At 37.0% G+C, this 576,716-nt stretch overlaps 1 protein-coding gene across 1 annotated transcript; it reads left to right on the top strand.

Moving 5' to 3' along the window:
* The first annotated feature begins 127,965 nt into the window (after window positions 1–127,965).
* On the top strand, window positions 127,966–502,585 carry SLIT2 (slit guidance ligand 2). Its single transcript, XM_030801111.1, has 37 exons — window positions 127,966–130,074; window positions 132,761–132,832; window positions 133,954–134,025; window positions 144,865–144,936; window positions 347,804–347,875; window positions 360,311–360,382; window positions 365,821–365,892; window positions 368,462–368,625; window positions 370,425–370,436; window positions 371,387–371,525; window positions 390,454–390,525; window positions 391,024–391,095; window positions 398,547–398,618; window positions 403,022–403,165; window positions 403,276–403,439; window positions 408,219–408,369; window positions 411,249–411,323; window positions 412,836–412,979; window positions 418,740–418,883; window positions 420,746–420,912; window positions 421,786–421,918; window positions 425,339–425,407; window positions 428,166–428,237; window positions 428,734–428,805; window positions 430,487–430,558; window positions 433,493–433,656; window positions 448,008–448,132; window positions 448,264–448,361; window positions 449,611–449,750; window positions 470,899–470,992; window positions 477,413–477,550; window positions 478,130–478,370; window positions 479,956–480,086; window positions 491,745–491,899; window positions 498,954–499,242; window positions 499,483–499,694; window positions 500,806–502,585. Exons 1-37 carry the CDS (start codon window positions 129,896–129,898, stop codon window positions 501,045–501,047), a joined length of 4,578 nt encoding a protein of 1,525 aa, XP_030656971.1. The 5' UTR covers window positions 127,966–129,895; the 3' UTR covers window positions 501,048–502,585.
* The last annotated feature ends 74,131 nt before the right edge of the window (window positions 502,586–576,716 follow it).

Here is a 576,716-nt window from a genome sequence, read left to right as displayed (position 1 = left end):
ATAACTTTGAAAATTACTGAGAAGGAGCATGAGACAGAAAAGAGGTTGAGCATCTAGAAACAACTCTGAAGGTAACAGTATAAATCTAGAACAGCATGGGAGTTTCTGCCCCCCGAACATTAGGGGTGTGAGACGGAAGCTGCTATATCAGAGCACTAACATGACAGCTTCCAGCTCCCGAGCCAATTATAACTATTCATGTTCGCAAGCCATGTAAGCAAGATAGATACTTCATGATCCGCTTCCCGCTCTCTCCATGTCGACACAGTTACATTTTCAAATATGGTGAGTGTTCTAGATTAGTGGAAATTTAATGATATTCAAAAACTTGGTGAAAATTAGTCTGAGGAAAATTTAGTTTTCTAGCCTCTTCAGCCCAAGAAGCTACACTAGAAGGAAGTTGAGCACAGTAATGAATGGAGCAAATTATTATACCTGCTACAATATCCAGGTTATTTAGTTGAATACAAATTTAATCAGATTGAGGTAAGATTGTTCCTTAAAATGTTACATTTCATACCATGTATTATTTTCTCTTTTTTTGCTGTCAGATGCCATTTTTTCCTATTGAAGTAATTTCTCATTCCTCTGAGTTATCAATCACTTAATTTGGACCTCCCTATCAGCATGTATCACCTTCTACCGTGTACTCCAGATATCAATTGTCTTCCCTACTATTGCAGAAAAAAAATCCATAAATTCCTTTCAGTCAGAATTGATTGTGAATTCTCAAATTTAGTGTAGTTCTTTGCAAAAGAAGATGCTTGTTCCCAAGAATCAGCTTCGCCGAAAGGCAAGTTTAATGATCTTGATATTTATACTGCTGTAATTTTGAATAAATAAGTGAAATATTTAGACTTTCTTCCCAGTTGTTGTCAGGCATTATAGAACTAGGTTTTTTATATAACTTGGAGATATTTGGATTAGATCTACCATATATACTATATATATGTATATATAAAACTATATATACATATATATATAGGTGTCAGTCCCCTGCCAAACTTTACTATCCTATTATAGCATTGGATGCAAAGTTAGCAATAGTCGATTTTGCAGTAGAGATCACGTGCTGCACTTCCCAGAATACATGCCTCTTTCTTCCAGCGATAGCAGATCTTCACATTTCTCTCTACTCAGTTTGTATTCCATTGGCCACTATTATAACTATTCATCTGCATGCACCTACCTGCCACCACTAAACTCTCAAGTCTTCATACCTGGGAAAACTTGCTGTTGGATAAATCTAACATTTTACCCGCTGTACACCTGCATTCTCCAGGCTGAAAGTTCCTGAAACAACCAACAGCACTGTTTCATGTATTTCTGATTGTGAACCCAAGGGATCTTTTAACTGATTCCCAACAATACTGATCTATTTGCTGAAATTCATTCTCCCACTCTCTCATTAACAATTTCATATTGTTTTCTCTCTCCTACAACTCACCAGTTTATATTGCCCCTTCCTCATTATCATTTAATGACTGTGTTTCCTAGGACAATGTCAAAACAGACACCAGAATAAAACCACCAGGCTCTCAACCACACATGCACCTATTTATCTAAGCCTGAGCCTATATATTCTTCTTTGTCCTTCTTGCATATTAACCAAGACCAACTTCTTGGTGGTATCTCATTGCCTGTTAATTATTCCCCTCTCTGCAGAATCATCAAATTTTCTCTCTATTGGATTTTTATAAGCATAAGACTTATCATTTTGACCATCTTATTTAAAAAACCTTCTCAAGATACCCCTTTTCTCTTTGACAATTTCCTGCTCCTCTTTACGAAAATCTTCTTAAAACTGTGGTTTATATGCATGATCAGAATTCCTCCCTCCCATTGCTCCTTGAAATCCCTGCAAATGCAATTTTGCTCCCACATTTCTACTACAGTTGCTTATTCATCGTTACCAATGACCTACACTTTGCTAAATCCAATGGTCAATCTTACTGGACCTATCAGAAGTATTCGGCTGAGGTGGTCATTCCCACTTTCTGAATCACCTTCTTCATTTAGAATCCGAGACATCATGGTTTCTTGTTTCTCCTTCCACACCACAAGCCACTTCACAATCTGCTTTGTCTGTTCCTTCTCATGAACCCAATTTCTTACTGTTAGGGTTTCTAGGCCTCAGTTCTCATTCTCCCTCTTTTCTAACTATATCCACTGTCTACAGGATCTCATCCTGTCTCCTGGCTTAATTAGCACATGTCTGCCAGCAACTCACAAGTGCTTAACTCCAAGTCCTCTGCCATGTAGTCCAGACTAATATATTCAACAATCTCACTTGACCTCTCCACTTGAATTGTTAATATCATTTCAGAAGTATCATGTTTGAAATTAGGATCCAGCTCTTCTCTCCAAAGCCTGCCTTTTCTACAATATTGTCCATCTCAGTAAACAGCAAACCTATTTTTTCAAGTTGGTTATGAAAAAAAACCTTGGAATCATCCTTTACCCTTCTTTTGACATACACGTCTTCTATCTGTCAGCAAGTCCTGTGAGCTCTGCTTTCAAAATATATCCCGTATCATATCACTTTTCCACACCTCTACCAATAACACTCCAGGCAAAGGTGTTATTTGTCAAGATGATCTCTTGCCTGGATTATGTGCGTAGTCTCTAAATTGATCCATCTATTCCCTTATCCATCTACACTCAATGATTTGCACAATTGCAACAATAATTATTTTAAAAGATAAGTCAAAACATGCCATCCGTCGTCCCAAAACATTCCTCCGTCTCCTATTTCACTCATAGTAAAAGCTCAGAGTAAAGTACTTGTCTCTTCTCTACCACTCAAAGGGGGATGAGCACATACCAGGCTGAATTCAAAGTGAGCTATCAGCATACTAGTGTGCTTTAAATTATGTTATATAAGAAAAAGCTCATCCATGTATTCATTCATTCAATAAATAATTATTTAATTAGTTCTTACTGTGGAGAAGCATATTAGGTACTGAGGATGTATTATTAAGCAAAAGTAGCAGGAACTTCACCTTTCGAAGCTATCAAAAAATATACAAATAACTATGCAGATATATCATTACAAATTAAGAAAAGGCTAAGCAGGAAAAAATCCAAGAGTCTTTGAAGACACATAGTAGGTGAACCTGACTTAGTCTGTGGAATCCGAAAAATTTTCACTGAGAAAGCAGTATTGTAACTAAGAATTAAAGAGAGATGACTAAGAGCTAACTAGATGAATTAGGTGGTGGAGTAAAGAAAGGGAAAGGAACAAATTATGCAAATGTAGACAGACTCACTGGAGGAATGATGTGTCTCTTGAGCACATATGAAAAATTGGATTGCAGTTTCAAAGTAATTGCAGGCTTTGTAAGCCATATTAAGAACATCTTGGCAAGGTGCGGTGGCTCTCCCCTATAATCCCAGGGCTTTGGGAGGCCAAAGCAGGTGGATCACGAGGTCAGGAGTTTGAGACCATCCTGGCTAACAGGGTAAAACCCCACCTCTACTAAAAATACAAAAAAAAAAAAAATAGCTGGGTGTGGTGGCAGGAGCCTGTAATCCCAGCTACTCGGGAGGCTGAGGCAGGAGAATTGCTTAAACTTGGGAGGCAGAGGTTGTAGTGAGCCAAGACCACGCCACTACACTCAAGCCTGGGCAACAGAGTGAGACTCCGTCTCAAAAAAACGAGAAAGAAAGAAGAAGGAACATCTTAAGAGCTGCAGGAAGCCCTTGGTCAGCCCTTTTATCTGTGGTTTTGTGTCCGGAATTGGTGGGTTCTTGGTCTCACTGACTTCAAGAATGAAGCTGCAGACCCTCGCGGTGACTGTTACAGCTCTTAAGGTGGTGCGTTCGGAGTTGTTTGTTCCTTCTGATGTTCGGATGTGTTCGGAGTTTCTTCCTTCTGGTGGGTTCGTGGTCTCGCTGGCTCAGGAGTGAAGCTGCAGACCTTCGTGGTGAGTGTTATAGCTCTTAAGGTGGCGCGTTTGGAGTTGTTCGTTCCTCCCAGTGGGCTCGTGGTCTCGCTGGCTTCAGGAGTGAAACTGCAGACCTTCGCGGTGAGTGTTACAGCTCATAAAAGCAGTGTGGAACCAAAGAGTGAGCAGTAGCAAGATTTATTGCAAAGAGCGAAAGAACAAAGCTTCCACAGTGTGGAAGTGGACGCGAGCGGGTTGCCACTGCTGGCTTGGGCAGCCTGCTTTTATTCTCTTATCTGGCCCCACCCACATCCCACTGATTGGTAGAGCCAAGTGGTCTGTTTTGATAGGGCGCTGATTGGTGTGTTTACAATCCCTGAGCTAAACACAAAGGTTCTCCACGTCCCCATCAGATCAGTTACATACAGAGTATTGACACAAAGGTTCTCCAAGGCCCCACCAGAGCAGCTAGATACAGTGTCGATTGGTGCATTCACAAACCTTGAGCTAGACACAGGGTGCTGATTGGTGTGTTTACAAACCTTGATCTAGATATAGAGTGCCGATTGGTGTATTTGCAATCCCTGAGCTAGACATAACAGTTCTCCAAGGCCCCACCAGACTCAGAAGCCCAGCTGGCTTCACCCAGTGGACCCGCACCGGGGCTGCAGGTGGAGCTGCCTGCCAGTCCCACGCCATGCGCTCACACTCCTCAGCCCTTGGGTGATCGATGGGACTGGGCGCCGTGGAGCAGGGGGCGGCGCTCGTTGGGGAGGCTTGGGCTGCACAGGAGCCCACGGAGGCGGAGGAAGGCTCAGGCATGGTAGCTGCAGTCCCAAGGCCTGCCCTGCGGGAAGGCAGCTAAGGCCTGGTGAGAAATCGAGCACAGCGCCGGTGGGCTGGCACTGCTGGGGGACCCAGTACACCCTCTGCAGCCACTGGCCCGGGTGCTAAGTCCCTCATTGCCCAGGGCTGGCAGGGCCGGCCGGCTGCTCCGAGTGCGGAGCCACCAAGCCCACGCCCACCCGGAACTCCAGCTGGCCAGCAAGCGCCGCACGCAGTGCCGGTTCCCCGCGCCTCTCCCTCCACGCTCCCTGCAAGCTGAGGGAGCCGGCTCCTGCCTTGGCCAGCCCAGAAAGGGGCTCCCACAGTGCAGCAGTGGGCTGAAGGGCTCCTCAACTGCCGCCAAAGTGGGAGCCCAGGCAGAGGAGGCGCCGAGAGTGAGCGAGGGCTGTGAGGACTGCCAGCACGCTGTCACCTCTCAGTTTCACTTTCCACAGTTTCAGTTACCTGCAGTCAAACACATCTGAAAACAGGTGAGTACAATACAATAAGATATTAAGAGAGAGAGACTGCATTTGCATAACTTTTATTACAGTATATTGTTATAATTGTTCTATTTATTTACTAATTGTTGTTAAACTCATACTTGCCTAATTTATAGATTAAATTTCACCATAGTTATGTATGTATAGGAAAAATCATAGTATATTCAGGGTTTAGTACCATCTCTGATTTCTAGCATCCTCTGGGGGTCTTGTATCCTTTGTGGCTAAGGGGAGACTACTGTAGTCTGATAAAGGAATAAGTTCTAGTTCTAGGGGTGAAGCTAGAGGCAGATTTTTCACTCCTTCTAATGAACTTCTATGTATACATGACAGACTCACTACAAATGGCGCACTGTTTCAGATACACTAGGCTGCAAGTAACATAAATCCTGAAATTCTGTCACACATACCTGAAATTCTGTCATACATAGTAGGAAGTTCAAAGGTGGAGTGGGCTATAAGATTAATTAACTGGGTGGTTCAAAATTTTATTAGGAAAAAACCCTCACTTTATCATTCTGCTCTTCTACCCTTGGTGTTAGCTTCATCACGAAGCTGGCAAAAAGATGGCTGCTGGCCTCACATTCATTACATGTGGATTACATGTGAGTGTAATGGGATACCTTGAGTGCTCATCCTGTTGCTTCAGATTGTTTGGAGAAAAAGCATTCAGACTTTTTCTTTGTGGGATGATACAGAACTGACTAATTTAGGGAGTGGAGCAAGGCCAAGCCTTTAGGTACTTGGTTGACCAGGCGGGCTTAAGTCATGCAAAAGTCCTTTAAAATACACAGATAAAAATAAAATATACATTTACATTTTGAACATAATATAAGTACCAACTATTATGGACTGAATTGTATGCCCTCAAAATTTATATGTAAAAGTGCCAACCTCCAATGTGACTGTATTTGGAGATAGGGCCTTTATGGAAGTTATTAAGGTTAAATGAAGTCATACAATGGGACCCTAATTCAATAGGATTAGTGCCCTTAGAAGAAGAAAGGCCAGGGCCACCAGAGCTGTCTCTGCATGAGTACAAAGGAAATGCCATGTGAGGACAAAGTAATAAAGTGACAATTTACAAGCCAGAAAGTGAGCCTTTACCAGAAATCAAATTTGCTGACAACTTGATGGTGGACTTCTAGCTTCTAGAACTGTGTTTGAGCCATGTAATCCATGAAATTTTATTATAGCAGCCCAAAGTTGTCTAATACATCAACTTTCAAACAATTGAAGCATAAAGTCCACTAGCTAGATTTAAATCTACTGCCTACAGAGCTGAGCTACTTTGGGAGATAAACTAATGACTAAAGAAAGTGTCATTACAAAGAGGCATTTGGTTGAAGAATTCCAGAGAAAGATTGCCTTATGATTCACATGTGAAAATAATGCATTTTATTCACAAGGGAAAAAAACTGTTTTATGCTATTTTTGAAGATGACTTTGATTGTTCTTTTGTAAATGGATTGCTTTGTGGAAGGAAGGGAAAGAAAAAAATGAGATAAGACAAATTAGATTATTGGGGAAACAGGCAATAAGCAATGGCGGAAAGTTTCACTTCTGATTAAGATGTAGTAGAATGTGGAACCTGTGTTAACAACAAGAAAAGAAACTAACAAAGTAGCATACTTTCCTGTAAATCTATTGTAGAGCAGTTGATTCAAATAATCTGTAATAAGACCAAAAAGAGATGAAACATCTATAGGCAGACAAAGAGGCTGGGCATGGTGGCTCACGCCTGTAATCCCAGCACTTTGGGAGGCTGAGGCAGGCAGATCACTTGAGGTCAGGAGTTTGAGACCAGCCTGGCCAACATGGTGAAACCCTATCTCTAATAAAAATACAAAAAATCTGCTGGATGTAATGGTGGGCACCTGTAATCCCAGCTACTCAGGAGGCTGAGGCAGGAGAATCACTTGAACCCAAGACGCTGAGGTTGCAGTGAGCTGTGATGGGCAACAGGGCAAGACTCCATTAAAAAAATTCTCTATAGGTGGACAAAGAAGTGCAGATCTTCAAGAACTAGGGACAAGTGTCTGGTGTGAGTGTGGCTGTGCCCATGAGAGGCCCGCCTTAGACAGGGAGACTTTACAATGACAAAGAAAAAACAAATGAGGTTTTAATGTCAGTATGGCTAGGAAGATAGATTAAAAATATGTGAGAGACCCAAATACAAAAGCAATATTTCATCTTGGCAATTCCTTCAGCTAGAAATTTTGATGAAGAATACCAGAGAAAGCAGCAGTATTAGCAATGGATATGGGCTGGAAAACAGTATTTGCATAGTCTCACTCACTTTGTTCAGATTCAAGGGCTCTGCTGAAGGAGAATATACAAGTGAGCCAAAAACAACTGAAGCTAGAACCCAAACCACTCCTAGCTCAAATCCTGAGAAGATCGAGGGATTAGGCCCTCTGTGGCTACTGCTCTGAAAGCTGAGGGTTGGGCTAAAGGGTAAAGTGCAATCTCCACAATCCCATTGGAAATCAATGGTGAACACAATATAATAAAAACTTCAAACCAGTTCTTGGTAGAATCTAATAGAGCAACCCTTCACCTTAGGTACCTGATGAAAGAAAGGGCTTTCAAACTGTAGGAGATAGAGATAGGGAGATAAAAATTTAATATCCATTTTTCCTTTAGATATACTGTATGCCATGTTGTTATGTGAAGGGATTATGAAGAAGCAGGAAAATATGGCCTATAACTAAGAGCAAAATTAATCAATAGAAGCAAAATCACAGATACTTCAGATTATGTAATTAGTCATCAAAGATTTTAAGAAAGCTATTATAAAAATGTTAAATGTTTACTATAAGATGGAAAGAATGGTTGAGGGTGTGAAATATTTAGAAGAGATATCAAATAGATAATAGGAAATCAAATTGATATTTCTAACTGAAAAGAACAACATAGGAAATAAAAATGAATTTGTTTGTTTTAAAAACGAACACAGCAGAAGGAATAATTGGTAAACATAAAAAGAGGTTAATAGTAATTATCCAAATAAAAGTACATGAAGAATATAAGATTGGGGGAAAATGAACAAAGGATAAGAGTTCTTTTTAAAAAAATATTACATTAGCAAACATACATGTATATAATTTGAGTTCTAGAAAGTGAGAATGTAAAGAATGAGCAAGAAAACTATTTGAAGAAATAATGACCAAAAACTTGCAAAATTTGACCCAAAACCTCAACTTACAGACCCAAAGCCTCAGGAAACACAAAGGAAAATCAGAACAAAGAAGTTCATACCTAGGTATATCATAGTCAAACTTTGGAAAACAAATATAAAAAGTCTAAAAGGAGCTAGCAGATAAATAAGACACAGTGCATACGGAGGCAGGGGAGCCAGACGGCAAGGGAACAACATCTTTTGAAGTGTTGAAAGATCAACTTAGAATTCTATACCTACTGAAAATATATTTCACAATAAGGGTAGAAGAAAGAAACATTCAGATAAAAATAAGTTAATATGATTCGCTTCCAGTAAACCAACACTGCAATAAATGCTAAAGGAAGGCTTTTAGGCTGAAGTAAATTGCAAATGAAAACTAATGTCCAGAATAAGGAAAAACAATAGTGGTTAATATGTGGGGAAAAATATAAATACTTTTTAAAATAAGATTTTAGATAGACCGTTGACTTTTAAAGTTAAAAAATATATTGTGTAGTTTATAACACAGAGAAGTAAGAGACATGAAAGTAACAAGACAAAGAATGGAGAAATAAATAGAATTATATTGTCACAAGTTCTCATTTTATTTGTGAATTGCCATTATGTTAACTGACAATAAATAGTGATAAGTTAATAATGTACATTACGATTGCTAGAACTAATAAAAGTAAAATAGCTAAATACATAAATTTTATATAAATAAAACATATATATGAATATATACAAATAACATAACTAAAAAGTTAAAAGCGGAAATAAACTGAAAACTAAAAATAACTCAAACAAGGTTGTAATAGTGACACAATGCATTTGTCAAACACATAAAACTTTATAGCACAAAGAGTATATGCAAATTTAGAAAAGTATCCTTTAAGAAGCTAGACAGTCCCTGGAAGACCATAGAATGTAATAACAAAAAACAAACTATAATACAAATGTATGAAACGATCATACATTGTTACTTAGGTGCTGACCTAAGTAACTTTAGAAATGAATGCAGTCTGCATAATAACAATTTTTATAACCCATACATAAGCATCAAATTCTAGTTGATAAACTTATCATCCACTGGGATACAAATAGCAAGACGATAAAATTAAACCTAACTGTGCCAGAATTTATCTCTATGGTAAATGTATAAAATACATTCATTAAAAGGCAGAGATAACAATCTTATAAATACTATTAAAAAGAATAAAAACAAGCAATTGCATAATGTCTAAAAAGATGCACTTTACATATGAAGACTTAAACGGTCTAAAAGTAAAAGGAAAGAAACAGATATATCATGCACATCCTCATCATAATGAAATGGGAGAGTTCCCTGCTTTCCCTGTCAGGACATGTGACAGGGGTGTGGCTCACCTGTGGTTGCCCCCACAGCTTAAACCTCTACAGGAAGGGGAGTACACAGACAGGCATGTGCAGGGAGCAGGGTGAGTGCTTTTGGGCTCCAGCCCCACGGCAGTGTATAGAGGTGGGTGTCTGCGACTCCCAAAGCCCAAGTGAGTGTGTGTTACAGTGTGCTCCTTTAGCTTTGCTGTCTGCAGATGGCTTGTGTGTTAATCAGCTCAAGGTACCCTCTGCCTTATTGCAAGGGAAGGGGGCCAGTATGACAGCTCTCTGTATCCCGAGCTCTTGCCAGTGTCCTGAAAGAATCAAGGCTTGAAGGATGAGTGCAAGGTTTTATTGAGTGGTGGAGATGGCTCTCAGTGAGATGGATGGGGAGTGGGAAGTAGGGTTGGAGTGGGAAGATGGTCTTCCCCTGGAGTCGAGCTGCATCATTCCCCTGTAGCTGGTCTGCTGGTCCACTGGTCTGCTGATCTGCTTGACTCTTCCTCTCCTCACTTGTGGGTCTCCTCTGGAACTTGGAGTTTGCAGATTACATTAGGGCAGGATAGGGGGCATGCAGGCCAAAAGGAAACTTTTTGGTAGCAAAAACAGAAATGCCTGTCCTCATTTAGGGCCGCAGGTCTTCAGGGTTGAGGGTAGGGTCTTTGCTGGGGAACTGCCCTCTTCTACTCAATATTTCCCTCTCATGTCCATATCAATAAGAAAGCATATATGGTTATATTAATCTTAGACAAAATATATTAAATACAAGTAATATTACCAAAGATAAGGAAGTGTATTTCACAATAATAAAACTATTAATCACCAAAACAATGTAACATTTTTAGTGAATATCCACTTAATTACAGAGCTTCAGAGTACTTGATACAAAAATTGACCATAACTAAATAGATAAATAGACAAGTAATTGTGGATTATAAGTGATTATAATCATTTAAGGACTATCTTGACAGTCATTTCTCAGTAACTGAGGATATAAGTAGACAAAAGACAATCAGTTAGAATTCAGAAGATTTTAATTTGATATAAATTATGTTTAAAAAACACTACACCCAAATTTGGGTGACATATCCTTCACAAGTACACATGGAACATTCATTAGATTAATTAAATGCTACTTTCATAAAGCAAATCTTATTAGTTTTGAAAACCATATGATGATGAGTAGAAAAATGATTTGACAGAACTTAACGTCATTACAGATTTAATCTTTCTCAAATAAGACTAGAAGGGAATTTACTTAATCTCATAATGAGTATCTATGAAATGCCTATAGCAATTGTTGTAGTGAATGGGAAAATACTAAATATTTCATTTTAAAGATCAGGAATAGGCAAAATATACATATTCATCCCATATAATTTGCACAGTACTGGAGTCCATGCCTGATGAAATAAAGAAATTAAACAACAAAAAAATGGAAGGTAAGAAGGATGACTGTTTTCATTCACATATGATATAAACATGTATATAGAAAATGTAATGGATTTTTAAAAATGTATTAGGACATATATATGAATTCATAATGTTTGCAGTATACAAGGATGATATAAAATTTAATTGTTTTTACACATCAACAAAGAAATAAAAAATAAAATATAAAATACTGTTTACAATGTCATAAAAACAAAATTGCTATTCCAAAATTTTTAAATCACCTACAAAAGTTGATGATTTATAACTAGCAGCTATAACTTAGTTATAACTAGTAGTATCTAACTATGTAAAATGTGAAAGGACTTCCTTCAGGCTGACACAGTTTTGATCAGACGGAAATATAGATTTTTACAAAGGACCAGAGAGACCCAGATATAGTGATTATGTGGTTATATATAAATGAGATTTATTTTAAAAATTTAAAGACATTTTAAAGTTACGTGGCTTTTTAATGTAAAGTAAATATCAATGCATTGTGAGGTTTATATCATATGAAGATATAAAATGTGTGGCAAGAGTAGTGTGAAGACCAGGAGAAAAGAAATGTAAAACACTATTGTAAGATTCTTTTTCTTTTTTTAATTTAATTTAATTTATTATTATTATTATTATACTTTAAGTTTTAGGGTACATGTGCGCAATGTGCAGGTTACATATGTATCCATGTGCCATGTTGGTGTGCTGCACCCATTGACTTGTCATTTAGCATTAGGTATATCTCCTAATGCTGTCCCTCCCCCCTTCCCCCACCCCACAACAGTCCCCGGAGTGTGATGTTCCCCTTCCTGTGTCCATGTGTTCTCATTGTTCAATTCTCACCTATGAGTGAGAACATGCAGTGTTTGGTTTTTTGTCCTTGCAATAGTTTACTGAGAATGATGTTTTCCAGTTTCATCCATGTCCCTACAAAGTACATGAACTCATCATTTTTTATGGCTGCATAGTATTCCATGGTGTATATGTGCCACATTTTCTTAATCCAGTCTATCGTTGTTGGACATTTGGGTTGGTTCCAAGTCTTTGCTATTGTGAATAGTGCCGCAATAAACATACGTGTGCATGTGTCTTTATAGCAGCATGATTTATAGTCCTTTGGGTATATACCCAGTAATGGGATGGCTGGGTCAAATGGTATTTCTAGTTCTAGATCCTTGAGGAATCGCTACACTGACTTCCACAATGGTTGAACTAGTTTACAGTCCCACCAACAGTGTAAAAGTGTTCCTATTTCTCCACATCCTCTCCAGCACCTGTTGTTTCCTGACTTTTTAGTGATGGCCATTCTAACTGGTGTGAGATGGTATCTTACTGTAGTTTTGATTTGCATTTCTCTGATGGCCAGTGATGATGAGCATTTTTTCATGTGTTTTTTGGCTGCATAAATGTCTTCTTTTGAGAAGTGTCTGTTCATGTCCTTCGCCCACTTTTTGATGGGGTTGTTTGTTTTTTTCTTGTAAATTTGTTCTTATACTATATGTGAAGTTGTATAGTATCACTTGAATGAAAACTACAAAATATAGTTCACTGTTTATAAACTATAAGCTAAAAGTGTAATCTATAAACCCTAGAACAAATACTAAAATAAATCAATGAATATTTAAAGCTAATAAAGCACCAATAAAATTGAATCATACCAAATAAACAATATAAAATAAGAAAAGAAGCATAACACGCATAAGAAAAGAAAACGTATGGGAAATGAGGAATAAGTTTACAATCAAATTTAATCATCACATTAAATATAAGGGACTAAACACCCCGTTTAAAAGGCAGAGTATTTCAGGTTAAATATAAAAGCAAAACTCAATTGTGTATTTTTTATTTTTATATATAGTATATATTTATCCCCAAGAATCCCATTTTAAATATAAATATACAAATAGGTAAACAGTAAAGGATGTCTACAAATTAGATAGACAAAATGGAAAATTCCTAGAAAGACACAAACTAACAAAATTGACTAAGGAAGAAATAAATAATCTGTATAGACTTATAGCAAGCAAATTCTTTGAATTATTAATTTTTAAACCTTCAACAAAGAAAAAATCCTAGACTTGGATGATTATACTGGGGAATTCTACCCAATATTTAAAGAAGAATTAACATCAATTCATCACAAACTGTTTCCAAAAAATAGAAGGAATCATTTTTCAATGTATTATATGAGGCCAGTATTACCCTGACACCATGACCATCCAATGATATCACGAAAAAACACAAACCAATATTATTTATGAATATACACATAAAAAAACTAAATACTAGCAAATCAGTCTGGCAACATATTAAAAAATATTATGTCCCATGACCAGGTGGGATTTATCCCTGGAATGCAAGGTTGCATCAAATAATTTATATAATATACCTCATTCATAGAATAAAGAATAAAAATTATATAATCATCTCAATAAACACAGAAAAATGTTGATAATATTTGTCTTTTATGATAAAAATACTCAACAAACCATTAATAGAAGGTACTCCCACACTTAATAAAAAGTTGGTGTACAAAAACTCCAGAGCTACCAACCTAATTAATCAGAAAGAACTTAAAATTTTCACCTTAACATCAGGAATGAGAAAGATATGTCCACCACTCTCAGCACTTCTATTTAACATTATACTGATGATTCTATCCAGGACAAATAAGAGGAAAGATAGAGCTGGAGGGGAGAAGGAACAGGGAGAGAAATAGATAGGAGGAAGAAGAAGAAAGAAGAAGAAGAAGAAGGAGGAAGAAGAAGAAGGAGGAGGAAGAAGAAGAAGGAGAAGGAGGGGGAGAAGGAGAGGAAGAAGAAGAAGGAGGAGGAGAAGGAGGAGGAGGAGGAAAAGAAAAGCATCAGTATTAGAAAAAAAGGAAGAAGTATATCTCTCCTTGTACATGACAATTGCTTTTATAGAGAAAATCCTGCAGAATCCACAAAGATGTCACTAGAATTAAAAAAAAAAATCAGCACATCCAGTTTGCAGAATACAAGATTACTACACATAATTGTGTTTTTATATCTTAGTAATGAACAATAAAATTTTTTAAAAAGTTCTATTTGCAATCATGCCAATCATAATAAAATACTTAGGAATACATTTAGTAAAATAAGTTCAAGACTTGTACCTTGAGTACTAGAAAACATTAGTGTGAGAAATTAAAGAAGGCCCAAATAAATGAAAAGACAGTCCCAGAAGACTATTCTTAAAATGACAGTGTTCCCAAAATTGATCTACAGATTCAGTGCAATCCTTATAAAAATTCCTCTGATGTCCTTGCAGAAAATGCAAACAGATTGTAAAATTCATATGGAAATGCAAGGGATTCAGAGTAGCCAACATAATCTTGAAAAAGAACAAACTTGAAGGATGCGTACTTCTTGAAGGACACATACTTCTCGATGTCAAGGCTCTGGCAATCAAGAAAGTGTAGTGCTGGATAGATATATGAATAAATGGAAATGAATTGAAAGCCCAGAAATAAAATCTTATATTTATGGACAGTTGATTTTCTACAGAGAGTTAAAGTTTTAATCAAATATTTTGAATACAATAATTCAATGGGGGAAAGAGCAGTCTTTTCAACAAATGGTGCAGGAGGAGAAGGCCAGAGAAAAACAAAACCACTGCAAACCCATGCCCAGAAAGGAAAGGAGCCCGAGGAATAAATCAGTTGACTTTACTCTCCTCCCATCCTGTTATACCACTGGTAACTTATCCTCAACAACCTGCCTGAGTTCGAGGAACACAGTTGATGCATCTCATGAAGAGTTGTCTCCTTTGAACGTAGAGTATAAGAAGTCAATACAGCATAGAGCTAGAGAAACAAATTAAGAAAATTGAGAAATTAAATTAGGTTACATTAGTCCCATTCTGATAATCCAGGATAATCTTCCCACTTCAAAGTCCATAACTTTAGTCACATTTGCAAAGTCCCTTTTGCCATGTAAGGTAACATATGAACAGACATGGGCATTTATGTAGGACCATCATTTTCCCCACAAAATGATTGCATGTTAAATGATTGGAATGATTGTCTGTTAAATTATTCTTTTGATATAATGCAATTTAAATAACAATTGTGCTACACACACGCACATACACAAACCTGTACACAAATGTTGATGGCAGCATTGTTCACAACAAAATCAAAGTGGAAATCACCTAAATACCCATCAACAGTTAAATGAATAAATAAAATGGTGTATGTCTATACAATGTCATATCATTAAGCAATAGGAAGGAGTGAAGTACTGGATAAAACTTGAATAAACCTTTGAAAGATTATGCTAAGTGAAACAAGCCAGTCACAAAAACACATTCTATGTGATTCTTTTTTATGAAGTGCCCAGAATGAGCAAATATACAGAGAAAGTAGATTGTTGGTTGCCTAGGGCTTAAAGGTGGGGTCTGGGAAAAAATAGGAAGTGACTACTAATGGATAAAGAGTTTCTTTTGAGGTTAATGAAAATATTCTAAAGTAAATGAATTATATCTCAATAAAGGTGTTATAAAAGAAGTTTTCCTGACAAACTTAAACTATTGTTTAGTGTTAGTGGTCAGGAGGTCTCCCTTAGGGGAGAAAGAAAAGAGGAGTGGTCAAAAGGAGTCCAAGGGAGGCTGTTAGTATATCCACGATGTTTTATCTTTTTACCAATTGGTCTTACATGATTGTTCACTTTGTTATGGTTTACTGAGCTGTATATTTATGATTTATGTACTTTTCTGTATCTATGTCACACTTCAAAATAAAATGTATAATTTTTAAAAGTAACAGTAAATGTGTTTTTATCCATGACAAAAATAAGTAACAATTGTTTGGAAGTGTTATAATAATGACAAGGAGAAATAAAAAATTAAGGAAACAAAAATAGGCAGTAAATTGGGAGACCCAAGGCTGAGTGGTATTTAAAGGTTATTTTTAGCTTTCTTGCTTTCAGGCCCACTTTGTTTTTTAACAGCAAGCAGACTGGATTTAGGTGTGTGACAATGGATATGCTTTTTAATGCATTGAATCTGAGATGTCTTAAAGACCTCCAACCGAAGATGTCAAATAAGAGGTAATGTACATGCTGAAGCTTGCAGAGACATATGGTTTGGACTTTTTGACAACTCTGTATCCTCCTCCCACCCTCTACATGTCTGAAGAACGCTGCTCTTTATGGGATCCCTACACTGTACCTCTTGACCTCTGGGTGGGGTTGTCCTGGCTGAGTTTGTCCTGTGGGAGGTACCAGAAGATCAGAGGTAGAAGGAAAGTAGAGTTCATACTTCAGACTGATAAAAGCTTCCAGCCTTTACTAGCTGCATAGTGCTTTAGCATCTCTTTTACGTTTCTCTTATCCCTATTCACACCTCTATAAATAGTCCTTTATTAAATTCTCCCTAATTGGTCCATTGGAGTGTACCATCTGTTTCCTGTCAGGATCTTAAGTGACTCAGTAATCGACAAAATAAGTGGTCCCAGGAAATGCCCTTAAAATAGGTGTCTGGGGTTGGGTAGCTACCATATTTGAGGTGCTCACAGATAGCTTTTTTTACTTTAAGAAAGGGACACTGATAATCTCTGGCATGCTGTGACATCATGATTAGTCAAATAATCACTGGCGGTGGCATAAGATGAAGTGCAGATGCAATGAAGGCCTTGGGAGACCAAGTGGTCGTGGCACTTAGTCACTATGGCAACAATGGTTTTACAAAGACTAGCAAGAGAGAAGAGAAAAATTGAAAGTCTGCCTCAGAGCATGAATGAAAAAATCAGAAAGCCTCTATGAAAACTTTAAAGGAGTCCCTTATCTCCAGTAGCCACAGGGCAGGTATGAATGAGAAAAGTCAAGTCCAAGGACTAAATGTAATGGCACAGCTGTTAAGGCCAACTAAATAAAAAACCCAGCCAGGTATCTCATACTGAATAAGGTAAAGGCACTCACGGGAAAAGAATAGGGCCCTAAAATGTTTGAGCATATGGAAGAAAGGATAAGAATTTTAAATCTCCAAATTTTAGGTATACTCAACTCAGGTTTGAAATGTAATAAATGAACTTAAGTACCTGTGGAGCGGTGTTCACATCCAAAAGGCTGTTTAATTAAAGTCTGGACTAAACAATGGCTATATTTAATGTGACACAGTGCAGTGGCTCTGAATCTTAATTGTACATTAGAATCACCAAGGAGGCTTTAAAATGCATGTATGTCTAGTTCTCACTCACATACACTGTGCAACCTGCTCAGCTACCTGCTACCAGTCACTCTGAGAGGACCTAGAGGACACCCCTTTACCAAGGCATCATTGGAAGTCTTCATGGTAAACATTTTCTGTAAGCCATAGATAACTAATGGTGGGAGATGCTGCACTAGAAATCCACTCCATATTTCAATGGGAATATTGACATGCCAGTGTAGTAGAAGCCAGATAAAAGGGCTTAACCATCAGAAGTGAGGAGCTTAAGGAGCTTAAAATCACATTAATAAGGCAAGTGTTGAATTGGTAGTCAGTGCTCTGACCTGCATTAACCATGTCAGTAGCTTATTGATCCCTAGGTCCTCAGAATGAAATAGATGAGCAGCTACTGAGGTGTGACTTAATATATACAAGCTAAAATGTCTAGGTCTAGTGCCAAAAATATAATTCAAGTCATCATAATGGGAATCCACAGCTTCTTATGCAGTTGCAAGACCTAAGCCAATACACCAGCCCGGAGTCCCTCCTTTGAAGGGGAGGCTGGTTCCTTTTCAGAAAGGATCTACAACGTAGCCCTTAATAAGTACTATGTGTGTTCCCCAAACCTTCTCTATGTGACCTACAGCCAATTACCAGGAAGGCTGTGTACTGGTGAAAGAGAAATAACCCAGAACTTCTGAGGGGTTGTTAGTTATAGAATCTGAACTGCTGCTAATCACTAGAGATGCTAAATGCCAGCCTGGCCCACTAGTAATGGACATTTATGGAGATCACATGATAGATGAAATCCTCACTTGAATTCACCTCCAGGTGTGTCTAATGGGGCCATTGACTTATTGTATGGATTATATATGCTTTATGGTATGATAAAACAAGTGGATGCTTCTAAAACTACTCCCACTGCCAAGATATTAAGCCAAATGCAATCTTCTATCCATGGGGGAAATGCAGAACAGTATCACCATCAAACACCAGAAAGATGTGTGGTGAGAGTTACATGGCGTTTTTAACACATGCTCAATGAACTCACATTTCTGCCTGAGGGAAATCCAAGTGAATCTTGAGCAATGACTGTAGATTATTGCAAGCAAAATTGCCTAGATCATCTACGTTTTCAGATGCAGTATCTTTACTGGAGAAAATCAGTGCTATCTCTGCCACTTGACCACATTCTCAAAGGACCAGCAGCATCAGCATCAATCCAAAATTCACTAGAAATGCAAATTCTTGGGTCCTACTCCAAATAGACAAAAATCAGAAACTTTAGAGGTGGAGCCCAGAAATTGTGTTTTAACAAGCCCTCAACGTGAATAGTTTGCACTTTTTTTTAAAGAAACACTTAGGTAATGCTTTATTTTCCTACTTCAAATCAGGAAAAACACTGGCAAGGCGAGGGTAGAAGCTCATCTGCACTGTCTAGTCAATTCGTATGTTCTCTTTTATAATATAAACTGGAAAGAACTTAATCATCTTTGTGTCCCATAAAACATCACATTGATCTTGACATTGATGACCTTACATTAATTGAGTCTATAAGTAGGAGGTAGCAAGCACTAGATGCCTTATTAAGACATAACAGTGTCAAGGGTTGAGAAATAAATCCTTTGAAAGTTCAAGATCCTGAGCCTGCCCGACTGATAGGTTTATGAAGTGTTGGTGGTCTGGAGTATGACAGAATATTTTATCTAAAGTGAGAGATAAATGACTGAAACTTGCACTCCTCATTTCAAGAGGCACAAAACTTGTTGGACCTTTTTAAATTATGGGAGCAAAATATTCTACATTTAGACATAATGATATAACTCATTAACTGATTAATTCGTGGCATCCAGTTTAGATTTGGCCTGAATTAAAACAGGCTCTGCAGTAGGTCTATACTGCAGTGAAAAATGTGCTACCACTCAGGTCTTATGACTGAGCAGAAGAAGTTGTTTGAAAAGACAAAGAAGACACATGGAGCTTCTGGAAATTTCCAAAAAGCAGCATAACCGTGCAGAATTTTATAGTTTTCATGTAAGAGCAGTTTGCACTTTTCTATCAACAATGTCTCCTTATTTGAAAATCAGCTTCACACTTGCAATTAGGCCGTCTTAATATTGAGTATCTGGAAAGAGGTCTGTGAGAAATGAACTCATCATGAACTGGTCATTATATTATTCAATTAAAATTAGATGTTAGAGATTAACAAGGACTAGATTCATTCTCACATCTGAAACATCTAAGATACTGGACAAAACATATGAAACAACAGTTTTCAAAATATCAGAATGAAAGATAGTCATCCCTGAAAGAAGAGAAGCAAACAAAGCAAGTCCAATGATTGTTCCAGCTTACTGATGGGAAGGAGTTTTGAGGCTGTGGCTAAGGAAAAGGAAATCAATACAGAGCTTATTGCTCTCTGAGTTGAAAAGATGGTGTTAGGTGTTTTGAGAAATAAAAGTATCTGGAGCTTACAAGGCAGAGTACCAGAGAGGTGAGATGTAAAAGAGGATCTAGAGATCTACAGAGGGTCTCCTGGAGACTTCAGCTGAGTACTGACTGGTAGATATATAAAGCTCAAGAAGGAATCACTTGAAAGAATTACATAGAATAATCGTCAGGGTTTGGAATATTTCCTGTTGACACGAGCTGGAGTAGAAACCTCATAATTCAAGGTGCTTCTGGTAGAATTCCCAAAATGGTTCGTAATTGGCCAACACTTGTGCTAGATTAAATGCTGCTCTAGTAGCTTAAAAACAAAAAGGGAGTCATACTGTTTATAAATAACCTCACTGAATACCACAACAAGCTTAATTGTTACAGAAGTAAAACTTACAGAACAATAAAAAATATCTCACTCAACAATATAAAATTCAAAATGTCTGCCATCAGATAAAAAATTACTAGACATTTAAAGAAGCAGGAAAACATGGCCTATAATGAGGGTAAGCATACTCAGTTAAAACCACTGAAAAAATGATACAGATTGTAGAAATAGCAGTTACTTTAAAACTGTTATTCCACTATATTCCACATATTCAAGAAGCTAAAGAAATTAGTAAGGAGTTTAAGTAGAGATATGGACTGTATAAAAAGGGATGATATTGATGTTCTACAGATGAAAGTTACAGTATCTGAGATGAGAATAATTGGATGAAGTCAACAGCAGATTACAAGTTGCAGAAAAAAAGATTAATGAATTATAAGAGTAGTGATGAAGACTATCCAAAATGAAAAAGAGAGGAAAAAAGACTTAAAAAATGAGCATAACATCCTTTCACTGTGATACAACTTCAATAGAGCAATATATGATTAACTGGGCTCTCTGAAGGAGAGGAAAGGACAGAAAATTTGAAAAAATATTGGTTAAAATGTTTTATATTTGAAAAAATCTATGAACCTACAAACAAGAAATTTGAAAAAGGTAACTCATGGAATATAATAACCAATATGAGTAAGTCAATAAAAAGGGAAAAATTTTAAAGCATCCGGTGGAGTAAGATACATCATGTACACAGGATTACAGATAAAGTGAATGGCTCATCTGAAATCAGAAATTCATGCTTGAAGATGGTAGAAAAATAGGCTACAGTACTGAAATAAAATAAATTACCAACCTAGAATTCTATACCCAATGAAAATATCTTTCAAAAATAAAGAGGAACTAAAGATGTTTTCAGACAGTAAAAAAAAAAAAAAAAAAAAAAAAAAAAAGTGGGAGAATTTATAGCAACAGCCTGCACTGCAAAGCATAAACTATAAAAAAATAAATACCCAGTGAAAATATAAATCAACAAAAAGGAAGGAAGGACACTAGAAATTGTAACTCTATAAGTATATACAAATTTTATTCTAATAATTTAAATAATTTAAAAGATGATTGAGTGCAAAATAAAAAAGTAAGATATTATATGTTTGGGGATTTATAAAATAATTAAAACTAAAATTTATAGTGACAATAGAAGAAAGGTCAGGAAGGGAGAAATGGAAAAACACAATTATAAGATTCTTATATTATTCATGGAGAAGAACAATATTTCTTGGAAGTTGAAAATGAGAGATTAAAATATACGGCATAGGCCAGGCACAGTGGCTCACGCCTGTAATCCCAGCACTTGGGGAGGCCAAGGCAGGTGGATCACCTGAGGTCAGGAGTTTGAGACCAGCCTGGCCATCATGGTGAAACCCCATCTCTACTAAAAATACAAAAATTAGACAGGTGTCATGGCGCGCATCTGTATTCTCAACTACTCGGGAGGCTGAGTCAGGAAAATTGGTTGGTTCTGGGAGGTGGAGTTTGCAGTGAGCTGAGATTGTGCCACTGCACTCCAGGCTGGGTGACAGAGCAAGACTCCATCTCAAAAAAATAAAAATAAAAATAAATAAAACATATAGCATAGAATAAAATAGTATAACAAAGAATTTCGGCTAAAGAGCCAAGAAAGAAAATAGAATGAAATCATAAAATGTACTCAACTAATTCAAAGGAAGGCAGACAAAAAGGATAAATGGTACAAATAGAAATGGAAAGATGATAAATTTAAATCAAACCATACAAGCAATTACATTAAATGTAAATGGCCTAAACATCCCAATTAAAAAAAAATAGAGATTGTCAGATTCCATAAAAAAGCAATACTGAATTACATGTTTCCTATAAGAAACACACTTAGGCTCAAAACAAAGGGATGGAGGAATATTTACCAAGCAAATGGAAAGCAAAAAATAAAAATAAAAAAGCAAGGGTTGCAATCTTAGTCTCTGATAAAACAGACTTCAAACCAACAAAGATCAAAAAAGAAAAAGACGGGCATTACATAATGGTAAAGGGATCAATGCAACAAGAAGAGCTAACTATCCTAAATATATATGCAGCCAATACAGGAGCACCCAGATTCATAAAACAAGTTTTTAAAGACTTACAAAGAGACTTAGACTTAGTCTCCCACAAAATAACAGCGGGAGACTTTAACACCCCACTGCCAAAATTAGACAGATAAATGAGACAGGAAATTAACAAGGATATTCAGAAATTGAACTCAGCTCTAGACCAAGCAGACCTAATAAACATCTACAGAACTCTCCACCCCAAATCAACAGAATATACATTCTTCTCAGGGCCACATAGCACTTATTCTAAAATTGACCACATAATTGGAAGTAAAACACTCCTCAGCAAATGTAAAAGCACGAAAATCATGACGAACAGTCTCTCAGACAACAGTGCAATCAAATTAGAATTCAGGATTAAGAAACTTACTCAAAGACAGCACAACTACATGGAAACTGAATAATCTGCTCCTGAATGACTACTGGGTAAATAATGAAATTAAGGCAGAAATAAATAAGCTCTTTGAAACCAATGAGAACAAAGACACAGCATACCAGAATCTCTGGGACACAGCTAAAGCAATGTTGAGAGAAAACTTTATAGCACTAAATGCCCACATGAGGAAGCTGCAAAGATCTAAAATTGACGCATTGATATCCCAATTAAAAGAAATAGAGAAGCAAGAGCAAACAAATTCAAAAGCTAGCAGAAGACAAGAAATAAATAAGTTCAAAGCAGAACAGAAGGAGATAGAGACACGAAAAACTCTTCTAAAAGTCAATGAATCCAGGAGTTGGGTTTTTTAAAAAAGATTAACAAAATAGACCACTACCAATACTAATAAAGAAGAAAAGAAAGAAGAATCAAATAGACACAATAAAAAACTATAAAGGGCATATCACCACTGACCCCACAGAAATGCAAACTCCCATCAGAGAATACTGTAAACACCTCTATGCAAATAAACTAGAAAATCTAGAAGAAATGAATAAATTCCTGGACACATACACCATCCCAAAACTAAACCAGGAAGCAGTTGAATCCCTGAACAGACCAATAACAAGTTCTGAAACTGAGGCAGCAATTAATAGCCTGCCAACCAAAAAAAGCCAAAGACCAGATGGATTCTGAGCTGAATTCTACCAGAGGTACAAAGAGGAGATGGTACCATTGCTTCTGAAACTATTGCAAACAATAGAAAAAGAAGGACTCCTCCCTAACTCACATTATGAGGTCGGCATCATCCTGATACCAAAACCTGGCAGAGACACAACAAAAAAAGAAATTTTCAGGCCAATATCCCTGATAAACATTGATCCAAAAATTCTCAATAAAATACTAGCAAACCACCAAATCCAGCAGCTCATCAAAAACTTATCCACCATGATCAAGTTGGCTTCGTCCCTGGTATGCAAGGCTGGTTCAACATACACAAATCAATAAACATAACCCATCACATGAACAGAACCAATGATAAAAACCACATAATTATCTCAATAGATGCAGAAAAGGCCTTTGAAAAAATTCAACACTAGTTCATGTTGAAACACTCAATAAACTAGGTATTGATGGAACACATCGCAAAATAATAAGACCTATTCATGACAAACCCACAGGCAATATCATACAGAATGGGCAAAAGCTGGAAGCATTCCCTTTGAAAACCAGCACAAGACAAGGATGCTCTCTGTCGCCACTCCTATTCAACATAGTATTGGAAGTTCTGGCCAGAGCAATCAGGCAAGAGAAAGAAATAAAGTGTATTCAAACAGGAAGAAAAGAAGTCAAATGGTCTCTGTTTGCAGATGAAATGATTGTATATTTAGAATATACAGCCCAAAAGCTCCTTAAGCTGATAAGCAACTTCAGCCAAGTCTCAGGATATAAAATCAATGTACAAAAATCACAGGCATTCCTATACACTAATAATCGACAAACATAGAGCCAAATCATGAATGAACTCCCATTCACAATGGCTATAAAGAGAATAAAATACCTAGGAATACAACTTACAAAGGATTTGAAGGACGTCTTCAAGAAGAACTACAAAACACTGTTCAAGGCAATAAGAGTAGACACAAACAAATGGAAAAACATTCCATGTTCATGGATAGGAAGAATCAATATTGTGAAAATGGCCACACTGCCCAAAGTAATTTATAGATTCAATGCTATCCCAATCAAGCTACCATTGACTTTCTTCACAGAATTAGAAAAAATGACTTTAAATTTCATATGGAACCAAAATAGAGCCCATATAACCAAGACAATCCTAAGCAAAAAGAACAAAGCTGGAGGCATCACACTACCTGACTTCAAACTATACTACAAGGCTACAGTAACCACAACAGCATGATACTGATACCAAAACAGATATATAGACCAACAGAACAGAACAGAGGCTTCAGAAACAACACCACACATCTACAACCATCTGATCTTTGACAAACCTGACAAAAACTAGCAATGGGGAAAGGATTCCCTGTTTAATAAAGAGTGTTGGGAAAACTGGCTAGCCATATGGAGAAAACTATTGATGCAAAAATCCTCAATAGAATACTGGCAAACCGAATCCAGCAGCACATCAAAAAGCTTATCCACCATGATCAAGTGGGCTTCATCCCTGGGATGCAAGGCTGGTTCAACATACCCAAATCAATAAATGTAATCCAGCATATAAACAGAACCAAAGACAAAAACCACATGATTATCTCAATAGATGCAGAAAAGGCCTTTGACAAAATTCAACAACCCTTCATGCTAAAAACTCTCAATAAATTAGGTATTGATGGGACGTATCTCAAAATAATAAGAGCTATCTATGACAAACCCACAGCCAATATCATACTGAATGGGCAAAACCTGGAAGCATTCCCTTTGAAAACTGGCACAAGACAGGGATGCCTTCTCTCACCACTCCTATTCAACATAGTGTTGGAAGTTCTGGCCAGGGCAATCAGGGAGGAGAAAGAAATAAAGAGTATTCAATTAGGAAAAGAGGAAGTCAAATTGTCCCTGTTTGCAGATGACATGATTATATATCTAGAAAACCCCACTGTCTCAGCTCAAAATCTCCTTAAGCTGATAAGCAACTTCAGCAAAGTCTCAGGATACAAAATCAATGTGCAAAAATCACAAGCATTCTTATACACCAATAACAGACAGACAGCCAAATCATGAGTGAACTCCCATTCACAATTGCTTCAAAGAGAATAAAATACCTAGGAATCCAACTTACAAGGGATGTGAAGGACCTCTTCAAGGAGAACTACAAACCACTGCTCAATGAAATAAAAAACGATACAAACAAATGGAAGAACATTCCATGCTCATGGGTAGGAAGAATCAATATCGTGGAAATGGCCATACTGCCCAAGGTAATTTATAGATTCAATGCCGTCCCCATAGAGCTACCAATGACTTTCTTCACAGAATTGGATTTTGAAGGGATAAACAGGTGAACTGTGCTGAATATGCTTCCTCTGTTCCTTCAGATCTGAGATCTACACTTCTCCTCTCTAGTCTAAATCCTAGACAGCACCAATTAACTCCCTTAGGCTCCAGCTGCTAGGGTACAGTCAATGGCAGGTGCCAGCTAAAGATGAGAGAACAGAAGTAGGGTATCATTAGGACATTTATTCCTTCAATTCTCTCTCTGCCAGGCCACGGTTGACATTAGAATTGAATAAAATAAAGAACACAAAATATGAAAAGCTTTCAGAAGCAGACAGATATAATAAAAGGGTACTTTCTTTTTTCCTCTTTATAGGAGAGACATTCCTTTTTATATAAACCAATTATATTATTCAGGATCCTAAGGAAAATCAGATGGCCCACTAGAAAGGGTTTAATTATTTACAGAGATGTGAGAAGAAATAAGAAAACCAGTAAAGGATAAGGAAGCATCCAAATATTGGCAACAATGAGAAGCCCATTAGTAGCCCTAGGGCTGAAGGAGAGGACATTATACAGTCAGCACTGAGTCTGTGAGAGCCCATTCCATGGAAGGAGGAAGGCCATTAGGAGCTGTGGTGGAAGCAGGGCACAGAGGCAGATGGGTCATGGGGAGAACAGAAACTGAATATCTGAACCTCTTTCTGTCTCCCCTTTTCATTTCTTGCTGTGCCTCCATTGGCCAGATGAAACTAGAAGCCAAAGAGCTAAGGAACCAAGTAATACCAGAATTCCAGGCCAGAGAGCATTGCAGAGACCATCAAAGAAGAAAGCTCTGATAAGTACGTGGTGAGGATGGGGACAGGGTTGGCATGAGAATGAGAGCAAACAGATAAAAATCGGTATAACAAGAAATTGTTTTTCAACTGATAGGTTAATGAGCAAAATCAAAAACAAAAGACTGAATGGAAGTGCATTGAGAAAATTTGCATTTTTAAAATAATGTTTTGAGCCAAAAAAATTGTAAAAGCAAGCATAGTCGTTAAATGTTCTTGGATTCAATATACTTACAACAGTTCCAAGAAGCTGTATTGAATAGTATAGCGTTGACTCTTGCTTCATCTTGATCGTGTAGTACATGCTATCTTTTAAGGTACAGAATGATGAATACTATTACAGCTTCCTTTGCATCTCTGTTGTGACATCTTTGAAAAACTTAACTACTATAAATATTTCTCATTTCTGCTAAAAATTATCATATAAAACTTTCATGTAAGAACAACAAATCAACCAAACATCTGCCTCACCATTATTCATTGTAAGAAACTTATGATGTAGCCAATTGGAAAAAAATGCAGTTTTCCTAAAGTGCCTCTTTGAATTATTCAAAGTTTCTGTCGCAGCTAATTAATTTAGGGCATATTATGAAAATGAAGCAATGAAAATAAACCAAATACTGAGGAAAAATAGCGGTACAGATGCTAGTAGTATTTTATTTTCTTTGTTACTGTGCTTTATACATTAGTCCCAAACAAGTAGAAATTAATGAAGTAAATTGATATTATTTTAATGGGTTTATATACAGTCAAATAAATGTTAGTAAAAATGATTTGATATACACTCAGTATAATACTGTAGATGTAGAACTATGTAATTTGTTTGGAGAACAGGTATTTGTCACTAATAAAAACTGGAGTGAGGTGAATTTGTAATAAAAACTGGAGTGAAGTGAATTTGTATTCAACACCCCATCATTTCAAATGCTTCTTCTTGTCATTCATCCCTTACTTGCAAGAGACAGCCTCGTTACTGTATAAGTCTATTTATATTTCTTATATCTAACATCAGATCTTCCCTTGGTAACATCATCAGAAAAGAAATTTTGAGGAATAGCAATGTCTGAACATAAGACATTTAAAAGAAGATTTTACATTCTAAAAATCATGTCCACTAAATTACTAAATTGCCCTTCCTCAGGTTAAAGCCACATGCTCCTTCCTTGTAGTTACCTTCTCCATTTAAAGCAACATTCAGCTCAGTCTCTGATTTAATAACAATGGAGACACCGAAAACAGAATTTTAATTCCATCTCTATCATTAATATATTACATGACCTTGGGCAATCTCCAAGCCTTATCTCCTTCATCTAAAGAAATGATATTCTCAACTTCATAGTAGCTTACTGTATAGTCTTGTTCAAAGGAATAACTAGCAATGTCTGCCAGGTATATTGAAAATATTAAGTGCTAGATACATATTTAATTACAAGATGGAATCTTTATAATATTAAAGGATCTGCTGCAAAAAAAGAAAGCAAAATAAATCATGCACTGGAATGCAGGATCAGAGCAGTTGGACATTTTTCTTCTTTGGTAAGAAATTTATAAGGAAAAAAAACACCTTCTAATGCTACCTGTTGCAAAAACCAACTAGGTCAGGTTTACAATAGAATATTTTAAGACAATGAACTACATGCCCCAATGTGGTTTATGTTGAGTCACAAATTTTGCTATTTTGTGCAGAACTGCAGAACACTTATTTGTCCTACTTTAAGTAAACCTCCTGTAGACCAAGAAACCATAGACCTGCAAAATAATCAGATGTGATATGCAGGGTTTCCCCCATACTTTCTTATCATCTCTTGTACTCAGAGAGTGGGTACAAGAGGTGAATGGAGAAAATAAAAATGGATTACACTCCACAAAAGATGAGAGTAACATTTCCTGAGTAAAGAAATAAAGTAACATTTCCAAAGTAAAGAACAGCATGGGAATTTCTGGATATTAGCATTGTAGCACTCAGTAGAACATTTAGGCCTCAATGCATGTGGTAGACTGTCCCACTGGTGCGTGAAAGCGCTGCACCCCTCAGTATTAACCCTCTTGTATTGTCAGTTCTCTCCTATGTTGAATCCAAGCCAAGGAAGCATTAGCACAAGTGATACAAGATACACACTTGCGCTTAGGGCTTTTCTACTTGGAACTCTTAGAAACCAGCCACTATGCTTAAAGGAATCGAAGCTATGCTGTAACAGAGAGGCCATACGACGATATCCTATGACATAAGACAACACATATGGAAGAGAGCTGAGGGCCCCAGCTGAGTTCCCAGACCTGTGCCAACACCCCACAAAGCAAAGGAATCTGGCAGTTAACCCCCCAAGTTTCCAGAATTTATAAATACTTTAAGCCTCCGAGATTTGGGGTGATATGCTACACAGGACTAATTAACTGAAACACCAGCTATTCACTTTCAGCTCTTTTTATGAGAAATTCATAAAAAGTTACCCCAAAGCAGTGAATTCTTTTAAGTTTATGTTGCTTTCGTATCCATTTCAAACACAAGTTTAACTTTCACATATGAGAAGCAGGGCTCAGTCACCCTTGATACAGTTTTCAGTTCTATACCACACCCAAATGGCTCAAGCCATGGGCCAGAAATAAGAACTCAGAGGCATCTCTCTACCTAACAGCCTGGGCTCCCTTACCTATGAACTTAAAGTGGCTCAAGCCTCAAACCCTATTCATATATATGTGGATAGTTCCCAACTTTTCTCTCTCTCTCTCTCTCTCTCCCTCTCGCTGCCTTACTTTTCATTCCTGCCTCATGTGACCTGGGCACAGAGGACTGTTCACCTGTCTCATTGTGAGGTTCCTGCTCAGGCTGTATAAGGAAAAATCCTTGAACTTGTTTTCTATTGTGAAGTATTGAATTTGAAACATCTGAAGAACCAGGGGCTGCTCCAGGCTGAGTTTCCCCGGGATCCTGGGGCATGAGTGGAGGGCTGGAGAAGAGCTGCAAGATCAGGTTCCCAGCCCCAGAGCATAGTGAGGCTGAGACGAACCGCACATGGGTCAGGCAAGAGCTGCAAGGGCATCTGCCAGTATAAACATGTTTCCCACATGAGCGAACCCCTAGTCATGGGTCCAACAGTTAAGCATGAGGCTGTCCTCCGGGTAAGAGAAGCATCCTGTGAAAGGTATACTGTTAACACCCATATCCAGCTCCCCTTCGGGTTCCCACTGGGGAGGGTTGCTAGGCATATTGTTATTGGAACTGCATTTAGCAGGAGGCTCCGCCAATGCCCACGCACTAGGATTCTCCAAGCTTCCCTCCCTACACTTTGATCTCAGATACTCCTCAAGCATTCTTTCCTGTGGTTTTCTTAGTTTTGCTTTGCATCGTGGTTCATCTATTAAGAGTTGGCATGAGGAGTGCATATAGGGTATAACACACATATAGGGGATCATATTAGATTCAGCTGGAGGGTTTTTTCATCAACACTCCAAGAAATTGGGTTCACTGTTCTTTCTCTTATATGTTGATATGGTTTGGATCTGTGTCCCCACCCAAATCTCATGTCAAATTGTAATCCCTAATGTGGGAGGTGGGGCCTGATGGGAGGTGATTGGATCATGGAGGTGGATTTCCCACTTAGGTGCTCTTCTCCCTATAGAGTTCTCATGAGATCTGATTGTTTAGAAGTACGTGATACCACCCCACTCTCTCTTCCTCCTGCTCCAGCCATTTAAGACGTACCTGCTTCCCCTTCGCCTTCCACCATGATTGAAAGTTTCCTTAGGTGTCCTCCCCAGGAGCCGCTATGCTTCCTGTACAGCCTGCAGTACTGTGTGCTGATTAAACCTCTTTTCTTTTTTTAAATATATTACCCAGTCTCAGGTGTTTCTTTATGACAGTGTGAGAATGGACTAATACACATCCCATCTATTTACAAGGGATTATTTTCTTAGCTGAGACACTTGCCCTGAAGATAATAAGTGTTATCTCCTTGCATTAGTCTGTTTTCACGCTGCTAATAGAGACACACCAAGACTGAGTAATTTATAAAGAAAAAGAGGTTTAATAGATTCACAGTTCCACATGACTGAGGAGGCCTCACAATCACAGCAGAAGTCAAGAGAGAACTTGTGTAGGGAAACTTACATTTATAAAACCATCATATCTCCTGAGACTTACTCACTATCTTGGGAACCACATGGGAAAGACTCACCCCCATGGTTCCATTACCCCCCACCCAGCCCCTACCATGACGTGTGGAAATTGTGGGAGCTACAATTCAAGATGAGATTTGGATGGGGTCGCAGCCAAACTATATCACTCCTTAAGTACATAGTAACAGAAATAAAAACTGGAAAAAAATGTTCTAGCCCCTTTGATTGAATACTTTCTTGGTTCTTGATCTTATACTCTTTCAGGACATCACTTACGGAATCTGCACACTTGGTCATTTAATCAGTGTTGGAGGAATAGGCACCTTCCCTCAGCCTCAGCTAGCACCTGTCTATAGGAAGTAAATAGTACAACAAAACATAAACAAAAATAGGTCATTTGAATAATCTTAAAGTTCTCTCATTGAAGTATTTGCTCAAAGATCATTTATTATTTCTAGACCATTATAAACCAAGACTGGCTGCAGCTATCATTGTACCTGATTCACAGCTATGTAATATAAATAAGAACTTTTAAAAAGATTTCCAAAGTAAAGGCAAGGGGACTGGAAAGTTTTCAATTAAGATGTCTCAACCTAATTTAAGATTGAAATGCCAAACAGAAAGTTGGTCATTTGGCAAACACATAAAAGAGCAGATAATAAAAAGATGCTTTTAGTAAGCAGATGTGCAAAGTAAATATAGAGGTTATGTCATTTTATCAAATTCCACAATTACAGTGGTCATATGTTTATTGTAATAAACTGTCATCAAAGTTTTCACCAGACTCAGCTGAATTATTTTTTTTAATTCAGCTTTTTCCAAGTTATCAAATATTGAATGTGACTGTGAGGTTTTTTGGCCAGAAAGGGGGAAATAAAGAGAAAGAAGAGAAACTGGGAGTTTGAATTGATTTATTTTAAGAATAATTCGTATTGGTTCTTTAAGTAACTCATCAGTTAACCATATCAACACACTTAATATCTTCTACTTACATAGTTAAAAATGTATATTTTGCTTATGTTAATTTGAAAAGAGGATATGGAGTCCAAAAACATTCAGATTATAATGCTTTTTAAATAAAATTTGACAATATCAAAAGAAAACAAGACTCTAGGTCCATCCCATAGTACTCTACTAAAGAACACTCCTGTCCGTCTAATCTAATTTAATTATGTTGAAAGTGGATTGGCTTCGAAGATTGAGGAAAAGAAATAATATTTAAATTATCTTCATTTGAGTAAGATATTTTATTTTGTCATACAAGGTTATATGTCATATTATTCATATAATTGATGAGGAAAATCTGGTTTGGATATCATATACCTATTAGGGTGATGCATAACTGGCTGGTGAATAATAGTCACAAATTTTTTTCAGCATTGACTTGGAGATGGAAAAGTTAAATAGCAGCATTTTTCAAAAGCTGATGTTGAATGCTTAGTTGGATTTATCTCTCTTATCTAAGATCCAGGCATATTTTCAAACAAATTCAGAATTCTCCATAAATGGATAAATTAGGCTTAATGATGATAATAATATTAAGGTTTAACCGAGAGAAACTCAGACAAAGGAGAAATTCATAGATATTGTTTAGCTCTGGGTCCCCATCCAAATCTCATGTTGAATTATGATCTTCAGTGTTGGAGGAGGGGCCTAGTGGGAGGTGATTGGATCATGGGGGCAGATTTCTCCCTTGCTGTTCTCATAGTAGTGAGTTCTCATGAGATCTTCTTGTTTGAAAGTATGTTACACCTCCCAACTCTCTCTCTCTCTTTCTCTCTCTCTCTCCTGCTCTGGCATGTGAAGACATGCTTACTTCCCTTTCGCCTTCCTCCATGACTGTAAGTTTCCTGAGGCCTCCCAGCCATGCCTTCTATATATCCAGCAGAATCATTGAGTCTAAACCTCTTTTCTTCATAAATTACCCCATCTCAGGTAGTTCTTTATAGCTGTGCAAGAGTGGACTAATACATTTACCTAATAAGAAACCCACACAGATATGATATGAGGAATAATTAATAATACACCTAAAAGAATTTAAGATCATCATTTTATATGGATTTTTTTTTTTTTGAGATGGAGTCTCGCTCTGTTGCCCAGGCTGGAGTGCAGTGGCGCAATCTCGGCTCACTGCAAGCTCTGCCTCCTGGGTTCATGCCATTCTCCTGCCTCAGCCTCCCAGAGTAGCTGGAACTACAGGCACCCGCCACCACACCCGGCTAATTTTTTGTATTTTTAGTAGAGATGGGGTTTCACCATGTTAGCCAGGATGGTCTCGATCTCCTGACCTCATGATCTGCCTGCCTCAGCCTCCCAAAGTGCTGGGATTACAGGCATGAGCCACCGTGCCCGGCCTTACATGGAATTTTATATAATTTTTGCATAAAAGTTATCTTGTATTCCTTTATTATAAGTCATGTTGTGTAAATCAAGAAACTTTTCATGTGATTGAAGTATTCCAGAATATTTTAACTCCATTGAGCAATCACTTTATTATTAGCTCATATTTAATGTACTGATTTCAAGTAAACATGTTCTGGTGATTGTGTTCAGTAGACAGATGATAGAAGAAAGTTGGACTGAACGTACAGATAAAATATGAAAGAATGGATAGCACAGAAATGAAAAAGCTTGTCCAACAAATTGTGACTTGCAGAAGAAAAGATAGAGAACCAAAGATAAAAAATTCCGGTAAAAACCACAAAAAAGGAATGGACAGAGAAAAGAGCAGCGAATAAAATGTCTGGAACATAATCGTGTGACAGTTAATTTCATGTGTCAATTTGAGTAGGTAACGAGATGCCCAGATAGCTGGTTAAACATCATTTCTAAGTGTGTGTGTGTGTGTGTGTGTGTGTGTGTGTGTGTGAGAGAGAGAGTGTGTTTCTGGAAGAGATTAGCCCTTGAATTGACAGACAGAATAAAGCAGATGGCTGTTCCCATTGTGGCTGGGTATTATCCAATCCACTGAGGATCTGAGTAGAAAAAAAAAAGGCAGAAGAAGGGTGAATTACCTTTGCCAGACTGTTGAGCTGGCCCATCAATCTTCTCTTGCTGATGGTGCACCTGGTTCTCAGGCTTTCAGACACAGACTGCAGTCTATAGCATCCTCTGGATCTCAGGATTTAAAACTACTCCAGCAGCTTTCCTAAGTTTCTAGCTTGCAGACGGCAGACTACAGGACTTCTCAGCTTCTATATTCATGCAAACCAATACTTTATGCTAAATGCCCTACCGGTTCTGGTTCTGTTTCTCTGGAGAATCCTGACTAAATCATATTTTAGTACCAAAAGAGTCCAGATGAACGGAATGTTAAGCATGAGGTTTTTGAATTAGTTTTAGGGTTTCTGGAATTGGCTCCTTAATTTGATCAGACTTAAGATGCTAATGACTTAATTTAATTACCAGAGCTAGCACTATAATCCATGGTGTGATCTGGCAATATACCTATAAAAATACGTGCATTACATAATCCTAATCAGCCACTTGTAAGAAGTTGGATGACTGTATATGATGCTTTGAAATAATTTTGGGAGACTAATGAATATAATGTTGTTGACTGGTTGGTCCCAACGTCACTGGGAGATAGAAAGGACTCTAACAGTTAGGCTGGTTGCCTGAAACATGGACCGAAAAGTGGCCTGCTATAAGCAACTTGTAAATGCTAGATGTGTTGGTTTAATGTAGAGAAATACATTCAAAGACTTGCAAACGCAGGGAGACTGAAATGTTAAGAGTGAATTTGTTATGTAAGGCCTACTCACCCACACTGGGAAGATCCAGAAGACATACCTTTCACCAATACTGTGAGAAATATATCTGTGAGGAGAACCTCAGCACCCTTGAAGAGCTCTGTAATCACCTTTCTCTATAGAACAGAACTCCTAATGGGATCTACAATTACTAAATTAGAAAACCTAAATGCGATGGGAGTAGTTGGATTCCAGTGTGACAAGGGCAGCACTCAACCAACAAAGGCAAGGTGGATATGGTTACCATAATGGACAGCAGAGTCAAAGTAAGAAACAAAATAGTCTGACTTGAACAGACCTATGACATTGGCTAATTGATCATGGTGTTTCTAAAAGTGAAATGAATAGGAAGCTTACTAAATTCTTACTGATCTTTACAAGCAGAAAAGTTCTAGGTAAAGTCAACAAAAGAACATGGGGCATGTTCTATGATGAAGGATAAATTGTTGCATCTGGTCCCTGGTTCTTCCTACAAGGAAGAAAAAGGCACAACACTAGTGGGTCTCTTTGTATTTCAGAGGCAACATATTCCTCATTTGGGTGTATTACTCCAGCATATTTATTGAGTGAACCAAAAAGCTACTAGTTTTGAGTGGGACATAAAATAAGAGAAGGCTCTGCAACAGGTCCCTTCTGCCCTACAAGCTGTTCTGCCACTTGGGTCATATGATCCAGCAGATCCAATAGTGCTTGAAGTATCAGTATCAGACAGGGATGCTCTTGAGAGCCTTTGGCAGGTCCATAGGGATGAATGACAGCATAAGCCTTTGGGGTTTTGGAGCAGGACCTTGCCATCTTCTGCAGATAACCACACTCCTTTAGAGAGACAGCTTTTGGCCTGGTTACTGAGCCTTAGTAGAGACTGAACACTTGGCCATGGACCATGGGTCACCAAGTTACAATAAAACCTAAGCTGTCCATCATGAATTGGTTGTTACCTGGCCCAGCAAGTCATAGAGCTGGACATGCATAGCAACACTCCATCATTAAATAGAAGTGGTATATATATGATAAGATCCAAACAGATCCTGAAGATACAAGTTAAATGAAGAAGTGGTCCAAATTTCCCACTCGTTCAACACTGTCTTTTCTCTCACAGCTGGCTTCTATGGCCTCATAGAGAGTTTTCTATGATCAGTGGACAAAGAGAAGAGTCAGGCCTGGTTTACAGACTTTTCTGCACATTGTGCAGGCACCACCTAAAAGTGGACAGCTGCAGTAGTACAGCTCCTCTCTGGGATATCTCTAAAGAACCGTGGTGAAGACAGACCTCCTACTGGGCAGAACTTTAGGCTGGGCACGTAGTTTTGCGCTTTCCTTGGAAGGACAGAAGGTCAGATGTTTGACTATATACCAATTCATGAGCTGTAGCCAATGGTTTAGTTGGATGGCTAGAGATCTGGAAGGAACATTATTGGAAGATGGGGGCAATATTTTCCAGAAAATATGCTCTGAATCAATACCCAATATATGGTCCTATTTTTACCATAGATAGGATTCATAGAACCAGGAATAAAGGGGTCAGGGGGAATGAGAGTAGTGCCACTCACAATTACTTCCAGTGACTCACTAGCAAAATTTTTGTTTTCTGTTCCTGCAACTCTATGTGCTGCTCACTTTGAGATTTTAGTTCCAGAAGTAGAACTGCTTCCACCAAGAGATACAACTTTGATTACATTAAACTAGAAGCTAAGACTTTCACCTAGCTAGTTTAGGCTCCTCATGTCTCTAAATCATTAGGCAAAGAAGAGAGCTACTACGCTGGGTTGGGTGATTGATCCTGACTACCAAGTGAAAATTAGAATTCTACTCCACTATGGCGGTAAGGAAGAGTAGATCTGGAATAAAGAAAATCTACCAGGATGTCTCTTAATATTAGCATGCCCTGTGATTAATGTTAATGAAAAACTATAACAACCAAATATAGGGAAGAGTACTAATAACACAGTCCCTTCAGAAAAGAAAATTTAAGTCACTCCAGCAGGTAAAGAACCATGACCAGCTGAGGTACTTGTTGACAGTAAAGGGAATATAGACTGGAAGTGAAAGAGTTAGCGAAAAATAACAGCAACAACCCCATGACTAGGTACAGAAATAAGAACTGTAATTATCTTGAGTATTTCTTCCTTATTTTGTTACAAATACACACACACACAGATATATATATATATATATATATATATCAATGCATATACAGATGTGTATACATATTCCTTTTTATCTCTCATTTCTTTACGATGTGACATAAGATGTCTTGACTTTATGTCATGGTATTTAAGGATTGTTAATTTTACATCATAGTATTTAAGTTACAGGATATTAAGAAGAAGAGTAAACATCAATCAAGAACTTTACCTCCTCTTCTGGAGAAGGGGTTAATATGTTTTTGATTGTACACAGGATAGTTGTATTACGTTAGACAGAAATATAAACTTGTTATTGTTCTTATTTGGAGAATAAATATGGTTTAAGAAGACGTGTATGAATGCCAAGTTAACAAGGGGTGGACTTGTGATGGTTAATTCTGTGTGTCAACTTGACTGGGTCATAGGATGTCCAGGTACCTAATTAGACATTGTTTCTGGTTGTATCTCTGGGGATGCTTCCGAAAGAGAGTAACACTTAAATTAGTGGACTGAGTAATGCAGATGGACTCCCAAATGTTGGTGGGCATCATTCAATCTTTTGAGGGCCTGAATAGAAAAAAAAAAGTGAAGAAAATGGACTTAATCCTGCCTGATTGCTTAAGACAAGGATCTTTTCCTGCCTCTGACACTCCTAATTCTCAGGGCTTCGGCCCCTGAATCTGTCCTACTTAAAATAAGGTAAATGCTAGGGATTAGACATTAGAATATGCCATCAATATTAAAATTATAAAAAGACTAATATGAATGCTTCAAAAGTGGAATTTCAGAGAATTTATTTGCAGAACACAACTCAATAAAGCTAGAGAAGCTTTTGTTGAATAAAAACAAAACTATTGCATAATCACAAAACAGTTACAATGAGGCACATGTTTTCAGGATCTCCTGAGGGCTATGCCAGGGCCAAAGAAAAAAAAGTTATGATGATAGCAAGTCACACGAAATCTAAGGTGTGGCCAGTACCAGAATCAGAGTCGTAAGTACAATGAGTGCATTTAATATGAAGCAAGAATGAATGGAAATAAATTAATGAAACATTTACCTCAACAAGTTACAAAAAAATAACCAAGAGAAAGAAGTTGAGGAAACAGGCAAAAGGTAATAAATTTGAAGCTAGAAAATTTTAAGCTCTTAAGAATTAATAAATAAACCCACGTTCTGAACTTCTGGGAAATAACAGCAAGATATATAACCTTCTAAGTAATCCAATCAAATTAAAATGGAAACAGTTAAAATTTAGAATTAAGAAAAATATACAACCTCTCAAACAGATAAGATTTTTAAAAATTATTATACAATATGTATAATTCTCTGCTACACATAATTCCAATGAAATGAATAATTTTTCTAGGAAAAAAAAATGAAACTCCCGAAGTCGACTTTAAAAAAAGTAGAAAATCTGTATTTACTAATAACCCTGTAAGGAATGGAAATACTCACAAAAGAGCTGTTCTCTGAAAAGACATGGCACTCAGATAGTTTTAGCAAAAAATTCCGGCAAACTCTGAGAAAAAACTGATATTTTTGTGCTGTTTAAACTCTTACAAATCAAAGAAGAAATGGAAAGTGTCATAATTCGTATTATCAAATTATGTTGCCATTCTGTATATCCTCTCCCCTCATTCAGCCCCAAGCTGTTAGGATTTATAATTCATTGCTGCAAATATTTTTGAACTGATTCTCTGTCCTCTTTTGCAAAAATTCCGTTGTAGGAACTAAATTGTTTGTGTCATGGAGATCAACTTTCGTTTAGATTAAAAAAAGGAAGAAATTCACTCAAACTAGTGAGAAAGGAGAGATTTATAATTCCCTAAAACATCAGGGATGTGCACTCTATGCTCTGGCATGGTCTAAGGGTTGCAAATCCTATGAGGAAAATGGCATCTTTGGGATCTAGGACTAAACCATAGATGGCTTTGGAGCAACTGGGGAGTAGAGATGACTGATGACAGGGAGTTTTGGCCAGTGTTTTAATATTGTGTAAGACCCTAGAAACTTTATCCTACCTTAGTAACAGGAAAGAGACTCAAGATCAACGGTTTACATTTCCTGCCAACCTGGGTCACATGTTCTTGAAGCTAGAATTAAATTAATTTAAAGATAACAAAAACTGTGATATTTCTTTCACAATTGAGTTTATGCATCAAGATTCATGCTCACTACATATAGATTTTTTTAAGTTAAATTCATTTCTGTAAATTAGTTCCAGGAGAAAAATTAAAAATAAAGCAGAGCTAATTACACAAACACAAAAATGATTAAAAATAGATTAATTATTTTTATAATTGATCATGTCAATGGTCAAACTAAAAAATTATTATGCTGAAAAGAAACTTGAAAAATTCAGCATTCTTGAATTTTTTTAAAAATTTCGATTTAAAAAATCCAGTGAAATTAAAAATAAAAGGCATTTTCCCCTTTTTCACTAAGTACTTTCATATACTATCTTGTTTTATTCTCATAACAGTCCTATCTATATTTTATAAAGATGAAAACTTATCCTAGCATACTAAATTAACTGGCCAAGATCATATACTTTTTAATTGATGAAGTTAAAGTGTAGGCAGTCTGTTTTCTCACAGATTTACTGTTCCATGAAATTACATGGTCAAAAAGATAATAAATGATAAAGTGAAAAATAAATCAAACACATCTTACTTTGGGTTTAGTACTTCCGTCAATTGAAGTTGGCAATTTCTTTTTCTCCTGGTAAATTATGCACCCTGAGACTACAACCTTGCCTTTCTACTCATCTTAATTTTTCCTGATATCAGTGTTGTCTTTACAACCTATGACAAACTCCATGGATGTGTTTTTTATGAATAAATGAGCATTTTCAGTAGAATCTGTGGGTAGTGGTGATATTGAAAATGTTTAACAACTTATATGGCAAAGGGACCAGCAGCTAATCAGAACAGGCACCACTCAGAAACAACTATCATGGTCATATCAGTGTGTTCTGATAACTAGCAGCACTGGCAAAAAGTGGCCAGCTTTTATCCACATTAAAATGTCATTGGAATCCCAAAAGTCATTTTGTGCAGTCTAGCCCTGCTGCATTTGACATCGTTATTTGGGCTAGTGGTGGGCACCAGACATAGCCCAATCCTTCCTCAGAGCCTGCCTCCCTAAACACTGATATACTATACAAATGAGTCCAACAGTGTCTATTTCCTAAAAATGTAGTTTGTCACCAGAGAAATACATATACCAAGTAAAGGAATTCATGTATCTTCAGGTAGTTGAACATTTAAGTGAATCCAGAAATATCAGGTTCATATTTTCCAACATGTATTCTGGAGATGCATAAAAATACTGTCTAAAACAAAAGAAAAGCTTGAAGCTAGCTTGAGACCAAGCAGAAACGAGGGACAGCTTGAATTCTAATGATCCTGATTCTTAGTCACTACTTCTGTTTTTTGCATGTAGCCATCACAACTTAACCAGGGAAGCAGAACTAATACGATATATAGATATATGTTAAGAGACTTATCATAGGGAATTTACTAACCCAATTATAAGGGCTGGCTATGAAGTCTCCACGTGACTGTTTTCACATCCAGCGCTAGAACCCAGCACAAGCAGTCTGGAAGAAGAAATCACCAGTGGACTGGAACCCCATGAGTACAAGCTGGAACTCCACAAAATCAGACTACAGCTTATGCCCATTCTTGTTCCTCCTGACCTGAGAAAGGGTATCTTGTAGAAGCCAGGGCTCCTGCTCAAAATGATGACCACACATACACATCCATACCTGAAATGATAGAAATTGAAGAAAGATCCAAGGGGAAGGGGAAGAAAATCCAGGCCCAGCTGCTGTTTCACACCAAGGAAGTGAGTCAACAGATCAGCAACAATTTATGTATCCTACAAAATAGAATTGTCCTCCTTCTGCGCTCAAGCTGTGGAGAGAATCATCCTTGTAGCCCATCCTAATGAAACCTACCAAAACAGATCATTCAGGGAACAGTAATTCAGCATAGCCATATGGATACATTACAAAGTCATCACACTGTGGTACTAGCCCAGATGCATCTTTATCATTTGAACTCAACAACACAACCACAACAAACGTCTACCTTATGCAGGATTGGAATTAGAACTGTTGAAAATAAAAGACAGAAGATGAATGGAGACCCCCAAAATCAGATCACAGATGATACCACAATAATAACAATAACAAAATGGCTTGTGTCTTTTAAATAGGACACATACCCACTTGCTGAAAGGTTGCAGGGGGATCCTTTAGCCTGAATAGAAGAGTAGCAGTAGATGACCTCTCAAGATTCCTTTCAACTTCATGATCGTATTATAAACCCCAAATTCTTAAATCTTACTATTCCCCTGACTTCAATTAGCTTACTCATAATAAGAAACTTTTCAGTCTATGAAATTATAGCCTCATCGTGTTGGCTGGAGCAAGTGTTTTCCATGAAATGCTACAGGAAAAGAAAATAACTTTCAAGAATAACTGCTTCCAAAATTTGACTTGGAACAGATATGCAATACCTCTTCTGCTTATGAAAAGTATATATGATCTGACCCTAAAAATAGCTTCTTGATTTAAGTAAAATGGCTCAGGGTTAAACTTTAACAATGAATGGAAACTGACCCTGTCAAACTTCTCCCAGTTGACCTACACGGCTCCTGTACTAGGCCAGATTTTGAGCACAGGGAAGATGTCTTTATTTGACACAGTATGCCTCAATTTCTTGAAGTATTCTCATGCCACGTCCCAGGTCCCAATTCTTAGTCAACCACAGATGATATTCAATGCTACTAATGATTTAAAAAAAAGGGGGGGGGACGGGTGCGGTGGCTCACACCTGTAATCCCCAGCACTTTGGGAGGCTGAGGCAGGCGGATCGCGAGGTCAGGAGATCGAGACCATCCTGGCTAACACGGTGAAACCCCGTCTCTACCAAAAATACAAAAAAAAAAAAAATTAGCCAGGCATGGTGGTGGGTGTCTGTAGTCCCAGCTACTTGGGAGGCTGAGGCAGGAGAATGGCGTGAACCTGGGAGGCAGAGCTTGCAGTGAGCCAAGATCATGACACTGCACTCCAGCCTGGGTGACAGAGCGAGACTCCATCTCAAGAAAAAAAAAATGTTATTTTGGCACACATTCACAAAACCTTGCCCTGGCCTTAATTTAGTCTTCTCAGGAGAATGTGTAGTTTTTAAAAGCAAGAAAGGGAACACAACGCAATGAAACCGATTTTATTTGTGGTCTTATTGACATTATTTTAAATTATACATGCCCTTCAGAAAATACAAATATTTACACAAAGAAATTAATTAAAACATCAAAACTGAATAATTATGCCTCATTATCCTTCCATGTATTTCATATAATATATATGTGTATTTGTGTGTATGTGTGTGTGTGTGTGGTGTGTGTGTGTGTTTACTGTGTCACATTAGACAAGCCACTTTTTGGAGTATACAGCATGCAAGGATTTTCAGTGTCTTTTTGGTTTTGGAAAAGGAAGACATACCCTCTCCCACTTCCCTACCCCCTACATTTTGCTTCTCATTTCAAAAGATATTCAAAAAGTAGATTGGTAAAACTCTGAGATGCTTTGTGGAGCCTAAGTTCCAGAGGCTCAGAAATTCACTGTTTTTGTGGTGAGGACCTGTAGAACTTCCTAGTTTCTCAGAGCTAGAGAACTAACACCTCTCTCTGGCTCCGTCCTTTTCTATTCTGAGAAAGCTCTGCCTTCCAAATGTATTGGAAAGGAAGGCAAGCCCATGGGCTGCACTTGTGACTGACCTTGAAATGCCTGAGATTGGTGGCTTGGACCAATTTTGCCAGTGCGTTGGCACACCCTTGGGTTCTATTTTTCTGAAAAATGTAGGGCTTTCTCTGCAGTTGGTGGTAAAATCCAAAACTCAGGTATGTATTTGTGGAGGTAGATGGCATTTGGCTTGCTTTGGTTGCAGGCCATTTTAGCCTAGTAATGGCCAGCATTCCCTAAGCTCTGACTCCTCACAGGTAATTGTTTAGAGGGCTCACATGGGTCACTGCCTTATTTATTATGTCAACTCCACAAATTTGTGTCATGAATTGAGCAGCTCAACTGGATAATCCAAAACTCTGTGGTTCTTTTTGGTGGGCAATATACACAGTAAACGTTTGGATGGGTTAGTTACCTTAAATGGAAGCCAATATCAGATCAAATTCTGCCATGCATTAAAGTCATTAACTAAAGAAACTTATTTTACCAGGTACATAACAGCTTATACAATCTATTCTATACATTTGATGAAGCTCAGGTGTCTGTCCTTCTAGCTGCTCTTACCTCCAAAAGAGGGAATAGGTTATCTAGCACAGATGATGACAATATTCTAAAGGCAGAGATCTACCAACATTAGAGTCAGCATCAATTTAAAAAATTCCCCAAACCAAGTAGAAACCATATGGACACTAACTTCAAGGATAAAGACACCGCACTAGATTCCTCTATCTTGTTCATGCAAAGACAGAGATCACTGATGGAGATTTTCAAACATTTAAGTAAATCCAAATATTTTGAAAAACATCAAGTTTACTACTTAAAGCACATTTCTAACACTTATCTTACTAACCATCAAGCCATAATTTCACAAATATTAACTCATTTCTGACATTCATCATGATAATGAAGAAAGTATATTATTTTGATAAAGGTATCAGCAACAGAAACAACTCCAATAGCCACTTTCCAATATGGCTTTCTGGTGTGCATTATTTCTGAAGATAGTATTAATTATACTAAAATACTTTCAGAGGAATTATAGACATCATAACAAATAGGAACTGTCATCATCCTTACATTACAAGTAAAGGATCCAAGGACTCTCAGAAATTACATCACTCACTCAAAAGCACGTATTAATCAAGGGTGGAGACAAAAACCTAATAAGTATGACCCAGAGCCCATGCAATGCAAAGCTCCCCATTTAGACAAAGTGCATTATTCACAGGATTCAGCGTAGGTCATAGAGTCTTACGTTGGATATGGGGACTAAAATTTAGCACATAAATAGGTCATTTGCTAGCTGTGGTTCTCCTACATATGTTTTCTTCAGGGACTTCTTAAGGAGGAGTTACTACTAGTAAAAAAAAAAAAAAAATCAATGAATTTTGGATACCAGGATAAAAGTCTGCACTCATAATATTTAGATAATTATCAGGACCATTTAGCTCATACCGCATAAGATCCAATGTAGTCTTTGTTCAAATGGTTGAACAAATCATTTATAATTTCTGTTGTTTTCTCATAAAGGAAAAAATACAAATTTAAAAATATATGAATACAGTAAGCTACTATGCCTTTTATTTATTTACATTTTGGCCATAATATACCTCAAAGTGCTAAATAGCTATTTATGATGCTTCTCAGTCTTTAAATTATCAGCCTTGAAAATAATTCGAGGTTTTTGAGTTTCATTTGCATTGAGCCTGATAAAGTACTGCTAGACTCTGAATAAATAGTCTTAAACATACTTGAAACAAGAAGCCTGTAAGACCCTTTAGACATCAAATGTTACTTATAAAACACTTGGATGGGTCAAATATAAAAGAATCAGGAACATAAGGAATAAATTTCCCTTGACGTCCATTTAAATTGTAAAATTAAAAAAACAGTGATTGGCAAGACAGTTTTGGAAATTTTGTAATATTTGTAAAGGCATTCAAGATGTTTTTAAAAACTGAAAACAGGCTGGTTTCCTCCATTCACAATTTTTAAAAACGTAATAAATACACACAAGTGTGGAGTGAAAATGTGTATGTGTATGTGTGTACACACATACACACACATATATATACATTTGTGCATCTGCGTATATATATATACACATATATACATTTGTCTGTGTGTCTATATATACATCTATAGCATTTGTCTGTGTGTCTGTATATATATATGTCTATGTATATATATGTCTATATACATAGACATGTATATACGTATATACGTATATATGTCTATGTATATAGACGTATATATGTATATACATATACATGTATATACATACATAGACATATATACATATACATGTATATACGTATACATATACATAGATACGTATATACATATATATATGTGTGTATATATATATATACAGACACACAGACAAATGCTATCTCATGTATAAGTGATCTTTTTAAAATTTTAATCTTTATATATTATATATAATCATTTGGTTTTATAATTTTACAATTTCAGCTGGAAAACTTGCATCTCAATTTTTCCCCTCTGGTGAGAACTCAACATATGCTACCTAATCCCATTACTTTAAGCCATAGATCAATTACTTTTTTGCCAGAATTTTTTAATTGTAGAAAATCTTGATCACTCACCCAACTAATGCTATATTATAGCATCTGGTGGCTCATCTGCAAGTGTTCATTTTCTTAAGAAGTGAAGGCCTTGTGTCATACATATTCTCTGTGTGGTGAAGCTCCTGCATATGCTCCATGGCCTATGGCACAGGTTGTGTCTAAGGCTCTTCAAATTCCTCCTTTCAAGGCATAGCTCTAACCAATTCTTGATGCATCTTCCCTACATTGGGCCCTAAGACATACTTTAAATACACCTTGTGTATTTGTCTTTTCAACCTTACCAGTATTATTCACCATTTTTCAAGGGTTAAATTCTAAGAAATGAGTTCATTCCCAATTGCAATTTTTTGCTGAGATGGGGAGGAGCTTCCGTATATTAACCTTCCTAAACTGTATTATTTATATCATACTTACACACTTTTCTCTCACCCTAGAATGTTAGTTTCTGAAAAGAAGGGCCTATGACTTTGACTCTTTTACCTAGGCAAAACGCACATAATAAAGTCGAGTAAAAGAATAAGCAAATGAATAAATGATATCACTATATTCCATCCTTTTATAAAACAAAAAATAGTAAAACACACCACACACCAGTGATTTTGAAATTGAATGTGCAGACATGTCTTTGTCCCAGAGGTCAGACTGTTTAATCGAATGTTAACTGGGCTAGCCCTTCTTGCCACCTTCAATTAAACACGTCCCAAAGCGAGCACATCATTTTTACCCTGTTATACTGTTTGCAATCTGCTTCAATCACTTCAGCCTTGTCAGTGTGATACATATGCGTTTGTTAGTTTTCATCCACACCCTAGAGGCAGTCAGTTGTCCTGATCTGGAAAAGACTCCAAGGATGAGTTGCTGGCATTTAATTAAAAGGCTGCATTCCAGAAGTGGTTGCTTCAAGTGTTCCAACTATGTATGTTTCTTTCCAAATAAGACTACAGGTTTTGTTAATTGGCACAATGGACATTAGAAGGTAGAGTCTTTTGGTGAAGTTAGTGATATGCAAAATATGTAAGTGGGCTAGAACAAATTTTAGAAAGCAAGAGATGCCAGTAGTATGCGCCTTTAGGAAGAGTGTTCTTGGCTTAAATCCAAAAGCTCATCAGAAGATTCTTGGACACATCCCTCCCACTAGATAGATGGTTAGCTAAATCCTGCCATTAGAATATCAGTACATTTGCCTCAAGTGAAACTTTTATAAAAGTTACTATAGGAGTCCCTAAAGAACAGAGATGTGGAACTGCCTGCACTTACAAAACGGGTTGTGTGTATGATTTTTTGAACCTGATTGTGAATGAGTACCTACGTGTATGACAGCATTTGTCTAAGAATGCTTTCTTATAACCTAGGAGCAAGATTGAGTGGAGGACACCAATAGCCCTTGCCTACCTATATTTATTGGAGACTACAAATGCTTACCAAAAAATCTGGTGTAATTGTGAACCATCCAACGTTTTCCTGTTTTCATATTCATTAGTATAGCAAGGAAGTCTCCACTCCGATGGTTGAAGCCTGAAATCTAAGTACTGCTGTGACAATTCCGCCTTTCTAGCCCCATACAAAATTTAACATTAAGTCCTGTGATTCATCCCGAATGCATTTTTAATTTATATTCTTTTCCCAAATCTTTATGAAATCCCACAGTTTGGATTCCATTATTTCTTACCTGAATTAGGACAACTGTGTCCTAACTGCTTTCTCTGGTGACCATATTGCTTTCCAATCTACAAATCTCGTAGATGAAAAGATAAGTCTAAAATTGCATTTCAATAATGGTGCTTCACATCTCGGTTTAACCCTCTCAGCTGCTTCTCAGGATCTTCGGGATAATGTCCTAAGTTCCTGTGAAAATAGTTCTTAAGAGAGCCCCTGATCACTTTACTATTGTGTTGCCTTTAGTAAAAACACAGAGGCATGAAATAGGGTCACATTTCTTCAGAATTTCAAACTCTTGTGTGGTGCATGAGAGTGAAGTTAAGGTGGCAGAATGATGAGTTTGGAGAGCTTGGCGGCAACATCATTAAAATCCTTGTGTAGAACACCTGGCGACTCAGCCATATTTCATTTAGGCGATTTATGAAGACAATGTAAAATTAACTGAATATTTTGCCAAAGTAAGGTTCCAACAAGTATTATAATTCTTATTCTTAATTCAGTCATTGAATTCCTTAATGAGAAGATAGATTACAAATCATTATTTGGGTACCTATTAGTTCCCATTCAATAGTTTCCACCTTGTAAAATAATTTGCCTTTGACTAAAAATGCTTTTCATGCATTCGAAAGAGTAGTCTTAAAGAATGATCTTAAATTGTTCTTATGTCTATAAATAGTAACTCATTGTTCTTTGTCATCCTCCTCTGCTGGCTATTAAAATAGTAAGCTTAGATCTCAGAAATCCCCCTCCCACCAAAAGTCTATATAATTTTTACCATGTGATCTTTCATAACAAAGTAAAGTCTAACAGAAGCCAAATTTTGAGAAGTTTCCCAAGTTCATTTTAAAAGACAAAGAAGAGGAAGGAATAGAGGAGGAGAAAGACTACTAGAAAAGAAAGAAGGAGAAGGAGAAAATTGAGTCTATTTTTTATTTCATTATGTTTTTAGTTTAATTTGTAGTTTCTCCTTGAAATATTCATTTGTCAATTCCAAGGTCTACCTGGCATCATAAATGCACTGGAAGAGAGTAATCCTATGGTGCTCTCAGTTTTAATCCCCTGTGGGTCATGACATCAAGAGTGCTGTAAACCATACATGCAAGTCAATGTCTGTAGTTTGGCTTATGTGGTAGCAGACAAACAATACATAACAAGGATGAACAACACAGAACCATATGGGTGTCTCCTTACAAAACATATGTTACATGTCCATGAGCACTAAAGCAATTCCAGGGCATTGTAAACTTGATATTTTTGAAATGTACTAGAGCAAGTGCTTTTGGGTTTGAACAATTACTGATAACTTGTTACATAAAAAGTGTTTGTTTAAAAATATATTAAAGAGCATATGGTGGCAATGAACATAAAGTAATGGTTTCCCTGATATGAGTGTTTTTTTCATATAATCTTAGGGATTAGAAATGGACTACTTTCAGAATTTACAATAGCCAATTTGGTATAAGAAAATAATAGAAAATTAAAGTACAGGTGAGAGTTAGATTTTAGTAAGACAATTGAGTACACAGCTGATTTCTATAAACTATATAAGTAGAGAAAATAAATCAGGTGAGGTCAGGGAATGGTCTTTATATTTGTATTTGAATGATAATTAGAAGTCTGCTCATCTTTGTGCTATGGGTTTTTCCTTTCTGTGTCTCCTAAATAAGCAAACCTAAATGTATTAATTTATTCTTTGACCATGCATTGTCCAAGCAGTAGCTGTGCTTGGTCCCTTCGTAAATCTAAGTCTCTTTAGATATTTGTCAATTAATCTTTCTTTTTTTTTTCACTTAATCATTCCGCTTAATCATTTAATCCTGATGGCAACACCACTTTGTGAATGGCAGATTCTTCCCAAAGGCCACAGCTCTGCAAAGACCGAGCCAGGATGTGGAAATTGGGCTGATGACTTCAGCACTCTTCTCCCCTCTCTGCACTCTGACAAAATAAGCCACTTCACTAGATTTGACAGATAAAACTTTAAATAAGACTTCAATTCTACCCTCAAGAAGTTTACAATCTAACACAGTAGATGATATTTACATATATAATCTTATTACCAGGTGAAGAGTAGGGGATGACATGATGCAGATAAGGATAAAATCTGTGAATGTTCCTAGATGGGCCAATCTGAAAAGGCATTGTGGACAAAGTGACATTGCAATGACACCATTGCAGAATGACAGAACACACCTAGAGGCAATGTAGGCAACTGGGTCCATTTGTGAAAAGTCAGAGAGTGTATTAATGAGTATGGCGATTTTAAAAGATGAGTAAGTTATTGTCTAAAAAGATTTGTTTAAATAGAAGTGTAAGAATTTGACTCTGTGGGACAAAGCTTTCAGTCATTATGTAAAATCTGAAAGATATATGCATTGTTATAGACACATCTAATACTTCCATTTTTTATAGTGAGCAAATTTAAATAGCTTAGATATAAAATAAATAATTTTTGAAAAGCAAAATATATAATTACTTCCATATATTTTTGATACCTAAAAAAGAAATAAATATAAGAATATGTAAACAGATAATAAACTCAAACTATATCCATGCACCAGATATTTAAGATTAAAAAATCATATAAAAATTACCTAAAATTTAGTTTTTATAGCTATCTTTCTATGTATATTTTATTAAAAGTTCTTATTAGGTATTAGTGTTGAATATTCTAATGCCCTTTTTAGTATTTACAAAATCTTCATCTGATTTTTATCTGTTCAGAAAAAATGCTGAATTATTATTAATATTCCTGCCAGTATAGTCTAGTACCTATATGTTGGGCAAGTAAACAACCACAAATCCTGTAACTTAACATAGTAAACTCTTTCCTTGCTCATGTGAAAGGCTTGGTTTGGGATGCCAAGGGGGTTCTGTTCAGACAATCACTCAGGAAACCAGGTTGACAGCCACTTTGTCTTAACAGCTGCCACAATCACCGGAGAAGCAGGAAGGGAAAATTAGACTGGTTTTAAACTTTCTGCCCCTAAGTAACACATGTCACTTCCACTCATATTTCTTTGGGTCATTTGTCCATGCCTAGGTTTAAAAGGAACAGAGAAGGGTAATCCTATGTGTCACAATGAAGGAATCCAGAAATAATGTAATGACAGTTCCAACATCTTTGCCTTGAGCTTCTGCAATTATAGAGGCTAAAAATTCCAGACCCTAGAGAGCCAATGTTGTTATTTCTGGTCCAACCCTAAGTCCAAAAGCAGAAAAACCGTGGTGTCTCATCTCAAAGACAGTAAGGCAGAGAGAAGGAATTCTTTCTTATTCATCCTTTGGTTCTCTTCAGGCCATTGATGAATTTAACCACACTGGGAAAATCAATCTATTTTATTCAGCCTATGGATTCATATGTTAATCTCATCCAGAAACAACTTCATAGACACAAAAATAATGTTTAACCACGTATCTGGGCACCATGTAGCCCAGTCGAGTTGACACATAAAATTAATCATCACTTTTCATCAAAGTCTATTATTGTTGTAATATAGTGGCTCCTCCTTATTCACGGGGATACATTCCAAGACTCCAAATGGATGCCTAAAACCACAGATAGTACCAAACTCTACATACACTTCATACATACATATCCATGATAAAGTTGAATTTATAAATTAGTCACAGTAAAATACTAACAACCATTAATAAAATAGAAAAAGTATAACAATATACTGTAACAAATATTACATGAATGAGGTTTCTTTCCCTCTGTCTCTGTCTCTCTGAAATATCTTATTATACTGTACTCGCCCTTCTTGTGACAATGTGAGATGATAAAATGCCTACATGATGAGAAGATGTGAGGTTAATGACAAAGGCATTGTGATATAAATAGAAAATTTCAGAAATAAACAATGTATAAGTTTTAAATTGCAAACTTCTGAGTAGTGTGGTAAAATCTTGTACCTTCCCACTTCATCCCAAGTGGATTGCCGTTAGTCATGGCAGTCATCTTGGTTCTCAGACTGACTGTTATGGTCTTGTAGTGCTTGTATTCAAGTAACCCCAGGTGCAGGAGTAGTGATGTCATATTTTCTGACCATGGCTGGCCGTGTGTAACTGAAACCACAGAAAGTGAAACCACAGATAATGGGAAAGTACTGTATTAAATCATGTATTATTTTATCTAGGATTTTTGAATCTGTAAGTATAACGCAGATGATAAGTGGTTCCCTTCAACATCTTAGTTAAATAATAGTTTTATTATTGTTCGGATTTTCTATAATGAATCAAAAATATCCCCTTTTTGTTTTGGAACACCATTAAAAGTATAGCAAATATTCGTTCTTTGAAATCTTGAAAAAAAATCACCCATGAAATTATTGAGGAGAGGGCTTTGTTAATACATAGGCTTTTAGAAAACTTTTCTAATCTTTCCTATCTAATCTTATTATAGGTTTTTAAAAAGTCTCTTTTAGTGGATTGCAGATTTTTACAAATCAAGTTGTCAAACATCATTGCTATTTCTGCTGATTATTCTCATACGTACTGTGTGCCCTCTTGATCTGTGGTTATATTCCACTTCTCATTGCACTTCTTATTTTTACATTTAAATTTGTGTATTTTATTATTGTTTCCAAAAATGAAGTTTTGTTATTGTTTTTCTATATTATCTCTTTTTCTAACTTTATCAATCCCTTTTATTGTTTTCTCTAGCCTATTAAGTTATATACTTATATTTTTCTTTATTGTTTATTATAAAAAGCACTTAAAACCATTTACTTTTTCTGAGTACAGCTTTGACCACATTTCTTAAGTTTAGATATGTAATGTATCTTTATCATTTTGAAATAACTTAATCATATATGTATGTGTGTGTGTGTATATATATGTATATTTTTTTAATTTGTAGCTGGGCGCAGTGGCTCATGCCTGTAATCCCAGAACTTTGGGAGGCCAGGGCGGGCAGATCACCTGAAGTCAGGATGTGTCCAGACTTGGTGGGTTCTTGGTCTCACTGTCTTCAAGAATGAAGCCGCAGACCCTCGCGGTGAGTGTTACAGTTCTTAAAGGCGGTGTGTCCAGAGTTTGTTCCTTCTGATGTTCAGATGTGTTCGGAGTTTCTTCCTTCTGGTGGGTTTGTGGTCTCGCTGGCTCAGGAGTGAAGCTGCAGACCTTCGCGGTGAGTGTTACAGCTCTTAAGGCAGTGCGTCTGGAGTTGTTCGTTCCTCCCGGTGGGTTCGTGGTCTTGCTGGCTTCAACAGTGCAGCTGCAGACCTTCACAGTGAGTGTTACAGCTCATAAAGGCAGTGTGGACCCAAACAGTGAGCAACAGCAAAATTTATGCAAAGAGTGAAAGAACAAAGCTTCCACAGTGCAGAAGTGGACCCAAGCAGGTTGCCACTGCTGGCTTGGGCAGCCTGCTTTTATTCCCTTATCTGGCCCCATCCACATCCTGCTGATTGGTGCATTTTAGAGAGCTGATTGGTCTGTTTTACAGAGAGCTGATTGGTCCATTTTGACAGGGTGCTGATTGGTGCATTTACAATCCCTGAGCTAGACACAAAAGTTCTCCACGTCCCCACTAGATTAGCTAGAGGGTGGTGATTGGTGTATTTAGAAACCCTGAGCTAGATACAGAGTGCCGATTGGTGTATTCACAATCCCTTAGCTAGACATAAAGGTTCTCCAAGTCCCCACCAGATCAGCTAGCCACAGAGTGCTGATTGGTGCATTTACAAACCTTGAGCTAGACATAGGGTGCTGATTGGTGCGTTTACAAACCTTGAGCTAGATACAGAGTGCTGATTGGTGTATTTACAATCCCCTAGCTAGACATAAAGGTCCTCCAAGTCCCCACTAGACTCAGGAGCCCAGCTGGCTTCACCCAGTGGATCCCGCACTGGGGCCGCAGGTGGAGCTGCCTGCCAGTCCCGCATTGTGCGCCCACACTCCTCAGCCCTTGGGTGGTTGATGGGACCTGGCGCTGTGGAGCAGGGAGTGGCACTCGTCAGGGAGGCTCAGGTCACACAGGAGACCACGGCTGGGCGGGGGGGTGGGGAGATGGCAGGGGAGTAGGGGAGAGCAGGGGGGCATGGGGGGAGGGAGGCTCAGATGGCAGGCTGAAGGTCCCGAGCCCTGCCCTGCAGGGAGGCAGCTAAGGCCCGGCGAGAAATCGAGCGCAGCGCCGGATGGCCAGCACTGCTGGGGGACCTGGCACACCCTCCGCAGCTTCTGGCCTGGGTGCTAAGCCCCTCACTGCCTGGGCCTGCTGGCTGCTCCAAGTGCAGGGCCTGCTGAGCCCACACCCACCCGGAACTCGCGCTGGCCTGCAAGCGCCACTCGCCGCCCCGGTTCATGCCTGCGCCTCTCCCTCCACACCTCCCCTCAAGCCAAGGGAGCCAGCTCCAGCCTTGGCCAGCTCAGAGAAGGTCTCCTATGGTTCAGCGGCAGGCTGAAGGGCTCCTCAAGTGTGGCCAGAGTGGGTGCTGAGGCCGAGGGGGTGCTGAGAGTGAGCGAGGGCTGCGAGGGCTGCCAGCACTCTGTCACCTCTGAAGGAGTTCAAGGCCAGCCTGGCCAACATGGGGAAACCCTGTCTCTACTAAAAAAATGCAAAAATTGGCCAGGTGTGGTGGTGGGTGCCTGTAATCCCAGCTACTTGGGAGGCTGAGGCAGGAGAATCACTTGAACTCAGGAGACAAAGGTTGCGGTGAGCCAAAATCATGCCACTGCACTCCAGCCTGGGTAACAGAGCGAGACTCCATCTCAAAAAAGCAAAAATTGTATATATATAATTTATATATATATATTCTTTTTGATTAAAAATTTCTATTTAGGAATACCTTACTTTGTTTCCATAAGGTTTGATTTGTAAGACTGTTTGTTTATGCTTTTATATTAGCCTCCAATTTTATTGCATTTTAGGACAAAAGAACTTCAGGTATGCAATTTTTAATTTGGTGGATTTATTGTAAAGATATTCTGGACCTAAAATGTAGTCTCTCTTTGCAAATGTTCAATATACTTTAAAATAGTTTGTAGGTTCTGTGATATCTGCAGTATATTAACTCAAGTATATGAATTATGCAAAAGAAAAATGCTTTCCGGCCGGGTGCGGTGGCTCACGCTTGTAATCCCAGCACTTTGGGAGGCCAAAGAGGGTGGATCATGAGGTCAGGAGATTGAGACCACGGTGAAACCCCATCTCTACTAAAAATACAAAAAATTAGCCGGGCGTGGTGGCGGGCACCTGTAGTCCCAGCTACTCAGAGAGGCTGAGGCAGGAGAATGGCATGAACCCGGGAGGTGGAGCTTGCAGTGAGCCAAGATTGCGCCACTGCACTCCAGCCTGGGTGACAGAGCGAGACTCCATCTCAAAAAAAAAAAAAATAAAATGCTTTCCATTTATATTTTGTCTGTCTTTATTTGTCAAAGGCCAAGAGAGAAATTTTAAAGTTTTCTACTAAAGTTGAAGTGTGTCAAAGTATCTTGTTAATTCTAATAACTTAATTTATAATTACATACTGGGTTATTTGGCACATAAACATTTATAGCCAGTACACAGTCATCGTAGACTTTACATTTATTTGATAGAAATCATTTCTGTCTTACAAAATTATTTTAACCTTAAACACTCTTTCCTTTAACATAAATAAAATAGAAGTGGTAATAGCATTACCACTTCTTTCTATTTGAATTTATCCAATATATTCTTGCCCACTCTTTAATTTAAATATTGCACTTTGTTAATTTAGTACTTTCGTTTTATATATAGCAAATTGTTTAATGCTGCTTTTTTTACTCAATCCAGACTCTACATTTTATTAGGAAATATTCTAAACTCCATAGAGGGGATAGAAGAGGTGAAGGGTAAACGCATCACAATGTCAAAAATTTGTAAGTTGAAACTTCCTAAGTTGAGGACCATCTGGACAGCCTTTTTTTCTCCTCAGGAAGGTTTGCTTCTATTATGTCTTTGATTATTGTTTTTCTTCCATTTACTCTGCTTTTACTCCCTAGAATTTCTATTATGAATATACTGGCTTCTTTAGGGCTTCACCCCCAGGAACTTATTTTTCTTCTCTTTGTTTAATTTTCTTCCTGGAGAAACTATTTAGCTTGTTTCCTACATCACTAATTCACATTGACACTTGCAGTAAATTTTCTCATTTATATGAGATTCCTTTTCCAAGATTTTGTAATGATGATTTTCCTCCAGAACAAAAGTTCTTAATCTCAGATTGTTCTATATTGGTACACACAATATTTTTCAAATTTTCTTGAGAATAAAATATAGAACGACTTTTTGTTTTGCTTTTCTGTTTCAATAAGTAAGTCCATTTCACAGAAATTCATTTTACTGATTTTTCAGCTTATTTTCTTCTGAACTACTGAGTCTTGTTACATATGTGGTGATTTTCCTCTGTCTTCCTATTCTTTAAATGGGAGTTCTGTGTTTGTGTGGTGATATGACTTGAAGTTTATTTTTCAGAGATTATGTTTAAGTTTTCATCCTCTGCCAAAAAAGAAAAAGTTTATAACTTCTGTGCTTTGAATGTGCCAGACTGAGGATCCAGATGACCACAAGGAATAGAAAGAGACACTTTACTTTCACTAACAGGTCCTTCCAGCCACTAAAGCAGGAGGCTGATTTCTGACCCACTTTCACCTGTAAAGTGGCCAAGAATTAGTTTTAAGTTGCATTTTCAAACAGAAAGGTAAAAGTGACTATAAAGCTGAGTCTTTAGGAAAATCCTTTACTATTGCAAGTGATTGTTGTTCATTCATGTTTGTTGAATACCAAGAGGAGTTTGAGGAAAATTTCTGTGGCTAGTCACTTGAGTACCAAGAACTTTGACATACACTACTTACTTCCAGACTGTCTAACTGGCTAACTATCACCTCGAATTCTTACGATTCCAAGCTTGAGTTTTCATTTTTCCAATCCTCTGATGAGAAAAACTACCCACTTTCCAAATAGACCAACCTCTCCTTTACCTTTGTCTGCTTGAGATTTTCCAAGAATTTATGAGATCCTCAATAATTGTTGAAAATCTTGTGTTTTAGTGCCATGATAAATATATTCTCAATTTTAGGCTCCTTGGATAATTTCAATGATATTTGGGGAGTTAGAATAAGTAAATGCATGCACACAACCATTTTAAAACTCAAAGAAGAAAATGTAGTTTTTGAGCCAAATCGTTGGGTAAAAGCCAACTTTTCAAATTACAAATATGGTTTAAAATGTTTCAACTGCCTGATGTTGACAGTGGGGTGTTAAAATCTCCCATTATTATTGTGTGGGAGTTTAAGTCTCTTTGTAGGTCACTCGGGACTTGCTTTATGAATCTGGGTGCTCCCGTGTTGGGTGCATATATATTTAGGATAGTTAGCTCTTCTTGCTGAATTGATCCCTTTACCATTATGTAATGGCCTTCTTTGTCTCTTTTGATCTTTGTTGGTTTAAAGTCTATTTTATCAGAGACTAGGATTGCAACCCCTGCCTTTTCTTGTTTTCCATTTGCTTGGTAGATCTTCCTCCATCCCTTTATTTTGAGTCTATATGTGTCTCTGCACATGAGATGGGTTTCCTGAATACAGCACACTGATGGGTCTTGACTCCTTATCCAATTTGCCAGTCTTTGTCTTTTAATTGGAGCATTTAGCCCATTTACATTTAAAGTTAATATTGTTATGTGTGAATTTGATCCTGTCATTGTGATGTTAGTTGGTTATTTTGCTTGTTAGTTGATGCAGTTTCTTCCTAGCCTCGATGGTCTTTACAGTTAAGCATGTTTTTGCAGTGGCTGGTACTGGTTGTTCCTTTCCATGTTTAGTGCTTCCTTCAGGAGCTCTTTTAGGGCAGGCCTGGTGGTGATAAAATCACTCAGCATTTGCTTGTCTGTAAAGTATTTTATTTCTCCTTCACTTATGAAACACCTAGGAATCCAACTTACAAGGGATGTGAAGGACCTCTTCAAGGAGAATTACAAACCACTGCTCAATGAAATAAAAGAGGATACAAACAAATGGAAGAACATTCCATGCTCATGAGTTGGAAGAATCAATATCATGAAAATGGCCATACTGCCCAAGGTAATTTATAGATTCAATGCCATCCCCATCAAGCTACCAATGACTTTCTTCACAGAATTGGAAAAAACTACTTTAATGTTCATATGGAACCAAAAAAGAGCCTGCATCGCCAAGTCAATCCTAAGCCAAAAGAACAAAGCTGGAGGCATCGTGCTACCTGACTTCAAACTATACTACAAGGCTACAGTAACCAAAACAGCATGATACTGATACCACAACAGAGACATAGATCAATGGAACAGAACAGAACCCTCAGAAATGATGCTGCATATCTACAACTATCTGATCTTTGACAAACCTGACAAAAACAAGCAATGGGAAAAGGATTCCCTATTTAATAAATGGTGCTGGGAAAACTGGCTAGCCATATGTAGAAAGCTGAAACTGGATCCCTTCCTCACACCTCATATAAAAATTAATTCAAGATGGATTAAAGACTTACGTGTTAGACCTAAAACCATAAAAACCCTAGAAGAAAACCTAGGCAATACCATTCAGGACATAGGCATGGGCAAGGACTTCATGTCTGAAACAACAAAAGCCAAAATTGACAAATGGGATCTAATTAAACTAAAGAGCTTCTGCACAGCAAAAGAAACTACCATCACAGTGAACAGGCAACCTACAAAATGGGAGAAAATTTTCACAACCTACTCATCTGACAAAGGGCTAATATCCAGAATCTACAATGAACTCAAACGAATTTACAAGAAAAAAACAAACAACCCCATCAAAAAGTGGGTGAAGGACATGAACAGACACTTCTCAAAAGAAGACATTTATGTAGCCAAAAAACACATGAAAAAATGCTCATCATCACTGGCCATCAGAGAAATGCAAATCAAAACCACAATGAGATACCATCTCACACCAGTTAGAATGGCCATCATTAAAAAGTCAGGAAACAACAGGTGCTGGAGAGGATGTGGAGAAATAGGAACACTTTTACACTGTTGGTGGGACTGTAAACTAGTTCAACCATTGTGGAAGTCAGTGTGGTGATTCCTCAGGGATCTAGAACTAGAAATACCATTTGACCCAGCCATCCCATTACTGGGTATATACCCAAAGGACTATAAATCATGCTGCTATAAAGACACATGCACACGTGTGTTTATTGCAGCACTATTCACAATAGCAAAGACTTGGAACCAACCCAAATGTCGAACAACAATAGACTGGATTAAGAAAATGTGGCACATATACACCATGGAATACTATGCAGCCATAAAAAATGATGAGTTCATGTCCTTTGTAGGGACATGGATGAAACTGGAAACCATCATTCTCAGTAAACTATCGCAAGGACAAAAAATCAAACACCACATGTTCTCGCTCATAGGTGGAAATTGAACAATGAGAACACATGGACACAGGAAGGGAAACATCATACTCTGAGGACTGTTGTGGGGTGGGGGGAGTGGGGAGGGACAGCATTAGGAGATATACCTAATGCTAAATGATGAGTTAATGGGTGCAGCACACCAACATGGCACATGGATACATATGTAACAAACTTGCACATTATGCACATGTACCCTAAAACTTAAAGTATTAAAAAAAAAAAGTTTCAACTGCCTACAGTATGTGCTTATTTGTGGTAAGAAATAAACCTTTTTTAATGTTGATAAGCCTTACACATACATGAATATTATAAGACTGAAAATATGCTACTTTATCTAAAAACCAGGCTTAATACAATTTGGGGAATGCCAGGGTGGGAGCTAAATTGATAATTTAATTCAATATTTCAGGCTTTGCCTAATAGAATTTTGTGGTTGACATTTTTCCTGTGGCTTATCTTAAATAAACTCCATGCTAAAAATGTCAGTGGTATTTCTGACCTTAAGGCCTGTGGGCCAAATTTTTATTTTTAATTAGAGTTGGTAATATCTACTTGAGAGATTAGAAGTTATTATTATCTGGTCAATGTTGATTAACCATATCACAGTATGTTTTTTCTACTTTTCAGAAGAAAAAATTGTTAAGCTCATGCCCAGGTGGGGCAAGTGGGACGTAGATATGGAGAGAAATTAAGTTTGAGCAACATCATTTGCACCCTGAGCCAAGTTTTTCTTGAAGCCATTCCTACTTCAGGACTACTTAGTACATTCTCCTAATCATCCCTTTGCTCACTCCTTTACAGCTCCTGATTTGCTTTGAAAAGGCCAAATTAATTCTCTCTCAGGTCGCTGCATTTGCTATTGCCTCTGCCTGGAATGTCCTTTCCCAAGCTATCCATGTAACTCCCTCCTTCACTTTCTCCAGGTCTTTGCTCAAATATCAACTACTTAGAGACGCCCTGCCTGACACTCTTTCTAAAAAAGTGGTTCTGGTCATTCTCTACACTCTTAATTGCTGAAGCCTCCCCACTGAATTCAACAATATCTGCCATTAAATCATGTAGCTGATTTTTATTTGAAACTTCTCTGCCTCTTCCACAAGGCTCTGAGCTTCTAATGGGCATAAGGTTCTTATGCATTTTCATACTGCTCTGCAGCATCCAAAACCATGGCTATCACATAGTAGGTACTCAAAAATTATTTGTTGAATGAAGAAATAAGTAAGTCAATAACTCCCTTTTCAGTGTTTCTTTTTCCTAATTCAGGAATAAATTTTCTGTCACAAACAAGAGTTTTAACTACAGGTTGAGCATCCCTAAGCCAAAAATCTGCAATCCAACATACTCAGAAATCCAACACTTTTTTTCATGTATTTACTTATTTATTATTTCAGTAGATTTTGGGGAACAGGTGGTGTTTGGTTACATGGATAAGTTCTTTGGTGGTGATTTCTGAGATTTTTGTGCACCCATCACCCGAGCAATGTACACTGTACCCAATGTATAATTTTTTATTCCTCACCCTCATCCCACCCTTCCCCCACAAATCCCCAGAGTCCATTATAACATTCTTACAGTTTTGCGTTCTCATGGGTTAACTCCCACTTTTAAGTGAGAACATATGATGTTTGGTTTTCCATTCCTGAGTTACTTCACTTGGAATAATGGTCTCCAACTCCATCCAGATTGCTGCCAATACCATTATTTCATTCCTTTTTATAGCTGAGTAGTATTCTGTGGTATGTATGTATGTACATACATACATAAATATATATATATATATATATATACACATGCACTACACACACACATACATGCACATATACATGCATACTACATTTTCCTTATCTACTCGTTGGTTGATGGGCACTTAGGCTGGCCGGATATTTTTGCAGTTTTGAATTGTTGCTGCTGTAAACATGTGTGTCAAGTGTCTTTTTCATATAATGACTTATTTTCCTCTGGGTAGATACCCAGTACTAGTATTACCAGATCAAATGCTAGTTCTACTTTTAGTTCTTTAAGGAATCTCCGTACTGTTTTCCATAGTGGCTGCGCTAGTTTACATTCCCACCAGCAGTGTAAAAGTGTTCCCTTTTCACCACATACATGACAGTATCTATTTTTTTATCTTTTAATTATAGCCATTATTGCATGAGTAAGGTGGTGTGATCATCTCAATAGACATAGAAAAAGCATTTGACAAAATCCTGTATCCATTTATGATTAAAACCCTCAGCAAAATTGGTATAGAAGAGACATACCTTAAGGTTAAAAAAAAGCCATCTATGACAAACCCACAGCCAACTGAACAGGGAAAAGTCGAAAGCATTCCCTCTGAGAATTGGAACGAGACAAGGATGCCTACTTTCACCACGTCTATTCAACATAAAGTCCTAGTCAGAGCAGTCAAATAAGAGAAAGAAATAAAGGGCATCCAAATCTGTAAAGGGGAAGTCAAACTGTCATTGTTTGCTAATGATATGATTTTTATACCTAGAAAACCCTAAAGACTCACCCAACAAGCTCTTAGATCTGATAAATGAATTCCGTAAAGTTTCAGGATACAAAATCAATGTATAAAAATCAGTAGCACTGCTATACACTAACAGTGACCAAGCTGAGAATCAAAATCAAGAACTCAACCACATTTGTAACAGCTGCAAAAATACAATCAAATACTTAGGAATATACCTAACCAAGGAGGTGAAAAGTCTCTACAAAAAAAACTACAAAAACTTGCTGAAAGGAATCATAGATAATACAAACAAATGGAAATACAACCCATGACTGTGGATGGGTAGAATCAATATTGTAAAAATGACCATACTGCCAAAAACAATCTGTAAATTCAATGCAATTCCCATCAATATACCATCATAATTCTTCACAGAACTAGAAACAAACAATCCTAAAATTCATATAGATCCAAAAAAGAGCCTGCATAGCCAAAGCTAGACTAAGCACAAAGAACAAATAGGGAGACATCACATGACCTGACTTCAAACTATACTACAAGGCTATAGTTACCAAAACAGCATGGTACTGCTATAAAAACACAGACCAATGGAACAGAATAGAAAACCCAGAAATAAAGCCAAATACAGCCAACAGATCTTTAGCAAAGAAAAAAAAAAACATAAAGTAGGGAAAGGACACTGAATTCAAGAAATGGTGCTGGGCTCATTGGCAAGCCACATGTAGAAGAATGAAGCTGGATCCTCATCTCTCACCTTATACAAAAATCAACTCAAGATGTAGTAAAGACTTACACTTAAGACCAGAAGCCATAAAAATTTTAAAAGATAACTTTGGAAAAACTCTTCTAAACACTGGCTTAGGCAAAGAGTTGATGAACAAGAACCCAAAAGCAAATGCAACATAAACAGGGATAAATAGATGGGACTTAATTAAACTAAGAAGCTATGCACAGCAAAAGAAATGATTGGCAGAATAAACAAACTTTTGAAGCACTGACACGATTCCATAATTGGGAAATTCCACACTCGACCTCATGTGATGGATCATAGTCAAAATGCAGACGCACAACACAATTCATTCAGCTTTCACAAGGGAAAAAGTCCTTCCCACACTCCTTCAGCTGTGATATATCTTTTCTTCACAAGGCCAGGTTCCCCAATCAAAGCAGGCCAACAGAGGGTGATAAAATAAAAACTTTGTTTTAGGCACCAAATTATTTAAAATGTTGTATAAAATCACCTTCAGGCTATGTGTATAAGGTGTATGTGAAACATAAATGCATTTTACGTTTAGACTTGGGCTCCATCTCTAAGATATCTCATTGTATATATGCAAATATGCACAAATCTGAAAAAAATCCAAAACACTTCTGGTTCCAAGGATTTCAGATAAGATATACACAACCTGTATTAGAGTAGTATCATGCAGTTTTCGTGACAGAGAATTTGGAGGCTTACATGGTTAAGCAAAGAGTAAGTGTAGAAAGAGATTTAAAACTCAGGCTCTGCCTAACTCCAGAGTTCTTAAAAGCTTTCCCCTAGTTCCAGAGTCTATCAAGGAAGGTTTAACAAAACGTTTCTCTTCTAATTATGTCCATATTTTTCTTCCAATGAATAATAAATACTTTACTAGAAATCATATTATTTTGTATTCAGTGATAAAATAAATAGCTAATTGTGATGATTAATTATATATGTTAGTTTTACTGAGACAAGGAGGCTCACATTATCATTTTTTAATGTGTCTGTGAGAGTGGTTGGTGATGAGATTACCATTTGAATCAGTGGACTCTGTAGATTGCCCTACTCAATGCAGATGGCCATCATTTAATCCCATGGGAGGTTGAATAAAACAAAAGGCAGAGGAAAAAGAAACTCACTCTTTTTGCTTTCTGCCTGTCTACTTGAGCTGGACATAGGTCTTTTCCTGCCTTTGGAACGGGATCGACACCATTGGTTCTCCTGGTTCACTGACTTTGGGACACGAATGGGAATTTTACCACCAGCTATCCCGGGTTTGCAGTTGACAGATGGCAAATTGTGGGACTTCTCATCCTCCGTAATTGAGAAAATTTCTCATAATAAATCTCTTCATATGTACCTGCTATTGGTTCCATTTCTCCAGAGAACCCCAACTAATACACTAATAAACTCTTGCCAAGTAAAGATTCTGATAGAGGTATCCCTGGTAAATGGGAAGACTTACTGGACTGCTGTACTTTTTAAGTTGCTAGTAAGCCATATGCAGTGGCCGTATACTCAGTGTCAACATACATCCAGGTTTTCCTGGGGCTGTCCTGATTTATTTCTGTTGTTGTCCTGGCATATCAATGAATAGCACCCCCTTTTACTTTCAACATATGCTCATAAACATGTCCATCCCTTCCTAATGTTAGACAATGAAATGTTATGAGCAACCTATTGATATGGTTTTCTAAATGTCTTGAATTGCTATTCTGCCTCATTTATGCAACAGAAAATATACTACTTTTCTGCAGCATGCTAGCAACTCCTATAGACAGAGCATTCATAGTTGAATGGGAAAGTGTGTAAACAATGGCAGTACACATGAAAAGGACTAGGAGGGAAGAGAAAGCCAGATCTCAAACTTGTTCACTTATTTCCACATCTACAGCTGGCATTATTGTCCAATCCACCTTCATCTTTCATGAGGACCATTGCATTAATTCTTAAGTAGGTGCAAAGTATTGATCCTGGGTGTGTCGTGAGGGTGTTGTCAAAAGAAATTAACATTTGAGTCAGTGGGCTAGGAAAGGCAGACCCACCCTTTATCTGGGTAGGCACCATCTAATCAGCTGCCAGTACAGCTAGAATATAAAGCAGGCAGAAAAATGTGAAAAGGCTAGACTGACATAGCCTCCCAGCTTACATCTTTCTCTTGTGCTGGATGCTTCCTGCCCTCAAACATCAGACTCCAAGTTCTTCAGCTCTGGGATTCTGACTGGCTTCCCTGCTCCTCAGTTTGCAGGTGGCCTATTGTGGGACTTTGTGATGGTGTGAATTAATACTACTTAATAAACTCCCCTTTATATACATCCCATTAGTTCTGTCCCCTAGAGAACCCTGACTAATACACTAGGTTCCCCACTTCTCCTGCTTTTAGCTGTTAGCATGCTGCAGCCAAGATGAGCATTTTAGAAACAAACTGGATCTTATCCTCTTGTTGTGAGATTAAATGAATGTATAAGCCCAGATGCTCTAGAAAACAGACTTTGACTAAACCTTATGTGCTAAGATTGTATTGAAGAGTTAAATGCCAAGAAAGAAGAAATGATGGAAAAGAAAAGCAAAACAGGGAAGGAGGGAGAGGAAATGGGAGATGTGCTCCTGCCAACTTGCCACTCCTAGGTATTATGGTGATTGATTGCTCAATTTCATGGAACAGTCTCCCAAGGGGCCCTGTGCAGTACATTGTCTCAGGGCAATCTGTGGATGGTGGTGGGGACAGTGGGGTTGAAAAGACTTTGTCTTCTATCTTCTTCCACTGAGGATCTTTGCTTCTCAGCATTATATCTCCCCCACACTTCCAGGTTAAGCAACTAGGGGAACCTCATGGGTCCTGAAATGATTATATAGGTCTCTTCAGCCACAGTAAGAAAATAAAACATGGTGCTGGAGGGGGAGAGATATAACACCAAGGCAAGAGGCAAGGTACAATTGAGTTGTACTCCAGCAAATTTGGTTTGGTGGGGATCAGAATTAAGGTGAAAGGTGTGGCCCAGAGCAGCCTCAGACACAGGGAGGCTGAGAGAATCTAAAGTAGTTTAAAATAATGCAAAATCTGAAATGGTGTAAAAAGGGGTTTTGACACAGTAAGGTAATATTGAGTGTCTAGAAGCATGCCTGTCATATTGAAAGCACACAACAAATGTTACTGATCTGTTATTTAGTGTTAGTATTGGTGAAATATTTGAAATAGAGTGATGGTTATAAATACATTATAAATACTGTTCAGCTGACATATGGAGGTTTCTTGTATTCATAAGAGTGCTTACTAACTCATTGGTTCTGAACAAGCATCTCGTTTGTTATTGGGTCAGTAAGGACAGGGATGAATAACCAAACATGACCCCTATCTCCATGAGAAGACGGAGTTAAACATAAATCAAGTACATGATTATGAATTAAATCATGACTGAGTTAAGGAAATATAGTGTCCCCTTGGAACACATAGAAGGGGCATCTGACCTAGTTTTAGGGAGAGATGATCAAAAGATGATCAGAAATGACAATGTAGCCAAGAGACAAGGAAGAGAAAGGGCATCAAGGGTAGATGATTGCATGGACATGAGGGTTAATTTTGTGCTAACTTGGATAGGCTACGGTTACAGCCGTAAGAACTCACTCCCTGCAAGAACAGTACCAAGAGTATGGCACTAAACCATTTGTGAGAAACCACCCCCATGATCGAATCACCTCCCACCAGGCCCCAAACCCAACATCGGGGATTGCAATTCAACATGAGATTTTGGTGGGGCACAGATCCAAACCATATCAGTTATCCCTCTAATTGTTGTATGTTTAACTTCTCCCTCTCTACTTGATTATCTATAAGCATACAAAAAAAACACTTTAGTGTTTCCCATTAAGGATGGAAGAGGAGGAGGAGGGGTTATGTCTGTATGAATTATTTCTGCAGCTGTCTGCTGTTCTTTCTTCTGTCTTCTCTCCTTCAAATAGTATACTCCTCATAACTGTGACATAATCTCTCTGTAGCTGGGATAATAACTAAATTAATTCATCCTTGATCCAGTCATTAAACATTTACTTTTGTGAGACACTACTGAGTTTTCAGATACATGGTAATTAAGATAGCAAGTAATGAGGACAGCCTTACAGTCTTAAAATATAAAATGACATCCGCAGCAAGGTGTATGGTCTTTTCACTTCTGGAATTCATTATTAGGAAGTCCACTAGCCCACAGATACTAAACACAGTCTCTAAAATCAGATTTTTCTGTAATAAATACTATAGGCTACAGCTGCCTGGCTCTTTTCTCCCATTTCTTGAAGGTAAGGGAGAGATGTGCTAACTTTGGTTCTTTCATAGAATCGCTAATGTCCAAAACCTACCCACAACCACCACATCTTACAAAAGATTTTTAGCCATGGATTCCCCTACAAACAGAAAAATTTTTCTGTAATTTACTGGGTTCTTAGAACCATGTCCCTGACCAAAAATATTACTCCAACTGATCCGGAAATAAACATAATAATTCTAATATGTTTAACACTTTGATATGATTTCGCTAAAATGTAAAATCATGTTGATGTGGTTTGGCTGTGTCCCCATGCAAATCTCACCTTAAATTATAATAATCCCCACATGTCAAGTGCAGGGCCAGGTGGAGATCATTGAGTCATGGGGGCAGTTTCCCTCATACTGTTCTCATGATAGTGAATAAGTCTCTTGAGGTCTAATGGTTTTATAAATGGAAGTTCCCCTGCACAAGCTCTCTCTTGCCTGCTGCCATGAAAGACATACCTTTGCTCTTCCTCCACCTTCCGCCATGATGGTGAGGCCTTCCTAGCCATGCTGAACATCTTTCCTTTACAAATTACCTAGTCTTGGGTATGTCTTTATTAGCAGTGTGAGAACAAACTAATACAGTAAATTGGTACCAGAAGTGGGTCGCTACTCTAAAGACACCTGAAAATGGGGAAGCTACTTTGGAACGGGATAATAAGCAGAGGTTGGAACAGTTTAGAGGGCTCAGAAGAAGACAGGAAAATGTGGGAAAGTATGCAACTCCCTAAAGACTTGGAGGGTTCAGAAGTGGGAAAGTTTGGAACTTCCCAGAGACTTGTTGAATGGCTTTGACCAAAATGCTGATAGTGATATGGACAATAAAATCCAGGTTGTAGTGGTCTCAAATGGAGATGAGAAACTTCTTGGGCACTGGAGTAAAGGTCACTCTCGCTATGCAAAGAGATTGGTGTCATTTTGCACCTGCCTCAGAGATCTGTGGAACTTTGAACTTGAGAGAAATTGTTTAGGGTATTTGGCAGAAAAAATTTCTAAGCAGCAAAGCATTCAAGAGGTGACAGAGCATAAAAGTTTAGAAAATTTGCAGCCTGATGATGAGAGAGAAAAGAAAATCCCATTTTCTGAATAGAAATTCAAGCATGCTGCAGAAATCTGCATAAGTAATGAGAAGCCAAATGTTAATTACCAAGGCAATGGGGAAAATGTCTAAAGGGCATGATTGTCAAAGACACTCACGGCAGCCCTTCCCACCATAGGCCTGGAGGCCTAGGAGGAAAAAAATTGTTTCATGGGCCAGGTCCAGGGATCCCCTGCTCTGTGCAGCCTAGGGACTGGGTGCCTTGCATCCCAGCTACTCCAGCCGTGGCTAAAAGGGGCCAAGATAAAGCTCAGGCCATGGCTTCAGAGGATGCAAGCCCCAAGCCTTGGCAGCTCACACGTGGTGTTGGGCCTGTGGGTACACAGAAGTCAAGAACTGAGGTTTGGAAACCTAGATTTCAGAGGATATATGGAAATGCCTGGATATCCAGGCAGAATTTTGCTGCAGGGGCAAGGCCCTCATAGAGAACCTCTGCTAGGGCAGTGTGGAAGAGAAATGTGGGTTTAGCCCCCACACAGAGTCCCCACTGGCACACACTGTCTAGTGGAGCTGTGAAAAGTGGCCCACCATCCTCCAAACCCTAAAATGGTAGATCCACTGACAGCTTGTACCATGTACCTGGAAAAGCTGAAGACACAACACCAGCTAATGAAAGCAATGGGGAAAAGGGATGTACCTTTCAAAGTCACAGAGGCAGAGCTGCCCAAGGCTTTAGGAGCCCACCTCTTGCATCAGCATGACCTGGATATGAGACATGGAGTCAAAGGAGATCATTTTGGAGCTTTAAGATTTGACTGCCTTGCTGCATTTCAGATTTGCAGAGGGCCTGAAGCCCCTTTGTTTTGGCCAATTTCTCCAATTTGGAATGAGTATATTTACCCAATGCCTGTATCCTCATTGTATCTAGGAAGTAACTAACTTGCTTTTGATTTTTCAGGCTCACAGGTGGAAGGGACTTGCCTTGTCTCAGAAGAGACTTTGGACTGTGGACTTTTGAGTTAATGCTGAAATGAGTTAAAATTTTGGGGAACTGTTGGAAAGACATGATTGGTTTTGAAATGTGAGGACATGAGATTTGGGAGGGAGCAGGGGTGGAATGAAATGATTTGGCTGTGTTCCCACCCAAATCTCACCTTGAATTATAATAATCTTCACATGTCAAGGACAGGGCCAGGTGGAGATAATTAAATTATGGGGACAGTTTCTCCCATACTGTTCTCGTGGTAGTAAATAAGTCTCATGAGATCTGGTGGTTTTATAAATAGGAGTTTCCCTGCACAAGGTCTCTCTTGCCTGCTGCCATGTAAGACATGACTTTGCTCTTCCTTCATCTTTCACTATGAATGTGAGGCCTCTCCAGTCATGCTGAAGTATGAGTTCGTTAAACTTTTCCTTTATAAATTACCTAGTCTTGGGTATGTATTTATTAGCAGTGTGAGAACAGACTAATACATGTGCAAATGTTTTTAGTTATTCATCTATTATCATATTCATTTCCTTAGTTAACACATATTATTTGTTGTTTTAAGGATAGAGCTAGATGAGCACCATGCCTTCGAATTACAGTAGTGCCCCCTTATCCTTGGGGAATACATTTAAAGACCCTTAGTGGATACCTGAAACCACAGATAGTACCAAACCCTGCATATCATATAATTTTCCCATACATACATACCAATGATAAAGTTTAATCTATAAATTTGCCACAGTAAAAGATTACCAACAATAATAATAAAATAGAACAATGATAACAATATACTGTAATAATAGTTATGTAAATGTGGTCTCTCTCTCAAAATATCTTATTGTACTGTATTACCCTTCTTATTGTGATGATGCGAGATAGTAAAATGCCCATGTCCTGAGATGAAGTGGGATGAATGACATGGGCATTGTGATGTAGCATTTAAAACTTATAAATCGTTTGTTTCTGGAATTTTTTATTTAATATTTTCAGACCATAGTTGACCATGGGTAACCAAAACCATGGAAAGTGAAACCATGGATAAGGAGGGGCCACTGTACTATTTATGTGGGAGAAAGACAAGTATTTGTTATCATTTAGTGAGAAACACAGTATAAGGAATAGTTTATGAAAGGATAACCAGATCAGGGCAGAAATGCTCCTAAATTTGGCTCATGGAGGCTCCTTAGAGAAGTTATATGTGGGTTAAAAGCAAACCAAAAAAAGTTTTAAAGTAAAAATGCTAAAGAAAATATGACATTCATATCCTAGATCTGATTATTTTATTAGGTTGAGGGACCCAGATAAAATGGCATCCAATATGGAGTCATTCTGGTGAGGAGGTAAGTAGCAAGGTCAACAGAACAAAGACTGCTCAAATAATCCACCTAAGGAGACATCAGTCCTATAATGTGGACTGAGCTCACAACACGGACATCACATATCTTCTTTACTCCTCGACAGCCTTGTAATTTAGTTCCTCTTATTATTACCTGCATTTTTAACAGATGAGTAAATTAAGGTTCAATCTGATTGAATAACTTTCACAAGTTTCCAACATCAGAAGGCAGTGAAGCCAGGTGGGATCGTTAATTTTATGTGTCAACTTGACTGGGCCACAGGATGTCCAGCAATCTGGTTAAACATTATCTCTGGGTGTGTCTGTGAGAGTGTTTCCAGAAGAGTTTAGCCTTTGAATAGGTGGACTAAGTAAAGCAGATGGCCCTCCCCAACGTAGTTGGGCATCTTGCAATCCATTGAGAGCCTGAAGAGAGCAAAAAGGTGTAAGAAAGTTGGATTTGCTCTCTGCCTGACAGCGTGAACTGGGATATCAATCTTCTGTCCTGGGTGCTCCTGGTTGTCAGACCTTCAGACTTACACTGGAATATACACCATTGGCTCTCTGGCTCTCAGACCTTAACACCATACCACCTACTTTCTCTGGAGAACCCTGACTAATACATCAGGATTCACACTGAGACAATCTAACTTCAACCCTGTTTTCCTGACAGTCACTCCACAGTGTGTCAAACAGCAGCCAGGGTGGAGTTTTCAAAGGGTGAAAGGAATTCAGGCAATAATGCAGCAGGAAGATTCAGGGAAAGATGAAGAGAGGATGAGTAGAATCTGGCAGTCAAAGGCACTAGGCCTTGTCTTCAGGGGCTGGGGCAACACTAGAAGGGCAATGACTACCTTCCCAGAGCATACCCGGAAGTGATGTGGCTTAGGAGCAGTCTGGCAGCTGAGGATTCCTGGTAACTATGGAATTAGGATACCTACCAACTTTCCATCAGCTTCCCTATCCAGACAAAAAGTACCAAACTTCTTCACTAGATATTAGAGAAAAGTCTACAAGACGAACTCTTAAAACCTCTTGGATTTCAACAAACTTCGCCCAAGTGATAAGTTTCAGCTGTTTTTCCAAGTTAAAATCCAATTCTCACCCTTTAAATTTTTCCTTAAGGCTATAAAGTACGTTTGGAAAACAACATTAATATGGAGGAAATTGCTACTTGTAGGGTTACAGAGCTCTTGTTTGGATCATTTTATTGCCTTGTCAGTAAAACTTTAAAAATTCAGTGATATATTTACTTTAAAATATTCTAGACTTTCCAACATTGATGATTCTGTAAACTGTGTACAGAATATCCTGATTTATATATTGGTTCATTTGCCATTGAAAAACTTATTTTTAAAAGTGAACAACACCCCTTGAATTTTTAAGCTCTTATTTTAAGTGGTACAAGTATTTTTTGCTTTTTAATGGCAATTTAATGTTAGTTTTTCTGAACTTCGCAGATGCATTATGGAAATCCCCTTCATTGCAGCTATGACTAATTCATTTTTAATTGTATACTGATATTGTTTAACTTCCTCTAAATTTTGGCAGTTTTCTAACATTCAATGCAGCAATCTTTTCTTGAGAAAAAAATATTTACTCCAAAGTAAAAACAGGTTTCTCTGTGTGTGTTCTGAAATACTTGTCACTTTCGAGTTCTAGAATATTTTGACATTGAAAGTTCATTTGGCCTTTATAGAGGGTTTTGAAATAGCTATCATGTTTGAGCATTATTCCTCCAAATCTATGAGCTAGTCTTTGTTTAGAATTTTGCTTTCTGTAAATACTGATATAAGGAAGAAAACAACATCAAGCTCAGTTGGAGATACATATTTGGATTGTGAATGGATTTATGGGGGTTATTAGCATATATACAGAAATACGAAGCTGGGAGCTGAACAAACAAATAAGACTGCATGAGTGTATAGATATCAATATGTTCACTTTTAAAATGAAAAGATTCAGATTAAGAGAGGTTAAGAGGCATGTCCAAGATTACACAAGGATAAATAAAGCCTGCTTCTTTCAGGACCCAACACACATGCTGATGCCACTACTCCACATTGACTCCACACTTTGGCATTTCTGAATGAATTCCATTCGTTGAAAAGGATATGAGGAGGAAAAAGTGGAAATAGGAGAGTGATGAAATATTTCTGTGGCTTCGAGACAATAAACAAATCATTCTTTAGTCAGCCATTTTCCTGCCTCCCACCCAGCTTGGAAAATTTGGTCAGACAATAAAGTATTTTTTTATTCCAGTAATTCTGCAAATTGTTTAAAGAACCAAAGAATAAATAAAAAATAAATATAAGACATGATCCCCGATCTGAGTGAACATGCAATATAGATAGAAGGAAAATATGCATGTAAACAAAGGAAATAATGATTTTATAAAGTCATATATTAGTAAGAGCAGAAATAATGCTTTTATCAAGCCATGTATTAGTAAGAGAAATTTAGCATGTAAATAAGCATGAAAATGCTGGACCTGGTCATAGAGATGGAAATGGGAATAGACTTTTATTGTACTCAGATGTACTACTCATGAAAGATTACTTAAAAGAGAATAACTTTAACCAAATTTCAAAAAGAAAAGAAATAAGTGGGGAAAAGATGACGGGACAAGCTGGAATTCAAGGAGTGATGAGCTTAGCTTGACTTAAGTGAAGGAAAATAGAACTGGGAAAAATTATAGAGTGGAAAAGAGTAGAAACATTTGGAATTGGTAAAAACAATCATTAAATTCTGGATTTAAAAGTTTAATTTGATCATGAAAGCTACAAAGATGATCAATTAATGAAAAGACTTTTACAGTTTGTGTCCTATAGAGTACCTCCAATGCAAAAAGTCTCAAATCAGGCACGTGACCCTCCATTCTTCTATCAGTTCTTAGTTCCACATACCAGGAGACTGAGTCATCCGTAACTGCTCCCTCTTGCTCACTCACCCTCCCCCAGTAAAATTTATACCAAGTTCTGGCAATTTTACTTTCTAGATATCTGTTAAGTCCTTCCAGTCCTCTCCATTGCCATAACCACAATTCTAATACAAGACTGGCAGATTGACTTTACCCATATGCCATGAGTCAAAAAACTAAGATACCTTTTGGTCTGGGTAGATACATTCACTGGATGGGTAGAGGCCTTTCCCACAGGGTCTGAGAAGGCCACCGCGGTCATTTCTTCCCTTCTGTCAGACATAATTCCTCAGTTTGGCTTTCCCACCTCTATACAGTCCAGTAACAGACCAGCCTTCATTAGTCAGCTCACTCAAGCAGTCTCCCAGGTCCTTGGCAACCAGTGGAATCTTCATGCCCCCTACCAACCTCAATCTTTGGGAAAGGTAGAAAGAACTAATGGTATTTTAAAAACACACCTCACCAAGATCAGCCTCCAACTTAAAAAAGACTGGACAGTACTTTTACTGTTTTCTCTCCTTAGAATTGGAGCCTGTCCTTGAGAAGCTACAGGGTATAGTCCATTTGAACTTTTATATGGATGTGCCTTCCTGTTGGGCCCCAACCTCACGCCAGACACCAGCCCTCTAGGTGACTATCTTCCAGTCCTCCAGCAGGCTAGACAGGAAATTCACCAGGCTGCTAATCTTCTCTTGCCTATTCCAGATTCCCAGCCATATGAAGACACCCTAACTGGATGATCAGTTCTTGTTAAGAATCTAACCCCTCAAACTCTACAACCTCGATGGACCACACCCTACTTAGTCATCTATAGTACCCCAACTGCCATCCGCCTGCAGGACCCTCCCCACTGGGTTCACTGTTCCAGAATAAAGCTGTGTCCATCGCACAGCCAGCCTGATCTACTCTTCCTCCTGGAAGTCGCAAGTACCCTCCCCTACTTCCCTTAAACTCACTTGCATTTCTGAAGAACAGTAATAAACCTTATGAGCCTAATACATCCCTTCCTTCTATTAGGTCTATTCCTTCTTACTCTACTTTTTGCAACAGGGCTTTATGCAGTCACCCCCACTACTTGGACTCTGCCCCAAAAACTTGTCATCCCTACTATCTTCTGTCTAGTCATACGCCTATTCACTATTCTCAACTACTCGTAAATGCACTGCCCTTGTTTATACTGCCGGTTTACACTTTTCCTCCAAACCATCATAACTGATATCTCCTGGTTTTACCTCAAACCGTCACCCTTAACTCTCTTGGAGTGGATAGAAGATCTTCAGTGGCAAGGTACACTCCAATTCTTCTATCCTGATGAAATCCTTTTTTTACTTTTCTACTCACTCTTATCCTTGCCCCCATTCTCCATTCACTCTCTGCCTCTCCCTAGTTACCTCCAGCATACTATCAATCTCACCCACTCTCTCCTCACTGCCTCCAGTCCCTCTCTAGCAAAGAACTGTTGGCTATGCGTTTCCCTTTCTTCTTGCTCTTACACAGCTGCCCCCACTCTACAGGCTGACTGGGCTACCTCTCCTGTCTACCTGCACCTCCGAACCTCCTTTAATAGCCCTCATCTTTACCCCCCTGAGGAACTTCTTTATTTTCTAGACTGATTTGCTGAGAACTCCCCAGACATTTCGCACCAACAAGGTACCACACTTCTCTGCATCTACTTATGGCACTTTTCTCCTTATGTCAATTCCACCCCCACCCCCTGCCATATTTGGACCCCTAACCACAACACAGACAACTATCCCTGTTGCCGCTCCTTTATGCATCTCCAGAAAACAGTCTACTGGAATCCCTTTAGGTAACCTTCCACCATCTAAATGTTTCTTTACTCTGTATCTCTAGAACCCAGCCACATACATTACCAAACAGATGGGAGCATTCCAACTTCACATTACTGATAAGCCCTCTATCATTATTGACAAACTAAAACACATTGGCAGTCGCTATTGTTTAGGAAGACACCTACTCTGCATCTCACTCCATCCTTGGCAACCCACCCCCACCCCTGCCTGTCTGACCCTCTTTCTAGCCCCTCCTCTTGCTTGCTTTATATCCAGCACCATGAATAGCGGTGAAAGAGTACTCACAGACACTATGCACTTTCTCATACACCATGAGAACCAAACGTCTCCCTCTACGTATTTGCACCATGAATCCCCATTACAACCTCTAATGGCTGCTGCCCTTGCTGGATCTCTAGGATTTTGGGTGCAGGGCTCCTCTTCAGTATACCCTTTCAACTTTTCGCTTTAAATGTCTGGTTCTGCCTGACACAAGTTCTCTTCTTTTTATGTGGCTCTTCCTACGTGTGCCTACCAGCCAACTGGACAGGCACATGTACTGTGGTCTTCCTCACCCCAAAATCCAGTTTGCAGATGGGAATGAACAACTGCCCGTCCTCCTCATGACACCAACACGACAAAAAAGAGTCATCCCACTAATCCCTTTTCTTGTGGGTCTAGGACTTTCTGCCTCCACTATTGCACTTGGAACTGGAATAGCAGGCATCTCAACCTCTGTCACAACATTCTGCAGCCCCTCTAATGACTTCTCTGCTAGCATTACAGATATATCACAAATTTTATCTGTCCTGCAAGCACAGATTGACTCTTTAGCTGCATTGTCCTCCAGAACTGACGAGGCCTCGATTTACTCACTGCTGAAAAAGGAGGATTCTGCATATTTCTTAATGAAGAGTGCTGTTTTTACTTAAATCAATCTGGCCTGGTATATGATAACATCAAAAAACTCAAAGACAGAGCTCAAAAACTTGCTAATTGGGCAACTAATTATGCGCGACCCACCTGACCACTCTCTAACTGGGTATTCTGGCTTCTTCCAGTGGTTGGTCCTCTAATACCTATCTTCCTACTTCTCTTATTTGGGCCTTGTGTCTTCTGATTTATCTCTCCATTTCTATGAAACCACATCCAAGCTATCACTAATCACCCTGTATGACAAATGCTGCTTTTAACAATCCCACAATATCACCCCTTACCCCAAAATCTTACTTCAGTTTAATTTCCCCCACTTTAGGTTCCCACGCTGCCCCTAATCCCACTCAAAGCAGCCCTGAGAAACATCGCCCATCACCCCTCCATACCGCCCCCAAAATTTTCACCCCAAGTTTTCACTACTCTTTCTCATTTTATTTCTTCATTATTAACATAAAAAGACAGGAATGGAAGGACCTCTGAGCTGGCCGCACCATGGTCAAGCCATAGTGGCATCCCCCCTGCAGCCTGCCCAGCCCCGGGCATTGTGATAATGTTCTTTGTGATACCCCCCAACCCTTGTGAATGTACTTTGTAACATCCTCCCCACCCTTGTGAATGTACTTTGTAACATCCTCCCCACCCTTGAGAATGTACTTTGTAACATCCACCCCCTGCCCACAAAAATTGCTCCTAACTCCACCGCCTATCCCAAATTCATAAGAAGTAATGATAATCCCACCACCCTTTGCTGACTCTTTTGTCGCACTCAGCCCATCCACACTGGGGTGTAATACACAGCCACTGTTGCTCACACAAAGCCTGCTTGGTGGTCTTTTTACTTGGATGCATGTAAAAACTCCCATTTTCTTTCTTCTGAATTAAGTTATTTAAATAGCCTAATGTGTCTGTTCTTAGCCAACCGTGCCACTCTGCAATCTAATATCTCATTGCATTCAATACGATAATGTGGCCATGCTGCTAAAAACTTCCATACATTGTCCTGTAAAGCCCTTCATCAGAGGTTCTCATCTATCTCTCCAGCCTTATTTTGTTCTCTTTGCACCAGACATAATGACATTCCATCTTTACTTGTGCTCATGCTGATTCTTCTCAACACATGGCCTCTACTTTTTAGTGCTCTTTCATTTTTGATCCTGTTAATGAAAACTAATTCTTAATCAGCACATCCCATCGCATCCTCGTCTGACTTACTTGACTAGGTCAAATCTGAATGTTAAGTTCTTATAGTACCATTTACCTCTCTCTTGAAGCACTTAACGCTACTGCTATTTTACATTTATTTTTGTGATTATTTGATTAAGGTCTATCACCATCACTAGGATGCAAGTTCTGTGAAGTCTGAGAATGCCTTTTTTCCCCCTCACCTTTATATTCCAAGTGCCAATAACAGTGCCTGGTGCATATTAGGCACTCAATTATAATGTGAATCAGTGGATGATAACTAATATATCTTTTGAGTCTTACTTTATGCCAAGCACTATTCTCAACCTTTTATTGTATTATCCCCTTTAATTTCCAAAACAGCTCTATGAAGGTGGTCTAATTATTTTTCCATTCTATAGAAGAATAAAGAGGTTAAATAAATTGTTCAAGCTCTTATGGCTAATAAGTGATAAAACCAGAATACAGAACTAGTCTGACTTCTGAGCATGTTTTATTGATGCTACAGCTGCCTCTGTGCATTTGTCAAATGGATGAGTGACAGACAGCAGAATAGTCAAATGAGCAAATGTTGGCAGCAGTTCTTTTCTGGAAATAGTTATTATTCGGAAAGATGATGGAGGGAGAAAAGATATCTACGACCGCAGTAGCAATCAGGTGTTTTGAAAGTTGTTGAGATTGATAATGGAAAAGATTGAAAAAGCATATCTTTTTTTTTTTTTTAAGCTGGAGTACAGTGGTGCAATCATGGTTCACTGAAGCCTCCTGGGCTCAAAGGATCCTCCCACCCCAGCCTCTGGGGCAGCTAGGATTACAAGCGGGTACCAAAAAGCTTGACTAAGATTTTTAAAATTTTATGTAGAGAATGAGGTCTCACTATATTGCCAACAGTGTGCTTGAACTCCTGGACTCAAGTGTTCCTCTTGTCTTGGCCTCTCAAAGTGCTGGGATAAGAGGCTTCAACTACTACACCTGGCTGAAAAAGTACATCTTCAAGGCAGTGAAGAAACAAAACTCAGACCTGAAAGAGAAGTTGACAGCAGTTCTAAGAGCATGACCAATGGAACTTGGAAAAGTAGTGCTGAGAGCCTTTTATAAATGCTGTGGGGCCCCTCAATTTCAAAGGTTTGGTCCATTATATTCTCTAAATGAGTTTCACAGAACTTTCCCATATCCCCTTCCACAACTAGACACACCTATTGTAAGTTTTAAATCCCTCTGGAACATACCATTTTTATATCTTATTTTTGGGCTAGTACACAGTATAGTTGGCTCTCTTGAATAGAATTCATTTGTGTTATTTTATGACAATTTAGCTATTATTTATCAACCATTAGTATTTCAACAATTACATTTTATTTCTGATTTCTCCTCAAAACAAAAATCAGGACTACCACTTATGAGGGATATGGATTTAGAAGCCAATTGCTGTAAGGTTAAAGTCGCCCACCCCTGCTAAATTATTAACAATTTTACAATGTTTTTGACATAGCTATATATTTTTTCTCTGGAAGTTTATTTAGTCAACACATTTTCAAAACATTATTTGCCTTTTTAGAGATTTCACTAAGACAAACAGCCAGTATGTTTAATTATAATAATAATACAAATTATACAGAATATGAAAAAATAGAGCTACTCTCTAGAAACAGCCATGGCAAAGTGAAACTTTTCAGAAGTACCACTTACAAGATTCTATAAAGCCTATTCTTAAAGTTTTATTTATAAATACACAATTTGCTTTCTAAGAAACAAGGACAACCCAACTACAAAAGCACATACATAGTGACATGCCTGAAATGCTTTAACATGAACAGTGGGTACAGTGTCAGAAACCCATTCCCCTGTATCATGCAGAATGAAGCCAGAATGGGGTTGTTTCACTTTATCTTAACACAGATGTGACAATACAAACTTCTATGACTTGGATGCTTTCTCAAATGAACTTTGAAAGCATTATCATCTGGGTTGTCACTATTTTATTTCACAGAAATTTTTGAGAGGAAAAAAATTGGTCTTGAGAAATATCTACTTGTAACAGATGTGTTTGTTTTGGGTTGTTATGTTTGTGTTTGCTAGGTAGTAATGGAAAGAAAGACTCTGCACTGTTGCAGGTATACATTAGCAGTGAAGGGTGTAAACTCTACAGCCATATTGCCTTTTTAACCTATGTAACTTTGAAAAGTTACTTGATCTTTGTGTCTCTTTTTCACTAGGTAGAATAGGGTAAGAGTAATAACAACCACCTGGAGTCCTTGCACAGGTTTGACGCATTGTAAAGTACTTAGAAGAGTTCCTGACATGTAGCAAAAACATAATCAATGTTAGTTCTTGTAATTACTAAATATTACTTTCATGATTATCAATCACTTGTTCAAAGTCTTTCACAGCCTCCTTTAATCTTCAAATCAAACCAAACCTTCCTTTTTGTCTTTCAAAGAAATCCGTAATCAGTAGTCATGCTTCCCATCTAATCCCCTACCGTCTACAAATGTAAGCCACCAGCACTAATAAGGTTGTCTCCTTACTGACGTATAAATATATTCCACTACACTATACCTAGAAATATGCTACTTTCAGTGTACCTCTTTTTAAACATTCTTTCATGTATTAATTAATTAATATGCCCATATTGATGTACACAAGGATTATGCCTGTTTCTTTTTTACTATTTTAATAATGATACAGTATACATACTTAATGATAGATTATATTTAAATCCAGATTTGGTTATTTTATAATTTGCCAAAATGATTTTGAAGCTTATCTGGAAGTTTAAACTCTAGAGAATTGTGGGGAATAATTTGATTGAAATAAGGGTAAATTTGGTAGGCCGAGGCAGGTGGATCACCTGAGGTCAGGAGTTCGAGACCTGCCTGGCCAACATGGCGAAGCCCTGTCTCTACTAAAAATACAAAAATTAGCTGGGCATGGTGGCAGATGCCTGTAATCCCAGCTACTTGGGAAGCTGAGGCAGGAGAATCGCTGGAATTTGGGAGGCAGTGGTTGCAGTGAGCCAAGATCGCACCATTGCACTCCAGCCTGGATGACGAGAAAAACTCTGTCAAAAAAAAAAAGAAAGAAAGAAAGAAGGGGAAATTTATCTCCCAGATATAAAATACCCTCTAAAGTTACAATAATCCAAAACATATCTTTCTTCACAAGAAGTAAAGCTGCACCAATAAAACAGAAGAGAAATAGAGATTCTAATCAAAGTCCACACCAAGGCAAACAGCAAAGTGGGAAGCACACTGAATGCAAAAGTGACACAAAAAAGGTAAGTATTTTTAAAGTGATTCTGAAAGGCCAATAAGAAAAATCAAATAGCAAATGGAAACTTAATTATACAACAATGTAATAAATCAAATTGTCACTTTTTTTAAGCAGAGGCATTTTTGTTTATTGGTGGTAGAAGTTAAACTGGCAAAATAAAAGCTTCTCTGAAAACAAATTTAGCATTATCTATCAAAAGTTTCAAAGGATTGATAATTTTTGACACAGTAATCCAATTTATAGGGACCTAACCTAAGTAAAATTTTAAAAGGTATAAATTAAATGCACCATATCATTATTAAATAGAAAAAGAAGAAGCAGGCACAACCCTGTGTCCATCAATAGGGTGATATTAATTAATTAGAATAGAAATTTCATGTTCAGAAAATAGCGACGTGAGAAGATGCTCACCAAATAATGTTAAATACACAAAGCCACACCATTTTTGAAATAGGACACTTTCAATGCCAACTTCAAAACCTATGTTGCTTTGCCAAGAAACCAAGCAAAAGGACCAAAGGCAGAAAGGGTGCAGGACATGTTAATTATCAGCGAAATGAGAAAAACAGCATCAGATACAAATGTCAAGGAATTCTGACTAGTATATTCAGATAGAGACAGAATGAAAGACAGACTTACACTGCTCTGTCCAAGAAAATGATGCAGCAAGGCAGGAAGTATTAAAAAAAAAATTCTGGCATCACATCATAGCCACCCGTATTTCAGAGAAGCAAGATTTACAATCAAGAGTTTTCTGCATGAGTAATGAGGCCCTCTACTTGGGGTCCTATTTTTTGCAGTGGATTAAACATAATCAGATGCAGCATCTGTGGCCTTCTGGCCTTCTTGAGAAATTTGAGGGAAGAATGCCTGAAGGCTGCACTTCTTTTCTCTTGACTCATCTCTAACAAAAGGCTAGCCTGAATGTAGTATGTGACTATGGACAAGCTATCCTCTCTGTCTCAAATTGTTCATCTGTACAATGGAAATAATAATAGTGGTGACCTCAAGGTGTAGTGATGATAAAGTAGAAAATGTTAGGCAAACTCAAACACATAGGAATAGCTCACTAGGTCTTGAAAATCACTATATTTGTAATTAAAAATCTTAATGTGAATTCTGAAAGCATAGTGCTGCATTAGAGAGATGGTACCTTAGGTCTGCTGCTACAGGAAGAAGATTCTGATATGGCAATTAGCCTGCACTAGGGAGTACCCTGTGGGTAAGTGAGGTCAGTAGGACTGGACGGAAGGAGGAGTTGAAATTCAATGCAGCCGCAACAAAAATATTAACCTATGCCATCCGAAGTTTTAAAGCTTGGATGATCCTTCAGAAATCATGGACCAGTTTTGGGTAGGGGCAGTCCTTGGGATGGGAATAACTTCGGGGATAGAGTACCCTTAAACTAGGGCAATTACAAGGGCGTGCCTCAATTGTGAGCTTGCAACAACAATGCACCTGCCAGCTGGAAATAAGTGCCTTGGTCCTAAGAGGAATCTGGACTTCAGCATCCTCAATGGAAGGTGCTTGGAATCACTTCAGCCACTACAGACCAAGAGTCGAAGGGAGATACTCATGGTCATGTCAAAGGGCTAGACAAGTAAGAGAGACTTTTTCCTAGCCTGAGGTTTCATGTCCAACACAAGATAGCCTTTTAATTAAATTGTAGACTCCCTCAAAGAGTCTTACTCAAACCAAGAAGGCAAAAGTTCCAGAAGGGAGTACAGGCCCAATTTCATGCTTACCTGTAATAGAGACATGTAAAACTGAAAATCTGATGCCTAAAATGAGGTCACAGTGTCAAAATGTCAACAACTTTATAGAAAAACACACACACACATGCATGTGTGCATGCACCCACCTGCCTGTCAACTTAAGAATAATGAAGTTCACAAATTTGGAAAGGAGGACTTTATTTCTCCTAAAGGGTTGCAGACTGCAGTGTGGTCATTCTGACAGCTGGGTAGCATAGCCTTCTGTCAGAAGCCGGAAACAGACACTTCAAGGGAAGGGCAAAGGGAACGGGAATTTATGCTGAGCGGGGTGACCAAATATACATATTTAATACACTATAGGAGGAGCCATACATATTTATGAAAGGAGAAACGTGCGTAAGTTCAATTAAGCTTCATGCCCCATCTGAGTCACATGTACAAACAAATGGCAGCATCAACATGATCCCAGGGTGAACTTTTTGGCCCCCGATAACAAAAGGTGAAGCAGAGGACATGAAAATCCTCACTATGCATCCTCCATAGACAGTTAAGAATCACTCCATGGTCTGTGTTCTCTTGTCAGGAAGGAAATTTGGTTGGTTGTTTTGTCAAATCTGCAAAACAGAGGGGGCCGTGTCAGGCAACTGGTTGATATCTAGGGTGGAGCAAGTCTCTCCAAAGTGCTGGTTTCTGTTTAACCCTTAGGAAAGAAAGCCTAATGGTGGTTAGCAAGGGAGTATAAGGAGGCATGTCCCACCTCCCAACCCATCATGGCCAGGAATTCAGCTTCTAAGACTTCTCTGAGGTCCCATGGGCCACGAGGGAGTCTGTTCAGTCAGCTTAGATTTTTTTTTTTTCACATACATACAAACACACATAGAGGCAAATTTCCCCTCTGAAACTAAACCCCTGGCCTCCAGTTTCTGTTTTTAGAAGATCATTGTAACAATACCTGTGTAAACAAAACAAAGGGATGCAACAGTTAAAACAGAGAAAAGAGGGCTTCTCCTTTGCTTGTTGTCCAGAAGTTAATGTCTCCAGGATACCAGAGAAGACTCCTACATCAGTAAAATATTGAGATTTTGAAGCAGATTTATCTCTCCTTAAAATAGGAAAATTCCCCATGCCTGAGGTAGAGATACTATAAGGTACACAGGAGAAGTGAGAATATGGCCACTGGGGGATTGTGGGCCAGGGGTCAGGAGGAGGTGAGTCTGCCACCCTGCAGTCATAGAAGAAATTGATGGAGGGTTTCAAACTCAGAAGAAAGGAGACTTTTCGTATTCCCTGGGAGCAGTGGTGAACACCTGTAATCCCAGCACTTTGGGAGGCTGAGGCGGGGCCCATACAGGGTGAGGATCACTAATATCACTGTCTTATATGCATACACATTAGCCTGGGCCTACACAGGGTTGGGGTCACCAATATCGCTGTCTTCCATGCACACACATTAGCCTGGGCCTACACAGGGTCGGGATCACCAGTATCACTGCCTTTCATCTCCATGTCTTGCCCCACTGTAAGGTTTTCCAAGGCAGAAACACACATGGAGGGGCCATCTCCTATGATAACAATGCTTTTTTTTTTTTTTTCTGTAATACTTCTCAAAAGACCTGCTTGAGGCTTTCTTCCAGTTAGCTTTTCTTTTTATAAGTAGAGGGAGTACATTCTAAAATAACAATAAAAAGTGTTTTATAGTAAATGCATAAGCCAGTAACAGTTATTTATTACCATTATCAAGTATTCTGTACCATATATAATTGAACACCCTATAGTTGTATACAACTGGCAGCACAGTAGGTTAGTTTATACAAGCATCACTACAAACGTGAGTAAATGCATTACCCTACAATATTACAATATCTGCAATGTCACTAGGTGATAGGAATTTTTTAGCTCCACTATAATCTTGCAGAACCACTGCTATAGATGCAGACCGACATTGATAGAAACATCATTATGTAGCACTATCTGTAATCTTATGGATACACACACATCTATTGTTTGTTTCTCTGGAGAACCTTAACACAGCTCTCAAGGGCCAACAGGCAAGTCACATTACAATATAGGCCTGCATGGACAGGTAAGAGATGCTAGGAAGCCCTCCCTTTCTCCCTCCACCAAAAGGTTGGGATGGGGCATGATTTTATCATGCAATGTATTTAAGATTCCCCACCCCTATCTCATCCTGAGTCTAGTGGCAACAGGGTAGAAAGAGGAGACAAACCCTCCAAATTGGATAAAATTTAGTTCCTACCAAGATGACAGAATTATACATTTAATTGACTTGCAGAAAAACAGAAAATTCAGTTTCTGGAATACTAGGATTTACTTAATAGTTATGTATATTAAGCAAAATTATCAGCAAGTTGAAGAGTAATTGATAATAATAGTACTAAGAGATTTAACTTGATAGGTGAGTGGTAAGAAGGGGATAAAAAGTATTTAAATAATATAATAATAAGATTAATTCAAAATATAGAAATTGAAATAAACAACCTTCAATAAAGAGAAGTTTTTTTAAGTATCCATAAGACAAAGAAAACATATAAGCCACAAAATAGTTCCATTCATGCTTCAAATTAGGAACTGAATTATTTACACTGTCTTATCTTGAGGCAATATAAGAATCACAAAATTTCAGACAACACAACAATGTTGAAAACTGTAAAAAATAACATAATAAAAAGTAATCAAAATTACATTTACTAAAATCTTTAGAAAATAAATTTAATGAGGGTACAAAATGGGAAAGGATTGACAGTGAACACAAACTCAGGAAAATACATTAACCTAAATTCTTACACTCTGTTCCTAAAAATTAAATTCAGTTAACTAAGTATTCAACTGAAAATTGGGGGAAAAAAAGTGACTTGGAAAAGAAATAAAACAGCATGAAAAAATTAATAACATAAATTCAAAATCTCCTTCACTGAAAATAAGAGTTCACAACCATATAGAAGCATAAAAAGAAAAGTAAGAGCACAAATATAAAAACTTGAGAATGAAAACACAAGGTTAACTACAGATTTTTAGTAAAATAAAATAATAAAACATTTAAGCTAAATCTATATTTGAAATATTTTCATATATCTGAAATGTACAACATCTTGGAAAATGTTACTAAAATTGATTCAAGAAAGGGTAGAAAACCTGCATAAATCAATTACTTATGATGAGAAATTATATTCAGTTGCATGTATCAGAAGCCTGACTGCCATGACTTAACCTAATAGGGGTTTATATTTCTCACACTGTAAAGAGTCTTGAGATGGAAATGAAACTCAGGTATGTGTTTCTTTCCTCTTTAGGGAGATGGCTTTTTTCCACATGCTCATAGTAAAGCTGCTGCAACATGAGTACCTTGCCTATATACTAGGCAGAAAAGGCAGAGGGCCCAGGACTACAAATAACTGCCAAATGAGTTTAATTTTTTATTAAGGAAATAATAGTTTTCTACAAAGCTCCACCCATCCACTTCCATATCACCAATCAAAGCTATTTTACACGGCTACCCCGGCTAAAAGGGAAGTGCAATTTTTTTTTTTTTTTTTTAATTCTGAGGACATTGTTGTAACTCTGAGGACACCGTAGTCAACTCAGAATTCTCTACATAGTGAAGGGATGGCTATAAGGGAAGGAAAAGATGCTGGTTGGCTACCAAAAGATCTATTACACCATCAAGAAAATTAAGAAAGTTGTAAACAAATAAAACAAATATTTTAACTGTATATCCTAGGACAGCTAGTTTCTTCACAACTTAAAATTTCTATTTGTTTAATATGTAAACAGTTTCAGAACCTAAATAAGGAAAGGAAGTTTACCAATTCTTTTTACAAAGCTATTGAAGCAATGAAACCTAATCTGAAAAACTGTAGAACAAAAAAAGAAAATGATTTTAAAAGTTTATTTGGTAAGATAGATGAAAAATCTCTAAACAAAAATCTAGCAAAGTGCATATAAAATAATATATAAAAAGAATAATATGCCATGAATAACATGCTTTATGCCAGGATTACAATGATGATTAATATTAGGAAATGGATGTATGAATAGATAGATGCATGATAGATGATTAATTGATAGAGAGAGAGAGAGATCACCATATTAACAAGTCAAAGGAGAAAAGATTTGGTCATTTTAATAGATGATAGCAATCAATATCATTTCTTCTATGGTCTGAATTTTGGTATCCCTCCCCTAAAATTTATTAGTTGGGACCTAATACCCAGTGTGACAGTATGAACAGACAGAGCGTTTTCAAAAGTATTAAGCCATGAGAGCTCCACCTTCATGAATGAGATTAGGGCCCTTATAAAAGACGTTGAAGGGTTCAATCTTTCCTTTTCACCATGGGAGCATGCAGCAAGAGACTCTGTCTATAAAGCAGAGATGGCCCCCACCGTATACCTACTTTGCCTGCACATTTATCTTGGACTTCCCAATCTCCAGAATTGTGAGTAATAAATTTCAATTGTTTATAAACTCCCTAGTCTAAGGTATTTTGCTATAGCAGCCCAAACAAACTAATATGATTTCCTAGTAGGGGAAAAATAATTCTTAAACATAATAGGCTAGCTTAAACCTAGAGGCAATAACACACTTGATGAAATATTGTAATTGTTACCATGAGTGGGAAGAAAAAATATCAGGATGCCTTTTCTCCCCAACGTAACATTTCTACCAAAGAAGAAGCTGGTTCAATCACTGCTTTGTTCGCCTTTTTTTTTAAGTTAAGTGTTAGAATAGATAGGACATAAAGACAATAATTTGCTGATGATATAATTATTAGAAAACCAACAGCAAACATATTAGAAATAGTAAGAATGTTCAAAGTGATGATAAATTGGGAGAACAAAAATAAGAAAAACAGATTTGTTAAAGACTAATATTAGAAAATATGATGAAAAATTATCTATTTATAATAGCAGACAAAATTTAAAAACGTGTAGATAAATCTAATGAGAATATGTGATATCATTGGAAAAAAGTGTTTACAAATCTCACTGAAAACATATGAAAAATAGTTTAAATAAATAAAAAAGAAAAGCGTATTATTTCCTAGCAAAGATCAATATAATACAAATATCAATAGCTCCCCTATTCAAATAGTCATCCCAAATAAAAGTTTCAAGAATATATCTTTAATTTGAAAAACCATTTCAAGAAGTCATTTGTAAAGATAAACATGAAAATAAAAAGAAAAAATTTGACAAAAACTAGATTATTTAAGGGACCTTTTTCTTCCAGATATTTGAAACACCTTATATAGCTAAATATAAAAAATGTTTAGAACTGCTGTAAATAGTTTGGTGCCAGAGGAAAAACATACATTAGAATGGAATGTATTGTTTCCTAGAAAAAAAGAAAGAAGAGAATAGAATCTGTTTTACCCTTTATGCAAAATGCATTCTATAGAAAGCTTTGTTTAAAAAAAAGAAAAGAAAAAAGGAAACAAGAAAAGGGGAGAGGGAGACAAGCAGGCAGGGAGGGAGGCAGGGCAAAAATATAGGAAGAAAATATAGATCAATAGAAATAAAGTCCTGGAGACGGAGAAAGATCTAAACATAGTACAAATGACAAAAATCACTTCAAACATTTAGATAAATGTTGTAATATAAAATGTCAATGTATAAAATATTTAAAACCTCTATACGAAAGACATAAAGAAAGAAATGATGAACAAACTGGGCAAGGCCACCTTCAATACATTATTTATATAAAAACTTTCAAATCAATAAAAAGTCAACCACCCCAATAGAATAAAAAATGACTATGTATTTTACAATACATAATAAGTATGTCCAGATGGACGGATAGATAATTTCCAGCTTTTCTCATATTACAAATGATGTGGTTGGAAAATTTCTTGTTCAAGTCTCCCAGTGACAGATGTTAAGAAATTCTGAAGGATGTATACCCAGGAATGCAACTGCAGATTTGAAAGGTTTGAATATCCTCAACCTTACTATATCATGCTAATTGTTTTCTAAAGTGTTTGTACTAATGTACACTCCCACCTGCTGGGGCTATGAACACATTTACTTCCCTCTAAAGTAAAGTCTGGTATTTTCAGACTTTTTAAAATAGGCCCATCTGTTAGAACTAAAAAGTATCACTGAGAACTTCATTTCCTTTTCATACATCTAATGATGTCAAGAATCTTTCATATGTTTATTGATGATTCCTACGTTCTGTAAAATGCCTATTTATACCTTTGTCTTAGGAGTGAGTTTTTTATTTCAAAATATATAGGCGTTTAATATTTGTGATTCCTAAATCAATTACGTTATGGACAGAGAATGTGGTCCAAACAATACCAGTTATCTGAAAATGTTTAAGACTTGCTCTATGGCCTACGCTTTATGACATGGGTCAAATTTATAAATGTTCATATGAGTTGGGAATGAATAAGTGTGTTGAGTCAAAGTTACCTATTTTATCCTATATATGTGCTTTAGATCAAGCCTATCTATCACTTTTTTTTTGAGATTATCTACTTGATCTATCCCATGCTAAAAGCAGTATGCTCGAATATCCAATTACGTCGATATATTATCTGTTTCTTCTTGTAGATGTAGAAATCTTGCTGCAGTAAATTTTTAAGCTATGATACTCAATCTATGAATGTTTAGAATTATTGTATCTTTATGGCCCTTGATCCTTTATCATTAGCTAAGGCACACCAGTTTTATCTAATTTAACGTAAGTCTAATATATTATTTTGTATCATTTCTCTTATGGCTATTCTTACTCGTATGGTTAAAGATGTATATGCGGTAAACAGCATATTGTATAAGATATATCGAAGAAGATCAATAAAGCTAATCATTCTCTTGACAGTTTAATAAAGTTTAATAAAATTATTCCAACTTTGGCAAGAGTAATATTTTTTCTTACTTTTTCTGATCATTGATATATATGAATGTATTTTTACCGTCTTATTTTCTGCTTTGTCCTGGGTTTGCTGTGCTCCTTTTGCTCCTCTCTTGTCTTCTTTTACATTTTTTTATTTTTACCCCCATTTTTTCTCCTTTTCTAGTTTGGAATTATATACTGCATTCTGTTCTTTAAGTGGTTACTCATTTTTTTATTGCATACTTCACTTAAGACTAAAGTAAATCAATGTATTTACCCACCTTCTAAACAATTTGGGGAAATTAGAGGACATCTAAACTCCAATCAATCTCTCTCTCTCTCTCTCTCTCTCTCACACACACACACACACACACACACACACGTGCGCAAATGTGCACATGCACAGTCACAAATTTGCCATCTTGTGTTGTTCTAATGCCTTCACCATAGACATTATTGTAACATGTTTACCATTTCCTTTGCTTAACAACTTTTTAAAAATCATGGCTTCCTTTTGGAATCATTCTCCTTTCTATCTAAAATGCATCCATTTCTTTTGAAATTCAATTTTGTCTGAAATCTCTGTTCTGTCATTTTTCTTAAATTTTTTTTTTTTTTGGCTATATAGCTTTTGGTAAATAGTTGCTTTTCCTCAACATTTTAACAATATTAGTTCTTCCCACTCTTCTGTCAGAATTCTATATCTCTGGCTTTGGTGTTTAATAGTTTTGCTGTGATAAATTGGGTTATAGATTTCCTTTTATTTATCCTTCTAAGAAAGTACTGACTGTTATTTGTCAACCAAACATTTTAAAATTAAAAATCAATTAAATATTTTAAAAGTTTTTAAAAGATGAAATAAATACATAAAAGCACAGACTTCACTGCTAGACTCCCCAGCTTTTAATCTTGATTCAGCAACTTACCAACTATAGGATTCTAGGAAAGTTATTTAGTTGATTCTTCAGTTTCCCTATCTATCAAACAATATAATAATAATAATAATAATAATAATACTCACCTAATAGTAACCCTACCTGGGCCATAGTAAATGTATGTATAACATTTGATTTATGGTAAAATTAATAACTACAGTTTTCTTAGTATTCTGCTTATTTTCACCTTCTGAAAATCTCATAAGACTTCTTGTTTTGAAATCTCTTTGCTCTTTTTCATGTAGTCATTCTCTTTGCCTCCTTGTTCTTCCCTGATAAATTTCTTCATGCTTGTCTTACCTTCTGCTCTATCAAAAGACTTTTTAACAAATTCACTGGATTCTGTATGGTAAAAGAAAAACTTCAGCCGAATTAAACTAAAGGAGTTTAATTGAGCAACAAACCATTCGTGAATCAGAATCACAGCACATTCAGAGACTCCACGGATGCCTTCTGGTCAGAACAAAGTTATAGACAAAAAAAAAAAAAAAGGTAAAGTGATGATAGAAATCAGCAGTAAGGCACAGAAACAGCTGGATTGGTTACAGCTCAGCTCAGCATTTGTCTTACTTGGACACAGTTTGAACATCAGCAGTGTATAAATGGTTGAAGTACTCACTGAGATTGGCCAAGACTCAGCGATTGTTACAGGCGCATACTCTTAAGTTAGGTGTTCGAACTTGTCTACCTATTAAGTTAGGTTGCAGTTCATCCACAAGGACTCAAATATAGAAGTATGGAGTCCTTCTCAGGTCATATTTAGTTTACTTTCTCATGTATAAAATAATTCTGTCATCTTGGGTTCTCATGAATCCGATTGTGCGTTTTATTGTTTCTGCTGACCCTCATTCAGGGTGCCTTGTTTCCTCATGGGTTTTGTGTTGTATGCTGAAACTTTATATGTAATAGTTTTTTGTGTACAAGTTGGAAAGTGAATTATTTCATCAAGGAAACCAACAGCACTTTAAATTCAATAAATTTACCCCCCCCCCCAAGTTGTTGAGAGTCTTGTAGGAGAGTCTCAAAAAAGACTCCTACCACCTCCTTACCCAAAGTCAAGTTAGACAAGTTTCTTCATCTTTGCAGAGTATGTCTGCCACCCACTTTCTAAATGTTGCCCCCAAATACCTCTGTTGCTGAGGTTTTAGAACTCTTAGACTTTTAGCTTTCTACTCTCCTCTAGGATGTGATTCCCTGTCTTGTAAGGGTTCCAGGCTTTATCTCCCATCTCTTCAGTGGTCGTTTTTATTAAAGCTCCAGGTTAGCGTGTGTGCCTGCAGATATCTTTAATGTTTCAACACTCACCGCTCTGGATTAATGCACAGATTTTAGGTTTGTTTTTGTTTCCTTGTTACCTCTTATCCTTCCCAAAAGTTTTTCTTACCTTCTGACAGATCATCTATGCATCTTTAAATGCTTCCTTTTAAATTCCAGTACTGTTATGTATGTTGTAATTGGAGGAGATTTTAGAATATTTCATCCATTATCTTGTCAGGATGAGAGTTTGACACTTAATCTCAAAAAGTAATTTAAATCCTAGGAGAATTAAATTCAATGAATATATTGGTATGTTATTAGATTTCCAATTAAACTGTTAATCAAAGAAAATATTTTAATGTAAAGATGGATGTCTATACATATGAAAAGTTTTTGTCTTTTCTGTTTTATATTGTTGCTACACGTACACAAACAAAAAGGCTAGATATATTTTCTTTAGATTTTAATGATTAGAAGTATTACTATTTGAAAGGGAAAACAATGATTTCCAAGGAACCTGTAGAAAGTAACAAGAACCACCAATTACAAAAGGCAATTAGCAAATGGCTACTTTTCCGGTTTGAATGGGCAATAGTAACAGTGATTTACTTGTTTAATGATAGGTGGGATAGCTATTTGTTCAACATTTTTATAATCAAGATAAACCCTTCTTAACCGAAGAGTCAATCCTATTTCATAGATGTTACATAAGCTTTTCCTAAACTAAAATTAAACATAATTTGCCAAAGCCATTTTGGCTTAGTAAACACAATTTTAAGCAAGTATTATTTATATCTAACTTTATTTATCATGCTATTTTCCAAAAAGGATTTTCATGTGAAGGAGAAAATTGTAGACTTTTCTAAGTTAGATTCTCAGAATACCTAACTTTAAATAGAGATGAGAACATATTTTTCAAAAGTAGATGTTCAGCAGGAAACACTGAGAGAGGTTATACAAGCCTTTCAATGTTTTTTTTTTTTTTTTTTTTTTTCCAGGCTGCAAAAGAAGTCACTCTTCCTCTTACTACATAGGATTGGCTTAGTCCATAGATGAATAATGGACACTAAAATTATCAACTGCACCTGTCTGTACGGGTTCTGAAATTTGACCTTAACCAAAAAAATTGGAAATTTTATTTTCTATAAAAGTATAACAAATTGCTAGCTCTCATATTTGCAGGAAGTGAGCCAACGTGTTTTGAGGGCCACCTGCATGCAAAGCACTGTGATAACCAGTTTTTAGGAGGTGAATCTACTTGTTGACTTTTTACATAGGCATTAGCATGATCAATATGCTACAAATTACCTGCATGTTAAGGAGCATGAGGCACTGCTCCTTCCAATATACAACAAATTCAGATATATAATAACAGGCAGCCAGGCCAGAAATGGGTAGAGAATGTTCTATACCAGTTTCATATAAATTGATTGTATATACAATAAAGCATGACTGGTTTTGTACAAAATCTCTGTAAAATTATAAAGTCCTGCCCTACTTATGGCAGTGAGTTGCTGTTTATACACTCATTGATTCTATGGCTGCATCTGATGGAAGGAGAGTTCAGCCTTTATTAAATCAAAGCCCAGGAACACACCACTGAAACCAGATAAAAGAATGTTGTCACAATGATCCAAACATACACAAAGAAAAATTCAGTGTTTCAGACTCTGCACCAAGAAGCTAAACAAATCGAAGGAAACATTTGATTCTAAAGTATCCAAAGTTCTCTTGCTGACCAAATATTCAAATGCCAATTTAGTTGACAAGAAGAACAAAGCGAAAGTTAATAACGCAATTAGGTACTTAATCTGCAAAAGCTCTTACTTAGAAGATCAGAGAGTCTAATTTCCACATCAGCATAAACTTTTGATGCTGGTCCTTTCTGGAATAGAAGAATACATACTCTATCTTTAGTACTCTGTTACTTTCTACAATATTTTGTATCATTGCTGATACTGAATATTACAGAATAATATTCAGTAAACAAGAATTGATAATGAAATTTCAGAAAAATATGGAGACATTTACTTGTCAACATTGCTACCAGTTAATATTTCTGCTTTGATTCATCAACTATAAGATACTATTTTTACAATGATGAGAATTCTGAAAGTCACTGTGTAAGAATTTACACCTACAGTATTGCAGACTCACTGTTGCTCCTTTAAAAGTAGTTGTACAAATCTTGCTGCCACTATTTCATGAGTATCTTCATTTTCTGTTAGTAGTAACTCAGGTAGATGTTGATGTTCATTTCTTTCTATGCTGCTATATATCAATCTTTCTTTTTGATATGTGGTTCTTATAATGTGAATTATCTTTCTGTTTCTCTACTCATTCTGTCCTTTGTAGCCACATCATGCTTAGCTTGACCTCCAAGTCATCCTTTAAGCTTGTTGCAAAGAGCTTGAGTTATTTTGTTGAATTCTACTTCATGATTAATTTATCTACTTCATGATTAATTAATTATTATTAATTGCTGGGATATAGAATGAACAGAATATACCAGAAGTCCAGCTTTTTTTCTAGCAGGAAGATATACACGATAAGCAAATTAGTAAAATATTTAGTATGTCAAATAATAAATGCTATAGAGGAAAATAAAGCCAATGAGAAGAGTTTGCAAGGGAAGGAGAGATGAGTTATGCAATGTTAGATAAGGTGGATACAAAAAGCATAAGAAATAGGGTGATGTTTGAGCAAACAATGGAAAGAAGTGAAGGAAGAGGACATGCTGCTCTCTGTGGGAAAAAAGTTCTATACTCAGGGAGCAAGTGCAAAATCTCGGAGTATGCCTAGTGTGTTCAAGAAGCAGCAAAAAATATTTAGCATGAGTAACTCGAATGATGGATTTTCTGACTACCGAGAGAGAGAAGACTAAAGGAGAGTAGAAGTTAGAATAGGTATGAACATCATAGTTTCAAGTTTATATGTATTCATTTTGAGATATCTATTAGATATCCAAATGGAGATATGAAATTTCAAGTTGCTTATATCTATCTGTAGTTAAGACAGCCCTCTGGGCTGAATGTACATATTTGAGAGAACTTGGTGTTTCAACATTGTCCGTGTGTGTGTGTGTGTGTGTGTGTGTGTGTGTGTGTGTATTTTAAAGCCATGCCATGAGATCAGATAAGTGAATACAATAGGAAAGAGAAATGGTCCAACAGTGAAACTCCAGAAACTGTAATGTGTAAACTGGGGAATTCAAACTGAATTTTGTGTATCCTGGGAGTACAAATAAGACTTTCCAAAGAGTATGCAGGCCTGAATGGATTAGGGAAAATCAATTTCCATATCCTCGGCATTGATATAAGTAATAATGACTAAAATTGATCTGCCTGATACCTGAGACCCTTCAGCTGAGCATCTCAAGCATTCTTATTTCCCACTTTTATTTGCAAAACACTCTACCTTTATGCAATTTACAGACAAATGATATACTTTTCACACATTATGAAGCGTTCTAGGCTGCACTGCCTCAGGTGTTATTGCCTTTGGATGCCAAACAATGGGAAATTGTAAAGTATTGGTGTCTAATTGGATTCTAATGACTGAGAAAAAAAATTCTGGCATATCAAGTGGTTTCCAATTCTTGGATTGCCACAAAATTGTGATGGGGAGCTGTAACAATATCATTAAAAGTAATTGATGACGATGGATCATTTAACTTAGGGGCATAGAGTTTGAAAGGTGATCAAAAGACCAAATAATATTTTTATAAGGAAACCTGTACTATTCCCACCTATGTAAATTAGGTTCCTCAGGGAGCCCATATATAACAATGAAAATAAAAATGTAAAATAAAGTAGTTCTACCATATTAAAAACAAGAAAGTCATATGATATGCCTAGAGCTGGATGTTAGGTTGATGTGGTTCGAGGGTTGTGCTGCGGTTCTCACTGATTGTTTTTCTATTTTTCAGTGTAATTGAAAAGATCATCCCAGGTGAGAGTGAGGAATGGGGAGAAATTTTGGGAGTGTGACAAGAGAAGAAGGTGTGAAATACTACTCATCAAAGAGAGTAACAGACCTAGAGTAAGAGTGTATGGTAGGGTCACTCAAGGTTAGTGATCAGGAATTATTTAAAATGATGCACCAGTAAACGTGCTTGTTTTTTCCCTCTGGCCATGGTCAGTCATGCACAGTATTTTTCTCTAGCCACAAATACAGATGTGGAGTAGGCAGAAAAAAAAAATTGGATTTCATCAAGGTTAGACTTTGCTGAGCAAGTAGAGAGCAATGAAAAAGTTCTACTTGCTGAGTGAGTGATTGAGTGATTGATTGATTAAAATGAGTGAGTGATTAAAATGATATTCCTGAACCCAGTAGGATCAACCTATTGCTGAACTCCCCAATTATTTTTCCTTTTTTTTCTGACTCCCCTCATCTTTTCTTATTTTTTAAATTTTTACTATTTATTGGTACATAGTAGGTATTATATACACCTGCTCAGGTACATGAAATATGTTGACACAGGCATGCAATGTGTAACAATCATATCAGGGTAGATACGATATTCATTGCCTCAAGCATTTATCATTTCTTTGGGTTATTAACATTCCATTTAGATTATTTCAGTGACTTTGAAATGTACAATAAATTATTGTTGACCATAGTCACCCTGTTGTGCTATCAAATACTAGATCTTATTTATTCTAACTATATTTTTGTATGCATTAACCATCCCGACTTTCTCCCCCCACCATTACCCATTCGCACCCCTAGCAAACATCATTCTATTCTCTATCTTCATGAGTTCAGTTGTTTTAATTTTTAGCTCCCAAAAGTGGGTGAGAATATGTGAAGTTTGTTTATCTGTGCCTGGCTTATTTCACTTACCATAATGCCCTCAAGTTCCATCCATATTGTTGCAAATTACAGGATTCTATTCTTTTTTAATGACTGATTAGTATACCATTGTGTGTATGTGCCACATTTTCCTTATTCATTCATATGTTAATGTATACTTAGGTTAATTCCAAATCTTGGCTTATTGTGAATAGTGCAGCAACAAACATGGGAGTGCAGATATCTTTTTGAAATACTGATTTATTTTCATTTGGGTATGTACCCAGCAGTGGGGTTGCTAGATCATATGATAGTTATATTTTTACTTTTTTGAAGAACCTCCATACTCTTCTCCATAGTGGTTGTGCTAATGTACATTTCCACCAACAGTCTAAGAGGGTCTCCTTTTCTCCACATCCTTACCAGCATTTATTATTGCCTGTCTTTTGGATAAAAGTCATTTTAACTGGGATGAGATGATATCTCACTATAGCCTTGATTTGCATTTCTCCGATGATTAGTCATGTTGAGCCCCTTTTCATATGGCTGTTTGCCATTTGTATGTCTTCTTTTGAGAAATGTCTGTTCAGATCTTTTGCCCATTTTTTAATTGGATTATTAGAATTTTTCCTGTTGGGTTGTTTGAGCTTCTTATATATTCTGCCTATTAATCTTTTGTTAGATGCATAGTTTGCAAATATTTTCTCTTATTCTGTGGGTTGTCTCTTCACTTTGTTGTTCCCTTTGCTGTGCAGATGCTTTTAAACTTGATGTGATCCCATTTGTCCATTTTGGCATTTGTTGTCTATGCTTTTGGTGGGGGTGGGGGTATTACTTGAGAAATATTTGCCCAGATCAATGTTCAGGAGAGATTTCCCAGTGTTTTATTTTAGTAGTTAATTAGTTTTTTGTCTTAGATTTAAGTCTTTAATCCACTTTGATTTGATTTTTGTTCATAGCAAGAGTTGGGGATCTAGCTGTTTTTTGGGGGGGGGGTATCTAGTTTTATTCTACTGCATATGGATATACGGTTTTCCCAGCACAATTTATTGATGAGACTATCCTTTCCCCAGTGTATGTTCTAGGCTCCTTTGTTGAAAATGAATTCACTGTAGACATATGGATTTATTTATGGGTTCTCCACTCTGTTCCATTGGCCTATGTGTCTGTTCTCATGCCAGCGCCATACCATTTGGGTTACCATAGCTCTGGAGTATAACTTGAGGTCAGATAATTTGATTTCTTCAGTTTTGTTCTTTTGGCTAGGGATAGATTTGGCTATTCTGGGTCTTTTGTAGTTCCATATAAATTTTTGGATTTTTTTTTCTCATTCTATGAAGAATGTCATTGGTATTTGACAGGAATTGCATTGAATCTGTAGATTGCTCTAGGGAGTGTATTAGTCAGGGTTCTCTTAGAGGGACAGAATTAATAGGAACAGAACTAACTAACAGGGACAGAACTAACTAAACTCCATATATATATGGAGTTTATTTTATGTGTGTGTGTATATATATATATATACTTAATAAACTCAATAAACTTAATACAAAATACTTAATAAACTCATATATATATATATGAGTTTATTAAGTATTAATTTACATGATCACAAGGTCCCACAATAGGCTGTCTGCAAGCTGAGGGGTAAGGAGAGCCAGTCTAAGTCCCAAAACTGAAGAACTTGGAGTCTGTGTTTAGGGGCAGGAAGCATGGGTGAAAGATGTAGGCTGGGAGGCTAGGACAGTCTTGCCTCTTCACGTTTTTCTGCCTGCTTTATATCACTGGTGGCTGATTAGATGGTGCCCACCCGATTAAGGGTGGGTCTGCCTTTCCTAGCCCACTGACTCAAATGTTAATCTCCTTTGCAACACCCTCACAGACACACCCGGATCAATATTGCATCCTTCAATCCAATCAAGTTGATACTCAGTATTAACAATCACAGGGAGTATGAACATTTCAAAAATATTGATTCTTCCAATCCATGAACATAGGATATTTTCCTTTGCATGTGTGTCTGTCCTCTTCAATTTCTTGCAGCAATGTTTTTTTTTTTTTTATTTTAGAGACATTTTACTTCTTTAGTTAAATTTATTCTCAGGTATTTTATTGTATTTGTAGCTATTGTAAATGCAAATACTTTCTTGATTTCTTTTTCAGATTGCTCACTGTTAACATACAGAAATGCTACTGATTTTTGTATGCTGTTATTGTATCCTGCAACTTTACTGAATTTATTTATCAGTTCTAGTAGTTTTTTGGTGGAGTCTTGGGTTTTTTTCAAATATAAAAATGAGATAATCTGCAAACAAGGATGATTTGACTTATTTCCAACTTGATGCCCTTTATCTCTTTCTTTTGTCTTATTAGCCTAGCTAGGACTTCCAATACTATGTTAAATAGCAGTGGCAAAAGTGGGCATCCTCACCTTGTTCCAGATCTCACAGGAAAGGCTTTCAGTTTCTCCCCATTCAGTATGATACTAGCTGTGTTTCTGTCATATGTTACTTTTATTGTCTTGAGGTATGTTCCTTCTAAACCCGGTTTTTTGAGGGTTTTTTCATGAAGGGATGTTGAATTTTATCAAACATTTTTTCAGCACCAATTGAAATGATCATATTGTTCTATCCTTCATTTTGTTTATATGATGTATCACATTGATTGATTTGCATATGTTGAGCCACCCTTGAATCCCTGTGATAAATCCCATTTGATAATAATGAACTATCTTTTTAATGTGTTGTTGAATTTGGTGAGCTAATATTTTGTTGAGGATTTTTGCAACCATGTTCACTGGAGATGTAGGCTTGTAGTTTTCTTTTTCTGATGTGTCTTTGGTTTTGCTATTAGGGTAATAGTGGCCTCATAGAATGAGTTTGGAAGTGATACTTTCTCCTCTATATTTTTGGAATAGTTTGAGTAGGATTAGTATTTTTTATTTAAATGATTGGTAAAATTCAGCTGTGAGGCCACCAGGTCCCAGGTGTTTCCTTGCTGGGAGACTTTTTATTACAAATTTAAGGTTGTTGCTTATTGGTTTATTCAGGTATTCCTTCTTGGTTCAATCTTGGTAGTTTGTTTGGCTCTTCTGGGATTTCCAATTTATTGGCATTTAGTTGCTTATAGTAGTCTCTAATATCTTTTGAATTTCTGTGGTATCAATGACATTCCATTGAAATGTCTCCTTTCTCATCACTGCTTTTATTTATTTGGATCTTCTCTCCTTTTTTCAGTTAGTCTGGTTAAGGGTTTGCCAATTATATCTTTCCAGAAAATAAAGTATTCCTTTTGTTGATCTTTTGTACTGTTTTTTAATATTGCAGTTTCACTTATTTCTGCTCTGATCCTTATTATTTCTTTTCTTCTGCTAATTTTGGATTTGGTTTGTTCTTCTTTTCTAGTTCTTTAAGATGCATCATTACTAATAGCATCATTAGGCTATTTACTTAAAATTTTACTACACTTTGATTTAGATGCTTATTTCTATAAACATTTTTTAAATTACTGCTTTTTGCTTCACCCTGTAGGATTTTGTAAGTTGTGTTTCCATTTTCTTTTATTCAAGGAATTTTAAATTTCCTTTTTAATTTTGTCATTGACCCACTGTTCATTCAGGAGCAGATTGTTTAATTTCCATGTGTTTATATAGTTTCCAAAGTTCCTCTTGTTATTGATTCCTACTTTTATTCCATTGTGGTCAGAGAAGATACTTAATATTATTTCAACTCTTTTGAATGCTTAGACTTGTTTATGGCCTAACATATGGTCTAACCTTAATAATGATCCATGTGCTGAGGAGAAAAATGTGTAATCTGTAGCCATTGGGTGAAATGTTCTGTAAATATCTATTAGGTCCGTTTGGTCTATAGTGTAGATAAAGTCTGATGTTTCTTTGTTGATTTTCTAAATGGCTGATCTGGTCAATGGTGAATGTAGGGTGCTGAAATCTCCAGCTATTACTGTATTGGAGTCTCTCTCTTTGGATCTAATAATATTTTCTTTATGTGTCTGAGTTCTTCAGTGATGGATGCATATATATTTAAAATTGCTGTATCCTCCTGTTGAATTGACTTTTTTATCATTATATAATGAACTTTTGGTCTCTTTTTATAGTTTTGTCTTAAATTCTATTTTATCTGATATCAGTCTAGTTATTCCTGCTCTTTTTGGTTTCCATTTGAATGAAATATCTTTTTCCATACCTTTATTGTCAGTCTATGTGTGTCTTTATAGTTGAAATGTGTTTCTTCTAGGCAGCAGAGAATTGATTCTTGTTTTTCAATCCATTCAGTTACTCTATGTTTTTTGATTTCAGCATTTAATTCATTTATAACCAATGTCATTATTGATAAATAAGGACTTAATCTTGTCATTCTGTTAGTGTTTTCGGGTCTTACGTTCTTCCCTTTCTTCCTGTCTTCCTTTTTGAGAAAGTGATTTTCTCTGACGGTATGTATTAATTTCTTGCTCTTTATGTTTTGCGTATCTGTTGTAGATTTTTGAATTTGAGGTTACTGTAAGGCTTGCAAATAACATTTTATAACCCATTATTTTAAACTGATGACAACTTAACTCTAATTGCAAAACAAACTAGCTAACAAATAAGTGAGGAGAAAAACTAATGAAAACTCTAAACTTCAACTTCATCCTCCCTGCTTTTTACCTTTTAGCTTATTGTATTTATGTCTTATACTCTCTAGGCCTTAAAAAGCTGTTGTAGTTATTATTTTTGGGAATTCATTTTTTAGTCTTCCTACTCAGGATATGAGTAATTTACCCCCTGCAATTACAGTGTGATAATATTCTGTATTAGTATGTGTACTTACTATTAACAGTAAGTTTTGTACCTTCAGATAATTTCTTATTGCTCAATGTTCCGTCCTTTCAGATTGGAGACTCCCTTTAACGTTTTTTGAGCACAGGTCTGGTATTGATAAAATCCCTCAGATTTGCTTGTCTGGAAAAGACTTTATTTTTCCTTCAAGTTTGAAAGATATTCTCATTGGATATAATATTCTAGGATAGAAGAATTTTTCCTTCAGCCCTTTAAATATATTATTGCCACTCCCTCCTAGCCTATAAGGTTTCCACTGAGAAGTCTGCTGCCAGACATATTGGGCCTCTTTCATGTTATTTGTTTCTTTTCTCTTGATGCTTTTAGGATCTTTTGTTTATCTTTGACCTTTGGGAAACTGATTATTATATGTCTTGAGGTAGTCTTATTTAGGTTAAATCTGCCTAGTGTTCTATAACTTTCTTGTGCTTAAATATTGATTTATTTCTCTAGGTTTGGAAAGTTATGTTAATATCACTTTGAAAAAACTTTCTACCCCAATTTCTTTCTCTACCTCCTCTTTAATGCCAATAACTCTTAGATTTGCCCTTTAGAGGCTATTCTGTAAATCTTGTAAGTGTGCTGCATACTTTTTAATTCTTTTTTTCTATTATCTTTTCTGACTGTGTGTTTTCAAATAGCCTGTCTTCAATTTCACTAATTCTTTCTTCTGCTTGGTCAGTTCTGCTGTTGAGAGACTCTGATGCATTCATCAGTTTGTCGTTGAATTTTTCACTTCCAGAAATTATGCGTGATTATTTACAAAATATTTTAGTCTCTTTGTTAAAGGTATCTGATAGGATTCTGAATTTCTTCTCTGTGTTATCTTGAATTACACTGAGTTTCCTCAAAACAGCTATTTTAAATTTTCTGTCCAAAAGGTCATATGTCTCTGTCACCCTGAGAATGGCCACTGGTGCCTTATTTAGTTTGTTTGGTGAGGTCATATTTTCCTGGATGGTCTTGTTGTTTGTAGATGTTCATCAATGTCTGGGCATTGAAGAGTTAGGTATTTATTCTAATCTTACTGTCTAGGCTGGATTGTTCCCATCCTTCCTGAGGTTTTCCAGATGCCCCACTATCTTTACTTATTTTTGTTTTTGCCCTCTGTCTATATTTCCCATTCTATATATTTTCCTATGTGCCTTTGAACAAGTCACTTAATCTCTCTGCAGTACTTCAGTTTCCTCATCTTTAAAACAGAACCCATCTTATTATATTGATGTGAATGTAAGTTACTTGACATATGGGATATATTTTAAAGAGCACGTAGCACCTAGCAAATATTCTATGAAAGTTAACTATTATTGTCATTATAATCCTTCTGTGATGCTTTTGCTTCTTTACACATTTACTAAACTTCTATCAAGTTCTGAAGTGCAGGGTTACAAAGTTGAATAGCACAGGTTCCTTGCTTCCAAAGAAACTAAAAATGTGGTCAATACTAAGAAAGTTAACTGTACAGGGTGATCTGGGATCACATTGAAGCAGACATCTGACAACATCTGAACTGATTTCTTTTGAATGAGAATGAATTAGCCAAAATGGAGGCTAAATAAACCAAATGATGGAGACAGGAAGTAAATTTCAGGAGGAGACATGGGTAGTATCTTATCTAATAATTCTTAAAAACCACAGAAGGGCCAGAAGCAATGGCCCACACCTGTAATTCCAACACTTTGTAGGGCCAAGCAGGACAGATCACTTGAGCCTAGGAGTTCCTGACCAGCCTGGACAACATGGCAAAACCTTGTCTCTACAAAAATTACAAAAATTTTCTGAGTGTAGTGGCACACGCCTATGGTTCCAGCTACTTGGCAGGCTGAGGTGAGAAAATCACTTGAACCCGGGAGGTCGAGCCTACAATGAGCTTTAATGGTGCCACTGCACTCCAGCCTGGGCAATAGAGTAAGGCCCTGTCTCAAAACAAATAAATACACAATTAAATAAATAAAAATGTTTAAAAAACAAGAATTCACAAGTATCTTCTTGGTGAACTGAGCTGATTCTGTTCTCCAAAAGGCAAATAATTTCTGAGATTGTTATGCATGAATGGCACACATTTCAGAAATGTCTTGATTTACATATGCCTAAAGGCTCTTTACTAGTAATCTATGAGTAAGTTATTCAAGGTCAGTGTATTTTATAGTCTTATATTAGAATTAGCTTATTATTTCAAAGAGTTCTTGGAAGACTATAATATGGTGTGATACTAAAATATCTGGCTGCCAGGAAATTCTTAACAAAGTTATTGAGCATCTACTGCAACTACACACAGATAGAATATTTCTTTTTTTTTTTTTGAGACGGAGTCTCGCTCTGTCGCCCAAGCTGGAGTGCAGTGGCGCGATCTCGGCTCACTTTCTAAGAAATTCAGAAAAAGCACATTGTTATCAGTGCATCATAAAGTGACCTGATTTGTGGTTTTCTTCTGCTGCCATTCCTGCAAAAATTTAATTTGGTTTGGCTTTATCAGTATCAGTTTCGTGGCAAATTGTTTAACCTATTTTACAGCAATTAATACATATTTATATATTTTGGAATTATACTTTTCCAGTAAGTAAGGCTTAAGAATTGCATGCTCCGAAATTTATATATAAATCACTCTTTTTATCACTAAAGTAGATGCACACTTCACTTCCCAGAAATTCCCTGTAATTAGCTTTTTCTTGGGGCTATGCTACCTCTCAATGAAAACTACTCAAAAAAATTACAACTTGTTATCAAAACAATTTGTAAGTTTAAAACTGGTAATTTTGAAATTTGTAGGGTATTTTTAAAATACAGAAATTATATACACAACTTGAACTATTTTCTTATCAAGCAAATAATAAGCTATTTATGTGTATTGCTAGCAACAAGTTCTCTGCAAAAATTATTCTCTTTCAGATCTTTATTTTGGTGAAAGTTGGAAAACAGTGGAGATTTTTGGATCTCTATGGTTTTGATCCTTACAGTAGCCTCCCAGTGATGTCTAAATCCAAATAGTCAAAATCTGTGAATGTGTTACCTGATGTGTTAAAATGGACTTTGCAAATGTGATAGTTAAGAATCTTGATACGAGTATGTTATCCTGGACTACCATGTATGTTCAGTGTAACCACAAAGACCTTTGTAAGGGAAAGAAGGAGGGAGGAAGCGGGATAGTTACTGAGTCCAAGAAGAAGAAAAGTCAGAGAAAGAGACATCTGAAGATACTACCCTACTGGCTTTGAAGATGGAGGACGGGACCACAAGGCAATAAATGCAAATGAACTCTAGAAGCTGGAAAAGTCAAGAAAACGAATTCTTCTACAGACTCCAGAGAGAATGCGGTCCTATCAACCACTTGATTTCAGGATTTCTGACCTCCACAACTGAAGGATGATAAATTGTGTTGTTTTAAGTCACCAAGTTTGTGATAATATGTTACAGCAATACAGGAAATGAATGAAATTCTATTTTGAATACTAGCATCATTTTTCAAAATCGAAGCTACTGATTTAGAGAACAGTCATGACAGCGTTATTTAAAAGTAGCATCTCTTTGGATTCTACTATGGAAACAAAACCATTTGAAGATCATGATGAACCTGTCTCCAAGGCTAAGCAATGATGTGCTTTGTCTGGGAACCTGTGGGAGAGAATATCAGATCTAATTTTATTCTTTTATACTTCAAATATAGTAAACACGTAAGTAGAGAAGTAAGAAATTGTGAGTTAATAAATTATTAACTCACACTGAATTATGCCTGGCTACTTGTAACCATCTTAGTATGCCTACTGCTGCCCTTAATACACCTGAACTGACAACAGCAGTACTGAGAGCTTATGTTCATATCTGTTCCTGAATATATTTTTCTAATTGCCTGAACTCTAAAGCCAAAGACAAATAATTATTAATTGAATTTCATTATTCATGCTTTTTAGTTCCTTCTAAAAGAGGATAACACAAATTCATGACATTTCCTTTACAGTTTGTAAACAGAAAATGGAAGTAGAATACTGTTAAGTAGCTTATTCTGGAAGAAGGCGATAAAATGCTACTCTCTGCCAAAAGTGCTAAGGGGTGTTCCTATGATAAGAGGACATTGGTGGAGTAAATGTCATCAGATGTAGGTATGAATTATTTCTGGGACAGTCCTACATTCTCTGGCAGTGTTTTAATCTATGCGAACCTATAGATATCTTTGATAAATCCTTAACCTTCATTCCTTAAGTAAGGAGCAGAATACTCCTTTGGTTTGAAATTTTAATACTTTAGAGGTTGAGAAATTTCTAAATATTGCAAACAGCTGAACTATCAGGCCACTAATCATGTAGTAACGGAAATAGCACTCAATTACCTGCTCCAAATGCTTCGACAACCACATTTTAAAAAATATTTTTAAAGTCTCTTCTAGCTGCTTTTCCCAAGCTGAATATTTTAAAGGCACACTAGAATAACATGTTTTACTTAAGAAGATGGATCTAAATGGACTTTTAGTGCAGGATGCTCTAAAAGTAACATTACTCTTATTCCCAGATTACTTTTTCACAGCACAGTAACAAGACTTCTTGAGAGATGTGTTCTATGAAATTATTGCTCAATAAAATAGTTCTAGATAACTGACTTACCAGATTTGGGCTGCTGTCTTGGTCACACAGCAAGTATGACTTGAACATAAGCCTGTCTCATAAACAAGAGCTGGAGCTGCATCTACCAGTCAGACTTTTAGCTTTAATCTTTCATTTATCCCACTGCCGTATTGTTTCTGCAAAAGAAATAAATGGCTATCCAAGTTATGCGCAAGTAACAAAAGCTATAACAGTCATATATTACCATAATAATAAACGTCATTAAATCATCCCCAAACTAGTGGCTTAAAACAGTAATCACTGATCCTTGCTCACACATCTCCAAGTCAACTGAGAATTGGCTGATCTATGCTGGGCTCGGCTTGGCTTGGTTCAAAGCTTAAAGTTGGGTCCAGATCTGCTTCATGTGTCTTTCAACCTCTGTGGACTAGAAGCATGGTCACGATATGTTATTTTCATGGAAACTGCAGAAGCACAGGAGGGCAAGCCCCATCATACAGCACATTTCTTTTAAAAGCACAAGCTTTTGCTTGTATTATATTTTATAACATTGCTGACATTCCATGGCTAAAGTAAGCCATACATCCAACCCCAAAATCAATGAAGTATCAATGGAATGACTGTGCCCACGGTGGGAGGAAAAGGTGGATGAGACGTATCGACTAAACAATAATCTAAACCATTACTGTAAAGACTGTAACAAAAGCCATATATATACAGCCATCCTGCAGTATAATCTGGGGATTGTTTACAGGACCTCTGCATCTACCAAAATCCATATATGCTCAAGTCCCACAGTAGCCCCGCAGAACCTGAGTATAAGAAAAGATGCCCTCTCTATACGAAGGTTTTACAGCTTGAGAGTACTATATTTTCCCTCCATATTTGGTTTTTTAAACATTGGCATATAAATGGACATGTGCATCTCACACCCACCTGTGCCATTCTCAGAAGATCTAAGGGAGAGCTAAAGAAACCAGCTTATAAAGGAAACAGAGTGGATCCAGAGGTCTATGAATTACAGGCTGACTCTGTAGGTACTGTCCCCATTGAATGAGCACCAATCCTTTTTTGTCTTTGCGTCACTCCAATCTAATTTGAAATTCCAAGAAGAGAACATCTGTTTGGCTTAGATTGGGTCATGTGCCTACTCGTTGAGTTGTCTAATCAGGGCTTCATAATATAAATACCAACTCATTTTCATTTTGTCTTTCCTATTTGTCATTCAAAATGAAGAGTCAGCTTCATTTTAAGAAAGGTGCCCCTGAAGGTTATAAGACTGACTGCCAGCTTTGTTAGGAGTTACACATGTAAGTAGATCTCAGATGTTTATATCCAGTGCAAAAGAGAAAAACTGTCATGCCATTATAGGCAGGAGTTTGAAATTAATTCTGAATCGTTGTGAGGCCATGAAATTGAAAAATAATTATTTATGTGGGTTAAAAGTGTTCCTAGAGCAAATGATGGTCATTTTTTCTAATCCTATACACTGCATTTGGCAGGGAAATACCCAAATGAATACGTGAGTATCTTTAGGAGAGAAGGGAGAGAGAAAAAATGCAAGTCGACAATAAACTAATGTCAACTATATATAGAAAATAGTACCAAAACTTTGGAATTTGCTGCAATCTTCACTGTCATTCAAAGATCTTTGTAAATAATGTACTATAAAAATACTACAAAAATACATGCATATATAATTACAGATATTGGTAGAGGAACATAGATGATAGCATTTAGTAAGCCATGAAGAGATTCACATGGCTGAGTTTCTCATAGCTGAGCAACACTATGCAATATTTAAAAATTCATATTACTTAAAAAATGTAGATATACAAATATACATACATAACATGTCAAGTATGATACTAATCCATTATCGCTGAATGCTAAGTATAATATTAATTCATTATCACTGATGGGCACTGAATACTAGAATTGCTTTTAGTTTTGCTTTAAATGATATGGTGGGAAATTTTTGATTTTAAAATACATAGTAAAATAAGTATAGCAAAATAATGTATCTTCTTGTGTGTTAAATATATCATTTTGAATATTTTAGAAAAGAAACTTTTTGAAAACATGAAGATAATAATGATTTTCAATGTTTTACTTTTTTTCTTTATGCTTTTTGATGGTAATTGAACATTTCATGCATTTTAAAGAATAAGTTACATTTTATTATTAGTCCTTTAGCATGTAAGAGTTGAAATAGTGATAGAAACAGATGACACAAAAGTGCAAATAAGAGAAGAAGAAAAAGGAAACAGAAAATCTTCAAAGGAACAGCCTGATTAAAATTTTGTAGAAGTAGAAATAATGGAAGTGAGAAGACTCTCCTTGGACATGATCCATGTAAAATGTGCAAACAACATAGTACGTGTCCTTTACTTAATGGAAATTTACTATTTACTAATCAAAACAACACAAATGAACAAGAAAGATTTTTTTCCATCAAAGCAACTATTAAATATGTCAGATGAATCTCAGCAACTTCATATACCTTACTACGTTTTTTGAATTATGATCCCAGAAAATGGCTGTCACATCCTTCTGATAGTACGCCTGGCTAATTTTGTATTTTTAGTAGAGACGGGGTTTCTCCATGTTGGTCAGGCTGGTCTTGAACTGTTGACCTCAGGTGATACACCCGCCTCAGCCTCCCAAAGTGCTGGGATTACAGGCGTGAGCCACTGCACCTGGCCACAAGAGTACTTTTAGCAAAACACAATCCGACTATGATTTTTCATTGAATATATACGGTAGAATATTTTGTATTTAATTTTAAATTAAAATTATTTAAATGGAGAAAAGTAGAAATTGTTATTTTGGTTTTAAGTCAACAGCAAAAAGTGTTATTACTACATTTACACGTTTCTCAACTAATCTTCAAGTTCAATCTTGGTTAATGAATGTATCCATGACTTGAAACACTTAAGTTTTTGGTTAAAGAAGCAAAAAATATCCCTTTCGAAGGAAAATAAATATAATTCACAAATTTCTTCCAATAAAATATAAAAATAATTCACAAATAATTGTTAATACTCAAAAAGATTGAATAAATATCATTCAATAAATAACATTGGGCCAGGCATGGTGGCTCACGCCTGTAATCCCAGCGCTTTGGGAGGCCAAGGCAGGAGGATCACGAGGTCAGGAGATGGAGACCATCCTGGCTAACATGGTGAAACCTTGTCTCTACTAAAAATACAAAAAAAAAAAAAATAGCTGGGCATGGTGGTGGGCGCCTGTGGTCCCAGCTATTCAGGAAGCTGAGGTAGTCGGATCGCTTGAACCTGGAAAACAAAGGTTGCAGTGAGCCGAGATTGCACCACTGCACTCCAGCCTGGGTGACAGAGCGAGACTTCACCTCAAAAAAATAAAATAAAATAAAAATAAAAGTAATGTTCAATTAAGATAAATAAATGCCAATATATTAATGCTAATCTAGAAAATAATATTAAATGTTAACATTAACTGACCATAACAATGCTTTTTATGACACTGAGAGATAGTATTTACAGAAAAGAATGAGATTATTTCAAAATTTGCTGCCAGCATAACTGACCATGTAAAATGGATGAAAAAATAGCTATTTAAATGATTACTATCTGACATGGACAAATAAAAAGATTACTAGTTTAAAGAGTAATATAGTTTTACAATTATGCATAAATATAAATACTATTTATTTCAACTTGTTTGTAACAAGGACAAAAGCTACATTGAACAACTAATATTTCTTATATTCATTATAAGTATTGTTCAACTCCCCAAAGAAAATAATAAAGTATATTTTATTAGTTTTATACCTGTTGTGAAAAGTACGAGTTCTGTCTTAAGAACTAAAAAATAATTTTCAATTTTCAGCATTGATTTCAGGTATTTTATGGCCATGATAATAATGTTAACATGTTTGGTAATTAAAAATGTATATAATGGGCTGGGCGCCGTGGCTCACGCCTGTAATCCCAGCACTTTGGGAGACCGAGGTGGGAGGATTAACTGAGGTCGGGAGTTCGAGACCAGCCTGACCAACTGGGAGAAACCCCATCTCTACTAAAAATACAAAAATTAGCCGGGCGTGGTGGTGCATGCCTGTAATCCCAGCTACTCGGGAGGCTGAGGCAGGAGAATTGCTCGAACCCAGAAGGCAGAGGTTGCAGTGAGCCGAGATTGCGCTACTGCACTCCAGCCTGGGCAACAAAAGCGAAACTCCGCCTCAAAAAAAAAATGTATATAAGCTAGGAACTGTGCCAAAAAGCTCGGTATACTGATAGCAAATAGAGTTTGTCACTAGAAGGCATGGAAAAGTTTACCAATAACAATGACATTCTTTAGAAAAAATTAGAAATTGCACACAATTTTGTGTGGGTTTTTTGTTTTTGTTTTGTTTTTCTGGGATCTGCCCAAAGATGGAACAAACAATTTGAAAAAGCAAATTGAAAATATTAACTTTGTAGAAACTTACAGGTGAAACACATAGCAGGAACGATATTGCAACAAAATATAGTGACATTGGAACAAGGAAACAAATATGTTTTTTAGGACAACAGAGGAGAAAAAGACTACAGATACCGATTTCTACACAGACTGTCTTCTGGCCATTTTTTTATAGTCTTATTGAGATAATTTTACATACCATAAAATTCATCCATTTAAAATGATCAGTTTAATCAGTTTAATGGTTTTTAGTATATTCACAGACTTGTGCAACCATTGCATAATCTATTTTTCTCATACTTTTTTTTTTTTTTTGAGATGGAGTTTCGCTCTTGTTGCCCAGGCTGGAGTGCAACGGTGCAATCTTGTCTTACCACAACCTCCATCCCCCCAGGTTCAAGCGATTTTCCTGCCTTAGCCTCCCGAGTAGCTGGGATTACAGGAATGCACCACCACACCTGGCTAATTTTTTGTATTTTTAGTAGAGACGGGGTTTCTCCATACTGGTCAGGCTGGTCTCCAACTCTTGACCTCAGGTGATCTGCCTGCCTAGGCCTCCCAAATTGCTGGGATTACAGGTGTGAGCCACTGCACCCGGCCTCTCATACATTTTAATAACAGATTCATTGAGATATAATTCATATACCATAAAATTCATCTTTTAAAGTGTACAATTCAGTAATTTTTAGTATACTCAGAGTTGTGCAACTATGTCCACTAATTCCAGAATAATTCTTGACTCCAAAAAAAATAATTCCCTGCCAATTAGCAGCCACCCCTCATTCCTCCCTTCTCCCCTGCCCATCAATCCCCCATCCTCAACCCAACTCCTAGAAAATCACTAATCTACATTCTGTCTCTGTGGATTTACCTATCCTGGACATTTAAATGGAAATGTGGTCTTTTAGGTCTGCCTTCTTTCACTAAACATAATGTTTTCAAGTTACATCTATGTTTAGCATATATCAGAACTTCATTTCTTTTTGTGACTAGTAATATTTTAATGTATGGATATACTACATTTATTACCTGTTCAATAGTTGCTGGACATTTGAGTATTTTCTGTTTTTTGGCTATTATTAATAATGCTATTATTAACATATATTTTCAGTTCTCTTGCATATGTACCTGGTGTGGAATCGATAGGTCATATTGTAATTCTACTTTTAGCATTTTGGGGAACTGCCAAATAATTTGCAAAGCAATGGCATCATTTTACATTTTCAGAAGCAATGTATGAGGATTCCAATTTTTCCATATCTTTCCTAACACTTGTTACTGTCTGCCTTTTTGATTATAGTCATCTTACTGTGCATAACGTGGTTTGTTACTGTAGTTTTGATTTGCATTTTACTAATAACTAATGATGTTGAGCATCTTTTCATGTACTTACTAGCCATTAGTGTATCTTCTTTGGAAAAATGTATATTCAAATCCTATCCTCCTCTTGAATTAATTTTGGGGAATAGGGTCTCACTTTGTCACTAAGGCTGGAGTACAGTGGATTAGAGCTCAACATAACCTCAAAGTCCTGGGCTCAAGTGAACTTCCCCACTCAGCCTCCTGTGCAGCTAGAACGATGGGTGCACTCCACCGCCATGCCCAGCTAATTAATTTTTTGTTGTTTTGGTAAAGATGGGTCTCACTATGTTGTCCAGGCTCGTCTCCAATTCCTGGTCTCAAGCAATCCTCTTGTCTTGGCTTCTGAAAGTGCTGAGATTACAGGTGTGAACCACCATACCTGGCCTGGCTTTTTATTGACTTGTATTTCTTGCCATTTTAAGATCCAAATATAATCTTGATGGAATCGAAATTTGATAAAATTGAACAAATACTGTTTTTTTAAATATACAACTTTTTAAAATTTGAAAGAACAGCATAAGTAAGAGTTATATTTAAATGTCACTTTTAAAAGATGGTAAAATTACAATAGAAATGACAGCAATTCATACATAAAATTAAAACATTTTGAATTTTTTTATGGTCTTGTAATTTATCGGTGGGATGATTTGATCATATTTGAACATGATATATAAAAATCCACCGCTCATTTTTGAACTTAAGCATTGAACTACAAAATTTGTTCACAATTCCGGTTACTACTGCCTCTGCAGAGCAAAATTTTTCAAGTAAAAATGTATACAAAAACACCAATCTGAACATTATAAGCTAACTGAATTTGGCATTACTCTCATTAGAACACAAACTGTGTGAAAAATCTTGACTGTAGTATCAACATGATTATTTAAGGTAAAATTTATTTTCTGGCTAAATATGAATTATATATTTTTATAACTAATCTAAACACTTCTAGCCCATAAAAAACCACTCAACTATAAGCCATAGTAACTACTGAAGTTATTTTTGATATTTTTCCAAGTTTCAATCAAATGAAAACAGTCTTTTATACATATTTATCAATTTTGTTGTATTAATGTCAAGCTCAAGGTGTAAGAATATAGCATATTTAATAGTTTGTTAACTTGATAATTTAATTTTTAATAGTTTACTTATTTATATATTAATTTATTCAATAGCTTGTTAACTGTATAATTTTAAAATGTTTATGCATGTTTATTTGTTCTCTTGTCCTAGGCAGGCCTATTGTTAAAAATTTGTGAATGCCTTATGATGGTGTATTTGTTATGATTACACAACACGAATTAGTGAAAGAATGATAAATATGAGTCTCTTCTAATCCTGGGAAGGCCCCAAATACCCATAACTATGTTGAGAAGAAGAGACAAGGATGTGAGGAAATAAAATGATACAGCTAATATAAAAGTATATCTAGAAAAGAAGTGCAGGAAGCTATCACTACATGTTTCCCACTGAATCAAATAGATTAAAAGCCCTAGAATATTATTTGACATCTAGAGGAAATATAAACCTGAAATTATAAATGTCTGAGACCTTGAGAGACTTAAAATGGTCCTTCCTTCTCTTCTGTTTATAAGCATGGGGCACAAAAAGCTACACAGCCTGTAACGATGATGCACTTTTATTTAATGCCCACTGCAGACGTCACAAACAGGGGAGAGCCAAAGACCATGGGAAAAAAACAATGGATTTGAGGTGCCTCTGCTACAGAGCAAGATCAGGGCCTAATCAAGGAACATTCCTATCCCATTCTCATCTCCCAAGGTAGAGGGTCCGCACCACCTTTACCTGGTGAGATTTCAGAACCATTGTGAATCACATTGGTGTCTGCCATGTCTATTCTATGATTCTCTTCATAGGGAAGTGTTTAATGAATGCAGGCATTCTGATCCTGTTCTACTGCTGTATATTTGGGGAGCGTGAAAAACTAATCTTTTAAGCTCATGCTTGACTAGAGCAAAACAAATCATAATCAGATTTTATGTGGAGTCTACTCCATTATCACAGCTGGAGAGCCTGGGCTTTGAGCTTAATGCCATAGCAAAACAGAACTTTTGGACTGACTTCTTAGGGAAGAGGCTGAGTATATTTGCCTATGGGAGATATGGCGAGTTGAATATTTGATTATCTGAAGGGTGGTAGAAAGTGATAGTCCCAAATGCTGTCCACCAACTATTTCCAGCTTTCAGCCTCCTGGGCACATGGTAGAACTAGCCCTCTTGTCCCATCTGAAGTGGAGTGACCCATGTGATCAGATTTGGCCAGTGGGTTATGATGAAAGGAATGCCACTTCCAGGATGGAGTTTTTCATTGCCGTGTGAGACTCCATGATAACAAACAATATTTGAGGTAGTGGCTGCTTCATCAGCCTTAGGTGGAGAGAACCTTGAGTTAGAGCTTCAGCCAACCACCAACAGACAGATAGATGAGGCAAATAACTGTTGTTGCTATAAGCCATAAAGAGATGAAAGTTATTTATTACTACATTATAATGTAGACTCTTCTGATTGCTATAATGGCACCAAACATCAGCTTCGTTAATAAAAATGAAACATTTCTCCAAATGAAATGAATATTAGAGACATTTACTTAATTGTTAGCCTGGCCAAGAAACATTTTGAATTGTGACTATTAGGTCAAATTAATTTTTGAACTTAATTTGTTGGCCCTATGATGAGATTGAGATTCAGAACCATGTGATACCTTGCCCTGTTTGAAAAGCAGATGAACTCTTAAATTTGAGATATTTTACCCCATCTACAGTATTTACAGTTACTGCAGGTGGCACAATGATTTTGGAATAATGAAAGCTAATGTAGCTAATTTCTCCCCAGGATACTTGGCAGTTTCTCTCAATCTTTTGGTTGCTTTCTCAAAACAGCTGGAACTTAATTCTAACAATACAGAGATACAACATTGTCCTACAGCTTTTAATTGCCAATTATACAGGTTTCAATTTATGAATCTATCTTTTATGTGATTATAATAGAGTTTAAAAAGAAGGTTTTTAAACACTATCAGGATTACTTCTTCATGTTCCTTACCTAAGTTATGAAGGTTAATAGGTTTTAATCTATAGCTGTAAATAATAATGAACATCTATATATAACCACTGAAGAAAGGTAAATATCTATACTGTCATATCTTTGCAAATCTAAATAATATTAGATTAAGTTTATAGAACTATCATTTATAGATAATTCTATTAAGTTCATAGAATTATAAAGCAGATAATTACATGAAAAATACATCACTATAAATTAAACATATTGACTAGGCAAAAAGCATAAATATCAAAATATCAACTAACATTCACATATCAGAAATATATATGACACATGTATAGATAAATATACATATATATGTGTGTACATGTCCACATACATCAGATGTACTTCAGATATAAGCATATACATAAAATCCTCAAATTGACATTTTCTTAAATAAAAGCAATGGTATACATTCCTGAGCACAAAATAATGTTTTAAGGATTATTTTTACAACAGACTCTTGACTTATATTTGGATTTGATTCCTGGTCTTAGTAAATCAAATTATTTCACAGTCTCTATTTTCCCATAAGAAGCAAAAGCAAGCAGTATTTATTCACTTAACTGGTTCTGGAGTAAAGGGTTCGTATTTGGTTCCTGCTGTATTTCCACAGTTAAATAATGTCTTATACTAAAAAAAAAAAACTTTCAACTAGTCCTGGAGTAAAAGGTTCTTGTTTCATTCCTGCCATACTTCTAAAGTTAAATCATGTATTATATTAAAAGAAAATAAGTTTTGAATAGAGTTTTATTGAACTCTTTTTTTATGAATGGTATATCGGTTTGTACATTTTCCCCCATGACTTATTTCTGTCTTGCTCCATGGACTCCAAAAATGGGAGAGGAAATTAGATATTTGTCTCTACATATTGATTACAAAAATTTACTGATGCTGATACTAAGGTGCTCAGGAATTTCAGGGCTGGGAAATACCCTGTTTACTTAAAGACCCCTACTTAAACCAACTGCAAAATCAGTGCCCTTAACTACCACATTGTAGCCCCTTCTAGACATTGACATTGTTTGTTTTTCCCTTTTTTATTTTGAAATAATTATTGATCCACAGGAATTTTCAAAGGTAGTACAAAGATATCCTGGGTGTGCTTCAGCATGTTTTCCTCAATGGTTACTTAGGGTCAGTCCTCACAGCCCCTCAGTCTTCTACAAGGAACACACTCTCTTGGATAGTGGTCCTCAAACTTGGCTTCACATTAAATTATATAACGTGATGCCCAGAACATACCCTGGATCAATGTGCCTTCAGTTTATGATTGTTAATTTTGTGTGTCAACTTGACTGGGCCATGAGGTGCCTAGATATTTGGTCAAACATTATTCTGGGTGCGTCTGTGATGGTGTTTTTAGATTAACTTAAAATTTGAGTTGACAGACTAAGTAAAATAGATTGTTATCCCTGAGTGCGTAGGCCTCACCCAATCAGCTGAAATTCTATTTTTGGATAGAAAAAAAAAAAGGCTGACTTCCCTGAATAAGTGGAAATTCCTTCTGCCTCGCTTTAGGCTGGGACATGTTTCCTCCTGCCTTCAAGCTCACACTGAAACATTGCCTCTTCCTGGATCTCTAGCCTGCTAGCTTCTGGACTGAAACTACACCCTGTCAGTTCTCCAGAGTCTCTGGATTGCTGACTGCAGGTCTTGGTACTTGTCAGCCCTCATAAAATCTTTCTCTGCACATATATATAGTATACAGATACTATATATAGAGTAAATATTAATTATAATCTTATGGTATAAATATTAATTATATTTTATAATTGTATAATTGTGATATGATATAATATATATTATAATCTGTACAATAATAATTTAATGATAATTATTGATGTAATATTAATAAAATGTTTTTTATTACATATATTTTTCCATTGGTTCTGTTGCTCTAGAGGACCCTGATACAGGATGGAATATCAACATCACTACTTTTTGAACTTTCACACCATTTCAGTGTGCAGCAAAGGTTGAAACTGCTATGCTAGTACATTTAAGGAAATTTACAATTGCTGCCCCAAATTGTATGTGTGTGTGAAATTGTGTGTGTGTGTGTGTGTGTGTATGTGTGTGTTTTCTTCCCTGTTCCACCGTAGGCAAACACTTATTTTTCTACTTATTGAATCCTGCAGTTTATGAGTTTCAGTTACCCATGAGTGAGTGTTGTTATCCTTTCAAAGGCTTTGACAGGGATAGCGGTAAATATAGTTCTCATCTACTTTTATGGCCCGGTTCCTTACATTTCTCCATACTATCACTGCTCATAGCTATATAGACATTTTAGACTCTAACATAAATTTGGGGGAAACAAAAGACTTGATTTTGGTGACTAATTTTAAAATGCATGCGAAATAACTTTTTCTATAGTGCAAGGAGGGATTGTCCAAGCCGTCAAACTGTCTACAGGATGCTTCCATTAGTTAGCATGAAAGGCTAAGTTTCTATAACAAAGACACATCAACACACAGCAGCTTGAGTATAACACATTATCTTCTTTCTCTCACATAAAGTTCCAGGTGGGCATTCTAGCTCATGTGGATGGTTTTGCTGCACCCAGACCTTCCAGGATCCAGGGTTCTTCTCTTACATTATTTCATTATCCATTAGAGCATTTTCATTATCTGCCTGAACAAAGCTGCATAGGTTCCACCTGGCATGAAGGGGAAAAGAGCAGGAAGCAGGCATGACCATCACCCTAAGGCATAGCCCGTAAATGGCACAGCCACTGTCAGGAACTGAGTGGCTGCACCTAACTGAGGAAGTCTGTGCTATGTAGTCTATCTGCTCACCCAATAAGAGGCATAAAAGAATTTTGGTGGGAAGTAATAGTACTTTGACACTACTATCTACTGAAAATTCCTGGTTTCTAAGCCACCTCCATTGTATCAGGAGGGAAGAGGGGTGTTTAACTTTTACTGAATTTCAGTTTTCTTCTTTTAAACTCCCTTGTTTTATTTTTGATGATTAAGATCCTGTCTTATTTCCACAAATAATTCAGAAATGTGGCGAAAATTTATAAAGTGAAATCGGATAGAAAAAATGAGTTGAGAAATAGCAAAAATTTATTAGGAAACTTTATTAGAAAACTAAAGTTAAGACTGTCATATGGTTAGCATGCAGAAATGTGAATCTTTACACAATCCCTAATAATATGTCCAAAATTTAGCTTTGTGCTTCCTAGCACTAAAAGAAAATAGAGAAACAATAGCATTTATAAGATTCACCAGAGCCATAATATAAAATTTACCTATAGATAACATTTAGTGAGAGCTTTTTGGGTGCTGTGTACCACTCTAAGCAACTTATATTAATTCATTTAAATATCACAACAATCCCATAAAATAGGTACTGTTATGGTCCTATTATTAGAGATAGGAAAATTGAGGCCGATTTAAATCACTACCATAAAACTATTATGTTGTATAACTTGGATTCAGACTTAGGCAAATCAACTGCAAAGTCAGTGCCCTTAACTACTATACTATAGCCTATTCCAGATATTAATATTGTTTTATTTTACCTTTTTTTACTTTGAAATCATTATTGACCCACAAAAATGTTCAAAGGTAGTACAAAGAGATCCTGGGTGTGCTTCACCCAGTTTTCCCCAGTGGTTGCTTAGATAATTATAACACAGTATCAAAACCCATATGGTATAATATCAAAAAATACCAACACATTCAGTACAATGTGCGTCTATAGTTTTATGCCAAACAAAACACGGAACTATTCCATTACCACAAAGATCTGCCTTGTGCTCTCCCTACATGGTCACATCTGCATCTTTCCCCCTACCCGTCCCAACACTTGATAAGCATCAGTTTGTTCTCTAGCTCTGTAGTTCTGTCATTTTGAGAAAGTTATTTAAATGGAACCATACAATGTGTAGTTTTATGAGACTAGCTTTTTTGCTCAGCATAATGTGTTTTTAGATTCATCCATGTTGCTGTGTTTATCAGTATGTTGTTCCTTTTTATTGCTGAGTAGTATGCCATAGTGTAGATGTACCACAACTTGTTTAACTTTTCACCTGTTGCAAGCCATTTTGGCTGTTTGCAGTTTGAGCTATTACAAATAAAGCTGCTATAAAAATGTGTGTACAGACTTTTGCATTGACATAAATTCTCATTTTTGGGGGACAAATATACAAGAATGTGATTACTGGAATGTATAGTCAGTGTATATTTAGTGTTCTTATTTAATGAACATGCCAAACTATTTTTTCACAGTGGCTATACCACTTTAAATTTCCATGAGCAATGTATACATCCAGTTTCTACACACCCTTGCCAGACTTTTTATTGCCACTATTTTTTTTTATTTTAGGTGTTCTACTAGGTGTGTAGTAATATCTTGTAATGGACTAGCATTGCTTTTGTGTATTCAAGCCTGTTTGGAAATTGTTCAAACTCTTACAGAAATTAGGAGACTTTAATAGCCTTTTTGACGTTGCCTATAACTACTTCTGTTACTTAATGTAGGTCCTTAACTTGTATGAATCTCAACTTTCTCTACCGAAATGTAGGAATAATAATTACTGCCTTACATCCTTATTCCAATGAAGATGAAATTATAAAATATATATGAAAGTGTCATTAAACATTGCTCTTTTGTAACATGAAACCAATGCTTTTAATTCAGATAATTTTTTTTTGAGACAGGTTTGCTCTGTGACCCAGTCTGGAGTACAGTGGTGTAGTCAGTGCTCATTGCAGCCTTGACCTCCTGGGCTCAAGCAATCCTCCTACTTCAGCCTCCAGAGGAGCTGGAACTACAGGTATGCACCACCGTGCTCAACAATTTTTTTGTTTGGTTGGTTGTTTTTTGTTTTTGTTTTGTTTTTGGTAGAGATGGGATCTCACCATGTTGCCCAGGATTTCTTTTTAAAGATCTAGGAATTTAGGGATTTTCCCTCTTCTTTTTCTTTTTAGTAGTTCCCACTGTCTTTCCTCAACTAAGCATTTGCGTTTGTTTTGCTTTGCCTGAAGTGAGAACTCCCAAACCATTAAAGACATTTTACTCTTTGTTATTATCAACATTCGAATAAAGAAAGCATCTAAAATATTTTGCTTCTTTGTTCCATATAGTGGCAATAAAATCATAGACTCTTATAGCTTGAACGACATTAGCAATTATGTAGAGCATCCTCATTATTTCATAGATCAAGAGCCAAACGTTCATCTAGTGTAAATGACCTGCTCAAGTCCCCCAGCTAATTGAGAATGTTTATAGGAATAACCTCTAGTTGTGAGGAGTCCTAGGTAAAGATACATTCTCACTGAAAGCTGTTGGTCCATCTATAAAATTCCTCCTCCCCCACATGACTGAACCACAGCTTGCTTTCTTGTTTATTTCTTTGTGCTTATGTCTCCTTTAGGTCTCATAGCATGCTTCTGGTTCCCATACTCTCACTCATAATGGCCAATATCCTTTTTCCCTTCTGGAAATCCTTCCTATGCCCTGTGAAGTTCTTCTCTCATATATCTACCCTCATACACTCCTCACATTCTTCTCTATCAGTCTTATCCCCTTCCTGCAATTACTGCCACCTTCATATCTCAATCTTCTCACTTCTCTATAAATAGCTCCCCTCTCTGGATCTTCCTTACCCCTCCCTCACAGCTCATAACCCAAAACCCATACTTATTAATCCTTAAGGACTTTTCCTTCCCCATCCCTCAGTATCTGTGTAGCAATCTTTAGCCCTCCACAGGGTTTAGGAATAACTCCTTTTAGTTTGTCTTGTTGTGATTTCAATTATGTTTTACCCTTAAAGTGTACAAATTTAGGTGCTTGGTTGTTTATCTTTTTAATTTTAAAATAATTTTAAATTCACAAGAAGTTGCAAAGAAATGTACAGGGAGGTCCCATACACTCATCACTTAGCTTTCTCTGATGTTAACATCCTGCAAACAAGCGTACAATATCCAAACCAGAATACTGATACTGGTACAATCCACAGAGTTAATTCAGATTTTACTAGTTTACATGAATTCATTTGCATGGTGTGTGTGTGTGTGTGTGTGTGTGTGTGTGTGTGTAGCTCTGTGCAATTTTATCACGTGTGTAGTTTCATGTAACCACTACCACAATCAAGATATTTATCTGTATCATCCCACAAGGCTCCCTCATGCTACCCACTCTCAGTCACACCTACTCTCCTCAATGCATGTCCCTAGCCTTTTTCAAACACTAATCTATTTCTGCTTCTATAATATTGCATATGCATTTTAAAGTGTGAAGTTTTCTTCATGGATGGACCTTTTTATCATTATATAATATTCCTTTCTATAGCTACCTTCCTTCTTTTTTCTTTTTTTTGAGACAGAATCTCACTCTGTTACCCAGGTTGGAGTGCAGTGGTGCAATCTCAGCTCACCTCCTGAGTTCAAGCGATTCTCCTACCTCAGCCTCTCAAGTAGCTAGGACTATAGGCCTGTGCCACCACATCTGGCTAGCTTCTGTATTTTTTTTATTTTAGTAGAGATAGAGTTTCACCGTGTTGACTAGGCTGGTCTTGAACTCCTGACCTCAAGTGATCCACCCACCTTGGCCTCCAACCTGCCTTTTTTTAATTAATGTTTTTATGGTTTATATTTTTCATGCTTTTACTTTCTACTTACCTATATTGTATTTTCAGTGAGCTTCTCATAGCCAGTATAGAGTTGGGTCATGGCTTTTAATCTCTGCCAATCTATTTTTTTAATTGTTGCGCTTAGATCACTTACGTTTAATGTAAACATGTATATGTTAAGGCTTAAGTTTGCCATTTAATTATTTGTTTTCTACTTTTCTCTGTGGTTTCCATTATCTGTTTAAATTTATCTGGCTTTGTGAGAGTTATTTGAACATCTTTTAGCATTCCATTTTGATTTATCTCTAGCGTCTTTCAGTGTATCTCTTTGTACAAGTTCTTTTAGTTGTCGTTCTAAGCATACATTGTATATATGTAACTTATCACAGTCTAATAATGTTGATATTCTGCCAGACTGAGTGAAATGTGGACACTTGACTTCCCTGTCCACCCCTTGACTCTCATCTGTTTAAAATTGTCTTCAATATCTCTTCTACATACATTAAGAACCACAAAGATGCTGTTATTATTTTGCTTCAACCATCAAACCTAATTTAGAAAGCACAAGACAAGGAAAATATATTGCATTTACTCATATATTTACGCTATCTATTCTTTTCCCTCCTGATGTTCCAAGATTCCTTATTTTATCATTTCCTTTTGTCTTAGAGAGCTTCCTTTAGCCATTTTCTTAGGATAGTTCTGGTAAGACGAATTATCTTAGATTTTTTTTTAAATCAGACAATGACTTGATATCCTCTTCCAACATCCAACTGGCATCAGTTGAATATCACCTGATTGTCTTTTCTCATTCAGGTTGTGAATTTTCTAGGTTCTTGGTACAACCAGTGATTTTTCTAATATATCTTGGACATTTTGGTTACTATGTTAGGAGACTTCAGCTCCTATTTAAACCTTCTATTTTTGATTGTACTCACCATTTTTAGGTTTAGCATGTAGGCTGTGGCCTACTTCTGTGGGCTTTAATTCCAATGACAGTTTAGTTTTGGAATTAAGTGACCAATGGCAGTCTAGTTTGGAATTGCTATCCTGGTTCTGCTGGGGCCCCTGCTCGATTCCTACTGGTGCTGCCTGCGGGGTCAGAAGAAATATCCTGGGTTATCTTCTCCCAGAGGGTAGGGGAGGGGCAGTGGAGAGCTATAAGAGCTGGGCCTAGGTCTTTTTATGACACTGAATGGAAGGCAGGGAGACACTGGGCTGGGACTATGGGAACTCCAAAGCGGCTATTTAAGACAGATCTCAAACAGCTGGTCTCTTACATATGGAGAAGGTGTTGGGCTCCTCACCAGGTCTCTCCTGGGCTTGCCTGCTCCTAGCACTATGTGAGATAGAAAGAAAACTCAGGGAACTCACTTTATACTCATAAGCTCCCTACTCAATATTTCTTCTTCCCAGCTATTTGAGTCCTATTTTCATTGTGTTCTGAATTACTTCCAGGGCATTCAGTCATCGAAGGATGGAGCATGGAAACATGAGATATGGCACCGTGTTCCAGAACTGAGCTTGCCAGGTTCATTTAGTAATTTACTTATTTTAATCTTGGCAATTACTTTGAGATAGATAATACACAATCTTTTATTTTCCACATATGACAGTTTAGGAAAGAAAAATTAAAATTAGTAAGATCCTTGCAATGTCACCAAGGAAGGCAGTATATATAAGTGAATCACATACACAGCTGTACAAATGTGTGCCCATATATAGGCAAAAAAAAAAAGATAGTTATGACTGTGATCCTGAACAGACTTACAGCTATATTATCTACTTTATTCACAAAATAAAGCAATTTGGGATGAATGAAAAAGCTTTTAAAAGTTACTTTAATTTATACACCTTTTTCAAATGTCATTATAAATCACATTTCATTTTTCATAATTTTTCATGGCATTGCTGGGGAATCTACTTAGAAACATTTTTCAGTTGTGTTATTTTATAATTACAATAAAGAAAACACAACTTTATGAATTGATTCTTCTTACAAAACAAGATATCCCTTGTTAACAAGACGCAAAGTAATTGTATTTACTGAAAAGTTAACTTCTTTGTGTATATTTGGAGATTCTTCTTCATATAACGGTTTTTCTTAAATTCTCAGACGTTTTAGAATTTCCATGTTTTGGTGGGAAATATTCCTTTGGTTTTATGTAACTAAGGAGAGTGTATATCAAATCTTGAAAGAGAAATGAAATAATCCTATTAACATGGAAAGAAAGGGATAAAAAGAGTTGGCTGAAGTCAGATTATATTCACTGCAGTGATTCTTGACTAAATGTATACATTTTTTGCATTCACTATCTTCAATTTAAAATAATAATCATAATGCAAATAGAAATGTTGATACTTTATTTTACACTTTGTTTAATTCATTCGCATACACCGTTTTCATTTTATTACCAAATATTTCCTTTGATTCACGAATTACTGAGCATTCCAGTGCTCTGGTCCATGGTTTCCTGGGTTTAGATTCTAGCTCTACCCTATCCTAGCTGGATGCCTTTAGCAGGTTACTTAACTTCAACCCTTCTGTCCCTCAACTTTCTCATCTCAAAAGTAATACAGTTTTCAAGGAAGATTAAATGAGAAAATAAAGGAAAACACTCAGGATAATGCCTGCACACAATAAATACTTAATAAATGTTACTTATTGTTATCTCCATTTTATACATGAGGACCATCTGGTTCAACCGATAAGCATAGCTCACATGCAAGAAATGGATATGCAGCATATCTTGTACTAATTTATTTTGTATTAAAATGAAGTGGATTTAAATTTTCTTTAAATGCTTTTGCAGGATTGCACTTCAGAGCTGAAGAAATAGGGAGAGCTGATAGATAATACTGAGGAAGACCTTTACTGCTTGTCACAGAGCAGCCACTTTGGAGCTCAGAACTCTTACCTTTACAGCATCCCTTTGAATATTAACATAACCCCTTAGCAAACTATGACCTCGTACATTGATAATCACATCTTTGGACAAAGGCAGAGATCTACAAAAATACAGGCAGCAAGCCAAATTGGACCCACTGCATGTTTTTGAATAGTTAGAAAGCTAAAAATGGCTTATAAAATATGAAACTTTGCAATCCATTTGAAACACTTACTTTGAAACCTAATTAAATAAAATGTTATCCTTCTCCTCCAAATTCCATAATTCTCATTAGTAGACATGCCTGAACCCAAAATTATAAACAATTGTTATGTTTTTAATCACATCAGTAAGACACTTGTGGAAATGTATTTTCTCTCTTTAATAGATTATACATGTACATAATGGTCTTGATGTTTTGCCTATTGGCCTATGAAGCCTAAAGTGCTTACGTACCAGCTGGTTCTTGACAGAAAAAGTTTTCCACCTCTTGTACTAAGATACTAAGGAGACTCTTTGTATGAGAAAATGGCTTTTTGGCCATCAGGGAGGTATTTACTTCGAACTATATTTTTCCAATAGTGGTTATGAACTGCCTCTGTTAATCAGAGTTGATTTTTATCTACAATATATAATATTTAGCTTTGGGATTTGAAAATATTTATTTTGAGTTTCTATTAGACTAGAGTACATTTCTTTGTAATTTTAGCCTGATACTATGACCCTATAGGAGGAAGGTCAACCTTTTGCAATCTAGCAGAAGAAGCTGCAGGAGGTGTGAGAGGTTCCTTTCCTTTCCTTCCAAGTAACCCAGAAAGATTTTTCTTTTCTTCTGTGAAAATCCAGGATGCACATTATTAGACTTCATAGAGTCAAAAGATTAGGCCATTCAAAATCATTTACAACTGTATTTCCTTCTCCTCAATGGTTAAAGGAAATCGACAATTTAAAAATTTGTTTGAAACTCATAAAACTATTAAAATTTTTACTGTGTATTTTTGTTTGGGTGTTTTGATATTAATGTATTTTTAACCTGCATTGAGTATTAACTATCTTTTGCTTTACTTTTCCCACTATCATTTTTCTATTATCAGCATATTCTCTTTTGTTCTTGCTCGAGTATCTTACACATTTAATATTCAAATGTCACTTTAAATCACTGCACTCTTTCCTCCACCAGTACATCTTTGTCTTCATTATATATAGAACAAGTCACTGCATGGTGTACTCAAATCATAGAATTTGAAAGGTAGGGTATTACAATGTTTGTGAAACAGAGTTTGGGATTGAACTGGAATTCTAGTGCCCACTTTGCTGCTTGCTAGCTGCATGAACACAGCCAACTGAATGAATTCTTGTAAACCTCAATTTTCTTCACTATAAATCAAGGATAAAAACAGTATCCAAGTCAGAGGATTGCTGTGAAAATTAAAGAAGCTAAGATATATAAGGTGACCAGCCCAGTGTTTGGAACACAGACACTGCTTAATAAATATAGTTATATTATTACTAATAACAGAAGGATGGATTTATGGTTCAACTGGTCTAATCCCAACAATGTATAAACGAAACGAAGGCGAGAGCTAAGCAGCATATCCAAAGCTACCCAAGCACTTCCACTTATCAGCAGATCAAGGTTTAGAACTTCTCCTTTTCATTTCACTGCATAATCACCAAGCAGTTATTCTGGCAGCGGGAAACCAACTTCATCTCTTCAAAGATTAGTTTATATTATGTGACACATATAGCACGAAACTAATTATATCTATCGCCACTCTTTTGTTCATGGGATACTGTAGGTCTGAGCAGGACTTGATTATTGTAAGTTGATTTGTTCTCCTTGTAAAGTATCTCCCTCAGCTCAGTCCTTCCCAGGACTCAATACAAGAAGCTATTGGATCATAGTAATAACTATAGGAAATATGTTATCTATTCTCATAATACGAATATAATATTTTAGAAAATTTCAGATATCAATAGTAATAATGAAATACCCTTTATTTAATCAGTGCCTAACTCTATGCCAGGCCCTGTGCTGTTAGATTAAAAAATAATATCTTAATTTTCACAATAATCATGAGAAATAGGAATCAATGCATCCATACAAAAGTGGTATTAAACTGGAAAAAATCTCTATAAATATAACAGATTTTTTTAATGGGTTGAGACATATTCGGGCAGGTTGCTGATGTAATAATTAGGAAGCCCTTTCCACTTCTGAAGGCCATTTCCTTGGAAAATAAAACTAAAGTCTTATTGCCTCTGCTGAGCTGTACATCAGAATATTTTGGTGCCCCCTAGAGGTAATCAGTAATGTGCAATTGTCAACCTCCAGGAATGAGCAGCTGAAGACAATTCAGCAGGTGTTATCTATTATTCTTTCTGCTTCATTCTCCGTACCAATGTGTCTCAGATACCAACACAGAGCAGCTCTTGAGTAATGGATCTCAAATTTTAGTGAACATCAAAATCTCTTGGAGGGCTTGTGAGAATACAGCCTTCTGGATTCTGTTCCCAGATTTTCTGATTTTGCAGATTTGAGTTAGGGCCTGAGAAGTTGCATCTCCAACTACAGTCCTGGTGATTATGATGCTGTTGGTCCAGGGACCACATGCTGAGAACCACTCACCTAGAGAATCATCTCAAAGTCAAAGCTATGTCCAGAAGCAGGTCAGGTTTCAGCATCCTTGAAGTGCTGGTGCTGAGGACTCTAGCTCTTTACTGCTCCCTGTAGATGCCCTCAAAGAGTGTGTGCAGAGAGACATGACCATCTCCTGTATGAGGGTGATCATTCCTGAGGATCTATAGATTCCTTGATCCCCACGAGTTCCAGTGGATCTACAGATAGTTGGGTGAAGAAGAATCAATTGAGAAATGAGATCAGAGAACTTAGGTTCTGGTTCCAGCTCTGCCATTTAATAAGCTGCGACTTGCATGAAGACCAACATCCTCTACTATAAGGAGTGAAATAGCAACCATCACTGTGGATGCCACTCTATCAAATAGCTTGGAATTTAGTAGGCTTGAAACAAATTTTGGTTAAATCTTAATTTCCATTATATTAGGGTTCCATGTCTACGTTTCCAATACAAAGATATTGTGAGAAACATCAGATAATTAAAATGAAAGAAATATCAAATAATTAAAATGAACACATATTGCAACAATGGAAAATAGTAACAGGCAGTTAAATTCAAGGAATTAAGCTGTAAGTTTCATGAATTTGATCAATGCAATTACTGTTACCTACCTTTGTTTAAAAAGACAGAGAACTATAATTTTTACTCTTCTTTATCTCTTTTTCATAAATTCTCTTTTCTTCCTCCCTTTTCCCATATAACCCAACTTCACAACCTTTTTATTTCAAAAAAATGCAAAGTTTATTAGACATTTAATAACTTACGTATTATTCCAATGCTTTTTATTTCTTTGCTGCATAGGTGATTGTCTACATTGTTTCTAAATTATTGTAGGAACTGGATTTTTTTTTTTTTGCAAGATAATAGGAGACTAGGATATTGGCAATAGTGGATTCCACTTCTGCTTAATCCAGGTCAGGATTTATGGAGACCTCATGTGGTGACAAGAGGCACCACAGAAGGCTTTCTTCAGGCTGGGTTTAACAGTCAAAGAGAAACTCAAAAATTCATATGGGAGCAAAATAATCCATAAAGAATGAAGACCTAGAAGTTAATGTTACTGAAGCCTGCAAGGCCTTCAACAAACATCCTGCAGTAATACTAATGGAATAATACAGTAATATGTTAAAGGACAGGAGACCTGGTTGTTTATGTATGTATAAAATTCCCCTTATCAACTAAAAAGTTAATAACACAAAAATAATAAGATATGCCTCTCAAGAATTAATTACAGTCTTTCTTTTTTCTGAATGAAATCCACTGAACATAGCTTCTTATTTAAATTGGCATCAAATTTTAAAAAAAAGTTTCTGTAGGCATGTTGCTATGTATGTTCGTTTCTCCTTGGTTTTACACAAAACAGAAAGTGATCAGAGATAGAATCAAACTTGAACTTATGTCTGTGAATTTCACTTATGCAACAATATCAATAATATTATTTATAAATATTTGGAATGCAGGATATGTTTTTGCAATTAAAATATGGAACAACAATTCTATGTGGTGCACGAAGTTGAACACAAATACCTCTTGTTGCTGACAAGATATTAAAGTCGTGAAATTAAATAAATTAATGTATCAGTAACCATATTTAACCACATAATTTATTGGTACGCACTAACGAAAATTCACTGAGGGTTGGGGGAGCTCCTTCCTCAGTGACAGGTACTTGTTCTTTATCTCATTTTCCTTACAAGAAAATGTGACAAGGGCTTCTTTTTTCTTCTCCTCAAGGAAGTTACATAAGAGACCTTTAAGCTAAAATCTAGAAGGACAAATGAGTTAATAAATGTCAAATGTTTTTGAAGGTTTTAAAAGAATAGAGCAATATAAATCTGTGGCATTAAAATGAGTAATCCTAAGAGTTCCAATTCAGTTATCAGACGGTACCCTGCCTTTGCGCACGTCCTCGAAAAGGCTTACGTTTTCCAAGGCAGGCAAAATGAGGTAAGTAGGGGTAGCCATTATGAAAGGACAGCTTAGAAAATGTTAACTAGGAAAAACGTTAATGAGGATATTGCAGAGATTTTAGGTTGAGCATACTCTTGAGTTAAAGAAATCGGTTATTTATGAGGAAACCTACTATGCGGCAGGCATAGATGCTGGAAATACAAAGAGTTGGACAGGTCTTGCTTTCAAGGAAGCTTCTAATAATTATACAAATAACTACTACAATATGAGGCTGGTATTAGGCGGGGACTTGCACAAATTCCAGGGAAAGCTTCTTAACGTAGAAATGGGAGGAAGAACAACAAGATGATGCATATTAAATCCAAGAGAAGGAGTAGAGTCATTTAGATGTCATTTCAAACTTACAGTGACATTGGCTCTTGCTGGGGGGGAAAGGGGGGCGAGAGAGTCAGCTGTTGCCAGACGTACATCACGCTAAAGAGACAAGATGAAAGAAGGAAATTCTCTTTCAAAACATAGCGGGGAAAAAAAAATATCCAGAACTGCCCTGAAATAAAACCTTCTGGTATAATGTGCGTTGCTAGGGACTTATTTTTTCCCCTCCTTTCTCTCATAAGAGAGTAAAAAATCAGACAGATACGTTCAAGCCCATAAGAGTTTTGAATATCCAAGACATCAACTGACCATGGTGTGGTAAAGTGTGTGTCTACAAAGGAAGGGTTAAACGGAAGGGGTGGCTTGGAGATAGAAAGGGAAGCAAGAAGGTTTGAAAATGCTGTTTTCCAACTTGCAAAAACTGAACTTTTCAGCTCCCCAAAATACACGTGTGTGTCTGTAAGCGCAGGCAGATCTATTTCGGTAGGATTTTTCTTAAATTTAAATCATAATTTCTCTGTTTCTGTCTCTCTGCCTCTTGCTGCGCTGCAAACAGTGAGCAGCCCCCCTTAAGGATCTCGTGGCAAAAGCTGCAGGAGAGGCACTGGCAGGGCTGTTTATTTATGAGCCGCGTTCAAAGCCGACCTCTCCCCATTCTCCCACAGCAAACGACTATCTCCGAGCCCAGGTCACCTCTGGGGCCAAGGAGTTGGGGGCTGGGGCTCGGGTGGCTCCTTCTTCGGGCAAAGTTTGCCCGCGCGTGGGAGCGAGGGGGCGAGCCAGGGCGCACGGGAACGCGCGCCGCCAGCCGCCGCCCCCGCCCAGCGCTGGCAGCCCTGGCCTCACCTCTCCCCTCTCCCCAGCGAGGTGCGGGCTCCCATCGCGCAGCCAGGGGGCGGGCCTGGGCCTCGAGGGGCGGGGTCAGGGGGCGGGGGCTCGGGCGGCTATATAAGGCCCGCGCCGGCTCAACTTCAGACTTGGTGTTATTTATTTGGGAAGCGCCCGGACGGCGGAGCTTGGCGGCGGTGGTGGTGGCTGCCGCAGACTGTGGTTAAAAAAAAGAAGGCGGCGGCGGCGGCGGCGGCGGCGGCGGCGGAGGAGGAGGAGGAGGCGGAGGCAGCTGCGAGGGATGGGAGCGCCGAAGCGCCCAGGCGCAGGCCGGAGCTGCCGCGCTTTCTGGGCACGGCGGGAGTGCTGAGCAGAAAGGGGAGCGCCGGGGGCCCGCAGCCGGCTCCGGAGGCGCGGGCCGGGTTTTTGTTTGGCTACGCTGAGCGCCAGTCAGCCCCAGGGAACAACTCCAGTTACAACAACAACCCACCTTCCTTCCAGACAAGCGAGACTTGGGCTGCTGCGTCCGTCCTATTGTTTAGACACTTGCCAGGGGCTCCGGAGTCGGCAGAGCCACCGAGTCCCCGCTCTGAGTCGTCGCCCTCCCTCTCCCCCACCTCGCTCCCTGGAGCGGGAGGCCAGGAAAGCAGTGGGAGAGGGGAAGGGGCTGGAAGGAGAAGGACTACCCGGGACTGCGGCCGTCGCGTCAGGTGCAGCGCCAGGAGCCGGGCGGCGTCGCCACGCCGGCAGGGGTACCGCCACTGTGGCCTTGCGGGACGAGATTCAAAGCCTGGGAAAAGTTGCTGCACTTTGAAAAGGAAGAAAACCACTAGTGGGAGACCGCCGGGGGCCGGCCGTGGCTCTGCGTCCTCCGGGACCCGGCTCTTGTTTCTTCCACCTTTGCCATCAGGTGTCTGCCGCGGAGCTGCGGCGTATCCGGGAGACGAGCGGGGCTGACACGCGCGCACACACGACTGCCATTCAGCTGCCGCCTGGCTCTGCCTGGAGTAGTGGATCCCACCCGCCCACCTGCCACGGAGCCATTCTCCAGTACGCCCCAGCAGGACGCTGACACCTCCAACCTTGGCCTTTGCCTTTCCACTCCTTCCGGTCTGCCTGGCTTTAAGTCCGCCCCCAGTCAGTCCCCACTCAGTCTTCGCAGCAGCTCTCGTCCTCCACTTGGCCTCTTGGAGTTCCTCGCCGGGGTGCTGACTAGTGGATATTTCTGCCCGGCTGCGGCGGCCCGACTGCCCTTTTGTCTTTTCTGCGTGACCTCGGGGCAGGTCCTCGTGCAGAGCGTCGCCAAGGACGCCGAGCGGGAGGCGGGATTGCTCAGACATCTTTCAGCGAAGTGCATGTGTATTTGTAAACCATCCTTGGCTGTCGGGAGACCGCGAGGACCGGTCCAGGCTGCGGCGGAGCCGAGGGCGGGGGAGAGGCCGCGTGAGTGAGCAGAGTCCAGAGCCGTGCGCCCCCAGAACTGCGCGTCCGCCCCGTGCGCCCCCGCGCGCCATGCCCAGTTGCCCCGCGCGCTCTGCTACGGGCCCGCTGGGCTCCCGCACCTTCTAGCTTTGGGAGCCCACTTTGATCGGGGCAATAATACCTATTGAGCTCCCCTCTTCTGTCTCGTACCTTCGCCACTGGCATCGGATTTGCAGAAGCGTGCGTGGGATCAGAGGACCGCCCTCCCCCCCACAACCGGCCCTTGCATCTTAGCGGCCGTTGGAAGCTCCAGCTCTTTTACCGCCAAGTTCATCCTTGGGAGACAGAAGACGCGTGATCTCCTCTCCGCTGCTCTTGGGGTCTCCTTGCAGCCCTGGCCAGGCCGATTCATCCTCAGAACCTAAAGTTGCCCAAGGAGCTCCTGCTCTGCCAGAGGAGGGTGGAGAGGGAGGTGGGAGGAGTGTGCCTGAGTGGGCTCTACTGCCTTGTTCCATATTATTTTGTGCACATTTCCCCTGGCACTCTGGGTTGCTAGCCCCGCCGGGCACTGGGCCTCAGACACTGCGCGGTTCCCTCGGAGCAGCAAGCTAAAGAAAGCCCCCAGTGCCGGCGAGGAAGGAGGCGGCGGGGAAAGATGCGCGGCGTTGGCTGGCAGATGCTGTCCCTGTCGCTGGGGTTAGTACTGGCGATCCTGAACAAGGTGGCACCGCAGGCGTGCCCGGCGCAGTGCTCCTGCTCGGGCAGCACAGTGGACTGTCACGGGCTAGCGCTGCGCAGCGTGCCCAGGAATATCCCCCGCAACACCGAGAGACTGTGAGTATGCGCTCTTCGTCTTCCCCTCTCCCCATCCGGGCCGCTCACCCCTGCCTCCACTGGAGGAACCTGGCAGCTCGGGGTCCTGTGCCTGGGGCAGCCCTTGCTAGCTCTCCCCGATGCGCATCCTGGGGTTGAGCTCTCCGGAGGGCACTGGCCAGGGAAGGGCCACTGTCCAAGGAGGGGCGGGTCCGCTGGCAGCTGCGCTAGTTCTCCCTCCCCTGCTCTCGTCCCGCCACTCGCAGCTCCTTGCGGGGTAGTTCTCTGGGGCTGGGGAGCGGGTAGATAGGGGACAAGTACTGGAGGATGCCCGGGGCAAGTGAGACGCCACTTTGTCCTCCAGTCTCCATAAACGGAGTCACCTTGCGATTGCCAGCACTCCAGGTCGGTTTCAGAGCCTAGTCCCTGCTCTTGTCGCAGGCTGGCGCGGAGGGGATAGCAGGGAGACTCAAAAGAGAGACACTTGCCCTCCCCGATTTTGTGTCACCCTCCTGGGGGCGAAGGGTAGGAAGAAAGGGTCATGGAGTGCCTGGGGGTGCTTCTCACAGGTCGCGGGGAGAAGGGTGCCCCAGGACAGCGACAGCTCGCATAGTAGCCGCGCGCAGCCCCCCGTCCCCCACTTCTCCGGGGAGGGGAAGACTGCATCAGGCCCCTAGGGACTTGTCTCAGCGGGCGACTGCGAGGGAGGACCGTGTCCCATCCGTTAAGCGAAGTTAGCACTGGTTCTCCAGCGCGAACCAGCCCAACCAGGTCTTACCACTGCGGCGACCCGGCGGCGCCCGGCTGCCCCCTCCGGCCCTTCCTGCTGAACCTCTGCGTCCCCATCCACCTTTCTGGCAGTTTCTGCGCCCCTTCACGTGGCAGCAGCTTCCCTGCCTTCCCCTCTTCGCGCTCCGTTGCCCGCAGACGTCCCCGCCTCCCTGTCTCTGCGAGTCTCTAATGAAGAAGTAAATGCAGACCCGGTGTTGACGGCCCACGCGCTCCTGATGGGGCGCTTCCAGAGTTCAGCGAAGTGGAGCATGGAGGCCGTTCTCTTTGTGAACGCCGAGGCCGCCGCCCCGCGCCAGTCCGGCCGCCCTAGGCACGTTCCGCTCTCGAGGTTGCGTGTGGGCCGGGAGGAAGCGAAGGGCGCGGGGCTAGGCCGGCAGGGGCCAGCGCGTCTGGACTCGTCCCGCGGCCTCTTTACCCCCCGGGGGGTAAGGGTTTCGGGCCGTGGACAGGAGGCGCTCCGACCCGCACGTCTCCACCCGCGCAGCCCATTGCACTTCAAGTCGCCCTTCTTATCCAACCCATTTCTCTCGCCCTCAGTTTTAAGGCCCCAGTTGAGCCCCCTTTTCCTTTGCAAATGGCTCTTCTACCCCCAGCCTCACTAGGTTACCCCTACTCCTTCGTCACCTCTCCGAGCTGGCCAAATCGGGGCTCTACTGGGGGTGTCTTGTCAGGATTCGATCCACATTTGTGTAGGGTGGTGGGTGGAGATTCATGTTATATCGAATAGCCCAACAATTTTAGGAACAACTGAATGGTACTCTGCTTAGCATGGAGAAGTGGGTTGAGTAGAAAGGAAGAGAAGCCACGCACAATTCTGTTTTAGCACTTGTCATTTCTTGCTATTCAGGACAGTTTAAAGTTTAAGCACGAACATGTCTTACTCAACAAAAAGGGAATGCACTTGGGTGGGTGGGGGTGAGGAGGGAGCGTAGCAATTGAATTTCAGGTCCTTGAAAAAATATACATCCTTATGTAAGATGAACAAAAAGTTTCCAGAAAATAGTTTACTGGGTGCTGACTTGTAAAATTCTATCATTGAAACAGTTTGAATACAGATTTCAAACATGATGTTGTAGAGTCAAAGGTGATACAGAGCTTACTTCTATGAAGAGCATTCAAACCGCAGCAAAGCCTGGTTTTACTTGAAATGATTGGAACCAGGGCAAGTTTAGATCTTGACCTGAAATGCCAGAAAAGGAGATCGTGACTCCTGAAGGAAAAGTGCTGCAGAAATCTGAACAAAAATGTCAGGGCCTGAATACTATTTCCATTCTTGCCCCTGTTAGTAGTTTTCACTTTACAATCACAGCTGGGTTCCCTGAGCTGCAAATGAAGAGTTAAGTTTTAATATAAACAGAATTGTTGGAAGGTAAATGCCTATAAATGCAAGTCTTTGAAGTGCAGTTGTTTTGATGGCACTGATTTTTTTCTGTGACTTAGGAAGTTTCGCCACCATGCTACCTAAGGATAGTGTTCTGAATTTTTATAAAATTTCTTCCTGAATAGCATGAGAAAATTGGGCATTTAACCTCCTGAAGGGAACTTTTTTTTTGCGGGTTGGGGGGGTGCCTAACAATTATAGTAAAATAGCAGAATACCTGTGAAATTAATATACAATCCTTATAGAAACAAAAATGGAAAGGACTCTCCCATACACAAAACACAACAAACGAGAACTTTTTTGTGATAGTGTAACCACTTCATTTTCTTGTCATATGCCAGCAAGAATGAACTTTGTAAATGTGTTGAGTCATTTTAAAAATATCATTTTAAAGGTTATCCTCTTCTTCCTACATACTTTGTATACTACTTTAGTAATTGAATTAACTTTTAGTTCTGATTTATTCTAAATTTTACTTGAAGCAGGTAAACATAGAAATAAAATGGAACTTTCACTTTCCGGTTTTTCTCTTAGGGATTTAAATGGAAATAACATCACAAGAATTACGAAGACAGATTTTGCTGGTCTTAGACATCTAAGAGTTCTGTAAGTGCATCTTCTGTATTTTTGAATAATTTTTTAAGGTTGCATATTTTGAATCATTACTGGTCTCAGTTTTTGTAACTATTCTGATGACAGTAACATAAACAATTTAAAAGGTCATGGTTTCCTTTTTCGTGTTTATCATTGTACTACAACATTTAATAAAAATTGGGGCTTTTATTTTAAGGTTGGAAGCATGCCATAAAACCAATAATCCAGAAATGACCTCAGATCTTTGTTATACCATACTCTAAGTGCTTTATGCATATAAAAATGTTGAATAATTGTTTTCACAAAATGAATAAGTAATAAGAAACATTTGATACTTTTAAGATTTGAAATTAAAATATTTAAGTAGATCTGTATTTTATTATTAATAACAAAAGGATTTTTTTTTTTTGCAGAAATCTAGTATCAAGCATTAAAATCAACCATTCAAACTTTTCAGCAGAGTTTATAATGATCCATTGGTCGTATTTTGAGTTTTTTATATTTTGTGTCTTTGTAGCTTCTATAAAATTGTTGCAATATGATTACTTCTTTAATTAGTGGGTTAAATTAGCTGTGAGTAAACCACCACTTGAGAGTCAGTGTAATGTTAAATTGTTCTCGCCCACAGGATTGTAAATATTGACATCCCAGTAGCCATACAGTTTTGACCATTGTGCATTCAGTGTTCTAAGTTTTAAGAAACACATTTTGGTCATTACAAATTATTCCAGTTGCTGATGTGTATCCATGTCAGAATTGAAGTATGTGTATGATAAATTACTGTATTTTGATTATTTGTTAAGTTGAAAACCAGTGTACCAAAGAAAGCTATCAAAGCTTCAGTGTCAAGGATTACTCTTCAGATACACTATTAGTTTAAAGGTCAGAGTTTTTACCGGTAAATCTTGTGAGAAACTGCATTCTTATTAAGTTTTGTGATGCAGACACTGCTATTTCCCTTCCATGAGTTCACTCAGATATATTATTATTATTAAATTTGATATTGGATCTCAAATCAGAGCAAAATTTAACTTTATAAAGGGAAAGAGTTTACAAGTTTTCAGTTGCTGAATTGAAATTTATTCAGATGGTGAGTGGTAACATTAAGAAGCATGTTATATTTTGCATTTCAGTCAGCTTATGGAGAATAAGATTAGCACCATTGAAAGAGGAGCATTCCAGGATCTTAAAGAACTGGAGAGACTGTAAGTATTTTCAATTCCAAAGTTATGACAACATAACTGTGTTTTTAAAAAATACTTAAATTTCAAGCATCATGTCTTCAATTTCATGTCTTAGGTTTTGAAAATTTGCAGAAAAAGGAGGATGAATGAGTGGTTTTCGGGCTAATTTATGACAAATAGAGTTCCTGAATAAAAAGTTCTAACTTGTAATTAAGCTCAAAAATACAGTTACTTTCCTGAGACATGTATTTCCTTGAGAATCATTGCTTTGGTACTTAAAGATGTACAAGCATTTCTTATTCTTCATTTGATTTGTTTTATTTGCTCATGTAGGAAGAAAGGAGGTACTTTTATTTGCATTAATGGTGCATTAGGGAAGAGAGAAGTTTTGCTAATTGTTATTTTCATTTTCATGGTGGTGCTTTGTGTGTCATCAGTGACATTTGATGAAATATTTTATATTTTACTGATAAAGATTTACTTTTTGATATTTAGCATGGTGAACATTGTTATTGTTAATAATTACTTTTCACAGTTTTATTTTATTCTACACTAGCTTTAAAAATATTTATTCTGGAAAAATCTAAAGATTATGAAAGTAAGAACTGTGTTATCAAATTGTGGTCATTCAAAGTTGGTTTTCTTCCCAAGAAGATTAAATGTAGACTTCAGATTTTAAGGTACATTTTTTACGTATTACTTGAGGACTTTAAAAATGTTTACAGTATATATCTGCAAAAGACAAAACCTCTGTCTGAAATATTTAAGATAAATTACAGACTTTGTAATTTGAAGTATGAATTGTATGTCTTACATGTCTTGATTATTCAGATTTGATATGTTTGCATTTTGAAGGCAAAGAAAAGCTCTAGTAAAAGCAGCAACAATTATTTTAATAAGTTTTCATGCCTGCCTTAATGGTCACTTTAAGTAAAAATAATTTTTTTCAAAAAATAATAAAATCTAATGTTCATTTTAGGCTTAACACATATTCAGGTTCACTGGGCAAAAGGGCAGAAGTTAATTCCCTGTAATTGTCCATAAGTAGAAAAATGGTTTGTCCCCTTCCAAGATATTTATAAATATATAGACTATATTTTTATCACCTCAAGTAAAACACAGAAATGTCTACTTTATTTTACTATTGATCTTTCTGTATGATAAATATTACAATACAAGGACTATGATTGTGGAATTCAAAATAAATTTAAAATCACTACTTTCAACTAATTTTAGAGGGAAATAAAAATTGGTAAACATTTGGTTGCATTCCTAACAAAGCTTGTAAGTTCATAGCCTATCTCTAAATATATAAAAAATACTCTGAAAATATTTATTCTTTGATCTCCTTCATAGACTACATGATTAGCTAATTCCTAGTAAGTAACTTGCAAAGATATTTTAATCTTTAAGAAAGCATCAATATAATTCAAATGTTTGGTAAAATGAATAGATAATTTAAATTGTTATTTAAACTTTATGTTTTCAAGAATAACGTTTAGTCATCACAGGAAAGTATCTTGAGTTTGGTTGTTAAATTCCAAACCATTGAAGGAGTTTTGATGGCTTTTTATGCAGTCTCTATTTTGGTTATATTGTTGTTTTAAATATTTTCGGGAACACAAGAACTAAACAAACTTTCTCATTCTTTTTCAAGTCACTTCAGAGTGTTGTCTGAACTTTCATCTTGAATAAGTTAACTTTTCCTAAAACTTATTAACCAGATGCTATATGCTCTGAAATTTGATTAAAGTTGTAAGTAGGTACTATTTTTTGACTTTTACTTCCTCTGGGAATGTCACTTCATCTCAGAACAATTTTCTATTCTACTAAGACTAAGTCAGATGTTTCAGAGTGGGAGGAGGATTCGTAATTCTGAATGAAAACTAATATATATGCAGGACTTCTTTAAATCACCCCAGCTGTTGGCCAAGAGCAAATATTTCATATTTGTGAGGAAAAGCTGAGAAAATTCCTTTTGTTTACAACTGCCAAGTCCATCTGATGGAAGCACATTGTTATCTGACAGCCAATTCATCTCCTTGGGACTCTGGAATTCAAAACCATTTCTTAGGAACATTGTGGATATGCTTTTCAAATATTTATTTTTTTTAAATACATTAAATGGCAAGGCAGGTTTGCTAAGGAATGCATTCAAGTTATTGTGAAACAAACTATTTTAAATTTTGTTCAGTGTATTGATTTAAAAACTAAAAACTAAAAAAAAAAAAACCCCAAAACTACCCAGAGAGTTCCATAATCAAACTGCTATGGCCTGTGGTATATCTCTTTATTTTAGTCAGTGTCATTAACACCAAAAAATTGCTTGCTTTTTCAAAAAGCTGCAAGAGACAATGTGAAAGACAAAAAGAAATCAATAAATTAACTTTTTACTATGTATTGTATAAACGTATATGGTCTTTAGCAATTTAGTTGTGAAATTTAAAATTGGAACTCTAAATTATGAGAAAGGTATAAAACTAGGTTTATGTTGTAAATCCCATTTATATACTGAATAATGATTTAATTTTTATTCCTTGTATGAAAAACAAAATAAAAACATTAATTTTATTCGTGTGTAATTTATGGTTTTAAGTTATTTTCATTTTAAAATGATAAAACAATTCTAAATTACATTTTGTGCATATTTCATAGTTATAAGTTCTTTTTATTTCATTTTATGTGGATGGACGTTTAACTTGATCTATAGAAAAATATGAAAACAGGAAATAAAGTTCTGTACCTTTTTAAAAATTCAGCTTTTTAAACTGCAAGAAACAGTCATGTTGTTGATTTGAATTTAATTGTAGCATGGAATAACAAAGTCATTATTTGCAAATCAAAGCATTATAGCTATAAAGTATAGTTTTCTCTTTCAAAGAGTGGGTGAAATACAACATTTTCAGATAAACTGTCAAGAGGGAGTTAATAGTAAAATACCTCCTCCTTTCTTTCCTCCTCCTCTCCCTCCCTTCCTTCTTTTTTCTTCCCTTTTCCTTTCTTCCTTACCTTTTTAACTAGCTCCTTCCCTCCCCTCCCATTCATTCTCTCACAACATGAGATGACACATCATTGTCAGAATGTGGTTATGCATCACTGTAAAAGGAGGAAGTTGTAATCATGTCTGCATACCACGAGCACACATTATTTTCTGTTTTGACAGTTTGTTTCTGCACTCTCAGACCTGACATGTGCAGAGTCATATTTCCTAGGATGCTCTGTATTGCCAGTGGTACCTGTTTATCTGGAATGAAAATGAAGCCTCAGAATGTGCCTCATATAGACTGTATTAGCAGGTCTTCTGTTGTTCAATCAAAAAATTTTTCAAATGAAATGTACTCTACCTAGATAACCAGTTAATTCAATGGAAATTCGGATAAAAAAGGTCACAAAGAAGCTTCAGTAAGAATCAGGACACTTAGGAAGTATATTTCTTTTATATACCTCAAGGAAGATATCTGTGTATATTTGCAATAAATTGTCCATGCAAAATTATTAATTTGAGATTTTTTTGGATGCTGCATAATGTCCTAGAGGGTTAAAAAAATAACACTGGGACCCAGCAATGCTGTGGGCTTGTGTAAAATTCGGTCGTTCACACACCGTTTTTGGGATTAGATACTACAGTCATTCAGTTATATTTTATGGCCTTTTAGGGAGACCCAGACCATGTCAGGGTTCCACTAGTGAAAATAATCTTCTTTTGAAAGTTCCTTGATAATACAAATGCAAAAGTATGAGAAAGTTTTTGAAATTTTTTAGGGTTGTTATAGGACATTTTATTATTTACTCCAAGACTGAAAAGTGAAATGCATATATGCCTAGGTTATGTTGGTAAGAATCAGTAGCATACTGTGAAAAGTCTTGGATATTAGGTTTTGTGTGAACAGTGCAACCATCTTATACCCTTAAAATAAGGAAATTGTGGAAATAATAAAGGCAGGCATGTGGAGTGTTCATCTTTTCCCACCAATACTTGGTAAATGTGTGCTTTTCAGACAAATATTGCTTTAACTTCTCCTAGTGTTAGTATAATTGGGTTTGAAATGACATTTTTCCCACTAGCTTTGTCATTTGATACTCATTTATGCTTGAAAATGAGCTCTGAAAATATTATTATGATAAAGCCATGTAAGGAATCTTGAACAGTCAAGCTGTTAACTTAGACATTTAAAGTTTCCACCAAGTTGATATAAAGAACATATTCTTTTTAAATTAGAAAAGTCTAAGTCCCTTTACAGTGAAGCCTATATTTGACTAAACACTACATTCTAATGAGATGGTATGTAAAAGACAAATTTATTTTTCTTAAGGTGATGCTGCATTAGTTCTCCCTGCATACACATAGCACTCCTAAGCATGGGACAGACAGTGTGAGTGAGGCAGAGGAAGTGTGATGTGGTAGGGTTTTTGTTGTAGGTCATTACGAATGAGTTCAAGTAGAGAATATGTTGTGGAACAGGTCTGATAGAAAGCATCATTTATCCTCTGTTCATCAAGGATCTGGATATATTCTCTGTTCATCAAGGATTAGTCTCTTCTGACTAATCCCGCAAGTTTATAGGCAACACATAACACATACCTTTTCTTAACAGAATGACAATCTAACGGTGCTAATCTCCTTGGAAAAGAATGCAAGCCCATCTCAAAAGAATTGTTTTCTGGTATCTTTCCACACAAGTTTAAAATCATGACAGTCATTTTCTTGGAAAGTCTCTTTAAAGGACACGTCAAACTCTGTAACAGAGGCTGCGTATGCACATAACATAAAATATAAATGTCCTAAAAGATATAATAGCTATTATATGCCAGCGATGTTCACCTATTTGTAAGCAATGTGGTCGATTTTAAATTAGGTTTACTGATGCTGGTCATAGAAAGCTTTAATCCCTGTGCACTGTTACAAGTTTAGCAGAACGTTGAATCCATCTGAGGGAATTTCTCATGCAACAATTTTTATGGGCCTTGAAGTTGAATGGTGGTGAGAAGGCCCGTTTGCTCTTTGTGGACCATTTTATAAATTCTGAAGCAGCGAGGGTGTTTATTTTTCCCACATCTGTTTTGGGTTCTCTTTTGTGACAGTGTTTGCTGGATGCCGTGTCCTTTATACCTCCCCTGAAATGAGTAGTTTAGTTTGCACTGTTACAATGTATTTGTGGAAGCAGCCAATGTCAAATATTTTACATTTAATTCCCTCTCTCATTTCTTTTGGATACCTTTCTGCTTGAATTATGTCTTCTAGACTGAATTTCACAACTTCGCATGGAAAGAGAGACATTTCTGCATGGACTTCATATATATAGCTGTTATCTTTTTTCAAACCAAGTGTTATCTGCTGGACTGGAAAGCATATTGATGAAAATGCTTTCAGAACGAAAGCTTGATAATAGGGCTGTGATTTGATCTCATCAATATTGCTTTACAATAATATTTACAGAAAATTATTTGGATGTCCTCTCTGCAATGTCCATACACTCTGAATACAGATGGACAGTTCTGGAGCATTGGCTCTGTGCTGCTCCTTGAGGTTCTAGAGTAAAAGCAAAGAGTGTGGATTATCTAGAAATCCCTGTTCTTTGGCATCTTATTTTATCTGCTGATGCTTGGTGTCTCATGGAATACCAGGCAAATACACATTGATTGTACTGTTGATTATGGTTTCTAACCAGATACAGGCTCCCCTTTCTCCTTTTAAAATCACAAACGTTAGAAAAGAGTGATATCAGAAAACCTTTGGTTTTAATTCCACTGAGGGATCTTGATCACCTTGCTTCATCTTTCAAAACTTCAATTTCCTCATGTTTAAAACAGGGATAATCATTATATCTCATAGTGGCAATAAGTAAGATAATGTGCATAGCTTCACAAAATGCTGGGCACACAGCACTTAAATAACTATTATTCTGCATTTCAACATACCTCTCATATTTCTCAATTGCTGAGTTTAGGAATTATTTTATCTTAGCTGCTAAAGTGTATATATGATCCATTTGAATTTTTACGACCATATTTACATTTTTAAAAAATGTTCTTCCTCATGTAGTATATGGTCAACAGAAGAGATGTGAAGAAAAGCCTAACAACCCTTCAATGGTTATTTCAGAGTGTTTCTCATAGTCTCTCTGAATATGTAGAGAAATACCGGGAAGTAAGGGGATAAAAGAGGGAGCAATGTTTTGCTAATAAGTATTGACATCCCTAGCAAGGAATACAGGGGATTAAGTTATCATTGATATCACTGCTGAAAATGTAAACTTTATTTACATAGTACAAAATAAATTTTAAAATCTGTGCTTTAAAAGTGTTAAAATAAAAACATTTTTATAAGAGAAGTCAAAATTTACCTGAGAAGGTGGCAGAAGAGGGGGCTAGATAGTTTTATGCTTGATCATTCATGTGGGAGAAATAGGAGGTTAGAAATGGTGGGCTTTAAGACAGCATTTATCAAACATTTATTACTGACCTAGCATGCTGCTAAAAACACCTTATATTTACAGTGACATGTAAATATGGAGACAAAGTTTTACTGGCTTTGGTAAAACCGTTTTCATATTACGTTTTGAATTAGATGGAAGGTTGTGAACATTAATTGAATTGAGGTGAAAGTTACAAAAAGTAAGAGACTATAACCTCTGCTAAGGGACAAGAGTCACAGACGCAGCTGGCAGATAATAATTCAAAACAACGTTTGTCAATATGTTCAGGCTGCCCTTCAAATTGAGGTTGTTAAGAATCAGTATTTCAGAGGCCAGTGGTGTTTTGTGCAATGCAGAAAGATCATTCACTCTTCTGAAAGTCAAACTCAAAAGTAGCTGGTAGCACAGAGCAAACAGTTCCTGGAATTCTTTCTCATCTTTGCCCTGGGAGAAAGTATCTCAGAGACATACATTACACACCTTTCTGAAACTGTGAATTGCCGTCTAGAGAATTATCAAGCATTTCTGGGATGTTGTGGGCAGATTCCATCGAGGGGTGATGACACATGACTTAGATATCACCATATCTCTGTCTCTCTTTTGATACCATTGAGTGTCTGTGCTCTGAACAATGATAATTGACTCACCTGGTCTGTTTAACAAAGCTAATTTATGTTGGCTCCCATAAATCATACTCTGTGATATCTTTAATTCACTACATGCTGTTTCCTGTTCTGGAACCATCAAATTTAACTTCAGCTCATTTACGTTGGAGATCTTATTCTGACACGATCATCTTCAAGCTGTTAAGCAAATTTCTGTCACAATTAGAAGCTAGGCTACTTTTTCTCTAGCTCTGTTTAGTAATTGTTATATACCTTAATAGTTTTTAAAATAAGTTTAAATTTTAAATAAATGCTTTTTATTTTAAGGATTTAATTTCTGGTGATTGTACAAGCATCTATCCTTTAAAATTTTTCTTTAACATTTTGAAAGTTTTGCTTTTTATGTTAATGTTTGTATAACCATTTAACCTTAGTATGGATGGAAGAGAGAATAGAAAAAGTGGAGCCAAATGTGTATTGATACTGCCTTAAAGACAATAAAAAGGAAACATATACTGTTTTGTTGTATCCATATTACCACATTACTTACTGTTATCTGTCCTTTTTGTGCGATACCACCTTGTCTTATCCTAAAAACAGAAATGTATCTGGTGGGTTTAGACATATAAAGATCATTCATAATAATTTTCATGAAATAATTATAAAGTACTTCAATTCAGAGAAGAATGCTTCGTATATATATTTTTTTCTGAAATTTAAAATACCTAATTTTCAACAGGTGTTTAAAACCGTGAGCTGAACATAGAGCTAGCTTTTTTAAAAAATAAAACTTTGTTTTATTTACAATTGCTTAGTTCATAGATATTTAAGAAATGGATCAAATAAATCTATGTTTTGCCTCAGGGAATATAGGTGAAAAGGAAAGCTTCAGCATTATATTATTCTGAATTATTGTTTAGGAATGTTTAGACTGTATTTTTTCCAGAGGAGTGATTCAGAGGGTGTGTTTTAGTGTCACACCACCTTTATTCAGGCCCTAGCTTTATGTCTTTGAACTCTGCACTTCCCTCTAGAACAGCAGTGAGAATTGTACTTACTCACGGGGATGTGGTGAAGAGTGAATGAGATAACTTGCATAAACCTCTCAGAATAGTGACCATCACCTAGTAAGCTTATTACTTACACAGTGAATTAGAGCACGTGTTAGCTATTACTTACACAGTGAATTAGGAACCACTGGGAATAAGAAAGGGATAATAATTAAGAAAAAAAAACACTTCTTGTATCCAATCTGAAAAATCTGCTTTCTCACAATATATGAAACTCTACTGACGTAGAACCGTTAACAAGAAAGCTGGTAGCAGCTGTTACTCACTTATATCTCTGAATTTGTTTAAACACATTGAATTCTTTCCAGCTTCTAGGTGATGCTGAGAATCACATCACCAAGGATGTTGATGGAATGGAAAGGAGGAAACTACTGTCGGGGGCATGTGAAAGCAGGTTTGACAGCCAGAGAATGGCATCAAACCCAAGGCAGGTGCCTCAGGGAGGATGCCAGAGGAATGTTGGCTTAATATGAAATGTAAATGCTAGGGCCTTGCTGAAATATATCAAAATACTAAGAGAACAATCTGTTCTCATTCAGCATTTCCTAAGAACCTACTAAGGACCAGAGATTAGGAAATGTTGACTGAGAGCAGGCTGCTCTCTTTGGCTTTTCATATGGTTCAAAACTTACTAAGTGCCAGGGAAGAAGGGAGGGAATACAAAGATTTAGTCTTTATGCTTGAAGAGCTCACAGTCTAGTGGGAAAGATACCAGTACATGAATAAATATTACACAGTGTAAGGGACTCTTGCTTATCAAATGCTGTGGGGACACAGCCAAGAGAAGCACTAACTTTTTGTAGGAGAATCAGGGGAAGGTTCACAGAGGATGTAAGAAAGCACCATTTGGAGAAAAGGAGAAGCACTTGATAAAGAGAACTGCCTCTGCAGGGCCCAGGGGCTTGCCGAGAATGCTTGCTCTGGCTAGAGAATAACAAATGAGGCTGGTAAATCTCGTGGTTTGGATTACATCATGAGAGCTCATTTCTGGTGTTTTAGAAATTGGAATTGGCTCTTTGGACAATGAAGGTCCTTCCAAGAGTGGTTGCATTCCAGAAAAAAATCTCATTACCACTGTTGCAAATATTTGTAATCTATTTTTAGAGGGAAATATAACAAAGCAACAATCTGCATTTCATTGAAATTGTATAATGCTAGACTCTGGAAGTACACTTTCTTCAGAATCATACCTAAATAAATAAAAGCTTTTGATTTGACTTTAAATTTTACCTTGCTATGTGCTTCATTCAGAAAATTAGTGTAAGTAGGAAGTAAATTCACTCTTTCACCACTAATTTTACTATTTGCCCCTACTTGTCTTGGCATACGTTTTTTATTAGTATGCATTTTATTAAAGCCTGAGAATGTTTCTGTAGATGACCAACTTCTTTGTGAGTTCACATAAAGTTATGGTGCCATCATTGCTTCATGGCATCTTTTAGAATGGAAAGAAGTTCTGAAGTTTACCTGGTCTAGCTTCTCACTTACAGGATTTTAAAAAATTATATCATTTTCCAAAAAAAAAATCCTAGCCTCTGCTTGAATACATTTTGAGATAAGGAGTTGAGAGTTTCCATTTCTTAATAGCTAATTCTTAGAAAGCTCTTCTGTATAATCGTATTTCTTAGGAGTTACAATCAAGGGGCCCATTTCTGCCCTCTGGAGACTAAATAAGTGTAATTCTGCATCTACTCGATGACCCTTTCAATATGTCAAGATTGATATGCCCTCTTTTCCTGTCCCTTTTAATATTTATCTTTAAAACTTTAGAAATATCTCTGGTTTCCTCAGTGTGATATTACTTTCTGGAACTATATCCAGAAACTATACTATATAATATGCCTCTACTCTTCTCGAGCTAGGCAGCTTGTAAGTCAATTGAGTGCAAAATGTTACATCAGCTCTTTATCGTTTTATTTAGATTTGGGAAAAGCAGAGAAATAGACAGTTATTTTAAATTAAATGTTAAATTGTACACTGAAAACAGATGGGATTGGGATATGACTACATCAGAGATAGTATTTGCCCACTCTTTCTTTAACAGGTGTGCATACCAAGCATCAGGGTTTAAATTGAGTTAGAGTTGCAATCACACTCTTTTCTAAAACATTTAAAACATTCCAATTTACTTAGACATTTTAAAACATTACTTAAACAGATTTGACACCACTATTAGTTATAACGCTGAGCCTTAAATTCGGTTAAGGGTTGGAAGCTGTGGGTTGAGGTTTGAACTCTGGGTTGATATTCTCCTGATTTTGCCTATGGGACAAATCATGCCGACAATTTCTCACACCTTTTTTTTTTTGTTCTCCCAACTAAATGAAAAGCTAAGAAAATTGAAATTTCCATCTCCCCACAATTCCTTGGCTGAACTTTTAGGCCAATTGGGACTGTGTATGGATTATTTTAGACACCATTCACTGTGGTATTTCTGCTGGATATCGAAGTCACCTACCTTAGGCGCCTAAGACTGAGTCACAAAAATCCTTTATCATTGTGTATATTCTGGTTGACTGATGTTGCACAGGATTTCAGTTTAAAGTTTAGACCCCAGTAATCATCATCTTAGTAAGCACAATGGAAAACTGCTTTGAAGAGTCATGTAACAAAAGGTGTAACCAACTTTTGATTTGCAATGCTTGAATTCTCTTGAATGTCATTTCATTCTTTTCTGAAATACAGGATGAGGCATGACACTACCAAATCACAGTCTCATTGTTGGGTATTTTCTATGTAACATAATCTTTGTTTTTGTTTTCTCGAAAGGCGTTTAAACAGAAATCACCTTCAGCTGTTTCCTGAGTTGCTGTTTCTTGGGACTGCGAAGCTATACAGGCTGTAAGTAGACACAAATAGTTATTGTTGCTTTGGGTAGTACCTTGTGTTTTATTAAATGTATTTCGGATCTGTTTCTGTGTGCTTTCCTGGAATCTATTCATCAATAGATGAATGGATTAAAAGTTTGTGTTTTTTCTTTAGGAAATTTATGATTTGTTTTCTAGTGGTTCCAGTTGTTTTATTTGGTTAGGATTTAGCGATTTATGTATGTGTTACGGTAATTGGATTATTATTATTTTTTTTTGGTAATGTGATGATGGCGAGATTTACCTACTTTTTAATGGAAACGTTTGATTAAGTTCTGAAGGGAGAAAATTGCTACTGTGCTTCCTCTTAAGAGGAAGTTGGCAGTGTGTTCTTGTAAAGTTGAGATTTTTAATGTCAGCTTTTTTGGTATTGTTTCTGGGCTCAAGTAGTAGTGTTTATTAGTCCGAAAATATTATTATAAGGTATTTAAAGAGGGCTGTAAATTTCCTCTTAAATGTTTCCTTTAAAGCCACAATTTCAGCCTCTGCAATATGAATGACTGTATGGCAAGGTTTTCATATCAAATACGTCATAGACTATTAAAGGAAGTAATTCCTTAAAGGAGCATAATGTGAGTATTAGGAGGAATCACTTTTTCCTCCCTGGAATGCTTTTGCACTGACCTAATGTGTAATAGGGAAAACACGTTTTTGAAAGCATTTCAAATGAGATTTTCAGCCATATGAATGACTTTGTGCAGATGGGAGATAAGCTACAAAGTTTTGGAAAAATAAATAGCAATGATTATTGAGGTACGTGCATGTTGTGAAAAAAACTGCTGGGATGTGTAGAGTAAATTGCTCCATTAGCCCCACCTGGATGGTGGGCGTCCCATATGGTACTGTTTGTAGGGAAAGTGAGTATATTTCCTTTTTCTAAACTTGTCTTTGTAGCCTACTAGTTCAATATGGTTATCAATTCCAGAAGTAGGAGGACTGTCCTCTCACACCCTTCACCCCCAAGAATAGCCAGGATCTTTGTTACGTCCTGCTGAAACCTTAACAACCTTAACTTACTATAGGGAGATATTCCCCAGCTGACATACCAGATCTCTCCAGAGTCTTTCCTGACTTTGTTCCTCTAAGGATAGCTAAATCACCTGACGTTTTTCTCTTCTTTTTTGTGTTCCCTGCTGCTCAATTGGCCCAATTTAAGTAAATTTTAAAAATAAAATGAAGAAACCTTGGAATTGCATTTTTAACAAAAATTATCTAAGAACTATTTTTACTTAGGAAATAGGATGCAGGTTTGCTATAAAGATTATATGTATGCGTATCAGTAGATAATGATATCTAAATATTTGTGCTTAGTTTCTAAAAAGGGCCATAGAATTGGTTTTGATAGTATTTCGCTTTCAGCTTTAGTTATTGTGACTGAGGAGATTTTTAAGGAATCGACTTGGATTAATTTCCCCAGTTTAAGGTGGTTTAATCCATTGCAGGATCCCTCAGCGGCAAATTATATTCTGCTTCACATTGTGCCCTCTTTGACAATATCTCATAGCAGACCAAGAGATTTTCTTTTATGTTTTGTTATGATTTTATAACTTTATGCAGCTGCTATATGAAAAAAGACTTGAAATCTTTAAGTGAATTAAAGAAACAGAATCCATAAACCTATGACAGTGTTTCCTAATTAACTAATTGCATGTTGGAAAATGGGGAAACAGGCAGCTAGAAAATGTGTTCAGATTTTTTTATGTGCCTTTCTGGCTCAAAGAATTTGTCCTGGGAGTAATAGCAGCTAAAACAGTGTTTGTTAGGTGGAACTAGTTACAAGAGGGATGTGGATATTTTTATGTTTCAGAAGTTATATAACTTGATGGCCTAGCACTCAGTATTAACAAAGTGTGTCCCTTTACATGAGATTTGACATCAGATTTAGGCACTGGATGTACATAGAAAACTAGAGGTGGAGTATTTATTTGCATTCTCACGTCAGGAATCTTAATTTGAGTTAAGGAACTGTTGCTTCATCTGAATTAGACTTAGGTGAATTGTTAAGAGTGCTTTTTCTCTTGAGAGGTTAAGTTATAAGCTGCATGTGACCACTTGTTTATGATGGTGATAATTAAATTAAACAACTGCCATTGGAAGTCTTTAATAAACAAAGGAACACACGCTTGTGAAGCTCACTACTGGCTAGTGTAATTATGAAAAGCAAAGGTACAAGCTCACATTTTCTTCATATGATACAGATGCCTAGTAGCTCACCTGAAACAAATATTCTAGCAGATGGGAAAATGTGCACAAACCTATATGCACAACATCTTTTATAATGCTCATTTAAAAACATATTTTTTTCACAGGAAGGACAAGTAACATAACAAAGGATATGGAATTTTTGACAAATAATGGGGAAAAATGATAGGACAAGGAAAGTATTTGATAGTTGATATATATATATCATTGTTTTATAAATATATGTAAAACAATATATAAGTATATATTCTATAGATACATAATATTTATAGAATATATATTGACATTTATATAATATATATAATTAATTATACATAATATATAATATATATTTATATGTAACATGATATATAATTAATTTATATATAATATTTATAATTTATATTTATATATAATATATATTATATATATAGATAGCAAGCCATAGTTGCCCCTACTGTCTAATGCAGTAGAGGCATACTATATGCAGAACTCATAAAAAAAACAAATTTAGGATTTACTTCCTCTGTATAGGTCGTTCCGAGATACGAATTAATGTTTCAATTTCTTTATTTTCTTATTTATTGTATACTTTATTCATACTTAACACTATGTTTTCCCAGGTATATCACTAATAAAAAGTTTACTGGCTTAATATATAGTTTATACACTGAAGTTTGATTTTTCGCATTGTTTGCTTAGATTAAAGCTAGTTGGATATGCTGGACATTGTGTTGCTTTTCTTTGAGGTTTGGAATAAATAATCACCATTTGACTAGTGGCTGAAAATAAGATGCCAGGGGAAGAAGCACACATGCTTTTCATGGATTCTAAATGCAATATAAAAGAAAAGGAGGGTATACTGTATATGAATTATGATTCGACATGCTTGGTTGCTTCTAGCGGCCAAATATGCTTTTCCTTTGCTGTCTGCTCCAATTTCTCTTTGGACGGGTTGAGAGAGCACTACATGTTCAGGTCAAGATGTTTGCTCAGAAATAGTAGTACAGTTGCAGCTGTGTTTGTTGGAGTAGGAGACTAGTTTAAATAGCATTACCATTTATCCAGTCCATTAACAGAACTCTGTAAAATAATGCCAACTCTGCATAAACTACAGGACAGTGTAATAAAATTACAAGCACTTGTTGACAGATGGAAAGTGCAAGTAAAGGGAAACTAAAATAAGGGACGATAGGTTGGAGGTTAAAAAAAAAAAAAAAAAGCCAGCATGAAGTTTTCTTAACTTATAGACTCTATCTTCCCCTTTGCTCCTCCTCCAAAATCAAGGTTGCATTTTTATTGTGAACCTAACAGTAGAGGAAATTATTTTTAAAGAAATCTGGAGCTGGTTAACTGAAGAAGAGATTGCAGGGAATTTTGAAACAGTTGATTATGATTGATTGAAATTTATGAGTACTAATACAAATCTTCCTGCTAAGTGTAACCTTAAAAGAGGCTTAGGAGTAAGTGATTCACACTTTCTGATGAGTTTGCAACTACTAATCTGGACTCACTAAAGAGGAATTTCATTGGTAGTACTGCGGTTAGACATTTGGTTATAAATATTTGTTTTGTGGTTTTCGGTTTATTTCTTTGAGTATATTATATTTACTGAGACTTCTAACATAAGCTTAAGTATCCAAAGCACTTTTTAGAAACTCATTTTTCACTTTTATCTGCCAAACCAAACCAAAACTAAACAAACAAACAAAAAGAACTGCATCTGTCCCAGGGACTCATTTTCTCTACTTCTTTTTATAAAAACTTTTTATTTCTGGTTCTCAAGTGCCATTCATTATTCCCCAGTGAGTTTTGGAGCGACTAAATTATCTGACATTAGGAATGGTATTTTTAAGGCCAAGGACTCTCTTTATGGCCTAGTGAATACTTACCTGAGACAAATAGATTTTGACTGCTTAATTTCATTGGCCAGGTCATAATTCATTATCTGTCAGATAGGATCTCAGATTCTCAAAATTGCTTTTGATAACTATAATAATTGGGACTTTCTTAAGAGGAAAGCTTAATTTTTTTATTAAGGTCATCAATTAATTTGTTCAGCATAACAAATATATATAATTAAGCTGTCTTTATTTTCCTTTCCATCACTGCCATAGAAGGAGACTTAGTTTTTATTTCTTTAATAGTTCTAAGAGTAACACATGCTCATTGTAAAAAAGATCTAGGAAAATCAGAAAAAAATAGAAAATAGGAAGTAAAAATTATCTATTATCTCACTACGCAGATATAGCCATTATTGTACTTATCAATTATTATCTTAGAATTATTTTTATGATTATACATATAAATGCTACTTAGACGTGTATTATGAAAACTTTTTTTTTAATATCCCCAGGGTCTAGTATAAGGCTTGACCTTTAGAAGCTCTCATTAAGTGTTTGATGTATTGAATTAAATCTCTTTTGGGTTCAGGGTTTGTAACTTGAATGAGCAAATAGTAACTCTAGGACGGCATTATAAATAATGGAGAACCAAATTAAACTTAAAGGATAACTTGGTCAATTAAATGTTTGATTCCCTTAGGTTTCTCATGGAAGTGTTTCAGTAGACACAACACAATCAAAATGATCCATTTTTCACCTAAGCAAAATGTACCTTAATTTGATAAAACGTTATATAAAACTAACTCCCTAGTTCTTGGATGTCAATTTAGTCTCATAGGTTTCTTGGAGTCAACCATGAAAGCAGGATACAACAAAGGAGCCCATGTACTAATTTCTCTTGAATTAATTTCTGCCAGCTCTGATTAAAGTGTGGACTACTAGAGGTGTCAGGTGCCATAGTTTCCTGCTTCATTTTACTCTTGGCCTGTTTGGCCCCTGCCACAATAAATCCGACAGTGGTTGTGCAGGAATTGCAGGTTACAGTTGCTACGGTTACTGTTGTTCAGCCAGACCGACATCATTACTCATCTAGCGCGCTGCCGTGATAGCTACCGCTGATTTCTGTTGCTGAGACTGCCAAAGAGCTTCATGTGCTAAGGGTGAAAGTTCTGTCGAAGGTGGCGTCTGTGTTCTAATTTGGTGTAAGGAAACACTGTCTGAATTATATACTGATACTTTGCTAAGGGGAACAGATTGACTCTGTATCGAGAGAGAAAACTTAGAAAAGTGTTCACTTTCAGTGATTAAAACACCAAGTCCTTCATTACCAAGGTAACTTATTAATTACTTATTGGGCCCAAGGGACTCTGTTTTTGCCGCTTAAAAAATAGAGACATACAAAGAGTATTGCATTTAAAAAAATTACCACTATATAACCAAAAATTTATTTTCAAATAGATGGACAACAGACTTGATATATGGATATCTGAACACAGCTGAAAATAGCCACTACCACTTGTCATGAAAGAAAGAAAAGTGCAAAGCCCTGAGCAGGACCTACTTTTACTTTTATTTTTTAAATCAATGTGTAATCCTGTGATTTAAACATTCGAAATCCAATGAAGATTAAGATTATATTTGAGATTTTGCCAGATCTAGTGTTGATGGTTTTTACTTCAAAGGGGTTACTAATAGACTTGTTGCTAAAGAAAGCTAACAATTGTCTGGTTTCTGCTGTTACCAACACACAGAGTGGACCTTCTGAGTGTGAAATCCACAGCATAGCTCATAGCATAAGAAAATCAAATGCAAGAATGCAAGAAGGCTTTTTTTTTTTCACTCAGCTGTACTTATTTAAAAGGCTGCTTTCACAAATGCAAATGTTTCTAAACCCACCAACAAGTACTCATGGTCTGCCAACTTGAATTTGTAGAATACTGTGATCGATGCTCAGAAGGGAAACTAACAAAATATGTGGCTCCATATAATATGTGGTATTTGTGGGCCTCAGCTGTTGCTAACATCTGACCTATACTGTGTAAATTAATGCCTAGAGAGTTCATTGAGAGTGATCAAATATGTGAATTTAAGTCTATCATGTTCATGTAAAAAATGTATCATATACACATCATCAGGTAGTATTTTAAAGTTTGTAAATAATGAAATTGCCACTACAATCTCAAGGTTACAATTTTGGGGACTGAAATTTACATAAATATTATTTCTAGGAATAAGGGTTGATAGGGTTTTAGTTATATTTAGGTAATTTTAATGTATTTGCATTATGTTTTAAGACACTGAAATCAATTTACTTTCTATCTTAAGGGAGGTTGTGTAAAATGATAGTATTTAAATGCCTACTCAGATACTTGCGGTTCTGTTAACTTTGAAAGTCAGGAGACAACGGTATTGTCGAGTTTTCTTATCTGTAAAATGAGAAGGATCATACTATTTACTTTCTGGGGATAGCACAGTAAAATTTAGATTCCGTATGCAGAAGAACATTGTAAATTTTCAAGTATGATAGAAATTATATTTATATTATTATCATCCTTTCATTGCAAGCAAGATGGAAATGATAGTCACTCAGATATCCTTGCAACTTGTCCTCAGTCAGCAAAATTCTTGATACTGTTGCACAGCCCTCTTGTATTTATCCTTACTGTAGTCACACATAAATATGTGTAGTCACATTAATTATCTTACCACAGCAAATTGACATAAAATGTGCATTTGTACCATGTTATTTCTCTTTACTTGACTGCAGAAGGTACATTAGGGCCAGGATATTCTTAATGAGATCTCTTCACGCTCTCCCACTTGATGATTCATATAGTTTTAAAATTCATCTATAAAATAAATTACAGATAGAAACAAAAAGACTGTGACTCAGGAACTATTTGTTAGTGCATATATTTAGATTGCTGTTTTAATGATGTGTTTTTCTGAATGACAAATGAAGGAAAAATACAAATGTTAGAAAATGCTGAGTAAACTCCTTAAACTATAGGTAAAGTATTCTGAAAGTTGTTAGAAGATTTACATATGTTGCTAAGGAACATTTTCACTACTAATAAAAATTTTATTTTTAAAATAATATAAGATTAATCTGTTAGCCTCTAATACATAACATATGATTTGATCTATGGGACATTGTCATCTTTATATAAATTGCATAGGTGATTTTAAGTGTATTTTTAGACCACTAATTATGTCAAAATCCAGTAAAAATTGCAAATCTTTTAGCACTTTAAGTAATGTTACATTATGAGACAAGTTTGAACCAGAAGTCATTTTGTTTTGTTCTTTTTTCCACAATTCCAGTACTTCTCAAAATAGCATAGATATATATGGTGTATATCCACTCATTACATGTTACCTGTAACTGAGTTGATTATAATCACTGAATTTTTTATGGAGGGTTAACCTTAAAATATTTTATAAATTTTGATATAAGAAATCTTTAGATGGAAGTTTTAAAAGAAACTAAATCTTAGAGAAGGAAGCAATGAAGAGTAAAACGACCGGTCCTTGACAACACCCATGGCCTAGGGTACAGCATAGAGGTGTGAAATGTTATTAAGAGAACATCTGTGTCTCTTGAAACATCCCCCAAATGACAGTTTACAGCAAAGTACGGCAACATGATTTAAGTGTTAAAAACAAAACAAAACGAAACAAACAAAAACTTAAAAGAGAAATAAGTAAATCTGGAAACAGAATTGGAAAAAATAGCTTGGCCCCATCATGATAGGTTTCTTCTACTAGTGAAAGATTAAAGCTCGAAGTATGTGAATAGCTGAGAACAGCACAGAGAAAGGTTGATTGCTTCCCCTCCGACAGTTCCAATTGATTGAAAAAAGCCTAATTTAAAGTTCTGTTTGTTCTATGTCTTAAACCATCAGAATTCTCTTTTGGGACCCGAGGAATGCTCTGGAGGAAAAAGAATCCAAGGATAAAAAGTCATTGCAAGCCAACAATTGTTCCTAATCCTCACAAAATGCTGGAGAAATTAAATTTATTCTTTATTGCTCAAAGTGTTACCTAGGTCACTGGGCGATGGGAAAATTGGACTGGAAGTCGAGTAGGCGCAAGCTTTGTTTTGTGTCTAGATGCTTAACCTTAGACACGACAAGGCATCTTAGAGTGTTGTGGGAACTTGGTTCAGAGCATTAACACCAAGACTTTTATTACCCCGGATTTATAATAGGCTGTGCTGTCAGGAGATGAAAATGTTGTGTTTACATTTCAGTGTTAAATGATCATTTAATTAACACCTAAGGGGAAAAAAAACTTGTGAAATTCTTAGCAGCTTTTATTGTTGGTTTCCTGGGAGGTTTTAATATCCAAGTTTCATTGAGAATTTTTTTGTAAGACACAAAAGACATTATAGACTTTTTAAGGAAGACAAACAGTTTAACCTTGACCCTTTAAAAAAGTATTAATTAAATTAAATTTTAAATCTGGTGTTCTTATAAGTTTCTAGACTAATATATTAAAATACATTTTGATTGGACACTACTTTTGTGTAAACAGTATATAAATATTATTGAATTTACATTATACGTTTTCTAGGGTAAAACATTTGAAATTACTAATTAGTTTATCTTAAGAAGTTTAAAATGTTTAGGACACTGACTTAAACATTTTGCATCTGTTAAACTACCACTGTAGTTACATTGTTTAGAATCTGCCTCAATGTAGGTATTCATATGCAAGCATATTCTACTGGTAAGTTACGTCATTATTCTATTATTTTTATCATTAATTTGGATATAGCTACATCATGATGAGAGAGGTATATATAATACACACACACACACACACACACACAATAGGGAAGAATAATGCCATTAATATGAAAACTCAGATTCACTTAATTAGAAATAACTAAAAGATTAGACATCATAAAATGCTTTTATTTACTCTTGCTCTTTTATGAGACAGTTAACCAAAAAGGAATGGTCTTGAGGCAAAGTGATAACATTTGGAAAATGTAACGTGTACTGTCAAGAGTAGCTGCATAGTTAGTAACACTTTAAGGAAACTTTTCTAAAACTGTCTTTAAAGTTTACATCTTTTTTATTCTCATTTTATCTGAATATGAAGCTTTATGTTCAAATATATGAAACTTAAAAAAATTTACCAGTTTACATGCTATTAAAGTAAAATTTTTCTTAATTTTTCCAGAAATGAACATGTCATTATGATGTAGTCCTTTTCTAAATACACTGTTTATATTCACACTGAAACAGAAATGCTTATCTGGTTTGCTGTTGTTGTTGTTGTTTAAATTCCAATGCCTCAGGATAAAACTCACTCTGTCTTATTCATGATAAAGAAGTGCATGGAAAATGGAATGTTGTTAAAATCTCTCAATAAAAAGCCCTGCTTTTAAGGATTATGCCTTCACTTACAAAACACTACTGCGCATTATGTAGGCACTTTGTATGATATGCTATGCTCTACTTACTTCTATCAGGTTTCAACCTTTCTAAAAACTTTCCTCATTTTTTTTTTAACACACTTTGATCTTTTTCTTCCCAAAGCAACTTTTCTACCAAGCCTCTTATCACAAAAACCCAGAAATAGGAATACTGCTGTAAACATTTTATCTTCTTTACTTAAGGACCAGCCTTCTGGTTGAGTTAGTTGCAAGACAAAACAAACAAACAAACAAAAACAAAACCAAAAAGAAACACAAAACATTGTCCAGAAGTATAAAAGAGTGAAAGACGAGAGAAAGGGAGGAGTAACAAAACCTGGTTATTTAATAGAATGGATAGCCAGGGTATTCTAAATGGTATAGTTTATCATACCAACTGATATTCCAAGCCAGTCGGGTGATGCCAGTGGTGGGGGGCGGTGGGGGGCGGTGGGGGGAGGGCGTGTGGAGGGGGAAGCGAGAGGTGGGCATACTGAGTGCTTAAGAAACGTACAGAGGGAGAATAAGTATTTAGGGAAATTATAGTAAATTCCATTTAACATAGATAAATGTGTTTCTTTTATACTAAGGAAGTTAATGCTGTGCTTTTATACAGAGAAAGTCAGGGTTAAAATTTCATACATTCCTTTTTTGAAATCTCTGCTCAGAAACTAAAAAGAAATATTTCAGTATTTACTTTAGATAAACTCTCCAGGCTTGCCTCTTAAAAAAAATAGGAATAACTTCTTAATACAATCTGCACTAACAAATATATTTGACAGTTACTCTAAGTCATTTCATGTATTGAGGTTGGGAAATAAAATATCTAGAAATACTCTGTATTGTACTTGGCAGTGATTAGTTAAAATTAACCTTCCGTTTATATCACACTCTTTCACTTGGCTTTGATGACCCACCATAATGTAGTTCTGCATTACCTCTTCAGCATTAGCATGCTATCACAGCAGATCTACGGCATCTCAAGCAAGCAGATTTTCCCGTTGCTGCCTGGAAATTCCCAGCATTATTTCTGGACTTCTTTCTTTCCTCCCTCCTCCTCATATAGGCCTCAGCTCCTCTACTAAAGCTTTCTCAATGGTTTTCGTTACCTCCATATGATCATTCATTATAATATGGTACAGACTATTGATTCTATGGTACACGTGGTACAGACGGTTGATTCAGACCGCCTGGGTTTGAGTCACTGAATGTGTCATCTTGGGAATATCACTCAATTACCTGCCAAGTGCCTCAGTTTTTCCTTGTGTAAAATGAGGATACTAGGAGTATGTTTCTTACGGAAGTGTTGTGTGGAGTAAATTATTTCGTAAATGAACTGAGCTTACTATGGTACTTGGCGTATAATAAGTGGCATGTACTTACTTTTATCGTTAAAACTGTATCACTGTTTCGTGTCCCACATAATGGGTTGTCACATATAATTATTTAATCGTAACCTGTGTATTAACTTTGCCGAGATTCCTGTCTTATATTTGTTTTTGTTTCATATGTAGCATCTAGCCTAGTACAGGTTGGCTAATAAATATCTTTTTGATGGAATAGTTGGAAATTAAGCCTGAGGAAGACACTACCAATAGATTGAATTTGGGATGATATATGTTGAGGTGTGAAAAAAGCACTGGATCAGAAATCAATAGGCTTTTACGGCCAGGCGCGGTGGCTCACGCCTGTAATCCCAACACTTTGGGAGGCCGAGACGGGTGGATCACAAGGTCAGGAGATCGAGACCATGCTGGCTAACACAGTGAAACCCCATCTCTACTAAAAATACAAAAAATTAGCTGGGCATGGTGGCGGGCGCCTGTAGTCCCAGCTACTTGGGAGGCTGAGGCAGGAGAATGGCGTGAACCTGGGAGGCGGAGGTTGCAGTGAGCCTAGACCGTGACACTGCACTCCAGCCTGGGTGACAGAGTGAGACTCTGTCTCAAAAAAAAAAAAAAAAAAAAAGAAAGAAAGAAAGAAAAAAAAAGGCTTTTACTAGTTACATTCCTAGCTCTGCTGATCACTAGCTGCAGATGCTGAGCAAAGACACTGGCTTTTTTTTTGAGGATCAGTTTCTTTGTTTATAGATAAGTATAGTAAGTCAGATAAGAGAGGGAACTTGCCCAATGTGTTCACCATCATATTACCAGAATTTAGCAGAAGGCCTCGAAGCCTCTAAAGAATGTGTGAAGATAATTGAGGGAAAGGAAGGAGATCAAAATACATGTAAGATGTGTTCTTTCTGTTATTCAAAAATTTACAGGGAACTCTTCATAGGCCCTGGAATAATTACAGTGGTGGAATTATTCATGGTAATAAACCGGAAATTAGATAATTAGGTTGTGGATAAGTGATTGAGATTGTTCTCTCTACTATTAGCTTAGATTTTGAATGGCTTTGCTATTAAATGTGAATTGTTTGAAGGCTTATATTAAAGAAATGATTTTTTTTTTTTTTTTGAGACGGAGTTTCCCTCTTGTTGCCCAGGCTGGAGTGCAATGTTGTGATCTCAGCTCACTGCAACCTCCGCCTCCCGGGTTCAAGTGATTCTCCCGCCTAAACCTCCTGAGTAGATGGGATTACAGGCGTGCGCCACCATGTCTGGCTAATTTTTTTGTTTTTATTAGAGACGGAGTTTCTCCATGTTGGTCAGGCTGGCCTTGAACTCCCGACCTCAGGTGATCCGCCTGCCTCGGCCTCCCAAAGTGCTGGGATTATAGGCGTGAGCCACTGCGCCCAGCCGGTTAAAAAAATGATTAAAGGAGATTTGATGCTTATGCGTTATTAAGTGGTGATCTTGATACTTGATAATCTGTCAATATGAAGTAGGTGGTGTACAACTGAGGTAGTTTTAATAATCACCTGTTTCTCAAACATCGCTAGTGGTAGCATGAAGAAATAAGTTAAAAATTAAACAGGGCAAATCAAGATAATATAATGGATTTGGTTAATAAAGGTTTATATGTTCATATTTGTGTTATGATCTTTTCTGTAATAGGTTTGAAGCAGGGACCATCATTTTCTGTAATTCTCCCTAGGAAATGCATTGTGCACCCTGGACAATTAATTTTCCTGACCTTTTGAGGAGAACAGAATGTGTGGAACCTGAATACCCTGAAGGCAAAGGAATCTGGAGTCTGTTTCTAAGAGGAGAGCTTCTCTCTGAGTTGGTGTGGGTTTTCTTTCCCTCTCTTGAAGGGGAATGAATTCCACACCTAATGAATAGTTTCAAGGGAAGTTGTTAATCAGGTACTCAAAGTGACCACCCTCGATTCTTCTTTTATTACACAGGAACGTGAGGGAATGAGAAAGCAACATAGTTACATTTGATAAAAGGAAATACCCTTTCTGCTCTCCCCTCCCACCACACCATCCCTTGGAATTTAGTTGATGTGGGAAATTACTGCAGCAAATAATGTGTTTGAAAAACCAAAGTTGTATGAATGAAAATATTGCTTGTAGCTACAATAATTATGTTAAAAAATCACAAGGTATATCCATCATCATATTTCAGAGCAAGAGTTTTCATCTAACGAGGCTGGAAAAGAATTTTTCCCTAGTTCTTGTCAATCTCCCAGGGAAGCATGACATGCAGGAATTACTGTTGTTACCAACATTATATTTTGTTCTTTTCTGATTCATCAGAATCATTCTGTGGCCGTAAAATGGGAAAGTCCATCAAAATCAGAGGGAAAACTTCAAGTAAATGCAACAGAGGGGTAATAATGAACTATAAATATAATTGAATTTTATTCAGATGGACAAATGTTATTCTTTAATCCTTTCCCATTTAGAAGCCATACTCTAATTTAAAAAGAGAAAAGTGGTCTCTAATTTAAAAAGAGAAAAGTGGTTTAAAACAACAATATTAGAGTCCAGATATTTCTCTATTTTCTAAATTAAGCCACCTGGGTTGAAGAACACTATTAAGTGTGGGTAAACATGTTTTGATAAAAAGTTTTGTTATTTCAAAATAATTATACCCCCAATTATCAGTATGATATCTATTACCAGATACTCACTTGGGTTGTTTTTTAAATAATATGATTCAGTTTTGGGTTTTTAAAAGTATAGTTCTTATTTTCAATTCTCAAGAATATGTAATACCTTTTATTTATTACTATACTAATTTTATATTATATTTCAAAGAAATGATACCTACAGTGTGCACTCCAGTGGTTCAAGAAAAAAGTGTTCTGTGGTCAAATGTGTTGGGAAATAATGAAAGTCATATCACGTGCGGTGGCTACAGTGTACACTTGTGTGTTAATCTTAAAGGCATACTACAATAAATAAATCTGTTTAACCTTTTAAAATTTGTTTTTCAAAGTTATTTAACTATAGAGGCCTCTCTTCTTTCTTAACTATTCCTACTTATTCTTGTTAATCCAGAGAGCAAAACCAGTCTTTAGCTTTTCCAAAGAATAGTTCCTTTTTATTACTTCTGATGGAGATTTTATTAAAGATCATTTAGAACATATGGGGTTGACATATCTTATTTTTTTGTGTGCCAATGTTGTCACATGTAAGACTTTTAATAGTGCATTGGCTTATAAAACTATTCTTTTCAATCCATGTTTGAAGGTGAACTTGGCATTCTGTTGTAGCCTTGAAAAATAGAAGAACTTAGAATATTTTCTAACAATTTCATTAACTTAGCATCACTATTTGCTTTAGGTGTTTGTATATATGTGTGTGTGTGTGTTGCCTGTGCGCATGCACACACGCGCGCACACACACACACAGCCATTCAACTACTATTTTAAGGACTTTAACATTTTATAGCTTAACTCTCTCTCTCTTCCCTGCCTCAGCCAATTGAAGCACCAGAAGTCCTTTGTGGAACACCTGCTGTGCACAGCATTCTTTAGCAACACAATGAGGTGTGCATCATCTAAGCTGGTGTGAACTTCCAGGAGTCTTTCTCGCTCTATAGAGAGGGTGTTGGAGCCAAAAGCTTTTTATGTACAATTTAGAGATGATTGGTGGACTTTGAAGTCATTGCAAAACTAATTTGTTCTGTATTTTTGCCAAGACCAATCTTTCTAGTATTAGAAGACAAAATAACTTAGATATGAGGGTTTAGACACAGGAATAAAAACAAATGGAAGAGATGATTATAAATCTCCAAAGGTAACTTTTAAAAATACACCCGAATGATGCTTCTCACCAGGACATTTAATATTAATCATTACTGAAAATTACCATCTCATCTCTGAGTTCCCCCCTAGTATGTTGCTTTGGGGTCACCAATTTTTATTTGTCATTAATATTAAGAGAAAAGATACAAAAGAAAACAGAATCATAAAATTAGAGTATGACTCAATCAAAACTATTTCAAAGCTTGATATTAAATAAACAATATAAATAATTTACTTCAAATTATACCCAATATTTGCACACACATTTAATCTTCAGCTTTTACTGTGCCTACAGATCTATTTTTAATTAGTTTAGGCTCCCTCTTCTTAAAGAAGCAGAATGCCCAAACCCTCCCATTTCCCTTCCCTGATCTATTCTTCTCCTTTGGTTTCCATACCATGTTTATATCATAGCGTGTATTTTGCTTATGTTGTCTGTCACTTCCAATTAATGTGGAAGCGTTGTGAACGTAGACAGTAGCAGTAGATGTACAAGAAATACAGGTTGAGTAAGTGAATGAGGGCCTTGCAACAACCTGCCAGAATTTGAATCCCAGCTCCCGTGTTTACTAGGTGGGCAACTTGCTGCCATTCAGAGAGTGCCACCACCCTGCCTGGGGAGTTGGGCCCCTTTCCTTGTGTTGCTGTGCAGTACCAAATGATGGACACCTTCCCATACGCAGATGCTTTCACTTACTTTTTAACATGATGAATCCACAAACCTCTAGCCTAGGGACTTAAAAATGTGCTGCTTTAGTTAACTCTAACATATTATAGAAACTGTTAATTCTTATATTGTCATTATTAGCTTGCTAACCAAATCCCTTCCATAGGTTATCTATTCTGTGAGGGTTTGGACATACATATGCCACTCCCTTCACCATAGGGCAGTATTCACATGCGCCGGGTGCTCAAATATTCATAGGTTGAAGGAAAAGGGTAGGGAGAACAAAGGAATCATGGAATCATCCTTTATGGTGAATAAGCGAAAGACAGCATTTGAAGCATTATCTTTTTAATATCTTTGCATATGTTCTTTCTTGATAGTGTTTAAGTTTAAAAAGAATAGCCATCAGTATACTTGTTCAGTCAATGTATCTAAGCACTTATGCATAGCTGACTTTTTGTGTCAATTTCTTCACTGTAATATATTAATTCTGTTTACGAAATCCTGAAGAATGGGCTGTCCTACAACACCTTTTATATTATTTGTCAGTTCTCTCCCAATATTTTTACCCATTTATGTGTGTGAGAGATTTTATTTTGCTTAATTGGCAAATAAAACAATATTACTACAAAATTACTACAAAGTTGAAATTGCTAATGTAGTAGGAAACAACCGAGGCAGATGGTTTAGTCTCATCATTTTGTGTCTTTACATAGGTTGCTAAGGGATAGCTTACATCATTTAGTTTGCCTCCACAGTTCTTTGCCATTCTAGGGCATGTACTTCTGACATGTTTATTAGGCTTTTGTGTTTGGTCACTGTATTACATCCAGCAATTTATTCCTTTCCACTTAAATTGTCTTCCCTGTACAGGGGGTGGAGAAGAATTCAGTGTCTGCACATAAAAGGCCATTATCTTATCTTAGCAACTCCAGCCATTCACTCCTCTGTGAATCATGACAGCTCAGCTGGGAAATACAGAACTATATTATAAGAGGGCAAGATCATGGGAGTGAGACAATGATGAGGCCTATGACATTGGAAGGTGGTGAGTTCATCATCTGCAACAAAGATTAGCAACCCTTTGCTGAGCCTGACCTGATAGGCCATTTAGTGGAAAGACCAAACCTTGCATCCCGGAAGTGTGTGCTCTGCCTGTGATCTTGATTTACCTGTAGCTTGTAAAGACTACTCAGGTGATCTCATTGTTATTTTTCTTGCCCCAAATCAGAACACCTCCTTCATCAGAAAACTGAGATAAGCATACCGACACTGATACTTCATATGTATTGCAGAAGGCAGGCTGTAGACCAAATAGAACATTTTGCACTTTACTCTTTTATTTATTTTTTTTTTTCTGAGACAGTTTCTTGCTCTGTTATCCAGGGAGTGCAGTGGCGTGATCTCAGCTCACTGCAACCTCTGCCTCCTGACTCAAGTGATCCTCCCGCCTAAACCTCCCAAGTAATTGGAACTACAGGCACACATCACCACGCCCAGCTAATTTTTGTATTTCTTGTAAAGATGGTGTTTCACCGTGTTGTCCAGGCAGGTCTCAAACTCCTGGTCTCAAGCAGTCCACCTGCTTCAGCCTCCCAAAGTGCTGGGATTACAAGCATGAGCCACCATGCCCAACCTGCGTTACTCCTAATACAGTCTTCATTCTACAAAGAGAACTATTTTCTGACTGGAGGAAGTGGTGATAGTGAGGATGGAGTCAGTTGTGTAGCTCTCATAAAATGAGAACATGATCCAGAGGCTCTTCCAAGTGCCTTATTTATATTAATAGTGCTTCATTCGTTTTTCAATAATATGAAGGAGAACCAAATTACGGACGAGAAAACTGAGACCCAAAGAGATGATGTAATGCCCACACGGCAGTCTGCCATTTGAATACAGTGCAGTGTTCTTTACCATGTATATTAACTGTTCTGGGGATAAGAGGGTCTTTTAATTAAATAAAAACACTATACAATGTATAATCCTCATGGTAATCTCTTTTAAATCCTCACCTCACTTTGTGCATTGTTAATTGTGCATAGGTGCTTACAGGGAGCTTGTTATCCTCTCTCGCCCACCCTCATTCCATCATTTTCCAAACATGAAGTTTAATGTCACCCTTGGCTCCTTTTCCCCTCCTTAGCTCCACTTTCAACTTCTGTCAGTTCTACCTCCACAGTTGCTTCATCCATCTTCTCCTTTCCCTCTCAGTAACTTGCTTCCTAACTGTACTTCCTGCTCCAGTATTTCTTTATCTATACAGTCCTCTGCCTAGTGGCCAGAAGTATCCTCCTGAAGTACAGCTAGGAGGCCAGGCGCGGTGGCTCACGCCGGTAATCCCAGCACTGTGGGAGGCCGAGATGGGCAAATCACCTGAAGTCAGGAGTTCAAGACCAGCCTGACCAACATGGTGAAACTCCGTCTCTACTAAAAATACAAAAAATTAGACGGGTGTGGTGGCATGTGCCTGTAGTCCCAGCTACTCGGGAGGCTGAGGTGGGAGAATCGCTTGAACCTGGGAGGCGAAGGTTGCAGTGAGCTGAGATCGTGCCATTGCACTCCAGCATGGGCAACAGAGCGAGACTTCATCTCTAAATAAATAAATATAGCTAAGATCACGTCCCTTGCCCAAAGATCATTTTGTATACAGGCACAGCAGTTTAGATTTAATAAAACATTTTTCCATGCATTACACTCAAAGGTACTCTGATAAATAATGTATCACCATCTCAGTTTTATAGATGAAATAACTGAAGCCTAAAGGGGTTAACCCACTTACTAGCCCACCTTTCTAGGGCTAGTAAATAATAGAACCATTATTTTCCTGTAAACTTACCCAGCTGCTGTTGTCTAAACCCCTACGCTGGCCTTCAAGTTCTCTAAGTGGTCTCAAGCTATTGTTCTTATTTTCTGGTGTTTTCTCACTGTACCATGGACTTGAGGAGTGACTCAAGGAAGCTAGCTACTCTTGAACCTATGGAGATGCCTCTGATATTTCTTCTGCCTTCTTCACCAGTAAACATGTATTCACTGCCCAAGATCTACATCCCGCCTTCTCTGCTCTACTGACTTACCTGATTGAACCCAAGAAACTGTGACCCCATTTATGAAATCAATGCCTCAGGCAAACAATGCTCCCCATTAGGAGGCCTCTCACAGCGGAGAGTCTAGCAGAAAATATCCCTCTTCCCTGGAGTGTTTCTTCCTGCTCCTTCACTGCCTGACAACACCTCCCATCCCCTTTTTTGTTAACAGGATGTCTTATACATCTCAAAGGAATGTTCTAACAGGGTTCATATTTATTTATCTCATTATCACCTTAGGTCTTGGTCCTTCATTGGAACTTTTTTGTTGATGGAAAATCTGTACCTGATAAACTCAAATGTGTTTTTCTCCTATGAGGCTTGTTTGGAGGGTTTAATCTGAGCCTATTCGCTCTTCAGTTGTGCCTATAAGCATCTCTCCATTGTCTCCATAGTTTTATGTAACAATGATCATATAGTGAGTATATCCCTATCTCTCTCCTTCTAGAATTCAAGCTACTGGTGGCAAATTCTAAGTATTTTTCGTCTTTATGCTTCCCACAGCACTTAATATAGAGCTAATAAGCACGTAGGAGAAGCTGGATAAATACTTGCTAAATAAATTCAATAAGATCTTTTCTTAAAAAGAATTTTCTTTAAAAAAAAAAAAACTATGTCTTGTTTAAGTTTTATAAAGACTTTTCATTCTTTTCGTCCAAGTCAAATTTCTTCTATTGAGACAGAAAACTTCCTTCTGAAATGAAACAAAATTTTAGTAACATGGTATCTGATTTTTAAACAGCCCATATAGTTGGATATAACAGAGTGTGTTTATGTGTGCAAATTGATAAATCGATAGAATTCCCAGATAAACAATCATGGCTGTTATTGTATGCCATCACGTTTATCATGGAAACATTATTGTAATTTATCTGGGAATTTTAAAAAATGGCATGTGAGTCTGCATGCTGTGGTACAGAACCAAGTTTTTGTGGGCAAACAGGGTGGGATTCCAATCTTGGCTTCAGCAGTGTGGTGTGTAGGCCTGAATTCCTCACCTGTGGATGGACGCTCCTTACCTCATTGGCTTGTTGTGAAGATTGAATGAGTCTGTGAGGTCAGTGAAGTGCTTACACTTAGTAAATTCTGAAGAAATATTCGCTATGATGTTTTTTATTAGAAACACTGACACGTTACTGAGTTCATGTGCTCTACACATGTGCATGAAAATGAGGAAATTTCCCTTTAATTTCTGAAATGCTGGGTGATGATCTATACCCAGGATAATTTTTCTAGTAAATCAGCTTATTGGGGATGCCTATGGATGAAGCCCTTCCCTTTTAAGGTACTCCCTTTAATTTAGCAATAAGACATAAAACATTGAAGTATACAAAATAAATGGCTATGGTTAACGGATTACCTGCAAATAAATGACACCCGTCCAAATCTGGCTTCAATAATAAGGGAATTCATCATTTTACAAAAACAAGAAGTTCAGAGGTAGGTCAAGCCACAGCTTTTAGTTACTTTCTCCCTCTTCATTTCTCCAGCCTCACTGTCAGTGTCCAAAGGCTTTGCTCCTGGTGTCAAAACAGCCATCAGTGTGCCTTGTGCTTCCTTGTTCATAGTCAGTGAGAGAGAGAAGGGAAGAAGTGAGGGTAAAAGAGAGCATAGGAGATATCTCCCCTCAAGATGGACTTCAAGTCTCTTTTTTCAATTGAATTGAACCAACTTAGGTGAAGTTGCCAAAGAAAGGGCGTGTGTTGATTGATTTAAACTAGTTGAGATACGTCTCTAGACTTTTGCGTGGTTGTGTAAGTGAATCAGGTCAGGACTCTAATAGGACAGAGAAAGGTGGGGCAGGGGTGCTGATGGATGTGGGGAAGTAACCAACAATGTCTGTACTCTCCAATTAAGAACTTAAATTTTAATGTTTCATCTGATTTTTGCCACAGGAATTTGGATCAGTTTTCTGTTACAGCATTTTTAATTTTTGTGAATAAAATGGAACCTCTTGGAATTTGGTTTCTTTGTGACTCATTTCCTCATAGAGGGATAATAAAACCCACATTTCCAGTTTTGAGATGACTATTAAAAAAATCTGTGTATGACCCAGTGCCAGCAAGCCCAGCTTGCTTTTTGAGTAGTTACTATTGTTGTCGGCATTGTTATTTTCTTGGTCAGGATGTCTTAATTTTATTTCGTCTTGTCTAGACTCCAGTTTTCTATTTCCAAATTTTTACATTATGAATCCACATGGGTGCCTTATCACCTCATCCAAGAAAATAACCCATGAAGGTGTGGTTTTTTTTTAACATTTTATAAATTATATGCTCATACAATCTCATAGAGTTCTCACAGAAACCCTGTGGTGTAGATACTATTTGTGCAGTTTTAGAGATCTCTTCATCTTCCTCCTTTAAACTATGAGCTTCATGAGGACAGAGACTTTGTTTTGTTCACTGTTGTATCCTTAGTATTCAAAATAGTATATCGCACAAGGTAGACTGGCAGATGCTCAATCAGTGTTTTCTGAAGAAAGGGAGAGAGGGGAGGAGGGAGGAGCCCTTTGTGACCTACAAAGGTTAGAGGACTTTCCCAGTTTGTGACATTCTAGTTAAGATATAAACTCGCATTCGTCGTGGGCCTCTGAGGCCTGTATACCCTGCCTCTCTACAGCTTCATCTTGCTTTCTTCACTCTCCTGTCTCTCTCTCTGCTCCAGCTGCACAGGCATTTGCAGTTCCTACGATATGCCTCCCTCTGCACCTCCACAGGATCTTTGCACATGCAGATTCTTTAGCCTGTGGAACTGCTTGCTGTACCTGCTCATCTCCCAGTTGCCTCCCTACACGTGGCCATTCTCCCATATCCCTGCTTTACTCTGTTTAGAACCTTCATATTCCAGCTTGAACATCACTTTTCTGGGAAGCCTTACCTAATCCCCCAGGTTAAACCACGTTCCCTTTATACATCCCCACGGCATCAGGATACTTTCCTCAACTGTTTTTAAATAACAGTCAGCCCTTCGTGTCTGTGGGTTCCCTGCCTGTGGATTCAACCAACAGCAGATCAAAAATATTTGAAAAAAATGAAAAAGAAATGAAAAATAACCATTACAAAATACAAACAAAAAACTATACAGTATAACAACAATTTGCAAAGCATTTACATTACATTAGTTACTGTAAGTAGTTTAGAGATGATTTAAAGTCTATGAGAGGATGTGTTAGGTTCTATTCCAATACTAGGCCACGTAAGGGACTTTGGCATTCTTAGAGTTTGGAATCCCTATAGCCTGGAGCACGGGGTCCTGGAACCAGCGTCCCATGGATACCAAGGGACGACTATATGTGTGTATTTGTGTGATTACTTATGAATACTCTTCCTTCACTAGAGCTTGAAAATGGGCAGGTTTTCACTCATCATTGTTTTGCCAATGTCTGGCATATGGTGGTTGCTTGGTAAATATGTGTTGAATAAATGCCAAAAAATACTGTTTTGTCAGCCTATTTTCATGGTTTTTTTTTTCTGATTACAGTCATGATTTGCAGAAGAAAGGTTAGCATTTGTATTAATATCTTATTTTTTTCCTATATCATTTTTCATAATAACCTATATATCAGAAAATCATAAAGTCTACAGGGACAGCTTCTGTGTCCCTAGCTTAAATTATTATGCCCATTTCCTTCTTTTAGGGCTAAGCTTAAAATTTATCTTCACTGGCCTTTACTCAGTCAAGGCTGGATTGAGTGTCCCTCCCAATCCAGGGGTGGCCCAGCATCCTGTTAATGTGGTCAGCACCCAACTATTTTTTTTTTCATCTGGCTCTCCATTGAGCTTAAAAGTAGAGACTGAATTTAGTCTGATATGTTTGCCCATTGCCCAGCACAATGCCTGGCATAGTAGACACCAGAGATACTTTTCCAAATGAATGAATTAATAAATGCATGTCTTGCACTTGTGTGATATTCCTCAGATATCTAAATCGTTTCTGGAAAAGCATTCAGTAAATAGTTGTAATATAATTCAGTGCGTTTAGTGTGGTATGCACATTCTTCAAGGATTGTCCAAGTTAATCTACTTTTTAGTGATCTTATCACTGGAGTGCAGATTGCACACTACATACAAGTGTTTGGCTGAGGAGGAGGAGGATGAGGCCTGAAATCCAGCATGCACTCTGACCATTATGGTATGTCTGCCCCTAAGAAACCTCATATATATATATATATATATATAGTTTTTTTTTTTTTTACAGCAATGCTATGTGTATTGCATGGTCCTAAATGTAGGAAGAAAAATGTTAAGAATTTTCTATTTAAGTTCTATTCACATTTTCTCTCAACTTTGAAATATCTCTATTTTAAAAAATGTGTCATATATTGGTACAATAATACTAATCTGTACAAATAAAGTAATTTATAAATGGTGAAGGCATATGTTCAAAAAGTTTTGCTGATGCAGTAATATGTGATCAAAACAATTACAGAGAACTTTGATTTAATCTCTAAGCCCAGTGCCATGGTAGTTTCCAAAAATAATTTGCAGCTTTCTTTTGATCTCATTTTGAGATGCCTGAAGAAGGGACTGAATGATCTTAGGGTAGAAACATCCAGAGCTCCTGTGCACCTCTGTGTGTGTGTGTGCTGGTGTGTGCATCAGTGAGTCCTGTGTGTATCAGGTGTTCCTGCGTATGTGCTGAAGAGGAGAATGGATAGGCTGGACTATGGCTGAGATTTGTCTTCAGGTTTGGTGCAAATCCATCCCAGTGCAGTCCATTTTAGGGAAAACAGATACACTAATTTCAAGATTCATTAGCCAATTCTCCTTTCAGATGAGTAGTTTATGATGAATTCTCTTTTCCCCATTCATTGGCTTTCTCTAAACTGTAGATATAAAACAACCTCTTCAGGTCTTCTCTGCCTCTGGGATAGAAATAATGAATTGTAGGTTTCTAATAAAAGGGACACGATTTGTGTCAGAATGTCTTGATTAGAATCGTTGCAGCCATTTACTCAACGTGTGACTATTTAGGAAAAATAATCATTCTGAGCTTTAGTATTTTCTTCTGTAAAATGAAAGTAGTATTAATTAATTCATAGATTTGTTACAGCTACTTGGGAGGCTGAGGTGAGAGGATTGCTTGAGGACAGGAGTTTGAGAGTAGCTTCCTGGGTGATATAGTGAGACCTGTCTCAAAAGAAGAAGAAGGAGAAGGAGAAGGAGCACTGAGAAGGAGAAGGAGAAGAAGGAGAAACACTCTGGCATAGTACTAGGTAGACAGTGTTTATGGAAATTTTTTAGTTTTGAGCTTTAGAAGTCTTTTTTATTAGCAATGATAAATCACAGCTGTTTATGTGCTGTCTGATGTGATGGTTACTTTAAAACACATATATTATTTCTCTATATCAAACTCTTTAAGATTATTTGGTTAGGGATTAGCTAATGTATTTGTCTGTTTTTTGAAGAGTGACAGCTTCCTAGCTTTTTCATTTTTCTTTATTTTTTGGTCTACTTGAAGCGGCCGTATTTATTATATGATTGAGTAATGATACAGTGATAATGTATTATATGACCGAGTAATGATACAATGATAATGACTCCATCCCATGGCCTGAGTAATTTTGCAACATGTGGGTGCCACAGGACCGTAGAGCAAAAATCCATTCTGAATGGGGTATCTGCGAAGGCAACAGAGACTTCACTCTAAGTGGATTTCTGTAGTTTCCAAAGGGATGAGAGGGGGAAAAAAAAGTCTGTGTAGAAAAAGGGAAAAAAAAAGTCTGTATAGAAAGGATGACTTAGTTGACATGGCTAAAAGATGTGCTCGTTGACTGGGAAAAAGTTCATATGTTTGCAGTATTAGGTTAAGGAAGGAAAGTCCATTCAAGCTGTTTTAAAGACTGAGATGCCAGGCTAAGAACTTCATTCAGACTTTATTTGATAGGCAGGGGTGATCTGATTAAGATCATGCCATGGGAAGATTATGACTATGAATTGAAGGAAACAGACTGGAAGCCTAGAGATCAGTTACAAAAATAATACCATGGTCCAAAGTCATAATTCAGGATGAAACTGTTAGGAAAAGAGGAAGGACATTTAAAAAGATATTTGCAATGAATAGCTGTTGTATATTGTATGGTGGGTTTGGGTGAAACTTAGACTAAAATTTTTAACAAAGCCTAAATAAACAGCAGTGAGAGCTGGCTGGTTCCCTCAGCATGTTGTTTGAGGTACTAGTGATTATCAAGTGAAGTTCTTAACGCATAGTAATGTGAACTCGAATCAAGAAAGGAAGAGCATTACTATTTTTTCAGGGTTTAGAATCAATTCTTAGCTTTCTTCCTGAAACCATTTCCCGTCTTCTACTATTTGAAGAACTAGAGGCATAGATGTATTAATGTGGCCTCTATTTTTCTTGTGAGAATAAGAAGGATAATGCACTTCCCATGCTGGAAACTACCTTAGAAACTTAGGTGAAGAGACAGATGTCAGATATATTATGTGACTTGCCCAAGATCGCCTGGCCCATGGAGGGAGAGCCTTCACTGTGGCTCAGGGATGTGGGCTTCCTGTGTGAAGGTCCTCCCAAGACTCCGTGCTGCCTGGTCTTTACCTGGTCCGTGGACACCAATCCTTTTTTTCTTTCTTTTTTTCTACCATTTCATGGTGTTTGCATTTGTCAATATTTAAAGACACCTACCTGAAATTCACAGAACTGTATATGATGCTTCTCATTTTTGTTTGTTTGTTTTTTGTCTTTAGAAAGTACCCACATATTGTCTGGGTGGGGTGGTTCATGCCTGTAATCCCAGAAGTTTGGGAGGCTGAGGCAGGTGGATCACTTGAGGCCAGGAGTTTGAGACTAGCCTGTCCAACGTGACGAAACCCTGTCTCTACTAAAATTGCAAAAATTAGCTGGGCATGGTGACATATGCCTGTAATCCCAGCTACATCATGAGGCTGACGCACAAGAATTGCTTGAACCCAGGAGACAGAGGTTGCAATGAGCGAAGATCACACCACTGCACTCCAGCCTGGATGACAGAGTGAGACTCTGTCTCAAAAAAAAAAAAAAAAAAAAAAAGAAAGCCCCCACATAATACAAACGTTGCACTGGGCACTATATAAAGCCAGATAAATATACAAAGGTCTCAACCTCCACTGTGTATCATGTTTCATACACAGAAGATTATATCCTGAAATCACTGGAGTAAATGTCGAAGTATCAGAGTATCAGTTTCTCCCCCATAAATTCTCCGGTTACACTTAGAAAGTTTGTTGTTTTGTTGTGTTTTGTGTTTAGTTTTGGCTAATAGTTTTGGCTCTAAGAGAAAGGAAAGGAAATTCACATTTTGTTTGTCTGACACTTTTATGATAAGTTATATGTGGCCTTTTAATTTATACATGTAAAATTAATTTGTAAAAGCAGCTATGATGTAATTTATGGATGAGAAAGCTGAAGATTGACTAGCCTTGTTAATGAAAGGTAGATAGCCATGGTTGGAATTAATGTCTTCTGAGGTTCATAAAACAGGCCATCTTTTAAATTGAGAAGTGACATCATAATAGCAACATGGGCAACCTGAAAGGCAGTCAAAGAAAAACAAGGAGGGTATTAAAAGGTCTGAATCGTATATCACACGAGAATCAGTTGAAGAGACTTGCACTGTTTAGAAGAAGGAGATAAAACAGAGGTGCTACTTAATCAAAAATTTTTAAATAGCTGAGGTGTTATCCTTTCAAAGAAGTATCAAAGACTAGCTCAAAAAGACAAAAGTAATTTGATATTGGAAGTGACTTTCCTTTCCAAGGCCCATGTCGAGGGTTTGGGGCCAGGTATTTGGCACGACTCCACTGTTGGGAAGATTGCAAAAGAAGCTTGCCTTAAACATTTATAATTTTAACCTTTCTGCCACTGAATTCCTTTTAATAGTGAATCTAATACAAAATAATTACTTATAAAATAGATTAACTGGAATTTCTTTGCTTAAAGCAAGGATGATAAAGAGGTCCCTACTCTTGAAAGTTTTCCAGGGCCCCTCTCTGATACACTGTGAGTACAGTGATTTTAATTTGAAAACCTTTGTTGGTAAAAAGGATTTCCAAATTCCATTCCTATGGAAAGATGCTAATTTAACTTTAATTTGAACAAAGTCGACTTATGCTAACAGCTCTTAATTTGGTCATGACTTTTGGAGGAAATCTTCACTCAGGTTTGGGCAGTGAAGTTACTGCTAAGATAGCTGCTCAAGTGAAGGGCAGATGACCATCAGCTATCTTAGTAGTAAGTCTATCCAACCCAACTCCTTTATTGCCAATTAATCCAGTCCCTGCCTCATGCCCCTGGGAAGGTACTTGGGCTTCCTGAGAAGTTACTCATCCTGATAAAGTGAAATAAAACAAAGCAAACTCATAATATTTTCAGGATTTCAAGGAAATATATTGAAAGATTTTTGCTGTGCACGATTTATTTCTTTTAAAAATTTAAAATTGATGCTCTGCCGAAAAGGTATAATTATAAGGGAATCTATAATTGCAGCCTTCATTTCTCTTGAGTACTTTGAAAAAAAAATAAGAAAGGAAAAGTGGAAGGACAGATATTATTAAATAAAGTGTTCACATGCTCAAATTAACATGTTCTTTGCCACAATGCTCTAAAGGAGACATTTGTACTTTGTATGATGGTCAGTGCCACGTATGAAATATATTCAATCTGAGAAAATGTCTGGGACTCAGAAGTATGTTCAGACAAGTTTTCTATCATGTGTTGTCTACCAGCCTTTTACATACTGTAGATATTCTAGAAAGACTAACAAGCTAGACAAATTAATTTCTCCTTTTGTTATGCTTATGAGAATAAACTGATTAAACAGTTCCTATTCTCTCTGTGTAAATAGAGACATATTAGTTAACTTACTGCTTATTTTATTTTCCCACATACTTACAGTAATTTCAAATGTTGAAAAATGAGAAGAGCAGAATATGGCATTAAGCAAAAAGAATAAAATAAAGCAATGATCTGAACTAGAAAAAAAAGTTTTAAAAATGTAATTTTTCAGTTACACAAAAGTTACCATGGCATTACCTTTCCTTTTGTGTCTGTTGGTGATTTAATTTAGTAGTTTTAGAAAATGTGTCTATTGCTGTATTTAAAAATTCTAATTACAGCAGTTGGTAAAGAAGTTTCCAAGTACAAGGGGTATTTGTAGAGAACCTGCAGGACTGACAAGTGATTGACAGGTAAACAACCCCACTGTGGCCTTATATTCCATTCTGTGATGTTGGACTATAGATACTACATAAGCCTCAGGAAGTAACCACCTTCCAATTTTTATTAAATGCTTGGCGTCATGGATGTAAACAGTATTGTGCCTTAGTTGACTAAATGTGCCACTTTCTTTTACACTGCCGCACCACCCTGACTCAGTGTGATGGAATATCTGTGAAAGGAACAAATGAGAACTTTTCTTTAATGCGTTTAACTGAATGTATCCTCCGAAAAGAAAAGCAAGTGCAGATTTCATCAAATAAATTGAAACCGTCTAAAAGTGAATGAAAGAGGATAGCATTTCTAACTTGAAATGTTCTGTTTATGACTTACTAGTGCCAGTGTGCAATTGCCCTTTCTTCTCTGCTAATGCAAAGGCTGACAGCTCAGCATGCACACACACATTATGTTATGTGCAATCGGAAGCTCTTGAGCTTGTCCTTGAACATGCTTTACAGTTAATATATCCTGATTTTCAAAGTGCCATTTTTTCCCGTTTTGAACCCAGACTTTCTTTTCCTTGCTTCTTTACAAATAGTTTCCTTAATTCATATGTATTTCTTACTGTACTTCTTAGTACTCATTTCTTTTTTTGAAAAATCTTTATAATAGCCTGCTTTAATAAAATATTTTAAAATAGTTAATAAAATTGGATGAATGCTGTCATCAACTGTGATTCTTTAAGAAATAGTTCATATGTTTACTAATAAATTCAAAATTAATGGATTTGCCTGATGTGAAACTTTGTTTTCCTGAATTTTAAAATGTGGAAGCAAGTCTTCTTTTTGTAACCATTTCATATTTTTAAGATGTTCTAATGACTGCCTTAGAGTCTAGAAGAAAAATATTCTGAGGGCTTTCCCCCCTTCCACTTGAATGCTAAGAACTTGGATGTTTTGAATGAGCTATTCGCCAGCAGATGAAAAGTCATTCCAGATAAATGAGAAACCAAGTACAGTAAAATCTGTGTTTTCTAACCAGCAAAATCTGGAAAATCATAATTTTTTGATTCTCCAGGCAAAAATGTCAATCTAATAAATAGGCTAACTGAAATAGGGTAGGGTGGCTGTGGTGGAATTTAAGTTGTTAAGAGATGCAATATGTGTTCTTATTGCTAATTTAAAAAATATATCATGGGTTTTTGTGAGCAAAAATGATATATTTGTGTAAATCATGGCATTTTCCTTCCTTTTCTAGACCATGAGGAAAAACAAATAGGAGGTAAAAAGAGGAGATCAACACATGAATTAACTCTGAGTTATCTGTAACAGATACCTTGTCTTCATAATGTATCTCATAAAAGTTTTTATACTGGTGTATTGCAAAGGTTTGCAGGTTATTTAGTACTTGGAACATGTTTTCCCATAGAAACAACGTTGTAAGTATTGGTTCAGTTCCCAGGCCAGTGCGCACAGCCTATTTAATCCATATGTATCTAAGAGACAGTACCAGTGTTTGCTTGAGTACTGGATCCTAAAGGCATATGTGCAGAAAAGAGCATAATGATGGGTATTTTCTGTTAGTTGTTTTTTTTTTTTTTTTCTTTTTTCTTTTTGAGACAGAATTTCCCTCTCGTTGCCCAGGCTGGAGTGTAATGGTGCAATCTCGGCTCACTGCAACCTTCGCCTCCCGGATTCAAGCCATTCTCCTGCCTCAGCCTCCGAAGTAGCTGGGATTACAGGCGTGTGCCACCATGCCCGGCTAATTTTTGTATTTTTAGTAGAGACGGGGTTTCTCCTTGTTGGTCAGGCTGGTCTTGAACTCCCAACCTCAGGTGATCTGCCTGCCTCGGCCTCCCAAAATGCTGTGATTACAGACATGAGCCACCGCGCCCGGCCCTATTTTCTGTTAATTTTATGGAAAGGAAATGGTCTTATAGGAATTTACAGAAGGCACTAATTTTGATATTTGTCCTTTTCTTTTGTGCCTCTTACTCAAAAGTCACCAGAGTTCTCTTGTGTACCTATGGGAACAGCAGGACCCAGAGTTTGCTATATAACCTGCTCTTTAAAGGAAAAGCAATCTCCTTCAAGGGATTCCTGTAGGTTGGGGCATTTTGGCCCCTTTATTGCTCTGGACTTGTTGATAAGGCTTATTAACCTCAGTGTTCTAAATGGTACAGTTAAAATGATTTACTAAGTCCAAGAAACACAATGAGGATATGACAGAAACATCTTGATATGTTGCTGGAGGTTTAAGAAAGTCTTGTTGCTTAGTTGTGATTTTTAATTTATTTCTTTGTTTTCCCCTTCACAATGTCTTATTTCAATAAAAACTTTATAGCTTTTCACAGTAGCTCTCATAGCGATGGTGGCAGAGCCTTTGCTAAGCTGAGGCAATATCAGAGAGGTTGATAGTAAGCTCTTTGTTTGGAAATTGGGGATTGTAATTTATTGCATTTTTTTAATAATTGAAAAATTACCATTATTCATAGTTGTAATTTGACATTTATCTGTCATTAATTTTTGCAATATGTTTTTGTATATTGCAAAAATGCAATTTGACAATGTAATTTGACATTTGTCTCAGACTGTATGACTCTTTACAATATGTTTTCCCCAATATTTTATATATATAAGCAAGCAGGGCCTGTATGATTTTCTTTGCTCTTGCCACACCAGTTGTATTCAAGCCAATCCACCCAGTGAGTGATTTATAACATAGCTATTTTTTAAAGAGATATAAAGTGCTGTATTGCTTTATCAGTAAGAATATACAGACTTTTAAAAAACATTATTTCTGATATATTTATATATCAACAAGGATCAAAACAAATTTTGTTACCGGAACTTTCTCTCAAACCACATTTTTAGTGAAGAAATAACTACTATACTTTCTTGTACGGTTTGTTCAAAGGAGGACATGTGTTTTGTCAACGAGGAAAGAAATCAATGCTATTTGTGATATTATATACCTCTTTTGAATATTTTATCTGTTTCACTAAATTGAAAATGAGTTCCTACTTTCTTTACCATATGCTGATTTTCATGATTTCTTTTTCTATAGAGAAAAATATAGCTGAGCAGATTTTTAAATGCAGTGTTGGCAGTGTTACAGGTCTTTAATTTTATTGACATTGTTCATTTTGCCTTTTTTTTTTTTTTTTAGTTTTGTGATGTGAGGTGATGTGATGGTCAAAAATGTGGACTTTTAAGGCCCAACAGGGGGAGCCAATTCCATATTCTATTGAGATTTCCTGGCACTATTGCAGTTGTCCATTTGTCAAAGCCAAAATACTTTCTTTAGCCTTGGCTGTCCATGGGGCTCCATAACAGATACTCTTTGCTAAAAATAATACCGTATTTTATATTAATTATCTTTTAGTCATTGATATTGAAATTATTAATCTATTGAGATCATGCCTAGGAAACTAAAATAGGGTCATTATTTTAAAGCGTATGATATCTTTATTCAAGGTAAAGTTAATCTTATAAATATAACCTTTTCACAATAAAGATCAATATAGAATATATGGAACATTTTACTGCTCATAAAAATTCTTTAGTACAATATTTTATGATTAGATTAATAAACATGGGACCATCTCTTTTCAGATTTTTAAGCTAATCAAATTTATAAAATAATTAAAATCACATGACTCTATTATATGACTTTTTAAAAACCACATACCTTACTTTAAAAAAAGTGAAGATCCTAAACTAAGTTCAAGGTCTACCACAATGAATCATTTAGGGTGGTATTGAATTCCCATAATTGTTTGGTTCTGTGTTTTGTTCTCAGTAAAGAAAGTGGAATGGTTTTACTTATTTGAATTATATAGGGTATATTTTATCAAAAGACATTCTAAGATTACAAAAACATTCAATATGATACATTTATCTTGACAAGGAACATGAAATTATATTGTGCAAGAACATTCATTTGTTTTCATCGTTTAGAATATATAAAATTTTATAATTTCTGTGCATTTATCACTTTGTAAGCCTTAATTCCCTAGCTAGCTACATAGCTATATGTCCTAAGATATAATATATGAGTGCATTTTAGTTGTCTCACACACGTAGACATGTGCAGACATGCACACACACACACAAATATACACATCCTCTTTGTTTTTATTTCCTGTATATTCACTAACATGGTAATGGACATATATTATGTGATAAATTATATTGTGTGTTAAATAACTACCATAGATTACCTATTTTAAATTTCAAGAGAAATCTCTGTTGCTAAAATCAAGCACTAGGCTTTTATGGAACTCTTCCTATTTTTTAAAAAACTTAACTTTGTTTCTGCTAGAGCTTCATTTGAGTATGATTATGCTACCAGGAGCCTAAAATGCAATAGCATTTAATGAATTTTCAGTTTGATTTTGAAAAAAAATTGGATATGGTATACATCATTTTCTAATTTTAAAAAGTAATCTCATTAACCTTTGTGTTACCTTAACATATAGTACAGATTTTGCCTTATGCTAAAGACTTCATGCAAATTGGATAAATGAATGAATGAATGAGCAACTCTTTAAAGGCTATGGTCTCTTGAACAGTATATGCACCTGTTTTCTCATATATTCAATGAGATGCTAATTATTTGCTTTGTTCATATGGTTAATAAGGAAATCAAATATGATATTGAAGAGTTTTAAAAATTACAAAATTTTAAATTTTAAATTTATGAACAATGATAACACTACATTTTTATAATTCAAAATGCTGGCTGTTTAGGATACATCTTTGTTCTTATCTTAAAGGGACAAGCATGTTACTGGCTATTTGAAACTTTCTGTAAGAGAATGTCTCTTTTTTGCAATCCTGTAGTGAATCATGCTTGTAAGAATGGCCAAATAGACCTATGTTTGCTAACGTTGAATTCTTGTTATACCCAATTACCCTTTTGTTCTTCATGCCATTCTGAATGTCATTTTGCACCAATGGCCAGGCATTAATGGGGCATACTAACTCTATTGTACCTGCCACTTATGTAGTATTAGTTTCAGACTCCCTACTTTTAACTGAAGAGCTATGTAGTTAAATTATCATGTCATGAATTCTAATTCACTAGAAGAGCTAAGGAAGAAAAAGCTATTGCAAGCTCTCCCAAGTAACATTTCTTTTAAATTGACGAGTCTTTAGACTAATGAGATATTAGTAGAGGAGGATGTATTTTCATTTGTAAATAAAATTGAGATTAAAAAAATGTTAAAGAGAACCATTTTAGAATAATCCTCTCTCTCCTGAGAAAAGTTGTCTTGACAACAGTACCATTTATAATTAGAAATGATGAATATTTTATTTCTCGAAGGAAAATTCTCCCTAACTATGCTAGACAGTGATCGGGCTAAATGTTCATCAGGCTCAGTCATTTTTTGGTGCAAAAATGTACTATCGGTTTTTTGGCTCAGTAATAATCAAGCCTTGCCTTGTAGTTTTTAAGGACTGGGTTTTCCTATGCATTTCTTAATAGTAATCTGTGAAATTAAAAAAAAAGAGATCTTTTTGACCTAATTTTACAGAAAGAGTATGTATCTAATAAGTGGCAAAAATAGAACTAGAGAAACGAAGATTAATTTTTTTGCTTTTCATCATTTTGCCAAAGGGGCAGAAACATATGACACATTTCGGAGTTGTGCTTTCACTCATTTTTGAATCTGTTCTTTCATATCGTGGAATTTGTATTTCTTTCAATTTATAATATTTTCTTTGCCTATTATAAGTGAAGAATTGGCTTAAACTCAAGATATCTGATATAGATTTCAGTCTTTCTCTAGTGTTCATGAAAATAAAGCCAATGACTTTCAAAACAAATGACTATTCAAATTAAAAGATGTGATGGAAACTTCATTTTGTGTCATCATCTATTCCATCAGTTATCCAGTGTCTGCTACATGCCAGGCAATGGGGGATGGACAAGTTAAATAAAACATAATTTCTATGGGAGGGATGGAAGGACACATCTAGAAAGCAGTGACCGGCCTTCAGAGTATTGAAATTGAAATGGCTGCATGATGTCAGAGTCTAGAGCATTCACTTTGAGATAAAAGGTTCATGAGGACTGTGGGAGGAGATGGCACTTGAGGTGTGTCATGAAAAAGGGGGACATATTTAAGGAGGGAGATTAAGGAGAGGGTGTAACATCCACCAGAGGAAATGACTGTGCAATCCAATGTGGTCAGGGAGCAAGAGAGGAGAGCAATCGATTGGAGGATGCAGTGGAATGTTAAATGGGGCTTGACTCTAGAAGGCCTTGGTGCAATTTTAAAGCAAACATTTATCATCCGATAAAATCTATTACCTTGAACTCAGTGGCTTAGTGAATTACACAATTGTTTGTATCTGATTGTATATGACATGGAACTTTTATGATATAAATTTATGTTCTGTCTTCACTTTTATGACTTTGTTAAAATCCATTCACTGATGACATCTTATCTCATTATCTACATTAAATCTTATCCCGTTATCTACATTATACTTAAAGTTTAAGACATATTTTATTATTAATTCAAATAATATACTTTTTGAAACCTTTATTATCTATATCTGTGATGACCTGAAAGTTCAAGTAGTGTTACATGGAAAATGTTAGTTTTATACTGTGCAAGACTTACTTTAATACAGGTTCACTGTTTGGATTCTATTTGTAAGAGAGTAGAATTTAATTCAAGATTTCCTGTGGCTGGCTGGATTTAGAGAGCCACTGTCAATGCCCTTACAAGCCAGGCACTTTGCAGATTACAAGGCGTTGAAACAAGGACTGAAACAAAGTGCAGTGGCTCTTTATATTTATATTTTACTTGTTTTATTGTTTTCATTGAAAAGGAATTTATTTATTAGCTTCCATTTATCATTAGAACACATTTCATCTTGGAGAAGCTCTGAGGTCTTAAACCTAATATGGAATTACAGTTATTTTTTTTATTTTGAAGATCATATATGAAAGACAGTACATTTCATAGAAATGAAAGACAGATGCCTCTTCCTCTCTTTCTTTCTTTTCCTCCTTTGTACCAACCTCTGTGTTAATAGAAAATGCCTTGTGGTGTGGCCATGAGCATGATGGTCTTGAGGAGCCCACACTCCACTGAATGGATAAACAAACAACAGTGACACAGCATCAGGCTTAAGTCAGAGGTAGGATCACCGTCTGTGTAGGCATATGTATGTGGTTTCTTCTTTCTGTGTGGGTGCCTCATAGAAGAGTGTACATGAATATGGCTCTTAAATAAAATTATATGCACTGGGAGCTTAGGACTGAGGAAGAATATTCCAGCTAGATGGAATGGCAAAAATAAAGACGTAGAACTACAAAGGTGAGTAGGTGGTAAGTTCAAGGGAAATGATAGGAGATGAACCTTGGAAGGCTGGTCTGTGCCACACTACATGAGGTGATAACTGAGTTTGAATCACACCTGCTAGGCTGGGAACAGCATGGAAAATATTTAAGTAATGTTGAGACATGTTGAAATCTGTAAAATACAAACATAATTACCATTTTGAGGGTGGGTTTGAGGGCCTAGAGGCTTATGTGATTTTCTCCTGCAGAGTTTTAGCTATGATAGCAGAAGAGGTGTTTTCTGCAGTATCTCTTGTGTCACAAAGAGTTCCTACCAGTGTATATTGTAAACTACTCGATACACATTTGTTCATTGGATGAATGATACTCCTTATCCCCCTACACTTAATTAAAAGCTCAACTAGATAACTTTTTTAAAAGAAAAGAAAACGAAAGAAAGGAAGGAAAAAATAAGGTAAGAGAGAACTAAGAATTGGACTATAAGGCAGTGGAAATGGGTAATAGAGAGTGTATTTGCAGAACTCGAAGATACATGGTTGTGAAGGAAGGAGAGGAATTGTAATAGACTATTACTTTGACTCCAGGGAAACACACCTCTCAATTTTCATGCCCTTGTGTAGTGCCTTTCCTTGAATCTGAGTTTGGCCATGTGACAAGCATTGGCCAATGAGACATTAGCAAGTGAGATGAAAGCAGAGGCTTGACAAATGCTTACATATTAGAGATTGTCTTCTTGCTTGGAATACTTGTGGTTAGAGTGCACCATCTTAGAACAGCTACCTTGCTATAAGGAAGCCCGAGAAGTGATACAAAGCGATGCACATGAAGGAAAATGGAGATGCAGAGCTTACATTCCCATCTGTGCTCCCAGCCAGTCCCAATGCTCAGGCCATTTCGTAACTTCGAACCGTCCCCTCACCCCCACCACACCATACAAAACGCAAAAACTGCCCACTCAAACCACAGAATTTTAAGAGAGAGTGATTGGTGGTTGTTATTTTAAGTTGCCACATTTTGGAGTAGTCTGTTACCTAGCAAAGTATAACTTCAAAATGAATGGAGAATGGTTTTAATATATGCCGGGTTAATTAGTTGGTGGATTGTGACACCTTCATTTATTTAAGATCAAAATGCAAGAGAAGTAGTTTGGTTGCTAGTACACTAGACCGTGAATTCTTCAAAGAAGGAATATATATTTTTACTGCATTTTGGCAAATAGGTGTTTGAAAATGTTTGCTGAATGTGATATTGAAAGCAAACCATGCTTATGATGCTATGCCATTTAGCTGCCGCTAAACTGATAACTCTCTATGTGGCTCTGCTTTTTATTTTTGCTTTTGGTTATCATGAACCCCTGTGACCCAACATACAGAATGGTAACAGGAGGTATAAATACACACACACCCCACACAGACATATATACACCAAAAAAGAAGGGAAAATAAATGTTTGATGAACTGGAGATGGCTAGATCACAACACATGGGAAAAATTAAAGTCTATGTCACCTGTTAAAAAACTGAAATTAATGAAATTTCTGTAACATAAGTCAGACATTCTTTCTATTAAATTTAAGCTAATTTATATAGAACACCATGTATGGGAACCCCCTAATCAAACACACAGCTTGTATACTTGGATAAGAAAATGTGGGTTACCATTAGAATGAAAGGCAAATGATGTCTTTGGAGATTAGTTATTACTTCCTTGTAAAAATGTGTAATTAAGCAATCCTGGCCGGGCATGGTGGCTCATGCCTATAATCCCAGCATTTTGGGAGGCCGAGGTGAGCAGATCACTTGAGGTCAGGAGTTCGAGACCAGCTTGGCCAACATGGTAAAACCCCATCTCCACTAAAAATACAAAAATTAGCCGGGCATGGTGGCGTTCGCCTGTAATCCCAGCTACTTGGGAGGCTGAGGCAGGAGAATTGCTTGAACCTGGGAGGCGGAGGTTGCAGTGAGCCGAGATAACGCCACTGCATTCCAGCCTGGGCGACAGAGTGAGATTGTCTCAAAATAATAATAATAATAATAATAATAATAATACTCCTAAAGAAGTTATGGTGCCCACATGGGGTAGCTTAAGTGTATGTTAGATTTTCAAAGCTGTAAGTTCCTCCTATGAAGTTATGCATAATTCTTACATCTTCATTTTTTCCAATTTGGTCAGGAAAGAAACCCTAGAATCTTGATCATTCTGGAAGAAAAGGGAGAAAACAGGTAAAGTGGTAAAATTGGTTAAATCATTGAAAGATAATGAAAGCCTTTAAAAAAAAATTCTGAAACTGAAAGCAGCAGGGGGCAGTAGAACATTTTGAGTATGGAACACGGGGAGAAAGGGGACTGGTCAGTGGAGAAGGATGCTGGCATCTGAAGAAATGTTTTTAGTTTTATTTTTAAATACACAAGACTATCTTTTGATCATTACATTTTCTGTTTTCATGATCCTGCAAGCTAGGGATAAATAGTCACCCGTGGTCAATATTAATATCAAATGAAACCTGTCCATTTAGAAGACTAGCTTATGCTCCTTTCCCAACATCAGTAAGTAGAATGTGCATCTATGCATAACATATAGCAATTTATATTTTAATTCTCTTTTCTTCTTTTGTATAATTTGGCTTGAAAATCCTAAGAGGTAGGGTAGAGGGACTCAAATTAGGAAGCTTGAGAATTACAAGCCAGGTAATCCATTGAGTATTAATTTTTCAATAGATTTATTTCCCTGCAATTTGAGGTCCTTATCCCACTGCATTTTCTTGTGCTTTTTTTGTTTTGTTTTGTTTTGTTTTATTGAGTCAAAACAAACCAGTTTTTATTCGTGGAGAAATCTTGCCTCTGTGCCTTTGCCCAGACTGTACTTTTACTTAGGATTTCCTTTCTCATATATCCATGACTCCAAGGTATAATCAGCTCTTCAAAACTTATTTCGGATTCCAGATTATTGGTGACCACTTCTGGTATTTCCCCAACCAAAGAAAGCTGAATCCTCACTTGCATTCTCCATAGCAGTATCCATGCACTTAATTATAGTACTCAATTTTCTATCTTAAAAGAAAGTCTAAATAAAATTTGTATTTTTCTTACAGGATTGTCAACTTCTTGAGTGCAGAAATTCATTTCTCTGATATACACAGCATCTACTACAGTTTTTTTCCTCCCTTCCCTTCCTTTTTTCCTCCCTTCCCTCCCTTCCTTCCTTCCTTCCTTCCTTCCTTTATTAAACTAAGGGTCTCCTTGTCACCCAGGCAGGAGTGCAGTGGTGCCATCATAGCTCACTGCTGCCTTGAATTCCTGTACTCAAGCCATCCTCCTGCCTCAGTCCCCCACGTGGCTGGCACTGCAGGGGCACACCACCACACTCGGATAAATGCTTAATTTTTTTCATAGAGATAAGATCTCACTTTGCAGTCCAAGCTTGTCTCAAACTCTTGACTTCAAGTCCCTCGTTGGCCTCCTAAAGTATTGGGATTATAGGCATGAGCCATTGGGTTCAGCCAGTTTCTTATTCTTATTAGACATTTGATTAATACTTGTTCAATCTATATATGTGGTTACTCTTTATGAATCTTATCTATGCTGCATTAAGAAATTCAAGACAATGGGGTGAAAGGACAGGAAACTAGTATTTAGTAAGTGCTTAAGTGTATACCAGGGACTCTAATTCTCTGCATCTGTTCTTTTAAAATCCTCTTAGCAACTGTTTAAAATAGGTAATATTATGTCCATGCATTTAAGGACATGAATCTCACGGGCAGTAACTTGCCCAAGCTCACACAGATAGTATGAGGCGGAACTGGGATTTGAGACCCATTGACTCTCCCCTGACCACCTCCAAAGCCCATGTCATTTTCACAACACAGCAGCTATTGTCTATTCGGTACTACACATTGCTTTAGGAACTGCTGATTCTACATTGAATAAAATACTCTACTGTCTTTGAAAGACTCACATGCCAGCAAGGAAGAGATTAATTATTATGATTTTTAGTGATAAGTGCTTTAAAAATGTCCTATGGCTACCAGGCCAGGGACCATTACCTGTGCCTGGCAAGTGATGCACTTCATGGAGAGGTGTGGCTTGGACTTGGGAAGTGATGGGGCCTTGAGGGATTAGCAGTTCACCAGGTAGAGATGCTAGAAAGGCCAAGGAAGGAGTCTACCATTCAGAAATGGGATGTCATAGCTCACTTGATGAGCTCATTGGCTGGGAGTTTGTGTACATGGTAAAGCGGGTGGAAAATGCCATCACCTCATTATGGGATCTCTGGAGTGCTCCAGAGTGCCAATAGGTAACCTGATGTATTAAATCACATGACAACAGAGGTTTATAGTATATAGATTAGATATCAGAGAAGTGATTTATACTGCAATGGTAAGGTCAGACAGGAAATATAGGAGGGGAAACAACGTGGTATAGAAAGCATGAGCTTTGAAGTCGAATACATGAAGCTTTGAATCTCAGCTGTGACACTTTTTCAGCTACATGATCTTGAAAAGTAATCCAGTTACTTTGAGTATCAGTCACTGCCTCTGTAAAATGGGGATATTAGCTACTTCAAAGACTCTTGGTGGCATTAGAGAAGGAATGGAGTACTTAACAGAAGGTAGGTATTTAGTAAACAGAGGCTTATGTATACCCTTAATTTTTGTACATATGGGTATACTTATAAAAATGTTGGTACAGCAATGCTATTTCAAAGATACTATTTTAAATATATCAATATATGAAGTAGTGTCAAGTTTCTAGTTGTACATATGTACATACAAACAAACATATATTTACCTTTATTTTAAGTTAGTGACATTCTGATGCTAAAAGAACATGGAAAGTTCACATGCTTTTCATTTTCTTATACTTACTTGTATGAAAAAGACTGTGTCATTCTTCATTGAGTCTTATTTTGGAGATTTTGATAATAAGTTTAATTTTATGCCATTCCTAAAGTATTTTAGGATTATTTCATCAGATTCATCATTATTGTCATAATTAATTCAAAATTATAAATGATATGATTCTTCTTGTTTGTAAACCAGTTTCCTTGGTTTTTAGGTATGGTCAATTTAACAATGATACTGTTCCTATTGTTGAAATAATGTTTGCCAAAAGTTATATTCTAGATATTCTTAAACTAAGAGAGTAATATTCTTATTGCAATAAAGTTTTTTTATGTATTTCACTAACAACTTTATTTATTATTGAAAGTTTTTAACTAAGAACACCAATTATAGCATTCTTTGCGCTAAAATCCTCTAGAGGCTCAGATTTTTACTTTTAGTTTTAGAAGAAAGCAGTGAAACCTCTTTCTGCTTTTAACAGACCTTTTTCTTTATCCACTCTCTTTTCTTCTTTTATAGCATCCCTTTTCACCAATTATTTTCATTTCTCTTATTTTTTTAACTTATAACTTTTTATTAGAGCTTTTCCTCTGTCTTCAAATATGCTTAAGATTCTTCTGTCTTCAAAAAATAAAAAAAAGAAGCAACAAATAAAATCCTCTTTACTTGTGTAAGATCCTATTTGCCTCCTCTCTCTAGCTAGACATCTTGATATACTTAATTTGCTGTATCTAATACCTGATCTTTAAATTAATTGATTAAAAATCCACTGTGATAACCTCAGTGCCCTTTACTATACTACTAAAGCTCCTTCTACTAACAATCTTTGGTGACCCTCTAGTCTTTTTTTTTTTTTTTGAGATGGAGTCTTGCTCTGTCGCCCAGGCTGGAGTGCAGTGGTGCTATCTCGGTTCACTGCAAGCTCCGCCTCCCAGGTTCATGCCATTCTCCTGCCTCAGCCTCCCGAGTAGCTGGGACTACAGGCGCCCACCACCACGCCCGGCTAATTTTTTGTATTTTTTTAGTAGAGACGGGGTTTTACTGTGTTAGCCAGGATGGTCTGGATCTCCTGACCTCGTGATCTGCCTGCCTCGGCCTCCCAAAGTGCTGGGATTACAGGCGTGAGCCACCATGCCCGGCCCCTCTAGTCTCTTATCAAATCTGGTGGTTCTATCTTCATCAGCTACTTTGGACAAAATTTACCACCATCTCCTTCTCATACATCACTATTTCCTCAAATTTCTTTCTTATTCTTTTTTAATTTTTCTCATTGTACACATGCTTTCTGGACATGCTTGCTAATTTTCAGGTTTTTAACTACCACCACGAGCTGCCAACACTAGAGTTTATATCTCTGTCTCTTTTTACTATCTGCACAAACCTGGATGAAACATTAGCAACTCAAATTTAGTCAGCAAAATACCATTATCTTTCTGTATGCAATCTTCTCTTTCATCCTGCTAAGAATTTGTTCCTTCCGTATTTCTTTGCAGTTCATAGCACCATCATAACCCGAGTTTCCTAGGGCACCAACCTGGGTATGACACTGAGACTTTTCTCTTATCCCCACATTCAGTAAGCCTTCATCCCTGACAACTTGCCCTCTTAAGTATCTCTTCTTCTCCTGTCCTGTTTAGCATCGTCCCAGGTTTGCCTTCTCTAGATTATTACATTGGTACTAAATGGGCTTGCTGGCTAGAGGTATGTATGCTTCCTTTCAGTGACTTTGCCCCAGTTGCTGCAGAGTACTCTATCCCAAACCCACGCCCCTGCAGATCTTTATTCTGGAAGCTCTTTCGTATTATTTAGTCTCATTCTATAACTGAATTTCAAGTAAGTTTCCACTCATAAATCTTTAAATGAAGGGAATATGGCTATTATTATCTGTGTTCTTACAGCTTATCACAGTATAGGTAATCCATAAATCCCTATGGATGAACTGAACTCAATTTTTAAATTAATTAATTAATTTATTTTCAGAGACAGGCTCTTATTCTGTTGCCCAGGCTGGAGTGTAGTGGTGCAATCATAGCTCATTACAGCTGTAAACTCCTGGGCTCAAGTGATCCTCCTGCCTCAGCCTTCCTAGTTGCTGGATTATAAGTTCATGTCACCACACTCAGCAAATTCTTTTTTTAATTTTTTGTTGAAATGGAGGTCTTGCTATTTTGCCCAAGCTGGTCTCAAACTCTTGCTCTTATGCAATCCTCCCACCTTGGCCTCCCAAAGCACTGGAATTTTAGGCGTGGGCCATGGTGCCAGGCCTGAACTCAATACTTTATACCAAAATAATTTTGATTTAAAAAACATATGCGTGGGAAAAGTTGGGAGCAATTAGAAAACAGTTTTAAACTTTGTATCTGATTTTAAAACCATGCTCTTAAAATAAGATTATCCCTCAGATATTTGTGTTCACAGGTAAATACTTTAGCAATAACTTTTGGAAAATGTGATGAAATAATGTTGAATTTTTGTGTTTGAAAGTCAGTGTTATAAATGAAAAATTACATAATTGATGTAACAAGTTTAATATAGGATTTGGTACACAGTAGATGGTAATTCTGATTTTTATTTAATATAGATTATTATGGAAATCTTTATAAAATTTTGCTACGAAAATGTTTACATATGTGACCTTACTGGAAGTGAATAGTACTACTTTGGTTTAAAAGTTTTGTTCTTAAGAATAAGAACATTTTAGAGTTGTAGAAAATAGTCCAGTCAATGATAATAGCTGTGTGTAACTATTCTAATTGAGAATGGATTATTCTTTATAGAAGATTTGGTAAATTATACAGAATATTGAGCCTTTATTGTTTGTAAAATTAATTTAATTTTGTTTGAAATATACTCTATTAAGCCACTATAAATGTGTATCCAATAAGCTATCTGAATTAGTATTCAGATGAAAATATATTGAATTTCTCAGGGCTTTCAATATCAGTTCTATTTCTGTGAGCATTTTAGCTTTCTAATACAAGAAATGCAATTTGAATTGTTTACTGCTGCAAGCCACTGGTTATTTTCAGACATAATGGAATAATGGTGTTTAGCCACAATGTGGTATTTTCTAAAAGCACTTGAAATATTTCATGAGTAAGATTAGCTAAAGAATTTAGTCTTTTTTTTTATGACCATAATAGTTTATGTCTGCAACCTGAGAAGTTTTTATTTTCAGAACAGTTTCTCAGAGTTTTATTTTAAAGAAAATGAAACTTTTTCTTATAAGATCAGATATCAGGTTTCCACTAACTTTGTTAAATATTTCGTTTTAAGTTACAGTATGGAAAATTTGAGTTAGTCAACCAACTCAACCAACTTAGGCATTTTATTGTGAACCAAGAGGAGTTTGAGATAATTATAATCAAAAACTATCATAAATACATGGTGTAATTGTAAATTTATTCTTTAGTGAAATACTGAGAACAGATTATTTTATATTATAATTTTTAATTTATGTTCACAAAACATTTTCATGAATGATTCATATTGACAAAGTGTTACATAAGTTATATTTTGTAGTTATAAGTAAAATTAAAATATATATTAAAGAAAACATATGGCTGGGTGCAGTGGCTCATGCCTGTAATCCCAGCACTTTGGGAGGCTGAGGCAGGCAGATCGCGAGGTCAGGAGATCGAGCCCATCCTGGCCAACATGGTGAAACCCCGTATCTACTAAAAATACAAAAAAATTAGCTGGGTTTGTTGGCGCGCATCTGTAGTCCCAGCTACTCGGGAGGCTGAGGCAGGGAAATAGCTTGAACCTGGGAGGTGGAGGTTGCAGTGAGCTGAGATTGTGCCATTGCACTTCAGCCTGGCGATAGAGTGAGACTTTTTCTCAAAAAAAAAAAAAAAAAAAAAAGAAAAGAAAAGAAAACATATTTTAGAGTAGGGCTTTTAATTGATATTTTAGTCCTTCTTTAAATGGCAAATATAAAATAGATTTTCTTGCTCTTATTTTATCCTAAACTGATTTTCATGGGGTTTTGTCTATAAGAAATTGAAATAAATTTTATGCTGTATGATTATATCAGAATTTGACACAATAAAGATATATTTCAGTTCTATGATTGGGTTAACTGTTTCTAGCCTTGAGGGAGAATTTTGCTTGTAAACCGTATGAATTTGATAAATCACGTTCTACTGTAGTCTCTTGTCACAATTGTTGGCTTTCGGTAAAAAGTGGTTGTAGTAGTCTGTTTCTGCATTGCTATAAAGAAATACCTGAGACTGGATAATTTATAAAAGAAAAGAGATTTAACTGGCTCAGAGTTCTGCAAGCTACATGTAGCACAAGTATGGCACTAACATCTGGTTGGCTTTTGGTGAGGCCTCAGGAAGCTTAGTCATAGCAGAAGGCAAAGCTGGAGCAGGCACATCACATGGTAAGCGCAGGAGTAAGAGAATGGGAGGCAGATGCCATACGTTTTTAAACAACCAGCTCTCATGAGAAGTCAGAGCCAGAATCCACTCATCACCAAGGGGATGGTGCTAAGCCATTCATGAGGGATCCACCCCTGTCATCCAGTCACCTCCCACTAGGCCCCACCTCCCACACTGGAGGTCACATTTCAATGTGAGATTTGGAGGCAACCAACATCCAGACCACATGAGTGGCTTTCTGATGACTTTCTGCCTTCTTTTTTTCTTTTTTCGTATATCCACTTTACTGTTTGTATGTATTAAAGCAGTGGTCCCCAACCTTTTTGGCACCAGGGACTGGTTTTTGGAAGACAGTTTTTCTGTGGAATGGGTGGGGGATTGTTTCAGGATGAAACTGTTCTGCACTAGATTCTCATAAGGAGTGTGCAACCTAGATCCCTCGCGAGCACAGTTGGCAAAAGGGTTTGTCCTCCTATGAGAATCTTACGCAGCTGCTGATCTGAACACGAGGTGGCGCTCAGGCGGCAATGCTCACTTGCCCGCTGCTCACCTCCTTCTGGGCAACCCGCTCCTCACAGGCCATGGATCAGCACTGGTCCAGGCCCAGGGTTTGGGGACCCCTGTGTTAAAGTCCATGTTCTTATAGCCATTTTTAAGGTTACAAAGATAAATATTTTTTATCTCTTATGACTACAAATAGAATGGTATTCTTGTATATCACAGATTGTTTCTCAATCCAGGAGCAATTAAAGTTGTCCATTAGGTAATAAGTGTCTTTCTACCAACCCCATATTAGGAATACATGGTAATAAAACAGGATGACACAGAGTAAAGTACCTGTTTCTGGTATCAGAAACAACTGACATATTCCATCTATTTTTTGGCTGTGTTATCTTGGGCAACTTTCTGAGTTTTAATTTTCTTATCTATGAAATATAAACAATGAATGAAATGAGATAATGTTAAGATCTGATAAGGATTAGAAACACCAAATGATAGCAAAGTACAAACAACCTTCTTTCCCGCTTGGGAAACAGATACTTTATAGTTTTAGAGGTTTATGTATATATACACATACACACACTTACTCAACGGTTTGATATATTGAATAAATATATCTGTAGGTATTTACTGAGTTCCTGATTGCCAGGCTCTATTCTAGGTTTCTGAGATACATGACTTAACAAAACAAAACCTCTGTCCTTGTCGAGCTTAGTATTTTAGAAAGCGAATATTGCAAGTTTTCCTTTCATGTCATTAATATTTATTTTAAAGCATTCTAGCAGTATTGGCTGTCTATATTCTTGGCTCACAATATATTCATATTCCCATGAACTAATGGGAAGAAGAAAAAAATAGGACAGGATAAAAGTTAGTTGTTTTTCATATGAAAAGAGGTCTTATGACTTTATTTAAAAAGACAAACAATATAAGGGAAATTGAAAAAATTATGTTAACAGGTGATTCACAAAGAACTGCAGATGGTCAATAAATTCATGGAAAGCTGCCCAAACTTACTAGTAATTAGGGAAGTAATAAAAGCAAGTAAAACCATGGATACCCTTTTTTCCTGCATAAAATTAGCAGAAGGGAAAAATGTTAATAATGCCTAGTGTTGTTAAAGGTGTGGGGAAAATAAGCACATTTCTACATAGGGATATGAATTGTAACTTTTTTGGAAAGCAATCTGTATTACCTAGTAAAATTAAAAATTATAAAAATGTGATCATACCCAAGGTTCCGCATTTTTAGTAATCTATCTTAGAGAGATAAAAGTACCAATATATAAAAGTGTGTCTTCAATACTGTGTATATTATTATTTGCAATGACAAAAAGCTGGGAATAAAACCTTAGAGTTTCTCAATAAAGAGACATTTCAAGACAAAAGTACCAATATATGAAGTTTTGCCCAGAAGGCATGATGTTTTCATCCATGCTTGTGAGAACAAGGACTGCAAAAAATCATGAATATTCATCAACAACAGAGTAGTTCAGCAAATTGTGATGAACTCAAAGTACACAGCATTCGGTAGATACTTCAAAGATAAACTAGGGTTGTTACCATTGACCTAGATGATAGATATCTGTGATATCTTAAGTGAGAAAAGCAAGTAGGCTTGTGATGTGCTTATTATAATCCGTTTGGTTTTAAATTTGAAGATACTTTATGAACATAGAGAAAGAAAGGGAAGAATGTGTATCAAATTGTAAATATTTCTCACTTCAGTGTGGAGGTTGTTGAAGGGAGAAGGGAAGAAACACTTAACTTTCTTGTGTCTGATTTATTTGTTTTTTCATTGATAAAATTATCATAAAGGAAAAAATGTAAGAAAGTTAAAATTTCAAACTGTTAAAAATGTTCTGTTTAGGGTAGTGTTGGTATATGTCTTACAGTAGAGACAGTACAGAGTTCTACTGGAACTCTTTACATTAGATAGTAGATGTTTAGTAAATATTTCAGTCACTCATTAATTGAAATATATTGAGAACTCTATAGCCATGGGCTTTTAACACATACACACACATAATCTATGATACGTTTATTGTGTATTCTATGTATTTATTACATATTAATTTGTATTTATGATATTTCGAGGGCCATTACATCCAAGGTAGCTTTATCTATACATGATTTGCCTACTTACTTTGCAGTTTTATTTTCTTGGTAGTGATAGTGAGCCAGGCAGGGATAGTAATACTCCACAATAAAGTCACCTCCCTCTGGCCTCCTCCCAGATTCCAAAAATGTGAGCTAGGCAAAACATAAAGAACTTTGTGCATTCATTCCCTCCGTTATTCTAAGGTTTATTGCTTGCTAAGTCTTGTGGGAGGAAAAAAGATTTATTCAAAGAGATTTATTCAAAGGTCTTTTACCTACAAGGAGTTTACATTTCTGCAGGTTATAAACGTGTCATCAATTCTTTGGCACTTAATTTTTATTCTTCAGCCTAGATTAAGGTTTTATTACATACTTATCAACTACTACACAAAAATCAAAACCCCTCCATTCTTAACTTTTAAATACATCGTCAGTAAAGGAGACAAGACAAGAAATTATTTCACAGAAGATATTTACAAAAATTGTAGCCAAGACATAGGAGAAAATTTAGATATGCTACACTATAAAAATGGTTACCATGGGTATTTTGCTTGTTGGATCCCAGTATATTTAGTCTTTATTTTAGTTTAACAGGTCTCACATAAAGTCATCTACTAAAAACACTTCCATATAAAAAACTTTCTTTAAGTCCAGAATTCTAAGTAGAAAAAGAAAGCATTCTGATTGATTCACAGGAATCTCTGTGAAAGTATTGCCTTTTATTATATTTATATATAAATATGTTTTATATATTTGTAGTGTATCTATATGCTCATATGTGAGAAATATGATACCAGAAAAGCTACTATGAATTATTTTACCTATACATTAGTTGTTGGTATATTATGCGTTTTTAATTTGTGAGTATGTTGGGGTAGCATTATTATATTCCTGGCAAGGCTTGAGCTTTTTTTTTTTTTAATCTCCAGAGATTCTTCCTATTTTCTAATTCAGTTCATTGTTCTTGGTTTACTGTGAGCAAGGAAAGCAAATAATCAAGCTGACTGAATTATGTTTAAAATAAGTATGAATAAACCCAGAAGGAGGACCTGCAGTATTCTATGTGTAAAACACATGGGATTAGTGGGAAAAAAATGTGTGAAATATTTTGACTGTTTGAAAGATTTTTAAAAAAATGTATTGTTTGGTTTACTTACTAGTTCACAGCCATGTTTTGAAGAGTTAAAGTTGTCAGATCATTTGCTTCTGGATGCATGACATACATAGGAGAGTAATATCTCCTTGAGTTTATTAACATGCTACAATTCATGAGACTTTTTCCCCACATGCCTGTTTGTCATGCAATATTAATGATGACATGGTATATTTACATTTAATTTATATAGACAAAAATGCTTCATTGTTGAACTCATGTTTGTTAAAACGAAAGGAAAGAATAAAAAGAGACTTCAATTTCATATATTTTAAGGTACCAAAGCATTCAATCTTTAAGTAATAAGAATTACAGTAAGATCCTACAGCATAGCAAATTCCACAGGCAGTTTATTAAAATACGTTCAATTATCTGAAACTTTCGTAGTCCTTAGAAGGCACTGTGAGAATTAGAGGTGCATTAGCTGCAGTTTCAGTCAGACCTGAGTTTGAATCATTGCTCTTTTATTAGGTTCTCTAAAGTGAGTTATCTAAGGCTGAACCTCAGATTCTATGTCTGTAAAATGGGATTTAAGTACTGTACTTCTAAGTTTGTTATGAGGAATAAATAATCCTTGTCAAGTACCTCTAGTCTAGGCCTAGGGCTTGTTCCTGTCAGTAACTGGTGGTTTCGTGCTTAGTTATCATATGCCAAAATTGTGTGTAATGAGTTACTACTACAAAGGCCAAAGCTTGACCCTGGCTGTAAGAATGCATTTTTCAAAATCATTAAAAAAAATTCTCATTAGAGGATAAAAGAACAAATACTGAGAGAATCCTAAAGAATCTGCATCTTCTTGTTGTGACTGATTCTCAACCAAAGGAAAAGGAATTTTAAACAAAGGATTTCCGTTGGATTTCTAGCCTTATAGAAGAAACATTTTCCAAAATGCTGATATGTTTTAATTTAATGATGTGCTATTTGGGGTCCATTTTTTGTACATTCATCATGATTCTAAAACTGAGTTTGGATGAAAAGCATGTAGTGCTTGCCTTGTTCTTACATCAGAAGAATTTTTTCTTTTGTCCATTTTATGCTTGTTTCCAAAGGCTTAAAATGAAAGCTTTGTTTCTGCAATAATGGCTTAGTGTAGGCTTACATTGTTGATCCCCTCAGTAGATGCAATGTAATCCACTTTGGTAATGTGAATTTTTAAACAATCATCGGCCTCTGCCATTAACCCTTCTCTACTAATGATAATACTCTACAAAAACTACAAAGCAACTCGGGCCTAGCTTAACATTAGACTTGGAGCGCACTTAGCTGAATTTGCATTTCTTATTTTAGCAGCAGTGAATTGCTGAGCATATGTTGAACTTCATCAATACCAAAAGTAGAATAGGTGATTGTGAAACTAATGTTCAAGTGCAAGCATTCAAACACAAACATGGGAAACTAGAAGAAAATAATGATGAAACGAATTAAAAGTGCTTTCCAGTCCAAAATTCCCCTTGAAGGGGCTTCGGCTGCTGTTGCTTTTTGCAATATTTTTTAACTTGACCTGTTGCTTTGCCTAGTTCATTGTAGTGCAAATGTCTCAAATAAAGCTGTACATGAGTCATTTTTTTTTCCTTCTCAGTTCAGACTACTTGGATAATAGCTCACTTTGAACACAAGCATGGGAACCTATTGAATGTTTCCTGCATAAAGCCTACAGAGCTTTGCTCAGTAGCTTGACATGTTTCTTTAGGAGAGAGAAATGGTAAATTAGCTAAGAGTAATTTTATTCCATGACTTATTTCCAAACTAACTTTGAGAACACGTTTCCACTTAGTGTTTGGATTCCACTCTGGGGACTTAGAACTGAGGCTACTTACGTATGGTGAAGTAATATATATGGTGGACGACTAAGTTAAGATGTTCCTCAGAGACTTATAGACATTTAAAGCTTTACCTAAAGTAGAGAGGACTTTACTGCAACTCCTATTGAAGCTGCAGTACTGTATGCCTTCAGGGCTGTGGATTTAATAAACAAAAGATCTGTCACCAAGCTTGGTTCACAGTAGGGGGTAGATGTAATTATATACTTTAAAGGGGAAAAGACTGTTGTTATTATTTTACATTTATTGAGTGCCAACATTTTGCAATGTGCTGTACCTAACATAGAATTAGATACAGTCCTTGCCCAGTGGACTATCTATTTAAATTAGACACAATCTAAATATTTCTCTTAAGTAGTTCCTGTGTTTTCAAATTTGTTACCCAGTGCATTGTATGAGTATACAAAAGTATTATTGTACTTGCAAATGTTATTTAAAAGTATAAAGACTTTTAAAGACAGGTGGTGAAATAAGATGTGATTATTAGACTATAAAATCACCCATGTTTTTCAGGTCTCTTCCTTTAACAATTACTATAAAACTAAATTTGAAATGAAAAGCAGGAAAAGTATTAAATTTAGAAAATGATGGATGCATCATATTGATTTTTACTTTGGAAAAAAATGGCAGTGTAACAATAATAGCACTTGTTTCTTGCTTAACTAAGTTTGGAATTATATTTATTTGTGTGGCTTTTAAGTAATTCCAGTGTGGAATTCCACAAGGGTCAAGATCACATTTTCTAGAAGAGTACATTGCACCTAATAGGCATTCAGTGAAAACTGTTAAAGGAATGAATGAAATGAGTTTGCAAATATATTTCCATCTTAGTTATCGTTTTCTCAGGACTCTTCTGATTTTAGAGTCAGAGGAGGCAGTGCTGGACTGGCTTTGGGCCAGCACTAAAAAACAAAAAAAACAAAAAACAAAACATCCCCAAACCAAAACACCTTCCTGGGAGTATCTTTGAATAGCCCTGGTTTGGAATGCATTCTTTCTAATAAAGATGTTTCTTGTCTCTCAGCAAGAAAAAGCATGACTACCCAGCAGATCTCCGAGGCCCGTGAGAGTCTTTAGAGCTGTCCTGATCCTCATCAGTGATCAAAGGATCTTTTCACACTGGATTCCTGGTTTCCCGGGATGTAGTCACTGTACAGTGTAGTCAGTTTACTGGTCTGCTGTGTAGTCACACACAATTCTTACCATCTCTATTATAAGTCAGGCTGATATTAGGGGAAAATCTACAGATAAACATGAAGAAGAATCTATAAGTTGGTGTATTTATGTATGTGTCCTGGATATTGTGACTATTTTATACCAACTGCTATATTCCCAGCCCCAGCATTCTCATTCAATTTCTTCTTGGTCTTAACAGCACACATCAGTTCCCAGTTGCATGACTATTGCTATTCATTCAGCAGACAGAAACGAGGATCCTTGGTATCATGGTGGAATCACTCAGCTTTCAGTTTGACTCTCTGGACTCCCATTTACACTGTGTTATCTAAGTCACTCAACTTTTTCTGAGCCCCAGCCTCCTTAGATGTAAAATGGAGAAAACAATTGTACTGAACTTGTCTTCTATTTGCTTATCACATACTCACTCTTCTCCCTGCCTCTTGTCTAAGATTGTGTTCCAGAAATGCATTTGTCATGTTCTCGTCACTGAATCTGATCGTCTCTTCAGCCACTTCCCTTTCCTTATTCCCACTACTCCCTTTTCTCATCCCTGTTTTGTCACTTAATGGAAGGATTTTCCTGGACAGTTTTAAGCTCCTTTCACTCTCCCCTCCTCCTTCACTAATATCACAAAGGGGTTAAGTGTTAACTGTTACATTTTTGTACGTGATGTACAGATCTGCATAGCCCACTCCAACCTCTATTCTCAAGTTTATGCCTTTCATCTCCAACTCTGTGCTAGAAAGGTTCATCCGTCTGTTTTGAGACAACTCCATCAAACACATAAAAGCTAAATTTAGTCCAGGTGCAGTGGCTAATGCCTGTAATCCCAGCACTTTGGGAGGTTGAGGAAGGCAGATCACTCGAGGCCAGGAACTCAAGACCAGCCTGGCTGACATGGTGAAATCCTGTCTCTACTAAAAATTAGCCACATGTGGTGGTGCACACCTGTAATCCAGCTACTTGAAAGGGAGGCGGAGGTTGTAGTGAGACTAGATTGTGCCACTGCACTCTAGCCTGGGCGACAGAGCAAGACTCTGTCTCTCAAAAAAAAAAAAAAAAAAAGCTACAGCTAAATTTACCAGCTCTCCTTCAAACCAATGTCTTCTCTTGCTTTTCCTGTTTCTGTTAATGATCCCAAATTTCTCCAAAGAAGCTCAGGCTACACATCACTCAGTCATTGGATAGTCAATTGCCAAAATTCTGCAGATTTTTCCACCACATTCTCTTTCATATTTGCCACTTCTCTTGTTTCCTCTGTGGCTGGCCCTCACTAATGCTTGGCTCCCCTACTAGCAGGAAACTCTTCAGGGGCTACACCGTTTCTAAGTCTTAAGTAAAATAGGAGTATATGAGTAAATAAGGAGCCATAAAATTCAAGCTGGTGTGTAGGACCCCAGTGACTAGCTTCTGATCCAGTGGCCAAGAGACCTAAACACATAAAGATCACTTCCTGACTCTAGAGCTCAATCAGGCTGCAGAAATGAGATGCCTTTCTGAGAGAATCCAGGAGAAGTACTGTGTAATACTGGTTCCCTGCACTGGAACCATGTGAGAAAATTCATAAAGTGGGAAATGCATGGGAGCAAAGGCCTCTTTATGTTCCTAGTTAGTGCCACTTTATGTTAGACCTTACCACCTCATACCCACATTTTTCTATTAGTTACTTTCATTTTGCATTCTCTCTCCCTACAAATTATCTACCAGAATCATTTTTATTCAAATCTGATTCCTAAACTCCTGTTTAAACTTTATCAGTGGCTTGATCCTTCTGAAGGGACAGTGGTTCTCAAGTGTGGCTTTGGGACCGGTAGTGTGAACATCATCTGGGAATTGTTAGAAATCCAGACTCTCTGGCCCAGACCAGATCTGCTAAATAAGAATCTGGAGGGGTGGGGTCCTGCAGGTCCTGCTTTAACAAGACCTCCAGTTGATTCTGAGGAACTAACAACTCGTCGAAAGCCAGTGCTTTAGCTAAGATAGTTATAAACATAGCTGGGCTTTTAGCATCCTACTCAGTGCAGGCCAGCCAGATTCCAGACTTGTATTTCCTGCTTTCCTCTATCACCAGAACCTCCGTTTCATATGGGAACCTCCAAATCTGAGACAGGTTTCAATCAATTTAAGAAGTGTATTTTGCCAAAGTTAACGACGTGCACCCATGACACAGCTTCAGGAGATCCTGATGACATGTGCCCAAGGTGGTCAGAGCACAGCTTGGCTTTAGACATTTTAGGGAGATGTGAGACGTCAATCAACACATGTAAGATGAACATTGGTTCGGTCCAGAAACGCGGGACAACTTGAAGCAGAAGAGGGACAACTTGAAGTGGGGAGGGGTCGTCAAGGTCATAGATAGGTAAGAGACAAATAGTTGTCTTGAGGCCCCCAAATTTATTTTCCTTTCACTCATAATTTAGCCCTTTGTGAAGGCAGGCTCCTCTGTGCTTATCAGGTTTTTCATAATTTTGAGTTTTTTTTTCTTTTGCTTCTTTAATCCAGCCATTTTTTCACAGTCTGTGTTTATGCCTCACTTCCATGAATCTCTTCTGAAGTGAAATCCTATAGTATTTATACAATAGCAATACTATTTAAGAGTGGTCATGCATTATTTCCTTTGATCATTATACTTTATGTCTTATGCCCCAAAATAAGCTCTAGGAAAAGAAAGTCAATGTCTCTGCCCCGTTTTAATTCCCCACAGTGTCTAGCACGGGGCTTCTTTATAGGTTTCAATGATGAATTTCAGGACTACACAGACTAATGGTATTGAACACTCTGGGCTCTTTATTACTCCTTGTCAATACAGCTTCACCTTCTAACCACCAGCTCTTAGGGACACTGTTTGTAAAAGGAGTCTTCTACATCAGTGGATGAGTTGAGTACCATTTTAAAAATGCTTCAGAGTTTGCAAAGGACTTTCATAGAAATATGTCATTAGATCCTCATCACAACCCTGTCATATAAGTGCTTCTATTATCTCCATTTTGCAGGCCAGGGAACTAAAACAGGTCATGTTTTAAAGTACTGCTCTCTGTGTGAGAGTGGAAAGACTACAGTGGTTAGAGCAGGAACCTCCTATCTAGGCAAAGATAGTAAAAATTTCAGTTCCTTTTGTAAACAATTTCAGCTAAAAAATGTATTGTAACCTTGGATATGCAGCGTATTTATTCGTATCAAGATTCTGATATCTTGCTTTCCAGGCAAAAGTAAACCAACCTTTTCAGTTAACTGTAGTTGAAGAGAAAAGAGTGGATTCTATCTTTGGATGAGGATATTAACATTTAAAGGATTGGAAACAATGATCAGAATAAATGCTTATATGTGCACACATGTATGTTTAACATTAATGGCAGAGCTTTAAATTGAATTGAAATCAATTTATTGAATGAAGCAGATTCAAAAGACTTTATAAGAAATGTTATCATTAAGGCAAATACACGTGGGTATCAGTCTAAATCTGATCTTTTTTTTTTTTTCCCTGAGATTTTCCTCAAAGGGAGTGGAGGAAGAAAAGAGTAGAATATAACATATATAATACCGGCCTTCAGCCACAATCCTCCTTACCCTTAACTGTCTAAGGAAAATAAATATATATTATGTTCCAGTTCAGTTATCTGTAGCCCGTAGTTAGAGATAGAAAACATATCAGATTGGGCAGAGTCTAAGATCGGCATAGGAAAAAACAGAAACTTGTATAAGCTAAATCGAGTTATGTCACTTGAACTACCATAAGATAGTTTGTTTCTGATTTTTCCTCTTTAAATATTCCCATGTGCCCTGCACAGTATATTGCGTATAGAATGTGTTCAATTTGTACTTACTAAATTATTTGATGTATACCTAAAACAATATTTTTAATTTAGAAGTTCGTAACATGATCCTGAAGGCACTTTGCACAATTTTTGATTAATGACAACAAAAAATTTTCAAGACAGAGTACTTAAAAATGGGGAAGAACTAATAAAATTGTGAACACTTGTGGGGTAAAATCGAAAAGCAAGTCAAGAGCATAGGGGTGGCGAAACAGAGCTTGCTGAAGTGTAAGGCTGGCCAGTCATCACAGCACAAGCAAACCAGACTGTGACACTTGAGATCCCTGCGATAGAGTCTTTGGAGCCTGGGCATGACACAACCAGCTTGCTATTTCGACAACCCCAGGGCATTGATGCGATGTGTTGGTGAGGTGCTGATGTTGTATTGGTGAGGTGCTGATGTTGTATTGGTGAGGTGCTGATGTTGTGTTGGTGAGGTGCTGATGTTGTGTTGGTGAGGTGCTGATGTTGTGTTGGTGAGGTGCTGATGTTGTTTGGTGAGGTGTTGATGTTGTGTTGGTGAGGTGCTGATGTTGTGTTGGTGAGGTGCTGATGTTGTGTTGGTGAGGTGCTGATGTTGTGTTGGTGAGGTGCTGATGTTGTGTTGGTGAGGTGTTGATGTTGTGTTGGTGAGGTGTTGATGTTGTGTTGGTGAGGTGTTGATGTTGTGTTGGTGAGGTGTTGTGTTGTGTTGGTGAGGTGTTGTGTTGTGTTGGTGAGGTGTTGATGTTGTGTTGGTGAGGTGTTGATGTTGTGTTGGTGAGGTGCTGATGTTGTGTTGGTGAGGTGCTGATGTTGTGTTGGTGAGGTGCTGATGTTGTGTTGGTGAGGTGCTGATGTTGTGTTGGTGAGGTGCTGATGTTGTGTTGTGTTGGTGAGGTGTTGCTGTTGTGTTGGTGAGGTGCTTTGTTGTGTTGGTGAGGTGTTGATGTTGTGTTGGTGAGGTGTTGATGTTGTGTTGGTGAGGTGCTGATGTTGTGTTGGTGAGGTGTTGATGTTGTGTTGGTGAGGTGCTGATGTTGTGTTGGTGAGGTGCTGATGTTGTGTTGGTGAGGTGCTGATGTTGTGTTGGTGAGGTGTTGCTGTTGTGTTGGTGAGGTGCTGATGTTGTGTTGGTGAGGTGTTGCTGTTGTGTTGGTGAGGTGCTTTGTTGTGTTGGTGAGGTGTTGCTGTTGTGTTGGTGAGGTGCTGATGTTGTGTTGGTGAGGTGTTGATGTTGTGTTGGTGAGGTGTTGCTGTTGTGTTGGTGAGGTGCTTTGTTGTGTTGGTGAGGTGTTGATGTTGTGTTGGTGAGGTGCTGATGTTGTGTTGGTGAGGTGCTTTGTTGTGTTGGTGAGGTGTTGATGTTGTATTGGTGAGGTGCTGATGTTGTGTTGGTGAGGTGCTTTGTTGTGTTGGTGAGGTGTTGATGTTGTGTTGGTGAGGTGCTTTGTTGTGTTGGTGAGGTGTTGATGTTGTGTTGGTGAGGTGCTGATGTTGTGTTGGTGAGGTGCTGATGTTGTGTTGGTGAGGTGTTGATGTTGTGTTGGTGAGGTGTTACTGTTGTGTTGGTGAGGTGTTGCTGTTGTGTTGGTGAGGTGTTGCTGTTGTGTTGGTGAGGTGTTGATGTTGTATTGGTGAGGTGCTGATGTTGTGTTGGTGAGGTGCTGATGTTGTGTTGGTGAGGTGTTGATGTTGTGTTGGTGAGGTGTTGATGTTGTATTGGTGAGGTGCTGATGTTGTGTTGGTGAGGTGTTGATGTTGTGTTGGTGAGGTGTTGATGTTGTATTGGTGAGGTGCTGATGTTGTGTTGGTGAGGTGCTTTGTTGTATTGGTGAGGTGCTTTGTTGTGTTGGTGAGGTGTTGCTGTTGTGTTGGTGAGGTGCTGATGTTGTGTTGGTGAGGTGTTGATGTTGTGTTGGTGAGGTGCTGATGTTGTATTGGTGAGGTGCTGATGTTATATTGGTGAGGTGCTGATGTTGTATTGGTGAGGTGCTGATGTTGTATTGGTGAGTGCTGCTCGCCCCGACCAGGCCATTTCCCTGCTCTCTTTGCCACTGGTGTTAAAGCAGAGGAAGTGATTATAGAGATATCCTTTTAAAATTCTTCCTTAAAGTAACAGAATGATGTAACCAAAGGGCAAAAACCTGCAAGTCCCGAGTCATTCCTGAAAATGGAATCAGGAATTGAAAAGACATGGGAAAGAGATCTGTTGTACAGCATAATGACTATAGTTGATGACAATAAATTATTTTCTTGAAAAATGCAAAGACGGTGGATATTGCATTCTCACCACAGAATAACTATGTGATGTAGTTCGTGCTTTTGTTAACTAGCTAGATTTAACCATTCCATAATATATATACTTCAAAACATCATGTTGTAAATGATAAGTATATGCAGTCTTTTACAAAGGACACAAAGGAACTGTTGAAGGTAGTGGATGTGTTCATTACTTTGATTGTGGTGATGGTAAACACAGATGTATGCATATATCCAAACTCCCCAAATGTGCATCAGATTGGTGCAAAAGTGCCACTTTTAATGGCAAAAACTGCAATTATTTTTGCACCACCTAATACGTTAATCATATTTTGCTTTTTGGTTTAGTTTTCAACTATGTCTTAATAAAGCTGGAAAAGAAAAGCCATAGGAAATCAGGCAGGCTTTTTCTCACCCTCAGCTCCTCTTCCTCCTTCTCTCCCTTTCCTTTTTGCTTTCCCTTTTCTTCCTCTTCCTGCTAACCTCTTTTTCCCTGCTACTTTCTACTTTCTCACCCCTCTCACCCTTTCCTTCCTCTGCTTTTTTCTACCCTCATCTTATCTTTCACCAAATGCAAAATCAAGCAATAGTGGAAGATGGCTTTCAAACTGCTATCAAGTTGATCTCACTTCTACTCAAGGGAACAGCCTAAACCCAGTAAGAATACTCAGAACAATGCTCTTGGAGAAAAATATCTCTGGGACAGCTTTAGTTTGATGACCAACTCTGAGCCACTCAACTGTGGCCAATGACAAGATTAGTAGTAAATGCAAACCCACCACAATATGTTGTAGAAGGTCAGGGGCGGGGTGGGGGTGGGGGGTGGTTAAGATGGAATAAATCTTAAAAAAAAAAAAAAAAAGAATGGAAAGTAGAAAAAGCCTGGGCTTAATAAATGCCCTGGAAAATACCTGCAACATTAACAAATGCCCTAGAAAATACCTACAGCATTCGTTCTTACATTCTTTTTTTTCTTTTTTTTTTTTATTATTATACTTGAAGTTTTAGGGTACATGTGCACAATGTGCAGGTTTGTTACATATGTATCCATGTGCCATGTTGGTGTGCTGTACCCATTAATTCGTCATTTAGCATTAGGTATATCTCCTAATACTGTCCCTCCCCTCTCCCCCCACCCCACAACCGTCCCCGGAGTGTGATGTTCCCCTTCCTGTGTCCATGAGTTCTCATTGTTCAATTCCCACCTATGAATGAGAACATGCGGTGTTTGGTTTTTTGTCCTTGCAATACTTTACTGAGAATGATGGTTTCCAGTTTCATCCATGTCCCTACAAAGGACATGAACTCATCATTTTTTATGGCTGCATAGTATTCCATGGTGTGTATGTGCCACATTTTCTTAATCCAGTCTATCGTTGTTGGACATTTGGGTTGGTTCCAAGTCTTTGCTATTGTGAATAGTGCCGCAACAAACATATGTGTGCATGTGTCTTTATAGCGGCATGATTTATAATCCTTTGGGTATATACCCAGTAATGGGATGGCTGAGTCAAATGGTATTTTCTAGTTCTAGATCCCTGAGGAATCGCCACACTGTCTTCCACAATGGTTGAACTAGTTTACAGTCCCACTAACAGTGTAAAAGTGTTCCTATTTCTCCACATCCTCTCAAGCACCTGTTGTTTCCTGATCAGATTACCAAAAGAGAGCATACCTAATGCATGTAATTATTTTAAAGCACTGCTTTTATATAAGTATGATCAAATATTTTGCCCTAACTTCGCCAAAGTTTGTTTTCAGAAACAGCCCTATCTAGAACATTTGAATTTTGTTTTTGCTAGAAAGGACACCATGCCTTCATCATACTGTTTGGTATCTTTCATGTAAATATCAAAACAATAAATACCTCTCTGAGTTCAAAGCTAGAAAAAAAAAGCTCTTGATGAGCTAGTGTTTCTTTTTTTATAGTTGACCATAATTTTATACATGCAATGTGACCAATAAATATTTGCTTCGTGGTGGAATACAGTGATGAAAGAAATATACTTTATTTAGCCCTTCCTCTGGCAGCCAAAAATTTAGTGCTTAGTTTTGTGTTAAATGGCAGTGGCTTTCCTTAGTTAAGTGTTTCTAGTGTATTCTCATTCACCCTGATTTACTATTTTAATGCTCTTTTATGATTTTACTCTGTCTGTGCCCTTAAAAAGTCTGTTTTGGAAGATGCTGGAGTATAAATAGCATAGAAAGTGAACTGCATATTCTGACATTTACAGTTCTAAGGATAATTCTATTTTAAGGATGATTCTGCCTGTAAGTAAAGTTATTAGGTATCTATATACTATATATTTTAGACTAATTTTGATTGTCATATACCTTTTCTCAGACTCTAGTGTGTCTTGTTTTTGTTTGTTATTGTTGTTTTTCTTCCCATAAAAACATGTCTCTTTTTACCCAAGAATGTGTAATGACTCAGTTTGACTTAGTTTATTATTAAATTGATGTTTCAAAGGGCATTTGATTCTTCTGAACCCTTCCATAGGCCCTAAATTTTCTTAATTGTACCAAATCCCATATGGATTTCTATACCCCAGAAAATATGGCTACCCATCTTGCTCATTTCCAACTTTGTGCTTTTATTTTTTTCTGGTTCTTGTTGCATGTGCTTGCATTTTTTCCTTGGTTTTTCAACTACTCCACTTCTGCCTTGTCTTTCAAAGGCTGGCTTAAGACTAACCTCTTTTAGTAAGACTTACTTAATGAACTCTAAGTGACTCTTATTCTGAGTCTTCTTGGAATTATCTACTCAGTTTTTGTTCTATTAATTTGCCCTTATTTGTTTGACATGTTGAAAGCATTCTGAAACCTTTTTTTTTTTTAAGTACATGAATGAGTTCTGGCTCCAGTTAGAAAATTTGATAATTGTTTCTTAGAATGTGTCTTCTTTTCCTTTTTTTTCCCCAAACCACAGAGTTTAATGTGCTCATTAAATAATATTGGCTCCCTAATTCTTAGAAAGCATAGAATATTGATTATGTTTGTTGTAGCAAACATTTTATTAGGAAATAACAAGATGATTATTTTTGTAAAATTTAAATTTCATCTTAAAACGGTGAAACTCATTTTTGTTGTAGTTATACATTAAAGCACCCCAAACAGCAGGTTTCTAAGCTAGTTTCTTTGTTTTCCCTCCTATTATTCATATTCTTTCCAGACTGAGGCATATGGCTTTAATTATCAAGTATATGCTGAGGATATGCAGAGCTACAGCTTTTTTCCTGACTTTTCTAATGAAGCCAGTTCCTAACAGCAACATTTGCCAGAATATTTTGTTGTATTATGACATTAAACGTGGGCCAGCAGAGGTCTGGCTAATTGAGAATGATACCTTTCCCCCTGCAACTGCTTATTTACTTTCCATGAAGCTAATTTAGTTCAGTTATAAAATGAAACCTCATAATCCAGTGTAAATGAGTTTGTTCACATAATATCAATTGCTAGGATGGGGGAAATCCTAAAAATAAATAATCAAAAATTCCAAAAAGGTTATTTTAGAAAAATTAATAAATGCAGCTTTGTTGCTTTTATTTACTACCTGCAAGACTGGAAATGACATAGAGTAATTGTTTGTCTTCCTTCTTTTAATAATTGGCAAGCATTATTTGTAATTAGTGGGTAAATTGCTTATAGGCAAAGACTTGCTAAAGAGCTTTAAAATCATAATTTTATTTCATTTCACTGGAAAATAGAATTATTTTTATGTGAAGTGATAAAATTTTTTAAACGTTTATAACTCAAATTAAGTAATAAATATTACAGATATATTTTATACTTATGATGTGTGAAAACTTTAAAACTATTCGAAGCCATACGCACTTGCCACCAACTGCCCATTCCATTAATTATCATCATCCATCTCCTTTGAATTACAGCATTCTGATTTCTGTCAAAGCAGAACCTGTGTTGCCTCTTTCATACATGTTGAAAATCTAAATGTTATTTGCAAATTTGGACCTTTGAATTTTGCTCTAATGGCTGCATACTAACTTTATGAACAATGCCAATGACTATATGGATGGAACATGATGCCTTTGGCTTTTAGAACATATTCTACATCAATAAGTTATGCAATGGGAGAGTCAACAGGACTCCTGAGAATGCAGTGGTCATCAAAGTGTGTTCTAGGGAATGTAGGAGTTTCTTAGAACTACCCTACAAGATTTCTGGGGAGAAGAAGAAGATTATTGGTCAAGTTAGAATGTCCATTTCAGTTCTTTGAATGTTTTTAAAGAAAATAACAGATTCAAATTGTAAGTAAATTTTGAATACCACTGAGTTCAATAACTTCTTTTGTAGATAAGAAATTATTCAAACAAGTAATTTGATGAATGACACATAGGAATATTTTGCTAATGCTTGAATTTGAACAAGTACTATAAATTCTTAGATGATTTCTCTTTCATTGCAAGTTCAATAAAATTCGCTCCATAAAGATGAGGAATCTATTGTGATATTTTGATGTTAAACAAATAATTAGTTTTTGAATTTAAAAGGTGGAAAAGTACCAAACTCTTAAAATTTGCTATAAGGTTCAAAAATGTTAGTTAATGTACTCCATATTGTGTTTGTAGATTTTCTAATTTGTAGTCTTCATCTAGCTCTAATTGCCAGTTTTGCTGCAATAAAAAGAATAGAATAAGAGGTTTACAATTTGAAAATTGAGTTTGGGTATATGGAACTTCAAGAAAAATATTTTTTAAATGTTATTAGATTTTACTTGTGTCCTAAGCATTCTACTATATATTGTGGATTTAAAAACGGAGTCAAATAAGGACTCCACAATTAAAGAATTCACAATTCAACAGAAGTGACAATCTAAATCTAAACTGCAGTATGACGATGATGCTATTGTAATGGATAAGTGACTTTGAGCTGGGCCTTGAACTGAAAATGAGAATGTTCCAAAATAAATGTGTGTATGTACATGTGTGCACATGTCTGTGTGTCTGCATGTGGGAGCGTGGAAAGTGGGGAGAGAAGAGAAAGGCAGAAGAATGACAGAGAGAGATTGATTAATTCATGATGACGTTAATCAAGTTATGGAAGCTGGAGAATAGGACAGAATATGGGGACATTTGAGTCACAGATATCTTCAGCTAATGAATGTCCACTAGATAGAAGATAGCTTAGCATTCAGGCAAGTAGTTAAGGCTGGAGATAGTTACCTATTTATTCATTCATTCACTAAATATTATAGTGAATATAACTAAAAATTTTATAACTAAAAATTAACTGTGCCTCAGGCGTTGTAATAGGAACAATATTAGGGAAGGAAATTCATAGATGAAATGACATGGACTATTTCTCCAGGAAATTTACAGTCTATCAAGGAGACAAATATAAATAAACATTATAACTTAATTATTATAAGATGATTATATTAGAATAATTAGATGAAATAAGATATATAATTAAAATATATGATTTATAATCATGTTAGAATAATTTTAATTTTTATAATTCTAAATACCTCATTCTTATTAAATAAAGAGAATTGTTTTACCGCAGGTGTTTGCTGAGAGTGTTTATTGCATAAGAGAAGATCAATGTATGTATACTGTCTAGAAGTCTTCACAAAGAAGGTAGCATTTGTGTAAGGATTGACAGATGATGTTGGAAGTCACTGCTAGCATACTAGTAAAATCATAGGACTAGAGTCTATTTAAATATACCAGTTAAGCATATACCTGGATTGGAAAGTGGATTTTGCTCACATCTCTCAAAGTTAGCCTTTGAATCTTTGATAGCAAATGCCCCTCTGGATAACAGTCTAAGCTGATTTGATCATACGTGTCCATGATGTTTGATGTTTTCATGGCACTGAAAATAATCAGACAGGTTCTAATAATTTGCTGAGGAATAATATGCTAGTGTCATAACCAGCCTCACCAGTTGATGATAGTTTTTCATTGTATCTCAACCATCCTGAGAAGTACTGTGGGCTAGTTTTCTGAGGACTTTTTCTGCTCTCATGAGGGTTTTCTTGACCTGCGTGCTCTTTTCCTGGCTTTGCCAAATTCTTTGGCTATCCTAATTTTATCATTTTTTATTTTCTTCTTTGCCTCTTTTATTTCCTTTTTCTTTAGGTTTTCATTCCATTTTCTTATTGTTTTCCCATGTAAACCTTACACCATAGCACTGTATTACATACTTTCTCATTTTACACTTCCCTTACCACAAATTTAGCAGTATTGATTGTGTAAATCTAGCTGAATGATCAATTTATTCTGTGTTCTTTTGTCTTTATCAACTGGTATATAGATTTTTATTTTCAACTAGTTTAGAATAAATCAATATTCCAGGAGGCAACATGGCTCAAATTAGAAGGTCCCACCAAACTCCTTTCCTGCGTATAACTTATTGTTGGTTTAAGGTCTCCAAATGCCACTGAAATCTTAAATGTAATTGTGCAAAGTATGAAATAAAAGTAGTGTATTAGGTGATAATGCTGTGGTTGGTGTTAGATGAGCACTATTGTGAATTACTCCTCACTATAGCACAACATCAGTTTTGGATTTTGAGAAATTAGTTATTTTTCATTTGAGTGGTATCTTAGAAGTTTAGAGAGTTACAACTTATGATTCACAGCATGTTTGCAAGGAAAAACGAATTAATAGTTTGAAAGCATTTGGAAAGCATGAAGTGTCAAATACATAATAATTACATACCTTCAGAAGATAGATATTTATGTTTGTTAGCATATACACACAAATTCTAATTTCTCACACTTGGTTTTGGGGCTTCTTTGATTTGGGAAGGGTATTTTTTTTCCTATTTCCAGAAAATTGACAACATGGGGGGAACATGGATGGTATTAATGATGACAAAGTAAATCATTTAGAAGTTAAGGTGTCAAGTCATGGTCTTACAGAGTCAGAAAAATCTTGCAGATCATATACTTCATTACTTGTTAAGGAGACATCCTAATATATAGATAAATTCATTAAGTGGCTTAGCCAAAACTGGTTCCCATGCTTATGTTAAAATTGGGTCTTTAATTGCAGCTCTCTTTAAAGTAAGCCTGTAAGAAAGTCAGAAAATAAACCAACAGACAAATTTTCTGTAGGCAATTAAATTTCCGTATCTAAGAAAACTCAGCTTTTTACTGAGGATGGACACATGACTGTTGTAAAGTGATTCTGCAAATTTGCCAAAAGCATTAGACGCAATGTCCTGTTGTTATGCAGTCTCCTTTATGATACTAGACATGCCTTTTGAATATTCAGTAAATTTCATTAAGATTTCTATGAATTCACATAGGAAAAAACAGAGAAATAAATTTTGATGGCATAGGAAAATATTGATGCTATCTGGAGGTAAAAGAAAGTTACATCAGAAAAACACATTTCCAATACATTTTCCAGTTATTGCTATGAAGTGATATTCATTTACAAAAGAAGTGTTATTGATCTTCAGGAGTAAACTAGTGCAACAGTCCGTAAGAATGTTGAATTCTTCCTGAGAAAGAGAAATTTTGTGTCTATATTGTTATTATAATTTTCAAAATCTATTTTGCTAAATATATTTGTTTTCAAATAGTAATTACAGCTAATTATAGCTAACATTTCTTTAATACTGTGATGTCAGTCACTGTACTAAGGGATTTTCATGAGTTTGCTCACTAATATTTTCTTACATCAATCTTTGCCACTAGATTTTTTAAATAAGAGCTTTCTTGAAGTATAATTCAAATGCCATAAAATTCAGCCTTTTAGAGTATGTAACTCGGTGGTTTTAGTATATTCATAGAGTTGTGTAACCATCACCCCTATCTCATTTTTGAACATTTGCATTATCTAACAAAAGAATCCCAGTACCCATTACCAGTCACTTTTTACTCTTCTGACTCCTCCTGGCAACTATTTTCTGTCTCCATGTATTTGTCAATTGTGGATACTTTATGTCATTGAAATTGCACAATATGTGGCCTTTTGTGAATGGCTTCTTTCACTTAGCATATATTTTCAATGTTCTTTCATGGTTTATCATATATTGGTAAGTTATTCCTTTTTACTGCAGAATAATACTTCACTGCATAGATACACCTTACTTTGTTAATCCATTCACCAGTTAATGATCATTTGGGTTGTTTCCTCTTTTTAGCTGTCGTGAATTATGCTGCTATGAGCAGTCATGTTGAACTTTTGTGTAGAAGCAATTGTTTCCAATTATCTTGTGTATGTATCTAGAAGTGTTACTTATTTCCTTTCCAATCTGGATGTCATATATATGTGTGTTTGTACACACACATACACACACACACACACACACACACACACACACTTTTGCTAATTGCCCTGGCAAGAACAGAACTTTCAGTAAAATGTGCAAGTGAAGTGGAGAAAGCAGATACCCGTGTTTTATTCCTGTTCTTTGGGGAGTACTATTTTTCATAGACACCAGGATCATGAGCCAGTTGATTTCCAAACCTGCCCTGGAGCTGGAAAGAGGGGAGTAGTAATAGACAAGTTAAAACAAAACAAAGGGCCAGGTGCGGTGGCTCACGCCTGTAATCCTAGCACTTGAGGTCAGGAGTTCGAGACCAGCCTGGCTAATGTGGTGAAACCCCATCTCTACTAAAAATAGAAAAATTAGCTGGGTGTTGTGGCAGGCGCCTATAATTCCACCTATTTGGGAGGCTGAGGCAGGAGAATCGCTTGAAATCTGAGTTGCAGTGAGCCAGTGTTGCGCCACTGCACTCCAGCCTGGGCAACAAAGTGAGACTCCCTCTCAAAAAACAAAAACAAAAAAAAACTTGCCGTTTTTATTGATATTTAGCTATTTTATTTGCATAAATTATCCTCAGATTGTTGCATGACTGTAATTTTCAGAGATCTGAAAAAGTTGATTTTGATAATATTTGTCATTGCTTTTCTTGAGTAAAGGACTTCAAAATGGTTCTTACCTTACCATTCTGGACGTGGCATAAGTTTTTATGAGACATATTTTAGGGGCAGAAAAGGAAAAACTTAGTGTAAAGAGAGGTCTTATGTAAGTATTATTTTCTATTTTTAAAAGATAGGACATAATATTTTCTGCAGAAATATTTAACATATATTATCTCCTAATTTTCTTGAAAATTTTTGTATATTTAGGACTATCAGTTTGGAGTTACCACATGATGTAAGTTTTTTTGTGCTTTAGAAATTGTCTTTTTATTTGCAAGAAAAAGTAGCATATTTGGAGGAGAATACCCTTATACATACTGAAATGAAAGCCATTAAGCTTTATAGCATGCTTTTAAATTCTTCTGGAGGAAAAAAATTCAATGGACTAATAATTGACTGAGACACCTTTTATGTTTTATTATGTGAGCTGAGAACTTGGATCTGTGCTAACTTTCTCCTTGTCAACACACTCTATTTTTAAACAATCAGTTTCTTTGGGTGAAATAAACCTCAAGAAAGAATTCAATTTCTTACTGCTAATCCAGAATATGCCCTTGAATCATTCTTTAAGCACTTTTTTTTAAATCACTGTATGATTATGCGTATGTTTCACCTCCTTGTTTCTCCCTCTCCCTCCATTGAAAACAGATTGACTTTGTAGTACTCTGCAATTTGTTTTGCCAGTCACATTCTAGCAGCTGAGAATCATCCTTGCTTACTTTGTTCTGAATAACTCTGAACCAGGAATTTAGCTTGTTTTTAAAATCTGTTAACTGACAGATGTTTCTCTATAGGCCCCTGTTGTCACACAGAACAAAGAGAAAGATGCTTTAGCCAGTTCAATTTGCCAAGAAACTGATTTTTCACTATTTGGTTCAAGCTTTGAGCCATAGACGTTCCTTTATTAATTTGTTTTGAAAAATAACACAGATCAAGGATACGATGTTGTATTGCTTTTATTTCATGTGTAAAGGTAGCAATTATTTAGTAGAAAACATTACGAAAAATGGTTTCAGAAGAGAACTTTATTATGGACTAGTTAGAAATGTTTGTCAATTGCATTTGCTTTGGATTGTTGCCTAATAGATAACAAGAAATAGGTACCTACTGCAAAGATTGGTGCCAATTGATGCAATTAGTTGTAGCTTTGAAGTAATTGTTCAGCAATTTTTTCTAAGCTCATCATGTTCTCCTTGATTAGTGAATGAGAGAATTCAGTAATTTATTTATTGTATTTTCTCCATGTCTCTACTTTAGATCATTTTTCAAATCATCATCCCATCTCTAGGGAGAAAATATAGTTATCCCTCACTAGAGAAATTAAATACTGAGGGAAAAGATTATGTTGCACTGGGTTGAACTTTGGAGGCCACAGTCGTGGTAATATTTAAGACTTTTGCACCCCCAAGAACTGTTTGCTTCCTTTGGGATGACATTGTCCCTGTTGAGTATGCATGCCTTGTATTGTCGCTTTTGAAACTATGTTTTAAAAGTTCATGATTTCAAAATAGACAAATGGGATTGCATCAAACTAAGAAGATGACACAGCAAAGGAAACAGTTAACTAGAACTGAAATCCTTCTTACCCTAGTATCTCAAAACCTACTTTAAAAGGTTGCCAATAAAGTATAATATAAAACTAACTTTTAAAATTGTTTAGGAGAGATATTTGCCCTTAACTGAGTGATTCCTTTTCTAATTGGTATGAACTCAGTTAAGACAAAGTACATAATCCTGCACTCAGAGCTAAATCATTTCTGTTTTGTTCACAAAATATCACCTTCCTTGAATTCATTGTAACTCCCTGAGATAAAAAAGTCTGTGTTGAATTTATCTTTATACTTCCATGCATTCTTCTTCATACTCTTTGTACCTCACTTTTTCATAGTATGGAGTCCAGGAATTAGACTGTCTGGGTTTGAATCCTCGTTACACTAATTACTACTAATATGGCAAATCAATTAAAATTCTAGAAGCCTCAGTTTCTTCATGTGTAAAATTAGGGTGATAAAACCTCATAGAATAGAAAGGCAATGCATGTGAAGTCTTGGCATAGAATCCAGCACACTAAAGTAAGGCTTTTCATATATATAGTAATTAATAAATATGTTTCAGGGATCTAATAAATAAACTCAGAATCCTCTCATGCAGTGTCATCACCAGTTAAATAAATTAAATACTAGAACTTTCATCTTAGATATATGCAATGGTGTTCTTTCTGTGTAGTCCCAAAGGGCTAAAGAGAGAGCACGATGTTACTGAAGCCCAGTGAGAGTTGGTGTTGAGGAATGGGGGTGCCACTGCCAGAAAGAATCCACCACCAAGAAACTGTCAGAGATCTCCCACCAGTGCCTCACACTGGATGGACCAAACTGGAAAACAGAGGACTGGTGAGTGTATTAGTCTGTTTTCATGCTGCTGATAAAAACATACCCAAGACTGGGTAATTTAGAAAGGAAAGAGGTTTAATTGACACAGTTCGACATGGCTGGAGAGGCCTAACAATCATGGCGTAAGGCAAGAGAAGCAAAGTCACATCTTACATGGATGGTGGCAGGCAAAGAGAGAGAGAGAGAACTTGTTCAGGAGAGCTCCTCTTTATAAAACCGTCAGATCTTGTGAGACTTATTCACCATCACGAGAACAGTACAGGAAAGACCCACAACCGTGATAAAGTTACCTCCCACTGGGTCCCTCCCAAGACACGTGGGAATTTGGGAGCTACAATTCAAGATGAGATTTGAATGGGGACACAGCCAAACCATATCAGGGAGCTTGAGTGATTCATCTGCAGAGTCAGAATTATGGTATCTGCAGAGTCAGACACGGAATGGAGACTGGAGCTGCAGGGTGGAGACAAACAGAATCACCAGTGTGCATAGTCAGTGTCAATATTCTCTAGTTTTAACCACAGAAGTTAAATCAATATAAAGTAGAAATGAAATGGCATGGCTTATTATTCAATGAATGTTTGAAATGTTACAATGCCATATAATTGATTACCTTTTTGATGATGTGTGTAAAAGAGGACCACAGTTGTTATTGAGCTTATATTATGTAACAGGGCGGGATAAAAAAAATATGAGTTGACATATTGGAGCTGTGTACCCTTCCAAAAAATTGTTTTCAAGTTGGAACACAAGATGGAAATATTGCTCCTTAAAACACAATTCACGAGTCAAGGAACCAGCACTGGGTCATCAGATCTCAGGTTGGAATAATATTTGTTGTTTGTGGCTGAGTGTACTAGAGAGGGGTGATAAAACTGCTCAAGTACTCCTAGTCTCATAGCAAAGTAGATTTAAGTATTTAGATGGGGCTATAACCATCAGATGGAAAAATCAGAGAAATATTACTGTCTGAGGACTCATAGGCCATAGTCATGGTAATACCATTAATAATAATATACAATTAATAATTAACAATAACTACCATTTATGGGGGACTACATACATGCCTGACATGATGGTATACCTTTAGGTAATTTTATAACATGTGTGCTGCTAATGACAACTGATAGATGTAGAGAGGTAGAAAACTGAGTTCAGCCAACCAACATGTTATTCTTGTTGTATCTAGGCTAGGGATTTTCATGACAAAAACCTACCAAGTTATATTCCAGGTGTGTAGGGTGATGCAGTGTAACTTCCCATTCCACAGTGACATTCTAGGACATCAAAGTGGGCACATAGCCCAAGCACCTTCATCAAAGTAACACAGTCTTTGTGTTGCGTTTCTAGCCACCTCTTCTCCCAGAAGCCTCCCAAAATTTCCATTTTAATGAGCTGAAATTAATTTTCCTTTAATATGTGAAGACACGCAATAACAAAGACTTGGAACCAACCCAAATGTCCATCAATGATAGACCGGATTAAGAGAATGTGGCACATATACACCATGGAATACTTTGCAGCCATAAAAAATGCTGAGTTCATGTCCTTTGTAGGGACATGGATGAAGCTGGAAACCATCATTGTGAGCAAACTATCGCAAGGACAGAAAACCAAACACCGCATGTTAGGTGGGAATTGAACAATGAGAACACTTGGACACAGGATGGGGGACATCACACACCGGGGCCTCTCGTGGGGTTGGGGGAGGGGGCAGGGATAGCATTAAGAGAAATACCTAATGTAGATGATGAGTTAATGGGTGCAGCACACCAGCATGGCACATGTATACATATGTAGCAAACCTGCACATTGTGCACATCTACCCTAGAACTTAAAGTATAATAAAGAAAAAAAAGAAAAACTGAAATATGTAGACACAGAATATACAGTGAAGGCATAGACACAACTGAGCACCAGTTTGTACATGTTCCAAGTGTGAGAGGGGTGCCTGCAGCCCATGAACCTTTCAGTCACTTACCTTCCTCCCCAGTCATTACCATGGTCATTTGAACCGCATTTGCAACATTTTAATTTAAAAAATGTTGAGACCATGTGGGAATTCCACATGATTTTCTAAACATTTTTAGTGCCTGATAAAATTTTTGTTTGGATTTGGCTCCTGAGAATGCAGCTAAGAATTTTGTACTTTTCTTCAGGGGTCTAACTACTTCTTATTCCTCTTAGAAGAATTTTCAAAGTATTTTATTAGAATTCTTTTAGTCAACTACTGCGATAGGAAGTAGTTACATATTTTTATCACTTTTTAGCAAAGGCTAGGTTAAGTAGTGTATTAGTCTGTTTTCACTCTGCTGCTGATAAAGACATACCCGAGACTAGGTAATTTATACAGGAAAAAGGGTTTAATGGACTTACAGTTTCCTGTGGCTGGGGAGGCCTCACAATCATGGTGGAAGGCAAGGAGGAGCAAGTGACATCTTACATGGATGGCAGCAGGCAAAGAGAAAGCTTGTGTGAGGAAACTCCACCTTATAAAGCCATCAGATGTCATGAGATGTATTCACTATCACGAAAACAGCACAGGAAACACCTGCCCCCATGATTCAGTTACCTCCCACTGGGTGCCTCCCAGTGGGATACCTAGCACAGGCAGTCCTTACCACATAAAGACCTGCCCCTGTGATTCAATTACCTCCCACTGGGTCCCTCCCACAACATGTGGGAATTTAAGATGAGATTCGGTGAGGACACAGCCAAACCATATGAAATAGCAAAGAGCTTAAGTAATTGACACTGGATGAACTAGGTAGATAGTTATAGAGTCAGGACTGAAACTTAGATAACTTGACATTTAATTCAGTTGTCTCTCTAGACTAGCTTAGTACTAAAAGGCAATACTGACACTCCACATCAACCAAGCCAGAATTAGGCCACTAAATAGTTTTAGGCTCATATATACATACTGAATAAGAAGCATAGAGGTTGATCTCAACATGTAGCAGATGGCTTCTATATTCTTAAGGGATAAAACTTTGAGATCTTTCTTTTGCTTCTTGTGTGTTAAGAAGAACCAAAACACTTTAGAGGTCCCAGTCAATTTGTGTTTTAAAAGAAAAAAAAATGATGCCACTAAATACGCCAGATTTTTCAGTGGAACAAACCCTAAGTTCACAGCAATTGCTTGAAAGCTGCTTTAAAAATTAGTTGTAAATCCAAGGAAAAGGAAGGAAACCTGAAAAATGTCACTCATTTGAAAAGGGATGTTCATTTTTGATAAATTATTAGGTAATTTTTCAAGGATATCACTCACAAGTAAAGATTTTTTGGTATATTTAAATGATTCATTTTCAGTCTCTCATACATTTTTAAATTGTTCTCATTCAAGTTGTCACATCCTGACAGGGTTTCTTTTAAGGATTTCTCTTCCCTTGTGTTAGAATTACAGAGGATGAAAGTATTTTAAAATCTCTGTGGCTGAACAGGGACATGTGCTAGGCAGCCTACAATTGTCAGTTTTATTCCGTAGGTACGTTAGTGGTCAGAATGACTTCTTTTTTGATGGCACAATTATTTTCATAATATTAGATTGAATTAAGCTGGTGACACAATCTGTCCCTAAAAGATTCAGAACATGATGCTTTGATGTTAGCTTTGAAGCAGGGTATTCCCAGCATCACATTTAGTCAGAAATATGGAGGGTATATGTTAACATGATTTACATATCCTACTCTGGTGGAGTCTGACAGTAAATAACAGAAATGGGCAAGAAGCCATGGAGCAAGGCAAATTCACCTTTGTTTCTTGACACAAACAGTGAAGCTTATTTTGGGAATAATGACTACATATGTTCAGGAAAATTGGGCTCATGAGCCTACTGTCAGAACATTTTTCAGAAAAGAGAAAAATGAATGTACTGCTGGGAAACAGCAGGGAGGGGTTCTTGTATTATATACAATCTCTTCTTATGAGAACAAATACCAACAATCTATTATTGTTACCTTAATTAATAAATCATTACTGTGGGCTGGGCAGAGTGGTTCATGCCAGGAATCCCACCACTTTGGGAGGCCCAGGCAGGAGGATCGCTTGAGTCTAGGAGGAGTTTGAGATCAGCCTGGGCAACATAGAGAGATCCCATCTCAACAAAAATAAATAAAAATTAGGTAGGCATGGTGGCATGTGCATGTAGTCCTAGCTACTTGGAAAGCTGAGGCAGGAGGATTGCTTGAGCCGAGGAATTTGAGATTATGGTGAGGTATGATCTCACTGCTATATTCCAGCCTGCATGATAAAGTGAGACCCTCTCAAAAAAAAGAAATTGTAATGATTAAATATTTAGAAAAAAACCCACATACACTATACATTCTGTATGGGTTACAAATATTTCTAGTATTGAAAAGATAATAACCAACTCTTTAACATGATAATATAACTGAACCTGATTTAATTTGTTTTTTTTTTTTTTTTTTTTTTTTTTTTTGGATAAGGGAGTGGAGGATTACAATTTCTCACTGGTCTACTTGCCACATATATTTGTTAAAAGCCATTGTATGACTGAAACAATCTTAGTGCCAGGGGTGTACACAGTAATTGAACACACTCCCTGCTTTCCAGATACTCAGAATTTAATATCAAGAAAGGCACAGCAACAAGAATTTCAGGAGCAAAAGGGTATGGTACTAATAATGCTTGGGCTGTTTGGAGGAATCTTCAGAGGAAATGGTTAAAGAGACTCTTAGCAAATGAATTTCTATGTGATTTTCATATGGACTCTAGGGCAAAGGACATTCCCAGAAGGGACAGCAACAAGCACAAGTTTGAAGTGTATGAAATGGCATTACTATTTCTAGGTAACACAAGGGATTAGATGTGGCTGAAGCATAGATTGTTTTGAAGACATTAACAACATCTAAGTTTCTAATCTAAAGACAGGCCATGTTGTGATCATGAAATGGCCTGTAGACTCTCCTAGGGTCTTGGATTTCTATCCTGAAGACCCCAAGTCATTGAAAGAAAGGGAAAGCGTGTGATAAAAAAAAAAAAAGAAAAAATTCTAATTGAGTTTCAGAAACACCATTCTGGTTTTTACCACATTGTATATCATCGTATGTTTTTGTAATATGGTACCTGACACATTGTCAGATTAATCTAAGGATCATTCTAATTGCCTTTAAGTATAGTAATTTGTTCATAGTTCATTACTAATCCCCTCCATCTATAATCTGAATACCTTTCCCATCAATCTTGCCTTCTCCAAAACTTTCTTTTCTCCTTTATTCTCTTTCTGTGTTTAAAAATTTTAATTTATTTTTGTTTTAAATTTATGTGGGAACGTAGTAGGTGTATATTTTTATGGGGAACATGAGATGTTTTGATACAGGCATGAAATGTGAAATAAGGGCATGTTGGAGAATGGGGTATCCTTCCCCTCAGGGATTTATTCTTTGAGTTACTACCCTTTCTTTCTCTTAATCTAAGTGTTTCCCTTCTGTACTACCTTCTTTATTTAATATTCTTCTAACCCTTGGGAAGAGAAGAAGAAATGATAACCACAAAAACAAAATCAAAAATCCCTGGACATGGTAATTTACGTGTGATCGTTCTTCATTTATGTATTATAATCCTTTTAAACCAAGGGAGTATCTGTATCTTGTTCATTCATTAAATATTTATTAAAAACCTTGTAGTGCTACTTCTCTTTTGGGTGTTTAGGACATATTAATGGACAAAATGATCCACAATACCTGCCCTCATAGAGTTTAATTTATGGCCTGAAGAGATAGACAAAAACAGTAACGTAATAAATATTTTTTTGTTTTTTTTGTTTTTGAGATGGAGTCTCGCTTTGTCGACCAAGCTGGAGTGCAGTGGTGCGATCTCGGCCCACTGCAAGCTCCGCCTCCCAGGTTTATTCCATTCTCCTGCCTCAGCCTCCCCAGTAGCTGGGATTACAGGCGCCCGCCAATACCCCCAGCTAATTTTTTGTATATTTTAGTAGAGACGGGGTTTCATTGTGTTAGCCAGGCTGGTCTTGATCTCCTGACCTCATGATCCGCCCACCTCGGCCTCCCAGAGTGCTGGGATTACAGGCATGAGCCACTGTGCCCAGCCAATAAATTTTATAATATATTAGAACATGATAAGTTCTATGGGAAGAAAAAAAAAGAAAGAAGGAATGAGGAGGGTAGGGATGGTTGGTTTCAATTTCAAATAAATAGATAAGCCTTACTAAGAAAGTAAGATGAACAAATACAGAAAGATACAGATGCCTGGGGGTGGACCAAAAAGACAGCCAGTGTAGGGTCCCTGAAAACAAGTTGTCCCTAGTACCCCAAATGCTGAGGACCTGGCACTTTGTAGGAGTGTGTTGAAAGTATATTGAAATAAAGAGCAAGGGGTCACTGGCCTTCTTGTCAGAAGCATAGACTTTAGCAAAGGAGAGCTGAAGGAATTGCGTTCCCCTTCAGTACCCATGAAGAATGTGTCCTCTGTTGTATAAGAAAGAATTGGATGAGATATTATACTGAGTCAATATTTGTACCATAACACCTTATTTTTCCTTGCACAGACAGTAAAGCAACCACCAAGGGTGCTTAGGCAGCCCCACTTATTGTTTTGTTTACTGTAACTTTTAGTGTTCACCAAACACATCTTCAAGGGCATTTTAAATAGACTTGTTTTCAAATAGAGTGAAAGAAAATTTCCGCAAGGCATTTGTCATTCCCTATTTCCACACGAACCAGGAGCAGCCAGGAGTGAGTGGAGAAATCCATCTGCGAGTTAATCTAGTGGAACACCACTGAGTCTGATCATTTGACAGAAGTAATTGTATCTAGGGGAAGTATTCAGGTCTCTGCTTTGCCGTAAACATCCTGCCCTCCTAAAACTGTGTGAGGTTGAAAAAGAACATCAACAAAACAGCCAATTAACTCATTATTGACAGATACAAGTTTTTAGATAATTAATCATTATTAGCTAACAGTATTACATACTCACACTTAATACTAGAAATAATTATAGCTTCTTTAGGTATGAAGTAGATTTGTGTCTTTACTTCTAATTCTCTAATCATTCATGAATTTGCTGAATTTTGATTCTGTTTCAGTTAATGTTTGTCAAATAGGATGTTATAATTTTTGTATGAAATTACATTTTTGTCTAGATGTTTAACTTCCTGGAGTTTGTTGTTTTCTGGTAGTCAAAATCTATGATGAATTTATTAATAATGATATTAGGGTAAAAAAGTCATTGAACATATTTTGTGTTCAGTGAGTTGAATTCAGTTGCTAGATTTCTTTGTATAACTGGGCATATTAGGACATAATTTTTAGAAAGTGTGCCATTTAGTATTACTAATAATTAATCATATTTCTAGGAAATTAGTGATTTCCGTTAAGTTTATATTCCACTGTGGGATAAAATAATATTAACATCTGTTTAGCATTGTATGCCAAATATGGGTTGATGATGTAGATTTCATAGATGATTTTACTAATAGACACATTAAAATAATAAAAATAAAAGCAAATTTTCTAATAATTCCAGACAATAGGTTGATAAATACTGAAATGGGAAAATAAATTATAGTGTTGTTTATATGAGTGTTGATATTGGAATAATCAAAACCCTTCATATATGCTAACAGGGTTTTACCACATCATTTTTCCCATACAGAGTCTCACATAGCTTTACAATTGAGAAGAGGTGGAATTTGACTTAGGCTATTTCTAAATCTGACCTTTATATCATAATAAAGTATTACCTAGGATAGAACTTTTAGCATAAATCTAATTAATCTAGGATTTAGAATCTAAATTTGAATATGCTACTTTAAAATAAAAATATTGATGTATTTATTCCTTTTTTAACCTCTTAAAATAGTTATAGTTATTTGATTTGGTTCTGCCATTCATCGACTATCGCACTTTTTTTTTTTTTTTTTTTTTTTTTTTTTTTTTTTTTTTCAAAAATACATGTTCTAATGTCGGTCCAGGTGCTGGAGATAAAGGCATAAGCGACAGCACAGTTGACTAGCTGTGGATAGTGGTACATGATTAGAAGCCTAAATGTATAAGTCAGGAAACTAATAAATCAATCCTTCCTTCCTTCCTTCCTTCCTTCCTTCCTTCCTTCATTTTCTTTCTTTTTTTCTTTCATTCTTTCTTTTTTTCATTATTTTTGATGCATTATACTTGTACATATTTTGAGATACATCTGAAATTTTATTACTTGCATAGAACACATAATAATCAATTCAGGGTGTTTAGGGTATCCATCACCTAAATATTTGGGTCCATTTCCATTCCTCTCTTCTAGCTATTTTAAAAGTACAGTACACTGTTGTTAGCTACTAACACTTATACTCTTCTATCAAAGGTTGGGATTTATTCCATCTATCTTATTGTATGTTTGTACCCATTAACCAACCTCTCTCTTCATCCCCCAACCCACTCATACACCCTTCCCAGTCTCTGATATCTATCATTCCACTGTCCATTCTTCCATGGGGTCAACATTTTTAGCTCCCACATATAAATGAGAACATGTAATATTTTTCTTTATCCCTGGCTTATTTCACTTGATGTAATGATCTCCATTTTTATCCATATTGCTGCAAATGACATGATTTCATTTTTTATGGCCAAATAGTATTCCACTGTGTATGTATACCACACTTTATTTATCCTTTCGTAACGCTGTATTGCTGATAATCACTTAGGTCTTCATAAAACTTTTTTTTTTCTTGAGATTAAGTCTCACTCTGTCACCCAGGCTGGAGGGCACCAACAGCATCAAGGCTTACAGCAGTCTCAACCTCCTGGGCTTAAGAAATCTTTCCATTTCAGCCTCCTGAGTAGCTAGGGCTACAGGCATGTGCCACTATGCTAAGCTAATTTTTGTATTTTTTTTTTTTTTTTTTTGTAGAGACAAGATCTCACTATGTTGCTCAGGCTGGTCTGAAACTCCTGGGCTCAAGCTGTCCTCCCTCTCCAGCCTCCCAAAGTGTTGAGATTACAGGCATTAGTCCTTAAAACAAAAGCAAAAAAAAAAAATTGAATTGACATTCATTCAGTAATCTATTATTATTATTATTATTATTTTGAGACGGAGTCTCGCTCTGTTGTCAGGCTAGAGTGCAGTGGCATGATCTCAGCTCACTGTAACTTCTGCCTCCTGGGTTCAAGCAATTCTCCTGCCTCAGCTGCTCCAGTAGCTAGGACTACAGATGTGCACCACCACACCCGGCTAATGTTTTGTATTTTAGTAGAGATGAGGTTTCACCATGTTGGCCAGGATGGTCTCGATCTCCTGACCTCATGATCCACTCACCTTGGCCTCCCAAAGTGCTGGGATTACAGGCGTGAGCCACTGCACCCGGCCACAAAGTATCCTTTTAAATATAGTTGAAACCACAAAGGGAAATGTGGTGTTTTTGCTACCATGGCTTACAATCCAGGAGAGTAGACAGACACCTGATGAGACAGATACCCCTCTGATAAAGTTGACAATGATGTAAGTGCTGTAAAGAGAAAATGAGTTTCTCTGGGATTGGGGAAGTGAGAATTCATTTTGATTAGAGCAATTTGGGAAGAATTCTTGGATAAATTTTTTTAGGTATTATACACGATTTCATAGTCTTCTCCAAGATTTTGATATTTCTCTCTGTCTCTCTCTCTCTTTCATTCTCTCTTTCTGCCTGCATTGAAACACTGCTAGCAAAAATTTTGACGTTGCCAGGGCATATAAGGCTTTAAATGAAAGGAATAGCCATCTGTTGTGACTGACTGAGGCAGGGAGAGTGGATATGTAGTCAATATTTTCTATTTCCTTTCCTTTTACTTCCAAAGTCTTCACACATGAGTTGTATCCTTTTTCTGTCTCCCTCATTGATACCCTGGAATCTTTTGCTCTGTCCATTCTGGTGAACTGTTTTCTGAATGGTCACTGTTGAACTTCACTTAGTCAAATATAAGAACCTCTAATCATACTAATCCCCTTTAACCTCTGTGGGTTAAGAGACGCTACTGATAACCCTAGCTTCTGAAAATCATTTTCTCATGAGAGTATCTTTCTGTTATTTTTTCTGCACTTTTATTTTGTTTAAATATGAAAGATATTTTTCTCCTCTACTATAATGCATTTTTGGAAGAGAACATGGTTAATTTTAAATTCTGTAGTGCTTACCTTGCCACGTGTATATATGTAATAGAATCTCTATAAAGATACTGAGATTAATTTTGGGAGTGATTATATTGGTGATACCCACCATTAATTATTGATTGTAAAATACATAAGTTATGTGGATAGAATTAAACTAATATTTTTATGAAATAATACAAATATCTATGTTTTAAATCAAATTAAATTTGATTTTAAGTTTGCATCCTATGAGGCAGGTAAGAAATTAAATCTCAATCATTATGGCACACCTCCCAAAAATAAAATCCTATGAGAATAGAGGATATTGGGTAGTACTCAGAAAATAATGGCAGGTCTTCTCTCTTTAGTCTGTCTTGGTCAGTGCTGATGTGTTTTTATCCATATCTCCTTGAAAACCTGTACTCTTTGGCTTTGTGCCTCAATTAGAGCACAGGAACTTTTGCCAAGGTTGGGAGCTTGAATGTCCAGGTCCAGCATCCTATTGCACACTTTTCCCTGCAGAGACCCTGCCATTCACTATGGGTACTTTAAAAATCTTTGGCTCTTTCCTGGTCTGGAATACTTCTTTCTTTTTTTTTTTTTTTTTTTTTTTTTTTTTGAGATAGAATCTCACTCTGTCACCCAGGCTGGAGTGCAGTGGCGCAATCTTGGCTCACTGCAATCTCCACCTCCCGGGATCAAGCGATTCTCCTTCCTCAGCTTCCTGAGTAGCTGGGACTACAGGCACACGCCACCATGCCCAGCTAATTTTTGTATTTTTAGTAGAGACGGGGATTCACCATGTTGGCCAGAATGGTCTCAATCTCCTGACCTCGTGATCCACCCGCCTCGGCCTCCCAAAGTGCTGGGATTACAGGCGTGAGCAACCACGCGTGGCCTGAAATACTTATTTCTATGTGACTCTTCTTGACCCTGTTTCTCCTATCTTCATGGAGCCAGTTTCCTGAAAAGAAGTACCTTGAAGCAAGATTTCTGTAGACAAATTCTGCATTTGCCCTTGTAATCCAAAGTTTCTCATCCTAGGCACTATTTATTTTTGTTGTTGTTGTTGTTTTGGAGACAGAGTCTTTCTCTGCCACCCAGGCTAGAGTGCAGTGGTATGACCATGGCTACTGCAGCCTCGAACTCGCTGACTCAAGCAATTATCCCATCTCAGCCTCCCAAGTAGCTGGAACGACAAGCACGCACCACTATGCCCTGCTAAATTTTAAAATATTTTTGTAGAGATGGGAGCCTCCCTCTCTTGTCCAGTCTGGTCTCCAACTCCTGGGCTCAAGCTATCCACCTGCCTCGGGCTCCCAAAGTGTTGGGATTACAGGCATGAGCCATCACTCCAGGCCACTCTTGATATTTTGGACCAAATAATTCTTGTATGTGAGAAGCTGTCCTGTTTAGATACCAGTAGCATCCCTCAATTGTAACAATAAAAAATGTCTCCAGAAATTGTCAAATATCCTCTGAGGAGCAAAATAACACCTGGATATGAACCACTGTTAAAATCTGAAGTTATTGAGATATGAAAGACTGTTAATAAATTACGCTGTAACAGATATAGTGTTGGATGATGTATTAGGGTTCTCTAGAGGGGCAGTACTAATAGCATATATGGATATATTAAAGGGAGTTTATTAAGAAGTGACTCACACAGTCACAAGGTAAAGTCCCACGATAGGCTGTCTGCAAGTGGAGAAGCAAGGAAGCCAGTGGTGAATCAGTCCAAGTCCCAAAACCTCAAATGTCAGGAAGCTAACAATGCAGCCTTCAGTCTGTGGCCAAAGGCCTGAGAGCCCCTGGCTATCCATTGGTGTAGGTACAAGAGTCCTAAAACTGAAGAACTTGGAGTCTGATATTCGAGGGCAGGAAGCATCCAGCACGGGAGAAAGATGAAGACCGGAAGGATCAGCAAGTCTGATCCTTCCAGGTTCTTCTGCTGCTTTTATCCTAGCCACGCTGGCCCCTGATTAGATGGTACCCACCCGGATTGAGGGTGGGTCTGACTCTCCCAGTCCACTGACTCAAATGTTAATCTCCTTTGGCAACACCCTCACAGACACACCCAGTAACAATACTTTGCATCCTTCATTACGATCAAGTTGACACTCAGTATTCATCATCACAGATGATACCAATTATCCTTTGGAAAATATCAGAAAATGAGTCAGATTAGTAGCCAGATGGAAGATGGTAAAGAAAAGGAAGCGGATTGGCACTTATGTGTCAGCAAGATGTTATTGCCATTTTACAGAGCACTGAGGAATTGTTTGCCATGGATGCTTCTCCGTTAGGTAAAGGAGGCAGGGCTCAAGCCCACATCTATTCAACCTTAGAATCCCAGGACTTTTCATGGTATCATATACTGTTCCAGCTATGTAACTCACTTTGCCAAATATTTAAGTACATGATTAAGAAGACTGAATTATTTTCATGAGTCTATTGCATGGTGGTGAGGGAGAAGACTACATTATTTACCTTACTTAGTCCTGTGGCATTTTTTAGTGGGCACTGGGTTACAGGCATCAGTGTATTTCACCAAAGATAAGTCAGAATATAAAACACCATCAGTTCATTCAGATATGAGTGGCAAATATGTCAGGAATCCTTAAGAGTTATGCCTTTTATAAATTATATGCATAGAAACATCCATCAGGCTTAGCTAAAAACCCATGCTATTTACTATTTTGCTAAACTCTCATTCCTTTAAGCCAAGTTAGGCAACTGAGATAGAAGACGAGAGAGCAGTGATGAAGCAGATATGATACCCTTTCAAAACTACACATTGTATAATATGGCAGATGCAACAGAAGCAAAGGGTGAAACGAAGAGAAGTAAAGCTCATAGATACCCAGGGACTTGGCTCTAGCATCTTTTTATGCTGTATATAATGAGCTTTGACTTTATTCTCTAATACACTAGAAAGCCATGGAAGGATTTTAAACAATATCATTGTTTCATGAACAAATCTTTGTTTTAGGAAAACAAAACAAAACACTAGTACTGTTATAATTTAAACATTGAATAAAAGTCTGGATGCTGTTGGTATAATCTAATTTTAAAAAGGGTGTGTACCAACGCCATACCAGTGGTGACCACTTATATATTTATGTATTTATTTATTTTTGTATTTGACTAAAGTTTTTAATTTTAATTCATAAGTTTTCAGAGTTTAGTGAGCAACCAAATCACTTGTTAAAATGCTGAGTCTGATACATTGGGTTTAGATGAGGCCCAAGACTCATGTTTTTTGTTTGTTTGTTTTGTTTTGTTTTGAGATGGAGTCTCAGTTGCCCAGGCTGGAGTGCAGTGGCATGATCTTGGCTCATTGCAACCTCCACTTCCCAGGTTGAAGCAGTTCTCCTGCCTCAGCCTCCCGAGTAGCTGGGACTACAGGCATGTGCCACCATGCCTGGCTAATTTTTTTTAAATATATTTTTAGTAGAGATGGGGTTTCACCATGCTAGCCAGGGCTGGTCTCGAACTCCTGACCTCAGCCAATCCGCCTGCCTTGGCCTCCCAAAGTGCTGGGATTACAGACATGAGCCACTGCACCCGGCCTGACTCACATTTTTATCAAGCTTCCGGATGATGCCAATGCCTCTGGTTGGGCAAGGCTATGAGCTGCCAAGTTCTAATGACAGCCACTGTACTAGGCAAGGGGAGAATAAGGTAGTGGCATGTAGTATTGCAACTGTAGTCCCAGGTGACTGGAGTATAAGTGCTCTGTCATTAAGAGTTCGTTTGTCAACCTCTTGAGCTTTAAATATCCTGTGTTGGTTTCATTCTGATTTCACACAGCGGCTTTCTGCAGCTCCGGGAGTTCTTCCTCCCAGATTCAAGTTTTACAGAAAGAAATTACTTGGCACTTTTGCAGAAATCCCAGTGAGAAGCCTCATTGCATTTGTTCCAGTTAAGTCATATGGCTGCTTCTGAATCTAAACAAATCACTGTGGTGAGAAGACTGTGATGTTCTAATTAGCCTGACTCCCCTTTGCCTTTTCCTAGAATCAGTAGTAGAGTCAAATCCATCTGAGGTGCTTGGACTGGTAATATGGAAATTTTGCCATTCCCAAAGAGAAAGTGAAGATTTTGAACTAAAAAGGTGATTGGATATCTATTACATACAGGAATTCGATGTGGACAAGAGGTTTCCATACTTTCTTGGTTTCTAAGGAAATATTCATGGTACCCTCAGTCCAAAAGAAATGCCTGAGAGTTGATTTATTTGGCAATTAGTTCCAAACAATGTAAGATTTACGTCTGTACTATTAAGTAGCTGTTTGATAAAATAATACATAAGGACTTGAAGAAAATTAATATTTTTGTTTCCATCTTATATAAATACAATCAATTCCTAATGAGGATGTGCACACCTATTGGGCTGTACAGAACATCTTGCCCTTAGATTGAGATTGCATACTGTCACCCTCATTTCCTGTTCTGCATGGATTTTCATGCAGTAGTTCCCTTTTTTATTCTAATGGTAACCACTAAACCCCAGATTTATAAAGATATAATGCTATTGAAAGAAATGTACTGTGGGCTCCATGTTTCCTGAAACTGCAAAGTACTTGAAGCTAGTTTTTGATGTGGACTTCAATAAATGTTCAGTATCATTGTGTTTCCCTGAAAATGTTAAAGTATCATGAAAGCCCCATGAATTCCCCAAATTGCTTCTGTGCACAGATTGAGAACCACGATCTTGGGAATTTAATGTTTGGATTTCTTATTAGATATCTTTGTAGAGATGTAGAATAAAATGTTGACTCTGTGGGTTCAGTTGTGATAAGAGATCTGGGCTGGTGAGGCATTTCAGCGCAAACGTCTGATTCCTTTGGCGTCATGGCCTGTAGTGCTCTAGGCATGTACTACACATCTTCCTGTCTCTTCAAGAGAAGAATAACATATGTCTACTACACTACCACAAAACTTTACAATGCACTGTTTTATTTTTTGATCTGAATCTGTGTAAGTAATATTCTACTTGGAGTAACTCATCCTAGTATTTGCATTCTACATGTGCATTTGCATTTACAATAAACTGCAATAAGAGTCATTTTTGTCCTAAGCTCTAGATAGTTCCGATATTGGCATAAATGACTAAGAGGTAGGCATCATGTACTTTTTGTTCAGATTGCAAACCCTCTGAAATTTAAACCTTGTTCATTAAAACTTAACCATTTGTAGCATAGCTCAATTAATAAGCACTGAGCAGAGCATACTTTTGATTCTGAAGTGATTTTTTTTCTTAAAGAAGTTGATATAGTATTTTCTCAGTGATTACGCTTTTCTCCTTGCTTTTTTTTTTTAATGCTGAGTACAAATATCCTCCAACTCAATTTTAAAAATAACTTATATGTAGTCTGAAACCAGTAGATTTCCCAAAGCATGAGCAAATTCTATTTTACTGGAGTCAATAATGTTTCAATCTCTCAAGTCCATGTGTGAGATATAGTGAATCATCATCATATTATCATTATATCACTATGGCTCATCTCATAAGATCCCACATCATCTGATGGGCCTATCATTTCTGCTTATTTTGCAGAATAATATGTTAGTCTCTTCCAAAAATCCAGAAAACAAATGGATTGAAAATATTAAATACATCATTATTATGTAAATATTTAGTTTTTGAAACAAAAATGTGGAAGCTAGTAACAATTGTTCAGTTACTAGGGAAACACTAGTTAGATTTTTCTGTTTAAATATTCAAATTGCTGGGTTTGGTAGTTCATGCCTGTAATCCTAGCGCTTTGGAAGGCCAAAACAGGAGGATCACTTGAGGCCATGAGTTTGAGACCAGCTTGGGCAAGAAGTAAGACCCCATCTCTACAAAAAAATTAAATATTTAAATAATTTCAACTTTTACTTATAAAAACAATATAATATTAAAATGCATATTCTTTCTATTAAATTCTCTTTTTAATAACTTTTAATACTGCAAACAAAATATTTGAAAAGTATTAGTACAGCATTGGCCATTGTTCACAGTAGATCTAGAACACACAACTTCATTGTACATGTTTTTTAGGTTTGATATAGTCTGTTTCTCTTTTTTTTTCTTTTTTTTTGAGACGGAGTTTCGCCCTTGTCACCCAGGTTGAAGTGCAATGGCGCAATCTCGGCTCACGGCAACCTCCGCCTCCTGGGTTCAAGCAATTCTCCTGCTTCAGCCTCCTGAGTAGCTGGGATTTCAGGTGCCCACCAACACAACTGGCTAATTTTTGTATTTTTAGTAGAAACGGAGTTTTGCCCTGTTGGCCAGGCTGGTCTCAAACTCCTGACCTCAGGTGATCCACCTGCCTCGGCCTGCCAAAGTGCTGGGATTACAGGCATGAGCCACCACACCCTGCCTATAGTCTGTTTCACAAATGGCATAAACATTGCTTGGCTATGGATGTGTAGGTATGACATTATAATATATTAGGACATAGAAAGTAACTCTTTTTCTGTTGCAATTCCCCTGTCTTCATAAATTGGCTCTTTCTGGGCAGGGGGCAAGAAGAACCCACTGGACAGTTACACTCATATGAGAATTCCCACCCTGATTCCTCTCTACCACAGACAGCTCCCCAGGTTACTCAATTATCGTTACTGCCAGGTGACAATCTCCACTCACAAAGATGAGGACACTGACCATCCCGGTCACAAGATCAGTGAATGGGGAAGCAGGGGCACATGGAGGTGGGAAGAGTGGATGGGCAGTCCTGGGCAGCTCTGAAGTGGGACAGTATGAAAGGAAGACCCTGGGCTTTGTCCCTATGAGTACCTATCGTGTCACATAAACAGTAGTGTGTTAATGGGGTGCTGAAAAAGTCTCCTGCTTAAACAACTCAGTTTGTTTATGATTATGAATGTCAGCAGAGTTCTATAAATGACAATGCAGTTTGTGTTTTGATGATTGTCTCTCTGATGGGGGCTGTTGATAGATTTTCTTAGTTCTTGTCTCGGCATTTATTCTTGATTGGCATATGACAGTCATATTCCTGGGTTCTGTTGGTGTTTTTAAATCATGCACATACTTGAATTTCTCTTATAGAGCGAGAATGACATTATATCTGCTGCTTGTTAAATAGATTCTCAGTTTATGCTGGCAAAGTGTCAGTGCTGTATGTCTCTATGTATGCAATTTTTCTTTTGTACAGTCATTTTTCTCTTAGCATTCTAAAGATTGATTGAACTCTTGTGTTATAGCAGTACTTAATGTGTCACTTACTGAACTTAAAATCATCACTGTAACTCAATGCATAACGCTATTAATCATCTGTTGAACCTGTCACTCCTGCTGATTGTGCAGAATAAAAGCCTCTTCTCACCTTTTATTTTTTTCTTATTATAACAGGTATAGTTCATGCATTTTTCTTCATGTTTTAACTGATATTTTGTCATCACTTCTCTGATGTTTATCAAGAGTTAATTTTTTTTCCAACCCAGATTAATACAGATTAGAGAGTAGAGGAGTTTGTTAATACGTAACAAATACTAATCACTAAGGCTAGATTTATTACATATAAATATGTCAAATTAGATAAACACGACTTAAAATTTTGGCTGTTGGAAAAATATTAACTTGTACCTTCAAATTTATTAGTGCTCAAGGCATATTAAACTTTATAGCAGACTTTGGATGTTTTATCTTTTAAGAAATATTTGAGGCCGGGTGTAATGGCTCACGCCTGTAATCCCAGCACTTTGGGAGGCCGAGGCAGGCAGATCACGAGGTCAGGAGATTGAGATCACCCTGGCCAACATGGTGAAACCCCGTCTCTACTGAAAATACAAAAATTAGCTGGGCATGGTGGCAGGCACCTGTAGTCCTAGCTACTCGGGAGGCTGAGGCAGGAGAATCGCTTGAACCCGGGAGGCAGAGGTTGCCATGAGCCAAGAGCGCATCACTGCAGTCCAGTCTGAAAACTGAGCGAGACTCCATCTCAAAAAAAAAAAAAAAAAAAATTGACTTGGTGAACAAATTTGCCGTAAAAACAGAAAAAATAATAAAGATTACACGCCTTTATAAAATCTGTTGTATAATAATCTGGAGATGCCATTTGAATGCAGCAGTGTAACAGGGAGAAGCATCAGATGAATTCTCAGAGTATATCAATCTTGCCTTTGTTCTAGATTAGAGCCTGGTTTTTAGCTAGAGGTGCTATAGTAGGAAAATCAGTTTTGTATTGATTCAGATTGTGTGTGCATTGATAGCAGATGTGGAATTACATATTTCTGCCAGATAATTATCACTTAGCAAAGGGTAAAACATTAGAACATCATGAAAGTTAAAGTTTTAACTTCACAGGAAAAAAGGAGCTTTATTTTAAAGCATGATTAAAATTATGGAATTTATGCATGACTCAGTTATTTTATTCTGAGCTTAAAGAAGATACTTTCAAAAGACATCCCTAAAAAAGCAAATATAATGGCCATAGTATGGAACTTAATTGTGATATAATAAAGCTTTTTACTGTATCCAGACATGTTACACAAATATTCTTTATGAATTGCATAAACAGAAAGGCAGGAGCTAGTGCAAATAATGAAGAATGCAGCTGCAGATAGTGTCCCTTAAAAGAGGAAATGCAGCTGGTTTCCTATTTCCCAGTCTTTTTTGTGCCAGACAAGGAAGTGACTTTCTTTAGAAAAGAGGATTATAATAGTCGTATCCTTAAATGAGGAAACTAGAACCAGATTTCTTTTTAGAACTTGCAGTGGGGATTAGAAGAAATGTTGCAATAAACTTTAGCTCATTCTAATCTCAGTTTCCTAAGTTTTTGGTAACACTGCTCATTTAACATTGGAAAGAGATGGGATCTGCATAATAAAGTATACTTCCCATAACTTAAAAGTAATCATGCTCATTGCGTAGGATAAAATGATCCGTTATTCCAAAACCAGAGGAAACTGCAAAAAAAGAGTCCTGTGTTAGCAGTGACTTAAGTATCCTCTCAAAGTTTGCTAAAAATTTTTAAGGAATTTTTGCAATTTCCCTCAAATTAACTACCAGGCAGGCATCAATTTGTCATTTTTGTATATTGCATTAAAGCATTTAATGCTAAATTAAGATGGAAAGGTAGTTTTTTTTTCTTTTTTTTTTTAACTTTTCCTTTCTGGAAAAAAAATCAAATATTTATTGACTGCTCTCTATTGTTGTCTTTCTCTTTAGAAGGTAATTTGTGGTCAGTGGAGCCCAGCAGGGAAGCTCCTTCTCCTCCAGATGGCAGTGACATTTGAGAAAACCTTGGAGGATTAAAGGCACTCTAGTGAGCACTCACTGCAAAGTCCTGACACAATTTGACAGTCCTAATCTGGGTCCTCAACTGATTGGATGACCAAGGGCACAAAATTCTCATCCAACTGTGCAATCACCAGGCACATTGTTAAGGGCACTAAAAATGTTCCAAAGTTTTGGTGACTGTTTTAAACAAAAATATATAAACCTTTTCTTCATGGCATGTTCTTGGAAAAGGTCTTGGAGGTACCTTGCATGGCTTTTAAAAACTGACTATATTTTTGCATGAATGAGCACAGCATGCTATAAATATCTTTACTCTTTATTAAGTAGGGTTTGCAAACAATCTAAATGGTTAAATGGTAGAGGAAACTATAGAAATTGATCTCAGTGAGCAAAGCCTACCAAATCTAATTATATATTGTCACCATCTGCTGCAATATGATAACAGAATTAATACAATTACTTTGAGAATTTTGAAGAAAAACTTTTGAAAAAAATGGACACGTGTGGCAAGTCTGCATGTGTGTGTGTGTGTGTGTGTGTGTGTGAGGGAGAGAGAGAGAGAGAAGCAAGGGCAAGAAAAAAATGCCATCTTAGCTGTTCTTTCTTTTTCTTTTTCTTTTTTATTTCTCATTTTTAAGTTATTGCTTAAAATGATTTGAAATAGGTTTTCCTAATGTTCGTGTTGGTTAAAGTTATCAAGTTTTGGTAAGGTGATTTTATTGGTTTGGAATTTTAATTATATCCACTGCAGCTTCTAAAATCACCATGGCAACAGGTGTGTAATTATCAACATTGCACATAGCTTCAATGTGTAATGCATTTCTTCTGGCTGAATGAATATTAAATCATACTGCTTAACACCTCCTCTACTAGTAAACAGATAAGGCTTTGGCCATGGCTTGCAAATTGATCTTGCTTCTGTAGATTTCTATTACTGCAGAGCCATTGAATGGGGTAATTTGTGCCTTTGAGGGTTTTCTGACTTTGCTAGAGCATGACAGAAAGTCCAGTTTTATTTCATTTAATGAGAAAAAAACGTGTTTAATTATTACTCACATTTCTGTTTGTAGAATTCTTTCCAAGAGAATATTCTCCTTATTGTTTTCCATTGCAAGGTGTGTATTCAGGACAGATGAGATTTTTTTAAAAAAGACATTTTCTTAAGGAAAGCTTACATTTTAAATGCTACTTTTCCTAGCAAATGCAGGTGGTCATTGTATGAAGCACATATGAAATGAAACCTTTGATTTAATACCAAACTATAGTCTACTGTCAATTCTAGGAAAACTGTATGATCCATAATTTTAAGTAAACCAAAACTTTACTTTGTTTCTAATATTCCAGGTGGTCTTTTCAGACTGATTTCTATGTAGAAGTAGGCAAGAAAGTGATGTGATTATCTGATTATCAGATTATCTTTATATGTCTCTGATTGTTATCAAGTTCAAAATTTTCCTTAAATAGCTATGGAAAGAGATAGCAGTTTACTACTACTACTATTATTATTAGGTCATCTAATGTAATTCAATTTATAAATCTGATGCATACATTTGACTGATAGGATACAGACTTTTAAGGACCTAGCATTATAAAAAATATAATTTAAACATATAGATCAAATAGAGCTGTATATATATAATATTGTTATATATATATAACTATATATATAATGTTAAATAGGGAACAAGATACATGATTATGAAGATGTATAGATCTTTTCATCATTCAGTGTTTGTTTTTAGTGGACATTTTATTTTGGGATGCCATTCAGTAACCTGAAGTCATTAAATGAAGCATAATCAATATTAGAACAAAAGCCAGCATAACAAGATTTATTTAAATTTGATTTATTTAGAATTTGGAGTCTGGTCACTAGAATTTTGAGGCTAGGTGATTCTGTGAAAGGCTGTATATAACCACCTTCTACTGTATTCCTTCCTCTCCACCCAGGCCAAATATACCAGAATATGGTATTATTTAAGTATCATCAATTTTTAATTTTAGTGTGTTTCCATTTTCAAACTACGACAGGTACAAAAGTTGAGGTGACCAGTGGTACAAGATCAGATCACCTAGTTAGATATTGGTGCATAGTAAAATGTAGCCTAACACACTCTATTCATAATGTGGATTGACAACTAAGAAAAAAGTGAATGCTTTATTCACACAAATAGGTTAATATTCCCGAAATAGTGTCCAATGCATTTAAAGCCATTTAAAAGAACATGGAGAAAACATTGATTATTTTTCTTAGCTGATTTCTCCAGTATTTCTCCCTGTATTATTTACTCTAGCTCATATTTAGACTTTTTGTTAATCTTAGAAAAAGGATAAACACACACAGTGTATTTCTGCAGACTCCCCTTTAATGGATCTCTGCCAGTGTTAGCCATTGTTTCAGTTGCTTGTGGCTGCTCAACTGTGCAAGGTTGCCTGGAAACGCTCCTTCTTCAGTGCAAAGCTCTCCGGCCACTTTCCATACCTCCCATCCCAGGGCTTAAAGATTCAGGGACTCTAGCCACTGGTGTTTCTTTTTGAAATCCCCTTAGTAAACTAATGATCTTGTAAATGTAGAAAATAGAAAAATTGCTTCTCGGTCTGTAGGGCATGCAAGTTTAAAACAAAACAAAACAAAAACATTGAAAAAATATGTATTTGTTACAAGTTAAAACAAATAAAATTTTTCTTCTCTATTGAATTTGATTTAACTTTTGTTAAGCCAGCATTTTGTAATGTGTGATATTTTTGGCAAATATTTTAAATTAACATCTACCACTGTCTTTCAGCCTGGAAATTGTGTGCTATTCCCATCAAGGTTACATCATGTTTCCATTACTCCTTTAATTGGGGGGAAGTTTCAAAGTCAGATACCTTGATTTGGAATTTTAATGCTTTTAACAAATTTTAAAGCAAGTACTACTATTAGGTAACAGAATATTATTATTACTCACTTTTTTCCTTGGTTAAATTTGTTTGTCAGTCCTAAGAGGCTTTAGGAATATAAAATGGATGTGATGTTTAATAATATCAATACGGTTGATTTTACTTGACTCTGCTGTTTTCTCTTTTCATATTATAACTTAATAACAACAACAAATTAGAGTTATGCTATTTTTCCGCAGTTAGTTCAAGTTTCTAATTCTGGAGTATAAGATGGGGATATTATATCACTGTGCATGAGTTAAATAGATGCCACTACATAATACCTATATATCATTACTAGCTTTAAAAGAAAGATTATGTAAAAAGTGGTAGTAGGTAGTAGGTAGTCTTTTTCTTTTGTTACAAATGCTTTGAAATTACTGGTTTGTGATATAGGGCATGAAAGACATACTCAGTGATGTTTGAAAGGCATACTATTATCAGATATGGCTTACTTAAAATTAGTTACTAGACTTTGGTCTCTTAACAGCCTTTATTCGCTCCAATATACTTTCAAATTCCGTGTTTCAGAAATCTTAAGTGTACAATATTAATATTGCTACAGACACAAACTTTTCTAGCCCTTTATTGGGAGATTACATAGACTACAGTGGTTATTAGATCTTGAAGTTTATTAATAACATCATATCCACTCAAATTTATTGTAATACTTTTTCCTTATTTAAGGAATTACTTCAGGTGATATGTGGATTTTAATTGTTACAGAAATGCATTTTATGGTTATTTATAATATTCACTTTAAAGGCCTATAGGACCTGTGGTTGGATGACTGTATGTATTAATGTTTTTCACATTAAGAACTTACATAATTGGTCAAGAAAATCAGACCTATCCCTTCATGTTCTCTTTCCTTCTGTACTTCATAAGCCTATGTGTCCCTTAGGATAGATTACTGGATCTGCTTGTCAATTGCTGATTGACATTTTTCAGTTAAGGTAAGTTATATGTTAGACATCATAGAGTGATCGGACTGGTTTTTTTTTTTTTTTTTTTTTTTTTTTTTTTGAGATGGAGTCTCGCTCTGTCGCCCAGGCTGGAGTGCAGTGGCGCAATCTCGGCTCACTGCAAGCTCTGCCTCCCGGGTTCACGCCATTCTCCTGCCTCAGCCTCTCTGAGTAGCTGGGACTACAGGCGCCCGCCACCACGCCCGGCTAATTTTTTGTATTTTTAGTAGAGACGGGGTTTCACCGTGGTCTCGATCTCCTGACCTCGTGATCCGCCCGCCTCGGCCTCCCAAAGTGCTGAGATTACAAGCGTGAGCCACTGCACCCGGCCCGGACTGGTTTTGTTACATAGCATATTCAGAGCAAAGCAAAAGAATAAAGCAGATACATATTTCTGCATGTTGACGCATGTATCCACTGTATTTTTAATGCAAACTAATTAATTGTGGGCCAAAAGTTATAGTAATGAATAGAAGTCTGTTGTTCTCACTCACATCAGGCACGGAGTCTTACTTTCTTGTAAATTTAAATTGGTGAGGCAGGTAGAGTATCACAATAAGCTTAAAATGGTTATTTTGAAGAAATTATCAAGAAAAATATTCCCACCTATGAGTGAGAACATCAAGTGTTTGCTTTTCTGTCCTTGTGATAGTTTGCTTAGAATGGTGGTTTCCAGCTTCATCCATGTCCCTACAAAGGACATAAACTCATCCATTTTAATGGCTGCATAGTATTCCATGGTGTATATGTGCCACATTTTCTTAATCCAGTCTATCATTGATTGACATTTGGGTTGGTTGCAAGTCTTTGCTATTGTGAATAGTGCCACAATAAACGTATGTGTGCATGTGTCTTTATAGTAACATGATTTATAATCCTTTGGGTATATACCCAGTAATGGGATCACTGAATCAAATGGTATTTCTAGTTCTAGATCCTTGAGGAATAGTCACACTGTCTTCCACAATACATGACTTCATTTATGTAAACTTTTAAAATCCATCAAATAGCATCATATATTGTTCAGTTATATATGTCTGTAGAAAAATTAAAACCTGGATGAGTATGATACATAGCTGTACCAAGAGCAGGATTACTTTTATATAAGAAAGGAGAAGGGGATGAGGAGATCCCAGTTTTGCTGTGCCTATTTTGTTTCCCGGAAGTTGGGTTGTGAAAGAAATAAAAAATAATAACATCTGTTAAAAAAAAAAATTAAGGAAAAATTCGGGTGTCTACTCTGTGAGAAAATCTGTCTCTAAGGCGCTTTACATATTTTATCTCACTTAATCCGAGGAACCACCCTATGATTTAGGTAGCATTGTTCCTATTTTGAAGTTTGACGAACTCATGCACCTTGAGGTTAATTAAACTCAGGGTTGTCTTAATCATTTCTAATTTCAGTGAATATACTTTCCCATTGGACATTTAACTTTCTAATTAATGTGAAAAAAGACAGTATTTTTGATAGCATATACAGTAGTCACTTTAGGGGCAGATAAACATAAGATGCCAGGGATTTGGATTGTTCAAGTCAATAGTGTCCCGAAGAATAATATATTCACTGTGTGAAACAACAACAACAACAACAACTAGATACAAAGTTTCTGTAAAATTCGGACAATCATTTTGGGTTCTTAACATAAATAGATAAGATTGATAGATATAATGATATTTCAGTAGAAACCAGGAAAATATCCCGACTTTGAGAATCGTTTCTTGCCAAGCCCACAGTAAGAGTTCTAAATATAAGTTAAAATATGTTCTCTGCCACCATGGAACTGGTACCCAACACATATCCCAATTATAAAACGTCTTCATAGTCCACTATGGCAATTATGAAGGCAGAGTATAATATGGGAGCCTGAAAAGCTATACTAAAGAGGCGACTTTTGAATGGGGTCTGGAGGGATGTATTCACCAAGGAGTGAAAGGAGGAAAGGAACTTAAGTTGGTGAAAAAACACAGATAGATGTGTGAACAGCTTCACGTGGCCAAAGAATGGTGTGTTTCGGTGTGTAGGGAGGGATTTCTGGTTAGGTCCATCAGCCAGTATTACAAAGGGCTTTGCATGGCGTGAGAAGGTACTCGGATGCCACTTTGTTCAATACAGAGATCTACTAAGCACTTAAAAATTAGAGACAAATAATTTTCAGATTCATATGTTGAAAAGATTGCATTTGTGCCAATGGAGAGGACATAGTAAAGGGAGCAAGATTAGAGTTAGCAGCATCACTTAGGATGCCATTACCTTTGTCTAGGGATCTTAGACTCAAGGTAAGCAAAGCTTAGGGCTTGAACCAAGCAGATAAAGACTAGAGAAGAGGTGCTCAGAAATGTTGAATCAGTACATTTTGTTTAACAATTTTTACAAGGCCATTGGCTGCCACACGAGGCATTAAGCTTTTTTGTTTTTGCTTAATGAATGAGTACAAATGTGGGGGCAGTAAGGAAAAAGACAGCTCTGAGATTTGCTGGAAGTTAGCTACCCTCATGTTTAACAGACCTATAGAGACTTGAAGCAGGAAGTAGATTTACTGTGGTGGGAAGGAGATGGCTTGATAGAATGAGGAAGTGAAATGAAATGGCTCTTCCCAAGAGTGAGAATGCATTTTAGAGAAGATGTGAAGATGATGCAGTTGTTGAGAAGAAAGAGTATTCAGTGAGCAGCACAGTGGAGAAAAGGTATGGTACCTAGGTAGGAAAATGAAAATGAAGGATTCCTCATTTTCTCTTCCAGCTCAGGTCATGTGACACGATTCTGCTCACTCCCTCTCTACACTTTAATCTTCGCTGAAAGATACATAGGGATAGGAAAACTTCCTAACATTCTCTCTTTTCCTCTGTATTAAGTCATTCCATTAACCAAAAAGTTCAACAAATATCAACTGAATGCCTATTATCTGTCCCTTTTTAATTTTCTTTCTTCCCTGTAAAAAGCTGAATAGAGGAATGCTTATGCATTAGTGGGAGTTTTAGAAGTCTCTGAAAGTGAGAGGTAAGTCGTTTGTCATTTTGGCTAGATCTTTCCCTAGGAACTTCTAAATGGTTTCATGACCTAATTTCATCCTAGACAAATGCAAGACGGCTTTAAATATGAGAAGAGCCTCAGGAATCCAGCTTACAGATATAAGCCTTTCTTTTAACAGGTTACTTAGTAAATCAGTTTTCTGTGTACTGTGATTCATTAAGAACAATAACTTTGATTTCATTTTATACTTTACAGGAAGCATAGAGTGACTCAATAGTAGAAAAATTCAATAACACTTTTTAAAATTATGTAAATTAAATAAAATGGTGTACATTAAAAATGTGAAAATTGTGTAAATTACATAAAAAATATATGTGATTAAATTAAAACCCAGGATTTGTGGGGTGGCTGAATTCGATTTCTTAATAAAATTTATGAAAAACTGTGCATGGTACATACTATTCTTTCAGAAGCAATAATAGTTGTAAGAGATTGTTTTTTAAAAAATAGGTACCATTTATTGAGACCTTACTAGGTGTCATTCAGTACTCTATCCACATTACAGGTATGAATTCATTTAATTTTTAAAGTCAACCTGTGACTTACCCTGTGAGCTCACTCTGTGAGCCATCACCCTTGTTTTGCAAACAAACAGATTGGGGGTAGAAATGAATCCATATTCTTATTTTATATCAGCCATATTTCTCAATAAATGCTAATCAGAGCTGATTAACAAATTATAATCAGCATGTTCAATATTTGGTATTTCATTTACCTTACAGGACATGCTTTGTTTTACAGAATTTTTTAAAAACCTTACTAGAATTTTTTGTTTTAACTAGTATTAAGGCTGAGTGGTTTTCAAACCATATCCTAAAGATCTCCAGAAATTTCTTAGAGAATCTCATATCTTCTTCAACCAGATTCACTTGAGGTATATTCATTTCATATATTAGGTTTTATTATTAGAGCTTTTCCCTCCTTCTCTTGCTCTGCCTCCCACCCATCCATCCACCCATCCACCCATCCATCAATGAACTTTATTTTTTTTTAGCTTTAAATAACTGAAGCATGTAGTACTAATAAAAAATAAAGCTAAAATTGGAGGACAGCATATTTAAAATATTAGATTTCAGGATCTCTGTTGAGATTGTACACATCACTTCATTAATGTTAGCAGTAGCATTAAATCCAAACTTATAAAATGATAGTGATGAAGTAGCAGTGCATTACATATAGGCAGGTGGATTACTTTCAATTAAAAGTAATAGCAAAACCACAATTACTTTTGTACAAACCTAGTATGTTGGCCTTTCCTGATTGAATGTATATTAGCTACTAATTTATACCTAATGTTATAATGTATAACATTAAAATGGCATATTGAATTTTTAAAGTAGCTAATACCATTAAAGATTCTACAACATAAAAACAATTTTGCATAAGAAATGTTAGGTATATCTAAGTATATTTTATTTTTAATTTTTTATTTATTTTTTCTCTTCCGAAGAAAAAACTCAGGTTTATTGATGTATAATTTACATAAAAAGCATTCACCTTTTTTGGGTGTACAGCCCAATGAGTTTCTGTAAATATATCCTAAATATTTTTTTAACAATCATATTCAGAAAGTTTAAATTCAAAAAGTTTAAAATTATTTTCAACCTTAATTCAAAATACACCATTCATGATGTTTCCTGCTCATTTTGCTACACTGTATTAAGAAAGAATTTTCCAAATATGGCCAAGTTCTCCTGGTGAAAAGTACTTTCCAAGGGACAGCCTAATTAGCCCATGCTTTCCCTCCCACTCCATCTTATCCTCCTCTCCTGCACTGGATGACCTTTTTCCTGAGGTAGGTGACAGTCCTTTGCCCAGGACAAAGGACACACTGATTTCTCTGGGAGATTTAAACCATGTTATCAAGGATGGTTCTGTTTGCCTAATTTGTAACTTTTGGTTGGGGCTTGGAGTCAGTTGGGGGGCAGAGGGTGGGTGAAGGCAGAGGAGAGAGCTCCGTAACAGGAACACAGAGCAGCAAGGTCTCAAGGGAACCTGACAAGGGTACCTTGGAAGAGGCAGGCTGTCAGTGCGTCAACTTTTCCTTGGTTCTATGGACTGTGGGGGAAAGCAAAAGGACAGCTTGTTTTTCATGGATTGATTTTCCAGGCAGCTTTATGAATTGTTACAATTTTGATCTGGGTTGCATACATTCAGTTAAATGGACGTTTGTATTAATATAAACATTAATTTTATGTTATTTATTTAATTAAATATTTGTGTTTAATTATATAAATTTTTATATTTTGTGCTGTTTTACTTTTTTGTATTTTTTTAAATGTGTATCTTCTTTTTAGCTCGCATAAATATGTTTATTCACTTGAAAAGTAAGGTTTTTATGTTTAAAACTATATTAAACACACAAACATGAATTTTTCCTGAAGATTATTCTGGAAGGTTTTGCTTCATCCTAATCTCAAAGGCTTTGCTTTGTTGTTTACTTTTTATAAATTAATATATTTTAGCCAAATAACTTCTGTTCTAGAACTTAAATATTGGCTACATTATTTTTCTGAATATTAAAATGTTTCCTTTAAAATTTATTTTCCAAGAGGAATGAAAATATTTTTTTTAAAAAAGGGATTTTAATGTTTAAAAACTGCTTTGGGACCGGGTCTGTAGGTTCAGTACACCTTCTGAGACTGAAACAATAAGAGCACTCGTGGCTTATAGAACCATGATAATAAAAGCAACTGAATAACAATACTAGAACTGGATTCTGCTTCTTATACCTAATTAAAAATATATATTGTTTTAAATGGGGGAATTTATAGTAAATCTCATGAACAAGTAATATAGACTAAACAATCTGACATTAAAATTAGAGAATACAAATATTTGTGATTTATGTCCTTTTCTTAATTTGAAACATGTGTGTGATATATAACATGTACAGCAAAAAATAAAAATAAGATTAAGCCAGAATGCCATTTTGAAAACAAAATACAACAAAGATATGTTCCATTAATCTACAGAGATAAACTATAGTAGTGTTTCTGCATTACCATAATTATTTCTGCAGAGCAGGAGAGTAAGCAGAAGAGAATTTACATCTATGTTTGCTTAATATTGTTTCTGTCTTTAGGTTTCACTTCTCTCCCACGGTAATGTAAAAGTAGGACCACCTGTTTTCCATTGGGCATTCAGTTTGGGTAAATTCTTACAACACAGCAATGTATTTGTAATCAGAATTTTCTGGAAATCTGAGGGAAGTTAATGACAACAATAATATTTTTAAAAACTGCAGTCAATAAAATTAATTCCAGGAAGACCCCCTTCCTCCCCACCAAAAGAGAAATCTAGGAAGAAACATACACACTTCCTATGCAGATTTAAAAGCTTTGGGAATCAAGGTTATGAATAAAAAAATCATTTCACTTCCATAAGGATCCAGAAGGGAAATATTTAAATGTAAAATTTGATCTATAAAATCTAGGCAGCATGTATTTTCCTGCAACTATTTATAAGAGAACGGGGCATTGTAGAATAAAATTTGTAAAAAGTGGAAGTATTTCTGTCTTTGAAAGGATTGCTGTAAATTGTGGGAGGTGTAGAAAAACTACTCCTGCTTAAAAAATTGCAAACGTGTTTTTAAGCAATGTTTCTAAGTTTCTATTTTAAGTCAGCTATAGGAAAAGTTATTTTCTTGTATGTATGTCAAAAAACATCAAATCAGAAAGGCCATCTACAATTGATTTTTCTACTTGAAAGGAACGAGGAAGGGAAAGTTGGTCTTTGCTCTTGTCCATCAGAGTATTATGCCTGCCAGCTTGTGTGCAAATGATTTATTCTGAAAAGCAGACTTTACACTTAGAGAAATACTGGGATGGAGCATTTGTGCCCTGTGGAGTGTTTGGAAATGGAATAATGCATCTACAAAGACAGCTTTCTGCATCCTTTCTGCCTGCACATATGAAAGGGTAAGCATTAATTTCAATAATGGTTCAAGTAATTGAAAAAAGGCCTGCATTTCAGGATAGCTGGACAGTTCACCCGTTAGCTGTCTACTGCAAAGAGAAAAAGAAAGCTGACCTGCCCATTTTAACATTTTAACAGATAAGAATGATAAAATCGAAAAATGTCAAATAAAATGTATAACTTAAAAGTCAGCCAGTAACCATACTCTAATAATGTGTTTTCTAGTTCCTACTTTTCATTAACTCCAAAATTTTCATGCTTAATACCTTAACTGCCATTTGGTGTAATTATACTTAATTTTTTTTTTCATGTAAGTCATTTTCCTGCTCTGGAGGTTATTTTTAGAAAAACTTGATCCATCTTTTCTCTCATTCACATATATTTGCAAACAGATAGTTTCTGTGAAAAGCCAGATGTTTTCAGTGATCCAATAACTAATCTAATTACAGGCTTTGAATTTTAAACCCAAATATTCTTAACTTTTAAAATAAAGCTTTGGAGGTAAATTAAAGGCACTAGAAGGTCACAAAACCAGTATTAATTGTAGTATACTGTGAAGTTCCTCTTGATTTACTTACTAATGTATAGAGGATTTTCGAAGGCTCTTTTCACTCTTATCAATTGACTCAATGGACTCATGATTGTAGCATGTCTTATCTTCACAGGTGAAACATTTCAGATGCACTGTACCAAATAAAATCATACTCCTTAGCATGATTTTTCAGATTATCCACAGTCTAGTCTCAATGTCTTTCCAGCTTCGACTCACTGCTTCATGCCCCCCAGTTGCCTAAACTCTGTGTTATTTTGAGTGCACTCATTCTCCAAGTATTTCCAAGTTTCAGCGCAGGTCCCAGCTATTCAGGGCAGACATTTGAACATAAAAGTGTTTAACTGCCGGATATCGGTTCCAGTTTTTCATCCCACATGCTGTTATTTCTAACATTCCCGTATCAGTTAAGAATGGTTCATGTAACAGAACATACAAGCCTGCTGTTGGTGTTTATATAAGAAAAAGTCCACAGGGAGGCGGCCAGTTCAGAGGTAGTGTAACTCCTCGGGGATGCTGTTAAGGACCCAGGATCTTTCTGCCTCTCAGCCGTATCATCTTTACTATGTGAACGTTTGTCCTCATGATGGTTGAAGCCTCAGCTGAAGGCTGCCGCACCTTCAACTCTCTGCCATGTTCCAGGCAAGGAAAAAAGAGATGTGGAATGGGGCGTGAGTAACGGGCTGTACCGGATTGTCCTGTCCTTCCCCCCACCCTCCCGTCACTTCTTTCTTTTTTTCAGGAAATTACAAGCTTTCTCAGAGGCTGACTACAGCAGTCTTTGTTTCACATCTCATTGGCCAACACCCAGTCATGGCTGCCCCTACCTGGAAGATGGCTAAGGGAGAAAGGAATGCGAGTGGGGACTGGGCCAGTGAAAGAACAGTGCTTGCCACGCTGCTTTTCACTTGCACGCATCCCTCCACTTGAAATGCCCTTTCTCTCATCCTTTATGTGTGTTCATCCACATCTTGTGTAGAGGCTGTCCACTTTCTCCAGTTCTGTGTGAGCTCCTTTGAGCTGCTCTTTGTATTTTCTTATGGGATATCATTTTTAACCTTCATAATAAAAGGCAAAATGACTGTCATCAGCTTTATATAGCTGTGTCTTAACACTGAGGTCAGAAATTGTGCTATATGAATTAGGAATCTTTCAATGGCAAGCGTCAAAAAATTATGTTAATTAATTCATCCCATAATTTGTTGGTTCACTTAATATGGAAGTCCAGGGAATCGCTGGCTTCAGGCGTGTCTGGAAGCAGAAGCTGAAATGATATGCTCAGTGTTAACTCCTGTGCCTCTTGTCATTCTTAATCTCATCCATCCCCTCTCCCTCTCTTATTGCTCCTCTCTACTCGTCTTTGTCCTTCTTTTTCTTCCTCTCTTTCTCCTACTCTTTATTCTATATCCCTCTATTTTGCTCATTCTGAAACCGGTTCTCAACACTTTGTACAATGTATAAATGATAGGCATTCACAGCTCTTAGCTTACCTGACTTCTCATTATGCCTGAGTCACGGAATTCCTTTCTACAAAATGCGTATATCAAATGTTTCTGGAAGGAATATGATTAGCCTTGGTTGGCCACATTTCTGTTTTTTGACCAATCCTACCGTGGAGGAGAATAGAATAGTAAGATTGGCTATGAATAGGTCCATTCTAGTTGCCCAGAAGTAGATGAGGCAGTGTATTTGATAATCTCACCCAAACCATATGTGTTGTTGGGAGAAAATTCTGGGAATGCAAACTAATAAGTACTTATCTCAGATCTCATTTTACCTGTCAGCATTCATTGCATGTGCCTATCTCTATCTAAGTAATAGGAGCTCAGTAGGGAGATGAGGAAGTGAATGGATAAATGGGAGAGGGGAAGAACTGAGTTGACCTATAAGCAAAAGAAGAAAACGGCAGTGTTTAGTGTTTTATGAGCTGTATCTAGATCATGCAATAATATTTTCGGGTTTTTTTAGTTTAGTGTTTTTTTTTTTTTTTAATTTTTGAAACAGGGTCTCACTCTATCACCCAGGCTTCAGTGCAGCGCTATGATGGCAGCTCACTGCAGCCTCAACCTCCTGGGCTCAAATGATCCTCCAACCTCAGCCTCCCGAATAGCTGGGACTACAGGCACGCATCACCACCCCTGGCTAATTTTCTGATACTTTTATAGAGACAGTGTCTTCCTCTGTTGCCCAGGGTGCTCTGTAACTCCTGGGTTCAAGTGATCCTCCTTCTTCAGCTTCCCAAAGGGTTGAGATTACAGGCATGAACCACTGTACCCAGGTGTTTTATGTTTTAAATTTATATAAATCCACAGTGGATACATCATTCAAATTACAGAAATAAGGAAATGCAGTACAAAATCATATTCAAAAAATGCATCTGCCATCGCTCCTTCAGAAAATAGTTATTGCTTGCTTACTCTGATAAGGCGTTAATTACATGGTGCTTCATTTTTTTAGTGACAATAATTGAGATGCTTCTTAGAGAACATCCTAAGCTGATAGAAAAACTAACAAACGGGGGATATACATAGTTTATAAGTAAAGTATGTTTGGGGGACCTTTTGTCTTTTTAAAGCATATAAAACTATATAGTGTGTTTTCAACTTCAGTGTATGGATGTAAGAAGCTTAAGAAAATGAATTCATATATTTAGCCTCATTTATTTTAAACCATTTGTGGAGACATTTGATATATTTTTAAGTCTCCCAGAAAATATCCTAAGCATAAGCAAATAACTTCAAATAAAATGTTTATATTTGGACACACTAGTTCTCTGCTGTCATCTTGACTGATTCAGAAGAGTTCTGAAGTGAAAGATTTTAGCATTTATTTCTCCTGGCTTTCTTCCATCTGCCGGGAATAACTCAGTTCACTGAAGGCTTCTGACAGGTCCCTGACCTTGGCCCCTATCTTTGCCATCAGTGTTTGGGGTGAGGAGAGAATGGGCTTTGAGGATGGTTGCCTCTTTTTCACTGCTGCACCTCCTCATTATCTCTCCAGGAAACAGGTTGATTCTGGCAGGCAAAGCTCCCTGAGGCGGGATCCATTCAGTCCATTCTTACAGGGGTAATAGGGCTTGGGGCTCATTTCAGTCAGCCTTCCTTGGAAGAGAGGGATCCCTTTGCTTTCCCTTTGAAGACTGATTGGTTTGCAAAGAAAGACAGAGAACACCACTGTCATTCTCACTTTCTCTCTTTTTTGTGTTCTTGAAAACTCAATAGTTGTGTACAGTAAGAAGTCTTGCTAGACAAATTGTGCCTATGCTTTATGTTCTGTAAACATGATTCTTGAAGTGAGAAACTTTCAATGGAACCCTTTAGCTAAGCTGAAATTACTTATATAATCCAACTCTGTATTAGTTTTCCTGGTTTTTGAAATAGTGTCACAAGATGGCAAAAAAAAAGGAAGAAAGAAAAAGAAAGAAAGAAAGAAAAGAAAAAGAATGGGAAGTGGAGATGCAAAAGAATTTCTAAGACTAGTCATTTAACTGACTCAGATGAAAGTTCTCAGTAGCCCTCTGGAAAGAGAAATTTCTAAACACAACCTTTTTTTGTTAAAGATCATTGAAAATAATTACATGTGTGTGTGTGGTAAACCACAATGATCTTTCTATATTGTAACACTTAAAGTAGATGAAGAGGTTAATGAGGAGGTTTCCCAGCAACAAGTTTAATTGTAGTCATGTAAAAGTTACATAAACTCAACATAAAATTGGAGCACCTATTCTGTGCAGGAATCTGAAAAAATTTAATTCTAAGTAATTCCTATAATTTAGACTCTCAGTCTAGTGGTGAGAATTTGAAAAAGTAAAGAATGCTCATGATAAAGTTTGACAGGTGCTCTGAAAGCAGTAAATATGAGGAATTAAGACAACCTCTACTTTTGACATCATTTGCTCTGAGGAAGTATTGTATATCCTGACTTTAATTTTTTCAGAACCCTGTGCACTTACAGGATGACAGAAATGATATTTCTTCTCTCCTGAAATGGGGTTGATATTTACACGTCACACTCAGACATGCAAAAAATACTATTCTGCTTTATTTATCAATAACAAGACCCTGTCCTCAATGATGGAGACAGAAAACAACTTTGCTAAGTTAAGCTATTTCAGCCACTACTTCTGGTTTTTATTGTTTTATTTCAGAGGAATTCAATTGCAGTTGACTAAATCCTCAGTCAATTTAAAGTTCATATTTCATGTGAGGAATGTTTTTCTCTAAGTGAGTCCACATTCCTTTCTCTTTCTTTCCCAAGATGGTCCAGGGAGCAGGGCTGAATTCCCATGTCCTCATGATGAGAGAGGGAGTTCCTTCTGGTTTGTGTGCTGTCTGTCCTCATTGATGTCCTCTGGGATATAGTTCCCTGGTGTCTTGCGTTCTTGCCCACCGAGGTCTGGCCATTACAGGGTTGTAATGCTCATACATGCTGTTGAGGCGGAGGTTCCCTTTCCTCTGGTTTTTGAGATTTCCATAGTAGGGGTCAGTAAACTACAGCAAACAAGGAAAACCCAGCTGCTGTGGGCTAAATCCAGCCATTTAGCTTGTTGGCTAAGGCTGTCAGTTTTCGTTCTACAACAGCAGTTGTGAGTACTTGCAACAGAGACTGTATGTCCTGCAAAGTCTAAAATATTTACTCTCAGGCCCCTTACAGAAAATGTTCGCCAGCCCCTGATCTCTTTGAGTCCTTGGATTGCCCACTCTTTGTTTGTCCTTCCTCTTCGCATGTTTCATATTTTCCAGAGCACACAGGAACCATTGGGTCTCCTGCACAGAAACTCAGGGCAGACAGAATCACTATCTAGGGACCTCCACATCCCTTTCCTATGTCACTGCTTTGGCATCATGCTGTATATAAAAAGGGGGGACCAGCCCTATCTCAGCCTGCCTATTGCTCGCCATATCTGGGGGCATTTGAACTTTCTGTGTTTTAGGTTTCCACCCTCTTGCCTGAAGGTCTTTGATATCTTCTTGGAGACTCATGTATCATTTTCAAGCTACCTTTCTCCCTTGCAAATCTGCTTTCTTCCTTCCTTGAAAGACTTAGTATCTGGAAAGAACTTTCCTTACGTGAATGATTCTTGAAGTGTTTTCTGTACCAGCAACTCTGCATCGTATGAGAATTTGTTAAAAATGAAAGTATTTGGTCTCTACCCCAGACCAACTGATTAAGATTGTCAGAGGGAGAGGCCCAGCAAGCTGCATTTTAGCAAGCTCTTCAGGTGATTTGTGATCTGACAAAGTTTGAGAACCCCCTACCTTACATCATATCTGCCACTAAAACCAAATGATCTGAGTAGCCAGGTTTCCTGCTTGATGTGTGAAAGGGAGCTTTCAAAATATAGACAACTCCTTTCCCTTTCCACAAAGACTGGCTGGAGTAGACTCAAAAATTCTGTTTTGAAAACTGAATATGTCAATCGATTATCTTTTTCCTTGCCTTTCTGGTCTACTAATTCAAATCCTACCTGAGGCGGCCAATGCCTCTGGTTAAACAGAGATTGTATAGGAAGTGCTTTTAAGGAGAAACATCCAGTGCTTTAGAATAAATGCTCTTCTATGCACTCATGATGCACATTTATCTAAATAGCACAGTACATGCCTGAAACCAGCAACACTATTTGCTGAGTCAGAAATTTCAGCCTTAGCCTGTAAGTGAGACAGAGACTCCAATACTGGAATCCCTTTAGATCTCCATGGACATTTCAAACTTAGCAGGTGTGAAAGGAAATTTACTGATTCTTTATCTTTCTCCTCAAATCATTCTCCATTTCCCAAATTCTTGACCTTGGTAAATGGCTATGGGGAAGTGAGGTAAGTATTGATTTGGAAGTGGACTGATCTGGATTCATACCAATTTCATCATCCATTAACTTTGTGATCTGGAACAGCCAACGTTTCTAGCTATACGTTTTCCTGTAAAACAGAGGAAGTCCCAAATCCCATGGGTAGTTTTTAAGCTTTGGAGAAAATGTATACCTGATATATGATATTTATTATCCTATGCTTGCCCATTCTCAACTCCACTTAGTGACCAAATCACTAGGCATCGTTGTGCGTTCTCTTTCAGAAATGTCTTGAATTGATCATCGTATCCCCTTCCTTTCAACAGATTGCCACTGTTAATTAAGGTCATCTTCATTAGGGGATGGCATGGTTCCTTTTTTCTTCCTATCTCTAGTTGGGTCACTCCTTGGGAGAGCCACTTATGATTTTGTGGGTTTGGGAGTCCACAAGAACACCACATCCAAGGGGCACCATTCAGATGTTACCCAGACCTTATAAAGGTCCCTCTGCACATTTACACTAATGCACCAGCACACATTCTCACAGTCACACATGCACATGTTCTCACACAGTCGCTCATACACTAACACACACTGCCCTTGATACACAGACTTACACAAATGCACATCCTCATACAGACTCAGATACCACTCCACCACACACACACCCACTCACATTCACACACACATTTGAATGTTGTGTATTATTACAACAAAACAGTAAATCATGTTTCTCCAATAGAAACAGTATATTAAAACATGTTCCTGTAACCATACTGAAGAAGGACTGTCTTTCTTTAAATCTTTAAAGCACATGGAGGTGTCCTGGGGGCAGCTCTGCTCTCCACTCCCATCTTTTCTTCAACAGTTGCTAGGATGATTTTATCTGAAGCCCCCACTTTTTCAGGCCTCCTGTGCCTAAGTTCCCATTGCAGCTCATGCAGACTGCATTTGTGGCCCTCTCCACACAGTGCATGGTTATTTATGCCACCAGAGATGGAAAAATCCACTGTGATCATCACTGATAACCACCATTATACCTGATCAAAAGGAGATGTGTAAGAATGTAAGAAGTTATTTTGCCTACTGCATGAATAATTAATGCTAGTGGCCTGTTTTCCGTATGTATGGAAATATAGAGAGATTCAGCCAAAAATACTGTACTCTTGTATTTTTTTTTAATTTGGTGATTATCCATTTACCTATTTTAATTACAAGGAAGAACTCCAAAGAAATAGGAATGTTTTAGGAAGAACTTGATGGAATGTGCCTAACTGCTTTTTAGGACTATTCTGTGCAATATGTTTTTAACAAAAAGAGAGATTCCCTTTATCCAGAATTATTTTCATCATCCTGTTGCTTCAAGTGGATGAGAGGGTTCTCTTGTCTTTCTTATTCTTCACCCACTTTTAGAGTCTAACATCTTACATTTACTGAGTATTCTTTATAGGTACGACACATTATGCCAGTTGTATTTGAAGCCTTGATTTCATTTAATTCTTCAGACTAGTCTTAGAGGTGGGTTGATTCTATTTCCATTTCACAGGTGAGGAAGCAATTATTTTGAGAGGAATTTATCTGATATTAAGTGGTGCAGAAAGGGCAGAACATGGCTTCAAAACTAGTTTTGTCTGCTTTGTGAGCCTGCGATCTCTAGAGGTGTGATTATTGGACTTTTCTTTTTTTTTTTTACCTCCTTAAATTTTACAAAAAACTGAAGTGAGGAAAAGAAACCCAAAGAGAAAAGGTAAAATGCTGTTGAATAAAACCTGTTTTTTGACTTTTTATTAAAAAGAAATGATTTTATATTATCTGTTGTTAATTCTCTAATTTCCAAAATTAACTTTGTCCCGTTTGTAAATTGTCTTCATAATTTATGTCTTTTACTGTGTTCTGTAGCATGGATCCTGCTAAATTCTGACTTTCCTGCTGGGAAGGACCCTATTTTCCATTTTTATGATCTTTGTTGGTTTCTTTGCTCTGTTCTTCCAATTTTGCATATGAATTCTAGAAATAACCAGATAAGAGAAAGCAAAGCATGGACAAGGAGACTTTCAAGCCCACTCACAGCTTCAAGCATCATGATAACAAAATTGAAAGCAAGTGTATTGATTTGGGTGGTATTATATTTGTCTCTAGGGCTTGAAAAGACCTTTAATTTCTCTCTTTTTACACACCATTTTTTGTTGTAAATACGTTTACAAAGGAATAAATATCATATTTAATAAACCTAATGGAGAGAAGTTGCCTTTAAAGAAACCAACAGATATGAGCATCATGTTGTGAGCGTGTTTACATTTATGAACATATTATTTTCTCATCGCCTACTCAGTTATTTAGAAATCATAGGAGTTACATGCTAAATGTCATTATATTTATATGTGAAGCAGCATTTCTAATCTCCAGTCACTTCTTTCAACTTACACATCTGACTTTGACCTCTCACTTCCCCATGGCATTTCAGAGTTGTTAGGGAATTTATAATCAAAATTAGTTTGGCAGCTTAGAACTTATTGGAAGAAAAACATCATCTTATTCTGCCGCTATTATCATACTCAAGAAAACTGCTTTTTCACTTTGTTTAAACTGTATTTTTGACTTCTAGTAGATCAATTTCTCCATATTTCAATTTACAATTATACGTAACATGAATCTCAATTTTTGAAATACCTAACTCAATAATGTATGAAATGGTTTATAAAATAATTTCTCCTATTTGCTTTGAAGGAAATTTTAAAGAGATTAAAATGCTTCCACTTTCACACACAAATTTAACTCATAAGTTTATGGTGACCAATATTATATTCTTGGTGTAAATCCTACTAAAATTTTCTCTATCCTGTAATATTAAATGTATTTATATATAAATTACACACAGTATATGTGTGTTATTATTATGCACGTGTGTGTGTGTTAGTGTTTAATAAAGTTGGTTTCTACAAAATTCCTTAGAGCTTCCCTTAGCATTAATTTACTCACTTGATAAATACGTATTGAGTCCTTTTGATGTGCTAAGCTCACTTCTAGGGACCACAAATATATAAATGACTAAGTGAGACCCAATTCCATATCCCCCAGGAGCTCAGAATCTACTGGTAGAAACATACAATTCAAGAGCAATGATAATACTATGTGGTGTTTCTCTGGTGTAGCACATGGAAGAGGCAGAGTCCATCCCAGGGAAGGCTAAACAAGAAGCAGGAGTTAGCTTGGAATCACAGGGGGAAAGAAGGTCTTCGGTGAGAGGAACAGTGAGCAGCTTACAGAAGAAAGATGTAGTAGCAGAACCTGGTGATATTTTGTCTGTTAGAAATTGCCGTCATCTGTGAGACGCAGTGTGTGTAGTGGCTAAACTAATAAAATTTAAACTGCCTAAGTTTGAATCTTGGCTCAGCCACTTTTGGAGTGCGAGTCATTAGCATCAGTTCCCTGTGCCTCATTTTCCCCATTTGTGCGAAAGTGGGTTTTAGAATAATGCCTACTTGATGAAGGCACAGGGAAAACTATATGCGATGATACATGCAGGGTGCCTGGAGGAGTGAACACCAGGTATGAAGAGAGTCCTGATATGTGTTTGCTAGTATTGCCCTGTCAAAGTACTATGAAGTGCATGGCTTAATAATAGAAATTTATTGAGTTTCTTTTTCCTAGCCTGCTTATTATTTGTGTGAAAAAAAGACTTCTTAATGAATGCATGAAGTAAAATTGTTCTTTAATCTTTTGCCTTCACTTTTACCCTTACTGCTTTATGTGTTTGGACTTTTTATCTAGATTGTCATTTCTGTTCTTTGGCATTTAAGTGGCCTGCTTTAAGCAGTCCAGACCTTTCTTTATTGCCTGAGAGTCAATAGTTTGCTGCCGACCATCTATCTGATAAGTTGAGTCTTTTGCTAATTGTGATCTCATAACCTACTCTTTCTACTTCCTTCCTGTTCCTTCTCCCAATTTTTCCAGTCTGTATTCTTTTTGCTCCTCTCTCCTTCTCTTCCCTTTCTCCTTTTTTCCTTCTTTTCCCTTCCCTTTGTCCCTATTTACTGCTTTGTCACTTATTTTCCTGTTTCTTCTGCAGCGGTAAACAGGAAATGCAGCTTCAGTTTTCTACTACATGTTGTTATAATAATACTCTGAAGAAATTAACGCATGGTTTCTTTGCTGTGACAATATAAACTTTTATATTAAAGATTTATGTTCACTCGATACATTGATCATTTTTCTGACAACTCTAAAAACCGCAAATGTCAATAAGTCACAGAGTTGAAACCTGTCAACATTGTGACAGTTGTTAGATTTGTTGTTTAGCCTTTTTTATTATTGCTTTTTCTTAAATTCCTTATAGCCTCATTGAAATTCTAGTTAGAAAGAATGGAGCAGTGAGCTATGAAGAAGCATTAGTTAATTGTGCGTGGCATGTGTGTGTGTATATAAGTGGATTTTAAATAATTAGTCACAATTAGTATGGTTTTTAAAATTTTTAGCTTAGTGATCTAGACCATTATCATCTTGGTTATTATGTTTTTAATGTTCAGATTATAAGTGGATTAATACTAGGGCACACATTCATCCACTGAGTAATTGTTGAAGGAAAAATGGTATCATCAGTCTTTTTGAGGGGTTTTGTTCGTCAAGTTCTGCCGTCTCACTGTAAATAATTGTAGAAAGTGTACAATGGAGGACTGATGAATCAGTAAAACATGCAAATTTCCTATAGCAAGGAATATGTACACCTGTCGCTTAAAATCTATGATTTTCTTTTTTCTGGTTTATAAATAGAGGCCTGAAAATAGTTTATACTTAAAAATATCTTAATATGATAATTTTGTTGATTATGAATAAAGAGTATTTTATCTAAGTCGTATCACTTGAAGAGCAAGGGTTAGTAGAACCAGGCTCTGGATTTAGTTTTGCATTAACTAACAGTTTGATTTATGGCAAACCATTTAATCAGTTTTGACCTTGGTTTTCTCATCATAAGTTGAAAGTGTTAACTTCTATGTTCCTTTAGGGCCCTTTAAATTTCATCGGTTGATATTTTAATATTTTTAATGACCTGGTCATTACAATAACATCTGCATATTTACCCATCAAAGGATCTAATTTTAGAGTTTAATTTTATACTTTGTAGATGTCTGAAGGAAAAAAAAAGAGATGGTGTCATACATAAAAACATGCTACATGCTGTCATTTAAAAAATATTTTATATCACTGTTCTTCAAATATTGAAGCATCAGGATCCCTTTATATTCTTAGAACTTGTACAGGACCACCATGAGCTTGTGATTATGTGCATTATAGATACCAAATTTAGCATTTTATAAATTTAAGCAGTACATTTAGAGATTTAGGAATTTATTCAAGAACGATAAACCCATTGCATGTTAACATAAATAACATATCTATAAAAGAAATAACAAATTTTTCAAAACAAAAAACAATGAGAAGATGAGAAGAATATCATTGTCTTCTTACAAGACACCTGGATTCTTCTCTCTGCTTTTACTGTATTCAAACTGCTGTACTATCACACAACATGGAACCTCTGGGAACTCCACTGTACAGTCATGAGAGATTGAGAATGAAAAAGGCAAATGACATTTCAGTATTGTTACAAAAATAGTTCTAACCTATAGGGGCCTGTTGAAAAGTGTCTCAGTGACCCCTAGATGACCCTGGAAATCACTTTGAGAACTACCATTCTATATTTTTTAATATGAGATAATTCCATTGTAGAAAGCATGACTTCAAAATTCGAAGTTTTGGTGTATCTTTCAGTTACTCAAAAATTCAACTTGACTTTAAATGTTGCAATGATGCCGAAATCCCCCCGTCCATGCATCAATTTATTTTTCTACTGACTATTTGCATGATGGTTAAAAATATGGGTGAAATGATTTTCTTCCCCTTTAGCCCCTTCAAGAGACCTTATCTTTACATATGCATCTTTACTTGACTATAAACTCTATAAGAAGAGGGAGTATTCCTGTGCAGCCATAAAAAAGGGTGAGTTCATGTCCTTTGCAGGGACATGGATGAAGCTGGAAACCATCATTCTCAGCAAACTGTCACAAGGACAGAAAACCAAACACTGCATGTTCTCACTCATAGATGGGAATTAAACAATGAGAACACTTGGACACAGGGCGGGGAACATCACACACCAGGGACTGTCTTGGAGGGGAGGTTGGGAGAGGGATATCTTTAGGAGAAATACCTAATGTAAATGACGAGTTAATGGGTGCAGCAAACCAACATGGCACATGTATACCTATGTAATAGATCTGCACGTTGTGCACATGTACCCTAGAACTTAAAGTATAATTTTAAAAAAGTAAAAAAAAAAAAAAAAAGAAAAAGTATTCAATACTGTATCCTATCTAATTTCTCAAGAAATATGTGTTAAATGACTGAATAAAATAGAAAAGATAGGAAGAAGCAAATGGAACATATTAACAATATTAACAAATTTGAATAAAATGCCAATGGAACATATTAACAATAGTAACAAATATGAATAAAATGCCAATTCTTGAGAAAATTGGTATTAAATGTCTAAATCATTCTCAAATAGAAAAATATTTTCAAAATTTAATTTTACAGTTTGTATATGAATATATTATATTCTCTCAGGTACAATGGAAAGAAACCCACTGAAAGTGAATACATCTATTAAGATTCAAATTAAATGAACAAAACCTCTAACAATGTACAAGTATATGGACTTACCTGAAATGATGGAAATGCTTCTAAGTATATAAAATGGGAGGTATTATCAGTATTATAAACTAATAATCGTAAACCCTACCCTCCCCTGTCATGCAGAGTTATAAGTAGGGATCCATAGAAGACAAATAAAGAGCTGCTCATACTCCATTTGGAATTGGACCGCCTGGATTTTGGTGCTGATTGCATATGGCAGTCCCATTATAAACTTACTCAGCCCCTCTGGCCTTGTATATCCTCCCACAGAGAAACTTTGTAACAATAGAAACCTAAAAAGTAACAGCTGTTTACTTACATTGAGGGAGTGAATTTCTCACTACAGAAGGGGTTCAAGTCCAAGTAGGTAGGACAGTTCGCCAACTCTCAGTTTATTTCATTTGAAGGAGGTAGTTGGTTTCTCAGACGGCTCCCCTTAGTCCTGCACATATTTAATAGGTGTGGTATCTGTAATGCTAAAAATTCATACAACATATAGCAAAAGTTGTGCCTAGAATTTATATGCATAGTTTGTAACATTATTTTAAAAATGAAGAATAAGGAAAAACTATATTGAAAACAATAATCACCATAATGGTGGTCTTAGAAAGTTGTTCTTGTGACCTAATAATGTGGTGAAGAGATTTTGATAAGTCCCTACACCCAGCGTGTTTGGATATAATGTCATTATGATACGTATTATTATACTGAGATGCAGAGATTCATTTATAATTTGCAAATTAATTAATTATGGTTGGAAAAGGCAGAATAATTTATTTTGGAAGCTGTGTCCCAGTGACTATACAATTTTCCCAGAATCTCCTAAATGATAAAAGTGACTTATAAAAATCAGTTTTACAAAAGGTGGCACTGTTTAGTAACATATATTTGCAAGTTTCACATAATAGAAAAAATAATGTATTCTTTATTTGACGAGCCAAGAAATCTATCAGCATGTAAACAGGATATGACATTCCTTGTTGCTAACTTAGCAATGTGATTACAGTTTACATATTTCTTCGGATAGTGGTGCTTTACTAGTAAATGACTATTTATCCTTTTGATACACAAATAAGGGCTTATTTTATATGTAGATGCCATAAGGATTACTCATGGAGTTTCAGAAGATTTTGAGCTTTTTTAAATTAGGAAAATGATCAGACATACAGAAATATTGGAAGAATGTATCATCTATATAGTTATCACATAAACTCAGTAGTTGCTAATATTGTGCCCTATTTGATTCATCCACACATTTATTTCATGAACCATTTGATCACCAGTATTTTCAGTAACTGGAAGGTTAATCTAAATATGTGATAACGACCACTTTGGAAAACAGTTAGCCAGTTTCTTACTAAGCTAAATGTCTCTGTGCGTTGGTATTTACTCAAACAAGTTGAAAACTCATACTACACAATCACCTGCATACATATATTTAAGGAGCTTTATGCATAATTGCCAAATCTTGGAAGCAACTAATTTACCCTTCAGTATGTAAATGAATAAATAAACTGAGGTACATCTAAGCAATGGAATAGTATTCAGTGCTAAAGAGAAATGAACTGTGAAACCATGGAAAGACATGGAGGGACCTTAAATGCATATTAGTAAGTGAAGGAAATTAATCTGAAAAGGCTACATACTGTATGATTCCAACTCGCTGACAGAGTACAGAGAGGTTTTAGGCCAGTGAAACTATTCTGTATGATACTAAATAATGGTAGATGCATTTTACTGTAAATTTATCTAAATCCATAGAATGCACAACATTAAAAGTGATTCCTAATGTAAACTGTGGGCTTTGGGTGATAGTGATATGTGTCAACATAGACTCATCACTTGTAATAAAGGTACTACTCTGCATGGGGATATTGATGGCATAAGAAGCTCTGCACATGTGGGGGCAGGAGGTATATGAGAACTCTGTGATGAACATAAACTGCTCTAAAATTAGTAAAGATTATTAAAAATAACTTGACATTTATTCTAACATGTTTGACAAGAATGCTTTACAGATGATATTATATACTTTATTTTATGTTACATTAGAGGATATATGTCACCTTATCCAACTATTAATGATAGTAAGTGTGAGCGCTTGATGGATCATCTTAATACAACACATAAATATTGATGCTGATTTCAGTTTCTTTGGTAGCAAATTTAAATATCTAATCTTCCAGTTATAATTTCCGTAAGCAGTAGAAACTAGCCACTGTGAATGTGTGTTCTTTACTGACACAGACCTGCCTTTGACTATTTTGAGTGGTTGGCATTTTAAAGACTTCCAGCTGTGATAGAATGACAGGAATGGGATTTACTCCCCTACTTTAACTAGAAAATTAATGAAAATATATGAAACAATAGTTTCAGAGATTGAACAATAATAGGCAGGACAGGAGAGAGATTTATGAGAGATGGGAAGCAAGGTGAGCTCCGCGACTCCCCAAGCTTACTGCTGGGAAGGAATTTCAAAACAGTGCGGGGAAGGGGAGCCCAAACAGAGGTGTAGTATTTTTAAATAGAAGAGAAAGACTCAAAGTTCAGGGAGGACGAGGCAGCTGGAATTTGAGCGGTAAAATAGCATAGAGGAAGAGACTACCTAGGGAGAGCTCTGGAACACTGCAGAGGGGTTCAGTCAAGCATTTGGTAGATTATTGATCTATGTTTGACTGTGATGAAACTAGGTAAGACAAGGGAATTAATCAATGTAAAGGAGTATGTAGAGCAACTTCAAGAGTTCGTGCAGGAAGAGAATGACTTTGTTCTTACCAGCAATAGGACAAAACCCTTTTATGCAAGACAGCAGGTAGAGTCCTCAGAAAAGTATTACCTCAGAAGTATGGCCAAATTAGTCCCAGATCAAATGCTCTTCTGGACTTCCCTTAACAAAGCTTATAAGCATTTCTCAAAATGAATAAACAAATCCAAATTACTTAGCTATATCCCAGAATATAGTCCTATAATATTTAAAAGGATAAACCAAAAGTCCCAAAACCAACATTGTACAAATTGCAATATCTTACATGCAATAAAAAATTACCAAACATGCAAGGAAGCAGGAAATAAGACCCATAAGCAGAGGAAGTAAAAATCAATAGGAGAAGTTTCAGATAGCACTGAATAGAAGAATAAGAGACAAAGATGATAATTAGGTATTGTAATTATACTCCACATGTAGGACATGGAGGAAAACATGAGCATGATGAGGAGAAAAATGAAAGATAAGAAAAGATGCAAGTCAGGCTCAACAGATGAAAAATACATAAAAATTAAAAATACACTGTATGTGAGCAGTAATAGATAAACACTTAAGAAGAAAAAGTTAGTGACTTGAAGACATTACACTAGAAAATAAACAAAAATGAAGCAGAGAAAAAGTACTGAAAAGAAAATGAACAAAGTATCTTCTGTGGGAAGATTTTATGGTGGCATATCATACATGTAGTTGAGGTTCCAGGAAATAAGGGGGACAAGGAGAAAAATAATAAAAGACATGTAAAAATTTTTTCCAAATGTATTGACAATTACAAACCCCCAAACTAATAAACTCAATGAACAAGAAACAGAAGAACCATGAAGAAAACCATAACCAAAGCACATTAAAATAAAATTGCTGGCTGGATGTGATGGCTCACTCCTGTAATCCCAGAACTTTGGGAGGCCTAGGCGGGTGGATCACCTGAAGTCAGGAGTTTGAGACCAGCCTGGCCAACATGGCGAAACCCCGTCTCTATTAAAAATACAAAAATTAGCTGAGAGTGGTGGCAACGCCTGTAATCTTAGCTACTCGAGAGGCTGATGCAAGAGAATCACTTGAACCCGGGACTTGGTGGTTGCAGTGAGCTGAGGTTGCGCCATTGGGTTCCAGCTTGGGTGACAAGTGAAACTATATCTCAAAAAATAAAAAAATAAAAATAAAATTGCTGAAAACCAGTGATGAAGAGAATATTTTAAAAGCAGGCTGAGAAATCAATGCACATACCATACAGAATAATAAAGATACGAATAGCAGCTTTCTTGTCAGAAACTACACAAGCCAGAAGACAATGGAGTGACTGTTAAGTAAATTTCTTGGTCAACACAGTTTTAGCTGTATTTTACAAACTGATGTATTTTCCTTTTCATGTTCAGTTTGAACAGCTTCTGATTTCCCTTTTTTCATGTCTTCTCTGATCCATGGATAATTTAGAAATATGTTACTTACTTTTCCCGATACCTTTCTCTTGTTAGAAACCCCAATTTTCCAAAAATAGATAGCATGTAGTATAACCTGTATTGATTAAAGAAACTGCATAGTTTAAAATCTTTCTACCAAACAAACTAACAAAACTAACAAATGATGAGCAAACAAACTTCAAGGCTGTATGTCTTCATTGGTGAATTCTGCTAACATTTAAAGAAAGTATAATGTCAAGTCTACACAGATTTTTTTAGAAAATAGAAGAGGAGAGAATACTTCTCAATATATTTTATGATACAAAAATCAGAAAAATTCATAACAAAAACGTAAAACTCCACACCAATATCCTTCATAAATACATAATACATATGTATTTATGTATACAACTGTATTTGTGTATACATAAATACAAAACTCCTTTTTAAAAATTTAATAAATCAGTATATCAATAAATAAACAATGTGATACATCATGACCAAATAGGATTTATCCCAAAATGCAAGGTTGGCTTTAAGATTTGAAAAATCAAGCAGTGAAATTCAACATATTAACAGATTTTTTTCAAAAGGAAAAAGGATTTGACTAAATTTAGGACCCATCCATGATCAAAGTTCTGAGCAAACTAGAAATAGAAGGGAACTTCTGCAAGCTGACAAAGGGCATTATTGAAAAACATGTAGTTAACATCCTCCAATATGGTGAAATGCTTTTCCTCCAAGTTCAGGAACAAGACAAGGATATGCACTCCTATCTAGTGTTTTTCCAGATATCCTAGCCTGCCTAGTAAGTTTTTAAATAACTAATACAGCTTGAAAAAGAAGCAGTAGAGCCTTCTAACGTGATTGTTTTTGTAGAAAATCTTGAGGAATTACCCAAAATCTACTCAAACCTATAAGTGGGTTTACCAGGCTTGCAGTATGCAAGACTAATGTATAAAAAATATATTTTTGTGTACTAGCAATGTACAATTGGTAATTAAAAATTTAAAAATCACCGTTGACAATAGGATCAGAGAATACGAAATATATACACATAAATGTAATAGAATATATATTCAGTCTGAACACTGAAAACAGTATTGCTGAGAAAGGTTAGAAAAGTTTCAAATAAATGGAAAAATATAGCATACTATGAGTTGGAAGACTCAATACTGTATCAGTTCTGTACCAAGTGATCTATAGATTCAATGCACTTCCACTCAAAATATCTGTAAGTTTTTCTGTGGAAATTGACAAACGACGTATAAAATTGACATGGAGATGAAATACAAAGTTTGAATAGCCAAAGTAATTTGAAAAAATAGGATAAAGTTGGAGGATGTACAAAACTGATTTTAAGACTTAATGTAAAGCTGCAGTACTCTACACAGCTTGACTTTGGCATAAGGTAGACATAGATTAGTGGAATAGAAAAGAGAGTCAAGAAATAGACCCCCCATGTATATGGTTAGTCAATTTTCAAGAAATTACCAAAGTAATTAAATAAGGAAATAATAATCTTTTGAAATGATGTTGAATAATTGCCATCCACATCTGAAAAATAAACCTTGATTCTAATGTCACACCATATGCAAATATGGGTAGCTAAAACCATGCAACTTCTAGTAGAAATAATGGAAGAAAATCTTAACTTTGGTTATAGCAAAGATTTCTTAAATAGAACACAGCAGAAACATTAAACATTTGTCTGCTCCAAAAGACACAGGTTAAACAAAATAAAAGCCACAGACTGGGAGGCAGTATTTTAAAAATACATATCTGATAAAGAATTTGTGTTCAGAATATGTAAAGAACTCTTTCAACTCAATGATAAAAAGATAAATGACTCAATAAACCAGTGGGCAAAATATTTGAACAGGTATTTCACCAAAGGGGATACAAACAAACACCTGAAAATATGCTTAACATATTACTCACTAGGAAAATGAAAGTTACAAATGCAATGAGATACCACTAAGCACACACTTGAATGGCTAAGCTTAAAAAGACTTCCAATCTCCAGGGTTGGCAACCATGTGAAACAACTGGAACTCTCACATATCATTAAGGGGAATGCAAAAATTGTTCATTTATATTGGAAGACATTTCAGCAGTGTCTTATAAAATGAAACATATACTTCCTATATGACCAGTGTTACTATTATTTTTTTTTTATTTTTTATTTTTAGCTGGAGCCTCACTCTGTTGCCCAGGCTGGAGTACAGTGGCACAATCTCGGCTCACTGAAACCTCCATCTCCTGGGTTCAAGCGATTCTCCTGACTCAGCCTCCAGTGTAGCTGGGATTACAGGCGCTGGCCACCATGCCTGGCTCATTTTTTAAGTATTTTTGATAGAGACGGGGTTTCACTATGTTGGCCAGGCTGGTCTCAAACTCCTGACCTCAAGTGATCCACCCACCTTGGCCTCCCAAAGTGCTGGGATTACAGGCATGATCTACCACACCCAGCCAGTGTTACTATTCTTAAGTGTTTTCCCAACAGAAAAGAATTTTTTTTTTTTTTTTTTTTTTTTGAGACGGAGTCTCGCTCTGTCGCCCGGGCTAGAGTGCAGTGGCGCAATCTCGGCTCACTGCAAGCTCCGCCTCCCGGGTTCACGCCATTCTCCTGCCTCAGCCTCTCCGAGTAGCTGGGACTACAGGCGCCCGCCACCGCACCCGGCTAATTTTTTTTTTTGTATTTTTAGTAGAGACGGGGTTTCACCGTGGTCTCGATCTCCTGACCTCGTGATCCGCCCGCCTTGGCCTCCCAAAGTGCTGGGATTACCAGCGTGAGCCACCGCACCCGGCCCAGAAAAGAAATTTTTGTTCACACCAAGGCTTATATGCAAATATTCAGAGCAGCTTTTTTTTTAACAAAAAAATAATAGTCAAAAACCAGAAAAGAACTCAATTGTTCATTAGCTTTTTTCTGTGGTAAGCAAATGTGATATGTATGTACAATGGAATACTGCTCAGCAATTAATAAAAAACAACTATCAATACAGATAACTCTCAAAAGCATTATGTTATGTGAAAGCAGCTAGATGCAAAAGATCCCAGGCTGCATTTTCATGTATATAATATTCCAGGAAAATCAAAATTATTCTGATAAAAAACAAATCCTTGGTTGTCAAGGGTTGGAGAGAGATTAAGAGCAAACAGACGCAATGGAACTTTTTGGGGTGACAGAAGCATTCTGCATCATGACAGTTTTAGTGTTATATGACTTGTAAACTTAAAATTCATTAATTTTACTGCTCATAAATTATACCTCAGGAAAACGGACTAAAAATAAGATATAAGAATCTATCTTCAGACAAATCCTAACAATTATACTGACAGTTGTGTCACTAAGAATATTTCTCACTAATTGGTTCAGAGTTGTGGGCTGCTAAATGGATTAAAGCAAACCAAGAAAAGAGCTTAATATTATTTTAGAAAGGAACCGTTGAAAGATAATCCTGGAATATAGCCACATAAGGAGATTAGCACATACTCGCCAAAAATTTAAATCTTTTGCTATTTAATGAAATCAGGCCAAGCAGCAGCACTTGTCAGTAATTATACCAGTGGTGACAATTCATATGTATATGCTTTATGGTTTTGAAAGTAAGTTAAAATATGTAAGCTGAAAGACTCAAGGGCCTGAGACACATTCTGGCCATAGGAGCAAGTAAACAAAACATTTTCATGGGTGCGAGATAGATGGCATCAAAAATTGGAATGCCGTTCAGAATGCAAAAGAACTTCCAAAATCCTTACAGTCATTCTGCTGGTCTGTCTGCTTTTCCTGCTCCTACTTTCTGAGGATCTCTTCTTGGGTATCTTACAGTCTTAACTCACTGAGACCAGATTTGCTAGACTAAGTAAGTCACTGGGATGTAGAAAATCTCACTGGGGAGAGTTCTTGGATTAGATCACCTTTGCCAGGGTTAGGGGTTGTTTGGGACCAACAGTCCTCTCTGGTCTACACTGTTGTAACTAAAATCAAATGGCAAATGAACAAACAAGGAAGCATACTAGCATTTTATAATCTACAAACTATTTGTAAATTATTTCATCTAATTCCTCTAACAGATATTATAAACTTTTCTCTGACAGTTGTGTGTTTTCAGCTCTTTGTACAGTGAGCTAGTCTTGGTAGATGCTCAGTAAATATTTGTTAAATGAATTCATTAAGAGATTAATGAATGGATTGAGGGAGATGTGAATATATCAGTGATGTCCTCAAAAGTTGTATAGCTTGGCCAAGGTCAGAGAGCTTGGCACATGTTAAAGGAAAGGCAGTGGAGGACAGTGAGCAATTAATCGTACAGGTTTTGCAGTCATATCTGCGCCTTCATTTGCTGAGCCTCAGTTTATTTCATCTGTGAAATAAAGTCGGTTGCATTTCTCTTCAGGATTTTAAGAAGCTTTAGATGAGAAAGGTTGCTGTTTGCAAACCCAAGAGCAGATGCCAGCACTTAGGAACTTCTCAATTAAAATTCAGGATCTCTGATTATAATTCCTGTGATTCTGGTCATTACACTGTGCTTCTGAAATATGAGTGTTAATTTTGTATATCAAAAGAAGAAAATGAACACAGTTTTCATCTTAGGAGAAATAAAACCATACAGTTTCTTTATTTAATGTTTCTTCTGCAAATTTTGCTTATTACTGTTTTTCTACTTGTGATTGCTTATGTAATTCTCTTCTTTGATAACTGAATGATGTATCTTCCCAAATTTAGTAAAATATAACTTATCTAGAAACTACATACATTTAATTTCAACTAGTTATAACAGCCAAAGTCCAGGATGTGAAGAAAATAAGCAAAATACACTTTCACCTCCCCCCAGCAAAAATGCCATAATGTGTATGATGTATGTATAAGTGTATAAAAGCTCATGCATTTGACTCATAGGAGAATAATTTGGGCTTTACTTAGAGCTTGTTGACTCTTTTTGCATGTAATTATATTAAGCTGAATGATCTGATTTTCCCACAAAGAGCAGATTAAAACTAGCCAATTAAAAGGAGGCAAGAGAATTGACGGCAGTGAGAATTAACAATAATTTCCCACAGGTATTACTCTTCAGTAACTTTACAATACAATGTTTATGGCTTCATCTAAGATGTAAAATATTAATTATGCTAAAAATGCTTCTTTAATAATGGGTTGTGTTTGTGTGACACAAGTGTGTCACACAAGTGACACATTGTATCTTCTTAAACTATCTTAAACATAAATAAGTCAGAAAATATTCCTTTGTTGAGCAGCATTTGTGAAGCCCTGCAAATTGAATTAGACTTGTTGAAATATGGATAATGATGATTCTGCAATAACACCAATGTGCAAGCCTCACTTTTTGATTTTTCAGAACATGCTGAAATTCTATTATTCAGTCCTCAACCACTGATTTATTGAGAGCTATTTTTATGCATCATACAGTCCAGTCTCTCCTTAGCACAGATATTGGGACAGACTGATTCCAAGGGATACTCTAGAAATGGGAAAATATAAATGTTTAACAGAATAATCTGTGATTTATAACCTACAAGGAACAAATAGCTATATGATGCATGATGACCTCTCTTGTATGCAGATGGTTTTTGTTCTAACTGGAAGAACGGAATTGTAGCATCTTCTGAATAATGAAACATGCTCCCATGAACCACAGGGTATGTGGTGGGCTTTTATTATAGTTTTAACTTCTCAGCCTCTTAGGCACATTTCCTTTGGGGGATTCCTCTCAGTATGATTTGTGGTAGAGACAGGGTGTGGCTTCAGCAGTGGTTATCAATGCTGTTCTCTTAGTATTTCCAGCTTTTGGTCTTACAGGACGGAATTACCTGACCGCCTTCTGGTAGGGCGAGCCTGTGACTGCTGTGGGTCAGTGAGATGTGAACAGCAGTGATGGGGTTTTTCCAGCTGGATTATCCGAGTGCTGGTGTGAGACCCACTAGAGCAGTACTTAACCTTTATTGTTGTTCTCAGGACTCCTTTACACTGTGAAACATTTTCGAGGATTCTAAAAGGATGTAGTTTACGGTAGTTATATCTATTGATATTTATTGTATTGGAACTTAAAACAGAAATTATAAAAATATTTATTAAATTATTTAAAAGAGTAAAATAAACCCATTCCACATCAATGTCAGTAACATATTCGTATAAAAATAATTATGTTCTCAAAAAAACAGTGAAAAGAATAGCATTGTTTACCATTTTTAGAAATCTTAATTTTTAACTAAAAAGAAGATAGCTGGATTTTCGTATCAGCTTCTGCATTCAATCTTGAAATATCTCAGTGTCATGAAGCCTCTGGAAAACTCCACTGTGTGTTAATTAGAAAGCAAATGGAGAAAGTGCCATGGGAAAATACTAGGTACAGCAGCAAAAGAGGCCAAAGAGATGTGGTAACACGAGAGGAACTTGGCCAGCCAGTGCTGGTTCCCAGATGGAGGCACACGGGCAACAAAAAGAGAGGCCTCTGAGAGCAAAGGGTGGCCTCCAGCTGACACCAGCAAGACAATGAAGACCTCAGTCCTGGAAACACGTATAACTGAATTCAGCCAACAACCTGGATGGGCCTGAAAGTGGGTTCTCCCTTATGCCTCCAGTAGGGTATGCAGCTTTACTGACACCCTAATTTCAACCCTGGATCTACAGAGTTGTAAGGTAAGAAAGAGGTGTTGTTTTAAGCCACCTCCACCCCAAAGCAAGCAGTGTATAATAATTTATCATATTAATAAACAAAAACAAAAAAACACATGTTCATCTCTATACGTGTAGAAAAAGCATTTGACAAAACCCCAAATCCTTCCTTCATAAAAATCTTCATGAAACTAGGAAGTGAAGGGAATTTCCAAAAACTGATAATATGACATCTATGAAAACCCGACATAGAACATCATATTTGCTGGTAAAAAAGACAATGCAAAGTTTTCTTAAATATGATATCAAAAGCACAGTTCAAAGAAACTAAACTGAAACATTGGACTTGATTAAAATTTAAAACTTCTACTCTTTGAATGACACTGTTAAAATTTAAGCCACAGACTACAATAAAATATTTGCATATCTTATATTTGATAAAAGACTTGTATCTGGAATATATAAAGAATTTGCAAAACTCACAAATAAGAGCAAATAAGCAAAGGAAACTCAATGACTTGAGCTAAATTTTAAAATAGGGTTAGGTTATGGACTGAAAAACCAAGCTTAAAGGGAGAAGTGAATTATCAGGAAGAGGAGCAGCATAAAAATATTAGGGAGATACGGCCAGCCATGGTGGCTCATGCCTGTAATCCCAGCACTTTGGGAGGCCAAGGCAGGTGGATCACCTGAAGTCAGGAGCTTGAGACCAGCCTGGCCAACATGGCAAAACCCCATCTCTACTACAGATACAAAAATTAACCAGGCGTGGTGGCATGTGCCTGTAGTCCCAACTACTTGGGAGGCTGAGGGAGGAGAATCGTTTGAACCCAGGAGGCAGAGGTTGCAGTGAGCGGAGATCATGCTCCTGCACTCCAGCCTGGGTGACAGAGTGAGACTCCGTCTCAGGGGGAAAAAAAAAAAAAAATATATATATATATATATATATATAACATATATAACATATATAATATATATATAATATATATAATATATAAAATATATAAATATATATAATATATATAATATATAAAATATATAAATATATATAATATACACACACATATATATGTGTATATATATGTCGAAAAACATGTCAAAATATATATATATGTATATAGGAGATATGAACAAAATCAAAGTTTAAAAATGTATAGTTAGTTCACCCTAGTTTGTGCTTAAAATATCTGTTCTTAGTCTTGTTATCCATAAAGTTAATGAGTATTTGTGGTGGGTAGACATTACTATTTATTTTTCAAGTGTATGATAATCAAATGAGGTCATTTCTTTGAGTTTATGACTGTAAATTGCCATTAGAGGTATTATCATCACTAATATGTTATTGTAATTATAGGGTATTATTATCATCAATATATTATTATAATTATTATTATTAAAGAAGAATTAATATGTCATTATAAAAATGCAACAGAAACAGGGAAATAGCATCTAAATATTATTATGAAAATAGTTTTGAACTTGCAGATATCCAGGAATTCCTAGACTCCACTTTGAGGACTGCTACGCCAGGAGTTGTTCTTTCTGACATGGTAACTAGATAGAGTGGCTATCTCTTCTGGTGTGAACACAACGTGTGGCAGAGTTCCCAGCTAATGTATAATGGGACATTTAGAGAGAGTGAGAAATTAAGTTGTTGTGTGGTGGTTATTATTTTTTTTTAACCACCGAGATTTTGAGAGTGTTTTGTGGCTACAGAATAATCTAGTTTTTCCTTTTATAGTTTCTAAAACAAAAATGGAAGGGGCCAGACACTCACTTTTTTGAAGCTTTAGCAACCAGAGGTGAGCATAAGACTTATCTGCAGCCAATTACATATTCCTATCTGGTATTTTGAATGAGGAGCAGATGTGAAGAGGAGGTACAGATGAGAGTTTATTCTAGTAGTGGTGGTAGCTGTAGAAACACCCAGGTACCAGTGGCAGCAAAGTCAGTTCTCGTTAGCAATGGAGGCTCTCTTGCCAGACATGTATTAATGTCTGATTTTTGACAAAACAAGTATCTTCTCTTAGTTCTTACCTGCTTGTGACCTTGGTTTTCCAATCATCCAATAAGTACTCTCTTTGCTTACATTATCCAGCTTTCTATTCTTTGCATCTAAGAATCTCAGCTAGCTTTGTGCAGTCTGATAAATGAGGTTTTGCTCCATAAGAAGTTAAAATTCAGAACTCTCCAGGAGTTTCCAGACTTCTTTGATCATAGTCCCTATCAAGAAAGAATGTGTACATGTAACTCCAATATATTTATCTGCTAGAGACTTGGATCACTTTTATAGGCCAGACAAGTCTTGCTGCATCAGAATGCCTTATTCTAAAATGTAACCTCACTATTCTAATTAAATGCAACGTCAGCTCTCTGATGGAAATGTAAAATATTGTATATAAGTAATATCCAAAAAAATTGCTGTGCATTGAATAATTGGCACTATTGATTTTGCTTCACCAATAAGCATCATCAAATATAAATTACAAACATGCGTGAGGCAAGTGCTATCACAGAATTTTCAAGACTGATGCTTTGCAGTGGATGATAGGAAAAATAATACAGAGATAGCATTAGGATGCAAGGCTTTGATATTTTCTGACAGAGGGGTTCTGGGGCATGGACTGAGTTCCTAAAACCACTAGTAGTTTGAGTTGAAACGGCTTTTGAAAAATACATCACAAAGTTCCTATGGCACTGTAGGTCTACTGCATTGAAGAATGACTAGTTTACATTTTTGTTTTATTCTTCATTTAGAAGTAGTACTGCTTTAATTGGCATTTTAAGATTAAAATTTATTAAAAGGAGTATGATTAAATGTAAAAAAATCAACACATTATTTTTCAAACTCATTATTTTCAACATTTTAGAAAAAGATCTTTTTTTAAAAAATATATATATATCTATATATACTAAGACAATTAGACTCTTCCCCAAATACCATAAAATAGTACCTTTGGTTTTTTGCTTTATTCTAAATTACTGAAATTCATTACTTAATTGTATGCTATGAAATTCTTTGAAAGTTCATGATTGCTTTCAAGTTAAATTTCAAGTTCATTGGAAAAAATACACAAAGTACCTGAATGCATAATCTTACATAATTTTTTCCAGAATTATAATTTTACAGTGCCCATAAATAATCCACTTAAAGATGGAAAACATACTGTGCCTCAGGGGAGTATGCAGACAAGTTGCTTTTATCATAAATATCTATTTGACTCTAAAGGCCAAAGAGCCTTTTTGTAAAAACTGTTAGAATTGTCGGGGTAAATCCTTTTACCCCTGTAATTACCCTGTAATGTAAATTACAGAACTTGTTGCAGAATAATGTATGTAGTTCTCCAGGCTTCTCTGGTGGGTGATAACCTGGTAGTTTTTAAAAGTGCATCAGTCACAATGCACATAACCCATCTCAAAAGCATCTTGATATTCCTGATGCATGAAATAACTGTTTTGAATGACTGGCAAAGTGTATTAGATGGAGATACAATAGTCAGGGAAATACACATGAACAGAAACCACCAAGAGGACTGCCAGCAATTTCATTGCACCAAGTGTTTATTCAACTGTGGAAAGATCATATTTGGCATAGAAAGTACATTCTTTACAGAAGCTGACTGCATTGTTCAACAGATAATTTGCCTTTATGGCTGATCCATTTAGACTTAAGCTGGAATTTTCATGACACAATTCATTTGCTGAAAGCATATTGTTGAAAATGTGAATACTTTGAAGTGCCAGGTTAAAAACATGTTTTAGCACGATTTCTGATTCAACCATGCAATACTGGATGGTGGAATATTTGAGTCAATGACTGGTGACTTGGTTATCTTTCTGAGTTGTAGTTTCTGTTAGTTCCTAACTTGACTCATGTTGTCAGAAGAAGTTTCTGAATGAGATTATTTAAAAAGATAGAGTTAGTAAAGATGGTTTGAAATCTATGTGATTCTTTTCTTTGTTTTGAAGACAATTTAGTCTTCTTTTGAAAAAAAAAAGTCCTCAAAATGGGTATCATTGATAGTACTAGTGTGCCATCTTCTAGAGGAAGAACCAGGTACTAGGTAAGAGAAGAATGTGGGATTCTCAACGATATCAGAGATCACTCATCAGTTCAGTGCAGAGTAGTATACCTATGCTCTTCAGGAGAAATTAATAGTATGACAGTTGTTAGCATGAGAGATTTTTATATACAGTAATATGACACTTAACGATGGAGATACATTCTGAGAAATGCATCACTAGGCGATTTTGTCATTGTGTGACATCATAGAGGGTACTTACACAAACCTAGATGGAATAGCCTACTCTACAGCTAGGCTATATGGAATAGCCTATTGCTCCTAGGCTTCAAACCCATACAGCATGGCACTAAATGGAATACTGTAGGCAATTTTAACACAATGATAAGTGTTTGTGTGTCTGAACATACCAAAATATAGAAAAGGTACAGTGAAAATATGGTGTAAAAGATTAAAAAAAAAGGTACACCTGTATAGGATGCTTACTGTGAATGAAGCTTACAGGACTGGAAGTTGCATCGTTTATTCAATGAGTGAGTGACGAGCGAATGTGAAGGCCTAGGACATTACTGTACACTGCTGTAGACTGTATAAATATTGTACACTTAGGCTACACTGAATTTAGTTACAGTTATTTTTCTGCAATAATAAATTAGCTCTAACATACTGTAACTTTTATTTTACAAACTTTTAAATCATTTAAAATTTTTGACTCAAAATGACACAGCTTAAAACACAAGCACATTGTACAGCTGTACAAAATATTTTTCTTTCTATGTTTATTTTTATAAGTGCTTTTCTATATTTAACATTTTTTTTTTACTTTTTAAAATTTTGTTAAAAACTACAACACAAACACATACATTAGTCTAGCCCTACACAGGATCATCAATATCACCGTCTTCTCACTCCATATCTTGTCCAGCTGGAAGGTCTTTAGAAGCAATAACACACAAAGAGCTGTCATGTAGGATATCAATGCCTTCTTCTAGAGTACCTCCTGAAGAACCTGCTTGAGGCCATGTTACAGTTAACTTTTTTTATTAGTAGGAGTACATGCTAAAATAATGATAAATAGTATAGTATAGTATAGTATATATATAAACCAATAACCTAGTCATTTATTATTATTAAATATCATATATACTGTAAGTACATAATTCTAGGTGCTCGATTTTTATATCACTGGTGGCACAGTAGGTTTGTTTACACCAGCATCACCACAGACACTTGAGTAACGCATTGCACTAAGACGTCACGATGGCTACCACATCAGGAGGTGACAGGAATTTTTCAGGTCCATTATAATCTTATAGGACCATCATTGTATATGCGATCCATTATTGACTGAGACATCTTTATGTGGCTCATAACTGTATGATACTTAAAGATACATATGAGAACTTTCTTGCTGATACTGTTTGGATTTCTTCTGATCTCTTCCATTTCGAGAGCCTATGAAGCAGCAAAAAGAAGCCTAATTACATTTCTGTTCTCCTCCCATTCCACCCAGAATCCTGACCCTTGGGAATGGGATCTGGAGCCAGTGGGAAGCATTCTCCAAATATAATAATGTGGTTATCTTCTGACAAGTGCTGGCATTATCACTTATTGCTAGTGAGCATTTTTTAATAAATAATTTTTTCTCTTGAATCTTAGAAATCTTTAATATCTTTAGAACCTTGACTAATCGATTTTTATCATATGTTCACCCTCTTGGTTGATTTAGGAAAAACACCAGGCTTGTTTTGAGGTTCACCTGACTCCACTGCATGTATTACGTGCATGTGTACCTAGGAATGGAAAATACATGACTAAGCCCTGTAAGTTATGAGCTTTCCAGACACTGTAATTCAGGCTGGCATGCTTTCATCTTGCCCCTTCTTTCATACTTTTCTTTCTGCAAGAGCTTCCTACATAAGAGGATGAAACCGTTGTCATTTTATAGACTTTGAAAGCTTATGCTCATTTCTGAAAATTCATGGCTTGTCAAGCTGACCTGGGTTGGTTGGTTTGCCTTGTGAGCCACGTGCATTAACACTGGCTGTATTGGTGATCACAGAGGCTGAGGGCAGCATCTTTGCTGGGATAGCCGGCAGCGCTGAATCAATCACGTCCTGTTGTGGTTGGATCTGTATGCAGATTGTCTTTGCACAGCATGACTTAATAAAAGATGGCCATGGTGGTATTATTTTATTATAATTATGATGACTTAGTTGTATTAGCATCAGCCTCAATCACACAGTAAAAGAATATATGGTGGCTGAACTAGGAAGTGTGAGAATCTCCATCATTTGACTACTTCAGATGGTGTATTCATGATCCTTGAATTAAAATCAGGCAGGGAAAAAGGGTTTTCAATGAAAAAAAATGAAAAAAGAGTTTGAAAATATATAACTACTAAGGAAAGGAAAATAAAGCTTTGAAAATTGGTATAGCATAAGCTTACAGGGTATCATTTTGTCATTTAAAAAAATGTGTCTCTCAGTCTTTACTTAGAAATATGTATGGAACTTTTAAGTTTCCCTTAAGTGTGAACTTATATAAAATCCTTGTTTAGAGTCTTTGTTAGGTTGCCATTTCAGAATAATAAGATTTTACCCCCATGCGTGTGATCCAAGGCATTACACCTCTCCAAGCAACCTACTCATCTTGTCTATTCAAATGGGATTTTTTTTTTCTAAATAGAAAACAACTCTACACTGTATCCTGCTATTCTTCCAACTGCAGGACCTCATGCAGCGAGAGATCCAAACCTTCCTGAAGTACTTTACCTTCTACCTTTTTCGTGCTACTCAGGATTGAATCAATTAGAAGCCAGCAAAGCCATTCTGTGTTACTGTGCCTCCTGACTGTCAGCACACTGCACTGTGCATTTAGATAATTCTGCCAGAAGGCATTTTTATAAAAACAGCTTTCAAAATCTATTCTTGAAAAGACATTTGTATACTCATTATGCCATTCTATCATTTATCCATAGGGAGTTCTGTAAATAAAACACTGAGGTCTAATACTATAGTAGCTGATGGCAGTAATCTTGAACAGAGTAATTTCTTTTTCTTTATTTATCTCGATAGTGCACAGCTGGTTATGAAAAAAATAATCACAGGGCTTTGTTGGTGGTGGTGGTGGCTGGCTTTTTTGGACAGTGAGCCATGATGACTCAGAGTCTCTGATAGAAATAATTGCATTTTATTTTTTGCATACACCTGTCCCAAACCTCTTTTACTCTAAGATAAACAAGATGGAAATAGATTTACCTTAAATAGATGACCATCCACATATTGCCATTTTAATTACATAATTATGATTTCTCTATATCTTCTAAACGTTAAGCATTTGTGAGTGGGTGTTTTGCTATATGACAGAATTAGAAGGTAAATCCTGGGCCGAGATGTGAAGGATGAACAGAGTTTTGTTGCCTTCTCCCAGCGTAAGGAGGAATACACACAGAGATTTAGAGGATGGAAAGGAACGTGTTTAGGGAAATTTAACTTCTTCAGATGGCTGTTTTGTCAGGTACCTGCAGGGGGCAGAGTTGCTGAAGGTTCAAATGCATAGGCAGGAACCTGATTGAGGGCATGGAACAAAGGATATGGATTTTATTCAATAGGATTAGGGACCATTGAGATATTTTCTTCAGGAGGTATATGATGTGATCTAATTTACCTATTTTGAAGAGTGTTCCAGCAACAGTATGGAGGAGAGCGATTATTTAATTATCTTTCCTGGTCAGTTTAAATAATCATAGCATCATTGGCTGAAGTGCAAAAAATAGTATACCAAAAAAGCACTGGGCAAAATGCAAATAAAATACATTACCTTTATAAATAGCTAAATGCTAGCTCTTAACAGAGATCATTATTTTTTAAAATTTAAACCACTCAACTTATCTCATATAGACCAATAACTGTTAAAAATGTGAATGTTATAAGCTAACCCCTAACTTACACCTTTATTAAAACACAAGTATTGACAATTTTAAAAGAAAACTAACAGTAACAAAGTCACACATTTTTCAAGCAATTTATTATATGACGCTGAAATTTTTGAGAGACCTTAGACAATGATTTTTATTTACCAATGTTAAATATTACAATGTAAAATTAATATAAGTAAAGTAATATTTTTAAAAGGTAGATCACAAGAATATGCTATTAGTAGTAAATATTTAAAAGTACCCCACCAAACTACATTTCATTACTATATTCTGTCATCCAGGTGCACACCTTGGAAATGTTTTGGCACAGAGTATATAATAACAAAAACAAAATTGGATAATGGCTTTGTTCTACCTTTATATCTCTGATTTTTTAACACAGTAGAATTTAATAAATGCTATGTGTCTACATATAAATGTATGTGTGTATGTATTTAACACACAGCGTGTAGGCCTTATTATGTGCAAAATACTGTCATCTGCACTTTTTTCAGTTATTCTCATATATTTAAAAGAATAAATGAAGGCACAAATGAAAATAAAGAAGATATGGTAATCATATAGCTCATTAATGTTCAGATATTTTTTCCACTCCCATAAGATTGATCACTTTGTTGTCTGAATTGCCATGCTGTCTACAGACCCCTTATCTAGTTACAAAACTGTATGAAATGCTTTATGCTTGGTTGTTTTCATATACTTGTCATATAATCCTCATAATAATTCTGTTTCTGGTGTTATTACCAGAAAGGTTGATAATTTGCAAAATAAGTACAGATAAGTGAAAAGAGCTTCATTTTGAAAACCTAATCTTTTTTCTTCTACCCCAGGAGAGAGGCAGGGCTAGAGAAAGACCAATTCAGGATGCTCTAAGTGTTCTCTTCATTGAAATACTCATAGAATTAATTGTGCTTTTTTCTCTTTTCTGGATTTTGTATATTGTATGTCTGACAAAACCACCCCTATTTATCTCTTTTTTTAACCCCTTTGTGTATACATATGTAGTTTTTGTTCTCATATATATGAGAACAAATCTCATATATATTTAAATATTTAAATATATACATCTAAAGATACACATATTAAATATACACACCTAATATATAAATACATAAATTATATATATATTTGTAAATTTATATAAATTTTATTCATGGTAAATATATAAGATTATCATTCAATCAAAATATGGAACATTACATGATTAATTTACACATATATTTCCATAATATTAGTCATCTAATTATATATTACTCTTTGTTAAAGCTTAAAAGGCCTGGAATTAAATCCTGGCTTGGTGTATGCATTAAGTGATTAATTAACTCATTTATTAGTTAAACTCATATTTTCTGAAGACTTGTTTCATGCTAGTGGGAGCCCCCAGAGTATCACAAGTTTAGTGGGTAGACACCCTGTGTATTAAGAAATATTCAAGTGCTCTTGTGCAGGGACCTACCTAACTAACTAACTTTCACAAAATCACTCAAATAATCCAAGGCTCATTGTCTTCATTTCCCTTTGATAAAGTGAGGATAACAGTATTTGTCCTCCTACCTAGGAACAGAGTTCTAATGCTAATTACATAGGATAACAGATACTACAAAGCACTTCCTAAGCCTGAAAGTGCTGTGTTGTATAAATGATTTAGTAGGTCACTGCTTCTCAAAGCTGATTATCTACTAGTTTGTTCTGCATAAGAAACTGAAGGTTGCTTCCCTGGAGTTTCCTCCAGGGAATGCTGCATTGTTTTCATGGGGTAAACCACACACGTCTTCCTTTTCTTCTACAGTTTTGCAAGGCAGTTATAAATTGTCATAATCTTCTCTGTCAAGATGAGCATTTCAGGTGTATATACCTGTTTTATACATAATATAGTTTTAAATATCTTGCAGTTGCCAATAATATCCTCTGATTATTCCTGTTTTAATTTTTTAAATTAAGAGACTATTTTTAGAGCAGTTTACATTTACAGAAAAATAGAACAGTAAGTGCAGAGAGCTCCCATGTACCCACTCTCCTCCCACACATGGTTTCCAGTTTGTTTTTTAATCACATGTGGTTGTCGGAATTGTACACATTATCCCAGATGTGATCTAGAACTAACTTTCTGTGATGCTAAGGAGAGGGAGGAGTCAAAGATGGTACCCACGGTGTGCAGTGCCATTGGGACGTCAGTCATTTACTCATTTCAGTCTCCAGGAAAAAGAACAGACTTGAGTGAGTAGAGAATGATTTCAGTTTTTATATGTTATGTTTGAGGCATCTGTGAGATACGCATGAAGTCAGGTACATGAGATACCTAGTGTGAGATTGTGGTGCTCAGGAAAGAAAGCTCTTAACAGATGAAGTGATGGTGGAGTTATTAGTGCAAAGACAGCTGAGATCCCTGAAAAGTGGGGTTGAGCAAGAGAACAAAGAGGACCCAAGAAAGGGCATAGAAAAAACTGAAGGAACAACAGAGGATGCAGATGTTTCAAGAAAAATCAGAGTTGTATTTGTTTGGTTTGGTTTTCTGCAGAGGCAAAATGAGGAAAAGGGTCTTTGCATTTGATTTGGCCTTACTGGCTTCAATGGTCTTAGCAGAGCATTGGCATCACAGACTGAAGCTGGTTCAGGTCCTGAGACATCAAGAAATAGAGACAGTTGCTACAAGTGAGTTCAGAATTTGGAGTTTGAAAAATAGAACAAGGTATCAGTGTTTGCAAATAGCACTGAAAATCAGGGAGGTAGAAATAACTTTATGGCCAGAATCTTGGAAGATGCTTTATGTACTTTCAGCTGGACTCTCTTTTGTCATCGCAGATTTCCTCGCTAGCTGCCAGACAACATGCTCTGAGTTTTACTCAGTCATGTATTGTTTTTGTCTCCCCAATACTAGTAGAAATAAACATCCCATCCATGTGTATATTTATTCTAGGTTTTAGTTCTTCTGTTTGAATGTATATTTCATTTGCTTATGTGTGGATTCTAGTGTCACTTATCAGTTATAATTTCCATTAATCCTGGAATGTTTAATTATATTTTGTTTAACATTTGTGATATATTTTAACTCTGTATTTAGCTCAGTCAATAATGTCTATCCTTTGGACAATACAAAATTCTAATGATATTATAAATTCATTCAGTTATACTTCAAATTAATTGGACATTTAACCCATGAAAAACATATATATAAGACTGTCATTGAGGCCGGGCACGGTGGCTCACGCTTGTAATCCCAGCACTTTGGGAGGCCGAGGTGGGCGGATCACGAGGTCAGGAGATCGAGACCACAGTGAAACCCCGTCTCTACTAAAAATACAAAAAATTAGCCAGGCGTGGTGGCGGGTGCCTGTAGTCCCAGCTACTCGGAGAGGCTGAGGCAGGAGAATGGCATGAACCCGGGAGGCGGAGCTTGCAGTGAGGCGAGATTGCGCCACTGCACTCCAGCCTGGGCGATAGAGCGAGACTCTGTCTCAAAAAAAAAAAAAAAAAAAAAAAAAAAAAAAAAAAGACTGTCATTGAATTCAAAATATAGAACATTCAATTAAGGGTTAGTTTTAGGATGCTACAAGTGTACGATGATACAAGCGTACTTTGTGGTATTCAAGCAATCTTGTAAAACATGCCAAGCAGCTTAAATGAGCCCACTAATATAAAAAATATTCAATATGGTAAAAAAAATTATAAAAAAAGAATTATTTGTATCAAATGTTGCACTAATGGGGTAAGTTAAACTTTATTCTTTTATGCTATGGCTGGATGATAAAATAATAGGAGTAGCATAATATAATTCTTCAAACTTATAATTTATATAAGAAAAATATTTTGTTCAAGTTACAGAAGAATTTTAATTGAGATAATATTATAATAAAAGTGCCTATACCACAGTCTGATGTCTAGAACCAATCAGGGTTTCAATCCTGGCTTTGTCATTTAGGAGCTGTGTGTCCCTGGGCGAACCATAAGCTCTCTGATCCTCAGTTTCTGCATTTATATAATAGGGCTAATAATGGTAACTACTTCATAGATATTTGTGAATTTTAATTAGGTTAATATATGTAAAGTGATCAGAATAATAGTTGAATATGCATTACTTGAATCTCTCCCCTATTTTTGTTTATTGACTCAGTCAACAAGTGTTCCTTGAGTACGTAATGCATATCCATCATTATAATATGGTCTTAATACTTACAATGGTTACAGGTGTACCCTTGAGAAAGCTCACAGTCTGGTAGGTAAGAGTTATATCAAACAATTAATTGCTACAAGGAAAAAGTTACAGTGATATTACACTATATAAGAGGGTGACTCTCCTAGAACTTTATCACAAAACCACCCTTACTGAAGAGCTATAATAAACTGAGATCAAAGAATGAAGGTTTTAGCCACCTGAGAAGGATAAGTTCCAGGGAATGTCCCAGGTAGACAGTAGAGTGTCTGAGCGTTCAGAAGATGCATCAGAAGATGATGGGTGAGGATAATGATGTTAAAGATAAATGCACTGACTGAAGAGAAATACAGGTGTGATGTGAGGCAGGAGATGGAAAAGAGAATGATCTCATAGAACCCAGAGTTCCTGTTAAGGATAGTGACTTATGTGCCCTAAATCATTTTGGTTTTGTTATTGTTCTCTGACTATCATAAAGGTGACATTATTAGATTTGTATCTTTTAATGGAGGGGGACTTTCTACTTTATTGTGTGCATTTGGCTTAATGAGCATGTGTATAAATCCTATAAGTCTTATTATGATGGTTATTCTGGCTGATATGGTCAGAGTATGATATGGGGAAGATTAATTGAATGGTAAAAGTGGGTGTGGAGAAATGAGAAGGCAATTTAGTAATACAGAAGAGAGATTTTTAGCATCCTAGTGTAGAAGGATGGCCATAGAAATGAAGAAAAGAAGATAGATTTTAGAATCCCTAGAAGATGTACTTGGTAAAATGTGGTGATAGATAGGTAGAAAAAGAGATGAGTATACTATGTTTTCAAGGTTTCTGGTTTACACAAATGAGATAGGAAATATAGGATGAGGTGTAGGCTTAGCTATAGGGGAGTTCATCAGTCGAACATGAGACTTTTTTTTCAAATTAGTTCTTGATTACTCTAGAACTTAGAGCAAACTATGTACTGTCTACATAAATCTAGGAGTCATAAACATAGAGATGGAAATTGAAGACATAGAACTCGATTGAGTTATAGAGAAGGAAAGAATATGGAATAACAAAGAAAAGTGCTTAAAAGCACCTAGTGCCCTAAGGAATGCGGGCATTTAATGATCAGTTAAAGAAGGGGGAACTAATAAAGGAAGCTAAAGAGGAATCCATGGGAATGTGGTGACTTAGATGTCTAAGGAAGAGATCAGAAGTTTGAGAAGAATTGAGAATTTCAGATAAACATGTGGATTGCCATGTGTTAGTATATCCCACTCAAGGGTGGTATCCACAAATTTTATACAGATATAACTCAACTCTGAGATTTTTCCATAGTACTTAGAAGCTAAGATGATTTGTATCTATTTAGGGTTGGAGCTACTTAGGGCATATGTAACAAAAGCTTGAAAATATAAACAAGTTTAGGTTAATGGTAAAGATACAGCTGCTTTGATGAACCACTTAATCTAAGTTGGTTGGTCTTTCTTCATTATTCTCATCCATCATCTTCTGACTAAGGATAGAATTGAAGTCAGAAAGCCTGATAGAAATGAATAAAGTCTAAGTTGTTGGTAAAAGGTGAATGATTTTCCCATCTCATCATGTCTCAATCACCACAAGGACACTGTCTTGAAAGAACATTAACTCTCCATTCAATTCTTGGGAAGAACTATAATTAATCATGTTGATCAGAGCTGGACATTTGTTGAAACAAGTTTTGCTAGCAACCTAAAATATTATACCTCCAAAGCAAGAGCCAGTTTGGCTTCTTCCTTTTTAACTACGTGGCTTCCTGCTTTGTGCTTCATTTGCTTCTCCTCCGCCTTTGGTGAATGATATTATGCATCATGTCTCTCTGTGAGAGACAAACCTTGTGAAGAGGGCTCCTCAGACACAAAACATGCTGACTCTGACCCCTTCATCCAGCAAATCTGCATGCTCAGCCACACAGCTGGGTGGGTAGGTTCACTTACCTCTGTGAGCAGTTCCAAGACCTAGATTCAGAGTGGGAAGTAAAAGATACCTTTCAACCTGAAGTCTAAACTACCTTCTACAACTTGACATAATGAAGAGATTATGAATGGTGTTCCTGCCTGTGTATGATCCCAAATGGTGAGACCTTGACTAAGTTACTTAACCTCACGATTTTTCATCTAAAAATGGGAAATGAATAACACTGTCACAGGTTGATAGTGAACATTGAACAAGTTAAGACAGAGAAAGCATTTATCCAGTGCCTAGAGCATCACACTTAATAAATCTTAGTTTTTAAAAATTATTATTTTCGGCCAGGCGCGGTGGCTCAAGCCTGTAATCCTAGCACTTTGGGAGGCCGAGGTGGGCGGATCATGAGGTCAGGAGTTCGAGACCATCCTGGCCAACATAGTGAAACCCTGTCTCTACAAAAATACAAAAAAATTAGCAGGGAGTGGTGGCAGGCGCCTGTAGTCCCAGCTACTCGGGAGGCTGAGGCAGGAGAATGGCGTGAACCTGGGAGGCGGAGCTTGTAGTGAGCCAAGATGGTGCCACTGCACTCCAGCCTCGGGGACAGAGCCAGACTCTGTCTCAAAAAAAAAAAAAAAAAAAAAAAATTATTATTTTATCAAAGAGCATTTTATGGCAGTTTAGAGAGTCCTTAGATTTATTTGTAATTTTTTAAAATTTTTATTTAAAGTATTTTGTTTTATTCTTTTCTCATTTGATTGGCGATCCTTGAATATATGTATTCCTCCTTTGCTCTAGGGGAAAGAGGAATAGTGGGAAGTGTGGACACTCTGAACCTCTAAGGGTATTTGAAGAACAAGTATCCTAAAGGTAACTGAGCAGATAAAAGGAAAAGACAGGGAGATGATCCTGGAAGTATTGGCAGAGTGAATACATACTGTGCTAGAGTCATATAGCTGGGAAGACATGGAACCCAAATTTGAACCAAAGACTCAAAAGGCTCCTAAGTCTTACTCTTCCCCCAACACTATTATTCAGTTGTTTTCAGTGCACCTAAGAAAATTAAGTGGCAGTCATTTATTAAGCCAGAATAAAAAACAAAGTTGATTTATCTACATGAAACTTGAATTACATCAACTACCTTAATTTTTTTGTTGGAGTAGAAACAAAGCTATGGAAACAAAGATTAATTCATTGCTTATTTAAAAAACTAGCTCTTGAAAATTTCATGTTCATTATATTTATTGTTGTAGTACTTTGTAAGTTATCTATATTCAGTTATTTAACTGAGTATATTACCTATTCAGCTTAAAGAAATAAAAGGAATATAGTATTATTGTTATACTGGAGAAAATTTATCTAGGTACAAGGAATAACATGGGATGTTAATTTTAACATGTGCATTACCCAACTAATATAGCTTTTGTTTCCTTTATCACATTTTTCCATACTTCCTACCCTACACAATTTGCCTCGAGTATTTAAATGTGGAAAAATAACAGGGGATAATAAGGTGACATATTTTTTCAATTAAAGCATGGTAAAAGATTTTGATTTTTTAATAAAGAATTTTACTTTTTTAGTATTAAACAACAAAATATTGAGATACCTAAGAAGGTAATATAAGTTGAAGTACTTTATAAGCTCTAAATAGTGTATAGCTGTAAGATGATACTGCTATTAAAAAAATAAGCAGTACTATTTATATAAAATTCTCAACTTTCTCAAGAGATATATCTAAATTATTTTCATTATGATAGTGCATTTAATAATCATTCATATCAAATTACATTTAGATCTAAAGTTTGTTGGTTAAACAAATACACGTTTAAAATAGTTGAGCTTGTGAAAATGAAGTTTGGCTCTATTTAATCTGTTGGGATCCAGATGCAATTTGAAAATGGAAAGAAATCATATTAATTTAAAATATTGCTATGTCACGCATATTTTTTTAAGTTGATTCAGAAAATCCAAGTGCCATCAAATGAAAAATACATCTGGATTATAACTGTATTAATCTAGATATGTAATAAGGCAATGCTGCTTTTATTTTGCCTTACAGTGAATCATTGCTCAGTATCATATATTGAAATATACTATTGGCAAACCATACACCAGTTCCCAGCAATTTTCACTGGAGACAGTGTTACAAGAGGCCATTGAATTTCACTTTTTTGAATCTCCGTTGCTGGGGCATTGGTTGCTGGATTGTTATTCTGTTAGCATGATGAACTAATTGACCTAGCAGGGCTCCCTGTAGAATAACAGCTTCTGCTTAGTTCATCAAGAGTACAATTTGTTGTTTCATTTCCTCTTCTAGTCCCATTGGGGAAATTGAATTGAGAAAAGACTACCTACTGGGAGCGTTCAGTGCTCATGACTGAATAAGTAACTTTATTTATGTATTTATGTATTTATTTATTTGGTACTGTCTTAATTAGCAAAGAAGGAATGACTCTATTAGGCAAGAGTCGACTGTGTTTTTGATACAAATGAGTAAGCTCTGTTAGCAAAGCATTTGATTCACAGAGACTTGTCATAGTCAGGGCCCCTTGCAGGTGCAGATCTTACATAAAATTTTAATTTGTTATGGTAGAGCAGTTTTCTGTTTTATAATTGTTATTCATTCAATGAAGACATTGAAGACAAGTTAATGGCTGTTAACTGGGCTTAAAAAAAAAAAGAAACAAAAGCAAACACCCACAAGTTGGAAGCTTGGAAGATAGATTCATTGGGCCGCATAGAAACATGAAGTGTCAACTTTGCCTCAATAAAGATGAATTATTTGTCTAAAGCAGCGTCCAAATGTGGACTTGAACAGTTTGTCATTAAATTTTGAAGCCTTTACAATTTTTCAGTTGCATCATTGTTTCATTAGTGTGTGCATTCTTAGTCAACAACAGAGAACATACTATCTGAATATAATGAAGAATGAAGTCTGATGATACATTTTACATTTTTAAGAAGTTATTACTAGTTTCTATTGTGTCTTAGCAAATTCTTAAGTGTATTAAGCAGATGTTCTAGGCTATGATTTAAACGTCCCCTAGATTACAATCTCACATATTTTCTAGAACACTGTTTAATTTGTTGCTTAGCCTGAAAGTAGAGGAAGAGTAGTGCAGTCATTATAAACTCTTGCTCTGAAATAAGATATCCCTGATTCAAATCTCTGCTCTATCCCTCACTTGTTTTGTGACCCTGGACAAGCAGCTGAATTCTCTGAGTTTCATAAGGTTAAGTTTTGGATAATGAGTGTTACTATAAGGGAAGCTCTTGGAAAAGTGCCTAGCACACAGAAACAGCTCAGTGGGTGTTAGCAGTTATTACATATATTTCTTAATAATCCAGTGCAAAACCTGGTGCAAGGTGTGTGCTCGAAAAAGTTCACCAATGAATGAATGCATGAATGAATGAACAAGGGGAAATCTTTCCCAGAAAACCTAGAATTATTAGAAATCCTTGTCTGTCCTACATATTTAAACAAAACAGCACATTTCTGTATAGTTACAAAATTACACCCAAATGTAGAAAAGGCTCTAAATAGCTTGGAATCTGTATTTATATAGGAGAAACTTAATATCCACAAATCATTACAGTATCTTGTAAAGAATTTGAGAGTTTACTCACAAGATCCTAAGAGTCCAGATGACTAGAAATAGCATTTAAAGGGTCTACCATTAATACAATATTGTGAAATACTGGTATTTTTTTCTGGAGTATGATTTGTAACATTTTTATGAACCTCTGTAAAAGATTTTATTTGTATATAATTCTCTGATTTTTGAAGTGAGAGAGAAAAAGACTATTCTTGTGCTAAGTTTGTACATGTTCTATGCCAGATACTCTGAATTTAAAAAATACATATAACACATGATTTCTTTGTCCAAAAAAGTTTATAATCTATCTACTTGGGTTGGCAGTTGTGATGCATAATAATTAGGATTTAGCATATACACTACACTACCTATTATATAGAGAGAGCATTAAATAATATATCACATACTCTAAACCCATACATTAGGAATTTAAGAAAATAAGGAAATTTTCTTCAACCACTGAGTATGTCCTACTTCCCTTTGGAGTGTATTTATGTGAAACTGTTGAAGTAAAATAATTGTCTTATTAGATTTCTTAGAATTCTCAGAAAGTTTTGAAATCTAGGAAAAAATGTGAAAACACAGAATTTGTATTATGGGAGTTGTTTTATATTATACTAAGAAATAGGAAGACAGAAACATTTTTTTCTTTTCATGATTGTTATTTAAGTAATAAGATGTGTGAGAGTGTAAAGCATAGTGTCTGGCACATAATAATCTTTGTGCTTGCCATTCTTCACTCCTTTATAAATCCATGATTATCAATAGGAAAACATGGAGGCTATTGTAATTAAATTTAACCCAAATAGAAGGTGGTATTAGTAGACTCAGTGGTCCATGGTGGCCATAATGAAGCTTCCATAAGAGATGTTATTTGGAAACCAACCAGTGTGGCAAATTATTTCTGTTTTTTGGCTAATTCTTAAAAAAAAAAATCCATTTGGGTTCTTTCTTTTAGAGGAATGTGATATTTTTAAATTAATTTAATTTAAAAATTTTTCTCAATATTAGGACATAAGATGACTCAGAATGCACATATTCATATGATAGAAGAGTAATTTTTATCTTTTTAAAACATGACAGCAACAATAGTATTCACAAACATTACCTTGGCTGTTCTTGGTCTTCTTACAATTAGTAAGAAGTTGGGCGCTGTGACTAGATCTGGACAATAGTATATGATGTGTGTCACTTCTGAGCTAATTCAGCCCTTGTATGATACTACAGTCTCTTTCTCTGCATTAAGGAAATTATTATCTTCTCAATAATGGTCCCAGGTCAATAGATTTACACACGTAAACAACTGAGTCTTCCTCTTTATCTCAGACGTACACAAAATATAATAACATGTAGATTGAATGTTGAAAGATGAAAGACCAAACAATAATATTTCTTGCAGATATCTTAGAATAGTTTCCAAATCCTTGGTTAGGCATTATTGTTTTTCATATAAGACACATGAAACATCAATTATAAATGAAAAGATTGAGAAACTCAACTTTATTAAAGTTTAAAAACTTATCAACGATACTATTTCCTGAATAGGAGTGGGAGAAGGGATTTGTAATATATGTAACCACTGAAGGATTTACATATAGATCCTCTATCTTTAAAACCTCTTACAAATCAATAAGAAAAAAGCAAATAACCCAATAAAAACAAAAGAGAGGAACCAAATTATTGAATAGGCACTCAAAATGAGAATATACAAATGGCTCATAAATACATTAAAAAGTGCTCAACATTATTATCCATCAGGAAAATAATTAAAACCATAGTGACATACCATCACTTATCTATTACTACGACTATTAAAACTTTCTTAAAAAATAAAATAAACGGACAGCACCAGTGTTAGAAAAGACCATACAACTACAAGGACTCTCAAACATTGCCACTGGGGGCATAAATCAGTACAATTAGTATGGAAAACTGTTTTGTAGTATATACTAAAATTAAACTTACTCATTCCCTATGGTCTAGCAATTCCACTTCTAGGTATACAGTCAACAAAAGCATCAATATTTGTATGTCAAACAATGTACTGGATGTTCATTACAGTGGTATTGTTTAAAGCCCAAATGGAAACAATGTAACTGTTCTATCAAAAATGAAATACAAAAAAAATAAATTGGTGAATATTTGAACAATGGATTATCATATAAAAATAAACAAATATTGCTACATACAGCAACACAAAGTCTTCCAGCATAATGTTGAACAAAAAAATATCCAGGCACAAAATGCCTTCCTTTATATATTTTATTTCTTCAAAGTTCAAAAATTGGCAAAACTAATCTATAATAACCATCAAAGTTGCTTTTTCCTTTAGGGAGATAAACGACTGAAAAGAGTTATAGGGGAGGGAGTTGCTAGTAATGTTTTGTTTTCTTGCTGCAAAAACACAGATGAGTTCATTTTGTTAAGCTTCATTGAGCTGTATATGTATGATTTGTGCACTTTTAGGTTTATGTATTACACTGTTCTAAAATTCAACACAGTCTCTAAGCAACTCATTTAAAACAGCTCTTTTGATAACTATACTAGAAACAGAAACACCAGTCAATATAATCTGGGAAAAATAATTATTTTTCAGTTCACGAATAACAAAACTAGACTAACAAATGTTCTAGAAATGCCTGCCTTTTGTTATTTCTCCTTAACTTACCAAATGATATCTTCCCCCTCTCTGGCCCTGCCATCTCTTCAACTATTCTCCTTCAGCATTGCTACTTGGCAGGCATTTGTGAGGAACTTGACTTTGGAGTCTGAGTAGCTTAGTCCCAAACAAGCCAGCACAACATCAGCAAACTCAATTGGCAGGAACATAAAAGTATATTCAGAAGGCCAAGGGATATAATGTGAAATCTCTGTTTGCCTACCTTTTATGTTTGAGTTAAGCTAAATGGAAGTGATTTCGGCAAAATATGAGATGTCTCAGGCTTTTGATTGAATTCTGGATGTGGAAGTAGCTGGGGAAAACTAAAAATTTTTTTGGAAAGTTCTAGCCCCTAAGTTTCCAATGAAAAATTTGCATAGTGGAGGAAAGCCAAGGACCAAAGATAATATCTACTGCACTGTGAAAGGCCTATTCTGTGATCAAAAGCAAAAATAAAACAAAACACTTTGATTGGCAGTGCTGAAGATAACCAAGTGTTTTCAAGCAGATGCTGTGATAGGGGAACCCATATAGAAAAGCAGAGAAAAAATGCGAGAACCGTGGTGATCAGCAACTATTGTTATCTCCACCTGCATCAAAATAGTGATAAATGTAAGTAAATTATTAAGTTCCATACAAAATATAGTGAGTCATATGCTTAATATTAACAGGTTTTGCTCATTTGTTTAACAGAGGCTTATTAAACAGCTTTTTCATCTCAGCGATTAGCTGGGCATGCAATATCCAGACCATCAGGCATCTAGCTCCAAGGACTCATAACCAAATGATAGGAGAAAGAAGCTGAGATTATAATACTGTGATAAAAACATTTATATAAAAATGTAGTTATTCCACCAGAAGAAAGTAAACCACAGCCCCTAAGCCCTTGCCAAAGCCCTTCTCAGACCTTGATCTTCCATTAAGTTGTCTGTTTGAACCCTAGGATTTTGCACATTTTAATTTTTTGTTCTAGGTGAAAGCTTGAGTGTTCCTTGCCTCTATTATGCGCAGATCTCAGCCCAAAGCCATCCCTGATCCCCTTTCCCCTGCAGGACGAAATTTCAGTTTGCTGACCCTCTGCTGTGCTCAAAGAACCTTCCTTTTTTGTGATTCTGTGCTTATTTTTTATTTTTATTTTTTTACCTCCTTCTAGCGCTACTGGATTATAAGTTACTTTGGGATCAAGGCCATTTCTGTCTCACTCATTGTGGAAACCCAGCTTCTATCGCTCTAATAGCCCTTGAGTAAATGATGAGTGAGCTGCAGTCTGAGAAGCCTAGGGGACAAAATGACTCAGCTGCTTGGAGGAACCAAGAAAAGCTTGGAACAGAACAGAGTTTGCATCGCTGTGGCTCATGGTGTTGCTCTATAATTATTTAAGTGACAGTTTTCTTACACAGACTCTTTGTCCTAGACAATATGTAAATGGAAAGAAAGAATACCATCTACTTCTAAATTAACAACTCCTGGGGCTTCTTTTCCCACCCCCACCTCCCATATGCACTTGTGCTCGTATGTATTTGCATATAATTTCTATAGTACCACAGATCTGCTAAAGCCCATCAGAGACTGCAGCTCACGAAAGCTGCCATGTTTTTCATTTTAATTTCCAACTTTTATTTTATGTTCAGGGGTAGCATGTGCAGGATGTGCAGGTTAGTTACATAAATGCCATGGTGGTTTGCTGCACAGATCATCCCATCATCTAGATATTAAGCCCAGTATCCATTAGCTAGTCTTCCTGATGCTCTCCTTCCTCTCACTTCTCGCCCTACAACAGGCCCCTGTGTGTGTTGTTCCCCACCACGTGTCCATGTGTTCTCCTCATTCAGCTCCCACTTATAAATGAGAACATGCAGTATTTAGTTTTCTGTTCCTGTGTTAGTTTGCTGAGGATAATGGCTTCTGGCTCCATCCATGTCCCTAAAAGGACATGATCTCATTCCTTTTTATGGCTGCATAGTATTCCATGGTGTATATGTACCACATTTTCTTTATCCAGTCTATCATTGATGGGCATTTAGGTTGATTCTATGTCTTTGTTAGTGGGAATAGGGCTTCAGTGAATATACATGTGCATGTATCTTTATAATAGAATGACTTATATTCCTTTGAGTGTATACCCCATCATGGGATTTCTGGGTCAAATGGTATTTCTGTCTCTAGGTTTTTGAGGAATTACCACACTGTGTTCCACACTAGTTGAACAAATTTACATTCCCATCAACAGTGTAAAACCATTCCTTTTTCTCCACAACCTTGCCAGCACCCGTGGTTTTTAACTTTTTAGTAATAGTTATTCTTACTGGTGTGAGATGATAGCTCATTGTGGTTCTGATTTGCATTTCTCTAATGATCAGTGATGTTGAGATTTTTTTTCATGTTTGTTGGCTGCATGTATGTCGTCTTTTGAGAAGTATCTGTTCATGTCCTTTTTTTTAATGGGGTTGTTTTATTCTTGTAAGTTTTTTTATTTGTAGATGCTGGGTATTAGACCTTTGTCAGATGAATGGATTGCAAAAAATTTCTTTCACTGAGTAGGTTGTCTGTTCACTCTCACGATAGTTTATTTTGCTGTGCAGAAGCTCTTTATTTGAATTAGATCCCATTTGTCAAGTTTTGCTTTTGTTGCAATTGCTTTTGGCATCTTTGTCATGAAATCTTTGCCTGTGCCTATGTCCTGAATGGTATTGCCTTGATTTTCTTTTAGGGTTTTTATAGTTTTGCGTTTCACATTTAAGTCTTGGTTTTTTTTCTTTTTTCTTTTTTCTTTTTTTTTAAGACAGAGTCACTCTCTGTCACCTCAGGCTGGAGTGCAGTGGCGCAATCTTGGTTCACTGCAACCTCCGCCTCCCAGGTTCAAGCGATTCTACTACCTCAGCCTCCCAAGTAGCTGGGATTACAGGTGCCTGCCACCATGCCCAGCTAATTTTTTTTTTTGTATTGTTAGTAGAGATGGCGTTTCACCATGTTGGCCAGGCTGGTCTCGAACTCCTGACCTTAGGTGATCGGCCCACCTCAGCCTCTCAAAGTGCTGGGATTACAAGTGTGAGCCACTGCGCCTGGCTCACATTTAAGTCTTTAATCCATCTTGAGTTTATTTTTGTATGTGGTGTAAGGAAGGGGTCCAGTTTCAATTTTCTGCATATGGCCAGCTCTCCCAATACCATTTATTAAATAGGGAGTTCTTTCCCTATTGCTTGTTTTTGTCAGGTTTGTTAAAGATCAGATGGTTGTAGGTATGCAGTCTTATTTCTGGGTTCTCTATTCTGTTCCCTTGGTATTGGAGTCTGTTCTTATACCAGTATTATGCTGTTTTGGTTACTATAGCCTTGTATAATTTGAAGCTGGGTAGCGTGATGCCTCCAGCTTTATTCTTTTTGCTTAGGATTGTTGTGACTATAGGGCTCTTTTTTTGGTTCCATATGAATTTTAAACTATTTTTTTCTAACTCTGTAAAGAATGTCAATGGTAGTTTAATAGGAATAGCATTAAATTTATAAATTGCTTTTAGCAGTATGGCCATTTTCATGATATTGATTCTTCCTATCCATGAACATGGAATGTATATTTGTTTGTTTGTTTCATCTCTGATTTCTTTGAGCAGTGGTTTGTAGTTCTTGTTGAAGAAGAAGTCCTTCACTTCCCTTGTTAACTGTATTCCCATGTATTTTATTCTTTTTGTGAAAAAGCCTGACCTTTTGAAGCACTGGCTTCCTCATTTTTTGTGTGCCCAGACACAGCTTATGGAGGCACCGCATTCAGCTTCTGTGTACCTTTAATTAACTGGCAATATTAGTAGATAACACTTACTATGCATCCAGCATACTGTTTCATTTAACAATGGTAACCAACTTATCATAAGATAGTTCCATTTATCTTCCCAGTATATAGATGAGGACATTGCACTAGAGAGATTAATAACTTGGCAAACTCCCACAGCTTGTAAGGACTGGAGCTGGACTTCAAAGCCAGGGAGACTGGCTTCTGGGTCCTTGCTCTCATCCAAAATTCTAAACTGACACTCTAGAATCTTGGTGCATTTCAGGCTTTGTGTCTTACTAGGAAATAAGTATGATTGTATTCATTTTATAGTCAAAGAAACTTGAGTTCAGCAAGGTACAGTGATTGTTTTAGATCACTTACATATTAGTCCGTGGTAGAGCTTCAAGATAACCCAGGTGAATCTTACTACAAAATCCATGATCTTTACACTACATTAGAATTCAAAGCTTTTGGCACATAGTAGGTGCTCATCTCTGAAAAGGCAAAGCTGGAAAAAGGCAAATGCAGGGTGGATTGAACCAATACGTTTTAAGATGTTTGGTTTTAGGGTGTCATGTTAACACAAGGAGTTTGAAAACTCTTCCGTGTGCACTTCCTTGCCAGTGCAGGAAAGTGAGGAAGGGAGGACAGCCGCATAAGAGGAGAGTGTGGGAAGGCAAAGAGCTACCCTACTGCAAATGGAGAGTTGTGAGGAACCATCATTAATGTTATTTCATACAACTGAGAGTTGTGAGAAACCATCGTTAATATTCTTTCATTTTATATTATTTTGGATATGGGTTTCGGAAGACAATATTTTCAGGGTTATTATGACTCAGACCCAGTTTGTGCCATGGCCAAACTCAGGGATGCACATACACTTATATGTATGCATTTATATTTAACTCTTGGAAGATGGTCAAAAAGATGGTCATTTTCAGCTTGGTTAATTTAAAAAAAAAAAAAGAATGCTCACGTTCTTGATTTTTCAATGTTTTTATCAAGAACAAATTTGCTGACTCTTGATTCTCACCTCTACTATACAGTAGGTTTGATGTATAGCTGAATAAAATGCAATATTTGTTATATGATTGATTTATTCTCAACTCATTAACTGTAGTTTAGTGTAAATTAATCATTTTATGAGAGAAATGGTTTTTCCAACAACAATTTACTGCATATTTTATTTTTATCCTCAACCTGTATCAGAACTGCTGATTTAATATAAAAGAAAGTCCAAATTAATTGTTTTGTATGCTGTGATAAAATCTTTCATATTTATACCATAAACTGAGTAGAAAGGCAAATACTATTTTGTCATGCAAGCGTCATTTTATTTCAGGTATCTGAGGCCTGATAAGTTGCCTTATTACTAATAATTTTTTAAATAAAATTTTTAAATAAAAACTTTATTGAGATAGAATTCATATAACATAAAAATCATGCTTTTAACTTATACAATATAGTGATTTTATATTTTCATAGAGTTATGTAATCATCACCACTATGTAATTTTAAGACTATTTTCCATAACCCCAAAAAGAAATCTTCAGCCCATTAGCAATCATTATTAAAAGACAATTATTTTTCTATGGAATTGTCTTGAGACCTTTAGGAAAATCAATCAATCATGAATGTAAGGGCTTATTTCTGTACTATCACTTTCTTCTTCTTTTTCAAGTTTGCTTTGTCAATTCTGGGTCTTTTGAATTTACATATGAACTTTAGGATTAAGACTGTCAATTTCTGCAAAAATGTTAGTTTACATTTTGATAGTGATTATATTGAAACTGCAAATCAGTTTGAGTAGTATTGGTATTGTAATAATAGTAAATCTCCTGATTCATGAAAATGGATGTTTTCCATTTATTTATTTTTTTCTAAGTGCTGCATCCAGTGTTTTGCTTTCTCTGCTATGATTTTGTTTTCATTCACCTTAAAGTATTACATAATTTTCTTTTGTTCTCTTCCCTTAAATCATTGCTTATATAAGTATGTTGTTGAATTTCACATATTTGTGAATTTCCCAAATTTTCCTTTGTTATTTATTTCTAATTTTATTTCATTGTGTTAAAATAACATACTTCAATATTATTTCGATTTTAAATTGAGACTTGTTCCAGAGATGTTCCGGGTGCATATGGAATTAATGTGTATTTTTATTGTTGTTGGGTAAAGTATTCTGTAGATGTCTATTAGGTTTAGTTGATTTATAGTGTTGTTTGAGTTTCTATTTTATTACTGATTTTCTGTCCAGGTGTTCCATTCATAGTTGAAAGTTGGCTTTGAAGTCTCCAACTATTATTTATAAATTGTTTATCTCTCATTTCAAGTGTGGCCACTTTTACTTTTTATTTTGGAGCTCTGTTTTTACGTGTCATGTTAATGATTTTCATGTCTGCCTAATGTATTGATCATTTTCTAATTATAAAATATACTTTTCTTTTTCTATTAACAGATTTTTTCCTATTACTAGTATAAATAACTCCAGCTTTCCTCTGGGTACTGTTTACACAATAGGTATTTTTCCATACTTTTATTCTCAATCTATTTGTGTTTTTGAATTTGAAATCAGTATTTTTATATGGCATCTAGGTATATCATGTTTTTGTTTTGTTTTTCCATTCTGTGAAGCTCTGCCTTTTGATTTCAGTATTTAATTCATGTACTTTACTTAGTAAAGTAGTATTTGGTTCATTTCATTACTGACAAATTAGGATTTATGTCTGTCATTTTGTAATGAATTTGCCATGTTTTGCTATTTGAATTTGTTTTCCATATGTTTTATGTGTTTTTCTCTCTTATTGCTTCCACAGTCTTTTCTAATGTAAAATATGTATTTTCTAAGGTGCAATTTTAATTCCCTTGTTATGAAATTTGTTTTTATGTTTGTTTATTTTTTTGTTTGATTTTCTAGTTTCTGCCCTGCAGATTACAATTAACATCTTCATTTATAATAATTGGATTTGTTAAATTAATTAAATACCAACTTGATTTCATTTGTATACAAAACCTGTTCCAATACAGCTTGTGCCCCTCTAGCTACTTTATGCTGTCATTGTCATACAGATTACATCCTTACCCATTGTGGGTCTAACAGGGCAACTTATAACTGTTGCTTTATGCAGTTGTTTTTTAAATTAGATGAAAAAAGTTGTGAAAATCTATTTATACTATCTTTTATATTCACCTATACAGTTACCTTAACAATGCTCTTTATTTTTTCATGTGGATTTGAATTACCCTCTAGTGTCCTTTTATTTCAGCCTGGATGACTACTTGTAATATTTCTCTTAGGGCACATCTGCTAGCAACAAATTTTTTCAGGCTTTTAATTTATTTATTTATTTATTTATTTTTGTTTTGTTAAATATGGAAATATTCAAGCTTCTCCCTCAATGTTTTGGAGGATAGTATTTTTCTGAATGTAGAATTCTTGGATGACATCTTCCCTCCCACCCTTGAAGAATTTGGAATATGTTATTGAGTTCTGACCTCCAGGATTTTGGATGAGAAGTATACTCTTAATGTTCTTGAAGATCCCTTGTGAATGATGATCCACTTTTTTCTTACTGCTTTCAAGAGCCTCTCCTTGCCGTTGTCTTTCAACAGATTGGCTATGATGGGTATAAGTGTGGACTTCATTGATTTCATCTTACTTGGAGTTTGTTGAGCTTCTTGGATGTATAGATTTATATTTTTCATCAAATTTTGGAAGTTTTCAGCCAGTATTTATTTAAATATTTTTATTCTATTTTTTCCTCTCTTCTACTTTATTGAACTCCCTTTATGCATATTTTTGCTCAGTAATGGTGTTCAGCAGATCTCAAAGATTAATGAATTTTGACTGAATGCTTTGTGCATGAACAACGAATACATTTTTAATACTAAAGAAGCTCTTTTTAATAACCCCGACTATAAGTAACATTCTCTGTACTTGTGGAATTAATTCTATTTTAAGTGATTATGGCAATATAGCATAGACCAAGGATAGATAATAAAGTTTGGATATTTTCAGAGAAAATAAATATAAAATTTTATTTATATAGGTGTGCAGTGGAAGAAGGAAATATCTCGTCTGAGATAATAAAAAGTCTTTATACTGGCCGGGCGCGGTGGCTCCTGCCTGTAATCCCAGCACTTTGGGAGGCCAAGGTGGGCGGATCATGAGGTCAGGAGATCGAGACCATCCTGGCTAACACAGTGAAACCCCGTCTCTACTAAAAATACAAAAAATTAGCCGGGCGTGGTGGTGGGCACCTGTAGTTCCGGCTACTGGGGAGGCTGAGGCAGGAAAATGGCGTGAACCCGGGAGGCGGAGCTTGCAGTGAGCCCAGGTAGCAATACTGCACTCCAGCCTGGGCGACAGAGGGAGACTCCATCTCAAAAAAAAAAAAGTCTTTATAAATATTTAGAATGCTGGGAGGTACAGGTTGGAGAAGTGAATATTTAATGTTAAAATGTTTTAGTTATTATAATTATAGCAGATATAATTTTGGTCACTCAACTAATTTCTTCAATATTACCAAATTTAATTTTTTACATAGAAATAATTACAGAAGCTTTATTAATAGGTTAAGATCCATAAGGCAATTTGTAAATAAAACTATTTATCTCAAAGTTCCAGGTTGCTTTACTACAGCTTTATTATAGCTATCACTATGTTTTGGCTGAGAGCAGGGTCAGTGCACTCTTTCCAGAGAGCATGAAAGCTTGAACCTTAGTAGTTCATATGTAGAGTGATTCTGTATTCCCATTTTATAGATGAGGAAACTGAAGCTCGAAGAGATTTAACATTTTTAACATAATTTTTGTTATGTGTATCAAAGATACATAAAATTATGTTCCAGACTGATAGATTATGAATAGTTTGTGAGCGGGGTCTTTGACTTATTAAATTCTTATCCTCAGTTCCAAGAACATAATAGATACTCAGTTAGTGATACCACAGTATTAGAATCAACCAATTTTACAATACATCCTGACCATTGTTGAGGCATTTATTTCCCAAACTCTAACTTTATGTGTATAAATCTTTGGAAAATGAATAAACATAATATTTATATATTGAAAATGTCACTCTTGAATGTATTATTGTCATTCTTTCTGTATTAGTCCACTAGGGCTACCATAGCAAAATACCACAGACTGGGAAGCTTCAAGAACAGCATTTATTTTCTCATAGTTCTGGAGGCTGGAAATCCAAGTTCAAGGCATCAGCAGATTTGGTTTGACTTCGGGTTCCTCACTTTGGCTTTCACATGGCTGTCTTCTTGTTGTGTCCTCATGTGGCCTTTTCTCTGTGCAAGCACTCTATACCATTCCTGTTGGATTAGGGCCACATACTTACTATCTTATTACTTATTATCTCATTTAATGTAGTTACCTCCTTAAAGGTCCTATCACCAAATACATTTACGCTGGAGGCGAGAACTTCAACATATGAATTTTGGGGAGACACAATCCATAAAACACTCTTTTGTACAATGATTCTGATATACTGAGAAAAATGCTCCATTTCAGATATTTTTAAATGAAAAAAAAATCGTATCAACTCCTGCCCTTTAACTTTCAAAGTTAAAATTCATGTTAGATGATTATTTGTTTTAACAGTGCTTACTCTGGTGTGCTTTTTAAAAGACTATAAATCCCATTAATGAAGTTGAACATAAGCTTGAAAACAATTAAGAAATTTAAGAATGAGCTAAATTGTTCTCACAAAAAGAGGAAAACTGCAATTCCCGCTCAACAAGTCTTTCATTCAGTTCTTCATTCAATTCACATTAGGCTCAATTGGAAAAATGTTCCTGTTCAGTTAAACAAGTTAAGCCTGATCTTGAGTGTATCCGACTTGCCTTCTATGTTCTTCCAGCCACAGGAAATTCCTCCATGCCAATCTTTTAAAACTGCTATCAAATCTTTTTTTTTTTTTTTTCACTCAAGTGTGACATGTTTAAATGTGACCACAGGAACAAATGGAAAGAGATTGAAGGCTTGACTTCAAAGGTGAGCTTTCCTCTTTACTAGTCAGTAAGGCATTGAGAAAGTTACTTGACCTCATCCTTCATTACCTTGTCTCTAGAATTGGGAGAAGAGATCAGCATGTATAGTGATCATGGAAATTAAATAAAATTATATATGAGGGCCTATTGCATTTATTGTCTGACTCATCCTAATCTCCTTCATCCTTACTTAGTGTTTCTTTGTTTGTTGATTTATTTTTGTCCATAGTCCCATGCTTTGGAGATAGGGCTCCAGCTTTCTCTGCTAATGTATTTCCTACCCCTCTCTTCCTCCAACAGTGACTAGAGAACTGTCTTCTTCTGACATGCCCAGCTGGCTCCTCCTTCAGGACTTTATATGCCTGCTTCCCGCAATCTTTTTTTTTTTTTTTTTTTTTTTGAGGCGGAGTCTTGTTCTCTTGCCAGGCTGGAGTGCAGTGGTGCGATCTCAGCTCACTGCAACTTCCACCTCTTGGGTTCAAGCAATTCCCCTGCTTGAGCCTCCCGAGTAGCTGGGACTATAGGCGCGCCACCACGCCCAGCTAATTTTTTTTTACTTTTAGTAGAGAAGGGCTTTCACCATGTTGGTCAGGATGGTGTCGATCTCTTGAGCTTGTGATCTGCCCGCCTCAGCCTCCCAAAATGCTGGGATTACAGGCTGCTTCCCACAATCTTAACCAGTCTTGCCTCATCTTCACATAGCCATCTCCTTCCTATCCCTTTGGTGTGTACAAAAATCACTTCTTCTTGTGGCCTTTATAATCACTCACATCCTAAATGGCACATGTGTTCCTACCATGCTCCACTGTAGCCCATAACTATCTTTCACCTTGTTAAGTTTTCAGCACTTTCCGCTATATGAAATGATCTTAAGGGGTTGTCGTGTCTCTCCTATAGTAGAGTGTACCACTGGAAAAGGCAGAGACATTTTCTGTCGTAATATTGGTATGTAGTGGGGTCTGACCATCAATATCAGTTGAATTGGCATGGGAATGGATGACTGTACATAGGAGGCCAAACAAATAAAAATTTTAAAACCACTTATCTGACAGGATCATGCTTTTTTTCACTTCGGCTGTCGTTAGTTTTAATTCTCTGAAGTTATACATGGTTAGATAAAGTTGTCTATGAAAGTCCTGGGTGGTGATGGGACTAGACACAAGGATTCAAAATGTATTATAGCAAATTTATATGTAGGAAAAACACGTGGTTAATTAAGACTTGCTTTCTGTCATTTTATGAATGTATCTATGTAAGGTCCTAGTTTTCTCCATTATACATAGCTGAAAGAAACACCAGTAATGAAACATTTTAGTGTTATTCTCATTCCAAAAGCCTAGTTATACTGATGGCGGCCAGTAGATCTACTGTGGGATACAATGAATATTTAATTTCCTTTGATAAAAAGGTGTCATAAGAGCCTTTGACAACCCACAGTGAAAACTTGAGGATGATTTTACTAACTCAAACCCGATAGCATATGTTGTGCAAACTAAGACATCAAAGACTTTTTAAAATGCCTGGGAATTTCTTGGGAGAAATAACTGCATATTAGGATTAAGAACAACTCTAAGTTGTCACATATTGAAATTTGTTTTTAATTACTGAAAAGTCATTTTCTTTTATTTCTGGCTCAGGTAAATAGTAGGAAAAATAACACACACATACACATATACAAATGATGTCAAATTAAAAGAGAGAAAACAAATGTGATGGGATTATTGTGTGAACTGTTTGCTTTCCAGCATATTAACTCTACCCATTAACTCTCATCCCCTGCCCCACAGAAAAAAAACTAATTATTGGAATTTTTTGATGAACAGGATATCAGAGTACTTTACTTTCTGTTTCCCTTAAATGCATACCATTTTCTCTATTTTCATAGTTTACCATTTTCCCAGTAGATGGCACCATTGTGACTCACAATGTTGCTCCACCTTGTAAGGAAGTATTATACACACTTTCAATTTCAAAACATTTGTAAATAGTGCAATATAGTAACACTTGCAGTAGTGTCTTAGAAAACAAATACTTCTACAGTATCTAGAAGACATGTCAACTGTTGAAAGCCAATAAATGTCATAAGAACCCCCAAAATTCGTTTGTATATGTGTGATTTCACATCTTATAATTTTTATACATTTAAATTATTTTAATAAAGAATGTGCTTACACACATGTACACACATATATGTATGTATGCTTATAAATGTCTAAAACTGTATAATTATTTAATAATTTAATTACTACTCTTAGTAATTCTTTCTACCTGGATTAATGTGACAAGCCACTCAGAGAAACTGAAAATTCCCATGGGCTTCTCCAGTTGTTCTTGGAAGAAAGGAGAATAGAACAGTGATTTCAGATCTGGAATACACTGGACTCCAACCTCAGATTTTCTCTTTGCTGCCTGTATTACCTAAAGCAATTGACATAACCTCTCTGATATTCAATTTTCCCACCTTTAAAATGGGGAAGATGGCATATACGTGGCTGTGTTGCTGTTAAGGGTAAGGATTAAGCAGTGTGTGTGTGTGTGTGTGTGCGCGCGCGCACACATGCGTGTGTGTGTGTTGTAAAAATAAATATACACAGTGACTTATAGAGTAGAAGTTCAAAAATGGTGGCTGCATTACGATTACAGCTTGCATTAAAGTTGAATATTAAGAACAGGAGAATGATGATGGTGTGTTTTGTAACCCTCACACGGTTTTCTATATCGTAGGATAAGTCCTAGCTTTCAGAGATTTCCTTGCGCCTATGTCTACCCTTTCTTTTGGTCCTAGGAAAGGTCACAGATTTAAAGTAAGTCAATGTGGTACATAAACATGGCTCGTGGGGGTTCTGTGCAGCTGTCTCTGTGGGTTCTTGAAATAAAATAGGGCCAAACCAGGCACTTCAAATGGTAGATTTCAACAATAAATGATAACCACTTTCTCCAATATCCAAATCATTCCCTACTCATCCTTCTTTAGGCTCATAGTTCATTACACTGTCTTCTTAAATGACCGCCCAAACACAACTCCACTTTCCCCACTTCTAATGCGTACATTTTTGGCAATCGGTTTTGGTTAAGGTCTTCTCTGTCCACATAGTACAACTGTGAGTACATGACTGACCCACACTCTAACTTGGTGCTATTGGATTGAGGCAGGTGTTTAGTTCCAAGAAGCCTTTGAGAATCATGCTGTACTTATGGAAGCACTCACTATGTTCCTTTTCCAAGTGATTGGTCTTTCATTATTAATTCATTCAACAAGTATCGATGCAACACTTTGTATGCCAGTTACTATGCCAGACACTAAGTTGTGCCCTCGTGGTCCTTCAACTTTACCTGAAAATAGTATCTTTTATTTATTGAACCAATGTTAGGTGTCATGTGTTTTACAAACATTGCCTAATTTTATCCTTGTAGAACACTAGGAACTAGGGGCCATAGATTAAAGATGTGGAAACTAAGACACAGAGAATAAGACATTTACAGAAAAAGAAGTGAAGGAAGGAGGGAAGGAAAAGGAGAGAGAAAGGGAGGGAGAGAGAAAAAAGGGAGGAAGAAACAGATTCAAATGTTGACACCTTAACCTCCAATGCCAGTGGTATTTAGAGGTGGGGTACTTGGGAGGCAATTTGATTTAGATGAGGTAATGAGCCAGGGGCTCTTATGGTGGGATCAATGTCTTTATAAGAGGAGACACCAGAGAGCTTGTTCTTTCTGTCTGCTGCGTGAGGATACAGCAAGAAGAAAGCCAGGAAGAAAGCCCTTGCCAGAAACGGATCATGCTGGCACCCTTATCTTGGACTTCTTAGCTCCAGAACTGTGAGAGAACAAATTTCTGTTCTTAAAGCCACCTAATCTGTGGTATTTTCTGATGGCATCCCTAACAAGTTAAAATACCATTTTTGATTTTCTGAAACTGGTACCTGGAGGTAGAATAGAGGGAATTAAAAGAAAAGGTAATTAGCAGTGTCAGCATTTTAGCCCAGATATTAAAATGGGGATGACCTTCAGTTTCCTAAATTTGATGAAGGATTTGGTGAAGGATGAAGGATGCCATTTTTAAAAAATATGTGTCAGACTTTCGCCTTTTCCAAGAAGTCAGACACAGCTTTCCAATCCCAGGTACATTTGAAAGTGACTTTAGTCTGATCCTTACATGCCACTTAGAATTCCCAGGCTTGCCAGTGGAACATTTTGTAGTAACATTTAAAAATATAAACTTTTCATTTCTTGCCTGCAGTGAAGAGAGCTGATTCACGATGAGTTCTCTGTCCCTCCCTTCACCATATGTCTCTTCTTCATTGTTGATTTCCTGTTGACATTAAAAGGAGCAACATAGGAAGGAGTTAGAAGGAAAGCTTTAAATTTAACGATGAACTTTTTTAAAAGCATGGATCAGATTTTCTTACAAAGCCATTTAAAATGCATTGTAAATCATTTCTTTCATATTTTGTAGAGACTTGTTTTGGAAGCATCAATATTCCCTTCTCCCCAGCCCCCAAAAGATTAAGAAAAATATAAATAGATTTATTTTTACAATGTAATGAGATGAGGGGGATCCTGTGAGCAGCTGATAAGTCTTGCAATTCACTAACATAGCCTATGAAATCCAGCTCTGATGTCAAAAGGCTCTAAGCATTTTGTAATTCTTAACGGAATGTTTTCTTCGCCTCCCTCCTTCTTCCCTTTCGCCATCTGACAGCACCTGTGCATGCGCATGCAGGATTATTTTTCAGATCTATGCTTTGGTTTTTTGTTCATTTTTGTCAGAAAATTCAGCCTGTGCTTATTAGGGATCTACAGAAATTGTTTCCACATGGTTCTAATGGATGCATGGACAAAACGCCTCCACAACATGTTGCTGTTGGCCTGGTGCTCTGTCACTAGCAAGTAGATTTCAGAGTTCATTTCTTGGCTCCTTTTTGTTCTTCCTCGATCCAAGTTCACACTGCATAATACGCTTTAATTGTCATCTCAATGAGGTGACTCAAATTTATATATTTATACATCAATATATATATATTGATGTATCTGTATCACAAAAAATTGCAAATTGCGTGCATTGTCAACATGAATTGTAGGTAGTATGCTATGAAAACAAAAATATTTTTTAACTTGTCTGACTTTTAGTAGAGAGGTCAAGATGAGATCATAATTAATCCAGGCTTGAATTAACATAGCTGGAATAGTTAACATGAGGATAGTCCCTCATCTATCTTTGGCTATTTGGGGGAAAAGAAATACGTGTTAAAGTGAAAATTAGTGGAGGAACTTTTAATTAGTCACACATTTTTACTCAGTTTACACAAGAATATTCATTTTGGCCATAGGAAATTGCCACTATTTGATCATTTTGCTTGACCAAAAAAAGCTGACAATTTCAAATGGCGCAATACAGGTCATCATCCCTGCTTCCAGGAAGCTTACATCCTAATGTTAACAGGTAAATAACGAAATAATTAAGACGGCTTTAGTGTAGTGAGAGGCAGTGGGCAGAAGGGGGCATGAGAGGCTCTTTCAGATGGTCTGATCAGGGCAGGCCTCTCTGAGAAGACATTTGCGCAGTGGCCTGGATGAGATGGAGCCGGACTGCCGTAAAGGTGACTTTACCTCTGGGAGAGCTGAGGCAGCAACAAGACAGGATTTTTGAGAAACAGAAAGGAGGCCAGCATCTATGAAGGAAAGAAGGGTGGAAAATGAGAATGGAAATTGGAGGTTGGAGTGAAGTGGATGTGCAGAATACTCAATATCATTCTGATTTTTTTTTCCATATGGCACTATTAACTTTAGCCACTCTATTTAAAATTGCTTATTGTGGTGGGGGGTGGGAGGAGGTGGTTAGAAAATGTGTGTTTAACCTATTCACTTGCCTTTATTTCTTGTTCCTTAAGTTTCTTTATGCTTTCTATGACATCACTATCCAAATCTCTACTATGCTTCTGTCATCTGGTTTACCCCCATGTTTCTTTCATGCCTTCTCCCAGAGGAGTGACTCACAGTTTGCATATACTAGACCCAAATTTTTAGAATACAACCAAGGTAAATCCACATACAGACATAGGGGAAACATTGAGATTGGGGATGATCTTACTTTGTTTAATTTCTGGAAAACCAAGTTAATTGAGATAAAGGAGGCATATTTAAAAACCAGAAAAGGAGGCTTAGAACAATGGAAAGATTTCAAAATAGATACCCTTAGTGAACATAATTCAAATACTCATTATTTACATTTTCTGCAACATCCCCGAATATTTACCAAAGTAAAGAACTTATTAAAAAGTATACTATAATTTATAATTTTAGCAAATTATAAATTATCATTTATAATTTTAGTGTGACTAAATTAGAATTTGAGAAATACAAAGTTTAACATGTTTACACAAATTTGTCATTTAGGATTTAAATTATATTTCAAGGTGGAAGAAGAGAGTGCTCCTGATTACAAATGGAGAAGTGGTAGAATTCTCACTGGCCACAAGAGGTCTGCCTTTGATTCTCACAATTTCACATGGGACCTTTCTCTTAAACCTTCAGTACTACAATTGGCATTTAAGGGTCAGACAGTAAACATTTGTATACCGAATGATGGAATCAAAGATTGAAGGTAGAACTTATAATGCAAATATAAATGTTATATGTTAAAAGTATCTTTATGAGTAAGGAAAATTCTAAGCTTACTCTGTATTTACACCACTAAGAATGGATGATTGTGAGTTCATTTAAATGTTTGAGTTTTAAGTGTCACTTTGCATTACATGTGTTTCCTTAAAGGAATGTAATTTTGGCTCATGTGATCAACTTGATATACGAATTTTATATGGTTAAAGAATCTATTGGCAATCTCTCTCTTCGTTGGTTTACTTTTAAAGATTGATTCTTCTGGAAAAGGGAATATTTTAGATTGCTTCATAAAATTAGTAAATTAAATGTGTAAATGAAACCATTTGTTCATTGTCATGTTACTCAGAGTTGGCATAGAACATACATGGAACTAATGTTTTTATTGGCACACTTTTCCATCAACTACTGCCACCTTCCAGGAATGTTAAATTGATCAAGTTAGTACAAACTAGCCATAAAACACTTTTATCTGCTTATCAATTTCAAAGCACCTTAACTTCATGAAAATGACAAAGTTTTATTGTTCTCTGACAGGTCTTCTGAATTAGATTACTTATCCATCATAATACCTATGGAATTCCAGAATAAAATTCTAGTGTAGAAAAAATGTTTAAAGTAATTTGAGAAAATACGTCAAGAAGTTCAAATGATTCAAAAAGCCCATGAATTTTTCCATAAACTTCAAAAATACCAGGGATGTTATAACATCTCATACAATAAAATTTCACATATATGGATTTTTCTCAAATACTGTAGTAACCATTTATTCACAGAACATACATATCATTTTATATTTGTTGTCTAATTTTATTAAAATGCTTAGATTTGACAATCAAAATACAGAAATCTAGTATGATTCCATAGAACTCTATTTTCTAGTTGAATTTGTTTTAATGCCAAGTGTGTCACTAAGAAACAAAGTCAATGTGCACATCTGCTTTTGGGCATTTGTATATTTTTATAAATAGTCACAGAAGCGTTTGTTAATATTCTGTGAGAGGCCGCCCCCCCCCCCCCCCACTTTCAGAGATTTACCAGGTGTGCATTACCTTTTGTTTTCATCTCTAGATATCCCTTAGTGGATATTTCTGTATTTATCAATCCACCTCAGTACCGTGGTAACTCAGATTTTAAAGTAACAATGCATGAGACTTTACTAGTGTCAGATTTGCAAGTCCAAATAAAGTATGTCTATATATTTTTGGTTAACATATTTGTTCTTTCTAAATATTTCAGTTGATTGATAAGGCATAATTTGTCTCATGAAAACCCTTGTCTTTTCCCCAAAGGATGGCGTTTGCTTATTTTCCCTGAACTTTTGGTATGTTTTAAACAGTGTTTGAAGTTTATTATGAGTGCTCATGAAGTTTTAGTTTAGCTCTAGCCATTTCTGGATTGTTTTTGACCTTCAGACCTTGTGGATACAGGCAAATCTTATTTTTTTAGTGAATGACTTTGTATTTAAACAGTAAGCTTTAATTTTTTCACAAAGTTTTATGCTTTGTCCTACTTTGTTGTATTTTTTCAGAGTTATTGTTATTGTTTTGTTTAAGGTTTTTAAAATGTCATTTTTAAAAAACTCATTGTCCGCATTCCAGCCTGGGAGATGGAGCGAGACACCATCAAAAAAAAAAAAAAAATCCATTGTCCATTTCTCCTGAGCTTTCAACAAGTCTTTTTTTCTATAAATACCTTCCAAGTTTCTAATGGCTATTATTTATATGAATGAAATGGTCTTAGAAAAAATAAGTCTATACACATGTGTGGTGTATATCTACTGTAGAGAATAAGGATCTCGTTTAAAGAAATGTCATATTGATTAGATACAATTTTAACTTGCTGGAAATTACTTTCTAAAAATATTATTTTCTAAATCTTCCTGTCCATTAATCAGTTTGTAAAGGGAAAAGCCACTCTCAGTACGTAGAAATTCCTTTTAGTGAGTTCAATTTTAACCCCCTAGGAAATGCTTTAGAGTCTTTCAAATATCCAAAAAGTTAACAGATTTTATATGAACACTTTACATGAGAAAGTGGTACTTTTGCTGAAAACTTAAAGTAGTAAATGGAGAAAACTCAAGTGTAGCATTATTTCCAGCTACGGTGAACTGCAGCTTCCATGCTTTTTCATATGTCCCTTTCTCTGCCTGCCTCTCCCTCCTACCCTAATCCTTTGTATGACCATGAGTTTTTCAAGACTCTTCTGTACTATCCCTGACAATTCAGTTTGGGATTTGCTGTCACCTTAGGAGGTTCTCTGGAAACTTGTGATTTTTTTCCTATTAGACTAATGTGTGAATGAGTGTTTTGCTCAGTGCTCCCTTATAGACTGTGAGCTTCTTGAGAACAGGGATGCTGCCTTCTTCACCATTGCATCCTCAGTGTGTAGTGTGGTACCTAACCCATGGCAGCTGACTTTGGCTTAACCAACACATGCTTGAACGAAGCAGCTCCAAACCTGGAATGTGGAGGCAGTAGGTAAGGAAAGGATATCACCAGGACTGCTGGCAGATGAGCACAGAGTTGAGTACAACCTTCACTGTGTAGGAGGCAACATAGAAGGGGAAGATTTATAAATGATGTATACAAAGACAAATTCAAAGCTAGTGAAAGAATGAGTGGAGAGACTGGGGAATCAGATTCTTTAGAAAATAGGGAGTTTTGTGTAAGAAAAGGTGGTAGGGGAAAAACAGTTTTGCAAAATCGTCATATTTCACTAGATTTGGCAGTGTGTTATCCAATCAGAGATGACCTGAAAGGATGCACTGTGTAAGATGGTATTAATGAGAAAGGATCTAGAGTTTGACAGGTATGGCCATTTGCATGCTGATGATAACTAATATTGTAAGGAACACATATTTAGAGTAGCTTTAGGTTTTGGAAATTGATTGAAGAGGGAAAGAAAAAGAAGGAGACCCTTAAACCGTAACTTAAGAAAAAAGAGCTGGGCTCTACAGAGCAGGAAATGATACTTGGCTGAAAAGCTACAGATGCATAATAAAAAGATTACCTGTTATCTGATAATGATGATAAAAAATACAATGATAAGCAGTGCATGTGGGCTAGGCTTCTATTATTTCATTTAAACCCCAAAACAACTGTCTGGGGAAGATTTCATTGTTTTTCCCAGAGAAATCAACAGTTACAGAGAGGCAGGTAAATTGCCCAGGGTCTCAGAACTGGTAAATTTAAGAGTTAGGAGTAGAGTCCAGGTAGAGGCACTCCAGGATCTGAATCTTACCTGCCCTCTATAGTCTAAGCTTTAACCAAACACTATGTAACATTTATGGTATAGCTGTGCTGAGCTTAAGAAGTATGTTTATCTCATTTGATCCTTAGAAAATCTGCAAGATAAGCAGATTTCAATCCTCAATTGAAAGGATAAGACAGGCTTAAAGAAAACAGAGATTTTCCCTGAGAATCCACAGCCTGTAAATGGTTGTGATCCGGCCTGAACCAATAGCTTTTAGTTTTAATAACATTACAGGTTCTATGAAACCATGCTATTTCCTTAGATGGTGCTCTTTCAGGAAAAGGATATTTTATTATTATTATTATTATTATTTTTTATTATTATACTTTAGGTTTTAGGGTACATGTGCACAGTGTGCAGGTTTGTTACATATGTATCCATGTGCCATGTTGTTTTGCTGCACCCATTAACTCGTCATTTAGCATTAGGTATATCTCCTAATGCTGTCCCTCCCCCTCCCCCCACCCCACAACAGTTCCCGGAGTGTGATGTTCCCCTTCCTGTGTCCATGAGTTCTCATTGTTCAATTCCCACCTATGAGTGAGAACGTGCGGTGTTTGGTTTTTTGTCCTTGCGATAGTTTACTAAGAATGATGTTTTCCAGTTTCATCCATGTCCCTACAAAGGATATGAACTCATCATTTTTTATGGCTGCAGGAAAAGGATATTAATGTCAGTATTTTTATATAAAATGTTAAGAGTATGTGTCTCTGTTAATGTACATATACATGTCCTGTAGCCTGTTAGGACCCATTTTTTTCATTTTCAAAGGTCATAGGAAAAATTACATTCTTACACAGTAAGTCTGTACATTCGGAGAATCAAAGATATTTGGTGAAAAGTTTGTCATTATGGATTCTAAAATTTGAAAGCATATGGCTGCATTTTAAAAACCTATCTATATGATGTGCTTATGAGTATGGTATTTTGTGTCCAAAGTTAATTAATAACAGCTGCAGGCCGGTGTTCTTACAGGAGCTCTCATTTTTTCCAACATTGCTGGTGTCTTGGAACAAGCGAAGTGAAGCCACCTAGGGAAAGCTATGAATTTGCATTCTTTTTTTTTTTTTTTTTGAAACTTTTCTAACAATGGCTGATAATCACTACTGGTAATAGTCTTCTAAAAACTTCCCAGTAATGATTAGATACTATGAATAGATTATTGCTTTTTCTCTCCAGGTCTTTTTTCCCCAACTACATATAGAATGTTATTTAAATTCATGTCTCTTAATCAACTGTTCTCTATACTTTTCACTATGCCTCTGTTCATTTCTAAGTCTTCTGACCTAAATTACAAACCTGAAGGACTTAGAAGAGAAGAAAACCCATTTTGAGTTCCTACTCCATGATCCATACTGTGCTAATTACTTCTCACTCATCTCATCCACACTACTACAATGCAAAGTCAGCACATTCATAGCTGTTCACAGCAAAGAGAAAACTGAGGACTAAGTCTCACAGGGAGTAGAAGAAGTAGATTTAAACCCATGTTTGACTCTTAATGTCATGTGTTTGATCTCTGTACTTACAGCTCTTGGATTCAAATTTTAGTATGTATTTTTAAAGTCCATATTGTAAATGTAACCATGATCAGAAGTAATTACTATTTTGCAGAGCACACACACATGTACACAGAATATCAACATAAATATACAGAATAAAGGAAATGCCTGCATGCCTGCCTCTCAGGGTGAGATGGAGCCCTGCCGTCATGCCACATGAGTCCTCTGGTGCCTTTTCTGTCATACCCGCTCTTGTCTACCTAGGGGAAAATACTATCTTGACTCATGGTAGTCACTTACTTGCTTTTCTTTTCCTCAAAATGTGTTTTGAAGTTTTTCATTATTGTGAACTAAGAAAACTTAGTTGTATTCGTGTGAGGGGAATTAATACTCAATAGGAAGATAAGCCGAGATATACTTATTATATACTGTTTGCTGTTCTCACACTAAAAATGTTGGGCTCTATAATTTGGACTCAAAAGACATTTCTAGGCCTTTGAGTGCCCCTAAGTGGCCATAATAGAAAATACAGTATTTTACGACTCTTGGATGATCTCTCCTTCCATCTAACAGCTAGACTTTCCACTGGGTTCCTGGCCTGACTTCTATAGTATTCTGCATCCTTTTTTCCATTAAACAAGGGCTTCCAGGACTATAATTTGACTCTGCTAATGGAAGGGCATTTGTACAGCATTAATTTTAAATGGGAAATTGCTGACACGTTAAAGTGGAGTGTATCCTGCTCCCCACTTGAACTCCACTTTAGCCCTGGTCACTGCAGTTGTCAGTATCAATTGGGGATTAGGAGGGGCTGTGGCCTGAGAGCTGCCGGCCAGCAAATCACATCACTTTTCCTCCATATTCACAGAGCTTTGTGTCTTAGGAAGTAAGTCCATTTGCTGTGGTTTTGTTATGAGCTGTCAGGTCCTCTATGGCACAGATGGACGTTTTGACTTTGACTTTCTTTTGAAGCTGCTTCCTGGGGATCAGGCTGCCTCTTAAACACATGAAGTTTGTGGACATATCCTGGGTACACAGAGGTGCTTTTCAAAATAGACGGAAAGTAATTTAATATCATTGAAAGACTTGTTCTCGGTGGGAGTTTATCGGTTCCTTTGCTTGATTCATAATCAAGGCATAAATTATTTTTTTCATGTGTTTCCATGAAGTTTCCTGTGTAATCCCAATTTTTCTAAATGTTAAAATGTGGATTGTAATTTAAGCCATTATTCTATATTTGAAAAGACAATGTCTTTTCTAATGGAAAATTTAGTTCATTCACATTTTCAGCAAATATTTATGGAGGACCCTATTCTATTTCACAGTTATTGACGTAAATTAGGCAAAAAGTTTTCTGTCTTCATGGCACTTACATTTGATGGTGGAGAACCTAGAAGTAATGATTACGTACATGAATAAATTTTTAAGAGGCAGACGAGATCATTTCAGATAACAGGAAGTAACAGGAAGTAAATAAAAGAGGGTCAGGGGATGGAGTGGGAAAAGGGGAGAGCTATTTTAGATGGGAGGATCACAGACAGCCTCTTTGAGAATTGGATATTTCAGCTGAGTCCCAAATACAGAGAAGGAACAAAGAATCAACTGCATCTGAGAGAGAGAAATCAGGAAATGGAAAATCCCTGTGCCATAAATTTATGTTGTTGTATCTGAGTAACAGAAATAGCAATGAGTGAAGAAGAGAGTAGCAAGAAATGAAGCTGGAGGGTGAAGAGGAACCAGGTCTAGTCGATCGCTTTAGGACATGCTTGGATTTCATCTGCTGGCAGAGGACATCAGTGAAGAGTATTAAAATCAATCTATCATGTTCTAAATAAATGAGGATAACAAATTATATTTTCATTTAGTGCTTTTGAATAAAAAGTAGAATTAGACTAACCAGGAAAAGTTTATGTGAGTTTTTTTACAATTGTATAGAACATAAGATGTTGGCTGTATCATACTGAAAAAACACAGACTAAGCAGTCCAGAAAGTGCATTGTAAGAATTACTATTTTTAGATTAGTACACATTTTTTTAAAAATTCTTTTTTTCTTGTTTCTTTTCACATGTTCCGTGTTGTCATATATTACAGTAATAATTTTCAGATTTAGGGCATATCTTACAAGCTAGACCATTGGAGTTGCGGGCTCATGCTCAGCTATGTGAATTTGGTCCTAGCATAATCACTTGCTATTATACCCTTGACTTTCTTGAGGGATATTCTAAGATGCTGCTGAGACATTTACTCTTGTATTTATGTAGAAATGTTTTTGAGGACATTATGCACTGTTTTCTCATGTGGCCTCTCAGGCAGATGCACTCTCTACCGCAGCGTCAGGGAAAAAAATGTGTTTTTCCTGGATAGCTGGTGTGTTTTAATGTCAAAGACAGAACATCTTTTCTCTTTGCCAAGAACACAACTAAATTTATAGTTCACCTCTTACTTGGGACAAGGCTTACTGTGAATGAATAACCCTTAACCTTCACCACAAGTTACTTACCTATTTATTTATGTATCCTGTTGTATAAAACACATTTCCTTAAACTACCTAGAATCATTTCTGCATCCAATAACACATTGTATAAATACCATACAACTTGCTCATCCTCCCGCCCACGGGGCCTCGTATTCTCATTAAAGTTTACTGCTAACAACGACATCACACTTTCTATAGGCCTTTACTTTAAAGCAGCAGGCCATGTGTTTCCCAGGAGTGATACACACTTCCTTTTTACCTCAGGCTCTACATCGAGATCCACATCTACATCTATACCATCGACACAGACACTTGACACTCACTGACTTTTTCTTGTATGCCAAGTAACTGTCCAGAAGAAACCCAACTTTCTGTGTCTCAACAGACTGTTTGGTTGCTAAAGATGGCGATAGATCAAAATAGAAGCACTTAGTGTTTGAACTGGGTTACGTTGGCAGCCTGAGATCCGATCTAAGGAATCCACACTTTCCTCATGTTTGTAATATTTTCTCAGGCCCCAGAAATAATGTTAATGAATGGGTTTTCCTCTAACTCATATTATATCTTCTTCAAGGTCATTTCTAAAACAATACCTTCTTTTACTATCAGAAAAAAATAATGCAATAAGGAGACACTTTTACTAATGGAAAAAAGTTGACTTTACATGTCAAGAACATAGACTTTTTTGGAAGGGGATGGAGTAGGCAGGCAAAGTGGACTAGGAAAATTAGATGCTAGGAAGTAACAGTGTGCCTCTCTATTAAAAGTAAATATTTACGTTTTATTTTTATTTTTATTTTTTTTAAAAACAGAGCAGCTATCCCCAGAGCAGCCTGCCTGGCAAAAGTAGGAATGGAAGGGCTGAACGCATCTTTTATGGAAGTCAGATAAATTTCATGCTCTTTAACATCGACTCTGACTGCAGGCCTTTCGCTGCAGTCTGGCTCCTTCCCCAGTGGGAACAAAAAAGGAAAAGTGATTAAAGTTCCCTCAGTAATAGACAGCAGGAGGTAGTGGTCTTGGCATCTTCTACAGAGGCAGAGAGAGAGTGCTTTAACAAGACTTGCGAGAGTTCTTTGAAGAAAAGAAGTTAAGACTGGAAGGGCTGGTCGAGGTCTACCGTAACATTTGTTCATTTCCTCTACTTCATATAGCTTATTTGACTTCTTGGAATAGTGTCACCCTCTTCATTAAAATGTCCCTGATAAAAGGAGGAAAGTAAAGTTGAACTCCTGGCTGGGGCCAGGGTTCAGCATACTCTGCTGTGAGTAGGAGTGTTTGGAACTTGATTATTGTAAGACATTCCAATTGATACAAATGATAACTAAATCTCTCTCTCTCTCTCTCTCTCTCTCTGTGTGTGTGTGTGTGTGTAAATCTCTCAATCTCTGTGTGTGTGTGTGTGTGCTTGTGTGTGTGTGAGAGAGAGAGACAGACAGACACACAAAATATGAATGAATTAAGGAAGGAAGGAATACAGGAGAGAAATTTTTCTGTATGTTAGGTGGCTGCGATTTTGGCTGGCTGGAACTGCCTTTGCTTTCAGTGAACTGGCTAGAGCTGCTCACTGCAACCCCTCCCCATCCCCTAGGACAAAACCACTGGACCTTTCTCTCTTTTTGTCTCTCTCTTTAAAAAGACAGAAAGGAAAATAAGGTTTGCAATCAGTATTCAGACATTCTTATGACTAATAGGATTAGGGGCGTTACAAAGGGATTTGAACAAGATAATTAGTTTACTGCTTAGTCCACAGTAAAGCAAGAAAAATCCTTCTGAGAAAAGACAGACAAAATAGGTCAGAAAATGTGTGGGAAATGAGGTAAGACCTCTCAACAAGGACCACGATCAACTGGAATATTATGAAAGGACTCCTGAGCCTTCATTCATAGCTGCAGACTGTTTGCCCTTTTTTTTTTTTTTATACTTGGCCACCAGAGGTGTGAAGCAAAGTGACTTACTTAATTTTAGAGTTAATAGGTGTTGTTCCTGGACCCTGAGTATCCTATTCCAAGTGCATAAATGCTGCCTTCAAAGTATTTCTCACAACGTGATGTAAGGGAAAATCTGAAGAGCTCTTATCGGGCATTTTACAAGCTGGAAAAAATTATACAATTAGGAGAACTCTTTAAAAACTGAAATTTTCTTGAATAGATTCATTACTTTAATTGCAAAAATAAATCTTGAAAACTGAAATGTGAGGGGTGTGTTCTTTGCTTAATTAAAGTACTTAAGTGTTTGTGCTTTAATTTGCACAGTTTTCACTGCGGTAGAATATGCTTAAGAAGAATCATTTGAATTTTAAAAATTCACAAAGATGATTTTTTTTACTTCATAGCCACATTGCATTCTCACACTTCCTCCTCCACTTCCTAAAAACTAGTGCTGTCAACTGTACTGTTGCTATCTGTGAGTTAAGGTATGCTTCCAAAGGAATGCTAGAAAAAAAAAATATCTTCAGACTCTGTGTATGTGGATACCACATACTTTATTTAGTTAGCTTCTGAAACTTACAGCAACCACCAGCCAGATGAAAGCCACTAGAAGCTGTTAGAATGCCTTTGGCTTGGTATGGGCACTGTGTTGACTTAAGACTGGTAGAGGAAACAGTCGGCATTTCTGCCTAATGAACTACCCAGCGACACAACAGAGGTGGCCTTTCATTATCTATCTATGGGTGAAAGGTTAACTGACAAGAGAACTTGTTAGACACAAAAGCAATTAAACCCTGTAATAATATATTGTTAACATATGACATAATGATTAACTTAAATAAAGAAGCCCAGATATATGTTTTCACATTCCCAGAGTGTGGTGTGTTTATATTCCTGTCTCCCATTTAGAATGGTAGGCTGCACAGTGTTGGACAGGATACATTGCATATTCTTTTCATGTCACAATAAAACGTCATGTTATTTTCCTTCTGTAAATATATGAAGCTATTTTTTGCCATTGTATCCTGAGACCATGGTTTAGTTTTAGGAAACAGTTTGAAACTAACCTCTTAAAAAGGGAATAGTAATTCAGGGCCATGTTCTGTGGTTGGGCAAGTTACTCCCTGAACAAAGGTGCCCAACCAGCCAGTGAGTTTTTAACTCTGGTTTTCCCTCTGTTTGCAGAATCGTCTTTGCAATTTATCTGTAATTTATCTGCCTCTCCGTAATTAACTCATACATGCTCTATATACTATGGTGGATTTTAAGTTATAGGTACTCATCTTTAATTACTGTGATGATACATACGTTTAGAGGGTTAAGTTCCCTAAATGACTAATTCTGACCCCCCCAAATCTTTCTATTAATAGATGGTTTTAGAAAGATTTTTTTTTAAGCTTCACTTAGTGAAGACTCAGAACATAAAATAGGCTTATCTAAAATTTTAATTGAATTAAAAGGTTCTAGACTCCCTTTAGGATAAAGCTTCGTGTCCCATTTGGAGAAATACTAATGTGAATAACAGTGTTTCTGACCTCCAGGGAATAGCCATCGTGGGAAGGCAGATACCGACCCTAAAGGGTATGACACAGCACAGGTTGGGATGCATGCAGGGAGTGGGAAGTAGCGAAATACGAAAATGGGGAAGGAGGCTGGGCGTAGTGGCTCACACCTGTAATCCCAGCACTTTGGGAGGCCAAGGCTGGCAGATCACGTGAGGTCGGGAGTTCAAGACCAGCCTGACCAACATGGGGAAGCCCTGTCTCTACTAAAAATACAAAATTAGCTGGGCATGGTGGCACATGCCTGTAATCCCAGCTACTCGGGAGGCTGAGGCAGGAGAATCACTTGAACCCAGGGGGCAGAGGTTGTGGTGAGCCGAGATCGCACCACTGCACTCCAGCCTGGGCGACAAGAGTGAAACTCCGTCTCAAAAAAAGAAAAAGAAGAAGAAAATGGAGAAGGAATGGCTTTTGTAGTGTTTCAGGAAAACTGCACTCCACCATTAAAACAAGAAAAGAATCTTACAACTAGAGGTAGATGAGCAGAAGCTCTGGGAAAATGCTGAGGGGTATGGGGACAGTGGAAACTATTTTCAGTAAATGGTTGGATTGGATTATAGATAGATGGAAACTGGCAAGATATAAGTGGAAACATACGTAGATGCTTTAATTGGGGGCTGAATCGTAGAGATTTGAAGAAATAAATTGGAACTAGAAAGTCTGTTTAGAAAGCTAATATGGGTAGCCCAGGGGAAATGTGATAAGGCCTGACCAAGAGGAGTGATGGTTGAAATGCAAAGAGGTGTATGAAAGCAAGGTGCATGTCAAAGTTATCTAAATTCCAAAAATTGAGAACACGTGGCATATAGAATTGTCTTCCACATATTTGCTTACCACTGTACCATGAGAATATTTCCATATTATTCATTATTTATAGAATTATTAATTTAGTTACTGATGGTACTGAACTATAATCTATATATCCTATCTTCTATTAGTGGGCATTTAACTTGTTTTATACATTTATTAAAATAAAAAGTTTTTTTGCTCATAAAAATGTTTGGCAACATTGCTCCTTATTTTCTTGGGCTAAATTCCTGAGATCATTCATTCATTATTTCACTCATTAGTTGTGAGAAAGTGCTGTATGTGCAGCCTTTTGCTAGGGAAAGGATTATAAATGCTCCCTGGAGTGTAGGTGGCTACAATTTCTAGTTGGTATGACTGCCACTGGTCCTTGCACACAGCAGATATTGATTGATCCCCTGTATTCAAGGCACTATCCTTAACTCCACTGGGAGAAAAATTAAAAACATATGGTCTTGGACTTCAAGAAGCTTGCAGTTTAGTAAGACAGTACAATTTAATAATGAAATGAGTATGGCTAAGAGAATACATGCTTAAGGCTTTCAAGATTAGTGTTAAAAAAAAACTGTAATTAAATAAGTGTAGTTCAAAGGATAGTGCTGTAAGATTTTAGAGAAGGGACTAAACATGGACTGGAGTGGTTGAGAAGGGCCACATTGAATTGGCTCTGGAAAAAACAGACATGCCTTCATTTAGTACAGGACAGGAAATTTCGTTTAGTGCAGGCGAAGGAAATTTCTTATGAAAAAATACGAATAAAATCTTAAGAAATTTTCCTAGAAAGTTTTTATTTAAAGAATAACAGGGTGTTGACTCTAACTAGATCAGAGCATTCCAAATGAAGTCATAGGTATAAGCAAATAGGTAAAAATGGATTGTGGCATGCCTAGAAGCTCAGGCTAAATGTTAACTTTATCCCGTCATGAAAAATCGACCAATGTAGATATTGTGCAGATAAATTTAACTTGCATTTGTGGGATGACTAGGAGTACGTGTGAGGATTTATAGAGGTCTGAATTATAGAGTGAATTAAAGAGTTGAATACAAGATAGTTTTGAATGAGTGAGTGAATGAGCTGATGTTTACTGAGTGCCTGCTTTGTACCAGGCTATGTGCCATACTTCTTACAAAGTATAACGCACTCAGTTGAACTTAGTCAATTTTGTTACCTTGGAATCTTCCTGAATTTGGTGAGCATCCAAAAGACAAAAGTCCAGATGTTGTAAGACTTCAGTTAAGTAGATTATCAGAAATAATTATTTTCCAGAGTAAAGGATTAAGAATCAAAATATAAGATTATCCCCCTTGCACAAAATCTGCAGTAACTTCCCCCAAAGTCACACTACCTCTTTAAACATACAATCTAAGTAAAAACTGCATACTTGTTAGGCAAACAGTGCTTCAGTACATGTACCTAGCCCGCTTCCTTCTACCGTATTTCCATGGCTAGGCCTCTAATGTACAGAAAATGTGGAGTCATCCCAGGTGAGGCCCACCAGGCCATGTGTTTTCTGGAATTTCCTAGATTTGAGGATGCTCTAAATTTTAAGACCACTGTAATATGAAATCTGCAAGCATCAAAACTTATTACCCAGAGTGGCTTGCTTACTGGAAAATATTGCACTTTTTAGGGTATTTGTCTTCGATTTTATCAACATGAAACATCAAATTAATTCAAATCACGAATTTAGATCGAGGTCTACAAACTGTAACCTAAAGTGAAATCCAGCCTTTTTCCTGGGTTTGTAAATAAAGTTAAATTGGAACACAGCCACAGTAATTTCTTCATGAGCAGTTGATGACTGCTTTCAAGGTACAACCACGAAGTGGAGAAATTGCTACAAAAGATATGGCCTGCGAAGCCTAGCATATTTACTGTCTGGCCCTTTTCAGAAAAAGTTTGCTGACCTTTGATTTAGGGGCAAAATAATTTTGTTGCACTCTTTTGGTCATGATCAATAATACTTAAATTGATAAGTAACAGCCTCCTTTGTAAAACTAGGCAAAGTCCAAAAATTAGAGGGAATGGAAATGCAAACCATTGAATCACCACAGAGTTAGTTACAAGGATTAATGAGATAACATATGTAAAACATTTAGAAAATCGCTTGGAATGCAGTAAGCACTTAATAAATGTAAGCATTTTGTCTCATTCACTCAGTGATCTCATATAATTTCTTGATTTTTAATTCTGTAATGACTCCCAAATTTATCTTTAGTCAGGACCTGCTGTCTAAAATCCAGACTCATATACCACTGCCTCCCCCGCATCTCCATTTGGATGTCTGCTAGGCAGAATCTCCATCTTAACATGTGCAAAACTGAATTTCTGGTGCCATCTCCCAAGCTGGCTTCTCCTACAAATTTCCTTCTCATGAATGTCATCTTCTCTTTGCTGAAGTCAAAAAACTAGGAGTCAGGCTGGATGCAGTGGCTCACACCTGTATTCTTAACACTTCAGGAGGCCAAGGCCTGAGGATCACTTGAGCCCAGGAGTTTGAGACCAGCCTGGGCAACATAGGGAGACCCTGTCTCTACAAAAAAATTAAAAATTATCTGCGTGTCGATGTGTGCCTCTGTGGTCCCAGCGGTCAGGAGATCAAGACTATCCTGGCTAACATGGTGAAACCCTGTCTCTACTAAAAAACAAAAAAAAAAATAGCTGGGCGTGGTGGTGGGTGCCTGTAGTCTCAGCTACTTGGGAGGCTGAGGCAGGAGAATGGCGTGAACCCAAGAGGCAGAGCTTGCAGTGAGCTGAGATCGTGCCACCACGCGATCTCCAGCCTGGGCGACAGAGAGAGACTCCGTCTCAAAAAAAAAAACGTAAAAACTAAGAATCGTCCTTCACTCCCCTCTTTACCTCATACCCCATGTCCGATTCTGAAGCTAGTCCTGACTACTCTACATTCACAATATATCCAGAATCACTTCTCAACATCTCCATTGCCTGATTCAAGTTACCTACGGCACTCACCCCATTTCTGGAATACTCCCTTTTCTGGTCTTTCTACTGCCACTTTACCTCCCTTCTTATGATTCTCCAAACAGTATCCAGGGTGATCCTGTTTAAAACATAAGTTAGACCATGTTACCACTCTGCTCATAACTTTGCAGTTGCCTCTGTATTAGTCCATTTTCATGGTGCTGATAAAGACATACCCAATACTGGGCAATTTACACAAGAAAGGTTTTTTGGACTTACAGTTCCACATGGCTGGGGAGGCCTCACAATCATGGCAGGAGGCAAGGAGGAGTAAGTCACATCTTACGTGAATGGCCGCAGGCAAAGAGAGCGTTTGTGTGGCGAAATTCCCATTTTTAAAACCATCAGATCTCGTGAGACCCATTCACAATCATGGAAACAGTACAGGAAAGACCCACTCCCATGATTCAATCATCTCCCACTGGTTCCCTCCCATAACACATGGGAATTATGGGAGCTACAATATGAGATTTGGGTGGGGACACAGAGCTAAACCGTATCAGCCTCCAAGCACCCTACTGGTTCCGACACCAGCCCTTACCTTAATCTTGGCTCCCACAGTCTCCCTGAATTCCCCCTCTGATTTCATTTCCTGCTGTTAACACTCTGATCTCTCTGTTCAACAACACTTGCCCCCTTTCTGTTATCACAACATGTCAGGAATATTTCCACCCTGGGGCCTTTGCACTGGCCATTTGTTCTGTCTAGAGTATTCTTCCCTATGCAATCTGCTACCTACTTAATGTGGTTTATGTGCCATTTTCCACATGTCATCACTGCTGACAAGCCTATATAAAATTATATTTCTTCAACCGCTTATTTTATATTCACCTTCCCTGCTTTATTTCTCTCCATAGTTTCTTATTGTCTGACATACTATATTGTTTACTTATCTGCTGTTTTCTCTCTTCTCTCATTAAAATGTTAGCTCCGTAAGGGCAAGTCTTAACAGCTATTTCCCCAGAAAATAGAGCAGGGCTTTGCACATGAAATGTACTTAATAAATATTTCTTGGATGAGTTATTATTTCCTTTGTCATTTTCAGGAAACTTTAATTGAACATTTACTATGTTTTAAACACAGTGCTGAGATATTAATTATATCTTACAAGTAAGACACATAGAGGTGAAATGCCTTGTTCTAGGCCATTGTATTACTTTGCTAGAGCTTCCATAACGAAGCACAATAAGTTTCGTAACTTAAACAAAAGAAATTTATTGTCTCACAGTTCTGGAGTCTGAAATCCAAGATTAATGTGTCCACAAGGTTGTCTCCTTCTGAGGGCTTGGAGGAGGTCTCTGTCCCCTGCCTCTGTCTTAGCTGCTGGTGGTTTGCCAGCAATCTGTGGTCTTCCTTGGCTCATAGAAAAATAATTTCAATTTCTGCCTTCATCTTCACATGATGTTCTCTCTGTGATATCTGGCTCTGTGTCCGAATTATCCCATTTTATAAGGACACCGATAATATCGGATTAAGGCCCACCCTAATGACCTTGTTTTAACTTGATTACTTCTGCAAAGACCCATTTAAATAAGGAGATACGGGGAGAGCAAGTCAAGTGATGTGAATTGGGAGGTGTGAGGGGAGCACAATTCCATTTATAATAGCCATTGACTTCATTAATGGTAGGCCTTTGATTCAAACTTGGATTCTAAAACTCACAATCTACTAATATCTGAACCCATACAAAGATTTAGTAATATATATTAAGTGCCTGTTTTGTGCTGTGAACTCTGTTAAGAACCGTAGATAAATAGAGTTCAGCTCCTGCCCTTGAGGAACTCACCACATAGCAGGAGAAAAAGACATCATAGAGTTAAGACCTATTGACTTAAAAGCACACAGAAAGCAGATCACTTGCCATTTTTAATTATATAAAGTTTTCCATCTATTAGGTTTATTTTGCCAAAGCCTTCTAATGAAATAGTTACACCATTTAATTTAAATTTCAGTGGGGTTGCCAGAAGTGCAATTAATTGTTAAAAGTTCCAACTATGAAATTTTGCTTTGGAAAGCAGTCTGCCATATCTTTATATACCATTAAATTTGATCATATGCTTGTCATCCTGGCAGAACATCTTGATATACTTGAAGAAACATGGTTAGAGGAAATAAAAAAAAATTGTCGGTACTACACTGTAGGGTTTCCAAATACAAATGTTAGCATGATTGGGTTATACCAATTCATCATTACCTTGCATTTCCCTGGAGTTGAAACTACATCTGGGCTTGGCAGGGATGCATTATCACCAGTCAGAGTGGGGACCATGTGTCAGTCTCTCAAAGAAGATATATGGTCTTGTGTACTATTAGGATTGGATATGCTTATGTTGCAGACTTTAAATCAATTTCTGAATCCTTTCTACAGATGTTGACTGCTGCAGGTCTGTAAATAGCATAGTATATTCTGAACTTCAGCTGATATATACAGCCCTAAAAAAAAAAAGCAACACTGAGATACATGGCAATAGAAAACAACACAATGAATAAAAATGGGACAGCTCAAAATTTGCTGAAATGATCTCATCTGTTTAATGACATTGTTTAAACAAAATTACCTCTGAATTTGAAGTTGCCATTTTCTCAGATCAATGTGCAATTGTAATAATTTTAAAATTCTAGAAGTTTCTTTTGTAACCTTTATTATTTGATGTGTATTGGATTTATTTGTAAGATGTCAATAGATTCCGTTTCTTAAATATCCAACTAGAATGCATTTAATTGTTCTTTTAACATGTGCGAGTGTGGTGGGCATAATTTTTAAGAGACTCACCTATTAAGGAGTCATCATACCCAAACACTGATGACCAGGTCTTTACAAAGCGTTTCGGCTTTTATTTACATTCTGGGTACAAGATTTTTCACTGCATTTAAAACTATAACCCCAACTTCACTGAAATATCTTTCTGTTACCAAGACTTTTTATTCAGAGCCACAACGGGGTTAATTGAAAATGGCCGAAGGCTCCAAAAAAAAAAATTCCTTCATAAACAGCAAACTTTTAACTAATACACAATGTGCTTTTAATACTGACTTTAAATCCTCCCTCAACCAGGAACTCATGAAAACATATGGTCAGTGTGGCAAAAGGGGGCTGCTGGGTCCTGGTTTGGTTGACAGTCTCTTTTTTCTACAACCTCGATTTTATATCATTCACTGATGCCTTTCTTTATGCTCATACGTTTCGTGCTTCTGGCGCAGGTTACTGTTTTCTTAACATCAAATCTTTATGGCACTGGCAAAAGATTTTCAATTTCCTACTTAAATTTGATTCAACTATACAGTTTCACTATAGCCAACAGTTTGTCTAGATAAGCTTGCTTGCCCCCAGTGTGGATTTGCTGCAAAATAATGACTGCATTAAGCTGAGGAACGTGTTCCCTCGTCCAATCTCTCTCTCTGTCTCTCTCGCCCCCCCCACCTCTGTCTCTCTCTCTCTCTCTCTCTCTCTCTCTCTCTCTCTGTCTCTACCCAGCCATCCCAGATCCAACCCTCACTTGCAAAAATACATACATACACACAGTATGCAAACACATACCCATAGTCAGCACCCTTTCTGTCTTTCTGAGTTAAGGCTGTGATAGCCTTTGGGGTTTGCTTGGAAAGGGTCACTTCCAAGATCCAGAAAGGCTTTGTAAACATGGGTCCTACCTGCATACAAGTCAGACCGTGATCATTCCCTTGTAGATTATCAAATGTTCCATCTACTATACAGCAGCCCAGAACTTTATACTTTAACCATTTTACTCTCACTCTATGAGGTCTATAAAGTATTTTTACTGGGAAACAAAACATTATCTATGTAATTATCATGACCTATGCAAAATTTAGCCTAATAAGAGAGCCCAACATATTTTTTAAAGTAATTTTAATAAAACAAGAATATGGTAGCTACAATAAAAAATATTTAATCAAGGTATGAATAGATTGCTGTGTGAGAACAGAAAGAAAAATATAAATGTTATAGTTGGGGGTAGGAGAGGAAAAAGGTTGGGGAAAGGCAAACTGGGTTCAAATGAGATCTTGGTGAGTTTCTGTTTCTCCACCAATGGAGAACAGAGATTGCGGTGGTGGGCAGGCAGGCAAGGGAGTGTGTACAAGGCTCCTTGCCAGATGAGGGAGGCAGAGTGCGTTTAGAAAGGGGGACCGGTTGGCCGGTCACGGTGGCTCACGCCTGTAATCCCAGCACTTTGGGAGGCCGAGGCGGGCGGATCATGAGGTCAGGAGATCGAGACCATCCTGGCTAACATGGTGAAACCCCATCTCTACTAAAAATACACACAAAAAAATTAGCCGGGCATGGTGGCGGGCGCCTGTAGTCCCAGCTGCTCAGGAAACTGAGGCGGGAGAATGGCGTGAACCTGGGAGGTGGAGCTTGCAGTGAGTGGAGATCGCGCCACTGAGCTCCAGCCTGGGCGACAGAGCCAGACGCTGTCTCAAAAAAAAAAAAAAAAAAAAAAAAAAGAAAGGGGGACCGGTTTTATGAAGGTTATGGAACAAGGAGGAAGCTATGATGTGAAACTCGGAAAGGAGCGAATTGTAGACTTTGAAAGCAGCATAGGAATGTCGTGACCACATTTGTGTATTAAAAAGTTACTCTCAGTGAGTCACATGGAGGATGAGTTGGAGAGGGTGTGGACTGGAGCAGAGTTTTCATGTTCAGTGATGAGATTTACCTTGAGAGTAAAGTGGAAAGACTGGGAGGCTTTGCTGTATTGCCAGCAAACTCTATGGAATTTTCCTTTCAATTGAAAGGCTAAAGTTTCACATCTACTTAATGTGTTTCTATGGAGTGTTTAGATGTGTTTTAGATTGAGAGTTTTTCAGATGAGGAAGATGACTAAGTAAAATAAATGAAAGGGAAAATTTTGCTATTTCATAGTGAAATAGAAAAGGGCTTTTTTTCCCTTTTTCTAGTAGTTTAAAAGTGACTAGAATAAGTCACATGAATACAAATCTTAGAACTGAATAGAATTTTGTTTCTCATAGGTCATATCATGCCTGGGAAATCTCCAAGTTCTTTATGGCAATATATCAGGGAATGCAGTGACATTTTCAGCATATACTGTTCCCATTATTTGTGTGTGCATATGCACAGCTTTGGTGATTAGAAAGTCTTTTATTAAAAGATGAAGTATGGGGTAGGGCACAAAGGATTCACTTTGTCTCATAAAAAGGCTACTGGAATTTTGACTTACGTTTTACTGTGTGCAGACACAAGCAGATTGGATTTAATTTCTTTCCACATGAGAGATAGCTACCTCCTTGGAACAGGCACAGGCTTACAATATTTCTCTGGGACAAAACCTTGAGAACTAAAAGTTCAAGGGATTGGTGCTTTAGGGGACAAGGCATGGAAATGATACATTTTCTCATAAACTTTAAATTCATTTTGGCCCAAGCAGATAACTTTTAGCTCAAGGCACTTGAGTTTATTAGTCATTCATTCATTCATCACAAGTTTACTGAACCATAGCTGAAGTATCAAGTCACCAGCTATTAGCAGAGGAGAAAATCTAAAAAAAAAAAAAGAGTGATTTGGAACTAGACCAGGAATGGCTTTATAACAATGATTACCTTGTATGGATTGAGCACTTACTAAGTATCAAGCAGTCTTGAGGTGCTGGAAATATTTATTTTAGAAATTATTCTAGAATGTTTGAGCATAACTATAGCCTTGAAAGTAAATGAGATAACTTAATAACTTCTGAAGAGCCTCAGCATGTAATAATTTCCCTGGAGAAGAGGAACAAGATGTTAGATTGAAATGGATCACTCAGCATGGCGTAAGAACCAGGAGACACAGCCAGAGATTCAAGGAGGAGAAAGGAGTCAAAATGACAGATGCTGGATTGAAAAGTCTACTGGTTTGGCAGGTACAATACCATTTGACTAGGAAGGAAAAAAGAAATACGAGTTAAACAAATGCTGGAAGGGGTCTGTATTAATGTGCACCCAAAGGATGTTATCCTCGGAGAGGAGGGTACCTGGGACAAAGATTACTGTGGATATTATAGATACCAATACAGAGGTGGAAAGAAGGAAAGGCTCCTTCCTAGAGGGTTTCCATTTTCTGAGTTGAGAAGACAGACTTAACTTTCCTAGACTCGAGGCTAAGCATAGATTGGGATGCTTGAAAAGAATGATAAAGCGACGCATTGCCACCAATTGCCATTGTGGCAAATGGAAACGGATAAAAATAGGCTCATTTAAGGAGAATTATTGGAGCCCAGCTGAAAGTGAACACCCTAATGTGTAAGAATGTTATCTTGTTTTATTTGTATTCTCCTGTTTTGCTGAAGGTTGTTTCTTAAAAAAAAAAAAAATCAACTTAATTGATATTCAGGTGTAACTCTCTTGTGGGTTTTACTGTAGTTGTGGTAGATTTCCTAATAAGTGAAATTCCTTGTCTCCAGGCTTAGGGGTCGCACAAACCTATGCTAGAATCCTGTCAAAAGCAGTAACTTGGGTAGCTTCATCAACTGTAAACAGAGAATATTTTGACCGTGTCACAGTATTCGTTTTAGAATTAGTAGTAATGCAGCAGTGGATAGCCCAGTGCAGTATCAGTGCAATAAATCCTTGCTATTGCCACTGTCATTTTTGTGACTTTCTTTTAAAAACATAGTGCTTGCTTTTAAATTCCATTTTTAAGATAAAAATTCTTTAAAGTTTTCTTGGCCTGCCAGTTTCACAATTCTCCACCTCTACCTCCTGCTGCATTGCAACACAATTTAATTGTCAGATCCACCTATTCCAGGAAGCTTTCTCGAATACTGCAGGGCTACAGATCTCTGCATGTGCTGCCCAATGCCTTTGTCTCTGTTACATACTTGGCGACTTAATTGCATTCTGTCTAGAAACCCTAACCCATACTTTCTTTGTGTTTATAATAATATCAGACCTTTTATTTGTACACATAATAAGTGCCTTCTCAATATCTCATGCATCAAATGGAGCTGCAATGGGGTGATTCAGTTGAGCCCTAGCTACACTGATCAGTCCTGTCCTGCTAACAATCATGTCAGTTTCTGCCATTCTCCTCACCCCTCTGCTGGCCATTAATTCAGAGAGCTCTGCACCCAACCCTGTTTTTAAATTATCTGCTATTAAAATGATAAATTGGTTTCTACTTCAGTAATTCAATGTGCTTGGAGACTACTCTTTCCAGTCTTGTTTTTATATTAATGTGTTACCTTAAATGGAGATGTTTCTTACCTGAGCATCATATTTTCAAGAATTCATTATTTTGTTAATTTGGATCCATTTAAAAAGAATCTTAAGTAATCTTTAAAAATCAAATGAATTTTCCACAAATACAAACTCTGTAGGGATGCTCATTGAAGAAGATGTTTAAAAGGATATATAGAGGGTCAGAAAACTGAACGACAATTAGGCCTGTCTCCTCTTTGTTAGACGTGGTCATTTCTGCTTCAGGGTATTGTTTTTATGCTGTAATCAGACTCAGTTTTTGCTGTTATTTCTGGATCCCCAGCACACTTTAGTACAGAGGTTCTGTTAGGGCTCCCTACTTTAGGAACCAGATAAAAGCATGTATCTGATCTTGTGGGTATGCGCATGTATATTTTTCTAAGAAAGGGTCCACAGATTTCAAGAGTATTCAAGGGTTCTAAGCTCTCTTTTTTCTCTTAAAATATAAGAACCATTGCAGTAGTGGAAAGGACTTTTTGATTCTATGACATTAAGCTCAAATACAAGTTTTACCAATTACTACGTCTGCAACTTAGGACAAATGAAGCGACTCTCTTAATTGTGGTTTCCTTGAGTTCCTGAGAGTGTCAAGTGGGCTAAAAGAGGCAAAGTATGCAAAGCCCTGGCCCACAGTGGATGCATAATACATGTTACTGAGGCTTCTTCCTTCTTGCCTAAAAGTCATCATTCCTACCGAAGCACTGTTCATTTCCTCTTGTTCATTCTCCATCAGAGATAGAAACCAGCTGTTCCCATCTCTGTGCACAACAACTGTCTGTGTGCTTAAAGTACTTAAGCACACCCTTGCCCCCTTAACTACGGGTTAATTCCTTTGACCTTTCTTCGAAGACAGTTGTCAGATGGGAATTTTCTCAGTGGTTTGCCCACTTAAGGCAGTTTGTCTCTGGAGGCAAGCTGTTGAAGAGGGAAGCTGAGAATTGTTAACAACAGATCTCGGCCATGAGCTTGGTTTCTTCTGTTTTTCCATATTATCTCTACTTTGTGGTAAGGGAAGAATCAGCTCAATGTGATGTTACATGGTTCCCATCCGGCCTGAACACCACTTCCACATAAAAATGGGGAGTAAGTCTGATAAATCACCACTTTTTAAATGACAGATGATGTAGAAAAAAGAGAGAAGCAGCAATAGTAGGGGAAGCTTAGAGAAAGTGTTTGGAATTGTATCCAGATTTTCTAGTGTCTGTAGCCAAGAAAAGCCAAAAATCAGTATTTGAGACTAACTTTTCAGATGTCTCTTTCCTTACTATCAAAATCAGTCAGGCAGTGTTTAAAAGCACAGGCTTGGCAATTTCAAAATTGCAAATTAAGGAGAAATAAAAGAAAATATACATCACTGAAAAATAAATGGCTATGTCAGAGAACATCCCTCTGCATATCTCTCTGTTCAAATAATTAACTAAGTTTTAGGTACAGAATATTGCAATCCCGAGTTCAAGACCAGCTATTCACATTATTAACTATTAACTCTATGTACAGACAGATAATAGGAAACTTCATCAAAATAGATAGATGTTCAGAAAATCCCATGTACCCCAACTTCTCTGTGTTGTAGCAAATGAGATAATGTAAATGATATTATATGTTTATGAATGAAATGAAATTATATTTTTGTTTGGGATCTGATTTATTGTGAATATTTTCACTGAACAAAGGCAGCAGAGAAAGTGAAAGGCACAATCTAGGAATCCGTGCTATATGTGGATTGTGAGCAGGATAGAAACGTCACAGAAGAGTGGCCCTGATCAATGCTTGCCTCGAGGGAGTACCTTGCAGAAGGGAGAGCGATTCTTCAGCAGGCCATCCTTTGGATGGAAAACATCCACCCGTTTCCTTGTTAGTCACACATTATCCATAAGATTCTGACTTCCTCAGGCAATTAATAATGAAAATCCCTAAGTCTCTTGGCAACAACTTTCAAGCCTAACAGTTTTCTTTGTCAGATGGGAAAGAAGCAGGATCTGCGAGGACCAGGGCAGACAGTGAGGAATTCCTGAGGCTGGTGAGCAAGGGACAAGGATCAGACAGATGCAACTGCCTTCCTAGAGGAGGCGGAGGATCTCACTGGGCTCTGCAGTGGTCAGTTGTGAGGGACGCCCTGAGTTATAAGAGCAGGAGTAGCTTTATTTCAAAAGAGGCCATTGTTAAAAGTCTGTTCAAGGTTACACTTATTCTAACATTGCTCTCCTTTGAATTTTAATGTCTTTTTTTGATACAAGGAGAAAAAGATGAAGTTAAAAGGTAAGAAGTTATCATAGGAGCAGCCTGTTGCCTGTATTTCATGTAAGGTAAAGGGTTGCAAACTGTTTGAAAAGGTCAGGAGACTTGCAGCCTGTCTGCAGGAGAGGGGATGGAGCGGAAGAGCTCGGCATCCATATTGTCTGCGTTTGTCAAGGCCTGGCTAGGTTGAGATTTCAGAAAAAAAGTAAAACCTAAAAGAGCCACCCTCTCTTTCTCCTAAACACATGGACACACGCAAGTGCACACATGAAAACAGTCAATGAATGCAAAAGTAATTGCTTTGTGTTAGCAATAAATTGAGAATCATTGGAGTTTTTCAGCTACTTTACTCATTGGACATTTGAGGAGAAAGAAGGGAATGAAAAGTAGTGTTAAGAGGTATTAACAGATTTTCCTCAGTAGAAAATGTGGAAACTGAATCTGAAGAAAGAGAAAAGATTGGTTAAAAAGAAATGGATACATCATAGGCTAGGATTTTACCAAGCCTGTATCTACACAGTAATACTTGGAGCTCAAAAAGTCCATGTGTCAGTCTATTTCTATCTACTTAACTGTCGTTCATTGTGTTTCCAAGAAATATATTTATTTCCTAATCCTTCGAGATATTAACTCATATTGATATGCTAATAATGCCCTAGTTAAAAGTCCTAAATATACTGATTGTTTGTTTAAAAGCCTGCACTTTTATATGACCCAATGGTAATTTAAAGCATCCCAAAGTAATATTATTATTATTTATAAATTAATTTTTTCTGGAGACAGAGCCTCGCACTGTCACTCAGGCTGGAGTGCAGTGCGGCGCGATCTCGGCTCACTGCAAACTCTGCTTCCAGATTCAAGTGATTCTTGTGCCTCAGCCTCCCAAGTGGCTGGGATTACGGACATGAGCCACTACACCCAGCTAATTTTTGTATTTTTAGTAGAGATGAGGTTTTGCCATGTTGGACAGGTTGGTCTTGAATTCCCTACCTCAGGTGATCCACCTACGTCAACCTCCCAAAGTGCTGGGATTACAGGCATGAGCCACTGCAGCCAGCCCCAAAGTATTATTATTATTATTATTATTATTATTTATTTTGTTTTGTGAGACAGGGTCTTGCTCTGTTGCCAGGCTGGAGTGCAGTGGCATGATCTTGGCTCTCACTTCAACCTCCACCTCCCGGGTTCAAGTGATTATCCTGCTTCAGCCTCCCGAGTAGCTGGGATTACAGGCGCACACCACCACACCCAGCTAATTTTTGTATTTTTAGTAGAGACAGGGTTTCACCAAGTTGGCCAGGATGGTCTCAATCTCTTGACCTCGTGATCCACCTGCCTCAGACTCCCAAAGTGCTGGGATTACAGGCGTGGGCCACAGCGCCTGGCCCCAAAGTATTATTTTTAAGAGTTACTTCTACTTCAGGAGTGACAGGAAAAAATATTCCAACCATTTCTAGAGGGACTTACATTTTTTTCTGTGGAATTGTGAATGTTCATTGCTTTTCTTAAAAATTAATTTTTTGTTATACTAATATTTCAATATTATTAAATAAATAATTATACTACTACCAATTAAAAACATTTAAATCAATTTTCAATTAAAGTGATTATTTTTACTATGAAAATAGTAAAATATATGCTCAGGGACTGGAAGAAATCCAGGTAGGATTATTTGGAAACCTAGTTTCATTTTTCTATTTATGCTTACTATTTTTTACTTATGGGGACACTTTGCCCATGGGAAATTATGGAATGTTTTAATTGAGTTAGATTATTTAAAAACTGGAGACAATGTATTGGTTTTATTCTATTCCATTGTTGTTTAATTGACAGAGAAAAAACAGGTTTTTTTGTTTTGTTTTGTTTTGATTTTTATGAGGGAGTCTCACTCTGTTGCGTAGGCTGGAGTGCAGTGGTGCAATCTCGGCCTACTGCAACCTCTGCCTCCCAGGTTCAAGCAATTCTCCTGCCTCAGCCTCCTGAGCAGCTGGGATTACAGGCACACACCACCATGCCCAGCTAATTTTTGTATTTTTAGTAGAGATATGGTTTCACCATGTTGGTCAGGCTGGTCTCAAACTCCTGACCTCGTGATCCACCCTCCTCGGCCTCTCAAAGTGCTGGGATTACACGCGTGAGCCACCACACCCGGCCAAAAAACCATTTTTTAATTTTTATTTGCTTAAAAAAATAGAATATCAACAGTGTATTAACTAGACTATTGAGGAATTAAAACTAATTGATAATTAGAAACTTTATGGGGAAAACTCAAGAGGTATGAAAGCTGGAGTACTTACATTAAAAAGTAATACTGTTGAAACTAGTCGATTTATAACAGTTGCAAGGAAAATTAAAATACAGTGTGTAATCCACTGCAATGATTTCAAGATTGACAGCTCAGTGTTTTTTTTTTTCCCCAGATTACTGAAAACATTATTTAAAACATCTAACTTGCCAAGAGTATAGTTAGTAACTAAGAACCTGCATTCTTTTTTTCAGTGTCATTAACTTTAGTTTCCTAGTTAGAGGAAAATTACCTTTGATACTGTTATGAACTTGATCAAAACATAATTGAGTAACTTTGAATCTTCATGGTATTTTGATGATGCTTCTTTTATCTCCAGACAACCATTAGAGAATCAAGCACATTTCTGTCTCTCCATAGTAAAATGAGAACAGTGTTGCGTATCCTCTCTAATGCTGTGACAAGAATGAATATTAAATCCTATTCCAACTGCCTGAGCCATGTGGATGCCCTATGGCTTGGGGCTACATTTTTTTATTGGGACATTAAAAATAGTTTTTCTTATATTGGAATTTTGTATTTTGTCACATTATAGATATTTGCAGTTCCATTCCATTTTATTCCACATGCATTTCCAATGGTATATATAACTTTAATATCAGAAAAAGCCAATCCATGATTACCATTGAAGTAGAAGGGACCCTTACGTTCTGCCAGAGAACACTCACTCCAGATGGATAGTATATCTTTCCACCCTCTTCCAATTTTAGACAGCTTTTCTGTGAGTCAAAATGCTATGAAGAATTGCATAAGGTATTCATTCATTAGGTGTATTTGGAAAAGCCATAGTGTAAATCCAACATTTGGTTTAGAGTTACATCCCTTCGTATGTAACACAGTGAAAGTTACGTTGTGGTACTTTACAGTTAAGATCTAGTTGGTCCCAGCATCTGAATCCATGTTCAGGATGAAAAAGTTAACTTGAGTAACAAAGGAAAAGGAAAAAGGAGACCCTAGTATCTGGCTCAGAATGATCTATCTTACAACAAATGACAATATGCAAATTCAGTCAAAGCAGAAGGATAAGAACTTTATAATATGCAGGTTTGTGGGTGTGTCTACAGACACATTGTTTTTAAACCTCCACTAAGGGCTTTATTTTTCTTCAATATTATAAGTCACCCAGCAGCCCTAGCCAGGGACAGAGGTCACTCTTGTCCCAGTTCCAGCTCTGATGCTCTCTGAGCATCATCTCCATTACACCTTCCTGAAGTTCATTCCACTGTCAGTAGCTGTCACTCAGTCACACTTAGTGATGTGGGACTGATGTAACATTTTCCATGGGAGATAAAGAAAAACTTTACATTTCCCTCCTCAATGTTAATGTTATGACTTCTTTGGAATTAATCCACTGACTTCTTTTTCCTTCAAATTTCAGTCAGTTCCTACTAATTCCTTAAAGGATGTCTCCTTTGTTCCAGCTAATGCAGCTAAAAGGAATACTATAAATCAGAAAAGGCTATATTGAATTCTTTTAAGATATAAAAAATTTTCTAAAACCTTGTAAAATGAAATGTATTCACACATTGTTGGTTAATTTCCTACTAATGCACACATAATGTATGTATTGGAGTTATTTCATCAGTGAATATCTCTCAAAAAGATACTGAGACAGAGAACTCTGTTCAAATGTGAGCCTTGAATCTACTGGGGCTAATTATGAGTGTAGAATGGCTAAGTAGAATTTGTGCATATATCATTTTATGCAGTACTTTTGTAGCAAATTGATTTAAGTGCCTTTTTGGAACAGTAGTTGGGCAGAATTGATTTGGTGGATAGGAGATGGACTTAAACAGCAAAACTGTGTCTAGGTTTATTCTGGCACCTAAATCGAGTTTCAGGCAAGTGGAAGGGTTGGTGGTGCTGGAATGCAGTTCTCCGCCAATTTATATTGTGAAGTGCTATGACATACATTATTAAAAGAGATTCAGTGTAAGTATGATGAGTTAAAATACCCATTGACAGCTGGCAAAACAACCAAAGCATTTGAGTTACCTTAAAAATGTTAAAAGTAAATTTTGTCTCATTGAAATCATATGATCTGACATGGTCAAAGTAGAATTGATGAGATGTTTTAATTGCAAAACTTTTTGTTCCACAAGATAAAGAAACAATTGTGCAAAGTGGAGAAATAGGGATGGTGTGTTAAATGTGCATATTCAACGGATTTGTACTTTCTTCTCATTCAAACGCCAAGCATCTTGTTAAGCCAGAGCAAATCCAGCCTGTGTCATTTTATGTTTAGCTTCCTGAGGGCAGGGACTTTGTTCTGTCTACCGGTATCTCCCTATACTTGTTAAATGCTTGGGGTAAATGTGTTCATCTTTCTAAGCTTCCATTTCCTCGTCTGTGTGTTGGAGATATCAATTACTTCTTCTTAGTGTTGTGAATATTAAATGAATAATAGGTGTAAAGCATTTAAAAATGTCTGAGAATAGAAGCACCTTCCTACTAATTATATCAGAGAAATAAAATGGACAGTTTCAAAACTCTCTGCTTTAAAAACCATCCTCTTATTCCTTCTTTTGCACAAGTTGTTCTTTGTTGTATGTTCTGCATCTGCTATCTTTTTTCCTCTTATTCCCTTCCTCTCTCTCTTAGTCCTCCTTTCTCCCCATCACCCTTTCTTTCTCTTTCGTCTTTGTTTCCCAGGATATGGCCTGGGTATGGAAAGAAACCCCTCTCTTTCTTTCTTACTCCAACACAGCTCTCAGCCATTTCTTTGATTTTCCATATTGTGTTGAATGCTCTCTGCACTTCGGCCATTTTCCTTCTGCCCATCAAGGTGGTGTGCTTGGGAGAGCAGGCAGCCTGCATTGAGAAGCACTGTCTGCTGCTGTGGGAACTGAGGCCTTTCTGCTGACAGAGCAGGTGGCAGGGATGCTGGAGTTGCAGGTGCTCACCCCCAAGACCTCCATTCATGAGGGCCCACCCAGGGTAGCCCACCAAATTTAAAACCAGAAGTTGCCTTTCAGCTTTTATATCTGTGCCCAACTCTCTTTTACATATAGTTCAGAAATTATGATATCATGAAAATGTGACTTCAATTCCCTCAAAATATCTGCTAGCTGCATAATCAAGGGTGGTTTGTGCATTTTGTGGAAAGATTAGCTTAAGATTGCCTTTCAAAAATTATAATATGACTTTTTACATTCAGAACATTATGATACATCTGGATATGGGTTTTGAACCTATTATCCTTCTTTGTAATTCAGAAACTGTATATGATGGATTTAAATTTTCTGAATTTAAGATGTATCTTAAAATAGCTTAATGCTTACCGGGATTGTTTAAAGTATTTATTGATAATGACAGCAATATAATTCACAAATACTATGTTTAACTGTGAAAAAGGGTTTTCTATTTTATCTTAAATTGTACTTTGATAGATATAATTGGTGTGTAACATTTTACCTAAATTGTAATGCATCTCCCAAAACCTTATTTGTTGGTATGTATTTCCACATTAAAATGGTAATATGTAACATTCATTGAATGTTATTAATATGTGTAAGCCCCTGTGCTTAATATCTCTCATAATTTTCCCAGCAACCTATGAAATGTGTTCTAAATGTTAGTCTTAATTTATAGATTAGGAAATTGAAGCTTAGAGAAGTTTAAAAGAGAAAGAAAAACCAGCTCAAGGTCATAACACTAATAAATGACATCTGGGATGAAACTCTTATATAATTAAAGCAAAGGCCCAGCCCTCAGGTTATCCCCAAAGTAGAGGGAGCAAGCAGAAATATGCAGTATTGCACACAGGCCTGGCAGGTCTAGCATCTATCAGGCACTTATTCTATGCTCAGCACTTCACCAAGCATTGCACAAGCTCTAGTCGAACATGAGGTAGGCAGTTTTATTATGCCCGTTTTACAGATAAAGAGGTGGAGGTACAGAGAGGTTGAATGGCTTACCCAAAATGCCAGTAAGTGGCAGAGCCAGATGTGGACTCAGGCACTCTGGTTTGAGTGACATGGATCTTAAACCCACACTGTACTCTCCTCTTTATTCACAGGAAGGCATACGATCTTAAGTCACACTGAATTAACACTGAAATGTACTAATTTCCACCCTTCATAACTGTGCTTCCCCTTTACTTCTTTAGAAATAGCTTCCCTGTAGGGAATTCTAAAGGATAGAAAGTATTGATGGTGAACACTTCTCTCAAGGCTTCAATCCTCTCCCCAGTCTTCGCTGAGTTTCATGCTGCATAACCTGTGTGATACCTGATTATTCTATGCAAGACTCTACTATGTATAACTAGTTTTTCTCTTGAACGAATACAAATATCTCTCTTTTATGTGAAACTCATTTTTTTTCTAACACATACTCAGTTATTAGAATCTTCAAACACGTGAAAATAATTCTTTTCCCTGATTTATATTATTTACCTGGATATAGGAACAAAAAGAGTTTCATTAAGCAAATATACTTTTAATCAAATTAGGAGTTTAATCTGTAATGACATTTACAAGTTGGTGTACTCATTTACCGTCCACATTTATGTTTCTTTGCTTTTCTAAAGTTAAAATCTGGCAAATGCTCATTTATCATTACTCAGTAGTTTCCAAAGTACTCCATGGAAGTACAGATTTATGATATTTCTCGGTCAGACTCTAAGAGAGGTTAAACCATGGAGGAAAATAAAATTACCAGTAATTAAATTTACAGGCAGGTTTGCCATCTAAAGCAAATTTATTGCTTCACAGTGAAACACAGTTTAGACACTTTCACATAAAGTGAATCCATTTTTACATGATATAGGTATTATACATTGCTGTTTCAATTTATATAATTAAAATTATATCATTGCACTCTAAGGTTAATGGGATACTCAACTGGAAACCATACGTCGTGGGCAATAAAATAGCAGCATTGCAGTATTGGCTCTTTTGTTAAAAGCTAATGCAGTATTTCAACTCCATTACATTCTACCTTTTAAAAATCTTTAGAACAAATAAAAAGCAAAGACATGCCAATTTAAAAAAAAATGCTCTTTTTCTCTGTCTCTCTCTCTATTCCCCACTCCACTTCTTGTCTCTCATATGTACATATACAAACACATACATGTTTAGGATATATACATTATATATTATGGAAAACGTACATTCAGCTCTGTTATTAGCATGGATACACATATGTGGTGATAGACATGACAGGAAAATACATGAATTCCCATTTTGAAAACAGTTTTTTCTCAAATTCAAAACAAATTAAAAGGTGTCCCTATAGTCTCTTCAAATTCTAGCATGATCAAAAGAATGTATCATGCATTGCAGAGCTGTTGTGGGTATACGGAGGTAGAATTAAGGGAAGAACAATATAATCTAATGTCTAGAGGTGAACCAGAACAGACAAGACTTCTAAGAGAAGTGTGGTGTCTAAAAAGGGTTGAGACATCCAAAGTAGTAGGCATTCTTTGATAGCCATGCTCTAATAAGTGGACTCTTATTACACTAAGAAATATTAGACCAAATACAAAAGTGCTACAAAGGAACCAAAGAGAATAGTAAATATGCTAGTCCCCAGCAGAGATAGTTATTGATTTTAAAATTGCCTTACAGAGGCTGCTGCATTCATCAGCCAAGAAATAGATAAACAAAAATGTGTTATATTTATACAATGGAATATTATTGAGCGATAACAATAAATGGAGTAGAGATACATGCTACAACCTGGGGGTTAGAAAAGGGAGAACTGCTAATGAGTACACAGCTTTTTGGGGGGTAATGAAAATGTCCTAAGATTATGGTGATGGTTGCACAACTCCATAAATACTCTAAAAAACTATTGAATTGTACAGTTTACACAGGTAAACGTTTTGGTACGTTAATTATATCTCAATAAAGCTGTTAAAGTCATTTGCAATAATTTTCTGTCAGCCATTTTCTTGTGAAGATTTGATGTTTTTCAGTTTTATTTATGAAGTCTTTATTTCTAGGCATTTTTTCAACTGAAGTTGAACATATTTTTTATCATGATCAAGGATCATATTTTAGTTGAAGTCTGTAAATTCTAGAAGGAAGTCATAGTTATTGGCTATATTTATAGACCACTTTTACAAAGTCAGAATTGAGTATATATACATCGACATGAAAAACCTGGGTTCAGGGGACAGAAAACAACAAGGCTTGCTGTTCTCAAACAGATGTCGTGCTCTAGTTGTTCTTGCACAAAGATTCCTATATCCTTTGTTATAATAGGTCTTGTGAAAGAAGGGTTCTCTTAATGTTTTGCTCTTATTGAGATTAACTGAAAACTTCTTAGTCCTCTAGTCAGTGTTTTAGAATCCCAACACACCCTCTTTTTTTTTTCCTTCTAATTGTTAAATGCAGCAAACACTATTTTCTTGGCCCTCATCCCCAGCAATCTCACCCATGAGCTTTGTCTCTTCTTTCCATTGCGGTCTCCTTTTTAGAAGTAATTGTCCATTTCTTCTTACCAGATCATCCCCATCACTGTCCCTAAGAGCCAGCTTAACGCCTTCCTCTTTCAAAAGCATTTCCTGATTTGCATGCCACCTCACTCTTGTTAAATCCCATTATTTTATTTACACATGCATTCCATGCATGTCATCACGGGTTAATGTCTGCTCTTTACTCACATATGCATGGCTGATCTTCCTCAGTATATTGCAGTCAGTTTGATGAGAAAAATAGGATCACATTTTTTATGTGTCTTCATAAATGAGTAATGCAATTCCTGACACAAAGTCATGGAGTCAGGTGTTCAGGAAATGATTATTTCCTGGTTAGTATCCATGCTATCTTGACTAAATATGAAACTCACACATATCCCTGGACACAGTATTGGGAGAATTAAAGGATTTTAAAGTCCATCAGTCGAGACTGAGACTGAGACTATAGTTTAGGCTGAATAAAGGCTTTCAAAGACTGTTTACCACTTAAAATTCACAGTACTTGTATTAACTTATATTAACACAACTTTGACATCACCTTTATCTTACCTGATTTCATTAAAAGTATTTGGATGATGAAAAAAAAAACATCTCTAACTTATCTTAGGGAACCAAAGAGCAAGTCATCGTTGTTTTAATTTGCCAGAGTATTAGATGACGTTTTCATGTAATATTCCCTAAGAAAGACATCAAGTACCTGGTAAATAGGTAATTTTCTTGAGAATTGTAATGTCCATAAGTATAATACCAGTTTTCTAATCATTGATGGGCATTTTAATTTCATGTTTTATTGACCACAACCAGGCATAGCATTAGGATACAATGATGAATTTTGCACTGTTCTAGGGAAATTTCAGCTCTTGTGGGATATGTCAACAAGGCAGCTAATGATTACAATCCAGTATGCTATCAGTCGAGTATAATAATCTACCAGGGTGCAAGGAAGGAAGACTACTCCAGTATTAACACGTTTCAAAGAAAATTGCTAGAAAAAAGAATGTTCAAGCCCCGCCCCAAAGGATGAGTAGGAGGATTAACCAATTAAAAGACATCATGTGAATATTCTAAGCAGAGAGAGAAGCATGTGCAAAGCCTTGGCAAGAAAAAATGTATAGATATTAAAGATATTGTATATATAAACTTAAACGCTATTGCAAGGTCTTTTTTGATGATCATCTGCCATCCCCAACACTTCAAGCAGTAACAGAGTGCATTTCCTCCTTTGTTATTTCAAGACTTTCTATATTTTCTTACTGATTTTTATTTTAATCAGTGCAGTGGCATAATGATCACTTTACCTATCTACTTTTCCCTTCTGGATCTGAACTTGAGAGCAGGGACTATGCTATTTTTAACTTTTCATTTCTAAGTGTGTTCAGCACATACTGCCTTCATAAATAATTCTTGAAGTGAGCTAAATTGAATGAATGGAAGTGCAGAAAGTAAGACGGGCCAGTGCCGTTTTGTGCTCTGATGAAGCACTTCATAGCTTCACAAGGAATAGATCAGAGCATTTGATCTTCATGGGAACCATGACACAACAGTGCTTGGTATTATTTTTCCTAGTTAGAGAAAATGAAACATGAGTCAAAGAATCTCAGTAACTTGACTAAGATCACTTGGTCACCAGTTTTAATTTTTGTGGAGTGGAACCAAGGATTTCTATTCAAACTTATCTGTTCCAGACCTGTCCTAGTACACAGTATGCAAAAAAAAAAAAAAGAAGAAGTTTTAGAGTGACCTCTCTAAAAGAACGGCTTTGATGGTCGCACAACAGTGTGAATGTACTTAACACCAGCAAACTGTACACTTCTAAATGGGTGAAATGGTAAATTTCATGTTATAAAATAGTGGACTTTCTTATCCAGCTCTCTCCTTTGTCCAGAGAGTGTATACACTCTTCTTGGCTTTAATGGGGCTTCCTAGTTTTTATTTTCTGTTGGCATTTACAACTTCCAACTAGATGCAAATAAACAAATGTCATGTTTGTAAACCAAAGAAAAGCTAGAAGGTACCATTTATCAGAGGAGTTCCAATGGGTTACTAACATGGGGTTCAAAGACCATGGGCATAACAGTTACCAGGCAGACTTGTTAAAAATATAGATTCCTGGACCTCTTCCCTAGCGATTCTGCCTAATATTTCTGGAGTGGCGCTCAGAAGTCTGTTTTTTAAAACAATGTCCCTAGATATTTTTTATGGGTGATCTTCAAATAACATTTTGAAACCACAGCTCCAGGGTGATTGAACTGTAATACCAGAGAGCCAGACCTCTATAGAAGCTGCCTCTTACCTCCTGTAAGAAGCAGGATAGCAGTGCTTCAGAATAGGAGGTTTGAGAAACAACAGAGCAAGTTCAAATCCCAGCTCCACTGCTTACTAGCTGTATGACCACAGGTAAATAATGTAACCTCTCCAAACCCTAGTTCCTCATCTCCAAAATAAAAATAAGAGCATACATCCTGACTTGGTTATAGAAACAATAAAATGTGTTCCCTGGCAGTTAGTAGTTGCTCAATAAATGTTAGCTTTGAGTATTAACTTATTGTATCAGTTGTGAAGTGCATACTTTTTCACACTTCCATCTGTGGAATTTTACAGTTATTATCAGTAAGTTATAGACACTTTTTATTAACAGCAAGAAGTGCTGGGATCAAGACATATTAGAGATTATATGAAAGAGATTATTATTACTGTGTTCAACAAAACTGTTGCTGAGAACTAGAAGTTCCTGCGGGTTTCCAGTGGGAGAAAAAAAAAAAAAAATTTTGATGTAGAAACAGCCCCAATAATCCCTAAAAAGAACTCATTCATACATCCAACAAAGAATGCCCAAAGTACTTATTCCATATCGAATTTTATTAAGATTTGCAAGACGAAAGACATATGTAGAAGAGACGCATATAAATCAAGAAGCAGCAGTCAAGGTGGTGATAAAAACATACCCTGAAAGAAACAGAATTATCTTAAAGCAATGATCACATCAGATATTAGGCTATCAATAAATGCTATTGAATACATGAATGAGAAAATAGGAGTGAGGGTGAGAAAAGACCACAGTGGACTTTCTCACTCACTTGCAAATATTAAAATCTTGAGTAAACTAAGCATAAGTTTCTTGGGGATAATAACCTGCAAATCTGAAATATATTGATGTATATCACCCGAAAGGAGATTTATGTATGCAGCGTGTAGTTCAGTTCCCACCATAATACAAAGACTTTAATCTGTGTTTCTGTCTCTGATCTATTCATTGAGCTGTAGTCTCTTATCTCCAACATTTTATAAAACATTGCCATTCTCTCCTGTGTTGCCTTGATACCATTATGTTTAAAAGTCCTCTCAGAAGTCCAGTTTTCTTTTCTGATTTCCCCTGGTTATGTCTATAATGCCAGATTTTGTTACTTATCAGGCCTCAAACCACAGACTTCTACTTAACAGGAGTGTCCCTTGCCTTACATCCTGCAAATTGCCATGTTTTGTAATTTTTTTTTTTTTTTTTTGAGATGGGAATGTTGTTCTATCACCCAGGCTGGGGTGCAGTGGCACAATTTCAGCTCACTGCAACCTCCGCCTCCCAGTTTCAAGCGATTCTCCTGCCTCAGCCTCCAGAGTAGCTGAGATTACAAGTGCTTGCCACCATGACCGGCTAATTTTTGTAGTTTTAGTCGAGATGAGTTTTCACCATGTTGGCCAGGCTGGTCTCGAACTCCTGACCTCAGGTGATCCACCCACCTCGGCCTCCCAAAGTGCTGAGATTACAGGCATGAGCCACTGCGCCTGGCCATAAATATTTTTTTCTTTTTCTTTCCCTGCCTCCCTTGCACAAACATTTGGCGATGGTGTACCACATGCCAGTAATCCTGCAGAAATAAGATGAGTTGACATCCCTGCCTTCATTTATCATATTGTCTAACAGGAGAGAAAGTTATTTAGGAAAGGAATTCAATTAAAACTATTTTTTTCAAATTTATTTATTTTAAAAATTAACATAAATTTGTAGATATTCATTGCAAACATGATGTTTTGAAGCATATATACATTGTGGAATGTTTAAATCAGCTGATTAACAAAGCAGTTCCTCACGTAGTCATCATTTCTGTACTGAGAACCTAATCCACTCTCTTAGCTTTTGTCAAGAATATGATATATTGTCATTAACTATAGTCACCCTGCTGTGCAATAGATCTCTGGAACTTATTCCTCCTATGCAGTTGTAAATAGATATTATTTGACCAATGTCTCCCCAACCCGCTTCACCTTAACTGCCCCAGCCACTGGTAGGCACCATTTTACCCTCTGCTTCCATGAGATCAACTTTTTTAGAACCTGGAGGACATCATGTTAAGTGCAATAAGCCGGGTACAGAAAGGCAAATTCCACATGATCTCACTTGTATGTGGAACCTAAAAATGTCAACTTAAATTACAGAACTATACTAAATAACAGCACAAGTCACCTTAAGAGTTCAAAAGAGGGAACAAGGGACTCCCCAATAATGAAAATAATTATGCAATAATTTTATTATCTAATAATGTAAGTACTAATTTATATTGTTAATACAAACCTTATTTGGAACTAGGTAAAACAATTCTAAGATATATTTAATATGAGTTCATCTTACAGATAAGCAAATGGAGAGAGAGGCTTAGTACTTTGCACAGCATCACATAGTTGATAGGTTATGGAGATTTTAGCGCTAGGCTCAGCTGAGGAGTTGGTCTGCGTCTTGAACAATGTTTAACTCTCCATCTCATGGTGATAGGAAGTAGGTGCTTGAGGCAAAAAGAGAATGGGCAAAAGCTGAACGATATGGAACCATATAAAAGGTGAATTAAGAGCATGAAATTCATGAGTGAAGGAATGAGGTAGAAATAGAATCACAGCAGGTATCAAGGAAGATCCTGAAGTAAGAGAATGGGAGTTTGCAGGTAACCCTAAGGAGGACAATGTGGCTGAAATAGAGAGAGTGAAAGAAAGGGTAAAAATAGATAAAGTCAAAAAGGGTGTGCTGACTAGATTTTGGGGGGAATTTGTAAACCTTTATGACACTTTGAGCTTTCCTTTGTAATGAGGCAAGATATCTGTAGTTTTCATCAGAAATATGATAAGAAGTGGCTCTAGGAAGGCAAGGGCATAAGCAGAGGTGGTTGGGAGACTATTAGGTAACTCAGACAAGATGAGATGGTAAGTGCGATCAGGTGACTAGAGGTGCAGGTAGGTCAGATTCTGGATATATTTTGAAAACAGCTGAGCGGATTTGCTAGTGATTTGGACATAGATTGTAGAAGATTGTAATATGTCAGTGAGAACTCCAGATTTTTTGGTCTGAATGTTGGTATGGATGGTGTGTCCTTAACTGAGATGAGAAGACTTCAGGAAGATGTGTTTTGATATAAACTCAAATTTGGAAATACAATTCTGGTACTAGTGTGGGAGATGCCTTGGAAGGAATCATAAGTCAAAGCAGGGAGATCAGTTTGGAGTCTCAGTCATCGATGAAGAGTGTTGATGAGGTTTCTACCAGTGACCATGGCAATGGAGAATGGAGAAAGGGACTTGACCGGGGACAGTACTGGGATGGTTTTGGGAATGAATTGGATATAGTAGAAGGGGGAGGGTCTAAAATGGTAATCTACATGGTTTCATGACTGGCCAGTAAGACACTTCTCAGACTTGGCTCTGGGAGGCCTGTATCTTTCCAACTGGTCAAATACCAGGAATTAACACCTTTCCTATTTGAAAATGCTTACATTCACCCTTCTTCATATCTTTTCTTTGGGATGAGCTTCAGAATGGGGAAGTCTTTCCAGCTCCCCTCATTTCTCTGTGATCTTAAAATCTGAATAAACCAGATTTTCAAGTTTAAGGTGCTAAATATTTTTAATTTCTTTGGAAAATTCCGTAGTGTCATGCCTGAGCATTTGCAGTATCCTCTTAACAAAACTAACCTAGTTTTCTTGTCTTCAGTCCTGACTCCCCAATATCCTGTGCATTGTTAGCATGCTCCTCTTTTCCAAACACTTTTTCCATTGTTATTTGCTTACTCAGCAAACTTGAATGGCTGTAAGGTCTCCCTGAGATGACCCCATGTTAACTTCCACTGAAGATTTTACATTTGCACCAGCTGCTAACTCCTAACTGTATTACGTAGTGTTATCTGAAAACATTGCCTACTGCACTGGAGACCCACTGACTCTCTGACACACTGTCTGATAACAGCTCTCTGCCCATTTTCCCTGCCTGCTCTGAAACTCAATTTCCAGATTAATCTTCCTAAAAACCAACCCCAATCAAGCCATTTCCTTCCTCTGAAACACATTTTTACACTCTATTACCTAGTGATGTAATTATAAACTCCTCCATCCCACTGACTCAGTAGTTCTGACTCATTTTGCTCATTCCACACAGGTCACAGAACAGTACACTCCCATCAGAAATGCTTCACATCGACTGCAATGATCTTTGGGGAATTTAGCAGGTATACTCAGGAGCACATAAAAGAGTCTCCAAGTAGAATAATTATAACATGTGTGAAACCATCACCTCTGTAGTCCCTACTATGTGCCAAGTCGTTTTTGAACATTTTAAAAGTATGAACTCATTGAATTCACCTAACAATCCTATGAAATATAAACTATTATTGTTTCATTTTATAGATGAAGAAACTAAAGCACAGTGATGGTAAGCACTGTGACCCAAGGTCACATGACTAATAAATGGTAGAGCTAGAATTTAATCTCAGATAATCTGGCCCTGAAGTCAGTGTTCTCACTTGTTCTGACAAGCTGCCTCCCTCCTTCAATTCCTGCCACTCACCACCTCCCACCTCTTTCCCCAGCATTGAAGGCTGAGAATTACCAAGCTTAATCAGTTTTAAACAAGTTTCACATAAGATCTCATTTTATTTGGAAGGTGGCCTGGGTCAACCAAGCCACCAATGACTGTTCCTTCTTTGATCTGTCTCCTTGATTATCTTTCTCAGATACCACTCATAATTTACTTACCAGAAACTATCTTCATTGACCTCAAACTGTGATATATATATGTGTGTGTGTATATATCCATATGTATCTAGATAGACAGATAGATAGATAGATAGATAGATCTCACATCTCTCCAACTAGATTTAAAAAATTTTCAAGGCCAGGTGCGGTGGCTCACGCCTGTAATCCTAGCACTTTGGGAGGCCGAGGTGGGTGGATCACGAGGTCAGGAGATCAAGACCATCCTGGTTAAGAAGATGAAACCCCGTCTGTACTAAAAATACAAAAAAAATTAGCTGGGCGTTGTGGCGGGTGCCTGTAGTCCCAGCTACTCGGGAGGCTGAGGCAGGAGAATGGCGTGAATCCGGGAGGTGGAGCTTGCAGTGAGCCAAGATGACATCGCTGCACTCCAGCCTGGGAGACAGGGCAAGACTCTGTCTCAAAAAAAAAAAAAAAAAAAAATTTCAAAACCATAATTGTAATTAGCACTCCAAATTGCTCTTTGGATTTGCCAACTTCATTAATGGTCCTCTCATCTAACTTCAAAGTGACCCTTGTGACCTCTCTGTCCCTTACCTAATCCATCTTTACATGCAATCCGCTTCTAAGTTTTGGTTCTTCATGCATCCCTAATATCACTCTTGGTCTTCTCTATTTTTTTCTGTTTATAGTGTGGACATGCCTCATGCACTGTCCTAGAGTAAGGAAGCAATGAATTGATGGTTGATGGTTGCTTTAGGTTCTCACTGTCTTTTCCCCTGCTGTCATATAAGTCTTTATCTAGTCTTCCAAATTCAATATAACTAAATTTGAACCTTTGACCCCATGTATCTGTCCTAAATTCCATTGCCAGTTTAGTTAATCTAAGGGAGAACCCATGTTCTCCTCCTGACTGTCACCTTCCTCTCCACATCTTTGTCTGCTGAAATAAGGATGCATTCCCCAGTTGGCATGAAAAAAATCTGCAACTCAATTTCCAGATTAATCTTCCAAAAAATCAACTCCAATCAAGCTATTTTCTTCCTCTGAAACACACTGTTACACTCTATTACCTGGTGATATAATTACAGACTCCTCCCTCGGCAGCTCCATCCCACTGACTCAGTAGTTCTGACTCATTTTGCTCATTCCACACAGTTCACAGAACAATACACTGCTGTCAGTAATGTCTCACTCAGCGCACCATTGATTTGTCCTTTCCACCCCTTCTCCTGTTATTCCACTTCATATGTTGTACCCTCTTAGGAAACCAGACCGCAAACTACTGGCATAAAAAGTGCAATGTGTTTCCACCTCCATGCCCTGGTTTTTGCTGTTCCTCCCCTGTCCATCTGCTTTTATATGTTGACACATTCACATGATCTTTTTTTTCTTATTCCAAGTGCTTTCTTGCTTTTTTGACTGTCAGTAATTTTTTTTTTGAATTCACTTTATTAGTCCTTCTGTTTGGCTATTCGCCTCATCTTCTTTACTCGGTTTGAAAATTCTTTAAGACAGGAAATTGGCCTTACCCAACTCAGTAGCCCTTGCAACATAGAGTCGATGTTAAATAACAGTATGTTGGATTGAGATAACTGCTAACCTTCAGTTGACTATATATAGAAAATATAGATCATTGTTCAAACATAGTTTAATGCATCATTTTGCAAATGACAAGTCAGAGGCTAGGATGAGTTAGGGAAAAGCCTTCTAAATTTCAGACTATAGGAAGGACATATTGAGATTAAGTAGCTCCTGGAATCATCTTTAGAAATCCCTAAATCGTGGCTAAATATTTACCTATGTTTTCCACATATTTATTTTAACAGTTTGTCTCATTGTTTAGCACGAACACCTAACATCTCTGAAACTCAGTTTCCTTTCCTGTAAAACCAAGAAACAGTATCTATTTTACAAGGTGGTTATGAGGAATAGAGGAAATAAGAGTTTAAGTAAGGTAATAATTTCTGCTTAGAAAGCAACTATTGCATGTAGTAGGTACTAAAAATGTGTTAGTTTCTTCCTCCTGTCGTGGATGCACATGGCCCGTTTAACTGAAGGAGTCTGGGATCCATAATTAATCCTTGGCATCAGAGCTGAGACCCCATAGCGTGGCTTGTGGAGCCATCTACTCAGGGGACAACCACACATAAACCATTAGCCTTAAGAGAATAAGGAGGCTCTGAGCAAGAAACTCTCATACTTTTGCAAAACAAAAAAATTTCTATTAGCAGGATTTAGCTATTTGATGCCCTAGGACTCTGTCAAGGTAATTTGAAGGACTAACATCAAATTTAAAAGGAATGGCATTTTGACTGTGCGTTTCACAGTTTTTTCTACCAACCACCTAAAATCATCTCCCTGACTTTCCGCCCAGCTCACTCTACTTCCGTGACTCTAAGACAAAACAGTGTCTAGGGACTGAGCAGAACCGAGGCTATAGGTGGGGAATGATGTAGCCCCAGCTGTTGGGAAGGGGAAGGCTGCAGAGCCTAGGAGCAGGCAAAGTCTGGAGCAAACACCTCTGCCATTTTTATTCATCTACACACTCTAAGGCATTTTTTTTGTCTTTGAAGTGGAAAATTATAAGCGATTAGAAAACATGGAATTGGCGAAGACATAACAGTAGAAACACTACCAAATGGTTTTCAGGAGGCATTGTAAACAGATACAAATTTTCTTGAATGCAAAACTTTCCTCCTAATTTCTTATTACTTTCTAATTTTTGTGTCTCCTATATCTCTTTGCTTTCTCTTTGTTCTGTAGCCTTCTCTGAACACTGTTTCTGTCATCAAGGCTTTTAAATATATATTGTTAGATATTCTTAACTTGATGTAATTAAGCAAAGGAAGGAAGTCAGTCTAAATCAATGGCAAACTGGAGAAATAAGCAATTTTTAAGGAAATGAAGGATTAATACTCTTAGGGATATACTGAAACTATTGAAAGCAGTAACATACTACATCACTAAGGAAGTGGATGGCTGCTTTAACTCCTACATAAGCACATTTTGTAAATTTATTGTTTGAAATAATTTGTTGTGCTACAGACCTTTACTCTTTAAATAGACTAGTATTTATTTTTTTTTTTACGAATTGCTTAGCAAAAAAACATTGAGGATATTGAGATACAAATGCAAATCTTTGTTGCTTAAAACTTGGTGCTAATAAGGTCAAGACTACACACTAAATCTCCATATCTGCCGGTTCTCTCTCTCTATTGTGCGGCCACAAATGTATGAACAAGAAACTCAGATCATAAGCAGCTGTGGGGGAGAGGATGTGGATGAATCTGTCCAATATGCCTCCTCATATTGGAAAATGGCTGTTTTCATCTGTTATGCACCTGTGGTTAGTAGCTTCGTATTTCTTTGTGAGCATCAGTTATCCTAAAATTTTAAAGATAATTTTAATACCATCATTGTTGCTTTAATAATTTATTTTGTTTGATATTTCAACTCTACTATGTGGTAATGTTACTTAAAACTAGATGAGAATTTTCTGCTCTCATTGATATTTCTTGCACGTATATTTATATTCTACTCGTTAAGGCTAATAATACTATGTGAGCTCATAGAATTGGCGTTGGAATTCTCTGAAGGAAAAATAATGATCCATTTCATGAGATGAGCGATTTTTACAAACTGCTCTTTCCAGCTCGGAGCGCTTTGTTCAGTGATTAAAATGTATTTCTCAATTAAATTAAAATGCAAATATAGACAGTCTATGTTTATGATAATAATAGAATTATTTAAAGAAGGTTTTGTATCAACCTGCTATTAATATTTGATGCATAAACTATTCGTTTTATTGTTGGGCCGGTTCTGCCATGTTCCATTTTCAAGATTACTAGAAGTGCTATGAAAACTTAATCATACTGTCCAGGTTTTATCAGTTTTTACCCACTCTACTCTGGGAAATTAAGTAGGCTGCTTTCTTATATACTTTATAAGTTATGCCGGGGTGTTGGAGAAATATAAACTACTAAAACCTCAGAATCCCCTGAAACTGAATTATGAACAATTTACTATTCTTTAAAGAAATGTTTTTGTTACACAGATACGGACTGACTCTTAAATTTACGAGTACCATATTTTATAGTTTCTCATGAAATTAAAGATCTAGAAGCATACTTCAAGAAGCCATTATTCCAGCTTTTTAATTTATATTAGAAATATAAAATATTTATATTAGAAACTGCATATAATGCTATGGATTTAATTATGATCCTTTTAGGGTTTTCTTTTTCTTTCTGGTGTCCTATAACTTCTCAAACATTTGGATTCAAATAATCTTTAAATAATATTTTCTAACGTGATCCTTTTTGTTGTTGTTGTTTTTAGTGATCTCAGTGAAAACCAAATTCAGGCAATCCCAAGGAAAGCTTTCCGTGGGGCAGTTGACATAAAAAATTTGTAAGTATATATTTTTAAATTTATAGTGTTTTAAGTTATTATCTATTTTCAAAGTCAAGTTTATATTAAATAAAGTGTCAGAAAGAAATGGTGAAAGCCCTGTGTATGTTTATGCTTGCATAGGAGACCTTGTAACAGTAAGTTGTCAATTGTTTTCACAAGTTGTTTGACGAGATGCTCATTTAGAAGATGTCTGGAAACAAGTCATCATTAAATTCATTCTTTAATCCTTGTGATTAATCTTTTGAAGCCTATGAAGTGATTTGATTCACAGATATTTGTGTTTTTTTCCCCACTTTTTCTGTCAGCTAATTTCAGTAACTATGTTTTCAGTTGCTTTTGGTGTTTATTAGAAATAAAACTGTTAGTTTTATTGTTGGGCCAGTTCTGCCATGTTCCATTTTCAAGGTTACTAGAAGTGCTATGAGAATATGGACTATTATTTTCTGGAAATAGTAGATAATATTTTCTTCTTAGAGATACCTGTAGCCTAGAGCTACAGCTTTTTCCAGAGTTTTAAGATCACCCTTTTCATTAAATACCAAAAGCATGAGAATGACAAAATTATGTCTTTCCCTTTGTGTGAATGTATTTCTTACATTTTCCCTCATATCTTCATGAAAGAATGTATTTATAGCATCCTTTAAAAAAATAAAAATGCATTTCTGTATTTTCCTTTGATAAATCTTTAGTCTGGTGTTTCGATTATAAGCATTTTTTAAAGTGCCTATATTTCTAAGGATACATATCAGATTTAAGATCTCAATGACAATCATAATATCAATATCTCTCTAAATTTTAAAATACTATATTAGCTTCCAAAAATGATGGATTTTGATAGACTATGAATCCTAGGACATAAATGGTTTTCTTAGCTTTTACATTAGTTTGGAATATAGGGGAGAAAAGCCCCTCTGGGCTGAGATTAACTGTCAGGAATTTAATATTTCTTAGCTAGTAATAAACAAGGCAGGCACGAATTAACTTATATTCAGAATTCTCCATGGTTGGATCCAATGCCTTTTTTTTCAGTAGCAAAAGTAAGACAGATGTCTTCCCTTGTCAAAGAAGACAACTGTTTATAAAGCCGCAGATTTTGGCCTCTATGTCTTCTCCTTAATGTAAATGATTTTTTTAAACTTGTACTTTCTAAATGTACAAGTAAAGACAGAAAACTACAAACTTCTAAGGTATAAATGTATAAAACCATTAAAACCATGGCTGTAAGGTTTTTATGGGTGCTCAATTTAATACGATTTTATTTGCTTTCTTTTTACCTTTGCTAGTTAGGGCTTCAAGAAGTCTTCAGGTAGACTCAATGATACACGGTGTTCAAATCTACCTGGACAGAACAGGGTTCAAGAATTCCTATGTAGCACTTACTTAAGTTGCCTTCACTTAGCTGTAAAAGTACAGCAATAGCTACAGTTGACCATCCCTTAGTAATGCTATTTGCAATCTTACAGTAGTATTATCTCTAATTCCTTAAAACAGGTGGCTTTTAATCTTCTTAGTAAAGATATTCGGGGAATCCAAGTAAACAAGTGGCTCTCCTCCCACATTTAAGGATACGCATGGAAATAGGGACCAGTCATGACAGGATTCTTCTTTATATATTTTGTATTTATCCTTAAAACGTGATTTTAAAAGTTTAGAGATAACAGAAGCTAGTCAGTGTTCATCTAATGGGATGTTGATCTAGCAAAGTTTTCAAATCTTTTCTCCCCCACAGGCATAATTTTTTCTCAGAATTTCAAGATTTTTTATTATCATTTATGCAGTTAGATGAGTTTTTTTTAATTATTAATGCAGTTAGATGAATTTGAGACTGGAGTCTCAGAACGTTTTGTTACTTTTTGGACTTGCAGATATGAGCAAATTAGTCAGCTTCATTAAGCCTTAGTTTTTACTTGTTTTTTTTTTTGTTTGTTTGTTTGTTTTTTTTGAGATGGTATCTCGCTGTGTGACCCAGGCTGGAGGCAGTGGTACAATCTCAGCTCACTGCAACCTCCGCCTCCCGAGTTCAAGGGATTCTTCTGCCTCAGCCTCCTGAGGAGCTGGGATTATAGGCACCCGCCACCATGCCTGGCCAATTTTTTGTATTTAGTAGAGATGGGATTTCATCATGTTGGTCAGGCTGGTCTCGAACTCCTGACCTCAGGTGATCCACCCTCCTCAGCCTCCCAAAGTGCTGGGATTACAGGTGTGAGCCACTGTGCCTGGCCAGTTTTTACTTTTATAAAGTAAACAATAGTTATTTGGGTTTGATATGGTTATTAGGGAAAGAAGATATATGAAAGACCTTTCAAAACAGTAGAATACTATGAAAATACAGTATTCCATTTGCAAGTATTTGACTAATCAAATGCTAACAGTTAACCCTGAAAAATGCATCATAAGGGGAGACAGGGAAGTGTAACATGAGATGATTAGCAATATTGACTAGAAATGACTATTCTATTATGGGTCATTTTGACATGAAGTTACAAAATGGAAAAAGAAAATATACTAGAAAGTACTAAATGAATATACACAAGACCTTGATTTGTGAACAAGGCATTAAGGGCTGTAGGTGCTGAGGAAACAGAAAAGTATCCCTTGAAGTTATCGGGGAATGGTTAGAGTGGAAGAGTAAAACCACAGTGCAGTGGAGTCTGTGTGTGTGTGTGTGTGGTGTGTGTGTGTGTGTGTGTGTAATGTAAGGGATGGAATGTGCCCAACCCCAGTTTGTTTTTTTTTTTGTTTTGTTTCGTTTATTGAGACAGAGTCTCGCTCTGTCACCCAGGCTGGAGTGCAGTGGCACAGTCTTGGCTCACTGCAACCTCTGCCTCCCAGGTTCAAGCGATTCTCCCACCTCAGCCTCCTGAGTAGCTGGGATTACGGGTGCCCACCACCACACCTGGCTAATTTTTGTATTTTTACTAGAGATGGGGTTTCACCATGTTGGCCAGGCTGGTGTTGAACTCCTGACCTCAAATGATCAACCCGCGTTGGCCTGGCAAAGTGCTGGGATTACGCGTCTGGCTGTCCCTGTTTTTTAAAGGCACAGCAGTATGTATCCTGAATAGCAGCAGTGGTAAGAATTATAGGGATCTGAATATGGGGGGAGCTGAGTATTGTGGCATCTACATTATTTCAACTTTGGAAGCTTATGTTTCTACAGAAGAAAAGGGGCTTCAGAAACTATGTGGATGATGAATGATGTTGATCAAAAGAACAATTTATTCCCACTATTCTCATTGCCTTCCATGTAACAATGTGAAAGACAATGAGGGAAATATTAAAATATCACAATGAATGTATAAGTTTATTTTATGAATTAGGATAACAGCTGCAATATTATAAAAATTTTACATTAAAAGGCATTTTCTAGGATTAAAAAATAGTTCAAACTACATCGTTCAGAAAAGTTCCAATCTCATGGGGTTTGTATGAAGTTTAGTTTTATCATGAAAACTTAAGAAGGCTATCTGGTAAAATATATTATAACTGAGGGTAAATTTAATTCCTATTATTGTGAAACTGGTGAACATAAGTCATCATCATGGCTCAATACATTTCCGTTAATACTAGCATTATTAATATTATTAGTATTTGGTGCAAGAAGAAGGTACATTACTTCATCCCATGTATCATGCTAGTATGTCCATTTACAAGTTGAAAAACCCTGCATGATGCCATTGTGGCTACTGTTCAGAGTTATTCAGAGAGTAAAAGAGAAAAAAAAGAAGCTGCTCAGGCCATATTTTATATAGCACTGTGTAAAAGCCCAGTCTGATACACTGTAACAGGTTTATGGGATTTACCACATTCAGGCCTTAGAGCAAATTCCATGTTCACAAGATTTTCACTAAAAGCATTTGCTTTAATCTTGTGGATTGGCTAAATATGCTCAAGGCGGTATCCCAACAATATGAAATTGATGCTGTGGAAATTTTGCAGATTAGCAGATCTCATTCCCCTTCCTCCAGGCAAGCCACACTAAAACTATTCTAAACAGATGGACAGTTATCTTGCTCTTAAACATCTCCAGGGAGGACTTCCCATAACGTTTTTCTTCTCTCTATTCATTTCTTAACTGGATTAAATTTTTTTACATTTTATTTTGCTACCTTATTTTCCCCAGCCACAATTTAAACTACTTTTTCCCCTGACATTTTCCACAGTGAGATATGCTGTGAGAATAACAAGATCATATGAAAATATCAACTAAATTATACTGTTTATAATGGTCACTGGTGGCACATTTCCATAGGATTTACATTTGTGTTTTTAAACTCCCAAACCAAATATGAACTAAAGTATTGATAGCATATCATTATCAACTGATGCTTTACCAAAATATAACCAATATTTAGGAAAAATTGCTTTAGAAATGTGTATATATATATATATATATATATATTTAAAAGCCTTACCACTGATGCAGTAAAGCCTTTGCTGTCTTCTAAACAAATATTGAACGGGGTCATGTTACATTGTGCCACTGATTTGTTTTCAAGTATCTATTAGGCATTTCCATTAATTGATAATTTAGAAAAATGTTAAAATTAAATCTCACTTTACTGCCAAGAATTGTGAGCTTATTCTTAAAGAACTTATGGTACTTAGTAAGTACCAGAATACTTCAAAAGTCTTTTGTTTTTATGATAAAACATTCTTAGTTATAGTTGTCCTAGGATTAAAGAAAAAAGGTACAAATATATAAACTTTAAAATTACCTACATCACTAGTTTTTAGTCACATCACAAAAACAAAATCTAATTTACTTTACCGTTAGTTTTTTAGTGAGTTCAATATGATTACTTAAATTAAATTCAAAAAGGACATATTTTAAATGTACTATGTGAAATAAACCACACCTGCTTTCTGCTGCTTTAATTTTGCAATACATCCACAAAGTGCATCCTCTATTCCAATCAAACTTTACTATTCTTTCTTCATAAATAAATATATATCTTTCCAATTTGCTTGCATTATCTCAATTCCATTAACCCTATGTCTGTTATGAGTCTTATAATCCTTTCCCAGGAACAAAATGCTTCTTGGTAAAAAATATGTTGGGGAAAATATTTGCATTTATTCTTTTTTGTACATGCATTACTTTTTAGACAAGGTTTTAAGTCACAAGATGATTCAGCATGGTTCTCTTTAGGTAAGCAAAAATATCACTTGGAAAATAAATATATATATTCCTATGACATTTTAGGAAAGAAGTCACCCAATTTGGAATACATTATTTATTAGCATAAAATGATTTGGCAAACAGGATAGAGAGAGTTCATCTATGTGTTGTTACAGAGCTATTTACATTAGTTAGAAATTTTGTTTTTCTGCTGGAACTGTGTCATTTTCAAGTTTTGTATCGATGGCTCCATTAGAACCCATAGAAGGGAAACTCACAGTGCTATCCCAGATACACAGAGGTGCTTACATATTTCATCATATTTTTAATTTTTTTCTCATTTTAAATATCTGTTTTCTAGTTTTCACTGTCATCTACATAATTCCTGATGATAAGAGAGCAAGGGTTGCTCACTTGATATAGAATCATTATGTAATAAACAGAGAAAAGAGGGTATGTAAATTTTACCAGACAAATGCAAGACCTCATTAGGTTTGTCATATAAGTTAAGTCATAATTGCAAAATGTCTTCTTTAATCTGTCAGTTTTTCCATTTAGTTCATTGGATTTTATTTCAAATCCATTGGTATCAGATTGAAGCTGTACATTCCATGCCCCTAGCTCCTTCCTAGAGTATTTTCAGTAAACCTGAAGCTGAAGAGACTGCAAATGGTAGGTTGGTTTCTCATTTATAGCGATTGCTATCCTTACTCTTAAATTACAGAGGTCTTCAGTGTGGTATAGAACCTTCTGAAGAAACCTGTAGGGAGGGCTTTTTACTTAGATAGAGAAGGTAAGGTCTTTTATTGCCTTTCTCAAATGAAACTTACCTTAATTTCTTATGTACCTAAATAAAAAGGGGTGTCTCAGGCATTCATATATATAAAAAATTAGTAGCTCAGCAGATGTCCCCATCAGTACTATGGGAACTGTCCATGGTCCTGTATTTTGCCTGGTTGCACTCCCTCTGAAAGCACAATGAATTGTGATAATCCCCAACAACTGTGATAGAGTTTGCTACCAATAACCTCTCCATCTTTGCATTTTGTTTTGTCTTCAGAGTGCTTTCAGCAATTTTTCTTCAATAATGCATTTTGTCATGTAAAAATGTAATCTAACAATATTTCTTCATAAATGCTTTCTAGAACAAAACAAAATAACACAAAACACAAGACAGTCTGATTCAGTAATTGGGAATCCAATTCACATACTTACAAAATATGAATTGGCATAATCATGCCATGGCTGCTATATCATCTTATGAGACAGAATGGACCTTTGATTTTTTGCATCTTTAACACTGAACAGTACACTTTGTCACCTCTGAACTCTTATAATAGCCTGCTAATTGAATTTTGACCTCCAGTTTATATTCTCATTAGATAATTTTAACAAGGTTGCCAGATTTTTTTCATAAAACATCGTTTATTATCTATTACTATAAGGTTTAAAAGTATTCAGTTTATTTAAAAAGTTGTTTTAAAGTACCTGTGTTATAGACACTATGGCAAAGCCCTGGGAATAGAGCAGAATGTTGCCAGTTCTGTAGTATCTATAATATACTAGATACAGAAACTCCAGAACTAGGCAGAATGTTGCCTAGTTCTACAGTATCTATAGGAATTACAGACTCTTTCCTGAAAGAGCACAGATGATTATTAAATGCTGTAACATCCAGTCTCTTTAGGCATTCTGACTAGTCCTAACATTCTGACTTTGATCCAGGCTCCTAGCTCCTTCTTCCCTTCAATCTGTACAGAAGCTCTTTGCTCAAGCCAGAATGGCCTCTCTATTGCAGATGTTCACTGTGAACATTGTAGTGCCTCTGCTCACAACTATTCTTTGATGGATCCATTATCTCCATAGGAAATACCCACTTTATTTTCTGTCTAATTAGATTCTATCCATTTTTTAAGGATCTGAGGTTTTTGGTTTATTTTTTTTTTCCATTCTTTCATGACTACATCAGCCTAGAATAATCTCTGTCTTTTCTGACATTCTATAGTACTTTTCATCTGCTGGTCTCTTCCATAGTAATCATTGATTTAGCTAAAACCCCCATTTGGAGAACAAAAAGTTCCTGAGTCTTTTTCCTGAGTCACTATGTATTATTGAGAGGGAGTTATGGCAATACATACATCTACATTCCAATGAAAACTTCACAGACTATTTGCTACATACCATGTATAACTTATTGAACTTCTGTGAGCCTCATAGTCTCAAAATCCGGATAATGCTAATGTCTCCTTCCCAAGTTATCATGAGGAATAATGAGATGACGTATCTACAGACCCTGCCATATGCTATGAATTCATTAAACGTTAGCAATTATTATTATCATTTTCAGTTTCTACCACTTTACAGTTCCCAGGACTTAATGTCAATTTAGTTGTCCTTCCCTCAGTTGATGTTAAAGCAGGTTCCCTCCCCATCTCTACTACTGCTATCTGTTGCTTCTTCCCCCCAAATTGACAAACATATAACTTTATACCATAGGCTATTCCTATAAAAACTGAGATTCTTTATTGCTGTGAGAAAAGCAAATTGTTGCCTGAAAGATTGTAAAAGGATTAAATTCTCACATAATGTAAATTACTTTGGGGTCCTCAGAATGGTCCACACCTTAATTGCTTTCTTTACCAGTTTTGAAGTTAATACTGATGTGCTTTTATGCAGAGGTAAAGGATATAGTTGCTGAAACTTATGTCAAGGATGTACATATATATGGATCAATTTTTATTCTTATACTTTATATCATAATTTATATCTGGGGATACTCTTTAAAAGCCATGATTGGCATAAATATTGGTATATGTAGACATTTGTATTGACTTGAAGTTTATGCATATATGGAAAGAAGGAGAAGAGAACACGCTCATATGTGTACATCTTTTTTATTCTTTTTCTCTCATGTGGTTTATATGTTTTATTTGGTTTCTTTACACTAGTTATTCCCTCATATTGATTTTAGCCATTTCGATGTGTCTTAAGTCAACTAAATTTTTGGAGTTTTCTATCTTACAATAATAATAATATGAACATGAAGTAAACTATTTCTAGCACCTTAAATGAAACAAAACAATACAAAATTGGAGCATAGTTATAATAATTTTGTTGAGACATTAAGAGATCCAGATTGACTTAGAAATTATTAAAGATTGTTATGTTCTATATTGTTAAGCACATTTTATGTGTCTTCTAATTCTTACTAAAAAAACCTATCAGTTATAAGAACTTATAACTTGGATGCTGCAGTAAAACGTGAATTTGCTATGGGTAGGAACACACTAATTGAAATTACTGCAGTTTTATGTAGTTATTAACCTAAGTGTTGCATATGTAATTCAAACTCAGTATGATACCCATATTTTAAAAGAATAAAACAGGAAATTCTTTAAGAAAACCTAAATGATGGACTAGCATCTCTGTTTCAGGATGCCAAGTAAGCAAATGTTTAACCTTTTTGTCATTTAATATACCTATTTTTAAAACTTATATTTAGCAATATTGTATATTGTCCCCCATACCTAGAATAAATCAAAATTTGAAACTAGGCTAAATTATTTTTGGTATTAAAGAGAATCATGAGCTTCAGAACTTTTTGCGCGTGAGGCATAGAGTGGTATCTCTTAATATATGGAGTCCATCGACACACTGCAATATGTGAGACTAAATTTACCAGCGCTGGTAAAAATCAAAATGAACTATCTAGAGTTATTCTAGGGCATCAGAAGATATACTCCCTACCATAAAAAAAACAATGTTAATACCAAGAGATCATATTTTTTTTTTCAAAGATATGGAGTTTTGCTCTTGTTGCCCAGGTGGGAGTGCAATGTCATGAGTTGCGATTTTGGCTCACTGCAACCTCCACCTCCTGGGTTCAAGCAATTCTCCTGCCTCCTCCCATGTAGCTGGGATTACAGGTGCCCACTGCCACGCCTGGCTAATTTTTGTATTTTTAGTAGAAATGGGGTTTCACCATGTTGGCCAGGCTTGTCTCGAACTCCTGACCTCGGGTGATCCGCCTGCCTCGGCCTCCCAAGGTGCTGCGATTACAGGCATGAGCCACCACGCCCGGCTGAGATCATGAATGTTATTCTTAACCCCATCATTTCCATGAGATTAAAGCAGTTCTTCAAAACACAAATTTACTTGGACAGCAAAGGATCACACAGAGAGGCAATTTGGAATTTGAACAGAAGCCAAAGGGAAGATTGGAGTCAGCACATAAGGGAGAAGACACAAAAGTATGTGCTAAGTTAGGTCAGCTGAAGGTCTGAAATAAACCACTTATGTTACTTCTGCCCTTAACATCCAACTCTCTTTAATGATCTGCAAATTTACACTATGTCTTAGTGAATAGTTGGAGCATAATTTTTTTTTTTTTGAAGAAGTGAAAAAGTCTCCTCTGGTGGTTTTCCTAATTCAGAATAATTTCGTAGCACAATTGGAAATCACATCTAAAGAAGGCCAGCCTGTCACTAAAGGTATGGCAGAGAACAGATCCTTTCCTGTTTACAGAAGCCAGAAGTACCCAGGGCTTGAAAGGTAGTGGAGAAGGGAGTGAGCAGGGTGAAACAAAAAGAGTGCAGCTAAGTAGTCCAGAAACCCTGAAATAAATTACATTGTTGCATAGTTTTGACACTGTTTATCTTGAACCATATACAGACAAATGGAGGTCTGTTGGGAGAGATTTTCTCATGAGCAGTGATACGAGCACAACACTTTGTGTAAACCTTTCTTTGAATATCAAAAAAATTGACACATTAATGAACGAATTATTCACTTGTTTAACTTGGATTGTCCCTTCATATGAATAACTTCATGAAATACCTTCATGTTCAGGAAATATGTGGACTCAGATATAACAGTATTCAGAGAACTTTTAAGGAAAACCTCAGTCCTATGGAAACCAAATATTCTTAATGCTTTAGCACCAATACGGGCTTAGATTTCTGTTAAGAATATGAAGAAGCATATAACCATGAGCAGTATTAAAGAACAGTGAAATTACCAAAGTTTCCAGCAGCATCTCAACTTCTGCTCCTGTAAGGAAAGTAGTTGGCCTTCCATTCCTTGTAGGACAAGGTTTGCTTGAGTGCTTTCTGGCATGCTGGAGGTTCCCCTTTGTGTACTGTGTGCATGATTTAGAAGAAGCTGTGTCAGCATTGATTTATACATTGACAGCTAAGGATAATAAGATATGGGCAAACATACAGCTCACCCTTTTACAGATTAACCTGAGGACTGCATTAGGCAAATTTGATAGCATTAAAAGATTTTGCCAATTTGTCTGGAAACAATTTCTCTTTTGTAGTGTGTCAGGGGTAACACTTCATGCCATTGTACTAATTTAAATGGCTTTGATAAATTGTTTGAGAGGTTAGAGAATAGTAGTGTAGATATATATGTAGCACTTTAAAATAAAAAAGGCTATTAACCTAATTGTTAAATGAATTTAATCTGTAAAAATCAAAAGTGCTCAAGAATGTAAGTGTTTTCTTGGAACCACAGCAGCCATATTACATCATGAGACTTTAAATGTCTTCTTAGAAAATAAAATACTTCTGCATTATGTCTTAATAAGTAGAAATTATTTAGGCTATTATAGTAGCATGGACGTTAGCTATGATTTGGGGAAAAACTTAGTTTTATAAACTAAGGCTTATACAACAATAAAATTATACCTTCTTTGGGGTACACCTTTGTTAATATTGCATGTCCTAAATTGTACCATTTGCATGACATCAAGGTAGCCTTGTGTATGTTTGTGTCCCCTAGAGATATTCTTATAAATGAGATGTATATTTCATGAGACATTGTCTATATACATAATTTCTAAAGTAAGGAACTTGAAGAGGCCCCTCTGAAAGTCACTGGATTAAATCATTGCACCTTTATTCAGTAGTCTTGTGGGAGAAACAGCTCTTTTATAGAAATGTCCAAACAGTTCTTTATGAACAGACCTCAAATATGAATTAGCCCTTTCAGTGAATGCTGAACTTGAAACAAGGACAGGATGCATTTGTATTATGATCATAATCTTACTCCTATTCATCCACATTCTCTCACCCAGTGCCTGCAGAGCTGACAACTCACCTCTTCCATGAAACATTTTGTTTCTATCTCAAGTGAAACATTAAAATACTTTTTTAACTGAAATAATAACATCTCTAACATTCAAGCTACTATATTTAAACAACTGCTTGTTCGGAAAAGAAAAAAAAAAAGAGTGTGGTACAGATACAATATAGTACTTCACTGTTAATTTCAACCAAGTAGAAGGCTCAATATGAACAAGAAAATTTTAATTCCAGAACAAGCAGCAGGAAAAGCAGACATAACCAAGTTTGGAGCATTCTTTTTTTGTACTATGAATTTTAACAAATAAGTGCTTAAGATATTGGAGAAGATTCATTTACTTCAATTATGCATTATTTAGAATTTCACTGATACAGCTTTTAGGCTTTTTACCATAGATACATGTAGTGTTTTTATGATGTGCCTGTAGTATATGTTTCTTAGTGGCTTTAACCAAAATTAGCATCTTTTTAAAAAGCAAAATTGTTATTTAATACTTAAAAACCTATTTTCTGGAGAGCGATATAATTCTGGAAGTTCCTTAACTCAAAAGTATGCTGTATTTACAATGCAGAGCATTTGCATATAATGATAAAGAATGTGAATTACTAGAATAGTGACACTTAATATAGAACAATTATTAGCTTTGTAAAGTGTATTTCTGGTTGGGAATAAGAGCAAGCTATATGGGACATCAGTTCCCTTTCTCGATTTGGAGTTCTTGAAGGAAAACTGCTTTTAAAAGAGGGAAACCTAAAAGTAGTCTTGCTCTTTCATGCCAAGGATAGTGAAATTAACATGCAGCTGGGCTTCTCTGATAAATGGATTCTGTTAGGTCACTGAGGGGGTGCATGTGACATTAAGTGATTTACAGTCCTTTACCTTAATGAAATTGTTTCAGCAAGATGACGCTGAAAGCTCTTAATGGATAGCTTTTCTTGATGTAATGAAATTGCATTCCTATGGCATTTAATATAAGGTACAGTTATTATTTACTGGAGCTTTCCAAGGGCTGCTATTTGCACAGACAGTTCAGAACAAAAAGAGATTTCAGTGGCGGCATAGAGGCTAGAATGGCTTATGACATTCGTAAGCAGATGAGTGTGTTTGTGAGGGCACTTCAGTGAGTGTGTCCAGGGTATCATAGACCCTTCAGGAAACTTCCCATCACCTACCCCAGCTACTGTCCATCCCTTCTACATAGATTCTTCTAATCTATTTAACAGGCAACTGGATTACAACCAGATCAGCTGTATTGAAGATGGGGCATTCAGGGCTCTCCGGGACCTGGAAGTGCTGTAAGTACTGCTATTTCTCTTACTCTTTTAATGGGGGCTTTGTGTCTGGACAGGACTAATGTGGAAGCTTATCTGCTAGCTTAAAACCTTGTTGTCAAAATAGTCTCTTAAGAGATACCTTAAATAACTCATGGTGAATACAGAGAAGAGTCGAAATGTGTGTGTGCAAAACCTTGCGTACCATATCTGTATGTTTAGGTAAAACTGTGTAAGGTCACTCAAATGTTCTTCTTATAAATATTTTTATAAGAGTCATAGAATTTGTCATTGCAAAATATTGAGATAAAATCAACTTTATAGGAAAAGTAACATAAAAAAACCTCTTCGTAGCTGATATCTTGGAATAATTTGTCGTTGTTAGGCCATGGAAACACAGTTTCTCATTAAAAAAATAAAATTTTTAACCAGCTGATTTAACATTATTTTTGTAAGAATTCTTTGAAATCTGCTTCCTAAGGTTAATAAGCCACCCATTAGATCCATTTTCAAGTCTTCACCACTGACTTTGTAATGTACAACACGCAGACTTGAATTATAATTGGCAACCTCCTTCTTTCCTCCCTGGGTAGACATGACTGACAAAATTGGTTAGAGGCAACTAAGTAACCTCTATTGACCAATAACTTAGTAATTTTAATGAAATTACACATTTTGATGAAAACTATAGTTACTAAAGCATTGTATGCTGCCTAAACATTTTTTGAATTTTTTCAGCCAAAATTCACATTTGTAGCTTTTTAAATACACTTACAATTCCTCCACCAATTAAAATATTTTTTCTCTGCTTTATTTCATCCTTGAGAAAATTTAGTCAGAAATCTAAAATTGAATTAAATGTGAGGGTGTTTTTAGTCAATTTGTTAAAAGTTATCGAGAAAGCATAAAATCCTTCCTTTTCCCCACAAAAAAAAGGATTCATTACTTTATAAATCTAGTTTCAGGAATGGAATATAATTCTGAAAATAAATTAATATTTCAGCTAGAATGGCTTATTTTACCAGTATTTTTATATGGTTTTGGTTTTAATTGCCAGAAAATAGAATTTCCAGCTGTGTAATGTACTGTTATTAATTATTTTAAAAGATATGTATGTATGAATGAATTGATTGGGATAAAATGTGAAATATAAAAATATAGACTACTCTCTAACAATAGGAGAGGCCACCTTTGTTTCTATTGATAATGGTCTAACTTTCTATCAGAAAAATATTCAAAGTGCTTATCATATACATTTTAGCTTTAAGACCACTATTTAAATTGTATGCCAGAACCATTTTTAATACATGAAACTCACTGATGGTATCTCAGAGTCAGAATAATTAGAATGATTTCACAGTAGTGGTCTCAAGGCAAAACCATAGTCAGTGTCACTAAAATTCATAGATGAAGAAACTACCAAATTTAATCAAACAGAGCTGATCAAGCCAAAAATGTATTATTAAACCAATGTTCCTAACTAGAAATATGAATGATATCAATCATTTTATGCAAAGTTTGCCATCTTGGATGAATTAAATCCCACAAATTACCTTGTTATTAAGTTTTCAGAAAACTTAAATTATTTTTAAATATGTATTCAGTGTATTTATTCAATATATGTATATATACACATAAATGTACCGAACACCTACTGTGTATATCTTATAAGGTAGAGCGAACACTATGCTAGGCACTGAAATCTTTTACCCACAAATACAATAACTACATTTGCTTATTTTCTATAAACTAATATCGTTGTCTTCAGAAGGAGTACGTTTATGAAAACACAATCATCTCATACATTTTGATTGTCATGATTAATCAAAATATCTAAAAAGTGACTTTAGCAAGAATGAGGAAACACACCAAAGGGTGACATTTTATGGTTCATGGAATTAAAATAGAAATCCAAAATCTTGGAAACTCTTTTGAGGACCTTAATATATACATCTTAAAGAAGTATATATTGGTCAGAGTTTGTTTGTTGAAGAAATAATAAAAATTAGCATATGATAGACAATGTAAATTTCTTCTAAAAAGTTTGAAATATTTTATATTAAAATTTTATAAAGTTGAGCAGACATTACTTTAAATGTTTTTTTTTCAATCCTCATACTTTAAACAATCCCTAGAAAAATCAGTTGATAAATAAGGCAAAATTGGAGCACTGAAAAGATGAGAATTTATGAAGCCCAAATCACTTGTGAGATACAACAAAAGTTTACCTATTATAAATCTTTGGTCAAGAGCTTAAGAGAGTTTGCATTAAGAAGGGTTCTAGAAAGATGACTGTCTGTTTTGCTTATTTTTACCATTTGTGACTCTTTAGGATGTACTGTCTTATGTGGAAATAAAAAAGGAACATTAACTTATACATTGCCTTAAATTTCAGATTCCAAGGGTTTTAGATTTTTTAAAATTTTAATTCCTTGAGCCATTTGTGAATGTATGACTATACTGAAGCTAGATGGGAGAAAATGAGGTAATCGCCCTTGGTCGTTGATGAAAAGTATCAAATTAGGATATATATGAGCGTACAAAGAGTGAATAGAGTCCAAGAAGTCAAGTGAAAATCTAAGATAGATGAAAGCAAGGAAGCAGTTTAACACTTGCGCATTCATGGAGAACTGGTTTATTGTCAGATTCTGATTTGTAAGACTTAGAAGTAACTGCATATTTTCTTAATATTTAGATACCATCTCAAAAATAACATTGGAAACTAAATCTCGATCAGTATTTTCCCTTCTTTGGACACTGGACTCAGAAATGAAATATATCCCTTGAATTGCTGCTTCTACATGTTTGTTTTTCTTTTTCACAGAATGGACATAATTTAATTTAATTTAATCATAGTGATTCATATCCACTAAATACCAAACTCTGCCAAACGATATGCATGGTGGTAAGGGAATAAGATGACTAAATCAAGATATAAATGTGAGAGGTGCTCCATGATTATACAGGCTAATATTTATACATCAAGATGTCTTTTGTATTAGAATATTTACTCATTACAATGAAAATCTTGAAGTTGAGCATAGAAATAGACTTACACATGGGATAAAATGTTCACAACTAAATAAGTACAGTATGTTTCCATTATTTCAGAATAGAAGTTGACCATAACCGTAACATACACAAGTAATCATACTTAACACTTATATTTATTATTAATTTTAAAAATAATTTTGTTGGTTCTGCATATTTTTCAATCATTGGGTATCAGTATCAGTACTTCTTTCCAGCATCAGTACTGAATAAAATACTAAGATAATGTATTCCTTTAGTTGCATTATGTGAACCAACATTTTGAGAAAAGACTTCAAATTGATAACTGAAGTCTTTGGCATTCAATAAAAGTTTTCCTTTGCATGCAGATATAAGAAACTATACTTCAAAATTAATGCATATCTGCTCTGTGTGAAGTACTTAAAACAATTTATTCCCAAAGCCATATTTCAGAATGCTATATACTATAAAGATTTTAGCCATATTAAGTCAGCATAAATTACGAGGATGGGAAAAGGGATCATTTGAAAGCAAATCCCATTGAGAAGTTTAACCTTTGCATTCCAATATCAGGATATATTTTAATGGCATTTGAAAAAGACATCTCATTTCACCTGCACACAGGAAAATGCTAAAAGCTCTTAGATAATCTGAGCCAACAAATCTAGTGCTCTGTAGGTCCCCCATAAAGTGGTTTATTTTTTGTGACTTAATTCAAATCACTTAGAATAGTTCTTATATGATTCAGTACATTGCAAAACAAGGTAGTAAAGAGGGTCCATGCATTATCTGGGTCTCTAGCTGACATGCCCTGTTTTACTGAAAAGTTTTTGTCAATCCCTTGACCTCTGAACACACCATCAATAACCACAGCCACCAACTGGCCCAGAGTGGCCTGAAAAATATATTTTGTGTAGCTCAAACATAAGTGGTCTGCAGACTGTTTGAAATATTTTAATTAGTTGCAACTATTTAAACATTAGAAAGATCTAAAAATTTTTATCTCTAGCATCCCTTGGAAAATCTGATTGTTTGACAGTCCTCCCTTACAGCAGGTCAATAGTCCACTGGAGCTGGACATTATCTGCCACAAGAGAGACTATCATTGCTAGCTTACCATATTCTTCACCATCCCCAAATGTCTGCTTTCTTCCATCTCTCTTGCCCATCATTGTATATTTTTGCATGTGGTCTGCTTCTCTCATTTCTGTTCTCTGCTCAGGCCCTACAGTGAACTTGCAACCCCTAATTCAAATCCTTGTCCAGTATCAACTTCATCCAACACGAACATCGATGCTCTTTCTCCTACCTCCTTCAGAGGAACTTGCCTTCTTTGGTCACCACCTCAACGTGTACCTTCAGTCTCTCCGAGTCTTAGAATTGCTTTCCATGTCTACACTTTACTTGTATACCCCTGGGATAACTTCTACCACTTTCTTATCACAACCAGATTTTTCTGAAGGGTGAAGAAAGCTCATATGTTAGCCTTATTAGTTTTTGTAATTTGTCCAATTCGTCTCCCCAGCTGGACTGTATGCTATTTTAGGACAGAATTTATGCCTGATTTATTTTTATAATACTCCATGTTACCATAAAATAATGGCCATTCGGGAAATATTTGATGAATGAATGAGTAGTAATAGAAGTAGAAATAATCAATAATAATAATAATAAAACTCACAAAGTTGCATTGGGGGAAAAGTAAGGATGATATTTATTTTCACAATAACTCTCTTCACCACACATATTCCTGGGTCTTCTACCTCGAGAAACCATGACTGCTGCCACACAGCAGTAAACAAAGGCCAATATGCTACTGCAACTAAAAGCCGTTAGAATGGATTAATCTTTTAACACGGTGCTACAGCAAGTTACTTCATCCCCACCTGGTGCAAGTACCAGATATAGATATAGCTATTTCCACTCAAATTTCAGCAGTGTCTGATGTCTGCGGTAAATAATAGTTATGAGGACTCTGTTCCAAGGCCAGACAGGAATGATTCTGTATTGTTGCTATGAGAATTCAGTAAGAGAGTATTAATTCAAATACATTCATTGACTCATGGACACTAATTACACATAATGCCACTCTACGGAAATGAAATTGGGCATATTTTCCAACTGTAACTATCCCGTGTTTATTTCTTAACCAATATCATAAATAGACATGCATGCACAAGGTACATAAAGTAGAATGTAAATAGTCAAACATGCTATGAATGAAGCCATAAATTTGTAGTAAATGTTGAATAAAACAAAATGTACAGTAATATGTTAAATTATGAAAATTATTTATCAACTTGTCTATAGAGTAGTGCATTCTCTATGTCATCTCTGCCAGGTAGCTGTCCTGCATAAGCATAGTACAAGACGTTTTCTCTATGTTAATATATAAAATGATCAATCAATTTTGTATCTAAAAATTCTAACTTTTCTTTTTAATTCTACAGCACTCTCAACAATAACAACATTACTAGACTTTCTGTGGCAAGTTTCAACCATATGCCTAAACTTAGGACTTTGTAAGTAGTCACAATATATGTAAAGATCATATTAATCAATTAAACCTTCCCCTTAAATAGCATGTTCAATAAGCGAAGGACAGGACCACTAGTTTACAAGGTAGACAAGGAAAGCCCAACTTTGGAAAAGACTAGATATGATATTTGTGGGAATGAGCTATTATTCTGGAAACTGGAAAGATTTCTTTTAACTGATATGCATTATGGAAACTTTGGAGTTAAAAAAAAAACAACATTTACTTTGAGCTATTGTGGAGGTCACATTTCATTAAGAAATGGAAGATTCCTTGATTGGCTGTCAGAAATGATAAATGGGAAATCTTTATGATTTTATTACTGTACTGCAAGCAGACCTAATAAAGCTAAACTGGTTCTCCAACATTCCTTATAACGTGAAATTATAGCATCACCCTCTAGTACTTCTATAATTAAGGTTGTGTCAGCATTTATATTTAAAAAAATATCTTTTTCAAGGTTACAGATGGACATTAAGATATTTTTGGTCTAATAAATTATTGACTACAGCTATTTCTTTTCTCTTGAAGAAAAAGTAATCCTTAAAGCCCAGAGTAGGCTTTAAAATCTTCAAAGCCCAGGGTGGACTTTAAGTTATAGAATTTCAGAGGTAAATCTCATTTGAACTGAATTTCAGAATCACCTTGACCTAAAAAAATATATTACATATAACATGTAGGACATGATTGGAAGCAAAACCAAAGCATCAGACTTCTTGAAAAAAGAAGTGTTTTTAAGTTGGGTAAATATATTTTGATTAGATTTTCAAAATATTCCTCATTTTCTCATAGCTTGTAACTGGAAAATATTAATTTTTGTTTCTTAATAAAAATTTTGAATTACCAGCTTTTTAATGAACTAGGCAATACCAATTTTAATGTCATTTTTTTCTTACTGAAATCCAACCCTGTATGTAATAACACATCATTATAATTTCCCTGGAATATCATTTAGTAAAATAAAGGAATTCTACAAGTATACAGACATAGCTAAATTTTGTATTCTTGGGGCTATCAGAATAAGACTAATCTGACTGAATTAACAGCCCAGTTCACTCAAAACTATAATTTCCCATTAACTTCAGGTAATTTATTTTAAAAAAGAAATTGATCAAGCTTTCAATCTTTGCAAAAACAAAGCCAACAAAATTGTAAAAACATTCATCTGAATTTTTGACAGTGTCCTTTATTTTCTTGTAGAAATTCATGAGTTTGTCTTACTAATCAGGTTTTTCAATTTTTACATTCTTTTCTCATCTCAAGTTTGTGCACACCTAATTGGAATTTTTGTAATGTGCTTGGTTGAGATGGAAATATTTAGAGTACAAGGATATGGAATGTGCCTCTGTGGCTTCCAAAGGACAGAACGTCAACTTCCAAGCAAACCGAGCCAGAGGTCACCCATCTTTCCCAAAATGTAGCTTTTTGTTCTGTGGTATGCCTTTTAGTTTTGAAGCAAAGCATTGTGTTCCTTATCTACAAACTCAAGGAGAATGCAAAGCAGCCATTTAACTTTAAATTCCTTTGCTTTGGTTGGGTCATTATTCTGTAGTATCATTGCTACTTAAAAATTCCGTTTTTATAGTCTAATTATCTTTCTGGACTGAGTTCCATGTTTTAATATCCATTACTGTTATTGGGTTAGAATTGAACACATCAGCTTAAAAGGACTAAAATGGTATTACTGTGTCATAGATGGTTCTGGGAATGGTGCTTTGATTTATAGCTTTGGATGTCCTTTTCTTTAGTTTGAGAAAACATAAAAGCCAGTTTGAAGTCATTTACCTAATTTAGTGGATACATTTGTCTGATATTTTATTAATGGAGAAGTGCTATTTGCCACTTGGAAGCAATCCATGATCTTGTGTGGATCCTGCCAACATAGAGCGACTCACTTAATTCCTTCACTGCCAGCCATTTGTGCCTTTTAATTTCAGTCGCTGCTCTTTGAGGACACGTCTCCAGGAGCCAAAGGAGCTAATCCCTTTTCTGTGATTAAACAACAAAAGAAGGAAATCAGAATAGGATGTGAAAAAAGTGTTTTATATTGAATTATTATTCTGTCTTGTTCAGCAAAAAATGCAAGTGACCTGCTGAAAAGGTTTTATAAGCGGTTTCTATACAGACTCATAATGGCAGGACTTATTGATATTTCAAACTGGGAGCCACAACTTTTACTAACTTGCCCCTCGCCCAGTCTCCCCATTCTCCCACCCCACCCCCATTGGCTCTCAGGATGTTGGAACTGTGGAGCAATTTGCAATAGACTTATTTTTTTTTCTCTTTCCTCTTTTAAATGAACATAAGTGAAATATGTTCGTTTAAAACATAGTTTTATGGACATACTTAAGCTTCTATAAATTGCTCAGTTCAGACTAAATGAAGAGAGACTTGATTCTGTGAATGTACATCAGTTTAATTTTTAGGAAAAATAATTATATTGGAATCTGCTTAGCTTTATCTACTTCTATGTTAAGAAATAAAGGTATATATTATTGTTAATGAAATAATGACTTTCTGTTTTCTTGCTTTACACTTCTTTTTTTCTCATTTAGTCGACTGCATTCAAACAACCTGTATTGTGACTGCCACCTGGCCTGGCTCTCTGACTGGCTTCGCCAAAGGCCTCGGGTTGGACTGTACACTCAGTGTATGGGCCCCTCCCACCTGAGAGGCCATAATGTAGCTGAGGTTCAAAAACGAGAATTTGTCTGCAGTGGTAAGGGAGAAAGAAGAGTGATGTTATTGTGTTTATTGTATCCTGTTATGTAACAGAATGTGTGGGCTGCATGGGTCAAAGGTTTCAGTATTGTTCACTAATGTGCAATTGTGCACTAATCACTCTACGGAGATTCTCTTTTTCAGTGAAAATATGTTCTGAGACCTTACTATATTGGTTGGCAAGTACTGGTTACTTGTATCTAAATTATGATAAAACGCTTTTCAGTTTTCACTCCAGGGGAAATATGGAAAATCGCTAAATGATGGTTCTACTTTTGATTTTTTATTTTCCCATTAAGTAACAATTTATAGCTACTTTTATGTTAACAGCTGAAAAAAAATGATTAGCTAATCCTGGATCCTTGCTATGAAATTCAAAGAGCAATCCAGCCATAGTTGCAAAGTAACAAAATACTTTTCATGCATACATGTATACTAATGGTTCAGTTTTACTTAAAACAAATATTAAATGACCAGCTTTAATAACAAAAATCTAAAAACAAAAATAAGACATAGGGTTAGGCACCGTGGCCCACACCTGTAATCCCAGTATTTTGGGAGGCAGAGGTGGGCGGATCTCCAGAGTTCAGGAGTTCCAGACCAGCCTGACCAACATGGTAAAACCCTGTCCTTACTAAAAATACAAAAATTAGCTGGGCGTGGTGGTGCGTGCCTGTAATTCTAGCTACTTGGGAGGCCGAGGCAGGAGAATCACTTGAATCTGGGAGGCGGAGATTGCAATGAACTGAGATCACACCAGTGCACTCCAGCATGGGCGACAAAAGTGAAACTCCATTTCAAAAAATAAAAATAAAAAATAGGCTGGGATGTGGTGGCTCACGCCTGTAATCCCAGCACTTTGGGAGGCTGAGGCGGGCGGATCATGAGGTCAGGAGATCAAGACCATCCTGGCTAACATGGTGAAACCCCATCTCTATTAAAAATACAAAAAATTAGCCAGGTGTGGTGGCAGGCACCTGTAGTCCCAGCTACTCAGGAGGCTGACCCAGGAGAATGGCATGAACCCAGGAGGTGGAGCTTGCAGAGCCAAGATTGTGCCACTGCACTCCAGTCTGGGTGACCGAGCGAGACTCTGTCTCAAAAAATAAATCAATAAATAAAAAAAATAAATAAATGAATAAATAAGACATAGGCTGTGTCTGATATCAATCAATAGCTAATGTTTACTGAGTTTTTTAATATGCTTAAGCACCAACCTATTTCACATATATTTACCTCACTTCGCCTCCCTTATAACAACTGTATGAGAAATGTAATATTATCTCTATATTTGGAGATTCAAATGCTGTGAAAAAGAATAACCTTGCTGAAGTTTATATAGTTGAGTCCAAGGATCTTAACAGAGGTGGTTTGATTACATACATACACACATGCATGCACATGCACGCACGTGCACACACACACACACACACACACCCATACATAGTATCTTTGTATGTATATATAGGGTTGGTTCTGCTTCAGCTTCAGAAGTGTCTGTTCAAAATACAACAAAACAAAATTTTAAGAAACGTATAATGCGTCATAAGTAGTTCACAGATTTTTAAAGGTGGGGTAGGGAGACATGACTAGTACTTGATGCTATTAAATGGTTATATTTTAGACCCTTGTTTGTGTTTTTTCACGTTTTATAACCTAAGCAAAATTTTTGTATAATATCATGGAATGTTCTCAATATGTCTGATTGCTTTTTTAAAAAAATTAAATAATGAAATGACTAACAGTTCGTTACTAACCACTTTTTTCTCTCTTCACTTTTTCCTTTCTGTTTTCTAGATGAGGAAGAAGGCAAGTTCACATTTCTTTTCTAGACTAGAGATATTTTTGTAGTTTAAGAGCTTGTTTAGAGGGATAGGATTAGCAGCTGGCTTGCAGCCTCTTCCTGGCACATCACCACCACTAGGGCCCTTTCCTGGCAGGTTGGAAAGGGCCATCTCCACTGTCTTCCAGAAACCATGCATGTCAAGATGCTTGTTTAATACAACTGTGCTGATATTCTGTTGCTCACCTTTCAACCATTAATGTCTGATTTAAAAATTGTTCCAAATATTGAGTAATAAAAGTACTTACAGGAAGGGAGCTACTAATACCAAAATTTTAAATTACCCAAATCCCCCAAAAGAATAATTTTTTTATTAACAATAAGATAACTTTATACAAATTATTATTATAATTTCAGAGAAACTGATAATTCTGAACCTATCAAGACATCAAGTTCTGGATTAGCTAATTTTTCTCCACATTTATTGGCATATGATTATTTAATTTAAGCAACAATTATCTTCTGATGGAAGTATTACTGTTTTGTTTTCTTTTTTAAAAGAAATTACAAAGTAAATAAAGCCACATGAATTTGATAAAGACCAAGCTCTATTTAAGCTTATTAGGAATGAATATAAATTAGTCTGAAGTTGCTGGGTTTTTTGGAAATTAGAATAGTTTTGAATATAATTCTGATTTTGAAACTGAATTTAGGTTTTCTCACAATAGTTTTAAAAATTAGCAGTTTTATGACCAGTTTTTAGAATCTCATTTACTTCTTCTCATTTGCTTTATAGACCTAAATATATAAATGCATGCCTCCTAAAATATATTTTAGAAATATAGGACCATTTTATGATCATGTATTTAAAGAGATTTATTTATGTGAAATGCTTTGTTACTTGAGCTAAGTTTGTATGTTTCACAATTATGATATTCAGGAGGAAAAATATAATACCCGTTTATTTCTTTTTCAGGTCACCAGTCATTTATGGCTCCTTCATGTAGCGTTTTGCACTGCCCTGCCGCCTGTACCTGTAGCAACAATATCGTAGACTGTCGTGGGAAAGGTCTCACTGAGATCCCCACAAATCTTCCAGAGACCATCACAGAAATGTATGTGCCTGAAATTCTTTCTTATCTCTCCACCTTCCCAGTGAACCAAACTTTGATTTTCTTTGGGAAATTCTGAGTTTATCAAAGGCACATCTGATCAATTGGCTTAGACAAATGTTCTTTTCAGAAATGTATTAATTCTTACTCTGATTGTTTAAAAACATACCATGTTAAAGTGGCTATGATGTTTTTTCTTCCACAGATAGAATTAAAAGGAATACAGATTTTAGGAAAAGTAAGACAAACAGGATTATTTATACCTGGTTCCACCGTTTGGGCCTGTACATCTGTGGTTGTCCATTTCTCAGTTTGGAGCAGTAGGAATATAAAAAGGGACCAAGCTGGGGTTAGCAAACCACAGAAACAATACAGTTAGGTGATGCTCTGCCTCCTTGAGAGCTCATGTTTTAAAACCCAGTTTCAGTCTTTTGTTTGAATTGATAGTTCAAAGCAAAGTGAAGAAAAGATAACATAAAATCAAATGTAAAGATTTTTTATATAGTGCATGTTTTAGCCTATTTGAAGCAGTGTCTACCTTCATTAAAAGTTAAATTCTTAGGACAAACTATTGCACACATATTTTGTATGCAGCTGCTGAATTTCTATGTCCTCACCAAATATAAGTCATGTGGATAAAACAAGGTCACATAAGATGTAAAATGGAATGCTTTTACCATCTTGAAAAGTAAGCACTAGGGAAAATCGTTACCTCGATATTCATTGAGAAAACCCCTCTTAACCACCCAGCCCATTCATATTATTATGTTATAGGCCAATTCTAAATTGTAACTGAATAAATTATCTTGGATTTTTCGGTTGAAGTAATAGAAACAACTTCTTAGAATACGCCTACATAGTATGTGAAAAAGTTGTTTTTAAAGTGCTCATTTTTAACCAATTTATTTAATTATGATAATACAGGAACTTATCTAATGTACCTTATATGAGAGTAATCTTAGTTCACAGGACTCACTGCCATTAGTTTAAAGTATCTACCATGTGCTTAATAGTGTGCCGAGAGCTTTGCAGTGTAAGACATGAACCTCTGCAGGAATTCTACACTCTGTGGAGATTTGACACTGAATAACATATACACATAATATCATTCTCATCAAAATTTTAATTAATAGAACATTACTTTACCTCTAGAAGACATCTATAAGTATGTTTTGGCTGAACCTTGAAAGAAGAATAAGTTATAACTTGGGAAAAGACAGATGACATTCCTGAAAAAGAAACATTGGCAGCAAAGAACAGAGGTGGCAGTAAGCATTGTTTGAGAGATTGTAGTTGAACCGAATTAGAATAACAGGATAATGTTGAAGCATCATGAAAAATAATGCCCTAAAAAATACATCTCCATCTAATTTTAAAAATACAGATTACTGAAGACCCTGATGCTTGGTCAGAAGATATTAGATGTGATAAAGTAAAGAGCAGAATGACATACTGAATTTTCTCATGAGGGAACTATATAGTCATCTATGCAGGCACAAACATTTCTTAAGTAACCACTTACTACCTAAAGGCACTATGAATTTTCCACAGATCGTCCATCAAGTGATTAGAAAATTGACCTACAAATTGAAAACTATTAAATGATGTACACAGTGAAGAACATAATAAGAGATGAACACCTCAAGTTCAAGGTCTTACAAAGGGCATGAAGTTGAGGGCAAGGTACAATGGTTAACTAGAGTCAGAAAGTTTTAGTTGGAACCCCATGTTTACCTATCATTTGTGATAGGTAATCTCACTATTTGTGAGACCATGGACAAGTTACTTATCCTCTGAGACCCTATATCCCATCTAAAACTAAGGGTGGTTGTCAGTTTGATGTGAAATAATTAACACACATAGAGCTATGTGTGCTTAGCATATAGTAATCATTCCATAAATGATAACTCAAGCATAGAAGTCTTTGTGTAGAAATAACACTGAGCTAGGCCTTGAAAGGTAGTGAATGAAACTACAGAGATGAGGACAAGACTTTCAGAATTAATGCAACATCATGAGCTAGGCAGTAGGAATGAAAGTACAAGATGTAATCAAATAGGAATTCAGCTTACCTGATATTTGATATATGAGATAGTACCAGGAAATAAGTTGTAAATATACACTGGAGTCAGTTCATGGATGGTCATGTTGATGTAAGGATCTTGGATTTTGTTTGGAATGCATTTGAGCATAGGAGTTTTAATCTGAATTTTCTAGAATAATTGGTCTGGTGGCTGTGTGCCAGTGATTTGACAAAAGGAGAGAATGCAAGGCAGAAGTCCTCTTCAGAGGCTATTTCTTTGGTCTAGTGGAGATGTCAGAAGAGTAGGAGCTAGTCAGTAATAGTAGGAATGGTGATGTGGAAACAGCTATGATAGCAAACGTAGGAGAAGAATTCGTGGGATTTGGCATTTGATGAGATAAAGGAGTAATGGAGAAAAATAAACCAGACTCTGCCAGAATTTTAAGTATGAGTGATGGGGAGGTTGTGCTTACATCATTGTGTATAAGAAAGTGAGAAGCGGGACCAAAACTGGAAAGGAAGATGACAGTGAACTCAATTTGTGAAATACTTAAGGACCAGTGACACATTTAGAAGTACTAAAATTGGGCTGGGTGCAGTGTCTCACGCCTGTAATCCCAGCACTTTGGGAGGCTGGGGCGGGCAGATCACAAGGTCAGGAGATCCAGACCATCCTGGCTAACACAGTGAAACCCTGTCTCTACAAAAAATACAACAAAAATTAGCCAGGCGTGGTGGCGGGAACCTGTAATCCCACCTATTCGGGAGGCTGAGGCAGGAGAATGGCATGAACCCGGGAGACGGAGCTTGTAGTGAGCCAAGATAGCGCCACTGCACTCCAGCCTGGGTGACAGAGCGAGACTCCATCTCAAAAAAAAAAAAAAAAAAAAAAAAAGTACTGAAATAATACAGACTATAATAATTTTGGAGCAAGCAAGACAAGGACTTGAGGCAAAAATTTTGGAGTAATTAACGTAATAGAAAACAGTCGATATTTGAAACCATCAATTGGCTAATGAAAAGGAGGTAATAAAAACAGCAAAGGGCTCTAATAGGTAAGGGAGGAAGAGACTTCTAGGAAAAATGATCTCCAGAGGCAAATATTGCTGCCAGTTAACCAAGCTGGAGTCTGAGAGAAGGTCTTAGAATTTGACCTGCATATTGTTCTTAGAAGGTTCCATTTTGATACAGTGGTAGGTCAATGAGCCACCTTTCAGAGTGTTAAGAAAAGAAGTATTGATTAATATTCGAGAGAGTAGATAAGCCGCAGTTTGAATAGTTTGGCTGAGAAAGGATTTTTTGAAAAAGACAATTGTTGCTCTGTAATGGACAAATTTGGATTAATTCTAAGATGCAGAAGCCTGTCATCATTAGAAAGTCAGAAAGAAAGAATGAGTTTAGAGAGAAACAAGAGTGTGCGAGTTATATAAGATACGTGTGGGAGCAAGATCAATCTGGACACAGGAGCGAATTGGTCAAATCCAGATCACAGGGAAGGGGAACAAAAAGCTGTTACAGGTTGATAAAAGGAGAAGAGTAGGATGGAGACATAACATATTCATATAGCAATATGAAACATTTAAAATGGTTTTCTTATGTAGTCTATTTTATTTCTTATAGTGATTTTCTTCTACTTTGTATGCTCTATAGATTTTGTATAATGGTGGGATTTAGTTGCATTAAAGTTATTCTAAATAATATGTCCTGTGGAATTTGCCTAAATTGAGAAGGTGGTATATTAGGTAAAGCTACAATAAATTAAATTTATGAGGAGAGATGAAAACATGTGAAACTGCTGGTGAATTTTACTTCCCTGATTATTACATTATCAGCTTTATCAGTAGAGCATCTGGTAATAAATAATATTGATCCTCAACTCAACAAGATAATTCCATTTTCATTCATTATAGTGGCATAACTTACTAGCTTAGTAATTTATTTCTTTTATTACTTTTTTATTTTTTATAAGAACAAAGAACATCACTAAGATTATTAAATGTGGAAATATCTTTATAGATGGCAGGTTTTTATTCCGTGATGAACTGAAAATTATAAACTCTCACCATTTTATTCAAATATATTTTCATATCTGAATTTTACCATAAATTGTTGGTTGAGTTTCTTTATTGCAAGTTATGAGATATTTCATTCAATAATTTTGACTTGATTCCCCACTGTGTGATATGTCTTTATTCTTACAACTGTCTCATAATATAATTCTAATGAAAAGAAAGTATATATATGCCATATATGAGTGATCAACTTGCCTATAAATCTAAGTAGAAAATAATGACTCATTTTTTCTGCTTTCTGTTTCCAACTACAAATTCATACTTCTGCTATTTGGTAACACAATTATTTGTTAAGCAGTAGGAAGAAAATATTTCTTTAAAGTCAGAATTGGAATAATGTGGAGAAGCAATAATAGAGACTGACGTTTATTGAATACTTGCAATGTTGGATTGCAGTTGGATTGCAATGTTGGCTTATGCACATTTGATCTTCTCATTGACGTGGTGATGGGGATATTTATGAAATTAAATAAAATAGTAACACTAATGCAGAAGCACAGGTCAGATAAAGGCTGGTGGTTTTCTCCAACAGGCCTCATTATACTGATCATTTTACTGCAGTGCAGAAGCTCCCCTCTTGTTTACAGGTTAGAATCTGCTTTTGACTGTCCCTAGTTATCATATTTTGTAATTATTTACTATTGTGTGTTTATTTTTAAATATCTGTCTCTTCTACTAAAGTAAACATTCTATGAAGGCGGGAACCAGTTCTGTTCTTATCACTACTGAATACCCAGCAAAAAATCTAGTACATTGGCACATAGTGGGCACTTGATAAATATTTATTGGGTAAATGGAATAATTTAAAAATTAATTAGACATTTGGAACAGATTTGTCTCTGAAAAGATGAAGCTGTATTAACCAAGTTTAATAAATAGAACCAGAGGAACAGCCTATTATCTCCCTGTAGACAAACTGGTACTTTTTAAGCATAAAATCAGCAAGAGAAAAAGTAAATGCATAGAATTTTTAATAGCATGGGGTAAAATGGGTCTAGAATACTAAAAATTCATTAAATTTCCCTGTTCTGCATACTTACTTGGATTTCCACTCTTTAAATAGTTCTGAGATTTTTTTTTCTATTCTCGGCTGACCAACTTAGCATTTAATAGGTACCCTATTATGGAGCTATGTTAATTTAATCATCTTACAGATGTCTTAGGCATCTTTCTGTACAGTCATATTCCCTCTCTAATGAAGCCTGTAGACATTTAATTCAAATCTTTCAAAGACTGAGAACTTTGTTGTTTAAAAAAAACTTGGAAAAAAAAAAGAGGCTCAAAAAACTTAGAAAGTTTTTAAAAACCTTCAATTGTGAAGTGGCTAAAATGGCTTCAATCATACATTTGCTTGACTCTCAAGCCCATGGTCCTTCCTCGATCAAGCTATAAAAGAGGTAGGCATAGCTTGGTCTTGTTGGAATATCATAAAAGGAAGAATTTTCAAAATCATGAAGAGAGAATGACTGATACTCCAACAAAAAGGACAAGAGAAATTTTAAGAAACTTACCTATGAAGAGAACGTAGAATGAACAGAGAGAAAGACAGGATACAGGATTGTTTGCAAAACTAAGAGCTGTTTTAGATTACTTTATATCTGTAACTATTACAATGTCATCTTTCCTATTCTTGGTTAAATGTTCTCTTATTTCCCTGAATCTTCTCCACACAGCACTTATCACAGTTTAACTTGTTATTTGAATAATGTAAAACTCTCCTATTAAACTGCAGACTGGGTAAGGGCAGACCATGTCTTTCCCTCACCATTTCTGCCCCAATACTTAGCATACCGTGGGTGGGGAAGACAGTGTTGGGAGCAGGGGAAAATCTTGGACACACAATCTGGAGAGTTTGCAGGCCGCCATTCTTCATAGTAAAAAATTAAAAAAAAAAAAAATGCGCGTGCTGGATCATGCCTGTAATCTCAGCACTTTTAGAGGCCGAGGTGGGCAGATCACGAGGTCAGGAGATCAACACCATCCTGGCCAACATGGTGAAACCCCATCTCTACTAAAAATACAAAAAATTAGCCAGGCGTGGCAGTGCATGCCTATAGTCCCAGCTACTTGGGAGGCTGAGGCAGGAGAATTGCTTGAACCTGGGAGGCGGAGGCAGCAGTCAGCCGAGATGGCACCACTGGACTCCAGCCTGGGCAACAGAGCAAGGCTCCGTCTCAAAAATAAATAAATAAAATAAAAAATAAAATGTGACAAAGCAATGTGGACTAATGAAGAAAATATAGAAGGGAAAAAAGTAGAACATATAATGTAAGCTAAACCTAGCTGTAAAAGGGAAAGCTGTTTGCTGCCTTGGGGTCATCCCAGCACTTTGCTGCGTTGAACTCTGCTAGTTGAAAACCTTATTCTTCAGTAGTTGCAGTGCCTCCTGTGAGTCTGTAGGTGATCTGGTCTATGGCAACACAATCATTAATAGCAAATTGATTCTGACTATCAAATCTTAAGAATTAATTACTTAGATCACCTTTTGAGGTATACAATTTTGAATGTGATGTGATAGATTACTATGAAGTTGATATTTAGTTATCTTCAATCTAGTTATAGATTTCCTGTGGCATATTGCCTTTTCAAACCATTATACAGAAATTTCATAAATCATGGAGAATATTTAGTAAGAATGTAAGTTATAACAATTTGGTTTGTCGTGTTTGCTCCTACATCCTCCTGCCTTTACTCTTTGCTGCCTTTTTCAGGGGCCCCAGCTCCATCCATGTTGCTGGAGAGGACATGATTTCATTCATTTTTATGGCTGTATACCGTGTCACATATGTTCCACATTTTCTTTATTCAATCAACCATTGATGGACACTTTGGTTAGTTCCATGGCTTTGCTATTGTGAATAGTGCTACAATAAACACATGAGTGAAAGTGTCTTATATAATGATTTCTTTTCCTTTGGGTAGATACTCAGTAGTAGGATTGATAGGTCAAATAATAGTTTTATTTTTGGTTCTTTGAGAAATCTCTGTACTGTTTTCCATAGACGTTGAATGTTGAACTAATTTACTTCCTACCAACAGTGTATAAGCATTCCCTTTTCTCTGCATCCACACCATCATCTTACACAAGTCAGAATGGCTGTTATTAACAACTGCTATTATTTCTCCGATGATTAGTGATGTTAAGCATTTTTTTATGTTTGTTGGCTGCTTACATGTCTTTTTTTGAGAAATACTTGTTCATGTTGTTTGCTCACATTTTAATGGGATTGTTTATTTTTTCTTGTTGAGTTGTTAGAGTTCCTTATAGATTCTGGATATTAGTTCTTTGTTGCAGGCATTTGTTGCAAATATAATTTTAAAAGTGTCATTTTCTGTTCATTTCTGGTTAGATAACTACCTTCCATATATGCTTAAACTTTTTGCTTGCTATTTCTGCATTTGTCCCACTCAAAATATTGAATCTTTAATTTATTAAATAATACTCAATTTTGAATCCACATATTTCAAAGTCATCTGACTTTTTTTTTTTTTTTTTTTTTGAGACAGAGTCTCGCTCTGTCACCCAGGGTGGAGTCAGTGGCGCCATCTCGGCTCACTGCAAGCTCCGCTTCCTGGGCTTACGCCATTCTCCTGCCTCAGCCTCCTGAGTAGCTGGGACTACAGGCTCCCGCCAGCACGCCCAGTTAATTTTTTGTATTTTCAGTAGAGACGGGGTTTCACTGTGTTAGCCGGGATGGTCTCGATCTCCTGACCTTGTGATCTGCCTGCCTCAGCCTCCCAAAGTGCTGGGATTACAGGCGATACCGCGCCCGACCCAAAGTCATCTGACTTTTTGTATGTAAAGATACGCAAGTTAGATTTGACCAACTTGCCTTTAGCCTATTATGTACTGGCTGATTTAAAATAATTTCAAGTACTCATGAAATCAAGTATGAATTTTTGACTGATTAGCATGTATTTAGTAATATTTCAACCAGTAGAATATCTATCATGCTATGCAATTAGTTTATTTTAATTATGCTAAATGTTAAAAAATACAGTACGAAATTTGACTAATTTTTTTACAGCACATATGGATGAACTTGATTACTATTCAGACAATATTGATAAAATAAGTAAGGCAAATGATACCATTTTTTAAATGTAACATGGTATGAAAGAAATAGTCAATATTCTGAGTTTGCCTTGTTAAATAACAAGTAGGTTGGCAATTTCAAAGTGCAATTGTTTTCACTTTGAAAGAATTTTATTGTTTCATTGTGAAAATATTTTAAAACATAAATATATTCAACTTAAGGATAATAAAATGTAATGGAAATCAGCGTAATTCAGAAAATGTTATAAAAGTTAAAATTTGAGCAATTCTACTTTCGTTCATAATTTTATTAGAGCACTTCTTAACACATGGAGCACTTGTTAGCATTTTGCAGTTTTACACATTCCTGATATTATTGCTACTTCAAATCCACTCACAAATTAGCTAGCTTACAACATTACTTTGGCTTCATATTTTATGTTTTTATAACTTTGTGCTTTTCAGGCAAGCTAATATGAAAACACTCTCAATATTTTATGCCTGTTAGAAATATAGATGACATAGTTCTTTTAAAAAGTGTCTTGTATCATACATAATAAAAATCTTCTTTATGGTAAAAAATTTTTCAAAAATGTTAAATTGTTTATTTCACTTAATTCCCGTGGAAACACTGTGTAGGAAACTATACATGTCCTAAAGGTTAGGAAAATTCTTTTAATTTTTTGTAGTGTAGAAAATAGTTTTGTTAGTTTTTAAAATGAAAACCTGGTTTGAGATAAGAAGCTATCACTCCGATGTAGGCAATTAGAATTGCGTTCTCAAATTTTCTTTTGAGATCCTCACAATAGCAGAAACTACATATGTATCTCTTATGTACTATGAAAGTACTAGTTTTTCCTCTATCAAATATAACTTGCCTAGAAATGTCATTAAGTAAACAATCCTAAGATTAAAGAAGTCAATATTATTTTATCTCTGATTCTGTGCTTATATATATATATATGGTTAGAAAAACAAAATGGAATGATTCTTCTCTGGATTATTTTTTGTGTGAGTTTAGTAGTCATAATGTCATTGTATGTGAAAGAATTTTTTATGTAAACATCACTATTATTTTTATTCCCTTGTGTTTTTGGATATTTTCCCAAGTTTTCATATTATGATTTCATCAGATGAGCCCAGAAAAAGAGAAAATGTTTTAGCTTCCTACAGACACAGAGCACCTCATTACTCAGCATACAAAATAGTGTTCTACAATGTGTGTCCACAGAAGAAGCTTCTCATGTTAATTTTTTTGGGGGGAGGGGGTTGAGGTCTCACTCTGTCACCTAGGCTGGAGTACAGTGGTGCCATCTCAGCTCACTGCAACCTCCACCTCCAGGGCTCAAGCAATCCTCCCACCTCAGCCTCCCATGTAGCTGGGACTACAGGTGCATGCCACCACACCCGGCTAATTTTTTGTCTTTTGGGTAGAGATGGGGTTTCACCTTGTTGCCTGGGTTGGTCTTGAACTCTTGAACTCAAATGATCCGCCTGCCTCGGCCTCTCAAAGTGCTGGAATTACAAGCGTGACCCACCACACCCGGCAGATTCTCATGTTAATTCTTAGTTATCAGTAGCCACACTCAGTGTACTCCTTATAACAACTTTGATAGCTCCATAGCAAAACAGTGTAAAAAGAATTATGTAAAATACATTTATAGATGAAACCATGCATGTAGTTCCACAGGCCATCACTGAGTTCGCTATTAATCATTTGAGTGTTTTCATCTGTATGTTGGTAAAATTCCTAATTGTATATGCATAACTTGAGCAGTCTTTAATTGTCATTGAAAGAATAATTGAAGAGAAAGAATTATACTATTGAAAGAATAGTAGAAAAATTATCTTCAAAAGGCTTCATATATCTACTATGTGCAGAGAAACAATTTTCATAAAGACTTTGTGTTCATGATAAGAAAATTCTTCATTTGTATTCATTTTTTGCAACTTATTTCTTTCTTGTACCTAATTTCCCAAAAAGTTATTTAGGTAACATACATGTTATACAGACATATACTCACACACACACACAAATGTTGTACATGTGTTTTTGTTAAATTGTGTGATAACTTAAGCAGAAAACTATATAATACGTTTCTCAAAAGAAAAATATAGAAGATGGAATCAAACTTTTGTAATATTAGTTGAGAAGTAAAAATGAATATAATAACATTATAAATAAATGGGAGAAAAAGAAATATTAAAATAAGCACAGAGATTAAAATGGTAAGGGCAGACAGAAACCCCAACTGGTTTCTCTTAAAAAGTCCGAGGAATCTAGTGAGTACTATTGCAGCACAAGAAGCACATGCAGAAAAGTAGCATTTTAAAAATGTACTTCTACATACTTAACAAAGATTTCTGAGTGCTTGCTCTGCATCAGGCATTATGGATGAAAGGGGACAATCTCAACCTTCAAAATGTTTACAGTGCAGAGAATTGAAGCTTTACACAAACAGAATTTTAAACATGAGATAAGTAGTAAAATATGTGTGCACAAAAAACAAAGAGGGAGGGCTACCTTGATCTGCCTTGGAGAATCAAATAATCTTCAGGAATTAGGATGTGTTTTGCAGGCAGAGAACTTGAGGGCTTTTTTAGACATAAGAAGCTGCATGTGCAGAGTCCCAGGAAAATGATAGAGTAGTGTGTTTTTGGAAAAATTAAAATTTGCAGTTGTTAGAATATAAAGTGAAAGCCAAATCTTGAAGAAGAGACTGTCCTGATGGCAATAGAATATGAGGGAAATTTTCTAGCAAGGTAGTAGCATGATTAGAGTTCTTTGATAGAAAAATCACTCTAACATGGAATGGAGGGTGGTTTGAAAGAAAGGAGCGCACTGAGAATGCACTAGCAACAGACTCTATAAGAGATAATGAAGGCAGGCCTAGCAGCAGATAGTGCTGGGAAGTTATTCCAAGAGGTGGCTCTAGTGCTCATGCAGTTGATTCCCCTAAAACTTCTATGGGAAAAAAATGCAGGCCCCCTCAAATGTAAAATAAGACTCATGTAGCTTCTAACATAAGACTGAAGACATCTGGGGCATAGTCACAATATTATTTATTCTCATAATTAGTAAAAGTGTCATTTGCATTTTAGCAATTATGTTCTAGATTGATGGTTAATCAGCTGGAATGACAGGTGAAAAATTATATAGTTCATATTGTACTAGTGATCAGCATTATTTAAATTTTAGGAAAAAGATGTTATACAATGTGGAGAATAACTCAGTGCAGGGGTGGAGAATAATGAGAACTACTGTCTGCTTGTTGAATAATACTGTTAAACAAGTGATACAGAAAGATGATTTTTGTAATTTTTTAAAACTAAAATTATTAGCAAGCTGGAGAGTTAGCTCAGTGTCTAATTCATAGTCAGTGTCTAAAATTTTTAGTTATTAATGAGAAATAAAACAACAAAACCTCTAAATGTTTTTCTTTCTTGGGTTGATTTAAAAATATATATATGAAAACATAACGATAGTGACATATTCTTTCCCCCGAAATCTGTGGGCCATGTGCCTAAGCCAATTTTTTTCCCCTGAGTCTACACCAATTGGTTGCATCTATTGAGTGTATCTTTGTATTTGAATATGTGTCCTTGTGAATACATGCATGAAAATTTTAAGACTTATTCAAAAGTTGCACACATAGATATTTTTGTCTTGCCTTAAATGCTTAAAGACCAAATGGAAAATAAGGTGTTTCTCTCCTATAAAAACAACAATTGAATTTACACTCAGGGGAATGTATTTTAGAATGACATCACAAAATGTAAAATAAAATTTAAAAATGAATACTTTTGAGGAACAAGGAATCCCAAGACAGAAACTGATGAGAATCAATTAGTATGGACACACCTAAGGCAAAACTTCTAGCTGCATGCAAAGTATGTCACTCTAGAGGCCAATATTCACTAAGCTGCTGAAGATATTTATTAAATTTGCAAAGTTCTGCAAACTGCAATTACGAAACAAATAATACTATAGGCTAAAATATGTTGGATCATTTTATGTAGAAATATATGAAAGATTTTAATGACATGATTTACTGCTAAAGTTGGAAGTAACATTCCAAAAAATAGAAAGTACTTACTTTGCAATTATATGTAATAGGCAAGATAATCCTTAACATCAAAGAGAAGGAATATTGTCTTCCTCCTTTTCAAATGATGGGCCAATCTTACCTATGAGGGGAATGTGTTGGCTACAGTGGACAACTTAAGATTCAGAAGCTAGTCATTCTGCCTCCTCTTCCCTTACCCCATTAAGACTATGCTCTATTCTGTGGCAGCTGCTTTTGCCATTTACGTTAAAAGCAGATGGAGAAAATGCGAAGAACTGTCAGTTTTATTGCCATGTATAATCAGCATCTGGGCTGTATGTTACAGACACAATCAATCCAAAGACATATTTTACTGGGTATTATAAAAACTTTTTTGTGTTTCTAAGGCAGTCCCCAAATTACAGATAGTGCTATATTTTAATCCTTTTGATCAGAGAGATTGCAGCCAGTTATATTTTTTTCAGCTTCAGTGTGAATGATGTATGTGTGTATGTGTTTAATATACAGTTAACTGAGTTATCTGCAAAACTGTATGGCTAATGTGTTTAAAAACATGATTCGGGACCATATATATTTATTTCACACTAGAAATCAAATCATGTGTGAGATTTATATATACACTTATATAATTATATAATGCATGTGTGGGGGTGTGTGGGTGTGTGTGGGTGTGTGTGGGGGTGTGGAGGTGTGTGGGTGTGTGTGTGGGGGTGTGTGGGTGTGTGTGGAGTGTGGGGGTGTGACGTTACAGTAGTCCCCCCTCTTCCACAGCTTTGCTCTCCATGGTTTCCATTACCCATGGTCAACCTCAGTCTGAAAATATTAACGTATTTTGAGAGAGATAGACCACATTCACATAACTTTTATTATAGTATATTGTAATAATTGTTGTATTTTATTATTGTTGTTAATCTCTTTAAACTTGATCATAGGCATGTAGGATAAAAAAACAGTGTATATAGGGTTCAGTACAATCTGTGGTTTCAGACATTCAAGGGGTCTTGGAATGCATCCCCTGTGGGTAAGGGGAGTCTACCGTATATGCTGTAGACTTTTTATTATTTAATATATTGTGCTATGTATTATATTTTTGATTGCATATACATATTTTTATTATTTCACTATTTTTGTATAAGAAATAAAATACTGTATTTTTTTCTACATCTCATGTAATTTTTAGAAAACATTTATGGTAAGTTATATTCTCCCCATTTTTCAGGAAGAGAAACAGACACAGCGAAAGAAAATAGCTTTTGTAAGGTCCAGAGAACTAATCAGCTGCAGATCCAGAATTTACTCCATGTCTATATAAGTGCAAAGCTCATACTTTTAATTGCTAAATGACACACCTTGAAAAATTCTATGTATGTCTATAAAATGTAGAAATATCTCTTGAGGAGGGCTATTGAAGATTTGGCATGTGGATGTTATTTTATATAGTTTGTCAAAATAAAACGATTTTAAGACATTGAAAATAATGTCTAAGAATTGAATGCTAGAGAGCTGAAAGTGTCACTTAAAGTGCTAATACTGTTTAATATCTTGTAAATGTCTTTAGAACTAGTTTTTTAATTGCCCAGTCATACACACTGCATGTTATATACTCTACTGATGTAAGATCTGCTCACCAAAACCATTAGTGTATTTTATGTGTTACAGAGCCCATCAGTCCACAAGTGGCAGAATTAGACTTCACTGGGCTAAAAGATAGCTGCACGTAATTAACATATTCTAAGGGTCTTATGTTTTAAAACAGAGGGATATGTCACCATTTTTTATTTTCTATAATTTTTGAAATAGACACCAGAACGTGTTATATACTGTTTGTAGTTCATTCTTTAGGAACTTTAAAGTCGTGAAGACATGTATAATGAGGTAGCAGTAATTAGAGAGCAAGAGAAAAAAATTGTACAAGTGGAGACAGAATGGGAAGAAGTCTTTTATTGGATAAAGATACTTTTGAGTTATTTTTATTGGTGCAGTTAGAAAACTGTCTTCATCTTCTCATATATTGAGCATGTAACTAAAATTTCCTTCTACATTTGAAAGAGTAGTAACAGCCATTGCTTTGGTTTCATGTGTGTATGTATGTAAACACACAAACACATACAGTGATAAAATGTTATGCAATCATTTACATAAATTATGTGGAGAAAAAGGTGTTGGCTCCTTTTACATGGAAAAGTCTTTCTTGTAGTATGTGATTTACAGTACTTTCTTCCCCTATTCACTGTCTAAATCTATTTTTACTTTGAAATTCAGGATATTGAATTTTCTCCGAAGAACTGACATTTGAAAATCTCTTAATTATGGTGGATTTTATCCATGGCATGCAAATATATCTTAGCGATTATACTATCTATTTTTGTAATCCCAGAATGTTTTTAATTAGGTTCTTTATGGAACAATGGATTCAAATTTGCACTCTATAAAATTCAGCAGCTTCTATGCTATTAAAGCACAGATTACAGGACAGCAATGCTAGAAAATGTAAATTTTATTTGCCCTTTCTTCTTACCTCAACCTGAAAACTTCATTATTTCACTTCTTTATTTTTTATAATCTGATTTAAATATGTTTTCCTCTTTTTGTAGGACAAAGGACATCATTTGAGATGTGTATTGGGTTTAGTTTATCAAATATATTCTAAAGTTCTTACAATGAAAAGGAAAACCCCTTTATTCTAAAGACCCAAAAGTTTGCAATAACTACACATTACTTTATTGTTTCTCCACTAAATTAAGAGACAACAAGGCCGAGGTGGGCGGATCACGAGGTCAGGAGATCGAGACCATCCTGGCTAACACAGTGAAACCCCGTCTCTACTAAAAATACAAAAAATCAGCCGGGCGAGGTGGCGGGCGCCTGTAGTCCCAGCTACGCGGGAGGCTGAGGCAGGAGAATGACGTGAACCCCGGGGGGCGGAGCCTGCAGTGAGCCGAGATCGCGCCACTGCACTCCAGCCTGGGTGAAAGAGCGAGACTCCTTCTCAAAAAAAAAAAAAAAAAAAAAAAAAAAAGAGACAACAGACATTTTATAATATATTAAAATTTATTGTTTGACATCTGTCCATGGTAGATTTTCCTGCTTGAGAATCTGTCCCTCTGAATGAAGGATGCAATTATGTTTTGCCTTAATGAGCTGCTGAGACAGTGCAATAAAAACCAATTTGCTGCTGAGTCAGTGTAAATAACAACGTAAACTCTGTTTCAAATACTTTTTTGGAAGATTGAAAACAGATAAATGAATAAAAGTAAACAAATCCATGGTACATGTCATTGTGCAGCTTTCTGTGGTACATGTAAATGCAATAGTTTGCGATGTGAAGATCAAGTCTTTGGTACATTGCAATAACAAATGATTCATGCAGCATGACTCAAGTGTGTCTGAAGTATTGTTTTTGCATATAAAAATATAATGACATTTTATCATGACTCCTCTTTGTTTTATAACTTTTTGAGTATGCAGCATTTTCAAAAACCAAGGCCTTATTTATTGTATAATTTGGGTTTTTTTGGCGACAATCAGTGAAATTAGTTGTAGATTACTTACAGAAATTAACATATATTTGAGTGTCATTAGAAAAATTAGTGATCATTACGAGTATTCTAGTTTGAGACTTTAATAAATGAATTTAAAAATTTCCAGGGAAAATCTTCAGTTATATTAAATTATAGAATTAGTTTGGCCACATTTGTGAGTTAAGGTTCTTGACATTTCAGAAGTCTCTATGCTGAATATAATATAGCATAGAATTTCTCTATGCTGAAATTCGTTTTGAAATCTAACTGCAAAATAAGATTATTTATCAATAAAACTTTCACAAATGTACCAACATCTCTGCTTTTTGATTATCATTGAATTCCAGTCATATAGCTTAATATTTTGTACAGAGTAGACATTAAATATTTATAGGGTGAATGAATGAATTAATGATTATTGGTTTCTTTAGATTATTTTCAAGAACCTGAAATAATATCTATGAAAAGTAGTATATGAACTAGCTTTGCATTACTATTAAAAGAAATCTGCTAGTCACTAAGAATTATTAATTTTTTCTCATCATAGCACTGTTATTGTGAGCTAATCTTTAATACATTGAAATAATATTTAATTGACCAAGACATGAAGAGTCTTCTAACCAATCAATATTATTCCATCTATAGCTCTTATTCTCTGTATTTTTATTGATTACATTTTAAGCTTAAAATTTTATTATAAGAATGAGTAAAGGCCAAAAAGAATTTCTCTTAACTGTCAATCAAAACATTCTGATCAATAAAGTAACAGGCAAATGATTTACATGTCTTTCACTCTATTTAGAGCTTTTGAAAAAAAACTACCTTTCTTATGACCTAGATAAATAATACAGAAGACAAATTCATATTTCCATCATACAGTTTATTTACTGTCTTCTGGAGTAAATCCACCCATTAGGAGCCAAGAACCCAGTTAGCAGGGATATGTGAAAATGAATATAATATAGTGGAATAAGAACAGAGGAGTTAAGAGGATGTCCTTGGGTATGTAGGAAAAGGCACAACTCATTATACCTAAGAAAATAAGGAAAGGATTTAAAAGGAGGCCATGCTTTCACTGTCTTAAAATAACTAAGCATTGTTAATATCAGTACTAGTATAAAAGTATCACTAATATACATGTCCAATAATAAGAAAGAATTAAGGAAATAGGATATATTTCGACAATGGAATATTATGAAGGCATTAAAAGTAATGTCTTAGAAAATGTTTAATGGTATAGCAATACATGTATGATATGTTATTGGATGTAAAGACAATACACCCAATTCTATCTGTAGTAATCCCTCAATTACATAAAATATGCTCAAAATTCTATATGCAGTAATACCTCAATTATATAAAATAAATATGCATAAATAAATATGCAAGCAAAAAACATTAAAGTAAAACTCCCTGATCTGAGTAGGGCATTATGGATTTAGTTTTCTTAACCATATTTTTACATTTTCCGAGTACAGTAAGCACCAAGGAGATAGTGTGTCTCATCAAAGGGAAAAAAGATTGTTAGTAATATCAAATGTTACAGTGAGTTCAAGAGCAGTGAAAACTGAGGAAACCCATTGAATGGTGAAATAAAGAGGTCAGAGAATGAACCCTGATACTGTTGAAGAAAAACCATAGCACCGTGAGAAGGACTTTGAAATCAGAAAAGACCAAGATTTTGGCAATTTCATTTAATGTCCTAGGGATAATTTGTTTGTTTTGATTTTATTTTCATTAAATGTTACGTGTGTGTGTGCATGTGTGTGTGTGTATGTGTTAAAGTATTACCAACATTCAATAAAAATGAATTAATGTATATGACATATATGGCCAGTATATTGTCATGATATTTATTCATATTTAAATATATACACGTATGTGTGTGTGTATATATATGCATATATTTTTTCAAATCCAGGCAGGAAAGTGGAGCTCATGCTAGGTGAGCTTTATTTTCCTATTGAAAATAAACTCTATTTTTCTGTTGAAAAACAGAGGGATTTAATATAGAGAATGGACTAAACAGTTGCAGGAAGGTAACAGGGAAAAAACTGCTACCACCCTAGGGCTATAAAGACAGAAGAAGCTGGTATTTTACAAAATTAGGAGGTGGCACCAGCGGAAAGTAAAATTAAGAAGGAGACGAGACCACTGCTGTGGACATCCCCTAAGACAGAGAAGGGAAGAAATACCCTGGCTTCTCCTCCCTGCCAACCCTTCCCCACCCTACCAGTGTCTGTCGCTGGTAAATCTCACAGTAGCCTGTTGGCAAGTGAGCCTGGGATATATGGTTCACTGGAGTCAGCTCTTTGGGAGACAGAGCAGAACAGAGGAGAAGGGGATGGGAATTGATCAGAACGATGTTTCTTTGGAGAGAAAGGAGGCTGAGAAGCAACATTTTTTTGATAGACTAAAATATGTACCAAAAGACTTCATGAAATCTGCTTATTTGTACGTTTCATAACGAGGTGGGTAAAATCTTGTCTTTCTCTGTTAGCAGGACCATAGAATAGATGATATCAGTTATTTTCAACTCTGTGATTTTAGTATACCATAAAAATACTTCAGTTGTGCTCAAATGCACTTCGCTGCAGTGGTTTTTATGTGAAATATTCACAAAATGAATCCACAGAGTCTAGACTGTCTTACTGAAAATATCTGTAGCGTATATGGATTTATAATTTAACATTTTGCCTCATAAGAAGCTTCAAAATTAATTTTGTGAGTATAAAATTATTTTTTAACCTATAATATGCTTTCTGTAGAGGAAATAAAAGGTTTATAAAATTTAATATTCAACAGTAATTTTCTTTGTGGAAGAGTTATGATTGTATCTAAAATATGTAATAGATCTATTCAGTATTTCTACCTATTTCTCTAAGTTATATTAAGGTAATTAAAATGTACTCCTAAGTTAGTTTCTTAAAGGTATTATTTCTTTTGTACAAAGTCCAGACTTAAATATTGATGGATATGCAGTACTTAAAAATCTGTATATTTTAATTATTTTTATAATTGCCTTGTTTTTAAATCCCAATTTGCTTTACATTTAGGGACAGAAAAATTAAATTTAGTAATTACTTTTCAGGAAAAAATATATCACTCATGAAGAACATCAACTTTGCTTCTTGACATGAATCTGAGCTTGAATTAAACATGTCTGAAGGTTCACATTTCCATTTAAAAGTTGAATTTTTTTTTCATTGCAGACGTTTGGAACAGAACACAATCAAAGTCATCCCTCCTGGAGCTTTCTCACCATATAAAAAGCTTAGACGAATGTGAGTGAACAATATTCTATAATGTATGTAATTTTAAAAATTATACAGGTCATGAGACCATTGCAAAGAAACTTAAGTATGAGTATATAAGTGTTTGACAGCTTAAATATTAAGTGATGTGACTATCTGATTACTAGCTCTGTAATAATGTTTTAATCTTAATATCTAAACTATGTAATTTTTAAAGGTCTGTAATTTAGCATATTGATTCATACAAATGTGAATGTTTATGGTCAATATATTTTGCATATGAACATATGTTCAGGTGTTCTATTGTCAAAAATAAGACATGGCATCTTATATGGGAAAGTAGACAATGGTTATTTTAAAAAATATGATTTCTTTTTTAAATTTCTGATCCTTCAGATGTTAAATGTTGCACATTTTGTACGTCTTGATAAGTACAAAACCAACATTTAAAAGCCATACATAGCTTTTTCCGCAGTAAATCTCACTGACATTCGATTGAATGTAACCTAACCCTATTTCTAATCTTAGCGACCTGAGCAATAATCAGATCTCTGAACTTGCACCAGATGCTTTCCAAGGACTACGCTCTCTGAATTCACTGTAAGTATTCACTGTGTCACTGAAGGAAAACGGAAGCCACAGCAAAGAGTGGCTACCTTTTTTAAGTTGTGGTTTAAAAAATACTCTTAGGTTTTTATTATGAATAATGAATTATTAATAATGTTAATTATTATTAATCACTTCTGGATCCCATTATTTTTATGGAGGACTGCTACCCATCACTAAAATTAGCCAATTTTTAGGGGTGTATATTTTATAGTTTGATCATTTTGCTGTTAGGAGAGCAAGAGTTAGATCCCCTTTTTGACCATTTTTTTTTATTTCTAAAAGAAAAAAATATTTATTTTGGAAAGCATATAGCTAGTATCTGGGGACAATATCGGTCTCCTTTGAAATGCTAGGCAAAGTCTTGCTGAGAACACTTGAAGAGGACCACTGAGAGGAAACCTCCACTCTTTTTCATCACCTTAATACTTTCCTAAAAGAATAAGCTTTTAATCTCCCAAAGAACAAATATTTTAAAATATGACAGCTTTTTAATGTCAAGAGAACCTTCAGAAAGATAGCTATGTAAATTAAAGAAGTTTAAAAATAAATGTATAGAGGCTGTTATTAATATTACTTCACACTTACAAAAAATCTTCAAAAGTCCACCAAGTAACCTTTAGATCAGATTTTGTGAAAAATCTTCAAAAGTTCACCAAGTAACCTTTAGATCAGATTTAAAAATTCAAAAGTGGAAGTCGGCGCGTTTTTATTTTTTAAGAGCTGATACTCAGAGAAGGGTTCTTATTGATGTCAATTCCTGGCGAAATCTTTCAGATTTCAGAGGTCGGGGGTAGCCAATGAGAATGCCAAGATACACATGTGCGAGACCCAGATAAACCCCTGGAGTTGGTGGAACAACTTGCTGGCACTCTTTCCAAGGGGAGAACTAGATCGGAGTGCTCATCTGGGCACACGAGTGTTCAGGTTGCTATGTTAGTCTGTTAAAAAAACAAAACAAAACAAAAAAACCCTACAGCTTTCTTTTTAAAAAGAAAAATGGAAAACTGTTACTTAAGTGGCAGTATCTGCTTGGGTTCACTTTTGCTTGTTTTTGTCTTGGAGAGTTTTGACTAGAAGAAGCACAAGATTAGGGGAACAATTGTTGGCAGAAAATATAGAGTGTAGTCATGTATTGCTCTCAGGCTGTACTGTCAGGTTCTAAAATAACTAGGTTCAATGTAAAACTCAGATCACCCAGTCAGATTGTCCATAAAGTACTGTTAGCACCATTCTGAACAGTAATACTATCCAGAGTAAACATTGACAACCTCCCCGTCATACAGAAGGACAAAAGGCAAATCAGCATGTCAGTTCCTGATTCTGCACGACTTTGATCCTCAAAGATAACCATTAAATGTCAAGAAGAAGAGAAATCAGTGGGAAATTCTAATTTATGTCGGCTGGCTTGCAGAGTTTGATATTAAGCTCTTGCCTTAATAATGTTAATTGATACTTCTGTGGTTGTGAGAATTAAAAGAAAATATTTAAAGATATTTCAAAGTAAATTATAAATAGAACAGCTTATTATAATTTACTTCTCTCAATAAATTACATTATGTTTGTTGATAAACAGGGTTCCTGTAATTAATGGTTATAAATTATGTAATCTAATAAACAATAAAATAGTGTGTTGTCACTCCTTTTGCTATATGCTAACACATGTAAAATAACATGCTTGCTACATTGAACTCTAAGGCCTCACGATGAGCGCACTCACACACACAGTTGTTTTAGAAGGCCGTGGAAAAGCTTTATCTTTACTTGTGGATAAAGTAAACTGCAGTTAAGTCAGGGAGTTAAGTCACTGGGTTTTTCCACTTCAAAATGTAGCAACGTGTGGAAGATTACAAACTGTTTGCCGAAAGTGGAATACCTGCATAATACTGCAAAACAGATAAACTGGAGAAGAATCAAATAACTTGAGTTATTTTAGAGAAAGCCCACGTGTTATAACACGTATCATTTTCCTGGTCATGTTCACAGTTTGAGTTCACTTTCCAAAGATTAAGTTATTTTCCCCTCCATAAAATATACTACACATATTTGCAATAGCTCTTTTCTTCATTGAACCACAGTTAATATGTTCAAAAGAAATGTATTGGACCCGATTATGTACTAGGCCCTAGTAGAGTGTCTAGAGATGCAGAGTGACCAGAGCACAAAAATTCCTGCCTCATGGAGGAGACCAGTGATAAACTGGCAAATGTACAGTATACATAAAATTTACCTATATTTATAGTATTACATCTATCTGTAGATGAAAATGCTATGAATAAAAGACAGAACAAGGGATAAGGAATGCTGTGGTTGGGGGGAAGCTAAGACCTTAAATAGGATGATCAACAAAGACCTAAAGATTTGAGCTATGGGAGTGAACTGTGTAGATAGTGCAGATATATAGAGGAAAGGCATTCAAGACAGAGGCAACGCTTAAATACTAAGGACCTTTAGCAGGAGTATGCTAGATGTTTCAAGAATTAGCAAAAAATATCACTGCTACTGGAGTGTAGTGGGTGCTTGAAACTGAAATAATGAAGAGAATGCAATTGTAACTACAGGTCTGGGACACTGTAATTAGGGTGGGGGAGGAAAGCCAGTGAAAGCTAGATTTCCAGAAGAGAATTCTGCTGGAGATCATGATAGTGACCAGGAGTTAAAATCTTCCAGAAGGGAACAGAATACTTGGGAGTATGTAGTTTACTACAAAAACCATGCAAGTACAAGGCAACACCTCTTTTTATTTAAATAAAAATTTTGCTTACAAGTTTTGCTTACACCTGATGTTTTAATACCATGCCTTTCTAGAACTGTACTCAAGAATATAGCCAGATTAATATAATCACTACATTTGCTAAATAAATAAAACTGTTTAAAGGTGATATGATGCCAAGCACCTCTACTGCATTCAACTTAAAAAATAAAAACTTCAGCCAGGCGTGGTGGCCCATGCCTATAATTCCAGCACTTTGGGAGGCCTAGGCAGGCAGATCACTTGAAGTCAGCAGTTCAAGACCAGCCTGGCCAACATGGTGAAACCCCGTCTCTACTGAAAATACAAAACTTAGCCAGACATGGTGGTGCATGCCTGTAATCCCAGCTACTTGGGAAGCTGAGGCACAAGAATCTCTTGAACCCAGGAGGCAGAGGTTGTAGTGAGCCAAGATTGCACCACTGCACTCCAGCCTGGGCGACAAAGTGAGTCTCTGTCTCAAAAAAATAAATAAATAAAAATTTCAAGTTATTTAATCACCAAATTTCATCTCTTACAGACAAGTGGACTTGATTTACCTAATGTTTTTTAAGGCCTCTCCTACTAAGAAATCCTATACTTTTTTTATTAACATTATCATTTATTTTTATTATGTATTATATGAAATTATAATGTTATATTAATATATTGTTACATAGTATAATATGCAGTATGTTAACAAAACAAAAACCAAACATCATGTCGTTTTATCTTCAGGGAATTTAAAATTTCTTTCAATGTGACATCAACAAGATTTCTATAATATTTAGTAATAATTTCTTAAGAATTCAGCATACTAGTGTTTTTAGCATTGTCTGTAAACAATTTTTGTTGTTTTCTGTTTATTACTTGGAAACTTCCTTCTATGGTAACAAAACGTTTTAAGTGTAGTATCAATGTAGCATACTGCTAAGCATATCACCTTTAGGACACTAGGTGGCTGTGTTGAAATCCTGGCTGTAGTACTTGCTTTAGAGGCTGAGCTAGTTACTAAATTCCCTGGGTATTTGTTCTTACATCTCTAAAATGAGGATAAAGTTAATTCCCTGCTGGCTTTGTTATAGAGTAAACATCAAGAGATAATAAGTATGGCCGTAGCAAATTCATCTCTTGATACAAAGCAATTTGTATGTTTCTGGATCTCAATTATCCCAGAGAATCTTTCTTTATGCCCAAGATCCTCGATATATGATTTTTCTCTTTTCCCATTTTTTTCATTAGCCCTTCGTAAATTATTTTAATTCACTTACTCTAATTTCCTTGTTTCCTTAACTAGTTCCCAAATTCCACAGGGGTCTACAGTGGAAGACTTTAACACTGTACTTAAATTTCTGGCAACCTTTTCCTAAACTGCTGTTAACTCTCCTGCCCAGTATCTTGCATTTTACTACAGGTTTTCAATGAAAATTAAAAGGTAGCACCTCTGTTTTGTGCTCTGCTGTATCTTTACTGTACTCTTCTAAAAATCACTTAGAGTTATAATTTTCAAATGTATACATTTAAAAAAAAATTTATAAGTATAATTTCCTTGACTTTTTTTGAATAATAAAGTCTCTGCCCGTGACACCTTTTTCATGATAGTCATCTTATAGCTTCCTATTTTGGACATTTTTTTCTCTTCAGTAGGAGTTGTCTTCTGCCAGCTTTCTTTCTTGAGATGGAGTCTCGCACTGTCACCCAGTCTGGAGTGCAATGGCGCAATCTCGGCTCACTGCAACCTCCGCCTCCCAGGTTCAACCGATTCTCCTGCCTCAGCCTCCCGAGTAGTTGGGATTACAGGCACCTGCCCACCACACTCGGCTAATTTTTTGTATTTTTAGTAGAGACGGGGTTTCACTATGTTGGCCAGGCTGGTCTTGAACTCCTGACCTGGTGATCCGGCCGCCTTGGCCTCCCAAAGTGCTGGGACTACAGGCGTGATCCACTGTGCCTGGCCTCTGCCAGCTTTCAACAAGAGCACGAGAGCTCAAACACTGGTCACCAGCTATTGCTGCCTCTTACTGTCCTAATGCTGAAACTCACAAGGGCTAAACTGTGTTTAACATTCTTGGCCTTCCTTATAGCAGCAGGTACAAGAGCTGCCTTAAAATTTCCCTATTATTCCAAAAAACTAGCAAAAAAACCTCTATCAGAGTATTTGTATGTTGTACACATGTAATAGTGCATATGTATATACTGTCTATGTGGTATGCTGAACATAAGTCATGTATAAGAAACTGTAGAGAAGATACTCAATTAGTCATTCCTGGTATTTGGATGATATTATCCACATCCCTCATGTATTGATTTTCGTTTCAGCTGATTCCACTTTTGCCTTTGTTTCTTTTAAAAATTTATTTTCCTCCAACAGTGTAACACAAATTCTCACTGGCCTTCTCTTAGTTCATATCTTTATGTGATGATATTTCTTTCTCTCATTTTTATAGATTTTGGCCCTATCTCCTGGGCTGTCATCCAACTTCTCTATCCTTGTCTTTGGATTTTTTATATTTTAACTTATTTTCCTTGCTGTCATTTTGATCTCATTGCTGTGTAAAATACTGTACCCAGCCCTAGTCCTGCTAAACCTTTTTGGAGAAATGTCATTCCCATTACACTGAGTATTTCTTTATTATTTTTATGGTTGATACTCCATATAGCAATAATTCCTGTACAGATAGATTTCCTGCATCCTAGTGTATTTTCCTCCTTTTTTTGCCATTTACCCACTTTGTCTCATTAGCAATAGCATCTGTTACTTTTTAACATGGTCTTAAAGAAAGCAATGACTTATTGGAAAAAATAATTCCACAATATAAATACGATGCATCTCCTAGCTTGTTCTCCTTTCATGCTATTTGGGCCAACCTTCAAAGCAAAAGTCTCAAGTGAACAACCTACTAAATTGTCCACCCCTTGATACTCATGCAGATCCTCCACAATTTATATACATCTTTGTTCCTTTCTAAATTGCAGTGGATTCACAGTATCAGACTCTTAGACTATTCAAAATTACTCTTTTGGATTGCCCTTTGAAGCCATACTTTCTTTATCTCAGTCATATCAGTGCCTGAGACATGGGCAGATGATGGGCATTCAAAAATGACAGATTCAATTGAACTGAGCACCAAACTTAGAATCGGCAAAGTTACTGGCACATAGTAAGTGCACAATCTCTATTGTTGAATGAATGAATTGAAAGATACTGAATTGAATATCCCAAACCGGTGCCATCTTAATCTACTCATTTGTGTTTCCTAATGCCCTCTCTTCTCTTAATCCTGACCTAAAAATATATATTTATTCATGCTTTGCCTTTTCTAATTCCCTTTCTACCTTGTTCTGGACAATATAGAATCCTCTCTTTTTGTTCATTGATTTTTAAAATGGTTTCTTCTCTAATTGATTTACTTTTCTAAAGAAATCTACATTTTCTGCAAACAAAATTGCATGTTCTATTTTATAGTTATATCATGGAATCTAAAGAGACAAGTGGAATATCTCTTTACACTATAATAGCACCCAGCTTTATTTATTCCTTTGAGGATTTTCTTCACATTTTATAATATACCTTACCTCTCTCTGACATCTCGAAAGAGGAACAGCTTTTCCCTCACGTATTCATCTCTCTTGTATTGTTATTTTCTTCCTTTTCAAAAAGAGATTATATACTGCTGCCAAACATATCAGTTATTTAGATTCTCATTTCAGCTTTTTCTTTATATGTTATGGCAGCCATTTGTTTATTTCCCAAAAGAATATCTCTCTGATCTTTGAAAATAATACATGCTTATTTTAGAGATATATTAAAATACACAAAAATATGTAGATGTAAATTCAAATCACCTCTGGATGGCAAATCATCTGCCATCTAAATATGTTTCCCTTTTATTTTGTGCATATATATATATATATATATATATTTTTTTTTTTTTTTTTTTTTTTTTTTTTTTTTGAGACGGAGTCTTGCTTTGTCACCCAGGCAGGAGTGCAGTGGCACTATCTTGGCTCACTGCAAGCTCTGCCTCCCGGGTTCACGCCATTCTCCTGCCTCAGCTTCCCAAGTAGCTGGGACTACAGGTGCCCGTCACCACGCCCAGCTAATTTTTTGTATTTTTAGTAGAGGCGGGGTTTCACCGTGTTAGCCAGGATGGTCTCAATCTCCTGACCTCATGATCCACCCACCTTGGCCTCCCAAAGTGCCGGGATTATAGGTGTGAGCCACTGCGCCCGGCCTATATGTATATATTTTTAAATCAAAACTAACATAATACTTTAACATGCTTCTTTTTTACTAATGTTGTATCATGAGGACTTTTATGTCTTTATGTACTCTTCTATACTTGATTCTACACTTAGCATTCTTTGTCATATATAGAGTGCTCTCATTACATGTGAACTGTGTATGTGTGTGAGTAGAAAAACAACTTAAAAGGAAACATTTCTATGAAATGGCAATGCAAGCGGAAATGGTATATACATATATAAAATGTTCTTTATTTTTCTGTTTTCCAAGTGTTCTACAGTAGGTATATATCTGATCTGTAATCAGGCAAAAGACATTTGCAAATGAAGTTTGTTTATTCAGCTGTAACTTTTATGATGTATGTATTGATTGCCTACTAGCTTCCTGTATGCCTGAGTAAATATGTATTAGATGAATTTGTTATGCAGGTTTGATGTCTAATTTTTTCATTTAAAACATTTTTTTCAGTGTCCTCTATGGAAATAAAATCACAGAACTCCCCAAAAGTTTATTTGAAGGACTGTTTTCCTTACAGCTCCTGTAAGTATTTGACTGTTTTGGATCTCTCGAGCCTAATAATATATATTAGCCAGTTTTTTGTCTCATATTTTTATGGAGGCTTTGGAAAAATTTGACTCAAAATGATACCAGTTTAACAAAATAGAAAACAGTAGTCTAGTCAAGCAAACATTCGTGATTATTTACTTGAAGAAACAACTTTTTGGAATAGTCCCCAAACCATTTTATCTACACTATCATGAATGTATGCATTCTGGCTGCTCTATCATTTAAAGCTTCTACAATCCCTGTCTTTGTGAAACATCTCTGTTTTAATGTAACCAGTAGTTGGAACCGAGAAAAATATGGTGATCACTTTGGGAAGCCGAGGAGGGTGGATCACGAGGTCAGGAGATCCAGACCATCCTGGCTAACACGGTGAAACCCTGTCTCTACTAAAAAACAAAAAATTAGCCGGGTGTGGTGGTGGGTTCCTATAGTCCCAGCTACTCAGGAGGCTGAGGTAGGAGAATGTCATGAACCAGGGAGGCGGAGCTTGCAATGAGCCGAGATCGTGCCACTGCACTCCAGCCTGGGCGATGAAGCGAGACTCTGTCGCAAAAAAAAAAAAAAAAAAAAAAAAAAAGTTTTGGTGATATACTCAGCAACCTTTGTCCAAAGAATCTGCAGGAGCCACAGTGCTGCAATAACCTCCTCAAACACAGATGGTGTGCGGTGAGCAGTAACACACAATAATCCTCAGACTAAACCTTTAGAGAGAGAATTGCCTGTAAATCAAAGACCACTCTGATTAGACAATAGATACTACTCATTTGTCTCAAAAGAAGTATTTACTATATATATTTGCAAAAAGCGGATTTAACACCATGTGTTTTAATGCATGCCCATATGAAAAGTAAAGTTGGAAAAAAATGCAAATATTAAAACTTGGTGGTTAATCATCAAATTCTATTCGTATCATCAGAGGACCTCATTTGGAGCATACACTGGCCTATATGCTTTAGATACAAAGATAATTGTGTTTTGATTTTTTTCTTAGTAAATGTGCCTTAAAATCCTTATGTATACAATGTTATTTTCCTTCTGGAGTGTATTTAATTCTTGGCATTTATTTGGTAATGACTTATTCCTAATCCCACAATCTTCATATATGTGTGTGTGTGTGTGTGTGTGTGGGTGTGTATTCCTGAATTGATAAGCTTATGTTCTTAAGTACATCCTATTATCCATGTCTTAAACTTTTTCACCATTACGCAGAAATGTATTTTACATTACGCCTCATTGCACGCACACACACACACACACACACACAAATGAAACAAAATGTTAATGAAACAATAATGAACCTTATTATGTATAGTGCTCTCCTTTCTGTTCACCCCCGCCCCAATTCTCTCTCAGTGCTACATAACCCAGTAAATTTATTTTACAATAGACCAATGAGTCATGAGAAATACTGATTTTGTAACTTAATGACTTTATTTGGGTTTCAAATTTTTCTAAGCTTTGCATTTCTGTTATTAAATATTGCTACTAATTTGATAAAATTATGCTATTCACAGTCTAGATGTCTGTACACATTGTAGATATAGCTTGATGCTGTAACCAAGTATTGCCTACTTGTGACTCACCTCTCTGCCACTCTTCCACATTCCCCTAGAATTACTCTCCGTGCCAGTTATTCACAATCACTGTTACTATCACTGCCCTATCTACTACCAATACGTAAAGTGTCACCTTCTGTTTCTTTCCATGCACACTTATTGGTGGTTGATGTAACACACATGCTAATAAAATATGGAGATCTATATAGATAAACTTTACTTCTAAAGCCATCTTTATAAAGTTTCATTTCTACACTAAGGCTCATTCTTAAGCCTGCCAGAGGGAAAGAATGGCATGATTATCTCTTTACAGCTAGCTGAGAACTTGGTAAAGTTAAGTGTCTTAGTTTTGGTTGGTCAGATATTAGAGAGAAGAGGCAGGGAAATAAAGGAAACAAAACAGATTTTTGTTTAACATTTATTTACTATTCCTTGGGCCACACTGAGTTAAAGTGAGTACAAACTGCATAGATGCAAGATGATGCAAAACAACATCTTTCAGTTTCCTCAGGCTCCACACAATTCCATTGTCCTTGTTTGCTCTCTAACTGCTTCATTCAATTAGATTATTAATTAAAGAACAGGTCAGCATTCCTTGAGTTGTGGCCCAGGGAGGAGAGATATGGGGTTAATTAGCCCCTATCACCCACCATTTCTTGAAGGCTTTTAAGAAGGTATTACCTATACCAGAGGGAAGATGAAAGCTTCAGCTCCTGATGGGGAATCAAAGAGCACAGCCAGTTGAGTCACCGTGAGAAAGTCATCACTTCGCATGTTGCTGATGTGGCACCTTTAAAAAAAAATCAAGTAAAATGGAAATACCCCATGTTAACGTAGAGATTGTTTTATTGTCAAAGGAGAAAATATTTTTAGTATGTTAGATAAAGAGGCATACCCAAACCACATGACACATATTTTTTGAGCTGTTACATATTTGTTAAAAGTTCTAAGTGTCAAAGCACTGAACTAAATATAGCTAAATATAGCTTGATGCTGTATCAAGTATTGCCTACAGTTTCTCCCTCTTAAGGCGGAAATTAAACAAAAAATTTCTCCATCCCCATGGAGAAAAATAGTCTTTCTCTCCTTATATAATAACACTCTTCAGGCCATCGCCAAGGGGACCTTTTCACCTCTTTGGGCCATTCAAACTATGTATGTATGAGTGATTTGGATCACATTTGATGACATTGTTTCCACTCTGAAGGTAAGAGTTGAGTCCATTGCAAGTCATCTATAAAACTGTCCTGTATGTGTTTCCAAAGGCATTTGGCCCAGCACCCCTTTATTTGTGACTGCCATCTCAAGTGGCCAGCAGATAATCTCCATACCAGCCCTGTTGAGACCAGTGGTGCCTGTTGGGGATGGAGAAAAAGAATATTATTTTTTTAAAAATTGTCCTTCCTGAAGAGGGAGAAACTGTCATTGGACAAATAAGCAGGTCTGCATAAAACAGGTGACAAGACTGCATAGCCTGGAATGACATTTTCAGGAATCCAGAGGGAGGAGTACTCTGTTGGGTGGAAGTTGAGTTCAGAAGGTGGTTGAGGAAAGTGGAGAGCAGAGTACATGCTGAAGAATAAACCTAAGCTCACACAGAGTCACATGCACAAGAATGATGTTTGCCAAAGTATAATCCATAAACCACAGTTCCACAGAATATTGATATAGTATATAGGGGAAAAAAGGAGTTTGTTGGGAATTATGTTTTTTGTTTAATATTTATATTATAAACACCTGTTTATAAGATTTTTAATATTTATTTACTATTAAATATTATATTATAAACAGGTGTTTATAATATAAGACTACAGCCTATACTAATGTACCATGTGACTCTCCAAGAGGGTTGTAAAGTATTCATTCAACAACCGATATTTATTGAGCTCCCAGTATGTGCTGGGCAGCTGGGAAAGGAAGGGAAATGAAATAGACATATGGATGATTTACTGTGGGGGTAGGGAGGCATATAGATGACAATCAGCAGTAACACAATAAGTTGTGTAGCAGAAAAAATATATATACTTTAGAAAATAGAAAAAGAAGATCAAAGTAAAAGGAATTGAGAGTGCTAGGGGTTGAGAAGGCGTCAAAAAACAGCCTGCATGTGTTAAGGAGAGGGGTCCGGGAGGCTGGATTGAGAAGGCAGTATTAGAGCAGGCTTGACATCTGGGAGATGAACATTTCAGACAGAGAATAGGAGAGCCTGGTGTGTTTAAAAAAGAGCAAGGACATCAGTGATTGGAGCTGAAACAGCCAGGAGGAGAGAACTGGGAAGATTGCAGAGTTGTGAAGAATGGGCTACAGGTCAAGCTGTTGTGACGACTTAGGCTTCTGCTCAGAGCCAATTGGGAGCTGTCGCATGGTTCTGGGAAAGGGGTGACATGATCTGTTCCTTGTTTAGAAGGATCACACTAGCTACTGTTTTGAGAATAGCATGAGCTACTTTTCCACAGAGTGTCTTGAGGCATTAAAAATATCTTAGGGCATTTTTATGGTGTCCTTGCCAGTGGAGGCTGGGTTTCACCTACCTTTGTGTACTATTCCACCTTTACATCTTCCAGAGGAAATGGTTAATATTTGTATTGAATATATGTATAAGTACCATTAGATTTAGGTTCATTTGATCACATCATTTTTGCTTTATATGGTAAAACCCCACATGTCCAGCCTCTAATTCCTAAATTATTAAAGTTAAAATGTTAGTGTTGAGGTGAAAAGAAATATATTTCTTGACTGGGTTTTCTTAAAAAGCACAAAATCTTGCAGGTGAGTTAATGAGATGCTATGCTTTAATTCTACAACTATTTAATCAAACAGATTATTGAATGCCAACAAGATAAACTGCCTTCGGGTAGATGCTTTTCAGGATCTCCACAACTTGAACCTTCTCTCCCTATATGACAACAAGCTTCAGACCATCGCCAAGGGGACCTTTTCACCTCTTCGGGCCATTCAGACTATGTATGTATAAGTGATTTGGATCACATTTGATGACATTGTTTCCACTCTGAATGTAAGAGCTGAGTCCATTGCAAGTCATCTATAAAACTGTTCTGTATGTGTTTCCAAAGGCATTTGGCCCAGAACCCTTTTATTTGTGACTGCCATCTCAAGTGGCTAGCGGATTATCTCCATACCAACCCGATTGAGACCAGTGGTGCTCGTTGCACCAGCCCCCGCCGCCTGGCAAACAAAAGAATTGGACAGATCAAAAGCAAGAAATTCCGTTGTTCAGGTAATTTCTTCACGTGTTGTTTCCCCTGTGACCAACAACAATGGTTACATGAGACCTAACAAAAGCAGCTGGCCTTCGGCTGATTAGTGAACACTGTAGAATCATATTTCTTTTTCTTCTGCCCATGAATAATAAAATAAAGAGAACTGTAGACACAATTCAAATAATACCTCTGTATGTAACGTTTTGACACCATATAGAGCAGAAGAAAATAGGCAATTGACCAAGTTAAAAAGATGCCTAGATACTTCATAGTACCTTTCCAAAATTCAAACTTAACAAGAGCCTTTTAGCTAACTCAGAATACCTTTAAAGTATGTTAAGTCTCATGTTTGTGGTATTGACCAACCTCAAGTAATTAACTGTGTTTTCGTTTCTTCAGAGAGTGAATTGAGACTTGGTTACATGATTTGTTTGGGCTCAGAAGTACAGGGGCGCCAGGAGGGACTCCAGATCCCTTGCTTCTTACTCTGAATGCACTTTCTCAGTTTGCATTCCCTTATTTTGCATACAACTGTGAGGTTGCATTTTTTCCAAAAGCTATTTTTTAAAATATTTTGGGAATATTGCATTTATTTGTGAAAAGCTAAATATGAATGCATTGTATTGATATTAAATGAAAGGCTGCCATCATTCAAGTTTACTATTTGCTTTGATCTAATATTTTCCTTTTTTATGATAGAATACATTATATGTCTTTTTGGTAGTATGCTACCTAACTATTCCAGGCGTATTTCATATTCGGCAGTTAATTTCATACTAAAAAGCTAATATAAGAACCAAGCTGGTTATTGTCCATAGTTATAGATGCATTTACTACTCACTGTACATTATTGTACTTCAGTCACAGCTGTGAATATACATTTTTCACTTAATTGTAGTAACTTTAGTCCATTCTTAATCTAATATAACTCATATCTCTGCTTGCTGACATTCAGGTGCATCTTCTATTTTTTTTTCTCTTTTTTTATTTAGCTAAAGAACAGTATTTCATTCCAGGTAGGTTTTGCTCGGTAGTAGGACTAACTACAGACACCCCTTCCTCACCTTATAAAATATAGCTTCTAAAACTGATATGCATGCTTCTGAAAGTACAGTGGATACTCTATAGATAGATTGACTTATGCATATATCACTTGTAGCTGTTTCCTGAAATCCTGACCTTTGCATGCAGCTTCTGATGTTAAACATATATATTATTAAACTCCACCTTTTCTTCTCTTTCTTTTACTTTGGCGCATTATCTAAAATTTCTCACAGTAGCTAAAATGTTTGAAGTTATGGCTTTCTACTTAAATCATCTTCTCTCCTTACATTGTATATCTGATCTTCCAACCTGTTTTTAAAATATAGCTAATTGAGCTGGTTTTAAAGACAGAGATCTTTCTGTTGTCAAAGAGCTAGTTCTACATGGAAATCAGTTACAGACACACAGAATTTCATTTTCAATCATGAAAATTACTTTTTTTATAGATTCTTATATTTAAAAACTGTACTTATTGCTTTACTTTTGCTTCACTGTTTATAGAAAAACAGCAGCTCCCTGCTGATTTATATGCAGTTGTTTCTTATTTGTTTATGACTTTACATTCTTCTATATCCAGAATTACAATATAACTCCATAAAAAAGAATATTGATGTGTGATGTGAAAGCATCAGAAGTTCATGGGCACAAAATGCCTTGAATAATTTAGGCAGATAGATAAAATGTTCCTAAGAAAAGTAATCGCAATGTTTTACCACTTCAATCGTAACACTATCAAGACTGATGATTCTAGAACTAGCTCTTTAAAATACGATTCTTTACTTATTTTTCCTTGCCTGCCAATTGTGTAAAATGCCTCTTGACTTGTTTGTTTTAAACCATTATGTTAAGTATCGATTGGCCACATTCATCATCTCTTGGGTATATTCTAGATTGTAAAATATTTTAAGAGCTATAGATTAAAATATATTTCTACAGCGTTAGTGTACAGTGTTAGTCTAACGTTCCATATTTTCTTAAGAAGAACTCTGGGTTTAGTCTCTATTTTAAGGAGATATTTGTTAGCTTGCCATTATCGAATTACAATTTGGATAATTTTAAGGATTTAGTAGATTTGGTGATATGACTTATTTTGAGCTTGAATGATCGATAGCATTGTATATTATTATACTGGCTGCATAACAAGTAACATGTTGAAAAGAACAGTTGATTGGCCTTCATTGACAATGTTTAATATTAATTACTTTACCCAATTAAGTGGAAAGTAATCTGATAGATATTATTTAACCAGAAAAAGCCATATTTTAAACACCAGACTACCTATAGAATAAAACATTAATATGATTTAAATCCTAAAATTATGGCAGTAATGTAATTGGTATCAAATTATTCAAACTATTTCATTTAAATATACTTAATTAATAATTGATAAATTTAATATTTCCAATTCACTAAATAAAGAACGAAAGTCAGGTTGTTTTCATATATTCTGATATAGTTTTTCCCTGTTACTGACAGCAGCCAAAATAGGATTTGGATATTATCTTTTATGTCAAATATCGTGTCTTAAGTTTCAATTTATGATAATTTAATTTATATTAAACATAATAATTGTACAAGCCAGGACTCAAAAGGATCATTTGGGCCTCCTCCCCTTTTTTCCAAAAATTTTAATTAAAATTTGAGTCCACCTAACAAGCCACCATAAAATAAGCATTATTACTGTTCCATTGAATACAGATTATTTGAATTGCAAGATATCCAGTGTACCTGTCACTTAGACTTTGTGTACTCTTATTTAATTTTGGGGTGAAGCTTAAATCATAAGACACCAGATCCTCAATAAATATCGTGGCATTAACTGCCAAATGTAATGAAACCATTATATTCACCATCGCAAACTTCTTTTGAGTTCTGATTCCATTTCCACTAAGAAACATTATTTATAAGTTGAATAGTTCATTAAACAGTGTACATCACAACATAAGGATTAATCCAAATGTTCTAATGATTGTCCTTGAGTATCTCCATGATTAGTTTTTCATTCACCTTTACGTGTGTACCTCCCTACTACCATTTTATATGGCATTCTACGTATTGCAGTGATGAAAGAAAATCTGTCTTGCGGAGTGTCCATCTTTTTTTTTTTTGGAGACGGAGTCTCGCTCTCTCCCAGGCTGGAGTGCAGTGGCGCAATCTCGGCTCACTGCAAACTCCATCTCCTGAGTTCATGCCATTCTCCTGCCTCGGCCTCCCCGAGTAGCTGGGACTACAGGCACTTGCTACCACGTCCAGCTCATTTTTTTGTATTTTTAGTGGAGACGGGTTTTCACTGTGTTAGTCAGGATGGTCTCAATCTCCTGACCTTGTGATCCGCCCGCCTCGGCCTCCCAAAGTGCTGGGATTACAGGCGTGAGCCACCGCGCCCGGCCTTAAGAGTTCATCTTTTAAAGGAATCGAGAACTTAATTTGCACTATGCATCTTTTATTACATTGATTTTCTTGTGACACCACCGTGCTTCAAAATATTATTTATAAAATTTTACAAAGCATGACAATTCCCATCACACCATGCTATTTTTTCAATAATTCCCATAATAAAGAAAGAAGGAAGAGAGCTTAGTTTTATAAATATGTATATTAATCTTAATTGGGATTACTCTTTCTTTCCTTCTTGGTGATCTTTACTTTTGCAGGAATTCACCATTTTGGCTGTAAGTAAAATGTCTGATCTGAAACATAATGCCCTCCCTTTTCAATCCTGATGTACCTTCTTCTAATCTTGGTCTTTGGCACCTTTTTTTCAAGAGGAAACCACAGATCTTTTGAGCTTCTCTGTTGTCCTTGTAGCTCACCTTCAACTTCTTCCTGGATGTTGTTCCCGAAAGCTGTTGTTTCCATTCTGCAGTTCTGAGGAATGGTGGAGGCACCTTTTCCGTATAGCCCCTTCTTTGTGTTTCCAGGAATCTTCGGTAGTAATACTCTTACTATGGTCATAAACATTCTGCGGAAAGAATGCATGTCATGTAAACAGTATTACATTTCCAGAACGTCTGTAGCTCTTCTCCTCCTTCCCTCCATTTTCCTCTTGGTCTTACCTTTGGCCTAGTGGTTGGTGTAGTGATAATGTAGCGAGATTTTCTGTTGTGCTTGATCTAACCATGTGGTTGCGAGGTATGAGTAAAACATGGTTCCGTCAAGCACCATGGAACGTCACGCAGCTTTCTACAGCATGACAAGCTGCTGAGGCTTAAATCAGGATTTACCTGTCTCTTTCTACAAAATCAAAATGAAAAAAGAGGGCTTTTTAGGCATCTCTGAGATTATGTGAGAGGGAGAGAATAGTGAAAAGTCCATAGAAAATTTAAAAGCCTGAGTATATCTATTTGCCTTGAAAGCCCTAATTTACAATGAGATATAGGATCATGTTTATTACTGGATATATTTTCAATTCTTGACTCAGAGAAAAAAAATAAACTTTTTAATAATTAATATCCATTGTGTGACTAGCTGTGAAATAGGCTAGAATGACTCAGAATTGGATCAGCAGAAAGTACAGCTGTGAAAAGCTCAACTTTATTAATGTTTTCCTGTCATGTGAATCTGGTCACTCTTTTTTCCAGAAAATTCCAAGCCTTTCTTTTAACCTTTCTCCTGACATTCATTGACGAAAATACCCCAAGTTGTCTCCCTGCTACATAATCTATAGTTATCTTACTTTTTTCTTCCTACAAACTAATAAATATTCTAACCTTTAGACTCAGTATCTTTTTTTTGGTTTGAATTCTCAATAGGTACAGAAGATTATCGATCAAAATTAAGTGGAGACTGCTTTGCGGATTTGGCTTGCCCTGAAAAGTGTCGCTGTGAAGGAACCACAGTAGATTGCTCTAATCAAAAGCTCAACAAAATCCCGGAACACATTCCCCAGTACACTGCAGAGTTGTAAGTTCATCCCCCAACAAAATTCTGGTTGGGATGGAGGGAATGAAAGCATTAAAGCATAGGAATGTTTGTCTTGCCATTTTTATTATTAATAATTGCATTAATTTTAATTAATGTGCATTACATTGGCATAACTCTTCTTTGTACAAGAATATATTAGAGGCTACCTTCGTTCTTCTTTCTAGCCAACCATACGATTAAGTACAGAAACTAATTTATCTCTCAAAATTCAGTAAGCACTTCATACTAATAACAGTGGTATTTATTTGATGCTTATTTATTAGGTATTATTTATTCCCAATTTGTTTTCTAAGTACTTAGTTTTTTAATGTATTTAATCCTTATAGCAACTAAATAAAGTAGTTTGAGAGCCTCCATTTTCAATCTCTGTAAACTATCAATAGATTTAAGGAGTCCGTCTTACCTAATTTACTACTTCATTGACTTACGGGCAGAAGGATTCAGTGATTATCAAGTATTAAAGTAGAAAGGATAGCTTTTTCTGAACAGTGCAAGAAAAGCTGAAAAGGCAGAATATGATGCCATTTACACTTAACAGCCTTAACATAGGACCTTGCACATACTAAGTGCTAAAATGTTTGTTGGAGCACTTACAGATTCTATGCCTATGCATGGTTTGCCCTTACTGACTTTATTTATAAAAAGAGGACCTTTAATGTTAGTGTTCTAACAATTCAAGGAAAAAACTAGCGAAACCTCATCATTCTCTAAACATCTTAGCCATGTTTATGTATAGCACCATCTGGTATTTGTCATTTACTGCTTTGCAAAGTTCGCTGTCTGTTTGTTTGTATATAATCCTTCTGTCTTTAACTAGATTATAGCTCCTTGATGACAGGGATTGTGTGTTATTGTTTACCTCACTGTGCCTATACTCATGCCTGTACTTAATTAATTTTTAGCAATTTGAATAACTAAAAATAAAGTAATGCCTTTCAAAGAGTTGACAGAAACCAACTATCTTGTGGTTATAGTGATTTTTTTTTTACTCCTGTTAGTTCATGAAGCTATTTCACAGCTCCAGGAATTTTAGAAATGCATGGAGACCATGCAACCAAGGCCCTGAACTTTATTTTTTATAGTCATATAGGGATTTATGCTTATTACCTATAATACTACAAACAAGTGATATCTTCCAGCACAATAGCCCTTTTTTTTTAAATTTTTTTTTTTGAGACAGAGTCTCACTCTCTCGCCCAGACAGGAGTGCAGTGGCACAATCATAGCTCCCTGTAGCCTTGGCCTCCTGGGCGCAAAGGATCCTCCCACCTCAGTCCCCAACCCCCATCCCCCCAAGAAGCTGGGACCTCAGGCATGCACCACCACACCCAGCTAATTTTGTACTTTTTGTAGAGATGGGGTTTTGCCCTATTGCCCAGGCTGGTCTTGAACTCCTGAGCTCAAGCAATCTTCCTGCCTCTGCCTCCCAAAGTGCCAGGGTTACAGGCATGAGACACTGCCCCTGGCCTAGCACTTTAAATAAGTTTGTTTGTCATGGAGGAATTATAGTGGAAACTAGCCTCCAATTTAGACTTCAGCAAATGTGTGTAATGTAAGAGATTTATAATTCTTTTAATTATACAATAAAATCAGTACTGAGAAGAAAATATTTGCAAGTCATGTATCTAATAAGACATATTCAGAATATATACAGAACTCTTATAATTTAGATTAAAAGGTATTTTACTCAGCTAATGAATGGTTAAATTATTCATATTGACGTTTCTCCAAAGAACATATACAAATGGCCAATGAACACATGAAAAACTGCTCAATATCATTAGTTATTAGGGACATTCCAATCAAAACCACAATGAGATACCATTTTAGACCCACTGGAATGGCTAAAAAAAAAAGGGAGAGTAACATGGTGGAAGAAATTGAAACCCTCATACATCGCTTTACATAGAATGTAAAGCTTCTATGGAAATCTTTTTTTTGCTATTTCTCAAAGAGTTAATCACGATTAACCATGTGATCCAGCAATGCCACTCCTATGTATATGTCCAAAAAACAACAACATATATCCAAGCAGAAACGTGCACACCATGTTCATAGCAGCATTAGTTATAGCCATCAAAGAATGGAAGCAACACAAATGCCTCCTAACGGATAAATGGATAAACAAATGTGTCATGCTTGTGTAATGAAATATCATCCAGTCTTAAAAAATAGTGAAGCACTGCCATATGCTACAATAGGAATAAGACATTACACAAAGCAAAAGAAGCCAGACAGAAAAGGCTACATCTTACATGATTCCGTTTTTACAAAATGCCCAGAATAGGAAAATTAATAAAAGCAAAAAGTAACCTGGTAGTTGCCAAGGACTGCGGTAGAACAGCCACTGGGAGTGACTGGTAATAAGTATGGGGTTTCTTTTGGGGGTAATGAAGATGTTCTGGAATTAGATAGCAAAGATGGTTGCACAACTGAATTGTACCACTTTTAAAGGGTAAATGTTCTGGCATGTGAATTGCATTCTAATCAAGCTGTAATTTTTGTTCCAATTGTGAAGCAAATGATTAGGGAAAAAACAGTCTAGAAATCCTTTTTAGTGGGGATGATAGTGGAAAAAATTAGATAAAATTTGTTCTAGAGATTACTGAGAGCTGGTTTTGATCTTTGTTTTTTTTTTTTTTTTTACCATGTGCTTCCTAACATTTTATTTTGATGATTAAAATTTGAATAAAATGAGAAAAAATATCAGTATGTTCCACAAATCTTCTGTGACTTATGTATTTCCTTTTATTTTTCTGGTATCATTAAATAATGTTAGAATTCATTTTGAGAAATCAAATTTAATCCTTTCCTAACTATTGGTAATAAAACTTCTCTATTCCTTCTTTTTTCTTCAGACGTCTCAATAATAATGAATTTACCGTGTTGGAAGCCACAGGAATCTTTAAGAAACTTCCTCAATTACGTAAAATGTAAGTCACTTGTTAGCTATTTTTTTAAATTTCTGTAGCATTTTGTTGTGTTCATTTTAGTTGTTTCTTAGAAAATTAGAAAATATTAAAAATCCTGGGAAATTTCCCTATGATGACGACCTGTGACATGAATTTAGGGTAATCTCTGCAAGGGACTTTTCTGTGTGTTCAACAGTGTCAATCACATTTTCTGTAGCAGAGCCTAAGCATCTTACTTTAACTCAGACAGCTGGTCTGTTATGTGGCCACAGCAGGAATCCAGCAATCTAAGCACATTAAAATGGGTTCAGTAATGTTTTGTAACTTCCTTTACTATTCCCCAAACCATGCTGTTATTTTTTTTTTCATGTCAACTATTGGACTTTTTTGCTTCATTAAACTTTCATTAGAAGATAGTCAAAATTAATGATTGGTAAACTGGCTTGATAGCTCATCTGTGTTACTACATGTCCACAACTCATATTTTAAAATAAGTTCATAAGCTCAGCAGTTTCAGCAACACTCAGTGGGTTACTCATGCCCCTGGGGAGGTGTGACGGGGAGACAGGACATAGGTCAATAGCATGGGACTAATGGAGCGCCCTCACACATGCAGAAACATCCGCATCGGCTAACTTTAGCTGTGTGTCCACATATGTAGCTGGCCCATAGTCACATAGACTGTAAGTTACCGAACAGACTACTTGTACAGATGGCATCCGTATTAGGCTACCTCCCAATGGTTTCTGATATCTCAATTGCCCTCCTCCTTCACTGTTATGAAATGTATTTTCTTTTTAGCTATAAGATGATTTCCCATGCAACAAATATTTATTAAGAAGCTACTATGTACAATTCTCTCAGAGGAATTAAAATATGCATAAAAATGATCCTTATTTGGGGGACACTCCTGGTCTTGGAGTGATCAGTGAAAAAGAGAAAGAAAAAGCCTATAGAAAGTTGACCACAACTAGATGCTCTTGCCTTCTGGCAAGCATTGTAGTAGTTGGTATCATATGTAATACTGACAGTTAATTTGGTTGTTTCAACACATTATTACATGAGATGTTCTTCTGGGAATAAACCCATATTCAAATACATTCCTGATGCTATATATAAAACGCTAACAAATTTTAGCCCATCTATCTCTACCTAAGTTGCCTTCTTTTAGTCATTAATTCATTTGGCAGTTTTAATCAGGGATTTTTTTTGAAAAGTTTCTTGTTAGGTTTTATAGATGGCATAAAGGTTTGTGTAACCCAATACCTGACCTCAAGAATTTTATACTCCTGGGGCCCCTTGGAGAGTTTGACATGAGTCACGCTGGCATTTTTTATCGTAGACATTCCCTGTTAGTATTATTGTCCCTTTGTCTTGATGGTGTAAGGAAGTGGAATCTTTTCAGAGCCCTGGCAGTGCTGGGCAGTGAAAAGTTGGAAGAGTTGGATCATTAGAAGAAAATGATCAACTATGTTTCAATTCCCTCCTTATTAGAAATTATTTAAAATCTTTGTTCCAACAATTTTTATTTAGAAACTTTAGCAACAATAAGATCACAGATATTGAGGAGGGAGCATTTGAAGGAGCATCTGGTGTAAATGAAATACTTCTCACGAGTAATCGTTTGGAAAATGTGCAGCATAAGATGTTCAAGGGATTGGAAAGCCTCAAAACTTTGTAAGTATTTGTACTTGTATTGCAGTTCCTCTACCAAAGGATTGCAGCTCGTTGTTCATTATAATCCTGTGAGAGAGAAACCCCTCCTACTTTTACCCACCCCACTCCCTCTATCTCTTTCACATTCTCTCTGTTACACACACACACATACACACATATTGTGAATGCAAATGGTCCCTTACCCCAATATTCCTGCCTTCGATGTGTGTTAAACACACACACACACACGTGCACGTATTGTGAATGCAAATGGTCCTTTACCCCAATATTCCTGCCTTCGATGTGTTGATAGCAGATGATCAGGGGCATCCCCCATGGCTTCTGTCTCCTCTACAAAATAGATCATCCTTGTTCCAGTGCTTATATGGATCTGACTACCCTGTCCTGCCTCAAAATGGTCATTTTATTTCCTTGTCTTCAAACACCTCTCTATACTGTACTTCCTCTTGGCCCAATGACTGTAAGCTTTAGAATCCCCTTGAATCTCTGCAGTAGAATAATTCTAACAGCTTATCTGGAGACTACTGTTTTTGGTCCCTGCAAGGTCTTAGTGTAAAGAAAGACAGGCTTGTGATACATCTTTCACTATTTTTTCAAAGAAAACATGCTAAGAGTTATGTCTACTTGCTCGGGGTAGGGAGTTTGGGAGAAAAAATTATATATGATTCCAAAGAGTTGTTGTCCAGGAAATATGGGGATTAGATTGAGATATTTCAATCAAAAGTACTTACAACACTTTTGTATTACTTGAATTTTTCACGCAGCATACACACACACATACACACATATATGTTGTATCTATAACGTATATAATTATGTTTGACAAAAGTGATAGCCTAAAAGTTGGAAGAAAGACAAACCAAACTCTGAAGCCTTTAGAAGGCGGAAAGGAAAATATTTGTAACCAAGAAGCAGTCGTTGGTGATTGTAGTGGGGAGTCTGTCTCCCCCAAACCCACGATCCTGCCCTGCGTAGCCTGTGAGAGCCATGTATGACCAGTGGGCTGAGGGCTGAGTCCATTTTCTGCTCTTTATCAGATATGGAGAGAGAAGGGCATTCCCACAGCCAGCGAGATGTGTTTATAGCATCCCAAATTCAAATCCCCAAATTCAAAGCCCTCCCTGCACCTAAGAGCAGAAGTGCATTCCTTGAGTTTTGCAGGAATAGCCTGAAACCTGACCACCCAGCAGGACCAGTCTGGGACCTGCTGACCCATCCCAAGGACTAACTTGGTGCCCTTTCAAAATGATAGGCAAAGATTCACTCAGCCTTGTGATGAAAGAGATACTAAGGACCAGGCACAGTGGCTCATGCCTGTAATCCCAGCACTTTGGGAGGCCAAGGTGGGCAGATCACGAGGTCAGGAGTTCCAGACCAGCCTGGCCAATGTGATGACATCCGGTCTCTACTAAAAATACAAAAATTAGCCAGGCATGGTGGTACACACCTGTAGTCCCAGCTACTCGGGAGGCTGAGGCAGAAGAATTGCTTGATCCCGGGAGGCGGAGATTGCAGTGAGCTGAGATTGCGCCACTACACTCCAGCCTGGGTGACATAGTGAGATTCTGTCTCAAAAAAGAGAAAAGAAAAGAAAAGAAAGAAAAGAGAGATACTGAGGAATGTGTAGGAAGAGGATAGAAAAAAGACCACAGGTGGCTGCATCTAACCTTTTCCAGAGTTGTCTCAGGTAAAATACAAATATTGCAACAAGCAGAAGTCTCCCTTTTCAAACAGCAGTTAAAAGACTTTCTTGATACTGGGACCTTCTCCTGGCAGGAAAGTACCTTGGAGTGGGAGGAAGGCAGTAGGCTGTAACTCCACCTGTACACGTGTGTTCAGGCAGCCATAATGAGCTTCCACAGACTGGATTGCTTACACAACAGAAACTGATTTTCTCATCATTCTGGAGGCTAGAAGTTCAAGATGGAGGTGCTGACAGGGTGGGTTTCTGATGAGGCCTTGCTTCTGGGCTTGTAGACAGTCACCTTCTCACTGTTTCTTCAAATGAGTTTTCTTCTGTCTGCTCATAGGGAGAGAGAGTGAGCTGCCTGGTATCATTTTCTTCTTGTAAGGATGGCAGTCCGTCAGAACGGGACCCCACTCTTACAATCTCACTCAACCTTAATCACCTCCCTAAAGTCCCTCTTTCCAAATATAGTCATACATATGTTCTGATGAACGTGTCATTAGGCAACGTTGCCGTTGTGCGAACATCCTAGAGCGGACTTACACAAACCTAGATGGTGTGGCCTACCACACACCTAGGCTATATGGCACAGCCTATTGCTGCTGGGCTACAAACCTGTGCAGCATGTTACTGTACTGAATACTGTAGGCAATTGTTACTAACACAATGGAAAGTATTTGTGTATCTAAACATACCTAAACAGAAAAGAACAGTAAAAAATATGGTACAAAATATTTAAAATACTACACCTGTATAGGGCACTTAACAAGAATGGAGCTTGCAGAACTGAAGGTTTCTCTGGGTGAGTGAGTGAGTGAGTGAGTGGTGAGTGAACGTGAGGGCATAGGACATTACTGTACACTAACATAGGCTTTACAAACACTGTACACGGCCTGGCATGGAGGCTCACACCTGTAATCCCAGCACTTGGAGGCCGAGGCGGGTGGATTACTTGAGGTCAGGAGTTCAGGACCAGCCTGGCCCGTATGGTGAAACCCCATCTGTACTAAAAAATACAAAAATTAGCTGGGCGTAGTGGTGGGCACTTGTAATCCCAGCTACTCAGGAGGCTGAGACAGGAGAATTGCTTGAACCCGGGAGGCAGAGGTTGCAGTGAGCAGAGATAGCACCATTGCCCTCCAGCCTGGGTGACAAGAGTGAAACTCCATCACAAAACAAAACAAAACAAAACAACAAAAAAAAAAAAACAAAAACCACGGTACATCTGTACACTTAGGCTTCACTAAATTTATTTTTTTAATGTATTTCTTCGGTAATAAATTAAGGTTAGCTTACTGTAATTATTTTACTTTACGAACTTTTTAATGTTTTAACTTTTTTTACACTTGCGTAATAACACTTAGCTTAAACACAAACATTGTTCAGCTGTATAAATTTTTTTACTCATATTTATATAAGAATTTTTTTATTTTCTATTCTTTATTCTTTTCTATTTTTTAAATTGATTTACTCACTTTTGCATTTTTAAACTGTTTTGTTAAAAACTAAGAAACAAACACATACATTAGCCTAGGCCTGCCCAGTGTCAGGATAATCAATATATCAATATTACTGTCATCTTCCTCCACACCTTGTCCCATTAGAAGGCCTTCAGGGGCAATAACATGCAAGGAGCTGTCATCTCCTAGGATAACGATGCCTTCTTCTGGAATACCTCCAGAAGGACCTGCCTGAGGCTGTTTTATAGTTAATTTTTTGTTAATAAGTAGAAGTACACTCTAAAATAACAATTAATAGTATAGTAAATACATAAACCAATAACATAGTTGTTTATTGTTACTATGGAATATTCTATGCTGTACATAGGCGTTGTGCTATGCTTTTATACAACTGGCAGCACGGTAGGTTTATTTACACCAGTATCACCACGAACATATGAGTAATGTGTTGGGCCATGGCATTATGATGGCCATGACATCTCGAGGCAATAGGAAATTTTCAGCTTCCTTGCATTCTTACTGGGCAACTTTTGTATAGCTCTGCTTGACCAAAATGTTGTTATGTGGTGCATGACTGTACAGTCACATTTGGGAGTTAGGGCTTCAAAATACGAATTCGAGGGGGACACAGTTCAATCCGAAACACCACCTCGAGGAACTTATCAAAGTATTTCTTCTTGTTTTGTTTTTCATTCACAGGACTCTCCCTGTGAAAAGTTATCTAAATTCCACTTTCTCCTTTCATTACATTTCTGTGGATGTTTTTGAAGTGCTTACGTTTTAGCACCTGAGACAGATATTCACTGACTCCCTCCTTAATCTAGTTATGTTCCAACAAGCATCATAGAGCAGCGTAAAACCAAACTCAGGGTAGTCAATCCTAGAAAAGTTTTATCTGAACATACCTATTCTTGGTGTCGTTTGTCTTGGAGCTATGAAGATTTTGAGAGCACATTTCCATTCCCCCTAGGCTTCTTAACCCTAATAGGCCACTTACTAGTTCATATACGTGTTTCAGCCAGTCATTGAATTCCTTGACATTACAGGTGAAATCTGTGCGTATGTGTGCTTATGGATTTTTCTAGCAACAGAGATCAAACTTTTCTCTTTTTTAAAATTTTTATTTATTTATTTATTTATTTATTTATTTGAGGTGGAGTCTCACTCTGTCGCCCAGGCTGGAGTGCTGTGATGCTATCTCGGCTCACTGCAAGCTCCGCCTCCCAGTTTCACGCCAGTCTCCTGCTTCAGCCTCCCGAGTAGCTGGGACTACAGGCGCCCGCCACCACGCTCGGCTAATTTTTTTGTATTTTTAGTAGAGACCGGGTTTCACTGTGTTAGCCAGGACGGTCTTGATCTCCTGACCTCGTGATCCGCCCGCCTCAGCCTCCCAAAGTGCTGCGATTACAAGCATGAGCCACCGCACCTGGCCCTCAAACTTTTCTTCAACTTCCCCCAGGGGCATGTGACTCCAGCAAGATTAAGACCCAGTGCTCTTCATCATTTATGACAAAGGAAAGTGCTGATAGGAATGCTTTTCTGTTGTGCATTTGTTTTCTAACATAAAACTATCCCTTCATAAGGAGAGCATCATCTTTTCTTCTTATCTGTGACTTCGCAGAATGCAAACGTTTATATTTCTTATTTATTATAGGGCAATCTAGAATTTTAAAGTGACACTGTTTCTTTATTTTTACCTCTCTTTTTCACATTCTTCAATATATTAGTAGCCAACTTATGTTTAGAAAAATTAAGGAATAATTTAATTTTTCAGGAATTCTGAATACGATTTATGGCAACTATTCATATACTCATAATTATTTTCACATGGGACTTTGAGCTTTTTGTTCAGTTTTTAAGCCAGACAAATAAATAATTAGCAAAGAATTGATAATTGAGCCAAAACTTTAGCAGTAACAAGGAAATGACAATAGTGTTAATCCTATTAATGACAATGACTAAAAAAAAAAGGTATTTTTTCATGGTAAACCTTTTTAAACTTTATTGCGGATATGGGATCTGTTACGGTTGCCTCTTTTTCAGTTCTCAACTTAAAACAATGAGCTAATTTTCATAAATAAAATTATTCGTGTAGTCTTTGTGGATATTCTGTCCATTTTGGCGCCCCCAGCCCATGTTTGACATTGACTCAGTGTGTAAGTCCCTGAGATGCCCTCAGTTCTTCATTTGCAGTGGCTATTGATTCTTTTCCACCTCCCTTCTGTTCAACCTCAAATGTAATACTACCCTGAATACACAAATCACAGGGCTCCAAGGACTCAGAGAGCTGTAGGTGAATTAGGACATTATGCAATCATGCAAACATAATTGTAGCATCAAAGGAAAACATTCTTCCCTCATCGTGGGATTGTAAATCCATGCCTAGACTCACCGTGCCTTTTGTAACTGAGATTAATCATTGGCAACTCAAAGCATTTTATTCTTGCAAGATATTCCCAGTATATACTCATAGCAATGTCTAATAGCAAGAGAACATTTTTAAAAAGTAGTAATGAATGCTACATATTTGCAGGGATCACTTCGATCCTCAGATAGGCAAAATTGATTGCCTGATGCTTTGTCTCCATAACAATGTCCTTTTTTTCCCCTCAGGATGTTGAGAAGCAATCGAATAACCTGTGTGGGGAATGACAGTTTCATAGGACTCAGTTCTGTGCGTTTGCTTTCTTTGTATGATAATCAAATTACTACAGTTGCGCCAGGGGCATTTGATACTCTCCATTCTTTATCTACTCTGTAAGTATGAAAAATAGCCTTTATGTATTACTTGAGCCATTTATTATATTTGTTAATGTATTTAATGTATTATTAAGCACTTCATTAAAATGTGATCAAGGGTTTTAGGACTTAAAAAAGGACAAACTTGTTCACATCAAATTTATTTAAATTTTTAAAAAAATATTACCTACTATCTTACATTAAATTTTAACAAAAAATTATAGTATTGTTCAGTGAATTATTTTTCATAGTGATGTGATCAATGATGTAGCTTAATTCCAAATTTTAGAATTATTATAACTTGATGGTGCTGCATATAAAAGAAATGTTATAGATTTTTGCCAGTGTTCTCAAATTGGAGTATTTTCAGTGTAAGTATTATAAAAGGAGAATTGATAGAGTTATTGCCAACAAACTTGCTCAGTAGGATCAGCTGGGCACGGTGGCTCACATCTGTAATTCCAGCACTTTGGGAGGTTGAGGCGGGCGGATTACTTGAGGTCAGGAGTTCGAGACCAGCCTGGCCAACATGGCGAATCCCTGTCTTTTACTAAAAATACAAAAAAAAATTAACCAGGCGTGGCGACACATGCCTGTAGTCCCAGCTACTCAGGAGGGTGAGGCAGGAGAATTGCTTGAACTGGGGAGGCGGAGGTGGCAGTGATCCGAGATCGCGTCACTGCACTCCAGCCTGTATGACAAAGCGAGACTCCATCTCAAGGAAAAAAAAAAAACAAGAATCATTCGAAATGACAGGAGATATATTAGGATGACCAGATCAAGAATAAAAGCTGTTTACTAGAGGGCGTCTACTATGATATTAGCAAAATATTGAAGAAATAGGTTGAGCCGATCCAAGAGAATATTTTATGTAGACAGCTTAAAAATAAAGAGCATTTGTAGGCCTATAGATGGAATTCAAGAAATGTAAAAAAAAAAAAACAAATGAAATCTAGAAGTAAAAAAAGCCACACACCTCCAATGTATTTCAGGTCTCTTATATGTCAGTATCTAAAAAGCAGCATTTGAAATTATTAATTATCTAACTGATAAGATTTTTCAGTAATGGTGGCATGCAAATATACTAATCTAACTTAAAAGGAGGGGAATAAAGATAGAGAAAAAAAGTTCATAGCTCAAGTCAGTGAAGAAATAACTTGAGAGAAGCATCCATCCATCAGTAAAGTACTTAATCCTCTTTTTGCATAAAATGTGACATTTTACATCAAGTGACTAATTTGCACATATTAAAGATGGCATGTTTATAAATAATGAGATTGTCAATAGGTTTATGCTGAAGTGGTGAGATGCCAAAAGTATTGAGATTTGTAGAAGTAAATTCATTTTTATAACTGGCATTTAATCAACTCAGCTGTCAGTTTAGATGGGAAACCTATTCTCTAGAGCAAATAAGAAATGGAAATCTTGAGATGACAAATTAATGAATTAGCTGTTGTCAGGTTAAACTCAATAATATAAGGTAATCAGCCTTCATCTTTATATTAAATTACTGCATTATCAGTGCGAAGTTTGACAGCAAGTCAGATTTCTGACAAGTTTAAATTATTTCTAAATGAAATATCTATCAGGATCCTCTGTATAAACCCCAAATTCTACCTTACATTATTTTTTGCATGAAATCATGTGAAGAATTGCCTTATGTAAAAGTGTTGTTACTGTTTAAGTTCCAAGCATAAATATTCTAGCAAAAAAAAAATGCATCTCATATACTGCATGTGACTCTGAGTATGAATAGGGGCTGGGAATACAAAGAAGAAGGAATCCTTCCAGCCAAAAGAGTGTGGAGAAGGGTAGCTGGGGTTTTGAGAAGGAAGATGAAACCCCAAACTAAACGTGCATTGTTTGCCTGTGGCTCTTAGAAACCTCTTGGCCAATCCTTTTAACTGTAACTGCTACCTGGCTTGGTTGGGAGAGTGGCTGAGAAAGAAGAGAATTGTCACGGGAAATCCTCGATGTCAAAAACCATACTTCCTGAAAGAAATACCCATCCAGGATGTGGCCATTCAGGACTTCACTTGTGATGACGGTAAGAAATCCTTGTCAACTCTTGGATTGTCAGGCATTCACATGCCTGTTCCGATGCAGCTTTGCACAAATCTATGGCATAGTTCAGCTCAGCAAATAATGATCGTGTATCTTTTGCTTTGTTGTTTGCGTTTTGTTTTAGTGCCAGGATACTTACTTTCTCAGACTTGCCTTCCACATTTGAGTCTACTTGATGTGCATTTCTGAATGTTTTAGATTTTCTAGTTTCCAACTTGTGATTGGTCTTATTTATATAGCTTCATTTTAACTTTTCTTTATTACTCTAGGCATGTTTTTTAGTACCTACCATTTTCAAAGGAGAAAAGAAATTAACTTACAGAAGTTTTAGTAAATCTGACAAAAATACTAGTTGTCACTTTTTAATGCTCTTTCTATATCATCACGTTTGATTCTCATATAGTCCTATCAGGTACACAGAGCAAGTTCTATTACTGTTCCCAGTGAACAGAGAGCTAATTTGAGCTTTATAAATGAGGGACCTAAACTTTTAAGTTAATATATTCCCTTGTGTCTCTTCATATCTGTTTCCTTGCCGTTTCTCTATAATTCACTTTACATTTACATATTCTAATTAAAAATATAATTTGTACAAATAACTATTTCCATTGTATTGGTAATTGTAATTACAGTTTACAAATTGCAAGCCATTTTCCAGAATTCTTCCCTAGGCAGTCTGAAAACAGTGCTATATAGAACTTATGGTATCAATTAGTAAATACTGAATGTCCCGTAAATAAATGATTATGTAGCTTAAGAGTCTTGTGTTTGTTAAGTTAATTTAAAGGCATAAAATCCCTTCTAGCACCTTCAAGACCACAAATCTTGGTTTTCCTGCATTTCCTCTGCAATTTAGGAAATGATGACAATAGTTGCTCCCCACTTTCTCGCTGTCCTACTGAATGTGCTTGCTTGGATACAGTTGTCCGATGTAGCAACAAGGGTTTGAAGGTCTTGCCAAAAGGTATTCCAAGAGATGTCACAGAGTTGTAAGTAGAGCTTGTCTTTTTTTTTTTCTTTACTTTTTCCTTGATGATAAATGTTTCACACACCCAGAGGAATGGAGACCAAACAAAAATCTTTACAATCTTCTTTGCAAATCATATTCTAAGGCCAGTTAATTATTATCCTGTAAAACGGTAAACAGTTAATGCAAAAGCTACTTTAGAGGCCCTTGGGAATTGCTGTGTGTGTGTGTGTGTGTGTGTGTGTGTGTGTGTGTGTGTATGTGTATGCTATACAATTTCTCAGTGCCTTTACTATGCTAAGGTGTACTATGACTCTTCAAGAAAAAATGGTAAAATATAAGGTATCTTTCACATTTATTTGTTCCTATACCCCTTTTCTCAGGGAGCATCTTACAAGACTAATAGCCCATGGAATGCACTTTGGGAAATGCTTTATATTTAATTTACTTACAGTCTAGGATATTCTGTACAGGAAACTTTTTTTTTTTTTACCTCTGTGACCCCTAGGAGAAAATTTTACCACATAGGATAAATAACTATCTGGTATATGGAAGAAACTAGCATAATCTCTTCCCTTAAGAAGAGATGCTGCTTTTGGTGGCTTGAATCAAAGTCCTTTAGATCCTAAAGGGTATGGGACCAATTATCCTTGACATTTTCATAACTGATAACCACAAATTATATGGCCAATATATACATATCTCGACCTTCTTCTGCACTGCCCACACTCCCCTGGCTGCCTCATGCTACAATTGCAGAATGGAATTCATTAGAGAATATGCTGCCAGAATAATGATGCTTCCATGCCCCATTCATGCCATTCCTTTGTCTCTAAACTAATGTCATATTCTGGATATGCTTGATCTGAATACAATTGAGTCATTTTGCCTCTGTTTATTTTTTATCTATGTGGAACCATGGATCAATAATGATTTAAACCCAAATGTAATTTGTGTATCAGTTATTTGTGCAGATGCACACACATATTCCAAATGAGCAGGTTTGACAAACTTTTGACAGTGTGCAACATAGGTCATGAGGTTCAAGGACATGTCATTTCAATCTTTAAGGATCTTATTTTCAAATCACTTGCAATTCTTTAAATCCTAAGTTTGATCCTGAATGGAACACTTAGAGGAAAAAGGCACAGTCTTAGCACTTGTGCACAGAACATGCCTCTTAGATTTGAACTGCTGTTAAGCGCTCAGGTCCTCTCTCACTACCAATTACATTGGTTAATCAACTGGAAGGACTGTTTTGTATGTATATGTATGTAATTAAATATTTAATTCTTATAGTAATATTTTTTATTTCAGAAGATCACATAGGGATATTCCAAAACCCTCCTCTGTGGGAAGGCTAGATGCATATAGAATATTCTGTGTCCACATGACGGCGAACATCACACACCAGGGCCTGTTGTAGGGTGGGGGGATGGGGGAGGGATAGCATTAGGAGAAATACCTAATGTAAATGACAAGTTATTGGGTGCAGCAAACCAACATGGCACATGTATACATATGTAACAAACCTGCACGTTGTGCACATGTACCCTAGAACTTAAAGTATAATTTAAAAAAATATAAATAAATAAATAAAGCAGGGATAGTTAAAAGTAAAAAATAAAACAATAAAAAAAATTCTGTGTCCAAAGCGTTAATTTTAGGAGTACACCAATGAAGAACTTACACTCAAACCACCTGTGATGCTAAATCCCTTCTTCTACTATTTTAACTGGACTACATATTAGTCCCTTTACTCTATTTCCATTAAATAACTTTAAACATTTCTTACTAAGCTCCATTGGACATCCTGCTTGGTTTATGCGCTGTGCTATCTACAGCATACTTCACCTATTCAAAAAGTTGAATTTTCAATCTATTTTACTACAAATTATTAAAGATAGTCTTTTTTTCTAAAGAAAGTTTGTTATAAAGATGAGAAAAATATTAACTCATCTGTTGTGAATTCAAGTTTTACCCCCTAGAGAGCTTATTCTTGTAACCTTATGGAGTCAGCAGAATCCTTCTTAGCAGTAACATATATGCATGTATTAGAAGAATTTCATATGTGTATTACATTAAATAATTAAAGAGTTTGGCAAAAATTAGTATTGTTGGTGGACTAGTTTGAACAAATGGTATCCATTATTTTTAATCAGTTCCACATAACTTCCGCCTTAGATTATTTTACATATAAACATTCGTAGCTCACATTCTGAATCTTGTTGACCTTCCACTGTGTTTTCTGGAATAAAGGAAGAGTACTGAACTATATAGGGTGATGCTTCCCTCTAGTGGTATCAAGAAAAACTTAGGTAGAGGAAAGAAAAAAATGGAGAGGGGTCGAAGAAGAAATACTAAGTCAGAAAATTTAGGTAGACATGATGAGTCATAACATAGACCCAATTATTTATCAAACATTAATTATATTTTCTGATAACTGATGCCTTTTATATCATTGTTTTTATTTTGAAATATTAGGAATAAATTATTATCTTAGGCAACTTCTCAGCTACTTCTATATCCAGAAAAAATACCAACTTCAACCTGCAGTCTTGAAATGGACCACAGCATTGGGGTAGGAGGGGCCACGTGTTCAATGTCCCAGAAGTGTTTGTGGGCACATCTATAGCCAGATGGCCCCAGTTTCTGAATGACATTTGTACCCTTCACCATCTATGTTCTAGGAAAAACAGCCTTGGAAGGAGATGAAATTTATTTTCCTTATTGTGACATAATAGATATAACTTCAGGTATTCGATTATCTTTCTGTCCTGCCAGTTAGCCCAAAGCCTATTTTCTGATTATTCTTCTGACTCTAATAAGAAGGGAAAGTTTACTTATATATGGTTATTTGATTATTGCTGTTACATATATATATATTTATATTTATATTTATACACTTCATCAATTTATATTCTATAAAATCTCCTAATGTTATCATCACCAAGAAGATATATGCTGGTTAAAACTATTTTTAAACTTAAACCTAGTATGTTCAAATCCCCAAATATGTCTTTAATTGTCCATTGTTATTCACTAAGTGTACTGACACATATTAAGGCAGCAATGAGTGGTCTTGGCCACAGCAGCAAGGTTTTGTTACTAGTTAATGAATTTCATGGTATTGTGTCCACATAACACAAACAAACTGAAGCCTGACTAAAAGTATGGTTAATTGAATGAACCTCCTTGCTTGCACACAGATGGCTAAATGCTGGGCTTGCCTTGTTAGATAAACCACAAAGAACTGGACTTGTGGACAACTCTGCTTTTTTTTTCTTTACTTCTCTTAAATAATAATCCATGCTTGGATCACGACATCTTAAAGCAAAAATTGCCAAGTGGTTCCTTGCCTCAGTTAAGAGTGAAGTACTGTTTATTTTATTCAAGGCCACCATTACTTTGTAATAAGATAATACTGTTCCGTTGTTTTTAGGTATCTGGATGGAAACCAATTTACACTGGTTCCCAAGGAACTCTCCAACTACAAACATTTAACACTTATGTGAGTAACATATTGCACTTTTCTTTGAGTTACTCTATTTCCAGAAAATGGGGATGGCAAGGGACAGAAGATTTAGTGACCCTTTCAGATAATACAAATCATTCACAGTTACATGCTTCCGTCCTTGCTCATTGCGGTTCTGGATCCCTGGCTACATCTTCATTGAATATCAATCAGGCGATGGAGTGTCTTAGCAGGAGGTCCTCCTCTATTCAAAAAAGCACAAATACAACGAAGTCTGAGTAGTCAGAGAATTATGAAAATGCATAAACCTGCAGATTTTTATTGATAATGAATATGGGTTATTTTATGACAAACTAAGGAAGGAAAGATAGAAAACGATGCCTTTATTCTTGACTTTAAGCAAACGATAGTAGGTGGTAATGACTTTCCCAAAAACGTAAATGTAGTTTATTATGTTTGTTTCTTATACAAAGCATTATTAAATAAGTTATGGGTTTCCAGTATTAAAATTTATTTTAGAAAATCCATATATATGCATGTAGTGTTTAAGTAAACTTGACAAAGATACTAACATTCTGAGTATAAATTTCAAAATTTTGATTTTTTAGCTTAAAATAACATCTCTTTTTTTATTAACATAAACAACTTTTGACCACGCTTAAGTTGTAAATACAAGAAGATATTTAAATATACAAACATTTGATCTAGTTATATGCACAATGTTTAAAAATTGATATAATCTTTTACATATAATACCGTACTTTTAGAGTAGCCTTATTGGTAATTGAGAAAACTTTTTAGAACACAAAAAATCAGGAAAAAGATAGTAAATATTAATAGAAAGTACCGTATCATTTGTTTAAGTCTATCTGATTTTAGAGTAAATATTACTAGCGTAAGAAGCAGATTACTAGTGTTCCTAGAATTAGAAGGTTTATTTCTAAGAGAATTCTACAAACCTAAGTAGCAAAAAATATTACATGCCCCAATGTAAACTAGGTACATTGAAGCTAGTTAAAATTGCTGCTGATCACTTTCCTTGAAAGTATGGGTAAATCAATCACTTTATAGAAAGTAAATAGGACTATTTAAATGACAAATGATTATATAACGGAAAAAGATGTCCTCTAAGATGTCTTGTTCTGCTTCTAGTTATTTATTTGATAGCAGCAAGAACTGATTACATACATTTTGTTCTGTTAAATAAACCATTAAATTGCTGCAATTTCCAAAGGGTCACTTTAGCAGAATTGGGTTGTTTGTGGGACAGCATGTGATTACTTTCAAGCCAGTTCGAAATGACAAATGAGGATTTGTGGATCCAAAAATGGTTTTACTAGTGACTCATGATACAACTCTAGGCAAGTTACTTCTGCTAATACAGATACCTTTATTTTTAAAATTTAGAAATAGTTCTTCAGCAGCTAAAAATATGAGTATAAAGCTCCTCTCAGATTCTTTTTTTTTTTTTTTTTTTCTGAGACGGAGTCTCGCTCTGTCGCCCAGGCTGGAGTGCAGTGGCGCGATCTCGGCTCACTGCAAGCTCCGTTTCCCGGGTTCACGCCATTCTCCTGCCTCAGCCTCTCCAAGTAGCTGGGACTACAGGCGCCCGCCACCACGCCCGGCTAATTTTTTGTATTTTTAGTAGAGATGGGGTTTCACCGTGGTCTCGATCTCCTGACCTCGTGATCCGCCCGCCTCGGCCTCCCAAAGTGCTGGGATTACAGCGTGAGCCACCGCGCCCGGCCGTCAGATTCTTAACATTTTCACAATTTCATGGGTCCATTTTACTGACATTTCGATATTTTAATAAAGGAATAGATTATCCTCAGCTTTTCTGAATCTTCCATTTATTCATATATTTTGCATTTTGCTTCAGAAAAAAATTACTGAACATATGTAGTTATTACATATGGTGAATATATATTAGTATTATATATTGTATATATACATTTTAATATATTTTTACATATATAGTGTGTGTATATATATATATACACTATATATATAATGGGAATAAGATCAAGTTCATGCAATGTAAATTACGACCCATAATACAAACTATACATATAAATAGCCATTTAACATTGGTAAAAATTCAACATCTTTCCCATTCACTTAACATTCATTAAACAAATATTTATCGAGGACCTGCTATGTGACCGTGACTCAGCCAGGGGCAGGAGCACAAACGTTTTTATTGATGGCATTTTGGTAATTTTATTTTGGTAAAATTATTTGGTAATTTTATTGATGGTAATTTGGTAATTTTATTGATCGTAATTAATCAGGGGTTCTTTCAGTGATCAAATTTGAGTCTGTGTATCAGTGAACATATGTATCAATGAGGTTAAAGTATGTGTATCTGATAGGACTTTTGAGGATAATTTGCAAAATTTGTCTATCGCAAGTCACCTCCAGGGAAGCTCTCTGTAAAATATCAAAAGCCTTATGGAGGTGGGAGCAGAGGGATAAGGGAAAATAAACTCTGCTCTGAAGCTGCTGCTCTGAAGTGAACCAACCCCTTGCACGCACACTACATTGGCTAAAGCAATGCATATACATATATATATATGTAATCACTCCTAATTTCAAAACGGCGAGGTGTAAATAATCGTGAATAACATTGCAGTCTACCCCAGGGGGTCATTCACTGTTTTATTGTTTTCAGATAACAGCTGAATGCTAACAATACTGCTATGACTATGAATAAGAAGACCCTTCTCCTTCTAAGAATCACTAATATTTTCGTTTCTGTGGTTAATAGTGTACTCCATTTCTTTTTCTCTTTTAGAGACTTAAGTAACAACAGAATAAGCACGCTTTCTAATCAGAGCTTCAGCAACATGACCCAGCTCCTCACCTTGTGAGTGTAAAAGTGTGGTACTGAGTATTCATTAATTCATTGGACAAAAGGCAATCCCTAGATGCTGGACATTGCTATTGAACAAGACAGTCTCTACCCTCAAGGAATGTTTCTATTGGGAGAAACAGACAAAACCACAATACATGAACAAATGCAGATATTAGAAAAAGTATTAGGTTCTATAAAAAAAATACAAAGAATAATTTATATTTTTGGGGGACTTAGAGGCGTTCCCTAAGATAGGGAAAATCCATCTTAGGGAAGGGACGGCTGAGGTACCAAAGTTGGGCAGGAGTAGGCAGAGGGAAGCATTCTAGGTTGTATTTAGGAAATAAGTATGTTGTGTTAGGGAGACAACACACAAAAAAATAATATATTATGTGTTAACACTGTCAGTTAATAAGATGCTTTAATAAGCCTTAACTGCTTTATTTTGGAAGTATTTGACCATTTTTGGATTTCTGAATAAAACAAATTGACATATGTATGCTTTCAGAATTCTTAGTTACAACCGTCTGAGATGTATTCCTCATCGCACCTTTGATGGATTAAAGTCTCTTCGATTACTGTAAGCATCTTGTGTTCAACAAAATATCTCTTTTTCTCAGAGATCTGAGTTTGGGGTTGTCTTTTTAAGGATGTAACTACTTTGTTTATTCTTGGTGCTTGAAGATACATGCATTAGGATTTGTTATAAATTAGGAAATAGAAAAATCATGTCTTACAGTATCATTGTCCAACAGCTTTGCTTTGGACAATATAACTTCCTTCTTAGTAATACTGATTGTTATAGTCATTTATTTAATTATATGTAACATTAAGACATATGGCTTATATAGTTTCAATTAACTTTCAAAATTAATCTGAGAAACTTCCAAAATTAATTTATTTAGAAATTACATAGTATATGAAAACATTTTTACTATAAAAATGTACTTTAAAATATGTGAAATAAAACATGATCCTTGATCCTACTCTCCTGCCTCAGAATTAACAGTTTGATGTGCTCTCTGGTCCTTTTTCAGGTGCATTTTTTTCTATTCTAATAGATGTATGCCCATGGCTATATAGCTTTTAAAAGCCACAAATATTAATAAGATCTGTTTTTGTTCTGCCATTGTCTATTTTTGTTTAACATATGCTTTTGAATATTTCTAGTCTATCATATATATGAATAAAAATATATACATAAGAATAGAATAGATATATATTTATACATATATATAACTCAACTGTTTAACTGGTAGAGACTGTTCTATTGGTGGGAGGAACCAGAAGTGATTCAATCATCATCTTTACTATGATTTGGTTTAATTTCAAATTTTAATGGTTACTATACAGTACTCTAATGAACATCCTATACATTCCTCTTGGTACAAATGTGCTGGCATGTCAGCAAGAATTTAGGGTGTGTGGGAAGATACTGTCAAGTATATTGGAAGGATTCCAAAAGTAACTGTCTTGTTATTCCCCAAACAAGACTTGGTCCATTTAGAAGTTTATTTTTCCACCAACTGTTTAATAGAGTACCTTTTTCAAAACACTCTTGCAAACATTGAATATTTATTTTTCTTTTATTTTGTCCATATAACAGATTGAAAGTTATTCTGCATTCCTGTCTTAATTTGCACTTCCAATTAGTAGAGCATTTGAGTATATTTTATTTGTTTACTAAGCACTTGTGCTTTTTATTCTAATGAGCTTGATCTATCATTTCCCCATTTTCTGTTGAGTACTTTATATTTTCCTTATTAATGTAGATATCTTTATGCATCTATTACTTGACTCTATGCTTGCTGGGTTTTTTTTAATGAAATAATCCTTATATCTTATATAAGTTGCAAATATATATTATTCTATTTCTTATATGGAATATTTTATTGTTTGGGTATATTTTATGTTGTCAAAAATTTCTCCCACTTTTCCTTGATGGTTTCTGGATTTTATACTGAGCCTTTGAAAGCCTTCCTCACTCCACGTTTATAAAAGGGAGATCTTCTTTATTTGCTTTTAATACATTTTTATTTTTACATTTAATTCTTCATTCTGGAATGTATTTTGTACACATAATGTGAGGTGGAAGCCATTTGCTTTCTCAGGTATCCAGTTGTACCAAAACTGTTTATTTTGTAGACTGTCTTTTCTGCACTGATTTAAAATGCTTAGTATAAACTAAAGTCTCGGAATTTCTCTGGAGTCTATGAGTTCAGAAATATAGGAAGTTTAATTTTTCTTTTTCTTTCTTCTAGTTCTCTACATGGAAATGACATTTCTGTTGTGCCTGAAGGTGCTTTCAATGATCTTTCTGCATTATCACATCTGTGAGTACCTAGTTTATGAATATAAGTTTAGGGTCAAACCCTTCCTAATGAGTGACTGGGAACATTCCTCTGCCAGTTATTTTATTGTAACATCATAAGATATAATTGGTTTCATCTTTAAAGAAAATGTGAAGATTTTCAAACTGGAGATGATGCCCTCTGCAAGATGGCTTTAATTTTCTCTTCTGGCTCTTATTTTCCATTAGTCGAATTATCTTTGCTTAGCTAAACATGTCTCTTCTACAAATATGGCTCTCCAACTTTACTAGCCTATGCCTTTTCTCTCATTATTTTCTGATTCTAGAACATCAGCTCCCTTTCAATTATCTATCCTAACCCTGCTTTTCTAAGTCACATCCCAAGTATCACCTTCTCTATGAAGCCTATCCTGATCTGCTCAAAATGGATTTACTTATTCAGCATCAACTATGGCACCACGCAAAAATAAATTCAACATGGTTCGAGACTATAGTTTGGAAGTAAGACACAGCCAAATACTTAGATTTCGTGAAATGGCTTTTCCTTTGTGTTTTCTCTGTTCACTACTTGTTTGTACCTCCATAGGTTTTGGAAGTACAATATAACCATTTGAAAATATGTGATAAATGGGGTCCGAAAAACCATTTGGGTCAAATTCCATCATTTTATTATTACTAGGTGTAATGTTAAGATCATGGCAAACCTAGAAGGAAGTTCAGCCAGCAGCCTTAGGATCCAAAGCCTCCTTGGCTGATGCTGAGTTGGGTGTCTGGTGGCAACTATCTGCTTCAGCCTAAATAGCAATGTCAGTTGTGCCCTAGTTCTCTAGAAGAGATTGCCTGTCATATCCTCTCCTGCTTTTGCACTTCTCTTGAAAACCCACAAACTCCAAGAAGATACGAGCTTACAAAATTGAGAAAGGAATAGTCATTTTTCGCTCCAAAAATATACATATGATTGGAATTTTAAAATTTACTGCCCAAAAGTCTACGCTTTTACATCTTCTTTGAATTGAATTGAAGATCCAATAGTCAATCACGTCACGTCTGCATTTGCCTTATAGAGTCTGTGTTATCAATTGACATTTTGTACATCAGTCAATCAGACTGGTGCCTATTAATATTCCTTCCACTAAACTGCTAGCTCCAGGAAGGCAGGGCTTTTACATTTTCATGTTTGAGCCAAGAACCTACCTCTAAGTCACTCCTTTACAAACTCCATGGCTGCCACGTGCATGAGCTGCAATATGAAGGAAGCTACTAGCTCAGAGGTGCAGGGCTGCAGTGCCCTCAGGCAGAGAATGCAGGCTGAAGGAGGAGGTATCCATTCTGCTAGTGCTATGGTCAGGCATCAGAAAAGGCTTCACACGAAAGGTGCTGCTTGAGCTGAGCGGAACTTCCCTTCATGTTACCAGCCTCCTCCCGCGACAGTGAGACCAAGTGGAGTCTTCCTTGGTGTGTGCCCTGCTCTGCTTTGCATTTCTTTCACTCTCTCTCTCTCTCTCTCTCTCTCTCTCTCTCTCTCTCTATATATATATATATATATATATATATATATATAATTATACTTTAAGTTCTAGTGTACGTGTGCACAACGTGCAGGTTTGTTTGTGCCTTGTCTTTTACCCCCTAGATCATAAAGAGCTCAGCTTTTTCACTTTTCCCACTTCCTCCCCTGTCACAGCGAGGACTTAAATGTTGGCAGAGATGAGATCAAATGACTAAAAAACATCATTTTGCTCATTATTAATTTGGAAGGGTTTGAATACGACATACATATGTGGGTAATATTCACTACATTCTGATTCTTAAACGGGGCATTAAAACTTCCAGAGTATCGAGTATTATGATTCTACACATGTATTTCGGGGGCTACCTAAAAAAAATAAGATAACTATCCTGACGGTAGACCTAGAAGGATTACTAGTTAGAAGCTAATTGTAAATCAGAAGTAAGCAGTTTTTAAATGCCATTTTATGCATCTATGGCTTCAATCCAAGCTTTATAAGGTTATGAGTCCAGGTCTCAGTTTCTTAATCTGTAAAGTCAATTATTAATTAAATGGACCTTATAAAGTTACTATTTAGGATAAAATGAAGGAATTCTTATAAATGGCTTATCCCGGTTCCTGCGTATAATAATAGTGCAATAAATGTTAACTATTACCTTGATTACTTTCCTGTCACTATGTCTAATGAACAACTGTAAAATGAACGACCTTGAAAAGGGACAGACAGCACCCAGTGCAGGTCCAGCTCAGCTCTAGTGAGCTAGCTCTAGACATCTTCAGGATTTTGTGTTCTTTCTTTGTACTTACCTGTCCTTTATCTGCATCATTATTCCCAACCTTTCTTTCTACTTAACTCTAACTATCCTACACAACTTAGACTTTCTTAACCACTAGCCTCCCAGAAAAGTTAATCTGTTTGTTCACCATCATCTTGTAAATACTTCTCCTACATCACTTCTAATGAAACTTCTTTGCATCTGTGAGTATATCCCAATGCTAATGCTAATCTCCTCTGCAGCAGGGGTTCTTTAGAGGTAAGAATAATGCATTATTTATATTTGGGTCCTCAGAACCTTGCATTGTAATTTAAGTCATCGGTAAATAATTGGTGAATGAAATGTTAATGCACTCAGGGTGTGCTTACACTCAATATAAACACGTCTCTGAAAATATTAGGAGACCTTCTAAAGCAAAATGAGTGTTAACACCAGTGACAACTCACTAAATCCCAGTGCACATCATTCAGGAAAATGGGGAATCCCCAGTGTCTCTATTTTTTGCTAAATAGTTATCCTCAGTAAATCTATGGGGATTTTCTGCTGAGCATCACTTTGAATTCTTTTGCCCTTAGGAAATAACAATACTTCCATACTTGTGTGTGTGTGTGTGTGTGTATGTGTGTGTGTGTGTGTATGTGTGTGTGCTTTTGTGGTGTTGTTTTTCCAGAGCAATTGGAGCCAACCCTCTTTACTGTGATTGTAACATGCAGTGGTTATCCGACTGGGTGAAGTCGGAATATAAGGAGCCCGGAATTGCTCGTTGTGCTGGTCCTGGAGAAATGGCAGATAAACTTTTACTCACAACTCCCTCCAAAAAATTTACCTGTCAAGGTATGGTTTTTAATCATTTGTATTTCTTTTAAGAATTACTATATTAAGTAAAAAAGAAAAAGACAACCAATTGTCACTCCAAAGGTATGGTTGAAATGCCCAATAAATGATTATTTTTTCAGCCCATGCTTGGATGAGACAGAGCAGTTACCCGAGGTGCTCAAGTAAAGAATTAGGCTTTCCAAATAAATCTCAGAAATAGTTGATTGGAAATGATCAAGTTTTCTTGAAAATGTATCAAAAATGTAGAGTTCACAATTTCTGGAAATTCCTTTCATAGCCTCTAACAAGTCAAATGTTTTGCTTTTGCCCTGTCTGAACATGTGCCCTGCTCCTAGGGCTGCCAGGGCCCTGTGGCTTCCTCATACCAGGTAAGGAGAAACAGGCCCTCCCGAGTGTTCAGCCCAAACCTTCTGACTCGCCTCATGTGCTGCAGCCTTCCTGTGTTGATGTTCTTGTTTCTTGCTTGTTTATATCCCTTTCTTTTCCCTTTGTTTGATGTATTTGTGAATTCTAAATATTGTTAGAATAACAAATATTATTTTCCTTTTTTATTATAAGAATAATGCATGCCCCTGAATAGAAAAATATGAATAATAAGAAACAATTTATTTTCTGCAAGAAGAAATAAAATTAACCATTAATCAGCATACGTAGAGATAACCACTACTAAAGTTGTTGTGTAAATATTTCCACTGACGGTAGTCAACTATGTGAATTTAGGTTCCTTATAAAAGATACGATAAAGTTTACTGTCATTCTTAGATTGTAGGGGTTTTGGGGGGGGCTTTTGTTTTGTTTTGTTTGTTTGTTTGAGACAGAGTTTCCTTCTGTAGCCCAGGCTGGAGTGCAGTGGCACGATCTCAGCTCACTGCAAACTCCACCTCCCAGGTCTCGGTTCAAGCAATTCTCCTGCCTCAGCCTTCCGAGTAGCTGGGATTACAGGCATGTGCCAACATGCCAAGCTAATTTTTGTATTTTTAGTAGAGACGGGGTTTCACCATGTTGGCCAGGCTGGTCTTGAACTCCTGACCTCATGATCCGCCCCCCCCCACCCCCCTTAGTCTCCCAAAGTGCTGGGATTACAGGTGTGAGCCACTGCACCTGGCCAGATTGTGTATGTTTTAAGAAGGTCACTCATGATTACTAGATGGAGGAGAGAAATTCTTGAAATGTTAAATGTCTAATCAGAAAATGTTGATTAAGCATGTTTTATGTGCAAAACTCAATCCTAGGTGTTATGGAGCATAGAGAACTTTATGGTACGGCCTTGCCTTCCATGACTTGAAAACCTAACTAAAAAGATAAGTTTTCAACATTTGAATATTTATGGAGGAAAAACATACTTAAGTAGGTAATACTGTGCTGTGGGTTGCAGTGTGAGCTCTGAAGCCCAGCCTGGCTGGAGCCAAATCCCAGCTTCACTTTTTGGTACGAGATAACTGTAGTTTAATTACTTTACTAGTCTGTGCCTCGGTTTCCTCATTGTAAGCAAAGGTGGTGATCGTTACAGTCTGAAAGGATTTTGTTAAGATTAGATAATATAGATAAAAGACTGCCTCAAACACAGAAACATTCAATATGTCAGCTGCTGATTGTATTGTTATAACATTTCAAAACACCAAAAAAAGTTGATGTAGGACACTTCATAATTTATTAATAAAAAAGTAATTTTCAAATCCTGTACACACCCTCAACGTTTTTAATTTGGCCTCTAATGTATTTCATAGTGGTAAATGTTTGCAAAAGGTAATTTGTAGCACATTGTAAATATTGACATTTTAAAACAAAACTCATCTGTGATTTTTTTTAAATGTGTCTGATGGAATCTAAATATCAGAGCTAATTTTATAAGAGAAAAAAACAAGATCCTCCTTAATATATTGCATTTTTTTCTTAAACTGTATTTTCTCCTTGAATTCCTATTTTCAATACCTCAGAAAATTGTATCATTTTTTGCTCCAAAAAATATGTATATAATTGAAATTTTAAAATTTCCTGCCACCAAAAGGCTGTAAGTTTTTACATCTTCTTTGAATTGAATTATTGCTGTTAATACTAGTGCATCACTGATTGAAACTACATAATTATTTATCAATATTTTACTTTATTGAAACTTGAAAGTGAGATTTTATTGCAGTGCCTCTCTGGGATTATGTGCATTGATTGCAAGAATTTTTGCAATAATTCTTCCTTTATGATCCTAGGTCTTTATTGGGACAGTGTTCCGTGATACGTTTCTGGTGGGCTGAGAAGTATATCATTCTTTTGCAAAGTGGAAGAGAGATGATTGTCAAAGGGGAGGCAAGGAAGGTGAAACTGGCATAAAACCTTCTATTCAGCACATTATTAGGCAAATTTAATGGGGAAGTTGAGAAACTGCAAACTGATTCTGTTACACCTTTCTGTGCCAAGCGATACTCATACTTTATTTTCAATAATGCTAATGCTTATCTGTATTTCTTAAAGTTTATAATTCCCTGCAGCTATTTCTTGAAAAAAAAATTATAACACAAATCTGAGAAAAGTTGCATATTTGTACTCCACTCTTAGAGCATCTCAGTTTACACTAATTTGTGAAATGCTCTTGGAAGTCCAAGATAAGTCCCCTGTCTCTCTTTCACACCTTGGGAATCCCAATTCTCTGAGACCCAACAATATTGAAATTAGGCCAGTCATAACACTACAGTGGTCTCTAAGTGTTCAAGTGAAAGAAAGAGTCTCACATCTCTCACTTTAAATCAAAAACTAGAAATTATTGACAACAACGACAACAACAACAAAAAGTGTAGCAAGGAAGGCCGTGTTGAAAGCCGAGAGAGACCCAAAGCTAAGCCTCTTGTGCCAAACAGTTAGCCAAGTTGTGAATACAAAGCAAAAATTCTTGAAGGAAATTAAAAGTGTTATTCCAGCAAACAGACCAATGATAAGAAAATGAAACAGCCTTATTGCTGATATGGAGAAAGTGTTAGTGATCCAAATAGAAGACCAAACCAGCCACAGCACTCCCTTAAACAAAACCCTAACCTAGAGCAAGGCCCCAACTCTCTTTATTTTTATGAAGGCTCAGAGAGGTGAGGAAGCTGCAGAAGGAAAGTTGGAAGCTAGCAGAGGTTGATTCGTGAGGTTTAAGGAAACAAGCCTTCTCTGTAACATGAAAGTGCAAGGTGAAGCTCCAAGTACTGATGTAGAAGCTACAGAAAGTTACCCAGAAGATCTAAGATAATTGATGAAGGTGGTGACACTGTTAAATAACAGATTTTCATTGTAGATGAAACAGACTTTATTGGAAGCAGGTGTCATCCTCCATAGCTCTTTAGGACTTTCATAGCTAAAGAGGAGAAGTCAGTGCCTGGCTTCAAAGTTTCAGAGGACAGGCTGACTCTCTTGTTAGGGGCTAAGAAGTTGAAGCCAATGCTCATTTACTATTCTGAAAATCCTAGAGCCCTTGATAATTATGGTAAATCTACTCTGCTTATGCTCTATAAATGGTACAACAGAGCCTGGATGACAGCACATCTATTTACAGCATGGTTTCCTGAATATTTTAAGCCCGTTCTTGAGACCTATTGCTCAGAATGATTTGTTTCAAAATATTACTGCTTCTTCACAATGCACCTAGTCACCCAAGAGCTCTGATGGAAATGCACAAGGGGAATGATGTTTGTATGCCTGCTGGTGCAATATCCATTCTGCAGCCCATAGATAAAGGAATAATTTTGATTTTCAAGTCTTATTATTTCAGAAATACATTTTATAAGGCTACAGCAGCTGTACATAGTGGTTTTTCTGATGGATTTGGGCATAGTAATTTGAAATCCTTCTGGAAAAGATTCACCATTCTAGATGACATTAAGAACATTTGTGATTCATGGGAGGAGGGCAAAAAATCAATATTAACGGGGATTTGGAAGAAGGTGATTCCAGTCTGCATAGATGACTTTGAAGAGTTGAAAACTTCAATAGAGTAGGTAACTACAGATGTGGTAGAAATAGCAAGAGATTAGAATTAGAAGTGGAGCCTGAAGATGTGACTGAATTGCTGCAATCTCATGATAAAACTTCAACGAATAAGGAGATGCTTCTTATGGATGAGCAAACAAAGTGGTTTATTGAGATGAAGTTCACTCCTGGTGATGATGCTGTGAACATTGCTGAAATAGCCACAAAGGATTTAGAATATTATATAAACTTAGTTGATAACACCATGGCAGAGTTTGAGAGGATTGACTCCAATTTTGAAAAAATGTTCTACTGTGGATAAAAGGCTATCAAGCAGCATCACGTACTACAGAGAAATATTTGGTGAAAGGAAGAGTCAATTGAGGCACCAAAATTCATTGTTGTCTTATTTTAAGAAATTGCTACAGCCACCTCAACCTTCAGCAACCATTACCCTGATCAGTCTCACCAGCCACTAACTCCAAGGAGAGAACCTTGGCTAGCAAAAAGATTACAACTAACTGAAGGCTCAGATGATCATTCACATTTTTTAGCAATAAAATATTTTATAATTAAGGTATTGCATTTTAAGACGCATTTAATATATAACAGTACAGTTAAAAATAACTTTTATATGCACGGGCAAACCAAAAAATTTGTTTGACTGTCTTTATTGCAATATTCACTTTATTGCAGTAGTCTGGAACCAAACCCACAGTATCTCCAAGGTCTGTCTGTACATACATTCATACCTACATACATCTTTGTGTAACTCAGTATTTATCTGACTAACATGAGCTTTTTTTTCATTTAGTGACTATAGAATCTCATGTACTTAATGTAGCATAAATGGAAATATATTTGAGGGAAAATTAGCTCTTTTCAGCACTGCCCAATACAACTTTCTGTAATAATAGAAATGTTCCAAATCTGTTCTATTCAATATGGTAGCCACTAGTTATATAGGATTATAGAGCACTTACAATATGGCTAATGCAGTTGAGAAAAATAATTATTTTATTTTATTTACATTTAAACTGAAATATACATGCATGTCTGGTGGCTACCATAGTGGATAGTGTAGTTGCTACAAGAACTCAGAGGGATAATTTGTGTAAAAGAAGGAGAGCTGTGAAAGATTTAATGACATAAGTGCACACGCAGACAAGTGTGAGGATAATGCTACAGGTGGGCATAACTATGGGAGCAGAGCTTTCACTGCAGGAAACTTCTGGACCTGTTCCAGGGCCACCGAAAACAGTTGAGCTGAAACTTGTTAATCGTCAGAGGATGTAAAGCCTAAATTTATCATTTCAACTGTGGAAGTTCAGTTTAATATTCACTAAACTATACGATCAATAGATTGCACGTATTTCAAGGTATACCTTAAATAGCAAACAGCATGGGTGTAAGCCAGTTGGCAGGCAGTGTAGACATTCAAGACTCCATCAGTATAGTAGCAGTTGCGTTTAGAAGACTTTACTCAGTTTTTCTGTAACTAAATTTTAGAGTTATAGGCACTGAAACTTACAGTGCCCTTTGCCAGCATTTGTCTCAGCATTTGTCAGACTATTTTGAAGTTTCATTGTCCTATTAACGAAGACTCTGCTAGTTCAAGGTTGATGACAGTTTAGACTGGATTGTTGCCAATACGACTACCACTACAAATAATAATAACAATAATAGCTAAGTTCTGTTGAGTAGTTTACCCAATGCTGAGTACTTTACATAGATTTTTTTATCTCTTTTAATCTTTCTACCGTTTTTTTTTTTTTTTTTTTTTTGAGACGGAGTCTCGCTCTGTCGCCCAGGCTGGAGTGCAGTGGTGCAATCTCGGCTCACTGCAAGCTCCGCCTCCCGGGTTCACGCCATTCTCCTGCCTCAGCCTCTCCGAGTAGCTGGGACTACAGGCGCCCGCCACCACGCCCGGCTAATTTTTTTGTATTTTTAGGAGAGACGGGGTTTCACTGTGGTCTTGATCTCCTGACCTCGTGATCCGCCCACCTCGGCCTCCCAAAGTGCTGGAATTACAAGCATGAGCCACCGCGCCCGGCCTTTCTACCATTCTTATAGTGAAAACTATCATTTCCCCATTTGAGATATGAAAATATTGTATTTTAGAGTTATTAAGCAATTTTTAAAAATCAGTCAGCTGCTGATTGGAGTCAGAATTTGAACCTTCACTCTGATTCCAATGCTTAATGCTTAAGTTTATTTTATAGTTTTTAATAAAAGTATTTTCAAAATAAATTTTCAGTGTAAATAAGATTGCCATGCTATTATTGAAACATACTTAGAAAATGAAAATTCTGACCTACCCTCAAAAGCTTTACTAGAAATATTTACTTGTAAAAGTGGATTGGTAGAAGGCCAAGTATTTTAATCTATTAATTAAAATAATTCATTCAAGGAAATCCACTGAGTGCTATACTATTAAGCATATATGCTTTATGAGTTTTAAAGCAACAAAATCATGTTTCTTTAAATGTTTTATAATTGAGGTTTACATATTTTAACTTAACTTTCCCTCTAGTTATGCCAGTCTAATGTATTTTTATTTTATTCATGAAAATTGTATAAGTACAAACTCTCAATATTATGGTTTGTCAATGTATAATTTCAAAATATAGCAGGAAGATAAATATTTTTAATTGAATACGTGTTTACATAGCTATTTGAAATACAATTTAAATGATTTTTTTCTGCTAGAGGATGCCATGCCATACTGTTATTTTGAGTCATTAATTATTTTAATAAAGAAAAAAGTGTTTATGGTAAACTCTCATCGTTTTGATGCAGAACAGAAATAAATGAAAGGAAGAAATTGATTATCAGATCATATTTAATTAATACCCAGATAGAGCATCCCCGAGTGAGAAGCAGATGGCCATGACTTGTCTTTATAACCCAAGTGTCCTGTCCTCATGTTTTAAATAGAAGATGACGTTAGAGTGAGTAAGCAGTCTGCAATAAAACAGTTTTTGTCCTCTCCAGATAATCATTGAGAAAGTCAGTGTGGAAAGTGGAACATTGTTAATTTCTAATATTCCCTTTATTTCTCTTGGTTCAGGAAGTTTTAGCTATGGAGGCAACTAAATTATTATTTTTTATTTGAAAGACATTTATTAAATGATTACATATGCTAATGAGTGAACAATCTAATGGCGATGACTTACATGTGCTGAGGAGTGAACAGACTAATGGGGATGAATGATATATTTATTCATTCATTAAACAAATATTATTTAAGTTCATACAATGTACAAGGCACTGTGTCTAGGTGGTAAGAATACAACAATAAACAATTCAGAGTAAAATCTCTGTCCTCATGAACCTGATATTCTACTGAGAGATACTTTTAAATAGATAATTCTAAAAAATGGTATGGAAGTCTGGTGATAGAAATATGTATAAGATGCTAATAATATATCCATACCAAATGACTATGGAATGGTAACTGATACTGTCAGGTCCAAGAGGCCAACAGGAAATTCTTCTTATGAATTAAATGGAATATAACACGAAGAGGGGACGAGGCCCAAAAGGGGAGGGGTCTGGTAGCCATGAGCTCAAAAGAAAGGCCGGGATATGGTGCCGAATGTACCTCATTACTTCATTTGTAAAGGCCAGCTGAAGGGTCAAAGAAACCTGAAACCTTGACATAACCCACGATAATCAACATTTAGCATCCCGTGGTTGATCTCTTCTTCTAATTTTATCTAAATTCTTCTAATTTTATCTAATCCTCTAGATTCTGGAATTCCTGTGAAAAATTTCACAATTCTCAGCAATAACATTGTAATATTAACTGTTTTTCTTAGCAAGATCGACATTTTCCATTTTGGACGAGTTTTTGTTAGGCTTGAGTGAGAGCTTTTGTTCTATGTCTCAAAATTATTGATATTGTCCTTAGTCGTTGAATTAAGTATGAAGGTGATTAAATAATTCAGCCCAACCTAAAGCAATGAAAAATTCACAAGTTAGATCAATTTTGAAGCATTATTTAGAAGTTGGTCAAATCTTTTTTACATTTTCAGATTTAGTATTACCAGTACATAGTTATATCTTGGAAATTACCTTAGATTTTGGAGGTTTTGATTTGCCCATTGGCCAAAGAGAACATTCAGGTTTGGATATGGTAATCTGCTAAAAGTATCATCTTAAAAAGGGGGGGCTCTTTTATTATACTTTTTAAAACTTAAAACACTGGGAAAAACTTAACAGATGTTTATTTTAATAGGTAAAGAGAACTAGCAATTAATGCTCTGTTCTTATATGTTTTACATCCGTATTCTCTCTGATGCAAAGATTTTGTAAAATAATTATTGCCCTTTCCATTTAATTTTGGCTCAGGAAGTTCATTTAGTGGCCCAAAGTCACATGTAAGTGTTGCAAATGGCCAAGCCTGGTGATCCAAAAGGTATAGTAATTTAGCCTTTGTGTTTTTAGCTAACGATTTTTGCAATGCAAATTTACAGGATTTTAACCTCTGTCATCTGGAGATCGTCTCCACCCCTCCACTGAAACTAGAACACCAGTATCTTCTATCTTGCCAATTTCAGTGGCTTCTTTTTACTTATCTTTATTTGCTCTCTTTACATCTTCGACACTGCTGGCCACTTCTCCTTCCTCTACAATCTCTTGGCTTCCTCATTCCTTTTATTTATTATTATTATTATTATTATTATTATTATTATTATACTTTAAGTTTTAGGGTACATGTGCACAATGTGCAGGTTTGTTACATATGTATCCATGTGCCATGTTGGTGTGCTGCACCCATTAACTCGTCATTTAGCATTAGGTATATCTCCTAATGTTGTCCTTTTATTTTTTCACCCACTTTTTCATGTAGAATGTGGCGTTCTATCTTTAGCCCTGTTAAATTCTCAGTACATTTCAATCCATGCCTTTAAATTTCTAGCTGTGGCTTTTCTTAAGAACTTCACATTCATATTTCCATTCACTTAGTGGATTCTTCTCCCTTGGTGGCTTGCAGAAACTTGAAACACATATTCTAAGACATGCATTCTCATTCCCCACATTCACTCTCTAACTGATACATGTATGTCTCTACTGCTAAACTATAAGTTTTTTTCAGAAATTCAGGCATTTCACTTGTCTTTGGTCTCTTAAAATCTGGCCTAGTCCCTGGCACAATGTAGATGCTCAGTAAATATTTGATAAATTAATGATGGAATGTTGTTAAGAAATATGCATTTGGTACTATTAATAATACTTGAGAAATGCCATAATGTAGTTGCAAGTGGAGCGTAAAAGCATTGGTTTTAAATAAAAACCTTCTTTTAGTTAATTATACCCAACATCAAATGTCCCCAGGATGTTTCCCTGAGTTGCCTTTGATGTACCTCTGGCTTGATACAAGGGCAGTACTAGAGGATTTTGTTATTTGACCCATGTTTCCAAGGGATACCAGAATGAAGGTAGATTCTAGAATATAGCTAGAAGTTTTTGTCTGGATCTTTTGGTAATAAATCAAAATGAGATACAGTACTCACTGGGTAGCAGTAGTGGTGTCAGGTGCATAACTAGTGATTTTCGTCAAGTAAGCTAGTCTGCCTACAAGCTTTAATGGCTTTGAGGTCTGACAGTTCTTCCATTAAAGATGAAAGTAACTGACAGAAACAGATTGTTAACCAAACTTTCTTCTCATTTTCCCTTTGAATTATTAAGCTAACCACACCTCCACCCATATAGCTAATACTATAGTGCTCTCTTAATCAAAACCAAATCTTAAATCAATCCAGTTCGCCTCGACTGTTCTCCTTCATTTCAGTGACATTAGTAAAGATCTTTATCCCTGAAGCTACATTTCCTTTCCCCTCCGTGGCACACATCTCATGAAAGCTAATTTGTTAACAATATGTTAACATTTCTTGGAACCAATTAGCTTTAGAAAGGAGAAAAGCTTAAAGATTGCAGTTCTTTACCAAGCAGCAATGAAAGAACAAAGAGAACCTCTTCTGTTTCTTAAAGCTGTACTATTATTTCCGGTGCTTGTCCACACCTAATTTGCAAATCACAGTTGCATTCCTTAACAGCATAAAGTCATTAACTCTCAGTGTTGTACCCGGTGCCCACTTCTATTTCCCATGGGTTTCATAATAGTCCCTCTAGTTTCCCCAAATTTGAGCAGCTCCTAGCATATATAGAAGGCTCTCAGGGAGCCTGTGATGAATAGATAAACAGCAAGATCTAATTTGCCTTTGTCTGTGTTGAAATTTGGACAAACAAGAAAATGACTGCTTTTCTCCTTTTAAATAAAACGCTTTTTGTTCCTCCTCCTACCTACTCCAACTCTCTGGAAGTCTAAGAAAGAGTGTCAGTACTTGCCGTAATTTTGTATTTGATCTCACTAGGTTCCCCGCTTGACTTTCATTGACATCTTAAAACAACTTTTTGGAATGGCTGCCATTATCCTAATACCACACACTTAAGTAGTAAATCTGGGTTTAACTTGGGTTGGTGGATTTCAGATCCTATGCCCAAGATTGCTACATATTATGGACATCTTTTCACCTAGGACTAATCAAGTGTGGAAAATTCTGCCAAGTGTTGGTTTGCTTGTGGAGAGGTGTGCTTCTTCCCCCATTTTATGATGACTTTATTTGGCATCTCTCTTTAGCTCTGATATCATCTCCTTGTTGTATAAACAGATTAAAGTTGTCATTCTCCTTGAATAAGAAGATTTCAGGAGAGGTGCTCTGAGAAAGTGTAGTGGATGGAAAATGAATCACAAATTGAATGCAAATAGAAGACAGAAGATGGACTTAGAAGGGCAAAATATGGACAGGGAGATGAATGGGAGGAGAGCCAGATGCAAGGAATATCATTTCAAGAGATTAGACTATAGAAACAAGCAGATTTAGATAAACCAGGTAGATGTAAAAATCACATTCTGAAAAGGATTTTTGGTTAAGGAGAATTACAAGCTACATAAAATAGGAAAAGAAATTATATCATATTTAGACCTTTAGAGATATGAGAGGATGCTGCTATGTGGAATTTGACTTACAAACATCTTTTGTATTACCCTTCACTCAAACTCAAGTACTAGAAATAAGAAATGATCGTTGAATAACTGGGTTTAAAAAGATATGAGAAACGAGAAGCAAATAGAATGATAGCTAACTTTACCATTGGTAAAGTTGGTAGTCATGAGCTTTACCAACCTGAAGAAGTTGGAACTCAGTATTTTGCTATGTTCCCAAACTCTATGCCACAATCAGCTCAGCAGGTTTAAGAAATTGTTAGAAGAGTCCTGAGTGTATGAGAATGCTTATCTTGATTTTTTTTTTTTTTTAGCTAAACTGAACATATATTAGGGAGCAACTGTCTCCCATAACAGATTCCAGATATGAAAATAATTCAACATAATTATCTCCGTAGAAAACCAAATTTGGTCTTGAATAAAATGCAAAGAAATTAGATAGTGATTATTAATCAGATATGGTCCAGTGGACATTTATTAAATAAATCCCCACTATGTGGTAAAATGAACATGAACTACTTCAGCCAGGCAATGATGCTGCCAGTATACTCGATTAAATTCTTCAAAATGTATTCCATTTTCTTCCCTAAGACAATCTCTTAATTTCTCATCTAATTACTCAAACATAATTTTTGGAACATGTCACATTCCACAGGATGAACTTACAAACTGCCAACCCTAAACTCCTTTTATTTAAACCATAGCCTTACAAGGTTGAAAGCACAGTAACAGGCCAAAAGACATTTTTTCTCAAGGCCTTGGGATGTGGCCAGATAAATGCTTATAGTCGTTGCATTTGCTGACTTGCTGTTTTGCTGGCATACATTCTTCACCGTTTCATCCTACGCCTGTGTTCTGAGTTAGGTTCTTTCCTGTAAACTATTAAGGGATCCACTAGCAATGAGCTATTTTCTTTCCTTATGCTGACTCATATATAACTTTAGCAAACAAAACCATTTGTTGTTAGGTATTATGCTAATTTAACTAACTGCTTTCACTGTCACCATTCATTTCTGCAGTGTGCTGAACAGCTAAGTTTTTTGCTCTTAATTGATAAATAAATTGGGGAGGGCGGAGAGAAATTAAATTTCTTTTTTTTTTTTTTTGAGACGGAGTCTCGCTCTGTCGCCCAGGCTGGAGTGCAGTGGCGCAATCTCGGCTCACTGCAAGCTCCGCCTCCCGGGTTCACGCCATTCTCCTGCCTCAGCCTCTCCAAGTAGCTGGGACTACAGGCGCCCGCCACCACGCCCGGCTAATTTTTTGTATTTTTAGTAGAGACGGGGTTTCACCGTGGTCTCGATCTCCTGACCTCGTGATCCGCCCGCCTCGGCCTCCCAAAGTGCTGGGATTACAAGCGTGAGCCACCGCGCCCGGCCGAGAAATTAAATTTCTATGGAGCTCACTTTACTTCAGAATTAATACCAGCAGTTTCCCAGCTGTAATTTGATATAGAGACTCCTGTAGTTATTCTAGTTACCAAGACAAAATGTAGGGGACATTAGCACTGGCATAGTCTCTCCTAGTGACTGAGGCATCACTAGAAGAAGTAAGCACCACTTCTTTCCCTTAATACGTTCATCCTAGGAGCAGGAGCAGTCAACTTTCTCCTAATGGTAAAAAAAAAGAAAAAAAAAAAAACACAATTTCTATGTGGATACATTTCAAGAGTTTTTTAATCAATAGAAAAACTAAACACTACAGGACACTATCATTTTCGTGGATTTTAATTCAATGCCATTACTTGAATATGTACTAGTATTTCCCAGGGTAAAGGATATGAAGAGATACAATGAATCTCTGTGGCCACCATATTTATTCATGTTCTCTTATATACATGAGTTTCTTTCAGTAGGTCAACAACTCAAACATAGGCTCTAATCTGTAGAATAATTTTTTTTTTTTTTGAGATGGAGTCTCGCTCTGTTGCCCAGGCTGGAGGGCAGTGGCACCATCTCTGCTCACTGCAAGCTCCGCCTCCCGGCTTCATGCCATTCTCCTGCCTCAGCCTCCCGAGTAGCTGGGACCACAGGCGCCTGCCACCACGCCCTGCTAATTTTTTGTATTTTTAGTAGAGAAGGGGTTTCACCATGTTAGCCAGGATGATCTCGATCTCCTGACCTCATGATCCGCCCGCCTCGGCCTCCTGAAGTGCTGGGATTACAGGCATGAGCCACCGTGCCCGGCCTCTGTAGAATAATTTGATACAGGTAGTTTATGTGAATAGAAGTTATATAGCTTTTTGGTGAAGGCACCTTAGAAGGTTAGAGCAGTAATGGTGGGAGTGCAGAGCTGCTCTGTAATTATCCAGATAACTTTGCTAGAAATTGCATGTGATAAAACATGCAATTAGAATTACTGCTGCTTGTTCGGTGAAGATAAAGAACTACAGAGAAATTATACTACAGAGTGAAATATAATTAATGTTGACAGTAAGAAATGTATGTGTTTTACATATAAAGATGTCAGTGCCCTTGTCAGATACATTTGCCAAAAGGCCTTGTGGTGAGCTCTCACACAGAATGCACAAAGTAGCATAGGTGGAACATACTTTTATTGAGGACAGTACAGTTTCCACATTGTTAGTCATTTGTCCAATAAGTATTTGTGAACAAAGGAAAATGGCTGTGGCTAAATATGCATTTAATCGAGACCTTGTACGGCTCCTGAAGTTTTTTAAAGATGTCTCCCAAAACGTGAGATTGCAAGTAAAGATCATTTCAAAGATGTTTTCTTTTTGGAGAGTAAGATACAGAAACATCACCCTTCACGTATTGTGCAAATGAACCAACAAATAAACCAAATCAAAAGGAAATGAGGGAGATTATAATGAAGCTTACACTTTTGGTTTATTTCTATATGCATAAAGTGGCACTCTTTTGTATCTCCTATACGAAAGTCGTACTACTGAGTCAATGTTACCAGAGCAGGTGCATTATATTGTGTTTTTAATTACAGTGTTAAATTTCTACTTATTTATAAAATTTGCTCACCACACGCCACACCCACACACGTAGTCTTCTGTGGGACTGACAATAGGCATTTCCATGAAGCAGGAGGAGGTTAAAGTACAGACAATGGCCAAGAAACACATCCACATAAACTAGTCAGCCCATGAGGGGACTCTGTGACACTGGCACCATTAACATCAGATACCAACTCAAGAGTCCCACACTGGCCTCAGAGAGGCTCACAGTCCATCCAGTTGAGAAGGCCTCCTGTTGCATTCTTGCACATCATAGGATGATGCTGATTTCTGGTTTGTCATGGATGAGAGACACATATAGATATGTGACCAATAATAATATTATACGAAATTTACCATTACATTAGGGCATACAAGTAATTATAAGTAAACTGGAAGAGCATCAGTTACTCATATTTTTGAATTAATTTTCAGGTCCTGTGGATGTCAATATTCTAGCTAAATGTAACCCCTGCCTATCAAATCCATGTAAAAATGATGGCACATGTAATAGTGATCCAGTTGACTTTTACCGATGCACCTGTCCATATGGTTTCAAGGTAAGTAAAAGCACTTTAAGAGTCACAGTTTGAGAACATAACTTTTCTTGGTGTGCCTTTATTATTCTACTGTGCTTTCTCTATGTGTCGAGAACTGCTTTAGTCGACTTTACTTGCCCCTTCTTCTCCAGGGGCAGGACTGTGATGTCCCAATTCATGCCTGCATCAGTAACCCATGTAAACATGGAGGAACTTGCCACTTAAAAGAAGGAGAAGAAGATGGATTCTGGTAGGTCATTAGTCTATGGCCATCTGTGTCTGAAGTATTGGAGCAAAGATAACTAAGCCAACATGCATTTTCCTTTTCAAATCAGAGCAGTATTTTTCAAAGAATTCCAGAGAAATGGCAATATGTATTGGTCCCTCTCAGAGATATTGCAATATAAAAAATAAATGGAGACACTACAGCGTTCTCAGCTCAGGATGCTACAAAACCAAAACTAATTTACAAACATACACATATGCACATTATGGTTAATCAGGTCAGATTAGGGCAAGACAAAGTATTAATATTGGCTCCATTATACTAATTAATAGCCAACTAGTCCCCTACTAGTAGTCATATATTCATCTGTTGTTTTGCTTATTGCTTTAACAGACAGTGTGTAATGACAAGATATAGGTCCCACTGATACAGAAAATTAATGATTTATTTCCAAGACACAATGTAAGTAGACAGACTTGCTGTGAACGATTTTAATCTGGAGCTATTTAATCATATGGTACAATCACTTCAGATATACTTCATGAATTATGAACTGGAGCTCTTTATTAAATGACACTAATAATGTCACATAAGAATGCTAATATACTACTAAAACTTGTTAGAATTTCACTTTTTAGAAGAAATAGACTTCACTGCTGCATTCTGTTATGAAGTCATCTCTTATTCATTTAGACTTTACTCAAAAATTATTCGATACATACTCAAGATAGTTTTATGCCAGAGGAAGGATTGCATTTAAGACAAAGAGAACATTCACATTTTGTAATTGCAAGGCAGACAAAATTTTATTTTCAGATTTTTTTTGTTTCAAAACATCAAGGACATTATACATATGTTAGTAGATGTTGCAATTTTAAAAATCAGAACCAGTTCCTCTTCATTTATGAGCAAAGAAGCCTGAATTATTTTATTAGGGCACAACTCAAGATTAAGATATCTAGGGCTGTGGAATAAAACTGCTTGTGTTTTAGACCTGCAAATACAGTGGGATTATTGACTTTTAAGACCATGGAATCATTTGCCTTCTTGCAACCAGCATAAATTTTATTTTTTGAATGGTTTCTGCTTTGGTGGATATTACCTTAAATTGATGTTTACAACATGTCATTTAAAAGCATTTTAAAAAATCAATTTCTGGTAGTTAAAAGCTCTATGATTGATGGGTATAATTATGCTTTTTTCAATATTTAGACCACATGACTTTAAAATGCAACAAAAAGATGTTTTTTGCCTTTTCTCCTCTGGCATTCAGGTGTATTTGTGCTGATGGATTTGAAGGAGAAAATTGTGAAGTCAACGTTGATGACTGTGAAGATAATGACTGTGAAAATAATTCCACATGTGTCGATGGCATTAATAACTACACATGCCTTTGCCCACCTGAGTATACAGGTACAAATAACAGGAAATATTTTGCCTTCGATCAGTATATCTGTTTGAAAGCATCATTGGAACTATGTTATATATGTTTAGTAAATCATTTTTTTATTTGATAAATGGTAGGTGTCTTGAAAATCAGATGTAATGTAAATAACATAAGGACTTAAAGATAATTTCAGCTAACCAAATAAAAGACCCAGGAATCTCTGTTCAAACACATGCATCTATTATAAAGCCATGCTATCCAGTAATAAAAGAAGCTATTGTGCTAAAGCTTTTAGTCCCACAATTAAATGGCATTTTTGTACAAACCATTTTCCCTGTGCAAACCAACCCCCAGTACCTGTGTGAAAAGAGGACACTTATTTAATAGCTAAAACATAATTAAGCTTTTGAGATCATTCATCTTCATACTTGTGTCTTTGCTAGTGTTTGCCTCTAGTAACCCATGTCCCTCAAAATAAAAGTCAGGAAGACATTGAGCACTTTGCATAGTCTTATAAGACTATCACCTTTTTTCTAACACTTTTGTTTCTTTGGATGACACATCTCATTAGAGTATTAATTGCTAAACTTCCTCTCTATTCAAACCAATTTGCTCTAAAGTCAACATCAAGTTTATGACTTGTCTGTTTTGTCAGAATTGATTTTTTTATTTTTATTTTTATTTTTCGTGGCTCTGAATTAGAAACTTCATTGATAGGCTCTTTTTCCCTTAATAAATCACTTAACATTGACAAAGGAAAAACAAGAAAGTTGTACATTTTATTTGTAAGAAAAAAATGGAGAAGTAATTTTGGTCACTCTACTCAAAGTTACCGTTTTCATTTTCTGGGTGCATTTCATTTATTATGCCTGTTTTCATATAATTTACTACATAGCGAGAAAAGCAAACGATGAAATTACAGTGCAGGTGACTGGAGTTACCATCTCACAATGTGAAAGATGAACATACATCTGTATAATTAAATTTTCCCAGGGGTTTGTTGGAAAATTATTAAAATGGAAGCTTTTGTGGAATACCCAAACTGAACTTTACTGGGTACCTTTCTTGGTGGGAAAATGCTAGGTAGAATAATGAGGCTCGGTTTTGGCAACCCAGATCTGTTTGAGTGACTCTGAAGGCTGCCTTTTCTAGGGTCTTATTTTTAATTTTTATTTTTTTGGCACCAGTAAAGCACCCAATGTCATGTAAAGCAGTAATAGCATACTAAGTTTCCAGCAGAAATTTGAACATGCTATATTACCAAGTCTTTAGTAGTTGTCTATGGCCCTTCGACTGCTTAGTGGGTAGAATTTTAGCATTAGTTGATATTTTACATAAACAAAGAATAGCAAGTATATTCAACATGCACCTTTCTAGAGTATCTGAAAAGAATGTAGGTGTTACGTAGCTTTGACTTTCACACTAATATTACCAATATTATCACACCTCAGAAACTTGACATTAGCCTGTGACCACAAATTCTGGAGCCCTTTGAGCTACCCTGAGAATTTAACTTCACTGGATGGGCTAATTTAGACTTGTCCAAGAAGCCCGATGTTTGCACTAAAATCTGCTACCTGGTACCTTCTTAGGATAGAATAATTCTCTTTTTCCATCATTTTCCTGATCATTATAGAAAGGGCTTAAGAACCCAATTAATTTTGGAGGCCTCCTTAAACCAACCCACTATCACTGCACCAGACAAATTGGACCCAAGCATTTCAAGCAAGCTTTGCCTAACCAATACCTTCCTAAGCACAAAACCAGGAATATATATATATAATATATATATATAAAAATTATATATATAATAAATAAATTATATATATTATATATATATATAATTTCCTGATGAAAACCTAGGCTTTGGAGCACAACTGCAATCAGGTTCTTATGTGTCTTTTTGACAATAAAATTTCTAGAAGGTGGTTGAGGACTCTTTTGAGTTGGTTTGGAGGAGTCCTCCTGCTTTGGCTTTAGATTTGCTATTCCTTATTCTTACCCATTTCTTTTGAGTCTTTGTCTTACCTGCTCACCCTTCATTTCCCCAGCTCCCTCCCTATACCTGCTCCTCTTGAACACATGTTTTCTCCTATTCTAAGTGTCAGTTCAGAGCAGTTTCCTTGGAGAAGTGTTATGAAGCCTCACTTCCCCAACTATGTCAGATCTCTTTCTTTGAAACATATCATAAATACCTAAAGCCTAGCCAAACCATTTTTTAGCCAAAATGTGACATCTATAAAAGCTGTCATCTGGGAACTTGCCATGAGTATCTGTCAAGAGCCATTTGGCTCTCCACAAGAACTGGGACTGTTTTAGTCTTTTTACTTATAACTATTGCAAATGTCAGTTTGCCTTAATTTGGGCAAAGAATCAACAAAAATACTAAACAGAAAGTGTATGGCGTACAGAACATGAAGATATGACCATTTTATCTTTGGAATGGGTCTTTTGGGCCGTGAAGAGTTTGAAAATTTGGCATGAGAGAAGATATCTAAATGGGGCAAATGTATAACTCATCTATTAATTGTAGTATTTTTGTGCACACGTGAAATGAGCTCATTTACAAAATTTCAAACAACCATCTGCAGATTTTGAAATCATTGACACATAAGTGACCTTTAATTATGGGGAAGTATGAATGAGGCTCTAGAGTTGTATATCCTGCTTCATCCAAGTCTGCAGTTAAGGAGGAATTTTCTTATAATGTGATTATATGGTTTTAAATTTGAGTTTGGAATCTGATTAATGAGCATGAGATCTGGGAGCAGAAGCCCTGCTATGCTCAGGGAATATAATAATGTTGTCAGTGTTTAAAAATCATCCTAGTAACAAGTTGATTTTTCCTTTGAAAATTTTTTATTCTATATCCTGAAGGCATACAATGAGAAGTGAACTCTGTTTAATAAGAACAAATAATGCCTTACAGAAAAGAAGCTTGTAAATTATTATGGTGACAGTTTTTGTATTTGACACCTATGTCAAGAGTCAGAACGGACATTATGTCAATGGAAACAAATTCAGAGATCTGAGAGCAATCTGACAGAGAAGTTATGATGTGATGAACAGACTACAAAACATGACTAAAAATATTTAAAATAAAATGAGCCACCAATGGGGAATTTATTAAACATTATTTAAGCCCTGTGTGACCAAAATATCACAGTAAGTAGTTACTGATTTGTTAGAGGAGAAAATTCTCTGCTCTTTCCCACTCCAGGGATTGACAGCATGAATTGTAAGGACAAATACTGATTTTCTGTTATTTAAATCTTGCTGTAACTTCACCACCCCAGTCACCAAAACCATTCTCCATATACTCCAGTTCATCATCTGTGCTTCCAGTTGTGTAATGCATGACTGCCAATTACTAGTATATTTTAGGTAAGATTAACTTTTGAAAAGTTGAATTCACTATGAATCTAAATTAACATCCCTATACTATTAAGAAAGTAGGACTTCAGAATTGTTAAACAAATAATTTTAAAATTAAATCTAAGGTTTGAATTGTAGCTTGAGAGATTTTGTTGGTTTTGATTTTTTGTTTGGTTATTTTTTTAAAATCATGATCATCTTCTTTCTAAAGACAATACATTTCTTGGAGCTAAATTTCCAAGGAATTCCTGATGTAACATAAACCTAACACCTATACAAATAAAAACTATAAATATGGCACCCCTGTTTTTTAAAAAAAAATGGACACTTGTTTTAGGCTGTAGTGTTAACTTAGCTATTTAATTCAAAAATGTGCTTTTGTATATTTCCCAACAGTCAGAACCCTGGATCTGCTATATCAAGACTGTGTGTCTTAATTAACTCTTGTTCTTATAGGACCACATACAAGTATGACACAGTTGATCACATTTTAAGCCCTTCTTTCACTTAATGGGATTACTTAAATTCCATAAAATGAACATCTCCATGCAAATTGGGCGTGTAAAGCCTTAGAACACATTTTGTGGAAAATATTCAGACCACTTTAAATTTTCCATTGTGTACCCATTTTCTCTTTGTTTTCCGAATCCCTGACGCCCATGCACAAGCCATTCAGTGTCCATCTTAAACAGTAAAGCTGCTGGTTGTTCCATCACCTGGTTTAGACGCAGACCTCTAGATCCCTGTGATGGCATTTACCTTTTGCCTCATTTTCTCCATGTTTGTGCGTGTGGCCCGGCTGTAGGTAAGAAATCCAAGCCTTGCTTCAGCTCGCTCGCCCACCCCTGCTTCTCTGTTGTGAACGCTGCGCATTGGCTTCCTGTGCTCTGCTGTTGTATTGCAATGTAAAAAGTCTTTTGTCTCTTCTGTCTTTGTCGCTGCCAGCTGCTAATCTGAATGAGGTGGAAAAAGGTTAGTTGCCTTTTAAGTCTATTATGATTTTCATTTTAGTCTCCCTCTTTCTTGTAAAGTTACGTAGATTTCACTGCGTGTACACGGTAAAAAGGAATGTTGACAAAATATAAAATCTGAAAGCAATATGTCAAATCAGTCATTCAGATCTTTAATCTATGCATCGCTATGACAAACAGTGTAAAATGGGCCTCTGAAATACAATTTATCTGTTGTTAGAAGACAATGAATAGAAACTTTTTGAGTGGGAAGAAAGGGTGGCTAGAATAAGGGACTAATATAAATTTTTAAAATTTTCTACTTGTCTATATTCTTTCACTTTTTAAATATATCACAAACATGTATTATTTTTGGAATGAAACACATAGGTTATTCAGTACTGTAGATAAGGCTGTAGATAGAAAAATTTTTAAGTAAGAAAGACTGTTCCCATAACTTTAAGCAAATATCTTTAGTAACATGTAACATCAAAAATATTTCAAGGTGTATACACTTATTGAAACACTTTATGAAGTAAATATTATAAAGCCCAAGAAGTTGACTTATAAATTTGTGTTATAGGATGCCGTGACTACTAGGCAGTATGTTTAAGCATAAAAAAGCCATATTTAATTATTGACATCAATATGGGCCACCCGGCTCCCAAGATACATCAGGGCCCATGAAAGTGAGTCATAGAATTATTTTATTTATTTATTTATTTATTTATTTTTTGAGACGGAGTCTCACTCTGTCGCCCAGGCTGGAGTGCAGTGGCACAATCTCGGCTCACTGCAAGCTCCACCTCCCAGGTTCACACCATTCTCCTGCCTCAGCCTCCCAAGTAGCTGGGACTACAGGCATCTGCCACCACACTTGGCTAATTTTTTGTATTTTTAGTAGAGACGGGGTTTCACCGTGTTCGCCAGGATGGTCTCGATCTCCTGACCTCATGATCCACCTGCCTCAATCTGACCAAGTGCTGGGATTACAGGTGTGAGCCACGACACCTGGCCTGAGTCATATAGAATGATAGCCATGTCTGGGAAATCATCATGGAATATTTATGAAATCTTATCTTAAAGACTCAGAGTTTTAACTAATTACATTGGATTTTTAATTATTCAGCTTACCAAAAATCTTCAAGTACCAAATGCTGGCACAGCATCCTAAAAGGAACACAATGTGTGCTTGTCTTGATAGCTCCAGTTGTATCTGAAGCATTTGCAGTCGGATTATGAGGATAATAAGGAAGTTATTACAGACTGGGCGCAGTGGCTTACGCCTGTAATCCCAACATTTTGGGAGGCCGAGGCAGGTGGATCCTTTGAGCCCAGGAGGTTGAGACCAGCCTGGGCAACATGGTGAAACCTTGTCTCTACTAAAAATACAAAAATGAGTAGTGCGTTGCGGCACATGCTTGTAGTCCCAGCCACTTGGGAGGCTGAGGCAGGAGAATCGCTTGAACCTAGAAGGCAGAGGTTGCAGTGAGCCGAGATTGTGCCACTGCACTGCAGCCTGGGCAACAGAGTGAGACTCACTCTCGAATAAAAAAAAAAAAAAAAAAAAAAAAGAGGTTATTATATAGCAGGTCTCTCTGTCTTCTCTTGCTATGGGCTTCATTTCCTCGGTTGCATTGTTTGGATGATTCACTGTGTTTGCTGACTTACTCTTACAGTGTGCAGAGTTAAGTTGAAAACCATGAAAAAAAATGGTTTCATATTTTAGAATGTAACAATATAACATGTGCTATCCTCTGTGGATTAATGCATCTCATACCTTCCTGGGTCAAATGGCGTCTTTTCTCTTTACAAGTACTAAGCAATTGATGGCCTGGGTCAGGGATGTCTAAGGTCTGAGTCTATCTCAGAAACATAATAGCAATTACTCCATCACAAGAATATGTCCTTAAATTGTTGTGTATACTCTTAGAAACAATCTTGGCAGTACGACTACTTTAAGTCGCCATGTGGTTTCATGTGTTGACTAAATTTCATGCTTATGTTTATAAAAGCTCCCTTTTATTTCCAAGAATTTGCTGCTGACTGAATTTGCTTTTAAAAGCAGTCAAATCATTCTCTATATTTTCAATTCAAAACTTAATTGGAAATAGAATTTCCATTTTTTTCTAGCACCTGGGGGAATTGTCTTAAATAAAAAGAATGTATATCATTAGTCAATGCATTGTTAATTTAAAAGAACTCTGTAGTTTATGTGAACAAGACAAAGGTGGGCAAAAACTTCTATAAAACAACGATAAACCACTTATTCAAGGATATGCACCGTGTAAGGAGAGGCCCAGATGCAAACCCATGTTTCATTGGCCCCAGGGCATGCACTTTGAGGTGGGGGCCACTGCTGGAGCCTGTGCCTTCTGCCTTGCTGCCTTCTTCCAGGCATGGCTTCTTTTCTATCTCACAATAGCTTATTTCTCATTCATGGTTTATGCCAAACAAGCTTTCCTTCTGCTCTCCTGCTGTCTCTTCAGCTCACTATGCACAATTGTCCTTATGTAAGGAAAGCTGTACCCACAAAATTCAAGTGCAGCCAAGCCGTCTATTTTATCTAGATAGGAAAAAAGCACCGAATGAATATCTGTACAATTAATAAATTCCCCCCGAGAACTAGGCTACCTTTTATCCCATAAGGCAGGTGGTTAGTTTGTGTAGGTAAGGGGAAAAGTTCAGGTTTCTTATCCTGGCACGAATGTTTATAAACTCTGGGACACCTCCCAGTCTTTTATTTTTCTTCTGTGAAACAGGAATAATGATATCTGTCATATCATTCACATAGACATTTGAGAATAACGTGTAACTATGTATCGGAAAACACTTTGAATTGGTAAATGTCTATACTCCGGAAATATCGAAGGCTGCCCTGTAAGACAGGTTTAAATTTTGCATCGTTTAACTCCAACCATCATCACTACAGTGACATGGTTCAGATATATTTGATGCCATTCCTCATGGCAGAAGAATTCTTATGGGAATTCTTTATTCTAATTTTTTATAAAGAAAATTACCTAAGGTAAATTATGTATAGAATGGAAATTTCTCTCCCCATATTGTTCAGTATTGTCTGTCTTTATTATTATTGTTTTTAATTTTACTTTGTATGCTCACTTCATATAGAAAGATTTTATTTAGGGATGGGTCTTTGGTCCTCTTTGCCCCTATATGCTACTTTGAAACATAGGGAAATACACAATGCTGAGGAGCTCTTGGATTTGGCTGAGTTGGATTTGTAGATTTTGTGTATATTTTTAGATTTTCATGATCTCTTAGTAACAGCGACTTCTGTTTTTAATTCTGCTTCGAGATGTGTAAGGTCTTTATATCAAGGTCATTATAGTTGCGGACACATTTGTGAGCTCAAATAAGGGAAACCTAAGTTGCCGTCTGTTTTTACTGGAGAGAATACTTTGGCAGCCTAATGATATTATGTGGTTTGTATTCATCCTCCAACCTTTCAAAACTTTCTTAAATGCACTTTAATCTCAAAAAAAAGTTTTAAAGATCTTGTTTGCCCAATAGGGCAGTGCCCATTGAGCCCAGAACAACAATTTAGTCTAGCCAAGTCTTTCTCAATCTAATTTGAATTTATTTATTTTGAAAACTGAGTTAAATATTTTCTGAAGTTTCAGTAGCTGCTGGAATTGGCTATATTATTTAGCCTCAGTGTTCCAATAAGAAAGTGCTGAAAAACACTTCATTTTCTGTTTGTTTATTTGGAGAGGTAAGTTTTTTTTTTAAATATGCCAGATGCTTATTGAGAAAATATCTTATGCAGGACACCATGCTAAGTATTGAAAGTGATACAAAAATCCATAAAACATTACCCTTATCTACTGAGCAAACTCTTTGGCTTTGATTCTTTACTGCAAGGTCAGATCAGGTCAAATATTTCTCAGTACAAACCATCACTTCTCATATCCCAAGAACATTAATAATATAATATAGCGACTTTACTAGTTTGTAAGTAAAGAAAAACACTCCTTCTGTGCGTGGACACTGACCAAACTCTCTGAAAGACTCAAGCAACTCATTTCATACCACTTAGAAAACAAAAATAGGAGCCGAAAACCGATTTTCCTTCTTTGAAACGTCTTAATAGCTACGTTTATAGCATATTTTCTTGAACCTTCCTATTTTGAATTATGATAAACTTTTATCTCACGGGGTTTCTCTATGGCAGTGTTCTGATGATGTACGTGTCCCATTTTGCACCTATTGCACACAAAGATCACATCTGTTAATGGCTAATGTATCTTACTGGGTATCTGCCTGTATTATTGTGTTGTGCTGCTGGGATTATCACCTTGAGTATGTAACAAATAGGGCCCGCCTGGTTTAGCAAAAGAGGAGAAAATATATATACTTTTCTTTCAGGTCCAACTTAATGGAGCTGCTCTGGGATGACTCCCATAATCTCGTCAGCTATATCCACCCTGCGCTATAGATCATCAATCTCTCTGCCACACTGCGTGGTCTGTAGGAGGAGAGAGAATGCTTCTGTTTCTATAAATAAAGAACAAATGGGAAATGTATACTTTTTAAAATCAGAATTGGACCGAATTTACAAAATTTGGTAATGATAAACATTCAGGTCCATTCATCTCAACCTTCCTCAAACATGCCACTTAAGTGCTGACAAGTGCAATTTCTTGATAATGGAGCTCATAGTCTCCATCCTCCATTAGAAGGGTAATTGTTAGGCATAAAAATACAGTAGGGAAATCTGGAAGTGAACAGACTACCCATCTCATCCAGCCTGCAAGGGCACACCTTGGGCTCACATCTCAGAACACAAATCTGCTACCAGTTTTTTAATTCTCTCTTTGCTTCCTTACATTGTTCTTTATGTGATCTGGGTCTCCATTAACATTTAAAAAGCATTTGCCTGCAAGAAGCAATCAAATAAGTGCTATCTTTCCTGTTTTTTAATCCAGCACCTAGTTTGTGCCAGACAATTTACTAATGAATGCAATGGGAATGGAGAGATACAAAAATATAAATATGAAGGTATCCCATGCCCTCAAGTAGCATACTTTTAAGAAATTAAATCATATTTTTTATCTATTAAGTTGCTTATTTTGATATCTTTCCTTGCTGTGTTAATTCAAAGAGAATAAAATTAGTACATTTATTCAAATCTTTCTTGAGTTTGACTGATTACATTTAACACTAGAATTCTGGTCCAGTTATTCAGATTGCCATCCTAAATTTCTCCTTCATTATTATCAATATTAATAATTATTTCTTACAAAAAAACAGTTTGTTACAAGTTACAGTAGGAATAAAAATGGGCTGCAATATCAGCTCCAGTACCCTCGCCACCTCTTTCGTACATCTATGATATCCAGAATGGACTCAGATTTTTATCTATTTCAAAGAGAGAAGAAGCTAATCTAGTTACATTAGCAGAAGGTAGCAACAGTAGCAACAGTTATGTGTGCCAGCAACACCATGTACTGCTATCTAAAATTATTTTGTTGTAGACATGCCCAATTTGAATTTAAAAAGCTAACTTTGGGGAAAATTAAAGAGAGATACTCAACATCCATTTAGTGTAAAACAAATTAATATTTTTAACAGTGATTTGAGTTGGAAAATTTCAGAAATCTTAATCTGGGGACAAAATGACCCACCTTTTTGATAAGCAGGCTTCCACCTTTTTGATAAGCATGCTTTGAGGACTAAATAAGCCTAGATGAGACATCCCATTACCCAGATTTCTTGGTAGATAGAAAGCAAATAATAGTCCAGCCAAGGCCGAGCACAGTGGCTCATGCCTATAATCTTGGCACTTTGGGAGGCCGAGGCAGGCAGATCACGAGGTCAGGAGTTCGAGCCCAACCTGGCCAATATGGTGAAACCTTGTCTCTACTAAAAATACAAAAAAAAAAAAAAAATCAGCTGGGCATGGTGGTGCGCGCCTGTAATCCCAGCTACTCAGGAGGCTGAGGCAGGAGAATCACTCAAACCCAGGAGGCGGAGGTTACACTGAGCTGAGATTGCACCACTGCACTTCAGCCTGGGTGACAGGGCAAGACTCTGTCTAGGAAAAAAAAAAAAAATAGCCCAGCCAACAATTCTTCAAAACGTTCCTGTCTATAATTAACATGGCTTATTTAGCAAAGAAAACAAATCTCTTCGGGGTAATAATGTATTTCGGAACTGTATAATATAGTTTTTAATAATAATTAAAAATAAAAATTCATTCAGCCCAGTTTCTAGGCCGGGATGCTATCCATATGTCAGTCATTAAGGAAACTTAATGGACAGTAGGAAATTAGATGTTGATCTTATTTCTCTAAATTTTCCATATAGGAACTTCTCCAGGGTAAAGCTTTGTCATACTCATCCTTCAATCATTTGCTAGATCTAGCACAAAAAATTTCTCCCAAGATGTGTAATGAAAATTACACTAAAGCAGCTTTTGTTGGCGAAATAAAAAACCTCACTCTGAGAGAGTACATGTAAACTAATTATATTATAAGTAAATTTATTTTTAAACTATTCTTACTCATTTCGGGAAACATTTATTGTTAACTCTCATGGACCATATACTATCTTCATTATTCATTCATTTGTCAAAAAATTACTATAGTGAAGAAATTCCAACAACGCTTAATGAGTTAAAGCAGTATTTTTTTAAAGAAAAAGTACATTTAAGAAATCTGACAGTATGTATAGGAAATGTAAATCAACTCAAATATCCTCCAAATATATATACCATATAATTATATATGGTATATATATATAAAAAATATATATTATAAAACATATACCATATAATTATGGTATATATATATAAACACCGTATAATTATGGTGTGTATATATATATATACCATATATAAAAATATATACCATATAATTATATATTTAATATAATATAATATATCATATATATTATTATATATAATATATATTACATATATCATATATATTATTATATATAATATATATTACATATATCATATATATTATTATATATAATATATATTACATATATTATATATGATATATATTACATATATCATATATATTATTATATATGATATATATTACATATATTATATATAATTATATATAATATATTACATATATATATATATTATTATATATAATATATATTACGTATATATTATATATAATATATAATATATACGTAATATATAACATATAATATATATATTATATATAATATAATATGTAATATATAATATATATTGTATATATTACATATATAATATATAATTATATAAATATATAATATATATATTACATATATATTATATATTATGTATATATTTTTTATATATATATATTTGAGACAGTGTCTGGCCTAGGCTGGAGTGCAGTGGCATGACCTCAGCTCACTGCAACCTCCACCTCTAAGGTTCAAGGGATTCTCTTGCCTCAGCCTCCCAAGTAGTTGGGATTACAGATGTGCACCACCATGCCCAGCTATTTTTTGTATTTTTAGTAGAGACAGAGTTTCACCATGTTGACCTCAGGTGATCCATGCACCTCGGCCTCCTGAAGTGCTAGGATTACAGGCATGAGCCACTGTGCCCGGCCGATATAATGTAAAGTAATAAAACACTTTCAGGATTATTTTTATACTTAATGATAGTATATTATATATGTGTGTGTATATATATATATATCTGTGTGTGTGTGTGTATATACACACACACATAAGTAGTTAATAATTGCAGCTGTCAAAGTTCAAGATCATCTGCAAACTTACCATAAAGCTGATGGCACAGGCATTCGACTCACTTTCTCTTCTGCAAGACACAGTAGGCTGTGATTCTCTTGCCTTTGCCATCTCTAAGACCTTGAAGAGGAGAATTGTTGTTATTATTTGGATAGTCTGTCCTGCAAGTCCTAACTGCTAACACCAGCTCCCCTCCAACAGAGGAGTAAGTGATGAGTGGTCCAAGTCAAGCACAACTCACGGTGCTTTGCAGAGAGACATCTGGCCACAGCAGCAAATGTAGAGCTAATCTACACTACTGTGCTCCACTTACATCTTGACTCTCTTGAAGCACAGGGAGCCTTGTCATGGGCCACTCCTTCTCCTTTGTGCACCGCTTATTACAGACTGGCTGTTGGAGAAGCTCATAGTCCTAAAAGAAAACTTGAGACAAAGGAGAGGACAGCTACATGAAATAAAATGAGAGGAAAGAGACGTAAAAATAAAAAAGAAAAAAAAAAAGGAAGAAATAGTGGCATAAGTCGAAAGTTTTATTCCCCGCTGTAAACTTCCAGTGATTTGGAATTTACTACTTGTATTGTTTTGCTAGGGCTGCCATAACAAATTACTGCAAACTGGAGGCTTAAAGAACAGAGCTTTATTGTCTTACAGGAGGCTAGAGGTCTGAAATCAAGGTGTCGATTCCTGCCAAGGATTGTGAGGGAAATGTCTCTTCCAGGCCTGTATAGTTGGCTTCTCCCTGTTTTTCATATCATCTTCCCTCTATGCCTGTCTTTCTTGGTATCCAGGTTTCCCTATTTGATAACACAAGCCATACTGGATTAGGGCCTATCCTGATGACTTTATTTTAACTTGATTTCCTCAGTAAAAACTCTATCTCAAAATAAGGTCACAGCCTGAGGTACTAGAGGACTCAAACATATTTTGTTTTGAGGGGCACAATTGAATCCTCGACACCACATCACTGTATTTTAAACTCTGTTTGCACCAGAAAACCTGGTCTTCCTCCACTGTTCTCCATGTCACCAAAAGGTAATTCCCAATATACATACCCAAATCATAGACATTCTAGACAACTCCCTCTCTCTCTTTCCCCCATGCTTATTCAGTCCATCACAAAGTCCCATCTGTTTTGCTTCCTAAACACTACTTTGGGCCATGTATACCTCCACCCCACCCCTACCCTGTACAAGTGGTCACCTCTCATGTGCACTTCTATCCCCACTTATGCAATCTGCCATCCTCCACTGGAGACAGAGTTCTTTCTCTCTCTCTCTGTCTCTCTCTCTCTCTCTCTCTTTTCTTTCTTTCCAGAATTTCACTCTTCATTGCCCAGGCTAGAGTAGTGCAGTGGTGCAATCTGTGCTCACTGCAACCTCCACCTCCCGGGTTCAAGCTGTTCTCCTGTCTCGGCCTCCCAAATAGCTGGGATTATAGGCACCCACTACCACACCTGGCTAATTTTTGTATTTTTAGTAGAGACAGGGTTTCACCATGTTGGCCAGGCTGGTCTCAAACTCCTGACCTCAGGTAATCCGCTCGTCGCAGCCTCCCAAAGTGCTGGGATTACAGGCGTGAGCCCCTATGCCCAGCCAGAGTGCTCTTTTCAAAGTGCAGATGTCATCTGGCCATGCCCCGACTCAAAACCTTTCAGTGGGACCTCATTATTCACAGAATGAAGACCTTTAACCCTGTGGCCCAGCCAGCCTCTGGGGCTCCTCTGGCACCATGTTTTCCCAGGCTCACTCCCCATCTCTCAGGGCTCCTGTTCTTCATGCTGCCCCCTGCAGAAGCCTCTGTCGGAGCTCTTCATTCTCCACTTCACCCTTGCCTTTGAGTCTCACCTCTTCAGAAGAACCTCTCCTGTCCGTCTTCAGAGGAAACAGTCCCTTTCTAGAGCCCCATAAAATGTTCCTGCTTAGCACTCAGCACACAGGCAATGTTATACATATAGTAGTCCCCTCGTTATCTGCGGGCGATACGTTCCAAGACGCTCAGTAGATGCCTGAAACCACAAATAGCACTGAAGCCCGTTGCTATCAATCAGAACATGTTTCTGTTCATGTCTTTCAACCCACACACTGAATCCCTCTTCATCCCAAGTAAGCCCTTAGCATGCATGGTGGCTGTAACTTTTGCAGTTTGAGCTATGACAGCAAAACTAGTATGAATTTCTTTTTTCCTGGTTCACAACTTTGCAGAGATAGGAGATTCATTTTTACTGCAGATCTTAGCAATCTCAGCGTACAATTTTTCTTTCTTTCCTTTTTAAGAACTTTCACCTTTTCACTTAAAGAAAGCACTTGACAGTTTCTCTTGGGCTTGTCCAAATTACCGACATCACTACTCTTGCACTTTGGGGCCATTATTAAGTAAAATAAGGTTTCCTTGAACAGGAGGACTGTGATACCACAACAATAGATTTGATAACTGAGACGGCTCAAAAGTGACTGATGGGCAGGAGGCTTCTTCAGCCAGATACCCTGGATAGAGATGATTTACATGCCAGGTGTGATGGAGCAGAATGGAACAAGATTTCACCAAGCTACTCAGACCGGCATGCAGTTCAAGACTTACGAACTGTTTATTTCTGGAATTTTCCATTTAATATGTTTTGGCCGCTGTTAACAGCAGGGAACTGAAACCACAGAAAACAAAACTGCTGATAAAGGGGGACTACTCTACTTGGGAAATTACTGGATTAATATCTTTCTTCTCCTCCTCTCATACATAAACTCCGTGGAAATAGGAATAGTTTGTTGTTGTTGTTGTTTACCGTTATACTTCTAGCATTGATAGAGGTCCCCATACATAGTTGGGACTCAAAATATATGGTGATGTTAAAAATCTGACTTGCTGTTTTAATTACTTGAAAAAGCTATAGGCAGATCATTCTGTAAGTATCAGGGAAGAACTTTGTAGAATAGTTCTAAAACTATTTCAGTAAGTATGGTAACAAATTTAAACAAAAAGATAAGATACTAGGAAGGAAGTAGAAATGAAGGCAATAGGAAGGGCCCCTTTGTGTTAAACAAGGAAGGAGCATTAAAAACAGTTAGGTTCGGGCCGGGCACAGTGGCTCATGCCTCTAATCCCAAGACTTTGGGAGGCTGAGGTGGGTGGATCACAGGGTCAAGAGATGAGACCATCCTGGCCAACATGGTGAAACCTCATCTCTACTAAAAGCACAAAATTTAGCTGAGCATGGTGGTGCGCGCCTGTAGTGCCAGCTACCGGGGAGGCTGAGACAGGAGAATCATTTGAACCCAGGAGGCAGAGGTTGCAGTGAGCCGAGATCGTGCCACTGCACTCCAGCCTGGGTGACAGAGTAAGACTCCATCTCAAAAAATAAAAAAAAAATAAAAAACATTAAAAAAACAGGTTCATAAATCTAAAATGAAGCAGAAGGTAAGGCCAAACTCCAGGTATTATTTCTCATAAAAACCATCAGTGTGCATTGGGGTTTCTTCCTTAATGCAATAATACTCACAATATCGGTACCACAGGGGGCTCTGAACACATGCTGATACTTATTTTTACTGCTGAATGCAGTAATGTTGTTTTGTACAGCTAAGCGTGATACTCCCTCTGGTAACTTGCTGTCTGCATTATCCGTATCTTCAGAAGCATTTTCCTTTTTATTGAAAAAAAGAGATTTTTTAGAGCCGCAGTTGACCTTACACATCTTTTAATTCCAGAGCCTCAGTTTACAGATGAAGAACTGAGGCCGAGAACAATAAAATAGTTCTGCAACCAGTCAACTCTCATATATTGCTTACAACTGTAGAAGGCCATCCCAGACAGTAATACAGCTAACCAAATGTCATTTTCCCCAATAAGAACGGTTGCTTCCTGAGGTCTCTTTATGCTGATTCACTCTTCATTCCAGAGTATTATCAACTCTGATGATCCAGCTTCCACCTAGAAGGTGACCCATAACATTTATCATCCAAATCAGGGTAGTTATGTGAGTGCCCAGGCACCCTATTGACAATTACCTTGGGGCAGCAGGTGTAAACCAGGACTGTCGTGCAAGCAAGGATGAATGGGCACATTACCACTCCATGAAATTTTTCAAAAGAAACACATTCACAGATGTTCAGTAAGTAGCATTTTATCTCCTCTTCAAGAGTGAGTCTGAAAAATCATTCCCATTTAGAAGAGTGGGTATCACTTTTGGCATGCTCTTTCACAAGTTGTAATAGTGTTACTGTAGAACTTGGTCATTTCTTGTCCTGTTGTGTCCCGTATACAACCAACAGACAAAATCAGGAAGAGGTGATCTAAGAAAGACAAAACTCTGTATCTGTAATCCCAGCACTTTGGGAGGCCATGGTGGGCGGATCACTTGAGGTCAGGAGTTCGAGACCAGCCTGCCCAACATGGTGAAACCCCGTGACTACTTAAAATACAAAAATTAGCTGGGCATTGTGGCACATGCCTGTAATCCCAGCTACTCAGGAGGCTGAGGCAGGAGAATCACCTGAGCCTGCAAGGCGGAGGTTACAGCGAGCCAAGATCACGCCACTGCACTCCAGCCTGGCTGACAGAGCAAGACTCTGTCTCAAGAAAAAAAAAAAAACTCTGTATCAGAAAGATTCCTCTGTTTACAACATGTAGCACTTTTTCTTAAGAAAGTTCTGGGATTCTCAGATATTGGTTACCAGCAATATTTATTACCAGTTATAGTAGATCATTTACTAACCTCTCTTATCCTGAAGAGGTAACCATAGACCCCCTGATTGACCACTCTTTGTTTTCTCTCTCAAAACAGACACAACTAACATATATACATAAACTCAGAATGCTTTAACCTCTTATCAACAAGAGATGAAAACTAGATTCATAAGGAAAATTAATTTGCTCATCTGATCAAAAGTGAAATCACAGATGCCAGGCAATGATTGTGTTCCACACTGTTGGGAAATTTTAAGGGCCCATGGCTGAAAATAAATAAATAGGGTTTCCTGGGATTTAGAGGAATGGGTTGAAGCCAGATCATGGAATCAAGGCTTGCCTAGGCTCCTATCTCTTGAGAGGCTCATGGGCACCAACATTTAACCTACATTCAACCACATTGCCCCAAACTACTCCAATGGATTGACTTATCTTTCTTGATGTCAGTTTAAACATACTAAGACCTGCTTATAGGGTAATCAGTTACAACACTAACTCTGTATAGTCAAATAAAGAATATTTCCAGTTTTCCTTTCTGTCACCTCACACTTTATCATCTCTGAAAGGGAGGCAGCCATTGATAATATTATCTCAGGACCTGAGCCATCACAAAAGCAAACTCAATTCCCCTATTTTTTATTATTTTTCCACTAACTCAGTACTAGCTCTGACTACACTTATGATAAAAATAAAAACCAAGTAAAAATGGCATCATGTCATCACAATACTATGAGGTATGGGGGAACTTTTCAATATTGGTAACTAAAAATACGTTAGCTGACTAATGTCAGTTGTTTTATCTCTATTCTTTCTGGAAAACCAGTGCAGCTTTTAGCTGTCTAATTTCCTCTTACTGGTTGAGAAGTAGATATGCCATCCAGTATTTGTCTAAGGAGCTTGCTAAGTTTCCCTTCTTATATTGAGCTCCTGAATCTCGCCACTGTTGCACTCTTTTGAAAGCGGTCCTTCCCTCAAGTATAGCAGAATCCAATGTAATTAAGGAAAATTAAAGAAACAGTCCAATGAAAACATTCATGTTAATGTTTAATCAGGGAAAATTCACAGTAATGTTTAAAGAGAATAGCATAAGCTATGTTATTACTAATCATGAGTGAGTAATTAAGCAAAAAATTACACTAATCTCTAAAGGCTAGAATGAAATCTGTGTTGATTACAGTCAACAAGATAGAGCTCTTGCCTTAAAAAGCATGATTCTTCCTCTTAATAACTATTATTTGAGTATGTCAGCATACCACACTCTGGAAAAGACACAAAAGCAAATGTGGCAAGAATTCTACTCTTAGTGATTTTACAGTCCGGAAAAGAGAGTCAGATAAACACCAGTAATATAAAATGCACACATAACAGTGCAACCCTAAAACCTCACCTTATGTGCTTGTAATGAATATTAAGTGACTGCATATTTATACAATGTTTAGCATACAGTAGTAAGCATGATATAAATGCTCATTAAGTACATAAACAAATGTATACCATATATATGCCATAAGATAGGCATAGTCAAACACGATATAACATTAGAGATAGAGAAGAAATAGTTGAAAAGATCTGGCATGATTCCATAAAGAAGGGGACATCTAATGGATGAGAAAAGTGGCAACAGAATTGTGAAAGGATGTTATTAAAGCAAAAGGAGAAACCAATAGCCCTGGCATGGAGTTGAAATAAATTCAGGAAATAGTAAACAGACCCAGGTGATATGAATGTCAGGTGGAAGACTGGTCTTTAAAGCAAGTTAGGCAGTAATTGGATGCAGAAAATGTTTTTGTAATATTTGTTAGCATTACAATGTTTGGTGATAATAAAGAAAATAAAATCTTTTTTTTTTTTTTTTTGATTGCTCTTGTTGCCCAGACTGGAGTGCAATGGCGCAATCTTGGCTCACGACAACCTCCGCCTCCCGGGTTCAAGCGATTCTCCTGGCCTCAGCCTCCCGAGTAGCTGGGATTACAGGCGCCTGCCATCAAACTCAGCTAATTTTGTATTTTTAGTAGAGACAGGGTTTCACCATGTTGGCCAGGCTGGTCTCAAACTCCTGACCTCAGGCAATCCGCCCACCTCAGCCTCCTAAGTACTGGAATTATAGGCGTGAGCCACCACACCTGGCCAAAAATCAAATCATTTTTGAAGTCATCAACCTATCTTACTAAAGTCAGGTGTATAACTATGTAATGGTCACAAAGAAGTATCATATACAATCTCAATAATGATTATTGCTATTTTGCTACTCTTATAGAGATAAGGAATACTTGACATTGATGTAGTTTTTTATGTTCAAGTTGGCATGCTTAGTCTTAAAGCTGTTGATTAGAGATTTAACAATCTGGTTAGCTAACAGTTTCTTGGAACTTTGTCCTTGTTCACTCCTTTCCATTATCAAGTCTATGGAGTAATTCCTTGTAGACAAGGGTTAACTCTCAGTTTTACTTTTTAGAGATGAAATTCACTGTCCGTGTTCTTTCCCTAGCTCAAGACTTTCTCTGCTGGTAGATTAAGAACTGATTAAGGGCAGAGTCCATTACATTCATCCTTGTGGCTCCAGCCTCTAGCACAACATCATGTAGTAAATCCTTATGGACTGTGACTTACATTGAATGAAATGGGTTGGATTGTATCAGAGTAAATAAGGAATAAAACATTTCCCTTTATTATAATTTTAAAACAGTTTCTTATTTAGGCATAAAGTGAAAAGTACATAAAATGACATTTATTATGTATCTCAAATGGTCCTTCTTTACCATCAGTTTTTACAAACTGTCTTGGATAGATACTACTATAAACAGTCTATATCTCCATCAGATAGATTTGGTTAGAAACTGAAAGTGATTTCATTATAGTAGGGTTATAAAATATGATGAATGCATTTCATCAAGGTATCCAACTTAGAGTGATACTATTTGAAATTGCAAGCCTTTAAATAAAACCTGTCTAAAAATAGTTCATCATGCATATGTTGCTAAAAATCTTTTGTATCCCAGAAAACTTATAGAAGCAATATATGAGACTTTCAGTGCAATTAGTTCTTTTTAAGAGACAGATAAAAACTAATATCATACACCAGATTGATGTAATAACTAGATGAATACATTTATTAATTTGCATCATGGGAAAAGACTCTCGAAGTCTAAATAATATGCCACATTTAGTTGTCAAGCAATGATTTCTACCAGCTAGCAGTGTATTATTTTTAAAGGATCATCTTGTAACAAAGGGGTGCTGTTACATGGTGCACACTCCTGAAATTTTAACCAATGCTGTTACAAATGACAGTTTTAGTAGTTTCCTGGAAATGAACAGCTGCCTATAGATGTGTCACTTTATTTGTCCATTTATTGCATATAAAACAATTCGAAAGTAGGAGTAAAGTAGAAAAGGTAAAAATAAAATGTATTATATAAGTTAATATATATTATGTATATGAATACCTTTCCAGTCACCTTAATACTTTACGCCACAATTGGGAAAGTCTTCTAAATGAAAATTACATTGGTCTAATATATCTGAAATAATAGCCATGTTATTTGTATCAGAAGAAATTTTCTAAAGAAATTATCAGTCATGTGATTCAACAAAGAGTACCTAGAATCTGCGTGGTTATGCCTTCAGCTCTCATTTGTTGATAGAAGTTCTGTTTCATGAGTTAGCTGACTTTGATGGAAAAAAATATATGTTCCCTGTCTCTGGATTGAGTCTCCTTTTACTTTTTTCTTTATATGTCAGAAGATGTGGCTCTAAGAAGTATTCTGTTGAGCTGCGGCAATGATCCATAAGAAGAAAACAAAGTGTTTTTCTTTTAGACTTTTAAGACCAGAGACTATGAGGATTTGAGAATATTTTTTTCAAACATAAAACTACAGAATAAGCCAGGCATAAAAGGGTACATATGGAATGATTTCATTTATATCCAGCTCAAAAACAGTCACAGCTAGCCTATGGTCTTATGATAGTGATCCTCTGCAGGGACCGGAGGGAAGGCTTCTGGGGTGCTGGTACATGGTGTGTTTCTAGATGTGGGTGCTGGTGACCTGAGTGGGTTCAGTTTGTGAATAATCATTAGCAATTTATTCATCCTTTGGGTCTATGCTATATATCAAGAAAAAAAATCCAAAATAAACAATGCCATTGAAAAGCATTCAGATTTCCTTTTCCTAATTCCCATAGTATATTCTGAAGGTGCTCATATCAGTCGCAGATCACAATAGTCCTGTTGTCCAAAATCACAACACTACTTAGCAGCAGACCCAGAATTGGATGATGGACCACCTGGTTCCATGCCTTGTGGCTTTTGTTTTGGTTTTTTTGCTTTGTTTTGTTTTAAATCACAAGCTGCCCTAACCTCTAAGACCCATGACAATGACACAGTCTGCTGGCAGGAAGCCTGTTAACCTTTTTCTATGAGCTAACACTGTTTGCCCTGTTGCAGGTGAGTTGTGTGAGGAGAAGCTGGACTTCTGTGCCCAGGACCTGAACCCCTGCCAGCATGACTCAAAGTGCATCCTAACTCCAAAGGGATTCAAGTAAGTCAAAAGCTACCTTCTTGCTCACAGTCAGGGTGGGGGACCTGTTATTTTAGGAGCCCTTCTCCTTCATCCTTAGCTTCACACCTCTGCTCAGGATTAAAGGGACCTATTCACTAAGTATCAGTGACATTTTTTAAATGTCGATATACAATATGGACTTTTTTTTTTTTTTTTTTTTTTTGAGATGGAGTCTCATCCTGTCACCCAGCTGGAGTGCAGTGGCACAATCTCGGCTCACTGCAACCTTCACCTCCCGGGTTCACACCATTCTCCTGCCTCAGCCTCCCAAGTAGCTGGGACTACAGGTGCTCACTACCATGCCAAGCTAATTTTTTATATTTTTAGTAGAGATGGGGTTTCACCGTGTTAGCCAGGATGGACTCGATCTCCTGACCTCATGATCCGCCCACCTCGGCCTCCCAAAGTGCTGGGATTACAGGCGTGAGCTACCGCGCCCAGCCCCGGACTTTTTGTTTAGTACACTAAAGAAAAATGAAAAAGTGTTTCCTTTTCATCCATGATTTTTTTTTGTGAAGTCACCATGGCAATGAGCAGCCTTTGAAAATGCTTACTTAAATTTATTTGAAGGCTCATCCGGTGACATTTGTAATATCTTCTACGTGCTTCATTGTCTGAAGGTAAGTCTGTGGTAAAATAGAGAATTTGACTTTAATGTAGTTGAAGATGTTAACGGTCTGAAACAATAATTGGACTATCCAAGGTGAGAAAGATAGAGTGACCATATATCTCAGGCTGCCCCCGGGAGTCCCAGGCTATGCCTGTGATGATCACTGTAATTATTGATAGTGTCTCTTCCAACTTAAATATTTTTTGCATGGGGTGACAAAGCATTATAATCCTGCTAAGTGTACTCCCTTAAGCGAACACAGAACTTCAAAGCAATATTCCTGAAATATGTTTGCTATCAAATTATGTGATTTCTTTGCCACCATCCTGAAATATTTTAAGGGTCTTTCAACAGCAACTTCTCTTTTTAGAGCTGGCAGTAGTTTAGAGATCATCTAGTCCAAATTCTTCATTTAAACATGAGGAAACCATGGCCCAGAGAGGTTAGTTGACTGTCCAGAGATCTTAAGGTTATTTTTTTTTATTTTTATTTTTTTGAGACGGAGTCTCGCTCTGTCGCCCAGGCTGGAGTGCAGTGGCGCAGTCTCGGCTCACTGCAAGCTCCGCCTCCCGGGTTCCCGCCATTCTCCTGCCTCAGCCTCTCCGAGTAGCTGAGACTACAGGCGCCCGCCACCACGCCCAGCTAATTTTTTGTATTTTTTAGTAGAGACGGGGTTTCACCGTGGTCTCGATCTCCTGACCTCGTGATCCGCCCGCCTCGGCCTCCCAAAGTGCTGGGATTACAAGCGTGAGCCACCGCGCCTGGCAAGGTTATTTATTGGCAGAGCTAGACCTAGGATTTATACTTTCCAGTTGGGTGATTTTTCTACTATATGTTACTTATAAGAAGTTTTATAGTTTATTAACATTACAGTTGGTATTGCATAGCAAACAGGCTGGATTCTTAGGAATTACACAGTCGGGTACAGGGGTTGAGCTGTGCTTTCATCAGACAGCTAGCAAACAGCATTATTTATTACTTCAAGCAATATTTATTGAGTGCCTGCCATGGCCAGAGCACATGGTAATAATACCCATCTTATGTTTTGTAGTCCTTTATAGCTATTCACCTTCACTAATTTCATCTTCTTAGTGAAATGACCCAAGCTCAATTGCCATAGAATTCAGAGAATTAACAATTACACAGGTCAGGATGAATTTTATAAGAGAAGATGGGATTTTAGCTGGATTGCTAAGATATTTATACTTACCGAATAGATCATCAGATATTTTAAGTAGGGTGGGAGAGTGGGGTCAGAATCGCCAGATCCCCACTGCTTTTCAAATATCAATCTAAATTAGATATTTATTCTCAAGCTTTCTTTTGACAATGTGCTTTTGCTTTAATTTGGTTTAAAATCCAAAAATGTAGAATATGTAGGTAGAGTTGTAGCACCTGCTGATTCCCTACAATGTCTTTTTTGAAAAAGGAAAGAATAAATATGATTCTATTTTGCATTATATTTTAGTTTACAAACCTAAGCAAAAGCCCAATGTTATTCCATTTCTACTTTACATAAAACTTTATATTTTATTCAACCAAACACTGTAGGTAAGTTGTTTTTAGTCTTCATATCAATGATACGCTCACAATTTAATTTGGCAAATTGAAAACACATCACTTACATAATAAATATCATTTCTTAGAGAAATTAGCTAGTAAGGAAAGTTTTCCAGAACTGCTGATCTGCTGAACAGATTTCACAGTACTTTGTGCATCGTAAGTATAAGATAAGGTATTAGTAAAACTTAATTGAAACCATTAAAAAGAAGTGAGTTTGTCTGCAAAAAGACTAATCCTTAATTAAATATCTCCTCTCACTATCAAATAGATTAGACACTCTTAAAAGTGCATTTGGCTGCATTATGGACTAACTGATTTGGAAACCCACTGTTTTCCGCCGTAATTTGTAAGCTCGTTTCATAGCTGTATGTATGTAGTTTAGCAGAAAACAGGTTAAGTCAGTGTGTGTGCTATTACTCCTGACTTATAAATGATTGCCCATTGTGGGAAAGGTAGTTGCGGAAAGAAAATAGACTTAAAAATCAAATGATGTGAAGCTGCTAAAGAAAATCTCTACTGACAAATGTTGTTTAGATAAGTTATGCTATGTTACTTCAACTTCATTTTCTTACTACTAAGCTAACAGAGCTGGTTTTACTTTTATTGCTTTATTATATACCTCATAAATCTCCCAAATTGCTTTGAGATATTTTTAGACTATGATACGCCATAAGCAGTATTTTCAAACATGAATCTTACATAGCCAGCTTTGGGCTGCTAAACAGCGTATTTTATATTCTTTGCTTCTTCCTCCCTCCTTGTCAGATAATAGAGTTGAAGGAATGTGATAGGTTTTATTGATAATACAAACTAAGGAATTCTTATTTAAATTTTTTCTTTCTGTTTTGAAACTCAGTCTGAGGAGCACAAGAAAGACAAAAATGTTGGACATTATGTAACTCCAAGCTCTAATGGTCTTGAAAAATAGTATTTGGAGAGAAGAGAATATAAAATAGCTCTTAGACAGCCGCTATGTTGGATGTGTGGTTCTCTTATCTTTCACTTTGATTTCTTTTTTCAGATAAATAATTCAGAGTGTTTCAAAGCATTTCTTCTTTCTTTCAATGCTTGGCACTTCAGCAGCTCTGCTCACATTAACATTGATGGAAGTTCTCTTCTCGGGCCTTGTCCATCTCTTTGAGAATGTATATGGCCACTTAGAGTCCATTTAACTTCAGACTTGTTGTTTACTTTGATTTGCTATGATTTAGCATTAAAACCAACTGGCTGCAAAGCAAGCATGCTTATGCAGTGAGCTCATTTTATTTCTTAATTCATACATGCAGAGCTGAAAGTCTGTTTGCTACTCTTAGAGGCTATATACTCCCATTTGTTTTAATTCATCCACTCTCCAGCAACTCTCAAATCCTGATTTTGCATTTTCAGACAAAACCTTAGGCATTCAGTAATGCCACATTCACTTGGGTGTTTTTAATTATCCTTACTTCAAATCCTAATAGCTTTGAAATAGAAAAGTGGATAATTAATACAGACTAAACCATAAAAGCTTTTATAGAATTATAAAGATGTATATAGAGAATTATTTCAAAAACCAGCCACTTATAGAGCATGCATTATATATAAAACTATACTAATTAATTAAATTGCATTTAATCTTTAAACCTGTGAGGTGGAATTATATGCATGTTAAAGATGAGGAAAAGAACACTTACAGAGATTAAGTAATTTAGTCAATATTATATACACTTTATGCTAAGTGAAATAAGCCAGACATAGTAAGACAAATACCGGATGATCTCACTTATATGTGGAATTTTAAAAAGTCAAACTTATAGAAAAAGAGAGTAGAAGAGTGGTTACCAGGAATTGGGGTGGGGAAAATGGGAAGATGTTGGTCAGTGGCACAAATTTTGAGTTACAAGATGAATACTAAGTTCTAGAGACTTAATATCACAGCATGGTCACTATAGTTAATACTGTATATACACTATGTATACTGTATATATAGTATGCATATATGCCAAATATACTATATATACAGTATATATACTATATACCATACTATATACTATACTATATATATACTATATAGTATATACTATACTATATATACTATATAGTATATACTATACTATATATACTATATAGTATATACATATATAGTATATATACTTTATATATACTGTGTGTATATATACATATATATGTATACTGTGTATATATAGAGTATATATACACTATATATAGAGAGAGAGTATATATACAAGTATATATACTAATATACTTGAAATTTGCTCAGAGAGCAGATCTGAAATATTTTCACCACAAAAGGAAAAGGGTAACTATGGGAGGTGATGGATATGTTAATTAGCTCGACTGTGGTAATTATTTCACAATGTATGTATGTATAAAACATCACCATGTACATCTTTAAAGTATAAAGATTTTGTTTTTCAATTATACCTCAATAAATCTGGAATAAAATAAAGTTGATAACGTACAATTAAGAATGAAGCCGGGCTACAAACACAGTTCCATAAAACCTGAATTCTGCAAAGCCTGAATTCTGCAGAGCTAAGTTATAGTTTTCTCATATATGCACATATATATTTTATATGTTATATATATATGAAGTTATATATATATGAAGTGTGTATGTATGTATATATGAGAAGTTATATAGTATATATGAGAAGTTATAGTTTTCTCATATATACACATATATATACTCATATATACACATATACATACACATATACATACACACATATGTGTATATACACATGTACCTATATATGTATACATGTACATATATACACTATATGTATATATATGTATGTGTATATGTGTGTGTATATATGAGAAAACTATGACCTAGCCCTGCAGAATTCAGGCTTTGCAGTTATGTATATATATATGTATATATGTATGTGTATGTATATGTGTGTGTGTGTGTGTGTGTGTGTATATATATATATATATATAAAGTCAGTGAACCCTCTCTTAAACTCAGTCAAAAACACTCTTGGAAGCCAATGTGTAAGCCTAATAAATCACAACAGGAGAGTGTTGAGGAAAAGGAGGAGGGTAGAGGGAGGCTTCCAGAAGACCCCTCCTCATTGATGGCCATACCTGTAGGGATTCTATGGTCCCCTGTAGGTCCACAATGCAGTTTGAAAACTGCTGCATGTGCCACACTGCCTTTGTTCATGCAGCTATAAAGTCCTGCATCCTTGGTATCATAACTAGAGATCCCAGTGGTCAGCACTAGAGAAGTACAGGTTTAAAGGGAGCCTGTGGAATTAATTATTCAACAGCATAGTGCAGTGGTTAGAAATACAAGCTTTCTTGTCAGATTACTTGAGTTTGATTCCTGGCTGTGACATGTAGAAGTTGAGTGTTTGAGGGCAAAGTACTTCACCTCTTTGTTCCTTAGTCTCCTCACCTGTAGAGTGGGCGAAATGATACCACCAATGTCACGGGACTGTGGAGAGGATTCAGTGAATGCATAGATGCCACATGGTTAGAGCAGGGCCAGAGGAAGTGCTCAGTGAATGTCAGCTGTATTAGTACTCCTGGTTCTTCACCATCAATGCAGCCAAGACCCTTTACCACCTTGGTGAACAGGCTGAAAACTGTCCGTGGGATCAGCCCTGTGAATTTTCTATCAGTTCTTCTATCCTAACCCATTATATCAGTCCTGTTCTTCTGTAATGAGTATCTGGATTCATTGTGAATTAGGGTATTTAATATTAATATATTTGCTTTTCTTAAAGTAATACCTTGATCTGATGTATCTAGTCTCTATTGTAAAATTAAAAATGTTAATCATTTTTTAAAATATGTTTAATATTCCCAGTAAATTTTACAACATAGCACTTTTATAATCTCAATGATCAAATGGATTAGGCCAAGCTGAAAACATAGGGCACTGTAAGCAAACAAAATGTGGAGAAAGGAAGGAAGAGGGAGGAGAGTGGGTGAGAGGGAGTGACCCTGCTACAATTATCCTTTTCTTATTTGGACTGTGGATGTTCACTATCATCAAGGAGATAAAATCACTATTTCTATGGGAGATCACAGTGATAGAACATGGAATATACTGCAGAACAGTTCGATTTTCTAGGCATCCATTAATGTGGGGGCTGTATGAGCCTATTCTAAATAAGTATTTTAAAGATGGTGCCATTGTGTCTAGATAAAATGCATTGTTTACTTATTTTGTCTCAGTTGGGTTTGAAACCATTACCTGCTTGTTCCAACAGATGTGACTGCACACCAGGGTACGTAGGTGAACACTGCGACATCGATTTTGACGACTGCCAAGACAACAAGTGTAAAAACGGAGCCCACTGCACGGATGCAGTGAATGGCTATACGTGCATATGCCCCGAAGGTTACAGGTAAAAGCAGAAATGAATAAGACCTAGTGTTCAATAAGACCTAGCACAACAGGGTGACTATAGTCAGTAATAGTGTAATTGTACATTTTAAAATAACTGAAAGAGTATAACTGGATTGTTTGTAACACAAGGATAAATACTTGAGGGGATGGATACCCCATTTAACATGATGTGATTATTATGCATTACATGCCTGTATCAAAATACCTCATGTACCCCATAAATATATACACTTACTAGGTACCCACAAAAATTAAAATAAAAAAATTTTGAGACAAAAAAAGTAGAACTTACAGAAGCAAAGAGTAGAATGAGGGTTACCAAGGAGGAGGACAGAGGGATGGTGTTTGGGGAGATGTTGGGCAAAGGGTACAAAGTGTCATTTAGACAGGATGAGTAAGTTTGGAATATCTATTGTACAGCATAGTGATGATTTTGTTTAATAGTTAAGAATACTTGAAAACTGGAAAAACAAGGAAGTGCACATATATAATATACAGTTATGTTATACAGCTCTCAATTCGGATTGGCAATTAAGTAAAATTGTACTAACTTATTTTTTTTCTCCTTATTCTTCAGTGGCTTGTTCTGTGAGTTTTCTCCACCCATGGTCCTCCCTCGTACCAGCCCCTGTGATAATTTTGATTGTCAGAATGGAGCTCAGTGTATCGTCAGAATAAATGAGCCGATATGTCAGTGTTTGCCTGGCTATCAGGGAGAAAAGTGTGAAAAATTGGTCAGTGTGAATTTTATAAACAAAGAGTCTTATCTTCAGATTCCTTCAGCCAAGGTTCGGCCTCAGACGAACATAACACTTCAGGTAAGAGATCTCTCTCTATGGAGAGATGGTCTGATGTTAAAATTCAGCTTCAGAGAATATACATTTGTGGTAGTTTCTGAATAATTGATAGTATGTCTTAAATAGACAGTTAAAAACAGAAAATCCTCCTTGTGTGGACAGCATTAGTAATTTTTCTCTTCAACATTTGTATTTTCAAGACAAAATGAAAAGCAAATATTTGTATTCATTACTTGATGAGCAGACGGTAAAAAAAAATATATCTCTTTGTTTTGTGCTCAGAGAAAAACATTTTATTCATTTGCTTTTATGGCTCTGCAGTTCAGCCTCTGCATGGGGGAGGCTTTTCTTAGGAAATCTGCAGATAGGAAGGGTGCAGGCGAGAAAGAACACCTGGATTCAACCACCAGCACCTTTTTTTTTTTTTTTTTTTTTTTTTTTTTTTGGGACAGAGTCTTGCTCTGTCACCCAAGCTGGAGTTTAGTGGTGCGATCTCAGCTCACTACAACCTCCGTCTCCCAGGCTTAAGCGATTCTCCTGCCTCAGCCTCCCGAGTAGCTGGGACAACTGGCATGTGCCACCATGTCTGGCTAATTTTAGTAGAGACAGGGTTTCACCATGTTGGCCAGGATGGTCTTGAACTCCTAACCTCATGTGATCTACCCACCTCGGCCTCCCAAAGTGCTGGGATTACAGGTGTGAGCCACCGCGCTCAGCCAACCAGCACCTTTTAACTCTTCACCCAGAACTTTGAAGACTTGACATGAAATTAACAAACTCAGATTTTAAGTCTTTCCACCAACTCACTGTGTACCTTTGAGCAAGTCATTCAGATCCCTATGGAAGAAGCTGCACTAGATTAAAGATAATAAATATAGGGGCAAATTAGGTCTACATATTTGTTTTATCTGATAAGCAAAATCGCTTAATATATTTTTAATTCAAATGACTTTAGCCAGTTTCGTACAGACACCACCCCTTTTTTGGTTTACCCTGATACTCTAGTGAGGGACGGAGGATCCTTTTGAAGTCAGGAAGAAGAGAATCCTGGAAGGCATGATTCTCTACCTTCCAGCGTTTGCCCCACCAAATTGTTATGAGAACTGCACAGTGATGTTGGGGCTTAAGTCTTAACTTAGCTAATTAATCCTTTAAAAGCTAAAATGGGCCAAAGAGCAGGATAAAAACAAAGATTTCCCCCTACACATGGCATAACTGTGAAGAATTTGTTTTTTTTAATATGGGATATAAAAATCCATCTTTGACAATGTAGTCATTTTTCACAGATGCTATAAATAAAGCTTATAACAGGAGCAAAAGGAGCAGTTTAGTGAAAATCTCCAGCAAAGAAAGTTCTAAGCACATCCAACATGTTTACTTGAGGATTTCTTATTGTGCTTTTTAAGTTTCTTTATGGATTTATTTGCAACAAAGCAATTTAAGAACAAGTCACCTTTCGAGTAATAATTTCAGCGTTGTTTTCTCATAGCCATCAGGAAAACATAAACCATAGTAAAACCTCTTCACCTCACTTAGCAGTCTCTTTCTGATGAAATACATTTGGTTGCCTACACATCCTAGTAATGCCAGCGTTACTTTCTACTAGATTGCCACAGATGAAGACAGCGGAATCCTCCTGTATAAGGGTGACAAAGACCATATCGCGGTAGAACTCTATCGGGGGCGCGTTCGTGCCAGCTATGACACCGGCTCTCACCCGGCTTCTGCCATTTACAGGTGAAGATCTCTCAGTTATGGGTAAAGGTGAAAAAAATTGCTTAATGAAGAACTGCTTCTCCTCTATTTTATTATGGAGAGGAGAGAGACTAAGTTGGCTCCAGCAGGTCTTAGGATGAGGGTATTAATGAGAAACCTGGCAGGAACAGAGGGCATGCTCAAATTGGAGAGTGTGAGGAGGGATTTGTAAGGGGACTGCTATGCACAAAGAGGTGACTGGGATAGTACAGTAACCTGGGGCTGGAAACAAGGGATGCAGGGAGGTGTTGCTACCCATATGCCTGAAGGATCAAGAGGAGGGAGCAGTTATGGAAACTCATGCTCTGTAAAGGCTTTGTAGAGAGGCTTACCTGCCAGAAGCTGGGGCCTTTAATAGAGGTTTGCAGTAAGCTTTCAAGGAAACAACCAGCTTTTGAAATACACAACCTCACACTCTTTCCTCCCAACAATCTCCTGTCTGTGTTCCCCACTGGCCACACTGCATGCCAGGAAAGAAGGAATCTATAGAATCTAGTAATATAGCTTGCACATAAGCTTCCGGGGTCTCAGAGCTGGGTAAAGAAAGTTGGAAGGGAGCTTCAGAGAATCAAATGAAGATATCCAGCACTGTGGGTAACTTCAGGTTGCCATTCATACCTCACAGGTTTACTGAGCACTTACTATGTGCCAGACCTGTCCTGAGCTTTAAGGAACAAGCCCTTGCTCATTTGGAATTTACACAGAATAAGCAAATGGATTCATACAATGTTGTCACAGGGAATCTTGACCATCCATTTTGGAAGTTTTCTAATGATTAATGATATTAATAATAAACTGCAGACGTGAAATGGGTGGTGTTCGTGGGGTATAATTTTTAGTTCTTATTGCATAAAACTATCAGAACCCCTCTGTTGGAACTCAACACCAATTCCCTAACATCCTGCAGACTATTTAGCTAGTTAATTTTTTTCACAGGTAGAAATTCACCCTTTAGAGAAGGGGTCACAAACTCCTAAGTAGTCAGTTTTTCCAGGTAAGTAACATAAATGATTAAACAGGTCAAGTGCAAGAAAATAATTGCCATTTCACCTAACAAAGGATGGAGTGTATCTTGTGACATTTATAAAAGGACTGTTATGTTGCATATTTTTTTATTTTATTCTGTAAAAGATCTAAATTTTTACATAAGTATTATTTTATTATAAATAGGCTTGATGTTGTCAATATAAAAGAAGTGGTTGTGACTGGAGTGAACCAATAGTAAATATTTGTCAAAATGGGATTTCATCTACTCAGTTCTCTGTGGAGAAAATATGGACTTAGATTTTTCCAGACTCTTGGTTTTTCAGGAAAAAGGCAGAAATCTGGGGCTTTTTTAATATAAATTTTCTCTCCTTTAGATATCAGTATGCATTTTTAATACTATATATAATGAACAAAACGTATCTGTAGGTCAGACACACTTGACAACAAACGAATAGGCATTGATTATGACGTAAAGTGGAGACACTGGCCTGCATGTTAGTGATATTCTCATATGTATCAGTGTGCTTCAAAAGTCTTCACATCTTATTTGATGCTTCATAATAGTTCTGGGAAAGTACATACCACTTGTAGCCATGAATGGAATTTGATATCCACCACTTGTGAATATTTGGAGCATGGAAACAAACACATAATTGTTGGTTTCCAAGTTGAATACAATACTTATTTTATCTCCAAATGGTGATGAATTAGTGCCAAGATTTTAGATATTACAAGGCCTTAAATTTTCTTGCCTCAATGTGTTTCAGCCCATAAAAAGATTTCAGAAATTTGTGGTTCATTTTTTTAATTAATTAACTTATTTATTTTATGTAATGGTGCAGCACAGAACTCTCAGAAGCCATAGTAAAGGTTTTTGGTTTGGCTTATTAAAGCTAGCATTCATATCACATATGCCAAAATATTTCTAAATACTTTGTAGAAACCCAAGTGATTATATCCAAGTAAGGACCTATCATAACGAGTTTGAGTTTATGTTCATTGCTATTTCACCTTACAAAGGAGTGTATCTTGTGACATTTATAGAAGGACTATTATGTTGCATATTCTTTTTTTTTTTTTTTTTTTTTTGGAGACGGAGTCTCGCTCAGTTACCCAGACTGGAGTGCAGGGGCGCGATCTTGGCTCACTGCAAGCTCCACCTCCCGGGTTCATGCCATTCTCCTGCCTCGGCCTCCCAAGTAGCTGAGACTACAGGCGCCAACCACTACGCCTGGCTAATCTTTTTTGTATTTTTAGTAGAAACGGGGTTTCACCGTATTAGCCAGGATGGTCTTGATCTCCGACCTCGTGATCCGTCCATCTCATATTCTTTATTAGGAGCTGCAAGCCCATGTTTCTGCTGGTGGATCATCTCATAGAGATACAAAATGTGAGGCCTGGAGCAAATACAGCTTTAATTTAATTATTGCCTTTTGGCTTATGACCAAAAAAATTTTCTTGATTTTCCAATCCAGAAAAGCTATGACCTTATTTTTTAATAAAAGTGGCAACAATTACCAAGAATTCAGATATATAGATGTGTATAATACATTTTATTAACATATTAAATATAGAATATTATTTTTATATTAAGAAAATTAATAATATAAGAAGAAAGGAAGAAAGGAAGGAAGCAATGAAGAAAAAAGAAGGAAGACAGGAAGGAAATGTAAGGAAGAACAAGTTTCAAAGGAGATAAATATAAGCACTTACATTTTCATGTATTTGCACAAAGAAAAACTAGACACAGACAAAAAGAAATAGAAACAAGACTTCTGCATGAATACCATTTTATATCCATTTGATATTTGAGCCATTTCAATGTCATTACCATTCAAAAATAAAATTGAAATAATAGAAAATAGCAGCTGCTCTAGAGATAGTCTGGCTTGATTCAAGTCCAGCTCTGTTATCAACTAACTGTGTGTCTTGGACAGATTGCTTCAGCTCCCTGGGCCTCATCTGGCAAATGGGGATAACAAATAATAGTGTCCTTTTTGTGAGATTATGGTAAGAATTGTACGACATGATAAATGTAAAATATTTGCAACGATGCTTGGTAAACCATAAACAATGATGGCTACTGGTATCACAAATTCAGGATGTCCAATGAGTTTATTTCATTTGCTTCACCCAAACCTGTGTTCCCATTGCGTTCCTTCTTTCATCGAAAGGCATGACAGGTGCAGTGGATCTACTCTTAATCCTCTCCTTTCCTTTACCTTCAATTTGCAGTTTTTCCCAACTCTTAGCTCTGATACGGTTAATTTTTTGGCCTTTTTTCAAATGCCAGAAAATGCCAAGCAAGGCAACCTCTGTCCTGGGCCAAGCCTTTACTACAATGTAAAATCTTTGATGAAAGATAGTACTTCTCCATACCTGTAGTAAAATATATCAGTTACAATGTTGTAATCAGCTGTCCCATAAGTTGCTAATAAAGATTTTGTCTGGGTGAAGTACATTCTCAAATTTTGATTTGTTTCCACTTAAGTTCAGTTTTATTGCCATAATTCTATCTTATATAAAATTTACTTTGATAAAACATTGTTTTCCAAATTTTGCATTATTTAATATATTATTGGGTCTTGCACTTGGAAATAATTTTATACCTCAGGTGCATCATTTCAATTGCCTGGTTAATTCTCCACATTGAAGAAAATTGATTTTATTTTAGCAAAATGAAATCTGATAAAATGAGGGGAAGTAATAATACACTTATTATTTCTATAGGGTATTTTTGGTTAAAATTTATTTTATATGTCAACTATTGTTTCACATAAATCAGTATGAAGACAATTATTTTATGAAATTATCTCTAGACTGGTAATTTGCTGCCCTTCAAAAAGACTTTCTTTTAATCTAGATAAGGGGAAACATTTGTTACAAAAGTTAATGAAAAATATATGCTTCTTTCTTTAAATTCAAATTAATGTCATTTTCCAAACCAGACAGCCTCTTTGAAAACACAGCCAACTATGTTAAAAATTAAAAGACAGTAGTTAATAGCTTGAATTGTCTTTAAGAAAACTCAAGATGTAGTAATTATTCTTTTAGTGTAGAAATAAAGTAGTATGCACATTTTCTCATCTTATCTGTTACATCCGGATAGAAGATCATCGCTTCTTGTAGACATGCCTGCTGTTAACAGCACCAAGGATACAGGCAGTAGTGTAGAATGGTTGTTTTCAAAAGTCTGCATTGGAATTACCTGAAAAACATGTTAAAATACAGGTGTTGGGCACCACCCCTAGTTTCTGATTCTGTAGGTCTTAGCTAGACCCGAAATTTTACATTTTTAACAAGTTTCCAGGAGATCTTGTACTCCAGGGACTACACTTTGAGAACCCCTTGTGTAAAAGGAATATGTACTTTGAAAGCTGACTGTCTGCTACAGCATCATGTTTGATGCTCACATTGAAATCAACCATGTTGGGAGTATTCCCACCACAAAAATCAGCAAAGCCAAAAATCCAGGTTTTTGTTCGTTTTTTTTTTAAACAGTACCAGTTGTTAAACATTTGCCAACAACCTACTGCCTAAAGGGCTGTAACCAGCAACATAGATGAAATGAGCTGCCTAACAAGGGAATGGATTTGGAATATGGCGCACGGGCCTAATCTTTACAGCACTTAGAGAATAGCATAAAGAGGGACTTAGTAATTGTATTAGTCCATTTTCACACTGCTGATAAAGACATACCCGAGACTAGGTAATTTATAAAGAAAAAGAGGTTTAATTGACTCACAGTTCCACATAGCTAGGGAGGCCTCACAATCATAGCAGAAGGCAAAAGGAATGTCTTACATGGTGGCAGACAAGAGAGAATTGAGAACCAAGCGAAAGGGGAAAACTCCAATAAAACCATCACATCTCATGATACTCATTCGCTACCATGATAACAGTATGGGGAAAACTGCCCCCATAATTCAATTATCTCCCACTGGGTCCCTCCCACAACACAGGGAATTATGGGATCTACAATTCAAGATGAGATTTGGGTGGGGACACAGCCAAACCATATCAGTAATAGTGCGATGAATGAATGGGAAAATGAATGGCAGCCTAAATTTAAGCAGTAGGTCCTCAGACAGGGCTGGAGTATTAAATTTTTATTCTCAAGTAGGCTAATAATCTGCTGTCTTTCAAAGTGAGTTTCTTTTCATCTAGAAAAACAAACTTTTTTTAACAAAAGTTATTATTGAAAAATATATGCTTCTTTTTTTAGATTCAGATTAATGTCATTTTCGAAACCAAGCAGTTTCTTTGGAAACACAGCTAGCTACTGTTTAAAAATAAGAAAATCAGATGAACCACCTTACTAGTGTACAGGTTTTCATATTTAGGCAACCTGCTCAAATTCAGGGGACTTTCTGTTACCTACTGTTACATTTGGTTGGCTACATACACTCTAGGTTGTGCAATTTACAGGATTACATTTAAACAAAAATACAAAAGAAACTCAACAAAGATTATCTCTGTATCTGAGAAGCTCAGTCTCATCAGAGAGACAGACAGTAGACAGAATCTATATGGTATTCTTGTTTTCAAGATGTTTATTCAGCCATTCTTGATATGTCATATGGAAAGGTCCCCCTGTTTACTAGCTTATAACCTTGGGCAAATTGCTTCATTTCTTTGTGCTTTATTTTCCTTATCTCAATAAATGCAATTAGATCTGCTTTTCACGTTTGGTTATGAGAATTGAATGAATGTAAAGCACCTAGCATCGTGCTTTGCACAGAGTTGTCTCACGATAGTGAGTAATGCTGATGATTCATGGATACTCTTCCTGCTCAGATATCCGGATACTGAAGAATAAATACCCAAGTGGGAATTTTATAGCCTGACATCTCACTGTACAGTATGTTCAAGTTTAGAGAAGACTTTCTAGTTTAGTGAGTTTTATTCACATTGATCTGTTTTAAAAGTACTGATTAAAATATTACTTGAAAAACTATTTTCTAAAGCTTTCTTTTGAAAAATTCTTATAGGTATATATAGGTATCTTTTTGTTATTGTTGTTGTTGTTGTTTTGGAGACAGAGTCTTGCTCTGTTGCCCAGGCTGGAGTGCAGTGGCACGATCTCGGCTCACTGCAAGCTCTGCCTCCCGGGTTCATGCCATCCTCCTGCCTCAGCCTCCTGAGTAGCTGGGACTACAGGCGCCCACCACTATGCCCGGCTTTTTTTGGTATTTTTAGTAGAGATGGGGTTTCATCATGTTAGCCAGGATGGTCTCCATCTCCTGACCTTGTGATCCACCCACCTTGGCCTCCCAAAGTGCTAGGATTACAGGCGTGAGCCACTGCGCCCAGCCTACATAGATATCTTTAATCTCATTTGGCTTCCCATTCCTTTTGACTAAAGAGATAGGCAAGAATACTTTTTAGTATCACTCCCACTTCACAGATGAAGTTATCATCAGCCCAGAGATACCAAAATGAGATAACCAGTTGAATTTGTTTGGTTTCCAGTTCCTATTCCAAAGCGCAGAATATGCCACCAGACACTTGAATTTCTTTTTTTTTTTTTTTTTTTTTGAGATGGAGTCTTGCTCTGTCACCCAGGCTAGAGGGCAGTGGCGCAATCTCAGCTCACTGCAACGTCCACCTCCTGGGTTCAAGTGATTCTCCTGTCTCAGCCTCCAGAGTAGCTGGGATTATAGGCATGCGCCACCATGTCCAGCTAATTTTTGTATTTTTACTAGAAACGGGGTTTCACCATCTTGGCCAGGCTGGACTTGAACTCATGAGCTCATGATCCACCTGCCTTGGCCTCCCAAAGTGCTGGAATTACAGGCGTGAGCCACCACACCCAGCCCAGATACTTTAAAATTTTAAGGCAAGAAGTTGAAGCACACATAAGGAAAAACAGTCTGTTTATTAAACTACAGAAATATATTATGTTTATCACTGTTAACGTGTTGTGTGTAAGCAAAGTAGAGAAAGAAAATCAGAGACATTTTAGAGCCCCTTTTAAGCCCCAAGTTTCTGAATTATTTTTTCTGTAGCAGACCACAAACAGTTGGGGAACTGCTTTGTTTTCGTGTATCCATTTCCAGTATATAAATTCAAGAAAACAAATCTCAGGAAATAGGTGAGCGTAGTAAAACTAACCTCATAGTAATAGTAATAAATGCAATTCAAATTCCCAGTGGAAAGCCTCAAAGTTAAGTGGTTCGCTTGTAGTTTTTCTGAGTCATAAAATACATTGTTCCCTAGGGAGTGGTGAAAGAGAGTTTATCTATACTTATCAGAACCCAAAAGGATGCCATGCATTGCATGTGGGTATGTAGGAGACAGCTGCTGTAGACTGAAAAGTGGATTATGGCTTTCTAGTTCAGGCAGTCTTACTATATAGCAACTGATGTATCGATCACTGCTTTTATTTTATTTTATTTTATTTTTTGAGACAGAGTTTCACTTTGTTGCCCAGGCTGGACTTCAGTGGCACAATCTCGGCTCACTGCAACCTCCGCCTCCCGGGTTCAAACAATCCTCGTGCCTCAGCCTCCCGCATAGCTGGGATTACAGGCACCCGCCACCATGCCTGGCTGATTTTGTTTGTATTTTAGTAGAGACAGGGTTTCACCATATTGCCCAGGCTGGTCTCGAACTCCTGAGGTCAAACAATCCACCCATCTTGGCCTCCCAAAGTGCTAGGATTACAGACGTGAGCCACCGTGCCTGGCCCACTGCTTTAATTTTAAACGAATGTGTAGACAAAGGATTCCTGGACATCACCCAGTTTATCTCATGGTAGAAAAGACAGCATGAAACACCAAGTTAGAATGTTATTAACTCTGAAAAATTCTCTTTAGGTCCCATGCGTAAAATACCATCTTAAAAAACAAATTGGCCAGTCGTGGTGGTTTACATCTGTAATCTCAGCACTTTGGGAGGCCAAGCCAGGAAGATCGCTTGAGACCAGCCTGGGAAACATGGCAAGACCCTATCTCTACAGAAAAATTTAAAAAGTAGCTAGGCATGGTGGCATGCAGCTGTGGTCCTAGGTACTTAGGAAGCTGAGGCAGCAGGATCACTTGAGTCCAGGAGGCTGAGGCTGCAGTGAGTCATAATTATGTCACCGTACTCCAGCCTGGCTGACAGAGTGAGACTCTGTCTCAAAAAAAAAGGAATCTAAAATCGTGAACTTTACTGTACTTACCTGTTAAAAGGTCAAGATGAGGCTTCATTTAATTCCAGGGAGATATAAATGGAATTAATCTCAATGATAAGTCTTGTGAAGTTCTGGTGTGATCAGATTAGACATTTAAAGCTTTTAGGGAGAGAAAAGTATAGTCAGTCTATCTCACTCATAATCCCACTCATAATTGGGAAAATAAAATCCAAACTCAGTTTTTAAATCCATATAATTTATATGCATTCTTCAAACTCTCATTGTAAGATCATTACTTTTATTAACAATTCAGTGTTTTTTAGTAAATGAATCAAGTTTTGCTATCATACAAGGTTATTTACTATAGAACTTTATTCCCAGGCTATTTGGGACAGAAATCATGTATTAAAAGCTTGTTAGTGGTGAAAACACATGCCATTTGTCTGGGAATAGGTATTCCTCAGGTTTTTCGATTGTAAAAGTAGTACATAATAATTAAGAGCACAAACGCTTGAGCCGGACAACCTGGCTTCAGAACTGTTTGGCCACTAACTAGATGTGTCACTTTGGACGTCCTCAGTTACCCACCTCTTGTTGTGAAGCTTACATGAGGTAATACTTGTAAAGTTCTTAGTACCTGGCCCTTAGTGTGTGATATATAATCCTTTGGTCTTACTATTTGCACTTCTCTTAAAAGGTAGAAAAATCACCTAAGGTCACACTAACCAAAGATGACATGTCTAATGAGAGCTAGGACAAGCTGAGCAAGATTTATCTCTCAGCATTATCCTTGACGATACTGCCACTGAAACTTCCAACTATGTTTTATGAAATGAATTTTCAGAGGTCTTAAACATGCTTGAAGTGTAATGATTATCTATAGATATCATCTAGGAGTATCGCTAAAAACAATTGATATATATTATTCCTAATACATCTCCCTTGTATTTACTTACCACATATTTTCAGAAATAAATAATACATGGCTGATACTTTAAATTAGCTTACAATTAGCAAGAGTTTAAGACATGTACTCCAAAAAAGAATAAAAAGGAACGGAGGAGGGAATAAAGGCGCAATAAGTAAAGTGAGTTGATGATGAAACTACCTGCCTCCAAGTTCCCATCTGACACACCGCATTAGGGTGTTTAAAACTGTGAAGTGTGTTAACTTAAACCATACAATTGTACTGCATCAAACACCATCATTGACGATGACATGCCTGAATTGACTGTCTAAGACCAACATGTGACCAAGAATCCATTCCTTGGTAATATGTGGGTCTTTTCTTTGCAATTTTAAAGAGAAAAGGGGGGCCTCATTATTAATATTTATTAAGGTTGATGTTGATAGGACCTCCATATAAAACTACTTGGAAAGTTGTGTATAACCTCAAAGTAAAAAGGAATTCACTTCTACTCTCTCTATGTCTGTCTTTATTTTAATGTTTTACTTTAAAACTTTTAGTAACTTGAACAAGATATGCCCCCAAAGAAGTTATTATATTTCTGCCAGCCTTTAACATCTTACAATCAATATTTAAAATGAAGCTAAATTCTTTCCTAAAGAAGATTCAGAAATAGTATTGAATTATTTGTATCATGATGATCATGGTTGGGTGGGGGGCCGATATGATAGTGATGGTGATACTAATATCTAACATTCATTTTGGCTATGCTGGGTATCTTTCAGTCATTTTACATAGTCCTCAAATTAACCATGGAAGGCAGAAATATTTATTAGCATTTACTGAAGAGAAAACTGAAATATATTAGTAATAAAGTAACTTATCTAAAACAAACACTTAATAAATGCAGGACCACAATTCAAATCCAGGATTATCTGACTACAGAGTCTATATGCTTAACCATTAGCTGATGTTACTACTTGGCCTACCCTCTTAGAAGAGAGTCATATTTAAAACCACTAATGGATGGTGTGCAACTTTACTTAGAAAATAATCTGCTGGTCTGTTTTTTCCTCTGCCAATTGTATTGATGTTAAGCGTTAGGATAATTAAATGTGTAAAAGGCAAAAATATTGATTGATATATCTAACATTTAATTTTATAAAGTTGTTATCTGAGAGGCTATCAAAGATTCCTGCACACATGGACTTTTCTAACCACTTTAACAGAAAGAATGTCAAATGTTTTCACAATTCTGCAGAATGATTTCCTTGTTCTCAAATCAAAATAAACATTTTATTATCTGTCAGCATACAATGGAATATGATTAGACTCCAGTGGTGAGAACCATGCAGAAATATGTTAATGCATTTTTCTATCATTCCCTAGACTTTGCCATTTTACAAATTTAAATATCAGTGTCTAGAAATTTAAGCAGTCATCTTGTATACAGAGTATTAAGTATTCACATTTAGGAATAATCTATCACATGCTCCCATGTTTCCATGTTGGAGCCTTTTTCAGTCTTCCCAGTATCCCAGCATGTTAAATCTTTAATAATCACCATTAACTTTTTGACCCCAACTTCCATTATGCCATATTTTTCCTGTATAGCAAAAAGTAAGTACATTCTTAACACTGCACTGTGTATTGGTCCTGTTTCTTCTTTGGTCCTGTTTCATTGGTCTGGTTTTCTTTTTTGCCTGCCGTAACACCAGAGTTAGATATGCAACTACACTTTAAAACCATGTAACACATACTTACTAATTGCACTGAACTTCATCTTATTTTTTAATCCTCATTTTCCATTTACCTTTCTTCATCTTTTTATCTTTATTCACTTCATCAATTTCTATAAGCCGTTCCAAGGTTTTTAGAAGGTGACAGTAATAATTGTTAGACCTGGCCCTTGAAAATTATAGAAAAGAATCCAGAGAGCCACTGTCATTGCAGTATTTCCTAGATATCACTATGTTAAGCATTTTATTTAATCTGTTATTCCCATGTCTCCACTGAGCATAGATATCTTCTTCACAGTAATATCAGTTGATGAAAATGCACAGAAAGTAAGAGGATATTATTAACAAATTTCAAAAAGTACTGAGATCCCACCAAGTTGGTTCTCCTTGCATTTGTGTGTGTGTTTGATTCTGATAAGTCCTAATCTACAGTTTTTTTAAGAGCAGAAGCCAGCAGTTGCCTAAGGTCAATGTGTTAGGATGTTTTTGGCACAGGCGTACGTTTCCTTGTCTTTTCAGTACAATTTGAAGTAATAGTTTCTTGGTAAATGGAACTTTTATGGAAATTAAAAGCAAATGTATAAATTATCCTTTGGAATTGCTACATATTGAGAGAATGTGGCTGGATGATGATGAAATGTAGTTATTTCTACTTCTCATCATAAAAGAACAAACTTATTTTGTATGCAGTTCCTGAGAAGCTGAAATCAATCACATCTCCTTGAAAATGCCTATTTTTGAAAAAAGTTCAACTACTGGTCTTTATCTTCATTAGTGTTAGATTGCCATCTCTTTTCCCAGAGAGTGCTTACCAAAGTTTGTATTTTAACTACCTTGCTTTAATGAAAAGAAAATGGAAGAATCAGCCATTTTTTTTTTTTCCGTTGTAGTGTGGAGACAATCAATGATGGAAACTTCCACATTGTGGAACTACTCGCCCTGGATCAGAGTCTCTCTTTGTCGGTGGATGGTGGGAACCCCAAAATCATCACTAACTTGTCAAAGCAGTCCACTCTGAATTTTGACTCTCCACTCTATGTAGGAGGTAAGCTGTCTTCCAAATGCAGTTGGTCCTCAAACCCTGTGATTCTCATTGTGGACGAATTCTGAAGTTTATTAATGCCTAATGCATCAGGATTTGTCGTTGACCAATAGTGATCAATCATTGAAAGATGGATGGCAAACACAGAACAGAAAGATCTCTAGGCGGGTATTAAGGGATCATTTTATTATCCCATCTCTGGTTCTAACTAAATATGTCATCTGGGTAGAGAAAGACATTAATTAATATTCCTTTTGTATCAATCACATATGCTAGGTGATTTATACATTATATAATTTAATCTTATATTTGATCTGGTCTATGGAAAAGGAAAGTTGGTTAAAGGTTAAATCATACAGTCAAGAAAATGGTAAAATAAGCTTAATGCAAACTGGAGGGTAGATGACCCCACGCCAGCTCCCTTAAGGAGGCAAACCCTATCGGCTCAGTCAAATGTTACCATGCTGGAGCTTCTGCACTACCAGTTCTGCTAATTCATGTGGATGATAGGAGAAGAGTCACTGTAATCCAATGGCTGAATGAATGAATGAACAAATTAAATGTACAAATTGTATTAGAATAACAAGAAATAGTTCTGTTATAAATTATATTTATTGAGCACATGCTATGTGCCCAACACAGGAATTAAGACCTTAAGGTGAATGAACACGAGAGAGGGTTGGAAAGGTAGGTTAGGATTTGAAATCATAGAGTGAAGTCCCTGGGCTTTATTTTTAAGTGAAAAGAAGGCAGATGAGTGAATAAATGAGGGACAGAGATATCAGCAAAGTTCTATAGGAGCCCATCGGAGAGGACCCACTAAGGAGAGAGGTCCCAATCTTGCCTCTATTTGGAGGAACAAATATAAACTGGAGGCATAGAATTTCAAAATTCTGCTAAAGGAGCCAGAAAGCAGTTAATGCTGAATTGAGAAGCATTGGATTAAATTACATTGAATTTATTTGAATTGACTGATAAAACTAACTTATTTTACAGATAAATAAGTAAAAGCTTTGAACAGGTTAGTGTACAATTTCATCACCATGACAGGTATTTTCATGAGTTTCACATCATTTTCTGAACCATAATAACCTATGCTGGCCGGGTGCGGTGGCTCACACCTGTAATCCCAGCACTTTGGGAGGCGGAGGCGGGCGGATCACGAGGTCAGGAGATCGAGACCATCCTGGCTAACACGGTGAAACCCCGTCTCTACTAAAAATACAAAAAAAAAAAATTAGCCAGGTGAGGTGGCGGGTGCTTGTAATTCCAGCTACGTGGGAGGCTGAGGCAGGAGAATGGCGTGAACCCCAGGGGGCGGAGCCTGCAGTGAGCCGAGATCGCGCCACTGTACTCCAGCCTGGGCAACAGTGAGACTCCGTCTCAAAAACTAAATAAATAAATAACCTATGCTACACCATTATCTCAACCACTCAAAGCCTTCTTTTTAGTGCCTCTAAGTCTAGGGCATTTCTGTTTTAATAATTTCAGTAGTAGACAATCTTAACACTTTGACAGAGTTGGATTGTTTTAGAAACAGTTGGAAGTCTTTGGTTCAATTCTGTAAATATTTATTGAGTACTTACCACATACTAGGAACTAAGTAAATGGATACATAAAGGATACAAAGTTGAAGAAGAAATGTCCATTCTACTCCCTAAAAAGTCAGGAATGCAGAGGCATCTTCAAGTAACTATAATGCATTATAAATAAAGTATTGCATAGTTAGTCTACTCAGCAAGTTGACTTATCTGATTGCTTCATGGGAATCACAGCGGAGAGTCTCATTAAAAAGCAAGTCTTCCATTCTTGCCAGCACTCCAGTTAACAGGGTTGCCTTTGGATGGGTGAAGCCAAGTCACAAGTGTACCTGTGATTTGAGAGAAAATAAATTATATTTATTGAGCACATGCTGTGTGCCCAACACAGTGCTCCTTTTATAGCTTAATGTGCAGAGACTTTAGGAAGTAGGTATGATTTTCTCTGTTTTGTAGTCCCTGAAGAGCAATCTCAAGGATTTTATATAACTGTCCAAGTTCACAAAGCTGTTATGTAGTAGACACCTCATTTAAGTCCAGATCCAGCTGACTCCAGAGCCACCTACATTGCCATTCACTTCTTCACAGAAAGCAGAAAGGGAACAAATCTAAGTGCTGTGGCCTTTTGTTGTTTATTTATGGACTTTTTGTTCACTTGATTTTATTATGCTTTCATTAGAATCCACTTCATTAAATCTTTCAAAGCCCCTTTAGAATGTAGTGCAAAACAAATTTTAAAAATACAGGGGGCTGGGCATGGTGGCTCACACCCATAATCTCAGCACTTTGGGAGGCTGAGGAGGGAGGATCATGTGAGCCCAGGAGGTTGAGGCTGCAGTGAACCATAATTGCACCATTGCAGTACAGCCTAGGAGACAGAGCCAGACACTGTCTCAAGAAAAATAAAAAAAATACAGGATGAGACTGTTTAAGTCAGAACATTCCCCCACCCCCTGCCAAAAAAAGAAAAAGGAAAAAAAAGTTTTAAACTCCAAAATGAAAAGTATTTATCCTTCTGAAGGTAGAGGGCCTGGAAGAATTCAAACAGCACCTCTGTCCACCCAGGCCTCAAGGAAACCACTTTCATCCCAGTCCCACTGCCAGAGATCACCATGGGCCCACTTTCTCCCCGCTTAGAATGCAGTCTCAAGGGTGACTCAGATTTTCAAAGCACAAGGAACCTGTAAGACCACAGCCTTGAATGCTGTATGGTAAAGGCATGAGAAGCAGAGGGAGAAAAGGAGAGCGAGGTAACTAAGTTCCCTTTAAAAATGGTGACTACAGCCGGGCATGGTGGCTCACGCCCGTAATCCCAGCACTTTGGGAGGCCAAGGCGGGCGGATCACGAGGTCAGGAGATTGAGACCATCCTGCTTAACACGGTGAAACCCCGTCTCTACTAAAAACTACAAAAAATTAGCCGGGCATGGTGGCGGGCACCTGTAGTCCCAGCTACTCGGGAGGCTGAGGCAGGAGAATGGCATGAACCTGGTAGGTGGAGCTTGCAGTGAGCCAAGATCGCACCACTGCACTCCAGCCTGGGCGACAATGGGAGACTCCATCTCACAAAAAAAAAAAAAAAAAAAAAAAAAAAGATGACTACAATGAGATACCATCTCACACCAGTGAGAATGGCTATTATTAAAAAGTCAAAAAATAATAGCTGCTGGCAAGGTTGTGGAGAAAAAGGAACACTTATACATTATTGGTGGAAATGTAAATTAATTCAGCCATTGTGGAAAACAGTGTGGTGATTCCTCAAAGACCTAAAAATAGAGCTACCATTCAACCCAGCAATCCCGCGACTGAGCATATAGTCAAAGGAATCTCAGTCATTCTATCATAAAGACACAGGCATGCATGTGTTCATTGCAGCACTATTCATAATGACAAAGACATGGAATCAACCTAAATGCCCATCAATTCTAGACTGGATAAAAAAAATGTGGTACATACACACCGTGAAATACCACGCAGCCACAAAAAAGAATTGAGCTACTGCCCTTGGCAGGAACATGGATGGAGCTGGAGGCCATTATCCTTAGCAAACTAAAACAGGAACAGAAAAACACACACTGCATGTTCTCACTTATAAGTGGGAGCCAAATGATGAGAACACATGGACACAGAGAGGGGAACACCACACACTGGGGCCTAGCAGAGGGCAGAGGGTGGAAAAATCACTCATGGACATTAAGCTTAATTCCTGGGTGCTGAAATAGTCCATACAACAAACCCCTCGTGATGGGTTTATCTGGTTCGTTATATGGTAACACATATACATTGTTGGTGGGAGTGTAACCCTCATATACCCCTGAACTTAAGATAAAAGTTTAAAAAAAAAAAACAAAAAAAAACAGGGATGCTGCCCAAGGAGGACTGCCTGAAGGTGTTGCCTCAGCATCTGGGGAGAGGCAGCCCCTTGGTGAGTATATGGAGAGGCAGCTTAACCTACCCTTGGGTTATCAACTACCCATGATATGTGCTTTACTTGACACAATTTTTCTTTTTTTTCTGAGACGGAGTTTCACTCTTGTTGCCCAAGCTGGAGTGCAATGGCGCGATTTTGGCTCACTGCAACCTCCGCCTCCAGAGTTCAAGTGCTTCTCCTACCTCAGCCTCCCAAGTAGTTGGGATTACAGGTGCCTGCCACCGCGCTGAGCTAATTTTTTGTATTTTTAGTAGAGATGGGATTTCATCATGTTGGGCAGGCTGGTCTCCAACTCCAGACATCATGTGATCCACCCACCTCGGCCTCCCAAAGTGCATGAGCCACTGCACTCGGCCGACACAAAATAATTTAATTTTCATGTTTTTCTGTCTGTAGTCCAACTGAACCCTTATTACCTAATGGGGAAAAAATCAATAAATAAGCCCCATGCATGGAAATCCATGTATATGTGACAAATGCCCTCCTTGTCCTGCCACGGGACAGAGGACCTAGGCTTGATACTTGGTCTCTTTATTGCCATTTTGAGGCCTGTAGAAATAAGGCTAAAAGCTGTTTGCTAAGTTATCTGTTGGTTGATTGATTGATTGATTGAATGACTTCCAACCAGGTCCATGGCGTAGAGGAAAGGCTTAAAATAAATCATGGATCTTGCTGGGCGTGGTGGCTCATGCCTGTAATCCCAGCACTTTGGGAGGCCAAGGCAGGTGGATCACCTGAGGTCAGGAGTTTGGGACCAGCCTGACCAATATGGAGGAACCCCGTCTCTACTAAAATTACAAAATTGGCTGGGCATGGTGGCGCATGTCTGTAATCCCAGCTTCTCGGGAGGCCGAGGCAGGAGAATCGCTTGAACCCAGGAGGCGGAGGTTGCGGTGAGCCGAGATCGTGTCATTGCACTCCAGCCTGGGCGAAAAAAGTGAAACTCCGTCTCAAAAAGAAGAAAAAAAAAATCATGGATCTACTTCTGTTTGTCAATGAATACCTGGTTTCCTAGCTAGCATGTGAAAAGATTGACTCAGAATAATTCTTGATTTTATGATAGCCTATTGAGAGTCAAATATATGTATGATGTCTAAACATTTTCATTTAGAAATTACTCTAGTCAAAGCTGGGCTTTTTCTAATTGTTAGCTTTGGAACAAAAAGGAACAGATTCACTAATTGTTTCTCTGTGCTGTGGAACTTTGCCAATCTGTATTTATTCGTGATATGTGCACATATGTGCGTTGTGCCTATATCAAAATGAGCTATTAAAAATAGTTTTGAAAGAAGTTCATTTTTAACCACTGAAAAAAGGACCATAAATATGTGGTCATTAAAGTCCTTATGATGGATGGATATGGTTAAATTAGAAAAACTTACCCCAGGGCAAGGAATTTTCTGTCACCAGTCCTTTCCTGGAAATGGTAAGTTTCATCCTTTTGACCCTGCTCTGCAAAGCAACCCACAGTGAGATGGACATAGACTAAAGGCCTGTACTCACAGAACTTCACAGCCAAGAGACTTCATTCAATACCTGTCAGAGTGTAACCATGGACCACCTGAATCACCTGAGCTGCATGTAGATATTTAGATTTCTGCACCTCTCCTGTTCCTACAGGATCAGAACCTCAGAAGCGGGAGAGAGAGGAGCCTGCAAAGCTGCCTTTGAGCATGCGCTGCTGTTGGTTCTTACGTATGACAAACTTAGGACAACTTCTCTGCTCATATGCTCATGGTGTATAGATGACAATACTAAGCCCCAGAGAGAAGAAATAACTACTCCAAGTGCACACAGAATCAGAAATCCTTACTGTCTAACCTAGTGGTTTTGTACATCTAGCTGTCTGACTTTGGCGCCTGCTTTGAATGCCAATGATGAGTCATTTCCTATGAATGGGAAAGGAGAAGGTGGCATAAGTTCGGACCCAGAGTGTGCTACAGTTCTTGGTCTTTATAACCAACAAACCCCCTGAAGAGTGAGAAATTGGGTCTTCCTCAGCCTAGAACTTCCAGCCAGTAGTCCAGAGTTTAGGCACAGCTAAAGCATAATTTGGGGGTTGTGGGGAGGTGGTGGTGGTGTAGCCAGCACTCTAAAAGCCTCCAGCACCCTCCCCCCTTCCCTGGATGGGTGCCTTCTGCAGGATGCCTTCCAGGGACTAAGGGTCTGGCTTAGGCCGTGGAAAGATTCTTCCGTTTTGCCAAAATGGGTGTTACCAGATGACTGTCGCTAGTGGAATGTATGTATACAAAGATTGCAAATACTCTGTTTTTGAAGAGATTTCTTTTTTATTTCTGATTTCTTGGACTATGAAGTCTTCACTCTTAATTAGCAAGAAAGAAAAAATGATGTGAATGAGGTGCTGTCCTGAAAAGAATCAGGAGTGAGATTTTAGGCATTGACATCATTGACCAAGCTCGGGGACTTTGCCAAGAGTGAGCTGGTTCGTTGCTAACTTAGAATGTGGGAGGGCTGGGGTGAATGGTCACTGTGAAACCGCAGCTCTCAGCCCCTGAAACCTGGTGAACCTAACCCTGACTCCAGAGATAGAGGAGGTTCTTCTCATCAGCCTAACTCTAACCTGAACTCACTGGGTCACTTTGAGCAGGTCACCAGGGCTTTCTGAGCCCTAGCCCCTCGTCTTTAAGATAAGGGGTAGGATTACAGCACCACAAACTGAGCTTTATGGAGCTCCAGACTTCCAGGAGTGTGTGCCTGGAGGTGGGGGGTGGAGGACAAACAGAGGGAGCATTCCCTTCCCCCGGTCTTGCCTTTAAGGACAGTAGCACTGCCTCTAGGTTTTATATATTTGTGTACATGTAAAGTTTTCTTTGAAGCAAATTTTAAAGATTAACCACCAATGAACTAGGTATTTTATTCTAGTTGTGGATTAGAATTTCCTGGAGCATCTTCCAATACAGAACAAAACAAAAACACACATCTCTTCTCCACTTCACTTCCCTACCACCCTGCCCAAATATCCTGCCATAATAGGTTGGCAGTGAGGTCCCAAGCATCAGTATTTCTGAGTAGCACATGGCTGAGAAATCCCCAGAGAGCCTGATCTCTGACCTGGTGTTCCTCCCCAGGCATGCCAGGGAAGAGTAACGTGGCATCTCTGCGCCAGGCCCCTGGGCAGAATGGAACCAGCTTCCACGGCTGCATCCGGAACCTTTACATCAACAGTGAGCTGCAGGACTTCCAGAAGGTGCCGATGCAAACAGGCATCTTGCCTGGCTGTGAGCCATGCCACAAGAAGGTGTGTGCCCATGGCACATGCCAGCCCAGCAGCCAGGCAGGCTTCACCTGCGAGTGCCAGGAAGGATGGATGGGGCCCCTCTGTGACCAACGGACCAATGACCCTTGCCTTGGAAATAAGTAAGTTCCTGCTGCTTGGGAGTTGAGCACACATCTGAAAGCCTCAAAGCCAAACCAAAGGAAGGAAGGAAAGAAGAAAGGGAGGGGACGGGAAGGGAGGGGAGGGGAGGGGAGGTTCGTTAGGCGTTAGCACTCTGTCCCTCATATATTCTCAATCATCCTCCATTCTTATATCACTTCCGTTCATTCTTACCTCCTCTTCTGAATGCATTCCCACTCCTGTGTTCCTCCTCCCTGTAGATGTGTGCATGGCACCTGCTTGCCCATCAATGCATTCTCCTATAGCTGTAAGTGCTTGGAGGGCCATGGAGGTGTCCTCTGTGATGAAGAGGAGGATCTGTTTAACCCGTGCCAGGCGATCAAGTGCAAGCATGGGAAGTGCAGGCTTTCAGGCCTGGGGCAGCCCTACTGTGAATGCAGCAGTGGATACACGGGGGACAGCTGTGATCGAGGTAAGCCAGCCCCACTGGGCACCTCATTCTCTTGGCAAAGCAAGAGGGGTCCCACGTCTTTGAAAAGAGAGGGAGAAAAAGTGAAAAAAAAAAACAGGAGCAACAGAGACAGAGAGAGGGGAGTGACAGGAGAGAATACTAGGTCTTCGCACTACTTGCAGTTGCTGCTATTGATTTATTTTCAAGTATTAAGAAGGCACCAGCTGTGAAATGGCCTTAAACCTCCACCACAAGATTGTACACAGCCTTCAGATGCTTCTCACAAGTTGATTTGTTGTAAAAGAAATACTCCTTTTTACCTGATGGAGAAGCACATTTACTTTACTCCTGTCTTACCTTTACCGGCTGTTCTCATCCGTATATATTATTAATTCATCTTCTGGCACAGAGAAGATGGTCCTCATAATTCTGCTCTAGTTTTAGTACAAAATGACCTTTCACCTTAGAATCGACTGATTTATCACAGCAAATCATGTGGGTGAGAGGAACGGAAACAGGCTGACTTCTTAGTTCACCTTCCTCCTTCTCCTTTGTCTGCGTGATGAGAGCTCGCCTGGCCTCCAGCTGGCACGGATTTTGTTTTGTGTGTCAGAGGGATGAGACAAGAGGAACGTGCCCATGGAAGCTTTTAGCAGATGTCTCTTTTTTGAACTACATACTTCATACTGGGGTAATTTATGAAGTTAATGGAATGTTACTTGTATTAAGTAACAGATTGGATGATATTAAACTCCAGGTCTAACAAATAAAATTGCATACTCTCTGAAACTGCTCCCTGTGGTAAACAAAACCAGCTGTTAGTGTAAAAACAGAAGATGTGGTTTTTTTTTTCGTTTTTTGCAATGAAAGAAAATATTTAGGAATCTAATTTTCTTGTCACTGCAATAGCATTGTATTTATACTCTACATATATAGCATTCACTTTGCTGAAAATAAAGACCAAAAAGAAGTATTTTTCAAAGAATAGGAGGCCGTGCCACCAGCTAATAATATGTAAAGCAAGTTACGAAAGGGAAGCAAAGGCTTCTGAATTAAGTTGTGGATTCACAGTCACTCTGCATGACTTACAGTGACTGTTCTTAAAATGCTTGTGCTTTTTGTTCTTTTCTAGAAATCTCTTGTCGAGGGGAAAGGATAAGAGATTATTACCAAAAGCAGCAGGGCTATGCTGCTTGCCAAACAACCAAGAAGGTGTCCCGATTAGAGTGCAGAGGTGGGTGTGCAGGAGGGCAGTGCTGTGGGCCGCTGAGGAGCAAGCGGCGGAAATACTCTTTCGAATGCACTGACGGGTCCTCCTTTGTGGACGAGGTTGAGAAGGTGGTGAAGTGCGGCTGTACGAGGTGTGTGTCCTAAACACACTCCCGGCAGCTCTGTCTTTGGAAAAGGTTGTATACTTCTTGACCATGTGGGACTAATTAATGCTTCATAGTGGAAATATTTGAAATATATTGTAAAATACAGAACAGACTTATTTTTATTATGAGAATAAAGACTTTTTTTCTGCATTTGGAAAAAAAAAAAAAAAGAAATGCTTGAACTAAAGCTTCCCCTATCCTGGAGAAGTATGAAGAAAGATATACCTGGAGGCATTAGAACAGCGATGGGAACCATTGCAGCTCGGGTCCATCTTTGTAACATGCTGAAGACAAGCAGAAGCACATGCACGAGGGACAGAAGAGCTACTGTGCGCTGCTGTGAAATTGCCCAGAGCATAAAACCTGTGTACCCTCCTTCACATCAACCAAGTTCACTAGGACATACCAAGCACATGCGTGTGAATGAGGATGCAAGGCAAGAGAATGGAACTCCAGAATTCACAGATAGAACAAATGGATGAGAAATATTTCATGCAAAATATGAAGTGTCCTGAGGATCTGGGTTCCATTCACGAGAGGAAATGAAAGTGCTAAAATAAATTTTATCTTCCTTTTAAATGTCAGCATGTCAGCAGAAGCAGCACACAAAAGTCTTTACCATTTTCCAGTATTAATTTTTTTGTAATATAAATGATAAAGGAGATGATAAAGAACCAATAGATTATTGATAAATTAGTAATAATATGATTTTTTGTTTCTATGAGTTCTAAACAGCCCTATACAGTATTCAGTTTCCATGAGAAATATTTATTGTATCAAAGTACATTGTACTTAACATTTTAGGCCATCCTTTTACTGTTCCTTGATGCTTTAATATATATTAATTTATAATTATCCTGATATTTTTGTACATTTTTCAAACTTAAAAATCAGGATTTTTTTTTTTTTTGGCAATAGTACTAACATAGGGTTTTATCCTGGGATAAATATGTGTTGGTCTGTTTGTTGACCTTGACATCTGATCACTGATGTCAATGACCTACTGGCCTCATTCAGGACACCTGCAGAGAGTATGCAAAGTCCAAGAGAGGAAAACACAAATCTGTATGTGAGATGGTCATCGTACAGAAAGAAGTGGCCCCTCTGCAACATGTCCTCACAGAAACGAAATGGTGTGTAGCAATCAACACTAGAAAGTAGACCTTTTGCAAATTAATATGTCCTTGACCTTTTTTGCCCTTTTCTGGGGGTGGGGTGGGGATAAAAAGACTGTCATGTCAAGAACTGTGATTTTTTTTTCCCTCAAACAATAAAACTCCTTTATTATCTTAATGCTCCCATGTTAACATGTTTGCTGCTAAATTACAATGTAGAATTGATAATGATTTATAGTGAACTGTGCTCTTCCCTCATTAAAATCCCAGGGTGCCCTGTAAAGATGCAGATGTTTCTTCCTGAAAACTTTTTTTACAAAGAAAATTAGATGTACATGTATAATTCAGTGTGCTTTGTCTTTCTCCAGACTAATATCAGTTACACTGCTGATGGTTGTAAATTAAACAGATATTTACTTCATTAACAGCTTGGTGGTTTTCTTAGAAATTGCACAATAGGCCACTCCTTAAGAATTTATTAATCAAAATGATACAGAAAGAATAAGAAAGAAAACCTACACCTTTTTGTTGCCAAAAAATTGGTTTGAGATTCACATGTTGTTATTTTTTGGGACTGGTATTGGAATGGCCACATAAGAGAGATGGATATAAAAACATACTACTTGCCTGAAAAACGGTATTCAATTATTGTTTTCAAAAAAATTGTAAGATGAAGTCTAACTAAGATGAAATGTTTTTGTTTTTGTTCTTCTTTGTTTCTCCCTCCCCCACAGAACCAGGTAGAAAACAATAAAAGACAGCCACTCTTAGGCCAGGGTTGGTAGCATGAAGGTGTGCTATCCAGGACAGAGAAACAACATTGTCTGGGAGGAATAATCCTCATCAACCATGATAAGATGTCTTTGTTTCCCTGTAAACAACAACAAAAAAACACACACACACTCGGTCTCTCTTACAGACACAGACATCCAACTATTTATTCATTCTTGTTTAAAATGTCTAAATTGTAATTATAGAAACGATTATATAGCTACTGTAAATTATTTATTCCCATTGATTGCTTCTTTTTTCCAAGGGGTTTAAAGCATTCATTAAACAAAGAAACATCTGTGAAGATGACGTGATTTAGATTTGTGTTTATAGACATGTATTATCCATACAGCCACTGTTTTTTGAGTGCTTCTTATATGGCAGGCAGTATGCTCAGGGTTTTCTCTGAAATATCTCATTCATCTGTATAAAACCATGAGATTATTGCACTTTCTGCTTTACACACGCATACAGGGCTCGTAAACAGAGGTAACTGCTACCTCTACTTGGGGACTTTCAAGCCTTGGAGCCTTATTTCACAGCCCAATAATTTTTCCTTCTTGATTATGTAGGTTTAAGTAATCCAAACTAGAGACTTTACATTTGCTGTTTCATTTTTTAAGGAAAGCAAAAGTGAAACCTTCATAGCCTCCAGACTGTGTTCTTTTTTTTTTTTTTTTTGAGACGGAGTCTCGCTCTGTCACCCAGGCTGGAGTGCAGTGGCGCGATCTCGGTTTGTGTTCTTTCTCCTTCCTGCTTATAAAGACACAAAATAAAATGATGGCTGTCTGGGATATGAGCTGAATTAGCAAGTTTCTTAGGGGATTGTTTGCCTTGAGATGTGACTATCTCCTGTGCATGCACCCTTTAAAAATAAATCCAATAGCCAAATAATTACTAACAAACAAGATAAATTTAGGGTAATTATTCATATTATAAAAGGTTCCTTACTTAGAAGGTCTTGCCAATAGGATTACTTTAAATAGGAAACTATTCTAGAGCATATCCAACAGAACTCTATGCATTAAAACAAAAAAAAAAATTCATGCATTTTAGAATCAAAGCTACTACATGGAATAATGTGCATTGTAGTCTGAAATGATGAAGTGGCTAAACGTCTCTAATGTGTTTAATTTAAATTCTCACATGAATGAGGCACCATCAGGAAGTGCCATGGGGGTCTGACATGTGTTTGATTTAAGATGTGTTCATTGAATAATAACCATCTCAATCATCTTTGGAATTTGTTTTCACTACAGATTTTCTGAAATTATTTCTAAGCAATATAGATGAACCCCTATTTTTAAATTGCTCTGAGAGTTTTCTTTTTTGGGTGATTTGCTTTGTCAGCAGCAATTCTTTCTGGAGAAATGATCAAAAGATTGTTGAAATTGGTTCAGTCCTTAAAGACCTCAAGCTTTATGGTGTTATCTACCTCATGGATTGACCATTATTTCAGAAATAATGTTCATAAGAAAGGAAGCTATACAAGGATAGGAAGCTTCATACAAAGTTTTACATACTTATCTTCATTTTTATTCCTATGTATTCAAAAATCAGTTAACAACGTATCTATATTTCCTATCTCCTATCATGTGCAAGAAGCTACACTAAACTTTTGATATACAGTTTCACATGAAACAGACATCACTTCAGCCATTTTAGAGCTTACACTCTATGCAGTTGGGGTTGAAGTTGAAGTGGATAATAGATATTATACAAATGGTCACACTAATACATAATTCCAGATTGTGATAAGCACCCTGAAGGAAGTTATGGGATATTAGAAGAAAGAATAGCAGAGGAATCCAATCAAATAAGTGTAAAGAGATTTGGGAATGCCTCTGTGAGGAAGTGACATTTAAACCGAGTCATGAAGGATCAGATAGAATCTAGGATGGAGGCAGATGGAAGCTTGTGTAAGGATAGGGATTGGGAGTTAATGCAGAGAGAGCAGCCTGTGTGTAGGCCAGAAGAGGAAAAGAACTCGTGTGGTCAAGGAAACAAAAGAATTTAATGTGGCTGGTGTGAGGTATACAATTGCTTTTTGTGTGTAACACAACAGTGACCATTTTCAGGATTTCTTAACTCACCAGATAGTCCATATTTTTCTTCTGAGCATCTGTTTGCAGTGACATCTCAAAACATCAACAAGAAGGGATTTCCATTTTAAAATAGCAGCTATTTGGCTGTGCCTAATGTAGCTCCTCTAAGCTTCCAAATGAAATATCTCTGAGGATATGGAAAATATAAATACTTGAAGTAGTACTGAAAATTAAGAATAGTAGTGAATATTCATGAACTGAGAGCTGATACAGCTGGACTGAAAAAAACAACTGCTGGCCAATTCATGCTTTGAATCTCATGTGCGTTTTTCCTGCCCTGTTTATACCAAGACCAGAGACTCGGGAAATGAGTCAACTGGAAACATAGCAGAAAATACCTGTGCATTAGGTGTCAATTAAAATCTGAGTTTTAGTTACATCATGGTGACTGCATTGGGCTGGGAAACCCCAGACTTCTGACCTCCAACCCATCCTCTGCTCTGTTGAATGAAAACAATGTATTCCTCTAGATTATTTGAAAACATATCTCTAACTCCCACTGTAAGATAAAACCCAAACTCTTTAGTTTGGTATTCCAGATTCCTCACAAAGTGGTCTCAAATCGGCCTTCAATATGTGCTCTTAGATTGACAAATGCTAGGGAGGGATATTGTAAAGCAAATTCTGGGCTGGAATGGCTACCTTGTGGATATGAGATTCATCCACATACAGGTGGTAGCTGAAGCTAAGAAAATGGGCAAGCTAAATTAGAAACACAACAGAATGAACTTAACCAGAAAACTAACCCCACTTTAGATGATCCATTTCTGGAATGAAGCAGTCCCAGAATAGAAAGAAAGAAAGGGGAAGTTTTAATAAAGCAATGAGGCAGTCACTGGCTAGTCGCGGGTAAGGAATAATAAACTGTTGTCTTAATAAGTCTGATAACAAAAGAAGAAGAGGGAATGGCAGCTGGAAAACTTGGTGAGGTCACAGGGTTGTCATTCAATGAATCAGTAAGTATTGGTTTATCACCTATAGTAACAGCTTGTGAAGAAGTGGGGTAAGCACTTGAGGTATACTCTGGGGATCATCCTGAGATCCAAGCTGGAAGAGCAAGACCAACCTAAGTCATCCCTTACATGAGCTTGTTGATCAGTGGATGTAAAAAGCAGAAGCCAGATACAGTGAGGTTGAGGAAACAGGATGCCTGAGAGTAAGAAGTCACAAAATCACTCAGAGTGAAGAGAGCAATGTATATGCAAGAACTCTTTACCAAATGGAGTTTTCCATTGCCTTCCTCCTCCCCCCCTCACAAATGGGATACAGCATTTCAAGGGCTTTGTCTAGAGATAATAAAATTCAGCTGAGCAGAGGCATCGCCATTGGCATTGGGAATTAGCTTTGTCATTGTGTCAATAAGTGGCCAGCTGAATTTAGATTCAAAAGAGAATCAAAAATTTAAAAACACACACAAGAGGGAGTGTGAGAAACAGCCACAGAGACCATTGTCTAGAAAATCTGCTATCATTAATCTTACTCTCCCTTCTTGAAGTGGCTAGAATTATTTTCATTGTTTTTTTCACATAGATGGTGGCAGAGAGATTAAGTGACTTGCCCAAGGTCACACAGTCCAGGTCTCCTGACTCCAGCCATAATGCAATATTGATTTCACTGGAATTGAAAGGCAAACTCTATCAACAGCCCTGTGAGATAATGCTGGAGGAGTAAGTATTTCTCAAGGGGAGTTATTTTGGTTTGAAAAAATGCCCATGAATAACAGTCACTTTCCCAATAAAAATGGATTTTTTAAATATCTCCCACTGGGTAAAGGAAAATAAATAGTGCTTTTTACTGGAATTTGCTTCCAAAAAATGAAAGCGGAGGGATGGGAATGTACATGGTTGCTTCAGTATTTTTGGTCATTTTTCTGGTCAGATATGCCTTGATTGAGTGGGCTGACCTGGGGCAATTGAATTCTGTGGCCAAGATAGTCAAAAGGACAGGACCAAACATGCCGTAGTCCAGTTATATCAGCTGCAAAGTCACATTCTTGGACTCAATCCAGCTCACGAGGTATTCTTTGTAAGGAAAAAAGAGACAAAGATAAAAAAAAAAAAAATCTATAGAGGAATTTCTATTTGAATGAGCATGTTTGATAATGTCCCTTAACCATAATCTCAAAGGCCTGTGTTATCTCGGAAAGGAGAAATATGAACATCTTTGAATTGCCTAATCTTGCACTTGCTTGATCCTGCTTGGTCTCTGCTCACAATATTACCATTCAATTACCTCCACCACTTTCAATTACATCTTACCTTCAATTACATCTCTACATTGATTTTTTCTTCCTATTATTTCTGCGTTAGCCACAATTCTCCTCTGATGTTCGTCAACTCCTTTTCGGAGCTCTGAATGAGCAGGAACACGTTTCTGAATGACATGTACAATACCCTGTTTGATTGGGAAATAAATCATTTATCATTTGGCAAAAAAGCACCTGCTGGTCTAACAGTTCAGTAAACGAAGTAGAAATCATTATATCTCTGTTTCCTCATTTAAACTTGTTTTCCTTTTTTCCCTTTTCTTGTAAATGTTTCCATATTTTAGAAAATTGACACACGATTGTACCAATAGAAAAGACAGTTTGAGAATGAATAAGTGCAGTATAGCAATTCACATCCTGCCCTTTCCCAACTGAGCACACCCAGGAGGCAAGAGAGCCAGGCAGTGCAACTGAGTCAAACCTAGGGCTGCTCCTCTGGACCCTGATGTACACACATACACACATATGCACAGACACACACACATACACGTAAGAATGTGGAATAATGTAGGAATAAAGGAAAAAAATTAAGTTACTCAAAGAATTGACTGATTTCCAAATCTAAAAGGGTAACAGTTACAGCTTTGCGTAGTACTCTCATCTCTTTCACTTGAATTCTATTCCTTTTAAAAGCAGAATCTCAGTACACAGAAAACCAGTTTCAGTATGGGACCTGACCAGTGGGTCCATAATGGGAAAAACATCTTTGGCCTAAGAACATTGGGGGAGTTGCCTTTCCAGGTTCCTTTTCTCACCCCAGCTTAGGTCTTACTTCTTTTACATTACAATGTAATAGAAGTGTGTATCCACCCCATTTCTCAGGAGACACTAGCATGCCCTAGTCAGTCTCCTATGGACACTGTGATATATCTGCCAGAAAAACATCAGGACCAGAGGACTTACCCTGCTAGCTTCTGGGGCCTCTCCCAGTGGACAGTCCTCAGCTCTCGGCCAACTGTGGAATTACCTGGCTGAAGTAAACATCTTGCCCAATATCACACACCTTTCCCAGGGCAGTCTGATGCAGGGATATAAAGATCTAATCCCTCTCCCCAATTCGGGACATTAATGAAGTGCCATCCCAGTTCACAGGTCCTCGTGGGATCAGCTGAAACCTTCTTTAACACAGCATCACAGCACAACTTTTCCTTCTGCCAAGCCTACTTCCTTTCCTTCCATCCACAGGTGGTAATCTTCAGAGCACTCCCTCATAAACCTCATGCACGCAGCATCAGTGTCCTAGGGAACACACCTGGAATCCACCTGTCTGTTAGTTACATAGAGAGCAGGAGACTGCAGTGAAGAAATGAGCTGTCCCTCTGAGATTCAGAAAGCAGCAAACTTATACCTCACAGGGAATTTGGGGACTTAATGGTAACATTTCTAAAATAAAATGTGATGACCAGGTGGCAGCCTCCTTGGGTGAGACAGTGAGCCCTGAATATCTGAGACAGGTCTCAGTTATTTTAGAAAGTTTATTTTGCCAAGGTTGAGGACACACCCCTGTGACACAGCCTCAGGAGGTCCTGACGACATGTGCCCAAGGTGGTCAGAGAACAGCTGGGTTTTATACATTTTAGGGAGACATGAGACATCAATCAACATATGTAATATGAACATTGGTTTGGTCCAGAAAGGCAGGACAACTCGAAGCGGGGAGAGGGCTTCCGGGTCGCAGGTAGATAAGAGACAAATGACTGCATTCTTCTGAGTTTCTGATTAGCCTCTGTGAAGGAGGCAATCAGATACGTATTTATCTCAATGCACAGAGGGGTGACTTTGAATAGAATGGGAAGCAGCTTTGCCTTAAACAGTTCCCAGCAAGACTTTTCCCTTTAGCTTGGTGATTTGGGGGCCCAAAGATTTATTGGCCTTTCATATTTCCCCCTCTTTGCTTTTTTAAAATATTTAGAGAAAACATTTTAGAAGAAAATGAGTCTCTGGTCTCTGGTTTTGTCTGACTTCTCATGGCTAGGATAGTGTACTCCTAGACAGGTAGGTCCCAAGTTATTAGGAAAGATCATTTTTAGCAGGCTGTCTCATGTCCTATGAAGAGAAAATATGGGGAGAAAGGGAGAAAAACAACAAACAGAAGAACAATTCTGGAAAATTGATATAGGCCACATTACACTGAAATCCACACATCAGTAGGCAAGTATGAAGGGGGCTTATGTATGTAGATAGGTTGCTGTTATTTTCTTCTGAAGTTTAAGTTGTCCAGCTTCAGTTCACAGAGCTTTAAGAAAGCACAGGTTATTTTTCAGTGACTCCAAATTAGGAAAATTGAGAGAGAAAAAGAAGGAAAAAATTGAAAACATGATTTTAAAGACTTATAGTCAAGAAAAATTAGAATTTGGTCCCAACTGTATAAAATAATGAAAATTGAAAAACATTAGGCAAGACTAGAATCTAACAACAGGTATACTATAGTTTTTGAAACATAATTTTTCTCTCTCTAATTTCCCATTTTCACTCAAGACAAATCATGGTAGGACTAATTTGCTTTATTATACTTGGCCTAATTATTTGTCTACAGTGCAGCAAGAATAATTATTTTTATTATATAGGCTTTTAAGTTGGCTTTGATGGAACTTTGTTCCATAGAAGGAATCTCAGATAAAACTTTGAAAGCTGAGCTGAGCCATGGGTTTGTACCATCAAATACCTATGAGTTGGGTGAATTCCTCTTATCTTGAGGTGCCAAGATAAACTTGGGCCTCCTGGGTCTGTCAGAAAGTTACATTCTTTACTTATCACAGGTCAGGAACCCTGTACTGGGACTGTGTAGGCAAGGTATGAGGCCAGTTTTCCCAAAGGGGCTTTACTGGTTCCCTAAGTCGTTTGATTCCTTAAAGGAAAGCACACCATTCCAGTCAAAGTCTTGGAAATAACCAGCTTGTCCGATTTTGTACTGTTACAAATGAAAACAGATTCTTATTAACAGATTCTTATTCTTAATAACTGTATTGCCCTAAGTTAAGAATACTCACAAATAGTTTCCAAATTTTGGAGAAATCAGGTAGAGAGAAACTTAGTTTACAGTTTAGATTTGAAACAAAATTTTAACAGTTCTTTCCCAAAACAAACTTTATTTCCCTGTGGACTAGACTGCCTAAAGCCAAAAGATTAGAAATTACGGTAATCTGACTAAATTCAAGATGTAGCTATTTTCATTAAACCATTATTAATATCTTATTTATTTAAAATTACATAAGCAAGGATCATTCTGTTTTGGACTGGGTTTATAGTTTTTTAACACGCCAAATTTTAACACCTTATAGTATTTGGCAGGGATAAATATAAAATTGCTTGATCAATAAATGCAAACAAAAATGTATGCTGGCAATTCTTAAGACATTTCTAATATTACTTTACCAATAATTTAAAGCTAGCTTATTTATTAAATATTTTACTTGTTATGTAAACTAGAAAAAGCATTTGACTAGTCTTTTCTTTTTCCCTGATGAGGTATTTGATTCAAGCACTTTTATTTTCTGAAGTCAATGAATTAGAGCTCTTTCATATATTTTCAGTAGTGAAATATTGTGTACAGAACACATAAATACATAGATGTATTAGGTCTGTTGATAGAAGTACATCTTATGGATTCAGAAAGACCTTCTTGTTTTTCCTTAGACTTTCAAATTCTTGATAACATGCTTCATTACCCTAGGCAGTTGTCAGCTAAATAGCCTAAACTTGCATATTAAAGGAAACAACTCAGGTGAAAATCAAACAGCAAAATTTACATCATAAGGTACAGAAAGAAGTCTGTTGTGCTGGAGGGAAATTAAAATGAATTTAATTGCCAATTAAACATAAAATTATAGAAATTATTAAGGCCTTTTAAATATATATGCGCACACACACACACACACGTAGAGAAAGATCCTATAGTTTTTACTTCAGAACTTTAGGCATGAGAGAAATATAAATTTACTGGCTTGCAAAAAAAGACCCTGCTGGACCCAAACAGTGGTTTTTATCTTAGTAGAAAAATAACAGCTGATTTGAAACAGACAGAAAAGAAACAAGAGAAAAAGGGAACTTACGAACTCTACAGTCTGCAGGTCGACCTTAGGGCTCTTTTTCCTTAATGTAAATGTGCACAAAGACCATATTGCTTCCATTTTACATTAAACTCTGGCAAGTAGAGGTGCCATAAAACTTACAGAGTTCTTGAAAGAGAGTCATTCTCCGTTTTTTTTTTTTAAAGGAGGAACTGAGCTGTGGCCTAGGGTTTAAGTGTGGTGGATTGATATGTGCTGCTTTTGGGCAGGACTCCTCAGCGTGTCACCACTGAGTTGTTTCCACTCTCTTACATGTCTCAGTTTCTCTCTCCAGAGGTCTATAACCTCTGAGAGGGATCAAAACGCTGAGTGACTAGCCCTTATAGGCATTTCCTGGATTTCATGCGTGTCCGTGTGAAGAGACCATCAAACAAGCTTTGTGTGAGCAATAAAGCTTTTAATCACCTGGGTGCAGGCGGGCTGAGTCTGAAAAGAGAGTCAGCCAAGGGAGATAGGGGTGGGGCCGTTTTATAAGATTTGGGTAGGTAAAGGAAAATTACAGTCAAAGGGGGGTTGTTCTCTGGCAGGCAGGAGTGGGGGTCACAAGGTGCTCAGTAGGGGAGCTTTTGAGCCAGGATGAGCCAGGAGAAGGAATTTCACAAGATAATGTCATCAGTTAAGGCAGGAACAGGCCATTTTCATTTATTTTGTGGTGGAATGTCATCAGTTAAGGCAGAAACCAGCCATCTGGATGTGTACGTGCAGGTCACAGGGGATATGATGGCTTAGCTTGGGCTCAGAGGCCTGACATTCCTGTCTTATATTAACAAGAAAAATAAAATGAAATAGTGGTAAAGTGTCGGGGCGGCGAAAATTTTGGGGGATGATATGGAGAGATAATGGGCGATGCTTCTCAGGGCTGCTTCGAGCGGGATTAGGGGTGGCATGGGAACCTAGAGTGGGAGAGATTAAGCTGAAGGAAGATTTTGTGGTAAGGGGTGATATTGTGGGACTGTTAGAAGAAACATTTGTCCTTTAGAATTATTGGTGATGGCCTGGATATGGTTTTGTATGAATTGAAAATCTAAACGGAATAAGAGAAGGAGAAAAACAGGTATTAAAGGTCTAAGAATTGGGAGGACCCAGGACATCTAATTAGAGAGTGCCTAAGGAGATTCAGCATAGTCCTGCCAGCAAAGATTATTTATTTACTTTAAGAGTTAAGAGTGGCAGTTTAGGGATAGCATCAGGAGATATCAGCTGTGATGGCTTGGAGAAACAGTGTAAACTGGCAGTGTAAACAAGAGCAGGGCATGTATGAGTAGTTAAGAATGGTGAATACGAGTATGACTAGACAGAAGATAGGATGACAAGATTTTTGGGGCACAGTCCAAGTTGGTCTGGTGTCTGGAACGAAACTGGGGCTTAAAAAGGAGCATCCATACAGGAGCTCAAATGGGCTGTACCCTGTAGCATTCCAAGGACAGGCCTGAATTCTGAGAAGGGAAAGTGGTAAAAGTATTGTCGAGTCCTTTTTAAGTTGGTGGCTGAGCTTGGTGAGGTGTGTTTTTAAAAGACCTTTAGTCCCTTCTACCTTTTCTGAAGATCAAGGACTGTAAGGGATATAAAGGTTTCACTGAATACCAAGAGCCTGAAAAAATGCTTGGCTGATTTGAGTAATAAAGGCCTGTCTGCTATCGGACTGTATAGAGGTGGGAAGGCCAAACCAAGGAATTATGTCTGACAGAAGGGAAGAAATGACTGTGGTGGCCTTCTCAGACCCTGTAGGAGAGGCCTCTACCAATCCAGTGAAAGTGTTTATCCAGACTAAGAGATATTTTAGTTTTCTGACTCGGGGCATGTGAGTAAAGTCAATTTGCCAGTCCTGGGCAGGGACAAATCCCTGAGCTTATGTGTCAGAAAGAGAGGAGGCCTGAACAATCCCTGAGGGGTAGTAGAATAGCAAATGGAACACTGAGAAGTGATTTGCTTCAGGATAGATTTCCAGGATGGAAAGGAAATGAGAGGTTCTAAGAGACAGGCTAGCGGCTCGTAACCTACATGGAAGAGGTTATGAAATGACGACAGAATAGAATGGGCCTGTGAGGCTGGAAGGAGATATTTTCCTTGGTCTAAGAACCAGTTGCCTTGTGTGGGAAGAGATTGATAGGTGGAAGTTTCAGCGGGGGAGTAGGTGGGAGTGACTGATGTGAAGGAGAAAAACTGGCCGTGAGGGACAGAAGTTGGAGAGCTAGCTGCTTGTCTAGCCACCTTATCAGCATAAGCGTTGCCTAGAGCAATGGGATCTGATGCCTTTTGATGGCCTTTGCAGTGAATGACTCCAGCTTCCTTTGGAAGTAAAGCGGCCTGGAGTACAGTTTTTATTAAAGAGGCATTAATGATGGAGGACGCTTGCGTAGTGAGAAAACCTCTTTCAGCCTATATGACCACATGGTGGTGCAGAATATGAAAGACATATTTAGAATCAGTATAGATATTGACACGTAGTCCTTTTGCAAGAGTGAGGGCTTGAGTTAAGGCAACTAGTTCGGCTTGCTGAGAGGTAGTGGAGGGGGGCAGAGCGGTAGCCTCAATGATAGATGTGGAAGGTACTATAGGATAGCCTGCCTTTGCTGGTGAGTGGCGATTAGGCCTGGTGGAACTGCCATCAATAAACCAAGTGTGATCAGGGTGAGAAACAGGGAAGAAGGAAAGGTGGGGAAATGGGGTGAACATCAGGTGGATCAGAGAGATGCAGTCATGAGGGTCAGGTGTGGTATCCGGAATAATGTGGGAGGCCGGATTGAAGTCCGGGCCAGGAACAACGGTAATTGTGGGAGACTCAACAAAGAGTGAGTACAGCTGAAGGAGCTGGGAAGCAGAAAGCATATGCTTCAGGTATGAGGAAGAAAATGGATTTTGGAAGTTATGAGAACTGTAGAGAGTGAGTTGCACATAGTTTGTGATTTTGAGGGCCTCTAAAAGTATTAAAGCAGTGGCAGCCGCTGCACGCAGACATGAGGGCTAGGCTAAAACAGTAAGGTCAAGTTGTTTGGGCAGAAAGTCTACAGGATGTGGTCCTGGCTCTTGTGTAAGAATTCTGACCACACTAACCATGCCTAGGAAGGAAAGTTGTTTTGCAGAAGGTGCTGGGGTTTGAGAGATCAGTCGGACACGATTGGCAGGGACAGCACGTGTGTTTTTATGAGAATTATGCCGAGATAGGTAACAGATGAGGATGAAATTTGGGCTTGACTGAAGTAATGGGGGCTGTCTGTGAAGCCTCAAGGCAGTACAGCCAAGGTAATTTGCTGAGCTAATTTGCTAATGAGTGTCAGGGTCAGTCCAAGTGAAAGCAAAGAGAGGCTGGGATGAAGGGTGCAAAGGAATGGTAAAGAAAGCAAGTTTGAGATCCAGAACAGAATAATGGGTTGTAGAGGGAGGTATTGAGGATAGGAGAGTATATGGGTTTGGCCCCGTGGGGTGGATAGGCAAAACAATTTGGTTGATAAGGTGCAGATCCTGAACTAGCCTGTAAGTCTTGTCTGGTTTTAGGACAGGTAAAATGGGGGGATTTTAAGGAGAGTTTATAGGCTTTAAAAGGCCATACTGTAACAGGCAAGTGATAACGGACTTTAATCCTTTTAAAGCGTGCTGTGGAATGGGATATTGGCATTGAGCGAGGTAAAGGTGGTTAGGTTTTAATGGGATGGTAAGGGGTGCAGGCTTGGTGGCTAAGGAGGGAGTAGAGGTGTCTTATACTTGTGGGTTAAGGTGGGGAGACACCAGGGGAGGATGTGAAGGAGGCTTTGAACTGGGGGAAAAGGTGGCAGTGAGGTATGGCTGCAACCCAGGAATAATCAGGGAAGCAGATAATTTAGTTAAAGTGTCTCGGCCTAATAAAGGAACTGGGCAGGTGGGGATAACTAAAAAGGAGTGCTTAAAAGAGTATTGTCTAAGTTGGCACCAGAGTTGGGGAGTTTTAAGAGGTTTAGAAGCCTGGCCGTCAATACCCACAACAGTTATGGAGGCAAGGGAAACAGGCCCTTGAAAATAAGGTAATGTGGAGTGGGTAGCTTTCGTATTGATTAAGAAGGGGATGGACTTACCTACCATTGTGAGAGTTACCTGAAGCTCGGCGTCCGTGATAGTTTAGGGGACTTCCGAGGCGATCAGGCAGCGTCAGTCTTCAGCTGCTAAGCTGACAAGATCTGGAAAGGAGTTAGAGAGCCTTGGGCCAGAGTTCCAGGGGCTCTGAGAGTGGCTGCCAGGTGAGTTGAACAGTCAGATTTTCAGTGGGGTCTCACACAGATGGGACGCGGCTTAGGAGGAATTCCGGGCTGCGGGCATTCCTTGGCCTGGTGGCCAGATTTCCAGCACTTGTAGCAAGCTCCTGTGGGAGGAGGTTCTGGAGGAACACCTGGCTGCTGCGGTTCAGGCGTTTGGAAGCTCTTGTGTGCTGGAGATGTGCATGGGGTTTGTCTCACAGTGGAGGCAAGGAATTGCAACTTTTTTCTATTATTGTACACCTTGAAGGTGAGGTTAACTAAGTCCTGTTGTGGGGTTTGAGGGCCAGAATTTAATTTTTGGAGCTTTATTTAAAGTCGGGAGTGGATTGGGTAATAAAATGTATACTGAGAATAAGACGGCCTTTTCACCTTTTAGGGTCTAGGGCTGTAAAGCATCTCAGGGTTGCTGCCAAACGAGCCATGAACTGGGCTGGGTTTTTCATATTTGATGAAAAAGAGCCTAAATGCTAACTGACTTGGGAGAGGTCGGATAAAGAAAAAGGAGCATTAACCTTGACTATGCCTTTAGCTCCAGCCACCTTTTTAAGAGGAAATTACTGGGCAGGTGCGGGAGGGCTAGTCGAGGAAAGAAACTGTAAGCCAGACTGGGTGTGAAGAGGGGAGGTGATAAAAGGATTATAAGGTGGAGGAGTGGAGGCTGAGGAAGAATTGGGAGGGGAGAGGTCAGATGGGTTTGTAGAAAAGGAAGATTAGAAAGACTCAGTGACACTTGGGGTTGGGATTGAGGGGACAGGCGGAAGGGAAAGAAGGAAGACTTGGGACGAGTTGCATTGGAAACAGAGACTAGGAAGGGACTGATGTGTAAAAGAATGCCTGGACGTCAGATCATTTGCCCATTTTACGACAAGAATTATTTAGATCTTGTAGAATCGAAAAAATGAAAGTGCCACTTTCTGGCTATTTGGAACCACTGTAGAGTTTGTATTGGGGTCAAGTGGCATTATAGAAGAAAATAAGGCATTTAGGTTTTAGGTCAGGCAAGAGTTGAAGAGGTTTTAATTTCTTAAGAACACAGGCTAAGGGAGAAGAAAGAGGAATGGAGGGTGGAAGGTTGCCTATAGTGAAGGAGGCAAGTTTAAAGAAAAGGGAGATTAGAGACACAGAGGGAAGGGGTCGGGGGTTCTTACCCTCCAGAAAAGCGGGAAAGGGGTCAGGGCACAGAAATAAGGGGTTGGGGTGCAGAGATAAGAGGTCGGGTCATGGAAATAAGGGGTTGGGGCACAGAGATAAGAGGTCAGGGTGTGGAAATAAGGGATCGGGGAGTGGATGTGGAAATAAGAGATCGGGGCACAGAGATAAGGGGTCGGGGAATGGAAATAAGGGATTGCGGCACAGAGATAAGGGGTCAGGGTGTGGAAATAAGGGATCAGGGGTTCTTGCCCCCCAGAAAAGCAGAAAAGGGGTAGAGACAGGGAGAGAAGGGGTCAGGGTTCCTTCCCCTCCCCCAGAAAAGCCGGACTTGCCACTAAGGGTGAAGGACCAAGGCAGGCATCCCTGCATGGTCAGACACCTCTGAAACTTGGGTGAATAATCAGAGGGGCATCCCTGCAATGAGTAAACACCAAGGGAAGGCTGCCTTCCTGAGTCCGTGACTGGCGCCAGAGTTTTGGGTCCATGGATAAAATGTGTCTCCTTTGTCTCTACCAGAAAATGAAAGGAATTGAAATTAAGAGAAGGGAGAGATTGAAGGGTGGCACCAAGATTGAAAGGAGAAAGTGGCTGAGGGATAGTGAGAGAGGTTGCGGAAGAGAGTAAGAAGAGACCGCTTACTCGATTTAAAATTGGTGAGATGTTCCTTGGGTTGGTGGGTCTGAGGACCCGAGGTCGTAGGTGGATCTTTTTCATGGAGCAAAGAGCAGGAAGACAGGGGATTGATCTCCGAAGGGAGGTCCCCCGATCCAAGTCACGGCACCAAATTTCATGGGCATCAGTGTGAAGAGACCACCAAACAGGCTTTGTGTGAGCAATAAAGCTTTTAATCACCTGGGTACAGGCGGGCTGAGTCCGAAAAGAGAGTTGGCGAAGGGAGATAGGAGTGGGGCCGTTTTATAAGATTTGGGTAGGTAAAGGAAAATTACAGTCAAAGGGGGGTTGTTCTCCGGGCAGGGGTGGGGGTCACAAGGTGCTCAGTAGGGGATCTTTTGAGCCAGGATGAACCAGGAGAAGGAATTTCTTTTTTTTTTTTTTTTTTTTTTTGAGATGGAGTCTCGCTGTGTTGCCCAGGCTGGAGTGCAGTGGCGCAATCTCGGCTCACTGCAAGCTCTGCCTCCCGGGTTCAAGCCATTCTCCTGCCTCAGCCTCCCAAGTAGCCGGGACTACAGGCGCCCACCACCACGCCCAGCTAATTTTTTGTATTTTTAGTAGAGACGGGGTTTCACTGTGCTATCCAGGATGGTCTTGATCTCCTGACCTCGTGATCCGCCCACCTCGGCCTCCCAAAGTGCTGGGATTACAGGCGTGAGCCACCGCGCCTGGCCAGGAGAAGGAATTTCACAAGATAACATCATCAGTTAAGATAGGAACAGGCCATTTTCATTTATTTTGTGGTGAAATGTCACCAGTTCAGGCAGGAACCAGCCATCTGGATGTGTATATGTAGGTCACAGGGGATATGATGGCTTAGCTTGGGCTCAGAGGCCTGACACTGGATGAGCCATTTTTTTTAATTTTCAGGATTTTCCTGTTGGACCACTGTACATTATTGGGAGTCAAACCCCCAGACACTCTCACCAGGTCCTCAGTCACCCAGGGGTGCCTTTTGTCTGGGAGGAACAAAGCTCCCTTTTTCTTTGGAGCCAAGAAAGCTCAGTCTCTCATTTATCTATGAAAACAACAGTTTAGTTCCTCAAGCAAATGTGCACAGACAAGCTGAATCAAGATTAATTTTGGGAGAAAAGACAATAGAGAAGATCCTTTAGAATGCATCTCTGAACTAGAATTAGGATCCTTAAAAAACAACTTCCTAGGAGAAAATAAACAACAGCCAAGACCACTTCCTGTAAACTGTGCTCAGCCACCCCTAACTTTGTAGCTCTTGTCTGCCATTATACACACCAAGGTCAAATCCTGTCATAGTACAAGGTCATCTCTGGTACCTCCAAAGCCAAAGGGGTCAGGTCATGCAATAGAGGAAAACAGAGCTGCCTATGGCTCTTGAAACTCAACAAAGAAAATAGAACACCCACAGAGGGGTGAGTGACACCTTTGTTCTGAACCCTTTAAAGGGGTTCAGCTGGACGCGGTGGCTCACACCTGTAATACCAGCACTTTGGGAGGCCAAGACGGGTGGATCATGAGGTCAGGAGATCGAGACCATCCTGGCTAACACAGTGAAACCTGGTGTCTACTAAAAATACAAAAAAGTAGCCGGGCGTGGTGGCGGGCGCCTGTAGTCCCAGCTACTCAGGAGGCTGAGGTAGGAGAATGGCGTGAACCAGGGAGGCAGAGCTTGCAGTGAGCCGAGATTGCGCCACTGCACTCCAGCCTGGGGGACAGAGTGAGACTCCATCTCAAAAAAAAGGAGGGAGTGTTCGAGTCATTTGAAGCTTTCTCTAGATTTTTTGGTGCTACAGATGGCAAAGGGGGAAGAAAGTATGAGGTGGAAGAGAAGTAAATGAAAGAATATTTGTGGTTTTTTTTAAGACAGGAAGCAAACGCAGAAACCAAGCACATGTTTTTTTTTGTTTCTCTGTTTTTTCCTCTTTTGCAGCTATCCAAATTAGAGAGGCTTTGTTACCCATAATTTGGAATTCTCACTCAGATTTGACCAAGTCAGGTTGAGTTGGTCAAATTGGATGGGAGAAAGAACAGAACAAACAACAAACAAAACTCCAACAATATTATCATTGAGTGCTCTAATGGTAAGGAGAAATTAAGACCAGCTGGTTGTTAACTTACCTTCAAATGGGTGTCAGGCTGAAGACTGTTCTCTACCATCCTAGAAGCAGGAAAAAACACTCAAATTCATCTCCCTTGTAGGGAGCGAGCTCAAACTCCATAAAGGAGCTACCTGCCTTCCGTCGTCATGGAAGCAGGAAATCTTGTCTTCCTTGTTCGAAGCAAGTAAAACTCTAAAGAAAAAGGAAGTTGTACAGCAAAATCAACTTTAGATCTCAGCTACATTTGGGGAGATCAGGGATCTTCTGAAGGGGATACTCCCAGACCTCAGCAAATTGTCCTATTGGCTTGAGCCATAAAGTTAGCTCATGCTGGTACCAAATCTCCAGATAGATTTGTCAAAGGTCAGGGGCACCTGCACCCAGAATCCCTTCATGGTTGCTGAAATGTGAACCCCAAGTATCTGAGACAAGTCTCAGTTATTTTAGAAATTTTATTTTGCCAAGGCTGAGGATATGGCCCTGCGACACAGCCTCAGGAGGTCCTGATGACATGTGCCCAAGGTGGTCAGAGCACAGTTTGGTTTATATTTTAGGGAAACATGAGACATCAGTTAACATATATAATATGAACATTGGTTTGGTCCAGAAAGGTAGGACAACTCAAAGCGGGAGAGTGTTTCCACATCACCGGTAGATGGGAGACAAATGGGAGGCAATCAGATGTGCATTCATCTCAGTGAACAGAGGGGTGACTTTGAATAGAATGGGAGGCAGGTTTGCCCTAAGCAGTTCCCAGCTTGACTTTTTCCTTTAGCTTAGTGATTTTGGGGATCCAAAGTTTATTTTCCTTTCACAAGACCATCATTGCTGCCTGAGTCCCATGTGGCTAGTGTTATAGAAACTTCCAGAAAGTTCCTTCACAGCTGTCCTCACATGCATTCCTCAGCCAGGAGCCCAGCCTGGTGTCTTACAGAACCTGAACCCCTTTCTTTCCGTTTTGTGCGCTTCTTTCAAGATCCTGCAGTCTCTGCTGTGAGCCTCTCAAACATAAAAAGAGATTATTATCACCTCTGTACTGGAGAACAGAGATTTATCTTTCCTAAGAGGTCTTAACATTGATACCCTAAAGGCCTCCTATGACTCCTGGCCTTCCATTTTTTAAATACCAAGAAAAAAATTACCTAGTGTCTTAGTCACTTTGGGCTGCTATTTAAAAAAAAAAACAAAAAACATAGACCAGGTAACTTAAACAATAGAAATTTATTCTCACAGGCCTGGAATCAGGAAAGTCCTGGGTCAAGAGTGATTTGGTTTCTGATGGGGGCTCTCCTGACTTGCAGATGGTACCTTCTCACTATGTCCTCACATGGTGTTATGGGGTAAATATTTATGCCCCCTCAAAGTTTATATGTGGGAATTATAACCCCCAAAATAGAAGATGGGATGTTTTGGAGGTGATTAGGTCATGAGGGTGGAGTTCTCATGAATGGGATTAGTGCCCTTTTATTTATTTTATTTTTAATTTTTTGGAGGCAGAGTCTTGCTATGTTGCCCAGGCTGGTCTGCAACTCCTGGCCTCAAGCAATCCTCCTGCCTTGGCCTCCTAAAGTGCTGGGATTACAGACTTGCCTCCTTTCCACCATGTGAGGTGTAAGAAACTGGCAGTCTTTAACCTGTGAGGCATCACTAGAGCCACACTATGCTGGTACTCTGATCTCAGACTTCTAGCTTCTAAAATTATAGAAATAAATTTCTATTGTTCATAAAAACCACCCAGTCTATGGCACTTTGTTATAGCAATCTGAACTAAGACTCATGGTCTTTGCTTGGCGCTTACACTTGGATTGGGGGAAAGTTGACTAGTGGGGAGATATCTGTTCCTTTTATTATAAGGCCAATAATCCCATCAGGAAGCCTCCACCCTCATGACATAATCTAACTCTAATTGCCTCCTATCCTAAGCTCTGATAAGGGACAGGTTGCCTCCTCAAGTGGGTCCCTGACCCCCGTTTTTCCTGACTGGGAGAAACCTCCTAGTGGGGGCCGAGAGACACCTCATACAGGAGACCTCTCACTGGCATCTGGCAGGTGACCCTCTGGGACAAAGCTTCCAGAGGAAGGAACAGGCAGCAATTTTTGCTGTTGTGCAGACTCTGCTGGTGATACCCATGAAATTTATATTTCATATATAACTTTCATTGTCATATATCATAAATTATTACTCTTTTGATTTCTTTCAAGCATTTAAGGATGTGAAAACCATTCTTAGCTCATAGGCCATATAAAAATAGGCAGCAAGCCAAATTTGGCCCACAAGCCATAGTTTACCAACCCCTATGCTAGAAAATTGAGAGCCAAAATAAATAAGCTATTGTGCTCTGTCCTGGAAGAACAATCATGGTGGAGACTTGGGCATTCAATGAAGTAAATGTCCCATAAAATGGTAAGTACCATAACTGCAACAGGGAGCTATGGAAGACGGAGGCTCACGCTTGTAATCCCAGCAGTTTGGGAGGCCGAGGCGGGCGGATCACGAGGTCAGGAGATCGAGACCACGGTGAAACCCCGTCTCTACTAAAAATACAAAAAAATTAGCCAGGCGTAGTGGCAGGCGCCTATAGTCCCAGCTACTCGGAGAGGCTGAGGCAGGAGAATGGCGTGAACCCGGGAGGCGGAGCTTGCAGTGAGCCGAGATTGCGCCACTGCACTCCAGCCTGGGCGACAGAGCGAGACAAAAAAAAAAAAAAGATATGCTAGAATGACAATTTAAATAAACAAATAAAAACAAGAAGGAAAATAATTCAATTCAATGGAAATTTCCTGCCACTGCATCTTCTTACTGCTGTAGCTCTGGGATATCATGGTATCTTGTAAAGGGCTGGTGCTCTGTAAACATTAATTGAATAAATTAATGCTTAATGAATTCATTAATTAAAAAAATCTCAAGGACCCTTCCTAGGGATTAAATAAACATAAATGCATACACTGGGATACAAGTCATTAAGTAATTGCTACTTTGAGAAGAGAGACAGGTACTTAGGAAATTAATAATAGCATAGTGTGATAGGTATAAGTAACATAATTAGCAGTAGCAGAGAAAATGGAGTGATATAATCACTTGGATCAAAGGGAATTAAAAGAGGATTTCTGGAGAAGGTGGCATTTAGTCGGGCAGAAATTATGGGAAAAAGAAAATCCAAGTCATTATTCCGTTGTGGTACTGAGAAGAAGAGCAGGTCATAGGTAGCTGGGGTTGGGATTGACAACTTGGAGAAGACAGATACCCACTCAAGGCTAACATGAAAGCTCTTTACCTGGGGATGCCAAACACAAAACGGGTGGGCACACCCCAGGCGGTACTTCTAGGGAAATGTTAGACACATTTCACAAGCAAAATTAACTGACAAATGAGAGAGCTGTTGGCTTTCTATTGACTTACCCTCCCTCAAGTTCCTTCCCACACACCTGGCCACTGCTGCCAAGTTGGAGCCTAGAAATTCAGTCTGAAGGACTTGCAGAATACATTCAGTGCCTTTATGAAAGGGTGCAGAATTAATACAGTGAACATGAACTTCATATCTATCATTTCCAGAAATATTTCAGAAAAAAAAAGTATTTTTATTTCAATAGTTTTGGGGAAACAGGTGGTTTTTGGTTACATGGGTAAGTTCTTTAGTGGTGCTTTCTGACATCTTGGTGGATCATCACCCAAGCAGTATACGTTGTACCCAATATGCAGTGTTTTATCCCTCACCTCCACCCCAACCTTCCTCTCTGCCCTGTTCCCAAAGTCCATTATATTATTATTATTATGCCTTTGCATCCTCATATCTTAACTCGCACTTATAAATGAGAACATAATAACATTTGGTTTTCCATTCCTGAGTTGCCTCACTTAGAATAATGGCTCCAGCTCCATCCAAGTTGCTGCAAAAGACATTATTTCATTCTTTTTTATGGATGAGTAGTATTCCATGGTGTATATATACCACATTTTCTTTATCCACTCAGTAGTTGATGGACACTTAAGTTGGTTCCATAAGTTTGCAATTGTATTGCTATAAACGTGCATGTGCAAGTGTCTTTTTCATATAATCGCTTATTTTCCATTGGGTAGATACCCAATAGTGGGATTGCTGGATCAAATGGTAGTTCTATTTTTAGTTCTTTACGGAATCTCCATACTGTCTTCCATAATTGTTGTACTATTTTACATTCCCACCAGCAATGTAAATGTGTTCCCTTTTCACCATATCTATGTCAACATCTTTTATTTTTTGACTTTTTAATTATTGCTATTCTTGCAGGAGTAAGGTGGCATCTCATTGTGGTTTTAATTTGCATTTCCCTGATAATTAGTGATGTTGAAATTTTTTTCACATGCTTATTGGCTGTTTGTATATCTTCCTTTGAGAATTTTTTATTCATGTCCTTTCTCTGCTTTTTGATGGGATTATTTATTTTTTTCTTACTGATTTGTTTGAGTTCCTTGTAGATTCTGGATATTGGTCCTTTGTCAAATGCATAGTTTGCAAATATTTTCCCCCATTCTATGGGTTGTCTGCTTACTCTGCTGATTATTTCTGTTGCTATGTAAAAGCTTTTTAGCTTAATTAGGTCCCATCTATTTATTTTTGTTTTTGTTGCATTTACTTTGGGTTCTTGGTCATGAACTCTGCCTAGGCCAATGTCTAGAAGAGTTTTTGCAATGTTATCTTCCCAAATTTTTATAGTTTTAGGTCTTAGGTTTAAGTCTTTGATCCATCTTGAGTTGATTTTTGTATTAGGTGAGAGATGAGGACCCCTCATTCTTCTACGTGTAGCTTGCCAGTTTTCTCAGAACCATTTATTGAATAGGGTGTCCTTTCCCCAATTTATGTTTTTGTATGTTTTGTCAATGATCAGTTGTCTGTAAATATTTGACTTTATTTCTGGATTCTCTATTCTGTTCAGTTGGTCTACATGCCTATTTTTATACCAGTACCATGCTGTTTTGGTAAATATAGCCTTGTAGTATATCTTGAAGTCAGGAAATATGATACCTCCAAATTTGTTCTGTTTGCTTAGTATTGCTTTGGCTATGTGGGCTGTTTTTTGGTTCCATGTGAATTTTAGGATTCTTTAGAAAATATATCTTTTAAATCCCTTTTGTCAAAAAATACCCAGATATAATAGAAAAATAAGACAGTTACCCTTTTAAAGTCATAGTCAAGTATGTAAGAAAGTAGAGGAAATTACCAAGGACCAAAACCAAAGAGGAAGCTGGAAAAATCTGTAACCATAGTTTCGCCTTTGTGTGGGTTTGAGATTTAAATTTACATTACCTCTCAATAAATCAAAGTGATCTACGTTTGATAGCCCTCAGGGGACCTGGCAGAAGCAAATGCAAATACTCTCTGGAGGATGAATACTAGAAATTGAAATATTAGCTAAAAATCCATAATTATAGAATATAAAACACTGAAAGAAATAAGCCAGCATAAGTAAGATCAACAGGAATTTATCAGATATAAAATATCAAAAAGTATATTTAAATATTTAAAGAAATAAGAAAAAATTAAAATATGAGCCAGGAACAAGACCGAGTAGGTTTAAAAAAAGAATGAGAGAAATATGAAAAATATAATGGTTGGACTTAAGCATCTGTGAGTTAAAGAGCATATAGATACAACTGAAAAGAAAATTTAGGAACCAGAAAATAGATTTGAAGAAATTATTAATGCAATAGAGGCCACGTATGGTGGCTCATGCCTATAATCCCAGTGCTTTGGATGGTCAAAGTGGGAGGACACCTTAAGGCCAGAAATTTGAGGCCAGCCTGGGTATTATAGCAAGATCCTGTATCTTTAAAAAAAATTAAAAAAAAGAAATAAACAAAGAGACAGAAATATTTCTTACAAGAAGAGGTGATAATAAATTGATGAAAGGATGAGAAAGTCTAATGTACAGCTATTAAAGTTTCCGGGAAAAAAGATAGATGGAATTAGAAAGAGCAAATATTAAGAGATAGTGGTTAAGAATTTCCCAGAATGGATCAAAAGTATGATGCTTTTAATAAGAATGATACAATGGACTTTGGGATCATCAGGGGGAGAGTGGGAGGAGGCAAGGGATAATAATAATTAGTACTCATGTGTTTTCTATTATTAGTTATGATTGTGTATTATAGTGGAAAGCACATAAAAGTTGGAGACAAACAGCTGTTTTCAAATTGAAGTGTGTTTCCTATTAGTTGAGTGATCTTCTCTGTGTTAATATTTAGACTTTCTGATCCTCAATCCTATATGCTTGCAGTCTCATACTATGGTTTAATGATAAAACTAAGGTATTATTATATGTGCAACTCAGGATAGTGTCAAGATTAAAACCAACACTCTGTAGACATCACATTTCACGGCTCTACTTGCTTTATTTTTAGCTTTTATCTTGAAATGGTATTGATTTCTCTGAGCTTAAATTTCTTTATCTGAAAAAAATTGACAATAACCTCTGCTTCATATGAATCATTAATTTATTCAATTTAGTCATTCAACACTCATTTGCTGAGGATGTACTCTGTGCCAGGCACTGTGCTTTGTTCTGAAGATACAAATATGATTATGTAAACTGACAGCTTGTGGGTTGGGAGAAGGATTAAATAAATTAAGGCATGTGAAATAATTAGCCCCAGGCCTGTAGCTCAGAAAGCCCACATCCCAGGCTGAACCATCCATCCTTCCTTTCCCTGACTTGGTGTATCAGGCATTGTGCCCACTATCAGCAGATAAAATAAGTGAGGTACACATCTCACTCTAAAGACTTAGGGAAATTGTGCCCCATGATTAAGAGGCAAGTCTGGATGCTGCCAGCCAAGTTCAAATTCTGGTTCCTCTATTTACTAACTGTAATGTAATTAGTTTCAATGACCAAACACAGAACCTAAGACAGATTTAGATGCAAGCAGTTCATTTAGGAGGTGATCCCATGAAGCCTATGAGAGAATAGAGAAGTGAGAGAGGGCTTAGAAAGATAATAGATGGTATATTAATGAGCAAGTTATTTCTAGGTGCACTTGGGGGTAATTCCCATGGGAGGACCTGTGACTTTGTGGAACACATCTTAGAACTGTGCCACAGAGAGAGAAAAAGTCTTTGGTAATTTATCCACTAACTCACGCTCTTCATTGGTTAGGGCTTGCTCATTAGCCTCCACAAGCTGGCCAATCTCGCCCTATGATTGGAAATCTCTCTTAGGCAGAGACTCCCAGAAATCGGTGTATACAGGAGCTTTCTTGTAGGATTAGGCCTGTAGATCAGGCACTGACGATTCCCTTATGGTGATTTAATCTATCTAAGCCTATTTTCCCATGCTGTAAAATAGTGAATAATTACTTACCTATATTACCTATATTTTCTCTAATACTTGTAACACCCAGTACCTGGTGAAATCTGTTCTCCACTTCACCCATAGAAGAGACTTGTGCTCAGCTAGACTACACTTTTCCAGCCTCCCTTTGTGTTAGGTGTGTCTGTGTGAATAAGTTCTGGCCAGTGGAATGCAATGGGAGGAGTGCGGGCCTCTTTCAGGTCTGGGAATTAAGATGTTGGGTGTATCTTCTCCATGTCCTCTGTCCCTGTCTGCATGACTAAAACACACCCATGGCAGCTCTCAAGCTCCAAATGTGGAGGATGATGTCCTGGAAGCGGCTGAGAGACTCAGACAAAAGGAGCTGGGTGTCTGAACAGCACATAGAGCACAGCTGTCACAGCCGACCTGGACTACTGGCATCAGAAAAATTTATAAGAGAGAGACATAAGCTTCTGTGCCCTCTACATCAGAATATCTGGGATTCCTCTGTGACAGCATCTTTCCTACCCTCTCCAGTACATTTCCTTATAGGTAGTTATGGGTAACAAATGAGATAATCCAGGAAAAGTGCTTAGAACAATGTCTGGCATCTGGTAAAGTTCTGTTAAATAATTAATTGTTATTATTACTGTTTGCTAAGGTCTGATCTTCTCAATGGTATCTGAACAACTTAAAGTCAGAGTGGGGGAGGAATGGAACTCCAAAGAAAATTAGAGGTTTTGCTATAAGAATTACATAAACTGGATTCTGAATAGTCCAAAATGCCAATGTTCATCCCACAGAATGATGACAATAATGCCTACAGTTTTGAGGGTCTACTTTGTGTTAGTCCCTGCATGAGAAGGTTCACCTATGTTATTTTATTCACTCTTACAGCATTCTTACAGGATAACTCTTAGCATCCATATTTTACTGTTGAAACAGAGACTCATGAAAATATTAGAGCATTAATCTCAAGACAATCATCATTAGGAAAAAAAGAAAGAAAAGAAGCCCTTGTTCAATCAAGATTCTCACTGAACTCTGGGATACTTGAAAATGGAACTGACTTTTTAAAAGATAGAATAAATGACAAAGGTGCAGGGAGTGTCTGAGTCATCTGAGGGAATGTTAAGTAACATGCAACATTTTAATTCCATTTGTCTGTCTCCTCTATGCCTCCACTCTGTTCAGAGAGTCTAATCATTAATCACCCAGAGACTTTTTGTCTATGCTCAGGCTGTCTTTACTGGGGAAGTAATATATCTTGAATTTTTAAAGTCACAGTAATGGTCCCGAAACAAGGCCAGGGTACCAATTTTTACCATTATCCATACAGTCAACGTTTCTAGACTTACACAACAGTAGCAGTTTTCTCTCCTGAGTGATGACTTTTTATAAATATGCATGCAAACAAAATAGGAGTTTATTTGGAGGAAGTTTCTGCAGGATCATTTCACAGACTCTGTATTTTTATTAAGGAGATATCCTGGGGCATGAAGCCAGTTCTCAACTTTGTGAATTCCCTGATATTCAGAACTAAGGATATGTTTTTTCCAGAAAAAAAAAAATGTACACCACGTGGGTAGATTCCCAGCTAATCCTGCTCTCTCTCCAGATACCATTTACCATCCTCGGCTCCAACTCCCCTTTCTCTAATCCTCCTCTTCCTGGCCTTGAACCAGCCCAGGGACAAATGGAGCAGCTGCCAAAGGAAGTGATCACTCCAGAGTTCTCAGCTTCCAGAAGCAAGGGATGTGAAAAAGGAGAAAACTTTCACTCTCAGGTAGAGAGAACCAAGGTGAGTCCAGGACCACTTCAGGACTTACCATGGCCAACTTTATGGCAGTGGCCATGGCAAGGATTCTTTCCTTGACTGAACTTTAGTCAGACTCCTTGGTGCACTCTTCTTGACTAGGTCTGGTCCTTGGTGTGCTGAGTGCATTTTAGCAAAAAATTCTAAGGCAGTTTATTGAAAATCCCCCCACCCTTGATAACCTTTCAAGCTCCTCTTCCCTTTTCCCCTTTGATTTTTAATCAAGTTTCTCTTACCTTCATCTTTGATACCCAAAAAAGTTCCCATAAGTAATATTCCATCCACTTCATCATGCTGTATGATGGTTATAAATCTCCAATAGTCCCTGTTGTATTCAGAGTAAAGTTCAGCCTTTCTACCCTATTACAAAAGTCTTGCCCTCATTGCAACAGTTTTGAATTTTTGGCAAATGCAGTCTTTGCTTGGTCAAACTTTAGTCAGGCTCCTGAACCTTCTGCTAGGCATATTTGTATACTTCCTTATAAAATCCAGTTTTAGCAAAGAACTCTGCTAAGTGAGTTTAGCAAGAACCCCCTGCCCTGGATATATATCTGATCATCCTCAATATTTGATCAGATTCCTCATTCTCCACCATCCTGCAGGTGATGTCTGATCACCGTGACTGTGGCCCATCTTCAGCAAGAATCATGTTAGGTCAGTTCAGTCAGAATCACAATTACCCTTGATGTTTCTTAGTAATTTTCCATCCACTGGCCTACACCCTGCTCCCTGCTATACGTTTCCATATGTCCATGCTGTATTTGGAGTTGAGCACAATCTCCCTCCCCTAATGCAAGACCCCATTGCAGTGGTCCCTATACCTACATAAGGGCCCTGAATAGTCTATTTAAATGTGCTTTCACAAATCATTGAATAAAACTTTCTTTAACAGTAGGAGTCAATGTATTTGGAAAAAATGTAATCAGAAGATCATTTTCTTGGTGATAAATGCTATTGTGGAGCAGGTTAGAAGTCACACAGCCAGGGTTCAAATCCCAGCCCTGCTGTAGCTGAGGCTGTGAAGTTGACTGAGTTACTCAAGCTTCTTGTGCGTTGCTTTTCTCATCTGTAAACTGAAGATGAGGATGCCAGCTACCTTATAGGTAACTAAGAGATGATTGATTAAAACACCTAAAGTGCTTAGAATGGTCCCTGTCACCCAAGTAAGTGCTCTTAATGGGCTTTATTTATTGTTTTTTATTTTGTGATTAATTTAAGATTCTAGTACTTTCCTAGGCCAGTGACCTAGAAGTTTAGACATGCCTATCATCCACTTTCCATTCTTAGCCAAGAAGTCTTCCTCAGAAACTAAAATCATGTCAGAGAAACACAAGAATAACACGTAACTTCCCAGTGCTCCTGAATAAGCATTGGGTCAAAACGAAATCAAGATGGAAATTTAAAAATTCTTCAACCAGAATTACAATAATGACATAACCTATCAAAACCTCTGGAATACAGCAAAGGCTGTGCTAAGAGGAAAGTTCATAGCCCTAAACACCAATATCAAAAAGACTGAAAGAGCACAAACTGACATTTTAAGGTGATACGTCAAGGAAGTAGAGAAACAAGAACAAACCAAGCCTACACCCAGCAGAAAAAGAAGATAACCAAGATAAGAGCAGAACTAAATGAAATTGAAACAACAAAATAATACAAAAGATAAATGAAACAAAAAGCTGGTTCTTTGAAAAGATAAATAAAATTGATAGACCATTAGCAAGATTAAGAAGGATTCAGAAAAGAAGAGAGAAAATCCAAATAACCTCACTAACAAAACAGGAGATATTACAACTGACACCACTGAAATACAAAAGATCATTCAAGGCTACTGTGAACACCTTTATGCACATAAACTAGAAAACCTAGAAGAGATGGATAAATTCCTGGAAAAATATATAACCCTCCTAGCTTAAATCAGGAAGAATTAGATACCCTGAGCAGACCAATAACAAGCAGTGAGATTGAAATGGCAATTTAAAAATTACCAACAACAAGAAGTCTGGGACCAGATGGATTCACAGCAGAATTCTATGAGACATTCAAAGAAGAATTGGTACCAATACTTTTGACACTATTCCACAAGATAAAGAAGGAGCCCTCCCTAGTTCATTCTATGAAGCCAGTATCACCCTAATACCAAAACCAGGAATGGACATAACCAAGCCAAACAAAACAAAGCAAAAAAACTACAGACCAATATATTTGGTGATCATAGATGCTAAAATTCTTAACAAAATACTAGCTAACCAAATCCAACAACATATCAAAAAGATAATCCACCACGATCAAGTGGGTTTCATACCAAGGATGCAGGGATGTTTTAACATACACATGTCAATAAATGTAATACACCACATAAACAGAATTAAAAACAAAAATCACATAATCATCTCAATAGATGCCGAAAAAGCATTTAACAAAACAGCATCCTTTTATGATTAAAACTCTCAGCAAAATCAACACACAAGGTATATACCTCAATGTAATAAAAGCCATCTATGACCAGCCCACAGCCAACATAATGCTGAATGGGGAAAAGTTGAAAGTATTCCCTCTGAGAACTAGAACAAGGCAAGGATACCTACTTTCACCACTATTCTTCAACATAGTACTGGAAGTCCTAGCCAGAGCAATCAGATGAGAGAAAGAAAGAAAGGGCATCCAAATCAGTAAAGAGGAAGTCATGATATGATTGTTTACCTTGAAAACACTAAAGACTCCTCCAGATAGCTCCTAGAACTGATAAAAGAATTCAGCAAAGTTTCTGGATACAAGATCAATGTACACAAATCAGTAGCTCTTCTATACACCAACAGTGACCAAGCAGAGAATCAAATCAAGAACTCAGCCCCTTTTAGAATAGCTGCAAAAAAAACAAAAAACAAACAAAAAACTTAGGAATACACCTAACCAAGGAGGTGAAAGGCCTCTACAAGGAAAACTACAAAACACTGCTGAAAGAAATCATAAATGACACAAACAAATGGAAACACATCCCATGCTTATGGATGGGTAGAATCAATATTGTGAAAATGGCCATACTGCCAAAAGCAATCTACAAATTAAATGCAATCCCCATCAAAATACCACTATCATTCTTCACAGAATTAGGAAAAAAACAATTCAAAAATTAATATGGAACCAAAAAAGAGCCCTCATAGCCAAAGCAAGACTAAGCAAAAGGAACAAATCTGGAGGCATCACACTGCCTGACTTCAAACTATACTATAAGGCCATAGTCACCAAAACAGCATGGTACTGGTATAAAAACAGGCACATAGACCAATGGAACATAATAGAGAACTCAGAAATAAACCCAAATAGTTACAGCCAACTGATCTTTGACAAAGCAAACAAAAACATAAAATGGGGAAAGGACACCCTTTTCAACAAATGGTGCTGGTATAATTGGCTAGTCACATGGGGGGAGAATGAAACTGGATCCTCATCTCACCTTATACAAAAATCAACTCAGGATGGATTAAAGACTTAAATCTAAGACTTGAAACTATAAAAATTCTAGAAGATAACGTTGGAAAAATACTTCTAGACATTGGCTTTGGTAAAGATTTCATGACCAAGACCCAAAATCAAACACAATAAAAACAAAGATAAATAATTGGGACTTATCAAAACCTCTGCAATATGGCAAAAGCAGTGCTAAGAGAAAAGACATATACAAAGTCTGAAAGGGCACAAATAGAAAAATCTAAGGTCACACCTCAAGGAACAAGAGAAACAGAACAAATCCAGCAGAAGAAAAGAAATACTCAAGATTAGAGCAGAATTAAACGAAATTGAAACAAGGAAATACAAACATAAATGAAATGAAAAGCTGGTTCTTTGAAAAGATAAACAAAATTAATAGACTATTAATGAGATTAACCAAGAAGAAAGAAAACGCGAAAAAACTCACTTAGAAAGAAAACAGGAGATATTACAACTGATACCACAGAAATACAAAAGATTATTCAAGGCTACTATGAACACCTTTTATGTGCAAAAACTGAAAATCTAGAGGAGATTGATAAATTCCTGGAAATTACAACCCTCTTAGATTAAATCAGGAAGAAATAGAAACTCTGAACTGACCAATAACAAGTAGCAAGATTGAAACAGTAATTAAAAAAATGCCAACAAAAAAAGTCCAGGACCAGATGGAATCACAGCTTAATTCTATCAGGCATTCAAAGAAGAATTGGTACCAATATTACTGAAAGTATTCCAAAAAAACAGAAAAAGAGAAAATCTTCTCTAAATAATTCTATAAAGCCAGTATCACCCTAATCTAACCAAAACCAGGAGAGGACATAACAAAATAAAGAAAACTATAGACCAATATTCCTGAAGAACATAGATACAAAAATCTTCAACAAAATACTAACTGAATCCAACAGCACATTAAAAAGATAATACACCATGATGACATGTGTTTCATACTAGGGATGCAGAAATGACTTACCATTCGCAAGTCAATACATGCGATACATCACATAAACAGAATTAGAAACAAATAGCATACGATCATCTCAATAGACACAGAAAAAACAAACATTGGACAAAATCCAGCATCCCTTTGTAAATAAAATCCTCAGCAAAATTGGCAATAGAAGGGACATACCTCAAGGTGATACAAGCCATCTATGACAAACCCACAGCCAACATTATACTAATCGGGGATGATGTGGTTTGGCTCAGTGTCCCCACCCAAATCTCATCTTGAATTGTAATTCCTATGTATTGAGGGAGAGACCTAGTGGGAGGTGAGTGGATCATGGAGGTGATTTCCCCCATGCTATTCTCATGATAGTAAGTTCCCAGGAGATCTGATGGTTTGAAAGTGGCACTTTTTCCTTCATCCTGTCTCTCTCCTGCTGTTATGTAAGATGTACCTTGCTTCTCCTACACCTTCTGCCATGATTGTAAGTTTCCTGAGGCATCCCCAGCCATGAGGAACTGTGAGTCAATTAAACCTCTTTCCTTTATAAATTGCCCAGTCTCAGGTAGTTCTTTATAGCAGTGTGAAAACTAATACAGAAAATTGGTACTGGGGGTAGGGCACTGCTATGAAGATAACCTGAAAATGTTAAAGCAATTTTGGAATGGGGTAACAAGCAAAGGTTGGAACAGTTTTGAGGGCTCAGAAGAAGACAGGAAGATGTGGGAAAGTTTGGAACTTCCTAGAGACTTGTTGAACGGTTTTGACCAAAATACTGATAATGATATGGACAATGAATTCCAGGCTTAAGTGGTCTCAGATGGAGATAAGGAACTTACTGGGAACTGGAACAAAGGTTGTCCTTGCTATGCTTTAGCAAAGAGACAGGTGGCATTTTGCCCTGCCCTAGAGATCTGGATATGGAACTTTGAACTTGAGAAAAATGATTTAGGCTATCTGACAGAAGAGGTGACCTGGCTTTTTCTGAAAGTGTACAGTTACATGTGTTCACAAAGAGATGATCTGAAATTGAAACTTATGTTTGAAAGGGAAGCAGAGCATAAAAGTTTGAAAAATTTGCAACCTGACCATGCAATAGAAAAGAAAAACCCATTTTCTGGGGGGAAAATTCAAGCCAGCTGCAGAAAGTTGCATAAGTAACTAGGAGCTGAATGTTAATAGCCAAGACAATGGGGAAAATGTTCCCAGGGCATGTCAGAGATCTTTACGGCAGCCCTCCCATTACAGGCCTGGAGACCTAGCAGAAAAAAACGGTTTTATGGGCCCAGATCCCTGCTGATCTGTGCAACCTCAGGACTTGGTGCCCTGTGTCCCCACCACTCTAGCTCCAGCCATGGCTAAAAGGGGCCAAGGTATAGCTCAGACCATTGCTCCAGAGGATGTATGCCCCAAGCCTTGCCAGCTTCCATGTGGTATTGGGCCTGCAAGTGCACAGAAGACAAAAGTTGAGGTTTAGAAGCCTCTGCCTAGATTTGAGGGGCTGCATGAAAACACCTGGATGTCCAGGTAAAATTCTGCTGCAGTGGTGGGACAACCTCTACTAGAGTAAGACAGAGGAGAAATGTGGGGTTGGAGTCCTCATACAGAGTCTCCACTGGGGCACTGCCTAGTGGAGCTGTGAGAAGATGGCCACCATCCTCCAGACCCCAGAATGGTAGATCCACTGACAGCTTTCACCTTGCACCTGGCAAAGCCACAGACACTCAATGCCAGCCTGTGAAAGCAGCCATGGGGACTCTACCCTGCAAAGCCACAGAAGCAGAGGTGCCCAAGGCCTTGGGAGCCCACTCTTTGCATCAGTGTGCCCTGGATGTGAAACATGGAGTCAAAGGAGATTATTTTGGAACTTTGAGTTAATGAGTGCCCTGCTAGGTTTTGGACTTGCATGGGGCCTGTGGACCATTGATTTTGGCCAATTTCTGTCATTTGTAATGGAAACATTTACCCAATGTCTGTACCCCCATTGTATCTTTGAAATAACTAACTTGTTTTTTATTTTATAGGTTCATAGGCAACAGGGAATTGCCTTGTCTCAGATGAGACTTTGGACTTGGACTTTCGAGTTAATGCAAAAATGAGTGGAGACTTTGGGATACTGTTAGGAAGGCATGATTGGTTTTGAAATGTGAAAAGGAGATGAGATTTGTAAGGGGCCAGGGGTGGAATGATATGGTTTGGCTCTGTGTCTTCAGCCAAAACTCATCTCAAAGTGTGATTGGATCATGGGGGGCAGTTTTCCCCATGCTGTTCTTGTGATAGTGAGTTAGTTCTAATGAGATCTGATGATTTAAAACTGGCATTTGCCCCTTTACTCTCTCTTTCTCCTGCTGCCATGTAGATGTAAGATGTGCTTTGCTTCCTTTCTGCATTCTGCCGTGATTGTAAGTTTCCTGAGGCCTCCCCAGCCATGCAGAACTGTGAGTCAATTAAACTTCTTTCCATTATAAATTAGCCAGTCTCAGCTAGTTCTTTCTAGCAGTGTGAAAATGGGCTAATACAGAGGAAAAGTTGAAGGCATTCTCCTTGAGAACAGGAACAAGATAAGGATGCCCACTTTCACCACTTCTATTCAATATAATACTGGAAGTCCTAGACAGAGCAATCGGAGAAGTGAAAGAAATAAAGGGCATCCAAATCGGTACAGAGGAAGTAAAACTGCCACTGTTTGCTGATTATATGGTCGTATACCTAGAAAACCCTAAAAACGAATCCCAAAAAGCTTCTAGATCTGATAGGTGAATTCAGCAAAGTTTCAGGATACAAAAATCAACGTACAAAAATTAGTGTTGCTAGAGAAGTTCCTCTGAACCTGTAGAGCACTGGAAAAAAAAATTAGTAGCACTACTATACACCAGCAATGACCAAACGGAGAATCAAATCAAGAACTCAATCTCTTTTATAATAGCTGTCAAAACAAACAAACAAAAATGAAACAAAACAAAATCTTAGGAATATACCTAACCAAGGAAGTGAAAGATCTTTACAAGGAAAACTACAAAACACTGCTGAAAGAAATCATTGATGACACAAACAAATGGAAATATATTTCATGCTTATGGATGGGTATAATCAATATTATGAAAATGCCAAAAGCACCTACACAAAAGCATACTGCCAAAAGCAATCTACAGATTCAATGCAATTCAAATCAGAGTACTATCATCATCCTTCACAGAACTAGATAAAACAATCCTAAAATTCACATGGAACCAAAAAGGAGCCTACATAGCCAAAGCAAGCAAAAAGAACAAATCTGGAGGCATCACATTACCTGACTTCCCACTATACTACAAGGGTATAGTTACCAAAACAGCATGGTGCTGGTATAAAATAGGCGTATATACTAATGGAACAGAATAGAGAACCCAGAAATAAATCCAGATACTTACAGCCAACTGATCTTTGACAAGGCAAACAAAAACATAAATTGGGGAAAGGACACCTTATTCAACAAATGGTGCTGGGATAATTGACAAGCCACATGTAGAAAAATGAAACTGGTTCCTCATCTCTCACCTTATACAAAAATCAACTCAATGTGGATAAAGGACTTAAATCTAAGACTTAAAACCCTAAAAATTCTAGAAGATACCATTGGAAGAACTCTTCTAGACATTGGCGTAGGCAAAGAGTTCATAACCAAGAACCGAAAGGCAAATGCAACAAAAACAAAAATAAATAGATGAGACCTAATTAAACTAAAAAGCTTCTGCCCAGCAACAGAAATAATCAGCGGCTGGGTGCGGTGGCTCACGCCTGTAATCCCAGCACTTTGGGAGGCCGAGGTGGGCGGATCATGAGGTCAGGAGATCGAGACCATCCTGGCTAACACGGTGAAACCCCGTCTCCACTAAAAATACAAAAAATTAGCCGGGCGAGTTGGTGTGCGCCTGTAGTCCCAGCTGCTTGGGAGGCTGAGGCAGGAGAATGGCGTGAACCCCAGGGGGCGGAGTCTGCAGTGAGCCGAGATTGTGCCACTGCACTCCAACCTGGGTTACAGCGAGACTCCGTCTCAAAAAAAAAAAAAGAAATAATCAGCAAACAGACAACCCAAAGAATGGGAGAAAATATTTGCAAACCATGCATTCAACAAAGGACTAATATCCAGAATCTACAAGGAACTCAAATCTGCAAGAAAAATCAAATAATCCCATCAAAATGTAGGCAAAGGACATGAATAGACAATTCTCAAAAGAAGATATACAAATGACCAACAAACATGAAAAAATGCTCAACATCACTAATTATCAGGGAAATGGAAATTAATACCACAATGGGATACCACCTTACTCCTGCAAGAAGGCCATAATTTAAAAATAAAAAAAAATAAATGTTGATATGGATATGGTAAAAAGGGGACACTTTTACACTGCTGATGGGAATGTAAACTAGTACAACCACTATGGAAAACATGGAGATTCCTTAAAGAACTAAAAGTAGAACTAACATTTGATCCAGCAATCTCAGTACTGGGTATGTACCCAGAAGAAAAATAAATCATTATATAAAAGGACACTTGCACACGTGTTTATAGTGGCACAGTTCACAATAGCAAAAATATGGAACCAGCCAAAATGCCCATCAACCAAGGAGTGCATAAAGAAAATTTGGTATATATACAGCATGCAATACTACTCATCCATAAAAAGAAACAAAATAATTGCATTTGCCACAACCTGGACGGTGTCGGAGACCATTATTCAAAGTGAAGTAACTCATGAATGGAAAACCAAATATTGTGTGTTCTCATGTATAAGTGGGAGATAAGCTATGAGGATGCAAAGTCATAAGAATGATATGATGCACTTTGGGACTCAGAGGGAAGAGTGGAAGGGGATTAAGGGATGAAAGACTATACATTGGGTACAGTGTAAACTGTTTGGTTGATGGGTACACCAAAATCTCAGAAAGCACCACTAAAGAAATTATCCAAGTAAGCAAAAATCACCTGTTCCCAAAAACTATTGAAATAATACAAAAAAAAAAATTTAAGATTCCATTCGTGTGGGTTAATGACAGGACCCATAAAATATTAAGCCAGCACATTTCAAGTGCTCCCTAGCCATGTGTGGCTTATAGCATTCATATTGGTGCAGATAAAGCACAGTTCCATAATTACAGAAAATTCCACTGGACAGTGCTGCTCTAGATAATGGTAGGTACTATAGAAAATGAGCTGGCAAAAATGTCCAGGGTGCATAAAGTCTGGGCAGGTTGGGGAGATTTGTGTTTACTTAGTAAGAATGGTGTTGCCACAGTTTCTCTAGGAAAGCAGCACTTGTGTTGAATGACAAAGAGTCATATTTGCAACCTAATGACAGATTTTTTTTTTTATTATTATACTTTAAGTTTTAGGGTACATGTGCACAATGTGCAGGTTTGTTACATATGTATCCATGTGCCATGTTGGTGTGCTGCACCCATTAACTCGTCATTTAGCATTAGGTATGTCTCCTTATACTATCCCTCCCCCTCCCCCCACCCCACAACAGTCCCCAGAGTGTGATGTTCCCCTTCCTGTGTCCATGTGTTCTCATTGTGCAATTCCCACCTATGAGTGAGAACATGCGGTGTTTGGTTTTTAGTCCTTGCGATAGTTTACTGAGAATGATGATTTCCAGTTTCATCCATGTCCCCACAAAGGACATGAACTCATCATTTTTTATGGCTGCATAGCATTCCATGGTGTATATGTGCCACATTTTCTTAATCCAGTCTAACATTGTTGGACATTTGGGTTAGTTCCAAGTCTTTGCTATTGTGGATAGTGCCGCTATAAACATACGTGTGCATGTGTCTTTATAGCAGCATGATTTAAAGTCCTTTGGGTATATACCCAGTAATGGGATGGCTGGATCAAATGGTATTTCTAGTTCTAGATCCCTGAGGAATCTCCATACTGACCTCCACAATGGTTGAACTAGTTTACAGTCCCACCAACAGTGTAAAAGTATTCCTATTTCTCCACATCCTCTCCAGCACCTGTTGTTTCCTGACTTTTTAATGATCGCCATTCTAACTGGTGTGAGAGGGTATCTCATTGTGGTTTTGATTTGCATTTCTCTGATGGCCATTGATGATGAGCATTTTTTCATGTGTTTTTTGGCTGCATAAATGTCTTCTTTTGAGAAGGGTCTGTTCATGTCCTTCGCTCACTTTTTGATGGGGTTGTTTGTTTTTTTCTTGTAAATTTGTTTGAGTTCATTGTAGATTCTGGATATTAGCCCTTTGTCAGATGAGTAGGTTGCAAAAATTTTCTCCCATTCTGTAGGTTGCCTGTTAACTCTGATGGTAGTTTCTTTTGCTGTGCAGAAGCTCTTTAGTTTAATTAGATCCCATTTGTCAATTTTGGCTTTTGTTGCCATTGCTTTTGGTGTTTTAGACATGAAGTCCTTGCCCATGCCTATGTCCTGAATGGTAATGCCTAGGTTTTCTTCTAGGGTTTTTATAGTTTTAGGTATAACATGTAAGTCATTAATCCATCTTGAATTAATTTTTGTATAAGCTGTAAGGAAGGGATCCAGTTTCAGCTTTCTACATATGGCTAGCCAGTTTTCCCAGCACCATTTATTAAATACGGAATCCTTTCCCCATTGCTTGTTTTTGTCAGGTTTGTCAAAGATCAGATAGTTGTAGATATGTAGCGTTATTTCTGAGGGCTCCGTTCTGTTCCATTAATCTATCTCGCTGTTTTGGTACCAGTACCATGCTGTTTTGGTTACTGTAGCCTCGTAGTATAGTTTGAAGTCAGGTAGCGTGATGCCTCCAGCTTTCTTCTTTTGGCTTAGGATTGACTTGGCGATGCAGGCTCTTTTTTGGTTCCATATGAACTTTAAAGTAGTTTTTTCCAATTCTGTGAAGAAAGTCATTGGTAGCTTGATGGGGATGGCACTGAATCTGTAAATTACCTTGGGCAGTATGACCATTTTCATGATATTGATTCTTCCAACCCATGAGCATGGAATGTTCTTCCATTTGTTTGTGTCCTCTATTATTTCGTTGAGCAGTGGTTTGTAGTTCTCCTTGAAGAGGTCCTTCACATCCCTTGTAAGTTGGATTCCTAGGTATTTTAGTCTCTTTGAAGCAATTGTGAATGGGAGTTCACTCATGATTTGGCTCTCTGTTTGTCTGTTATTGGTGTATAAGAATGCTTGTGATTTTTGTACATTGATTTTGTATCCTGAGACTTTGCTGAAGTTGCTTATCAGCTTAAGGAGATTTTGGGCTGAGACAATGGGGTTTTCTAGATATACAATCATGTCATCTGCAAACAGGGACAATTTGACTTCCTCTTTTCCTAATTGAATACCCTTTATTTCCTTCTCCTGCCTGATTGCCCCAGCCAGAACTTCCAACACTATGTTGAATAGGAGTGGTGAGAGAGGGCATCCCTGCCTTGTGCCAGTTTTCAAAGGGAATGCTTCCAGTTTTTTCCCATTCAGTATGATATTGGCTGTGGGTTTGTCGTAGATAGCTCTTATTATTTTGAGATACGTCCCATCAATACCTAATTTATTGAGAGTTTTTAGCATGAAGGTTGTTGAATTTTGTCAAAGGCCTTTTCTGCATCTATTGAGATAATCATGTGGTTTTTGTCTTTGGTTCTGTTTATATGCTGGATTACATTTATTGATTTGCGTATGTTGAACCAGGCTTGCATCACAGGGATGAAGCCCACTTGATCATGGTACATAAGCTTTTTGATGTGCTGCTGGATTCGGTTTGCCAGTATTTTATTGAGGATTTTTGCATCAATGTTCATCAAGGATATTGGTCTAAAATTCTCTTTTTTGGTTGTGTCTCTGCCAGGCTTTGGTATCAGGATGATGCTGGCCTCATAAAATGAGTTAGGGAGGATTCCCTCTTTTTCTGTTGATTGGAATAGTTTCAGAAGGAATGGTACCAGTTCCTTCTTGTACCTCTGGTAGAATTCGGCTGTGACTCCATCTGGTCCTGGCCTCTTTTTGGTTGGTAAGCTATTGATTATTGCCAGAATTTCAGAGCCTGTTATTAGTCTATTCAGAGATTCAGCTTCTTCTGGTTTAGTCTTCAGAGGGTGTATGTGTCGAGGAATTTATCCATTTCTTCTACATTTTCTAGTTTATTTGCGTAGAGGTGTTTGTGGTATTCTCTGATGGTAGTTTGTATTTCTGTGGGATTGGTGGTGATATCCTCTTTATCATTTTTTATTGCGTCTATTTGATTCTTCTCTCTTTTCTTCTTTATTAGTCTTGCTAGCAGTCTATCAATTTTGTTGATCTTTTCAAAAAACCAGCTCCTGGATTCATTAATTTTTTGAAGGGTTTTTTGTGTCTCTATTTCCTTAAGTTCTGCTCTGATTTTAGTTATTTCTTGCTTTCTGCTAGCTTTTGAATGTGTTTGCTGTTGCTTTTCTAGTTCTTTTAATTGTGATGTTAGGGTGCCAATTTTGGATCTTTCCTGTTTTCTTTTGTGGCCATTTAGTGCTATAAATTTCCTTCTACACGCTGCTTTGAACATGTCCCAGAAATTCTGGTACGTTGTGTCTTTGTTCTCCTTGGTTTCAAAGAACATCTTTATCTCTGCCTTCATTTCATTATGTACCCAGTAGTCATTCAGGAGCAGGTTGTTCAGTTTCCATGTAGTTGAGTGGTTTTGAGTGAGATTCTTGATCCTGAGTTCTAGTTTGATTGCACTGTGGTCTGAGAGACAGTTTGTTATAATTTCTGTTCTTTTACATTTGCTAGGAAGAGCTTTACTTCCAACTATGTGGTCAATTTTGGAATAGGTGTGGTGTGGTGCTGAAAAAAATTTATATTCTGTTGATTTGGGGTGGAGAGTTGTTTAGATGTCTATTAGGTCTGCTTGGTGCAGGGCTGAGTTCAATTCTTGGGTATCCTTGTTAACTTTCTGTCTCGTTGATCTGTCTAATGTTGACAGTGGGGTGTTAAAGTGTGGGAGTCTAAGTCTCTTGTAGGTCACTCAGGACTTGCTTTGTGAATCTGGGTGCTCCTGTATTGGGTGCATATATATTTAGGATAGTTAGCTCTTCTTGTTGAATTGATCCCTTTACCATTATGTTATGGCCTTCTTTGTCTCTTTTGATCTTTATTGGTTTAAAGTCTGTTTTATCAGAGACTAGGATTGCAACCCCTGCCTTTTTTTGTTTTCCATTTGCTTGGTAGATCTTCCTCCATCCTTTTATTTTGAGCCTATGTGTGTCTCTGCACATGAGATGGGTTTCCTTAATACAGCACACTGATGGGTCTTGACTCTTTATCCAATTTGCCAGTCTGTGTCTTTTAATTGGAGCATTTAGTCCATTTACATTTAAAGTTAATATTGTTATATGTGAATTTGATCCTGTCATTATGATGTTAGCGGGTTATTTTGCTCGTTAGTTGATGCAGTTTCTTCCTGGCCTCGATGGCCTTTACAATTTGGCATGATTTTGCAGTGGCTGGTACCGGTTGTTCCTTTCCATGTTTAGTGCTTCCTTCAGGAGCTCTTTTAGGGAAGGCCTCGTGGTGACAAAATCTCTCAGCATTTGCTTGTCTGTAAAGTATTTTATTTCTCCTTCACTTATAAAGCTTAGTTTGGCTGGATATGAAATTCTGGGTTGAAAATTCTTTTCTTTAAGAATGTTGAATATTGGCCCCCACTCTCTTCTGGCTTGTAGAGTTTCTGCCAAGAGATCTGCTGTTAGTCTGATGGGCTTCCCTTTGTGGGTAACCCGACCTTTCTCTCTGGCTGCTCTTAACATTTTTTCCTTCATTTCAAATTTGGTGAATCTGACAGTTATGTGTTTTGGAGTTGCTATTCTCAAGGAGTATCTTTGTGGCGTTCTCTGTATTTCCTGAATCTGAATGTTGGCCTGCCTTGCTAGATTGGGGAAGTTCTCCTGGATAATGTCCTGCAGAGTGTTTTCCAGCTTGGTTCCGTTCTCCCTGTCACTTTCAGGTACACCAGTCAGACGTAGATTTGGTCTTTTCACATAGTCCCATATTTTTTGGAGGCTTTGTTTGTTTCTTTTTATTCTTTTTTCTCTCAACTTCTCTTCTTGCTTCATTTCATTCATTTTGTCTTCCATTGCTGATACCCTTTCTTCCAGTTGATCACATCGGCTCCTGAGGCTTCTGCATTCATCATGTAGCTCTCGTGTCTTGGTTTGCAGCTCCATCAGGTCCTTTAAGGACTTCTCTGCATTGGTTATTCTAGTTATCCATTTTTCTAATTTTTTTTCGAAGCTTTTAACTTCTTTGCCATTGGCTCGAATTTCCTCCTGTAGCTCGGAGTAATTTGATTGTCTGAAGCCTTCTTCTCTCAACTCATCAAAGTCATTCTCCGTCCAGCTTTGTTCTGTTGCTGGTGAGGAGCTGCGTTCCTTTGGAGGAGGAGAGGCACTCTGATTTTTGGAATTTCCAGTTTTTCTGCTCTGTTTTTTTCCCCATCTTTGTGGTTTTATCTACCTTTGGTCTTTGATGATGGTGATGTACAGATGGGTTTTTGGTGTGGATGTCCTTTCTGTTTGTTAGTTTTCCTTCTAACAGATGGGACCCTCAGCTGCAGGTCTGTTGGAGTTTGCTAGAGGTCCACTCCAGAACCTGTTTGCCTGAGTCTCAGCAGTGGTGGCTGCAGAACAGCAGATTTTTGTGAACCTCGAATGCTGCTGCCTGATCGTTCCTCTGGAAGTTTTGTCTCAGAGGAGTACCCAGCCATGTGAGGTGTCAGTCTGCCCCTACTTGGGGGTGTCTCCCAGTTAGGCACTGCTCAGGGGTCAGGGACCCATTTGAGGAGGCAGTCTGCCCATTCTCAGATCTCCAGCTGTGTGCTGGGAGAACCACTACTCTCTTCAAAGCTGTCAGACAGGGACATTTAAGTGTGCAGAGGTTACTGCTGTCTTTTGGTTTGTCTGTGCCCTACCTCCAGAGGTGGAGCCTACAGAGGCAGGCAGGCCTCCTTAAGCTGTGGTGGGCTCCACCCAGTTCGAGCTTCCTGGCTGCTTTGTTTACCTAAGCAAGCCTGGGAAATGGCAGGCACCCCTCCCCCAGCCTCGCTGCCACCTTGCAGTTTGATCTCAGACTGCTGTGCTAGCAATCAGCGAGACTCCGTGGGTGTAGGACTCTCTGAGCCAGGTTAGGGATATAATCTCCTGATGTGCCATTTTTTAAGCCCATCAGAAAAGCGCAGTATTTGGGTGGGAGTGACCCAATTTTCCAGGTGCCATCTGTCACCCCTGTCTTTGACTAGGGAAGGGAACTCCCTGCCCCCTTGTGCTTCCCAAGTGAGGCAATGCGTCGCCCTGCTTCGGCTCGCACACGGTGCACTGCACCCACTGTCCTGCGCCCACTGTCTGGCACTCCCTAGTGAGATGAACCTGGTACCTCAGATGGAAATGCAGAAATCACCCGTCTTCTGCATCGCTCACACTGGGAGCTGTAGACTGGAACTGTTCCTATTTGGTCATCTTGGCTGCACCCCCTAATGACAGATTTTTTAGGCTGATAGCTTGTGTTAAAGTTCTGAGGCAAAAAGAACTGGAGAATTGGAGGAATAGAAAGCAGGTAGACACAAGGACAAAAGGAAGATTCTAGAACTATAGGGTATTTGCTTGTCACTCTAAAATTGGAAGCCAAGTTTTTCTTCCCCTTTTTCCGGAAGGGATCGCTTTGGTAAATCCTCCTGTCATGCACAGGTAAGTCAGGGGTCTGTTCTCTCACTTTGTGGTAGCCTTGCCTTTCATTGAGGAAACCCTAATTCAAATTCTGCAAACTAGAATGTGTGATATTTAATCATGTGGAAAGGCTGGGAGGGCAGATAGAGATGGTAGTTTTTCTGGTTAGGGTGGATTTTTCTGTGCTTTGAGATTTGTGATTGTTAAGATACTTCCATTTTTTTTCTCCAGAGGTCAGGCATAGGGTTTTAAGGGCCTTGACCTTGGGAAGAAACTGTAAGGCAGAGGACTCTGATTTGAATAATACTGCAGACCAAGTTCTAAAGACAGACATGACCCAAAGAAAACCTGTGAGATGGAACCTGGGTAAGAAATGTTCAGAGAAATGAAGTCCAACAACCATCTGAAAGTTTTCTCAGTTGTGATCTATTCCCTTACCCTATGCTAAAGTCGTCAGTGATACACAGTATCAGCTTTATGTTAGCACTGCCTTTCTGAATAAAGTGTAGGATAAGGCAAATTAAGGAAGGCTAAAGCATTAGGAAGTGAAGTAAGGATATGACCCAAGGTAATCAGGAAGAAATGTGGGAAGGACAATTTATAAGAAAATTCAAATGCAGATTCCCCTACAGATACTCAGGAATCCTGGGAGGAGACTAGATTTCCTGAAAGACAGAGGGCTACTCAGAAAGCTGTACAACATGAGGATACTTGAGTTACATAAAAATCATCACAATAATTACAATAACTAATGGAACACCTACTAGATCCCAGACACCATATTTACATACATTGTCTCATTTAATCTTCACAATAACCCTGTGGAATAAATACTGAATCTCTAATTTATAGAAAAGGAAATTAGCCACCATAATAATAATAATAATAAAAATTCCACATCTCAGAGGCTTTCCAAAATAGAACTCAGTTTCCCACTCAGGTAAAACAACAACAACAAAAAAGGGTGTTCTTCATCAGCATGTGTCAAAGGCATTAGAATCAGAGCCAGTTCATCTCGAATAGGGGCTATGTACAAGGAGTCTGAAATCTGCTGGGCTGCATTTTCAGGAGGTTTAGGCATTCTTAGGCACAGGATGAGGTAAGAGGTCAGGACAAGATACAGGTCACAAGGACCCCACTGATAAAACAGGATGCAGTAAAGGAGCCAGCTGAAACCTGCCAAAACCAAGATGGCAATGAAAGTGACCTGTGGTTGTCCTCACCGCTAACTATATGCCAATTATAATGCATTAGCATGCTAAAAGACACTCCCACCAGGAGCCATGACAGTTGACGAATGCCATGGCAATGCCCAGAAGTATATGGTCTAAAAAGGAGAGGAACCCTCAGTTAAGGGAGGGGAATCCCCACCCCTTTCTGAAAAAAACTCATGAATAATCCAAACCTTGTTTAGCATATAATCAGGAAATAACAATAAAAATAACCAACCAGCAGCCCTCAGGGTTGCTCTCTATGGAGTAGCTATTCTTTTGTTTCTTCTCTAATAAACTTGTTTTCACTTTACTCGATGAACTTACCCTGAATTCTTTCCTATGTGAAATCCAAGAACTTTCTCTTGGGGTCTGGATTGGGACCCCTTTGTGGTAACACAAGGATTTCAAAGCCGGTGAGAAGCTAAGACCCGGGATCCTTCTACCCTGTGGCTCCATCATTCTCTATAGACTTTGGTGACAATGTGTGTCTCCCTGGAGGAAGAAGAGGAAGCACAGAGCATGTCCAGGGAGGGCTTTATGGGACATCTAATTGACTAGAACTCAGTCACGTGGCCACACCTGCCTGCAAGGGAAGCTGGGAAAGGAAATTTAGTTGTTTCCTGGGAGATAGAGGAAATGAGTTTGGAGATAGGTAGCTAGTCTTTGCCTTGTTAGGAATTGTCCTGGTGGCTGGTCTAGGAATGTCAGAGGAGGGATTTAAAATGATTTTTTTGTTTGTTTGTTTCTATAGTCCATGAGACACTGTTTATGCACATAGAGTCTAGAATTTGGGAATTGTTAGATTTATCCTCCTTGATTCATTGATTTATAAGGCTTGGTTTCTAAACTAAACCTGAGGTAGAAGTAGGTTACCAAATGACATCTATGCTAATAAGCGGATAGCAAACACTAGCTTTGGAGTCAAACATATCTGGTTTTCCTCATCACTAAAATGTAGAAAATAGTATGTGTCTTAGAATGTAATTGTTAGAAATAAATAATACATGCAAAATCCCCCAAAATATGCCTGGTACATAGTACAAGCTCAATGAATAGTAGCTCTCTTAATGTGATTTTTCTAATGAGATAAATGAGAGTAAAATGAAATGAGATTTGACCAACAAGAGAAAATTAGAGTATTTAATGCACAACTGTCTTTAAGGTCTTGAAAAAATGGTAAGGAAGCTGATACATTAAATTCTGAGCAATGGAATGGCCCCAAAAGTGGATAATGTGATCATAGCTCATATACAGAAAATGAAAACATATCAGGTGTCCAGAGAAACCCAGAATTTCCTGACACTGAAACTTGAGAGAAATTTTATAAAAGAGACAATGGTTTAGGAAGTGAGTCACATTCTCAACCAAAGTAACCTCAAATGAGTAACAAATTTTCTAGAACTGTCTCTTGTTGTAATTTCCTTCAGGGACATGCTACCAAAACCAAATTTGAAAGAAGCTCAGTTCTATAAGGGTCAACAAAATGAAGGCCAAATAACCAGCTCTCTGATTATTTAACTTGACCAAAGAATAACATTCAAAGATCCACAGGAATGAATGAACACATCCTTGGTGCCTGTGTCCCCCAAGAAGGGAATCAAACACCCCAGGATATATGCAAAATAATCCAGGAAACAAGGGGAGACAATATTTACAACTTTCAGCAATATTTATTTTTATTTCATACTTTTGTGTTTTTACATGTATGTAAATACATACATTTACCAAATGTATGTATTTTCCTAGTCAACATACATAAAATCAATCTAAAAATAAGTATATCCGTAAAAATCAAATATACTACAATATTTATTTAACTTATTTCAGAAAACAGGAATAGCCAAAATGTGGAAGCAACCCAAGTCCATATACAGATGAAGAGAAAAGCGAGATGTGTATAAAACATACAATGGAATACTATCAGTCTCAAAAAGGAAAGAATTTCTCATACATGCTTTAACATAGATGAATTTTGAAGACACTATGCTACATGAATAAGCCAGACCCAAAAGATCAAGTATTGTATAATTCTACTTGCATGAGGTACCCAGAAGAGTCAAATTCATAGAGACAAAAAATAGAATAGTGGTTACCAGGAGCTGGTAGAAGGCAGAAATGGGGAGTGATGTAATGGATACATAGACTCACTGGGGAAGATGAAAAAGTTCTGGATATGGATGGAAGTGATGGTTGTACAACAATCTAAATGTATTTAATGCCACTGGATTACATACTTAAAATAGTTAAAATGTTAAATTTTATATTATGTATATTTTACCACAATAAACAAAATTTAACTTTGAGAGACCTCTGCTTTAGTTTATCATCCATGAATATTGAATTCCTTTTTTGTCACAGTTGAACTTTTGGTGAGAATCGAAGAACAGGCTACTAAGGTCATGTGCTCTGCCCAGAGTCTGCGAAGTTTTCATTTTTAAATTTTATTTTGCCTTTGTGTGATACTATGATATGTGGAAAAGGTACCCATACGAGAATAAAATGGACCCATGTTTGAATGGTGATGCCATCCCAGTTCTGTTTTCCTCAGGGGGTGGGTGACCTTGATATTGATGTGGGTAATGCCCTAATCTGTGTGCTTGATGCCTAGTAGCTGCCCAGGTAAGTACTCACCTCACCTTTAGAGCTAACCTTAAGGAATCAGCTGCTTTGTCTCAGTGTCTGAGTCTCCAGTTTATTCATCCCTGGGGCAGCTCCTTCCCAGAGAAATCTATGTTCAGTGAAATTTGGTTAATATAATTCATTTAAGGCAATCACATAGTCATCGTATCAGGACTGTGCTCCAATCCCTAATTTTTATGTTTTTGAGAGGTATATTCACATTAAGCAAAAATTAAACACACAATGATAAGGAAATACCCAATTACCTTCCTCATCTTGGAATGAAGTTCCCTAACCTACTGAAAAGAATGTAGATTGAACAGCAGCTGTGTGACTGCATTAGTGCTCTAATATGCAATGGAAGTCACTGAAATACAGTGGCTTAGTGAACTACCTCTGATGTCCAGGGCCTGACTGTCAAACCTCAACTCTAGCATATGTCTACCATGTGACCTTAGGCAGGTCAATTTGCCAATCTTAGTGCCTTAGTTTCCTCATCTACAAACAGTGTTCACGCCACAGGGTTACTATGAGGGTATAATGACTTCAACTATATCCAGTGATTAGAATCAGCACTTATTGAACACTCAGTAGCTATTAGCTATTATTATTGGTTGTTCTGTCCCATTTCCTATGTGCAGCACTTAAGCTGCAGATGAATTTCTTTTTGGTTTGAGATGCTGCTGTCTCCTCAAAAGAGAGATTCCAAACCCAGCCAGAGCCCAGTGAGAGCATCCTCATCCCAAGCTTTAGTTCCTGTATCGGAAACACCTCCTTTTGCTGGTTTCCTACTGGATCATAAACCAAAACTACCTTCTTATTTTTCAGAATTCTTGACCAACTAAGTTGCCCCCTGACCACACAGACATCTGCTTCTCCTAGTTCCCTCAGTGCTTCTAAACCTGGTCCCTACCACATGTGCTGTTAAGAATGACACGATGCAGAGGGCTCTTTCCATACCCACCTCTCTGGACCACAATCTCCAAGCCACAGAACCAGGCACTCTTCCTTTCCAAAGCTCACCCCAAACTTTCCGCTTTGCTTTGTATGATGATTGTGGCTCAGCTCTGCACATGTGGACTCTGGATATGTTTCCAGCTTCTTGACTCTTCTTGGAGTTGAATTGAAAGTTTATTTTACTTTGCTCTTTCATAATTTTTATTTTTCTGAATTTGACAGTATATAGAGTCACTTATTTTTTAAAGCTTCTAAATAACTCCTTGTTTTTTTTGTTTGTTTTTTTGTTTTTTTTCCTACTGGAACCAGCATTAGGAGACACTTTCATATGAAATAAGAATTAAACTTAATGGTCCACTAACTGGTTTGGTGCTGGCTTCATGAAGCTTCTCAGGTTGGGAATCCACTGGGCATTCACATCCAGCCAAGGGCCAGACCACAGTAGCTCAGTGAGATCTCTCTACCTTGCAGAAATGTTCAAATGTTGGAAGAGCCTTTTAAGAGTATCACATTTTCTTCAAAGTAGTAATAGCACTTCCTACATTTAAGTTTTCATAGTCTGTATTCTCAAACTCTGGGATTCTAAGAAGATAATTAATAAAGATTAAGAAGTTGTATGAAAGGAACTGGAAATTCAAATCCCAGTTACTAGCTGAGAAACACTGAGTAAGTCTTTCTCCTTCCTCTTTATCCATCATATGTATAAAGTGGGGATAGGGATGTCTATGTCACAGGACCATAGGAAAGATTAATGGTAATATGAGCAAGGTGCCCACAGCCATGAGTGGTCCATAAAAGGTGCTTAATCAAGAATTATAATTATTAATACTTTCCGTCTTTCAGGTAGGTGTAATTTATTTTCCTGTGATGAGTCTGCACTTTCTTTGCTTTTGACTGGCAATTTATGAGCTTAGTATCCTGACACTGGTTAGCTCATGCTGACTGAGCGCTCTGCTCAACAGCTATAGATGTCTGTACTTGAAATCAAGAAAATAAATTATTTCAGGGGGTATGGCGGACCAAATATTTCACAAGATGAAGGCCACAGGTGAAAGATTACACAAGTGTGCGATGACAAGCAGGTATTATTAAAGAGGTAGGGTTTGGAGGTCAGTGTCTGACCACCAGTGAGCCTGTGAACTGCTCTCAGATTTGGGCTCATCATCTAAGAAATGAAGATGATATATTCTGCCTTCCCCAGAGTTACTGTGATGACAGACACTTAGATAATACATAAAATTCCTAGCACTGGCCCAAGACACAGTAGGGTCACCACAAATGATCATTCTCAACTTTCCCTTTGTGGTAAAATGGTGGGAAGCACAGTTCCACCCCCGCACTTGCTCACTAATGCACACACACATGGGAAGGAGTTTTATTCCCGAGAATGACGGTGCCATATATCACTAATAGCAGGTGATTAGGTTAGGCTGCAATCCTGAGTCCAGGGGATTCAGTGCCTGCTTTCAGAGATCTAATTAATCTCACTATTAAACAGGAGGCTACTCTTCAAATTACTTCAGAAAGCACTTTTCATTTTTTCCTTCTGTGGGCATTATTAACTTTTAAAATGTACTTTGTTTTAGCTGAGTGCATCCCAGCCTCCTCTGCTAGCCACCACCTTGCATCTTGTACCGATGGGCTCCTCATATCCTCACGAAGCTCGTTTTTGTGTCCATCAGCATTCAAAATCTCGCCTTTCTGACCTTGCAAGAAAAGTGCTTCTAAGAGCTGGGGGAGGAGTGGGCTGGGAAAAAAGGCTCAGAATTATCCTGGCTGAATTTGGCATTTGCTACAATCTTTGATCTCGGATGCAGTAACGTGTCAGCCAGACCAAAGTCATTTTATATAGAGGTCTGCATAAGCGAAGTGGAGGGACTTCATGGTTAATTGATTAAAATGGTCCAAAGAAGGTGTGAGATCAAAGGGCTGCTCACTGGTTTTATGTTTCCCTGGGGTCCCATAGGCCAAGTGGGTGACACAAATGACCTTGGGCGTGAGAGTATTCAAATGCTGGTGTTTGTTTGTTTTATTCCAAAACATAATTTGTGTTTCCCAGGGCTTCCTGATGACAGGTTGTATTGTGGGCTCCCCATGGCCCTCATCTATGTTTAGGGGGGCCTCAAGTGGAACAGAAACCATGAGCAGGAGGGCATGACCCTGTCATGCTGCCACCAGTGCATCTTTCTGCCAAACCCCAAGGAAAAAGACTCCATTACATTACTGGAATGCAAAGACCACAATTTTCTCTTTATCTTTTTTTTTTCTTATTTCCAGTAAGGGTCAAGAAAATGTTGTCAAGTGCAGGATCAGTGCCTGGAACGGAGACAAAAGAGAGGCTAGAAAATGTCTCATTGTTCCCAACTGTCCTGATAAGAGCCACAGGAATCTGCTGGGCAAACATGTTTATCAAAAGGCTTCACAGATTAAAAACGTAGCACAGAAGGAAGAAGTAACAGTAAGAGAGGATCTGCTGCCCAGAGAAGCATCATAAACTACCATTGGTGACACTGAGCATTAGCAATGGAATAACTGTTACCATTTATCAAGTTGCTGCAATTTATCAGGCACTAGCTAGTGCTAAGTGTAGCACATCCCTTGCAAATTCTCATTAATCTTACTTCCTAATAGACAGAACTGAGGCCAGAGACCATAAAGATCCCTTCAGATCACACAGTTTGAGCTTGGATTTGAAATTGTGTTGGTCTGGCTCTGAAGTACACACCTCCATCATCCTGTGATGGGCCCAATTGTGTCCACCAAAAATTCATGGGTTGAAGCTCCAATCCCAAGTTCCTCAGAATGTGACTGCAATTACAGAGAAGGCTTTAAAGAGGTAATTAAGTTAGGATGAGGTCCCTAGAGTGGTCCTACTTCATTACAACTGGCATTCTTAGAAGAAGAGAAAATTGGGGCACAAACTGTTACAGAAGGAAGACCCTGTGAAGACAGAGAGAAGACAACCATCTACAAGCCAAGGAGAGAAGCCTCAGAAGATACCGACCCTGCTGAAACCTTGATCTTAGACTTGTAGCCTCTAGAACTTTGAGAAAGTAAGTTTCTGTTGCTAAGCCACCCAGTCTGTGGTCCTTTGTTATGGCAGCCCTGAGAAAACCTAATGCATACCCTTAGGCTATGTCTAATTTCCCAGAGGAACGACCCAGGAAGACAGGTGCTTAAGAAATGCCCTCACATTTCCAACTTGCTGGGTGTAAGACACAAATAATGCAGTTATCAAAGAATTATGTGTGTGCGGTTTTTCTGGGGGGAGTGGTAATCGAGTACATTTCCTGCTGAAATAATATTGTTTTTTCTATGTGTGAAACATAGTAAGTGAGAATTTTACATCCTTTGAGAAGCCGTCTGTAACCCCACAGCACCCGAATAATTTAGACGAGTCTTTTTTTGCTATCTGAATATCTGATGTGTATCTCCTCCCTAGCACTTAGCACCCCTCTCTGTAGTTACTAACTCTCTGCATCCTATACTGTAAATACCTTGAGATCTTGAATTTGTCTTTTTCAGCCTTATGTTCCCAGGAACAAGTAACAAGCTTTATTCAGGAGAGTTACGTGAAACAATGAAGGTGGAAAGACAGACATATCTGAATGAGGACATACATTACCATGATTATCTAGTCAGATGCCACTGTCCTGCCAGTCAGCTCAAGATGACATTCCTAGAGTTAAGAACACAAAGAAAGGGCTCGGGTTACTAAATGAAGGAGCATGTGGATGTTTTTATCTTGTTGGAAGAAATGACGATCTAGGTACTTAACACTCAGAAAGCAGGAAAAAAAAAAGAAGGCAGTAAGCAGGCAGAAAGGAGCTGGGAGAAGGGAAGCCAGGCAACATGGCTGCCAAGGGCCCCAGGCCAAAGTGGGCAAGATGTGGGTGAGGGGATGACCAGGGTGGGTCTTTCAGCCTGGGAAGGCTGACACCAAAGCCCATGCTAACACCCACTGCTCTGTCATCTTCCAGGGCACTGTAATTTTAGAGACTTATACGCACCTCACACTTTTCCATTTTCTTCTTTTCTCTTGCCCTTTTCTCTCTTTTTTCCTCCAATTTTGTCTTTTTATATCCCTTAGAATTCAGTGAACTCTCTGTTGGAAACACCAGCCTTCTTCACTTGTGCTCAGATAAACTGTGGACTGTAGCTGTGTTGATGTAGAGTCTGGCATTTTCTGCAAAGAGCAGGCTTCTTGTACGGGAAGAGAGCTATGAGTCCCCAAAGCAAAAGGCCCACCTTGGTTTTTCAACAGCCACACCAGACTTGTCCTGCTTTGCTGAAAACTACAGAGAGCTATGTGTTTTGTCTTAATAAAAGTGACCCTGTTCTTCTGTGTGAATCTTAAAGATCAGTGTTACAAGTTCTCAACAGCTGTCTGTGGGTGGGGTGTCAGCTAAGGAAGGGCTATTTTTAGATTTCAGTCAGGTAAATATATGAATAAGGTTACCACATTCTAGGATCCCTTTCCTTCTCACTTGGCTCCTGTTCCTCTGTTATCCAAGCTGGAACATTTGGACTGTGAATTTCACTATGACAGTCTGTATCTGTGACGGTTAACACTGAACTTGATTGGATTGAAGGGTACAAAGTATTGATCTGGGTGTGTCTGTGAGGGTATTGCCAAAAGAGATTAACATTTGAGTCAGTGGGCTGGGAAAGGCAGACCCACCCTTAAGCTGGGTGGGCACCATCTAATCAGCTGCCAGCATGGCTATAATATAAAGCAGGAAGAAAAACGTGAAAAGACTAGACTGGCCTAGCCTGCCAGCCTACGTCTTTCTCCTGTGCTGGGTGCTTCCTGCCCTTGAACATTGGACTCCAAGTTCTTCAGTTTTGGGACTCAGACTGGCTCTCCTTGCTCCTCAGCCTGCAGACGGCATATGGTGTGACCTTGTGATCATGTGAGTTAATACTTAATATACTCATATATATATATCCTATTAGTATATATATTAGTGTATATATATATCCTATCATATATATATATATTTATATTTTTTATTCTTTCCCTCTAGAGAATCCAGACTAATACAGTATCTTCTCTTTTACAGTCTTAGAACCTGCCAAGGAAGGGTATGCAGAGTTTTACGGTGACTTTTACATGCTGTGCTAAATCCAATGCCCATGCCACATTCCTTTTCATTGATATAAAGGCAACTTGAAGATGGGATACTACTTACAAGGGGTCACACATACCATCCACTCATTTCTCTGTGCAGCCATCCCATGAACAGTCACTGCACGAAAACTCCATTGGCTCTGTTGGATGCCATGCTAAGAACAGGATGGACACCAAAGGGTAAAGCTCAGCAGATCCAGATCCAAAGTAGCAAACAAGCCAGGGGTGGAGACTTCAAATCCTAAACAGTAATGCAAGGGTTCCACAGACATAAAATATCACAAACATAAGTCTTTAGAAGCAACTTTTTATTGTGTACCAAGAAAATGACATAGACAAGAAATAAAACATTTCATGATAGAGTCAGGTTTAAAGCTGCTGTTTGTGTGGATCAGCAGAAGGAACATTTTTAACAGGGGTAATAGTAAATGGGCAAAGGAAGTCCAGCAAGAAATAATTTTTTTTTTCTTTTGAGATGGAGTCACCCAGGCTGGAGTGCAGTGGTGCCATCTCAGCTCACTGCAACCTCCGTCTCCTGGATTCAAGAGATTCTCCTGCCTCAGCCTCCTGAATAGCTGGGACTACAGGCATGTGCTACCACACTCGGTTAATTTTTGTATTTTTAGTAGAGATGGGGTTTCTCCCTGTTGGCCAAGCTGGTCTCAAACTCCTGACCTCAAGTGATTCACCTGCCTCAGCCTCCCAAAGTGCTAGGATTACAGGCGTGAGCCACCATGTCCAGCCCAGCAAGAAATAGTTCTGTCAGGAAAGAAGGATGCTCAGATGAGAGGCTTATCTTAGTCTGTTTGGGTTGCTATAACACAACACCATAAGCTGAGTAGCTTGTGAACAACAGAAATTTATTTCTGACTGTTCTTGATGCTGGGAAGTCCAAGATCAAGGGAGACTTCATGTCTGATGAGGGCCTGCTCCCTGGCTCATAGATGGTGCCTTCTTGCTGCATCTGCATGGTAAAAGGGGTGAGAATTTTCTAGTCCTTTTAAATAAGAGCATTAATCTCATTCATGAGGGCTCTACTTCCATGTCCTAATCATCCTCAAAAAGCCCCACCTCCTATTATCATCACACTGGGGGTTAAGATTTCAACATATAAATTTTGGGGAGACACAAATATAGTAAAAGCAGAAGAAGATGAGGTGAAATGGTTCATGTAGTGGGCTGAATAGTGTGCCCCCCACCAAACTCATGTCTATCTGAATCTCAGAAAGTGACCTAATTTGGAAATAAAGGCTTTGCAAACTTAAGTAGTTAAGATGAGGTCATAATGGACTATGGTGGGCTCTAAATCCAATGAATGATATTATTGGGGGAAAAAAAGAAGAGAGGATACATAAAGAGACATAGGTCAGAAGGCCATGTGAAGATGGAGGAAGAGATTTGAACAATGAGTCTACAAGCTCAGGAGTGCCAAGAGATGCTGGGAGCCCCCAAGGTTAGGAAGACGCAAGGATGTATTCTTCCCTAGAGCCTCCAGATGGAGCATGGTCCTGCGGACACCTTGATTCTAGCCTCAAAAGCTGTGATAAAATGAATTTATCTTGTTTTAAGCCCCCTGTTTGTAATAATTTGTTATGGAAACCTTGGTAAACTAATGCAGTTAGGATCATGCAGATTAACAGTCTCACTCTGTAGTTAGATGCACCAGGAGTTATATCACAGCTCTGCCACTTCCTAGCTGGGAAACTTTGGACAGGTCAACTTCTCCACACTTTAACTTCCTTAGCTATAATATGGATAGATAATACCTATCACATGTGGCTTCTGTGAGAATTAAATGAACTAAAATATACAAGGTGTTTAACATTGTACCTGACACAGAGTAAGCACTCCACCCATGTTTCTTATAATCTCTACTCTCATTATTTTTAATAATATCACACTGAGTTTTCTCTGTATTTGAAGTACTATGATGGATGCTACAGGCAATATGAAATTTAATAAGATATTTCTTACCTTTAAATTACTTTCTTAGTCAGCTCAGGCTACTATAAAAAGTACCATAGACTGGGTAGATTAACAACAGACATTTATTGCTCACAGTTTTGGAGGCTCAAAGTCTAAGATCAAAATGCTGGCAGATTTGGTTCCTGGTGGAGGCCAGATTCCTGGTTTGTAAATAGCCACCTTCTCACTGCGAGTTCACATGGCTTTTTCAATGCTTGGGCATATGGAGAGATAGGGAGAGAGGGAGAGAGGAGTGAAAGGAGAAAGGAGGCAGAGAGGGAGAGAAGAGAGGGACAGTGGACAAGAGGGAGAGAAGGAGAGAGGGAGACGAGAGAAAGGGAGATACATCTGTCTTCTTCGTTATCTCATAAGGGCACAAATCCTATCATGCAACTCACACCGTCATGATCTAATCTAAACCTAATTACCTCCCAAAGATTCCACCTTCAAATACCATCCCATTGGCGGGTAGGGCTTCAACATATGAATTAGTGGGGTGGACACATTCAGCCTATAACAATTGCTAAAACTAAAAAGAATTCGATCATCCACACCTCCGCAGGGCACTACAGTGAAAACTTCAACAGAATGTTATCTATTGATCTTTTACGATAAATGTTAGATTTTCTAAAATAAAACCCACAAAATGACATTTCCTTTTCTCTAACATTCTCACTTCTATTTTATGCAGGAGGCTGCAAGGGTATGTAGACACTTGAGAGACCTCTTGTGTTAGAAAATGCAGGAAATGTTTGGCTCTAAGACTAGTTTTACTGGCAAAGAGCAAGTTGAGACACAGCTGAATATGTCCAGTGGGGGACCAACAACAAAAAAAAGGTCTGGCAGGCCAGCATCACCCAGACCAGGTTGGATCTTGATCAGTTTCTTAGGGTCATTGTTCAACTCTTGCCAGACTGTGCCTTTATGGATAAAGTCAAACTAAATGTTTTAACAAGTGGTTAAAAAACTGAATTTTTAAACCTGTTAAGTCATTGCTTCTTCCCATCCGGAAGAGACTGGGAGGCAGCTCTCCTGTCAAAGTCTGGCTGGTGAATTCCTCGGGGTCGCTCTCACAGCGCGCGGAGCTATTCATCATTTTAGCTAGCATCCTCAGAGGGGAGCCGCAGTGATTTACATGCTACAGATAAATTATGATGCCTCTCATGATGTTATCATCATTTCGGCTCACAGATTTGAACAGTTTCTGGGAGAGGACTTTTTTCACCCTTTCTTAAATGATGAACAACCCCCAGACAGATTATATTGTAGTTGTCAAGTAAAAAGATATAGGTATGTTTTCTTAAAGATAAACAGCTCAGCCCCCATAGATAATCAGCCTAGCAACAGGAAAACATTGTCTACTGAGAGTTAACTGTTTATCCCACCTGGAAAAGATCGAACTTTCCTGGTCTTTTAGTCTTATTCTATTTAATGATACATTTTCTCCTGTAGTTTTGCCTACTTTATTTCTAACAGGATATAAGCTAGATCAAGCAAAAAGCCTCCTTCTTTGTTCCAATAAATTTGCAAGTAGCACTGCTCAGATTTAACTTCATTTTACCTTGAATAGTTCCGGTCTCCCATTCTGTCCCGTGCCACAAGCCAGTGGATGGAACTAAGATTTTCCTGTCTTCAACGCTATCTTGTAAGATTCACGTGGCTTCTGTGGATGGTGCACTGTACCACGGTCTTGGGTACTAGAACATACATTTCTAAAACAGGTATGGTAGGCCAAATAATACCTCCTTCTCAAATATGCCCTAATCCCTGGAACCTGTGGAATGTGCTACCTGGCAGGAGGGCATTAAGGTTTCAGGTGGAATTAAGTTTGCTAATCAGCTGTCCTTGAGGTGAAAAGATGAGCCTGGATTATCCAGGTGGGCCCAGTGTAATCACAGGAATCCTTAAAAGTGGAAGAGGGAGGCAGGACTTTCCCTTTGGAGGGATGTGATATGAGAAAGTTTCTACTGACCGTTACTGGCTTTGATGATGACAGGACAGCCACAAGCCAAGGAAAGTGAGCAGCTTTTAGTAGCTGCAAAAGGAAGGAAAATGGATTTTTCCTCAGAACCTCCAGAAAGGAATGCAGCCCTGCTGATGCCTTGATTGCAGCCCAGTGAGAAACATTTCACACTACTGACCCCCAGAACGGTAAAATAATGAATGTGTGTTGTTTTAAGCCACATGTTTGTGATAACTTGTTAAAGCAGAAATAGGAAACATAGCAGAAAAAGAGGCATAAGATTTTAATTTTCTTTCATTTTGAACAACCAACGTATCTTTGTTTGTGCTGCTATAACTAAATACCAATGACTGGGTAATGCATAAAGAAAAGAAATTTATTTTTTATAGTTCTGGAGGCTGAGAAGTCCAAGATCAAGGCACTGGCAGGTTCAATTGTCTCACGAGGGCAGTCCCTCCAGAGGGGAGGAACACTGTGTGTTCACGTGGCAGAAGGGCAAGTGATTGAACTGTGTGAAGCTTCCTCTATAAGGGACTTAATCGCATTCACAAGGGAGGAGCCCTAGTGGCCTCATTACCTCTTCAAGGCCCCATTGCTTAGTACTATCACATTGGCAATGCCTGCATTTTGGAGAAACTACACTGAAACCACAGCGAGCCCAGAGCTGGCATAGAGCAGCTACTTAATAAATGTTGGCCGAACGAATGATTTGTGTCCAAATATCCCAAGGCAAACTCCCTCTCACTGTCAAAGTCACCGATTCCTCTTCAGTGCCCTGGCTTCTGAGTTCCCCTCTGTAGGGACTTTTCATTCTCCCTTCACTTGCACAACAGTTCACGACTACTATTCCTTGAGCGCCATTGAGCCAATCTGCTCACTTTGCCAGCTCAGCCCCTGCTCTGATTTTCTTAGTTGATCCATCAGTACTTCAAAAGGAAGCAGTAAGGTATTTTCCACTTCCCTAGCCTCATTCCTACTCTTTGCTTTATACTTGGTGTTCAAACCCTCAAAAACGCTTGGGGCTTCCAAATACATCATTTGTTTCATACAGTCATAACATGTGTGCTATTTGGGGGAGGGAGGTTGTTTGCTTTTTTAAGTGTGTGCTGGGAATGTTCCTGTTCTTTTGGTTCAGGTGACAAACTCATATTTGTCCTTCAAAAATTACACCATGGGCCGGGGGTGGTGGCTCACGCCTGTAATCCCAGCACTTTGGGAAGCCGAGGTGGGCAGATCACCTGAGGTCAGGAGTTTGAGACCAGCCTGGCCAACATGGTGAAACCCCGTCTCTACTAAAAATACAAAAATTAGCCAGATGCAGTGGGGTGCACCTGTAGTCCCAGCTACTTGGGAGGCTGAGGCTGGAGAATAGCCTGAACCCGGGAGGTGGAGGTTGCAGTGAGCCGAGATCATGCTACTGCACTCCAGCCTGGGTGACAGAGTGAGACTCCGTCTCAGAAAAAAAAAAAAAAAAAAAAAAAAAAAAAAAATTACACCATGTAGTACTCCCAGGAGAATTCCTTGATTTCTTAATGTTATTCAAATCTTCTACTTTTAAGCTTCTTTACTATGTTATTGGCACACTTATCGCTCACTGTATGTATAACTGTGCTTCCTCCTTTTCTGCCCTCATTTGAGTGTCTACAACCTCATGTCTAAAAACAGTGTGTATTACAGCAGGCTTTTATTCACTGTGTTATGAGTTAATGAATAGGTCATATTTAAGAATTTTATCTTTGGAATTTTAAAGTAAGAAGGCATTTGCACTTACATTAAGGAGAAAATACGTAATTTTCACATAGGAGAAAAGAGACTTCTGTCATAGTGCCCTGAAATATAGGAAGGCAAAACATCTTTAGTTTTTAATAGTATATATTTTTCACGAATAAATGTATCAGTATAGTGTTAGGAAAAAAATGTGTCTAAGTGTTTCCAGTTGTGAGGTTGGGGCTGAATTACTTAGTGTCTGGTATTCAATTCAGAGTAGATGTTTTATATGATTAAGATTTTATAGTGTGTGTTCTTTAGTATAAAGAAAAGAGGAAAAACAAAAGAATTCCTAGAGCTAGTTAATTACATTTAATGGAATCGCTTAAAATTACTGGCTTGTTAGACAGTAGATTTTGAGGAAAACATTACTGCTATGACTTCCCCCCTCCCCCCGCCCCCCGCGTATCTGTTAAAATCTCTTTGAAATGAACATTGGTTGAGAGGAAGAGGTTAAGGTCAAGTTTATATAACTGAATCATCTGACTAGATGGTTATTTTGGCTGTCCTCATGATTGATTTTTCTGTGTCATTCAGAATTAATCAGGAGAAAACTCAGGTAATCAGATCAGCTGAGCCAAGCCTGGTTCGATGACCATATGTGACATGGCTAAGGAGTTATTTCTTCACATGCCATGTCCACTGATCATCAACCAAACGGGGAATCATTGGGTTTTCCTCTGGGACCTGTGATTAAGTGGAGAGAGGGGAACTCAGTTTTAGTTGCATTAGAGTCTAACGGAAACAGCAACTATGCACTTTGCAAATGGTCAAGATCACGGAACTTGTTTTCAGAATATTATGGGTTGATAATTTGAAACCAGAGTTCATGACTGCATTATTTTCAGTGAGGTAAATTTTCCTAGAGATTCTAATTATTTTGTGAGTATCTCGTCATTAGAGAAGAAGAGTCCATGAATCACAAAGAAAATATTCTTGCTAATACTACTTAAAAGAAATTCTGTATTAAAAGAGTTTGCAAAGATGTAAACCTTGACAGACGAGCACTAGGTTGTCAATTTAGCAAATAAAAATATAGGACATTCAGTTAAACTTGAATTTCAGATAAACCACAAGTTTTCAAGCACAAAGCTTTCCCATATATTGCATGAGACATACTTTTGCGGAAAACCACGTGGTTTATCTGATACTTAAATTTAGCTGGACATCTCCGTGTTATCTGGCAAACTTCACAGGTATCCTCTGGGACATACTATCTTTAATGTCTTTAAACAACTGCAATTTTAGCAGCAAGTATGTGAAACCAACTAAATGTTCTTTTAATGACCATCTTTAATTATTTGATTAGAGGAGTTATAATTTAAAGATGATGAATATGGGTGAAAGCTCAAATGTGTTTACTAAAAAAGTAAGTATAGTTTGGAAGGAAGATGACACTAAGTAATGACTCTGGGAATTGTGCTGGAAAAATTTATAACAGTTGTATAGTACTTTGTATTCCGCTTGATGTATTGGATGAGATTACTGCCATACACTGAGAAGAAAAATATACCTTGTGGATATTTTGGTAGCTAAGATGATGGAATGAACTTGTTCAAGGAAATGTGGGAGTAGAAGAGGAAGCTTAGGGTTGGAGTTCATCAGAATAGCAATTACCCAAGCAGGTCAATTTTTTTAAGAAAATATATTTTGATAATTGAAGTCCAGGAGGAGACCACCTGGCTCATCTACAATGACCTTCAAAATGTAAATACCCAAGTGATTTATGTCATTTTTAAACTCTGTGTCTCCAGTTAATGGCTATTCTTTGGATCATTTGGGAGAAAAACAGCTGGTTCTTACAATTATTATTAGGGGATTTGGATCAATACAAAGAAGACACTCTGTTCTTTTAAACATTTCTTATGCAACATCATATACAACCCACTGCCTGCCCTCACCCCTCCCCTGGCCCTCTGGCTATCATATCGCTCTCTGACTTTTAATCACAGACTCTTGTCTATATAACTCTACAAAAGTCCAGCCAAAGAGCCAAATATTTAGCCAGTCCTCTGGATATTCTGTTCTCAGCATTTCAAATATTTTGTTGAAAAACATCTGGGTCCTTGGCCATGACAAAAACAGTTGTATCTTTCTTCATCAAGGATACTTGGCCTTATATAGCCAGAGAAATAAATCAACAGGACTAAAAGATGCCTTAAAGTATCATCTGAGGAATCTCTTGTTTCTAAACAGTTAACATCGAAATCAGAGTTTCTTAATAGCAATAGCGGCACTGTTGACATTTTGGACCAGATGATTCCTGGTCATGGGGGGCTGTTCTGCACATGGATGGATATTTTGCAGCATCCCTGCAAAATAGATGCCAGAAGGACCTTTGCTTCCTAGTCGTGACAATGAAAGTGGTCTCCAGACATTGCCCAATACCCCCCGGGGAGAACAGTTGAGAACCACTAACCTAAAGCATCCAATTTTGGTAGTCTTATCCAGTGCCAACTAGCCTAGAAGATAGCTATAGAAGCTGAATTTAGTTTAGAGAGAGTAACAGAGTGCCAGGAATGGACATGGGATAGGACAGCGGAGGGCGGAAGCATAAAGCCGTAGAAATAACCACAGCCAGCCGGTGGCTCACACCTGTAATCCCAGCACTTTGGGAGGCTGAGGTGGGCGGATCACGAGGTCAAGAGATCGAGACCATTCTGGCCAACATGGTGAAATCCCATCTCTACTAAAAGTACAAAAATTAGCCAGGCGTGGTGGTGCACGCTGGTAGTCCCAGCTACTCGGGAGGCTGAGGCAGGAGAATGGCTTGAACCCGGGAGGCGGAGGTTGCAGTGAGCCAAGATCACGCCACTGCACTCCAGCCTGATGACAGAGCAAGACTCCGTCTATAAAACAAACAAACAAACAAACAAAAAAAACATAGCCATTTCTTTCATTTGTTCATTCTACACCCATTCATTCATTTGTTCTTTTGACAGATAGATATTGAAGGCACACCTAATAGAAGAAACTGTTCTGAAGTCTGGGTATTCAGCAAGAAAGAAAATACAAATTTTATGTTCTCATGGAGCTTATATTCAGATGGAGTGTGGGGGACTTGAATAAGAAAGCATCTAACATACCTGGTGTTCACAGATGCTAAGATGAGAAGTAGTGAGAGAAAAAGAGAAAGGCTCATGAGGGAGGGTATTCCTCAGGGCCTGGTTAGGAAAACACTCAGCAATTTTAAGAGTAGAAAGTTACAGGGGGTATAGGTTAACAAGGTATAGGAGGAACACCAAGGCTACAAAAGTGAAAAGAGAATGCAGAGATAACACAGAGATAGTAGCTTCAGAAAGTTGCTGCCACTCCCTCCCAGGGCTGGGGGTACAAAGGCAACAGGATCAAGTTGTTAGAGCCTAGAAACTTAGTAAAGATTCCGGTGGTGCTGGGATCCAGACCACTGAGGAGGTGGACATGGCCTTGCCTGCCATTGTTTGTGGCTATAGAACTGAAGTTAAAAGTCCTGGGGCAGCTGGGTGGCTGACCAACTGGGGATGGTATCTCTGAGGAACATGCTAAGGCTGCTGCAGAAAGTTCAGAACACATCTGTTCACTGTAACCACCTGCTGAGCTGGCCTGACACCAGCAGGACCAACAAGCCAACAAAAAAGAAGGAAATTTTCTCAGCAGCTCACCTGCCTTCCAGTCTGCTTCCAGCACCCCACTGGCAGAGCTTATTAGGGAGTCAGCAGCATACAGGAAGTGCTGTCTACAGAGACCCCGCGCCAGCATTACAAAGTAGAGTGTGAAAGGGAGGGTTGAGGCTGAGAAACAGAGCTTCATAACCAGCGCAGGGAGGCTACTCTTTTATATAGGAGGCCCTTCAAGCCTACCCCACCCTGATTTGGAGAATGTCTGGGTCATTTTGCTCTGTGCATGAAAGTGCTTCAGGAGAATCATCCCCCACACCGTGAACTCCTTCACGGTGTGGGGGATGTTACTTATCTTATCACAAAATGTGTATTAAGTGAATGAGCGAAATGATAGCTTTGATATAATGCTTGTAGCATTAGTGACTTTTTCAGCTTGGGTAATTCTGATTACTAGTGTGTGTGTATGTGTGTGTGTGTGTGTGTGTACTTGTTTGACATTTAATCTGATTTTAATAAATATTAACTAGGTGCCCACTAAGTGCAGAGCTCTGCATCAGATGCTACATGAGACCTAAAAGAATTAAACCTTGTCCCTAAAGGACTTAGAATATCGATTCCTGTGTGTGCCATCTGGCGCATATCACTATTTTAAAAAGGTATTTTTTTTAAATTTCTTGAGGTCTTTTGAATCCTATTCTTCTCTGTTTTTAAAGATATTAAGGATGCACATCTCCTCTTACCCCACTTTAGTCCCCAGCTTTATATCTTTTATGAACAAAATTAAATATATTTCCTCCCAGAAGCAATCCTTTGGTAGAAATTGTATAAAGAGAGAAATTAACTCTTTCAGACTCCCAGGGTGCTATTGCTAAATGTTCTATAAAACTCCTTCCAAATTACTACCTGGAGAGAGACTTGGCATCCGGAAAATAGCATCCAATATGTATGCATTTATTTTCCTCCTTGTTACGTCATGGAGGGACATGAGTGCAACAAGCTGAAGATAAAGAAGGCTAAGGGATGCTTGTTCATAAATAAGAATAAGATAAGGGTATAGGCTGGGGGATTTTAGTCTCCCAACACACTTTGAAGGTTTGGCTCCTTAGATAGCCCAAGCATGGATTCCTGCCTTCTACTCCCGTAGCAGGTGAAGGCGGTGGAGGCTGCTGTGACTAGGGCTATGACACTAACTGGCTGTTAATGGTGGCCTTCCTTAGCCTATCTCCGAGAACACAGAAACTACTACATGTCATGTGCTGTTAACCAAGTATTTTGCCCCTTTCCTTCTGAAGTGGCACTCTATTAAACAGTAATATTTTCTTCCCTTGTTGCTTAAAATAAATGTTTTTAAGGCCTATGAACCCTTTGGTCAACATTAGTGGTTTTTCATACTTCCTTCTCTAGGTTTTTAGGGAGAAATGCCTACACTGTCCTTTGAACTGCTTCATTATTGTTATTCCCCAAATCTTCTCCATGTATTAAAGATCCTAAGAATTTTAAGCTCAGACTTTTGCCTCTCTAAATATATTTTTTTAAATGGCTGCATAATATTACCCATGGACATGATTCCTAACCATAGCTCTACTTTGCAGTCAGTCCATCCCCAAAAGACCATCATAGACCACACACTGAATGTTCTACATAGGTTGGGAAAATCTAATGTTAAATATAATACAAAGAGACAACCAGTGATAAAGTTTAAATCCTGAGTCTCCAAGCATATTGTCTTTGAGGGATTTCTTTTTCTTTAGTTTGAGGTAAAAGACTCCAGCAGAAAGGATCTCTCTTGACATCCACAAGCCCTACTAGTAATGTTCCTGGGTGTAGGTGTCATGAAAATGCAAAGGGTCTCTTACGTGTGGTCAAAAACAACGTTTCAAAGCAGCTCAGCAGATGTATTAGGCTATAGTCGTTCTCCTCTGCTTAGCATTTGGTCAAGATAAGCATTTCCAGTTAATGCTGATTGCATTTAGCCTGACCATGTTTTTGTACGTTTCAATGCTGATCCTATTTTCTCCTTTTAATCGTACAAATATATAACAATAAAGAAAATAATCTTGCTAGCAGTTGAATTACAAAATGTGTTCAACACTCCATTAATAAAATCTCTATCTTGTTCAACATCTCCAGTAAATAGCCTTTATATATTTCCTCTCTTCAATTTGCCAGCTGACAATAGAAAACATTAGCTGGAGTTGAATGCGGGAAAGCAAAATAAAAGAGATAGTTATCCACTGCCATCTAGTGGCTAAAACTTAAAATTCAACCAAAGTTTTTAGATCTTTTTCTTCTAACATAGTGGAAAAATAAATATTGGAGCATATTTGCACATTTTAAAAGTCTTAATTCTTTTAAATTTTTGAATAAAAATCTGAGCAGATAATAAAGACATTAAAATTAAGTTTATTTTAACTCCACTACTCACATCTCAACAATAAGACAGGTAAGATAGTTCATGTGGAACAAAAAATGAAAGCAAGAATTGACAAGTATTGGGTTATCTTCCCAGGAAGACAGCCAATGAGGAAGGTTTTACCCTAGCCTAGACCTTAATCAGAAAATTATAGATATCACTGATTGAGCCAACTTGTTAACTTACCTTCATTCTGCTTTTTGGAGCTATCTTATTCCCAGCACTAATCTCTTTCTTTAAACCAATGTGGGGGCCAAAGACCAAAGTCAGCCAATGCCTCTCAGCAGCAAACAAGTAGTTTAGAGATTCTAGCATTGAAAGTTAGAGTTTTGGAACACAGATTAACCTTTTTACAGAGTTTTGATATTGCTATTCAAGGCTGCCCTACCGGACAACTAGAATTTACTCCAAATACGGAGAAATCAAGTGTACTATTCTCTAGAGAAACAGAACCAATAGTGTGTGTGTGTGCGTGTGTGTGTGTGTGTGAATGAGAGAGATATTTAAGAAATTGGCTCATGTGTTTATGGAGGGTGCCATGTCCAAAATTTGCAGAGCAGAGCCTCAGAGCCAATGCCGCGGTTCAAGTCTGAAGGCTGTCAGCTGTAGATTTCTCTCTTGCTTCAGGGAAGGTCATTTGTTTGTTCTATTCAGCCTTCAACTGACTGGGTGAAACTACCCACCTTATGGAGAGCAATCTGCTTTACTCAAAGTCTACTGATGTAATTGTAAGTCCCACACCAAAACAGCCTCACAAAAACATCCAGAATAATGATTAACCAAGTATCTAGGCACCATGGCCCAGCCAAGTTGACACATAAAATTAACCATCACACCAGGTGAAATGTACAGAGTGTGAAATGAAAGATTTGGGAGAATTTGTGAAAAGTTTCAAAACGTGCTTATCATTCACCTGAATAAAATGATTGCTTTATGTCAGAGGTTCTAAACAGCACGTGTCTTTACCAATGACACTTCAAACACCATCAGAGGTACTTGATCATATGACCCAAGTGGTACAGCAGCTTGGACAGCAGTCTGGAGCTGTTGCAGAGCCTTCTCTTGCTCTGGGCCCCACTCAAAACTAGTAGCTTTTAGGGTCTCTCGGTAAATGGGCTACGATAATGCACCCAAGTGTCAAATATGTTTTCTCCAACATCCAAAGAGGCCCACTAGGTGTTGTATCTCTTTTTTTGGTTGTAAGAGAGGACAGATGCAACGTGTCTTCACCTGTCTCAACATGCCTCACACCACTGGATCCCTAGAAATTTGACTGCGGTGCAGGTACTTCAATTTTGGCCAGATTTATTTCCCACATTCTGACATGTAAATGTCTTCTCAATAAATATAGAGTAGTTGTTACTTCTTGCTCATTAGGTCCAATCATCATAATATCATCAGTGCAAATAACCAGTGTAACTTGTTATGGATGGAAAAGACTATCTAACTCTCCATCAATTAAATTATGATGTATGGCAGGAGAGCTGATATACCCCTAAAGTGGGACAGTAAAGGTGTATTGCTGGCTTTGTCAGATGAAAGCAAACTGCTTCACCTAGTCTTCACAAATGGGTATTGGGCATAAAAGCATTTGCTAGATCAATAGTTGCATACCAGGTACTAGGGAATGTGTTAATTTTCCCAAGCAATGAAACCACAGAACAGTAGCTGTGACTGAAGTCACCACCTAGTTTAGCTTTATGAAAATCCACTGTGCTTCTCCCAGTTTTATCAATTTTCTACACTGGTCAAATAGGTGAGTTGAGTGGAAATGGGATGGCAGTTACCACTTCCATATAATTTAAGTGCTTGTTGGTGGCATTCATCACTGATATCCTTCTAGGCATGTGATGCTGCTTTCGGCCTATTATTTTCCTAGGTAAAGGTTGTTCTAGTGGTTTTCCCTTGGCCTTTTCTACTACTTTTGTAGCCCTCACTTCACAGGCCAGGGAATGAATGTGAAAATTCTGCCCGTTTCTGAGAATGTCTGTTTAAATTATGCGTCCCAGAAATGGGGAAATAATCACAGCATGGGTTCAGGGACTCACTGGAGCCACTGTGGGATAGATCTGAGCTAAAACTCCATTGATCACCTGACCTTCATATGCCCCTATGCCAACTGGTAGACCACAGTGACATTTTGGTCTCCTAGACCTAGTGCCAATGTTTGTCAACTCCCATACTGAAAAAAAAAATCCAGTGTAGATATATATTTTCCTTTAAATTATGATTCCTTGTTGCTTAAAGGCTAACATAAAATTATACCCATTTATGCCTTCTTTTTTATAAACTGTGGTTTGACAGTCATCTATCTTGCCCCATGACTTGCTCTGAGCAGTGTGGCATTAGCAAACATGGCAAAAGAAGAGCTTGTGAAGGGCTTTAAGACATTGGTGCTCATCCTCTTGGAACATTCCTTCTTGGAAGGAGGCTGGACTACCCTTAGATCACCATGCTGTAAGGAGACTCAAGCTCATTATGTGAAGCATGGAAGGGCACTAAGACAAGTAGCTTTGAGCTAAATGCAGCCAAGTGAAAATCTCTAGCCAACGCTGTGTGGAAAGAAACCACATAGCAAGCTCAGCCCAAATTCCTGACCCGTGGATCATGAAAAGTAATAAATCGCCATTGCTTTAAGCCACTAAGTTCTAGGGTGGTTTACTGTATGTAACAAGTAGATGAAACACGTTTTCCTGAGAGTTTTCCATATTAGTTTTCTAATCATTAGTTTTTCAATTGCTGTCTTAATTTTTCTTATCAATTCATTGTAGATTGTGGGCAAGTTGTGGATACTTTCTGGGCTTCATTTGTCTGAACTTTAAAATAAGGGATCTCTGCTATTTGGCCCCTGAGTATATCTTTCAACTCTAAAAGATGAAGTATGGAAGGTAAATATTATTTTTAATACACATAGTTTTAGAACATATCAAGTAATTTATTTGGATGATATGTTTTCTTTATCTTTCCCTTTATAATAACTGGCTTTGAGAAACCATACAATTAACTTTATAAATTTCCAAATAGTTACAGGCTTTCTGTAATTAGGACTTACAATGGCATACTCAGTTATAAGAGAATTCCTTTTTACCATATGGGATAGGATGAGATAAGAAATACTCAAATGGAAAATATCTCTGATCAACCTTCCCTTGAGTATTTTAAAACTTAAGCTACATAGTAAAGTGCTTTAAAACCCCACCGTAAAAAACTAATTAAAATTCTTCTATCTGAATACAAAACTTCATGTTTTTGTTAAAAATTAAAACAATGCAGAAGTATAGAAAGAATAAAATTAATCTTTCCCCTGCTATTACACTCTTCAGAAGAAAGTGCTGTTTTAAACATTTCTCTAGACTCCTAGGTAGCACTAGATAGGTTAGATGCATTCATAGATAGACAAGTGGGGATGGATAGAGGCAGACACATGGATACTTAGGTAAATAGATATGTCTATATTTGTATGTTTATATATAAAAATATGCATCTATTTTAGTTTACTTTTAATTTGATTTACAAATAGAAGTCCAATCCATACGCATCACTCTACAACTTCCTTTTTTTCTCTCTTATTTATTTATTTATTTTTTATTATTTTTTTTTTGAGACGGAGTCTTGCTCTGTCGCCCAGGCTGGAGTGCAGTGGCGTAATCTCGGCTCACTGCAAGCTCTGCCTCCCAGGTTCACGCCATTCTCCTGCCTCAGCCTCCTGAGTAGCTGGGACTACAGGCGCCTGCCACCACGCCCAGCTGATTTTTTGTATTTTTAGTAGAGACAGGGTTTCACTGTGTTAGCCAGGATGGTCTCCATCTCCTGCTTCGTGATCCACCTGCGTCGGCCTCCCAAAGTGCTGGGATTACAGGCATGAGCCACTGCAACAGGCCCTTTTTTTCTCTCTTAAAACAGATCATGGACATCAATGAAACCAATACATTCTTCTGTCATTTATTCTTTTTAATAGATGTGTAATGCTCAATAATTACCCAATTATTCTCCCACTGATGGACATGAAAGTTATGTCCTTTATTGCCTGTCTTAGTCAGCTCAGGCTGCTATACCAAAATAACATAGCCTGGGTGGCTTACACACCAGTGTAATATTCTCACAGTTCTGGAGGCTGGAAGTCTAAGATCAGGGTGCTAGCATGACCAAATCTTGGTAAGGGGGTCTCTTCCTAGCTTATAGAAGGCTACCTTCCTATTGTGTCCTCACTTAGCAGAGAGAGAGAGAGAGCAAGAGAGAGAGAGAGAAAGAGAGAGAATGAGAGAGCACACACACACACAAACTCTAGTATCTTCTTGTATAAAAGCACTAATTCCATGATGGAAGCCTCAACCTCATAACCTAATCTCAATTATCTCCTAAGATCCCATCTTCAAATAACAACACATGAAAAAGTTTCGTTGCACAACAATGAGAACATATTTAACACTACTGGACTATATACTTTGAAATGGATCTCATTTGGTAAATTTTATGTTATGTATTTGTGTTTTCTTACCATAATTTAAAAAAGAAAAAGTATACATTTCAAGCTTGCCTTTATAGAAGATTCTCTTCTCTAGAACTGAACCTATGGATTGAGTTAGGTTGAACTTACTGGAAAATAAATGACTGAAATTTGGTTAACTTACTTCTTTCACATAACAAGAAGTCAGGAAGAGAAGTGCAGTTTGGAAGTGGTTTGACAGCAACATGAAGTCCAAGTGCCCCAGGTTCCTCTTGCCTTCTTGTTACATCATCATTAGCATATGGCTTTTGTGTTTTTTGTCCACATTTACTCTTGCATTCTAAAATGGATAAAGAATGAAGCTGCAAGAAAGTATAGCACATGCATTACAAGAAAAAAAAAGCACTTTTTCATAAATCTGCAGCATACACTCATTTGTGATCAATCATGTGGCCAGACCTGTGTCACACTAACGACAATGGGAAGTATGTTTTTTATTTTTACTTGTAATATGTATGTGTATATTTTATTGTGTTTTATAGCTAAGTCACTGCCCTGAACAAATTGGGTTTCTGTTAGTAAGGAAGAAAAGAAGAACATATATAGGCAACTGGCTATACTTGCATATTGATGGAATGAAAAATGTTTATTTCAAAGACTCAGATGATTATCATAGAATTAGCCTCACATAAACTCCACAATCATCCATTTTTCTTGTTTATCCTCTACTCTTTTATTCTACTCCATGCTCTTCCTTATTCTGTAGGATCGCTTTCTCTGCCTTAACAGCATACACTTGGCACAAAGCCCTATTGACAGGAGCTCACAAAAACTGACACTCATTATGTTCTTACTGGACACAATCTATGTCTCTTGGTTCAAATTAATCAAGTAAAAATCTGACTGAGTTGCCTGGGAATGAATTGTGTGCCCAGTTCTGGCCCAATCAGCTCACCAAATATCCACTTCTGACACCTCTTGCAGTTAGATTGGGGCATGTGACTAGCTCTGGTCAATGTCTGGGAGGCGGAAGTGATTTTGTGTTTCTCCTTTAATTTACCTTGGTATGCCCAGATGGTTTATGTTGGTTTCTTGACTAGAAAGAATTATATTCTTTAAAAACAAATGCAAGTTTTCTTTATAAATTTCTTATTCTAAAAAAAACTATTTAAATTTATCTATCATGTTATTTGATCACTCACTAATTACTCAAATATCAAAATCTGAAATAGAATTAAATTTTAGAAAAATTTGATTACTTTTAATTTTTTGAACTAAGAACTGTTTAAAGTTCCATATACTATATTTTTAAGTAACACCAACCCTGTGCATAAACCACATATCAATGAAGATAATATTTTGAGTGATTCCTTTAGTTTTTAAAAGTAAACTTTTTTTTTGAGACTGAGTCCTGCTCTGTCACCAGGCTGGAGTGCAGTGGTGCGATCTTGGCTCACTGCAACCTCCGACTCCCTGGTTCAAGCGATGCTCCTGCCTCAGCCTCCTGATTAGCGGGGATTACAGGAACGCGCCACCATGCCCAGCTTATTTTTGTATTTTTTTTTTTTTTCAGTAGAGACGAGGTTTCACCATGTTGGCCAGGATGGTCTCGATCTCCTGACGTTGTGATCTGCCTGCCTCGGCCTCCCAAAGTGCTAGGATCACAGGCATGAGCCACTGCATCCGGCCCCCTAAAAATAAACTCTTTAACAAAACATGTATACATACAGAAAAGTCCCCAAATCATGTATGTTCAGCTGTTGTATTTTTACAATGTAGACACATTCTTGTAACCAACATCCAGATTTTCAGAAGCCCCTTAATGCCCCTTCCTAGGCACTAACTCCACTGAAGATTTGCTCTGATGTTAACCATAAAACTATTTTCCTTAGTGAAATCATTATTTCAACTTCTTCACTTAACACAGGAAGAGATAAAGCCATTATTAGTCCAATGTCTGTGTTGTCCATGTGTGGTAGGCAGAAAAACAGCCCCTTAAAGGTGTTAGCACCCTAGTCCACAGCTATATGTTACTTTGTATGCCAAAAAGGATTTTGCAAATGTAATTAATGCGGAAGTCTTTGAAATGGAAAGGCTACCCTGGATTATCCCGATGGGCCTAATCTAATGACATCAGTCTTCAGAAGTGAATGAGGAATATGGTGTCCTCTGGAATTTGGGAAAGGCCTTCAGCTTATAGCTAACAAGAAGGGGGAATGGCAGAATCACAAGCAGGTGAAACTGAATTCTGCCAGCAACTTGAATGAGCCTCTTTGAGCTCCTAGATAGAAATGCAGTGCTACCAACACCTTGGTTTTAGCCCTATGGACCCAAGTTGGGCCTCCAGAACTGTAAAATAATAAATCTGCATTGTATTAAGCCATTAAGTATGATAATTTGTTAAAGCAGTCACAGAAAACGAACACAACATGGTCCCAGGACATTATTTCAATTTTCTCCACAGAAAGGCCAAAACTGCCTTCTGCTCAAGTAGCTTCAAGAAATGATCCCATAGTTAAGACAGCAATGCTTTTATTGTCTTTCCCAATGAAACTATTAATTAGCTAATCCAACAATCATTTACTGGGTACTTAACTGTGCACTTTCAATATACGGTCTGCTTTGAAGAAGAAATAGCAAAAATTATTCTGTGTTCTTCCTGTATAATAAAATTCTTATATAATATTCTCTCTCAAAAGCCTGTTATATTTTGAACATTTTTTCATTATCTTAAATCTATTTTAACAAAAGGCTCACTTTTGCAAAGTTTAGAGTTTTTAATAATTCTTTTTGTTCTGTTGATTTTTACATATATTACTCTGAATCAAACCTGCAATGATATCCTATATTTATATTCTTATAAATTTTGCTCTTTTAACAATATTTTAACAATTTTCTTTGACAAGTCCACACCCCCGGTTTAGAATAATGAAACTTTTAGTGAGTCTTTTATGTATAAACTATTTGAGGTGTTTTCTCAACATTTCTGGGTAATAGCAAAGATTTGCTCCCTCATGTGAGTAGGCAGAACGCTAGGAAAAAAAAAAAGCAGCGGCTCCAGATTTCCAACTACTCAATACTATAGTGATAGTTGTTCTTTTTATGACTCCCATAATATGAGAAGAATTAATGAAACAAAAAGGGAATCTCAACACCCCCCATGGGATTAATTATACACATATAATTTCAGAATGTTCTCAATATAAACATGTTTCAGCAGTTGTGTGACTCTCAGATTGCATGGAAGTCTGCTTAAGGCTCACACCTGTAATCCCAGCACTTTGGGAGGATGAGGCCAGCGGATCACAAGATCAGGAGATCGAGACCATCCTGGCTAACACAGTGAAACCCTGTCTCTACTAAAGATACAAAAAATTAGTCAGGCATGGTGGCGGGCGCCTGTAGTCCCAGCTACTCCGGAGGCAGAAGAAGGAGAATGGTGTGAACCTAGGAGGTGGAGCTTGCAGTGAGCCGAGATTGTTCCACTGCATGACAGCCTGGGTGACAGAGCGAGACTCTGTCTCAAAAACAAACAACAACAACAACAACAACAAAAAAAAAACCAAGATCATATGTTCAAAGTCTGACATACTTGTCAACTAATTGATGTTTTACTCAAAAGAAATTATTTCTAGGTTTAATGTAACTTTTCAACAGAATACAGTCATAACATACATTATGGAATGGATTAAAAGGCCCTGAAAAATTTTCAAGACTTGTATTAGTTTGCTAGAACTGCTATAATAAAGTACCACAAACTGGGTGGCTTAAATGATAAAAATGTATTGTCTTACGATTCTGGAGACCAGAAGTCTGATATGAAGGTGTTGGCAGGCTTGGTTCCTTTTGAGGACGAGAAATCTGTTCCATGTCACTCTCTTAGTGTCTGGTGGCTTGTTGGCAATATTTGGTGTTCCTTGGCTTCTGCTGTATCACCCGATCTCACCTGGTGTTAGCTGCACACGGCCTCCCCATTCTATGCCTAAATGTGTCCACATTTTCCCTTTTTATGAAGACACAAGTTATATTGAATAGGGATCTCACCCTACTCCAATATTACCTCATCTTAGCTTAACTAATTACATCAATGATGACCCTATTTCCAACTTAACGACACATTCTGAAGTACGTGGGGTTAGGACTTCATATCGACTTGGGGGTGGCACTATTCAATCCATAAACAGAATTCATGCTCACAATATCTTCTTACTCTCAGTGCAATCTTTGACTTAATCTCTCTCAAATTATTATGTTATACCTTAATAGATAATGACATTCCCCTTCATTCTGATATTATGGTTTCTATAATAATTTAACAGTAATCATTCACTATCATCACAAATTCTCCCTCACACGTTTAAATCAGCATTTCTTAAACTGTAAAGCACATTTCCTCCTCTGGTGAATCTCAGTAGAATGCAAATTTGGATTCAGTGGACCTGGGGTGGGACCTGAGATTCCGCCTTTCTTACAAACTCCCAGGTGGTGATAACAATGCTGACCCGAGAAGAGAATTGCGAGTAGCAATGATGCAGAGGTCTCCCTGCAAGCTACAGTTCAGAAATTTAAGCCTTCTAGAAAGAGAATCTTCAGAACAACCAAACCATTTTCCTCAGCAAAGGACTGAACCAGGTACTCTTAACTATCAATTTACAGGGAAGGAAACATGAACAGGTTTTTCACTATAACTTGACATTACCGTGGAGACTTGTCAAATCAAGGCTTTCATTTTTATTTTATTTTATTTTTTGGTCCTTTGGCAAATGACTTAATGAAAGAAGACTCATTAGCCTTAGATCAGCAGAACAGAAATTAATTACTTAACATTTAAGGAACGGATTGAACAGTGGTTGATGTTTTGCTTTTTAATGGACATAGGAGAAATGCCATGTCTTTCTTATCTACCTCTGTCGATTTAATTGGTTATACTGAGCTAAGTGGAATAAAATACTCATTAAACAGTATCTTATTCTGACTAACACCTCAGAATTTTAAAAAAATCTATAGTTGGGGGATGAGGAAAATAAAGAGATCTGGGTCAAAGGTTAAAAGTTTGATTTAGGAGGGATGGATAAGTCCTGGAGATATATTGTACAGCATAGTACTCTAGTTGACAATGCTGCATTGTATGCTTGAAATTTGGTAAAAGAGTAGATCTTAAATGTTCTTATTATACACACAAAATGGTAACTATGTGAGGTTACCATTTTGTGGATATATATATAAATAATTATATATTACATATAATTATATATTACATATAATTATATATTATATAATTAATATATATTTACAAAATGGTAACATCATATAGTTACCATTAATATATCCACATAGTGAATATATATGTGGATATATTAATTCATCTGATTGCAGTCATCACTTTACAATGTATGTATATCAAAACATCATGTTGTACACCTTGATTTTTTTTTTCTTTTTGAGATGGAGTATCTGTCTGTCACCTGGCTGGAGTGCAGCGGTGCAATGTCAGCTCACTGCAACCTCCACCTCCTGACTTCAAGTGATTCTCATGCCTCAGCCTCCCAAGTAGCTAGGGTTACAGGCACGCACCACCACACCCAGCTAATTTTTGTATTTTTAGTAGAGATGGGGTTTCACCATGTTGGCCAGGATGGTCTCGATCTCCTGACCTCGTGATCTGCCCACTTCAGCCTCCCAAAGTGCTGAGATTACAGGAGTGAGCCACCGCACCTGGCCATACACCTTACATATTTACAATTTTTATTTATCAATTATACCTCAAAGTTGGCATCAATTCTATAAAATATTCTAAAATAGATTATAAACTAATGTCATAAAATATTTCTGTAAAAATAACATTTCCTGCTACCCTACGACATTTTTTCCACGCAGACTGTAGCTGAACTATTTTATGCTTACTGCCTCAGGGAGGAG

Source organism: Nomascus leucogenys, chromosome 20 (assembly GCF_006542625.1).
Source record: "Nomascus leucogenys isolate Asia chromosome 20, Asia_NLE_v1, whole genome shotgun sequence".
NCBI lineage: Eukaryota > Metazoa > Chordata > Mammalia > Primates > Hylobatidae > Nomascus > Nomascus leucogenys.
This window is presented reverse-complemented; position numbering and strand designations above follow the sequence as displayed.

Bases quoted from the DNA above. Each gene is read 5' to 3' on its own strand.
- SLIT2 (XM_030801111.1), top strand. From the start codon at position 129,896: ATGCGCGGCGTTGGCTGGCAGATGCTGTCCCTGTCGCTGGGGTTAGTA. The intron at 403,440-408,218 runs GTAATTTCTTCA...AATTCTCAATAG, and splicing joins CAAGAAATTCCGTTGTTCAG to GTACAGAAGATTATCGATCA. The intron at 430,559-433,492 runs GTGAGTACCTAG...TTGTTTTTCCAG, and splicing joins CTTTCTGCATTATCACATCT to AGCAATTGGAGCCAACCCTC.